Source organism: Candoia aspera, chromosome 5 (assembly GCF_035149785.1).
Source record: "Candoia aspera isolate rCanAsp1 chromosome 5, rCanAsp1.hap2, whole genome shotgun sequence".
Classification (NCBI taxonomy): domain Eukaryota; kingdom Metazoa; phylum Chordata; class Lepidosauria; order Squamata; family Boidae; genus Candoia; species Candoia aspera.
In genome coordinates this window covers 53,967,023-54,437,147 of record NC_086157.1, presented here as the reverse complement: position 1 = coordinate 54,437,147, position 470,125 = coordinate 53,967,023, and the positions used below count along the sequence as shown (strand labels likewise).

Below are 470,125 nucleotides of genomic sequence, written 5' to 3'. Positions count from 1 at the left end.
TAGATCTAGGTAATTGATGTCATCTACTTTCCTAGAATACTACAGAGTTATAATAATGCTACTATATACTCCAAGACCTTGCCAAATAATGTAATAATGAACATTGCTGAAAACTTAATAATTTACAGTACAAAATTTCACCACATTTTTATATATGAAGGAATCATTCTGTATCACAAAGACACATTCATCATTTGCCACTGAGTCAGTTCTCCCCAGCCAGCAAGAGGAAGGGTCAAGCATAATATAATACCTCTTACCTCTGAAAAGAACCTGTCCACATTCTCATGCTATACACTGAAAGTATCTAGTTTAATTGGACAAGAACAGACCATAGTTGCAGCCACTGACCCTTTATCTATAGGATGTATGAATCAGTCCGACTTAAACTTGAATTTCAAAGTTGGCATGATTTGATTTGTGATTTAAAATTCAAAGGCAATAAGACTTAAGATTTGATCTGATAGAAGATGGGAAAGCATCAAACTTCTGCAGTTTTTTGTGTTTTTGTTCATGGAAGAAACAGCCAGTACTATAAATAAGCAATTGTCTAATAACAAGCATGCTATTTCAGACCCATTTATGCAATGAAGATTGATTCTGTAGAAGACAAGACAGACAGAAAAAACCTGAATGTTTTGGTTTTTTAATGGTGGGGAACAGGGAAAATGATAGACAAGAATGAAAGAGATGAAGATTAACAGAGAGTATACTTCAGATAAAACAGAAAGATGGGGAGTTAAGGAAAGCTAAAAACTATAGAATTGGGAAAAATAATTTTTTTTCCCAATAGCTCAAAAAGAGCACTGCAGAATAACATTCTCTCTCTTCCCCCCCTCTCTCCAGTTTAACCTGCAGACACCATCTAATAGAAGAAAGAGATGAAAACAACCAGACAGCTGTCATGACCCCCGTTGCAATGCAATCACACATCACAACGGGGAACATGCCTTTCAGGAAAAGGGGAAGGAAGGAGGAAGGAATCATCCTAATCCCTTAAACACTCAAACACAAGCGCAATCACAAGGACAAAGGAGGCATACCTTTGCCCTGACCAGAGAAGCCATCAGCATATCGCCCGGACATCCACGCATTACCCCGGGGGACACACCTGCGCCGGACACAGGAAGGAGACAGAGGAGACCAGCGATAATCATCCTGATCGCCCATCAAGACTCCAGTATCGCACCCCGATCGCCCATCAAGAAACAGGATCTGGACTGTGGGACAATGGGGGGTGGAGAAGGGCCAGGTCCGCACCGGGGGTATTTACGGGGTACCCCGCACGCCATGTGCTCATTCCCGTCTTTTTGCGTGTATGCACTCTGTTCTCATTAAACTGGATATCCTTAGCCCCATCTAAGTGAGTCCGTGTCTTTCTGAGAGCAGGGCAACCATTACATAAAGACGGGAATCGAAAAAAAAAAAATTTCCGCCAGCACCAATCCAGATCTCATCTGTGAGGGACCCAAGTTGGCGATGGAAAGACTCAACCCACGAAGAGGCGGCTACCCGAGGACCGGCGTCAGGTCACCCGACTCCGCGGAACGAGCGATCGGCACAAACCACACTCCCAGATGGCACGAAGTCCGGGAGGGTTCAGGATCAAGCTCGGAGGAGGAGACCGGGAGGAGCAGGATTCTCGAAGCCACCAGGGAGTCGCAGGGCGAGTGGGTCACCCTGCACGAGACGGCGGGATCCCTGCCCGGAGCGTTCGGGGCGTCGAAAGAGCCGAGGGAACGGCTGTCCCCAACAAACGCAGGAGCTGAGGGGAAGTGCCGGAGTGGACGGACCGAGGGCGGCTTCCAAACAGATGAGCGGCTCAGCACCGTGGAGTCGAGGCTGGAGTCGATAGAACAACTGCTCCTGAGATTGGCGGTCGGGTGGGAAGCCTGATTAAGAGGTGAGCCGGAACCAGGCACCAGAAACTCATCACCCCCCCCTCCAATCTCTGAGACGAGACAACAGGGGCGAGGACGGAGATGGCAGGAAGCTGAGGCAGCACCAGGCAAAGTTCACCGTGCAGAACCAGCCAGGAGGTCATCTCCCCCCCCCCCCGGAAACGCGACAACTGGGACGAAGCTGGAGCCGGCACGAGATGGAGACAACGCCGCCTGGAGCCTGGTCGAGGGAATCCCCACACCGAGAACGGAGAACCCCAGCAGCCCGAGGTACGCCCAGATGCGAGTTGGAGCCCACCGGGAGCGGGAGTGAAAGACCTCGGGGTCAAGTTCAATGGGGACCCAGCCACACTATCGTTCTTCCTCACTAACACAAAAAGCTATATGGAAGAATATGGACGTATTTCCGTTCCGAAAAAGGCAAAATCAATGCCATAGTGAACAAACTAAAAGGAAGGGCAGCTGACTGGTATGTACAGCTATGCCAGGCAGATGCCCCAGAACTCAATTACGTCGACGAGTTCCTCTGGGCGCTGGATCTACACTTTAGAGATCCCCTAGAGAAGGAGAGGGCAAAAAGATCCCTAAGGGAAATCAGCCAAGGACAACGTTCTGTGGCAGACTATGCCATGGAATTTCAAGCCCTGGCTGGAAAAGTGGAGGACTGGTCGCAGTCTACGCTAATCGAACGCTTCAAAGAGGGTCTCAACTTGAGTGTTCTGAGGTGGGTGTTATGCAGGGACGACCCAAACACTCTCATTGAGTGGATAAGGCTGGCCGGTAAGGCGGAAAATGCCCAGGAAACCTTCCTGCAAGCCAAGAGGACGGCGCACCAAGCAACGACGGCACGGGGACCCCGAACAGCGGCCGGACCGGCGAGACCAGCACCCCAATCTTGGACGGAGGAAAGGGAGCGACAGTTCGCCAAGGGGCAGTGCCTTCGCTGCGGGAAAGAGGACCACAAAGCGGCAGCCTGCCCGAACACAAAAGCAACCGACAGACCGAGAAAACCACCGGGCAAACCATCAGCACCGCCCAAAAAGTTGCCAGCAGCCAGTGGAGAGACAGGAGTAAAAGCTTTCCCTTACTCCATTGAAGAGGAGGAGAGCGACGAAGAAGAGCCGGCGGGAAACGCCAGCCACCTGCCCTAAGAAGCACCAGAGGGCAGGTGAGGGAAGAAAACAGGCGCAGCGACATCTGGGTGAGTGACAACTGCCCCACCCTGTATGTCAAAGTTAAATTAAAGTCCCAGCTGAAGTCCATCGAAGTTTGGGCCCTAATCGACTCGGGCTGTTCCAGGTGCCTTATGCACCCGGACCTGGCGGTCGATTTAAAGCTCTGCTGCTATCCACTTCAGCACCACATAGTATTCACCCAATTGGACGGATCAGCTGCGGGAGGGGGCCCGGTCACCCAATACACCGACGAAGTGGCGCTGCAGCTTGGCAGCCACCGGGAAAGACTGCAATTCGTCGTGGCACCGGTGGGCCAACCCTTAATCATACTGGGCATTCCGTGGTTGGTACGACGGAACCCATACATAAATTGGGAAACCAGGACAATCACGTTTTCAGACGGCTTCTATCGAGCACCCACAGGGGATCGGGTTCCCCGTGCTGCGGTGGGGAGGGCAGCGTCTACATCAACACATCTGGAGGCAGCGGCCCTGGAAGGCTTGCCAAACAGGTATGCGGAATTTGCAGATGTGTTTGGGGAGAAAGAAGCAGACAAACTTCCACCCCACAGAAAGACGGACTGTGCAATAGAACTGGTCCCTAACACACCCTTACCAAAGCCCAAAATTTATGCGATGACCCAGAAGGAGCTGGCAGCATTGCGGGAGTTCGTAGACAAGAATTTAGCACAAGGCTTCATCGAGCCCGCAAACTCACCGGTTGGAGCTCCAGTCCTCTTCAGGGAAAAAAAGGATGGAACATTAAGGCTCTGTACGGACTACCGCGGTTTGAATGCCGCTTCCATATCAAACAAATACCCCTTACCCCTAATCAAGGACATACTAGCACATCTGGCAAAGGGCAAGATATTCTCCAAACTGGACTTGCGAGAAGCCTATTTCCGAATACGTATACGGGAGGGGGATGAGTGGAAGACAGCTTTCAATTGCCCTCTGGGTTCATTCCAATATAAGGTGTTACCATTTGGTTTGGCAGGGGCACCAGGGGTATTTATGCAATTGATTAACGAGGTCTTGCACGACCACTTGTTCAAGGGGGTACTACTTAGACGATGTGTTAATATACTCTGAGACTGAAGAGGAGCACGAGTGCTTGGTTAAGCAAGTGCTCAGGAAACTCCGCAAAGCAGAGCTATTTGCCAAGCTCTCTAAGTGCAAGTTTCACAAATCGCAAATAGATTACCTGGGCTACAGAATCTGCGAGGGGCATAGAAATGGACCCGGGAAAAGTCCAAGCCATCCTGGCATGGGAGCGCCCACGCGCTAGGAGGCAACTACAAAGTTTCCTCGGATTTATGAATTTTTACAGGGGATTTATCCAGGGACTAGCAGAAATTGTTTTGCCCCTAACCAATTTACTCCACACAAAGGGCTTGGGAGACACGCACAAGGCGCAAAACCGGGGAGCGCTCCTGAACTGGACTCCTGACTGTCAAAAGGCTTTTGATCACCTCAAAAGCCTATTTATAGCAGAACCAGTCCTCCAACACCCCGACCCCACCAAGCCTTTTGTGGTTCAAGTCGATGCCTCCGACTTTTTGATTGGGGCACTCCTGCTTCAGCAGGATTTAAACGATCAGCTGAAGCCCTGCGCGTACCTCTCCCGCAAGTTCTCTGAGACAGAACGGAGATGGCACGTATGGGAAAAGGAGGCTTTCGCCGTCAAAGCTGCCTTAGAGGCATGGCGACACCTCCTGGAAGGGGCCACCTGCCCCTTCGATGTCTGGACGGACCACAAAAACCTAGAAGCGCTCAGCACCCCAAAGCGCCTCAGCCCCAAGCAGGTTCGCTGGGCACAGTTTTTCAGCCGCTTTGATTTTAAGCTAAAGTTCATACCGGGAAGGAAGAACTTCTTAGCTGATGCTCTCTCTAGGCGGCCCCAGGATGCCAGTCAGGCATCCGACATTGTAGGCACTGTGTGGACCGACACACAGCTGGGTTGCCAAGCTGTCACATGCAGCCAAACCGGAACACAGCGCACCCCGGCACAACCGCCCGCAAAGGGAGGGAGGCGCATGTCAATTTCACCTAACTTGCAACAGCAGTTCGCACAAGCCCTCAAAACGGACACATGGTTGCAAGCCAATCAACACAATGTTTCTTTTGCAAACGATCTGGCTTGGAAACAAAATAGCTTATATGTGCCAGAGCAACTGCGAGCTGAGGTTCTAAGCCGTTCTCACAACAACAAAACGGCTGGGCACTTTGGGTTCGTGAAAACGCTACATCTAGTCAGGCGGCAATTCTGGTGGCCCACTCTTAGGAGGGATGTAAAGGAATATGTTGCTGCTTGCCCCACATGTGCCATGGTCAAATGAAAAGTGGGGAAGCCCCAGGGACTGTTGCAGCCGGTGGCAAGCCCCTCACGCCCTTGGGAGGAAATCTCAATGGACTTTATTGTGGATTTGCCACCCAGCCAGAGAAAAACGGTCATCTGGGTGGTAAAAGACTATTTCTCCAAACAGGCACATTTCGTCCCATGCGCCTCCATTCCGTCTGCTCAACAGCTGGCATGCCTCTTTTTAAATCACATCTATAAATTACACGGTGCCCCCTCCCGCTTGGTAACAGATATGGGTACACAATTTACTTCTAAATTCTGGAAGGCATTTCTGAAATTAATTGGAACCAAACAGGCACTGTCCACTGCTTGGCACCCCCACAGAGATGGCTCTACGGAGATTCTTAACTCCACCCTGGAGCAATTTTTACGCTCCTTTATAAATTACCAGCAGGATGACTGGGTAGACTTGCTCCCCTTTGCTGAGGTGGCATATAACAATGCAGTGCACCAGAGCACGGGTCACACCCCCTTCCGGGTGGTATATGGTAGAGACTTTGTCCCGATCCCGGAGTTGCCACAGCCAGACACCCCACCTTGTTCCCAAGATGACTGGGCGGCACAACTAGCCAATGTTTGGCCAGTCATTCAGCTGGCTCTCTCCGAAGCTCAAGCAACCTACAAGCGGTATGCGGACAACCACAGGGCTGCACAGCCAAACTTCAAAGTGGGAGATAAGGTCTACCTCTCCACTAAGTTCATTAAGTCTCCGCAGCCCTCAAAGAAATTGGCCCCCAAGTTCATTGACCCATTTCCAATCATAGAGATAATCAACCCGGTAACTTTCAAACTAGAATTACCGCACAACCTAAAACGCATACACCTGGTGTTCCATTGTGCCTTACTGAAACCGGTTACCCCTTCAAAGTGGCACAACGACCCCCCCCCTGCCTCCGCCCATCATGATAGATGGACAACAACATTTTGAAATCAAGGAAGTACTAGACTCCAGAAGGCTACGGGGCACCCTCCAGTACCTGGTCCGCTGGAGACATTTCCCCCACCCTGAGTGGGTACAGGCTCGTGATGTCTCAGTGCAGTGGCTTGTCAAACGCTTCCACAAAGCATATCCTGACAAACCGGCGCCTTGAAGTTTTCTTGGGGGGGGGGCAGTATGCCATGAACCCCGTTGCAATGCAATCACGCATCACAACGGGGAACATGCCTTTCAGGAAAAGGGGAAGGAAGGAGGAAGGAATCATCCTAATCCCTTAAACACTCAAACACAAGCGCAATCACAAGGACAAAGGAGGCTACCTTTGCCCTGACCAGAGAAGCCATCAGCATATCGCCTGGACATCCACGCATTACCCCGGGGGACACACCTGCGCCGGACACGGGAAGGAGACAGAGGAGACCAGCGATAATCATCCTGATCGCCCATCAAGACTCTGGTATCGCACCCTGATCGCCCATCAAGAATCCGGATCCGGACTGTGGGACACTGGGGGGTGGAGAAGGGCCAGGTCCGCACCGGGGGTATTTACGGGGTACCCCGCACGCCATGTGCTCATTCCCGTCTTTTTGCGTGTATGCACTCTGTTCTCATTAAACTGGATATCCTTAGTCCCATCTAAGTGAGTCCGTGTCTTTCTGAGAGCAGGGCAACCATTACACAGCACTCTTCCAGGCCCTTGTTTGCAATAAAACTCAGTGGCTAGTCCTCATGTCAGAATTCATTGACACTACTCCAACTTTTTCACAACTGTCTCCATAGGTGGGAAAAAAGCTACAATTTTTGAAACTTGCAAAGCCAGAAAGTTTACTGAATTTCTGAATCCCTTTTGAATCTCTCCCAAGCAATTTGAAGGCACTTGATTTTATTCAATATCTCAAATCAATTTGAGGATCTAATTTAAAGGTTTCATTCAAATAGGCGATTCAATTAAATTTCCTCTCAAATTGAAACCTATTTGAAGTCTCACACATCTCCATTTATCAAGCATGCTGTCTAATTTAGCAGAAATATGAATGATTTTATCTGCAAGGCCTTTGACTTCTGACTGCCCAAGAAAGCTCAGCTGAGGAAATATGCACAAATGCAAACAAATAAATAACAACAACCTTTTTGTCTTATTAGTTTTCAGCTCTTTTGCCTGTTTTGCTCAAAGTTTTCTGGCAGCATTTTTCTAGCTATCTTCCCACTGGGATTAGAACGTATGATTTTATATCCAGTGGACAAAGTGGATCAAGTCTTGACTTTCCCAAATAAAGATAATTTAATTTCAAACAGAAATATTAGATATAAACCAAATAAATTATTTAGAAAATTTACTCACATCAAGGGCTTTTCTGCACCCTTAAGTGACAGGCTCCGGTGCATAAACCAGCTGGAAAGGAAGCCAACTTAAGAATTCTCTTTGCAGATTTCAACCCCTTTCTCCACTTTGGCCAAAGCAATGACTTAATGTTTTCTCTGGATCTAATTTATCACAGTCCCTGAGTGATGGAGTCCCTTGCTTCTTTACGCTTCCTGGATCAGTTGAAGGAGGAAGAGAACAAAGAGAAGACATCACAGTTTTACCATTTGGCTGTCATTTGGGCTACAAAGGGAAAGTAGCAGAATCTGGTTAAGAATCGGAACAAATAAAGACAGGTCCATCTTTTCACTGTTCTATCAATGGACTTGTAAAGAGGAGGAGGAGGGGTGGGAAGGAGGTCAGGTCTACCTTTTCATTGTTTCATTAATGAACTTCGGTTGGTTGGTTTGAGCAAAAGCAGTGATTAGAGAACAGGGGAAATTCCTGCGCACAATAACCAACTGGAGTGGAAGTGGTGGCTTACCATAAAATGAAGACCAGCAGGAGAACCAGACTGCACCACATGGGAGTACGTATCCCAAAACACTACTTTTATTATGGAGGAGGAAAAGATTACCTTTCTCAGGAGGTAAAAGTCAATGTTATTTTTTTCCAACCCTTGAGAAAATTGTCCGAAGCCTGTACTTGGATTGGGGCAAGCTGGTCATGTGAATCAGGCCCCCAAATTCCCTCTTAATAAGCTTCTATTTCTGGTTTTCTTCAACCTATTCTTTACTTGTTTCTTAGCTGTTATTTTCTATTAATTTCAACAGAGCCAGTTTGTTCTAGTGGTTAAGGGTCCAGGCTAGAAACCAGGAGACTGTGAGTTCTAGTCCTGCCTTAGGCATGAAAGCTGGCTGGTGACCTTGGGCCAGTCACTCTCTCTCAGCTCAACAGGGTTGCTGTTGTGGGAAAAATAGGAGGAGGAAGGAGTATTAGGTATGTTCCCCGTCTTGAGTTATTTAAAAAATTAATAAAGGTGGGATAGAAAAATAAACAAACAGTTCTGGAGAAAATTATTTATTTACTTTACAGGCTGCCCAACTGATCACAGCTCTGGGTGATGTATGGTATGAAACAATTGAAACAAAGTAATACAAAACCATACAAAAACAAACATTCAGGAAATAACACTTTCAGACCATAAGGGGTCGACCACCTACTCTACTCTAAGGCCTGGGTGAAGAGCCAGGTTTAAAGGGTTCATTTGCATAGGGGCAGGGTAGGGGCCATGCAAATCTCTGGGAGGACACTGTTCTGGAGACAGGCTCTGTGACAGAGGAGGCTCACTTCCTGGATCCCAGAAGGTGATACTGTTTAATCTATGGAGCCTGAAGCATGCTGAGTCTGCCCTATTGTATAAGATGACAGTAACTATGCAAGACAACAGTCCCTCAAGCAACAAGACCCTATTGTCCTAACAGCCAGGAACCACGTTGATACCTTATAGCCCAGGAAATGTAATTCAGTTAAATCAAAGGCACACTTCTCTAGCTTGGCGAATAGCTTGTTCTCTCTCAGTCTTTGTAAGACATTACGTACATGGGTTACTGTAGCATCCTCAGAGAAAATTAATATGTCATCTAGATAAATGACCAGATACTTATCTAGTAAATCAGAGAAAATCTGATTCATAAATCGGGAAAATATGGCTCCTGCATTAGACAAGCCAAAGGGCAAAACAAGGTACTCAAATTTACCAAACCTGGTGTCGAAGGCAGTTAGATATTTGTGCCCCTCTTTCATCCGGATCAGATTGTATGCATTCCTGAGATCCAACCTGGTAAAAATGTGTGCTTTCTGTAAGCGATCCAGCAGATCAGATATTAGAGGCAGTGGGTAAGTTTCTTTTTTTGTGAGTTTATTTAAAAAACTGAAATCGTGGACCACTCTCATGGGTGTCTCCTGGTTTGCAGGTGCCAACGGGTCAGGCTTCTTTGGTACGAAGAAGGTAGGAGCAGACGCTGGGGAAGTAGATGGTCGGATGAACCCCTTTTGGAGATTAGAGTCCAAGTAATCCTTTAAGGTGGCTAGTTCCTTGGGAGACATGGGATATTGTTTCCTTGCTGGAATTCTGGCTCCTGGTATCAACTCAATGGTGCAATCACAGTCCCTATGGGGGGGTAGTGCTGTGGCCTCTTGTTCGCTGAAAACGCCTGCGAAATCTGCATACTTGGCTGGCAACAAGACCCCCCCTGCTTCCATGACTGCGTTGGTTGCTGGAGAGCGGAGAGCGGCTTGAATCTTGTGGTGCTGATATTCCTTAGCTGGGAAGCAGATTGCTCCCGTAGTCCAGTTCAGCAATGGGTTGTGGATCCTCAGCCAAGGCGTGCCTAGGATTACAGGCACATTAAGTGATGCAGTAACATAAAGCTGGATCCACTCAGTGTGGTCTCCCGTTGTCAGTTGCACCGGTTCTGTGAGTCTTCTAATTGGCCCTGCCTTGAGGGGCTGGCCGTCAATGGTCTCCACTTCTATGGGACATGGCAATTCTATGGTCGGGATGTTGAAGTCTTGTACGGTCTGCACATCAATAAAATTGTTTGAAGCTCCGGAGTCCACGATGGCCTCTAGCTTGACCTGGTGCTCTGGGCTGACGTGCATTATTACTGGTAAGTAGTAAAAGGCTTGCCTGGAATCCTCGGAATGAGCCCTCCTTAATTGATTGATGGTCTCCCTGCTGAGCTCTGTGGAGGGAGACCGACGGAGTTTCCCTGGTTGGAAGCAGAGGTGGAGATGGCTCTTGTTTCAGCTGCTTGCCCTGGGGGTCTTACTGAAGTTGCTTGGCTTCTCGCTGGGCAAGCTCTCACCATGTGCCCCTGGGCTCCGCAGTAAAAACAGAGGGCTCTCTCTCTCTCCTTCTCTGCCTCTCAGCCTCGGAAATAAGCCTTCTGCTCACCCTGATCTGCATCGGCTCCTCTGGTCCTGAGTGAGTAGATGCTACAGAGAGAGCTGGAAACCCTGGAAGTGCTCTGAGGGCCCTGTTTCTCCGTGGCTGCATCTGTCTGAGCTCTTCTAGCCTGGCATCTATGACCACAGACAGACCCTCAAATTGTGCACTAGTTCTACATGGCAGAGTGCCACCCCATTCAGGACTAAAGGTGAAACATCTCCAGACCTGGATGGGCCAAATACCCCACAGTCATTCAGTCCTGTCAGGGCTGAGTTTGAGCCTGTTCCTCCCCTGTACAGCCTCCAGACACTACAAGATCTTGACAGTGTTATTTGGTCAGCCCACAGTTGAGACGTACAATTGAGTATCATTAGCACATTAATGATACCTGATCCCAAACCAATAGATGACCTCACCTAGAGGCCTCGTGTGGACGTGAAGCAGAAGAGGCAAGAGCATCAAATCTGAAGCACTCCAAATGTCAGGGAACTCTGTCTCAATCATGATAAATGATACTAACTTGGTTTTCAAGCTATCAGTTTGCACCTTCTGAACTGCAGTGAGACATATTTCATAATGGAGCAAATGTGACATATTTTATTCCTGAATAGTCTAATAGCAGTACTTTCATCAAATAAAGCATGGATTCTTCAGAAACAGAATGGGACTGAATACCAGTCATTTCTGGTCAAATTTAAGCAATAAGGAAGGTAGCTTAACTGGCTTTGAGTAAATAATTATATTTAACAATTGACACCGAAATTTTCCTTATTTTGTTCCTAAAGATCTATCAGGAGCAGCACAGTAACTTAGCATCACAGCAGAACAGCAAACACTTCAGTTTGACCTGTTGAGATTATAAAATTATTTCAAGAACCACAGAAAGAAAAAAACAGTATTACTCAATTACAGCATCATTCTAGAATAAATCTTTGGTGTAAAATTATCTCTTACTATTCTATATTTTAAACTGAAATCACAGAAATTTATAACTTCGGAACATCCCAGTTTCATTCACTGACCAACAGGAAGTTAAACAAATAAACAGCTACCATGTTAAACGAACTGCCTAGTCAAACCTCATTTCCAGGACAGCTTGATATAGAGAAATATACAGTTACAGGAGTCTATGAATGTGTATGCTTTTAAATGAGAATAATCCTGCAAATGGCACTCCAATTAATCAAGCCTTACCATATCCAGGGTATAATAGCTGAAATGTTCCTTCTAACTAACTTTACAGGGTACTGATACTGATTCAGGTTACTCTATCCAATAACCTGAAAAACCAGCTGTTCTTCTATCAGAAAGCTGTTTGCACAAAACACACGCCCAGTGGTATGATGCAATATTTATCACCAATAGACAATTACCAAAGTACAAGGAAGTACCTGTAGCACTAACCCAATTAATTTTCAAAGAAAGAAGGAAAATCTGTCTTCCTTGGTAAAAGAACTAAAACAAGTATATGTGAAGTGCCAGCCCTTTAAGAAGAATTATTGGCTACCATTTCTAATCACTTGAGCTGATCCTATGCATATCTCTGTGTAAGGATAAATAACTAACCTTTTACACCTAGGTATAAGAAGAAACTGATTCTTCATACCAAGTTAGTCTCTTCTGGTTTAGTATTTCTTACACTGATTAGCATTCTTTTCCCATTGGCTTCTTAAATTCTGTCCAACACATCTGGAGGGCAGCAGATCAGAAAAAGCTAACTTAAATAAATTATTATTATTATTATTACTACTACTACCTACACTGAAGTTATTGACAGATTTTAGTAAAAGCCAATTACCTTTCAGAAATAGTGGTATGCATCAATGTATCCATAAAAATAAAAAACTCCCGGAGTAACTTTACTTGGATTTAGCTTTTTTTAAAAAAAAGTCAATTTTGATACTTGGGAAATTTTAAAAAATTATCTATCTTTTTTGCAATATACAGATGCACCTTATATAGGGTAAAGTATATTCACTCGCATCAGGCAACAAATCAGATTTCTAGGCTTCCTGAACACCACCTCAACATGCTTCAAGCCTTAAAATTCAACTGCAGTAACAATAAAACAATATCAACAGTATTAATAAAACACATAGCTTTTCCTGATAGGAAGAATGGAGCATTAATTTAATTATTTTACTGAATTCAACAAGATGCACATTTATGAAGCTATAGGCAGAAATCAATATTATAGAAGTTACAAAAAAAAATTTAAAAGCTTAAATAATTAAAGAAATGCAGAAAATATATTATTTCTACTTCAGAACAAACGCCTATTTGTGACACCAAGTCACCTTTTCAAAAAGGCTTAGGATATAAATCACCTCAATCTTGTCACTTGCCTTTAGTCTTTAAACTATAGCTTGTCTTGTTATAACTTCTAGTATGACTCTGGCACTGTACTTCATTTTATTATAGCCCAGTGCTATAATCATATTAATTGAAAAAACCCTACACTATATACATATTTGGCAACAAGCTTCTCTTAAATCCATTTGGCATATATTGTATTTGTCACAACAATTTATTATTAAGCTGCACATTATCATTTCAATGTATGTTATACTATAACACTAATTTTGTCAAGTTTTGATGTTTATTATCAGATAACAATTTCAGTTATCTGATAATAAACATCAATAGCAACTATTCTTCAATTATCCAGACTCCATACATATATTCAAATAGTTATCAAGGCCAATGAAAATTTCTTGACAATTTGAACAATTGCCAAATTTGTGCATAAGTATACAAAAAAGGAATCTTTGCCAACCTGGTTATCACTATGGGCACAAAAAAGGAAGTGTTTCAATAAAGCATGTGCTTTAGCTAAATCTTTGCAGCTGCAATATTTCATGTTATTCCTTTTTTCAACTATTTCCAGGGAGAAGTTTAGAAGTGATAGATCCCATCCTCACTGAGGCTTTCCTAATGGAACTTAAAACCAACAATTCAAATTAATGTTTAATTTGATTTCCAAGCAAAAATTGTCTTCACTGTCTTAAAATTTGAAACTTTAGCATCCTTTTCCTTCTGCTAACCATTTTTCCCCCTTTTATTTAATTACTACTTGGCAGCCGTGGCTCAGTTATATTATTTTGGTCACAACATTTTATCCTTTGTCCAGGCTGGTTGCCGAACAGTGTTTTGCCTGAAATCTTTTTTCTCTTCCAATCTCCAGCAACTTACAGTTCTTGCTTAAGGTGGTTTAATTTTTTTCCCCTCTGTTCACGGGAACTGTTACATGATCCTGTTTTGGTGGAGAGGGAAGGAACCACAAAGTCGTGTCTACCAGAAGTGATCCATTCTTTTTCCTTAATGTTTTTTTTCTTCTTTTTGTTAAAACTTGTATTGTCTCTTTTTATTTTTCATCTTTTTCTTCTTTTAAAGCTTTTAATTAGTATGTGCATACATTGTTTACTAATCTGTATGTAATGAGTAATGAAGAAGTTGAAAATGACTTGATGGCACATAATCAATAAAAAAAAATGTTAAAGCACCAAGACTTTATGGATTTTCTGTGGAACAGTTAATGCATTTGTTGATATACTTGTTCTTATTCTTTATCAACTACAGGTAGTCCTCAAATTATGAAGGGAATTGAGACCGGAATGTCCATCGCTAAGCAATGTGGTCATAAACTGCAACTGTATTGCCTAGCAACATCAATCTCTGCAGTCCCGGTTGCTGTCATTAACTGAACCCCACGGTTGTTTGGTGAGGCAACTCCTGCCAGCTTCCCATAACCAAGTCAGTGCGTTAGTGGGCTTGCAAGAAGTTGCAAGTCCCAGGTGGCTCACAAGCAGGCCAGCAGGCAGGTAAGTGGCTGCTGCCAGGTAAGGGAGGGTGTGTGAGGGTGCACAAGGGTGCAAGAGAGGGGTGGCGAAGCTTGGGGAGGATGCGTGGGGGTGTGCAAGGGTGTGAGGGCAGCAGGCGAGCGTGCACGGAGGTGTACGAGAGGCAGGGAGGGCACACGAGTGGTAGCATGACACAAGCGCAGAGGGCTAGGGGAGGGTGTGTGGGTAGGGGACACTTACCCCAGTGACTTGTGACCTTCCCTGCTGGCTTCCCCACTTCCCCATTTGGGGAAGCCAGCAGGGAAGGTTGCAAATGGCAATCACGTGACTGCGGGGCACCACAACAAGTTGTAAGTGCGAACTGATTGCCAAGCCGCCCAGATCATGAACATGTGACAGCAGGGGTGCTGGGACAGCTGGAACTCCAAGGACCAGTCGTAACCACCATTCGCTCAGCACTGTCATAACTCTGAATGGTCACTGACCGAATGGTCATAAGTCAAGGGCTACCTGTACACAATGAACCATATATTGTTTTAATTGTTTTGTTTTATGATTGTACACCACCCAGAGTCACTTGTTGAGATGGGCAGCTGTAGAAATCAAATAAACAAACAAACAAACAAATTACAGTTATACCTAACCCTGGTAAAGTTCATATGCTATGTGCTAATTCTTAGCCTATTTCACTTATTAATGTAGATATTATAATCTTAACTGTTATTTTGGCTGATAGACTTCAGTAAGGGATTTCTTCAGAGGTCAAGAATAATCAAATTGGATTTATCCAGACTAGACATAGATCAATATTGGCTGATAGTAGGTTTGACTGATTTGAGCAAAGATAGAAAAAGACAAAGCTGTAAGCTTGATGTGGAAAAAACTTGTGATACAATTTATAGGCAGTATATGTAAGTTAGCTAAATTTGAATTTCCCAAAATATTTCTAAAATGGGACCAGATTCTGTATCTGTCCACCAAATACAAAGTGAAAATCAATGCTCTTCCTCATCTACCTTTTGATTTTTGGCTTTTATGACATTCATTTAGAACCCTTAGCTTGTCAGACAACATAGAAATATCTGTGGGTTTTGCATAATCTATTAGTTTATTAAATTGGTATTACAAGATGATTTTTCTTTCTGAACTTCATACTTTGATGCCAGCTCTGATGCAATTAATTAATAAGTTAGAACAAAATGTAGGATATTCTGTTAATTGGTCTAAGTTGGAATTTATGCGACTAGGCAAAGGTTTGGGGTTTTTTACCACACTATGTAATTATCATTTTCATATTAGTACTAAATTTTTTATTTATTAGGTATTCTTACTCCATGTGATAGTTCTTAAATTTCAGATTCAGAAATTTACAGTTGTAGTAGACCAAGTTATTCATTTTTATAATGTGCTAAAAGAAAAGGCTAAACTTTTGCTCCAAATGTAATATATGCAACTATTCTTTTATCATTTCATATAGTTTGATAAATGTTTTCATTTATCTGAAAGGAACTGCAGGACTTACCAGATAACAAGCACACATATCCCAGGACTGGGCATTAGGACCACAGTAATTTACTGCACTCTACCCAGTGTGTTTCTGGGGTCAATTCAAAATGCTAGTATCTTCACTTCTAAAGTCTTTAATAAAAGCTAGACAAGGAAACTGTTCTTAAAGTATATGGGGAACCCACCTCCTCTTTTCCCTGCAACTGTGTGGGGTTGTGCTGAGAGAGAATGACCAGTCAATGTCACCCAGCCAGCTTTCATGCCTAAGGGAAGACTAGAACTCACAGCCTCCTGGTTTGTAGTCCAGCATCTTAGCTACTATACCAAACCAGATGTGTTTTCATGTGTGTGGAAAAAAAGCTTATTTTAAAGCCACATGTTGGCTCATGTGGATCGGGAGCACTATGCAACCTACCTGTGTATTAAGACCTATGATGACAGTATTAATGATCTAGTGTACCAAAAGAAATATCTCTATGTGTATTTGCTCTAAAATCTTCATCTCAGCCCCCTCTCAACACACACACACACACACATACCCCTGTCATCTGAAGTATGATGGGAAGCTATTGGTTAAACAACATTTTTAGCACAGTCTCTCAATTTTTAGAATGTTTTCTCCAGGAAGGTTCTATTGGGACCTGTTTTGATGTCATCTGGTAATTAGATAAATAAACAGTTACTATTTATTTTATAGCCTTTCAAACTAATCTGATGTTTTTCTCAGCAGCAATTATACATGGTAATAAATCAATAATGAATATTATTTCATTGGACTATTATCATTTCAATCCGTTTGCATATGCAGAGAGCTATAACATTTGAAAACATCTGCTTCTAATTTATATTATAGACTCCTTTGCTTCAATACACACACACACACACACAGACACATATATATACACACACACATACATATATACACACACACATACACACATATACTATATATATGGTATTTTGGTTCCTTTTTGGTTCTTTGAATTTTGGTTCTTTTACGGTTCCAGTTCATATAGCACATTTATTTCGGATCATTTGTGATTTGTTCATGCATGCAACCTTAAGGAGTTTTTTTCCCCCCTCTAGCATGTCTAGATATTGTTATATTGAATAAGTGGATGGCCCTTACATTACAACTCCTAAGATTTTAAAGATAATTGTATCGATATATTCTACTCACTATTTTTTACTTTTTTAATTTTATCTTTCCTAAGATACTTAAATAAATTAAAAAAAAACCTTTGGGGTCTTATGTCAGTTTCTAATTATTTGCACAGTGCTCTATTTTTAATTTAGTTTAATCTTTATTTATTGCAATTATTATTTATATTATATCCTAAAATTATACAGGAGAGCAAAGAGATTTTTTAACAAACTGCTTGATGGTTTATCTCTACAGTTGACTTTAACAATTCATAGGTCAAACACAGTATGAATCCAAACATTTGCAAAAAGACCTCAGGATACAGTGCTGTTTGCAGTGTAACTACAATATTAATTCTTCCTGACAGAAACACCTATTGTTCAAACTGTAAAAAATTCCATCTGAAATAGTTTGGAAATGTGCATTTCCTTTCCAAGCATGCAAGTTTCAACCATGACAGGTGTCAAACAAACATGCTAAACAGAAATTTATTTTAAACATTGGTGGTATAAATAGCCCATTATCCAAATAAACTAATCATTTTGTTAAATATTCTCATGGATTGTGATGTAGTAAAGAAGAACTGTGCCCAAAGAGGGTCTGTACTTTGCAAGCATCTTTGAGGAACAGAAGAGCTGCATCTTCTCCACAGCAAATCTTCCAGGACAGAATAAATTTGCCAGTATTACAAACAGAAGGTGTTATATGCCAATCATCCTACTTCCCACATGGAGCACTTTACCAACACCTACAGGACTGAATGTCAAGCATTTACTTGGTTGTAAGTAAAGGACTATGTAGCAATTAGAGAAAGATGGACTACTACTATTTCTTTTTCTTTACTGTATTCTTATTTTTTCATTCTTTTCTATTTTTTTCTTTTCTGTACCTTCTATTTTTTTCTTTTTAGTTTGTATTGGTTTTTATTGTTGTAATTGTAACCACCCAGAGTCCTCCATATGAGGGAGTTGGGCGGTGATAAAAATATGATAAATAAATAAATAAAATAAAATAAATAATTGTAATTTTCAATAAAATTACTATTAAAGAAAGATAAAGCCACAGAGATTTTAAATTGGATCTGCATTGGCTTCCAAGATCACCATACAAAATTCTACATGGCACAAGTTTCAGACATGAGTCCAGCGGGGCAGAAGAGAAGGACAGGATTATTACAGGAGGCCAGGGGCTGGAGCTAATTCAGCAGAAAACATAAGCTCCACTCATATGTAATCTGATTTGCACACAGTACTGTAATGTCTTATCTTTCTGTTCAATTTTAAAAGAAGGCTGGGATACATACAATGTTAACAGAAAAGTGGGCTGTAAATTGGGTAGATATAAAATAATGGATAGTTTCACATATAAATTTAGTCAAAAATCAAACAAACTACACTATGGCTTAGCATAGAAGCTAAAATGCTAATGCCTGACAACAGAAGCTATAGTCCTCACCAGACTGGTTCACACATAATGCTAAGACATAGTGTAGGTTGCTTAGCATTGTGTGTGAACCAGGCCACAGTCTAGTGGATCATCAAACAAATCAAACCAACGTTCTCACTTGAGGTACAAATGACCAGGCTCAAATTATCCTTCTTTGGACACAAGCAAAGACCTAGCTTTCTGGAGAAGGCTCTAATGCCAGGAAAGGTGGAAGGAAATAGAAGAGGAGAATGACCAGCAGCAAAGTGGATGGATTCAGTTACAGTGGTGATGTACCATTAGAAGATTTGAAAGATCAGGTTAGGGACAGATCATCACGGAGAAATCTATCTATGTGGTTGTTAAGAGCTGGCACCAACTTGATGGCACATAATCGAAGTATTATACTGTATGTCTATATATAGTTGGTGTTATGCATACCTAGGTAAAGGTAAAGGTTTCCCTTAACATTAAGTCCAGTCGTGTCCGACTCTAGGGGGCGGTGCTCATCTCTGTTTCAAAGCCGAAAAGCCGGCGTTTGTCCGTAGACACTTCCATGGTCATGTGGCCAGCATGACTAAACGGAACGCCGTTACCTGCCCGCCAAAGCGGTACCTATTAATCTACTCACATTTGCATGTTTTCGAACTGCTAGGTTGGCAGGAGCTGGGACTAGCAAAGGGAGCTCACCCCATCACGCGAATTCGAACCGACCTTCCGATCGGCAAGCTCAGCAGCTCAGCGGTTTAACCAGAAGTGCCACCGCATCCTTTTTATACCTAGGTAGGGTAAAATATTTGTGATATTTCTCTATTCTCCCTATTCCATAGCTTCAGGTGAAACATGTTTTTTAAGAATGATACATAATGTGAGAACAAATATGTGTGTATTGCAACAGAAAAATTACTCAGAGAAATATCTTCAAGGTAGGCATAGTCTGTTGTTTCTCAAAAAGGCAGTTCTGAAGGTATTAAAAAATGCTGAAGTGAAAGACAAAAAGAATGATTTACTATAAGACATTCCTCAGTGGTAAGGTCATTCTTTCTACATTGCAAGTTATAAATACTTGCTGTTCTCCCTTCATTTTCCTAATAGGACATAAAGCTGTATAAAATCTACTTCCAGTTACTGTTTGAAGCTATTTGCTATTAAATAACATTAAACCCTATATAATGAGGATAAAAACAATAAAAATAAGCAGCAAATAGAATTTTCATTTCAATTCAATTTCATAATAGACTAAGAAAAAATGTGACTTCATTGCATGCCATACAGAATACATAAAGAGCAATAAGAGTTTTAATCCTAATACAGATAGTTGTAAACATATGGAGGCATATGCAAAACAGAACCTTTCAACAAATTCACCTGTATCCAACAAGTTATACCAATACCTGAAAGTAATTGCTTCCAAAGATAGAAGCACATAGCTTCCAGATAGCTTTTCTGGACTCTATAGAATGATTACATTTCTTTTCTAGAACTCTTCAGTTCTGGTTGTGAAGCTAGAATACAGTATTGCCAAGTCTCTTCTTCATCTTTAAGAGAAGAATTTTTTTTTGAGTGCAGTATCTTTAAAGCCAGGCACAAATCATGGATGAAAACAAATGCATTTTCTGTCAGATCCAAAGTCTGCCAGATGCAAAGTCACTGATATACTGTAATGAGACAAGAAAAAAGTTACTTTGCTAAAATGCTTGACATTTAAGCATGTCAGACTAATATTAATGAAGCATGTCACTGCACAGTATTGATTAAATTTAAATTATTCAATGGCATGATTTATTGCATCCTCAACATGACCCCTTAAGTTGTTTCCATTTTGAGATTAAAAGCAAAGATTATTCTTATTACACATCATATTGCCATAGCACTTCTCAATGAAATGGTAGAGGTTGAAGGCCATACTTGGACATATGCTTTACATGTAGAAGAAGCAAGATTCATCTCCTCAAAGGAGCTGATGCCTCTCAGTAAATGGAACACTCCAACTGAGGCTAAAATTGGCACTTCTTTAGATGAGAAAACCATATAAAAAGGAAAGCCACAGGGACTATACTGTGTTTGTGTTCTTTCCTTTGTAAATCTAGTTATAATTCAACTTTCAATCCATTCATAAAATAGTTCTCAAAAATGCATACAGAGTCCCTGCAGAGAAGAAAACTGTAATGAAAGAAACACACTCAGTATTAGCGGCATTTTCCATTATAAGGTTTTGAGATCCTGGCCTGATTCTTGCCTAGTCTACAAAACACAAGCAAGGCCCTTGCAATAGTTCTCACCAAGGTGTTAGGTAAATCTTTTGTTTAGCTTACTGCCTTTCAGATGAGTACTATCACACAGAGGTAGATTCCAATGCACAGGTATGTTGTTTGCTGGATGGCAATGCAGTCAGTTGTATGGCCCTGGGCCAATGTTTCAGTGAAAGTCAGGATGCTGTTTATAAGATTTCACGTAATGAGTGAAGAGTGAAGCATTTATATGGCAAGCCTTTTCCAAGAGACCACAAAAAGCTGAGTACAATTAACACTAAATTCAAAATGTATCCTTGATTGAAATAGGATTGCAGTCTTAAACTGCAGAATTTAAGAACTGCAATCCTATGCATTACTGAAATGCCTAAGTTGGCTCAAGCTGAATGAATTCCAAATAGCGCCACAGAAAAAAAAAGGAAAGATTCGATTAAAATCTCTGAACCCTGCCCCAAAGTGGATTTTTATCATATGATAAAAAAGGGAAGGAGAGAGAGAGGGACTACCTACAGACTTCAGTATTGCTGTTAAAGAATAGCTTTATCTAAATAAATATTTGTTTACATTTGCACTGAAAAAACAGTATAATAAGATTGTGCAGGGGAATTTGTAACAAAGTTGAACAACTCTGTCCTTATAGCTATTACTATTAATAATTTCAGAAAATAATCTATAAAGTTTCTTAGATTTTAGGAAGAAGAGAGATCATTTTCCCTCCTATGTGCAATAGAAGGGAGCAACAGCAATTTTCTACTACGAAGCCATTATGAATTTTCAAAATAAACTGGATGCTTATTAGACTTTGAAAAGTCATATAGGCTCCTACCTGATGCCAGAAAGTTAAAAACCACATTATTTCCTCTTATATAACATTATATAATTATTTCCTATTAATGCATTTAGACAAAATATTACCACTGAAAGCAACTTGAATCTAATCTAAATTTCAATATGGAGAATTCAAAGAAAAAATACCTATATATTTCTTCTAAAATGGGCATCTAGGAGAGCAAACGTTTCATCATGAATTCTGTTTAAATTACAGCATGCATAAAAATTGCTCAGTAAGAATGAGATGTTTGCAAAGTAAGAAAGCCAGATTATATACGGCCCATTTAAATTTCAGATAGTGCCATTTTACATACAGGATGGCTGCAGCATGGTTAGAATAATATTGAAAAACTTCCAGTTGGGCCGGAATACCTTTTTTAAACTCAAAACAAGGTGTTTCAAGTAAGAAAAAGGATGGTTTGTGCTCAAAACATTTTAAATTGGGAACATTTTTCACACCTATGAAATTAAATTATTCTTAATCAAATTTATCTTACTAAAATTCTAGATCACCTACCTAGATTATATATTCTTTCCATTAAAAAGGGACAATGAAGTTTGGAATGTCTGTTCTTAACAGACCTGTCCGTGTTATTGAAAGTTGAATGTATATCTTTTGCAACTTCACGAGGAGCTATTTAGAACAAGTACTTTTACATTCATCTGTTTACCATTTTTCAGTGATGAAAATAATTACCATGTGTAAGTGTTGCACAGCAGCTTGTGACATGACCCCGGGCAGAAAAATGGCAACTGGAAAGACTGTTTATCCATATCTTCCTTAAACACACACATACACACATTAAACACATACCATATGAAATAAAACCTATTGTCAGAAAACAAAATTTAGAAGTATGCTTTAATTGTACCAGCTTTGAATTTGTCTAGAAACAAAATATTTTCTTAATCAAATGTTGTGACTCACACTCTCTGCTTGAATCATTCTCTAGAATGCAATTCTCCAACGTTGAGTAGAAAATAGAAAAGACCTCTTCAGTAAGGAATAATATCCCATAGGATATTAATAATGTATATGAAATCCAGTATAATTATAGAATGTAGCTGAATGAGAATGAACATACATACCACCATGTTATTCCATTCTGGGGTAAGCAGCTACAACTGTTGGGCAGTGTTGGGCTTCAGGGTTTAGTGAATGTGGTTTAGACAGCACATTTCCTTACGTTTCACCAGCAACCATGGCTAGCATCTTCAAAGGCAAGGTGATCTGCATAGCCAGCCATGGTTGCCGGCAAATCGTTAGGAAATCTGCTGTCTAGACCACAGTCACTAAACCCTGAAGTTCAACACTGCCCACCAGATACTGCCTGTGAAAGCCTACACCAGTATACAGCTACAACAACTCTCCCTGACATAGAACATATGTAATACATATCAGACATCTAACACTACATTGAATAAACATACTAGGCATCCTCTGGTACAGTACAGTTCTTTCTTGTATTTACCATTTAATTAGGAGCTCACTAATGTACTGTTACAGGACTAAATACTGATGCAAGTTTATTTGCTTGTCAATACCTTTAATTTCACCATTGTTGTTCCACACTTAACCCTTAGAGTAAAGAAGCCCTGCAGGGAGCAATTTGGAATGGAAAAATGATTACAAGCAGTACAATCACACATTATTTTCTGAAAGAATTCAAATAATATCTGAGACTCCCATTTAGCTGCATTTGCCTATTATATGCTAATTAAGCTTTAGTCTTTGTGATTCACAAAGTATTGGGTACACTTCTCTTTTGGGAGAAGTTGAGTAACGTGAATATGGACAGGTGCCTCCTGTTCCTAATTCAACTCCATTAGAATTAGATGCAACCCTCAAGGCATCATGTCTAATCCAATCTCTGTTTGAATGGGAGTCAGACAAGGCTGCATATGGATTCACAGCTTAATGTCAGCACCTGATCATTCGAGCATTCACACAATCACAGTCAGGAGGCTGGGATTCCTTTAACTGTTTTAATGAATCATAATGAATGGTACCTCCGCAAAGGATCGTTACCTTGTCGTGGTGCTGGAGCTTGAGCACCTCAATGATGCCATGAGCTAAACCGTGAAGGGCCACCCAAGACGGGAAGGTCATGACAGAGAGGTCAGACTAAATGCGATCCCTGGGGAAGGTAATGGCAACCCACCCCAGTATTCTTGCCGTGAAAACTAAATGGATCAGTACAACCAGAGATATGTCGGTATACCATCGGAAGATGAGACCCCCAGGTCGGAAGATGGTCAAAATGCTACTGGGGAGGAACAGAGGATGAGCTCAACTAGCCCCAGTCGTGATGACGCAGCTAGCTCAAAGCCGAAAGGACGGTTAGCGGCCGACGGTGCTGGTGGTGAACGGCGAATCCGATGTTCTAAGGATCAACACACCATTGGAACCTGGAATGTAAGATCTATGAGCCAGGGCAAATTGGATGTAGTTATTGGTGAGATGTCAAGATTAAAGATAGACATTCTGGGCGTCAGTGAACTGAAATGGACTGGAATGGGCCACTTCATATCAAATGACCACCAGATCTACTACTGTGGACAAGAGGACCACAGAAGAAATGGAGTAGCCTTCATAATTAATAGTAAAGTGGCTAAAGCAGTGCTTGGATACAACCCCAAAAACGACAGAATGATCTCAATTCGAATTCAGGGCAAGCCATCTAACATCACAGTGATCCAAATATACGCCCCAACCACAAATGCTGAAGAAGCTGAAGTAGAGCAGTTCTATGAGGATCTGCAGCACCTACTGGACAATACGCCTAAAAGAGATGTTATTTTCATCACAGGAGACTGGAATGCTAAGGTGGGCAGTCAAATGACACCTCGAATTACAGGTAAGTATGGCCTGGGAGAACAAAACGAAGCAGGACATAGGCTGATAGAATTTTGCCAAGACAATTCACTCTGCATAACAAACACTCTCTTCCAACAACCTAAGAGACGGCTTTACACATGGACTTCACCAGATGGACAACACCGAAATCAGATTGATTACATCCTTTGCAGCCAAAGGTGGCGGACATCTGTACAGTCGGTAAAAACTAGGCCTGAAGCTGACTGTAGTTCAGACCATGAACTTCTTCTTGCACAATTTAGGATCAGACTAAAGAGATTAGGGAAGACCCACAGATCAGCTAGATATGAGCTCACGAATATTCCTCAGGAATATGCAGTGGAGGTGAAGAATAGATTTAAGGGACTGGACTTAGTAGATAGGGTCCCGGAAGAACTATGGACAGAAGTTGGCAGCATTGTTCAGGAGGCGGCAACAAAATACATCCCAAAGAAAGAGAAAACCAAGAAGGCAAAATGGCTGTCTGCTGAGACACTAGAAGTAGCCCAAGAAAGAAGGAAAGCAAAAGGCAACAGTGATAGGGGGAGATATGCCCAATTAAATGCAAAATTCCAGAGGTTAGCCAGAAGAGATAAGGAATTATTTTTAAACAAGCAATGCGCGGAAGTGGAAGAAGACAATAGAATAGGAAGGACAAGAGACCTCTTCCAGAAAATTAGAAACATTGGAGGTAAATTCCAAGCAAAAATGGGTATGATCAAAAACAAAGATGGCAAGGACCTAACAGAAGAAGAAGAGATCAAGAAAAGGTGGCAAGAATATACAGAAGACCTGTATAGGAAGGATAACAATATCGGGGATAGCTTTGACGGTGTGGTCAGTGAGCTAGAGCCAGACATCCTGAAGAGTGAGGTTGAGTGGGCCTTAAGAAGCATTGCTAATAACAAGGCAGCAGGAGACGACGGCATCCCAGCTGAACTGTTCAAAATCTTGCAAGATGATGCTGTCAAGGTAATGCATGCTATATGCCAGCAAATTTGGAAAACACAAGAATGGCCATCAGATTGGAAAAAATCAACTTATATCCCCATACCAAAAAAGGGAAACACTAAAGAATGTTCAAACTATCGAACAGTGGCACTCATTTCACATGCCAGTAAGGTAATGCTCAAGATCCTGCAAGGTAGACTTCAGCAGTTCATGGAGCGAGAATTGCCAGATGTACAGGCTGGGTTTAGAAAAGGCAGAGGAACTAGAGACCAAATTGCCAATATCCGCTGGATAATGGAAAAAGCCAGGGAGTTTCAGAAAAACATCTATTTCTGTTTTATTGACTATTCTAAAGCCTTTGACTGTGTGGACCATAACAAATTGTGGCAAGTTCTTAGTGGTATGGGGATACCAAGTCATCTTGTATGCCTCCTGAAGAATCTGTATAACAACCAAGTAGCAACAGTAAGAACAGACCACGGAACAACGGACTGGTTTAAGATTGGGAAAGGAGTACGGCAGGGCTGTATACTCTCACCCTACCTATTCAACTTGTATGCAGAACACATCATGCGACAAGCTGGTCTTGAGGAATCCAAGGCTGGAGTTAAAATCTCTGGAAGAAACATTAACAATCTCAGATATGCAGATGATACCACTTTGATGGCTGAAAGTGAAGAGGAACTGAGGAGCCTTATGATGAAGGTGAAAGAAGAAAGTGCAAAAGCTGGCTTGCAGCTAAACCTCAAAAAAACCAAGATTATGGCAACCAGCTTGATTGATAACTGGCAAATAGAGGGAGAAAATGTAGAAGCAGTGAAAGACTTTGTATTCCTAGGTGCAAAGATTACTGCAGATGCTGACTGCAGTCAGGAAATCAGAAGACGCTTAATCCTTGGGAGAAGAGCAATGACAAATCTCGATAAAATAGTTAAGAGCAGAGACATCACACTGACAACAAAGGCCCGCATAGTTAAAGCAATGGTGTTCCCTGTAGTAACATATGGCTGCGAGAGCTGGACCATAAGGAAGGCTGAGCGAAGGAAGATCGATGCTTTTGAACTGTGGTGTTGGAGGAAAATTCTGCGAGTGCCTTGGACTGCAAGAAGATCAAACCAGTCCATCCTCCAGGAAATAAAGCCAGACTGCTCACTTGAGGGAATGATATTAAAGGCAAAACTGAAATACTTTGGCCACATCATGAGAAGACAGGACACCCTGGAGAAGATGCTGATGCTAGGGAGAGTGGAAGGCAAAAGGAAGAGGGGCCGACCAAGGGCAAGATGGATGGATGATATTCTAGAGGTGACGGACTCGTCCCTGGGGGAGCTGGGGATGTTGACGACCGACAGGAAGCTCTGGCGTGGGCTGGTCCATGAAGTCACGAAGAGTCGGAAGCGACTAAACGAATAAACAACAATGAATGGTACAGAAGGCAAGCTGCGAATAAAGATTTCCTGCTCAAACCTAACTTAAAACTACATCCCCTTAGTTAGTCCCCTTTCCCATGAAACCATGTCACTCCCCCTGGCATATCTCAACCCCGCGTCCTTGATGTGCTCCATAGCCATAATAAACTACTTTATACTCCAACTTCACATCCCCCTCCCATCTGGCAACATGGGAGAAGGAAATGATGGAAGATGCTCGGATAAGGGTTTCTGTGAAACCTTTGATCGGGGAATCTGACAGTTAGTCTTATATCATTTTGTCTAAATTTAGCATATGCAATGTGATCTTCGGGATGCCAGTGTGTCCACAAAAAATTCTTTTGTTCCTATCAGTCCCCTGCCCCCACATATATTTTGGTGCATTTTTTAAAAGATGGCATGCTGCAAAGCCAACCCCAGCTTTCAGTATTGTTATTTCCAACTATGCCTATGACCCATTTTGCAAATAGGAAAGCTCCACCGCTTTAAAATTATTTTTTCAAATGGGTCCATAACATTTTCTCAGAATTCCAACTGTGCTCACTAGGCAAAAAAGCTAGAGAAGAGAATAAAAGAATGAAACAGGAGGGAGGGAGGGGAAGGCCACTGGTACTGTGGACATTTCAACTACTGTATTAGGAACTTCACAACCTTTGGTGAGTGATGAATATGCGTTTAACATGGAACCACCATTGCCAAAGACTTGCTAATGAGGTATATGATACGAAGTACAGGTCTTTGCTGTCTTTCTTTCTTTAATATACTAATCCTTAAAACAATCTTCTGAATGTTTTAAATGCATTGTATATCCATGAACAGTCAGCTCTATCATCATTCATCTGATTTATTTATTTATACTCAACAAATTCTGAGTCTTGTTGTCAATAATGTTTCATCTTCTTTCTTCCAGACACTATAACTCAGTGTTTTTCAAACTTGGCAACTTTAAGATGTGTGGACTTCAATTCCCAAAATTCCCCAAATGGTTGGAGAATTCTGGGAGTTGAAGTCTACACATCTTAAAGTTGCCAAGTTTGAAAAACACTGCTGCAACTCATGCTTTCTGCTTACATCACTACCAGAACTGCAGTTCTTTCACTCATTTCACATTTGGTCCATTTAGTCATCAATGTTCAGAAGTCAGTCAGCAGGAAGAGATGCTGCTGCAAACTTCTTTTTACTGCCCTAACCTTTCCTCCAATTCTTCCAAGACAGAAGCCTGCTTTAACAATGGGTAAATATCAATCTGTATAGAGTCCCATCTTTATTCTGTTCTGAGAGTAAACAGTATTCAGTCACCACTATAAAATATACAGTAGCTAAGGACCTTTCCCTCTACTGAATTATAATGCTAACTACCCACCCTTGAACTGGAGAACTACTGGCATGAAATTTGCAGTTCCCATAGCCAATCACTAACCTGCCTCAAATTCCTTGGTTCCCAGTCATTATCAGTTCCCCAACATCCCTTTAAAACAGTGTTTCTTAACCTTGGCACCTTTAAGATGTGTGGACTTCAACTCCCAGAATTCCCCAGACAGCATGGGAATTAAAGTAAAGTAACATGTAACAGCCTAACAGATTTCAGTACTGGCAGTCAGGCCAGTCTAGAAGGCATTGTTTTCAGGACAAAAATACCACTTTAACACTAGTGCAGCTAAGGACAATTTAAACCTATCTCATTCAAGAGCTGGGGGTGAGATGAGACAACGTCCTAGGAACATAGAAAAGAATAAGTTATCACAGCATGTCTGTGCCCTGGTTGTATGTAGATTAGTATACACAGTTGTATATTAATTTACAATTATCCAAGTATGAAGGAATGTTCCTACTTTACCACATTCCACGTGATTTTAGTACAAATGTGCAGGTACGTAGTAGTGGAGATGTTTTTATAAAACGACTGCATGTATGCATGAGCAATATGAGCTCTAATATGAGCAAGAAACAGAACATAAGAAATAGGCAATAGATAGCAAGGCTGATTCCAAGGAACTGCATTTAGAAGCAGGGTTGAAATTTAGTAGTCAGCTACAGCAGTACAGTACTCCCTTGTCTTTTCCATATAAGCAAATGGTTCCTTATTTACTCCTTTGGGAAAAGTAAAAGTGCTACTACTTGATATTATTGTGTTGAGAGCAAATCCATCCTTCGCTCCTGATGCTGCAGAGCATAGAATTTACTAACAGAAATTCTACAGAGAAATGCAGGGTGTCAACAGTGTGCATATGAATTGGCATATGAATTCCCCACTCTGAGCAGCAGAAGATACTATAATATACTAGATGGGGAATCTACATAGCCCTCACTCCTTTACTATCATAAAACTGCGAATTTTGCAGGGGATATTTCAGATATTAAAAAAGTGACATTATTTATCTTCTTGATTATGTGCTGCTGATGTAACATACATATTCAGGCTGTGGCTTACAGATTTCGCTACAGACAAGTCTTAACATACTCTACCATGTTGTTTAATTACTCAAGTTACTATTACCTCATACTGATCATGTATTTAGACTTATAAATATGGCACCCAATATAATCTTTGTCTCTCATTTGCATAAAACAGGCTACTTGATAAGGCAGACAAAATTTAACACTGTATCTCAAGAAGACTTTGTAGAACAGACTGGATCAAAATTTAAGAATGCGCAAACACAAAGGAATGGGAATTATGGCTGAATAAAAGAATATTATCCACTATCAAAAAACTTTATGTAACTCTTGAGCCACTTTGGCATAGCGGTTAAGAAATTAAGCTAGAAACCAGGAGACAGTGAGTTCTAGTCCTGCCTTAGGCATGAAGCCAGCTGGGTGATCTTGGGTCAGTCACTTCTTCTCAGCCCTAGGAAGAAGGCAAGGGCAAACCACTTCCAAAAAACCTTGCCAAGAAAACTGCAAGGACTAGTCCAGGTAGTTGCCAGGAGTCAACACTGACCTGAAGGCACAAAAAAAAAAAAAAAAAAAGTAACTATTATATCTGGAATAAAAAATTGCTGGCCTAAGGGCTAGTTGCAGTCCACCAAAATCTCCTTTGCAGCCCTTAACACTCCATATTAGTGGAACATTAACTTTTTTTCATCCTTTGCTGCATTATCTAGAATTCTGGAGGGGGTTTTAAAGAGCAAAAAGAATACCTTAAGTCTTCTAGAAATTTAAAGCACCCACTTTACCCCTTAAAACCCTTCAAATCCTCCTTCCAAAATGAAATGTGGCTTTCCCATTTTTGGAGTCCAGCTGTTGACAGGGCATGCAAAACCTACTGTTATAAACTCCTACCTGAAAGGTAAAAAAAAAATGTGTATATATAAACTAACATTATTCCTTAGCTGCCTTCTGTACATCCTTTAGTGAAATCAGACATTACTGAAAATAGTGGGTCATTTTTCTAATAAACACCTATAAAATTGGACTGTTAATGATATTTTCCTTGCAGTTAATCACATCTGCAATTCCACAAATACATTTGAATGAGGCTAAGCAGGCTCCATTTTGAAATTTGAGGAGCTCCAAAGGCAATTTATGAAATGGGTGGTGATCCATTACTCAAACTGAAAAATTCCTTTTGGCATGTCAATTACTTCTGCCATACTAGAGTACTGTAGTTCCTTTGATCCCACTCTCCATATCAAAAAGGCACTTTGGCTTTCAGAAACAAACTGAAAATCCTTGCAAAAGTACAGCAATTTTTTTTAGTGCTTAGCAGGAGATCTTTCTTTCAATGTTGCGCTTTCAGATTTTACCACTGCAAAAGACTCATCTGCACAGTTTATTTCCCAAATTCGGTATGAGAGTAAAGATGTCAGGGAGAGACTGAGAGGGGAGAAAAAAGATAGTCTTATCAAAAGGAGTGTAATTAATCGCATATTAAAAGGCTTCCCTTTTGAAAAGTCAGCCTGCAACTCCTCCTCCATTACCTACTGAATTCAAAAGGGTCAGTTTTGGGAAAAAATGCGTATCTTTGCAAATGCATCAGACATTGATAAAATATTACCTAGCCATAGAGGCATAGTGAAGCTAGAATCCTAGCTGGACGGTGAAAATACCACGTTCCCTCCTTGTTTCCAAAGTAATCCTAATATTCACCACGGTCCATTTTTAACAGGCACCTACGAACCCCCTTTCTCTCTCAAATCAGAACTGCCCGAAGCAAACTTGGTGTTCAGAGACGGGGAGGAGGAGAAGTAAATTACTTATTTTCAGTCTTTCTCAATTAAAGGCTGACCGAGCCTGCATCTTCAACCGTCGCGCACAGAGTCCCTCCAAGTCGCCCCCTTGCAGAGCACGCGCTCCCCTTGCTTCGTGGCGGAAAAGAAAAACACAAGTATAAAACGGAAGCGGCGACACCTACCCTCCGGCGTTTCGAGAGGCCAGCTGTAACATTCCCGAAGAAAAGGGGAAGGCAGCAGCGTAAAGAATATGACAGGGGCTCACACGGGTACCTGCCTCGTTCCCAAAGCATCTGCCCTCACTGTTGCCCTGGGCTGGCGAGGCGCTCGCCAACTTGGGCTTGTGAGGGACTGCCCGGCAACATTCATAGTCCTCCAATGGCGGGAAACCGGCCCGGGGAGAGCCTGGTTAACACAACGTGAAGTCCTCGCTTACCTTTCCCACGGCGGTGGCTGCTGCTGTTGTTGCTGCTGCCGTCACGGTGCCGGTTTACCTTTCTGCACTGTTGCGTGCTCGCAAAAGAAGCCTTCCCGGCCGCCCCCCGCTGAACGTCGGGAGAGTTTTCCAGCTCTTATTCGCGGGAAAAAAAGACCGAGTTGCCACCGAAAAGGAGGGATGCCTGTAAAGCAACCTACGGAAAACCTGCCGTCCCCGTCCTGGCGCAGATCTTCGCCTTGTCCTCCCTGGAACGAGGACCCAGTAGAGCCTCCTGCTGGCCCAGCTCCGGAAGCGCAGGGGTAGGCGAATGGAGGCGACTCGCAATGAAAGCAAGCTGCGTACAATCCCCACATTCGGGGGGATGCGGGTTGGAAGTAGAAGAGACCTCAAGATAATGACGGAAAGGGGACCGGAGTCCAAACTGACATGCAGTCCCCACAAATGCGTTTGCCCCGTTTCTGCACATTCAGTGGGTTTGCGGAGCAAGGGTGCTGTGTTTGATGGTAATAGAGGAGACAATGAGGAATGAAAAAATAGAGAATACAATCCTGATATGCCGCTGTTGATACTAAATGGTCCCGAGGCTGTTATTTAATTGCACTGATAAAAATTTCTGAAATATCACTTCAGATGTCTCATATGAAGAGACAAGCAGATGCATAATACTGTATATCTGTAGAAAGAAAATGTTAGAGATCAAGGCCTGTCAGTTCCTGAATCTCTTGGAACAGGCTGCCTCTGCTTTGGGGATTCAGGTCTTTTGGTCATGTGGAGCACCAGGCAGAAAAATCCATGTGAAGTTGGGGCATTGCTGATAAACCTTGTCTGGTTTACGTTTTGTACTATACTATATTTTGCTTATGAGCCAGTTTGGCATAGTGGTTAAGGAATCAGGCTGGAAACCAGGAGACAGTGCTTTAGGCACAAAGCCAGATGGGTGATCTTCAGCCAGTCACTTTCTCTAAGCCCTAGGAAGGAGGCAATAGCAAACCATTTCTGAAAAACCTTGCCAAGAAAACTGCAGGGACTTGTCCAGGTGGTCTCTGAGAATTGGACACGATTGAATGGATTAAAAAAATATATTTTGCTTAACAAGTTTTATTGAATAAAACATAATAGGAAAGATTCACATAATTTGCTATGTCATATACCAGAGTTTACCAGCCCAGTGGCTGCATTCACAAACATGCTAAGCCCAAACTAAACAAGTCAGGGCTTAACACAGTGAAGATCTGGCCTAGTTATTTTAAGGGAGACAATTCTATGGGTCCTGTTTACTTTGCTGTAAAATCAACCCTGTTTAAAATAAACAAAATCTCACCTCTGGTGATGCTGCGTTCATCAGTTCAATTCACTGACTTCTCTACAGGTTGTGTATGTGATCACAACACATTAAGCCATAATATAGTTTGATTTTGGCCTAGGATGCTGTGTGAACTGCACTTTACAGTTTACAGTTTAGTATATTAACTCCTGTTAATCCAATAAATGTGCTTAAGCAAACTGGATTTTTACGAACAGGCCCGCAATTAGGGTCTGTGTTACCCAGGGCAAACATGGATTCCATGCCCATTTTGGTGCCACCCCAGCACACCAGGCACATGCCGTGCTTGCCCCCCCCAGTTGCAGCCCTGTTTATGAACATCATTATATATGCTAGTAAGGTTGTAACTATTCCAATAAGCATAATTGAGGATTTAAGCTTGTATACTAGAACTTTAAAATCCCAACTCTGTAACTGAAAGATTGTTCCATACTTTATGCAGGAAATGGCTGTGTACTGTGAACAAGAAGTGAACACAGAAAAGTAATAAATATATTAATGCTTTTTAACATTTGTACAGCCATGTATGTATTTGTGACTTGAGAGCCAGTTTGATGTGGTAGTTGAGGCACTGGGCTAGAAACTAGGAGTTCTAGTTCTACTTTAGGAACAGAGCTAGCTGGGTAACCTTGGGCCAGTCACTCTCTCTCAGCCCTAGGAAGATGACAATGGCAAACCACTTCTGAAATCTTGCCAAGAAAACTGCAGGGACTATTCCAGGCAGTTGCCAGGAGTCAACAATGACTCAAAGGTGCGCATGTGCACACACACACATGTATATAATCTGTAAGCTGATTCCTCAAGCAAAGAAAATATAGGAAAAGGCTAATTATATAGGTCTTTTATGTACTTGGCACCCTCTCATTTGGCACATGTATTCTAAGGATCTTTTCCAACTGCTGCCCTCCACCATCCTTAAATCAACAGAAAATTATATTACCATGAAATCTTCTGTTATTGTTGCCAATTCTTAATGCCAATATTGTATATCCATAGTCAAGCCTCAATAGCTATTTTGGGAAATCATCTAAAATACGTTGCTCACATTTCAGTTGTGCATTCCAGCCCAAAAACATCAGGACCCTTAGATGTTAGAACATCTACAGTGCCTGTAATTTATTCTTCTTAGCATTTATTAATGGGAGAATTAGTTTACCTATTTACATGAAGAAGGAAAGTCATAGCAATGTTTCAGAAAGGCTATCCATTAAAAGAAACAAACTGAATGTAATATGCTTGATACACATTTAAAATATAGGCAATAATCAAAGTTTGAAAAATATAACTGTAATGACTTCAATTATATAGGTTACCTGAACTGGCTTATTTAAATAAACTATATTTTAGCCAGGTGGGATATGCAAATCCAACCTATGTAGCATTAGGGGATTGGCCTGGGGCAAGTGACAAATGTTTGCTTGTCGCAGTATTGTGACACAAATCCCACCCTTTACATATGTGCATACAACATTGGGATGCAATTACAAAAGGTGGAGCTTGCAATGTGACATCATAGTACATTTTTCCTCATTTTGCCATCATTTTCCTTAGCAATGGACTTAGTGCTGTGTGGTTCATGTGTTACGCTAATCCCCCAAACTGGATTGAGTAAATCAAGTTTAAGAATATTGTGCAAACACAGTTGGTGAATCAGCCAGGATTTTTAAACATAGTTTTTTAAACAAGTCACTGTAGCCTGATTTGCCCATAATGTTAAAGCCAAAATGGTGTTATGCTGAAAGCAACTCAGCTGCTTCCATCTGAAGGTAATTCCTTTTATGGACTTCAGATACAACGGACGAATTTGAATCTAGACATTCCTGGAGACGGGGATTGCATTTTTTCAAAATTATTTTCTACATATGTGCAAAAAGTCCCATTCTCAATTTAAAATTGAAATCCTGTGCCCATTTATTTCACAATAAGCCACATAAAAATTATTGGACTTACAATTGAGTAAACACATAGGACTGCCTGATCTCCAAATACAGTAAGTGTTGCCTATGATTATTCAGCCAGGAATCCCGGGGCTTAGAAGTCTTTTTGTTTCTAAATATTCAAGGCCTCGTTCTTAGTACTGCAAAAATACTAAGAATTTGTTTATATTTATATTTAAGATATCTTGTTTTTATTGTATTTTAATCTCTTTTTAGCTTTACTATAAACCCCCAGAGTCCCTCTTTTGAGGGAGATGGGCGGTGACGAAATTTAATAAATAAATAAAATCATCATCATCTGGGGACGAGCCCGGCAACCCCCGAGAGAGCTTTCGAGACAAAGCTGGAGGAGTCTTTCAGCCGGCAGAGGGAGCTGCTTAAAGAGGCACCCTCGTGCTCCTGGGCTTGGGGAGGGGGGAGCAGGAGCAGGAAGAATTGCTGAGCTAATACAAGGGCGAGGCCCGCCGTCACCACTGGGAACAGGGAGGCTGTTGTGCTGCTGCTGCTGCTGCTGCTGCCATCGCTGCAGCCATGGAGGAGTTTCACCCCCGTAACGATGAGGTAGTGCAGTTCTCCTTTCCCGCGCTGGTCAGCTGGCGAGCGGCGCGAGCTGGGAACCCCCGACATCCCCGCTTCTCTCGGAGTGAATCGAGCTCATTCCGCTCCGTGGAGCCTCCGGCGCTTGGACGTTTCGAAAGGTCCTTGAGGAGCGCGGGGACGGCTCTCTGAGCCCCGCCAGGCCTGAGCAGCGCCGTCTCCGGTCGGGTGGCGAGGCAGGCTCACGTCACCTCCCCTCGGGGAAAGATCATAGATCTCCCGGCATAACAAGAGCGATTGTGTTTTTCAGACCCGTTCGTACTTCAAGCTTTGGGGCAGCCTCATTTAAAGGGGGAAAAAAAGCCGTCTCACAGATGCAATATATATATTTTTTAAATGTAGGCCAGTCACAGTCGATGCTGCCAAGTCGGAGCAGTAGGTCTTCATACTTAAGGGCAAAACAGCCCTAAAGTATCAATAAGATACACAGTGTATGCCTGTGGTGACTTTATTTTAGGACTTGGGATGCTGCAGCATTTTAATTTGCCTATGAGGGAATTCCATCTTTGAATACTCAGTTGCCTACAGATCCTTTTTTCCAGGTAGAGAGTTAAGTCAAAAGAAGTCTCATTTGCTCTGCTTATCCTTGTTTTGTGTATGTGTATATGGCATCATTCAGAGAGGTAGCCACATCTGTTTCATCCTCTGCCACACACATGCACAGATTTGGATTTAGGCATTATGCTAAGCTGTAGTTTGCCTAATCATGGTTTATTGAATAGACTACAACTGGCTGAATTCATACAAGGCACTAAGCCATAAGCCATTGTTTACAAACCAAATTGCATTATCTTTTAGCATTTCATGTGAACCAGTTCAGTGGGTAACACAGAAGCTTGATTCTGCTACATGTCAGTTTCATTTCTGTTTTAAAAGGCTGGATTTTAACATTTCTTTTAAAATAAATTTCTTAGATTTGTAACACTGCCTACAATGTCTTTCTCATCAATTCCTTGCATTCTTTTTAACATGATAACTTTTCCTGTGATTTCCTTGAACATTTGCTACAGGTGCAACATATTCGTGAATTCTTGTCTTACAAAGTTCACTAATAGGTGTTTGATGGTAAGGAGTTGTAGATGGATACTACATACTGCCTTCTGGAAAATCTTTTTGCCTCTAAATCTAAAGCACTGCACAGCCTTATTCTCTAGGATAATGTATGGGTTCTGGCTTCTGATTTTTCAAAATACCACTAGAAATAATGAATTTAAAAAAGCTAAGCGTTACATTTAAGACTTTGTGGGTTTTAGTACTGTGAATCATATTTGTTAAGATGTAACAGCTTGGTTTTTATGCAGCAGCAATATGCGTTAACTTCGTAAACTAATAATATTACCAGGATGAATGGAGATTGTGACAATGTTAACTTGGCATTTGGGAGATTTGTATGTTTTTCAAGAAAAAAAAATATTGTCTTGTATATATTTTGTGTTCTGGAAAGTTAGTATAGTTTAAATTTTTGTAAGTTACTGTGGACTGAAATTGGATGAACTATTAATAAAATAGTTTATATCTTTTAATATTATAATTACAGATGATCTTTAACACTGAAGAAGCCCACAATATTATTAAAGAAGTGAGTTACACTTATATGTTTTGGTGATAAAATACATTTTTATATGTTTTCTCTGAATCTGTATTACATATAGAAATGATGGCTATCTCTGAAAGACTTGTGCTATAATCCTACATACATTTTATTTGCTGAATTGTATCACTAAATTTTTGGAAATAAAGATGGGTAGATATGGTGATATCCAAACCTTGCATTCAATTTTAATTAACAGATGTTTAAGGTTTTTAACATTTTAGTATCAAGACAGTGGACTGAAGTTTAATTTTCTATGAGTGCAACTTGTACATCATAGGATACACCCACTAGTAGCAAGTAATTTCTGCCAATTCTCTATTTTCCTGCAGCTTGCTATACTCTCAGACTGATGTATAATCGGATGTGGGTGATACCCTACATAACAGCATAGGAGTGCTTGAGTGCAATGAGAATTGGCATTCACCCATTTCATTTGCAGAATTATCTGGTAGATTGGAGACCCTTCTTTGATTGGAAGGAAACCTCTGGGCCAGGAGAAAGCAGTTTAGGATCTGAGCCAATGATGATTAGTGTTACATAGCAACAAGTGTTCTGTTGAATTCTGTATTGGAAGTAACACACTTGTTTAGCTGTTTCATAAAGATGGTAAAATAGGTTTCTGCTACTGTGATATAGCCTTTTCTAGTGTTTAACTAAGACACTGAATCTGTATCATATGATATTTACAGTGGCACCAAAGCAGCCCAGGACTGGGAAAATAAATAAGATGCTGTGCCAGTTTGCACTGTCATCGCAAATTTTATTTGTTGCATTAATAAGTAAATCCAGCACAAAGAGATATTGTAGTCATTTTGGGATTAAACTCAGATTATTGGTTGATTGCTCTGTAATTAATTTGTTATAATTTCCAGTCTGAATGTGAGAAAAACTACCTTGGATATTTGAGTTAATTTACATTCTCTATATGAAATATCTATATTTCTATTTCTATAAAAGTCTTTTACTTGGTCTTTTAACTTTTTTTTCTTTTTCAGTGCATAGAAGGCGTTCTGGGCAAGGCAGATTATAACCATGACAGTGTCAATAAATGGACTGCAGCTATAGTGGAACAGTCTTTAACCCATCTGGTAAAACTGGGGAAAACATACAAGTATATCGGTAAGACTCATTGTGAATATACAATTCAGTTTCTTATTACCTTTGGCTAAAGATAAGTAATTTCTCTTCTCCTCCTAAAGCCGTTTTCCGCAACCTGATTCCCTTCAGATGTTTTGAGATTTCAACTCCAGAATCAAGGAGACATGCATTTAAAGTGATAGATGTGGGATTAGGATCTAATTCCCATATACCATTAGGCAGGCACAAATATAGAAGGGGCAGGAGAAGCACAAGGAGCTTTGCTTATCTTGTTTGGCTAATATGATGTTATAGAGTAGAATATTTTAAAGCCAAAGCATGCAGCAGATGTCCCCAGTGAGTATATTTAGATCAATAATAGACCTATAGAAAACCAGACCTTTGTGTACCTGTCCCAGACTTGGTATTATCTTGTATTATCCAGTTTTGTTGGAGTAAAGTATTCATAATCAACGGTCATGTAGCTTGGAATGATAGGAAGCGAAAACTGATACATCCGAAGGGACCCAGATGGTGGGAGTGAATGCAACGTTTTAGTGAATTCTACCTTTGGAAAGCCTTTTGTTCAGCTTAAGTGCGGTGAGAATCAGTGTAGTGTAGTGATTAAAATGCTGGATTCAGAATGGGGAGACCCAAGTTCTAGTCCTTTCTTAGGCACTGAAGCTAGCTGGGAGACTTTGGGCCAGTTAATCTCTCTCAGCCCTAGCCCAGGAACTTGAAAACGTCTTTCTACCAAGCCACAGTGGACCAGTGTGATAGGTTACAATCCATAACATTCAATGAAGAGGCCTTCATTCAAGCCATTAATAATAAAAATGCAGCAGTTCTCATATCTTCACTTTCAAATGCTTGGATGCTGTACCTTTTAGATGCCATAGCGATTATTTTGCAGAGACTTAAATGTACCAGGAAGAACTCTTTGCCCAAGAGACAGTTAGCCAGTTTCACTCCCAAAAGTCTGTACGTTCGGTTAGTTATGATCTCTAGAATTGGTAGTGGATTTTTTTTTAAGAAGAAAAAATGAATCTCATTAGATTAATCTTTTTGGGAAAAGAAGAACTTAAGAACATTTTGTAGCATAATTGAATATAATTAATTGTTGGAAAAAAGTGGAAGATCTTCATATATACTTTGCCACTCTGATGATAGAGGTTCTTCTCTCTCTTCATCCCCAACTTCTATAAAACCTTCATTAGGAAAGTCTGCAAGTCTGAATAATTTATCAGTTTCCTGCTTTATTAATGAATGCTGTATTTTTGCTCCATCCATTAGTGACCTGTGCTGTGATGCAGAAGTGTGGAGCTGGTCTGCATACTGCAAGCTCATGTTTTTGGGATACCACAACTGATGGTAAATATCATGTTGCAGGAAATAAAAACATCATGTAAATTATATAATGTAAAAGTTTGTTGTTGTTTATTCGTTTAGTCGCTTCCGACTCTTTGTGACTTCATGGACCAGCCCACGCCAGAGCTTCCTGTTGGTCGTCAACACCCCCAGCTCCCCCAGGGATGAGTCCGTCACCTCTAGAATATCATCCATCCATCTTGCCCTTGGTCGGCCCCTTCCTTTTGCCCTCCACTCTCCCTAGCATCAGCATCTTCTCCAGGGTGTCCTGTCTTCTCATGATGTGGCCAAAGTATTTCAGTTTTGCCTTTAATATCATTCCCTCAAGTGAGCAGTCTAGCTTTATTTCCTGGAGGATGGACTGGTTTGATCTTCTTGCAGTCCAAGGCACTCTCAGAATTTTCCTCCAACAGTCAAAAGCATCTATCTTTCTTCTCTCAGCCTTCCTTATGGTCCAGCTCTCGCAGCCATACGTTACTACGGGAAACACCGCTCCTTTAACTATGCGGGCCTTTCTTGTCAGTGTGATGTCTCTGCTCTTAACTATTTTATCAAGATTTGTCATTGCTCTTCTCTCAAGGATTAAGCGTCTTCTGATTTCCTGACTGCAGTCAGCATCTGCAGTAATCTTCGCACCTAGAAATACCAAGTCATTCACTGCTTCTACATTTTCTCCCTCTATTTGCCAGTTATCAATCAAGCTGGTTGCCATAATCTTGGTTTTTTTGAGGTTTAGCTGCAAGCCAGCTTTTGCACTTTCTTCTTTCACCTTCATCATAAGGCTCCTCAGTTCCTCTTCGCTTTCAGCCATCAAAGTGGTATCATCTGCATATCTGAGATTGTTAATGTTTCTTCCAGCAATTTTAACTCCAGCCTTGGATTCCTCAAGCCCAGCATGTCGCGTGATGTGTTCTGCGTACAAGTTGAATAGGTGGGGTGAGAGTATACAACCCTGCCATACTCCTTTCCCAATCTCTGTTGTTCTGTGGTCTGTTCTTACTGTTGCTACTTGGTTGTTATACAGATTTCTCAGGAGGCATACAAGATGACTTGGTATTCCCATACCACTAAGAACTTGCCACAATTTGTTATGGTCCACACAGTCAAAGGCTTTAGAATAGTCAATAAAACAGAAATAGATGTTTTTCTGAAACTCCCTGGCTTTTTCCATTATCCATCGGATATTGGCAATTTGGTCCCTAGTTCCTCTGCCTTTTCTAAACCCAGCTTGCACATCTGGCAATTCTTGCTCCATGAATTGCTGAAGTCTACCTTGCAGGTTCTTGAGCATTATCTTACTGGCATGTGAAATGAGTGCCACTGTTCGATAGTTTGAACATTCTTTAGTGTTTCCCTTTTTTGGTATGGGGATATAAGTTGATTTTTTCCAATCTGATGGCCATTCTTGTGTTTTCCAAATCTGCTGGCATATAGCATGCATTACCTTGACAGCATCATCTCGCAAGATTTTGAACAGTTCAGCTGGGATGCCGTCGTCTCCTGCTGCCTTGTTATTAGCAATGCTTCTTAAGGCCTATTCAACCTTACTCTTCAGGATGTCTGGCTCTAGCTCACTGACCACACCATCAAAGCTATCCCCGATATTGTTACCCTTCCTATACAGGTCTTCCGTATATTTTTGCCACCTTTTCTTGATCTCTTCTTCTTCTGTTAGGTCCTTGCCATCTTTGTGTTTGATCATACCCATTTTTGCCTGGAATTTACCTCCGATGTTTCTAATTTTCTGGAAGAGGTCTCTTGTCCTTCCTATTCTATTGTCTTCTTCCACTTCCACGCATTGCTTGTTTAAAAATAATTCCTTATCTCTTCTGGCTAACTTCTGGAATTTTGCATTTAATTGGGCATATCTCCCCCTGTCACTGTTGCCTTTTGCTTTCCTTCTTTCTTTGGCTACTTCTAGTGTCTCAGCAGACAGCCATTTTGCCTTCTTGGTTTTCTCTTTCTTTGGGATGTATTTTGTTGCCGCCTCCTGAACAATGTTGCGAACTTCTGTCCATAGTTATTCCGGGACCCTATCTACTAAGTCCAGTCCCTTAAATCGATTCTTCACCTCCACTGCATATTCCTTAGGAATATTAGTGAGCTCATATCTAGGTGATCTGTGGGTCTTCCCTAATCTCTTTAGTCTGATCCTTAATTGTGCAAGAAGAAGTTCGTGATCTGAACTACAGTCAGCTCCAGGTCTTGTTTTTACTGACTGTATAGATGTCCGCCACCTTTGGCTGCAAAGGATGTAGTCAATGTGATTTCGGTGTTGTCCATCTGGTGAAGTCCACGTATAAAGCCGTCCCTTAGGTTGTTGGAGGAGAGTGTTTGTTATGCAGAGTGAGTTGTCTTGGCAAAATTCTATCAGCCTATGTCCTGCTTCATTTTGTTCTCCCAGGCCATGCTTACGTGTAATTCCAGGTGTCATGTGTGGACCATAACAAATTGTGGCAAGTTCTTAGCGGTATGGGGATACCAAGTCATCTTCTCTGCCTCTTGAAGAATCTGTATAACGACCAAGTAGCAACAGTAAGAACAGACCATGGAACAACAGACTGGCTTAAGATTGGGAAAGGAGTACGGCAGGGCTGTATACTCTCACCCTACCTATTCAACTTGTATGCAGAATACATCATGTGACATGCTGGGCTTGAGGAATCCATGGCTGGAGTTAAAATTTCTGGAAGAAACATTAACAATCTCAGATATGCAGATGATACCACTTTGATGGCTGAAAGCGAAGAGGAACTGAGGAGCCTTATGATGAAGGTGAAAGAAGAAAGTGCAAAAGCTGGCTTGCAGCTAAACCTCAAAAAAACCAAGATTATGGCAACCAGCTTGATTGATAACTGGCAAATAGAGGGAGAAAATGTAGAAGCAGTGAAAGACTTGGTATTTCTAGGTGCGAAGATTACTGCAGATGCTGACTGCAGTCAGGAAATCAGAAGACGCTTAATCCTTGGGAGAAGAGCAATGACAAATCTTGATAAAATAGTTAAGAGCAGAGACATCACACTGACAACAAAGGTCCATATAGTTAAAGCAATGGTGTTCCCCGTAGTAACATATGGCTGCGAGAGCTGGACCATAAGGAAGGTGGAGAGAAGAAAGATAGATGCTTTTGAACTGTGGTGTTAGAGGAAAATTCTGCGAGTGCCTTGGACTGCAAGAAGATCAAACCAGTCCATCCTCCAGGAAATAAAGCCAGACTGCTCACTTGAGGGAATGATATTAAAGGCAAAACTGAAATACTTTGGCCACATAATGAGAAGACACGACACCCTGGAGAAGGTGCTGATGCTAGGGAGAGTGGGAGGCAAAAGGAAGAGGGGCCGACCAAGGGCAAGGTGGATGGATGATATTCTAGAGGTGACGGACTCGTCCCTGGGGGAGCTGGGGGTGTTGACGACTGACAGGAAGCTCTGGCGTGGGCTGGTCCATGAAGTCACAAAGAGTCGGAAGCGACTGAACGAATAAACAACAACAACAACATACAGAATGTAATTGTTACTGATTGAAATTAGCATTGTTTGGCTAAAACTTGAAACAGAAAGGTGGAAGTGATGCCTGTGGTCTGCAGTTCTGTGCAGTTTTCATTGGTACAAAGACTGGGTTCACACATTACATTAAGTCATGGTTTTTCCAGGATTTGTTGAATGAATTAGAGTTGGCTGAGTTTATACAATTTGTTGAATCAAAACTGTAGCTTGTACTGTGATTCAGTGCATGGTGTATATCTAGCAAAAGTTTTATTGACAAAATGATGTAAACCTTAGCTTCTTTTAATTTTTCTGAATCTCAGCCTTCTTTTGGTCTACCCTAAAGTTCACTGGGTGACTATAGGCAGGCATTCTTTTTCCAGCCCAACCTACCCTAACAGGGTTGTTTTGGGGCAAAATGGGAGGGGTGCTAAGTAGGCCACCTTGACCTCCTGAAAGTGAGGTGGGATGTCAGTCTATAAATAAATAAAATAAAGTGCATCATAGTGTACTCTTTATATTGGGACCAAGGTCATGATATCTTAAATGCTCAAAGTGAGACTGAAAGTTCAAAGAGAGATATTTTCTGGAAAACAGCAGCATAATCCCAATTTGATCATCAGATGGATATATGCTGCTCCCTGTCAGTGAATATAGGCTGTAGACTATGTCTGTACATGACTTTTGGTTAGAGATTGTCTTTTAAAAAAATTTTTTTTAAAAAAAAGCCTGATCACTATTTTTCCTTAAATTCATTACAGGTACTTCCACAGTCAGATGGGAAAACAGAACAATGAACTGTGTGGTCAGTGTCTTTGCTGTGGCCATAATCTTGTAGCAAACTGAGTAAAATAAGTTATCCCAAAGCCTTTAAGATCAGAAACAATCAAATACTCAGCACATTGTAAGAATTATTAAATAAGATATTATTAAGTCTGAGAAAAAGAGGTAGGAAATGTGCTTTTAAAAATATTTCTGCAAAAATGTTTATATTATAATAAAGTCTATTCTTTTAGTTCTGTCAGCTGGCAGATTGCCAAGTATATGCTTATTGAAAAAGGCAAAACTTTGTGCTATGATTGTATGTTTTATGTTTCTGCCCTACAAAAAAGAAATAATAATGCAGCTATACAAAAATACGCCAGGTTACCACCAACACTTCACATATAGGAAATTAAGAGAAATAATAGGGGAATAAATTATTTATAATATATAAGAAACTGACAAATACTTTGCATTGAGTAACAGATGTCAGTGTTTTGGAACAGGGTTTTTAAACTGCTTCAGGATTCTTTGAAACCTCTTTATTGATTTCTCAGTATAATGACAGCTAAGCTTTAGCTTGACTACTAAAATCTGTAGTTTTGTGTTTTCTGAGACAAATCTCTAACTCATTGTTTCTTAACCTTGGCAACTTTAAGATGTGTGGACTTCAACTCCCAGAATTCCCCAACCAGCATGTTTGCCAAGAGCCCGTTTGGTCTAGTGGTTAAGGCACTAGTCTAGAAACTAGGAGATGTGAGTTCTAGTCCCACCTTAGGCATGAAAGCTGCCTGGGTGATCTTGGGCCAGTCACTCTCAGCCCAACCCACCTCACAGGTTGTTGTTGCTGGGAAAATAGGAGGAGGAAGGAATATTAGGTGTGTTCCCTGCCTTGAGTTATTTATAAAAATAATAAAGGCAGGATAAAAAAAATCTAAAAAAAAATTGAAGTCCACACATCTTAAAGTTGACAAGGTTGAGAAACACTTCTCTAATTGATACTGGGAGACTACCTGGGGTGTGGAGTAAAATGAATTGGGTCTTGTGTGAACTGAATGGATGTCATAGAAGGCCCAGCACTGAAGGATTCCATAGTTGTGGTTCAAACTGATGGAAGAAAAGTTTCCGTAAAGCAGTAGGTTTCAAAACAAACTATTTAGAAAGTTACATAATCAGAAGATTATACCCGGAAAGTGAACAGAACAAAGGTGAGCAAGTTTTAAGATTTTTTTTTTAATTTGTAGAATGCAGAATATCTCAGAAACCAAAGTATGTACTCTTCTTTTACAGGGCATGAATATTTTGTAAGTGAATGTAATTTTCATGCTGGAATTCACAATGATGCAGTTGTTATAACTTATTTACAAAATTAGGAGAATCTTGTATAGTATTGGTATTGAGAAGGAATATGTACAGTATTGCTGCATCAATAAAAATCACAACCTGTGAAAAAAATTAAAATTATGATCCCTCAGGCAGATACTCAGGCACAATTATGTAGCTCTTGTGTTATCTGTTATATAATTTCAACGCTGATGTTTCTAAGTAAGGATCACCGTTGCTTCTTTATGTCCTTGAATAGCATTGTGCCTTAATCATTTAAATGTATAAAAGTAATATTTCATTTATTAGACTTGAAAGTGTACACATTAGGCAGGCTTTATATTTTAAAACGCGCTTAAATATAAGTACAAGGTTACAGAACAATGAACTGTAGTTATATTCTGTGCATATTTAATTGGGAGTTAATCCCATGAACTCAGTGGAGTTTGTTTCCAAATAACTTTGCTATTTATGCTTGGGAATTTTGACATACTATTAAAGTAAAGCTTATTTGACAGTAAATTCAATTGAATACGATGAAACTAACTTTTAAGGAAACATGCACAAGATCAGCAATATTTATCATGGTTCCCAGGTCTAATAAACAGACAAAGGTCAAAGTAGTAATTCCATGAAATTGGAAACCTTCTTAAAAAGATTTAAGAATCTGCAGATATATTTATGTTTCAGGGAACTACTATTTCAACTTTTCACACAGATACTGTGTTATTTGGAAGGAATTTGTATCTCGAAACCAAACTCATATTTTGGCCTTTTGAAAATACTGGGATTATTGACTATTGTTGTAAGATATTTAGAAATGTTTTTTGGCCAGTGTAGTGAATTTGGTTTTTTATTAATATTATTTAAAGCATCAAAATCTTAATTTTTTAAGAAATTTGTTGCACATTTCACTATATTAACAGTATAACCCAAATGATTATAATATAAACAAAGATGAATCTTATTTCTGAAATAAGTACATATATCTGCAACATGAAAGCTAAAACTATTTCATAGTATGCTTTATCACAGTACTGGATTCATACTTTCCTTTTTATTCTGGTGATAAGACATTTCCTCTTTCCTGAAGCAGTAAAAGACAATCGGGAGGGTAATACATTTTATGTATGCTGGGAACATAATAGATTCCTATTTGCATCCTGGAGCAAATAAAGGCTGATTGCTTTCTTGAGGTAATGATCAGCAAGCAAAAACGCAGCTGCTTCTGGTATGTGATGCACGCAAATGATGGACTAGAAAAAACGACTATGTTTGGCAAAGTTGAAGGGAGCAGAAGATGAAGACAGTGGATAGAATGGACAAATGGGATGAAGGTGTTTGGAAGGTTACTCTTGGAAGACTACAGCAGTACTAGAGACAGGTCGAGATGATGAGCTTCTGTCCATGTAGTTATCAGGTGCTGAACTAACTAAATCAGAGAACTGCACTTTTAGAAATACCAGTCTCTCTCTCTCTCACACACACACACCCGTACATACGTGATGATGTGATGTATAACCTCTTTTTTCCTGCATAAATGAGAATATTTTATTGATTGTATTTCAAGTATTTATAATGTATCTGAAAATCAGTTATGCTGCGAACCCACTTCTTTATAAAGAGGCTCAAAAATTAAAAACTGACAAGATTGCACTAGAATTATATTGGTATTTGTCTTAAAACAGCTACATTTTGTTTTTACTTAAATAAATTATATCTGCCTTAGCTGTCACTTTGCCTTTTTTATAAATTAAGGACATAATTGCTGGTGTTTTGGAGTGTGACTTTTTTCTTCTTTTCAGATTATTTTAGGCTTTTTTGATATTTTGGGAACCAGGCTTAATAATCATTTCACAGTATTAAGAACTATTCTTCACCTAACATGCACCCCCTATTCTAACTTTATGGGGGCTAGTTCCCCAGGAAGCTTTCCTGCAAATGGCCTTATTGAAGAGACTGGTAGTTTTACTACAATTGTATAATTGAGTCATTCCTCTCCATTCAGATAGGCTTGCGTAGGTGATATTGTGGTATATTAATTCTCTGTTCATAAACACACACTCTTGGAGGGGTAAGTTGGCAAATGGCTCAAAGGCTTATGATTGCTGGGGAAGTTGGCAAACACAGGCTCTTCCTTTCCCTAAGATAGACCTTGAGGTGATGAGTCTGGAACAGGCAGCTTGGTGTCGCCCTTAGAACTTGCATTGCCCCATGGCTCTTGAAGTGAAGAAACTTGGAAAGTGGAGAAGCACTTTTCCACTTCCTGTTCTGAAGGTGCTGGCAGTGACAGCTGTCCAACCTCCAGAACATGACCTGGGTGGAGGCATGGCTGTAGACGATAGAGTGCTGTAAGTGAACAGGATATAGCTGCTGCCACTTTCCTCCCTGCTTGTGAGGACTGTCAGGTTTAGGCTGAGTTCATTCCCACCTGGCACTGTTTTTGTTCTTAGTTTGTTCAAAGGAGTCATCAACCATGTGATTCCTGCCAGTCTTGAGACACAGAAGGAAACAGCATGAATCATTTGGTGCTTCAGCTAACCAGGAGAGCACAAAGCTTACTGAGACTGCCCCATTTTTTGAACTATAGCAGCTCTTGGAATAACAAAAATCCCCTCTGCACAACCTCGCTGCACACTTAAAGGGGGAAAGATTGCACTCTCCAAGCTGAATGTTTTCAGTACATACCATGCATTTGTTAGTGTTTTGGGGTTATGTTTGTGGTGTTTTATTTCTTTTCCTTTTGAGGCATCCTACATAATTCCTTTGAATAGTGATGATCGCAGGATCTCCCAGTTTTGCAGCCTGGTGCTTTCTGCAGTAGCTGCAGTCATCACTGATTCACAATTCTCCAGTGTGGCACAATTCCCCAATGCTGATACTGCTAGTCCTGGGAGCAAAGAAAAAAGTAATAGCTTTTGGAGGTGGGAATATGGCAGTGCATCCTGGATACATAGGCAGGTAGAATCAAGCCACACACTTGTTTCAGGGATTCTGAAATTGACCAGGAAGGTTAAGATAGTTTTCACTGCTACTGGTACCTGTAAAATACATTCCATCCAGAGGAAGCAAAGGAACGTAAACATTCCCATACAGTAATGGGAAAACAGCTTGTGCCCCAGTTCCAAAAAATTTCATTATCACAACATCCAAAATGCAAGTTTTTAAATTTCTGCTCTTCCACAGTAGAGTTAGTATAAATACTAATTCTCATCCGAAAAGTCTCTGCAGGCCCCCCCTTTTATTAGTAAATAGCCTCCTTATTACTGGAAGTCAACAGTAATTTTCTTGCCCAGCACTTGAATATATTTTATTTACAAGGTTTACAAAACTGCATAAAATTACACAGACTTTATGTTGGCATTTTTTTCTGCTTTTGGCTACCATGGTAATTAAGTACTTCCTTAAGCATCTCCCGGGTGAAGAGGTCGAATTTAATTGTCCTCAGTTTAGGTGTTAATAGTTGCATTGCCTGAGGGGAAGGCAGCTTGCAGGACTTTTGTTTTAGTTTTTAGCCTTGCAGCTGAGTAAGCAGCTTGCTCCTCTCAGCTCTGAGCGTGTGTGAATGCACAAGCCTGTAAATATGTTTTTGTGCTTTCTGTAAATAAATTTATTTTTATAGAAATGCCTGGTGTGTGATTTTTCTGATCTCTCTGGGCCAAATGCTTTCCAGCACTCTGCAAGACTTTATTCATTTATACCTAGGATCAGAGTCATAAGATCCTAATGAATATTTACATGGAATAATATCCCCAGAGAAGTAGGAGAATTAACTGGGAAAGCTAGTATCTGTATAGAATTCAAACTCTATATGTTGGAAGAATTGCCACCTTGAAGATTGTCTTAAGCTGCCTTGAAATCAAGGACGGCCTTCATATTCAAACTTGTCTACCTCCTTCCTTCAGTTCCTGAATGAGAGGCAGTTTTCTCCTTACCCAACTGCTTGATCAAATCAAAGGAAAGTCCAATCTGGCATAGAAGAGTAGGAGTTAGGGAAGATTTATGATTTACATTACATATAGAATCATGGAGAATTTCAGTTAATACCTACGGAGGATGCTTAGGACTTTGGAGGTAGGTAGCTGGAAGTGCAGTGGTTTTTAAGGAGAACAAGCTTTTCAATCTCAGCCTTTCTCCACTTACATGCTTGTAATAAGTATGTTCAAGCTGAATCAGATCAACCCATTCTAGCAGGTCAATAAGTTGAGTTATGCTGAAGATATTCTGATAGCTGAAAATGCAAATCATCTGCAGGCTCTAGTAATGAAAGGCAAGCAGCACAATGAAAAAAATTGAACCAAAATTAAATATCAGGATAACCAAACTAATGACAACATGTACAACAACCAGCCTTAGAATTGACAAGAAAGATTTTGAAGTGGTAGTTAGCTTCTGCCTTTTAGGATCATCCATCAACAGTAAAAAAGTGTTCAAGAAATATACTGCAGACTAGCACTTGGAGTAGTCATGAAGGCCTTGTAAAAAATATGTAGATGCTATGATATGTCTATACCTACAAAGATCAGAATAGTGTAGGCAATAGTATTTCCTAGAATACTTTATGGAAGAAAAAGTTGGGCTTTGAAGAAACAAGATAGAGTATTGACACATTTGAAATTTGGTGTTGGAGAAAACAGAATATGGTGGATGGCCAAGAAAGAAAGACAAATGGATCATCTAACAAATTAACCCAGACTTCTTACTGAAGGCACAAATGATCAGGCTAAATTATCATACTTCAGAAACATTATACAAAGACCTAGCTCTCTGAAGAACAGTATAATGATGGGAAAGGTGGAAGGAAAGAGAAGAGGACAACCAACAGCAAGGTGGATGGACTCAGTTTCAGTGGCAAGTTACAATCCATAGAAACAATAAAACTTAGTAATAAGTTTAACAGCACACAATTTAAAAGAATCAATAATAAATGACACTAGCAAAGAGGCATTAGAGAGAAAATGCGTGTCTATGCTATAGATGTCATGTCCTGAATGCAGGAGTCACATGTCAATACCAGTTTGGGTCCAGGGGAAGGACATCCCAAATCTACAGTGTCACAGTGAAGTCAGCCCTCTCCCACATCCTCCGAGCTGAAGAACACCCCCCACCCCCCATTAAATCCCTGAAGGCCTTAAGAATCATTACTAGAACCTTGAAATCTGATTGTTAACACATATGCCGATAGGGCACTTCTTTTGGAAATTGTGTTGTATGATCTCAGAAGGATGTTCTAGATGAAGGTCTCATTGTTGCATCGTACACTAGTTTCAATATTCTGAAGTAATCTTTAAGTTTCAGGGATATCCCCTTTAGGAGGGCGGACTCCTGTAACACCAAATACTAGGAAGAAAGGCATTTTGGACAACAAAAGTCACTTTTAAAATGCAACCTTGGGTGCATGCAAACTCTATTTGTATGTAAACTTACTATAAATTATGCATTGCTGTAAAGCTTTAAGTGAATAGCAAGGGAAACTAGGAGATAAATGCTTTTTCAGATCAGGAAGCATGAAAGGCTGCAGTGTGCTGAAGCAATGTGTAGAGAGAACAGAAAACAAAACACCAATACTGAAGTTCAAGTCTTTGTTACAACCATTAGGAAAGATTAATTATGAAGACTTCCCCTTCCCATATTCTAGCAACATCAAGCAATGAAGCTATTTATTCTTTCCCTTCAGACATTTTTTTTTTCTCTCAAGAAGTCCAGCAAGCAGGTTATTTAAAAGAAAAAAAGAAAATGAAACTTTCATGTTAGTTTTAGCCAGGGCAACTTTTAAAATAATAAAATGCAAACACCATTAAATCACCACATTTCTGCTTTTTTAGGGCAAGCAGATCTGTGCTGCAAACATTCAGACTACTACTTACGGCACAAAGAGGCTCAGGCAGATCTGGTAGACGTGGCAATTTGGTAACCATTTAAAAGCAGCCACCTCCACCTCAAAACCACCAATCATCAAGAAAACAGAATGAAAAAGGCAATCACTCAATATGAAACATTTGCTGTACCAATCTCCATTTTCTTTCTCTGGGCCTTCATAACACTTTAATAACTCTTCCTACTGACAACACTGAACATTGTTGTATCGCAACCATGACAAGCTCTCTTTTTGTGACTGTCACTGTTGGTATGTGGGGTGGGGCAGGTGAGGTAGAGATAGGGTTACTGGATCAGACAAAAGAGAATATGGACAAAGATCTCCATTAACCCTAGGTAAAGAGCAACATACTTTAAAAAGTTGGGGGAAAACCAACTTTTGGGTGTGTTTAAAATCTCTACAATTAGCATTCTAGAATGATCTTTCATTCTTGCAAAATTACCCTCATGTATACAGTTAAATGAAAATTACTTTTTATTTAACTGTAAACATAATCAGAAATCTGGAAAGCAGAAGGAAGTTAGTTGGGTGTGACTATTTTAGTAAACTGAAAATAATGAACTTTACTGAAGCAGAACTCTCAATTTAAGAATGACTAAAAAAGAAATCTTCATCTGCCATCATTACCACATTCTCAGAGAATCCAAGTTAAGTCTAGTGGTTAAGGCAATGGGCTAGAAACCAGGAGCCTGAGAGTTCTAGTCCTGCCTTAGGTGTGAAAGCCGGCTGGGTGACCCTGGGCCAGTCCCTCTCTCTCAGCCCAGCTTACCACACAGGGTTGCTGTTGTGGGGAAAATAGGAGGAGGAAGGAGTACTAGGTATGTTCCCCGCCTTGAGTTATTTATAAAAATAATAAAGGTGGGATAGAAAATAAATAAATATATATATATAATTCCCATTTTAAAATTAAGCTATTTTGAAAAAATATAGTATTTAATTTAAGAAAATACACTGAAAAGTACTAGTGGTCAAACTGTTTTAACACTTTGAAAAGAAGAGCTTTATTTGCATTATATTAATAAAAAGGATTAAGAAGAACAGAAAGGGGCAACTGCTAAATGAGTACATAAAATACAAATAAAGTTTACTGAATATGAATTCAGTCAATGGGATACTAAGGAAAATAATATTTAAGAGGTTAATGAGTACTGTATTAATAGTATTAATAATAAAATGCTGCTAAGAAATATACTTACTTAGATGCTAGAATGCTAAACTGGTGACCTATTTGCATATTAAAATATAATTCAGTAAATCAATGATATCCCAGTGGATTTTATGATAAACTACTAGGAGTTCATAAAATTAGTACAAACAGCAACAAATTTGTTTGAACAGTAATCAGGGCAAATGTACAATTAAACAATATCCAGTCAATGATAATGGTAAAAAAAAACCCCAAATCCTTCAACTTGTTTCCCCATATCCAGTCCCATTAGTTATATGTCTGCAAATCTTACTGCTGCTATGCAAAATTTGGCAACACTAGCAACATTGCACAATATCAAACAAGAAGAAGGCAGTTAAGAACATTTTCATTTTGTCCAGTTAATTGTGTCAGTAAAGGAACAATGAGCATTTGTCAACTGCCCTGGTAATCAGAGCAATATAGTAGCACATATTGGATGGTCTCAACAACACATGCTGCAGGGACAAGCTCTTTTAAACACAGGGGCTTTGGTAAATCTCCCACTAAAAAGTGTGGAAGGTGAGATATCAAACCTAGCCCTAAAATGGCTCTTTGTTGGGCAGCAGAAACCAGAACAACTAGATATCTGCTTGATTCCCATCTAGGATATGTTATGCAAGTTCTAATGTGGACTGGAATGTGGTTTGCATGGTAGAGCATAGTGAGTCAGTTTCTCTACCATTGTTTGTCACCATGAAGACTGAAATTGGTCTACTAGGACTAATAGAATCAGTCCTGGCAGGAAGAAATGGCATTTAAGCCAAAGGTATCAATAATCATGTCCTCACTCACTTTCTGTTGCCGTATTTCTATTCTAAGAGTCACATCAGATACACATAAAGGTGCCTGAAGCGGTGATTGCAAAAACTTTGTTTATGCAATCTCAAGAGATTTATAATGAGTGAAGCATTGCAGTTGAGCACCTTAGAGCATTTGGGCTACAGTTTTTCTATGGTTTTAGTGCTGTTTGTATACACTCTCTGTCCTTTGTTTGAGTAACAGTACAGTAACAACCTGTAAGGCAGGTGGAGTTGAGAGACAGTGATTGGTTCAAAATCACCCAATGGGTTCTGTGATTGAATGAGGAACTAAATCAGATTTTGGTGTGCTGGCGGACTCAAAAGGGCCCATGTTCTGCACATTGCCCAGCTTGCCATAAACCTTAGTTTGCAAACCACAATATATTTGGATTACACACTAACCTAAAACAATACAACTCTCCTTATGATTTAACACAGTATATAAACTCAGTCTGTGTTTGACAATGCTAACATATCCTAAGCCTCTTAAAAAGTCTTGCTATGGGATTAAAAAAAGGATCAGTTTAAGACCGTGTATTTTTCCTCTAATAACTTTTAGCAAAATTCCAATGAAATATAATACACCATGGCTAACTTAAGATTGGTAAGTACATCTTCAAAAATTTTCTTTGTTGAATATAAAGTGTATGCCTCTTGGGTCAGCATCTGAATTGTTAATGCACATCTTATTTAGAGTTTCAGCTAAGGCTTCAGGTCCACACAGGAAAACACCAACCCTGGAACTGAGGATAAAAAGAGAAAAACAGATTTTTAGGTCCCAAACATGCTACATAATATAAATATTGCTACTTGGAAATTGAACTGCACTGCAAGAATTACAATCTGCACTGCCTAATGTTTATCAAAATTCCCATAAGATAAGCTTACGCTTTAACATTGGTGGCAGCATTCTCAGGTTTTGCATGAGATCTGGATTTGATTTAGTGAAATCAGAAAGCTCTCATTAACACATTCATGCACATCATTCAGTATCCCATAATTACCATGGCTCACAGCTGGAAGTGTGAATGTCCTGATAAATAAGTCCATTTGAGGCAATTCTAATGATGGAAAAATATATTGCTTCAAATATGCAACTTGTCACATGGCTTGGCAATTTTCATGCAATGATTATGCATGTTTGAATAAATCCAAAGACCCCAAACTTTCAGTAATTTTCACTTCTGGATTTTAGAACCTAATAATCTAGGTTAGAATGTAAATAATCTAAAATATTACCTAGTTTAAATGTTTTTTGAAATATGTACTGTATGTGATCTATATATTTAACAAACTTTTCTGTATCCTTTAAGAAAAACAATAAAGGTATATAACATTACTTGCATATAAATGAATACATTATTATTATTATTTGAAATGAATGCAACATGTAAATATTGTCAGAATGGGGCAAATTTATAGCAAGGCAAATAACACAGTTCAGCTAATGTGGTTTTCAGAGCCCTTGAAGATATCTCTGGAACATATTCATCCAGACAAATTTCAGCATTTCAGTTTCCTGACAAAACTCCACTGATCTTATTGGGAAAATAAAATTCCATTCTTAGCTCTTTTTCAGCTAAAACAGTAGGATAAAATAATTTTTAAAATACATTCTTTATTAGATGAGTGGTTATAGCGTCCAGGACTTTCAGAATGAGGACTGTAGTCTCTCCATGAATTTTCCCAATTGGCCAGTTGCTTTTCTAATCTTAAAAATATAAATTCAGATGATAGCCTTTTACGCCTTACTGCAGGAGAATGAGCAGACACAAGGGTTCATGTCAAGTTTGTTCAACTCTATATGTACAGTGATCATATATCCTTGATTATAAAGGATGGTCCTTTATTTCAGAAAGCTTTAGATTTATTTATTTTTTAAAAAACTCACTTTTGTCCTTTATTTTGGTCATTTAACTTTTTACCATACAAATGGTACCACTTAATGCACAGTCTTTCACATTCATGTGAAAAATATGGAAATTGAATTGTCTTTTCAAAATAAATTTATATATATGGTTTCATTATAGATATTTTTATTAGAATATGCATTTTTATAAAGTTTTTCTTGGTTTTGCTCTTGAATTTTCCTTTGTAAGGCAAAGTTACAAACAATTAAACATTTTGATCCTTATGAACCACTTTCAGATTTGCCCTTTTTTCAGGTTTGTTCTTTATTTTTTCCAAGAAAATATGGTCACCATAACTATTTGTGATGTTGCAGCTGATCCCAAGTATCAAAAATTAACCAGAATCAGCATTTACTAAACCCATGAAACAAAAATAATGATACACTGACAGAATGAAATTTAGTAATTGTATAAGAAATCTACCTTGGATGTTGGCCTGCAATTGCTTTGAACTCATTTTCCCAATTTGGTCTTCCATACTGAGTTTTCTGTTTCAGGCCTGTAATCACATCTTTTTCCTCCTCATGATGCATTGTAAAATGAGTTGCCTGGAAAGATAAAAGCAAGAAATAACGTTAATAGAAGGTTGTTAGGCAAGTTTTTGTAACTAGGGTGTCCTCCAGTTGTAATACCTAGCCAGTGTGGCCCACAGAAGTTGAAGTCCACCAGATCTAGGAGGAAATAGATTGGGAAATACTAGCAGAGTTACCTGTGTTTGATATAAAAGAGAGATTGGTTTCTAATGGTAAACACCACATAACCTAATAGTAATAACTAACTAACTAACTAACACAAAACCAACAAACATGTACAGTATATGATGGAGGAAAAATGGAGGAAGAGGCCTCTCAATATCTCTTAAGACTGCTTGCCCTGGTGTGAATATAGTCTACTAACTGTTTCTTGAGAATTAGACTGCATGATGTCATTTTTGATCTACTCATTGCAAACGATCCAATGTTCCTTGCTTTGCATCCAAAACTAGTCTTACTTCTGGTGGACCAAGCAGCATTGTGTAGGCCTCTTGCAGCACTTCATTCAATTGTGGGCAAATGCCCCCTCACCACTTGGCTACTGTGCATTGTGGTAGGAATGCCCCCTCCCTTTTGGCCACTGATCACTACCCTCCATTGCCATTTTGTCCTGGGCTGCCTACACTATTCTGAAGGTACTGTCCCCTGATGAACTTTGAACTGTTTTTTTCCTTCTTTTCTTTTGTTGCATTGGTCTACTGGTGGACCAGTGAAAGTCTGTTTTTTTAAAGAAAAATAGGCTCATCAGTGACCAGTGAAACCAAGACAATTTTTGTTTCTTCTAACAGGTTCACAGGTGGATGAGTGAAATAGTGGACCTTCTTCTTTTTAACTGAGTGAAATTGACAATATTCCACTAAAGCCCAAATGACAAGAAGAATGGTAGAACTGTCCCCTCCTACCCTAATCCACCAGTGGATGTACTGGGTAGGAAAGTGTCAAATATGAGGGAGAGTCAACCAAAGGAGGCTCTTTCAAAAGATCTATCAATAGGAATTACGTGAAATAAAAGTAATTGGTGCTTATTTCCTGGAATGGACAAGAGGGGTAAAGAACCAGGGGAGTCCACTAATCAAAGACCAGCGAAACCATTGCCTAGACAGAACACCTGGCTGCCTTTGTTGCCAAAGTTGAAGAACAAAGTGACACTTGAACATCAATTTCTTAAGCTGGCTTTATTCCTACCCAGCACAGAAGACAAGCACCTTAAAACTGCTGGTGCAGAAGACCCCTTAGTATACTAAGCATCTTTACTGAACTGCAATCATTCTCATACAGATAATTTTCATTCTACTATATTCTACCCCATCAGTAATTTTAAAAATAACCTAAAAATATAATAAATCATAACCACAGCCTACAGTGATTTCGTCTAAAAAAAACAAAACTATTCCCCATTCTTTCTGAAATGACAAGTCTTTCTCCTATAATCTTGCAGCCAGTGTGCATGCTGTATGTAAAGTTTGTAGGGTTTTTTTTTAAAATCCAAGGGAGAAATAAAAACTTCACTATATGTTCAGAAAGAACTGAGTCATATTTCTTCCAAAAGACTGCTAGCCTCAGAAATGAGGAACCGAAACATAGACCTGTCATGCAGAGATAACAATAATTTCAGCTACTGTAAAATGTATCATTTTCATGGAGAAAATCTATCTGTGTGGTCGCTAAGAATCTACAAGGACTTGATGGCACATAATCAAAATATATAATTTATTGCTAATTCAGATGGTAGAAGAAGGAAAGAGTAGAATGCCTCTCTCCTTGAAAAAAAACATGTAATCTTTTTGCATCTTTCTAACACATATACCCTCACAAACAAAGCAGCTGCTTTCGCAGACACGAGAGCTATGCAAATACTTTGAAAGAAGTGCTTCAGAATGCAAAACACTTTCAAGCTGCTTTCTGTTGAATGGCTACCTTTTTTTCCAGATCTGCACAGCTCCCCCTGCCCCCCTCCCCAGAAACTGCTCCTAGTCCTTCCTGCACCAGCATGGCTCAACGGAATGGCTGTGCACATATATGCATGAAGAGACAGCCAGAGCAGCTTCTGAAGCAGTCATGCATGCCTTGAGGAAGATGCTGCTGTCTGCTGCATTAATCACTCAAAAAGAGGCTTTTCACACACTCCCATGCATTCTGAAGTACTGCTTTTGAAAGATTTGCATAGTGTTGTTGCTATGCAAATCTTTATGAATACACTTGCTTGCATCCTTTGCATTAATGTTTGTTTACACCTCTTGCCTTTTATTCTCAGCAATAACACTTTAGTCTCAGAACAGTATGATCACTGTTATCCATGAGAAAAAGCAATCTGTTGGTAATTCCTGATCTGCTGTTGGTAATTCCTAACCCTTATTTATTTTTCAAATATTTGTGGTGGTGTCTCAGTGGTGGATTCCATAATGTGACAACTAGTGAAAATGGCCATTGAGGGCCTGTTGGATTCATGGACAGGAGTAATTCTGGATCCAGTCCCCCCCTAAAAGTGGGGGATATGCAGTGATTGCCTTCTTTTCCTAAAGATCCAATTGCTTTGATCCAATAGTTACCTGAGATTCATCCCAGCCAGTAAGATGGATGTTGTAGCTGAGAAAGTCTGTTTTATTCTTTTCCTGCATCTGAGTCTCCACTGACTGCAAGAGATCAGCAAACCATTCAAAGGCATGGGTGTCTCGGCAGAGCCAATAAAAATAGATCTGGAAGGAGTGAAATTGAACATGATCACAGCATTAGATCATCTTTAGTCAGTTGATTTCACTCACCTTCTTTTCTTCAAACTCACAAAGTACTGTCAACTGTGACAATTCCTTGGCTGGAATAACAGTAGACTTCAACCTTGCTTAGAAGAGACAGGAACAGAAATCTTTGAAACATGAGTTGATTTTTTTATTCACAGTAATAGAAAAAGCAACACACAACTGGCAAAATCCAGTGGTCTTTCCCAGTTTAACTGTCCTCCTGTGCAGCATAGGATTAGCATTCTTTCAAGAGAGCACTAAACTCATGTTTAAAAAGCCAGTCTACTGCTTTTTCCAAAGAATACTAACCCTTATTTACAGTGAGCCTGAATACCTGACAAGGGTCAGACATTACCCAGGCAGATGTTCAGTCTCAGCAAGCCAAAACAGGAAGGTTCTGTCACCTGCGTTTTCCTAATTTTGTCACCTTTGGATGCACTGCTGCTTTTCTATGACTTCTACCAACAAGGGTTTTGTGTGATTGTATTTTTTTCACTGTTCTTATTATTACTATTTCTGACTCACTAGAAATGCCTGTGACTAGCCAACACCCCTGACACCAGCATCATGCACCCAGAGTTTGCAAGTTTTTGTGTGTGTAGTACCATGGTTAACTTAGATCACTTGGGAAAGCTCATTTGTGATTCACGTATGTCTATGTGCAAAACTACATACACCCTCTTTGAGTCCTATGGTTTTACATATCAGGACATAAAAAAAAATCATCTGGTCCTTAGCAGGTCTTAAAATTAGGTAAATACAACCTCAGATGAACAACAACAAATTACACCATGTCATTATTTATTTTACAAAAATAAAGCCAAAATGGACAAGCCATGTGTGAAAAAGTAACTACACCCTATGATTCAATAGCTTGTAGAACCACCTTTAGCAGCAATAACTTGAAGTAATTGTTTTCTGTATGACTTTATCAGTCTCTCACATCGTTGTGGAGGATTTTTGGCCTACTCTTCTTTACAACATTGCTTCAGTTCATCGAGGTGTGCAGGCATTTGTTTATGCACAGCTCTTAAGGTCCTGCCACAGCAGTTCAACCGGGTTGAGGTCTGGACTTTGACCTCAACAATAGCGACACCTTGATTCTTTTCTTTTTCAGCCATTCTGTTGTAGATTTGCTGGTGTGTTTGAGATCATTGTCCTGTTGCGTGACCCAATTTCGGCCAAGCTTTAGCTGGCAGACAGATGGCCCCATATTTGACTCTAGAATACTTTGGTATACAGAGGAGTTCATGGTCAACTCAATGACTGCAAGGTGCCCAGGTCCTGTGGCTGCAAAACAAACCCAAAGCATCACCCCTCCACCATCATGCTTGACAGTTGGTGTGAGAGGTTTGTGCTGATATGCTGTGATTGGTTTTTGCCAAACGTGGCGCTGTGCATTATGGCCAAACATCTCCACTTTGGTCTCATCTGTCCAAAGGACATTGTTCCAGAAGTCTTGTGTTTTGTTCAGATGCAACTTTGCAAACCTAAGCCATTGTCATGTTCATCGTTCCAATGGTTTGAATACATCGTAACGTTTCATATGTCACTCTCCTGTTCCGTGTCTGTCATTTGCGGGGAGGGGAATTTCAGCCGTGCCAGGCTGTAATCTCCTTGCTGTTCTGCAGGAATGTATGTTTGGGTTATGACATGTCTTCAAGGTTACTTTCCCAGGCCGATGTGTGATGGTTGCCAACACCTGGGAGGGGGTGGTTGCTATGGTGGGGCGAGGGGCGGGATTGGGTTTGAAGCGAGGGTATTTAGTTTGTATTTGGCGCGCTTTTGCTCATTCTCAGCTTTCTCTGTATTTGCATACTATTCCTTTAATAAATCAGTTATCTTTAAGCCCGAGCTTGTGAGACTGAGTATTTGGGTTTAGGCAATCGTTACATAAAGCTGAGAATCATAATGAAATTTTCCGCTAGCCCCCATCCAAGCCTTTGGTGAAGGGGAGAGCTAGCGATGACTTTAACAATGGATGGACGAATCGGGGCGCAACAGCGCTCCAGCGGGGACGGCGTGGCGGAAGCTCGGTCGGGGCTAGCTCATGCCACCTGGAGACCCCAATACCCCACGTTTCCGGAGGTGGAATTCGCTGATCGGCGGGTCAGGCCGCAACGGGCAGAGTCGCGGGGGAGCGACCTCAGCGCGGTGGCCGGTAGCGATGTTCCGGAGTCGGGGATGGGTTTGGAGGTGGAGAGCGGCGCCCCGGTGTGGTCCCCGGAGTGGCTGGCATCCTTGATGGCCCAGGCTGGGACGCGGCGTGGCTGCATGGTTCCGGCGAAGGAGGGCGGCACATCGGCATTTTCGTTGGAGTGGTGGGTGTTCCTGCTGACCGAAGCCGAGCTGCGGTGCGAGCGCTCGGAGGCGCAGCGGGACTGGATGAGGAACTTCCTGTGGCTGGAGATGGCGCTGCTCCACGGGATGCAAGCGCGGCAGGAGAGAGCCATCGTTCCTGCCTGTGTCAGTGCCAAGAAGGGTGCGGCCTCGAGGGGCCTGGGCTGCGTGGAGAGCGGCGGCGGTCGGGCGGGATGCAGCGGAGAGGCCGAGGTGAGACAGCCCGCCTTGGGGCCCGAGGAAGAAGGCGACGCATTCATCGCACTGAGGGCGGAGGAGGTGGACCCACCGAGCGAGGCTGGCGATCAGCGAGAAATCCTGGATTTCGGGCGAGATAGGGGTGGGTTTCAGGGCTTTGTTTGCTGGAAGCATGTCCCTCCGGACTGAGTGGAGGGGCGGGGCTCTGTGGTTTGCTTTAGCATTCTCATGCTGTTTAGCCTTTTGCATTTATATGCTGTTTAACCACTGTAACCTGTTCCTTGCGTTTTGTCATGATCGCAATGTTCAATGCTAATATCTGCATCGTGAAAATTTTCATGCCAATGCTTAGATCTTGTGTAGAGATGAATGGGAGCGTTTCACATGTGGATTCTTTGATGCGTGTCTTCCTATGTATAGGTGCTGATGCGTGTCCCACACTGTAAAATCACTTCGCCCGTCTTTATTCTGCCTAGCCGCATGAACTTGCTGCTTAGTTTAGTTTCTTTAAGGGGGGCGATATGTCATGTTCATCGTTCCAATGGTTTGAATACATCGTAACGTTTCATATGTCACTCTCCTGTTCCGTGTCTGTCATTTGCGGGGAGGGGAATTTCAGCCGTGCCAGGCTGTAATCTCCTTGCTGTTCTGCAGGAATGTATGTTTGGGTTATGACATGTCTTCAAGGTTACTTTCCCAGGCCGATGTGTGATGGTTGCCAACACCTGGGAGGGGGTGGTTGCTATGGTGGGGCGAGGGGCGGGATTGGGTTTGAAGCGAGGGTATTTAGTTTGTATTTGGCGCGCTTTTGCTCATTCTCAGCTTTCTCTGTATTTGCATACTATTCCTTTAATAAATCAGTTATCTTTAAGCCCGAGCTTGTGAGACTGAGTATTTGGGTTTAGGCAATCATTACAGCCATGCTGCCATGTTCTTTTTAGAGAGAAGAGGCTTTCTCCTGGCAACCCTTCCAAACAAACTATACTTGTACAGTCTTTTTCTAATTGTATTGTCATGAACTTTAACATTTAACATGCTAACTGAGGCCTGCAGAGTCTGAGATGTAACTCTTGAATTTTTTGCAATTTCTCTGAGCATTGCACAGTCTGACCTTGTGGTGAATTTGCTGGGACATCCACTCCTGGGAAGATGGGCAACTGTCTTGAATGTTTCCCACTTGTGAATAATCTTCTTCACTGTAGAATGATGGACTTTAAATTGTTTGGAAATGGTCTTATAACCCTTCCCAGATTGATGGGCAGCAACAATTGCTTCTCTAAGATCATTGCTGAGGTCTTTACTCTTTGGCACTGTGTTAATACACACCTGAATGCTTGAGACCAGCAAACGCCTAAAACTTTGGCTTTCATAGAGGTGGTCACACTTATTTATTTATTTATCAAATTTGTCACCACCCATCTCCTCCGACTGGAGGGACTCTGGGTGGTTTACAATATAAAACAATAAATATATAATAAAATTTCAATATAACATACACTATAAAACAATATCACAGAGCTACCAAATATAATAAAAACCAGATGGCTGTGGTCTCATTCAGTCATTGTATAGGAGGGGCACTTCAAGGCACTAGCCAGCCCCAAGTATGACTATTCTCCTCCCTGCCCCAAGCCTGGTGGCAGAGCCAGGTCTTCAAGTTCCTCCGGAAGGCTAGGAGTGATGGAGCTAATCTCACCTCCAGGGGCAAGATGTTCCAAAGGGCGGGTGCTAGTGCAGAGAAGGCCCGCCTCCTGGACCCCTCCAGATGGAATTCTCTTATTGACGGGGTCCGTAGCATACCCTGTCTGCATGATCGGGTGGGACGGGCTGATGAAGCGGGGAAGAGGTGGTCCCTCAGGTAATCCAGTCCCATGCCATGTAGGGCTTTATAGGTGATAACCAACACCTTGAACTGGACCTGGAAGCAGACTGCTATCCAATGCAGCTCGCGTAGTAAAGGTGTTATGCGCGCCCTTCTAGGGGCAGCAAAAATAGCCCGCGCGGCTGCATTCTGGATCAGCTGAAGCTTCCGGATACTATTCAAGGGTAGCCCCATGTATAGTGCATTGCAGTAGTCTATATGGGAGATAACAAGGGCATGAGTGACTGTTCGAAGGGCCTCCTGATTCAGGAAGGGGCGTAACTAGTGCACAACATGAAGCTGTGCAAAGTCCCTTCTGATCTCTTTACTCTTTGGCATTGTGTTAACACACACCTGAATGCTCAAGACCAGCAAATGCCTATAACTTTGGCTTTTATAGAGGTGGTCACACTTGCTGATGATCAATTAATCAAGGGTATTTGATTAGCGGCACCGGGCTGCTACTTTGCCTCTTAATACCTATGGAAGCAGTAAGGGTATACTTACTTTTTCACACATGGCTTCTCCATTTTGCCTTTATTTTTGTAAAATAAATAATTACGCGGTGTAATATATCATGTGTTGTTCTTCATCTGAGGTTGTATTTACCTAATTTTAAGACCTGCTAAGGACCAGATGATTTTTTTTATGTCCTGATACGTAAAACCATAGGACTCAAAGAGGGTGTATGTAGTTTTGCACATAGACACATGTGAATCACAAAGGAGCTTATATAGCTCCACATTTTTATCTATGCTGTCCAATGCAAGAAAACAAACACTGAATGCTCAGGGACAGGTTGGGGACATACCTTTTTGAGTCTTAGGTCCATGGCATTATTGCAGTACTTGTACCACACAGATTTGAGGATAGATGCAAAGGGAGTAACCCCAATGCCAGCTCCAACGAGCATCACCGTTTCATAACTGAACACATCTTCACTAGCAGTACCAAAGGGACCATCTACAGCTATCCTAGAATGAGAAGATAAATTTTCAAAAAATCATTGTTACTGAGTCTCACTGTAATGATCTACCACCAGGCTGGAGCCAAGCTTACTGTATTTGGGGACTATTCCATATTTTGAAGAATTTTATTATTAATTTTATTGTGATTAGACAGAATCCATGATACTACTACTACTACTACTACTACTACTACTACTACTTATAATAATAATAATAATAATAATAATAATTGTAATGCACTGTAGTTTGAGCTCCCAGTGCTGATAAACTCATCTCCTTGCGTCAAGGAGTGTCTGATCTTTCATAGTACAATTAAGCCATTTAAGATTGATTTTTCCATTCTGACAGGGGTGAATAGCACTGAAATAGGGTCCAAACTTAATTTTATGATTGACAACATAACATGACACTTCATAAATAATATAATTACTATTATGATGTATACATACATAGGCAGTTTCCAAGCTTCTTGGAGTTCTTGTTTGTCACAGCCACAAACTTTAAACAAGCCTTCTGTCCAGTCCCCTACAACACGTATGTGAATGCTGAAATAATCTTCTTCAGGGGCAGAAGTCAGTGTGAAAGGATGCCATTCCAGTACTGACACTGCAGGGCATTTGACAAAAATGTACTGCCCAACTTCCATCTTAAAGCCCTTCTTTTTCATCTGGAGCTCAAAGGTTTGGAAAGGATGTGTGACAACCTGACACAAGAAATAAAGTTCTCTGGTAATCAAAGTTTGTCCTGAGTTAACACAAGTTTGATGAAGGAAGTAGCAAAAGTTATTCCAATATTTATTTACAATAATGATTTGAATGAAAATGTTACCTGCATAATTATTCTATTAAATATTTTAATGCTGGAAAGAAACTTCCAAATAAATATATTAAATACTTTGATGATTTATTTGTAAGTTTCTTCCCACCATTAGGACTCATTATCTGTAGGGAACACTGACCACAAGGTGACAGCAAAATGACTAACATTTTGAGTGACTTAAAACTTGTAAGCCACCTTTATGACTCTTACCTTTGTAATAACCACCTTTTGTTGTGAGCGCCAAAACCGCACTAGTCTCTCGCAGACATACAGAATCATAGGGCCAATGACCCATTTCCAAGTCTGTCAACAGAATGAGTATAAGGAGAATGAAGAATGAAGAAAAGCCCAACTTTTCTTAAAGACACTGGCTAGGTTCACAAATCACACTATCCCTTGGATTGAATGATTGATTCATTTATTCATTCAAAACATTTATATAGCTGCCCATCTTATATCAAACTCTGGGCAGCGCCCAACCAACAGTTAAAACAACATCAATATACCATTAATTTTATATATATTTCATCTAATATGGTTCAGCTGAAGCCGGATTTTCAAACCATAGTGGTTAGGTGCATCCAACATGCTAAACTAAAACTAAATCACGTTATGATTTAGCACAATGTGTGAACCCAGTAATTCTCTTAAATAGAAAGACAGCTGCTTTGAGTACATCAGAATTTGTTTCAATCACCAAGTCAGACAGGGGTGATTATACAGCACTCTTGTTCAGACAAGAACTTCGTTGTTGCAAAAGCTTAATTGGTTAATAGGAAGCTCCATCTTTCACAAATCTCTAATTTCAAAAGTCTGTTCTTGTTAAGAGAGATGTTGTCCTTTGTCTGAAGCTACTCTTGAACGTATGAGTGAAAAGGTTTTTACACCAAATATTTACAATGGCATTCATGTAAGCCATGGTCTGACTGAACTCTCAACTGTTTTCACTAACTTTCCTTTCAGCAAACCCTTTAACATTAACATTAAGAAATTCAGCAGTCCTTACAGCTGTGTATTTTTTTTTAACTACGAAGCAATGGATCATACCATGGGAGGGTTTCCAGAAAACTGTGGTTTAGGACATGAAGGTATTTCCCCCCAGAGTGTGTAATTTTTCTCACAAACTTTTGGGATATGTTGCAAGAAGCTCACCCTTGTCTGCCCACGTACAATTTGTCTGCAAATAACAGCAAGTATTAGTAGCAATAATATTAGAGATGCGTAATAACAACATCCATACCAATTAAACAAGAAGCGTATCTTCCACTAATTCTGCAGACAGTGTATTAATGAAATATATATTTATTGACATACATTTCCCATGAGTGATCCATCATAATTTAGACATTCATACTAAGCCATGGCATAATCACGGTATGTTAAACACTGGGTTAGTTCATATATCACACTAAACCAAAATGTAACAAACCTGTTACGTCTTAGTACAATATGTGAACTAGGAACAGTATGTTTAAGTCAATGTTTTTCCATTACTTACTGAGTAATCTTGATTTTTGTACCTGCATTTTATCTACTTTCCAGTCGTTATATATGGGCTATGTAATTTAAACAGTTATATATGTAGAACAACAGCAACTGATCCAATTAAAAATATCTTCAAGTTCAGTGTTAAAAAGCAAAAAGTCATGGAAGAAACCCATTCATATCAGCTGTTTCAGAAGCTCACATTCAGATATTTTGAACTATCAGGCCCTGACCGCATGACCAGTTGATGGGAGCTATAGTCTAAAACATCTGAAGGTAATCAGGTTAAGAATGATTGTATTACAGGCTACAGTAGTTTATGTTCTGATATTCTTAGGTTTTCTTAAGAAAGCCCTTCTGATACCGTCTCTGTGTAGTTCTTGAATGTGATATCTGAATAAGTGCAGGTACTTACCCAAATCCATGGATGACAAGACCAGCAAAAAAAATAACAAAGAGATGATGAGTAAACCAGAATACTTCAAAGTACGATCTGCGAATGGTTTTGGTGGATGATGTGATAATCAGTATTAGACACAATGTAATGATGACACCACTGAGGCCAGCCAAGGTTGTAAATGCCACATAGAGGCCACCTAAAGGGTTCTGGAAAGGAAAAAGCAGGTTGATATAAACACATCCATTCCAGCAGGCTTGCATAACTTCTCTTGCTTCAAAGCCAAAGAACAATATCCCCAAAGAAAAAGCATTATGATAGGGGGCAGCAGTGATTGCAGGGTAAAATGAAACTCTTTCTGCGTGTATGTGTGAGAAACAATCATCCTCTGATTTTTCTCCCATCTCCTTACCGGAAGTTTTTTTCGGGCAAAATTCAGGTAAGATTCACCTGGATGATCACCCAGATTAGACAGTGCGGCCTTAATGGTTCCATTTTCACCAGTGCGTGCATCCACCAATCTTTCAACATTAAATAGATGTGCAATTGTATGGATTGCTGGTAAAAAAATAAAAATAAATAAAAAGCAGGATAGAAAAAAATATATTAACATATTAAAGAGACAAACCACTGTTAAAATGCTTTGTTTTTTCAAATAGAAAGTTTGATTGTTTTTTGCAAACTATTCTGAGCACTGAAACATCCTATAAAATATAAAAACAAGTCTCTTTAAGGCATCTGCTTTACAGATATATCTCAATGTTTTTTCTACTCTTAAGCTGTACACATAGTTATTTTAATTGCATTATTTTTCACCTGGTGGAATGAGATGGCTTTTTCATTAAACGTAAATAATCACCCTATAAAAGGTAAAGGTTTCCCTTGACGTAAAGTCCAGTCGTGTCCGACTCTAGGGGGCGGTGCTCATCTCCGTTTCAAAGCCTTAGAGCCGGCGTTGTCATAGACACTTCCGGGTCATGTGGCCAGCATGATGACTCGGAACGCCGTCACCTTCCCGCCGAAGCGGTACCTATTGATCTACTCACATTTGCATGTTTTCGAACTGCTAGGTGAGCAGGAGCTGGGACGAACAACGGGAGCTCACCCCGCCGCGCAGTTTTGAACCGCCGACCTTCCGATCGGCCGTTCAGCGGTTTAACCCGCAGCGCCACCGCGTCCCTGCTAATCACCCTATGGTTTAGTGCAAAATATGAAAAAAGTAGATATTGTAAGATTGAATGTTTGGAAATAAATATAAAGTAGCACAAGAGCTTTGAGAGCATGATGGAATAAATGCACCTATAAATACTGAAGGAATCTGATAGGACCAGAAAAAAAAAATTGCTTGTACATATTTAGTGAAAAACTGCCAAAGCTCCAGGGAATTTATATCAAGATTATTTATTTTTCTTTTCTTTCTGCTTTTTTTTAACCAAAAAGACTACAAGGTATTTCTTTTTAATATTTTGTATAGGACTTAATGACCTGAGGCATCTAAAATTAAATGTAATGATATAGAACAAACTTCTTTTTCATTCATCCTCTACATGTTTGGTAGTTGCTCAGCATCAGAGCCTGGATTTATATACTGTACTAAACCATGGCTTGTGTAATTGTAATTTGTTGACCATGACTGGGTTTGTACAGCAGAGAAAGGTAAAAGCCATGGTTTATAAAGCACGATGGCTAAATCCATACTGTGTCCAAGCCACAGCAATACAACCACTCTATGATCTAGCAAATGCTTTGTGTTCTTTACTTCTCATGACTTTCCAGAAACTTGTTCTCCTGATGCGAGCTTTATTCATTGAACTGAAGAGACTTTGACATAAAGCAGAACTCTGGAACACCCACCGGTATGTAGTGCAATCATCCAGGCCACCAGTTTGTGAAATGTGAGGTTCCTGTCCAACTGTCTTCTGACACGCACTGAGCAACACTACAGATGCAAAAGAAGAAGTGAAATACAGCAGTGCAATCCCTCTCTCTCTCTCCTGTTCCTCTCTACTGAGCTGAAGTGCTCTCTACCCATTCTTGGGCTGGTACTGAAAACCACTAGCATAAAATTTGTTGATCCCATTGCCAGTCCCCATCCTGCCTCCATTGAATCTGTTCGAGTCTCTGCCAAATAATGAGGCCTTGACTGTGAAAGTGCCTTTGGTTATACGCAAGGTGACTGGTTTTCTCTTCCAGTTTTGCTGCAGGTGGGGAAGGGCCCCTCTCTCTCCTTATATAATAATGGTGCAGACAGCGTAAATCTATTACAGTGTTTTTCAAACTTGTCAGCTTTAAGATATGTGGATGTCAACTCCCAGAATGCCCCAGCCAGCATGCCGGTTGGGGAATTCTGGGAGCTGAAGTCCACACAGCTTAAAGTTGACAAATTTGAAAAACACCAATCTATTACTGTCAGTTGGCTGAAATTGCTGTAAAAGATTGTAAATGTCATGCTTTTGAATGATACCCATCTAAATCTAAAAATGAATCAAATCCCATTGGGCTTTGAAATGGCTATAAGCCATTGTATAAGATAGCATATGATAAAAAAGAAAAAGTGAAGTAAAACTCCAAGAATGTTGAAAACACAAGCATTTACCCAGAGTTGCTGGTAAATAACCCTAAAAATGGAGGAAGAGAAAGTGCAAGATGGGGCAAGGTATAGGGAACACAAAATGTAAGGTTTGTTTACGCAACGCTAAATGAAAGTGTTTAGTATTTACTGGGCAGTACCAGCCCCCCTTCTCCTCACAATTCCTCATCCTGGGAATCTACAGTTTGCCTTTTCAATTGAACCAGTATATTGGAGTTTGTTGATTCTCCCCACCCCACAGCATAAAAGCAAAAGATGGTTTGCAGTTAGAGCTTGAATTGGAAAACTAGATTGGGATTTACTGCTAAAAGGGAAATGGAGACAGTGGTAGTAAAGGAACGGGTGCTGACCCTGAGGCTTGGACATCTGATGCTAGACCAGAGTGAATCAAGATCCAGGTCATCATTCTTTAGGCAACCAGCTCATTCATAGCACCCCCACCCCCACAAACTCCTTTACACAATACTTTTACATCAACTGTACACTAGGATTCTTTAGAATTCAAAATAATATTAAACATATGGAACCTTAAAAATAATAGTTGAAAAAGGTTAGGTGTAGCATTCTGAACTTTTCTTACTTAGCAAGAATGCATAATAAGATATAGAGTCCTTGCCCCAGTCCAGTAATTTCTTAACAACCAAATCTTAAACTCTATCAATGTCTTCCTCCCTAATGATGCAACCATGAAACCCACTTGGTTGTCCAGTGGAATGCTAGGACACAGTAGGAATGTAGCCCTAGTAATTTTCCTGTAACTTTACAATATTATTAACCAAGGTATTCTTCTGGAGGGGCTGCCCAAGCTGGGCATGAGTGGAACTGCAAGGCCATCTCCAGAAAGTTCTGCAAGGTTCCCTTTCATCCCCCATCCTGTTTAATATCTACTGGAAAGCATTGAGTGAGATCACTCAGAGTTTTAAATTGTCATCAACTCTGTCTCTCCTTTTTATCCATCCAGGTGAACAATGGAAGTGCTGAAACTATACATGCCACGATTATGGACTAGTTAAGGAACAATAAATTGAAGTTAAAATCTGGACAAGACTTAGGTGCTGTTAGTGGATGCTTTATATGTCTGGGTGTATGGTTTTCAATTTGTTCTGAAAGAAGTTGCATTCCCTCTAAATTCATTACTTTCATTAGAGACACAAGTGATCCCAAGGCACAAAGTGACTTCTTCCAGCTTATGCTAGTATGCCAGCTATCACCCTTACTGTAGCCCTGGTACAGCAGTTCATACCCTGGTAACTTCTTGTTTAGACTACTACAATGTGTTATATGTGAGGCTGCCTTGAAGACAGTCTAGAAATTTCAGTTAGTACAGAATACTGCATCAAGAGTTACATGCATTATAAAGATATTATACCGGTTTCATAAAATCTTCCCACTTCATTTCTAGTCCCAGTTAAGATGCTAGTAATAACCAATCAAGATTTTCATGGCTTGGGACCACAGTATCCAAAGATACCTCTTCCCATATATTCCAAGAACACCTCTTCCAAGCATACCTTTTTCAAGGATACCTCTTCCCATATATTCATACCTAAAATTACCTTGGGAAGCCCTGCTTCAGGCACCTTCCCATGTTGAACGCAGCAAGTGGTTACTCAGAGCAGGCCTTTTCATATCTGGAATGCCATCTTGAGTGAGATACACCTAGCAGGAACATTCATTGTCTTTTTGGCATCAAAGACATATTTCTTCTCTTCTTTCAGGCCTTTTAAAATATCTTTATATTAATTTAAATGTATGTGCTACAGAGAGACATATACTTTGCCTCCTCTTTTTAGTGTTCTTTAGTATGTATTATAATTAACTTTTTATTTTGTTTTAATTATTATTCAAACTGTTTATCTTGCAATTTTAAAATACTGTAAGCTGCCCTGGGGAAAGTTGGTTTTAAAGGCTGGAGATACATCTATAAAAATACATACATGCCTAAAGACATAAATACATTTATTTGGTTTTAGCTAGACATCATGCTCATGTGAATGTGTATTAGTGAACAAATATGGTTTCCATGAGGGCTTGTAAGTGCCAGTTTGAAACCATGTTTTGTTGTTGGTCTACCAATGGCAGTTTTGGTTTAGCATGATTTCTAAATAGGGATGTAGATTTTGTTTGTGCTTTCTACTTATTCCTTGTTTGTTTTCTGTGTACCACCCAAGCCTCTTTGCAGCCTTCCCTGACCTGGGCATCCTTCAGAAGTACTGACTTCAATTTCCAGAATTCACTAGACAGCATTACCATTTCTGAGAATTCTGAAAGTTGAGGTCCACATCTCTAGAGGTGCCCAGTTTGGAGAAGACTGATTTTTCCTTGCAATCAATCAGGTATGTGGAAAGAATAGCTTTAAAAATTGGAAAAACAAATCAGAAATAGCTTTTTAAGTCTGATTACTTTGCTTGTTTTTAAGACTGACTCTAGCTTGTTTCTGGATTGTTCAGAAAACCATGATTAAAACAAACAATAGCTGAACCCACTTATTATGACTTAGCCTTATGTCTAACCCAGGTCACAACAGTTGGTTTACCAACATTGATTACGAAAAGCCTGGCTTAATATGCTATGTGACTCAGTCAGTAAATGGGTGGGCAAAAGAGTCCTTTTTAGGTTTCAATCAATAAATCTACTCTGAATAGTCTCATGTTTTAGCTGTGCAAAGAAGTCAGAACAACATCTTCAGAGACGTTTCATTCACCATCATGACATTTGCATTAATAGTACGTAATTTACTAGATTAAGAGAATGGAAGGCAACCCTTATTTGTTTAGGATAAGTATTTTTTTTATTAATAATGACAGATACTTACTGCACTTGAGCCTCTGAGAAAGGAAAGCAGATTTCGACAGACTGGAAGCAGAATTAATAGGCAGTTGAAATTCAGGCATGCTGCAGGTCCCCGGGCGAATGCCAAGTAAGGCTAAACATAAGACAGTGGGACCATAATTAACCAAGCAATATTATTCAAGGATGCATTGAAACAGAACTAAAAGGCCAATGGGTTGGACTTCCTTCACAGAGAGGGGAATCAACATTAAAACTATGTAGAGACTGTGGCCCTCTAGGTGTTGCTGAGCTATTCTCTGCAGACCTGGCCAACATGGTTAATGGAGAGGGATGCTGGGAGTTGTAGTTTAGCAACATCTGAGGAGCCATGGCTTCTGGGGTGCCATTTACAGAAACCTACTGCAATATATATGAACATAAAGAAAAATAGGGATAAGTCTGAATTAACAGAACACCAACTGCAAAATAATTTACACCAAGAAACTTTGCATAGTTGGCATAACACAGACTAATTGCCCTCTCTGATACCATTTGAATGTCACAATATGGCTCTAAGTGACAGTCACATTATTTAAATACAAAACTTCCATGGAGGCAAGACTATTTCTGATAACTCAGCTAGTGGGATGAACTTATTTTAAGTGAACCTGTGGATGAAATAGTACCATCTGGTCCAGAGCATGACAATGGAGCATAGAGGGAAAGAACCCCAAAGCATTGCTTCAACACAGTTTGGGAAGGAAGGTGTTCTAAGAGGAACAACAGGAAGGGTTTCTCCTGAGAATTTAACTATTGCATATTGCCCCTGTGGCTGTTCATTTGCTTCATTGTTTTCTGTGGCACTCTCTTGACAGCTACATCTGCCTTGTGGCTTCCACCATTCTTGGCCATTGTCCAATAACTTGCTCTTCCTCCACTCTTACAATCTCAAAAATTCTTCTCAATTTAAAAATTATACTATAGGTTTGTTGTAAGTTTTGGAATAAAGTAGTTTCCCCTAAGAATTTTGAGGCCCCTTTCATTTCCTGTTAGACTGTTTGAGAAAAAGGAGAAATACCTAAATACCCTCTCTCCAGCCTACAGTGTGTCAGGCTCTGCCTGCTACCCAGTAAAAACACAGACGCTAGCATAGGCTTAGGTTCTGGATTTATTTGAGTAACAGTATGCGTGCCCTTTAAGAAAGCTGAGAGTGAGTGGAGTGCGCTGGAACGGGATTTAAATAGCCCATGCCGGTCAGCGCTCCATCCCTTCTTACTCCGGGTGCACCCCCGAGCCCCACCGGTTCCGTCGTCAGTAGGTGAGGGGTCGTGGAGCCCCTCCTGTGCTCCGGGCATTTCCTTGATTGCTTCCCTGGCCGGTGATGGTTCATTGCCAGGCGATCAGGTTCGTAATCTCTTTGACAGCTCGGGCGCGCCTCTTGATCTGGTCTTGTCAATTGCTTTCTTTGCAACATTGTATCTTTCTCTTCAGTGCCACTGGCTAGAGTTGATACTTTGTTGCCAGCACCTGTTGCTCTCTTTTGTTAGCTAGTTGCCTTTTCCCTTAATCCGCCCGGTACCCATTTCCCTGCATTGTCATGCGAACCGTTGCGATGTCACAAGCATCGCAACGATGATCATGACATATTGCCCCCCTTTGAGAAGGTTAAGCCGCGGGTTTGGAGGGATAGGCGGTATGGAAGGTGCGGATCAGGTCTGGAGCCTGGATGTCGCGGGCAGCAACCCACTCAGGGTGCGGGAAGTGTTTCCATTTGATTAAGTATTGGAGGGAGCCCCGTAGCTTGTGGGAGTCAAGTACCTCCTTTACTTCGAAGTGTTGCTGCCCGTCTATCATCACTGGTGGGGGGGGGCGTGCGTGGGTGCCACTGGGAGGGGTCACTTGCTGGCTTAAGCTGCAGTGGAACACCGGGTGCAGTCTCTTTAAATTATGGGGCAGGTCCAAGCGCAACATGACTGGGTTCACAATCTGTGTCACCTGGAATGGCCCAATAAACTTGGGGGCCAGTTTTTTTGGATGGTTGCAGTGATTTTATGAATCTCGTGGATAGGTAGACCATGTCCCCCACCTGAAACGTTGGTTGCTGGTGCCGGTGTTTGTCCGCTTGTAATTTGTAGGCGGTTTGTGCCTCTTTAAGCGCGTCTTTGATGATCGGCCAGGAATCTGCAAGTTTCGTACCCCACTCACAGGCGGCTACTGCTGGGGACGGGGGTTGGGGTAACTCAGGAATGGGGATGAACTCCCGACCTGACACCACCCCAAAGGGGGTTTGTCCCGTGCTTTGATGTATCGTGTTATTGTATGTGACCTCTGCAAACGGGAGTAAGTCCACCCAATCGTCCTGGTGGTAATTGATATAGGAGCGGAGGAATTGTTCCAGTGTGGCATTAAGGATCTCCGTAGATCCGTCCATCTGGGGATGCCAGGAGGTTGACAGGGCTTGCTGGGTACCTATCAGTTTTAAAAAAGCCCACCAGAACCTTGAGGTAAATTGTGTGCCCCTATCGGTCACCAAGCGGGAGGGGCAGCCGTGTAGGCGGTACACATGGACTAGGAACAGTTTCGCCAGCTGTTGTGCTGACGGGATTGAGGCGCAGGGGATGAAGTGGGCTTGTTTTGAGAAGTAGTCTTTTACTACCCATATGACCGTTTTCTTTTGGCTAGGCGGTAAGTCCACAATGAAATCCATTGAGATTTCATCCCACGGGTGGGAGGGTTCAGCCACGGGTTGCAGCAGCCCCTGGGGTTTGCCAGCCGGCCGCTTGGCCATTGCACACACTGGGCAGGACGCCACATACTGCTTGACGTCCTTCCTCAGCAAGGGCCACCAAAACTGCCTCCGAGTTAGATGTAGGGTTTTCAAGAACCCAAAGTGACCAGCCTGTTTGCTGTCATGCGATCTGTTGAGGATCGCCTGTCATTGAGAGTCGGGTATGTATAACCTTCCCTCCGCCCATGCGAGGTCCTGGTCCATGGTGACCTTGTTGGGGTTGGCGAGGAGCCAGGGGTCTGATTTTAACGCCGTTGCAAAATCGGACCATAACCCACCTGGCATTTGCAGTTGCCAGCATCTAGGGGCGGGTTGCGCCAGGGTTGCTCATGAGGGGGGGGCCAGGCTGTCCCCGGGCACGCCCCCGGGTGACTGCCGCCAGACCCAGCTGGGAATCAGAGAGCACCGTCCCCACGATGTCAGAGATAGGCTCCGCATCCTGTGGTAGTCGGGAGAGTGCATCTGCCAGGAAATTCTTTTTTCCTGGGATGAACTTCAGCTGGAGTTGAACCGGCTGAAGAACTGAGCCCAGCGGATTTGTTTGGGACTGAGGCGCCGGGGTGTGCGGAGCGCCTCAAGGTTGCGGTGGTCTGTCCAGACCTCAAACGGGCAAGTCGCCCCTTCCAAAAGGTGACGCCAAGCCTCCAATGCTGCCTTAACCGCAAAGGCTTCCTTTTCCCATACGTGCCAGCGCCTCTCTGTCTCTGAGAATTTCCTCGAGAGATAGGCACATGGCTTCAGGATTCCAGCAGAATCCTTTTGCAGCAGGATGGCCCCTATTGAGAAGTCAGAGGCGTCCACCTGCACCACAAAAGGCCATTCGGGGTCTGGGTGAGAGAGAATTGGCTTGCTGTGAACAGCGCTTTTAGCCTGTCAAACACGGTTTGACAGGCAGGAGTCCAATTAAGTACGGCCCCTGGGTTTTTGACCTTGCGCGTCTCCCCGACGCCTTTGGTCTTTAGCAAATCGGTTAAGGGCAGGGCAATCTCCACGAACCCCCTCGCAAAGGACCTATAGAAGTTCGCGAACCCAAGGAAGCTTTGAAGCTGGTGCCTGGTGCGTGGGCGCTCCCAGCTCAGAACAGCCTGAACCTTCGCTGGGTCCATCTCTATGCCCTTGTCAGAGATTCTATAGCCTAAGTAGTCCAAGCGCGACTTGTGGAACTCGCACTTGGACAGCCTGGCGTAAAGTTTAGCTTTCCGGAGTTTAGTGAGGACTTGCCTCACTAACCTCTCGTGTTCCCTCTGCGTCCTCATGTAGATGAGGACATCATCCAGGTATACTAGTATGCCCTTGAACAGATGTTCATGCAGTACCTCATTGATGAGTTGCATGAAGACCCCCGGAGCCCCCGCCAGACCGAAAGGCAGTACCTTGTATTGGAAGGAGCCCAAGGGGCAGTTGAACACCGTTTTCCACTCGTCCCCCTCCCTGATGCGGATTCTGTAATACACCTCGCGGAGGTCGAGTTTGGAAAACCCCCTTCTCTTTGACAAGTGTGCCAGCATGTCCTTTATGAGGGGTAGGGGGTATTTGTTGGATAGGGAAGCGGAATTTAATCCATGGTAATCGGTGCATAGTCTCAGGGTGCCGTCCTTCTTTTCCTGAAATAGGACGGGTGCTCCAACCGGCGAGTTCGCTGGTTCTATGAAGCCCCTGGAGAGATTTTTGTCCAAGAATTCCCGCAGTGCCGCTAATTCTCTCTGGGTCATGGGGTAGATCTTGGGCTTGGGTAATGGGACGTCTGGGAGCAGTTCAATTGTGCAGTCCGTCTTGTAGTGGTGGGGGTAATTGGTCCACCTCTTCCTCTCCGAAGACATCTGCAAAGTCCACGTATTGCTCCGGCAGTCCTTCCGGGGGGTGGGGGGTCATGGGTTTGGTCGACGACCTCTGCCCTCCCCACCGTCAGAGCAGATGATTTGTCCGGCGTCGGTGCCTGGTAGACCCCATCTTTGAACGTGATGGAGCGTGTTCTCCAATCTATGTGTGGGTTGTGGTGTGCTAGCCAGGGGATCCCCAGCACTACTATGGGTTTCCCTACCTGGGTTACCACAAAGTCTATGGATTCCTTGTGGGTGCCCATTGTCAGGGTGACCTTTCTGGTCCCCTGGGTGGCCGGTCCCCCCCCCCCCCCGGCTGTAGAGCCGTCGAGTTGTTGGAATGCCAGCGGTTTAGGGAGGAGGGAGCAGGGCAGTTTTAGTGTGGCGACAATGTCTGGGTGGATCAGATTTCTGGAGCACCCAGAGTCCACCAGAGCCTCGACTGCGATGGCTCTAGGGCCATATGAGAGTTCAATTGTCCCTGCCAGGATGGAGCAATCGTCACTCACCCTGCGGTTGTTGCGCCCCTTCTTTACTACCTGCCCAGCAGCGCTGCTTAGAGCAGGTGGGGGGCGTTTTCCGCTGGCTGTTCTTGGGTGTCGATCACGTCCTGTGAGGTAGGCGTCCGCTTCCTTGTCCGGGATTGCTAGCGCTCCTGTCAGACGTCTGGGGGGGTTGGATGGCTTGTGCAGTGTCTTCGGTGTTGGTCTGGGTGGGCGACCCGTTGTCCTGTCTTTGAAACAGTCCGCCGCTTGGTGGCCCATCTTCCCACACCTGGTACATTGCCCGTGGGCAAGCCTCTGTTGTTGGTCTGCGTGCCAGGTCGGGCCCGACTGTGGGACCGGTCATCTTGTGCTGGGAGGGATTTTGTCATTTGCGGTCGTGAGCAGAAACGTGCACTGAGTGTGCTCTGCTTTTCCAGCTAGGCAAATCCACCCGTGAAGGGAGGCTGGGTCGTCCCTGTAAAGTGCCCATTGTAGCACCTCCTGGTTGAGGCCACCCTTGAACATGTTGATCAAGGTAACCTCAGGCCATTCTGGGATTTTGCCTGCGAGGACCTTGAACTCAAGGGAGTAGTCAGCCACCGCTTTTCTTCCCTAGCGAAGCGCTTTAAGTGTGCTCTTGGCCCTTTCCTTTGCCAGGGGGTCCTCGAAGTAATGCTTCAGCTTGCTTAGGAAGTTGTGGAAATTGGCCAGGGCTGGGGCTCCGGACTCGGACATCTGCACGTACCAGTCCGCAGCCCTGCCTTTGAGCTTGGTGGTCACTGCTGAGATTTTGGCTGCTTCTGTGCTGAAGGAATGGCCGTATTGGGCCATGAAGTCCCTCGCATTCGTCAGAAAGAAGGACAGGTTCGTGGGGTCTCCATCAAATTTTACGGGGAAGTCTTTGGCAAACCCAATTTGCGGGACCCCTACCTGTGGGTGGTGAGGGATGGCCCCCACTGGCCTGGGCCCACGAAGCCCTGCGACAGAGTCTCGTGCTTGGCCCCTTCCACTTGGGGTTGTTGACAGGGTGGGTTGGGTGCCCTGATCCCCTCTTGCCCCCTGTGCCACCTCGGTCTTTGAGCGCTCACCTACAATCGATGCCAGGGACTGGAGCATGTGTTCCAGGTCTCGTACCTTGGCTTCCAGGGCCGTGACCTTGTCTGGCGTGCCCTGGTCTGCTGATGTCAGGGACTGGAGCATGTGTTCCAGATCTTGCACCTTGGCTTCCAGGGCCGTGACCCTGTCTGGCGTGCCCTGGTCGTCCAACGTCGGTGCTGCCAGATGCTGTCCGGTCTGAGTCTTGCGCCTTCCTGCTCGGGCGTTTGGGGGTAGTGGAGCCTCCAGGTGGAGTAGGGTGTTCCCATCCAGGGTCCTGCTCCGCCGGCCCATGTGAGGAGTTGCTGGCCCCCGACTTCGTCTTCCGTTGGGGCTCTCCCATCTGGGCTGGAGCTCCAGGTCTGGAACTGGGGTGCGGTGTGGGCAGGGAGGGTGCCCGTGTCCCATCTCGGGTGCACCGCCTCCAGCAGCTGTCGAGTCGTCTCTGCCTCCTGCGGGCTGTCCTTCACGCCTCTGGTGTGAAGTGCTGGCTCCATTGCCGTCCCTGGTTCCGTTTTCGCCAGTGGATCTCTCCCGCGGAAAATTTTCGTCCAGTGGAGCTTGGCGAATTTGGTTTGGTGACTCTCAGCTTTATGTCAGGCTCTGCCTGCTACCCAGTAAAAATACAGATGCTAGCGTAGGCTTAGGTTCTGGATTTATTTGAGTAACAGTATGCGTGCCCTTTAAGAAAGCTGAGAGTGAGTGGAGTGCGCTGGAACGGGATTTAAATAGCCCGCGCCAGTCAGCGCTCCACCCCTTCTTACTCCGGGTGCGCCCCCGAGCCCCGCTGGTTTTGTCGTCGGTAGGTGAGGGGTCGTGGAGCCCCTCCTGTGCTCCGGGTGTTTCCTTGATTGCTTCCCTGGCCAGTGATGGTTCATTGCCGGGCGATCAGGTTCATAATCTCTTTGACAGCTCGGGTGCACCTCTTGGTCTGGTCTTGTCAATTGCTTTCTTTGCAGCATTGTATCTTTCTCTTCCGTGCCGCTGGCTAGAGTTGATACTTTTGTCGCCAGCACCTGTTGCTCTCTTTTGTTACCTAGTTGTCTTTTCCCTTAATCCGCCAGGGACCCATTTTGTCCTAACTGCCAGGAAACACGCTGAGACAAGGAACTGGTCTCTAATGTTTTATTGCTTGTACATAACAGGATCCTAACAAACTGAAGAAGCGTGGGAAAAACCCAGCCATATAAACCCCAAAGGTTAAGGCGGTCCCGATCTGTGTCTCTTTGAATGGCTACCTAATTCCTCAGTGCTACGCATGCGCTTAACAGTCTGGATGGGAGCCCCCTGCTCGCCATCCTTACTCATGACACATTTTCCTGCATTGTCATGCGAGCCGTTGCGATGTCACAAGCATCGCAAGGTGATCATGACACAGTGCTTTATATCTACCCAGCTGTACTAGACCAAATGTATTTGTAACAGATTGTTACTATTTCCCTCTGGGTCTTGCTGCAACTCTGCTTCGAAGTCCTGCACAAAGCAGGAAGTATCAGGTTCTTGATGAGGTAATACTCTTAAGCCACACCTAAGAATATTTCCTGAAAAACCCCGCTCCCCTTTCTGGTAGTGACCTGCTCCAGGTTCTTCCTACCTCACCATCACAGGCATCTGCAGGAGCAACTGGGGGAGGGGGGCGTGCAAATGAGTCCTGTTGCTCCACTACGTACATTGGTTCTTCTGCTTTGTAATGGATGTAACAGAAGAATGAAGCAGAGCTTCCAGTGACTTCATTTTGGGGAGATGGATTAGGAAAAGGAGAAGTGTTATAGGTGGTTGGCTTGACAGTTGGTTTAGATACGAAGTGGAAGGACAAAAAAAGAAAAAAGGGGAAATGGGCTTAAACAGAGACTTTTAAAATTGCTTAATAGACTGTCAAGCTGAAACAAAGTTGCAATATTTCAGAGAAAAAGATACTGACTTTTTATCACAGAAGAAGACGGCTGGGTGATAGTATATAGGTATCTAGACATTTCAGCATATTATCATACTGCATCATTTCTTAACAATGTTTTTCCAGGTAAAAAAACAGACTCTTGGTCTGTTAAAATTAACAGCAGAAGAAGCAATAATCAGAATTTCTGGGAAAAGATTCAAATGTAACTTTCAGTGACTCTGATCAGGATCATTTGGGTGGGACTGGGTTTAACTTTCCTCTATCCCCAGTAGTTTCTCTCCTTCTAAAAGAAGTGGGGAAACAGTATTTTGCCTGGATCAGCATTACTGGGAAGAGAGAGAGTTTTAAGCTCAGGTCTTTCCCCAGTGGTGGCAAAAAGGAGCATGCAGGGCTTAGCTGTGCCTCTGCAAGCTGCACAGCAAATGGCTGAAAGTCACAGGTGGGTTCTCAGCCAAAGTAATTGTCATATGGACAACAGAAAGAAAGGAGATTTACAGTCAAATTAGGAAAAAAAACTGAGGCAGAGCTAGTAAACTATAGATCATGAGAGAGTAGACCAATGTTTCTCCACCTTAGCAACTTTAAGATGCGTGCACTTGAAATTCCAGAATTCCCCAGCCACATTAGCAACTTTAAGACATGTGCTTGAACCTGGCTGGGGAATTCTGAGAGTTCTAGCCGACACATCTTAAAGTTGCTAAGTTGGAGAAACACTGGAGTTGATTGACTCTTAACAAAGAGAAGGCATTGTTAGGAATGAATACAGCCAAAGGAACTTCAGATCTCAGCTATATAGAATAAACTGAGGCACCTGGTTGTCAGAGAGGAGAGAACCAGAAGACTGAGCCTGAAGCCCTATTTTATGTAGATTCAGGAAGATGGTCAGATAAACTCCCTGGAGCTATCTTTGCCTGCATCTTGGAAACAAGTGGCTATGGTCCAATTGTGGTCAACAGTTGAATTCAATAAAATCCATAGACTTTGGGGAAAATAATGCACGGCTATTTTGGTTAACTATCTTGGAGTTCCCTGAGAGGCTGCTGGCATCAATGACCTAGTACTGTATGGACTTTATGGACACACACCTCTCTTTGAGAATACAAAACAGTTGCTAAAGAAACTGAGGAGGAAGACTCCATGTTATCAAAGTGGTCACATGTCCTGCCTGCCCTTGTTGGATTTGCACAAAGAAGCTAACACTACTGCCTTTCAGAGCTGATCACCTTGAAGAGTTAGAACCAGCCATATGAGTCAGGAGAAGCACATCTGGAGCTGCAGTTAGCTTTACTGCAATATCCAGGAAACATTAGAACAGTGTTGAAATTAACTGAAACATGAGGATGAATAGCATGTGGTGTAGGACTTACCCCAAGAAGTTCTCTTGTATAGTAGAATTGTGGCCCAGTGTCATATACTACGTAGTAATACCAAAAGAGGAAAACATTTAAACCCAGCCATACCAACTGAAAGAAGAAAAATATGGCCTGAAATTATTTTCAGCCCTTTATAATAAGTTTGCAGGATCTTACTGTAATTGCAAGATCTAGTAATCAGGATGGGTTCTGGGGACAACAAAATCAAAGGTTAGGCATCCCAATTTAAACCAATTCTACCTTTTTTAGCAGTTTCATTCAACAATGAGTTCAGGTAGCTTCAGACAACCATATTGCATTAGCTCCCATGCAGTCTCGGCTTCCTTCCCCAAGTGTAAAGTGTGCCATTTTTCAACAATAACTTAGTGCTATGATGGTCTGTAGGCAGGTGATGACACCTAGGACTGCATTGCTGTTTTTGAATTTCCAATCACAGCCCCAACCTAACTTTGTGTGATCAAATGATGCTCTAAAGTACTGGCTACTGTTAGCAGCGCTGTGGCCATTTAATACCCTAGGACCTGTGGAAGAATTACACCTCCCAGAAGGAGAACCAGGCCTCTTCCTGGCCCTTTCTCCATGTCACTGGCAGAGGCAAGATCGAGACCATTCTCTGATTTTTCCCAAAGATGGATCACAGCAGCATTAAAGCTGAAAAAAGTACAGCTGAGATTTCTCAAAATTAACTTGAAAATCTTAAAATCTTATCCTCTTTGGTGGTGGTGGAGTGCTTAACAATGATTGTCAATTTCATGAGCTCAGTTTGCTTACTGATGAAGCATTTTAATTATATTTTTAGTACATTTCAGAAGTTAGTTATGTAGAAAGCTAGTCCATATTATGGGGTCTACCTGGAAATCTGAGCTTTTTCTGTTATACATAGCTACTTTAGTAACATAAATAATTACTTAGTTCTGAAGGTAACGTCTACAGTGATGCATAATTAGAAGGTCTAGGAATTTGGGTAAAAAATCAGTAAACAATGGTCTCATTGTCCACCCTACTTTTATACCAATTCCAAAGAACTTTGGTATCAAACTGGTGCCCAAAAAGGCATTCAAAGGTAGCTAATAGAAAAAAAAGACACAAATAAAAGCATAGATAAAATGATATAAAACAAAACTAAAGCAATAAGAAAACAATAATCCAGAAAAAATATATTTTAAATGGGCAGCCCATATATTCACATAATAATTTATAATAATTTAGAACAGGCAGCAATTTCTTATGCAAGCCTTTAAATTGCCACCACCTTTTAATACACCATTTTTTAAAAAATCATATTTATTTCCTATTTTCCCAGCAGGACAATTCATATTTCACTGAGAAGTCTCTATAATTGTTTTTAAAGCTATAAAATACTTCTTGCTTAAATACTGTATATATCAAAACTATAACACATTCAAAACAGCAAGGCATTTCTTGTTCAGATTTTTTTAACTTCCTGAGTTGAAGATGCTTTTATGAAACTAAATGGATTTTAGCCCAGGGAAAAATAGCCTTAAAATGCGTAATGAATGTACTTACAATGACAAATATGGAGAGTCCCTCGTTCTCTACCCAGTTGCCCATGATGACAATGAGAACTGATGTGAGGCTGAGCTGTGTTGGATCATTATGTAGTATATGCCCTTTTCCCCTTCAGAAAAGGAAGTGCAAGCTAAGGCTTGCAACAGTCTGTTTCCTTATTTCATCTTCCATGTATTAGCTAAACCTCCGTGGGTTCAGAATACTTTTAATGTCCACTCTTTTCTGCTTGAATATTTATACTTAAAAATGGAAACTCGTAGAGAATGCAACTGTTGTAGATGCTGCCTGCCCACACCTCTTTGGAGAAAAGCAAGCTTGCTCTAGCAACGTTGTAACACCCATTATGGGGTTATAACACCAGACTACCTATAGGATTGCTTTCTTTCATGTGTAGTTGCTCAAAATGAAATACTATTGAGGAGTCTGATTCTTTTTGGCTCTAGATAATAACTGTTTTGTTCACCCAGGTCTGTTAAAGAATGCAGTCCCATTGGTGATCTGGTGTTCTTGTCTGAAATCTGAGTGTTAGTCACACAGGTACTTTTGCATCAGTTTTGGCCATTTTATCTTGTCTTTTGCTTAAATGTGAATTGGTGTGATTCTGATCAGGAAACGGATCTTGGCATCGTGTTGGATAGCCTGATTACAGTGTCAGTCCAGTGAGTGGTTGCTGTAAAGAAAAGGCAAGTTCCATGTTAGAAATCACTGGAAAAGGAACTGAAAATTAAACTGTGGATAGATTAATCCCCTTTTATAAATAAAGTGTGGAACTATCACACTTGAATTCTGTCTACAGCTCTGGTTACTGTACATCAAAAATAATATAAATTAGCCAGTTTGGTCTAGTGGTTAAGGCAAAGGCAAGAAACCAGGAGACTGACAGTTCTAGTCCCTCCTTAGGCATAAAAGCCAGGTGGGTGACTTTGGGCCAATCACTCTTCCTCAGCCCAACTCACCTCATAGGGTTGTTGTTGTGGGGAAAATAGGAGGAGGAAGGAGTATTAGGTATGTTTGCCGCCTTGATTTATTTATAAAAATAATAAAGGCAGGATAGAAAATAAATAAATAAATGTAAATAAATAATAAATAAATATTATAGAATTGGGAAAAAAGTATAGAAAGGAGCAGTCAAAATCAGATTTTACTTTACAGCAGGGCTACTTTACCTTAGTAACTTTAAAATGTGTGGACTTCAATTCCCAGATTTCCCCAGCATTCTGGCTGAGGAATTCTGGGAGTTGAAGTCCACACATCTTAAAGTTGCCAAGGGTGAGAAACACTGGTTTAGAGGAAAGTAAGAGGAGATGTAAGTAAAGTAGATGAGGTCAAACATGGAGTAAAAATGTAGACAGAGGGGTTTCTTTTTCATCCTTTCACAACTAAAATTCAGGGTCAACCACTGAAACTACATGCAGAGAGATTTAGGTTTTGTATTCATGCAAATTCATTAGCATGAACTAAGAACTACTGTAATTCTCAACTGAGCCGCAAACACATTATGTTCAGTAAGCCAATGGTTCCCAACCTTTTTCCATGGACCGGAGCTGGGGGATGATTTTGGGATGATTCAAGTGCTTCCTCTTTTTCCCAACCTTTTATTCTTTTTTCTTTGCGCCGTTTGGGGATAGCAGCCAATGGGCTTGCTTTCTCTGACAGGAGGCGGAGCTCAGGCGGTAATGCGAGCGATGGGGAGCGGCTGTAAATACGCTCACTCACCCACCGCTCACCTCCTGCTGCGCAGCCCGGTTCCTAACAGGCCACGGACCAGTACTGGTCCATGGCCCTGGGGTTGGGGACCCCTGCAGTAAGCCACCATACTCAGCCTTTTGATATAAATTAAGATCACTTTTATGAGACATTTGGCAAATTTAAAGGAAAAGCATTATAAAGGCTACACGTGATCCCAAAGTCTTTTTTACAGCCCCAGAATCCACTTTGACCATTGCTGAAAAAAAGCAGCATGGGGAAATTACATAAACATGGGGATGGAGTGATATTACAAAATCCTTGCTCCCTGCCCCCCACCACCAAAATCAGAAAAGTGGACTGTTCTGCTTCTTCACTATTGCATGATATAGCCTTCCACTCTCCAACTCACCTTTAATGACTCATTAGATGTCTTACTGGTTAAACATCCTCTTTACATGGGGGTATTACTATTTAATTAATCCCATGCAGTCTATTCTGTCTTCTCCTGGTTTGTGCAGGTGGCTGGAATCAGTGTGAGTTTTGCAGGACGCTCAGCAAAGGCAGAGATTTCCCAGAATGGAAACCACCATTTTACTTTTCTTCAAATTATCTCAACATGTCAAGTTTAACAGTGTGCAGTTGAAACCCCCTCCTGTACTCACTTTGACTTGCATATCCTCAAGGGGAGCAGATGCAGCCACCAGAGAATTGGGAAATGAAACCCAAGCAGCAAAAAATAAATGGCTTTCTAAAAATACATGTTGAACTAATCAGATACCATGTAATACTACATAGATTATAAATAACTATTGTTTTTATTACACCATCAAACTTTGGTAGACCAAAATAGAAGTATCATATGCCCTGCCAAAAGATAGTTTTAAATCAGAATTGGGTGTTTCTACTGTTTCCAACTTGATTAAACTGAAGAGGTGCCACGAATGTTATCAAAATAGAAATCTGCTAATTTACATTAGATTACATCAGGGTTGTGAGCTACAACTCCAAGGTTAATTCCAGTTAAAACAAGGCATCCTATTTCAAGAATTGTGCTCAAGGTAAAAGGTCCTTTTTCTTGTTTTATGTCCACTTCACTTGTCATGGCAGCTTTGCTATTATACCCCAGCACCACCTTGGCATGTCTGATCATCATATGCCCCTCATGATCAATCAATCAATTTCACTTTCTCCATCTGGTTGAACAAATTTGTTGGGACCTATCTTTCAGGTTTTGTTTTGTGAGTCGGTATGTTAAAAGTGTTGTACAACTAAAGGAAAAAAATGTTTCATTCAGAAGCTGAACACAGTTAATGCCTTCAATGAAACCAAAAGCTTATTCAGAAATCATCTCAGTGTTTGATTCAAAGTTTGGAACATTTCTAAACAAATTATTTACATGAGCACCAAAGAGGTTTGAACCCTGGATGGAGACTCAGCTATCTTCAGTTAGGTACTTTCGAAATTTTGATGAAATTTTGTTTCTATAGGTAGAGTTTTCAACTTGTCTCAGCCAGTTGTGGGGAAGAATCTAGGAGATATGTTTGTTAGTCCTGTTAAAAAGCCTCCTTTTAAACACAGGCTTTAAACATGCTTAATGTTCATTTCTTACATTCATGTTTTAATTACATTCATGTTCCTTTTATTGAAAGTGCCATGATTGCCTGCTTCTCAATTATAACAGAAATGTTCCAACTTGTATCGTTCAAATTTACTGGTACCAACTCACCATGAAAGTATCATATCCCCAAATACTCCTTTATAGGAATTCACCCATGTCCTGAAGATCCACCATCTCTGCAGTAAGTATAATAGTTTACTCACCTGCAAATTGCACAACCTGAACAACATTCTTCCTGATTATCTGCAAGATATACATGATAGAAGGCTTGAGTCCTAATGTGAACTAATGAAAGAAAACCCACAGAAGGATGTTTTCTCATCATTTCTTCCTCATGAAGCTGCTATTACTATGTGAAATCTCAGAATAATTTTTTTCTCCTCCAGTATCCTGCCATGGTTCCCACTGATTTCCTTGAGCAAGGTGTTGGGGGATGCACAATGATTCACTGTTCATTAATTACAATAAAAAGTAGCAAACACATTTCATAAAACTATTATCTGGAGGTAATAATACATTTTCTATTAGTTTGAATTAGATATGGGCTGCAACAATCCAGATGGCTACTAAATGACAGCAAAGAAGAGTAGTGTTTCTCAAACCTGGCAACTTTAAGATGTGTTGACTTCAACTCCCAGAATTTCCCAGCCATCCATGCTGGCCGGGGAATTCTGGAAGTTGAAGTTCACACATCTTAAAGTTGCCAAGTTTGAGAAACACTGAGTTAAAGCGCCGCATCTATTTGCTGCCCACTAGTGGTTGCCTGGATATTAGCAAGCCAGATCTGGTAGCTCTAGTTGAATGACTATATGAAAAATGTTGTGATGGGAAATTCAGTTATTTTGCAAGATTCTGATCACAGGAGAAAGCTGTCAGAATAGTTATTTCCAAGTTCTTGTTTGTTCAAAATTCTCCTTCCTTTTTTTCTGTACTTATCTAAACCAGAACTTTCCTGCATTTAAGCTGGAAGTTTCAGACTTCCTACAATTCTTTTACCTCCCTTTCTATGCTTGTGTTTAGTCACTACTGGTAGATAACCCTTACACTCAATACTGAAAAACGTGTATTTCAAAAGTGAAGTGTTAAATGTTTGTTGTCACTTTAAAAAACCTTGAACAGAAACCAGATCCAATTATAATTAAGATGGGGAGAAAATGTGAAAGGGATACAAAACAATAAAATGCATTATTAGAAAGAGAAATACTTTTAATATCCAGGATAGTTTTGCCAAAAGGGTGCTAGATTTGATTTTCTGCATTGGACCTTACTGGACAACCTTAAGGAAATCCACTGCTTCTTACATTCTGTCTTTCAGCAGTGTAAGTAAACAAGAGTATGCCCTGTGTACATTTTGTTGTAAATAATAAGCAAGACTGACAACATTTAAATATATATCCATAATAACAAGTTATGTAAAACCATGAATATCAGAAGCATATAATCTGATGTTTTACCAGTTCCTTTCCTCCTATCATTTAAGCCTATCATCTATTCATTATATTATCGATTCATTCCCTTCCCATTTGCTTTTAGAACATCAAGTATATCCTGCCAGCTTGGCACATAAACTAAAGTCAAGGTGGATTCTCAGCCCTACTAGTCCTAATCTGCACCTGCCTAGGAAGAAAGGGAGATTGATAAGCAGGAAGCAAACTAGAGAAAAAAGGAACAGTTCCATTAACTTGTGACAAGCAAGTATGTTATATTTAGTTGTATTTAGTTTCAACGTTTGAAAGAAGAATGCCGTCTTGTGGACATTCTTCTTCTTATTAAAGGCACCCATATAAAGTAGGAGAAAAAAGTTTCAAATGCATCAAAATTTGGAGAAGAACGAACAAACTTAGCAATCAGCCCTTATAGATTTTGCACATCAAAATGTTGTTGAGATCCCTATTTCTGGATCTTTGCAAATATGGAGTCAACTGTATCTATCATCATAAAAGAGGCCATAAAGAAAAGGTAACAATTGGAGCATGCTTGAGAAAAGTTTGAAACAAAACAAAAGTGAATTGAATCAGGATAATCTAGAGCAGGCAGCTTCCACCCAGGTACCGCTAGAGCAGTGTTTCTCAACCTTGGCAACTTGAAGCTGTGTGGACTTCAATTCCCATGCTGGCTGGGGAATTCTGGGAGTTGAAGTCCACACAGCTTCAAGTTGCCAAGGTTGAGAAACACTGCTCTAGCGGTACCTGGGTGGAAGCTGCCTGACTAGGGAGGGAGGGTATAACATGTGGGCAAAAGCCCGTGGTGGGCTGGTTAAGTACTGTGAAGAAATACAGCATACCTTTTTCAGATTCAATCCTGCAAACATGGCTCCTTAATCTACAGCCACCTTGGGATAACAACAACTCATCTAATCTGCAAAATATAGTTGGACTTTGTTTTGTGTATTGCTTATCCCACTAAAGGTCACATTAAATGAGGATATTTAATGTAGAAACACTATTTTACCTGCTCAATCAAAAGTTATTGGCTGTAAAGAGCTATTTTTTTCTTAGACTGTACAATGACCACATTTGAATTTCTGTAAACTATAAAATTATTCTTCTTCAAATTAGTTAACCTGCATTATTATTCTCTGGGCTTTTGATTAAAGTTCTTGAGTGTTTTCCTAAATAGGCAACTATTTAGTTCAAAAGATGTGAAGTTGGGAATGGCTGACAGAGCAGAATAAAAGTCTTTTATCAAGTTTATTATGCAGCCATCAGGAATGGAAATACAAATAAAAGGTGCTTTAAAAAGAGAAAAATAGAATAATACTAAAAGAAAAAGGGAACTTAAAAGCAGCCACAATATAGATAAATTTAAAAGGTGTCCAGCAGTAGCAATAAGAAAACAAAAGCAAAAAGGTAAAACTACACTGAAGCTAAAATCACCTAAAATCAGAAGTAGGCAAAGAAACAGTTCTGAAAAAAATTAAGGAAATGAAACTATTAAGCTCACCATCCTTTCCTGAATCTGTATAGCAAATATTAGAATTGCTACATGGATTAACATAACCTATGGACATTTCTTTTTGTAAGGGTAACCTCTATAAAAGACTATACAGAGAATCATAAAAAAAATTAATATCTTTTGCACTCACCCCTGTTGTCGACATACACACTACATACAGCAACTTCTCTCCATCGTGATTTTAGTGATTTTTATTCTGGGAGCAAAACAGTCTATCAGATACAAAACCATGAAATCCTTCATTACATGTGCACAGAGGTACATTAGGTATAAAAACGATAAAATGGCAAACCTGTTCATAGTTCTATGGTGCACTGCCCTTAGCCTCTGCAAGGCTGCCTGGTTCCAGCCCCCCGACTGGCTGCTGAGAACTCTGCCCTGAGAACTGGGCTGAAGCTCAGAAAGGCATGGGTTTTAGTTGCCATAGTGGGACTCCTGTCAGACTGTGGTTGAGAAAGCAGGTTGTATTACTTTTAATTATTCTCATAGATGATAAGACGAGTCACAGCAGAAAGATTGGAGCTTGGATTCAATTCCCTGGCTGGCCATACAGCACACAGGTAGCTTTGGGTCGGTTCTGCTGAACTACTGTGTGGCATTTCAAGGAGGCATACGGTAACCTGCAGTGGAAGGCCCATTTTCTTGGAAGTAAGCCCCACTGAACTGAACTTGATTTCTTTCTGAGTAAATATGTATAGGATTGCATTATAAAACACTCTTAACAGTGAGGAGCAAGGATGACATTGAAAAGGAATTAAACAACCAAAGATCATGATTTCCTCAACACCTACCTAATAGACTTTCACTTGTAACTGCAATTTGAACCATGTTCTCCTATTTTGCTAGAACCCATCATTCAAATCTGCTTTGAAAATCCTGGCCCAGATTTTCGATCCTAAATTCACTTTAAAATATCAGTTCAAGCCAATAAACATTTTCCTGTTTTCAGTAATATAATATAAGCACCGGCATAAAGGAAGGACTTCTATAAAATAGCAGAAAATTGATTTTAAGACATGGCTACTACTTACTTTCAATGATTTAAAATTTCCTCAGCTGCTATGCATAAATGGCATTTGAATTATACTTATCTGCCAGAGTTCATAGCAATGTACAAAACAGAAACACAATTAATCAAGAATATCAATAAAGGCAAGGCTAGAAACAAAGTCTTTACACTGTCTTTTGGAATCAGTTAATAACATGTGACAGCTTTGAAAGGGAAAAAAAATAGCAAGGCAGTACCAGATTAATGAATTAAGCAGATCAGCAATTTTTCCATGTTTAGTTCTGGGTTCAGAAAAAAAATAGTTCCAGTTTTGATAGTTGGATGCAATGATACCATATGCCGCACAGAGGAACCTGATAGTGGGGAAAAAAGCCAGCCTGTCCTTGAAGTAAACCATGATGTTCTGCTCTTCCCTTTTCTATTAAACTTCTTAGTCTTAGAATGTTTCTGGGATAAGTAAGTTACTTTGTCAAGGCATTGTCATGTTCCATGACATAGGGGAAGCCCACTGGGGCAAAGTTTCCAATCCCTTGGCATCTGGTCAATGTTCAGTGAACTACATAATCCAAATAGACACAATCTAAGGGTGGTTGGCATTTCATTCTCTTCATGCTTTCTGAACAACCAAGCCAAGGTTGCCACAGCTTGCTAGGAAAACATGCTTTCTATCATAATAAGCAGAAGAGCCATGAAAGGAGATACCTTTGTGCAAAACTGCTGGATATGATAAACCTACAAACATTGGCTAAGATATAATGTTAACATATCTCAGTTATTATACCTGTTTTATGAGCAAAATAAGGTCTGAAGTGTGAATCTTTGCAGGATCTCCTGGGAATCAGACACCCACTCTAGGCATTAGAAGATACACTTTGCTGAGTACCTCCATTTTGGGATTCATTTGCCTTGTAACTAGCCTGGGCATCCTTTTCGGTATCCTCTGGGGATTTTAAGTCTGCCTTTTCCACAGAGCTGCTAGATGTCAGAGGTTTGCAGACATAACAAAAAAACTTGAAGCACATTACCAATCCTTCAGAAATATTGGAAGAAAAAAGCTTCTTGCATGGATGGCAGAACTGGTAGAACACAAGCATAAAAAGGACAGCTATGCAATAGCCAATCAGCAGTTGCAAGAACAGCATCGGAGCACATACATATGTGTAGACATCTGTCTTGTATGTGTACCACATTAGCAAGAGAAAAGCATTCTCAAAGAACCTCAGCAAGTAATACAAAGTCAGCCTACCCCAGTTTGGGGATTTGTCAATTAAATCAGAATCATTAAGCTTCAGCTGCACAGCTGACCAGCAAAACATATTGATGCCGGCATAGAGGAAAGTGAGGAGGCATAAGACAATGGTGGTGCCCACTTTGCTCAAGGCCTTCTCTATATTTTCTGGCAGAGAACACTTGCTTTGCCAGAAGAGAATCCAAGGGTGAAAGAAAAAAGCAAAGAAATTCACCAGCGCCACAGGCAGGATCCAGATCTGAAGAACTGAACTGAAGAGGACAAGGACTATCACCCTTGTTGCAATCTCAAAGCTCCTCCAGAGGAAAATGCAGAGGTAGGCAGCAGGTTTCACACTGATGTCATAATCATCATACTTGATCTTAATGGCCAGAATATTGCATCGCAGTGCTCCATACACAATTGACAGGAGGGAAAGGACCATAAAGATACCTTGGAAAAAGAAAAGACAAACAATAGTTTTTTAAAAGCAACACTGTTCAACACTGCAGGAATGGGACTATATTTGGAAGCTAAGAACCATACAAAGTGCACTAAAATATTACCTTCCTTAAGCAAAGCACTATCCCATGCCTCTTTTACTTATTCCTAGTGCTGGAAAATATTCTTCCTACAAATGCTATGAAAATAAGTGTAAGAACTTAAATGAAATAATACTAGCAACTCAACACTGTTTTTCTGAACGACTGGTTAATGCATTACACTAAACCACAATTTTCTTAATTATCATTTGTTAACTGAGCAACAAAGGGTATAGACTATCACTTATAAGCCACAACAATTGGCTGTACAGGTAGTCTTCATTTAGCGACTGTTCGCAGTTACAACAGTGATGAAAAAAGTAACTTTACAACCAATCCTCACATTTAGGACCTTTGCAGGTCTGTAAAGCAAAGGAAAGCTGAAGTAAGATCATAAAGCAACCAACTATTCTCTTGATGTCAGGTGACCCCAGAACTTAAGATCAGTCCAGCAGATAATGGTCATTTTAGGCTGAACATGGTCCCCCATGTCCAAGCCAGCCCAAAAACCTGGAGGTAGAGGCTCAGGCATATTAATCAAATGGCAGGTATGTTTTAAATTAAGATTATAAACTTTTTTTATGCCTGTATTTTTGCAGATGTATTGCCATTTATGCTCATTAACAGTTAACAGTTCCATTAACTGACTGTTCTATATTCGTACAGCAAACAACCAGACAACTTTAAAAAACAGAACTGTATTATCCTTGCTTTGCTCCCTGGCCATCATAAGCAAACAAACAAAACTCCCACCTACCTCCTTGCAACCAAAACATACAATGTATTTATTTACATAAATTATATGCTTCCTCTAGCACCTGGTTTCCTGGCTTTTTTTCTCCCCATCTGAAAAACAAAACAAATGAAGAAAAATCCCATTCACTCCCCCCTTCCCCCATCTTGGTTTATTTAAAATGGTTCCTCTGCTGCCCTGTGTCTTGGCCTCCCCCCACACCCCTGCCATCCATACTCTGGCTGCCATATCTGGGCTGCAACAATCCAAGGGCCACTTGATGGCAGCATAGAGTCAATGTTTTCTGTATCTCTTTGTGGTCATCTTGGGTTTGTTTAGACTGATACTCCCTATTTAATTGGGAATGCTGTTTCAATTCTATCTATGCAGACTGCAAATTGGACTCAGCCAATGCACTTACTTGAATGTAGGTATTTTTAAAATAATTAAATAGCATAATTCCTTACCATTATGATAATAATTTTAATTTTCATCTAATTTTTGTAAAATACGTTTGTGAAAATTTATGTAATTATGTTTAGGTTTGGAGCTGTCTATCTATTAAGAACTTACAACAAGTTGTTACATAACCACACTGCTTCATGGAATGCATATTTATGTAATCTATATTTACAATAATTATTTTACTGACTTTAATATCCTCCAGTTATGTGACCATTTTAACAATTCTCTTTGCTTATTTCCTGTCATTTTCACAGCTTGACTATCTTGGTATTAACTTGTCCAGAACTACATTCAGTCTGTTAGTTATGCTTTTGACTACTGATGAAGGCTAATAAGCCAAAATGCGTATAGTCAGCATTAGTGAGCATTCCAGCTGGAATATTTGTGTCTGTTTATTGGTTTATACATGTTGGCTGTTTTGGGCCTTTTCACTGTTTTTGGTGTATTTGTTATACATGCCTTTACAATTCCATAAAAATATTAGTAAATAGTTTTGTATACTTTAACTTGTGTCCCACCATATTCATATTTACTTGACCTTGTTATTTCACTTTGTATTTTTGGTAAAGTGGGTTCCCTTCTTTTTTGTTCTTTTGTTTAGATTTCAGCAACCCAAATATGGTCTTTATACTGTATGCCATTTGAAAAAGAAAATAAAAATAAGTCTTTCGTCCTTTACAACAAAAAACTCCACAATCGATATTTGCCTTAAATGCTTGTTCCAAAGTCTTGGTTACTGGCTTTCTTGCTGCCCATTCCCCACAGAAGTATAAATGATAGAAGAAACATTTTAATGTAAATCACTCAAAGGGAGATTTAAAAAAAACCTACATAAAGATTGGCTTTGTCCATGCTGGATGGGCTCTGTGGAAGCCACAGCTCATTTTTTTTGTATGATGTATTTTTTTTATAAAGTCATCCATGGACATTTCCAAGGCATTCAGATTTGTTCTACCTTCAGTATTCACAGTCACATAAGGATGATGCAATCTTGTTAAATGTATACATATTATATTGCCGGTAGAATTCACACTGAGCTGATTGCTTTGTATTAATATTACTTTTATTAATAAGTTTACTGTGGCACATCGTTTTAGCCAGGCCTGCAACTAGGGTCTGTGTCACCCGGGGCAAACATGGATTCCACGCCCATTTTGGTGCACCCCCAGCACTTATTTTGGCACCCCCCAGTGCGATGCCCAGGGCGCATGCCCCACTTGCCCCCCCCCCCAGTTGCTGCCCTGGTTTTAGCCATTTTTCCACTTTTGTGTCTGCATACTTTTGGTTATTGATCACAATAATAAAGAAGAAAGAAACTTGCTTTAGTGCCTTAATACTTGGTTCTCCATCATCCCTACTTCCAGTACAGTCATTGACAAAAACCCCATACTTGTTGAAAGTTCCACTCGTGGTGTGAGTTTAGCTACTCCAAAGGAGAAGAAGGGTGAAATATTTTGCAAACAAGAGGAGACGTAAACCTGGAGTGTCCATCCAGCAACCATCAATCACAGTCAAACAGAGAAGAGCAGGCTCCAGACAGGTTCTCTGTCAAGTCAGCTTGAGCTATACTGTTTGATCAGAATAATGCAGAGGATAAAAACATTTAGAAGGTGCCACTGTCTACTCTAGCAATGGCCCTGTGCCCCTCCCCTCCAGTCCCCAGGCACCATCCTCCAGCCATTCTGATCCTTTCAGACCTGGATCTGAGCAGGCAATTGGCTTGAAGACCCCGTTTTGAAAGAGGAATTAGGCCAAAATGATGACAGAGAAGTTAAGGTTGGGGGCCTGAAGTGAAGCAGCAGAGACAGAACAGCCCTCCTGCCCCGAGGCAGCTATTCTTTGGGCCCCATTTCCAAAAGAAAAAAGAAAAAAGCCTGAAGAACATCTCACCAGCACTGGGGGAAGGCTGTCATGAAGCCCACCCACCACCAATCAGCTGTTATTCCAGCTCCCCTTGAGTTTTACATGATTAACACCTCACCAGCAGTGGGGTTGTGTATGTCTGTGTGGTAAAGTGGCTACCTACTCCCACTGCCCATCAACTGTTATTCAGGCTCTTTTTGAACATGGATTTAGCACCCTTTTCCAAGAGCACTCTATCCTGTTTGAAAATAGCCCATATAACAGCTGGCTGGTGGGAGGGTTATTCAAGAGCCCTTCACTGCACAGCCTTTTTTAGGAGCTGTTATATTTATACAGATATTGTTCAAATATCACTATATCAGTGTTTCTCAAGCTTGGCAACTTTCAGCTGGGTGGACTTCAACTCCCAGAATTCCTCAGCCAACATGCTGGCAAGTTGCCAAGCTTGAAGTTGCTGAGCTTGGAAAGTTGCTGAGCTTGAGAAACAGTGCACTATATTATAATGTGGTTTACTTGGTTTCACTTTCATACCACTTGCAAAACCCTTTGCTGGAGTTGGTACAATACTCTCAGCCGGTAGCCCCAGGTTAAAAAAAAATTACTTTAAAAAGATTTTAAAATTATGTGAGATGAAAGGTGAAAGATCCCCTGTGCAAGGAGAGAGTCATGTCTGACGCTTTGGGGGGACACCACTTTCGTGACATTTTCTAGGCAGACTATAGTGGGGTGGTTTGCCATTGCCTTCCCCAGTCGTCACCTTCCCCAGCAAGCTGGGTACTCATTTTACCGACCTTGGAAGGATGGAAGGCTGAGTCGACCTGAGCCAGCTACCCGAGAATCCAGCTTCCACTGTGATCGAACTTGGGTCGTAGGGAGAGTTTTTGGTTGCAATTCTGCTGCCTACCACTCTGCACCATGAGATCTCAGCCATTTTTACTTTATTTTAATCTGTAATATTTTATTTTAAAAGCATTGGCATCCACAACATTGGTAAATAGTATGGTTGCACCAACTGCCTGAAAATGTTTCTGACGACATATACTGAGTCAGCCATAGCACAAAAACTTCTTTGTTTAACCATTTTTCCGTCTAATGGTTTATGTATATTCCTAAAAAAGAGAGGGAGGAAGGTTTAGACATTACTTACCTGGAATTCCCTCACAAAGCACTTACTGAAACAAAAGTAGAGAAAAACTCAGTTATACGTACTTCTAGCAGCTGTGATCTCCTGTTGCAGGACACAGATGTACAGCTGAAGAGTTAATTGAGGCGCAGACCCTAAGAAAGCTTGAATCACCGATGCTCGACTAAATGCAGATCTGTGTGTAAACAGCTTCCCCTCTGCCTGGCCTACTTCCTTCTCAACTTCTTCTGAATGTCCATCTTTTGGCATCTGCCTTTTCTTGGTGATACTGACATAAGGTTCTTCCACTCTACCTGCATGAAAGTAAATATAAAAAACTTCCAGGCACCTGGAAGGAATAAACAAGAGAAACCATCACAGCTGTCTATATCTCTCACATATTTCAAAAGTGTAATATACTGCATGTGCATTTATTCCCCCACTGTCACTCCCTCAGACAATCTGTATGCACACCAACCAGCTAACCCACACTTGATTATTAAAATTATGGATCACACAATAGTGCAAAGTAATAGCACTAAGTATCTTACACGAATATCCAGAATATTGTAAACATCCTTATGGAAAGAGATTACTTAAGAGAAAAGATTCTCTAGATAGAATACTATTTGATTATGTGCTAATATGATCAACATTCAGCATTATTGAATTTACGTGGCCCAACACATAAGGCACCAGGCTAGAAACTGGGAGACTGTGAGTTCTAGTCCTGCCTTAGGCAGAAAGCCAGCTAGGTGACCTTGGGCCAGTCACTCTCTCTCAGCCCTAAGAAGCAGGCAAGGGCAAACCACTTCTGAAAAATGTTGCTAGGAAAACTGTAGGGACTTGTCCAGGCAGTCATCAGGAGTCAACACTGACTCGGAGCAAAAAACAAACAAACAAACCCCAAACCCACACATATCTTACTGTTCCCTATATTTGTATACTAAATCTATGGACCATATTGGTGTCAGAGAGGCTTAGAATTAAACTTGATTTTTTTAAAAAAAATTGTAATCCCAATACTCAAATTATAATCTTGCATTTTAATATTTGCAGATTTATATGTAAAATTAAACCTTACAGGTATTTGACACATACTTTCTTCTGCACTGCACAAAAAAACTGCTTTCATTTAGAATATTTCTTGAAATCTTATGTTTTGGTATTTAGAGTTAAGACATGTAGCACAGATGCTATAATCATTTCAAGCCATGTTCCTGTGAAATTAACAGGACAGTTATTCCTGTGCATTTTTCAAATGATCTTTGAATGTCTCTTTCTTGAATTATGGTTATTTTATAAAGCTGATGGAATAGGAGACAGTGGGATTTATTTATCTTTTTCATATCAACAGGGTCTGGTTTCATCACTCTGTTCTGGGATATAGCAACAGCATTTATTGCATACAAGACACAATGATTAGCTAAAAGTTAAGTTGCTAGAAGAGAAAGTTAAATATTTTTTTATCTCTTTATGCAACTCATTTCCAGAGAGACACAGGTTTTTGGTTTCCACTAAATATGAGTTTAACAAGCTGTAGTTTAACAAGTTGTTTTTATTGCATTGTATCAGGCAAAAATACTGGGAAATAAAAGAGTATGGTTATACAGAATCTCTGACTCAAAGGGGAAAAGTAGCTTTGGAGCATGTGTGGATACACACAAAGTATGGATTGGCAACTCCTTAATTCAAGCACATTTATCAGGGCATCTGCAGGATCCCAGGAAAAAATACACCTTTTAAAAGGAATTGCTGACAAATACAAGTGTCAGGTTTTTAAAAAGTTTTACTCCAAATTATATAGGTTCATTCTCTCAGCAACATATTAGATTCTTTTTTTATGCTTATCACAAAGCCATGTTACTAATCTCACTTTATATTCATGACTTTGTGATTTACAATAAGAGCTATGAAAGTGGGGAAGACTCTTGGCCCTCTTAATTTTCCAGCTTATTGGAAAAGACCCTTGAGTTCATACCTCCTGGAGTTAGACGCTGAAACTTCTTCAGACAGATGCTACCTCTCAATTTCAGTAAAGCAAATATTAAAATCTCTATGCAAGGTAAGAATCACTCTTTATTACTTTCACAAAAATGCATGCTAGATTTTGAGAATTACCCTGGCTTTTGATTTCCAGTTTGCTCTTCCAATGAACTGCAGCTGGATTGCACTGTGCCATCAAGGTATTGTGCCCTTTCAGTTAGTCCCAATGAAGTTGCCACCCTGCTGTGGATGGTACTTTTTGGCACCCTAAATCATACAACATCACTGTTTTTATTTACAGCTCTAATTGTCATTTACAGTATTTGATAAGCCTGTATCCTATTTATATTTGACTTGTAAAAATGTATCCATATCAGAAGCAATGTACTACAAGTTCTGACTTGCTGTTTGGGGGGAAAAAGGTGAATGGGACAGGTATTATATTAACACTGGGGTGATAAAAAAAAAAACTTAAGTATTAATTCATACAAAAGTGGTTATAATATACAAATGGAACAGTGGGAGAATATGTGGTTTGAAAGATTGAAATTTACATTATGTTACAGTCTTAAAGAGAATTTTTATAAAATGATGTATCGTCGGTTCATGTCACCAGAAAAACTGTCTAGAATGTATAAAGGTAATTCAAATTTATACTGGAAATGTAACCAACAAGAAGGGACATTTTATTATGCATGGTGGATGTGTAAAAAAGCTAGAATATTTTGGACTCAATTACATGCAATAATACAGAAGATTTTAAAGATTAATATACAATTGAAACCAGAGACTTTTCATTTGGGACTGATGGATAAACAGTTGGAAAAAAACTATGGAACTTTGTTTTTATATATGACAACTGCAGCAAGATTATTATATGCACAAAGGTGGAAAGATTCGAGTTTACTCACAATGGAGGGATGGATGGTGAAGATGATGGAACTTGCTGAGATGGCTAAATTGACAGTTTTAATTAGAGGTAAGACATTGTCTAAGTTTAAAGCTGATTGGAATCCCCTTATTGAGTTTTTGCGTGAAACAGAAAAAAAATGAAATTACGATGTATGATTTTGAAGAAAAAAAATAGATTATAGAAAAATGTAAGCAATGTTGTAACCCTAGAGTAAGAGGTTAAGTTACATTTATAACTGCTATAAAAGAAAATCAGAAGAATTTCTTTATATTTCTTTTCTTTTCTCTTTTTGGCACTTTTAGCTTTGTTCTCTTATTTCCTTCATTTTTCTTCTCTCTTTATTCTAAATACTAGTTCTTGCTAGTTTTGATCTTTCTTTTTAAAATTTTAATAAAGTTACAAAAGTATTAAGTAAGCTTCCCAGTTAGGGAAACTTATGGCTGCCCAGATATTAATGAGCTACAACTTCCATCACAGCTACTATTGGTCAAACTAACTAGGGTTACTGAGCAATAGGGTCACAGTCTCCATCCCTAACATATATTTACCATTAATCTCACTGAGACAAGTTCCTTGACTGGATACATGATTTCAGACTTTACAGTTTTTTAAAAAGTCAGGTCTTTCTTACTGCTTTGGATATTTTGCGATATAATCATGTATGTACACTTATCACATTATTTTTTATGTACTCCCTATAGATATGAATGTGCCCTTTCAACAATAACAGGTATGCTGTTTTGCCACTGGAATGCAAGCTGCAGCATGCAGCATGCAGACCTACACAGAGATCAGTGTTTCTCTACCCTGGCAACTTTAAGATGTGAGGACCACCTCCCAGAATTCCCCAGCCAGCAAGCTGGGGAATTCACAGAACAGATTTACTGACACACCATATCAAGCAGTTTGTTTTTTTAAGGTCCTCAGACAGCTAAAAGGAGAATAGGCTTCATAGATGGATCAAAGGGTAAGCTATTTATTTACTGTAGGTATCCGAACGCCTCCTCTTCCCTAGAACAATGGGTTCCCTGATCGCACCTTCGCGAGTTATAGGGCCAGGGCCCACTATCCAATTGAGCCATTCCATGCAGGGTGTGACAGCTTGATGTCGTGGGCTGGTGCCATTCGGGAACAAGGGCACCGCACTCATCTTGAAGGGCCCTCCGGAGAAGAGCCCAGCCCGGCAAGCCGCCTCTTGCGGTTCTTCCTCCAAGAAGCCACCGCCCCACCCACCTGACAATGGGTCCCAGCTGCAGGATGTGGAGCAGCAGCACGAGCGGCCTGTCCCTGCTCAAGTCGCGGTGGATGAAGACGAGGCTGAACTGGACCAAGATGCACGGCAAGAGAGCGAAGAGTAGCGTCAGCGACTGCCAAATGCGGTCTCCCGCCGAGCGGTAGGTGCTGCTCAGGTACAAGGCGATCGCTGTCTCGGCCACAAAGAGCAACAGCGAGACGAGGACGGAGCCTGGGAATTTCATCGCCTCTCCTCTGCAGCCTGCCCGCCGGCAGGCCAACCGGCGGCTCAGGGGGCTGCAAGGGAGGAAGGATGCCGGGGCACAGAGACCCGCAGCGGAGGCCTCCTGACGCCCATCTCCCTCTGCCACGGCGCTTCGCTTTCTTGGGCGAAGAGGAGCGACCGGTGCTTGCGAGACGAGACCGCTAGGGGTCAGGCCCGAGAGAGCTGCGTTGCTGGCCGCAAGCGCGAGGCAGCTGGATCGGGCTTTCTGGTCTCGAGGCTCGGGGATGAAAGAAGGAGCCGCCCTGAGCGCAGCTCGACTCGTCTGCTAACTCCCGGAGCTTGGGAACTGTGGGCTCTCTATCTGGGAAACAAAGATGGAGGTGTCCGGGATTTTTCCACATGCTGGGCTTGGCCCCACCCCAAATTAAGCCCATGTTAGTTTGTACAGGCAAAGGAAGAGATGGATTGAACGCTGAGGCCTTTTGATCTTACCCTGAACGTTACTCCCTTCCCAAACACCGGTGGTTAATAAGGCCTCGTCCAACCAGATGTGCCACAGATGTCCTAGGTACTGGTTACAAATGATGAGACCAATTGTATCCCAAGACTAGGAGAGGAGAACACTTTTGGAAAGGCTGTGGAGTAGATGCTCAATGGACAGAAATTCACCCTGTGACAACTGCCTCCACTTCCATGGTGGTAAATGTCCATGACTATAGTACTGAGGTTGGGTTGGCCACTTAGCATTCATCTGAATTTTGTTAAGAAAAAGCCTACAGTTCCACTTGACATGAGAAACCAAGGAATATATACTTTTGCTTACTCTCAACAGAGCCAAGTAGCCACGTCCACATACTATCTACCAGTCCTAGATTGGGCAGAAAAGTTGCCTGCCCGTGAGAAAACAACCACTCATCCTAACATGGAGGGGAACAGGAATGGATGCTTGGCATGGTGCTCCATTCCAAGAACTTTTGTTTGGGCTACTTCTGAATGTGCGTTTAGCGATCTTTTGAAAGTGGTTGGTGAATTCTGGGAGTTGAAGTCCACAGATCTTAAAGCTGTCAAGGTTAAGAAACACTGTGCTAGATCATGCCCATGGCAAAAATTACGAAGATGGAAAACACTTAAAAATGAGTAGCTAAATAGAACTTTAGCTGCTCTGGGCTGGGGATGGGGGACAAGACATCATGAGGATGTGACATACAAAGCTGATTACTGGGCATGTTCACACCACAATTAGGGAGAGTAGAATGAGCCTCCTGTGACTAAATCATGTTGTGAGTGATTTCATATATGAAACTTCCAGTGCAAATCAATCTCCGAAGAACCTTCCCGTCATGCCATTTTCTGAGGCATGTGGCAGGAAGGCCACCAATTGATATATTGTCATACCAACAGCACTGTGGTTGGTTGGTTCTTACAAGTTTCTTTTACACCACTCTAGTAGAGCTTTTACTTAAAAGAGACTTAAAAAAAAGTGGTGATGGTGGATAAGTTATTTGGTAAGGAAAAGAAAGATATTTTACATTTTGCCAAGTACAAATTCACTCAAACCATGGAATATCCTTTCAATTGAATATAGCAAAATTACATTCAAATGTAAATCCTGTATACATGCTTGACCCATTAGCGAATATATTCTATTGCATCTTTTTGAAGTTATGCATATTAACTTTATAAACCTCTATTCCATAGTATCTGAACCTTGGGATGAAGTTATTACCGATTTTCTCGGACAGAACTTGTCCTGTTTTCCAGTTCTTGGGCTGTACTGGAATTTGCTATTGTTTAAGCGTCTTCACGTTTAACACTGTTCAGTAATTGAAAACTGGTTCAAATGTGTATATGCGTGAAAATAATGGAATAACACTTCACACAGTGGGTGAGGGTGTGAAATATTTAAATAATTGCCAGCTAATCACCAGAATGATAGAACATTTATGGCTTAGGTAGACCAAAACTAGAGAAGACATCATAGGAGTTTGGTAAAAACAGGCACACAGATGTCAAGCTGGAGCCAAGCTATGGGGCTAGAAGATGGCATTTTTCCAGCACCCTCCCCAGCTATTATTTGATCCAGAATAGGGGAGAAAAAGTCTGGGTTGGGAGTTGTTTATTAATACAGTACAAAACATGCTGGTACAAGCGCAGCCCACATCTGCAAATTTTAAGGCAGCCACATCCTTTGGAAGGATCACACGGTTGCTTTGAAGCCTGTCCCTGTAACACTTCCCCTGAGACCAACAGCAAAACAAAGCAGCGGGGTTTCCATACATAGGAAGCAGCCACAGCACATGTACCATAGTTCCATTTTATATGGATTAAGGCAAACAAGCACATAGAGTTTATATAAATAACATGGATTGGAGGAATTTTGTTACTCTAAACCACTATTTTGACCACCATTTTAAAAAGCCTAAAAAAATGGATCCTATTCCCTCATACACTGCTCTAGTTTACAATATACAACTAATACAATAAAGAATATTTTGAAATGAAAGCACTATAGTGGCAATAATTTTTTATTTAGCATTAAGGTACAATTCTACCAGAGAACATTCATCTTAATTCTAACAATGACAAGAAGTAGTTATCAAAGCTAGGAATAGAAGTTTTTTGTAATGTATATGATGTTCATAGCATGCTGGAACAAATAGGCAAAGATTAGCGATAATGGATACATAGCAGTAACATAAATTATTTCTTTTGTATGATTTTCATATATGAAATTTATTTTAAAATAACTTAGTATATACTGTCATCCAACTGGGGCTTTGCCAATGTACTCAGTTATTAATGTCACAAATAGCTCCATGATCTGCAGTGACTTCAGGCCTGTTCCAAATCCATTTCAGTCAAATGCCAAATGATAGTAGCAGTGATGCATTAACAGTGTACTATCCTAAGCTTAAAAAAGAATGGCTGAATTCATGTACTGTGCTAAGCCACAATGTGGCTTGGTCATGGCATTTTGTGTTCTGTGAACTAAGCCACTGTCAAATGTAAATTATGGTTTATGGCTCAGTGTATTAGGTGAAACAGTGGTGGTTTATTCAGAACACTAGGTTAAACAAATAATGGCTTAGCACATTTCAGGAATGTAATTGATAAATGAGAGTTTGAGACTCCACAGTGCTGAAAGAGCAAGTGGGCTCTGGCCAATCTTTTTTTTTATCATAAGTCAGTGATTAAGTACTTTTCTTGATCATGTAAATGTGATCATTAATAAATTCCACGTGTACTCTCTGTCAGTAGCAGCCCCAAATACAGAATTAAAACTGTTATTATTGCATTATTTCCTCTGTCAGTCATGGTGGTAAAGATTACACAAGGGATGTAATGCTCGAGATAGTTCTTTTTTATATGAAGCTGGTCTTAAGATCTTCTTGATTGCTATTTACTGATTGCTATTGTGTAGAAAATATTTAATCTATTGTTATATACGTATAATACTTAGGAATATTACTACATCATAAAATATTTTTGATATCAAGGAAATCTTTGAAAATAAATTTTATTTAAATGTCATATTCTGCTATATTATATTGCTGTTGTTGAATCTAACTTATTCCCAGGTTTTAACAGAGCATGTAAAAATGAACTGTGTAATTTCAGTACCAGAAGTTACCAGCTTTTTAAATAAGGGATACCTTTACCTAGGAATCTGTGTTTTTAAACTAGTGAATAGCAGCTCAGATAGCTGAAAGTGGTAATACTTCGACTATAAATGAAGTAAGATTCGTCTTTAGATATCAGCTACACTTTGTCTAGTTTGCAGCATCACTTTCATCACAAGACTATTCAGTGGTGCCATATAGACTACTCATGTCAAAGTGTTCAAATTAATAGCAGATACAACTATTGGCAATTCAATATTAACAAAAATTCTTTATCAATATACTGTAGACACGTCTGAGGAAAGTTTGCTATAATTAATGTTGATATATTCAAGGCGATCTTATGTGCATTCAAATAGACATGTGAAGCAAATATCTGTGCTACGTTTTGGGGATATGCCTTGCTACATCCCTAAAACTGTGTTGTTTCATAGCCCCTGAGTATTGCTGGCTTATGGCTTTGTACTATATATGTTTTTGTCTTTTGGTCATTTTCTAAGAAAACAATCCTAAACACACTGAATTTAGAGGATTTTTACTTTGAATAAATACATTAAGGGTTATACTGTAAGAATGTAATCTGTGAGAGAATAGTTTATTTCTGAGTACATGTGCATAGGATTGCATAGTCCATTTCTTAATTTTATCCTAACATTACAGCCTAACCATTGCCATCTTGGAAAATAGATCTGTATTGTGATTTCTGATACTGGACTGAGGCAGGAGTTGATATAAGCACTTTGTGTTTTTTTGGCTTAGTTAGCCTTAAGATCAGAATGTAGCATATTGCTACTCTAGCAACGATTTTCGGCTATAGTATTGTAGGTAAACATGAATATTCTTTTCTATGATTCTTTGCATAAATGATAACTTTTTAAGTCTAATAGAACCTGTCACTAATATTTGCCAAGCTTCCTCTGTCAAGAAACCAGGAAGTACATGCGCTGTTGTGTATTCTGGGATAAGCCAACTACTTATATTTTAAAAGTATGAAGTTTAACATGTGCATCTCTTAAGCACCATTTCTAAAAAGATAAGCATATGTGCAAAGCCTTTGTTGCAGCACAAAATATTTTAAATTCATATTCAGTTATAACTTTACATGTAGATCTTGATATCATTTACTTGGCCACTTGCGATTGTCTTATTCAATAGGAGATGCAGCTGAACTGGATGGATTCCTTGTGGATGGATCTTTCTGCTCTTTCAATAATTCTGAATATAATACAGCACAGTAATGGTTATTTGCCTTGGAAGAAATGCAAGAATGAATACACAGGTTTGAAATAATATGGTGGAAGTGGGTGGAAAATTCCCTGAAATATGTTATGTGCACAACATTAAAATGTAAAAAGAATCAAAGAGTCACCCGCTTAGCCAGCTTCCACAAAATATTTGTAGTAGTTAAAAACAGTGAGGATGCAGGGAAACAAAACTAAGATCACAGGATTCCTAAACATGGCAGTTTTATAGCAAAAGCAGTAAGAAGTATTTGCTAAAAGTACAGATCCATTACTAAAACAATAGCTTGGCTAATAATAATAATAATAATAATATGCAATTATTTTTATACTTTATTCTACAATTCTATATCCACCTCACTGACTGACTGTGTTCTGAAGATGGTAGTTCATCAGTTACTGTGCCCCCTTTGGATGAAATCTTATGTCTTACACACTAGTTTACAAGCCACATATATCACAAGTCAGTATGCAATGTACAGCAAAGATAGAAAACCCGAGTGGTTCTTCAGGTAGGTGTCAGATAAAATTTTAGGTAGGTACAGCAGTAACATGTAAGGAAATGATTAGCACAATATAATGGAAAACATTCTCAAACAATGTAATACCAAAACAATTTACAAGTAAATCTATGCAATTCAGTAAAGCTTGCCTTTGAACATATAGCATATAGCATATAGAAGTAAGCTATCAGTTTTATACAACATCCTATTCAAAGGTTTATGAGCAGAGTTTTTTCATACTTTTCTTTCTCATAGTAATCTGTACAGTAGATGATCAGTGTGATCCTAGATATCTCTAGGGAATTTATGATGATGGACTATGGTTTGCTAGAAGTCAACAAAAGAGTTTATGGATAAGATTATACTTCTGTAGGCATTATCTAATACATGATTGGCATTCTAACACCAGCATCTGCCATAGGAAATGTGAAGTTAAGCTGTGTCTTTGATAAATTAAGCTATATATTTACTTTGAAGATTGAAAATAATTTCTTTAGGTATATTCTATAACATTCATACACATCCCTGTGATGTTGGAACGCTTCACAGAGAAGGGGAACATAGCTGCCACAATTATATTCCAAGTGCTGTAGTTTAATAATCTGATACTCTGTGTATTTTAATGGGAGAACAATTTGAATCAGCATTTGCTATACAGTATGAATTTTCTTGCTTGCATTAGGATCAAGACATTTCCTAAGAGTTTTTCAGACTGATTCCTTGATATCTTCAAACAGATGTGCCCAAGACTTGCCTGAGACTCTGTGGATCTGCTGCCACTCAGAGCAGAATTCTAAGAAAAACTATCAGATACAAAGCACTGTTTCAAAGTACCTTTCCTGAATATTTCCAGCCAGAATGAACAGGTTTTTCAAACATAAGATGTTGCTACAGAAAAGAAATATTCCAACATTCAATTTGCCATTGCTGTTTAAAATTAGGAGGCAATTATATGAATATACAGAGTAGACAGATACACAAAAAGCTGGATTTTACTTTCAAATTTGCATCATAACATTTCATAATACTAAAGCACTATCCTATTATTTAGTTTAAAAAGTCACTTGTCTCTTCAGCAGTGGGATCTCTTGGCAAGCAAATTTCCAGCTTTGGGTTTCTCCTTTGCTTTATGCTTGAATATGTTTGAATCATATGTATTGACCTTCCATTGTGACATAAATCTCTCTCCCTCTCTCTCTCTTTTCGTACATTTATTTATTTATTTGTTTGTTTATTTATCCAATTTGTCCCCGCCCATCTCTTCCCTTTGGGGGACTCTGGGTGGTACATATACATATACAAATAAAATGGGTGAGAAATTGCAAAACGTCCAATCAATGTGTATTTTTTGTCCATCCTGTGGTTCATAGAAAAACTTTTTTAAAATAGTAATTGTTCCATAATAATTATTATATATCTGTAGCATACTTTATAAGGGCAGCAAGATCTCACATTTCCTTCTAGTTTTGGAAAGGCTTTTTCCCCTAAAGTTAGTATGTTGTAAGGACTGGAGATAAGTCAAGTTCAGGGCAACTGAACCATTCGCCACAGTTTGGAATTCTGCATATTCCTGTTTTCCTCTATAAAGGGAGTAATTCCAAACATGCATGAGCATATCTTATTAGTTGCTAGGAGCTTCCAGAGAATAGGTTGGCAACTTCATGCAGCAGTGATAGTTTGCATTGTAGCCATTCAAACAAGCTTTTGTAGTTCTAATATTGCTATCTAAGCTTAACTTCAGTACTGTACTGCAATATTCAGTAAAATCTTATGAAGACATAAAGTTAATACGTTATTTATGAAAATATGTTGCTTTAGGTAGCAACATTGCATTTGGCTACTGATTGCAACAGAGGCAGATCAGTTCCCATTAGGTAAGAGTCTTCCTAGTGTGGATACTGCAACTCAGTACAAAGAGATTTGTATAGAATGCAATCCAGCATCATTTCCTCACTTTTGGAGCAGAAATCTGGGTCTACCATCAGCAGAATGAATCCTTGCATGAAACTCACGAAGGTGATCTAGGAAATGCAGGCCTGCGCAATAGTCTTGCTTACTAGCTGGCTAGATTATATAAGCTCCAGAACTCAAAGATCTCTCTGTTCTCTGTCTTGACTGTCACACTCTATTTTCTAAAGACATCTAGCAAAGAGGCAGGATGAAAATTATGCTAACTTCTGTCAGGATCTGTTGATGCTTGGTGTGCAGCAGCATAGGGAAAGGTCTTAATGTTTGGCAAGCATGTGATAGTAGTTTGTTCCTATTTCACTTCATTTTCACAGTTGTTCATTGAAAGTTTTTAGCCCCTTCAGTTATCATAAATTAGAAAGTATGGTGGGGAGGCAGAAAAACTGCTATCCTTCCCCCTCTACCACAGATCCTGACTGAAAGATTTAAGTAGCTTCTTGATCTCATGAACAACTGAATACAGTGGCAGCTTTGTTCAGGCCTTTCCCCACCAATCATTTTCTCCTTCCAAGCCTTCTCTTTTGTAATGCTTTAAGAAGTGCTGTATTTAAAGGAGAGCTTAAATGAAATGTATTTCAACATGAAAGAAGAAAAGAAGATGAGGGTATGATAATAGGAGCTTAGGTCCAGTCTAATTACACTGCAGCTCAAGCCCAAATGTAAACTATAATAGTCACAGTTCTTGTCCTGTTACAAGTGTTGCTTCCAATATCTCATTCAACATGGTTGAGCTTTCATTCTACTGCTACATCACCTGCCAGCTCATTTAGTGTCTGCTTGTATTGTGATGAAACAGCAGGAAAGATAGCAATCGCTGCTCCTTCCTACCCTTCTACTCTACCAACCTGTTGCTGGCAGGGCATTGAGTTTGTGGGAACACTCCTTTGTATTCAGTTAAACTGTCTAGGAATGCATTCAGAGATAAAGGAGCATCCTTTCCGATGATCAGGTGACTTCTTTGGGCACTCCAAAGCATTTGTTCATGCATCACTTGATCTTGGGAATGCTTTTAGCATCTATCAGCCAATCATTACATGTCAGAAACTGCTTCCTGGATCTCCAAATAAAGGCAGAACATTCGGTGGGTCCAGTAAGAAGAATTTGCTTAGTATATATAGCTTGCATCTTTTCAAGAGCAACCATTTCACATCTTGAGGACCATGATGCTTAAAAAGACTTTACTGTATTTATACAAAGTAATTATATATGCATATATGACCATTAAAAATGCTGCTGTTTGGTGCATCTAATAAATAGGGTAATACATACAGAAGAACTATGTAAGATGTTTCATATTCCAATTTCTAATACCTCTTTCCCCAAAAGTAATGGGGTACCATTGTACATAACATGGTACCCTTGTACATAATTTTTACTAAAAAATGAATAATATATGTTCTCCACTTAGAGATTTCCATTATGTTTCTTCAAAAAGCTCATCATTTTGAGACAGACATTTTAAATTAACTTCAGTCAGCATTTCCATTTATTTTCAGCTCTGGAAAAACATAGTCTGCTTGGTTTAAAATGTCTATCTATTATTAGAAATCATATGCTCCCTTTCCCATATATATGTGCATGCATATATATATATATGCATATATAATATATAGTATATATTTCATATATAGCTATACATAGCTGTATATTATATATATATATATATATATATATAGAGAGAGAGAGAGAGAGAGAGAGAGAGAGATATGTAGATATATCCCTTCTTTTTCTCTCCTTACCTAAGGAAAGGCTATCTTATTACTGTATAGCAATGCTGAAATGGATGTATTAGTTAAAAAAAACAAACAAAACAAATGAAAATCTTTCCTTTGTAGTAAATTACATTTGTGCCTCCAGAATGACTGTCCTGGCACAGCACTGGAACTTGTTACACAAAGATGCTGAAGAGAGGGAACTCAGCCTGGTTAGGTTGCAGCAAATCAACCAGGAAACACACTGTGCCTGAGAAACCTTCAAACAGACTGTAAACATGTTCCAATGCCCTGGAACCAGCCTTAAATTCTTCAGTAAACAAAAACTCAGCAAACCTAAGAAATAAGTAAGATAAGAAAAGATGTATTATTGGCTGTATATCAAATAAATGAAATGGATGTCTATGTTCTATGAACAGATTCACTTCTCAGCTGTATCTTGTGGCATATTAAAATGTCTCTTCCTGATTTGGAACAGCTCCATCTTAGCCCTCTCCTGCTTGATTTCTGTATTACGTCACTGAAAGTGATCTTATCTGTGCTTGCTTTGATTAGTTCCATCTTAATGCTGCTTGGTTGTACCTTAGCATTGCACTGTAAAAGTGATTAGCTACGTAGTGCTGTGAATAAGTCGAGACAACCAACAGTCTTCTGGTGGCAAACAGTAGCATTTATCTGAACTTGACTGAAGTTGAAAACCTCAGCAGGGTTCATTTTTGGACAGGGACCTCCAGGGCGTTCTAGGGCTATAGACTCAGTGAAAAGTTGAAGAAGTAGTAATAAATTGTTTGGATATTGTTGCTGTCAATAACCCTAATTCCCAGCCAGCATAGTATAATATTATGTTATGTTATATTGTCTATTTATGTGGTCGCTAAGAGTCAACACTGACACGATGGAACGTAATCAATCAGAGTCGATTATATTTTGAGATCTGAAATCTAATACATCATTTCCAGATGATACCAGGTCAAGAGAAAACTGATCTATGGGATCACAGACAAATTTCAAAATTGTAAACAACAAGCATGTACTGTATATTTGGAAATTCAGACTATTTCTAGAACAGCCCAGAGAAGATTAGGGAAGTTTGGAGTAGGAGAGAGATATATTTTGCACATTTTTCTACCACAAACACCAAATGACTAGAGGTAGCATATTGCATTCCCTCTCTCAAATCTAAAATAATGTAAGTGATAATGTAATGGAAATTAAGAGAATAACACAAAATTATTATTGTGACATGAATGATCTTTTGTATGGTCTTCTGCAAACTTAAAGGTTCTGTTCAGTTACTAACCTTTGTGCTCTGTACATGTATTTAGAATTGCCTGTTAGCCTGTATAGGAGCAGGAACACATAAGCACTGCCAGCCACCCCATGACATATTCCGGGACCTTTTTTCAGTAGTCCTTTCTGCCAAGTTAGCTCTCCACAGCAGATACAACTGTCTAGATACTGGGGCTTTTTAGAAACCAAATACGCTTTTGCAAACATGTATGCAATGCCTGAGGAAAAAACAAAGTAATGTTCTAAGAACCACTGAAGAAAGAAACCAAGAACCAACTGCTACAGCACATATGAAAATAGAACATCTGCACTATTAGCCCAGGGATATAAAATGCAAATGAGATGCCAGATAAAATCTAAAAACAATCACTCTTTTCCCTTTTAAAAGTGCACCATTGCCCATGAAGTTGTTTCCTTCTGTGGTAAGACTGTCTGAACGTTCAAATTTCCCAGCAATACTTACTGGTTTTTCATCTATTGTCAGAAACAATGTTCTGCTCTCTTTAAAAAAATGAGATGATCGTGGATTTTAATAGCACCTAAGAATTAATTGGTAAGTAATTGAAACTGGCGTATGGAAGAACTGTGTGGAACATGGGGGTAAAAAATGTTTTGTTTGCATTACTGTAAATAATGTGTTGCTTTCAAACTGAAAGTTCAGAGTACACAATTAAACCACGTGAAAGCCATCCCAATAAAATTAATGATATTATCTTAAGCAGCTGATTTAGGGAATCATAAAAGGATAGAGAAATAGAGATACACACACAGGCATTTATTCTAATAGCCATCAATTATCATATTTTCTGCTTTCAAAGTTTGTGGAGAGGATCCATTTGCCTTTCTCCTACAAACAGCAAACATTTAGTGCTGGCCTTATCTGTTTATGCTGTGGGCCAGTTTTATATTCTGATGTTCAGGGCTTTATACAAGGACAGGAATATTGACAGAATCAAATAGATACACTCAGAAAAAGAGGGACCCTATTTTATCTTTTGCAAATAGGTTTCAGACTCACCAGCCCAACAAAACCTGCTAGGATGCTGTTATAAACTACAACACAGACAAGGCACTTTGAGGATAATTATGGAGTCCTGTAACTCTTACATTTTCAGTGAAAGCTATGGGCAACTGTGCCTGTAAGATTTTTAAGAGAGCTCTCCATTACTTAAACTTTGAGTTGTTTCAGTAATAGTAAAGCTGTTTAAGATAACAATAGTAATTCTACAAATGTAGAAACCTGACTTCAAATGAACAGATAACATTTGCCCTATTTTCTCAGCAAAATGACACTACTTTGGGGAGCTACTTTATAGTATCTGTATGAGAACCTGGAGCTCCATGACACCAGTGTACAAGTTCATTCTCTCGCTCAATCATCTCTCCCAATTCTGGAGGCCAATTGCAATTCTGTTCTTGATCCATGAGAAAATCAACACTCTGCCATACTAGTTCCTGATCAGCAGGTGGGAGATATTCATAATAGGAGAGCAGCATTTGTAGGATAGATGACAGTCCATGGGCAGCTCCTGTGAAGAGCAGAAATAAAGTAAATACAGAAGGGCAGAACCATTTTCCATGGGGTTTGATTTTTAAAAGGAATCAGAATAATGTTATACTCCAGGGCCATCCAGTGAAACTGAATGATGGCAGATTCTGAGTAACTAAAAAACAGGGTGATGCAAAGCAGCACAGCTTTTTGAGTTAGAACAAAGCAATGGTGCCATAAGGAAAAGGGGCCCCTTCCAGGCTTCACTAGCCTATGAAAAAATAAATGTATTACAAACTAAGTCATGCTGTGTAATTCATTATTGTGATATGTACTGATTGACGTCAACTTGACTTTAAGAAGAGTTATTTAAAAAGAGGATGGAATTCAAGAGGATAAATCCATCACTGGCTGCTAGGTCAGTCATAATAATTATTAGGGCTTCAAACGACATTACATTTGATTCCAAAAAGGTATGCAATCCCATTAAAATATGCAGCTACTTTAAATGCTATGCTTAAGCCCCCATGCTCCAAACCCTTTTTGGAATTGAATCCAAAGTGCTGCATAGCTTTAATGACTATGCCAGTATTGCAGGCAGAGGGCCCCTGAATACCAGCTGTTCAAGGAAATGTGTAGAAAAGCTATTATGCTCATGTTCTTTCTGCAGTCTTCCCAAGGACATATGATTGGCTAATTTGGTGCAGGGTTGGTGGTGGGCAGGATTAGATGGTCTTTGTAACTGGTCCAGCTGGATTATTTTTATGTCTTATATTACAAAATGTCTTCCTGTCAAAGATAGCACACCCTACAAAAGGGAGACTGAGCACAGCCTCAGCATGTGTTAATTCCCAGCTTGACAAGCTAAAAGAAGGAGAAGAGACATAGACCAGTTCCTTTGAAATGGCAAGTTACCAGTGGATCACTAACTTTATAATATTCCTCTTTAAAAAGATAGCTGAGACACCATCACCCATTTTGTGTAGATGAAAAGCCTTGGCTCTCTGGAATCCTTACTCTGGACCTGCCCAAATAAGATTTCTGTTTCATTTTATTTTTCAGTATGGCTGTTAAGCCAAAATCCTTCAACTGAATGTTTCTAGGTTTGAGTACCATAATGCCACATTCTCATTTATTACTTTTCACATTCCTTCCAGGTTCTCTTTAATTACTTTTTCACTACTTCAAGGACTGGAGTTTTGTTTTGGCCCTTTGCTATAGGCTTTTTTGTCTTGTGGGCTACATGTATTGGGCCATAACTCTCATACATCCTCACATCTTACCAGATTTGGTAGTGGTTACCCAACTAATGAAAGAAATAGGTTCTCATTTACCAAGGTGTCAATTTGCTCAGCAGACACCTTGCTTTGCTAGCATCTGTTCTTTGCCAGTTGCCAAGCTTTACACTAGGGCTCAGCAATAAATCCAGAAACTTAACCTTTGATTTAGCTCATGGCTAGACTTAGCAGACCCAGCTCAGCTAGTTTAGAATCTTCACTGCAGATAAGAATGATGAAGCCTGAACACAGCTGATTGAAGAACAAGAATTCAGTCCCTTTAAGTTTCTATGCATGACAGTTTAAACTCTCAGTTATTTTTCTCCTGTATTTTTGAGTTAACAGATATTTGGTGGTTGGCTTGGTGCCCTTGGGTGGCTCAGATATGGTAATCGAATGCTTTTCTCTAGCTTGGAAACCATCAGCTTCAGTCCTTGCACTAGGAGCTATTTCATCCTGGATGGGAAAGATGGGCCCTTTGGAGCCTGAGGAATATGGGTTTCTGTCTCAAGTGCAAGATTAGATGTGATATTCTTCTATAATATGATTAGGTCCACTGTCCAGTTAAATACATTTGTGCATGAAAAAAAATTAATAATTTGTATGGTTTTTGGTACTTGGTGGAAAGGATTAAGATATGCTCTGGTTAGATTTTTCTCCCAGCAATGTTCTTTTTTTTTAAGCATTTTGATTATTTTTGATCAAAAATTTGATCAAAAATTTTGATCAAATGTTTTTTAAACTGATTAAATAACCTTTAACCTTTAATATAAAATAATTTTTATGTCCTGCATCAAACCAAGATGCCTCTGAGAGTCATACATACTCACTGTCTGTACAGTATATTACTGTGATGCAGAGATTTCATACTGAACAATGCAAGCTTATTCTGTATTTAGTCTCATTAAGTTTATGGGGCCTAATTCCTAAGTGCATAAGACAACTTTCTTCAACCTGGTGCTAATCAAATGTGTTGGACTTCAACAGTCAACATATTTCTGGCCTTACTTTCTGAGGAAGTTGGGAATTATAGTCAAGTACATTTGGAGGACACTAAGTTAGAGAAGCATAGGGTATACAGTCATCTTGATCCCAAACAAGGTAACTGTATTAAAATACAACAGAAATATGGCATTAGACAGAACTTATGTTAAAATAGTAGTTTTTACTTACCAAGATATTCTGTTCCATAGTACGAATACATGAGGGGAACTGGTTTTCTTTTCCTCAGTGCATATTGTTTTCCAGATTCTAACATTGCCTGACAAATTGACTTGATTTGTGTTGGAGTCAGTATCTAAATGTGGAGGTGGGAGTGGGGATTGGAAAAGAATTAAGAAGTTATAGATGTTAATTATAATTTCTAAAAACTCCTTGTGAAGTATCTTGTTTATAATTAGTAAATTTCTAAATTTCTGTCAGCTGATCAACCTATTATTCTAGGTACATTGTTGTGACCTGCAAACTGGTCCATGAAAACAATTAGATCCACAGTTGAAGGTCTGGCAGATTCTTACTAATTAGTATATGATTCATACTTTCCTACTGGACCAAACTGTTCCATTGTTGTACAGATTTTACAATTTTTCCTTCTATCAAAAATCAATCCAGGTGGCTGCAACACGTACCCATTATTTCTGGTCCTAATTTCTGTGATAATGGAAGTTAGTTCCTGACAATCTTCCCTGGGGCACCCTTTTATGCACATGGACAATGACATCATGTCTCCCTTCAGTCTTCTTTTCTCCAGACAAAACATCCCAGGTCCCTTCAGCCTGTCCTCATAGGGCATGTCCTCAAGTCCCTGAGATGATGAGGTACATGCTGCAAGATGTAGGATTGGTAGATAAATACTAGGGGAAAGCAGTTAACACTGTGAGCAAAACAGTTTCCAAAGGAAAGCCATAGACAGGATGCCATATAGCTATGGCAAGGAAGGAAGCCCAGCTCAGGGCACATGAAAGTCTTTGGTTCTGAAGTGTATCCATATCTGCTAAAAGAAAAGAGAATTAAACTGAATTGCCGATGTGAGGAAGGAGTGATGGTTGGATACCCATAATACTGCAAGGGATAGAGGATCCAAGATCTTATGGCAGCAACCATTAAAGTACACAACGCTGGTCATTTTGATGCAAGGGAAGCAGAGAATAACCATGAGATGTCAGATTTTGTTCCTTGTGTCCAGATAAGTAGTGAGCAGAGACCATGAGCTTTAAAGGAGGTCTGTATCTGTCAGCCTTCCCCAGTAGATCAGACAGGAAACATGATCAGATGAGCTAATTCTACTTTATTGTAAGGTTACATCAACAGAATCTTGCAAGTGTGATAGTACAAATCTCCCACTGTCTCTTTTACAGTCTGAGGACTTAGGTAGGGTCTCTTCTGAGTTTCTTTCCCTGCCGTTTTGCAGCTGCGGGCTACATCCTCTCTTATCTGATCATTCCCTTGGGAGGATCTCTTCTGCCCATCTCCCAAGGTCATTCCCATGTACCATTTCAGTACTGCATGTCCCAAACTCAATTGCGTGGCAGAGCCAGAAGAGGAAAATGAAACATCCTAGCCCATATGCTCCAAGAGACCCAAGAAAGGGGTCCATCATGGAAGCTGTCCTACTTTGCCAAAATGGAGCAAGCAGAAGAACGCTGCATATGGAAGAACATTGAATGGGTGCCATCCACTGAAAGACACAATTGGAGAAAGGCTGTAGAACAGAAGATTGAAACTCTGCAAGAATGACACATGGACATTTGTCAAACTGTCTATAGGAATGCAAGTGGTTTTTAAGAGTACAGTACAGAAGAGGATGTCCAGCACCATCATCCAGACTGGTGGCCAAGAGATATGTCCAGAAGTATGATGATGACTGCAATGAAAAATTTACATCAGTAGTCAAGCTACTTTTATAAGACACTGTTAAATGCAGCAGCAGCAGCAAAACACATACAAATAGATCACCTGAATGTAAATACTGCTTTCCTGTATAGAAAAAAATCAAGGAAGACATCTCTAAACTGAAGCCATCTGGTTTTGAGGAACCAGAATGTAAAATATGTTGTGCAAGCCTCAGAAGAGCATTTATAGCATGAAGCAGGCAGCTAGAGCCTAGAATAAGAAGCTGAACCAAATGCTTGTCAAGTAAGGCTGCAAAGGATAAAGCACACCATTATTTTTATTCCAGGTTTAGAAACAATAGATAAACACATATCCCTTAATCAGATGTTACCATGATAAGAAGGATAGCTAAGAGATTGCAAAGAATTTCAACAAGGAAACAGAGGGGAAGAGCTGGGAAGTATCTCCTAATACCTTTGCATCCAGAAAGAAAAAAGAGAAGGATGGAATTTATCTATTCAAATGAAGATGGAAGATAAAAGATAGACAAACTCTCAGAAAGCTTCTAAACAACTGAAAACTGAGAACTGCTTATCGTTATGTAATGTAATTCACAAAGCATGTATGAATTACTTCAAGTGGCTAATTTGAACCACTTGACTCAACAAAAGTTGAACTGAGAAATAATTATAAGAACCCTTCTTTCTGAATGAAGACCCTGTCTGAAATAAACAGTTAAATGGTTCTGGAAGAAATGACTTGCACAAAACCCAACATCAGGACATTGTTTTCAAATGTTCAAAAAAGAACATGCTTTTCAAATTTGCACAGAAGATTGAGAACGATCGCTAATATCTTAGAAGAGAGAAATTAAATTCAAAATTCTCTTATCAAGTTAAAGAAAAATACCTAAAAGTAACAATGAAATCTTATAGAAACAAACATAAACATATTCACGTAGAAAACAAACATCAGATGTAGGTGTATATGAAGGGGGATATCTAGTTTGATAATAGAACTTGTGAAAAAGATCTAGGAATAGTAATTGATCACAAACTAATATGAGTTGTAGAAACAAATTAAAAGCAGTGCTGAGAAAATGGCATCTGGACCCTCCATGAAGTCCTTTAAACAAGGCAGCGTTTGAACAATAAAACTGTCAATGGAAGCGCCTTCAGTCAGAGGGAAGGTATGATTATAAGGAATGAAGGTGCCCCTTTCTGAATACATTTGAACTGATTGAGATGGTTTCAGTCAGGAATATTCAGTTATCATCAAGCCAGCTAGCTAGCTAACACAGCCCACAAAACTTGGTGATCCAACTTTTCAGAATGAGAGACTGGTCCACAGGGTGGTTAATGCAGGAGTTAGAATTTCTCTCAGTTTCTTTCTGATTTGAGAACAGGCTTGTGAGTCACTGATTGCTCTTCCTCTCCTCTCCACATCCCCCCCCCTTTTAATAGATGCTTTACCATCATCTGTGCAGCAACCCAAGAAACAGATTGTGCTTTGTTGCTGCCTTGCTATGATGGACTAACACTATAAAAATAGTCTCAAGACTATATAGCCAAGTTTTATAAAGCATTTTAGTATGGCAAAACAGATGGAATCTTCTTTCTTGATCAAAACAAAAGTGTCTTTCATAATTGCAATAGTTAACTGCACTGCTAAAGTCAGGGCCGCAACTGCAGGGGAGGCAACAGGGCATGTGCCCCGGGCACCGCGCTGGTGGGGCACCAAAATGAGTGCGGGGGGGTGCCAAAATGAGTGCTGGGGGGGCACCAACATGGGCGCGGAATCCATGTTTGCCCCAGGTAACACAGACCCTAGTTGCGGCCCTGGCTAAAGTAACATTCCATATCTGAGCCCTCCCCTTATCCCAGTAACTGGATTACGCTAGCAGGAAAATTGTTTATAAAGGATACTGAAAGCTAGTTAATATTTTTCTTCTCTTTATTACCAGTTTAAACACAATGTATGGCTGTGCCAGTTAGAGTGGACTTGACTCAGTGACTCACATTTTAGCTCCATGGAGCATTAAGAAAACAAAAGCTGATTCTTCTCATCTGTGAAACTGAAATCACCATATTGCAAAACTTAAAAAAACTTTGGCTTGCCCCCTGGTGAAAGACAGTCCATTATTGGATTCGATTCTTCTTTTGCTTCTGGGAAGCACTGCTTCTTGGACCGATTCAGGTCTTTGGACCTGATGTCTAGCTTTTGCATATACTCAGTGCTGAACTGAAGTGCTCTCCACTCATCCTTGAGCCACAGAAAACGACACTAGCATGAACTTTGCAGTCACCACTGGTGATCCCTATCCTGCCCCTGTTGCCTTTATTTTGGCAATCATCTGGCTTTGCTCTTAAGTTTGCCTTTAGACAGTGTAGGAATAAGAAGGAAATGCTACTAACACCAATACAGCTAAGTAATGTATGTACTTTGATGGCTGAAAGCGAAGAGGAACTGAGGAGCTTATGATGAAAGTGAAAGAAGAAAGTGCAAAAGCTGGCTTGCAGCTAAACCTGAAACAAACCAAGATTATGGCAACCAGCTTGATTGATAATTGGCAAATAGAGGGAGAAAATGTAGAGGCAGTGAAAGACTTTGTATTTCTAGGTGCGAAGATTACTGCAGATGCTGACTGCAGTCAGGAAATCAGAAGATGTTTAATCCTTGGGAGAACAGCAATGACAAATCTCAATAAAATAGTCAAGAGCAGAGGCACCACACTAACAACAAAGGTCCGCATAGTTAAAGCAATGGTATTCCCAGTAGTAACATATGGCTGTGAGAGCTGGACCATAAGGAAGGCGGAGAGAAGGAAGATCGATGCTTTTGAACTGTGGTGTTGGAGGAAAATTCTGAGAGTGCCTTGGACTGCAAGAAGATCAAACCAGTCCATACTCCAGGAAATAAAGCCAGACTGCTCACTTGAGGGAATGGTATTAAAGGCAAAACTGAAATACTTTGGCCACATAATGAGAAGACAGGACACCCTGGAGAAGATGATGATGCTAGGGAAAGTGGAAGGCAAAGGAAGAGGAGACGACCAAGGGCAAGGTGGATGGATGATATTCTAGAGGTGACAGACTCATCCCTGGGGGAGCTGGGGGTGTTGATGACCAACAGGAAGCTCTGGCATGGGCTGGTCCATGAAGTCACGAAGAGTCGGAAGTGACTGAACGAATAATCAAAAACAATGTATGTACTTACTTATTTCAGTTTTGAGGAGGCCCGATTCCTCAATGACTCTGAATGGCTTACAATTAAAAAGAAGAAACAACATATACCACAAACTACATAAATCGATGGAAAGCTAACTGAATATCACCCTCCGCCCCAACAATTGGTATTCCACAACCATCCTATCCCAAGGCCTGGTAAAATCACAATGTTCTTAACAGTTTTCAGAAAATCATTAAAGTGCAAGCAGTGAAGGTCTCTGGGGGGATGTCATTCCAGAGGGCAGGTGCCGCTGCCAAGAAGTCAAACTTCCTGGGTCCCAGAAGACCCAGGTCCATAGACCGGAATCGGTCCAAGAAGTGGTTTTTTGATTGATGAGTCCTGAAGTGTGCTCACTCTACCTGACCTCCCCAGTTGGGCAGAAGTATTTGAAGAGAAGCAGTCTCTCAGGTAGGCAGGTCCTATGCCATGAAGGACTTTATAGGTGATAACCAGCACCTTGAATTACACCCATATGCCAGCTGGTAACCAGTGCAGCTTGCAGAGCAGTGGGGTCATGTGAGCATACCATGACACACCCTTCACTGCCCATGTTGCCGCATTCTGGAGCAGCTGTAGCATCTGTGTGACCTTCAAGAATGATATAAGTCCACCATATTAATGGGCTGGGAAGGAGATAAAGGCAATGGGTGAAAAAAAGCAATTTCCAGGGCACATTTGTGCCATACAGAAGTACGAGAGGGTGAAAGGCTTTTATGCAGGAACTCTGATGTGACTCTGCTTGTGATTATGAGTGGCTGAGTACTCTGCAACTCTCTGATCTTGCTTGTCTTACTATTAGACATCTTGCTTGTCTTACTATTACAATGGGACAATGATTCTATTCTACATCACCGTCCAGTGAAGCTTAACTCTTAGTGTCTTTGAGGAGTCCGTATGGTTTTCTTGGCCTTGTTACAGAAGTGGTTTGCCACTGCCTTCTCCTGAGATGCTTTTCAATTTCCCAGTCTAGCCTACAGCCCTGGTATTCCCTGGCAGTTTCTCAGGCAAGTACTAACCAGGCTTGAATGTGCTTAGTTCCTGAGCCCAGTCCAGGTCAGCCAAATGCTGCCACCTGCTGAAGTTTTTCAGGTATGCAATGAAAAGGCACAGTTTCATTTTAAAAATTATACAACGGAATAGAGTTGCAGAGAACTGGAGTGCCTGGGTAATTTTTTTTTAAAAAGTCCTGCTGGCTCTGAAAAATAACAGAGATAGCATGAGTAAGCAAAGGTCAGATTAAACATTATTTTCAAGGTACAGCATGATTTGGGATTTTGTCTTTTCCACTTGTGATGTCCTATCTTGGAGCAGTGCCAAATTACTGTCAAATGCATAAATCACAGCTGTTTTGTTTTATTCCCTTAGCTCTAATGTTTGGGGGCAGGATGTAGGAAATGTAATATTTTGTTCCTATTGTGGTTCTGATTTGGACTGTAGTGATATGAGCCAGGTTTCTTCCTCAGTGCCTCAAATCAAAGCATTGATGTGGAGCAGATATTCTGACCCAGGGTTCTGAAAGCGAGCAACCCTTTGATTCAAAGCTTATTAAACAGAAAGCTCTGAAGCTCTGCATGGTCTTCAGTCCATATTGGGAAACACAATGGGGAACAAAGGATTAAAGCTTCCAAGATCACAATTCAAATTAGATTCCCCATGATTTCTTCAAATAAGGAAAAAAAAAAGACATAGCTACTACTTACATGTCTCAAGTCTTTGTGATTATCCCCAAAGCAAACTATTGCAATGGGAAAAATGAAGTCCTAGGACTTGTTCTGTCTTACAGAAAATAATGTAGGAATCTCTAGGAGGGTCTTAGTTAAGGATCTTAATAGCGGTATTCTGGTTCTCAGTGATTTGGAGCTTTGAAATTGAAATTCAGTTTTAAGTTGAATCTGAAAAAGGGTAATGAGTAAATAAGTAAACTCATTACTAGTTAGATATACATTAATATGACATCTAAAAGTATATCTAACTAGTGATAAGTACTCATCAAAATGAATGCTAGAAAAAACTATGATTAAATAAAAACAACCTACAAATTCTCTCAATGAACCATTTTTTTTAAAAAAGGAGAAAAAATCACATATTGTCAGCATTTTAAAGTTCCACTTTATTTTAAAATGCTAACAAAGAAACAGAACAGGAAATAGATTTAAACTGGCAGACAGCTGCTATTTTACCCTTTGATTTGCAATTTGTGCCAATGAATAGAAATACCAGCTCAGGCTACAGAAGAATGCTGATAGATTAAAGAAACAAAGTTCAAACAAACATTACAAAGTTAGATATGACATTTTAATTTTATTCTGTGTGTGCCGTCACTTCTAAAACCATTATAGTCTCCATGCAGGACCATAATAATATGTTGCATAAAATATTTATTGAGCTCTTGTAATCAAGGAGTACAGAGAATCCAGTGGCGTAGACAGGGAACTGTCTTTGCCCAGGGGTTTCAGTACAACTTAAATCACCTTAGAGCTATGTTATTCTTCCCTTCCTCATCTTCTCAGCTTTATTACTTCACTAGACATTCCCAAGGAAGAAAAATAGATGTATTTTCAGAAAATGTGATTTTCCTTAAAACAAACAAACAAATTCCGAGTATTAGGACTACAACAATCCAGAATACTAATAGCTGGAGGCAAAGAAATACACTAAAACTTTAAATATGGTTCCATCTCACCGTCTGTTGAATTTTTGGAGGCCAGATATGGTAGACCTACCGGCATGCAAAGAGAAAGAGAAAGTTGTTTTAAATAAAAAGAAACCTAGATCCTCATTAGAAACTAAAACAGGAAATTCATACTTAATACACAATATATTAGAAAAAGATAATTTATATTGATCATTGAACTATTAATTACACCATTAAAGATGACTAATCATTAAGTAAAACTGTGTCATCCCATCTACATGTGAGTGTAAAATGCTACTGTACTTACAAATATTGTTTTAGTAAAGTGCAAAAAATAGAAAGTATCCTTGTTTTCTTAAAGCCTTGCTTTGTGACAATATTTGTTTCATAACATCGAATGTCTGACAATTGGAATATCTGGAAAAGCATGATGAGCGCACACACAAATGCTGTGGCCATCACAGGGCCTCTCTTTTTGAGTCATTTGACTGAATCTAAGTTCAGCACTGGGCTGCTTGTTCTGCTGATGCTACCAAGGTGCTGCTGTTCTCCTGAAGTAGAGCTGATTAACTTCTAATCTCTGTGATGCGGAAGGAAACGCTGGGAGAACACTTCCACAGAAGTGTTAATGCAGAAGCTGTGAAGCTGGAAGTTTCCCTTTGCTTTGAATCACAGGAGACTAACAGTTCTATACATCCTATGATGAGAACAGATAGTGATGGTCAGAGCTGAAGTTCAGAATACAGGGCCAGCAGAATTAAATCTTTCATCTCTGGTTCCTATTTGAGAGAAGGAATCACAAAACAGATGTAGCCTTTGGATCAAGGCGCCAGGTGCCCTGGGAAATGCTGAGATGGCAGGGCCAGATATGTATCCTGCTTGTTTTCTCAATGTCAGTGATTCAGTATACGACAACTTCCTTGTCTCATACCGGATTAACTCATTAGCTGTGTCAGCAACCTTGTTCTGAAACTACAGTAGCTCCTTGCCTTGTTAGACAGTTTCTTCTGTCCACTATCAGTTTGAAATCCATATATTACAACTCTCATATTTGGGAAACAGGATGGCTAGATATATTACTGCAAGAGACCTTTGACCTTGCTTACTCTATTACAGTGTTCCTCAACCTTGGTGACTTTAAGGTGTGTGGACTTCAATTCCCAGAATTCCCCAGCCAGCCACTGAATATCAACTGTGTCCTTCTGTAGTTTAATAAGCCAGCAGGTCAGTCACTACAGTATGGAAAACATTAAGCTGATTTAAATTTAACTTTAGAATGGCAATACACATCACACATGAACTACAACACACAAGGCTAATACATGATTGGCTAATTTGTGGTTCAGTATATCGTGCAAATATAGCCTAGCTCTATCTTGTATTGCTTGTGTGCTCTGCCCTTATCCACTATTTTCCTAAATTTATCCAAGTTCACTCAAGTTTGTATTAAAGAGGCCTCGTTTGTGTACTGTTTAGATAGAGAATAAAACTCTAGTTGCAAACCGTGGTTTATGTTCACTGGCTAAATACATTGTTAATTTGGTGTGATGATCAGTTCAGAAGTCAGTGTTAATAGTGGTCTGGGACAATCCACTAATCCGAACAAAAGCTTCTTAGTTTATAAAGCCTTTTGTACGGTACTGACCCCTAAGCAACATTAGATAACAGCCAAGTCCATTTTCTTCCCCTCATGTCAAACACATGTTAAAAGCCAGTCTAAGCAGATTGCTTGGGCTTCAAAGTAATGATATTCCAGGAGCAGGAATTAACAAATGCTTCAATTTTGACTGGTAACCCTGTGAGAGTACTGTAGAATTCAAAATACTTCTGTTTATGGTTTCTTCATTATGAATGTAACTTATGATCCACAGTCAACCAAAATGCTTAATGTACCACTTGTGTTCTGCTTCCAACTTGTCACCTCAGTACTAGACTGGACATGTAGCTTTGAACCAGTTTATTTTTTATTTACTTATCAAATTTGTCACCGCCCATCTCCTCCGACCTGAGGGGCTCTGGGCAGTTTACAATATAAAACAATATATATATAATAAAATTCCAATATAAAATACATTATAAAACAATTTCACAAAGCTACCGAATATAATAAAATCCAGATGGCTGTGGTCTCATTCAGTCATTGCGTAGGAGGGGCACTTCAAGGCACTAGCCAACCCCAAGTATGACTATTCTCCTCCCTGCTCCAAGCCCAGTGGCAGAGCCAGGTCTTCAAATTCCTCCAGAAGGCTAGGAGTGATGGGGCTAATCTCACCTCTGGGGGCAAGTTCTCAAAAGTAATCTCAGTAATCTTGGTCTATATTACAAGAGAAATGAGTATAGATTATTAGGACTCATTTCATCAACTCTGAGAAACTACATACCTAATCATATGTTTATTTATTTACAGGACTTATATGGACACCTATCTCATATGACTCTAGGCGGCTCACAACAATGTTGATAATGCGCTTAGATGGGGAGGCATCAAAATAACAAATTATTTAGCAAGGGCCCTGGGCACTTCCTAGAACTGTGACAGCAGCTAAAACATTATTGAATTGAGACTAAAGGGGTTAATTTGTAGTTAGTATAAATCCAGGGAAGGGGGAAAAAGTAGTGAAGATCTCCTAGTAAACTTAGAGGTGTATACTGTTAAACTAATGCTCTGTCCCCATTTTTCTTCTACCATATGAAAATGTAAGTTTTCCATTTGAGCCAGTTTGGTATAGTGGTTAAGGCTCCAGGCTAGAAACCAGGAGACTGTGAGTGACTAGTCCCACCTTAGGCCTGAAAGCCGGCTGGATGACTTCAGGCCAGTCACTCTCTCTCAGCCCAGCTCACCTCACAGGGTGGTTGTTATGGGGAAAATAGGAGGAGGAAGGAGTATGAGGTGTGTTTTCCACCTTGAGTTATTTATAAAAATTATAAAAGTTGGATAAAAAAATCTAAAAAAAAAGAAAAGACTCTCTTGTGTAACTTCTGAAATGAAGCTAAACCAGATAAAAATATTTTCTTTCTAGCCCTGCAATGTCCCTGAAAGCAGCTACTTATCACTGCTGGGTGCTGCACCAAGCTCTATGAACACAGGCTTCCATACTGGTCCAGTTATGCAGATAGAGAGTGCTTTAAATCTAAGCCATATGTCTGCTCTAGAGTCATCTTTATAAATATTGCATTGTCAAGGGAGCGTTGATATAGTAGCAGTGATGTCAGGAAGTTTTCAAGAATAGAACAGAAGAGATTAATCACCAAAGCTAATAAAGTGTTGAGAGTACACAGTATTTTTAAAGGACTCTTTAAGAATGATGTACAGTTTCTACAACTCTATCACCCCTGTCCTATAGCAGCTGTTTTATCATATTTAGTACTTTTATAAGGAAGACAGCTTGGTAGTATTCATTGTAAAAAGTAGACACACTCCTTTGGATAGGCATGATAAACCTTTATTTATTTCTCAAATTTCAGCACCACCCATCTCCCACAAAACAGGGACTCTGGGCGGCTATAGTTATATTTTATATTTACATGTTATATAAACAGTAATATTAATAAATATAAATAACTTGTTAAATTTATGAGTGACCTTTTGGCTAGTGGTCCTCACCATATGTTATGATACTGAAGTAGTTCATAAATTAATGCTGATATTTCTAAACTCAACTGTTTTGTAGAACAAAACAAGTATTTCAATTCATTTCTGTTTATTTTATGGAATGATTTATTTTTGTTTTTGAACTGATTATTTGTAAGCAGTCTTACAACCATATGTGGCTCTTGGCACCCATCCTGAAATAGTGATGGAACAGAACCAGAAGCTCCTGTGGAGTGGGCCATCAGTTATTAGAACAATGATTTGTCCTGTACAGAGCAAAGCACTGTGCCACCTTATCAGCAGTGCTATGGCACCTGATGTGGTATCAGGAGTTGCAGTGCCTCCTCCTCAGAAGCTCCCTTTTCTGCCTGTTCCATAACAGATAGGTCATAGATGCTTACAGAATGTGCAAAAAATTCTATAGCATTAGATTATGCATAAGACTTTGTCAGGTACAAAAGGACATCTCCCTGCTTCAAGGAGCTGATAATCTAAAATTAAATACTGTAAAGAGAAAACAATAAAGAAAGGTGAATAAAACCAAGGAATATAAACTCAAAATGAGTATGTGTTTATTAAATTTATTTAGTTGCAGTTATTTAGATTTAGTTAAAACCTAAATTGCAGCAGGATAAGGAAACTTAGTTTTCTGTACCAAAAACTACCTTAGCAAAATGATTTGAAAGAAGAGAAACAGATCCAAATTTGGAGGATATTTCCAAATTTGAGGGGCGTCAAGGGAGAGAAATGGGATTTGTTTGAGGAAAGAGTATTGAAGTTAAGTTTTTAAGATTGTGGGCAAGAATGTAAAAGGATATGAGAGAGGATATACTGTTAGAATTAAAAATGGGATAGAAAGCAGTGCTAAGAAGTCTTTGGAAGTAAGGACCAAGGATGTTTTGTGGTAACTGAAAGCAAGCAGAGTGGGGGTTTAAAGAAAACCCTCCCATAATCAATGTGAAAGGAAACATGGATTATTTTGGTAGCAAAGGGATACACAAGCATGTCAGAGGAATAATATGAAACAAAAGAAGACCAAAAAGAAATCTGCAGTAGTTTAAATGAAGGACAACAAAATGAGCTAAGAGGACAAAAAAGAAGAGCTTTACTTTAGCAATGTAGTAAAATGAAAAATATCATGATTTGGCTATAGATTAAACATGGCAAGGCTGGTCCATAACATTTTGGCACCTGAGGTAGGGAGCTCAAATAATGGCCCCAAGCATCCCTACTTGATCCAAAACTTTGGAAGTCCTCAATTCTGCCTTCTTCCTGTTTTTTTTTTTCATGGTTCTGTTCCATTCCCCAATAAAGGAGAACTAACAATTTAAAATGTTTTGTTCAAACATTTTAAGTAACTTTTAAACATATGACCAGCAAATGTGACTTTTCTTGTCTGCATAATAAACACTGATAGGAGTTGCAAAGATTTGAACTACTTCCTGAAGATCCACACTCTATTTTCTGTTGAGATCATTGCAAGGTTGACCAGTCTCTCCTATGTCATAATGGAGTGTAGATGTGTTTTCATTATAATAAATGTTCGATGTATATGCAGAGCGATAAAAGCATTTTGAAAGATAGTGATCATCTTATTCATGCACTCAAGGTTCAGAATAGCCTTTTAGAACTGATCCTGCTAAATGTATTTTGAAAGGGCTTTTCGTTCCTCACCCAAAGATCTTGCATGTCATCATGTGTCAACACTGTAGTGCCTTGCATTGTTAGTGTACATCTTCTCCAGATGTTGTAAGAGATTTTGGAATATTATACAACATCCTAAATATACTTCTGTGTTCTCTGATCAGCATGAACTGTTCTTCAACTGACTGTTTTATACAAACCAACACTGGTTAAACAATTATTGAGTCTCTGGGTGAGCTTGGGCCAGTCCCTCTCTCTCAGCCCAATTCACCTCACAGGGCTGCTGTTGTGGGGAAAATAGGAGGAGGAAGGAGTATGAGGTATGTTCTCCACCTTGACTTATTTATAAAAATAATAAAGGCAGAATAAAAAAAAATCTAAAAGATATAAAATCTAATCTTACAGAATTATCCCATGCACTGTAATCACAATATCTTATTCTGTGACTCCTGTGTTTTTGATTACTTCAGTATGAAGCTTGTCTGCCAACCTTCCTGAGCTCTTCAGAATGTTTTCAAATTCCTCTTCTGATAAAATTATAGGTATCATTTTGCCTTGTTTACTTGTTCCATTGCTTCAGATATATCAAGATCAACATCTTGAGGCCTCTTGCTTATGACATTTATGTCAAATAATATGTCCTGCCACAATACTGAGCTACACAGAAACTGGAAATTATTTCTGGTGATTCCATTTTCCTCTGCAGTAGTTTTCCTATAAACAGCACCTGTCAAAGCATTACCTTATAAAGACAACTATGGCATCATTGGGTAGCAAACATTTTCATGATAGCACATGAGGCTTTTCAGGCCATTTTGCCAATAAAGAGATTCTGATGCAATCTTATCTTGATGTCAATAATTTATGGTGGCTTGTAACCCTGCTTTCATCTCAAGCTCTTTCCACCTATGAAATATTCCCTAGTGATTTACTGCCTTCTCATGGCATGCCTAATTCATACCCTTATTTTTTTCCAGCCCTTTGTTCCTGTAGAACCCATTGTGGCTGGAAGATTAGATTGGAAGTGTCTGTAACAAAAATAGTATGCTGTATTCTGGGGTTTTGAGTACATAAACCATAGCCTCATTTTTACAATTGGGGATTTGACCCATATAATTTTTTGGATGGAAATTTCTATTGCATTGTTTTAAGGGAACGTTACGTTTTTCACCTGTGAGGAAAAAGAAGTTCAGGAAATGATTCGGGCTGCTGCTCAAGTAGGTTCAGAGTCCTGGATCATCTAGACTTACTGTACTCAGCAGTAGCTATTTCTTGCACAACACTCTATCTACAGTTTTCTTCAGGAACATGCATGGTTTCCATTTGAGATGGAAATATGAATGCTGGTGTAGCTGCCAGATCACCTGCAGTTGACAAAATGGATGATCTGGCATCCTTCACCACTCACATCCTCATTAGAGCTGGAAGACTCACCATGAACAAACACATCTATGTCTCTCAAATGCATTATTTTTCTGAATGCTGACACAAAAGGTCATTTTTTTCTTTCATTCCTGACTGCTATTCTATGCTAGCTATAGGGGCTCCCAAAATTCAGTTTGAAAGGTAAAAATAAACAGGCTGGTAGCAGGACCTAAGCGAGGGAAGATATCAATGCCTTAAGGGTCTAACTTGCTCCTCCTATCTCTGAGCATCTGAACGCTTGTTCTCCTCAAGTGGGTTCAAGGAAGCAGCAGGAAGGTCCTTGCAAAGCTATCAATCCAAGTGCCTGGGGTGCTAGGGAGATACATCAGATGCTCCTGCTCCTCTCTCCCCCTGCAGCTTCTGCTGCTTTCCGTTATTCCCTCTCACCTCCTCTATTGTCTGCCTGTCTTTTGAGCCCTCAAATGAAAGAGAACAAGCAGAATATATGAACTCTATATTACTGCCCACATAACCATCTTCCTTGATGCGATTCTTCTATACGCTCCTTCTGGAAGCTTTCCTCTGAGGCCAAGGCATTTAAAAGTGGCTTTTGTAGGGGTGAAGCTCTTGTTTTCCTTCTAATTTGTAATGTGCCACACAAAAACTCAGTGCTGAATTACTCATTTGTCCCCCAACTACAAAAGATGTCTCCTGATCTATGTCTCTTAGGAGTGTGGGTAGCAGGCATACCTCTCTTCACATGGTGTTGGTTATGCACTCTGCCTTGTGAAAGATCAGGGCTTGATTTACGTATCTCAAGCAGTTGCCTCACCTTGAAGAAAGTACATTGGCCAAGAAGAAACATAATGGCTGCTCTGCTATGTTGAGGCAGGGGCTCCTTTGCAGTTGAGTGGGTGCCCTGCTCAAAGCCTCACCCTCCAAAGCTCTGAGCAGCCTTAATGCCCCTGAAGCTTCTTTTTAGAATGCAGAATATCTGACCATGAGGATATAAAATATAGCATTCCAAAATGTGGCATGTTTCCAGCATTGGTATGATCACTAGGACCAGCCATTTGTGCTGGAGGTAAAATATAGGATGATTCTACCATCTTCCCTATTCCACATAAAGTAGCCCCCCCCCCCCCCCGAGAGGTGAATTTTACTCAGCCCTGGCTGTGGAACACACGTGTGCATGAGTCACCTTATTAGCCAAGATACATATTACATTTCAATGTGTTTCACATGTTATTTCATTCCTCTAAGATAAGTCAGAGTAACTAATTTGGTATCAGTATAGAAGGGACAGAGTGGAGTATGAATGGCAAGAAGTGAAATTTGAGCTGTCAACTGCCTAGATCAGTTTAGCTGCTCTGAACCTTTGTGCTACACCTGTCTCTTCACCAGCTGAAGGGCAAAAAGAGTTGGTACAGGTGGCTCTGTTTTAACATAACTGAGAGCATTAAGGTGTATAATTATGGCTTGGAATTTTCAAATGGAAAATGCTGCACATACAAAGTACGTTCTGTCATTGCTCTGGTAAGCTGTATAAGATCATCAAGAAAAATATTTACATGCTCTATTAATGCAACTATAGAACTGAAGTTTTCAGCTGACTGTATAGAAACAATTATGTCGGTGTACTTCCCTAGTATGGATGCAGTTTTACCAGTAAGTCTTATTGTGAATCATGGAACATCTGAGTTAGACAGAGTCCTTCCTAATTATCTAAAAATAATGAATGAAATCCCTTGCACACTGCTGCATTAATTTTATGGCTCTGATCTTAAAAATGGCTGCCAATTGCATTAACTGAATTTAATGTAATTATATTACTTTATTAAGAGGTAAGAAAAAGAAAAATAAGCAACTGATATTTCCTCTAGCAGCAGAACAAATTTAAATGTATAACAGTGGCTTTATAAATGAGTATTATATAGATTATGTGTAATGCATATATTTTTACAAGCCATCATATTTATGTTAATACTGCTATCTTCCTCAAGACCTTTCTTTGCTTTTGATAAATATTGATATAAAGTTCCATGAATATAAATCTTCATACAGTACCATAGGTTCTATTAGAAAGCAGTGTTTAAACCCTTATCCTATTTATTTGGAATTAAATTAGGTTTATTTCCCATTATTTATCTGAGTTTCTTTCTCAACTGCATCAATTTCATTTTGAAATTCTCATTATAAAAATATAGTTCTTATAATGATTTCATCAGTTTCTTCATTACTAATATAGGTCTTAAGTGTCAAGAGAAAGGAAAGCAAACAGTCAGCATTTTTACACCTACATGGTATTATGGATGCCTAGTATATCATCAGGGATGAGATAAAAATCATAGTCTGATTGCAGATAGTCAGACATACTAGGAATCATTAGCTGAGGTGGCAGAATTCTGAAACCACTTGGTTTGAAATGCTGGCCTAAAAACCACGAGCCAATATAATTTAAGATATGGGAGCTGTTGTGCATTCTGGGGTGTACTCTCTTTGTCTCTCATTCCTTATTAGAATATGAAGTAGAATTTTAAATTACTAGTGTGAAGCAAGGCAAAAGGGCCCTAATAAACAAAATTCTTAAGGGTAGAAATAGCAATCCCATCTATGTCCAGATGCTACTGTGCTGTGGAAAATAGGCCACCAAACTGCATTCAAGACAGCAAAAGATCCACAAAATTTATAGTCATCCACTTACAGAAGCAAAATGTTTAGCTCCAAGCATACTTGACATTTTACTCAGGTGTACCTACTGCGAGTGAAAAAGCAAATTCTATCCTAGCATTTATTTAGGTAGAAATGAGTAGAACGGGCGAATGGAATTGCAATTGCTGGTCATACCACAAATTTCCATCTGTGTAACTGAATTTGGAAAGCAATGGCACTTGTTTACCTTGATCATCTACTCACAAGTCCTTAACAGGCATTCTGATGATGGGTATGAAGTGGTGATAGCAGAGCAGCATTATAGCAGCATTCAGCTTGCGCTCCATTTCTTGAACATAAGAAAATGTTTACTTCTAATCAAAGCGATGTGTGTGGAGGGGAGGGGTTGGGGAGGAAGGGGGGGGTCTGCCATTTTGAAACACACATTAAAGAAAAGAAACTAGAAAGAGTAAACTTAAGGAAAACTCTAAGCATTATTTTGCTTGCCTGCTTCTGTGTATTCGTTTCTACACAAATAAATGTACGAGAAGAGGCTAGAGCGGTTTGTGAAAAGAAATTTAAATGCCACTCGTGAATCCTCTTCTAAAGGCTTAAATAAACGGTGAAGAGATAGGCTAATATGCCTCTCCCGACATATTTCCAGTCAAGTCTTCTTAGGTTTCTCCAAACCTCAACAACGAATCTTGCGATATGGATGGAAGGGACGGACGGGGGAGGGGGGCGGTGGCAAAGGGCAGAGGAGGGCAAGAAAGGGCAGGGCAGGCGTGGCACGAGGCGGGGGTTCGAAGCGCGGCTACCTCCATCCCCAGCTTCTGCTTCAGCACCAGGGCAGCGCAGAGATAGCCGGCGCGGCCTACGAAGAGCTCGTCGGAACCGCACTCAAGGAAGGAGATGGGGACGCACAGCTCGCACAGCTCCCGAAACTTGCCCAGCGACTTGGCCCATTCGGGTAGTCCGAGCGCCTGGGAAACCAGGGCGGCCACGGCATAGATGCCAGCGCCCCCAAGCAGGAAAGCGGCGCGGGTATCGGGGTCGGCTTCGCCCCAGTCCTCCTCGTAGCGCACGCAACCGTCGATCAGCTGCTTGGCCGCCCGCAGGTAGGAATCCCGCTCCTGAGCAAAGAGGGGGCACTGAGCGACTTGGTACAACATGTAGGCCACGCCGCCGTAGAGCCCCCCCTGGCAGCAGCCCAGGCCGCCTGCCGCTTCGCTACCACCCAGCACGGGCACCTCCTTGAGGATGCGGTCGACGGTGGCCGTCACCAAGGGCACCACCGCCTCCTTGCATTGCCCGGCCAGCAGGCTCCCCTTGTAGTCATCGAAGCGGTTGGCAAAGCAGCGCTTGCTTCCCATTCCTGGCGTGGCCAGGCGGCGCTTGCCAGTCACGCGAGCCTCGCCGGGCTCCGCGCGTTCGCCTTGCTCTCGGGCGATGGTCCGAGCCGCTAGTTCTTGTGCTGGGCACCGGCGGTCTCCCTGGAAAGGCCTCGTTTGCGTTGGCCAGTTGAAGGAGAGGAATAGAACTGGCGGGCAAGCCTAGCCAAGGGATTTTTAGGTCCGCTTCTGCCCGCCGCCCAAAGCCAGTCCGCCTGCCTTCCTCCTCTCTCGCTCGCGGCGCGCTTCCTCTCCGCCGCGAGCCTTACTTGAAGCGTCTGCAAGCAGCAACCGCCCTCGCTTCGTCGCTCGGCTTCCTTTTTCTCTGGCGCGAAGAGGAGGTGGGCGCCCCACTTCAGGTCTCGAGAGCAGCTGCCCCTGGCAAGCTAGCTTGGTGCCTGCGTGGACAAGGGACCTCCCCAGCTCCACGCAAGCCTACCCCCACTCCATTTCTCCATCCAGAAACGGGTATGTCATGGAACAAAACACGCCCTTCCCCACTGGAAACGAGTCTGCAGGTTTTAGCATAGAAGCCGAAAGTCGAATTTTAAAGGTTTCCTGTAACCGACAAAAGGGGAAAATCGAATTATTAGTTGATGGTGAAGGGGCATCTTGCTATTTTAATATAGTGGGATGGGTAGAAAAGGAACACAGAGTGATACACTGATTTTAATGCATTGTTAAAATACGTGCCCACTTATATTAATACATCCAGCTTCTTAACCACACTAATTGTGCCTCCCTGAATCTCCAAAATTATTTTCCCCAACTACACATTTCTAACATAACTCCTTGTCCTGTTCATTTGAAAGATGCACTGAAAAGGAGACATTTCTCCCTCTGCTGCTGCCATCACATCTTTTTTGCCAACTTGTAGTAAGCAATTCAGTACCTTTGCTACATACAGCATCCAGCAACCCTACTGCCGTTTTTCAGATAGGAAAGCCAGAATAGGAAATGCAGTTAATAAAACAGAGTGATTTTATTAATTGTAGTCACCAGGGCTAGAGCACTTGCCTTGAGACAGTTCATAGCATGTATTACTGAAAGATCCAACCCAACAAGGCCTGGGGCAAATTCCATCATGGCGTCTCATCCAAAGTTTAGTCAGAGCAGGTGCTGTTTAACTTTCAACACTGAAGCAAGCCAGGCACTGCTACCTGTTAAGACTATAACTTAAGAAGGCATCGTATAGAGTGATGAGCTCATGAAAACTTTGACAAAAGTGGCAAAAGTGCAGGAAATCCTATGTTAAATGCTGACCTGTAAAAATAATCATCTGGCACAATGTTTCTTCTCAATCTTGGCAACGTTAAGATGTGTGGTCTAACTCCCAGAATTCCCCAGCCAGCATTCCGGGAGTTGAAGTCCACACATGTGAAAGTTGCCAACATTGAGAAACACTGATCTAGCAATGTTGGGTATAATGACCAGAACGTTTGAGCATTTGCTCAATGACAGTCCAGAGACCTTTGCTCATTTAACTGTTTAATGAAGCGAAGCGTTCAATACAAGGTAAAAGTTGTGAATGGCATTTCCCGCATGTTCTGCAGTTTAAAATCACACAAACTTCTAAATTCCCCCCTTACTACCCTCAAAGGCATGCACCTCCCTGTACCGGCAGATGGCTTGAACAGTATGTTGGCTGTTAACCTTGGGCAGAAGTATCTAACCCAAACAAAATAATTCACACTCCAGTCCACATCCCCCTCCCTGCTGGCGACTCGCAGTCTGCTGACACGGGTTTCATGGAGATGGATGCGAGTCTGATAAATATATTCTGGGAACATTTGATCGGGGAGTCTGACATTGGGAAGGATTTTTCCAGACACTCGGGAGAGCCCTTCTGAACTATGCAATAGAGCGTTACTTGGACAAATACTGTAGCCTTGCTCTGATATGAAGGGACCATTTCATATTATTAATTCCGGCACAGTTCAGTCTACCTGAGGATGTATGCTTTTAGAAGTAGCTGTATTATTATTACTATTATATTTGTAAAATGTAAGTCTCACCCTTTGCTTAAGAGCTTGAGGCGATGTACATCCAAGTATCGTATAGAAAGCGTGGGAATTAAGAATTGGCTTGCAATTCTTAAAGAATATTTAAAATTTCTGCCAAGATAATTGCATAATACTGAAAACATTAATACCTTGACATTTTTTTAAAAAAATCTTCCCAAACACATGCAAACTAATCCCTCTGTAATTTTTATATGCTCCTTTGCTACCTTTCCATTGTATAGAACAGCAGCAGCATTCTTCCAACCAACTGGCACCTATGCAGTTTTTGTACACACATTACACAAGTAACACAGCCAGTCCATTCATTTTCATTGAACTTGTTTTTCATTTTCTGTGCTTTATAAAATCTCAATTGTCCTTTGGTTGTTCGTTTTTTTTAAACTACGTATCATTTTCTCTGCGTACCCTTCGTATATCCTTTTCTTCCTCATTTTTTGTTGCACCAATCATTCTTATCTATCTCATTTGTTTCCTTGGCTCCTTGTTCCTCCAAACAAATTTTTCTCTCTTCCACTTAGCATAACTCCACACAGTTATGTAGTACTCTTTTCCACTCTATTCCAAGCCGCTTCCATGTCCTCTTTCCTTATGATCATTTCCATTTATTCCTCAGGGAGTTTATAATACTTTTTCATAGAGGCCTTAAATTTTCACTTTTTGCTTTTGTGTATTTCATATCTTCCTTTTCCTTCAATGTCCATTTTCCCCCAAGATCCATTCCTGACACTACCAGTTTGTCCCACCTGAAGAACCTTTCACCATCTAATATCCTTTACAAATTCTCAGTCTTCCATAATAAAAAAGCCAAATAAATCATTTTTTAATTTCTATTCATTTCTTTGTATATATGGTCAGACTTAGGTTTAACCCACATATTTGAAAGAAACAACCCTTTTTTTAGGTAGGGACTCATCAGTCACAATTCTTATTCTTTCTTTGCTGTCCTAATGGGCCCATCACTTTTTCTGTACTAGCTCATCTCAGTCCCAGCTCACCCAGCAGAACGTTTTGATTGCATTCATTCAGAATACCTCACAATTTTTCCCAAAATCCATTGTAGTTTTTTTTAAATTAGCACTATTCTCTGGCTTGCAACTATACCCAACCTATAGATTCCTATTTTCATGCACTCCTATAGCAATCTCCGATGGTGCCAATTCCTACTTTCTGTTGTTCTTTTTAGCTCTTTCATTTCTAATTGAGCCATACATTCGCTTCCCTGTGTGCATTCATTGACACCACAGTAATAGATCACCTTAATTCAAAACTATAGGGCCTCCCCTTTCTGTTGATTTCACAGACAGTCCACATAATTATTTTTATTTCCTACATTCATCAGTTAATTCATGCTTGTTACTAATTATTGCACTTACATTCCAAGATGCAATCCTCCATATGCCATGGGCATAACCAATATGGGGTGGGGAACGTAGGGATGCTTCCATCCATCAGAGCTTTGGTTAATAAAAGCTTTATAAAATAAAATAATAAAAGGCTAAATAAATAATAAAAGCTTTCATATATTTAATAAAATTGCAAATGTAGACTAGATTACCTGCCTCAGTCATACCCATGCCACATGGAGCATTCCTGCTAATGATAAGTACAGTATTGATAAATATTTTGGTAAGTATTCCCAGCAGCACAATGAAAGCCCAGTTTTACTCCTAGCATAATCATGCTATTCCATGGAAGCTAGGATCTCTAATCTAGCATCTACCTTGCAAGCCAACAGACTGTTGTCCATCAGCTTGGAGGCATACAGTATACTGTATATTGTAGTGATGCAAATATATATTCAGTGGTATGGAAAGCTATGTGATCTTGGGGAAGAATGGAAAACTAAGCAGGCACAGAATATTTTGAGTTAATGTGTAATACAGGTAGATTGGAACTGTGAGGTCAAATAATGCAATTATTTGACCTCACAATTCCAATCTAGTGCAAATTGTATACTGATACCAGGTCTCATTTAATGTGACCTGAAATTCAGTTAATGTGAGTCTAGTGCATGTTCAATTGGGGCTGGTGCATGCACTGTTGTGGTTGAGGTTTTAGATGCTGCTAATCTTTGTGTGTGCAAAATGGAGAAAAGGAAGATTCTGTCAGAGGAAAACAGTACAAGCTCAAAAAAGAAGAGGCTCATTATTAGAGCAAAAATTTGATGTAGCTGAACAATGCTAAAATAGGAATGCCTGAATTTACCCTAGAATTTTTTTGCTTTTATTTTACTTTCTATAACGACTGTGTCTTTGTTAGCCATAAATTTAAATTATAAGTATATTTTTATCCTTTTCTGTAATATTTCATTAATATAGATATAAAAGATTATGTTTTAAAATTTTTGTTGACTATGTCCATCAAGCTGGAACCAATTACTATATTTTCCATAGAAATATCACTTCAAATAGTGCGAATTCCAATAGTGTGGCCTTTTCGTAGTTTTCATTAACCGCACTAAGACCTACCTAACACAGCAAGAGCCCTGGAATATAGGCTGACTATGGAATCAGCAACCAAAACCCTCATGCTATTACTCAAAGTCAGGGTTAGGTTATGCAGAGTTTACGTCCAGTAGCAATCAGACAGATTTTTCCTCATTTTGAAGCAGAGTACAATATGGTGTTCTCCAATGCCAAGGGCCTTGTGTCTATCATCCATCAGTATTCAGCATCTATGACACAATTTCCCAGAATTATTGCCTGTCTCCCTGGTAGTAAGCACCCAAGGAAAATCACTGGAAAATATAGACCTATATATGCCTGCTCAGGTGTAAATTAGACACAGTTCAGTGAGACTTACTAAGTATAAAGTTTCAAGATAAATAACAAGACAGCTCTTTACAGTAATTCCGTGAATCCGTTACCTGGTTTTACTTATTTGTACAGCCAGGACTGGTCAGGATTGGCTTTTGGGCTGTCTGTATGGCATAAGGATTTGTCCAAATGAACAGGGTTGATGGGTCATGTTCTTATAGGTACCATGTAAATTTCTTTTATTAGGCCAATTAAAAATTGTGCATAGATTAGTTTGTATCTCCCTATCTCATCAGTCCCCATGTGTGAATACCCTTTCTGATGTTCTAGGCAGCAAAGCAACATCATTAGTCCACTCTGGTAGAAGAGCAACATGTTACCTTTAGCCAACTATTAGAAGATGTTGGGCAATCCCAGTATAGAAATAAGTTTTGTTGTTGTTGCCATTCACAAAACCTGCAACGGCAGACTCAGCCTAAGATTTTAGCTTTACTACTACTACTACTACTACTACCATCCTTTACTGTCCATGCCTCCTAATATACTATTGATTCCACAATGAGATGAAGAAACACTTTGATGTAAATTAATTTATGATCCTTAATATGTCTAGCTTGATCCAGAATATAAATATCTGCTATTAAACTCATTTTCTCCCACCTGGCAAAAACTGAAATGTAACAGTTCTATAAGTTAGTAGTCTTTTCACATCTCCCTGAGTTATACATGACTGAAAAACATGTATGAAGATGGCATGGCATGGATCCAGGTTACCTAAGGGGCCATCTCATCCCCGTTACATCAACCTGTCCCACCTGGTCATGCAGAGAGGGCATGCTGCGGACCCCGTCTGTAAGAGAATTCCATCTGGTGGGGTCCAGGAGGTTGGCCTTCTCTGCAGCAGCTCCCGCCCTTTGGAACATCCTTCCCCTGGAAATGCAGTTAGCCCCCTCCCTCCTGGACTTCAGAAAACAACTGAAGACCTGGTTTTGTCACCATGCTTGGGGTGGGGAGAGGATGAGCCATTCTTGGGGCTGGTTGATTCCCTAGTCCTGCCCGGGACCGGTCTTACTGCCTTATGGGCTGAATTAGATTTATTGATTACTGGTATTATTTATGATTTTATTAAATTTTAAATTGTTTTTTATTGTGAACCGCCCAGGGTCCCCTGTCTGGGGGAGATGGGCAGTGATAAAAATATGATAGATAAATTTGTGATAGATTTACTGAAATATTTATCTGAATGGATGCCAAGAACATTTCCATTCACTTTTTGTTCACATTCTTTTATCATTCTTATATTTAGCACTTTGCTGTTTGTTTTGTTGTTCAAGTCGAATATAGTACATAGAAATTATCACATGAAAAGACTAAGTTGTATTGATTATTTCTTAGGTTACTACTTTACTTGTTTAGCAAAATAAATGCAAAATTATCCTTATTTTGCAATACACTTTGTAACAGCAATGAATTCTTTTACTAGCTTGGCATGTTATTTTTGTAAAACATTCTACTTTTTTTCTTTCTTTCAATACATTGCATTTTTGCTTTCTTTACCTGTGACTCATGTTCATATTTAGAAATTAGGTCCAGCCATTGTAGCAGCAGCAAAACCTGGGCCACAGAGCTGCATGTGTGTGTGTGTGTATGTGGTATGCATGCTGCACCATTTCTTAATTCTTCCAAAGTCAGAGGATAAAATAAAAATAACCCACGAATTACATAAGGAAACATCCTGTTCTTCTTTATAGCAACATTGTGTTCACATATTGACTTGAAGTTTTGGATATGATGCTAAAAACCGTCTTTTTAGAGATAGGCTCTTGTCCAGAAATGCACTGAAGTCACTTAGTCTGATTCATGCTATTACTCAGCATTTCCCAAATTTTTCATACTTGATATTCAAAGCCAATATACAATTAGCTGGTGAGTCTCACTGAGGCCAGTGGGATTTTTTTACTTCCTGCTTTACCCTCTCAGTCCAACCAATTTATGATCTAAAGATCATAATCTAAAGACCCGTAATTATTTCATCATTGTCACTGATATACTACTATCTATTTGAACTACAGCGACATAAATTAAAGACCTTACTGGGATATTTTGGCTGTTCAACATAGAACTCATATTTCAATTGATATTCTTTGAAAACAAATCTATTACTTATGAGAGGCTTTTATTTAAAGACACATAAATTACATGTGTCAGAGAGGGGGAACGTGTTTAGGTAAATATATTGATTTAATGACTCATATTAATTTATTCCTGTGTTAATGTAAGTCTAAAGCTTTGGCAAGACATATAAGTCATGAAAAAGCTTCAGTCAAGATAGATTGTCAGGTTAAATGATCCCACATGGCCTTTTTGTTGTAAGTATCCCAACCTGAGGGACGTGGTGGCGCTGCGGGTTAAACCGCTGAGCTGCCGATCGGAAGGTCGGCGGTTCGAAACCGCGCGGCGGGGTGAGCTCCCGTTGCTCGTCCCAGCTCCTGCACACCAAGCAGTTCGAAAACATGCAAATGTGAGTAGATTAATTGGTACTGCTTCGGCGGGAAGGTAACGGCGTTCCGTGAGTCATGCTGGCCACATGACCCGGAAGTGTCCTATGGACAACCCGGCTCCAAGGCTTTGAAACGGAGATGAGCACCGCCCCCTAGAGTCGGACACGACTGGACTTTACGTCAAGGGAAACCTTTACCTTTACCTTATCCCAACCTGGCTGCCTTTCATAGGCTTTGGCTTCTGCAAGATTTAACTAGATAACTTGCTAAACCACCTAAATTTGAGACCTTTGCAAAGACTCTGTGCAACTCAAGTCCCCAAAGTTTTCTTTTTCTGTGAACTCTGCAATTTCCATTAAGACAAATTGCTTAGTAATTTGATTGTATTTAGCTACGTTTATGTATTATGTACATATGTATGCATTCATTCATTCCATTTATATGGCCGCCCATCTCAAATACATGAATCTGAGTGGCTAACAATAAACAAAATAAGATAAAAACATCATAACTAAATAACATATGGGTTCAATCCACTGCATGGATTCAAGATCTTACGTGGCTCAAAGCTTTTCCTCTTGTTTATATCACTAGGCTGCCTTGCCCTCCAAGATACAGCTTAATACTCCATGTGGCATTATGGTATGGCTTCTTAAATTGGATGCCTCATAATGGTAGCTCAGCTGCTTGTTATGTATAAGAAATATGAGAGGGAAGCTGCAACTACACATCTTCTATTGGATCTATGGAACAACATCGTTTTGGTAAAGTGACAGGTCTGATATAATTGCAGACTTTAATCACATATAAAAATAATAAAGGCAGGATAAAAATTAAATAAATAAATCAATAAATTTTAACAGGCTTTAACACCTCCTCTAATCTAGTGCCTTCAGATGAGTTGGATTTCAGTTTCCACAATTCCTAGGCAAATAATGGGTCACAATTTATAGACTAGGCTCTATAGTTTTTTTGAATAAATTGAATCATGTTTTTAGTGTCAGCAGTACACAATAAATTAGGTGAACTACTGCCTAGAAAAATATTATTTCTGTCCATCAGGTATCACGGAAACGTAGAGTGAAAAGGGTTGCTCCACTGACTTTCTAGAGTGCGGTTACTGCTATGGGCATGAGAGAGTCTGGGTAGGAGTATTACATACAGTATTTGATCGGCAAACAGTCAACGTATTTCCACCAGCAGCAATGAAGACATTTACTAAAAGCAGCGTGAGCTGTTAACTTTCTGTAATGGGAAAATATATTGCCTATTATTTTGCAGGTTATATATTTTTATTTTTTAGCATTAAAGAATCAGGCTGGAAAATGATGGTTGCTTTGTGCCAGCATTTACTGCTTAGGCACTTTTTCCATTTGTTCCTTTTCTTGTTCACCATGTTGCCATGAATAAGCAGTGCTATTTCATTTTGTCCATTAATGACAACAAAATCGAACCCCCCATTGCTTTATAATATTTGCACTCAATAAATCCAGTGCATTTTGCCCTAGTGCAAAAGGGTCTAAAGCATTTAAGTCCAGATACTGTTGGGAAGCGGCTCAGACACTTCCCAATTCAACTATAAGGAAGAAGACACAAGGTACAGCACAATCAGACTTGTAATCTCAATACTGTAAAAGTAGTTTTAGCCTTACTATGGAGTTGTTTTCCTGGTCTAATCTACCTAGTGTGACAACAGATGACCTCACCCGGAGGTTTCATGTAGGTGTTAAATAGGAGCAGGGAGACAGTTGAGCCCTGGGGCATCCCACAAGGCAGAGGCCTAGGACTACACTTCTGCTCCCCCTAACACCACCAACTGGAACCAGCCTTGGAGGAAAGAGAACCACTGAAGAACCTCCTACTCCCAACCTCCTCAGCCAGCCCAAAAAGATACCATAATCAAGTAGGGCCAGGATGGATAAACCACTCCCATCTCAGGCTCACCAGAGGTCATCCACTAGCACAATGTCATCTTGGTACTGTATCTTGGCCTGAAAGTTGACTGTAATGGGTCTAGATAATCTGCTTCCTCCAGAGCCCTTTCAAACTGTAGGCCAACCATCTTCTCAATAACTATCTCCAAAAAAGGGAAGGTTGAAAATTGGACAAAAATTGTCCAGTAGTGCCTGGTCCAATGACGACCACTTTAAGAGGGGGCGGATTCCCATCTCCTTCAGGGCATGCAGAATCACTCCTTCCTACAAAGAAGCATTTGTCACTTCCTGGATCCAGCTACATATTATCTCCCAAGAGGCCTTAACAAACCAGGAGGGGCATGGATCTAACACATAGGTGGTAGAACCAGAACTGCCGCTGACCTGTAAGGCACCTTTCTGCAAAAAGTTTTTTGCTGCCAGTGTATTGAGTCACATCATGTGGCAGCTGAGGCTTCGTGGTGCTTTGTTCTCCCTTTTCTTCTACAGCGCATGCACAGACTCACAGAATGACCGGACCAGCTGCTTCCAACCCGGCACCCTGCTGGCACTGGGCTACTACCATTCCCATTGTTTGGCATCTCGGTGTCATGGCGTTTGTGCAGTGCACAACTTACACACCCGCTTGTAGTGGCCCTAGGTAGAACTCAACAACCCAAGGACTCTGTTTAGTTCCTCAGGAGTAACTGGATCAAACTCAGCCCAAACAACCAGACAAGACCCAGCCCCAGTCAGCTCCACAGAACTAACACAGCCAAAGTCTCTTACCTTTGAGCAGATCCAAGTGACTTTATCCAACATGTGCTTCACATAACCTTCACAGCAGCCCTGCGAGGGCTCCCCCAACCCCTCTGTACCAAGAAGAGACTGAATCACCTAAAGGGGGTCATCAGGTCACTATCTGCTGGTGCAATAAGGATGGAGAAATACATACTTTTGCCACCTTTATTGACACAAGATAATCCTTAGTATGGGCTCTTACCTGTGCTCTGTCAGACTTGCTCTTCGTTTTCCTCCAGTGGTGCTATAGTTGTCTTTTGTGCTGCTTCAACTCCTGGAGCTGCTCCAAAAACCAAGGAAGTCCACATAGGCACAATCTGATTCAAGGCCATTGTCATCTGGTCATTCCAAGCAGTAACAAAGGCCTTAGCCCAACCATGCACCAGAGCTTCAGTAACAACCCCACGTTCCCTCTGGAATACTACCAGGTCCACTGGGGTGGACCAAACAGATCCTTCTTCCCTTTAGTGGAGGCAGCTCACTTTTAGCCCCAAGAGAAGTTCCTTTTCCCCTCTGATGAAGTTTGCATCTAGCCGCTGAATTGTGTCCAAGCCAATTTCCATCTCCCATCCAAAATGGGGAGAGGGGGAAAAACATTTATCCATCTTGAACACTTCAGAGGAAAAGCAGGATATAAAAGTAGTAATAGAATTATCCCTGCCCCACCATTAGAAAAAAGTTACAACCGCTTTCTCTATTCCAGTGTCATTTCAAAACATGCTTCCTCAGCTGCAGCAATACGCTCCTCATATTTTATATCGATAGTCCTCGCTTAACGACCATTCATTCAGCAACAGTTTGAAGTTAAGATGGCACTGAACGAATGGTACTTATGCCTGGTCCTTGAAGTTACCTGGCTAGGTCTGTTGTATCTTTTGCTGGCTTCTCCCCACACAGAAAGTTTACTTCAATTGTTACATGTACCAAGAATTATAATGCCAATGGGCAGAGTGCTGAGCCTCTTTAGTTTCTTTCCAACATTCCACTTGACTGAAAAGAACAAACAGGGGAACATATCTAAAGAAAGGAGAAAATGGGGAATGTTCATTCCAAGAATCCAATAAATGGGTAATTAAAATTGACTCGATGACCTTTGCCCTGCACTGTAACAGGGCTTCTATTTTTTGTCCTAGCATTTATATAGGTATGCTGCGTTTTCTATACCATATATTGAATCTATACCTCTAGCCTCAAATAATACAAATTTAGCGTGATGACATGAATTAGTGTTATTATGAAAACAAAGGTAAAATGACTGCTAAAACAAAAGGATATAATAGCTAAGCAAAATTATTAGGAAGACAGTACAACTTAACACAATCACCTCCAGCTGTTTTGACTCAAAATTACATGACATCTGGGTTAAATAAGGACTCTAGATGAGTAGCTTGCAGCATTGGTTTGCCTATTTATCAGAGCAACCTTGCTATTGGATTGACTGGAGATCTTGCTCTCATATTCATCTGAAGACCAGAGGTAAAGGACCATCAGTGTTCAACAATTATCTCTGAGGTTGGTTAAGCTGTGAATTATAGCTTTGTGAATGATGTAATTGTACTACATACTTACAGTGATTATACTGCAGGATGAAACGGAGTTGTACTGGGATTTGGGGGGGGGGTAGATTTCTGTTGCTAATTATGTGTCTTGTTAAACTTGATAATGATAGGTCTATATAATTTTCTATTGCAACCTTTCCCCAGCCTGGTGCTGCCCAAAGATATTCAGTGACAACCCCTTCATACCTGATCATGATCATGGTGATGTGTTTTGTAGTAACAGATTCCTAAAGGAATAATTTTTTTGTTATTACATTTGTACCCGACCCTTGTTTTGTATAAACGTTCAAGACAGCTGCAGCAATGTAAAAAAACCCAAAACATGTACAATACATCAATATTAATTTTATACATTTTAACTTGTATTGTTATTGTATTAATTTTATTGTAAACCACCCAGAGTCCCTCTTGGGGGAGATGGGCGGTAACAAAATTTGAATAATAAATAAATAAATATAATTAGTTCAACCCCTTCTCAGTGGAACAATCCAACTTAAACTGTTATCCAATTAATGTGTATTCAGCCACTTTTTGAATACATCAAGGGAAGGGGAGCTCACCATCTCTAGATAATCCACTTCATTGTCAAATTGTTTTTATAATGAGATTTCTCTATTGTTCAGTCCTTTCTCATATCACCAACAGTTCCAACAAAACTTATTAACTGCTACTTGTCCTGAAGGAAACCATTATACTAGTGTGTGTATCTAGAATATTTTCACCAAAAATTCGTTTTTTAACTCAGTTCAAAATTCATGCATGTCTTTTGAGCAGAAGTTCTATGTACCTGAAAATATAATTAGAATGAAGTCAAAGTTTGAAGATATTGTTTTGGTGCTAATATCCAAGAATCAAGGGAGATAGGAAAAGACCCAGCCAATTCTTATAGTGACTATATTCCAATATTTTTATTCCATCTGCAATAAAAATAAGTGTGTAGAATCATCTGAAGAACCAGTGTCACTAGTTCGATAGAGAATAAGAAAGAATGATTGAATTTAGTCTCAACTGGTAAAAAAAAAATCTAATTCAGACATATTTATTTTCGCTACAAGAAAGCAAGTCATGTTAGCCACAGGAAAAATGTCAACATTCCTTACCAGGAAAGCATCTTCATTAGCCCCAAATTTCACAACTGACATGCATGCTTTTGAGATCTGCGCTAGGCCACATGTCACCAAAAACTGATGCAGGAAGGAGAAAAAGACTGATGATAGCTTAGAGTCAGAAACTGCAGCAGGAAAAGACTGCAGATATTTCAATTAGGTTCTCGATGGTGCTGCAGTGGTTTGAAGGTGTCTTTAAGACTTCTAGAATAGATCCACAAGCTGTAATTGATCTATACCACATTTTCAACATTATAGCTGCTGTTATTCAGTTTCCATTCTTTTGGCAAAGCACCTTAACTTCTTGACTAAAGGCAGGGAGAAATTGGACAAGTATTTTCCCTAATAAAACTTGAAATCAAACTGGATAGTGTACTACAGGGTGGTGGAGAAGGATTCAAGGGAGCAGTAAAAAGACATAAATACCCAAGACAAATCCCAGCTTCGTGTAGCATTTTCTTTTCAATACAGGATCATGCTGCTAAAATTAATATTGTCCCAACAAGAAAGGGTGGGGTGGTGGTGGTAGCAAATAAGTGAAGGTGGGAATAAAAAAAAAATCTACAACCCATTTGCTAAGAAATACAAGGGAGACATCTGGTGACAAACTTAAGTAATGCTACTTGAAAACCAAAATATATTTGTACAATACAAGTTATCGTGTTTATTCAGAAGTCTGGTTGACTTCAGCAGAATATACCTTCAGGTAAGTAGGTACAATATTATCAATAGACTGAAAAGTGAGAGCAGGATTAGAATAGAGAAACTGACCATATGGTTAGACTCCAACTCCCATAAATGCCTGCAAGCATCCCATTTGTCAGGGATACGCATATGATATCCATACTGCAAAATATTTAGAAGGTGTTAATTATTAGTTAGAACCAGGAATTGTTTTAAATGTCTCATCCCCATTACATCAACCTGTCCCACCCAGGCATGCAGAGAGGGCATGCTACGGATCCCATCTGCTAGAGAGTTCCATCTGGCAGAGTTGCAGAAGCGTGCCTTCTCTGCAATAGCGTCTGCCCTTTGAAACGTTCTCCCCATGGAGTTGAGGTAGGTCCCCTCGCTCCTGGACTTCCGTAAAAAATTAAAAATCTGGCTTTGTCATCATGCCTGGGGTGGGAAAGAGAATAGTTCCTCTTGGGGATGGTTAGCTCCATAGAATTGCCCTGTTTTGCTTGCAGACAGAGAGAATACCTTAGCCATCTGTATTGCTAATACCTTAGCCATCCAGGCAAAAATGGGTATGATCAAAAACAAAGATGGCAAGGACCTAACAGAAGAAGAAGAGATCAAGAAAAGGTGGCAAGAATATACGGAAGACCTGTATAGGAAGGATAACAATATTGGGGATAGCTTTGACGGTGTGGTCAGTGAGCTAGAGCCAGACATCCTGAAGAGTGAGGTTGAATGGGCCTTAAGAAGCATTGCTAATAATAAGGCAGCAGGAGACGACGGCATCCCAGCTGAACTGTTCAAAATCTTGCAAGATGATGCTGTCAAGGTGATGCATGCTATATGCCAGCAAATTTGGAAAACACAAGAATGGCCATCAGATTGGAAAAAAATCAACTTGTATCCCCATACCAAAAAAGGGAAACACTAAAGAATGTTCAAACTATCAAACAGTGGCACTCATTTCACATGCCGGTAAGGTAATGCTCAAGATCCTGCAAGGTAGACTTCAGCAATTCATGGAGCGAGAATTGCCAGATGCACAAGCTGGGTTTAGAAAAGGCAGAGGAACTAGGGACCAAATTGCCAATATACGATGGATAATGGAAAAAGCCAGGGAGTTTCAGAAAAACATCTATTTCTGTTTTATTGACTATTCTAAAGCCTTTGACTGTGTGGACCATAACAAATTGTGGCAAGTTCTTAGTGGTATGGGGATACCAAGTCATCTTGTCTGCCTCCTGAAGAATCTGTATAACGACCAAGTAGCAACAGTAAGAACAGACCACGAAACAACGGACTGGTTTAAGATTGGGAAAGGAGTACGGCAGGGCTGTATACTCTCACCCTATCTATTCAACTTGTACGCAGAACACATCATGTGACATGCTGGGCTTGAGGAATCCAAGGCTGGAGTTAACATCGCTGGAAGAAACATTAACAATCTCAGATATGCAGATGATACCACTTTGATGGCTGAAAGCGAAGAGGAACTGAGGAGCCTTATGATGAAGGTGAAAGAAGGAAGTGCAAAAGCTGGCTTGCAGCTAAACCTCAAAAAAAACCAAGATTATGGCAACCAGCTTGATTGATAACTGGCAAATAGAGGGAGAAAACGTAGAGGCAGTGAAAGACTTTGTATTTCTAGATGCGAAGATTACTGCAGATGCTGACTGCAGTCAGGAAATCAGAAGACGCTTAATCCTTGGGAGAACAGCAATGACAAATCTCGATAAAATAGTTAAGAGCAGAGACATCACACTGACAACAAAGGTCCGCATAGTTAAAGCAATGGTGCTCCCAGTAGTAACATATGGCTGCAAGAGCTGGACCATAAGGAAGGCTGAGAGAAGGAAGATAGATGCTTTTGAACTGTGGTGTTGGAGGAAAATTCTGAGAGTGCCTTGGACTGCAAGAAGATCAAACCAGTCCATCCTCCAGGAAATAAAGCCAGACTGCTCACTTGAGGGAATGATATTAAAGGCAAAACTGAAATACTTTGGCCACATAATGAGAAGACAGGACACCCTGGAGAAGATGCTGATGCTAGGGAGAGTGGAAGGCAAAAGGAAGAGGGGCTGACCAAGGGCAAGGTGGATGGATGATATTCTAGAGGTGACGGACTCGTCCCTGGGGGAGCTGGGGGTGTTGACGACCGACAGGAAGCTCTGGCGTGGGCTGGTCCATGAAGTCACGAAGAGTCGGAAGCAACTAAATGAATAAACAACAAAATCTGGATTTTATTATATTTTAATGTATCTATACCTATATTTTATAGTTATTGTATATTATTTATATTATGATAAAGTGTTTTTATTGTGAACCGCCCAGAGTCCCTCGTTGCTGGGGAGATGGGCAGTGATAAATTAAGATAGATATAAAATGGCGAGTGGAACCTATGTCTCCCTATGTCTCATGGCCTTAGTTGGCTTGAAAGCTGTGATAGCCAGCCAGCCATGTGCACTGGTATAACTGTTTTAGTTCATGATTCAGGTCAACAGTTCACCGTAGGCTGCTAGTGATACAGGGAATAAGATATCTCAAGACCATTTAAAAGATATATAGTGTATTACATGCACTGATTTATAAAAGCAAACAAATGCTTATACTTTGGCTGTCAGAATACATTTGGAAAAAAAGTGAGCATGCTGTAAATGACAGCAGGAAAACTAAACAACTAGGAATATTAGTTTATAGGTTAAAAAGTGGAGGGTCTGTTTTTTAACAGAAGTTCTGTGTACAATTATTTTTCCAAATTGACTTGACTCTTGATTAATTATGGTATGAAAAAATCATGCTATACCATGCCATTTCTATTTACCTTCTTTTAAAAGAATAGATGGGCTGCTTACTAATTCCTCCAGTGAAACATGAATTTTTAAAATTGTTTCTACAGAAACACACTTCCTTTAGTAATTTTAATACAACTTTGGAAATTCTTCTCAATTTAGCTCCAACTTAATTGATTTCTATGCAATGTTTTAGTATACATTTATTTGATTTATATGGCTGCCCAACCAACATGCAACTCTGAGAAGCTAGCAATCAGTAAAAACCACAATAAACATTAAAAACAAATGAAAAGATCATTGTGTGCCCGAAGCAAAACCCAACAAACCGTCACCACATTAAATGGATTCACCCAACACCCAGACCCAATGCTCGGAGAAAAAACCAGGTCTTTAATGCTTTATTTAAGATTGGTGTTACACACTGGTCCCAGGTTTGGCTTGTGGCCACTTACTCACTTGTGCACACACAGCCTCTCGAGACACATGGATCTTGCAGCCCCCTTTGCTCTCTACCTGGGTTTTCCAGATAGGTGGGGCTATAGCATACAAGATGCACAGCCCTGGTGACAGCTGGGAAATAATTAGGAACACATGCAGATCCAATGAATGGGTGGAGGTTCTATGTGCTCAGCATCTGGCCTCTTTTGTCTGTCTTCTGGTGACACTTCTCCTTTGATCTATCTTGTGATCTTTTTGACAAGATTCCTGACTTTTGTCTTTTCTGTGTCTAGGTGCCTGGTCCTTGTTTAGGTTATAGTAGAGTTTCTCAACCTTGGCATCTTTGAGATGTGTGGACTTCAAATCCCTGAATTCCCCAGCCAGCATGCTCAGAGTTGCCAAGGTTGAGAAAAACCGGGTTATGGCAACTTTAGCCTATTCTCACATTTTCAAGGCATGGTCAGGACCATTCAAATCTTGGAGGTATGCTATTCTATAGGACAGGTTCTGCGACAGAAAAGCCACGCCTCCTGGGTCCAATTAGATGACATTCTTTGATGGAGGGGACCCAGAGCATGCCTATCCTGCCAAATCTTGTGGGATGAGCACACTTAATTGGATACAACAAGTTTGCATATACTGCAGAGGAAATATTAGAAACAAACATTTATAACAATGCTTGGCCCAAAAACTGATTCAACAATTCTGACACTGGTTCATAGAGCTATTTTAACATTGTTTTTCAGATGCCATTAGTAAGAAATGAGTAATCGATAGTTGATGCATTCTCATCTTTCTTTCTTTGTAATATGAAACTGAATGGCTGCACTTTTTTCCTTCCATGCTGTTTGTTTCCGTGTTATTCATATTTCTCCTTAATGACAAGTTTGTAAATACTATGATAAAGTTTGAGTAGAAGCAGCAAAGGAGAAAAATGTTACATATTGCTGTCAAGATGAAATGCATGCATGATTTCTTTATGCATTTTTTCCTTGCACATTTCGCTCTAGGAAAGCACATGAAATGTTTTGTCTGTTCCAAGACTTGATAAAAAAAACTGACTCAATGTTCCATCTATTTCTCATTAGTTTCTGAAGCGCTAAGCTTGCTATATTTACTCTTGTACCTCTTTAATAAAAAATTAGTTACCAAAAAAAAAAAGGGGAAGTATTTACGCCCTTGGATTTATCAGCCTAATTAAAGCCATTATCTTATGACAGTTGAAGTAATCTCTCTGAAGATCAAAGACATGATGGAATGAAAGTTGGGAAAGTGAAAGCTGAATGCTAAACTTCCAGAGGTCTCTTGTGAATTGTGATTCTAGTTAGAAGATCAATTCTTTAATAGCAAACACTAAATAAAGCTTATTGATTTAATGGTTTTTATCACAAGCTAGGAGGGTTTTTCACCTTAAATTGGAAAAGTTAATTGTTGTAGTATTAAAACCCAGAGCATTTCTTTGTAATCCTCTCTGCTTTAATAATCAACATAATGCACACTCAGCTCCACTGATATAGCTGGTAGACATATTTAATTTTAGCAGATAATGCTGCATCTTATCCTGAGTAATGTCTAAATTGCAAAATACTATGAAGGCTTTTAATAAAAAAAAGAGTGAGCTATTTCTTATCTGGAATATCAAGCAAAATTCTCCCAACTTAATATTATTCCCTAGAAACCCACATTATACATGCATCATGTACCTTGTTGTCATCATCTAAATAAATCCAAGTAAGAGGAAGTAGTTGCTGGAGATATTTTGTATGTGTTGACTGGTGGTGGTGGGGAGAGCTGAGAAAACTGTAACAGATGACAACAATGAAGGACACAACTCCTGTGTGTGTGCTGATGCAACAGTCCTGATGATTCATGACTCTTTATCCCAGGGACTTTTCATTTAAAGGGTTACTATTTTAGCAGTGACACACAGATCACTCATTTCCAGTTCACAACCATTCACTTTCATATCTCATGCAAACAACCAAATCAAGGCTGTTAACAGCTTAGGTACCAGGACCCTGACAAACTGAACTGCAGCATCGGTTTCTGTGCCAGAATAATGCCCCTTTACAATTCTAGTGACTGTCCCTACAATGGCATGTATTGTGCTGGCAAAGCAGATGTTTGAAACAGTCAGCACATACACAGATCTGCTAACAAAGACTTTAAAAAATCAGAACTGTTCTAAAGGGTACACTGCACAATTTTCTTGTGGCATCAATTATTTTCACATGTCTTTTCTTTTTGGAGGTATCATGTTGCAATTTTGTAAAATTATGCTACCATAGACAATGGAATTAGTTTATGGAAGATATTTATAAACCTAAATGATTAAATATTTCTCTGTTTCTATTTGCTATTCAAACCCATTAAAGGAGAAGATACTCTCAAGTTTATAAAAGCAACCATTAATATATAAAAATGAATCAAAGGTTCGACAAGATAGACCTGTAATATAAAGCATCTGGTACATGGTAGGATATCTACATGAATGTTTGAAAGAGGACAGCTAACATCCAATACATAATTAAATCCCATTTTATTTATAAATATTTCAGCATAATCCACTTGCATCTACATTTTACAGGAAGATGATAAAAGAGCCAGCACATCTATGGCTGCACTACCAGTCTCTGAAAGTACCTGGAAGATTCAGTCTGCATTTTGCAGAAATGATTCCTGTATGCTATTGTGTAAGTGTGCCTATTATTAGAACTGTGCAATACTTTGGAACTGAAGGCAGAAAGATGCTTTGGAGACATAAACTGCTGCGTGAGTCCAGCATAAGCTGCAGCTGCTTTAAAAAGTTGCAGACAGATGCTATATTCCTGCCTTGATGCATTCAGAAGCATGTTTTAGCCTTTAAACCTAAAGCACTGCACAGCCCTACTATTTATAAGCATCAAATTTATAACCATATTACAGGAGGTACGCAACCTATAGTTTTCAGATACTGTTTAATTCCTGAGAATCCCTGCTGATACAGCCAACAGTGAGGGATACTGCAGTTCACCAATACCCACAGAAACATAGGTTGCAAACTCTACCATAAATCATTATTTTTAGCAAAGAAGTCCACCAAATTCATGAGTTCACTGATGTTCACATGCTGAATTAGTACACATTACTGTAATGTAACAAAGCATGCCCCATAATATCTTATACACAGATTACTCTTTTCTTCTCCAGTTCTTTAAAAAAAATGTTTTGCATTCTCTGCTGGCTTCCAGGATGAAACTGATAAATGATTTAGAGGACCTCTAATTATCAATTCAACATCCAGAAGTAAGCTGTAATTATCACAGTAGATTTTCTCCTACTTTTGTTTCCATTAAATAAATTCCCTTGTCTGGGAAAACAGTAAAAGTAGTAGAGCTATTAGAGTTTGCTGGCCTTGCCAATGTCAGTAGATTCTGTGTCATTTGCAGCCAAAGATGAATATGAGCGTAGAGAAGAGTTTACAATATTATTTTGAAAAGCTGTTGAAATGTGACACACTGTAGTGTTTTGGAATTTTAGTTTGGTTAGTCTTAGCCTGCAGCAACTTATCACAACTTTTTGATCTCAGCAGTAGAACCAACAAGACTGCAAAAGAACCCTTTCAGCTCTGTTAGTTCCACCAAAAAAGAACCAATGGCACTATTTTTTTTTAAAATAGCTTTATTTAGCTTACCAAGTTCCCCCCAAATGTTTTAAAGTGGCATAATTTAAATGTAAACCATATATGTAAAATATTTAATACTGCAATAAAATTGATGTTATGCTTTGAAGACTGAACAAGTTCTCAGGGAGTCAGTTATGAACAAAACAAATGGCTTCTAGAGCTTTATTAGTCTTCAGAAAATTTAGAAGTATTTGGAGGTGTTCAAAATAATGCTAGTTATAGTCCACACATTGGGTATATCACCTTGCCCATTTTAATAGTCAAATGAAAGCGTAAGCTCAAACGTCTTCAAAAATTGAGGAATGAGGGTGCATATTCCACTATATGATCTATTGGAGGGCAATTATTCTATTTCAAAATAGTTTAGTGTATAATGAAGAATACAAGCTCTATATAAATCATAATACATTGGGATAACAAAAAGGCAAAGCATAAAAATAAACCTCAATAGAAGCATCATTTTCAAAATTTCATAGAAGTGGAATCAGTATAATTGAGGGAAAATATATCTAAAATGGATGAGAAAAATCTGACTTGTTCTATAAAGCCAGAGATTTGTATGGTTATTGGTGAGCAGCAAAGAAAGGTGAACAGCAGAAATTGCCTGGACACTAAAGTTGTACTTGCTCCATCCCAAGTGATGTTTGTAAACCACACATGAGGCAGCCTGGCAAAAGAATGAACTCTTGCTCTGTAGCATCATGTTGTGATGAACTAACAACATGAGTCCCTGGAGCACCAATATTAGGACCTCCCAAAAGAAAATAATGTGGCCTAAAAGATACCAACTCACTTTATGACACGCACATATACTGCATTTATCCTGGTTTGATAAGATATTAATATGGCATTTTGGGCACTAGAAAGGATTATGAGATTTTTCATTAAAATATGCTGATTTGACCTCCAATACAAGCTAGATTAACTGTTCCACTCTAAAATTCAAGTATTACTTGTTCTTTCCTAATATGAAGAAAACTATTTCTATCCAATATAAGAAACTAGCTAATCCACATTTAACTGTCTGCAATGCTTTCCACACACCAACTATTGGAGTAGGATGGGAGAAAAAAACTGATACATTGCTTTTGTAATTATATTAAATGTGCCCCTAACAGAGATACAAGTTGATTTACTAAAAGGTTGTCTTAAATATTCCAATACCTGAAGCAGAAAAATATTTTCCCTGTCTCCCTGTCACCTACTTTTGACACAAAAGCAACACCCATCTCTCTGTCTCACTCCTCCACCTAGGACTTGGACCACAGCATAAAAACATGAAGATCCTTACATGAATGCTTTTTAATCCTGTACTCACAATTACCTTATCTCAATTAATTAACTACTTGGACCAACAACTAAGAAAACAAAGATAAAAATGCAAACAGGAACCCAAAGTGTGACCAGAAAAAAAAAAGGTATAGAGGCAGAGAATGAATGAGTGTAGTGAAGAAATACATCAGATCTATATGCATTTTTGTTCTGTCCAAAATAATATCATCAATTGGTTCTGTGCTCACCATAATCAACACATTCTAGAGTTCAAGACATCTAATTCCTACCACCCCCCACCCCCCTTGACAGCTTAAAAGAAGAACACAGGGAAACAAAACATGGTACTATATTGCAACTGGTTCACTGAACACCACAAAATGATGTTCAACAAGGACACATGTTCTCAGAATCTGATTCCATTCATCAATTACTTTCAAGATACGAAGGACACACCATACATCTTCTTACAGCAGGAATGAACACATAGCCTTCAAGACATTAAAGGATTCCACCCTCCTCTATGCTAGCAAACATGGCTAATGATGCACTATGTCGGAACAACATACGGAAGGTCGTGCATTGCCCATTTGGCCTTACCACTATCACCAGCTCTCATGAAATTTTTTACTAACATAATAAAATGAAGCCTTAATATTTGAAATAGTGCTGAAAGCACTTTATATATTAATAGACCTCCAAGATTTATATCTATAACTTAATAATCCAAATTAAGAGACCTACAGTATACATCTTTTGCTCAAACAATACACTCGAGAGTCTATACCAGGGCAAACTAGTGATTTCCTCTTGTTTCATTAGCATGCTGCAGATAATTGTTTATTTTAGGATCTGGGCATCCTCCCTGCCAACCAGTACTCTCTGGGACAAACAATTCCCACAGATTTTTGGACCTGAAGTGCAACCTGGATCATTCAGACACATTTAATGCCTGTGCATTAACGTGCTTCTTTCAAGCTACTCAGGAATGAAACAAAACTATGGAATTTCAGAAAAAGGAATACACGTGAAAATACTCTTTTCTCTCATATATGTGTTTCATCATCTTTTTACAACCCTGGATAAAGGGGTGGGGAAGATTAGCAACAAGGAAGAAGCAATCCTTTTCAGAACCCTTTTTGGCTCACGTTTTACCCATAGCCAAATTCTGAAGCAAACTTCTGTTTAACTGAAGCTTCGCTGTTCTAAAACAATTTGTTCTCCAATAGCCAAAAACAATTGATTAAAAAATTATCTTAGTGTGCAAAACAAAAAACATGCATAACCATAAAAAACAGAGGATCTTAAGAAAAGTTCAGCATTGAAAAAAGTATACCCAGGCCATGCTGTAACCCAGACCAGCAGGCTACCCTAACTTTAAGGCACAAAAGTAATACCAAGTGGTACAAGTTGCTGAAATGCAACCAAATACTGATTGGGTACATTTCCATTTGCCACAGATAAGCAAAATGCTGGGATTACCAAATAAATGTGCTAATCTCAGAAAAATATGTAAAACATAAACAAAAGCAACCTACCTTCAATGAAGCCACTTATTGTATTTCCTGTAATTTAAACAATGAAAGCTCCCTAGAGGAGCTTTTCTATAGGAACTGTTCTCATTGTGTGTTAACAACATACAACTTCCTTCTTCTTCGAAGGAGAATAGTTGGGAAAACGGACAGAGAAATTTTAATATATGTTGATAGAAATGTAGTTCATAGTATTTCATCTGTTGTGGGAATGTTTGTTGAAATGAAAAGGATGTATATAAGAGCATGATTTTGCCCCTTTGTTATATGGAAGTAAGAGTTGGGTATGTGAGAAGAAACATAAATGCTGAATACACAGGAATGGGTGCTTTAGAAACATATATGGCAAAACAAGAAGAGATAAAAGTCAAGAATGTCTATGCGCTGAATAAATGTGGATTGAATATAAAGTCAATGAACAGTGCAAAAAGAGGTACATTGAAGTAGTTTGATCACACAGAGGGAGTCAATGAGGATTAAATCACAAAACGAATACATGAATGAAAAAAGAATGGTCAAGTGGAAGGGGAAGACTGAAGGCTGTGGTTAGATGGAACTGATGGGATCTCAAAAAAGACCATTGAAAAGTTTAAAGAAAAGGCATTGTATGAAGCCATGTATGGAAGTGGTAGAAGCAAAGATGGTCTGCAAAGACAGAAAGGTGTGGAAAGGTACAGTGAATAGTGATGATGGAAACACATCTAAAATTAGTGTACATTACTTTTTAAAATCTCACACCTTTTATTTCTTTGGCTTGCTATTTCTTATTCCTTTTCTGTACTCTCCAGTACATTGCTTACTGCACAAAGAAACTGATAGGTATGTTAATACTGAATACCATTCTAACTCTGTTCAGGCCTTATCTAAACCAGAGGGGTCATAGTGAAAGTTTGTTTGCTGATGTCACTCCAATGACACTGGCTACCTAAAGAATTCACTCATTTTATGTAAATGACTTTTGGAAGGAATCTTTATTGGGAAAAGTAGTAATTTTACATGAGTCATTACTGAGATGTAAACCAGCGTGACTACTCTTCTACAAACATTTATACTCAATGTACAAATGACTGAAGAGAAGCCATTGTCATTAGAGTGATGTCAGCCAAGAGAGAACATGGTGAGTGCTCCAGAATCATAAAGCCTGAAGAGGGCTTACAAATGGAAGTGTAGATTGAAGCATCACAAAATTTCTTTAGCACTCTTCTGAAGGATCAAAATATATGTGCTTGAATATAGTCAACCATCGATACATCACAGTTTTAATTACAGTAGAGTTCACTGTAACAACAAGTAGAAGCATTTTAGTGACAGCATGACTATTCCTACTAGATGATTTGCTTGTATACAAGGTTTCCAAAAATACTTATTTCAAGGGGAAAAAATGTTAGCATTTCTTGCTATAATCCATTTTGATCAAGGTAAAGATAAAGTCTTCTTCAAGCCACGCTTGACTTCTGATGATTTCATGGACACATTTATATAGTTTTCTTGGCAGCAGTACAGAAGTGGTTTGCCATTGCCTTCTAGATGTTTTCTTGACTTCCTAGTCTAGCCTACAGCCTTGGCATTCCCTTGAGGTCTCCCATCCAAATACAAATCAAGAGCAATCCTCGAGTTCTGAACCTAGATAAGGTCAGTCTTGTGTTGCCATCTGCTTAGACAATCCATTTTTACAACTGAGCCATTTATTAGCATCACTTTCAATAATAGAAAAAGTATACCACTGACAATAAAGCCATACCTAGAGTCATATATATTCATGTTGAAGACTGTTTTGTTTTCCCAAATGTGGGACCTCACAGAATAAACCAAATTTGGAGAATAAGAATTGGCATAATACAGTGAAAACCTTTGAAACCTACAAACATCAAGCTGCAATAAAGTGCTAAAAAGTCTTAGGGTTCATTTGCTTCTACAAAGGGAGCATGTAATCTTTCTCTTTCATTTGATGGTAACTGGAGGGACTGAAATACTATTCACAATGTCCTCATATTGAGGAGGGGGATCCAAATGATTTGCAAATTCATTTCTCTGTGTGCTATTTTCACCAGCAACTTCCTCATAGGATGGTGGTGGTTCACAGCTTGACAACCGGATTGATAAGGAATCCACAGGTCCCTCTGTGTAGCTCAGGTACCCTGGAGAGTATCCACTACCTTCAAACATTTCTTCTTGGGGAGAATGAAGAATGATGAATGACTGAGGGAGGGGACTTCTCCCATCAGGAATGCTTCTGTCACCTGTATCATCCCTGCTTCTGCTCTGTGTGTACATGGACCGTCCATGTGGTTTTTTTTTGAAAAGGCATCTCCATGTGACAAATATAATGAGAACCACCACCAAAAGGCCAATGATTAGAGGAAATGTTAGGTAAAATGGGTACCAGTTTTGTCCTGTGTTACTTCCTTCATGGAGTCCACTTGTGTAGTCCTTCCAAAATTCTGCCTAAAAAAATTATAATTGAGGGTTATTATAATCAATTTTTATATACTGGTGCTATAATTATGGTTGTTTGACATTTACTTTGATTTTGTATTTACATTATTGCATTCAGTTGGAGTGGCTGAAATGGCACAGAAGCATTTGAAATAAATAAAACAAGAATGAACGAAGAAAAAGCGAGCTCCCCCTTTTAATCTCTAAAAGGAGGAACTCTCAGTGTATTGACATTTGTACCAAAGACTAAGCTTGCAAGAGATGTGAACAAAGTAACCGATATGAATGTTAACAAGGACTATGTTAAACTTGCAATTATAAAAATATTAGGACCTACAATTATGACATTTAATTCTAATGAATCTTCTAATGCGTATCCAGGAATTTAAATTTGGGATCTCTAGAAGTTCAACTTCTCCATGTTAGAATAAAAAAATAGCTGTACGGTATATATTGGCCACAGAAGATAAACATGATGGGCTCTTACAAGCCTGCTGAAAGTTCATTCTGGAATGATTCAGCAGAAAGGAGCTGACTCAAAGTAAGAATCGTCTAGGTCCAAAATTTAAAATTAAATATGTTTAATGACATATTTTGTCAGTTATTTTGTAGCCTCATTCTTTAAGATAACACAATGGATGCCACAGCTCTAATGCAGTATTATATATTATATGGGAAATATCAGATGGAAAATAAAATATGTGAACAACATTTTGCATTTTTGATTAGGTAGCATACCGTCTTTTCATCATTTTCAAATGCTTCTCTTGCCTCTTCTTTATTACAGCGTTCTTCATAACATTCACGCTCAATGTTTCCTTTCTTAAGTTCTTCCAAACCTCCATTAGCTCGTGGGTATCTTTTTAAGATAGAATTGGCCTTAGCCTCTGTGAGGAACACTGCAGAAAACAAGGAATTACTAATACTTTAGAGCTGAGGAATTTATGTTCAGGATAACAAAACTGATCTTGTGGAGCATGAAGACATACTGTTTGTGTCAACTTAGCAGCACAATTAGTTCTACAACCTGTTAAGTTAATCAAGCTAAACCGCATCATAAGGATGGGAGTAAATAGCAAGATTTAAAACAGTATCATTAACATGTTTCAGATACTTCAGATAGAAACCTCATCCTACGTCTGTAAAGCTTTAATCTATTGGATTATGCACACATAATTTATGTGGATACTGTGTTCATAACGATGTGGGGTTGTTTAAGTGCTGGAACTAACTACAAAGCAATGAGAAAATGATTGTGGACACTTACAGTCAAACTCCTGTATGTTAAAATTTAACAGAACAACTAGTATACAAACATCAAATAGAGCATGCTCAACTGACATGTTGTGTATTGCTTACTTTTGGCAGGAATGAAGAAAGGCAACTTTCACAAAACAAAACAGGAAGTACTGGCACCCTAATTTGTCTTATATTCAATGCTTTTCTCCATGCTGGAGAAGAAACAGTAACATTTATAGAGAACTTGGAGCTGGGAAATAAATATAGATAACTTTGGGAAGAGAACCTACGTGCAGCTACAAATAATTTGCACTTGATAATCTGACCTGAAAATGTTTAATTAGTGCCAGGTATTGGGGGGTTGGGGGGAAGAAGAAGGGGTTATCTTGTGATCTCCCCACCATGGATACTTCACAAGCTCATTTTAATGTTAAAAATAATGATTTAATTCCTTTCAAGTAGAAGTGTTGGTATGGAGGAACTGGTATGGAGACTCTTACTGCTGAAGTAGGTATAACTAGAAAGTTGGGCATATGAAGACACAAAAAACTCTTTCACCAACAGAGATAAAAAATACTTGTACAGCATTACACTCTCTTCAAAGTAAATAGTAACTTTATTATTAGGTACAGACAGATACATGCACTTACCACCATCCATGTTTAAAACCTTTCCCTAGAAAGTGCTGCAAGGAAAAGAGAAACAACTTTTGTTAATGGGATAAAAAGTTTTAAATCAAGGAGTATTGATTAAATGGCACAAATTGTATTACAGTTTAATCTGTTCTGATAATGTAGATCTTACTGTTCTATTCTAGTATCTCATGTATTATGACTAAGTACATAACACTGTATTTTCATTTTAAAAATGCAGAAAACTATAAATGCCATCCTTTTGTCAAGTCTGTGTTTCACATCTGAAATGACTGATTAATGATTTCCATTAATATAAAACCCTTTCAGTAGTGCATGGGTAACAGAATGTGTATGACCAATTTTGAACCAGAACTATCTTGTAGAAGATTGTGCTCTTTGTTAAAAGAAAAAAAATGAATTGACTGCACTGTATTAACAACAACTAAGACAGTTGTTTTACTAAACACTCTAGAAAATGTAAATAAAGTTTAAATTAACTATTTCTCATTCTGTTTTAAATTGTGATGCAATGTTTAGCAGACCCTGGGGACACAAAGGATGCAATAGGACTGCTACAGAAAAAACATGTCAGTTCAGAAGAGAGGGGAAGCGTGAGAAAAAGACACAGAATAATTCTGCCTGAACTATGTTATTTATAAGTTGATCTGGAGAATTGCTTTGGCAGGCTTTCAAGATTCTGTTATATTACCCTACTAGCAATGAAGATCATTCCAGAAATCCAAGTGGTGCTTGTTTCCTGAGTTTGCTAGCTCTGAAGAGCTTGACAGCCCCAAAGCATGTTCACCATGGTTTAGAATAAACAAGCTCTCAAGAATACAAAAAACAAAAGTGGATATTGGAATGTACAGTACTGATGTTCACATTCTTATTCCTTGATAGAACGTAAGAATGTTCTGTTAAATTTTATTATCTTTTGCTAGGTTTTTTTTTTTTTACTTTTTAAACCCGTCCCACCTGATCATGCAGAGAGGGCATGTTACGGACCCCGTCTGTAAGAGAATTCCATCTGGTGGGGTCCAGGAAGCAGGCCTTCTCTGCAGTGGCTCCCGCCCTCTGGAACATCCTTCTCCCAGAGATAAGACAGATTCCATCTCTTGTGGCCTTCTGAAAACAACTGAAGACCTGGTTTTGCCACCTTGCTTGGGGTGGGAGGGAAAGTAATCACTCCTGGAGATGGCTAGTGCCCTAAAATGGCCCTTTAGATATATATGAGCGATACCACAGCTACCGTCATCTGGATTTTATACTGTATATGGGCTGAGTTATACATCAAACTATGCTAGGGATTGCCAGACAAGTCACACTGTATTAAGCAATAACATGCAGGTATTGATTGGGTTCATGCAATGTGTTAACACAAAAACAGCCACATTATGGCTTAGAATGATGTGTGAACTTAGATAACGTTTCACTCCCTCCTCCAAAAAGAACAAATTTGGAAGGATATTATCAGCAAATAACTGAAAGCCACTGAATGGTTTAGGAAGAATGAATAGGCTCATCCCTTCTCCCTGCCACTTTTTTGTCCAAGCATACATAATCCATTAGAGAAACTGGCATTTCTATGGCAAACTCACAATTGAATTTAGAATAAAATGGATTGGCACCTAATTTTGTTAAACAAGAACTTCAAATATTTGCAGTTTTTATTGAGACCATGCACACTGTTTAATGTCATTGTGGATCTCTCCTATAAGGCAGTGTTAAGACTTGTTAGATTTATATCCCACCTTTCCTCTAGGTATTCAAAATGGCATACGCAGCAGTCTCATTTTTCCCCCCTCCACAACAACCCTAAGAAGTAGGCTGGGGTGAGATAGTGATTGGTCTAAATTCACATGTGAGCTTCCACAGCTGGACTAGAACTTGGGTTTCCCTGTTTCTTAGTCCAATGCCTTAACCTACTATACTGTGCTGGCTTTTCAAATGCAGTTTGTTTGGGAAAGCACCAAGTATCACAATAAATATAAATTTGGAATAAGGATTCCATTTCTTTTTTAAACCCAGTAGAACGAAGTATTCATGAACAGTAAGTGCTGATCCACATAATATATGAATGGAGCACATACAAGAACAAAACCATTTTAAAGACAGTTTGTGTATGTGTGCAATATATTCATTACTTACTGTCTGTAATTTAGACAACATATAAAGTGTGCTTTGGAAAGATATTTATACTAATGATATTTTTTATTTCTTCAAAAGTCAGTAACATCTTAAATCAAATTGACCTTTTAAAACTTTAGGCCAAAAGCCCCTAAATAGTTTTCTAATTCTGATACTTTTTTCCTCTACCAACATAACAGACAGACTTTTGTGCATACATTCAAGATATACAATTGTTACACTCTAATGTGGGTGTTTATGGAATTGTTTGAAATTCTTCTGAGACAGGCAGTGTTTTGTAAAACTTTTACTGTTTTAGGCGAGATTGAGTTTTGCCTGTTGTTAAATTAATGTCCTATAAAATATATATTGCATATCTCAATACTTAAGTGTATGAAAACAGCTAACAAACATGTAAATCTAGTTAGTCTCACTAAAGTCTTATTGAAAATGCCTTGTCTTGTAGTTCTTGAGTCTTAACTTTAGATTTGGGCCAAGGATTAGAATGTTGTACACTTCTTTGTATACCATTTATTAAAAGTACTTAACCTAAAGAGTCAAATGTTAGCAAAACTGATTTATTTTCCTGTATTTAAGCCCTGTACTTTCTATGATGTGCAGGGAACATTTTATGAACAAAGATCTGATATAAGGAAGTGGCTCAAACTAGAGACTTCATATTTTATACTGTATTAGATCAAATTAGCACTGGTTTAAGCCAAGAACCTCAAGTCGCAAAGAGAAAGTACGGGGGGTTGGGAAGCACTTTACTTTGGTAAGTTATATTAAAAAGACTTAGTAATGTGAGCATTACACAGAATCCCACAGGTTTCAGCCACTTATAATAAAATCTTAAAATACACGAATCACTATTTGGTAATGCCAGTACTGTATATCTCATAAACATCTACCAAAAACTATTTGTGTGGGTTGAAATATATCAGTTTAATCAGGCAGAAAAAACTATTAGGCACTTGGGAGGACATCCTATACTTTTCAGGGTAAATTTCACTTGACCTCAGTGCAGTTTATTTCTGAATAGAAAACTTTTCTTCAGTCCAAGAAATGTATGCCCTGAACAGCATTAACATTTCTGTGTCCCTGAGGAAGAACAAATGTAACAGAAAAGAGCTCACTGATGGTGCAACAAGCTTGAAGCAAGTGACTTCTATGGACTATTGACTTATTTTTAACTCTCCTACATCCCGGTCTGCCTATCTTTGCCACCAATTCCTTTTCATTCCTTTCTATCACAATCTTCCAATTTATACCATTACAGGCCTTTTAACAGCTCTGTCTCTCAAAAATTAAGTCTCTGCCTTTTAGTTATGAACACAATGCTGAACCCTGAACTGAAAAACAAAACTCTGGATCCTAAAATGCAGTTTATTTACAAGGTGCACTGGAAAAAAGAAAACCACTTTTTTAAAAAAATGAATAACATCAACATAAAAGCAAATTCTTGTATACTCACACATGGACAAAAATAGCATTAAAACAGTATGTACATATTTTACTCAACTTTTCCTTTTTAATTCCATCAGATTTAAGAGAAGCTGCTAGGCAAAACCTAAAGCTTTGAAATAAAACAAGCTATCAACACTATTAAAAAAAGGGAAGAATGTTCTGTACTGTATTGTGGTTTTTGTAGTGTACTGAAGCAAGCAAAACCAGAACTATTAATTTAAAAAAAAGTAGAAAAAAAGTAGGCAGAGAAAGCAAGGCTTAAACACATATACTGACACATGAAACCTTGTTTCTTTTTTGGAATCTGAAGTATATGATTATCAGAAGTTAATAATAATAATATTTTATTAATTTTATATGCCACCTGACTCACAGTCTGGGTGGTTTACAATTGTTAAAAATAAAGAACAAAATACAAAAAAACAAAACAAAACGAAAACCACACACACACACAAAACCAGCGTAAGACAGAACAACGATGGAAAAGAAAACAAACCCAGAGGGGAACAAAAAAATAAAAAAGGGGCGTCAGTCATCTTCGCCAAAGACTGGGCATTTCCCGATTCTTACTTTTATCACCTTATCATTTTCATATGGAAAGTTTATCTGTCCTTAGACAAACTTTTTTACTTTTAACATGATCTTATTTTCTCACTTAATGTTCAATTATAAAGCAATTCCTATGCATTATTATAATGTACATGTTTTCAGAAAAAAGCAGAAAAGTTCTCAGGAAAAATACATGCCTTTTTCCCAATTCTTCTCCCAGAACCACATATTTAACTTAATTAACATTGCAAGTTCAGTTAACTCAGAGGGTCAGTTTTTTTTTTACTCCCCACCCCCCTCACTGGGGACAAGATTTATTCAGGTTAGAAATGCAAACAGCAGAAATAGCTAACTATGCAGAATGTTAAAGCTTTCATCAGGAAGCAGAAATTTCCTGCCCCTGAGTACCCATAGAGATTTTACCTCCAATCTACTGATAGTTAGACAAAGCAACATATTCATTGGTGGCAAAACATAATAGCAAATAATATCAGCTTATTTATATTTTATGAGATACAGCTTTTCAACAAGAAGTTTTGAAGCTAAAGCATCCTGACCCTTCTTTGTTCCTAAAGGTACCACTTCAGTTTCACTGCCATGCTTTGACCAGTCTTGCAGTCCTCACTGCACAGATGGAATCAACAACTCTGCATCTTTGTTTTGGCATTTTGAGTATCTGAATAAAAAAACAGTATAAAACCTCTTTCCAGACTTCTTGTTGCTTCACAAAGGACCCAAGTAACACAAGCTGTTAGCATCAATACAGATATCAAGGATATACACAAAAAATCTTGCATACAAAATGGTATACATGGCTTAGTTGAATTGGTTGAATTCACATAACACATTGACATTTCCTAATCTTGATGAAAGATGATGGTATAGTAGTAACGTACCGTTGCAGTCTTTTGAGAAGTATTTCAAATGCATACCAACACCTTGTTTGAATAGATGAAGGATTGCTACTTACATAAGTCACTAAGCAAGTAAGAAAACTCACTAATCTTTCTGGCAGAAGACAACCTAAGATTTCCCCTTGATATTAAAGGGGCTACTGACATTTCTCAACAATTGATAATCATAGCTAACACAGAAGGGGAGCACAAGAAAGAGGAAATAAAAACCATGTTTGCCATTTCCTAACATAAATTGGGAATTCAAAGATTCAGTGTTTTGGCAGACCAATTCAATCAGAGGGATGGTACAATGAAAATAAATGCAAAGGAACTGCCTTAATTGAAACCTTATGGGATTCATACCTGTAAGATAAAAATGAAGAAGGGGAGGGTTTCCTCCCCGCCTTTTCCTTTTTAAAAACAGTTTGGTCTCCCACTGACACCAAAAAGCAATCACAGTCATGTCTGTCTATATGGGAAAAATTCCAAATTCCATGGTTGGGTGTATCTTTATCAAGACTAAAGTAACACAAGAAAGTATACAAACTTCAGAGTCCTCCAGAACTGTTCACTGGGTAAAATGCTATAAAAAGAAATGAGAAAGTCCAAAAATTAAGCTAGATGTTTTAACCCATGAAATCTCCAATATAAGATCAGTCCCACCATGGAATTTGTGCAAACTGAATGGTTGCTGGTATTAGATTACAGGCATGCAAAGTTTTTGGATCCTGTCATTCTATGTTCTGTCATGGCACATGCTCTCTGACAGAGAGTAACTAGTCCAAAGTCATCCAGTAAGTTCGCACGACTAAGGGTGGACCTGAACCTACATCTAGTACAACCACTACACCATACCAGCTATAGTTTGAATATACATGAAGAGAACAAACTATGGATAATGCTGAAAGTACAAATTTAACTTTGATTTACAATAGCCAGTTTCTCATAATATGTAACTGATTAGATTTCCAAATTGTTTCTTGGAATTTATTATGTAAAACCACTGTTTTATTGCAACTGAAATGTAATACCTATTTTAGAAAGTGGTACATTTATAGAAACAATTATCTCTATGTATGACTGAAGCTAACAGGTTAAAAACCTCAAAATCAGAACGACAATACGCATATATATATATATTCCCTCAAATGTATATATGTTGAGTCTGATGTATATAGAGATATTGTCTCTTATGCATATTGCCCATGTATTTTAGTCCTGTTTCACACTACAAAACACAAGTCACACTTAAGTTTAATGTGTTTGTGATTTTTAAAGAGAAACAAGCAAAAGACATACATGCCCTTGGATGCAAGGTACAGATTGTACTTGAGCACTGACATAAATAAATCAAATCATAGCTTGTAGCAATTGATGCTGTCATGAAACACATCAACACATTAACAAATAAACTTGGAAATTAATGATGAGAATGGTTTTCAGCATTTGATGCAGCCAGCAGAGCTGCATTAATTATTAATGATGCAGCTTGTTGTCAACAGACACCATGAAGAACAATAACAATGCTGCCACCACCACCACCACACAGTACATGGGCTGGGGCAAAAACTACGATAAAAAACTAAAGACCAAGCAGCTTTTCCCAGCAGAACACTCTCCAGTTGGACTACAACTCCCATCATCCCTAACCAACGCGGAAGCTGCGTGAAGAAACAAGACATAATGGAGGCCAGTTTCCTGCTAAACTCGACAGGGATTGGGTTGCAACATGAGAGCGATTAACACCGTGAAAAGCAGCGAATATGAGGGAAGTTATTTCTTAACGTCACTTCATTGAGATGAAGTTCGCGGCTGCCTCAACTAGAAAACGGATAAGGTCAAGGCGTTCCCCTAAACTTCACCGCATCCGATTTAAAATTAATCTTTACATTCCTTGGATTTACAACTAGATATATTAGCACGCACTTTTTGTCCTGAACGCTTTTTCAAATTCCCAAACTCCCCGTCCTGGTTTCACGTGTCTTGGCTTCCTAACACTGAACTTACTCCGGAAAGAGGGCGGAGTGCATTTTCACAACTTAGTTATTACTACCGAAACTTAGTTATTACTACCGAAAAGGGCCACTCACAACACTACTGAGGACCAGCTTCACATAGAGTGTCAGCGCGAAGTCCCTGGACAAGCAGCGACAAGATCTTCTTTTTCACTCCCCGAGAATCCCCGGACATCGAGCTTGGCTGGGAGGGGTACGGGCTTGCGCATCGGACTATCCCATGAGGATCGCAAGCGAGTCCAATGGCCCACCAAGGATCTCCAAGCACGGGGAACCAAGTTAGCCTTCCGCCCCTTGGCTCAGCGCTGCTAATTCAAACCTCGCTAAAACTTTCCTACGGCCGCTCCAAAGCAAAGCTCTGCTTCCTGGGAAACCCTTCTTCTTCACCATATAAGAAGTTGTTTCCCGCAGACTGCAACATGCACCTTCCTTCATCCGTCCACTCACCCGCCGACTGGGCGCCCTCAACGACTCCAAACCCTCCTTTACGGATGGCTCCTGCAGACTTTAAGCCAGACTACAGCCCTTATAGCAACAACCCTTTAGAAAAGCACGCTCTGCGCAAGCGTCATTCCAAAATTCAGCTCCACCCCTGTGATTCCTAATGGTGGGGGAAGAAACCAAGCCAAACTGTAAAGGTTGGGTATGGGAGGAAAAGCTGTGGGAGAAGCGCCCGTAGCCCCGCCCTGGCTTACTCTGATCTGTTCAGTGCAGCAATCGATTCCCTGTTACTTTCTTCTCCGTTCTCCCGAAGTATGGTAGTTTGCGTTTCCAATTCACTTAAGGGCCGAAGGCAGCGGGAATAGTTTCAGAGTTTAAGGCAACGAACTGACTTACCCTCTCTTAACGATGGTTCTCCAAAAAATCAATTAAAATGCCAAGTAAATACTTCATCAGTTTTGTTTCTGGAAAGTCTGCAGGACCCATGAATTGCTGTATAAATGACTTGAGTGAAAGAAAGTTTCAAGATACTTTTTCTGGACAGTGCAGTCTGAATGATTCTTACGGCCAACGTTTTAAAACAACTTGTTCAGGGAAAATCTTTAGGACAGCTTAATTGCTGTGTAAGACTAATTTTGTGAAACCAACACCCTTTCTAAAGTTGATTACAAATACTTTAAAAACATTTGGGTATTCTAGATAAACAATTTTAGCTTACACCAGTAAAATTTGGATTATTATTATTATATTCTACAATTAAATTCAGTTTTAGACTGGTAGAAGCCTAACTAAGGACCTAAGAATGATTAACGTAACTCTGAGAATATAGGCAGTTCATAACATGGTGTTTTTTTGTATGTAAAATTAGGTGTTCGGGTGCAATAAATTCAAAATTTGCAAATATCAAGGGAGTCCTTTAGGTATTACTCCAAGGGCCCCAATCATCATTGGTATAACAGCAGATTTCTTACTCCTCCTTCAGTATTATTTTGGGTATTATAGTGAAACAATTTTTAGCCTGTTTTCCATTATAAATAACTCCAAAGGAGGGTGCAATAGATCAATGCAGTCATAGAAAATTCAAATTAAAAAGATAAAAGAAGACAACAGCAACAATTCTAAGGCTGTGTTCCCACTTTACCCTAACCACAGCAGAAACCTGTCCTGGCAACATCTTTTCTCTGCTGTGTCCCATGATATTTGACTTTATCTTGTCTCAGCCCATGAATAAGACAGTTTTAAGTCATTCTTAGCCTGTTAATCATTTCCCCCTTTTTTCTGACACCACACAAGGGCAGCCTCAGCATGTCCGAAACCTGTTAGTCTCTGTCATTCATTCCTTGGATGGAAGTCAGGTGACTGGCCATGACAGGGAATAGAGGCGGATAGGGATCAGCTGTGGGGACAGCAAATGACATGCCCCATGGTTTTCTGCACATTCAAGGATGGGTGGAGAACGCTATACCATAATTGTGGGGAAAGGCCCCAGATGACACACTATCTTAGTTCAGTCAAGACTGTGTGAACAGCTAACTAAAATCTGCGCTAATGGTAAATAGACAGGAATTCCATAACCTGGAGGCTTGCATCACAAATGAGCTTACAAGTTGCTGCATAGTCAATGTACAGCACTTTCAACAGGTTCTGTATGTTGATTTTAATTCTGGGCAGGCATATAAGGATTAAGTGACTCAGCAGTGATCCATGTCCATGCAAATGAGGCTTTATATGTTATGACAAACACTATGGGTTTTGGCTTAGTAACATTTAGGTAGCAGATGAATTTTTAAAGTGTTTGCAAATCACCCTGTTAATATTTTGGCATTTTTTGATATTAATGAGCTCCAAACTTTTCTTGACCTGATGGACAACAATTTACCAGCATGGCCCTCAGTAGCTGCTTTTTAAAGTACTTATATTGTAAGCCCATATTTGGGGTATTAGTGATTGTACCTAGGCATCCCATGCTCTGCTGCTCTTTTTTCTATTGCCTTTATTTTTTCCAAGCATCGGTCTTTCCCAAAGATTCATGCTTTTGCATGATGTATCCAAGATAGCATACAAATCTCTAAATGAATAATTTATTTTGTTCAGCGCACAGAACACCTAATAATCTTCCATACCTAAACAAATTCTGGAACAAGATTTTCTTTAACTTTTACATTAGCTAATCATTCACAGCTGGGATCATATTTGTAAAGCAGTTTTTCTCCATTTTAAGCTTCTTTGGTGCTTTAGCTTCTAGGATGATTTAGTTATTTCAAGAACCACCGTGGATTATATTCAAAAGGCTTAAAGCCTGCTGCTGATGCATACTGGTTACCTGCCTGAAGCTTCACCACAAACATGCAGTATTGCTTCATGCTCTTTCAGTCATAAATTCTGTATCTTCCACAAGATGTTTTGTTTTAAACTCCAAAATCTGCTCCTTCCTGAACTCTAGACTGTTTCCAACTAATAACCATTTTTCAGTGATCTCCTAAATTTGGTATGGCACAACAGTCCCTTAAACATCTGAAAAACTGATTCCATGCTGAGAGGCCTGAATAAATAGAACTTAGCTTTCTTTCCTCAGAAAAGCCTCTTCCATATAATCCTGTCTTTCCATATAATCCTATAACTAATGCATAATTGATGAAAAACAGACCACGCTTTTATAATTCTACCAAGGATTGTTAGGAAGGTGGGTTTAGTCCCTAGATCAGCGTTTCTCAACTTCGTAACCCTGGAGGAACCCTTGAAATATTTTTCAGGCCTCAGGGAACCCCTGCACTCTCAGGCTCAAATATAGGCCAGAAGTTACAAATTACTATATTTGTTTCATGTGTAGGCCTGTATATATGCATCAACAGTGTTCTTAACCTAAAAATAAAGAATGAAACTTACCTCTTTAAGGTGAAGTTGCCCGAATTTGAAATTTTTTAAATAAATCGTGATCTCCCAGAGAACCCCTAGTGACCATGGAACCCTGGCTGAGGAACCCTGCCCTAGATCATTTATGATTTGCAGACTCAAAGATAACTTAACTGGAAGATTGTCTTTGGGCAAAGCAGCATTCAGTCTCACTTAACACTCTGGCCTTCACTTCATGTTCTATAAAATGGAAGATAAGTGCTAAAGAACAAGAAAACAAGGAAGAGGAGGAGGAAACGAGCAGCAAGGTGGCCTGCCTAGAAACATGCAAGTAGGAGATTCAGATGGTCCCTCCCCAACCATCCTCCCTGCAGGGAAAATAGGCTGAAATAAAACACCTGAGTCAAAGAATAATAATAAATAATAAGTACTTAGTTTTGTTAGGCTAGAATGTATTTAGTATTTTGTGTGTATCAGGCTGTTGCCTTCCCTTGTTTTCACTAGAGTCCCATTTTCTCAATAAACTACTTTTTACATCTCAGGATTTGGCTTTACTGCTTTTAGAAATTAATTTCTCATTAAAATTTTCCCCAAGACTACGTCGTTAAACAGCTACTTCAAAGGCACCTTCCTTTCTAGATTTTCTAAAGCTCAGCTGAAGGGTGAAGTCATACCTGGAATGCTTAAGAACTCTTCAGCTGAATAGAAAAGGAGTATGAAGCAACCTTTTGTAATTATTTTATTGTAGGGAACTGTCATGAGTAAGGATGGCGAGCAGGGGGCTCCCATCCAGACTGTCAAGCGCATGCGTAGCACTGAGGAACTGTTCAGCCATTCAAAGAGACACAGATCGGGACCGCCTTAACCCTTGGGGGTTATATGTCTGGGTTTTTCCCACGCTTCTTCAGTTTGTTAGGATTCCTGTTAAGCACTAATAATAAATATTAGAGACCAGTTCCTTGTCTCAGTGTGTTTCCTGGTTGTTAGGACAGGAACCTTGCAAAAAGGGGTCTGCCAGGAAGGTTTTCGACTGTTAAAGTGTCAATTTAAAGCCTCTCCTGTAAGAACTGTAATTAAGACAGCCCCAGAAGATTTGACCTCAAAAGACAGCAATAAAGCTAAACTTCTGGATTAACATGGTTAACACCTCACAGATGTAACCCACAGAATAGAAATGTAATACAGTAAAGATAAACAGTATAAAATATATCTGGAAATACAAAAGGCAAGCTGCATACCAGAATGTGGTATGTTTAAAAACTGTGGAACTCATAGTTCTTATGGACAATTACTATTGTTGTGACATTGGATTGAGAATGGTTTAGTGGATTCTGAAATCGTCACATGCAGATTCTATCATTTAATTTAGATTACTTGGCTATAACTCTTTTCGCCCTCTCCAGAATTATTTCGTTACTTCAAGAACTATAGAACAGTCAAGAGAAACCTTATCGAAAAATACTTGTAGCAGTAATAAAATTTAGAAATGTCTTTGCTAGCTGGGCTTTGCTGGTTGTTTGTGGTATTTTTCTTGAAAATATACATCATCTTGGTTTTTTGAAGTACAAAGGACAGTAATATTGATCTATAAAGAATGATATTAAATACAGTTTATCAGCTTGAAGAGGACATGGGTTACAGGGCTCATGAAGTCTTTTTTATCTGCCTTGTAAGATTTTGAACTATGCATACTAACCAAAAACAATGACGGACCCCTATTAAATTCAACAGAATGGATTTTCTATATTTATAGGACTATTTTTATAGCATCAATAGTTTATCAGAAATCATCCTGATAACCTATATTACCCAAGCTCCCTCTCTTATTTTCCCTAAATAATCTCTTTAAAATAGGGTTCAAATAAATTATTTGGTACTGTATATTATTTACTCTGCTACAATTATCATTGCAGTTTCAGTATCTAGAGTGAACCTAGAAATGCTCATCAGAAAATAGCATAATTAAAGCCAAGAATTGTCTATACCCTGTGTAGAAGTTTGTTCTTGTTACCAGAAATGGCCATAGGTATTAATACTAATTTCTGTGAGAGTAATGTATTAGAGAAGTTTCTCTTTTTTCCCATGTCACAATAATTTAAGTTAACTTGCCAAGGTATAATATGAATGATCAGTTCTGTATGGATTGATGGTTCCAAGAATTTTCTTCTACCTGGAATGGTCCATCACAGATAATGAAGTCTATGAAGTGTGACAAAGTATAAATGATCATGAACTATTATATTTTAAATACAAGCTCTTTGAAACTAATTTGTTACTCCAAGCTAAGGCTTGTCAATAAATGCATCCTCATGTTTTAATGTGAATGTACTAGACCTCTCAATATAGGATCCATGGAAAATGTGAATATGACTAATGATTGTGACTTGCACATCAATAATGAGTAATTTTAAAATAGACTGATAATCAAGAAAAGTGAAAAATGGAAAGTTTGAGCTCCAGATCATTCATTTTTTCTCCCAGAATAGGCCATCAGAATGATACATTCCTGGAATAAAACAACCCTGGAACATTCAGCCTGACTCTTTATAGAGAACGATTGAACATTGTAGGAGAAAAACATTCCAAAGTTGACCTATTCCATTTTGCCTATAACCATCAAAATCTAAAGGCATATAATGTAATAATGTGGCAAGCTTTGCTAAATTAGAGAACGTGAAGTTAGTATCAGTTTTGTTATTGTATTGCTCAATATTTGTGTCATAAACAAGTTATACACTCATCCTCCATATTACGAAGTTTACCCTACCAGGTCACCTCTGCACTGACTTTCTCCCTGATACAAGACTCCAAATTATTGCAAAATCAATAAAGCAATAAAATAAATGCATTTAACAGCCAACTGTCACTGGAATTTTCTTCACTAAGAGCCAGCCCAACAGATCTAGTTGCAAGTGCTAGAGCTGCAGTCAATAGTCACTTGGCTTTTATACAAATAGAAAGATGGGACAGAAATTCTGCTAGACTCTTAATATATTATATATACAGGCAAGATGGTCATGTGATGTCTAAATAAATTAGTAAATTTGTTTTTCTGTACATTTGTTTTTCAATGCTAATTTAATTTGCACATTAAACTAAACTCTTTCTAAGTTGACACATGCTCATCAAAAAGATACGAGATCTCATTCTCAAAAAATGAGATAGAGTTATTTATTGTTTGTAGGCCTATGTTATGATCTCTGAATCCTCTGGAGACTCTGAGCTGACTCAGTGAGGGGCCTGATTCTGACAGGAAACTTAGCCCTCAAATATTTTGGCAGCTATAAAGGGCAGAGCAAAGTGACTCCTCATCAAGCTGCACCAGCACCTGGGGCTTCCTATTTCCTTCCTGTAACTGGGAACTACTCTCTGGCTCCGGACTCGTATTTTATTTTATTTTATTTATTTACGATCCCACCTTTATTATTATTTTTATAAATAACTCAAGGAGTTAACTCAAATACTCCTTCTTCCTCCTGTTTTCCCCACAACAACAACCCTGTGAAGTGGGTTGGGCTGAGAGAGAGTGACTGGCCCAAGGTCACCCAGCCAGCTTTCATGCCTAAGGCGGGACTAGAACTCTCAGTCTCCTGGCTTCTAGCCCGTTGCCTTAACCACTAGACCAAACTGGCTCTTTAATTCCTTGCCCTTTAGTCAGACCTGTGGCTTGACATTCAGACTGACCTGTGTAATTCTCTGGTGCTAAAACCCTGGACTGTTACAGACATTGCTTTTATTTCTGGTTTTCTCCTGTTAGTAAAAGTCTGGTGTCTCAAATCTGAAAGAAAATCATAGTGCTCTCTGGCTAATTGCCCTGGCTACTCTCAATAAGTTTAAGTCAAGGCAGTAGTGCTTTCCACTTGCATTTGCCTGGCCTTTGGTTTTACATCAGTTGGCCCAGGGCAGCCTCCAACAAACCATTTAGGTGGGAAATGAAAAATCTAAATGATGGTTGAGCTGTGTATTTATATGTCCCATTAGATTATTGTATCCCTCCCTTTTTAGTTAATGTGAAAATTAACCTTCAGGTAGTAAAGGTAAAGGTTTCCCTTGACATTAAGTCCAGTCGTATCCGACTCTAGGGGGCGGTGCTCATCTCCGTTTCAAAGCCGAAGAGCCAGCATTGTCCATAGACACTTCCGTGGTCATGTGGCCGGCATGACTAAACAGAACGCCGTTACCTGCCCACCGAAGTGGTACCTATTAATCTACTCACATTTGCATGTTTTCGAACTGCTAGGTTGGCAGGAGCTGGGACTAGCAACAGGAGCTCACCCCGTCATGCGGATTTGAACTGCCGACCTTCCGATTGGCCAGCTCAGCAGCTCAGCGGTTTAACCTGCAGCGCTAGGAGCTTTCTTTTCCCTCATTAGATAATCTGTCCTCATGAAAGGACTTTACCTTGAACCTGAGGGATATTTGTTTCTGGCTCCTCTGGTCTCCTGATTGGATATAGGTGGATATGAATCTAGACCCTTGAACAGAGTTGTCAGGCATTTGACTTGGTTTTAGTTCTACCAACTAATCTTATGGCTTTAATTCCCAAGACATTCAGTTCTCAAGCAAGTGTCATCTTGATGACTCTGAATAGCTCAAGCACCCCCTACTTTTATAGATAATCACTTCATTCATTCTTAAATCATACTTGAAGTACAGTAGATCATAACAAACTAAAACTTGTTATATACATGAGGTATTTACTGCCCACTCTCTGCCTTTGACATGATAGTTGTGACTAAGATGTTTTGGAATTTGATCCTGTGGTAGTTTGAAGTTTCCTTCTGTAGTGAACAAAAAATATTCAATTTTACTTTCAAAGTTGCTTTGATCACTCTTCTTAGCCCTTTTAAAAAAATGCTTACTATGTTCTCTGCTAGGCCATATGATATAGAGGAAGGTGCTGTGTGAATAAGTCTAATATTATTGTTGCTTATGAATCCTTCACATTTGTAATTCAAAATTTGCTGCTATCAGAATAGACAGTATATGTGTGGCAAATATTTGTCACAAGTTACCTCTGATATTGTAGAGTTACAAGGGTGAGTTTAAGCAGCTGAGAAATTTCAGCTTCTATATCTTCTAGAGAAGCAAAAGAAGAGGTGAAATGGCACCAAAGGGGGGCAATGTTTAATCCATTTTTAAGGTTATTATGTGAGGGGGTTAAGGAAGAGAATCAGAATATGAGAACCTGAAAGAGACTTAGCCCCATTCTTCAGTCCCAAACAATTTAAAACAAAAACAAAACAACTCTGGTACAATTCTGTGCCATCGTTTTTAGTTTATAGGGGAGTTAATAGTGGACATAAGAGCAGTTGCCTTCTAGACGATTCTTCCTCCTAGTCCTAAACTTTTTTAAAAATATGAATACAGTGATCTGGCTTGGGTTTCTTTTTCTTTTACAAGTTTTGATAAGGTTTTAAAGGTGGGATGGGAATCCCATTTTTCCACTTAATATTGTAAAAACAAAAAAGGCCCATGAAATTTGGCCTCCATTTTGTTGGCACAGCATTTCAAAAAGCTGCATATATCTTGCTCAGCCTGATTTGTGACAGTAAGAATACTTTTCCCTAAAGATAGGTCCATGCAATCTAGGCCCTCCCAGCCACTCTAATGGATACAAGGGTGTTTTGGATGGAGATTGTTGAAACATTTGATGTTGAAGACAGTGTCATAGCACTCTTAGCATGTCATCACCTAGGTTAGACTACCATTCTTGACTTCATTAAAAACTTCATTGGAAAAATTATGAGAAGTGCCTCACAATTGCTGCAAAATATTATACATCCATTCAGTGAGACCATCACTTGCTTGTCCTATAAAGTACAGGCATTGTCCATTCTTAATTCTGTATGTCTGGCCCCAAAAGGATATTCACCTCTAGAAAACTGCTCTGGGCAGCCCTCTGAAGTGTAATGTACTGGGCTTAATTTCAGAGCTTTACCCCAGGCACAGCAAAAAAAAAAAAATCAACTCTTCTTTCTAGGAATACAAACATACGCTCCTGAGGTTAACAGTAGAAGATTCAAGGATGAGGCTCAAACAAATTGCTTTGACTATAGATGTGAAAACAGCTGTTCTAATGACTGCAGAATCTATAGCCATATTTACATGTCTGCTCCAGGATTTCAAACCCTGCATCTCCTTTTTCTGCTCTTTTGTGGTAATGGACATTTCCCCCCCCCCCGCCAAGGCTATTGAAAGCATCTGCACAGTTGGTCTTATTTGATCTTGGACCCTTTATTTCTAGCTTTCTTGGCTTCAGCCTCATACCACTTCATTCTGAGAAGACCTCAGAATGGGCAAGGACCAAGAAGTATTTGGCAATGGGCACAGCTGGAAGCCATGACTAGCCTGGAATGGCAAAGTTTGATAAGGCATGAACTAAGTTATTATAAATGAACTCACCTATTAGTAAAAGTTCAGAGTAGTTGTCTTGCTGGTAGTTTGCAAAGCAATAAAGGTATTGCTCCAATATCTCTCCATTTTCTATCTGACTGTAGAGGATGGGTAAAGGAGAGCTGGTGCTTAATACTGAAGAGATGAAATAATGCCTTCCAAAGCTGTGTCATGAGCTCTGGGTCCCTGTAAGGAATGAGATGATTGGACCAGCAGTGGATACAGAAAATGTAATGAATAATCCAATGTGCTATCATAGGAGCAGAAGTGATAAGATGAAATAATCCCTTTTGGAGTAAAGATCAACTACTACAATTGGTGTCCAGACCCTTGAAATGCAGTAGGTCACTAAAAGTCCAAGCAAATTTTATCCTTGAGCACAGAAGGGATATGGGAGGGGACCACAGAGTACAAATATTCTTGCAATCAATTTGGATTTCAGCTCCTTTCAGATAATGGTGCCAATGTTGAAAGGCTTCTTTGATGGCTAAATGCTCCTTGTTAAAGATATTATAGGTCCATTCACCTGGCAAAAGTTGTCTGAAAAAGGGATCAAGTTGTATCTAAACTCTGGTGTGGATTGCAAAGGCATAGAATTGAAGGCTAAATTAGAGGTTTCATTCTAAAGAACGAAGAGGCAGGTGGGATATGGATGGCAAAGATGGACTTAGAAACAAAAGTCTGTTTGAGTAAAATAACAGTTTGCTGGACAATAGAATCACATCTAAAAAATATCCCTGCCTTCTTGATGAGATGGCCCAATGTAGTGGTTGGTGCAGTAGGCCCAATGTAGTGGTTGGTGCAGTAAAATTAGGAACAAATTTGTGATAAAAATTAGCAAAACCCAGCACATGTTGCACATTCCTGAATCTGTGAAGATGTATGGGTTCCCAAGAGAGAATTTAATTTTGGTGGGATCCATCTGGATTCTTTCCAAGGAAGCATGACAGCCCAACTAGTCCATGATAGGCAGATGACAGTCACATTTCTCCAGCTTGGCATAAAGGTTGTGTTAGTATTTCCTTGTTTTTTGCAAGGAGCAAGCCATTAAGTTACTATGGTAACAAATCACTCTGGCAGGGTGAACAGGTCATACTTAAGTATCCTCAGGTTGGGTGTGAAAAGAATGACCATATAAGGAAATTACCTGGAGGGGAGCTTGCCTGGGCTTGTTACAGTTTCAGTTTCCTTTTTGTTGCCTTCCCTTCCAGTCCAGCTCAGTATGAGCTTGTAAATATGTTTTATGCTTTCTATAAATACATTTATTTTTATAAAATGCTTGGTGTGTGTTTTTTCTGATCTCTCGGGCCAAACGCTTTACAGCAAACTCTAACAGGTTGTATTTATTAAACTTTTGAAGAACAGCCTGGACTTGTTCAGTGTGGATTGTAGGATCTTTTTCAGTAAATCAGCAAATGAGCAATTAAAAACTTGTCCACCCTGTTATGAAAAATTGATTCATAAATCTTTTGAAGTCTGAGAGAAAATTGCTCAAACCAAACAGCATCCCAATATATTCAAACTAACCATAATGACTGTTACTTATTAAATATTCATGACTTTCCATCATGCAGATCAGATTATAAGCCTCTCTGTATCCAATTTGGTAAAAGTGCCTACCTTCTGCAATTGTTGTAAGAGCTTGAAGATGAAAGGAAGAAGGAAGTGATCCCTAATGGTTACAGAATTTAGAATCCTGTAATCATGGAAAGCCATCCTTCTTTTACAACGAAAAAAGGTAGGGGAACTGGGGGGGGGGCGGTAGTGCTGTTTTGTAAATTGTTATCAGTAAACCCCTTTAGCCAGGCCAAATCTCAATCCCAGGAACAAGGTTTGTAGCAGCTGCAGAACGAGTGGGAAGAGTCAGAGCCTGTTTCCCTCCCAAAAGCATCAGCACAATCAGTATACTTAGCCAAGTATACTTGTCCACTGCCTCTTCTTCGAGTCATGAAAGTAGTGCACATATTCTTTCTTTAAAAATAGACCGAATAATAGCAATAATAAATAATAATAAATAATGAAACAGGAAAAGATGAAGTCAAGGGAAGATCAAATGATCTGAAAATAGACTAAAATGAAAGAGAGTAAAAAGACTTGTAGGAGGAGCTTGCTGTAGGAACAGTAACCACATCATCATCTTTCTTCTCCCTTACAATTATATTGAAGGGAGAAGGATCTGAAGTATAATAGGAATTATGTCAATGTCTACTATCATATGTTGGGATACAGCCTTAATATCTGGTGTTCCCCAGTTAAGTTTTGTCTTTCAGTATATTTTAAGGCTTCTGGTCTGAGCAAATTACTGCCAGTTCTGAAATGGTTGTGAAATGGTTGTGAAATTAACAAAGAATAAATTATATTGTTTTTCTAGTGCAATGCTTCTTAAACTATTTGACCCAATTAGAGCTAGTTTGGTCTAGTGGTTAAGGTGCTGGGCTAAAAACCAGGAGTCTGTGAGTTCTAGTCCTGTCTTAGGCATGAAAGCCGGCTGGGTGACCTTGGGCCAGTCACTCTCTCTCAGCCCAACTCACCTCACAGGGTTGTTGCTGTGGGGAAAATAGGAGGAGGAAGGAGTATTTGGTATGTTCGCTGCCTTGAGTTATTCATAAAAGTAATAAAGGCGGGATAGAAAATAAATAAATAAATAAATCACCCCTTTTGCTGGTGTCACATAATGTCATTACCCCCACAAAAAAACCCTCCAGACTCTGTTGTTTTACATATGCGTCTCAGCAGTGGCTGGCAGTTCCAGACTGGATCCTCAACTCACAAACAATTGCAAATTGTTCCATTACCCTCAGGATATACTGTACCCAAATTACCTCCTTAGGGCTAATTACCCCCAGTTTAAGAACCACTGTTGTCCCAATAGCGTGGTTGCTTTAACCTTTTAGTGTGAATATCTATTTGGGAAATATAGCATAATAAATATAAATGGTTGAAATTGCATTTATAATATCTATACAGCTGCCTCTGTTTATATTATATAATCATCCATCAAAACTGTCATAAAATATTAATTGCTTTGGGTTTTTTATACTTTATTGAGAAATTTTACTTGAATGAAAGAAAAATAAATATATAAGAGAAGGAAAGAAAAAAAAAGAAAAAGTGCAAGAAACAATACAGTTAAAGGAAAAGAAAGAAAAAAAAGTAATTTAAGAAGTGACTTCCGACCTTCATTATAGCAGTTACAATCAAACTTATTCTCTTTCCTCCCTCTTAAATATAACTATAATCCCTTCATCCCCTTATTCAACACTTTTCAATAGTCCAGTCTAAAAATCATCATTTTAGCTCTTTCCATTTTTTTTCCAGCAAAAAGTCTATAGAAGGTTCAGTATTCTGCAAAAATACTTGTTATTTTATTTTCTATTGTGGGTACTTCACTATATCTCTATTTTATAGACATATAATAATACTGGCCAACAAAATAGTATCTTTTTTTTAAAATAGTAGTTCTATTAAAGGTTATAATTGGAATAGTAAAAACTAATACAAACTAAAAGAAAGAAGAATAAAAAGAAAGAGTAGAAGGTGCAGAAAAGAAAAAGGGGAAAGATAGAAAGAGAAATGGACAAGAAAGAAAAGCAAGAATATAGTAAAGAAAATGAAAAGAAATATATAAAGAAGTGACTTCCAACTTTCATCACAAGTATAAACAATTTTAGTAACTTATCACCTCCTCTTAAAATATAACAGATAATCTCTTCCCATATCCCATCTCCTATCTATAAAGAAATCCATAAAGTATAAATCCAAATAGTATCCCCTTCTATGAATTTATGTCATAAATAAATATATTCTTCTGGAGTGGTCCAACAATCGTCTCCTCCCTTCTATAACTTTCATTCCCCTTAGTAATAACCATTTTTATTTATTTCACAAATTATGGATTAATTTGTAATCCATAAAAGGGCAAAAAGGGCAAAAAAACAAAAGAAAGCCTTTTTTCCCCATGTCCATGGCACTTTAGTCCCTTTCAGAACTCCACACTTTTGTAATCACCTGATCACCTCAGAACTTCATGTTTCCATTCTCTTTCTACTTACCTCTTTGTTTGACACAGTCAGCCAATCAGCTTCCTTAACAAATTTAAACATTCTTCTTTCCCACGTAGATATATATTATCTGTTTATTTAATTCAAAAAATATTTTAAATGAGGCAATATTCCAAATTTAACTATCACTTTAGTCCTTTTTTAACTTTCTCATTCCAAAATCCCAGCAAGCTTTTTGCATTGAATTCTTTTTAAATCTTTGTAACTGGTTCCTTCCTTTTTACTTTAATCTTTCCCAGATCAATGGTACACTTACCCAGATGGTTTAGGCACTTTACTGCTCTAAAGGTCTCTTTACACATTAGATTTGCTCCATTTAAACATGCTTTAGAAAGTGGATTGGGCAGACCCAGTGTCCTTTAAACAGGTTTCGTGCAAGGTTGTGAGCAAAAATCCTGTGAGGATTTCACCCCCCCCCCCGAGGCACCCCACGCTCCTTAGAGAATCCTGCTTGGATCTTGGCTCCCTCTCATCTCTGGGGGCTGATTAAAGAGCTCCCTGCTGAAGGATTCCAGCTCTGTGCAAGCAGGGATGAAGGATTTAATGAATCCTTCGGCAGGGAGCTCTTTAAACAGCCCCCAGAGATGAGAGGGGGACATCTTGGCAGGCACCAGCAACTTGCAAGCTTCCCTCCTGGCTTTCCCATTGACTTTGTGGGGAAGCCAGCAGAGAAGATTGCAAATGATGATCACATGATCATGGGGCGCTTGGCAACTGATCGTAAGTGCGAACAGGTTGCCGAGCACCCATATTGTGACCATGTGACTGTGGGGTGTGTTTGTGGTGCGATGTTTTCTTTTCTGTGGCCGTCATAACTTCAAATGGTCATTAAGTGACCAGTCATTAAGCGAGGACTACCTGTATCAGGAAGGGACACAAGAATTACGATACAATCCATTAGTCACATTTACAAAAAATAATGACCTGGATAACGGTGTACTATGCAAAAATGGCTTAATGTGTTATATGAACCAGGATTACGTTTCAATTTATTTCAAATTAGAGATTTTAGCAGGCACTATGATTCAGATATTCTATAAATGTGGTGGGAAATTAGCTTTTGGGGTTTGTAAGTCACGGTATTATGGTTTGTAAGTCAACTGATTGTCCTTTAGTGCTGTTATGCAGAAAATATTTTCCTGGAACTGATATTACTTATGTTGGACTCTGTAATTATTAAGGATGAACTTACATATATTTTGAACAACTTCCTACAGAACCATGTATGATACAACAAAACAATTTACAGCTGGAAAGCATGTTGGAAAGGTCAACATCCAAATCTTTCTTTTGACGGTTCAGGCCTTGAGCTATTCAGATGGCTGAATATTAGCTTCTTGTTTCAAAAGCAGTACTGTAAACAATTTTGAGAAACAGGAGCTGGGTTGTACTATTGTACTGTAACTCTGCCCTCTTGTGGACTTACCAGTAATTCCTGGTTGTTTCTTCTACAATGGATAATGTCCTGTTCACACTACATTTAAGCTATTGACTTAAAAAGCTATTTGAACTCAACCACTATCATTTGTAAACCATTGGTTATGGCTTAACATGTTGGGTATACCCAGCCAATTATGACTTGTTCAATAAACAATGATTAAGTAAACTGTGGCCTGGCATAGTGTGCAAATCTATCAGTGCAAAGAAGCGTAGTTTAGAAAGGAGAGAAAGCATTCAATGGAGCAAAAATATTATATCCAAGCAGCCTTCTTTTTTCTCCGTGTAGACAAGGTGTGCAGGGGCCTCTGACAAGTGCACAAATTTTGGATGGCCACTAGAGGTGTGTAAAACACTTTGAATTTAAAATATTTAAAGCTAGAAACACTCTATTTTGTGTTCAAAATTCTCTCATATTTAAATTGCTTTCCCTCAAGTTAAGAACAGGTGTTTCACCCTTGAAACTGGTTGTTCCTCCTATTCTGAAAATATTTTGAACTCAAAACACCTGCTTTAGGAAAGACTGACATAGAGCAATTTTTCTCCTTAAAAAAGACCAACGAGCTTATATTTTGCCTGCAAAGAAATATGCCTTCAATATAGCAATCACATATTGCATTCATAAAGGCATCCTGAATTTCAAAATCAACAGAGCACACAGACTGTGCCAACCCCACCCCAAGCTCAACATGCCAATCAAACCAATGCCATACTATTAAAAAAAAATTTTTTTTTGCATTTAATGCCACCTGTTTTCAGTCTGAAGGCTACAGACACAGAAGTGCATGCACATGAAGTTCAACCTCCCCATAGGACACTTTACAAAAAATAGCAGTGACTTACCTTCCAGGCCAGTGTTTGGCCTAGCTGGAAAATTCTGGGAGTTGAAGTCCACATATCTTAAAGTTGCTAACTTTGAGAAACACTGTTCTAGGCAGTCAGCCAATGACATGATTAATTGGGGAACACTCATAAAGAATTTTGTAAAAGAAAATGTCCCCTTGGGACAGAAATGTGATTTATGGAAACCAAAATCTGAAAGTACAATTTGTGAGACACAAAGAGGATAACTAATTGAATTTCAAGAAGCCATATGAAAGTCAGCAGAGCAAGAAATGACAATACAGCCCAGATGAGAAGTTATAGTCAAGTATTTATTCTGTTTCAGTATAAATTCAGTTTCATGGTTTGTATGTACAAAATAATTTATTCACACGTGCAGCAAATGCTTTCAGAATGTTTTCCTCTTAAACAAATAAATGTGAAAAAGGAACAAATCCTTCAGTTTTAGGGGATACAGTTGAGATTCCTAGATCTTTTACAACAAAATATGAATAGTGAATGCAATTAGAAAATGTCCTGTCATTCACAACTTTGGCACAGATATCTTTATTCAAAAGTAAGCCCTACATAATAGGCTGGAGTTTTTTGCATAAATAATAGAACTGTAGTTTTATTTCGCTATATCAGTGTTTCTCAAACCTGGCAACGTTAAGATGTGTGGACTTCGAGAAACACTGCCCTATATAAAAGAACAGAAACTATGTATTAATATATAAAAGAGACTGAGAAAATTGTGTATAGGTCCATGTACTAGTATTTGTTCTAGAAAGATATACAAATACCAGTATAGCTCCAAGGTATCACTCATATTTTATATTATCAAAGTCCCAGATTCAATCCATGCCATCTCCAATTAAATAGGAGTCTCATATAGAAGATAGGGAATCTCAGATATTGTTTTTAGAATTCCTCAGAAGAGCATAGTTTGAAAATAACTCATTTATATTTCTGCAATCCAAATACATGGCCATTGTATGTTAGAGAAAAGTCAGCAGGTGGCACTCTTATATGCACATTCTACATCTATTGCCTTAGTATATTCATATTTTATGTTACTTATCATACAAACCTTTTGATGTTACAGAATTATTCTATGGCTCTTCCTTTGGAGTTATAAATAATTATCAAGCTTTTAACCAATGAAACAAAGGCACTCAAACTTTGAGTCATAGTTCATACATTATTACTAAGCCATAGTTTGTTTTACTATAATTAATTGACTATACCAAAATTGGCTAGTTTTACTAAATCCTTTAGTTTAGTGTTCAAAGATGGGTTCACAGAACATCATTGCAAATCAGAATAAACCCATGATTGCTTAGTATGATGGTCAAGCTTGTTTTTATGTTAGGATTCAGAGGGTTTTCCATTGTTTCAGTGATATTCATTTTCAAGGATTATAATCTAATTATCCTTATTAAGAGAAAACGATTGAATTTAGCAAGATACTTCCAGGTCAAGATATGATATGGTGACTACTGAGGTGGGAAACAATCCATCTCAATATTCAGAAGTTGCCTCTTTTCTCTGGTATGCCTCAATCTCTTATCTGTAGGCTACTGTATATAGTAATGCATCTGAGAGATGGATAGTTAATAAAAGTTACATAAATAGTATTTTAACTCAAATCTGCCATTTATATAGATCCACCCTAGGAATACAGTAATACAGTAATATATGTGCAATAATGTACAGTATGCAGGAAGCTTATTTATAACTTTTCTGCTCTCAACTGTATCCTCCTTGAGGTTCATATGGCCCTGACCTTCTTGAGAGTCTGTAAAGCTGTGAAACCCTGGTTCTTCCAGCAAGCTTTGGGGTACCTATTCCCTGATAATTGATTCCCAATTGTTATAATTATTTTGTGTTTGTTATCCTCCCCAATCTGTGGCTGTGTATTACCACCTTTTCCCCCATTTTATTATTTTATTATTGTTTTAATACTAAGATGAAAGCCACAGAATACAAAGTAACAGATAAATTTAAAGAATGCTAGCTGCCTTGACAACACACAATTAATTGTTTAAGAAATAAAGCAAAACTGGTTAGAAATACAAACCATGCCAAGCTGTAAACCATGATTTATAAACCACAAACAATACTACATTACAGCTTAGCATATTGTGTGACACCATCTTCGAGTCTTCTAGCACAATATTTTCCATTAGACTACAGCTCTTTCCTTCAGCAAAGGATCGTTACCTTGTCGTGGGGCTGGAGCTTGAGCACCTCAATGATGCCATGAGCTAAACCGTGAAGGGCCACTCAAGACGGGAAGGTCATGACAGAGAGGTCAGACTAAATGCGATCCCTGGGGAAGGTAATGGCAACCCACCCCAGTATTCTTGCCGTGAAAACTAAATGGATCGGTACAACCAGAGATATGTCGGTATACCATCGGAAGATGAGACCCCCAGGTCGGAAGATGGTCAAAATGCTACTGGGGAGGAACAGAGGATGAGTTCAACTAGCCCCAGACGTGATGACGCAGCTAGCTCAAAGCCGAAAGGACGGCTAGTGGCCGACGGTGCTGGTGGTGAACGGCGAATCCGATGTTCTAAGGATCAACACACCATTGGAACCTGGAATGTAAGATCTATGAGCCAGGGCAAATTGGATGTGGTTATTGGTGAGATGTCAAGATGAAAGACAGACATTTTGGGCATCAGTGAACTGAAATTGACTGGAATGGGCCACTTCACATCAAATGACCACCAGATCTTCTACTGTGGACAAGAGGACCACAGAGGAAATGGAGTAACCTTCATAATTAATAGTAAAGTGGCTAAAGCAGTGCTTGGATACAATCCAAAAAACGATAGAATGATCTCAATTCGAATTCAGGGCAGGCCATCTAACATCACAGTGATCCAAATATACACCCCAACCACAGATGCTGAAGAAGCTGAAGTAGAGCAGTTCTATGAGGATCTGCAGCACCTACTGGACAACACGCCTAAAAGAGATGTTATTTTCATCACGGGAGACTGGAATGCTAAGGTGGGCAGTCAAATGACACCTGGAATTATAGGTAAGCATGGCCTGGGAGAACAAAATGAAGCAGGACACAGGCTGATAGAATTTTGCCAAGACAATTCACTCTGCATAACAAACACTCTCTTCCAACAACCTAAGAGACGGCTTTATACATGGACTTCACCAGATGGACAACACCGAAATCAGATTGACTACATCCTTTGCAGCCAAAGGTGGCGGACATCTATACAGTCAGTAAAAACAAGACCTGGAGCTGACTGTAGTTCAGATCACGAACTTCTCCTTGCACAATTTAGGATCAGACTAAAGAGATTAGGGAAGACCCACAGATCAGCTAGATATGAGCTCACTAATATTCCTAAGGAATATGCAGTGGAGGTGAAGAATAGACTTAAGGGACTGGACTTAGTAGATAGGGTCCCGGAAGAACTATGGACAGAAGTTCGCAACATTGTTCAGGAGGCGGCAACAAAATACATCCCAAAGAAAGAGAAAACCAAGAAGGCAAAATGGCTGTCTGCTGAGACACTAGAAGTAGCCCAAGAAAGAAGGAACGCAAAAGGCAACAGCGATAGGGGGAGATATGCCCAATTAAATGCAAAATTACAGAGGTTAGCCAGAAGAAATAAGGAATTATTTTTAAACAAGCAATGCACGGAAGTGGAAGAAGACAATAGAATAGGAAGGACAAGAGACCTCTTCCAGAAAATTAGAAACATTGGAGGTAAATTCCAGGCAAAAATGGGTATGATCAAAAACAAAGATGGCAAGAATCTAACAGAAGACGAAGAGATCAAGAAAAGGTGGCAAGAATATACAGAAGACCTGTATAGGAAGGATAACAATATCGGGGATAGCTTTGACGGTGTGGTCCGTGAGCTAGAGCCAGACATCCTGAAGAGTGAGGTTGAATGGGCCTTAAGAAGCATTGCTAATAACAAGGCAGCAGGAGACGACGGCATCCCAGCTGAACTGTTCAAAATCTTGCAAGATGATGCTGTCAAGGTAATGCATGCTATATGCCAGCAGATTTGGAAAACACAAGAATGGCCATCAGATTGGAAAAAATCAACTTATATCCCCATACCAAAAAAGGGAAACACTAAAGAATGTTCAAACTATCGAACAGTGGCACTCATTTCACATGCCAGTAAGGTAATGCTCAAGATCCTGCAAGGTAGACTTCAGCAATTCATGGAGCGAGAATTGCCAGATGTGCAAGCTGGGTTTAGAAAAGGCAGAGGAACTAGGGACCAAATTGCCAATATCCGCTGGATAATGGAAAAAGCCAGGGAGTTTCAGAAAAACATCTATTTCTGTTTTATTGACTATTCTAAAGCCTTTGACTGTGTGGACCATAACAAATTGTGGCAAGTTCTTAGTGGTATGGGGATACCAAGTCATCTTGTATGCCTCCTGAAGAATCTGTATAACGACCAGGTAGCAACAGTAAGAACAGACCACGGAACAACGGACTGGTTTAAGATTGGGAAAGGAGTACTGCAGGGCTGTATACTCTCACCCTACCTATTCAACTTGTATGCAGAACACATCATGCGACATGCTGGGCTTGAGGAATCTAAGGCTGGAGTTAAAATCACTGGAGGAAACATTAACAATCTCAGATATGCAGATGATACCACTTTGATGGCTGAAAGCGAAGAGGAACTGAGGAGCCTTATGATGAAGGTGAAAGAAGAAAGTGCAAAAGCTGGCTTGCAGCTAAACCTCAAAAAAACCAAGATTATGGCAACCAGCTTGGTTGATAACTGGCAAATAGAGGGAGAAAATGTAGAAGCAGTGAAAGACTTGGTATTTCTAGATGCGAAGATTACTGCAGATGCTGACTGCAGTCAGGAAATCAGAAGACGCTTAATCCTTGGGAGAAGTGCAATGACAAATCTCAATAAAATAGTTAAGAGCAGAGACATCACACTGACAACAAAGGTCCGCATAGTTAAAGCAATGGTGTTCCCAGTAGTAACATATGGCTGCAAGAGCTGGACCATAAGGAAGGCTGAGAGAAGGAAGATAGATGCTTTTGAACTGTGGTGTTGGAGGAAAATTCTGAGAGTGCCTTGGACTGCAAGAAGATCAAACCAGTCCATCCTCCAGGAAATAAAGCCAGACTGCTCACTTGAGGGAATGATATTCAAGGCCAAACTGAAATACTTTGGCCACATAATGAGAAGACAGGACACCCTGGAGAAGATGCTGATGCTAGGGAGAGTGGAGGGCAAAAGGAAGAGGGGCCGACCAAGGGCAAGGTGGATGGATGATATTCTAGAGGTGACGGACCCGTCCCTGGGGGAGCTGGGGGTGTTGACAACTGACAGGAGCTCTGGCATGGGCTGGTCCATGAAGTCACGAAGAGTCGGAAGCAACTAAACGAATAAACAACAACAGCTCTTTCAGGAGAAGTCTTTCCCAGACCTACTTCTAGATGACAGGAATGGAATTTTGAGTATATTATTTTTATTTTGAGGTGAAACATTACTGCATACATCAGTAATTATTAATTGTATTGCACGTTTATTCCATCATTTCCAACAATGCATTATCTCCTCTTGTATCATTAAAATGCATTTGATTGAAGTATTTCTGAGAGACCATTATTACTTAAGAGCACTTATCTCTGTGAAAATGTTTGAATGAGGGTTTCATAGCCTTGAGTCTAATAGTCTCCTCACATTAGATTTGTTGGGCTTGATTTGAAGTTACTTAAAAATAAATATCAATGATTTTATAATAAGAATGAATTTCCAAGTATGTGTTCATGATTACTTTTGCTTGCTTATTGTTAATAGGCATATTATTTATCAATAGTTCAAAATATATTAGTCATCCTATGCTTAACAGCTCCAGGACCATGTACAATAAACAACAAACATGTATGCTATATATCATATCAAAGCATAAATGAATTATACAAATCAAAACAATAGAAAAGCAAGCATTTCAGACAAATCTAAAGCTAAAGCAAAAACAGAACTACTTGAAAACTTAATATAGTCACATAAAAAACTGGGACACTTAAAGCCATAATATGGCTCTCATCTAGGAACACCTGGGAAAAGAATTCCTGGGTGACTGAGATACCAAATCGTTAAGAACTATAAATTAAAGAACAGTTCTTTGAACTGGGCCCAGAAACAAGTTAGAATCCAGAAAGGAGTATATATACAAATATTTCTGGATCAGAAGATCCTGTTCAGTCACCCATGCCTTGGTCACCTCTCAAGTGGACTATGGGTAGTATTAGGGTTAGTGTTAGGCCCCCATGAAATCAGTGAGAAAAACCAACATGACAGAATGGTTGTTTATGGTTAATGAGGTTATTACATTTCTGTTCTGCCTTGTATTAGTCTTTTGGCAAAATGCACAGGGAAATCCCATGAGGATGGAAATCCAACTAGGGTTAGGGTCAGGCTTTCATGAAATCACTGGGAAAAAGCAACGTGATGAACAGTTCAGTGAGGCTGTTTATGGATATTGGGATTCTTATATTTCCATTCTGCTTTATATTAGTCTTTTGGCAAAATGTATGGGGAAATCCCTTTTGGATAGAAATTCATCTATGTTTATGTTAGGCTTGCATGAAATCAGTGAGGAAAACCAACCTTACTTGTAGATTATGAGGGGTTCTCTTATATTTCTGTTGTGCTTGATTTTAATATCTTGGGTAACGATATGGGAAGATCCTATTTGGATGAAAATCTACCTAGGGTTAGGTTTAAGCTTTAGTTAATCCATGAGAGAAAGTAACATCATTGATAGATATGGAGAAGCTGTGTATATATAGCTTGTGTCTGACATTTCTATTCTGCCACTTTTAATTCCTAGGCAAAACAGTCCCTTCTGGAAGATGGGCGGTGACAAATTTGATAAATAAATAAATATAAATAAAAAAGACATTGGAAATCCTTTTTGGATGGAAATCCACCAGGCTACAAAATGAGAAGATGATGTGTTCTTATTTTGCCTTATAACAACAGAGTGAATCTGGGTGGGTCACTTTGTCTCATCCCTAGGAAAAACATAATGGCAAAGTGCTTCTAAAAATGTTACCAGGAAACCTGCATGGTCAGTAGTTAAGACTGATCTGAAATCACAATGGAAAAAAATGTACAGTATGCTGTCTGTCTGTCTGTCTATCAGTGTATTTTGTTGTAGTTATATCTCATCCATCACTGAATAATATCTTCAGTGCTTCTGTGATGAAGAGGAAGCGATCAGGATCACTGAAAGCAAACGATCTGTAGGATCATAACTGGAATTCCAGCTGGCCACAGATTCTTGTTCTTATTGTACAGTAGATGATTGAGTCTCTAGAAATGCCTTTGCCTCTAGAAAGTAAAACAGCGGGAGGAACAAATATCAAAACAAACCTTTTTCCCCCTCTACATTCACTTCTGATCAGCGTTTCTGATCAGCTTGGTATCGCTAACGAACAACCGCCATCTTTTCCTTTCTTTAGTGGGACAAGGTGTTTCTATGGGAGGCTCCGCGTTCATGTCTCTTTAGGGCGGAATTTCCGTTTGAAGTCCAGTCGGCAATCAGAGCCCGGATTCCGTTGCGAGGCAACCGCTCCCCAGCCGCTGAGTGCAAAAGAAGTTTGCGTCTCCTTGGAGACACGAACCCACGGCGCACGAAGCTGGTTTGCTCAGAGGCCGCCATGAGTTCCCGGAGAGGCGAGCAAGGGGGTGGTGGGACCATGGAGGTAACCGCAGCAGTCTGGGACGTCGCCGGTGTGCGCATTACGCCCCGCGAGCTGCGCTTTGTGGACGCGGTGCCAGGAAGTTGCTACCGAGCGCTGCTTAGCATCCAAAACCTACAGACGCACAGCTGTTCACTTCATTTACTGCCTCCAGGACGGCCTCAGGTGGGACGGGAACAAGGCGAGCCCACTAAAGAAGTGGGGCGAAGAAGTTAGAAATCCTCATCAGGACCTGAGTTAGGCTTGGGAATTCCCCTGCTTCTTGACCTTGAAATTAGCCCTTTCTCTAAGCCCCAGACAAACTGTTTTTTAGCCGGTGTGCGAGTCAGATTGGATGGGGCTAGTTTAGTTTCAGCAGCATCAAACCCAATGATTCCTAATCTGGAATCTCTTTAGCAACAGACTTTATTTTGGGTGCCCATCTTTGAGGAGGGGGGTATACTTAAAGAAAAAAAGGATCCCGAATGGTTATTGGAATTCACTAGTTCTTTCTGAAGAGCTGTGGTTATCATTTCTTTCCTATATATTGTGAAGGGTGTGTGTGTGTAGTTTTGATTCCTCCAATTATAGAAACATACTTGTCTGCAATCTGGAATAAAGATAATGCAGTAGGAAGATGAAACAGAATTCAGTGAGTAAAAAGTTAAAATTCAAAGGTAGGAAATATGTAACTTGGCGCAACATTGTCTAGTAATGCAGGTTTATTATAGCATTTCTCAGTCTGGTGCTAGATCTGTTACATTATTATGCCATCACCAGGCCATTACAGGCATAGATCACAATGGCTGGAGAAGATATGAGATACACAGAATATCTGCAGGGTGTCAGTTTGGGAAAGAATCTTACAAGATATTACAATGTTCATAGTGTAATGTGAACATGAGGCATGAATGTGATCACAGTGCCTTTAAAAAGCAGAATAAGATTATAGCAGGTAAACTTCCTAATTGGTACTTCCTCTTTCATTTTTCTATGTATGTTTCCTATATCTATGTTACAATTTCACTCTTTATTTATTTAGCTTCAGTTGTTGCCAGAACAGATCATGCAACTAAAACTAAAAATGTTGCCTTTAAAAAATGTTTATTTGCACTGGTAATTTGCTGAATAGTAGTTGTTATGGCAGTCAAGATTCTCATGTTCAGAAAACATTGTTTGTGGAATTGAATGATTTCTTAATTTTGCAGTTCAAACTAATTGTGGAAAATCCAAAGAAACCTGTTGCTTCTGGTCTTCACATAACAGCCACTGTGGAATATCATCCTAACAGTGAGGAAGACCTTCATGATAGGCTCCTCCTTCATGTAGAGAAAAAAATAATTGAGATTCCTTTGATAGGGTATGGCATTTCAACATATATTTCTACTACCTTTTGGTTAAATATTTGTTAAGTGTTTGCACAATACACTAAACCCCAACAAATGGACTAAACCAAATGGGTTTTAAATCATAATATAATCATAGCTTGTTTACAGTTTAAAACAGGGGCTCTCAAACTTTGTGGTGCTGCAAACCCCTAAAATAACGAAGTTGTGTGAATTGCCCTCCAGATAAACCTAATTATTTAATTAGGATAGGACTGGATGAAGAAAAAATGCCACTTTTAATAATTAAATTTTAATCTGTGTATTTTAGGGGGTTTCAATCCTTGCTGTACTGTTGCAGCCCACTAGTCTTGCACTAATGAGGAGCAAAGCCAGGAGGAAATTCTGCCTGCTCTTCCATTTTATCTGTGCAAGACTGATCAGGTGGAAAAAATTGTTAACCCTCACTTACAGTGCTTATGGCTGCCAACATACAGTTTGAAAAGTTCCTAATTTAGTGTGTTTTGTTAACTTTGTTAAGATTGGGTTAAGAAACTGTAGTTTAGCTCATAAGACTGTTAGGAACTAAGCAGGAATTTAAGGGCAACTCACCAATTCAAAATGTTTAAATGCCACTCCTGCATCTTAAACTTCTTATAAGGTAATTGGCCCATGGGGGGGGGACATTTGGAGAGAGAGATAAATCCTTTCCCCTCATAAAGGACCTGATGAAATCATTTCCCCAAGCAGCTGTAAGATAAAATTACTTGATGCCTATGGAAAATTCCTCTTGTGTCTAATAAACAGCTGCATGGGAGTAGGAATGGGATTTTTGAAAAAAAGAAGATTTTGTGTATGGATGTATTTGTGCATGGATGTCTTTAAAATGTCTGTATGATTAGTGTTTTGTCTGTGTATTGTGGATGTCCTTCCAGGTTTTTAAAAATGATCTATGTATTTTGTGTCTATTCTATGGGTTCTTTTTCATTTTTGTGGGAGTGTGTACTTGTGATTTTTTCTGGTGTATGTATTTTGTCTGTTTACACAGATTTTTTTGTTGTTTGTGTGCTTGTTAAGGATAAGCCAGGATTTAAAAATCAAACCATTGTTTACAATTAGGATTTACTATCTAAAATAAACCATAGTTTATTGCAGAAGGTAGATTTATACATTTGGACACCCACAATTAAAACAAATTCTAGCAAATTATGTTATGGTTGAACTAGGTCAGTACCTTTTATGCCAAGTATCATGAGTTTATGTTATATTGAATTCATCTAATAGTACCAGAACTGTGGTGATAGTTGAGGTGTTGTGTGCTAAATTGTTTTTATCTTGAATATAAATAGGCAATAACTATTAAAAATAGTTTGACACAACAAAGAATTTCAAGCTACTGTAAATAAAATATAGTTGCAAATTAATATGATTTCATTGTGTTTATAATACTTAAGAAAATATAACGACATAAGTGCTGAGTTAAGATACGTAGTTTGTGCATCGGTTGAAGAAGTCCAAAAATACTTTATTTCTGTCCAAAAGTATTTAAAAATTAAATTAATAAAATTATGACATAAAAGCAATAATAGTGTTCTTTTTTGCAGATTACACCCATGTTGTTGCTTAGAAATTGAACCTGAGATAAATTTTGGAACAATAATTGCAAACAGTAAAATAATACATGCAATAACCAAAATAACAAACTATGGATCATACCCAGGTAAATATTTTCTACGTAGTTTAGTATATGTAGCTAGGTGCACTTAGCTAAGTCATAATGTGACTTGTTTTTGGCTCAGCATGAAATATGAACCCACCCAACCAGAAACAAATCACATTATGACTTAGCTCAATGGCTGGACAAAGCTTTGGCTGCTTTCATGCAACATGGTAAACCATATTGTACTTTGATTTAGAATATTGACTAGATTTCGACCTTGGCGTACATTAGGTTAAGACTGAATATTGTGCTTCAGTCACAATATGAAACTGATTTATTTTATTGTAGTGTACCTCAACCATGGATATATTATCCAGACTTGGATCTGTTGTTTGCTTATCCCTGGCAAGTGCTTTTGGTTTTGCAAGTATAGTTGCTGAGTAGTTGCACAGTGAAACCTCTGCAGCAGCAATACTTTACTTCATGAGCTACTTTTTATACTTGAACTTCCCCCAATCACACAGTCAGTGGTAGCCACAACTGGGATTGCCGATTGAAAGAATGACAGATTAGTTACCAAACCTGGGTTAATATTGCACTATATTCAGCATATCCTATGAATGTGGTCAATAATATAAACATGGGATATGGTTAATGGTTTCAAAACAGCCTGGGATTGAAAAAGGTGAAAGGTTCCCTGTGCAAGCACCAAGTCATGTCTGACCCTTCAGGGGGAGGTTGCTTTCGTGATGTTTTCTTGGCAGACTATAATATCTATATAATATATGTAACCATTGGAAGACCTGAAAGACCATGTTAGGGACAGTTTGTCATGGAGAATGTCTGGGTGGTGTTAAGAGTTGACACTGACTTGATGGCACATAATCTATATAATTAATTTCTTTTAACTGCATGAATTGTAAGTAGCCAATTCTAGGTGACTTACATGTAAAAGTAATAAAAAAAATAAAAAACATGTTCAGATGCACCATAGAACCTGATGATTTTTGTCAAAATGACAAAACTAGGGTCGTGACAGCACAATGCTCTTTTTGTTTGTGCATGCAACTCACAATGGATGTACAAAAAGGCTTGCATTGTGATGGTGCAATACTTATTTGATATTTGTAGTTTGTCCCCCTGTGGATGAAAAATAAAGGTATGTTACATCAAGCAAATGATATAAATTAATAGACTCCAATAAGCCATAATTTCCAATTAACTAGAACCCTCTGCCTTTAAGGCTTGTTGGAAAAGCAGGCTTCACTAGTGTCTAAAGTGTAAGCAGGGAGGAGGATATTCCAGACTGAGGACAACTATCAAGAAGTCTTGTTTCTGGATTTCTTCCCCTGTAATATCTCAGGAGGGGGATTTCCAACCTGCCTTTTCAAACAGCGTGGAAGGGATAGACACGCTTAAATTTTAAATTTTCATATAAAGTGAAGGCATAATGTATAAATGTATAAATGTTCAATTTTTAATTATTTCCTTTATTTCTATGGCTGTATCTATGATGAGAGAAGTCTGAAGTTCTGCTTGAGTTGTCTGATTGTTTGCTTGGGTTGAACATTTATCTATTTATGACTTTTTAGCTTCACCTCGGAGGACCTATAAACATACATTCACTTTCTTGATTTGATAGCCCAATTCTAAATAATTATTTGTGACCCCAGCTCTCAACTGTAACAAGATTCTACTTTTTAGACTCTACTTTTTATAAATTTAGAATTACGTATTTTCTAAAAAGAATAATGGTTGTGAATAATGCATAACAGAAAACAACTCATCATTGTTCATCCCTATGATTGTACAAAGATGACTGAGGAGAGAGGGAGCTGAGGAACACAGAGAACCTTGATGAGAAGCTCTGCATCTTGTCTATCATGCTGCTAGTATGGTCCTTTTTACTGTCAGAGGCAAAAAAGATTTTGCCCCTTAGTATTTAATTTTATGCATGTTGGATAAAATGGTTTTATTTTTACATTTTAAGGTACATTTGACATAAAATATAGAGGAAGTGTTCCAATTATTATAGCACCAGTCAGTGGCGTGATAGAACCAAAAACAATAAAGTTGATTAAAGTGGAGATATGTACCGATGTACCCAAAATAATTAATCAACCAGCCATGTAAGTGCAGTACATTTAAATTGCAGTGTTGTCTCTCTTGATTTGCTTCTTGCTTCAGTTTTATGGTACATATAAATATAAGGAAGTATATGCCTTATACTGTCTTTGCCCTTTTAGTACTAGATATGTTTAACAATATGTGTTGATGAAATAAGTACAAATATTGCCAGTTCAGTGTACAGTCTATGTAATAAGAACAATTTGAGTGAAGGGTAGAAACTTTTTATTGCATACTACTCAGTTTCCTGACTAAAAATGAAAGGCTGTGCTTAAATAAATTACATGACAGAGCTGAGTGTATTGGGTATCACAGTATCAGACATCTTTAATTTTATTTAGACAGAATGTAAAGGTAAACCCAATTCTCAAGAAAATCTAATTTGAAGCATCATTTTAAAAATCCTTATACCGAAGTTTGGTGTTTTGTTTATTATTCCAAATTGGGGATAACGGAAAATTAGTACAGTCATAACTCTTCTAATATTATGCAATATTGAGAGCACTTTTTATCTGATAAGAAGCATTGAATGTTACAACTGTTATAAGTTTCAGCTATATATGTGTGTATTATTTAAATATGCTAATAAATCCAAATTCCACATTATTTACTATGGCGTTATTGATCATACCTATGATTTTCCTCAAGCCCACCATTCCTTTTTATTTGTTGTTATCCAAAGTGTGGAGTTGCAGGGACGGCCCACTGCTGAAATAAGGATCAAAGCCAATATTGTGGAACAAGTTCTTGAGGTTTTAGGTGCACCTCACTCAAATACTATCCAGTGTGTTAACTTTGGATGTGTCTACTTTGGAACTTCCAAGATGGAAGAAGTTATTCTTCACAATAAAAGTCCAGAGCCTATGGATTGGGTGGCAATCTTGCTGGACAATGCTGTTGGTGGAGAGATGGTGAGGAAACTCTCTTGATTTTAGTCCTGCTTTTTAATACCTATCTCTGTTTCAGCAGGATTCCCTTTCCTCCGTGTATCGTACTTAGAAGCTATCCCAAAGGAAAAATAAAGTTTGTTTTTGTTACTGTTTTACATTTTTTGTTACTATTTGTATATAAATGACAATTCTTACTATTCTTGCATTTGATGATGTAAACTAGGAACTATAACAACACAGCAGATTTGGGCTTGTATTTTTAAACACAGTTCATATAAGTGTTCAAAAGCCATTTCTAAAGGTAGATTTAGATTACAGTCCGGTGATATCCACAAAGGCGTGTCTGATATCTCCCACAAATAAGTGAATGATATGAGTGAACCCATGGAAAAAAGTACAGCTTGAACATGGGTATTACGTTATAGTGGAGCTAAAACTGACCAATTGCTTTGATACTAAATGACTTTATTATTTACCATTAAGATTTCATAAGAGAGTTGTAGGGATGTTACTGTACACCAGGTGCATGTCGCAACAGTTTTGGGATTTCTGAACTGTATGGACATGTATGTGCCTGTCATTACCAATGGACATTTGGTGGTGAATAATAATTACATTGTAGAAATTTTTTAAAATTGTGTTATGCTAGATAATGTCTTAAAATAATAAATCCAAGGCTAGTGGAGGTCTAGACTTAGTGACAAGTTTTGTTCATATTTTTATAACTCTTTTTCAGTAAGTTTATTGATCTTATATGTAATATAATCCTAGCTGATTTACTATATGTTTATATGTTTCATCCATGTAAATATATGAAGTAATTAACTTTTACTGTATTGTACATTCTGTATTTTCTTAAAGGGCACAGATATTCGGAAGAGCTCATATGCTGCTTTAAAAGATTACCCTGGTGGAAAACAAGGAACAGATGTTTGCAGTCTGATTACATGCATTCCTAATGAAGGAATGCTACAACCTTATCAGAAAACTGTGATTTTTCTTTCTTTTAGTCCAGAGTAAGTGGTTATGTAAACTGCAATAATCAGTGTAATGAAAATGATAAAAACTGTAGCGTGTGTGTGTATGTGTAGCATATGCACCCCCCAAGTATATATATTCATAATTCACACAGAATTCATTTTCTTCATTGTAGCTATAATCTGTATCTATTGTAATTAGCCTGTTTTGATGTCAGCCCCACAATGCAGAACAATATAGAACATACCAAAAAATAAATTCCACAGAAGTCTAAAATGACTTTTATTAAGATGGACTATAGTAATAGAATCTTGCCAATCTGATTATGCTTTACCTCCTCCCTCTCTTATACCTATGTGAATTGGGGGGGTTAGGGTGTGAGACATTTACACATACCTTCTTGTTTTGGGCTTAAGCCATATTTTCCTCCTCGTTGCTTTGGTAAGAGATCTCTCCTTTCTCTGTCAAGGTCATCTTTGTTACTCTCTATATCATGTAACTGTTCTAATAAATTCTGTTTTCAAGAGGCAAAGAGGAATACGTATGGCTCTTCTTTGTACTCTTCCAGCCATAGCAGGAGATAGGAAAACAAGGTGTCTGTCACTTCTTGCTGAGGCCAGAGTTCTTTATTACAAAACAATGCTACTAAGATGATAGTTCTTAGTGTTAAGGGATTACTGAGGCTGTGCAAGCTCAAGAATTGTATAGTAGAGGCTAGTATGAATTAGGAGACACATCATCTGAGATTATAAAAAGGGGTGAAAATGCCATATATGCAGCATGTGCTCAATCATTTGGAAGTTGGTATGTTGAAATCTTAATGTCAATGGAGTAATAAATAGGATGTCAAGAAAGTTTTGAAATATACATTATCCTGCACAGTGAATAAGGTAGTTTAACATAAATAGCCATATGTGGCCTTATGATTAACAAAATGGGAAGATTTATTGTTTATGGAAAGATTTTGTTCAAGTTATATAGAACATTATGTTAGAATTGAAATGTTCTTTGTTCTAATTTTAGATTAGTTAAATTTACAGCCTATGTTTCCTTAAAATTATGGTGTCAAATATTCTATTTTTTTCTGCTGTATGGTTAGGTATCAGCACTTACAAATCATAAATTTGCATGATAGAAATGTGAATTTAATTCTGAATTTTACAGGCTGCTGGAAATGGACAGGGACCTTGACAAAACTCCATCACGAAAAGATTATGCTATCTTTCTGAAATTTGAAGCCGTAGGAAGTAAAGATGATTTCTTACACACAATGTCTGGTGCTAATATACCCGCCCAAGGTATGATATTGGTAAAAACCTGAACTAAGTGTAAAATAACTGTATTTTCCAGGAAAAATGAGATCAATATATGTATTGTTAAAAAATATATACAGTATATATAAAAATTAATTTCTTGATGAGCATCTAATCAAAAAATGCTTACTTTTATAAATTGATTGTGTGAATGTTTTTTTTTGTAGTTTGAAATGCTCTAATATTGATCTCATAGAACTATTTATATATTTGATTAGATAAAACCATAACAATAATCATATTGATCATGATTATTGCATCCTATGGAATTTCTTGAAAGTACTTTAACCCACATTCACAAAATAACGTTTCTGATCATTTATATTAAATCAAGGAAACAAAACTTTGACTATTTTATTTTCTATCCTGCCTTTATTATTTTTATAAATAACTCAAGGCAGTGAACTTACCTAATATTCTTCCCTCCTCCTATTTTCCCCACAACAACCAACCTGTGAGGTGAGTTGGGCTGAGAGAGAGTGACTGGCCCAAGGTCACCCAGCCGGCTTTCATGCCTAAGGCGGGACTAGAACTCTCAGTCTCCTGGTTTCTAGCCCGTTGCCTTAACCACTAGAGCAAACTGGCTCTCATGCTGAACCTGCTGCTAACAAGTCCCTTTGATTCCCTTCTCTCCTCCCAATTTCTTTCAGTGTTATCTCTTAAATGATAGATACACACAGAAAGTGTTATCTCTTAGCATACACACATACGCACAAACACACACAGATGCAGATGCTCTCACACAAACTTTAGTGGTGAGATACATATTCCCCATCAAGTTTGGGGAATCCCTTTTGTTTTCATGAAAGGAACTGTTCAGTGTGAATGCGTGATAGATGCCACCGTATGTCTGGCTGGTGAAATCTAGTCCTGTAAAAAAGCCACTGTAATTTGCTAGAAGCAAGCACACAAGAGTATATGCATGGAGGAATGCCTTGATGATATTTCACCCCACACCATATTTTCTTTGTCATTCAGTTATGCAGCTTTTGGGTGGCCCCTATTTTGTTAGCCTTTCTGAAAGTATAAATTCTGGTTCTAGATGGGACTGCCAAACATCCCAGTTTGGGCTTTCAGGTAGTTTTGAATGAAATGATGACCATTTCCACTAGAATAAATTTGAAAATGCATTACAGCAATAGAGTGTACGTAGAGTTGTTTAATGTTGTTTGAAAACTATAGCTTGTACATAGGCTGTTGTGGGATTTATTTATTTATTTATATTTCAAATTTTGTAACTGCCCATCTCACTCAAAGAGAATCTGAGATACTGAGAATATTGAATATTTGAACTATATTTGGGAACTACAGTTATTTCATACTGCTTAATTCTGGAAGCACAGCTGGTGTGGTTGAGACCCTAGCATATTAGCAGCTTACGTGTTCTTCAATGCAAGGGTCAGGGATTTTGTGTTGGTCATTATTACATGTCAATTTTAATCAAGAACTCTAACTCATTAAATCACAGTGTTCATGAACTATGTATTGGTGAATGCAACCTGATTACTTGCTTTAGTGAGTAAATGTGTCTGACATAGATAATTTAATGTTACAATTGAATTAGGAATATCGATCATTTTACCCAAACAAAATAGGTTTGTTAAGCCATTTTAAACTAGAGTTTATTTAAAGATGAATCCTGGCTTATAGCAAACTGTAACCCCATCTTCAGATATAGCACTAAGCTAATCATCCTAGTTTGCTTTTTTGTTCCTATGAGCAGACAAAATGAGCATGAACAGGCTGCTTGAACTATTACACAGTTTATGCCCAAAGATTCCTGATTCAAAATGATACATGATCATGGCTATCTTTTCTGCTTTGATGAATTCTTAAAAAAATTACAGAAAGATCCCATTTCATGCTATGCAGAAGCTGCTAGACATTAATATGAACAAATGACATCATCAATTTCCCTACCATCTATGGTCAAGAATAGTGTGACAGGGTAATTTAAGGTACTGCTAGTCCCCCTTTCCCACCCCTTTCCTTCATTAAGTCTTTCTGTTAATTGGGCAGGATTAAATTGTCACCTGCATTCGATGTATCTAATAATACGTGGGCTTTCCTTCAAGAGTTTTCACTGATGGCAGCAACTCCACAGCAATGTAATCTTTTTCCTCTTTGAGTGTCATGAGGACTGATGGTGAGCAGGAGGGGGCCCCTATCCAGGGGGGAAAACGCATGCGTAGTAGTGAGGAGTTGAGCTGTCATTCAAAGAGAGACAGATCAGACCCGCCTTGACTTTTGGGGTTTATCTGCATGGGTTTTCTCATGCTTCTTCAGTTTGGTAGCATTTTCTATCTAATGTAGCAGTAATAAAACACTAGAGACTTATTCCTCATCTCAGTGTGGTTCCTGCTTGTTAGGACATTGAGCTTTACCATTTGAGTCTAAGCATCTTTTTCAAGAATGCTTTATTATTTATTTGGACTGACTTTTGGAGGGCAGTTTTTTGTTAGGTTCTATACTAATTTTTGTTGCATTAAAGAAAACTATTTGTATTTGTAATGCATTATTACTTGTTCTCTTACAGCAGTATATCCTATGAACACTTACTGGTGTATACTGTCACTCTCTTCACTACATACAATAGGTTTTTTTGTTTCAATGTCTTTTTCAGGGAATCCTCATTGTGTTGAATTGGGACTGATAGGCTCAGGGCTTCCAGTCATGTTGACATTCATCCCAGGACCAGTGGTCAATTTCAGAGAGTGTTACTTTGGTGAACATACAGATCTTGTTTGCACACTCAAAAATGAATGCGATGTTCTTCCAGTGACATTTGTTTTTCATAAGATTGCGCATTATAATATTTGCCCTGAAAAGGGAAAAATAAAAGCGAAGTCTGCGAAGGTATTAGAATATGTTCTTTCATTCTTTATACTATATGTATTTAATTTTCAAAATATTTCATGTAAGAGTGTGTTGTATAACATAATATTGCATATTTAAAGAGAGGTTTTTTTAGGGCAGAGAAGGTGGCAGAGAGCTATATATGCTAGGAGAGGGAAGAGCTGCTGCTTTTCTGTACCTGTCTTCAACCATGGCAAAGGAGAGACTGTAGCATGGTGCACCAACAATAACAGTCTGTCACAGATATCACCAGTTTCCATTCTTAGCATGAAATCCTTTTTCTGTTCTTCTTTTTCTGGCTAAACTACAATAACCATTTCCTTGCTTCCTTATGCATCTTCTCTCATTACTGTCTACAGTATTTGAATTGTAACTCATTTTATCCTAGGTAATAGTCACTATACTTTTCTTTATATTTTCTTTATATTTCCCTCTCAGGCACCTCATCAATTTCAAGTTTATACATAACTCTAAAGCTATGTGTCCTTGTCCTGCATCTTCCTTATTTCCTCTTCTCCCTCTATCCTGCCCAGCTGATATTTTGCTGGTGTTTACTCACATCCTCAAACTTTTACTTCTGCTGTTCTGTGGAATGTTCTCTTCTTTTTTGTCTCCTGGCAAGATTCAGTTTTCCAGAATATTAAATTATATAAGCAATACATACATTTCCAATTCACTTCTGCTCTCATTCATTTTATTCTATTATTCTTTCTTTGGCTCTCAGTTTCCCTCTTCCATTGTCCATTTGTATATTTAATGTAAATTTTATTATGTCTATTTTGTATGTGAAGAGGAACATGATAATGTAGAATTCAATTCTGTTGTATCATCTCAATTAGAAAATGTTTAGAGATTTTCATTTCTTAAAATATAAGAAACAAGTCATATTAAAGCTTTAAGTAAATGAGAGTAAGCATAATGTAACAAATGGAACTTGTTACAACCTGCATTAGCTTTTGGTTTTCTTTCCTAATATGATTAATATTTTTGTGTTTTTGTCTTTAGGATGTGATATTTTCATTTATTCCACGGCATATAGGAACCTTCACAGTGAGGCAGAAAGTAGATATCATAGGACCAGTAGCAAAGAAAGATGACTTTCCAGTTTTAGAAATGAAACCGTTTCATCAAATACACTTAGTTTTTTCTGGCCTCTGCAAGTCAGTATCCACAAAAGTTGTGCTGAAAAGCAACCCTGGTATGTTATTAAGAAAAAAGTGCCAAGTTTTTACTGAGTTAGAAATATTATTTTTTTCTTTCTGAGAGAGAATTTAAACATTTTCCCAAGAGGACCTGAAGTGATAGAATTAGGAAATGCTGTCCTTACGAAGAAGTAATTGGTTTAAATGCTCTACTGATTTTGGAAATTATCTGGAGGTCCATGAACTGACAGCTTAACATAAATGTTTGTTGAGAATTAGTTTCAGTTTTCAATTAAGCTTACTTGTAAGCATCAATTTCATTGTCCTGTGAGTACTATTCCTTTTAGGATAGGTAGGATACCAGATGTCTCCAGTACTCTAAGTGGATCATAGGGAGATGGGAGAGGCTTGACAAGCCGGCTGTCTGTCCTGTGCTTTTTAAAAAAAAACTAAATAGGAAGCTGTAATGTCTCAATTACATTTTAAAACAAGTATTTGATTGTGGTTTTAATTTCCTGTGTGGATGGGAGGTTCTGATTTTAGTTTGTTAGCATCTTTTCTTATTTTCTGCTTTTATAATTTAAATAATTATAATTTATAATTTATAATTATAATTTATAAAAAAGCACAGGAAAGACAGCTGGCTTGTCAAGCGTCTCCCATCTCCCTGTGATCCACTTAGAGTACTGGAGACATCTGGTATCCTACCTATGGAAAGCAAGCATTGTTGCTAGAGCATTTTGGAATTTCAGACCTCTAACAAAAGTTCAGAGGGAATCTATTCCATGTACACATTTCCCTGAAGATCTCCCCTGGATTAAAAATAGTATTTTGAATAAATTTTAGAGCTTTTTGAAGAACATTTGAAGCTCAAGGCATACATGCTGATTTTGTTTTTAAAAAGTTATTTTGCTTAAATCTCAAGCTGTTTGAACAGCTGTGGGTATTTTTATGGACTACTTCACTTCTAGTAAGCTAATAAATGAGTAATTCAGAACATTCTGGTACTTACATAGGATGCGGGCAGATGTTTTGGATTCTAATTGTTGACAAGCGGACACTACACTTGGTTTCCTGTATTTTAAAATGATATGCATTATTTCTATAGTTCCTTTTCAGTATAAAAATTCCTTTTTATGTTGTTCCTTATATTTGTTTGGAAGTGAGCTATAATTTAGTCCTGAAGCTTAATATTCTGTGTGGAAAAGTATGTTTTAAAACAGGATGTACATAAACTTTAGTATACTCAAGTAAAAAATGCTAGCCCTTTGAGATATTTTTGTCATTATGATATTTTTTTACTTTTAATTATTTATTTTAATTTATTAGTATCTGTTCTCACCTCGCTTATGAAAAGACTGAAGCCTTCTGCTTCAACATACCTTTATCATTTGATTATTATAGAAATATTATATATATATATATATATATATATATATATATATATTTACAGTGATTCAATTAAATCTCTTTTTGTGTTTATATCTGCCTCAGTTTTAGGAATAAGAAGTGGAATTAATTTATGCATAAATTCTGAAACAAATTACCGTAAAATAGAAATCACATATGTAGTACTAACTAGTATATTTTGAAATCTAAGTTCTGTGTAATATCTTTTGCTTAGCTGTTTGAATGGTGCAATTTATGTATTTGTGTTTGTGTTTTTTTAATCTCCAATCAGTTTTACTGAAACTCATTTCAGCTTTAAGCAAAGCTCAATCTGAAAATTGTTATGTTATTGCAAGTTAGGTGTGCATATGATCCTTAACTGAAAAAATGTTCCTGTGAATCAAGTATTATAGAATTTGTGGGAATAAAATACAATAATTTATATTTTGTTTTGCTTGTCTTATATAATTTGCTTTTTATTTAAATTCTGACCCAAGGTTTAACACCATTGATTTCCAATGCCACGGGGATATTTATAGCTAACAAGGGGGATCAACAGAGTGATTTTGCACCAGTTGCACTGCTTAAGTCAGAGAAGACACAATTACATGCTCACCGGATTAATAGGAACTTAAGTAATGCCCTAGTAGCTCTTCCTAACGATCGTCCAGCCAGCATAAGACCTGCTGAGTTGCATAAGGATTACAGGTAGTAATATCAATAATGATCATCTTGGGACATATGGTTATTATATTTATTTTTATATGATTGTTTTACCACAGTGAATATTACTTTTATATTGGAAATCTATTTTCTTAAGTGATTTTTATTTGTGCAGAAGTATGTGCTGTTAATACTTTCCTAAATCAAATTCCAATTATTTTGTCCTTATTATTGTGCTTGCCAGATCAAATATAGTAATGATTAGTGGAATAATGGGAATATAAAAGAAAAAAATGTACTAAAAGGAGTAATATCTTGTATCCTCAATGTATATTTAAATATTCCATGTACTGATGAGGTTGTATTTCGCTGTTCTGATTTAGGACTATTTTCACAAAAGTTCCCAGATATTGTTACATAGATCCAGAGTTTTCTTACACAGTATATGAAGAACTGGAAAAGCAAGTGAATAAAGACTATTATGCAGACTATATTCACAATTTAAGAAAGCTTCGTTTAAATAAAAAAGCTGCCCAGTAAGTTGCCTCCAGATAAAATGCCCAAATGCTATAACACTGAAACATGTATTATACTATCTTTTCTTTATTTTAATTTCTTTAAATCTTTACATATTCTAATAAGCATTTGGAAAACGGTGCTTCAGAGGATACAGAGACTGAAACATAAGTCCAGTCTGCAGCCTTTAAAAGCAGCTGTGTCTTTTCCTGAGATCATTTAGCAGCTGCAGTGGAAAAAGACAAGGCTGCTTTAAAGAGCTGCAGATGGGTGATCCCAAATACTCCAAAGCACCTTTTCAAAATTATTTTCAAAACACTGCAAAGGCCTATTTTCTAATATGACTAATTTTTGTAAAATGTGTCTTAAATGTTGAAATAATTCTGTGTATCCAAATGAATATAAGAATATGAAATCTATGTAGATTCCAGTTTTACTTTGTCCTAACTGCTTACAAAGTGATCTCACCTTTGTGGCATCACTTCCACCAAGCTGTATTAGATTTTTAAGCATCTTGTGCTGTTACTACACAGAATTGTAAAATAAGAATTGAATAAATAAGAAAGGGAAGTTCTTTTTGAATATCACCATCCACCAAGTTAATAGTTTAAAAATCTTCAGATTCCTGTTGTATCAGAACTGACTCTTGGGAACTGAAAGAACTGCCTCACTTGAAATGCTTGGTATCACATAGGCTTCGGACTTCTGGAGGATTCACATGGTTATTATCTATTATTATAAGTGAGGCAAGAAAACATATGTCCAGCAGTCTTGATAAAGATTTCAGACAGGAATACTTCGCAGTTTTGAGGCTGATGAGTAAACAGAGGAAGAAAATGCCACTGATTTGGAGCAGCCTAATTTGGAGATCTCATTGTAAGCAAATAGGGCAGTAATGATATTGTTCAGAGAATATTACTTTCATCATTACTTTGGACAAAGCTGCCCTTGGAAAATATGCAGTAATTACTTTTGAAGAGAAAGTTCTATGATAGCCTTTGTGGTTCTGGGCATCAGTTAGAGTTTTCAATAATAGTTTGGCAAGACATTTTTTGTAAAAAAATTTCTTGTCATATTATACGCATTCAGTTAATAAAACATATAGCAAAGATATTAAGTCTAAATTTGCTCAGAACTTTGCAATAAATGTGCTAGATAGTTGAATGTGATGTCTTTTTATTTACTCTGACACAATAGAATCTTCAAAATGCTTAATAATCCTGTGGACATAGGATTAAACCCAGCATCAGGGCTGAAATCTCCTAAGATCAGAATTTTAAAGCATGATAGCATGGACAAACAAGCAGCTTGTGTAAATGGAAATACCCTGTTAACTAGTAAACAGCTAGCAGAAACTGAATCTAGGTCTATACAAAAAGAGGTATGTTTAGTATTACTGAATATGGCCTACTTTATTTTTAGCGTCTCAGAATATAGTTGACTTACAATATATTGTTTTTCCCTGCTCTATTAACCACATAAATGTACTTTCATATTCTTCTGCCTATTTCCTCTGAAGTCCTACTAAAATTAATAGGATTTATCCCTAGAAAATAGATTATTTACTGTCTATTGCATCAATCTGCAGCCTTTTTCTTCACAATATCTTGTCGTAATTGTGCAGCTTGCAAGTTGCTTTTCCACATTCAGTGACAGCCAGTGGGAGTCTGAGTTTCAGGAAGGGAGAGTTTGGCATGTAGGTATATGTTCCAATGCTCCAGTCCTTCCTCTTGGATAGGTAAATGCTTTGTTATTTTAAGAACTGGAGGCAGAGACCTGAAGAATATGTATGCTAAGATGGAGAGAAGGAGAAAGCTTCTCCCCCAACGTCTGATTAAAGTGGAATTACCAGGGAAATGGTATGTCCAGGTAGTAGAGCCTATAGCAGTGGGGAAAATGTTATAGTTAGAAACTGCATTGATATTTTATGTTTACAATACTCTATTTTGCTGTAATTTACCAGAGTCTTTTGAGTTGGGCGGGCTATAAAAATGGTAAAATAAACAGGAGATAAATGCCAGCTTTTGTTTATTCATATTTGAGATTGGCAGGAAGATATTAAATCTATTTGGAATATGTTTGTAGTCTGTATTATTACATTGTAGCATCTCACCTTTCACAAAGGAGATTGTGCCATTTCTAGCGGACCAGTGCCATCTTGTGGTCTTTTAGATTTTTCCATTTAACTAATTTGCCAACTGCTGTATATTAATATATTAGGGCATCTCTATTACCAATTTTCTGCAATCTGGCATATTTAAAATTTTGATATTTAAAATTAAAGTGGTTTTTTTACATTTCCCCCCTCTTTTAAATAAACTTTGATTTTTTTTAGAAATCTCTTGTGAATTGTTTTATCTCTTAAAGGGGGGAGAAAAGGCTGAAACCTCTAGTCATATGCCTCTATTTTGTAGGGCCAGGAGATTGTAGAAATTATTTAATTTTTTCACATTTACTTTTGCCAAAAGGGCAGCACAATCTAGGAGCCGTATTTTTCTCACAGGCCAGGGATAGTGGGAGGATGCCAGGTGAGGTGCTCCTGAAAGATAGCTGGTAGCAGCAGTAGCTATCAAGTAATTAGACCAAACCATGCATTTTTATAAATATATATTTATTTCTACTAGTTGCAGACAGATTATTTCTGCATGACATTCACAACATTTATCCTGATCCAGCATTGCTTTTCTTAATTTAAATATTAGCGAAAGGAGGGATGTGTGTGAAGGAGAGAGATTTATGTAAAAAAGAGTATTAAATGGGAATGGATCACCCCCAAAATATAAATATGTGTAGGTATATCATCCAGGGTAACAATGTATGGATTGAGTTTAAGAAAAAGTTGAAAAATGTGGATTCATTGTAGGAATGCAAAAATGTGAAGAGGAAGAGATTGTTGGCACGAGAAACTAAACAGGAATGCTTACAAAACTAATATTCCCCCGAGCAAGAGCATGCTATTTGAGCAGGGCCTGCTGTTTATCTGTGAGAATGCAATGAACCTGCTCAGCTTAAGTATTGATCACTTGCTCCACAGTCTTTACCCTCAATGACCTAGTGACTTCTCAGAACTGGTAGAAAAAGTAGCTTTTTGTCTCTGTTTTTGCAAGGGAGGTAATCCATGAAGCCTTGAACAGTCGTTTTCCCCCATTGGAGAATTGGTTCTTAGGAGATGGTGGGACTCGCAGTCCTGGGTGCCTCTTTAGAGGGAAAGACATTCCTTCAGGGGAGGTGGAGTGTCTGCTACAAATCTTGGAAATGGGAAAAGAACAGAGGCAGGCACTCTGTGAACCTGCCAAATTTAGGAATCACAAAGGAACAATTTTTTTGGGTTCAGACTTCAGAATATTCATATATTAGACAAGAAAATAGGTGTGATGCTTTTGTATCTAAACAAATTAAACTCTTTTAAGTAGTGATTTTTTGGGGCTATTTTTATAGGTGAATGGTGGACTTAATCCTGAACCATTGTCTCAGCAAGAAATTGAAGACTGTAGTCTAATTTTGACACCAAAACAGCTTCACCAAATAGTCATTGGTAAGACTGATTTGCTAAAACATATTTTCCTATCTTAAATCACCAACTTTTGTATAGGCAAATGGAAAATTGGGGGGAGGTGGAATAATTCTAGAGGAGCATATGGATGGATTAATATGAAGAGTATGCATCCTTAGAGACTAAGTGCTCCAGAGGCTATTGCTTTCTTTTTCTATCAGGCCAACTTACTCTGCGGAATTGACTTAGGGAAAGTTTTCTCGATCACATGTACTATTTTAATGTGCTTGCAAAAAAAAAAGTTATTTTGCCTCTTAATTTGTACCAGCTGACTTTTATTTGAGCAAATTTATTGTCATTAATCCATTATCTGCAGAAAAGGAGAGGAAAACCACAATTGAGACTGTATTGTAATATTTTAAATTTTTTTAAAATGTAATTTTCAAAATAGTTATAATAAATACAATGAAATGTAGGAATACACACATACCCGTAAACACAACAAAATAATAGACAATCACAAACAGTAAACAGGGGATAGCTGAAAAGCTTATAAAACCGAAGAAAGGCTTTGGAAAATAAATATTTTCAGCTTCTGTAAAAAGACTTCACAATGGGGGCCTGCTTAAAATCTGTGGGAAGTTTGTATCACCAGCTGGGCATCATCACAGAGAATATCTCTCTACCACAACTGCGTGAATATAAGCAAGTGATGTTGTGGTCAGTAGGGCATCCTCTCCTGTACAAAGTCTGGATAAACCAAATAGATATAGATGATTTCAGCAATAAACTGGTTCTGAACTACTGGATCAATAACAGCTCCTTGAAAATGACTTGGTAGTTAACTGATAGGTGGTACAGAGCCTTCACTGTGTGGTTAAGGACTCCATTGAGTAACCTAAATGCATGATTCTGCCCTTGGTGTGCTCCCACATAGTGTGCAAAATGGGAGAGGAATTGTATAAAAATATTGTATATAGATAGATGTGTGCTATGATATATGACTATAATCCCTTTCTTTATAAAACTGTTATGCCTTTTCTATTCCTTCCAGGTCCCTCCACTATTGACTTTGGAGAAGTCTGTGTGCATTCTACAACTACCAGAAAAATGCATATCATAAATAACCTACCTGTGCATATATGGATAAAAGTAGAAATTAAAAGTGAAGAACTGCAACAGACTAGTCCTTTGTCGCATGTCATGACACCTTTTATGAAAACTTGTATTCCTGTGGTGTTTGAGAGGGACACATTGGGGAACTTTAAAAAGTAAAGCTCACATCTCTATCTATATGTTAATTTGGAAGCTAAAAGAAATAATTCTTCAGTAATAACACTCTGAAATGGAGGACAGGAAGGATTCTTGTTGGAAAGCAGTAGTAAAAAGAACATTGAAAATTAAGTCCACTTTTGTAAGGAGATTTCATATATGTTGTCCTAACCAAATTAAGCTGTAAGAAGTATGTTTAAAGGCAGTCTAAATGCTTAGCAAATTTGTAAGTTGATTTCAGTGTTCCTAAATTAAATATACTTAATGCCACAGTTTTACCATTGGTGCTGCTTGATGGCATGGTAATAATAATAACAACAACCTATTTATTTCAGTCATTGACCAATTCAATACATAAATGTCATACAATATTATCACCTTGATCACCTTGATTGACCAGACTGTCGCCGGACAGAGTCCTGCTGGTCGCAACTCGCTTTCCATTTATCTCGAATCCTGGCTTTTCTTCTCCAGGTTCGGCCAAAGTCCTTGACTATTGGATCTTCCCATCTCTTTGGAGGTTGGCTGATAGGTCTTTTTACTTCTCTGATATTCAACGATGACATTTATTCCACTTCGTGTTCTAATCTGGCTGCTTGGAATGTGGTCTCAGAAACTTTCAGCATGGATCTTTCCATAGCCTTTACTACTCTTGAAAGCTCTTCCTCTTCTGCCTTTGTTAGCAACCAAGTTTCACTTCCATATAGCACCGCCGATAAGACAGTCATATTAAAAAGATTAGCACGCAGTTTTCCATTGATCTTGTCATTCTGTAAGAGTTCCCTAATGGAGTTGTATCTAGCCCATCCAGCTTGCTTTCTTCTGACCAGTTCTCTTTGATCGTTGTTCATTTTGATTAGCAGTCCCAGGTAGACATAGTGGTCAACCTCTTCAATAAGTTCATTCTGAAGCCTCATTTGGAATTTTGGAAGGTTCCCTGTCTGCATATATTTTGTTTTAGCGTGATTCATCTTTAGACCCACCTTTCTGCTTTTGGCATCAAATTGTCCAAGCATTTTTTGCAGCTTTCGAGCATCCTTTGTGATCAGTACAACATTGTCCGCAAATCTGAGATGGTTTATCTTCTCTCTGTTTATATCAGTTCTGTCTTCTCATTTCATTTTGTGCATGATATTTTCCAAACAAGTGTTGAAAAGTTTAGGTGAGATCGTATCGCCTTGCTTTACACCTTTCTCCACTGGTATTCGTATTTCGGTTTCAAAGAGAGTAATATTTGTGAAGCAGTTGGTGTTTGCTTCTTTGAGCAGCGTGATGTGGTCGGAATTGATTCCTTGTTCACTGATCACTTGCATTACTGCATTGACTTTGACACGGTCAAATACTTTTTTGTAGTCTACAAATGCGATCACAAATGGAAATTTATATTCTCTTGACCGTTCGATGAACTGAGTATGATCAGTAGTACTGTGCTTGCTTCTAAAGCTGGCCTGCTCTCGTGGCTGTTGCTCGTCTGAAGTTCTAGTAAGACAGTTTGTAATCACTTTTGTGAATAGCTTATAGACAGTCAATAATAAGCAAATCGGCCCATAATTTTTGAGATCTTTGCAATCTCCCTTCTTGTACGGTAGGATTGTAGTAGTCTCCTTCCAGCAGTCAGGAATTTTTTGCATCTCTACGTACTTGGTGAAGCGCTCCGCTAGTGCTTTCCATAGTTTGTGACCTCCGGCTGTCAGTATTTCTGTTGTTCTACCATCTTTTCCTGGAGCTTTCCCCAGTGTCATCTGATGGATGGCTTGCCAAACTTCACTTTTTAGAATGGGCAGTATATGCTCAATCGTGGCAGTCAATGGAGGCATTGGAATATCCAAACGGGATGCAAACAAGTCTATGTAGAATTCTTTGCAGATTTGCTCGACATCTTGCTTTCTTGTCTTTTCTGTTTTTATTTTTTAATGCTGCTATTGTTGTTTTACACAGTGCTATTTCTCGTTTGCACTTTCTGATGCTGCTTTGCTTATTTGCTGCCTCAAGACGTTTTTGGTCTCAGAATTTCTCCAGATCTTCTTTCAGTTTCTTCCGTATTAATTGCAGAGGAGAGAGTATTCGACGTTATTCCGAGCAGTTCTAGCCATCTGTCTTCTCTTTTGAAGAAGCGTTTTGGTCTCTTCCGAAATTCTTCCTTTTGTTTCCTTTGGCTTCATCGTTCTTGCTTCTTTAGCACATTGCATCAGCTTCTCAATGAATTTGTTATAGTCTTCATTATGGTTTTCTACCATGTTCCAATTCACCTTTGAAATGCTTTCCTTCATGACACTTTGCCAAGAGATTTTGGTAACCACTTTTGATTTGCAAATCGTAGGATTTTCTTCTCGATCTTTTCGTCAAAAATTAGTCTTGCCCTTAGCATCCGGTGGTCACTGCCTGTATTAAATGAAAGCAGTAGAGAGAATCTTTCAGCAATCTTCTTTTGTCTATCAGAATGTAGTCGATTTCATTCTTCCTTGCATTCAGAGTGATCCAGGCCCATCGTCTTAATATTCTTCTTAACCCACGTGTTGCCAACATATAGTTTGCTGGTTTCAACCATTGTCACGAGCTTTTCACCTCTTTTGTTCCTTTCACCAGATCCATACTTCCCAATAAATTTTACCCCTACAGCTTGTTTTCTGATTATTGTGTTGAAGTCGCCAATCACCATTGTATATGTCATTTTCTGAGAGAGCATTTGAGAGATCTTCATAAAAGCTATCCACTTCATCGTCATCGCTCTGACTTGTTGGTGCACATACCTGAGCGACCTTGAGTGTGCTGCTGGGACTTAGTTTAATAAGAAGAGATCCGCTGATGAAATACTGCATGATATGATTTTCGAAGACCATTCCTTGCTAACAATGAAACCAGTTCCTCCAGTTGTTCGTGGGCTGTCTCCTTTACCAAGTCGTACTGTGCTTCTGTCTTTCCAGGTTGCTTCTAACTCTTTCCTCCATCGCATTTCACACAAACTGAGGATGTTGCACCTCAATTTGGCCTTTTCTTCTATGAGATGGTTTAGATGATCATCTCTTGCTAATGTTCGACAGTTGTAGGTACATAGTGAGAGGGCCATGGTCAATAGGGATGGTGGCCTGCCTCCCGAGATTCTTAGCAGCCTCTGGTCGATCGAGCTCTGCACCGCCACCTTAGCACGGTTCAAGGGACCTGTGGCGACCTGCGGCCCATTTTTGCGAGTTGTTTTAGCCACAGATTTGAGTCACCTACTGGCTAGGCTGTCAGTGACCTCTGTGCCTCCTCAACTTGGCTAGCCATGATCTAAAGGGTAAAACCCTTTGGCCAATAGCCAGACACCTTCACGGCTTGGTAGAACCTGCCAGAGAATACACTCCACCATACTTCACTGTCAGACTGCTGCACCACTATGAGGTGATGAGGTAGGACTTTGCAGCAGTACAATATTATAAAACACTAGAATCAACATAGGTAGCATGTAACATACAAACTAAATTAATCTAAAAAGAGTTAAGAGAGTTGAGATATGCCACTTAAGAATAGTAAATACATAAACATTTTAGCTAGTTTTGGATAGCTAGAAGCTATCCAAAAGCATAAGACCTTTATAGACAATAGGCAACAGTAGGTCTTTAGTCTATAAGGGTCTTAAGCTTTTGGATAGCTTCTGAGCAGAATCTTGCCACCTAAGTTGAAATATCAGTAAGTGGAGATAGGATTTTGTGGCTTTCCCTTCCAATCTCTTAAGGAGTGGAGTAATCTTCCGGTTCCTGGCTTGCTCATAAAGAGGGCAGCTTAGAAGAGTATTTGCTATAGATTCTATTGCTCCTCTACAAGATCAGACTTTTTCAGAATAAAGAGTCTTGTTGAATTTGTCCTCTGTTACTGCAAAAGGAAATGAATTGGTGTGTGCACTAGAGAAAGCCCACCTGTGTTTATAAAAGGTTAAATTATATAGGTATTTAGCAGGAGACCTAGGAGGGACTTTCTGGGGCTTTTGACAAATCGTTCTGGGATTCCATATTGGCTATCCTTGATTTGACTATATTACGACATGGAACAAGGTAGCTTAGAATAATTTTTGTTTATTTATTGAAAAAATATTATCTTATTGAGTTATCATTCAAGTAGTTTTTATTAAAAGGATCCATGTAAGAAAAAAAGTGTTTTACAAATGTCAACAATTGTCAAGATGGAGTAAGTACCATGCTTACCAAAAAGGAAGACAAACCTAAATTTAAGTCATTGCAAGGCCCCCTGCCTGACAGAGACAGAGACAGAGAAATGATTCTTTGCAATGAGCAACTTCCTCACCTTGTCAAAATAGAATTGCCAACTCCAAGTTAAACCAGTCTTGAAGTTTCTTCCCCACCCCGAAAATGTATGTGGGTGCATATGTACTGTAGGTATGCATGTATACCTGCCAAAAGCGATACTCCAACGAAATGCGAAGTCAAGACAAGAAAGAAATTTATATTAATTTAATAGAATAAATAACTACTAATTTAAATTAATTGCTTTTAAAATAAGATATCCCACTTCCAAATTAAGTGATTTCCATCTACATAAACTAAAACTAGCCATTCTTTCTCTCAGGTACAACCTATTCATATACACAGAAACGCTCACACATTCCCCTCCCTGCTTCTAGCAGAAACAACAACAAAAGAAGGCAAAAGTCAGGCAAGAGAGGGAGGTAACTGTAATGGGGAAGGGAAAGAAAGAAAATGGGAACCAAAATGGGGTCCAGACTGGCTAGAGATGCAATGAAACAAAGAGGGCGCTGAATAAAGAAAAAACTATTGCTCCTCACAGGCAATAGCTAACCTGGAGGGACTTTTTGCAGCAAGGATGTCTGCATCCATTGATGCCTAAGGCCAATTCTTTTGTTTTCAACAGTTTCTAATCGGCTGAGGTAAGACTCTCTCCCAATTCACAAGTAAAAAAATTGGGGGAAAGAAACCTCTCTTCCTAGAGATAAATACTATATCTAATGCACAATAATTCAAAGAGAATTTGAATAAAGGTAAAGACTCCTTCAAGTCAAATTCAACCCTCCGGTGACTACGTGGATCTGTCTACTGGGGTTTTTTTTGATAACAATAGGAAATTGGTTTGCCATTCAGTTTTTGTTTTTGTTTTACCTCACCGTCCAGCCTGCAGCCTTAGGATTTTCCAATGGTCTCATCCTGTTTAGCATTTTCCCCCCTGCTCAGTCAGCTTCAGCTGGGAGCTTTTATATGCTTGCATATATGATATTGAAATAAAGCATCTGTTAAAAAAAAATTGTTTTTGTATTACAGGTCTTTCATGTATTCAATAAACCAACACCATGTTGGACATATTTTAGTGATAGCAAAAATTGTCCCTGTGGCCTTGGAGCTATCTACGAGGGAATTGACTTTAAACCCTGCTTTTAGCTTCCTAGCAAAAACTGGATTTAGAACAACAGTCACTCTATATAATCGAAAAAACTACCCTGCAAAATTTACCTGGAAGTCTGTCATCACAGATAAAGGAATGGGATTTTCCATCTGCCCAGACAAAGGTGATACATAATATGATTTTTTTTAAACCAAAGAGCAAATACTTAAATATGTAATAAGAGAATATTTACTTAATATTTACTTAAAGCCAAGGGGACAAATCACATCTGTAATGGCCATTTTTTCTGCCTCATCCTGTTTAGCATTTCTTCTGTGTGCACTATGTGCACTGTGTGGTAATAATTTTGTTGTTCAAAATACTTACAGGGATCCAAGGGTGGTTATGCATGGTTCTGTCATTTTCTAAAGCAGCCTATTACAACCCTGTGTTCTAAATTAGGCCAAGATATAGTGACTTGGGGCCCAAATTCATACTAAAACCCTTTTGGTGAAGAATTGAACCCTAGTCTTCCAACACTTATATTATTGATGCTGTACTAGCTAATAGCAGTTCTATTGCACAGGAACAGTTAACCAAATAAATGCTAAGGATTAGTGAAGTTGTTCACTTACTGGAACAGTTTAGGGAAAGATTAAATTTGTATATGTGTAATATCAATATTTCTTAATATGGTTTTCTTTATTGATATACTTATTTTTAGAACTTAACTGTTATACAAATATACACAGGGCTATAGATATTCTACATTTAGAATTCTAATAAATTTCCTTAATCTATGAATCATTGCCATAAATTCTGAAGTTTTTAGTATTTCTTTGAAAAATAATCAATTAGAAAAAAATGTGATCTAGCATTAAATATGAATTCTCATCTAGTCCTCTACTCAATAATAGCTTTTAAAAGAGATTTTCATTCTATGAAAGAGTCAGGAGGAATGACTGAGTGCTTTACATAAAGAGATTTCCCCAATCTAATTCTTTTTCCATGTGTTGGACTGGCAAAAAATTAAGGGGAATTGTAGATCAAGACATTGGATGGCTTATAAAGTGATATAAGAGGACCACCTAATATGGATATATGGATTTGTGTTGTCTTGTAACCTGAGTAGTTGTCTACATTACGCTAATGATTAGCAATCATCTTTTTATAAATATATTCTCAGTGTTTGTTTATGCTGAAGTTTGAGTGGGAAAGGGAAACCTTTGTTTTCCAGTCCTCATCTCAGTAAAAATTACATCTTCCATGTGGTAATTAGTTTTAGGGATGGCATGGTAATAGGAAACAGCACACTCTGGCTGCAAACAAACCTACATTAGATAATTATTTTAAATATAGCAAATTAAGTTTGGGGTATTATCAGATTGATTAAAAATAGAGCTCTAATTAATATGGAACAACTTTATCAACTAATTCTATTAAATGATTGAATGTTGCAATGTATTAAAATTAGTTTTCAAATTACTATTCATCTTCCATAATGTTTATATTTTTAACAGCTGTAGTATTTTCTCCCTTTTTTATATTTAGGTATAGTGGAAGCAAGTAAAGATCTAGAATGTGAAGTTGTTTGGCATTCAAGTTTCTCCTCTTCAACAACTGGAGAATTTGACTTGTGTGTGCATGAAGGAGAAACACTTAGACTAAAATGTTTTACAAAGGTATTAGTATAATTTTTGCATACATAGTTAGCATTTCTTCCATTTGTGCTTATGATACTTATGTGTTTTATGTGTATAATTCTAAGGAAACAAACAATGCATTAAGAATGAATCAGTAAATGTTAAAGTAACATTCTCTCTTCACTGAATTCAAAACTAACAGGAGAAATGTTTGCAACAGTGGTACGTATAAGTATGCCAGCATAGAGGTAAGTAATATGGTTGTGCAAATCTGTGAAAGAGGTGCTTTGTAATATAGGGGAGTGCAAATGCACTACTGCTCTTTAAATAACTACAATAGCTGTATTTTTTCCTAGGCTTGCATAAATGCTTAGTAAGCTGCTACATATGTGCGCTCATGCATAGCCAGTTTATTTTTCTTCTTAGCTACAAATTGATGCAGATCCATGTATAGACTATAGAACTACAGTTCCTGCAGCCAGGAACACTTTCCAAAGCAGCTGTCTGAGGCTGGATAAAGAAATGTCGGCTCTTGTTCCTTTTTTTTGCCCACCAAAAAGTTTTTGCCTGCTAGCGAATTTCATGCAGCAATCAATTACATCCGCTTATTTCAGCTGTCTCGCACTTTTCCCCCACCAAATGAGTTAGGGTTATCAATTAAGGGTTAACAGTTACCTCTGCAAATGTACGTACCCATGCCATAATTACAAGAATATCACAACAGTCAATGATATCTGTGGCAGGATGTCCAGTGGGGACATGGTGGAATGAACAGCTGTGCTTGTGGGCTCTGTGGACAGAACTGACAACGGGGCTTTTTTTTGGGCTCAGGCAGGTTTTTCCTGAAGCCAGGAGTGTTTTCACGGACAAAGAAAACACTCAGAATCATCCCATCCATCCTCCGGAATGGCGACTTGCAGCCAGAGGATTGCAAATGGCATTTGCGCTCGTCTGGTAAGAGCTGCTGGGAGGCTGGGACATCACCATTTCCAAGTCACGCTGTAGCCTTAAAGAGACACTAAGTCCGGTCACCCCATTTCTAAATCACCCAATTTATATATTTTTAAAGTTTATGTACCCTAAGAGAGGCTTTTTACAGCAAGGAGGAGTGGGCTCTCTTGGTGCTTATCGTTATTTTTGGGGTTAATTTCTTTTTAAAATTCTTCTTAATTTTTGTACTGGATTTGAAGGAATTACTATTCTCCTAGATGTTGAATCAGCTGATTTGAACCTTCAGATTCCTGTTCAGTTTCTCTTGCGAACAGTCTGTCACTCACTCTCACTTCACGTAAACAACTTTCAAACATCCTCATATCTTCGACTTCCGCTGATTAAGCTTCTAGGGGGCGCCATAATCTACTGCGTGAGATATGGAGGAATTCAAGCAGACTTTCTCTGATTTCCATCGAGGCCTTAAGCAAACTCTTTCAGGTTCTTACCAACTTCTTATGCGAGGCATTCATGACATTGTGGAAGATATGAACTTTAAAATGCCTCATCTGTTTGGGGATGTTGTGAATGAAACGGAGGAATTTAACAGTTCAGGAATGTCTCTTTGACTTCTGCTGATGTGCTGGAGGAAGATCGGACAGTGGACTTGAAGAAATTAACGGGACAGGTGTCCTATTCAGAGTAAGCACCAGACAGGTTCTCAAATAATATTTTTTATAAATATTTACAATAAGTAAGTCCTTGATATGTGAGACTGGGTTAAGCAAGCCCAACTGGCCAACTCGGTCTGACTGGAACACGAAGGCTAGAGGCAACAATTCTCAAACTGGAACAGTACTGGAATGACACGCTGAATCTCTGACTCACTGGATCTGGGATCAGGACTACGAACAACAGGGATGAACGAAAGACTTGGAGCAGAACTTGAACTCAGAGCAAGGTTAGACTTGGCTGGGGGTTCTAGGCTAGGCTGGGTACTCTGATCTGAAGGCTGTAAGACAAGGCTTGAAACTGGAGCAAGGCTGGACTCGGCTGGAATCCTCGGACTAGGCTGGTTTCTCTGAACTGGAGACTTGGAGCATGGCTTGGGACTTGGAACTAGGCTGGACTTGGCTGGAAGCCCCTACTAAGCTGGCAACCAGATCCTGAACACTACAGGTGTGAAATTCCTGAACTCAACAGAGCATGCGAAGCATGGGTGTGTAGGACTGAAGGCAAATGGCAGCGCTGGAATGTCAAGGCTTGCCCATGTTGCTGAGGAGATCGTGGAGTTTCATGGCTGGAAGCAAGGCAAAAGCTGCTGGGCATGGCTGACACTGTTTCCTCACTGGCAGCAGATGCAGGATTCAATTAGTCTTTGGAGTGGAACTCGAACGCTGGTTCCTCCTTGGCCACAGATGCTGACTCCGATGCCAGTAGGACTCTTCTCCTGAAGCTGCAGGCTTAGAGGATAGGTTGTCTCTGGCAGCTCGTTCTCTGCGTGGCTGCCTTTTATCCTGATCTTTGGTGCGCTTGGAGTCTCCTGCAGCCAATTGGGCTGCCTTCTCCTTTGTGCACTTTTCAGTCCGTCTCTGGCGTGCGCTGATTGGCATATTCAAACCCTCCTCCGGATCTCGCCCAATCACCGTTGTAGATTCTTCCCACTCTGCTGAGTCGTGCTGGAGTTTCGTTTCTCCAATTCCAGCCTGGTAAGTTTCCAATTTCTCCTCCGACTTGGAATTAGTTTCACTTTCCAAGTCAGAGGCAAGCTTGGTTCTGACAACAGGTCGGGTTGCAAGCCATAAGTGAAATGGATTTTTTGATGGAGTGCCTTGGAAAAGAAGGGGTTAATATGTATGGGAGTTCTCTTGGAGTTTTTGAGGGGGCAGTCTGGCTGTCTGATTTCTTTAAGAAAAATGCTCTGTTTGTCACATGGAGATACGTAAATGCTTTGGTTTATTTTGAAGTGGGATAAGGGTTTAAGTATATTTATCTGGATTGCTTTAAGGGTTTGGTTGACTTCATTTACTTTTAACGATTTGAATTAAGATTATCAAGGTATAATAACAACAAAAGAATGACGGTTGGTTTTGGGTCTGACGTGATTAAGATTGTTAAAATTGCTGTATTAATAAGTATAATGGTAGACAATTTATATGTTTTTTAGTTTGATTTTTATTATGGTAGACAGGAATGTAGAGAGTAGTAGTAGGAAGGAAATAATCAAATGTTATCTTGGGGGGAAGTTGATTAGGAGTGTGTGTGTGTATGTATACTTTTTTCTTTTAATATAAGGGGAGGGAGCAACTGTATTTAGTGATTTTTATAATGTGCCAATGGTATGATTTATAGAAATAATCTGACTTTGGTTTGATATAGAGTAAGGGATTGATTATAGAAATTGTTGTATATTCTTGCTGTTAAAAGTTGGAAGTCATCTTTTTCTGTAATTTCTAAAAACATTTTCTTTTCTGTGTTTTCACATCTTTTTAGTTTTTTTTCTTTTTTGTAGTTTTTTTTCTTTTTCTGTAGCTTTTATCGTTGTTTGAAACTTAATAAAATTCTTATAAAAATGATGTAAAATGGTTAAGTATATTTTTAAGAATGCTAGTATGGATTTAATGGTTTCATGTATTCATAATGCAGCTAAGATATGCTTTTGTTTAAATTTCTCAGAAAGAAAACAGATTTTCATGTTGCCTCTGTAGTGTACTTTTGTTCCTGCTCACATTATTGCCTAGCTTCTGTGAAGCGAAAGAAAATCTGTCTGAGGAAGAATGCACATGTAATATGCTTTTATTTCTCTCACGCTATTAGCTTGGCTCTACCAGTGTTCAGTTTAAGGAGCAAAGGATCACCTTTAATCATGCTCCTCTCCATTTAGCCACCTACAGAACAGCTGTTCTTCAAAACTTGGGACATAACCATGCATATTTCCAGGTGAGGCATACTCACAGTGGATATTGGGGTGTGGACTATGCAGCTCTGCCTCAGATATTTTGGTGGAATACTCAGAATACCTCTAAGGGTGAAAAAAGGCCTTTCTAATACTTGTTTTTATTGGCAGGTCCTTGATGTCAATCCAATTCCTGGAATGATTATAACTCCTTTTCAGGGTGTAATACCTGTAGGAGGCCGCACTGACATTAAAATTTACTTCAAACCCAATGCATTAATGAAATTTGACAGCAGAGTAGAGGTATTAGTATTTGAATAGTTGACCAAAAGCTTTTATTAACTTGGATTTTATATATATATAGATATAGATATAGATATAGATATATAGATAGATAGATAGATAGATAGATAGATAGATAGATAGATAGATATAGTTTTTAAAATGTATGTATATTTTAATGTTTTATTCTGTGAAACCTGTGATTAACAATAATTAGCTGAGTTTCTGTAATGGCCTAAAATATATGTTAATGTTATATTTGCTGAAAGGATAAAGAAGCAGCAGAAATGTTGGTGGATTTTTGCTTCTATGAGATGACAGGATTCATCTGAAATTTCCCCCAATACTTTAGGAGCAAGGGTTCGGGCACAGAAAAGAAACTGAATACTACAAAGTTGACAATGAAGAATCTCAGTAGGAAAATGAAGAGAATAAGTAGATAAAGCAGGAATGAAGCTGAAAAATGGAAGATTAGGGAATCACTTTTTTTCTCTCATTATTTAGGTAGCAATACGCAATGGAAAATCTTTGGAACTTAGGATTGGTGGATCTGTAGAGGTTCCTGACATACATATAAGTGTGGTAAATATGTAACATTATGCATCCTTTAGGTTCTGAGATTTGTAGTACTGAATATTACATATTTATTCATAGGGAAGTCCCATTCATTTTAATGAAAGGTATGTTAAAGAAAATTTAAAATGCACTGTGATGTTAAAGGGTCTGTGTGTATGGGCATGCCACTCAATCTCAGATATATTTAGTCGAGATAATGTCATTACAGAAATGAATGCTTTTGGTCTTTCCAGAGGTATCAGAAAATCATATTATAAAATGTAAAGTAGTTCTAGTAAATAATAAAATATCCCTTTCATAAAAATAAGAAAGCCATGGTTGATAACTCCAAGGGCCTAACTATTCACATTCTGTTTCTAAATGGCTCATTAGGTCCTGAGCATATTTAGGATTGTTACTCCCGCTTAGCTCATGGTGAACCATTCTTTAAGGTAACGATACATCTATGATCATTAGGGTGATGCAAATTTGAAATAGTTGTTTTGTAACATACAGGAGGGTATATGAAGAACCTCTCTTCAATTTATTAAAGCAGCTTTAGCTTTTTCCAGATATATGTGGCTGTTTCATCTCCCTTTTTGGGGGAGATGGTCAGTAAATAGAAATTTGAAAAACAAATAAATAAATAAAGCTGTCCCATAATAATGCCACATATTTAGCACGGTAAGTGGCTGTATATGCACATGTATATAGAGTTAGCAGAAAGCAGCTTATGAATCAGCTGAGGCAGGCTAGAAAAATATATGGTTGCTTTAAAGATTTAAAGAAAGGTACTTGGTAAACCTCCTATATGTTTTGAAATACTTTTTTCAAAGGATTTCCACAGCCCTAATGACCATGGTAGTGATTTATTCAGTTTGTGTAAAGTTAATTTAAATCTTTTCTTTTCGAGCCTTTGAGTCAGCATTGACTCCTGGCAACTGCCTGGACTAGTCCCTGCAGTTTTCTTGGCAAGGTTTCTCAGAAGTGGTTTACCGTTGCTTCTTTCCTACAGCTGATAGAGAGTGACTGGCCGAAGATCACCCAGCTGGCTTTGTGCCTAAGGCAGGACTAGAACTCATGATCTCCTGGCTTCTAGCCTGATGCCTTAACCACTACACCAAACCACCAAATTGGCTCTCAATTTCATTCATTACTACAACCATTTCTCCTTTTTAAAGTACTTCTTTGATTTATTCTTCATCTCAAGATTTTCATGGGGGTAATAACCTTTCACCAATGCTAAATTATTCTGAGACTAGGTTATCAACAGTGACTCTTTAGAAGGAATTTCCCTTTTGAGGCTGAAAATTCTCATATTATACTCCTCCCTATCAATCCTATAGAGTTTGTATTAGAGATGGCTATATCCCATTTTTTCCCCATTCCTCCAAACCCGCTATATCTTTCTATAAATATATAGTAAATGTATCATATGTTCATGGTATATTTCTACTTTTCCCCCATCTGGGAAATCAGAAGCATTTTCATTCCAAAATGGAAAGCCCTCACCTCTTCCCCAAGGTTCTGTTTCAAATTCTGAATTGAATGGAAGTCAAATGTCTTTTATAAAGGCTTAGTTGGCCCCCAAATATCTGCTAGTTCTTGCTAAAGAAATGGACTATACCTTGCGGTGAGATCTTTAGGCACTTTAACGTATTTAATAATTGCTGGGAGGTGATATTGGTGGCAAGAAGGAGTGACTGAATGTAAGGACACTTTTTAATAACATCCCAAAGGGTTACTTTCAAAAACTGTTGGGGGAGGGACTGGCTTAGTACCTACATATACTTTGGAAAGACAGAAATTATTTAGCAAAGACCCAATAATGTTTAGCCAAAAATGTTGACTTACTGAAAATAAACCTTAAAAGAAAATGAGAGGGCAGAGAAATACCATGAGATAAAGTACAGAATTATTAATTATCTGACTTTAATTTTACAATATTTGCTTAAAATATTATTCCACATATAGATGCACTCACAAAGCCTTTTCTTCAGTTGTACATTGAAAGATTATGGCAAACTGGCTGTCCAGATCAAACCTGATTAGCTTTAACAAAATTGCTGTATCAAATTCAGAAAATGTCTTGGACTACCCTATTTTGCGGCAAGTTTACAATCCCTTGTAAATCAAATGAGGAAAGCTGATTATTAAGTTTCCCTTTTAAGGCTATTAATTCAAAGGAGTGTTTTTTGTGACGTAATTTGTTTGTTACCTCAGCTCAAAGACAATCTTAATTTTGACTATCCCACTTCATATTAAGCGGCTAGAACTGTTACAGTGAATAGAATGATGAACTGCTGTTATGTGTTCCATATTAATCATTTATTTCCACTCCACTCACATCCTACCTCTGCAGCTTCCTTAGCAGAATTGTTAGTAGTTTTGTTTCTTATTATTACCTTGGTCATTCAAATCATTATTTACTTCTTTCCTTAAAGTGCTCTTTTAACTTCCCTGGTGTTTATGTTGATTCTACTCAAAAAATTCCATTTTCTATTGAGAACAAAGGAAAGTCATATACTAAAGTGACAATAGATTTGTCTGAACATGATGGCTTTACTCTACATTTTCCACCAGGTATTTCTTAGTTTAGAATTGTAATTGTCTAGAAACATGTGTTTAGTTTTTTGTTTTAAAGAAAAGGCTGCAATATTTATTATAAAATCTAAACTTTTTAAATTAAAGAATATTTAGCTTAATATTTGAATGGATAGTTCATGAATGAACAATTGGTTTATATGTTCTACCTGAATACATATATTTGTTTATTCAGAGAGTTCCGTTTAGTATTTTTATTAAAACTTTCTTTGTTAAATGTGGTGAAGATTAGTTGTAGTTCTGCACATACTCCTTTGATGTTGTACATCCCACAAGTAATATCAGCCTGGAAGTTATACAGGGGGTTCCCATGTAAAAATGTGGCCAAAATAATACTAGCAGATTGTCTTTTGTTGAAAATGTATACAGAAGGTAGATCTAGTAAGTATGTAAAATAGATCAGTGTGCTTCCAGTTTTGGTGTTTTGAATTAGATTCGACTAGTCCTCAAATTAGCTTTTAATTGTATGCAACATACCAAAATCAGATTCTTAACAAGCTGCCTTCTAAATGTGAGATACCTTGTATTTGTTACTTAATTATTATAAATATTTTTTTTTACATTGTCCTTAAATATTTCCAAGGCAGTTTACAACTGTTTGCTTCTACAGTTAATCTGAATTAGCTAATTTATATATAATATACATGTTTTCTCCAAAATCTTAAATCTTATGTGGAAGCCTTTGCTGTAAGTCATTGTGGTAGACTAGCTTCACAGATTTTATGTGCTTCTGAAATCACTCAGATGAGCCTAGGTAGAAATACAAAGCTGGTTGTCATCTATGCACTGATGATACCTCACCCCAAACCCTCAGATGACCTCAACCAGCAGCTTCATGTAGATGTTAAACAAGAGAGGACAGAATACCAAGCCCTGTGGTACTCCACAAAGCAGAGACGGCAAGCTGGACCTCTCCCCCCATCAACACCAACTGGAACCAGCCACAGAGGAAGGAAGAGAACCAGCATTACATAGTGCCATCCACCCCTAATCCCCACAGCTAGTCCAGAAGAATACCATGATCAATGGTATTCAAAGCAGCTAAGAGGTCAAATGAGCAAGGATGGATGTACTGCCACAATCCTGCTCCTGCTAGAGGTCATCTAAGAGTGCGATCAGTGCTGTCTCATACCCAAGCCTGAATCCTGACTGAAAAATTGTCCAGAACAATCGGGTCCAATGACAGCCTGTTAAGGTGGGAGCGAACCACCAACTCTTTAAGGGGTGGTGGAAATATCTCCTCTTTCAAAGAGGGATTCACTACAACCAAGATCCAACTGCATGTCACCTCCTGGGAGGCCTTAGCCAACTGGGAGGGACATGGATCTAAAAGAGAGGTGGCTGAGCTAACAGCTGCAAGAACCCTGTCCACTTCATCAAGCCCAACAGGATCAAACTCCCCTCAGAGCCCCAGTCATCTCCACAGGACCTGCTCCAAGGCTAGAGTCCAATTTAGTGTGAATCCAATCAACTTTATCCATCAGATTTCTAGCATATTCCTCACAGTGACTTTGTAGATAAACCTCTGAACTATCCCCTCCCAGGAGGGCTTGGGTAACCCAAAACAAGGCTGCTAAACAGCTATCCACGGACACAATAAGGGCGGAGAAACATTGAAATTTTGCTGCTCTTATCACCAAGAGGTAAGCCCTAATAATGGCTCTAACTCATGTTCAGTAAGATTCGCTCCCTGTTGCCCTCCAGCAGTGCCCTAGGCATCTCTTTAACCAATTCATCTCTCTCAACTCTCTTGTAAACCAAGGGGGATTTTACGATCCCCAGGAAGGGAGAGGCTGCTTGGGCACTATCTGATCCAGAGAGGCAGCTGCCTTCTTATTCCTGATGGCCATGAGGGCTTTGGTTGGATCATGCAGCAGACCCTTGGGAGCAACCCCAAGTTCCCTCTGGAGCTCGTTTGGGTCCACCTGTTACTTGGGAAAGGTTGATCAATACTCATATATCAGGGTCTGGTCTCTATCAGTTTCAGATAATTGTTACTTAATGCATGTGTGAAATGATGGATTGGCTTTTGCTTATGCATAAGTGTGTGTGTATTTGTGTGCGCGTAGGGTTAGGTCAACTGCACAATGTACCTCTCTTGCACTTCCTTCTCCTTGTTTGGTCCTAGGGATTCTCTCTGGATCACTCTGTTACAAGTTCGTTGTGGCAGCTTGCCTTGTTCTGTCAGCTATTGATCAAGAAAGTCACCCCACTTTCACCATATGGCTTATGCTGGGAGTGAGATGCAAGTGGAGTGTGGACAATACTAGGGTCCAGCAGTGTGATTGGGAGATCACTGCCTGTTAAATCTTTGCATGCTAGTGCCATCTTCAGACTGTTTGTGGCAATCTCTTGATTGTGCTGTTGGATGTAGTTGCTGCCCGCAGATTGCTTGTAGCTCTCTCTGATCACCATGAGCAGGATTTAAATCTATAGAATAGAAATATATGACTGTAAAACTAAAGGTACAAATGATTGGTAAAATGTGCATTTTTCTATTTTTTGATAGATTTGCAAAATATGTCACAGAAATCTCGAATATATTGTGTGACTATAGAAGCCAATACTATTTTGGAATGTTCTCTGAATTTCACACCAAAAGAAGTAAGTTTATGTTTTAGTGAACGTGAATCTATTTATATTGTTTTATAATATTACAGTATGTTCCCCCCAAGTCCTGCTGTGCTGCCTGTGTGTGTATGTCTGTGTGTGTTTTCCTGGGAGGGATGGTCAAGGAACATTGGGAGGATATGCCAAGAGTATATATTCCCAGCAGGGTCACCCAAGGTATGAAGATCATCCCAGCTGCCCAGCTAAAGCAAGCAGGCACCTGTATTGGGCAGCAGTGATATAGGAAGATGCCGGAAGCAAATGATCACTTTAGTGACAGTGGCAAGGGCATCAATTCATACTGCATGGGAGAAGGCAGTGGTAAACCACTCCTATATTTTTACCAAGAAAACCACATGGATAGAAAATATAAAATGACTGTTGTTATTACAACAACATCTGTAAAGACGTTGAGGATGGAATCAAACATGGAAAAACAAGGGAAGTCTTTCAAAAGATCTCTGAACTCAAAAGGAGGTTCCACCTTCAAATTGGGCATGCTAAAGGACTCCAGTGGACAGATAGTAACCGATTCAAAGGAGATGTCATGATCGCCGTTGTGATGTTTGCGACATCGTAACGGCTCGCATGACAAAGCGCAGATGCGTGTCAATGTCTGGAGAGGTGCGAGCGATAAACCGGACAAAGAAGGTAATGGGTTTGGGAGATCTATTGAACAACAAGGTCTCACCGCCTGGTAATCGACCATTGACACCATTGTCAAAGTAATAACCAGGGCGAGGTTCGGAAGGGCGCGGCCGGCTTTCGAGGAATATCGAAGTCTAATCGCCCGGTAATGGACCATTACCTCGCAGGAAGATAAACGGAATGATGCCAGGGGCGAATGGGGCTGGACGACCTCTCACCTATCAAGTCTGGATGACCTGTCACTCCGTAGAACTCGTGGGGCACACCCGGGGAGTGTGGGGTGGAGCGCTGTTTGGCGTGAGACTATTTAATTCAACTTTTGGCGCGCTTCCCTCACTCTCAGCTTTTTACTGGTGTGCATTCTATTCTAAATAAAAGCCAGAGCTTAACCTTGATTTAGAGTCTGAGTCTTTTATTTAGGCATTCCTTACAGGAGACCAAAGACAGAAGGAGTATATTGAAATACTGTTCAGTAGAAATGTCAACATCCAAGATACCTTAGAAGGTATCCCCTACTTACAAGAGCCTCTAGTACTAGATGATGAAGTTAGATCAGCACTCTGGTCATTACCAAGTTGGAAGGCTATAGGAACTGATGGAATACCCATTGAAATATGGCAAGCAACAGAAGAAGAATCAGTAAAGATTCTAACCAAGCTATGCCAGCAAAACTGGAGAACGACAGTGGCCAGTAGATTGGAAGAGGTCAATCTACATTCCAATACCTTAAAAAGGAGACTTAACAGAGTGTACAGACTATTGTACAATATCCTTAATTTCGCATGCTAGCAAAACAATACTTAGGATCATCCAACACAGATTAGAGCCCTACATGAAAAAAGAGATGCCAAAGTTTCAAGCTGGTTTTAGAAAAGACTGAGGAACAGAACACATTATTGCTGATGCATAATTGAGAAAGCCACAGAATACCAAAAAGAAGTCACTGTGCTTCATTGATTATAAAAGGGCCTTTGATTGTGTGGATCACATAAAGCTGTGGAAAGTGCTTAAAAGAATGGGAATCCCAGAACATCTCATTGTCCTCATGAGAAACTTATATACAGGTCAGGAAGCCACAGTATGGACAGAACATGGTGAAATAGTCTGGCTCCAGATTGGCAGAAGAGTGAGACAAGGCTATATATTCTCACCTTATTTATTCAACCTATATGCTGAATATATATTAAGGGAAGCTGGATTGGAAGAAGATGAATGTGGTTTTAAAATTGTAAGAAGAAGCAATTTCTGTTAGTAAAATATATTGGAGATTTTTCTTGAAGTTATCCAGTAACTAATACACAGTGCTTCTCATACTGTTTCCTGTTGTCAGCTTTTCATAATCATGTAACCTTGACTTCCCCAACATGGCTCCCTTCAGATGTACAGTATTTTATCGGGTACCATACGCTTTGTACTGCCAATGGGAGTTAATATTCAATACTTTTAAAAAACATCAGGTTGGGAAAAATCGATCTATACAACATTTTAGATATATGTGATGAATAAGGCTGTATGAGCCTCAGGCATGTATGCTTTATTTTGCTGCCCTGCAAGCAGGAGGAAGAAAAGGGAAAGATTTTCACTTTAAAATAAATGGTACTTCTGTATTGAAGACAAATTTGGAACTCTTTGTGAGCTGATAGAACATGATAACAAATTACTATTTTAGTGAGAGTTCTATGAGTTTATGTAGTGGCTTTTTCTAAGGTTGAAAGTGGAAGGTTTCTCTTCCATCCTCTCACACAGAAGAAATATAATGAGTAGTGGCCATGAGCCTGACTTGCACTGCTGCAGTAACGATCCATAGTTTAGATTGTAGCTTTTCAGTGAAACTTGGTTATAAACTTAAGCATTCATGGTAAGGATATAATACTGTAGTTTGATAGCTGTGAGTCCGGCTGACCTGGCATATAAAATAAATACATTTTAAGAATCGAATAAGCTAGTTAGCATGGCATAACTGATAGGACATCTGACACTGCATGTGGTTCCCTCATAGGCATTTGTAAATAATGGAAACAATTCAATAATTTGTACTAACAGTATTATTTTTAATTTGTCTTCTATTAGGGAACCTGAAAATAAAGTTTCAAGGCAAGGAGTGGTCGTTGTAGCTCATTACATTTTTATATTTTTAAAATTAAGATATGTATAGTATGTATGTATACAGTATATTATTTAGGAGATATATATCTAAATATATCTCCTAAGCACTCACTATTCAGGAGTTGTCTATTGGATTCTTAACTTCTTCATACATTAGTAGCTCATCTCCTCTCTCCACAGTAAAGCTCTGTTATCAAGTCTCATCAAGCAGGATAGTCGAATTAATTATTGTTTCTTAGAAAATAAATTGAACTGTTGCCTCTTTTTTATCAGTTAGAATCAATTACAACATCACCCTTTTAGGACAATCACCCATGAACTTTCTCAGCCACTCTGTTCATTCTTAAGGAAGTATGTCTTGCTCTCTCTGCCATCTTTCTATCCCTCAGTTGTTCGATGTATATAGTCCTAAATGGGTACTGATTTTTGTTAGATGACAGACAGAGCTCTAAGTCTACCTGATTTTATTTTGCCAATAATAACAATTGTTAGAATAACAATTCTCAAGGTATCGATAAGAGCTGAAGTGGCTGGATAACTTGAGGAGTGAGGCCACTTCACCTCCCTCTCCTGCTGCCACCTTCTTTTTCGATGCCTCATTCTAACGACCGCTCAGGAAGATGCATTTAGGCTGGGGTGGTGGAGATCTGTGTCAGAGTCAAGCCTGCCTCTGATTTGGAAAGTGAATCTTTCAGAGTCAGAGGAGGAATTGGAAACTTGCCGGGCTGAAACTGGGAAAACAAAACTCCAGGATGAGTCAGCAGCGCGGGAAGAGTCCAAGGTGCTGATTGGCCAAGATTTGGGGGAGAATTTGAATCCACCAATCAGTGTGCGCCAATGACGGGCTGAAAAGTGTGCGAAGGAAAAGGCAGCCTGATTGGCTGCAGGAGGGTCCAAGCGCGCCAAGGATTGGGATAAAAGGCAGCCGTGCAAAGAGCAAGCTGCTGGAGACAACCAATCCTCCAAGCCTCCAGCATTCATGGAAGAGTCCTTACCTGCATCAGAGACAGCGTCTGTGGCTGATGAGGAATCAGTGCCTACGCTCCACTCTGAAGAGGACTTGAATCCTGCAGCTGCCATCGAGGATCCTTTGCTTGCCAAGCCCAGCGGTTTTGCTTCCAGTCTTTAACCCTGCAATCTTCCCAGTGGCTTCTTCATGCCTTGAAAGTCCAGCACTGCCACGTGCCTTCGGTTTCAGCCAGCCGTTCTTTGTGTGCTCAGTCGTGTCCAGGGGTTTCACTTCTATCTTGTTCAGGATCTGGTTTCCAGCCCAGTCTGGGGCTTCCAGCCGAGTCCAGTCTTGTTCTGAGTTCTCAGCCTTGCTCCAAATCTTCTGTCCAGAGAATCTAGCCTAGTCCAGGGCTTCCAGCCAAGTCCAGTCTTGTTCCGAGTTCCCAACCTTGCTCCAAATCTCCAGTCCAGAGAATCCAGCCTAGTCTGGGGCTTCCAGCCGAGTCCAGTCTTGTTCCAAGTTTGCAGCCTTGTTCCAAGTCTCCAGAGGATCCAGCCTAGTCCGGGGCTTCCAGCCGAATCCAATCTTGTTCCTAGCTTCCAGTTGTGTTCCAAGTCTCCAGTCCAGAGAATTCAGCCTAGTCCAGGGCTTTCAATCAAGTCTAACCTTGCTTCGAGTTCCAGTCTTACTTCATTTTCAACCCAGTTCAGAGTCTCTAGGCAAGTCCTGCCTTGTTCCCAGTTCCTAATTCTGCTTCGAAATTCCAGTTGCTGCTTCCAGTCCAGCGTAAGTGTTCAGCTACCCAGTGCTCCAGTTCTGGAGCAGCTCCAGTATGGTTCGAGAACTGTTGTCTTCAGTACTTTGCGTTCCAGTCATCCAGCTTCCCATTCCAGTCAGAAGTCTTGTCCGCTGCCTTGTTGTGTTCCACTTGGGGTTGCTGAACCCTAGTTTCGTATATCAAGGACTTTTTATTGTAAAGAGTTATTTAATAAAGAGTATTTTTGATATTACTCTGCTTGGTTGCATAGTCTGAACAGGACAATCTGAAGCACCAATATTCATCATAAATAAAATCTGAGAAGTCTGAGAATTATTTATTACATTAATCAGTTAATTTGCCAGCTAGTTAGAACAGTGCAGTCCTTCATGGACTCCTGACACAATTGCTCTCTGTAAGGATGGAGCACACAGTCTGGGAATGATGGTACTACATGCTAATCACAGCAGGAAGGTGGTTGGTGGTGGCATGGTGGTGACTCAGAACTCTCATGGTTCTTCTGCGAGGGCTAGATTGAGCAAGATCTGAAATGAAGAACCAGAGACCAGAATGTCCTGTTAACAATAATAATTCATAAGTATAAACTGCTGTTCTTGCTCAAAAAGGAAGCGCTGCTAGCCCATTACAACACATGGGCAATAGAAAGAGATCTGAGACTTGGAACTGCTCTATATGGTGTGAATCTTACTGTTTATAGTTACTGATTTTCTTCATACTAATGGCTTTTCTAGCATCTAATAAAACTGTCTGATCAAGAGCTGTACCCTTGATTCTCTCCTGCTTGGGAGTCATCTCCTTTCAGTATTGGAATGGATGAAGTCAGGTACCTATGTTCGCTCCTGAATACAAAAGTTTAACAGTTTTGCTTTAAGGAAGGATTTCTTTATAGCTGAAGTACAGTCTCTAACTTTTAACTAAAAATGCAAATATAGTAATAATATCTCATTATTTAAATTGCCTACTGAAGACAGATAATCCCATTAAAGAAAAAGAGGGTTGCATGCAGCTCTTATTTTTCTAATGGCATTATTTAATTCTATACTGATATTTAGTTCCTCACAGTTAGCAAAAACACATTTAATTTTCTCATTGACTAAAACAGCTGCATATCAGAATTACCTTCCATTTCCTGTTATTTTTTTATCTGGCTTCCTTTTTTGCTTTAGGTAAAGATTCTCCAATAGACACTTGCTTAAATTCTACCATCTCATACCATTTGATTATAGAATGACAAAGGTGAACTTGGAGGCTTCATTAGCACTTTAGTCACTCAAGAGACGATTGGATGCTCTCTCATAATTATCCCAACCAATGATTTTGATTTCCTTCCCATCTCTATTGTACATCAGACCCACTATATGCACTTTGGACATTTGCTATAATTGATGGTTGAGTTATTAATGGTGGATATAATTAATGAATTGTTTGGGAGAGTGAGTGAGGGGCTTTTTTTAAAGAAGGAGATTACATCTCTCTTACTGGGGATTCTGCAGTTATAGGGCACTGTTTAGCTTTTCTGTTTTTTCTTTTTTTCTTTTTTTGTTGACAGAATATTTTTATGGATGACACATCTACTTTTTATCCACATCTCATAAGAATGAGATGGATACTTAACCTATATTTCTTTAATTATACTGGCCCTGCTATTGCTATTCAAAACTTTTATCTGAAAGCTGGGGTTGGTGCATGACAGAACAAATTGAAATTAAATATGGATAGGTTATACTTCTCTAACATTAGAGCAGGTTTAAAGTTTCAATATACTGAATTAGTTGCTGCTGTTGGAAAAGCAGGGGCTAGGAGTATGGTGTTTCAGCTGATTTGATGCATTGTCTTCTTTCCTTTGCTAAGATTCAACCCCAAACCATTATTTCAGATTCAGAAGAATAAAACTTTACAAAATTAACTTTTAAAAAAGAATAGCAGCCCAAAGTTCTCTAAGTGGAACAACTGAAAACTGCAGCATTCTTTCTGAGGGGCTCTCCTTAAATATTGTTTGGAAGCTATACTTTGGACAGAGTATGGCAATCCCAGTGAATCTAGTTCAATTGCAATAGCTGCTGATGAGCTTCCAAGTTCCATTTAAAGTGCTGTTAACTTTAATTTCTTTCATTGCATAGAATGATAATTCATGGAGTGCATGTCTGTCTGTCTGTCTGTCTATCCAATCATGTCCAATTCTTGGAGACTGCCTGGCCAAATACTTGCAGTTTTCTTGGCAAGGCTTTTCAGAAGTGGTTTGCCATTGCCTCCTTCCTAGGGCTGAGAGAAAGTGCCTGGCCCAAGGACACCCATCTGGCTTTGTGCCTAAGGTGGGACTACAACTCGCAGTCTCCAGGTTTCCAGCCTAATGCCTTAACCACTACACCAAAGTGGCTCTTTTCTTATTATATTATCCACTTGCTTTTGAGATAATTTTCATAAATCTTCCTCTTAAAATCTTCTGTACAGAGAGTCAGGTTGCAAGGTCTTCGAATATTTGGAGAAATGAATGCCACAAATGTAGTTTTTCACTTTCCTAATAGAATTTCCTTCTAGAACTATACAGACGTTTACAATCTTTTTAATCTTGCTTTGAGGGTGGAGTGGGGAATGGCACATGTTGTATGATTCACTTCATTTCTGTATGAAGTGACTTTTCTTTCTCAGTATTTTGGGAATATGAATTAGCTACTTCCTGAATACAAGGTTTTCTGGCTTCTAGTATTCAAAGATTTGTATTCTGGTTAACACTGAGAAACTTATAACTGTATATTTATCCTTTAGGTGGCAGCATATGACTTTAATCTTCCAATAAAAATTAATGCTGATGAAACTCAATGTTCAACGAAAGCTTCAAAAAAGTTAAGTCCTGCTAGTTCAGCAAAGCATATGGTTGTTCCTCGGCCTCAGTCATTGACTATACCTATTCAAGTATGCAAAGTTCAAGCAACTGGTATGTAAGCCTCAGAGGTAAATATAGATGTGTATATATAGAATATGCTTTAATAATTTTTATGTGTTTGATAAAATGGGCAAATCAGCTCGACAAGAATAGATTTCTAAGTTAAAGTGTTTCTTCTAAGAATTTCTATATTATCTAGATACTTTCTGTCTGGGTTCAGACTTAAGGAGATGTTCTTGTTTACCAGATGGGTATGTACTGGGAGAGAGACACGATAAGCGTGACCCAGTTGATATTTATGGATCTTTCAGGTGGTCATTGACTATGTTATGCATTTAGAGCCCTTCAGAGAGCTTGGAGCAGGGGATACTACTTGTAGCAGTTCCACCCTTATTACTCTAACAGAAGTTGTACTGAGAGATCTACTCAGATCTTTTGGAACTTATTTGTTTATTTTCTATATTATATACTGCTACATTTCACAAGGACTTATGGTGGTGCACAGTAAAATAAAAAATGACAAGATAATAAATCAATAAACCAACTAACATAAACAATAGCCATGAAAATGACAGCCTCTGCAATACAATAAAACAAATAATGATATAGACGTGCAGTGACCAGTTATCAACAACCCCCAAACACCCTGTTTTCCCAGCCTTCCTAAAGTTCAGGAGTGAAGGTGTCATCCAGGTCTTCAATAGAAGAATAGTCTAGAGGGTGGGCATTGTCACCCCAAAGCAGCTCTCCCCTGAATTTCTTATGGGAGAGAAACCATCAGTATATTCATCCCGGATGAATGCATAAGATGGGTAAGATCCCTTTGAAACCAACTGTCCTGCAGGTACCAGAGTACCAAATCATGTTGAGCTTTGTAGGTCAAAACCAGCATTCTTTCTTTCTTTCTTTCTTTCTTTCTTATTTACTTTCTTATTTATTTATTTATTTATTATGCATGCTTCTATGCTTCCTCAGTCAAGAGAAACTAAGCAACTTACTGCAAAACATACAATATATACAGTAAAATGTTATCAAAATGATCAAATGTATCAATAATGGTAATAATAAATACCATTAACATAAATTCAACATAACTCTATTATTGTTCTAAAAACAATACATCTTTTAATACCCAAGCAGACAGTTTTATCCCAATGCATGTACAACTCCCATTCTCACCTCAGTTCCTCAGGGAAACAACAATTATTATTACTGTTATTATTGCTGCTGTTATTATTTGCTTATAAGACAACATGATCTTATGTGTTTTTCTGCTTCAGGTGCCAACTTAATTTGGCAGACCTACGCACTTTGATGTTTGTGTGCATATTTACTGATTTAGTTTGCTAAGTATAATATCTTGAGACCAGCTCTGATAGATCTTCAATTTTATCTCCTCATCACAATATCCTGGAGTTTTCCTTGTATAGTAAGCTTGGGGAAAGATATATCCCATTTTGTTCATATACTGTGTGCATTTCCTGTCATTCCAAATCAACCAAACCTTTGAAATATGGATTCTTCATATGAGTCTTCTTTGATCTGAAGATTTTCCACTTCTAGTCAAAATCACTGATTTTGTCCAGGTTTAATCCATGTGTAGTTTTAATAAGTCTGTCTCCTTGAAGTTAAGATAGTTATCTATGCTTGCTTCTTTCTACAGTGTTACAGCCACCACTGCACATACATCCTTCAGAGCTCATCTTTCAATATAGTGTAAAAAGTATCAACTTGGGTGTTATAAGTGACAGCAGTAATATAAAGGTTGGTATATATTATACGGAAGTGTGGATGCTTCTAATTCTGCCACGTTGTTATTCTGTAGTTCTGTTAATGTCTAGTGGTTTTCAAGCAAGAAAAAGTAACTCAAATGCTGATAATACATTTTTTGCTCACATGATTTCTGCATATCTTCCTTTAGATTCTTTATCTGCTTTTGCTTTATTGCATGATGGCAAAATAAAAACATATCATACATACAAACATACACATATCCATATACACATTAATAATAGTAATACTTTACACCTAAAATAAGTCAAATATATATGATAGAATATATAATACAGGATTAACAACCAAAAAATCCTACTTGCAGGTTTAAAATTTAAACTGAAAGACCTCACTGAAATACACGGCCAAGCTATTAATCAAATTTATAAGCCTTTAGGTCATGCACCCATGTTCCCTCCTCTGGTATGGGCAAAGGTAGAAAAACAGAAGTTTTGTTAACTTCTTTTTTTTTCCTATTAAGCACAGTTTATGGTTGTTTTGAAGTAATGCTAAATAGTGGTCATTTGTAATGGAATGAAATATTTCAATAATCCTCACAGTTGCTATAGAAGTAGGGGAGGCCCAGTGCCTTCTCTTTGGGCACGATTGCTTCAGTGGTGACCTGATCAGTGCTCCTTCAGTAAAAAGTCTGTGCAGCTGAAATCTCTTTTGTCTGGATTTCTGAAACCTTGATTCTGAGTATAGCATTTTTTTCCTATTTATTACATGAGCATCAAATGACTAATCTGTTCATATAGCTGGATTGATTGATCCAGTGTATTTAATTAGGTTCCATTCAAAATTCCTGCAGAAACGAATCTTTTGTATTGGTCACTCTTACATTTCTCATTTTAATTAGTAATCTGAATACTCCACTACAATTCTGCTCAATATTATAACTCTGGTATATTTCAATAGCACTCATAAAATTTGGAGAAAATATGCCTGAAATTTGAAAGAAACATAAACCTTTTGAAGACATGTCTTTTTGGTGTCTATTGTTAATTATTCATAGAGTAGCCCATCTTACATCATGTGGCTTGCCTCATCTTTCTCTGCAGAAACTACATTTGAAAAATATCTCAGAGAAACAGATTACCTGGCGATTTGATCTTAATACTTCAAGCAAAGCAATAGATGATGGTATCTTCAAATTTAGTTTACATACTGGGATTCTCTATCCAGGACAAAGTACAGCTGTTACTATATGCTTCTGCCCATGTAAGAATTTGTTTTCCTGTCTACTCTGTATGTTTAAATCAATTTTGTATATTAAAGATTCCACATTTGAAATGTTTTGTAGATACTTTCCTGTGAAAGGCACAACAGGTTTGCTTATTTCTTTACAGTTGACAAGGTTAGCTATGCTGTTTAAAATAAACACAAATATAAATATTCTTGAATATCTAAAATAGTATACTGTATAGAAATGCATAAAGTAATACATTCCTTGTATATTAACCCTGATACACTAGGGTTTGAGCGGTAGAAAAAAACCTTCTTCTTGAAGATATATTTCCCATGGGTCTTCTATTGTTAATATAACTATTTGAAAGAACAGAAGTTTTTGATAGGAAAGTTTTAAAGAAATTTATCAGTTTTCTTCCTCTTCGTTTAGTTTGAAATGTGACTGCAAATTACCATTGTAGGGATATTATGCCTTGTCTTAAACCATCTCAAACAACATGCAAAGCTTGCTGCACAATTACATAGTATACATTCTAGGTTAGCCTTTTAACTTTTCAATTAGTAAATAATTGTGGTTTCTTTTAAAGATGAAGACCATCAGACTTTTCCTATCAATATTTTGTCTTGCCATAGAAACATGCACTGTCTTCCTCCTGAAAAAGCTGTACAGCAGCTTTCACTTTTGAATATTTATGTGCTGCAGCAATGATTTTAAAACAGTAGAGACTATTGCATTTAATGGCTCATAACTGGAAATATTACGGACAGTGCAGTGCCCTCTGTAACTTAGTTCTCTGTTTTTTTAACTGAAAATCTTGACACTCTTCCAGAAACATTGACTGACTAAGTATCTAAGAAAATCTTAGAAATTTATAATGCATTCTACCTTCTCTGAAGGTGAATGTGTTATGAATCTTCAGTCACCAAGGCTAATTTAATGACCTATTAAAATACATATTGTATTATCTATATACTACTAAAACTCTCATGTCTCTGATACTGTAACCTTTAACTGGGTGAAACTATGCATTGTAGGGCAGAGGTTCCCAACCCCTGGGCTGTGGACCAGTACTGATCTGTGGCCTGTTAGCAACCGGGCCGCACAGCAGGAGGTGAGGGGTCATGAGGGGAGGGCATGTGGTGGAAGCTTGTATTATATGTAAGGAAGGAAGGAGGGAGGGAGGGAAGGAAGAAAGGAAGTAAGAAAAGAGGGAGGAAGGAGGAAAGGAAGGGAGAGAGGGAGCGAGGGAGGATGGAAAGAAGGAAGGGAGGGAGGGAGGGAGGGAAGGAAGAACGGAAGGAAGGAAGAAAGGAAGGAAGCAGGAAAGAAAGGAAGAAGATGAGGGAGGGAAGAAATAGAAGGAAGGAAGGGGGGAGGGTGGATTTTTGATGCTTTCTACCAGCTTCCCATAAGCAAAGTCAGTGGGGAAGCCAGCAGCAAGTCAGAGATCGCTCCCACTCCCACTGGTTTTTTGCCCATGGTCATTCTGTTTATTTGTTTAGGTAAGGAAATATCTTTGAAACGATGACCCAACAGGTCAGGGTTGTCTAGTAGTTACTTACAGAATTCTGATCTTTAGAACTGACACTGTGTGTGCACAATATAAGTACTGAAATGTAAGTATATTCAAAATACATAGAGATACTACAGCTGCAAATTCTTTTCCATACAATAATGGAACTCTTTACAAATGTCAGATGTGAATGAAGATTTTTATGCAGATTTGTATATGATTCATGGAAATATCTCAAACTAATTACCGTATATTCATATAGTGATTAATATAATTAAGCACAAGGAAGTTTTTTAGAAGCTATGTTAAAGAAGCCAGTCAGTTTGGAAAATGAACCAAGTAATGATATTCATATTGAAGCTAGAAACTGATATCTAAACATTCCACTTTTAACTGCTTGAATCATAAATTGACATATTTAATTTTCCAGTTCTAATCTCTTTGAATATTTTTGTTTCATATGTGGAAATCACTTTCTTAATCTGGGGTACATTACTGTTTTTCTACAAGACTGAAAGGCATCAGAGTTCCTGAGTTTGCCGTTAGGGTGATTCCTCTTTTTGTGAATTGTTACAGTTAGAACAAAATTCTTGCCCTTCCACTCTGCAAAGAGATTTTTCATTACCTTAAGCACTGAACAAGATAGCAGAGGATTTTGACAACTTCAGTAGGAAAATTGTGGTTTTGTTATATATTTATCTTCTTTTGAAGATTCAGCAATTTGATAATTTACTAACAAGAGAGTAACACTTTCCATTAAAAGATATAACCCAGTCAAAAGACTTCACTTTAAAAGTCAGATTTCATGTGGTGAGAGTGGTAAGCAGATGTATTTTTTTAAAAAAATGTTTTACATAGGATAGTTGAATTTGGCAGTGAGGTTCATCAAAACACAAGGTAGAGAGAATGATTTGAAAAACTGTTAAGTTTTGAGATACTGTATGCTCAGTTGCTGATTGCAAAGGGTATGTCCTAAGGATTATTGATTACCCATTGTGACTGATTGAATTATTACTTCCAAATGAGTAAAAAGAGGCAAAGACTCTGTAGAAGGGACATAAGGCTGGCTGTTTCTATGGAACGAGCTTACTAAACTAACAAACAAGGACAGCCAACAGGAATTTGGTGATGGTGTTCAAAGAGGAGATCCTCAACATTTTTTTTCCTCTAAGTGAGCAGTGTGCTTGGCTAATATGAGAGGCTGAGATGGGAACAAGAAATAAAAGCATTTCTATGGTGCTTTAAGAAACAGAGGTGAACATAAATGGACATGACAAGGCAATAATGACCTGCAATACTTGTGGTATGTTTTTGTTCTTTCTTGAAAACAATTTGGCATATATTTGCAGACTATACAAGTTTGTAATGGTGCTTGAAGAAAAAATAGGTTTGCAACAGTGAGTGGCCAGATTTCAGCTTTTCAAAAAGATTTATTACACCAAACAACAACAACAAAAAGTCATTACCAAAGGAGTTGATGGAATAAATAACTTTCTACAAGGGGAAAAAAAAACAGGAAAGAAAGCAAGCCCAGTGGATAAGAGTGACAATCAGAAAGAAGGGACATGGAACAGAGGGCTGTTCAAATATTCAGAAGAGCTGCTTAACAAAGCATTTAAAGTTGCCACATCCATGGGAAGGCTCACTTTTTTTGTGTGTGTGCGTGCATGCATGCATGGCAATTTAATTTTTCTGATAGTGGAAATGTTGGTTGTACACAGGCAAAGAGTTGTAGTACTTTGTGAATTTTTAGTGCAAGAACATATTAGCTCATGAAGTAGGCTGTTTCCCAAGGGTGTTGATGAGAATGTGATGGAACAGCTGCCAAGACTAACAGCACTTCTTTCTTATCCAATGCATAGATAAATGAAACCACTAAGAACATATCACTTTGGCCCTTTAAAGAAGCTGAAGAACTTGGGTCTATCTTTTTCCTCCCTGAAATATTAAAGCAACTGAATCCTTTTGGAAAGTTTATGTGACTACATTGAAATTCTGATCACTTAGAGGCCCAACTATCTTGAGTAGCATGGAGGCTGGTAAATTAGCTTTCCTGAATAGAAATGGCGTGGTAATAATCCGGGGTTTATTAATTATTTTGTTACTGGACCCAAGTTGCTTATGGTAAACAACAGTGATATAATGTGGAACAACAAATGATAACCACCTTGATATGTAGTACAAAATAAGATTATCATATTTTAACAAGAATAACAGTTGAGAAAATACAGTATCTTGTCAGATTTGAAAGAACTATGTTGATTGCCATTTTGTTTTTGATCCAACTGAAGATCCTTATGTTGACCTTTAATTCTAGACTGCTTGAGTCTCAAATCATTAAATGTGTGTCTTCATATCTAAAATCATCTATTAATGCTCTTCTTCAGATCCTGGAACAGGTTGTGATTTGAGAGTGGTTGTAAATCTGTCCCCTCAGCCATTAAGGTACTGCTCCTGGAGAGAACCATCCGCTACATACAGTACTCTGTTCTTTAGGCATCAGAAACCTCTTTTAATCTCCCAGGCTTCTTTCTCTTATTCTAATTCCTCCTCCTCCTCCTCCTCCTCCTGATTAAACTTGTAAAATATGAATTGCCATGGAATCTTTTGTGACAAGTTAATCTTTATAAGTGCCAGGGCTACTTTCCCCAAGTAAAGAATCCACAGTGGGTCAGCTGGTAGCCCTGGCACTTATAAAGGCTTCCAGTTGTCCCATTTTGAATTACACAGCTCTGAAAGATGTGAAGTAAAAATTCTGAGGACTACTTCACTGAAATATCTATTAGATGCTATCTGTGCTACTTGGCTACATTTAACACAGCATTTTAATACACTGAAAGTCTTCAAAATTAATTTTGTGCCATCGATAAAGTTAAATTCAACATCTTACAACTAGGGTTACCTTATTTTCTTCTCAAATTTCATCAAAGCCAGCAAATCTAAAGCTTGCTATGTAACAATAACCTGCTAGACAGAAGAGATTCTATAAAGTGATAATAAGTCTGAACACTTTCCCTGCTTACGCTTAAGACTTTCTATTACTTTATGCTGGAAAGGTCAGAATGAAAGGGCTACGGATAAAAAGGAAGATAACATCAAAAGTATAAATGGGACACATTTGCAGAGGTGCTGGCCCCAGGATCTGACTATGTATCAAGATGAATGTAAATGACATAATGATTAAATGAGGTATTCAACAACTCACAAGAAAACTACACTATTTTTTTTTCTTTTTAAATAGCCTACCTGATATTAATGTTCATAATTTGTAGCCTAAAAGTGAACAAAACATGAACTTCTATGACAATTTTCTGTCTAGAATGGAGGCGTTTTTATTTGCCATAGGTCATTATGAACAATTATGTTCAAACCTTTGTCAGTTATAAGTGATTATAAATGATATCCATTGTGCATTAATATATATAAGAAATGCGTGAACATGCATAATATTGGTGATGTTAATATATCTTATATCTTTGTATATTACTATACCTTTATCAATATCTTACAAGAAAATAAGGTATATGTTAGCATATATCACATTTTAAATTGGCCAAATTTGCTCTGGCTGCACAAAAGAATTATGTAAGAATAATGTACATAAGAATTATGTAAACTATAAAATCAATATAATAATGGCATCCTTTGGCATCTTCATAAAAATGAGTGATAATGTAATTTTTAAAAATTTATAAACAAACATTTGGGAGTGGAGTTACAAGTTCTGTTTTCTGTGTACAGTTAATCTGTTTCAGATAACAGGTTCTATACTGTCAGTGCCCTTTCTATTTAAACTGGATTATTTTTCATTCTGTTATATAGAGAGCAACACCATGGAAAGTGTTTAGGATATATTAAGGGAACATTACTGGCAAAATGTCATTGCATTATCAGATATGTACAATTTGAGCAACATTAGATGTGTTTGCATTCGAAAATTAACTATATAGATGCTTCATAGCTGGATTAATAATCTGACCTAGTTAGTGAAGAGATGAAAGGCAAAGGAATATTAAAGAACAGCAGAAATACTACTTAGGTGCTACTGACCAAATAGGATGTAGCTGCTTCTAACTTAGGTTTTCACCTGAGAATCATTGTATCTCAATCAAACCCATAAACAGAGGAACTGTTCTTTGTAATGTGCACAAAAGTGTTGTTGCTATAACGGCTACTATGTTTGTTGTGGAAGATGGGAGGTAACTTGGAAGACCAAACCCCAACTTGGTTATTGGATTTCATACGTTGCTGGATTTTATCATTAATATATTCACAGCTATTCATACATTACCTTTTAAAATATTTTTCTAGAAAAAAATGGTTAAAACTGATCAGAAATTCCAGTCCTATATTATATCCTCATGTTTTGGTTTAGTAATATGTTCCTTTTTATAAAACCAATTTGGTCTGTTCTACAAAGAAATATATACATTGTCAATTGCATTTTTTTCTTCAGATTGTCCTGGAATATACACAGCTCAGCTGCCTGTATTTTTAAATGATGAGATACCTGTTTATAGAACAATCACTTTATCTGGAACAGTGAAATCACAGAAAATCACCTTTGAACCCCGACTTTTGATACTGACTCCTGTTCCTCTCAATGTTAAAACAGGAGCAGATGTCTGTATAATTCCCCAGGATTATTTAAGGTAATTTACAATTCAAATTTTAGCTTCTTCATTAAGTGTGATTGTTTATTGTCTGTATCATTTCAGATGGTGAATCTATGCAGTTGATAATAGAAACAACAGCAATAATTGCAACAAGTAATGAATTTCAACTACTTTACACCTTTTCTCATCAACCTACAAAACATATCTATTATAAATCTTAGATTATTTATATTTATTATATATTAATCTGCAAGTGAATTATCCTTTGTATTACTATATCACACAGATTAGGTACTAGGATGCCATATAGTGTAATTTTTTAACATAATGGTTGGGTCAGGTATTCTTTGTTACTTTTAGCACTAACCATTGATAGATAATCTTTGTTACGTCAGTGTTGAGCAAATTAAACAACTGACTGCATAAAAAGAATAAAAGAACAAAGTGCAGGAAGCCATGACATAGGAAACCATATCTTGGTTGTATATATTGTTTGTGTTGTCAATCAAATTCATCTTGTTCTGTTCTTTTTTAGTTTGTTATTTATCTTACATTTTTTATTTTGTTTCTTACATTGTGAGCTGCTTGAAGTTGTTCTGGAGTTGGGTGAAACTAAATCAATCAATCAAATAAATAAATAAATGGAGAGGACAATAATAAAAATGCCTTCAAGTCTAAAACATTTCTTAGATATTAACACGAATGCATATGACCTTTAGTACAGTATAGTAGAGAGCCAGTTTGGTGTAGTGGTTAAGGGATCAGGCTAGAAACTGGGAGACTGTGAGTTCTAGTCCCACCTTAGGCACAAAGCCAGCTGGGTAACGCTGGGCCAGTCACACACTCTCAGCCCTAGGAAGCAGGCAGTGGCAAACCACTCCTGAAATCTTGCCAAGAAAACTGCAGGGACTTGTCCAGGAAGTTGGCAGCAGTCAACACTAACTTGAAGGCATGAAAAAACAAAATAAATCCAAAACAGCACAGTAAGTACAGATAACAGGATATTAAAAGTGATAAAAACAATACTGAATTAATAAAAGTAGTTTAAGAGTAAAATGCTGAAATTCTACTTTCTAAAAATTAGACTATTGAGTGAAATTGTGTGTATGTAAATGTGTATAAGTAAAATCATATATTGATCAGTGATATCTGTGACAGGAGAAAAAACTCAGACACAATGTAAGAAACTTGGAAGAACAAAATATAATTGTACATGGCTGCTGAGAGAAATTTTACAAATCTCCTGGTGGTGTTAGGGTTCTGTTATGACAGCAAGGAACAAATGAGATTGTTCTCAAGGTAAAAAGTTTTGTTTGCAAGTGAAAGTATAAGGGTAGAGTGTAAGTTACTGTAAAAGGGGCATCAAAGGAGTATGTGGGCTAAGATCTCAGGTTCCTCCAGAGTACAGGGAAAATTCTGATCTGCAAAAAAGGAATATTGTTATATCTTCCTTCCAATAATGCAAAGGGCAAGACATTAAGGTGGGCTAAAGAGAAAGTTCTGCAGTGTGATGGGCAGGTGATACTGACTAAATAGTTCAGGCCTCCTGCTTATATACTGCCAGTTATAGTGGCCACTAACTTTTGGTATAACCAAAGCTTCAGCACAGTATTGACATGCTTAATGCTTTTTTAGGGAATAGCTAGGTATAGCCAGAAGGACATTAGGTGTGTCAAAACTCCTTTTGAAGAATCCATAGGTCTGTTATTGTCTTGTATAAGTTGCATCAGGTGCACACTAGAATGAATCCTCAGCTTCTACAAATTGCCCTTCCACTCTACCACCAGCACACACAGGCAACCCCAAACCCATATAAAGCTTATTTCATAAGATATAAAGAAAGTGATTAAGTAGGCATCTTACAAATGCTATGGCATCTTCAAAACTTGTGAGTAATTGTTTGGGCTTTAGTGAATGATAGTGTCCCCAAATGACATTTTGGAAACAATAATTACCTTCTTGGGTCAATGAAGCAAAGAAACATCTGTTAGGGAATTCTAGGCTGTCCAATACAACACTTTTTGTTAAGCTTGTTCCTTTTCTGACTCCTTTGTAAGAAGTATTATTGATGTGATTGAAACACATGGTTGAGGTTTGGCTTCTCTTAATACAATTTCCATTTTTTCTTATTTTACTTCGCCACATTGTTAATTATTTTCTACTAAGCATTGTCAGTTGTCTTTATTTGAAATTTCATAATGCTTAAAGGAATGATTTAGCAGTACGTACAGTATATTATTAGTGTCTTAGTATTTTCCTTAAATACAGATAAATAACTATATTAACATCTGTGACAGACTGCTCAGTGCCATTCCTAACTTCTATTTCAATCACAGTACTGAATCTATTTGCTTTCCTTGGAAACCCAAGGAAAATGACCTGGGTTACTTATATTCACTAAATTACACTGATTTATTTATCAGATTTAGATGCCACCTGATTCCAGAACATCTCTAGGTGGCTTACCCCCCAAAATAGAAAACAATGAAAGAAGAAAATGCTATGTGTCTGGACAAACACACTCTCTATAACATAAAATGCAACCATCAGAGAGAACAGCCGAGTTTTTAAAGGCACTCAGAATATCATCACAATGGAAACCAAATGGATCCCTAGTAGTGGTGGGGATGTTCCATAGGGCAGGAACCTTGACAGAGGAGGCACACTTCCTGTGTCTCGATGGATGGCATTGTTTGATTGAGGGGAACCCAGAGTGATCCAATTCTGCCTAATTTTACTTGGAGGGGTAGAAACCATGGGAGATAGGTGATCCTTCCAATAACTGGCCCTATATATTTCATTTCTGTTTCTATATATTTAGGCCAATTACTTTATTTCTTAGATGTTGGAACAGAAGGGATTCAAAGAATGATTCGCTCATTTTGCATGTTTTTTTGGACTTTGAACCTAAGTTTCTTAAAGCATGTGGAATTGCACCATTCAATAAGGAGGAAAACAAGCCCATTGAATATAATTCAAGACCTTGACCACATCAAAAGTTGTTCTTTGGGCCAAACATTGAATAGATTTCCAAACTAATTTAAGTAATTGGCATTTGGACCCAACAAAAGAAAATTAGCTTATTTTTTTATTGCACCATGTAGGCTATTTCATTTTATATTTTACTGCTTAGGAAGTTAGAAATATGAAAGTATAATTAAAAATGCATAATGTTAAATATAACCTTCAGTAACTTTCCTTTAGATCTAGCTATTTTAACAGAGCATCCTTGGTTGATAACTTACATTTTACTGTGTGTCTTTCCTCTGAAAACTACTATTTTAAAGTCCTGTTATTTTGAAATTTCATGTCTTACTGCCTTGGTTTTAACAGGCCATCAGTTTTACAAGTTGAAATTCCAGAACTTGACTCTGGAGATTATGATGGTGGTGGTGGTACCAGTGCTGAACAGACTCATCCCTTAACTGTGGATTTTCCAGATGGCAATAAGATTGAAATAACACCAGAAGGAAACAGTATTGGGTTCAGCTGCCATGTCAATTTCATTTCTTCAAAGCCATTGTCTTTTTTGAAGAATCTATTTTTTGTTGATGAAGAAAGAAACAGGTAGCTAGAATATGGCTTTTTAGATACTGAAGTAACTTAAGACATTGACAGGCCTCAACATATTTTTACCTATTTCTATATGATATTACATGCATAATTTGAAATGTTTTATGTACCCATATATTATTGCTAAGATACTAACAATTATTGGCTAGTATAAAAGAAATAGTATAATAGTACTTTCTTTAGAAGATTGTCAGCATTTACCATCTTCCATGGATTCTGTGTTCAAAAGTTAGTGTATAGAAAGAAATATATGAGGGGAATTGTTCATTCTCTTCTGTGATATAACAGGCCTGAGTCAGAATGAACTGGCAATAGTGGCCTAGATACAAACTCCATTTGAGCTTTCAATTGAATGATTAGTGTAATAAAACTTTACCATTAGGGATATCCAGGATCAAAAAGTAAATACAAGATTGTCAAGATTTGTCACTGTTACTGGTATGCATAAATTGAACTGTAGTTGTAGTTGTTAGTGCAAGGAAATCAGTTATAGGGCAGATACACATATTTGAAAGAGATTTGATCAAAAGAGGCAGTACCATATAGTATTCCAGTTTCTTCAAAAAAATATTAAACTTAAAATACAGTGAAAAGCAGTTTTGGTCTCCCAGCTTCCAGCTATTCAATTGATTTACAATACCCTAATAACTTGACATTCCACAGTGAACAGTTTTCCTCCTTCCCAGAATGACAATCTGTTGTAAAAGTACTGGAGACAACCATTTTTATTTACTTGCAAACGTTTTGGTATGTATACAGGTAATACAGTGTATGCAGTTTTGCATGGAGGCGAGGACAGTGAAGAAACTAAGAATTTAATTGTATAATTCTGCTAATGGCTAGGAAATATTAAACTATATATTTAAAGAAAGTTACTCTATTTGTAGATTCTCACTTCAAGTGTCTGCAACAGCAGAGAATTGTCTTCTTACAGTGTATCCCTATTTGGCCTACCACCTTACTGACCAACAAATTGTCTTGGAAAGTGGTGAGCAGATTCTGATCTGTTTATACATTATTCTGATTAGTATTACTTCAAATATTTGACAGATTTAATACGTTGTATCAAGATTCTGGTTTTTTAAAATTGTAAAGTCCTTAGATTTTACACAAAGTATACCCTGATGCTTGGACAGGTGATAGAGTACTGTACACACTGACATTTGTAAAGGTACATTTGAAGAATAATAAATGATTGAGAATGCTAAAATAAAGGTTGATAGACATGAAAGAAGATGGGATGAAAGAAGGAATAAAAAGGATTGCTGTACATGAAGTTTAGAATGTATATTAAGATTATCTTTCTAGTTCCAAAAATAATTGGTTAATCTAAGTTTTCTGGAATGCTAAAATGTAATTCAGAAATATCAAATAAGGATTAAGAGTTTGTTGATTAAATTAGATGAATGTCGATGTATCTTAATAATTGTGTTTCACAGCTAGTTACAGCTTAGTGTTTTAGCATTAGTATTTAATAAATTTTCACTAATTGAAATAGTACTTTTTTCTTATTTTTTATTTGTTAAGAGCATTTATAGTCTTACATTCAAAACCTCAAAGTGGTTTACAGCAATCTCCAAATCATTTTCTTAACAATTTAAAACTCTTTCCTTCCCTAGCATGCTTAGGTGCTAAGAATTTGTCATGAATGTGATTGATTAGTATTAGCTTATGCTATAGCTTATGCTAGTTTAAATTCACGATATATTTGTACGTAATATACAGTTAAACATTTTAGAATGTAATAATTTAGGATAGTGAACCGAACCCTGCCTGATGGCTTTTGTGTGTGTTTTCATCATACTTAGATTCTAATAAGATAATTTACAGCACTGGAGATACTTTGCAGCATCCATGTTACATTCCTGGAACATGTTCACAATCTTCTTCCAGTACTTTCGATCCAGTTACCAACTCTGCTTACGAAAATTCTGTTGCAGGTATAATTTACAAATGATCTCTAAAATGAAGAGATGATTGAGAAATGTGGTTGAGCTTCTTAAGAGTTATCTGGAGATACTAAATTCTATGCTTCTTTCTGAGACTTGGCACGCTTGTTGTACAGTACAAGTGGGTTATCTATGTGGAAGCCCCATTTATACAGCAAAGAAAAATTAATTAATCAGATTTTAATTTGGTTAGGCTTGTTCCTAGAATCAGCATTCAAATACATACTTAGGCACCAATATCAAATAGTTCCATCTTTGGAACTAAAGATGCTATATCACTTTTTCATGAGTAGTTTGGCTTCTACTACACCAAACTAAAATATAATAAATATAGCATAGTATAATATAATACAATAAGTTATGTTTATATTTATAAAATCTTTTGATATAATGGAAACTTTATTTCTCATAAAGAGTGAATGAGAAACGATCATATTCCTTACTGATGTTCCATTATTGAGTTATGCTGTTGGACTTGAATCACAAATGCATAACTATTTATAATATTTTCTTATTACATACCACATATACATGGGACGCGGTGGCGCTGCGGGTTAAACCGCTGAGCTGCCGATCGGAAGGTCGGCGGTTCGAAACCGCGCGGCGGGGTGAGCTCCCGTTGCTAGTCCCAGCTCCTGCTCACCTAGCAGTTCGAAAACATGCAAATGTGAGTAGATCAATAGGTACCGCTTCGGCGGGAAGGTAACGGCGTTCCGAGTCGTCATGCTGGCCACATGACCCGGAAGTGTCTATGACAACGCCGGCTCCAAGGCTTAGAAACGGAGATGAGCACCGCCCCCTAGAGTCGGATTCGACTGGACTTTACGTCAAGGGAAACCTTTACCTTTTTACCACATATACACTGTAGCTTAAAGTAAACAAAATGTTTGATAACTAGATGATACAATTAAGGAAAATAAAGGTGAGAACAGATGAAATTCTATCGCTAATTGAAAAAAATTAACAAAGCAGCTGGTCCATGAGGCACTTATTTGAGATTCTCAAAGAACTCAAGTGTGTAATTAATGTACAGTGTAGTTATTCTAAAATATGTACTGAAAACAATAATAGAAAACAATAAGGCAAGAATTAGTTTATAAAAGAATTGGATTTGAGGAAGAATTAGCATGGCATTGGCTAAGAGAAATCCGGTGTAACCAACCTTCTGGAATTCTATAAGATTTAAATAAAGGCTATATTGAATTTATATTTCTATCTCATCTTTCAAACTGAACTTCCAAGACAGCATCCACCATAATTAAAATTAGTACAAAAAATTAGCACAAAAAATGCATAATACCAGAACATAAGCTCTCAAAGCAGCTGACAGTAAATTTATATATAAAAATCAGCATCATAAATGTAAAATCAGCAAATAAATTAAAACATTTGCAATATTTTAACACTACTTAAACTGAAATGCAAATATTGTGCACAAGTACTCATTGCTTGTTTGCTGTTACTCTGCATACACAAATTAGGAAGAAAGTGGATGCCACAGTTAACCACAGTCTGTTACTTCTGAACTGCATGATCAGGGGCTAGCATTTCAAATTATCTAAATCTATTAACCATAATGCTGACCTTAACTTTATGATTTGTTTTACTACTTGTATAAAAAAGGGAAGGACAAAAAGACAAATGGGTACATGGAGTGTGTTATATGTACCCTGACTTATTGAGCCTAAATCTGATTTAAAAAAAAAAAAGTAGTCTTAAAGGTAAGTTTTCTTAGAGACTAATAACTGAATTGAGATCCAGATATGAAAAGTAAAAAGAAAAAGAAAATTCTCACACTAGATGGAAATCAGGAATGAGCTTCCCTTCTGCTGGGAAGTTGTCTACTGAGAATGATTCTATTTACTTAATGAAGAGTAAATAATGGATTAGTAATATTTATGCGTTTGTTGCATTTATATCCCTCTATGTCTCCATGGAGCTCCAAGCACCATGCAAAATTCTTTTGTCTTCCTCAGAACAGATTTGATTAACTGATAGTTAATGAACTAAGACCAGTAAACTGCATAGCTGTGTGGAGATTTTAGAGTAGTATGACCCCCACCCCCACCCCCCACATAATACCACACTGATTCTGAATTTGTACATGATTACAAAGTATATAAATTGGTAATATTGCTTTATGCAAATAGTTTTGAAGATATCCCGAACCCGAGTGATTTGACAGCAAATTTGTTAAATAGCAACCAGTTTTAATAATATATGTACTAGTATGCTCTGCACTGCCAGTAACTACCCAAGAACAAAGATTTGGGTCATGGTGGCAGAGCAGTGAAGATGTCATTCAGTGTGAAGTGGAGGTGAGATAAAAAAAATATTAGTACCTATTTAAAGTATTTTGCTTTTGCGCTACAAACTTCACAATGTAGATTATAACAAATATCAAGCAATAAAAAAGATAAAAGCACAGTCTGAATCTCTTCTCCTTTATGATGTTTTTATACTTTTTAAAAAAAAGTTGGCCTTAATTTAGAAAGTAAAAATAAAATGATTTAATTCCGTGCTATGGATGTTAAAAATTACACTGAAAATACCAGTTGTCATGTTATGTCTTAATATCTGGAAGAACAAAGAAAATGAATTCTGTGGCAGATCTCTGCCCTTGGTCAGAATTATATGGAGGAAAGTACCCTTTAGGTGCCATCTGGTTTCTTTAATTCAAAACCAGTTCTCTGAACTGTGTTTGGGAATTATTAGTCAGCCAATGAAACTGATACCAAGAAAAAAAAATGAATCTATTAAAAAGCTTAGTTGCTTTTTGTAATATTTTTAAAGGGAGAACAATGAAGAATGAATTATAATAAGACGATTAAGAAATGGTTCATCATATATAGATCAGAAGATTTCATAAAATACCAAAGTTGGACACCAATCTTATTTTGTGCAAAAGATCTTCTGGTAACAAACAAGTTGCCAGGCCTTTCACTAGATCTAAGAATACTTCATAGTGAAGGATCAGAGGGAATGTAAACATTTCTAATACCAGATGAAGATCGAAACTGAGATCCTTCCTGCTGATCGAAATATTGCTATATTACCCAGATTTCATTTCAATAAAGTAATGTTCATCTATCCTGTTTCCATATCAAGCACTGATCTAAAAAATCCACACTTATTTTCACAAGAGAATCAAAACATTTTTTTCAGATAAGTTTATCAACAGGCCTACACTATGATAACTAATCCTATCCTCTGAAACAGCCTACTTGTGGACAGCTAGATTGCAACCCCTCCCCACCAATTAAGACGTTAAGGCTTTTGGGGATAAGATGGAAAATCATGCTATCCCACGTGGCTGGATCAGAGTGAGATATAAATGACAATACATAAATAAATGACTATATTTTCAGGTTTAGAGACACTGTGCCAACAAATACTAATTTCTGAGGGGTCACAGGAGAAAAGCCCATCATTTCCCATTTCATTTCTCTTTATGAAATTTTTCAGCATAACTACCTGGTCATTGGGAGTAGGTGCAAAGAAAAAGAAAAAAAGAAAGAAGAAAGAAAAAAGTAAGAGTATAATAAAGAAAAAAGAAATATATAAATAAGTGATTTCCAGCCTTCATCACAAGTATAAACAAATTTAGCAACTCTCTACCCCTCTAAGGTTATAAACAATTATCTCTTCATCCTATATCCCATTCCTTATCTATAGATCCATAGAATCCATAGAATAGATCCATAGAATCCATAAAGCATCATCGTTTCAGTCCTGGTGTCAGCAGAAAGTCCATCAAGGATTGCCTGAAGTAATAACATATCTTCTTTTAACCTTGATTAAATAAACCAACTTTATATTCCTTCCTTTTAATTCTAACAGTTTTCATCTTTAGTTCGTTCAAATATTGTCTTAGGATATGATTTATCTTCATTTCTTCTTTGTCCCACATGCAGAGTTCTTCAAGGCTTTAACAAACCTCTTTTGTAAATCCAATAAGAAAAAATTGTCCACGTCACTCTCTTGGTTTATCATTTGTATTTCCCTTTTGAATTTTAAAACATCAGCCAATTTGTTTTGTAGATCCAGTGAAACATCCTTTTTCAAGTCAGTTGGCCTGTCAGTTGTACATCTACTTTCAATACCATCTCTATCTTGTCAGATAAAATTTGTTCTACATCTGTCACTTCTTCAATAACATCCTTTGGACATAGTCTGTCCATAGAAGCAGACATCATTACTGACATTGTTGATATTGTGGCTACTAATTTCGGACTCCATTCTTCAAAAGTCTCCTTCAGTATTTTCATTGTTATAATGTGTTGCATTTTGTAGGCTTGTATTTTTTCCCCTCTGTCTAAAATCTTTAGTCCCCGCTAGTGTCCAGTTCTTAAACCATGAAATTACTTATCTCTGTTAAGTCTTCCAAAAACCAAAACAGATCTATTTTCCATGAGAAGCTGTTTGTTCTTTATAGTTAATTCCAAGATCTTATTGTAAAAGTCTCAGTACTCCACATTTATCTATATCCTTAGTCCATTTATAACTTTCTAAGATAAAAATCTTATTTAATTTTCTAAGATAAAAATCTTATTAGAAAGTGAGGTTTGTGAACTTAGTGTCCTTTAAAAGGCTGTGCCGTGGTTGTGAGCAACATGGCTAATCCCTTTGTCTCCCAGCAATCAAACCTGTGGAAAACCGCTCTCCTGGGTCTCCTTGTGAGGAGCAGCAATCTGGTGCACATGCAGGTGATCTCCTGTCCTCTCCTTATTGTTGGAAGTGTTAGCAAATCCAACATGCCTCATTAGCATGTGCATTAGCATGTAAATTGACTTCATCCCAAGATGCAACTCTGAGGAAGCTGTTTGTTGCCACTCCCACTTCCTCTCTCTCTCTTCCTCCTCCTTCCACTGAGGGGGAAGCAAGCATGCTGCTCTGCTTTCCATTCATCAGGGCCATGTGCTTAGGCCTTGATAAAGGATTCTGCCCCTTTCTTCCATGCAGCTCTTGGCAGCTGTAGGGCTGAGAGTTTAGGGTGTATTAAGTTTAGAAAGAACAGAAAATACAAGGAACTTCATTTTCCACCAAAGATGAATGTAACTGGACCAAAGAATAAAGTCAATAAGAATTTTTTTACTTATCTTTAAACCTACTATGTCTAAGCGCATGATTCTTTATGCTTAGGAGGGCTGAGTGTGTAAGATCAATAACCTGTGTTTCTCTGACATGCTCATTAAAGCTATTTTAAGATAATATTCTTTTTCTGTGCCATCTTCTCAGCTGTGTTAAGCTCTGCTCCATTTGGTTCTAGCAGGCCACTAAACGGCTTCACTTATCTGGAGAGGCTTCAAAGAAGTGGTCTACTCACCATTTTCTTGGTCTTTGCTGCAGTCTTCGGCTCTGCTTTTGCAGAGCCACCTTCATTTCTCCATACCTTCCTTGCAAGACTGCTTGATATAGTGGATTTATGATAATATATAAACTAATGAAAACTGTGAATAAGATTCATTCTGGATAAAAAAATAATAGCACAATACTTGTGTGAGAGTGATGTTTAGATTACTGACCAAAAATAAAGATATATTTTGAATCATTCAGGACCATTATCAGTTTTGATTCCCTTATGTTTATCTGTAAGGGAGCCAGTTTGGTGCAGTGGTTAGGCATCCAGCTAGAAACAGGGAGACTGTGAGTTCTAGTCCTACTTTGGCACAAAACCAGCTGGGTGACCTTGGGCCAGTCACTTTTTTCTGAGCCCTAGGAAGGAGGCAATGGCAAACCACTTCTGAAAAACTACCAAGAAAACTGCAAGGACTTGTTCAGGCAATCTTCAAGAATGGATGAATGGATGGAGGTATGTATGTATGTATGTATGTATGTACTGTATGTATAGTTATGTGATTTAATAGAACCTGTTTATACCAATGATTCAGTACATCATCAATTTCACGACTGTACTGAGAAATAATGACACATTCATAGTCAGTCTAACTTATCCAGTATGAAGCTATGAATTTCGTTTTATTGGATAACTAATTATATTTACATAGTAAGAATTAGATAAATTACTGATTAGTGGATCAATAATCACAAATATTTAGACATACCTGAAGTGTTTGATCTTCTTTACAGCAAATATTGAATGTTAAGTAACTAAAAATATATGTTTAATTAATTTTTTTGCTAGAAGATTGTACAGTGATAACTAAGTTACTGTATTTTTATGCAGAACTGGAAAATATTATTGAAAATGAAAAGATAAAGAAGAGGGAGCCTATCATCCAAAGTGAAGCTAGGAGGAATGCATTTGATGGACTAGTTTTTCCTGCAGAAGACAGAGCAGAATATGTCTTTTTCCAGAAAATTATAATGGCAGTTCAGAACTGGTTTACTCTTTTTGGTTGGTCTAAAGGACCAAATCCAATTTCAATTCCATATTCCCTAAGACGGTAAGAGCAGATTGTTATCATAGACAACTTTTTTCTAAAAATGAATGCTTTATTAAACTTAGGAAATAGTTTAGTATTCATGGGGGAGATGGAGGAAGCAGCAGCAATATACATTTATAGTTGTAAATAAATTTAAAACATTAAAATAGCCACCCAATTAATGTAAAAAGGGGCTTACTTTTGTGCCTGACTTGATCTGGCTATACACAGTTTTCTATTCATAAGTATCTTAAAAAAAAGAATAAAATATTGTTGTCCATCATATTTAGTTATATTAACTAAAACCTGATCAGTGAACCACATTTTTACTAATATTTTAATAAATGTTGTGCTTCTCTGGGGTAATATATTACTGAAGTAGAATATCTTCATGTCTTCATCATTTGCTAAAGTCTCTGATAAAATATTTAATCCTAACAGAGTGTTCTTTTGGTTTGAACTTTTGTAACAGCATGACGTTGATGGAATTAGGCATTTAAAATTGTCTGTTTCCCAGTAACATCTAAAATAGAACTCTGATATATGTGACAGTGACTCTAAAGAATGCAGTGGCAAATTATATTTTTTTCTGTTCACATTTATAATTAATTCTTCTAATATTAAAAATAGTAATGTCATAATGTCAAATATGTTTCATGTTATGTATATACAAGTACATAAATTATACCTACTGTCATTGTTTATAGCAGCTGTTGTGAAAAAATGGTAATTGTTGACAGATTTTATTGATATAGCAGATATGACAGAAAAGTTACTTCAAAACATCCATATAAAATTATTTATTTTATAAATCGCTATGAGTATTGTACAGTTATTAACTTCTCACTTCATCTTTTTAAAACAATTCGCTGAGTATTTCAGTTTAAGGTTAGTGGAAGAAATGGGGCCTGGCTGATGACATAAAAAATATTTATGCTTATGAACTGATTGACCATGGTACAGTACTTCACGTATGCCACCACAACTCTAGACAACATGACACTACATACTCAAGCTGTCTAATTGAATAATATGAATTTTGTTAATAAATTTGATTAAGAAATCAGTTTATCAGTTATCAGTAGGAGGCCGTAGCAAGGAATTCCTGTAAAATAGTCTGCTTTGTTGAAGGGTATTATTATTTACTTGCAAGAGGAGTCTGTGTTACCAAACAGCATGTTAACAATTATATATTTTAAAAAATCTTTTATGTGAACCCCCGTAGAGAAAAATAAACCAGAAGAGGTATGCTGTCATCAATAGCTTATTGGTTTTTGAGTCCTTCTATCACTGTTTGTATATCAGATTCTATATAGTAGAATCACCGTAAAGAAGCACGTGAATTTCATAATTGGTGTGCTCGAGGTTCTTTCACTTAAAAAATGTCATGTATCAGGACCCCAGAAGTGTGCCTTCTCTGTAGCAGCACCCACCCTCTAGAACGAGTTTCCCTCTGAGATCTGCATGCCCGTCCTGCTGTTGTTTAAAAGGGCCTTGAAGTCTTACCTCTTTGCCCAGGCCTTTGGCGAGGGAGAGTGAAGCCCCCTTGAGACCTTCTTGTTGGGATTGCTGATCCTGCCATCTTTTATTTTTCATTTGTTACTAAATGTATTTTTCTTGTTTTAGTTGTTGTGAGCTATCCGGATTTGTTGGTAGCCAGGCAGCATACACAAATAATAATAATAATAATAATAATAATAATAATAATAATAATAATAATATACAACAAAAACAATAAGTTATCCAGTAGAAGGATCTTTAATATTACCTTGCTTTTAATAATAAAACAGATTTATTTCTATTCTCCATCTAGTGATATTTGTAAAATTCAAATGACTTCATCAGATGAAAAACTTAAACTAAATCTTAGTAAAGATATCAAGACAATTTATGATATGTTGCTTCATTTAAGTGGACAATTATTGCCTGGAATCAGTTCAAGTCAAGCTTTACCTTTTGATCCCATCCAGCGAGTGGTGCAGCTTCACTGGCAACATTCTACAATGATCACTTTTCTCAAGTACGTGGTTTGAAAATACTAGTATGACCTGCATATAGTTTCAAAATTTTTCCAGATCACTATTTCTTTTCATTGAAATACTAATATCATACTGGACCATCCTGAAAGGAAGTGATGTTACTTTTAAGATTGACCTAAAAAAAAAAGAAAGAAAAAGACATATATGTATGTGTATATAGACACTGGCCAGACATGTATGTATAGACATTGGTCAAAGGCCACACTCCATAAATGTGCAAGGTAAGGACAATAATATAAAATTAATATTAATTAAATTAAAAGTTAACTTATTTCATAGGCAAATAATTTTAATTAATTTGTAAAATTAATAAAACATATGGAATTACAGTACATATATTGACATATATTGACCCCTCATTCCTATCTGTCCATCCATCTGTCCAATGCAGTAAATAGGAAGATGGTGATAAAATGAGGGGAGGGGAGACTAAACTGGGAAGAGATGAGAAAGAGGTACAATTTGGGATGGAAATGAGAAGAAAAGAAAATGAACTACCTGCAAAAAGCTTAACAAGCATTCATTCTGCATTTGGCAGTCGTAAACCTATGTATATTTATCTATAGAAAATTTTATTGAGTTTAATGGTTTTTGTTCCTAAGTATTCTTAGGACTCCTATTCTGTGGTTATGAAATCCTGCAACAGTCTGCTCATCTGTTTAAGAGGAATACATGTTCTTATGGGAAGAACTCATATGTTAAGTATCTCTTTTGGAGAATATCAGGTTTATAATATTTAATATTTATGGCTATGTGAAAAAACCTGTGAAGGTAGTGCATTCACAGGAAATTGAAGAAAGGGTAATTCTTTTCCAATATTTTACATTATTTCTAATTTTTTTCATTGTTTTGATGTTGATATTAGAAGTCAAGGAGCATCTCTTTCCCACATTATGCCTCAGTTTCTTCTTGACTTTGAAGATTATACAATATGGACCCATTTACAGCTTATGGTGAAGGTAATAATTTTATCTAGCTGAACTTTGTGTTTGTTAATCTTAATTTTAAACAATATATTAATATTATAATTAAAAAGGATCTTTTCCCTGGTAGTATGAATATAACTAATAGTATAATTTTAAAATGTGCTGTATCTACTCCTTTTTATTTTTGTTGTGAGTTATTTACAAGTGATGGCCAGAATTTAGTGCTTCACTGAAATCTACATGAGGAAGGAAATAGGGCTGGAAATACAACATGAGGTTTTCTCTTTCCTGAATGGCAGTCTATTAACAGCTTAATCTGTAGCATATTTATTTGAAAGTAGATCCAGTTAACAAATAAATATGTGTATGACTGCAATACTGTTTTTATAGTCCCATATAAAAAATTGGGCACAGTATTTTCTTCATCCACATATTTATTACTACTACTATTACTTTATTAAATTTATTAAAATCAAATTATCAAATTTATTAAATTTGAATGCCACCCGAATATGCAGAATCTATGATAATTGTATTTCAGATGGATGGTTAATGTTAAAAGCTCATTTTTGTGTAAGATAAAAGAAAATCAAAATGTAAATCAGAATTATCTCATCTTTATTTAAAGAATCAAAAATCTTGTGAAGGTGACAGTTATATTTATGTTTTGAATGACTCTGTCTTTGAGGCTGTGAGTAAGCGAGCCTGGACAGATGTACTACTTCAAATATACAAGGTGAGATGAATATGTCTTTCTTCATGTAAGCTTGATTGACATAATGTAAAACTATTGCTTGTGTTAGCTGTAATTATGGTAATGCAAAATAGATAAAGCATACTACTTTTATTTGTATGTACAAATGTAATGGATGCATTTCCATGATGCCAAAGCCTTTTCGGGAGGCACAATGTCTATGAATGTGGATGTAATGGCAAGCCACATACAGCACAAATAGTGGCTAGAAAATTAGCTTCACATTATAATATTCATCCATCCTAAATTGATTGGACAGCTTAGAAGGGATTCTGTGGTTAAAGAAAAATGGAATTCCTGCTGAAGAAAGCAGATGGAATCTGGACACTTGCAAGCCTTAGTGAATTCTCTGAAAGATTGGAAAAAGACATCCTGTCTGAAAAAAAAAATCTCTCACAAGAGGAGCTGTGTAAGAACATTATTCAAATGAGCACAAATACACAGCAGCAACCCAGAACACCAGAAAAAGGAAACCAACCGCCCATATAACATCTTCCAACAAAATGGATACCCATGCAACTTTATCAAAAAATGCCTGACCACTCAACCCACTACAGCACAACCAACACAAGCTATGAAAAAGATAAAACTGCCACACATCAAAAACATCTCAGAAACAACCAACAACCACACGGCATCACCGTAGCACACAAAACAACTAAAGCCCTCCAAAACATCTTAAGTAAACCAAAAGACCCAGTAGCCCAAGAAGGAAAAACAGGAGTCATCTACAACATACAGTGCAAAGACTGTAACAGCCACTGTGTAGGTGAGACAGGCAGAAGACGAACAGAGCGCATCCATGAACACCAACTAGAAGTCCAAAAATGCAGTGATAACTCCTTAATCTCACAACACATGGGCAGACTCAACCATACTTTCAACTGGGAAACTGAACATCCTAGACCAAGCTAAATCCAAAAATGCTAGGGAATTCCTGGAAGCTTGGCATTCAGACAACTCAGCCATCAATAGATGCATAGAGATAAACCATATTTACACACCATTCAAAAGAGACAATAAAAAAGCTAAGATGGAAACAAAAAGACCAGGACACCCTCTCCAGCAGCCAACACCCAGATAAGCAGGGATTAAACCAGACAAACAAGCAGGAAACAATGTCCTAATCAAGGAACTACCAAGGAAAAAACCACACACCCCTCCAAAAGTGGCAGGGCAAGCTGCTGTATATATACAGGGAGCAAACCCCACACTCACTTGCACTAATGATGTTACCTAGTTGGATAATAAAACATCTGCAAGCAAACAACCAAACTCAGAGAGCACCAAGGACTCCACAAAAAAATCTGTTTTGCTTTGTTTTTAAAATACAAAGAAAATGATGGAAAAAGTGGAAGCCGAGTTTAGTCCATTTGTTAGGGGCAGAAAATTACAGGGTCTACTTTCCAGAGCTGTAGTAGGCAGTTGCTTGAATATAACTGTAAAGATGAAATCTAAAAACGACTGCCTGTTTGGGAGCTAAACAAGAAAGAGTAAGAGAGATGCCAGCAAGAAAGAATGAAATGCCCTTCTTGAAGGTAATTGCTGGCTAGAATCCTGACTCAGAAGTGCTCCATTTAAGAGGGATAATGTGTTGCAATATTTTGGTGTAGATGTCACTTACCATAATATATTACTGCACATAGTAATTTCAGAAATAATTACTTAATTGCAGAAATTTCTGTACTTGATGGGTTTATTTATATGACCACTAGATGGCAGCAGAAAGATATAGAAAACATTCTTGGTTGCTATCTAGTGGTTGCCCAGATTTCTACAACTCAGATTGGGTTGCCCTAATCTTTAATCCAATGCATTTGAGGGCACTGAGCTGGGAAGACTAATTGGAGAATACTTTCAGAATCAGTAATGGCATAGTACTAGCGAAGCAGAAGCAGAAGAAGCAGAAGAATTGCTGCTGCTGCTGTTGTTGTATGTTATATGCCACCCGACTCCCAGTGAATCAACTGAAACATTTCAAATCCACACCAATTCTACAAAACCCCTGAAAATGGGAATCAACCACAAATCAGCATCAATTCTACAAAACCCTTGAAAATGAGAAAGAATCTACCACAAATAATGACAAGCCTGACAATGAAAAGTCCATAAAATGTTAGATAAGTTTGTGGGAAAACAACAGGAGTCAAAATAGAAATGCAACATGGACCAAGCAAGTTGAAAACGCAGTGAAAGTACCCAACATGGAAGACATTAGGATAACTGATGAAATGGTATGAAAACAATCAAAGAAGGTCTGCAGTGCTCTTGGATCAGATGAACTGCATGGATTCTGGCTAAAATTACTGCCTATGCTTGAGATTGGCAGACCAGATGAATAGAGTTTTGGAAGCACCAGAAAATGAAGATTGGTTAACAACTGGAAGGACATTCCTAATTCATAAGAACAGGGAGAAGGGAAATGAGCCTGGAAAGTACAGACCCATAACCTGTTTGCCAACAACATACAAGCTACTTAGAGGCATAATTGCGAATCAAATTTATACCTACCTGAAAGGGAATGATTTACTCCCTGTAGAAAAAAAAGGGTGCTGCAAAAATTTAAGGGGAATGAAGGACCAGTTATTGATTGACACGCCGGTTTTGAAGAATTTGAAAAAAAAGGACAAATTTATTTATGGCTTGGGTAGACTATAAAAAAGCATTAAATTCTGTTCCACATAGCTGGACTGAGAAATGTCTTGAAATTTTTGGAATCAGCAGAAACGTTTGGCAATTTATGAATACTTCAAAGAAGTTCTGGTGAATGAAGTTGATGGCTAATGGGGAAGAGTTAGGGGAAGTCAAAATCAAATGTGGAATTTTTCAAGATGACTCAATGTCACCTTTACTCTTTATGCTATCAGTGATCCTATTGACAGCAGTTTTGAAGAAGACAAACTATGGATATGAATTGGCTAAAAAAGGAGTAAAAATTTCACATTTATTCTATATAGATGACTTAAAACTATTTGGAAAAAAGAAGGTTGAATTGCTAAAAGGCACAAAAGAATTCAGAAAAGATATTGGGATGCAATTTGGCATCAACAACTGTGCAACTATAGCCATAAAGGCAGGCAAAATTGTTGAAGATGATGGAATACAGCTTGACAATGAAGATGCAATAAAGGCGGTAGCAGCAGAAGAATGCTACAAATATTTGGAAGTTTTGGAAGCTTCTGATTTATTACAAAGCCAAGTCAAAGAAGTATTTTACCAAATATATTAAATGAGTTTGGAAAACCTTATGACTATCTAATGGGAAATATATACCACTGAGATCACTGGGATTTTTGCCCCCAGATAAGAATGGAAAAAATTAAATTAGTTCTTACATTATATTAGACCACTGTCATAACAAAGAATTAACAAACATTCTCTTTTTAAAAACATGAGCATTCATAGTTACTTGGGTTTGTTTCTAACACTGATAGGAACCCATAAGTCCATGTGTGGCATTCAGCAAAGGTAAATACAAAACACGAATGTTCTTATAATAGCATCGCTAGTTATAAAATGTAACTGTTGCATAAGTAGAAAGACTAGAAAATAAAAGTTGATTTAGTAGAACTTTACATAAATGTACAATCGGATATTGGTAAGCAATATAGCTTGCTGTTTCAGATTCTGATTCTCCAGCGAGTCTCTGTTCCTGAGGACATTAGTCAGGCCAATGCAGAAGATGCAGAACACCTTCCAAAAATAAGCATTGATCCTTTGTCAAGTAATATATATTCTTCATCTGAAAGAATTCTTCTTATTTGGATGAACAGACATTTTGAGAAGACACGAACAATCATGTGGAAAAACTGCAAAAAAGGTGGGGAAAATCATTGAATTTGTTAACTGTGTGTGTAGATTTTTTTCCCCCTTGCTGTACTGGAAAGGATTTTATCTTATACCAATGCTATAATTTCTTATGGCAGTTTTATGGTTGGTATACATCATTTTAATTTGCTCAAATACTGCATTATAAAGTTCCATTTTCAGAAATATAATCTCTTCTCTGAACAAAATTTCCATTGGCACACTTTTTCTACAAGCTGTTGTCTGTTGACTCTCTCCCATCTTAATAATTTCCATCCATTGGTAGACTGATGGTGGGAGGGTGAGGGAAGAAAAGACCACAGTTTTATTGTTATTCTCATCACATTGGCTAGAAGGGAAACTGGCAGAACTCTTGTCAATCTTACCTGGGCTTAAGAAAAAAAAGTACACCATTTTTTTAAGGTGATAGGTCCCTTCCGAAGAGGGCAGGCAGTCCAACAACCCAGAATGAAATGACTGTGAAGGGCTGTGATCAGTGACTGGTTGGGAGGGGCAATCTCACCATAGCACACAGTAGCCAATTAATTTATTATAACATTGAAAATATGGTAACTGTAAATGATAAAACAATTTTTTTTGTATTGAGTGCAGTTGCAATGCAGAATTTCAATTAAATGAGCTTTAATATTTAAAATAAAGTGCAAAATATTCTTTTAATTGAATTATTTGAAATATATTTTTTGTGTATCTAAAGGAGATTTATTACATGGCTCATGATACAAACATATAGTATACATACATGTATAGTGTGGCTGTATGTATGCCTTGAAAAGCATTTTGGAAGAAATCCTCTCACACAAGCATAAGCACAAGACCTGCTACTCATTAAAGCACACACAGATTTTTTAAGGTTATTCTGCATCCTAAAATAGTAAGTCTTAATCAGTCCAAAAAGACTATAAATAGAATAATCTTTTGTAAAATAATAATAATAACAAATTACAAAGGAGATAGGTTTTAACAACACATTGTCTTTATGACTGACTAGTTCAAAGAGCAACGAGTTGTTTTTATTTTTTTTATTAAAGCTTTATTAAATTTTCCAACATATACATAAAAACTAAAAAGAATGAAACAAGGAATACTACAAGAAAAAAGAAAACTAAAAAGGTGCGAAAGTACAAAGAACTGCTACATAGTGACTTCTGACTTTCTACAACAAAGATATACATTGTCAATTATTTCTATAAAGCATTTCCATTCTTGATACAACATTTTCCTCTAAAACAATCTTTCCCACTTAACAAAACATAAAAAACCTTTTCCAACATAATTTTTCTCCTAATAAATAGTCAAATATTATACTTCACTAAAATTTTATTCCTCTCTGCCTGTTAAAATAACAAAAAATACAAATACACCAAAATAGAAATACCCAGGATAATGGACCTCATCAACCTCTGCCTTACAACCTACTTTCAGTTTGATGGAGAAATACACCAACAGATCAAAAGAACACCCACGGGATCACCAATCTCAGGACTTATAGCAGAGATCATAATGCAGTGTCTGGAAAGGATAGTTATCCTAACAGTGAGACACACGCTGAGACGAGGAGTAGTTCTCTAGTGTTTATTACTGCTACATAAACAGAATCCTAACAAACTGAATAAGCGTGGGAAAAACCCAGACATATAAACCCCAAAGGCTAAGGCGGGCCTGATCTGTGTCTCTTTGAATGGCTGCTTAATTCCTCAGTACTACGCATGCGTTTTCCACCCTGGATGGGAGCCCCCTGCTCGCCATCCTTACTCATGACAATAGCACTCCCACACATACAACCCAAAGTATGGATCCGGTATGTAGATGACACTTTTGTCATAATACAAAAGAAACAACTGGAAGAAACCCACAAAACTATAAATAACATCTTCAATGGAATAAAATTCAGAAGGGAGGAAGAAAACAACTCACTACCATTCTTGGACATCCTCATCAGTAGAGGAAATGATGGTAAGTTAGAAACACAAGTCTACAGGAAAGCTACCCACACCAACCAAGTGCTCCACTACCAAAGTAACAATCCAACCTCCCACAAGAGAAGCTGTGTAAGAATACTATTCAGATGAGCATTTATACACTGCAGCAGCCCAGAACACCAGAAAAAAGAAAAAGAACATCACAGCATATTCCAACAAAATGGATACCCGCTCAACTTTATCAAAAAGTGCCTCACCACCTAACCTACTACAACCCAACCAATGGAAACTATGAAAAGGATAAATCTGCCATACATCAGAAACATTTCAGAAACCACCAACAGACTATTACAACCACATGGTGTCACCATAGCACATAAACCAACGAAAACTCTTCAAAACCTATTAAGCAACCCAAAAGACCCAATAGCCCAAGAGCTAAAAACAGGAGTTATTTACAACATAACAATGCAAAGACTGTAACAGTCACTATGTAGGACAGAGAGGCAGAAGACTAGCAGAGCGCATCCACAAACACCAACTAGCAGTCGGAAGACACAATGAGAACTTAATCTCACAACACGTGGACAGACTCAACCATAGTTTCAACTGGGAAACTGTGAGCATACTGAACCAAGCCAAATCCAAAAATGCCAGAGAATTCCTGGAAGCCTGGCACTCAGACAAAGCAGCCATCAACAGACACACAGAGGTAAACAACATTTACATACCATTCAAAAGAGACAATAGAAAAGCCAAAAGACCAGTACACTCCCTTCCAGCAATCAACACCCAGATATGCAAAAATCAACACTAGGATTAACACCAGATGAACCATCAAACAGCACAATACACCCTAATCAAGGAACTATTAACTCAGGCAATCAACCAAGCAGCAAACAACAGCCCAACCAAAGAACTCCCAAGAGAGAACAACACCCCCACCAACACAAGCAGGGCAAGCCACGGTATATAAACTGAGAGCAAGGCCCACTCCCTCTTTGCACTGAAGATGTTGCCTACTCTGGCAATGAAACGTCTGCAAGAAAACAACAAGGCTCAGAGAGCACCAAGGACTCCACAGTTCAACCCTGAGCTACAAATATTTGCTTCGATTGGTAACAAAAAATAGCCTGTCTACATTTGGTTAATATTATTAAAAAAAAAATCCATCAAAACCCTTAAAAAACTATCCTAATAAACACATTTGGATAATTAACCAAAGCATTTATATATTTAAATATTACATCTTCCAAAATGAAATCATTAACCCAAGAACAAAAACCTCCATCTAAACCTTTAAGAGATGATCCTGATAAACACATTTAAACAATTATTCCACTTCAAAATAAACCAGGACAGTTACATATCTCAATATTACAACACAGAGCTTTCCCCTTACAAGTCTCAAATTTAACAGCCTGCCTTGTGAAGTCCAAATATTCTTCAAAAACCTTCCAGCCTGTGAAGCCTAATTTTTTTCTTGATCTTGATATTGCAGTTACAAAGCCTTTACCATCTCTTCTTTTGCTCCCAGAACTCTATCTTCAAATCTCCTTGTTGTTGTTTATTCGTTTAGTCGCTTCCGACTCTTCATGACTTCATGGACCAGCCCACGCCAGAGCTTCCTGTTGGTCGTCAACACCCCCAGCTCCCCCAGGGACAAGTCCGTCACCTCTAGAATATCATCCATCCACCTTGCCCTTGGTCGGCCCCTCTTCCTTTTGCCTTCCACTCTCCCTAGCATCAGCATCTTCTCCAGGGTGTCCTGTCTTCTCATTATGTGGCCAAAGTATTTCAGTTTTGCCTTTAATATCGTTCCCTCAAGTGAGCAGTCTGGCTTAATTTCCTGGAGGATGGACTGGTTTGATCTTCTTGCAGTCCAAGGCACTCTCAGAATTTTCCTCCAACACCACAGTTCCAAAGCATCAATCTTCCTTCTCTCAGCCTTCCTTATGGTTCAGCTCTCGCAGCCATACGTTACTATGGGGAACACCATTGCTTTAACTATGCAGACTTTTGTTGTCAGTGTGATGTCTCTGCTCTTAACTATTTTATCGAGATTTGTCATTGCTGTTCTCCCAAGGATTAAGCGTCTTCTGATTTCCTGACTGCAGTCAGCATCTGCAGTAATCTTCGCACCCAGAAATACAAAGTCTTTCACTGCCTCTACGTTTTCTCCCTCTATTTGCCAGTTATCAATCAAGCTGGTTGCCATAATCTTGGTTTTTTTGAGGTTTAGCTGCAAACCAGCTTTTGCACTTTCTTCTTTCACCTTGATCATAAGGCTCCTCAGTTCCTCTTCGCTTTCAGCCATCAAAGTGGTATCATCTGCGTATCTGAGATTGTTAATGTTTCTTCCAGAGATTTTAACTCCAGCCTTGGATTCCTCAAGCCCAGCATGTCGCATGATGTGTTCTGCATACAAGTTGAATAGGTAGGGTGAGAGTATACAGCCCTGCCGTACTCCTTTCCCAATCTTAAACCAGTCCGTTGTTCCGTGGTCTGTTCTTACTGTTGCTACTTGGTCGTTATACAGATTCTTCAGGAGGCAGACAAGATGACTTGGTATCCCCATACCACTAAGAACTTGCCACAATTTGTTATGGTCCACACAGTCAAAGGCTTTAGAATAGTCAATAAAACAGAAATAGATGTTTTTCTGAAACTCCCTGGCTTTTTCCATTATCCATCGTATATTGGCAATTTGGTCCCTAGTTCCTCTGCCTTTTCTAAACCCAGTGTCATGAGTAAGGATGGTGAGCAGGGGGCTCCCATCCAGGATGTAAAGCACATGCGTAGTACTGAGGAATTAGGTAGCCATTCAAAGAGACACAGATCGGGCTCGCCTTAGTCTTTGGGGTTTATATGTCTGGGTTTTTCCCACGCTTCTTCAGTTTGTTAGGATTTTCTGTTATGTAGCAGTAATAAACACTAGAGACCTATTCCTTGTCTCAGCGTGGTTCCTGGCTGTTAGGACATCCAGCTTGTACATCTGGCAATTCTCGCTCCATGAGTTGCTGAAGTCTACCTTGCAGGATCTTGAGCATTACCTTACTGGCATGTGAAATGAGTGCCACTGTTCGATAGTTTGAACAGTCTTTAGTGTTTCCCTTTTTTGGTATGGGGATATAAGTTGATTTTTTCCAATCTGATGGCCATTCTTGTGTTTTCCAAATTTGCTGGCATATAGCATGCATTACCTTGACAGCATCATCTTGCAAGATTTTGAACAGTTCAGCTGGGATGCCGTCATCTCCTGCTGCCTTGTTATTAGCAATGCTTCTTAAGGCCCATTCAACCTCATTCTTCAGGATGTCTGGATCTAGCTCACTGACCACACCATCAAAGCTATCCCCGATACTGTTATCCTTCCTATACAGGTCTTCCGTATATTCTTGCCACCTTTTCTTGATCTCTTATTCTTCTGTTAGGTCCTTGCCATCTTTGTTTTTGATCATACCCATTTTTGCCTGGAATTTACCTCCGATGTTTCTAATTTTCTGGAAGAGGTCTCTTGTCCTTCCTATTCTATTGTCTTCTTCCACTTCCATGCATTGCTTGTTTAAAAATAATTCCTTATCTCTTCTGGCTAACCTCTGGAATTTTGCATTTAATTGGGCATATCTCCCCCTATCACTGTTGCCTTTTGCTTTCCTTCTTTCTTGGGCTACTTCTAGTGTCTCAGCAGACAGCCATTTTGCCTTCTTGGTTTTCTCTTTCTTTGGGATGTATTTTGTTGCTGCCTCCTGAACAATGTTGCGGACTTCTGTCCATAGTTCTTCCGGGACCCTATCTACTAAGTCCAGTCCCTTAAATCGATTCTTCACCTCCACTGCATATTCCTTAGGAATATTAGTGGGCTCATATCTAGCTGATCTGTGGTCTTCCCTAATCTCTTTAGTCTGATCCTAAATTGTGCAAGAAGAAGTTCGTGATCTGAACTACAGTCAGCTCCAGATCTTGTTTTTACCGACTGTATAGATGTCCGCCACCATTGGCTGCAAAGGATGTAGTCAATCTGGTTTCGGTTTTGTCCATCTGGGGAAGTCCATGTATAAAGCCGTCTCTTAGGTTGCTGGAAGAGAGTGTTTGTTATGCAGAGTGAGTTGTCTTGGCAAAATTCTATCAGCCTATGTCCTGCTTCATTTTGTTCTCCCAGGCCATGCTTACCTGTAATTCCAGGTGTCATTTGACTGCCCACCTTAGCATTCCAGTCTCCTGTGATGAAAATAACATCTCTTTTAGGCGTGTTGTCCAGTAGGTGCTGCAGATCCTCATAGAAGTGCTCTACTTCAGCTTCTTCAGCATCTGTGGTTGGGGCGTATATTTGGATCACTGTGATGTTAGATGGCTTGCCCTGAATTCGAATTGAGATCATTTTATCGTTTTTTGGATTGTATCCAAGCACTGCTTTAGCCACTTTACTATTAATTATGAAAGCTACTCCATTTCTTCTGTGGTCCTCTTGTCCACAGTAGTAGATCTGGTGGTCATTTGTTGTGAAGTGGCCCATTCCAGTCCATTTCAGTTCACTGACGCCCAGAATGTTTATCTTTAATCTTGACATCTCACCAATAACCACATCCAATTTGCCCTGGCTCATAGATCTTACGTTCCAGGCTCCAATGGTGTGTTGATCCTTAGAACATCGGAGTCGCCGTTCAGCACCCGCACCGTCGGCCGCTAGCCGTACTTTCGGCTTTGAGCTAGCTGCGTCATCAGATCTGGGGGTTGGTGAAATCATCCTCTGTTCCTCCCCAGTAGCATTTTGACCATCTTCCGACCTGGGGGTATCATCTTCCGATGGTATACCGACATATCTCTGGTTGTACTGATCGATTTTGCTTTCACGGCAAGAATACTGGGGTGGGTTGCCATTACCTTCCCCAGGGATCGCATTTAGTCTGACCTCTCTGTCATGACCTTCCCGTCTTGGGTGGCCCTTCACAGTTTAGCTCATGTCATCATTGAGGTGCTCAAGCTCCAGCATCACAACAAGGTAACGATCCTTTGCTGAAGTTCAAATCTCCACAGTTCAATTTTTCTCCCTTCACTTTTTGACTCCCAAACATTAATCCTCATTTTCTTCTTTAGAGAAGAAGCATTATTCTCAGAGTAGTTTAACCCTTGTCATTTTCTTCACATTGTTGGTACACTTTGGATTCTACAAGTTCTGAGAGATGGTCCAGAACTTGAGTGACCTTAAGATAGAATTCTTTAAAGATTGCTTTAATTTCTTCCATGACTTTCCACAGCACCCTCTATGTTTATGGCACCTTCTAGTGCCTCAAGAAGGTAAAACCTTTTGGCAGCTAAATTGGGAATGTCCTTCAGGAAGTATTCAATCTACATAATAGAAAGTACAAACAGAGGCCGTTCTTGGGGGAAAGTGAAGGCAGATACTTGGAATTCAGCTCTGCAGATTCAACAAAATAGGGAAATCTTTTGTAATCCTCAAAACATTAAAAAAAAACATCAAAAGGAAAGCAAAAATCTTTAAATCCCAGCATTCTGATTTAAATATTAAAAAAAACAAATTTCCAAATTAATAAATTCCAAAAATAATGAAAATCACCAAGATTCCACATTTGTTGCAAAAAGCCTCTCTTTGGTAACAAATAAAAAAACCCCTTAGTGTTATAGAAATAGGGTGGGCAGAGTCTGTTTTGAGCTTTAGTGCTTGCTTGTGAAAAGATCTCATCTTTTCCCAACCACTGAATTGTTTTTAATAGCCATGCTATTTGATTTTTTTAGTACATAATTTTCCAGCTGTCTAAGATACTTTAATATACATAGATAAAGAATTAATAGGCCAAGTACATATAGATATAACATATAAGTACAAAACAGCAAGCAAGAAAGAAATCATGCAGCTCTTTCTTTACTTAAAGGCTTTGATTTATACTTCTAAGCAAATTCAAGTTGCCACTGACTGTCTAATGACATTAATAAAAATGAGGAAGCTCTGACTTAGATTTCATACTAAGAAATCATACTATGTCTAATATAAGATATTGAATCATCCTCATGTTCTCTTGTTAATCTTGCCTTGGCATTGCTTCAGGCTTTTAGAATTGAAGTACTTTAATTACTTTAAATATTAAAAATGTCCAAAATTATGCTTTTGAATTGGGTTACATTTTAATTCATTATAATGTTTACCCATGAGCCCATTGCTGATGCACTGTTAGTTGATAAATATTCTAAGTGATGAGCTGTATTAATGATTAAAGTACACAAATGTAATTGTCAGTCAAGACATATGGGGAATTCTGATTAATAGATTTGCTAGTTACATATTCATAAAGAAAACAAGTAATTGTCAAGATTTTAAGAAAGTACATACTGAAGCAGAGGTAAAGCTAGTTAACCTAGCTGTACATCAGTAGATGGAAAATGTTGTTTCATTTACATAATAGAATACAGTTTCATTTGTTAGAGAAATAAATCTAAGTGATTCAAATATGTTTAAAAATTGTCATGTACTATATACTAATGTTCAAATATAGAAATGTATACATAATAACATAAAATACATAATTTTAGAAGTAATGTATATTTAATGATATGAACATATGATTAATTTTCATGGTGTCCAACTATTACCTACAGTACACACAAAGAAGAGAAACAGACAGAGGTACTCTACATGCCCCCTTGTAGAGTGAAGGGAATGTTTAAGACTGCCCTATATTTGCACAGGTTTACCGTCAAGCGATGTAACAGAACTCAATAGAGCTCTTACAGCTGTATCCCTTAAACACGGGGAAAACATTTCTCACTCACAGAGACATTGGCTTGCTCTTTTAACCAGTCCCATCCTGACTCATTTTAATAGCCAGAAGGCACAGGTCAAGTAAGCAGGTAGTAGTCCTTTTTTTTTTCCAAATAGTTTTATTAAGAATAATAAATGAAAAGAATAAAAGCCAATACAGGCTACAAAAAATACAAACAGAAAACTACAAAAGGAAAAAAAGTGTGAAAAATATATAAAAAGAAAAGAAGTAACTTCCCCCTTCATCCCAGCAAGTAAAGTTAGTCTTAATAGCTTATCACCATCTCTATGTACAACATAATCTCTCTTCACTCCATAGCTCATCTATTGAGTAAAAAAACAAAATCCAAATGCTTTGTCAATCATTCTTTGTCAGCAAAAGTCCAGTAAGGGCAACCAGATATAACTTTTTTTCTCTTTTAGCCCTGATTGAATAAGCCAGCTTTGTATTCCTTCCCTGAGTTTTTAAAAATATATTTTAACCCCTCCAAAAAAAAAAAAGTCCCAGAGCTAGTTTTCTGTTAATCTGAGTTTCAAGCCAAAAAGCTTCCAGAACTTTAACAGATTTGTTTTGTATATCCAATAAGTAAAATTTGTCCTGTTGTTTGTTACTTCTGATAAAATCCTTCAAAACCTTAACTGAGCTCTTTTGTATATCCAGTAAAAAAAATTATCCAAGTCAGTTTCCTGGTTCAATATTTGTACATCTCCTTTAGGGAATAAGTCATCCATTGGTTCCATTTGTGTGCCTGTATATTTCTCCATAACTTTCTCATTGCTTGTTGCATTTAAGTCCCCCTTCAAAGTAATTTCAAAATCACCCATTGCAACTTGTTCTGTAACTTCATTTACAGCATGCTCTGTAGATCTTATCAAGAAATTTATCTATCTTGTCAAAAAGCTTGGCAGACAAATACTAAAAAGTTTGAAGTATAGATTTCTGCTCCATTTTCTTTATCCTCTAGCTCCCTCTCGTGTCCAGCCTTATTGTGGGTTGCCTTATTGTGAAAAGACTCAAAACAATTGCCATTTTATTTATTTATTTCTCAAATTTATACTACTGCTCATCTCCCCTCGAAGAGGGACTCTGAGTGGATTTTCCCATGAGAAAATTTCTTCTAGTTAATTCAAAGCTCTTTGTGAGCATTTAAAATTATAATTCCATCTGAACCTTTAATCTGTTGTTAAACTTTCGAAAGTCCATATTTAAGCACCCTTTTGCTATTTAATCCAATAAGTAATACTTTTCAAAAGCTTTTAAAACTTGCATTTAAAAGTTCTTTCTTCAAGGAGAAGGTGACTCACCTAGCAAATATAGTATAGTTTGCTGTTCCAAAGTGATTAAGAAGTGAGGCTTAATGCCCTTTGAAAAGGCTGTGTTAATGACTATGAGCAAAGATGATTCCTCCCTCAATTCTCAGCCACTTGACCCATAGGCAAACTGTGAAACGACAATTCCTGAGGTCTATTCATGAGGAGCAGCTGTGCAGAGTCACATGAACTATCTCAAAGATCTCTCCTTAATCTGGAGAGGATTTTGGCAGCCAGGATCCTGCATTCCATGCCGATCTCTGTTGTAACACTGTCCCGCTGCAAAAAGTGATGTTTAGCTCTCCATGGCTCTCAATTCCATCAAGAAGCAGGTAGTAGTCTTCATTTCTCTACAAATCTTGTCTGTATCACCAAGGTCTACTAGTAAAAAAAACAACAACAAAAAAACAATTCCAACTAACAGGACTACTAGTTGTTGAGTTTACATTTTTTTGACCTGCCTCAGTACTGGAGTTCAACCTGAGGTGAACTTGACTGACTTTATGCCCAAAGAACAATATAAATTGTTCATAGATAGTCACTGACTATTTTGGTTCCCCCTTCCAACATGTTGATGAAGGGGATGACTCATAGTATGGAGGAGCAATATTGGTCGGTTGCATAAGGATGAAATAAAGACAGAGAAGTAAGTACTGTTCCCTGATTTCATTACCACAGAGTAGGTTAATCCAACATCACCGCAAGGGCCACTAAAAGAACTGTCATCCTTTTAGGATGACAGACTGTTAGGCAGTGTGGTGGGAAATATGCTAAATGTATTCCTACATTTTCCCTGTCTTCCAGATGGAGTATTTGATCAGTTAAATAGAATTCCCATAGAACACAGACATTACACTTAATACCCTCTAATCCTAGAATACTGCACTACAAAAGTAGTCTTGCAGACAGAGTATGGAGAAATAAAACCTTCTCTATTTCAGTAAGTTCTCTGTGATACGTGCCAGGACAACATTTTCATCCAGGATTAAATTCTGGAGTCCCTGCCAGAACAGTTATGTTCGAGGGGCCACATCAGTGGTCAACCTTCCTGGGTTAAACTACAATCTGAAATGAAGGGGGCAGCCATCAGTCTTCCCTCCTTTCCCTGTAATGCCAAGTTGCAGTTTCCCACCATATATTTCCCCACTGCTTCACTATATGCTCCCAGGCCATTTTTCAATTTCTCTGTTGCTGACCTCAGTGCATCTCTTTATAGCAGTCCGTGATGCAATCAAGAATGCAGATTTGTTGCCAGTTAAAAACTCCTCCCTCACAGCATGCACATACAGGAGGTTCTTGCTTAACAACCATTCATTTAATGATGGTTTGGAGGTACGATGGGGCTAAAAAAAGTTACTTATGACCTGTCCTTGAAGTTGTGACTGCTGTACCTCCGCGTTCACGTGATCGCAATTGGCGATCTTCCCAGCCAGCTTCCGACAAGCCAAATCAATAGGGAACCATTGATTCACCTAACAACTGCAGTAAAAATGGTCATAAAATTGGGTCGGTTCATGTGATGCCTTGCTTAAGAACCGCATAGCTTAGCAACCAAAATTCCAGTCCCAATTGTGGTTGTTAAGTGAGGACTTCCTGTACTGTACTGTACTCTATATAGAAAATGAAGCTTATCCCTATAGCTCTGGGCACACTGAAACTATTCAACATGTCTCTTTCTACTGTTCATTTTATAGAAGCATTCAGAGTCTGATTTCTCCAATATTTATATGACTGCCAGGTTGTGCAGACCAATTTATGTTTTCTCACTAGTCTCAGATGGTAATTATTTTGTGACATGCTAAATTTGGGGCAGAAGCTTGTAAAATTTGCCGAGTAATGACTGTCAGTAAGAGTTAATTAGATCCAACAAAATCCTTACACATTTGCATGGTTGTGTTGTTGACTGTTATGTGCTTGGTTATTTTTAGTCACTTAGACCCGTATTTTATTGTCATAGGGTTTGGGTTTTTTTTTTTGCATAGAACAACATTTTCCCTTTTTCTTTCATATTTTAGATATAATATTCTATGCAATTTTAGTATCTTTATAACAATATACAGCTATTGTCATATATCAATATTAATACTACATATAGTTTTAGTATTAATATTAGTAATAATTCATTTTGTAATTCCTTGTAGAGTTTAGTTTTCTTTGTTTCTGTGCTATTAATTTTAATTCTTTATCTATTTCCTCACAGTCTATAGGTATGGTCTGGAGGGTTGTAAAATTTTACAGTTTTATGATACGTTATGCTGTTCAGTGGCCAGAAGAACTAACTATGAGAAAACAAAGCAGTGTGTTGCTCATGGCCCCCTATGAAGTTACTCTTTTGGAAGTGACCATATGCCCCTGGATGTTGCACCTCTTGTACTCCATTCTTAGGAGGCTAATAAAATCTCAGGCAGTTGGCTTCACTTGGGAGTTGGGGCCAATTCCTATGAAGAGAGACTGCTTCTGGGTACCAGGAGTCTCTAGGGAACTGTAATCCAAAGACAAACTAGAAAGCAGACAGCAAGCTGGAAATGGTTCCCTGTTTCTCTTAGTGTACCTGTATAGTTGGTTTTCTTTTCTGCAGTTGTAAGATGGGTCAGGTTTACCAGATGCACTGCAGATACACTTTTTTCCACAAAGAAAAAAAACAGCACTTTTATAAGTCCACAGATTTTGCACTATAGAATTCTAAAATCTCATTTCAAATAGGGGAAATACCTCCAACAAGATGGATAGTTAACTTCGATAGAGATCTCCTCGATGGCCTTGTCCTTGCTGCACAAGTAGCAAGCTATTGCCCTTATTTGGTAAGAAAGATTTTGAAAACATTTTGATAGAAATGTTATTTTTATGTTTGTTTATAATACATTTTAGTATGTTAATAGAAGAAACCAATATGGTACTTTCATGAAGTTTGAACCAAATAAAAATAATACAGTTTTATCATGTTATGACTGTATAAGCTACTTACTTCATATGGTTATCATTTTGGCTTGTACATTTTATCTCTCCTCTTTCTCTTCTCCCAAGTGTGTTACTTTTTAAACTATGCTCAAACTCATTGCTAAACCTTCTCGTTTATCTGAGTCTCCACTCTAGTGCTGAATCTTTTCAACACTAGGTTTATTTATTTATTTTATGCAGTTTGGTGCCACTTGACTCCAAAGCAAGGCTGGGCAGCAACAGTGCAATGACTAGAATAAAAAACCCAGATAAATAAGAACAAGGTAATATAGAACAAGAAGCAAACTAGAAAAGAGAAGAACAAGATGGGGATCTGGCTGACAGCACCAGAGCATATGCAACCAACATGCTGCAAGGGACTCCAGCTGCCTGACCCAAGGCCTGGGAGAACAGCCAGGTCCTTAAGGGCCTCTGGAATGCCATGGGGTTGGGAGCCACCCAGATCTCAGGGAGAACCTCATTCCAGAGGGCAGACGCCACAAGAGAGAAGACATACTTTCTGGGTTCTTATAGATGACTCTGTTTGATCAAAGGAACCTGAAGCATGCCAACACTGTTTTTTCTGTTCATCATGCTGTTCCCTGTGTTTGAATTCATCCATTTTCTTTACTGAAAAGGCTGCCTCTCTTCCTTGCTTGGGTGTCCACAGAGGGGCAAATAATTAAATGCATGTGACAGTGCAAATGCTATAACTTAGTACTTACATCAGTTGTCAAGGCACAAGTATGTAATTGGAGCATTTGTGTGATGAGATCACTGTGTGTACTGCTGTTTTGCTACCATTGCAGCTTGCTGCAGATGCTGCTGTTTCCTTGTAGCTGTTCTCAAAACTGTCTTACTTAACGTGCCTTTTCTTTCATCATCCTAGATTATATTGCTCTTCCTGATTACCATTTTGTAGTTCTGTCTCAGTGTCAGCAGCCATATTCCCAGCTGTGTCATTGCAGCAAAGGTTACATTCTCTGTATGTTGGGTTTTGAGTAGTTTAGATGTTCTGTCAACATGATGGCTAAATAATTTTACAGTGGAACCATTCTTGTTTCACTATGGTGGCTCTGAATTTAGTTCAAGTAGTTTCCAGGGAGGTATTGATTGAACCACTGAGTATACTTGAAAACACAGGAATGATTGGCGATCTGGTTAGGGAAGCAGGGGACAAAAAAGGGTAAAAGAAGGATAAGTGATATTTAATATAATTTTGTCTCGAAGAAACTAGAAAAGAAAAATTGAGAGTGGTCTTTGTGAAGCATATGTTTTTTGTACAGTTGCTGAATAAATCTGCCAGGGAACAATGCTTGGAATGACCTTTATTCTGAAATATTGGAGAGCTGCTCCTTGTCAAGAGTAAATATACTACTGGCTGGACTTGCTATAAGGAGGATTTAAGTATTTGTAATGGTAGAAAAGAGAAGTATCTTGAAGGGCTAAGAGGTGAAGAAATGGGGATTATTACTGCAGAGATATAGAAGTGCCCCATTCAGATAAGATGTCATCAAAATGAGCTGCAGTGTTCAAAAGGAAAAAAAGAGATTTAGCTGTTTTGGGGTTACATCTCAAAACTCCTGGAAAATGGATAGCAGAGGAGCAGATATATTAAAATATTCAGGATTGGTCAAATAGGGTTGCTAATAAAGCACCTGTAACTATTCAATAAGATCACCCAGAAAAACTTTCATTTTCGTTTTGGTTGCAGATTTCAACTCACTTTGTGAATATGTACACTCATCCAGCATGTTCTGAACAATTATTTCACAATGCCTTGATACTTGTAAATGCTTTTCATGCAATAAATCTTGACATAGATATAGTGGTAAGTGGTCCTATGTTACGTATGTTCTATGAATAATTGTATTTTTTCAGTTATACTATTTTATGTCCCTATTTTTAAAGTACAATATTGTAACTAGGTAGTTATATCAATTAACTATCATAATGCCATGTAAACCAGTTAGCATAAAAATATCCAGTTAACTTATTTTAACTTTTTGTAAGAATAAAAAAAAGTGAATAAGAATTTTAATTTTATGGAGGTTTGTAATGTTCAAAATGTGGAGGCTTTGCATTAATTATGCACTTTATTTATTTGATTTATATCTTGCCTTTATTTGTCATATCAAGTCAGTGTACATAGTGCTTCCTCATATTTTCACCACAACAACAGCCCTGTGAGGTTGATTGGACTGAGAGAAAGTAACTGGCCCAAGGTTCCCAGCCAGCTTCCATGACTAAGGAAGAACTAGAATTTACAATCTTCTGATTTCTAGTCCAGCATCTTAACAACTACACCAGTTTTTAATATCTGTGGATAGGAAATTTACTTTTCAGAAAAGTAACCACCAATGCCATCCAGGGCATAAATCCAATTAAAAGATGCATTTGTTAGAGGAAGTTAGGATGAATCACAATTTCACTCTGCTATCCAAAGAATTCAATTTATCATATTTTGGACACATTAAACAAAGAGCTCTCTGGAGAAGTTTATAATGCTGGGAAAGGTGCAAGAAAAGAGAAAACGAAAATGGCAGCAGCAAGATGGATGGTCTCAGTTACAGTAGCAATAGGTGTACCATGAAAAGATCTGAAGAACCAGGTTGGGAGCAGGTTGTCCTGGAGAAAATCTATCTTGTAGTCACTTGGAGTCAATGCTAATTGGATGTTAGATAATCAAAATGCAAACCTGTTTTTTTTAAAAAAAATGGAGATGGGGAACAATAGGGAAGAGCCATGTGCATCATATGCAAACTGAAGCCTAATGTAGTCAGTGCTGATAGTATTGGCACACATCCAAGTTATTGCCTAAACAGTGAACCAGGGTAGCTCCTACCCTTTGGAGTTGGGAGAGATTTAAATTCAGCACATATCCTGTTCTCCTAACTGTCAGCTTAGCTTGGTCTTGGCTTTTGATTTACCAAGATTTGGATTGTGGGAACCTGCCTTTTAAAGAGTTTTGCTCTTGCTAATTGTGTTGTACAAAGGTGTTGACATGCTGCTGCAAAAGGATATTCTTTTAAAAAAAATGAAAAATGACATAAAAGTGATGGTTTTGAATGAATTATTTAATTTATTTATTTATCATATGGCAGCACATCATACATATTACAAATATATTAAAAATATTGGGAATATAAAAAGGTATATAGGAAATATACATTGGTCATAGGGCAATTATAACTAAAAACAAACATTAAGATTACAAATACAGTCTTTTGCAGCATCAGTTGCCATCAGGAAATCAGCAAAGTTCCTGTTGTAAGCTCTAGTCTTACATTCTTGTATTATGTGTTTAACAGTTTGCCTGTCAGCCCCACAGTCACACCTTGGAGATGGTATCTTATCTCCATTGTTTTATTTATTTAGTACATACTATATTGTTCTACCACATTTCAGTTTTTTGTTACTTTAACAAAAAAATAATATTTTTGAGGTAAGTATTTTTAAGTGGCGTGTTTTTGTGTGTTTTGATTTCCTAGTCCAGCTTCATTTCCTATACTCCCATCCCATTACTAATTAGATCCTATCATGCATAGCTTTTTGAGCTGTAGTAATACGATAAACAAATGATTAAATGAATTAGTAAGTAAAGAGGTAATAAAATATTACTTTAAGTTTCATTTTTGGCTTTAGAATTGTGTTTTTCATTAATCTGTTTACATTTAATAACTTTACAGTTTCCTTGAATGATATTTCCTTTACAGGAAATATGTGATAATCTAATACATAGACATTTTGCACTTCACATGTGTAAAGATAAAGTGTCATTGTTCTCTGTATGTTTATTGTAGTAATTATGGTTTAACCAATTGCTCATTAATTTTAAATTTACAGTGCCAATTCTGGTATTTACCTAATTTATCTTTTAGTTCTTACATTTCTAATCAAAAGCTCTCTAGTCTTTTGTAACACTATAAAGGTAGAGAATATTGACTATAACATCTGTACTTTTCCAGCATACAGTCATATTGGAACAGATCATCTAATAGGATCGTGAAAGTTTAGAGGAGGGAAAAAAAACATGATTATGGGAGGCTAAAAATAAAGCACTTAAATTGAATTACCAGTTTAAGAAGGGGGTATATATTTGGTCATATTTTGTTATCAGCATGTGGTTTTTCTAGCTCTTTCAAATTATTTCTTTTATAGTTTGAGAATTCATTACTACATATTCTTGGATAAGAATTATTATTTTTATGGTCCGTATTCTTTCTATTTCTTTTTAAGACATAGAAAGAAATAGGAAGCCATAAGAATGTCTGGCTAGGAATAGGCTCAGTGGGAATATTGTGTTTTAACAGATTTTAGTCTTTCACTAAGCATTGCTAAACTGAACTCCAGGGTAATGCAGTTTAATGGCTTGATTTATCAGCTACTGCAGATTCTTCAGAAAAGATGCCTGTAAAAGTCCAGATGTTTACAGTATCTGTGTGTAGGCAGTCATAGTGTTATTGACAAGAAGCAAGAGCTGGACTGGGAGCCTGCTGTTCAAGTCACAATGCTATAAACAAGCTTTTATCCCCTACTTAATTTCAAACCTTTCAGTGTAATAACAATTCTCACCTACTTTACTGTTTCATGGGTTATGCAGTATCTTAGGTTACTGGCTGAGAGGTCATGGTGTGTACATACCATAACTGTTCTAAGAGAATTTCAATAACTCTCAGTCTGCTACAGAGCCAGATTCAGAATTTTGGTATAGTATACCAAGTTCTAAAAATTCAAGGTCAGGTTAGCTTAAAGAAGGCCTTTGTTTACCTCATTCTCTTAGGCATTTATGAGCTTCATGGAAAATTCTGCTCTTTGTATATCATTTGTTTTGGTTATGATGTATGTTTGTTTCCCATTATGTTTATTCTCTTTTGCTTGGTTTTAGATATTGTGCTTAAAAAATTGTTCATCTTCCAGAGTCAGTGTTGAGTTAGGCAGCCTCATATAATCTAAATAACAAACATTTAAATTATCCCTTTCCCTTTGCACAGATTTTTCATTCTGCATATTTTTTTCCTCTTTATTTTTCTCAACACTGGGAACATCTAGGTGAACCCCTATTTCTGGATGTTTTGGTGCCCTTTTTTACCTATGTTGCATGGCTGATGCACTTAAAAAAGAGGCAGGGCTTCCAGCAATGGTGACTACTTTGACTTTTTAAAACTGTACCCCCCTCCCCACTCCCTGCCAAAGATTCCCCTGGATATAAGTTATTTTCCCTTGGAATTCACTAAAGAGTGGGAATTCACTAAAGAGTGGGTTTGTCCTTGGTATTCATGAAAACTCTTGAGAGATCCCTTGCAACCAGGATCAGGAGGGCCATTTTGGCAGATTCTTGATTCTTGTCTCCAATGGGAGTGAGCTACATATGTTCTGCTAAATCTTTTCCAAATAGCATAACCTAAAGACAATCTTCCATTACTGCATAATTCAAATTACCAGCCTGCTGACAAGATAACTAGGACACTTTCTTCCTTGTCTTTGGCATTTATAGTGCCTTGTCCAGGTGTTGGTTGTTAATGAGCATGGCATGCATGGTGAAGATAGATTACTATTGGGTGTCCATTCACTTCTCATGGATGGAATAGCATCCATACTGCATTTAGGGAAATCTTTATAGACAGGTTTCTCAGTAGATGAAATGACCTCAGAAGTCTGTTCTAATTGTAGAGGACTTCTAAGGTTCTATCTGGTGGTATGATTCTATGACTTCTGTATGTTGTTTGCTAATGGAAGTGGAAACCACATGTCCTCAAAGACTCACCCATGGAATGGAAAGCAACTGTTGCTTGCCCAGTGTGAGTGGCCCCCCAATCCATAACAGATAAACCAGAATCTGGTATAAATTGAGATAGGCCCATGATTAGTGTGAAAATCATGAATGTCTGGTACAATCTTGCATCCACAAACCATGCCACAGACAATCTTGGCCAGCATTTGTAATAGACAATTTGTAAGACACTATCAGGTTCCCTATCCTGTTTATGTTCCAAAGATAGATCAGAGGGATTAATATAGACCAAGGCTATCCCACTTCCTTCCAGCAGTGCTTGGTACTGCACTGATAATCTGGTGGAAAGTTTATCAGAAATAGGAAGATCATACTTCATCTTTCATCCCCCCAAAACATAATGATCTTTTTTCTTTAACATACTGATTTCAAAAAGCTGCATAATATTTTTACTACTGTTAAGTAATATGGTAATTGATGCTGTTATTACTACCAAGAAACATAAAAACATGTTATCATGAAATAAATTTTCACTGACTGTTGTTCATTTCATCAAATAAATGATATATCGAGGTAGTAGTAAATACAAACCTGTGGAATTATAAAACTATAAACAATGAATTTTGCAGAAAATAAAATTCAGAAAGTACAGAAAGTAATACTCCAGAGTATTAAATATTATTTTTGAATACTACATATTTATGTTAATTAACCAGTTATTTAAAACATTCAATCCTGTTGCTTTATAAAAAAACTCTGAAATAAAACCACAGTAATAAAGGAGTGGGTATATCGTATCTCTCATTGATCTGATTATGTGCCATCAAGTCATTGTTGACTCTTAGCGACCACATAGATAGATTTTCTCCATGACGATCTGTCTATACCCTGGTCTTTCAGGTCTTCCAATGGTGCACTCATCGCCACTGTAACTGAGTCCATCCAACTTGCTGCTGATCATCATCTTCTTCTCTTTCCTTCTACCTTTCCCAGCATTAGAGCCTGCATCAGAGAGCTAGGTCTTCATGTAACGTGTCCGAAGTAGGATAATTTGAGCCTGATCATTTGTGCCTCAAGTGAGAACTCTGGGTTGATTTGTTCAATAATCCATTGATTTGTTTTCTTGAATGGTATTCTTAGGAGTCTTCTTTAACACCAGAGTTCAAAAGCATCAGTACTCTTTCTATCCTAGAGAAGCACATAACTAAATGTCAGTAAACTTTTTTTTTTACTGAATTTTAAGGTTTTATTGGTATGCTTTAATGTAAGCAACCAGTCACTAGAAATATATTTGTATGAAAAGAATTGTGAAAATTTAGACACTACTTAAATATTTCTATAAATTTCCTCTTGTTTCATATGTCAGTCCAGTACAAGAGATTCAGGCATCTGTTTTTCAAATATCTTCTTTTTTGTACTTCTGTATGTTGATGTTTGAAAAAAATCAGTTCTAGTTTCTAGGTTTTATTTTCTGTTTTGTAGTGGTTTTATAGATGGAAGATCAGTGGTTAAGATGATAAATTACAATCCCTTAACATCATTTTTTCAAAGTTTTTGTTTACAGCAGCAATTTACACTGCCTTATTTTTAATGTTAAATTAGGCTGAAGACATTTGTGATCCAAATCCAGTCATGATGCTTATGCTTTGTGTCTATTTATATGAGCGGCTTCCTCAGTATTTACCCAAGAAAACACTTGAGTTTGCTGGCCAACTTCATGCTACTATTCTTAGAAAGGTATTTCTACATTAAGATTTTAAATAGTTTTTGATAGAACTGAAAGTATAATATGGGCCTGGAGATTTCTGTTACTGATATTGGAAGAAATGAGTCTCAATATTTAAGCCTTATTTAGTAGATACTGGAAGATAAGATACAACATAAAGAAAAAAAGAACCTGTACTTACTGATTCATAGGTAGAGGGCTGGTTTCTGAATTTTAACCTGAATAGGGAGTCATAGCATATCAAATATTAGGTTATTATCTGCAGATCTGAAAAATGCATTCACAACGTTGTTATCCAGATGTTTTGTGCTTCAGTTTGCATAATGCCTATGATGACTGGTAGTTAAATTCTTCCAACATTTACAGTAAAAGTTTTGTCATCTTTTTACTATACTATACCACTTTTACTATTTAAAATGTTTTAGATAATGGGGCAATTTATTTTTAGTTTTCAGTTCTTTTAGGAATTAATCAGTTTTTATTTAGCATAATTATTGTAATAATCTATGATTTTGGAAGTCCCTGCTTTGCTACTAGAGCTATCATCCAGTAAAAGATGTAATTTAAAGCCTCATGCAACTCACTATCTCTTAGCTTCCCCTTCATCTGTAATAGGGGAATAATAATGCTGGTTTTTTTAGTGATGTTTTAAGGTTCCTTAGGAAATTTATTGGGGCATTCTCTATAAAAAAAAAGTATAATATGTAGCTCTTCATGAATTTTGCCTGTCTTCATGCCTTGCAGCTGCTGCATTTACTGAAATGGAAAAAATACATAGTATTGTTTGTCAAACTTCTTAGGAGGACTTTTTATGTAAGCCTTTTTGGGGTTGCTCTGAAAAGGGGAGTAAAGAGATTCAATAAATGAAAATATTGTATTTTTGCAACAGATACAGTTGAAAAACCCCAGCACAAAACCCTTGGTATACAATGCTACAATTTTAGGAAGAGAATCTGCTGCTTTTTCATTACCTAAAGGAAATACTGTCACAATTTCTCCAAAGTAAGTAAACTTCCATTTGGTTAATGACTGTCTCCCCACATCTTCCTCTAGACATTGTTATCTTCCAGATACTTGCTTTATTGCATCTTCAGAATTCTGTGCTTACACAGAATTTGCTGCTCATCCTGAATACTTTTTTATTGTTTTACTTTTTATTTTTTTCAAAAATACACCACTTAAAAAGCAGCAGTTAGTGAGCAGTCTAGCGCTACAGCAAAGAAGTACATGAGCTCTATATTGCTCAATACATATTGTAACCTTCAGGTCTTTCCAGAGTTTAAGAAAAGTCCTTATCGTGATTTGTTCCCTGTTGGGTGATCTTTTTGTAACATTCTCCTTGGGTGATTCTCCCCTTCCAAATTCGTCACGTCTCCATAAGTCCTTGCCTTAATATATCTTAGCCCAATAAAAAATACATTCACACAGGCACTCAACAATATTAATCTCTCTCCCACACTCTGTGTCTGTTTGGTGGTCTACTGAAAATAATCTATAGGTATTCTAACCTCATGATTGCACTCCTACCCATTTGTGCTTCCTTTTTCTTCTTGACCCAGACATGCTTAAAAAAACTTATATTTACAATCTATCCACATATGTTATGTTGTAAAACCAACCTATCTTCCCAGGACTCCAGAGTGTCACTTGCAATTCCAGAAGTATCTAGTATACAACTTTGTCTCAAGCAGGAATCTTTCTGAGGGAAGATGCTTTCCTGAGCATGACTGGGGATACATACTTGGGAAGATTACCAAACTCCCTCCACTTATGGAAAGGGAAAGTTTTTAACATCCAAAATAGAAATCTAGACATGGGGGAGGGAAAGGAGCTAAAGTACTGTTTTCCTATGTTCCTGATTTAAGGTTATAATTGATAAGAATCTGGAAAACTCCAAGAAGAGCAAGTAGGAATCTTTTGCTGGAGTGATCCTTTGGGCAATTTTGCATGGCAGCCTAAGCTGCTTGTCTCCTGTGTTGTTCCCAGATGTTCCTGAAGCTAACTTAAGAAATTCTAGTCCAGGTTCCAATGGTTTGGCAACTTTATTAATTAATTAATTAAATTTATCACTGCCCATCTCCCCCACAAGGAGGGACTCTGGGTGGTTCACAATAAAAATTGGTGCTTGGTGCTGACTGTGGCCACCACAGGGCCTGTTTGGTTATTCTCCTGGATTTTGCTCTTTCCATCTGTGCAGAGAAGGCAAGCCTCACTTGCTGGCCAGTGTGTGGGCACATTACCAATGCCTGCCTTTTTCTTTTAGGGATTGTTCCCTCCTTATTGACCCCATTTTTTCTTTTACTTTCCCAGAGATTTGTGCAGATGTTTCCCATGGTGTCTCTGGCATAAACATAGCCCCTTTCTCCTCTCTCTCCCTGTTCTTTATTTTACTGTTGAGAAGTAGCATTCATTAAAACTTTGTAGTTTTGTTTCAATTGCCTGCGTTGTAACTTAAAAGTTTTTTTTAGAGGGATCCAGTAAAATATAGTGGGCACAGGGTGAGAAAGAAAGGAGACCTTGGCAGAAACCAAAAGTGTGCCTGCTAGGAGATGTAAAAATGGAATGATGTTGTGCTGGCAGAAAAGTGGGGGAAAGATGGTGTCTAGGAGACTTCATTGGACTCCATTATCTTGATGGGGCAGTGTTGGCGCAACAAAAAAAAAGAAAAAAAAGAAAGCTGCTTGCCACCTAAGAACATAGCCCAACATGAAATGGCTGTTCAGGGCAATGACAAGCTGCTGTAGTGGGGAAGTGTGCCAGCCTCTGTAGCAATGGAACTGGGGATGATGCTAAATTGGAAGGAAGCACAGTAGACCAACTTCTCAGAAGGGATTAAGACAGCTCAAGATAGAAAACACTGCTTTTGAATTAGAGACTCAAAATGGTGGTGGTGGTGGTGGACTGCATTTGCAATGGGCTAAAAATAGGTGGAAGACAGCAACATACATTCCTGCGCTCAAGAAATGGTGGGTGGCCTGGACTAGTGATGTGGTAAACGGTGTGGATCTGACCTTTGTGTCTAAGGTACAGATAAATATTTAGCCAGGAATTAGCAATTAAGCTTTTGAATTACCTTGATGTGTGTATGTTAGTTGAAAACTTTATTGTTTCAAATATTTACGTTCCTTGTACATGTTCAGTAAATTGTGTGGTTTTATATAACCTGGAATTGCTTTGCAGCAGAATTGTTGTAAATTAGGGATAGATCAATACCATCTTGTTATCTTCCCTGAACCTTACATTTTCCTTGCTTTTTTTCTTTTTGGAGCCTCCTTTCAAACTGTTTTCCTTGTTTTAAGCAGCTGCATATTTTTATCTCCTTTGCCGTTGTAAAGTAGCCTGACTACTTAAAGCAAGAAAAGAAGGGTTTCTTTTTTTTAAGAAAATAAGTAATTTTATGCATCATTTGTGAGATTGATCTATCTGCCAGAGCAGGAATGAGGGTGCTAACTTCCTTAGTCACATGCCTTACACTATAGGACTTGGAGGTGGTGCTATGGAGGTGGTGCTATGGAACTGCATTTTTGTCATCCTTTTCTTTCTGTTTGACAGTAAAGTAAAGTTGTCGTGGAATTCTAGGGTTAGTGGGGCCTGGAGGATATCTGTAAGATACATGGTGGCTATCTTGCCAAGTACCTATGCCAAGGAAAGATGGTGGGCCCATATTATGAAAAACCCAGAGGACCTCTAGAAGAGGTGCTTTGAGAGCTCACTCCAACCTTTCACTATATGGGCTCAGCTCTGATGTGAAAGGTGAAAGGTCCCCTGTGCAAGCGCCGACTCAGGTCTGACCCTTTGAGGGGACGCCGCTTGAGGGGACGCCGCTTTCGTGATGTTTTCTTGGCAGACTATACTACACACTTATTGAATCAAATTTTTTTTTTCAAAAACAACATTCTATAATGTTTGTAATTACTGTACAGTTAATTTTCATTTGAAACAATGACTAAACATTTAGATAATATTATAAATCACTGGTTGGAAAAAGAAATGCATAATTTCCTCAAATTCTTTATGTAGATCCTATCCAAAGGTTTAGGCTGAAATATACATAAAAATAGAATAAAGATCTCAGTTTAAGTATAATTGGATATATATCTGACTACAACATCCAACGAAGCAGGTACAATATTTAAATGACAATAGCGATGGCTATTGAGCAAAACTGGCTGCTCTTCTGGAGATTAGAGAAATTCTGTGAGCTAAAAGAAGGAGAATATTCCTTCTGAATTATCAAATTAGGCCAAATAAAAAGAGCATTATAGGAAAACATGTGAAATGGTCGGTACCTCCTCTGCTGGTCAAGGGAATAGGCCCTTGTGCCCAGAAGTGTTACTCAATATTCCGCCCAGTAACATGGAGGGCAAAGCATTATGCCTGGTAAATGTGAAAGCTCTTCTATGGACATAAAATAATGGCTAAATAATGGCTAAATAATTATAACTGCAGAACAGTCTTCCAATCAAGCTCATTCCTTGCAAAAAGGGATATGTGCTCAGGTTTCTTTGAATATCATTCCTGAGGACTCATTGCTTCAGATCCAGTGAGGTCTGAGCATGCTTAAATAGACCACAACAGTACAGATAAATAATTATTTTGTAAGATCAGTGAAGATAAGGAACTATCAGTAAATATTAGTCTATGCCAGAATTTGAGGCATCAGAGTTCTTAAGTCATACAATTCTCAATAAAGACTTTTCCAGAAATAAAAAAAAGAGATGGAAGTGCACTTAGAGACTCACAACAAGGCTTTTAAAAATTTAGACTGAACTATAACTAGAAAGCTTGAAGTATGGTGATTATATATGTGTGTGTCATGTAACAGATGGCTAATTAACTTTGCTCTTTGACAGGTGCATAATTGTTGTCATTACAGCTGGCATAACATAAAATGGCATTTGCAAGTCTGTGGGTCTGCACAGAAGTAGTGCTTGGTAGTTCTTTTCAGAGTGCTTGGTATTGAAGGAAATGTACAAGAGTTTAAAAATATTAATTTATTCAATAGAGAATCATTAATTTTCTGGGAGTGATGGCTGATGACCAATCTTTTTGAGAAAACTATTTTTGTTTTAATGTAGTTGATTATAAGTGTTTCTTCTCTACAATAAGAGGTCCAGGCTTAGAAACTCCATCTCAAGCCCACCTTAGTTGTAGAGAGGATAGCTGGATTATCAGTGTAAAGGAGAACTAACTTGGATCTCTAACTTGGATGGTGAAACTCAGATTTTGTCAGGGCTAAAACTAAAGAATATAGAAATTAAAATGGAAAGGGGCCAAAATGCATCCTTGTTTCACCCCTTTTTCTATGGGAATTGGAAATAGATATGGGAATTGGAGATAGATAACCAGCAGTACTACAATGAACCTGCATGAAAATCTCATCATGATATATCAATTTTCAAATGTTCATTGCTTTTTTACCACTCTGTAGACTTGATAGACGGCAAGACCTGACTAACGCAGTCAGAGCTGAGAAATTAAGTCCATTTGGGCCTTGTTCTTAGGTGGTAGACCTCCAGGGAATATCAGAGCTGTAGGTTAAATTGGGAAGTAGAAAAACATTCTGAAAGGCAGCCGTGGAAAACCCCTTCCATACCATTGCTTAAAAAACTTAATGGACATGTCTATAAATGCACAAGGAGTCAAGACTTTAACTTTCAGCTTTTGGCAAAAGAAGCTCAGTATCAGATATATAAAACTATTGTCACTTTCTCTGCCATAATTGTATTAAAAGATACCTTATTATTCCCCAATTCAGGAGCCAAGTAAAAGTAAATGTGGAATTTACTAGCCGTTTCCTGTATCCTGCTGAAGCTGTGCTTTTGCTTGTTTCAAAAGCTTTAACTGGAGTAGGAGGCGTTACAATGGCATTTTCTTTGAAGACAAAGATTAGCTATGTCAAACCTACTGTAAGTATCATATATTTTATGAGGAAATTCCAGAAATATGTAGTTCATTATAATTAGTCCTTCATGTTTAACACTCAGTAATAAGATTAAGAGCAGTTACAGTTCAAACATGGAAGAAACTCACTCATGCATGTAAAAAGATAACATGCCATTTATAGATGGGAGCAGGATACTGGGCAAAGAAGGCTATTTGATCAGTAAGATATTTTTACAAATGATTAACTCCCTCATCCTCCTCCCTTCTTGCTAATTAATATGGTTCATTACTGTACCCAGCAAAGAAGATCCAGTAGTCTTGACCTATTTTCCTGCTTCTCTGATTTCTTCATAGGCCTCCTCCTTTCCTTCAGTTTATGTTTGGACACATTTAAGAGTATGCTATTGGGAATGTATTTCAAATGATCATTACACAGTAAAATTTAAAAATTAGGAAAAGAAATTTAGGGACTTTGTAAATCTATATAGGATTGTTAGACAACTTGATATTGTCTGGACGTTTTGGAGTTCTGTGCTTTTTTAACAGATCAACCTAGCAATGAGGGAACTCTATACAATACCTGGAAGGCACTTGGTTGCCTGCTCCAGCTGTAAAGTAAGTTAATACCCATATGCTGAAATTTCATAGACATTTATGTCCCCATCTAAAGCAGCAGAGCCTTTCCTACACTTTTCATTGGGAAGATTTTCTGAAAACTTGGCAAACAGCATATTGGCCCATTTGTACTGGTCATACATAAAAGTTGAAAGAGTTTTTTGTTTAAAAAATAGCAATTTATCATCTATGTTTTTATTTAGTTAATTATTGGTGTGAACTTCCAAGCTAATATCTGTTTCTATTTATCTACAGGGCATATTAAAATGCAAATCTTCATGTTATGAGTTGAAAAAATATAGTCTACAAGTTACTAGTCCTTTCAAAACTGATGGGCCATTCAGGTATGCATTTAGACTTGAAAAAAATGTAATTCATTCTGAAAGTAAAATTACTTAATCGTGTGTGTGTGTGTGCGCGTGCACACACACACACATATCTATGGCCTGCCAGAGATTCTGTCAGATTTTCCTCTTCAGTTTTGAGAGAGGACATCTATCTTAGATGGGAAATATCAAATATTGGAAGCTTTTTTTCAAGCTTCTGAGGCCAGCTCTTCCTGAAATGGGAAATTCTGGTGTTAGAAAACCTGACAAGAGGTATGGCAGGGTGTCATTGGTGGGAGAGCTGTTGATCTTTTGGATTGTAAGCCCTTCCACATTTTCATCTGTGCTCCAAAGATTGGGGAAAAAAGACTTTGCACAGATCTAAATAATTTAGCTCCTCTTACTTGCAAGGAAAGGAAATTTACTTTTGAAAAAATCAGAAAACAGTAGGTGCAAGTATCTCTGCCCATATTTCCATCTTATTAGTATTAGGCTGCCAACACATTCAGGTTGCTTGATCAATGTTGCCTTAAAATTCAAGACAGGGAAGAAAATCCCTGAATTGTTAATAAATTATTTTTCAAGTGTATATTAGTACATATAGCATTTTATATTGTAAACATTTCATTTGGCTTTTCTCCCCCAAACAAATTCCTTTGGTCTTAGGGATTTAACATTTTCGCCTGTGATGTTATATTCTTTCATTTATTTATACTCAAAAAGGAATTCTCAGATTAAGGATCATAGATTGATAAATGATGGTTCCCCCACACATAGATAAATATATTGCATACATATTTGTGTTCTCCAGATGGCTTTTTGAACCATAAATACAAATTAAGGGTAAAATAGAACGTTTGGTGCAGTTTTTAAAAATACTGTTACCCTCCAGAAGCTTTGAGGTACATAGGCCTAAATTCTAAGTATGACATCAAATGTTATGGGTGTTACCAGGACCTTAGCCAAACTGCTACATTGGGATTTGGGAAATCTATATGAAAGAAATGGATTATGATGGTATTGAAGGAGTGTTGGAGAAAACATAAAGGTGGGACAAAAATTAAATAAGTAAAATAGAAAGGAGAAAGAAGGAATTGAAGAAGACGACGACTTGAGAAAGATAGTGTTCTTATCTTCATCTGATTTTTGGCAAGTCTCATTAACCCCAGCCCTCATGTCACAACATTGGCCACTGGGGAGGATCAGCCAACTATTCATGCAGTATTTTTGCAAAATTTGAGTGGGAGAGTGGGGGGCTGCTGAGACAAAAAGATTGCTGTTAAGTTGTTTTCACAACTTTCCTTCTGTCAGTGCAAAATTAGATATCATCCTAGAAATCCAAATAAGCATTGTTGTGTTCTGGTTTTCTAAAATATTTTCATTTTATAATTTGTGAAAACTATAGGCTTTCTGATAACTTGGAATTTTTTGCAGTGTCATTTTAATTGAATCAGTAAGTTGCATCATGGATCCTGAGACACTTGATCACATCAGCAAAATAAAGCAAGGAAAAATTAAAAGGTAAGTCTTTACTAGGGCTGTGCTCCTTTTAGGCAGAAACCCAAAACCTGACATAGGATGGGTCAATTTGGATGATTTTTAATTCACTTCAAGCAGGACAAAGATGCTTAATTTATCTAGTCTCAGATAAAACATTCTGTGGAATTCCACCCTGATGTGAGGTCTTGGAACTCACTGCACTGAGGAGGGCATTGTGCTATGTATCCAAAGGGGGATTACTTCTTCATGTAATGCTTTGTTGAGAAGGGAAAATTCGGGATTCAAGGATAGACAGTGACTTTTGCAATTTGTTGCTCAGTCACAGACTTTTGGATGGGTGGAGAGAGAATGGTAAATGGAATGGAGTAAATATTTAATCAATCATGCTTCAGTCATGCTTCAATGTTGCCAGGGATTTTTGGGGGCTTTTTTTTGGGGGGGGGGCAGTACTTTTGCTTGCCAAGAACTGATTTCTTCCCCCGCCCCCATAATCCTCATTTACATTTTTCCTTAATCTGTATTCATTTGTTTGTCCTTCTTTCCTTTATTCTCCTTTCTCATCTTTTCATTTCCTCCCTTTCTCAAATAAAATATTCAATCTCTTATTCTGTTTAAAAACAATATTTTCTCAATTTTCATTGTAGTACCCCACTGTATTTGGTTCTCCTCCATTCATTTATTCTTCCCACATATGAACACTATTATTAGTCATTATTATTTTTAACTATGTAAATGATTTAAAATATATGTTTTTGTGTGCCTTTCTATTGTATTTTGCCTTGTAAGTAATATTACATCCCACCATACCATTTAGATCCCAATTAACAGGTATATTACATTAGGCACCAGAAAGAGTGGAGATGGGTGGGGTGCAGTGACGTAGTCATATTGTGCTGGTGGATTATTGGGGATACTGCAAATGTCACCTTTTTGCAAAAGTATTGATGCTATGATCAAAAGACCAAATCACTTGAAATCCACTGCATTAATTTCTATAACATTTGGTTGGCTATATCTCTTCATTAAGGTCTAACTTCCTTGCAAAAGTTAGACCTTAATGAAGAGAAAAAGAAGTGTCATTCCAGTGGTGTATTTTTTTTTTTAGGATAGAAGTAAATTTTACTAATTATTTTATCTATCTATTTATTTACCTATTTATTTATTTATTTATTTATTACTCATATTTAGCCACCGCCCATCTCCCCCAGAAGAGGGACTCTGGGTGTTTTACAATAAAAGTCCCCATATAACATAAACACTAAAATCACATAAAACAATTATAATAAAACCCAATAAATAAATAAAATCCAAGAGAAATGTAAAATCCAAGCTGGTGGGAGGGACTCTAGGGTGCAAGCCATCCCCAAGAATGGTTATTCCCTTTCCCAGGCGAGGTGGCAAAACCAGGTCTTCAGGGTCTTCCGGAAGGTCAGGAGAGAAGGGGCCTGCCTCACCTCCGGAGGCAAGATATTCCAGAGAGCGGGGGTCACCACAGAGAAGGCCCGCTTCCTGGACCCCACCAGATGAAATTCTCTTATGGACGGGGTCCGTAACATGCCCTCTCTGGATGATCGGGTGGGGCGGGCCGATGTAATGGGGATGAGACGGTCCCTCAGGTTTATGTTTGTAAATTATAATTTACAAATTATAAATTGTAAACCCTATAAATTATGTTCTGTAACATTTGTTTATGGATTATGGATTTCTATAAATGGTAGGGCTCCTGAAAATATTTGAAAGGAGTTGTTTACACAGTGTGTTGGCATGAGTGCAGTACCCTGCCTCAACTTTTAAAGCAGTTGTGTCCTCTGGAAGACATAGCTACTTCAAAGGGTTTCCCTGTTTTCTCTGGGTGTACATGCACAGATAAGACTTTCACTGGGATTACTGGTAAAGTGAAGCTGTCTATACAGGTGCAGGCAAACGGAATAGGAGAAGATTTCCAAAATAGCTATATTGAGTTTTTTGGAGGATGCAACTGCATTAATTCTTCAAGGAACAGTGCTTTACTTGTGCCAATTTGAACTCCCCTTTCAAATGCTTTTGACAAGTCTAATAAGTGGCACTTTTATTCCACAACAATTATTTTCTCATATATCTTTCCCTTTTACCATGAATTATGTGATTCAGAATAAATTTTATATGGAAAAGCATGAGGCTTTCTGAGAGGAATTTGCTCTCCTAACTGTACTGCAGATAAATATCAAAGCTGCTGGCAAGTTAAGTAGCATGTTTGAGTTACTGTACCAGGTAGAGGGAGGCAGTCTTTGGTAAGATAGGCTGATATATGTGGAGATTTCAGAGTCATTTCAGAGATGAGTGACTCTTTCACCAGCAACAAGTGAATGTAGCCATGATGTGGTGGACCCTAAGCTGCAGGCAGTTGGTAGAAACAGCCATAACTGTGTTGCTGCAGAAGGGACTGCACCAGGTACAGGCAGGCAAGCAGGTAAGTGGGCTGGTAAAGTATCATTTAGAGTTAAGTGACTGTGCTGGATAGAGAAAAGTGTTGGCAGGCAGGCTGGTAGGTGGACAAGCTTTGGAGGGGCAATCTGTGAAAAAGTCCTTAACAGTCCAGAAACTATGCCAGCTGGAGGCAGCTAGATGGGCTCTGGAGCAAGCATGTTGACAAAATAGCTGGCACAATGAGTTGAGTGAGCGCACTACGCAGAGACAAGTGTTGGCAGGAAGTCCTTGAAAGCTGTAGTGGAAGCAGCAGCAAGAAGTGACATATACACCATTCATTAGACCATCATTATCAGCCACACTGCTGAGTTGTCAAGGAATGGCTGGCATGGAGAAAGGCGGGTGGGCAGGCAAATATGCTGGTGGAGACCTCCCTGTTTGGAAAAGTGGTAAGCTTGTGGAGTCAAGCCCATAATCAGTATTGTCCTCCTTGGGATCATTCTGGACAACCTTTGGTATGGTGGAACATTTGTTTTCTTTTTTTAGTGTTCAACCCCTCATTCTGGAAAGAGGTCTCTTCTCATGACTATCCTTGTTTGTTGAAAAGCTTCTTGCAATTATTTTATAGCCAGCTTTAGACCATAAAATAGGTCAGTTTGTCTGCAGCCTAAATATACCCCCACCAATTACAGCAGGCTTAGTTTTTACAAGCTTAGCTGGAATTTAGCTAAGGAATCATCATGATTCGTGGAGCACGATCACTCTGTCCATACCTAAACTCTTAGATAGCAACTCTCTGCTATTCATTAAAGTAACCTGACTTCATTCAGGTTTCCATGTGAATCTGAAAAAAATAGTACCACTTATTTAGGAATCACATTAACTTTAATGACTGGCTTCCTTAAAACAGTGGCATGTTTTTCAGTTTGGTGCAGAAACTTAAAACAAGTTGACTACTTGAATGTGTAACTGAAAGGTGCTGTGTTCATGGTCATGCCCAAAGCACTTCTGCTCAATAATTTCTATTTACTAATGTTTTATTTATTTATTAATTCTTCTGCTTCCTCAGTCCAGACTCTTTTGGCAATGTATAGATACTAATTTTTAAAGCATGCACAGCCCTGATATTTAATTTTATACTATATTTTACATATTTCTGATGTTATGTAATTTAGTATTACATCAAATCTGCTATGTCAAGAAAACCTAAACTGATATTCTGAATACAGCCATGTCAAAATAAAATTGCCTTTTACAACTGAAATTTTAGGTTATTTCATTGTATCACTTCTTTTTATTTTTGCTTAGTTCTGAAGCAGATATCCCAAAGTGTTCACATGATGTGATAGGTGTATGTGGATTTTATAATCAGGAGGAAAACTCCAGTGCTGGTAAATGTTCTCTTTTTGGTTTCTTAGTAGCTTTCCAGAATATGCATGAATTTTTTGCAAATTGTTCTTTTTAACAGGCAAGACACTGTAACTTCCAATCCAATTAATTAGTTTTGATTTGCACTGTACATTTCAGTACTTAAAAAAATTAATATTGCAATGTTTCAGATATCTGACAATCATTTCTTAACTTTCATATTGTATATAAACTTGTCAATTACGTTCTGACAGCTAATGAGTCCAACTGCTTGCAAGAGTTTTTTAGTCCATTGGATACAATATTTCTGGACCAAGAGAATTCTACCACCCTTGATCTCCACTATCTTCCTTTTAAGATGGGAAAACGTTACTGTGTGATAATTTTGGTCAATGAACAGGTAAATTTCATTGTATGCTGAAATGGATTAATGGATTCATGGTGGCAACTAGAATGAAAAAATAATGTGCAGCTTAAACTTAATTTCAGTGAAGTGGAATGGTAATGTCAAGACTAATAGCATAGAACAATATTTATTCATTTTCTATCCTGCCTTTATTATTTTTATAATGCTGTATATATAATGATAACACAGAATATAACGTTTGACTATAATTCTCTTACTGTTTATTTTGGGATTTTGATAAAATTATGTTTTTCCATCAAAGAAAGTATTGCTATATTTTTACTACTAGAATTTTTTCCCCAGAAAGCATGTTTCCATAATAAGTGTGTTTAAGCATATTTAACTAAAACTTTCATAAGGAGCTAGTGGAGGAAATCAAGCTTTTTCAAATTTTGTAATGACACTACTAATTTGATCTTATTTCTGGATGTGAAGATTCCCTGTAGTTGGACCATAAGTTCTCAGGCTCTTTTAAACAGTACCTTTCAAACTAATTGGTGCCTTAGGCTGTGTGTAAGTATGTAAATAAATATTTTGATACAAATTAGCCTGCCCTTGAAATACATTTTTTTCAAGAACTGATATACACATTGGCAAATAAAATAGAGACAAACCAAAAAATGTACAAATCCTGCTACTTAAATAAATTCTGTAACTCAGCAAATGGAGCCATGCTGACAGATGAATAATACAAACTCACTTTGTCATTTGTTCATTCTCGTACTCTGGTGTAGCATTTTAAAAAATAGCTCATGTGAGAATGACATCATGCAGTTATTCAAAATATTAAATAGCATACAAGTGTCTAGTTATTTTTTTCCCTAAACTTGAATTTAGTAAAGGTAATTCTATCACCCCTTATAATCATTATGAACTATGTAATCCATGAAATGTCTAATTTATTTTGATGAATTGTTTCCCAGAACTGACTTGCATACATTCTTGTGTTTCAGATTGGGGAATTTCTGTATTTGGTGGAGGGAATATGTGGCTTGCCATTGCCTTCAAGCCTAATTCCAATGGACAGCCCAAATGTTTTGTGCATTAATAGCATATGTGAAGGTAAGAGGCTGCAGATATTACCAGCCCCAGAGCATCACCGAGCCACCACCATGCTTAACTGTAGGCAGAGTGTTCTTTTCAGCATATGCTTCATTCTTCTTCCTCCAGACATACCGCTGATCCATTGGGCAAAAAGTTCCAGTTTTGTTTCATCGCTCCATAGAACAGAATCCCAAACCTTCTGTGGCTGATTTATATGATTTTGAGCATATTTCTTGTGCTTTTGAGTCAATAGTGGTGTATGTCTTGTAGTTCTGGCATGGGAACCTTCTGTGTTTAGTACACGCCTTACTGTGTTCACTGAATCCTCAGTGCCCGTGGCCACCAAGTCTTGCTGCAGGTCTTTTGCAGTCACTCAAAGGTTTCTCTCCACCTGCCTTCTCAGAAATATGGTTGCAGCCATTGACAGCTTCCTTTTTCTGCCTCATCGAGGTAGTGTAACCACTGTTCCTTTAACTCTGAACTTGCGAACTCTGCTTCCAACGGTGTCTCTAGGAACATTCAGTACCTTCGCTATCTTTTTGTATCCTGTTCCTTGTTTGTGAAGGGCAATGATCTCTTCTCTTACCTTTTTGGACTATTCTTTTGACTTAGCATCTGTATTTCTAACATGCAGTCAAACATGACACTCAAGAAACCCCTAGCCAGTTCAGGTATTTCATGAGTTCCAGCTCAAGCACACCTGCTGCAACTAATGAAACCCTTGATTAGTTGCCTCAGGTGTGCTTGAGACAACACCTGTTTTGCATACTGTATGTGTGCTGTTGTGACAGATTCTATTCAGGGGTTGAATAATTTTGAGACTGGAGAAGTCATGATAAATTGCATTTTCAGTTGAATTTGGGGACACCACTTGAAGCATTTGTTGTGTTGAGCTATTTCAATTGCTTTTGTTTGAATTGTTCATTGCAAACAGCTGAAAGTCTGTACATTTTGACAATCAACCTGATTTGCAATGGGGATTGAATAATTTCAGTTACAACTGTATGTGTGTATGTGTTCTTCAAATAGTCCTTTTTAATTAAAAGTACTTACTGCCACATGCCAACTTTGTGCTTGTCCAGTTAACCAGAGATTAGTCTTAATATTTTTCATGCATTATTTTTATTATTAGTTCAAGCCTCTTTTACAGTTGTCTTAGCATAGGTGCCATATATAGTCATGAATGCTAGTGCAAGTAGTAAAAGCTATTTGTGACTATTACTTACATAAGCACTGTTTCAAATGAATTATCCTAAACATGAAATCATTTGGGAATTGTGTCTTGCTCAAGCCACTTGAAATAATTTTGAAGATAATAGAAAAAGCTTAAAAATATTATTCTTGGAAAATAAAAAGGAAACCTAAATACTTCTAAAGAATATTAGACTGAAGTTTAATTTGGTTTACCAAGATTAAATTGGCTTTATTCAGTTAATCTTTTCCAGGAATGCTGCCATCAGAATTTACTGGTCGTTGATAACAACCACAAACTGGTATCCATAGAAGCAATAGGCAGAGAGAAAGAAAGGTTACTAATCAGTAATTGTAATTCACAAACATTATGACTTGTATAGCCTTTATTCCTTTTGCATGGAATCATACAACAAATGGTCTTGAAAGAGCTGCAGTTACTGCACAGGTGACCTTTCTGTCATGAATTGTGATTCAAACATATTCTGCATGGCCAATTAATGAAGACCAAACAGTCCTGTTGGTAAGGGATAGATGCTCATGGAGTCATTGTGCTCTAGGTTTCTCCAAAACAGGGCTTACATTGGCATAATTGTATCAAAGAGAAATTTATCTACAGTTCTGAGTACTATTGGTTTAAAGACATATAGCACTGTCAGTAGGACATACAGTGCCTCTTAACGGTTTAATTGACCTGTCTCTCTTTAACTGCATCCAGTTTTTTCACAGTCAGAATTTATTTTGGTTCTTATGCTTCTGAACAGCTGCCTCAGTTGTAATCCGTGAAATGACTTTTCAACTGCATATTTACATAAACATTGGTTTGTGTATGCCATGCACCAATCACTACACACATTTTTTTCCTCTCATATTTATGTTTTGAAATGGTTGCATCAAGTTACTCATGGCTTCATTTTAGCACATTTTAAAGTATATTTATTTACCATGGTGGAAAGTGTATTTTATTCTGTTTTTTATTTTGCATTTAAAAGCATACCCATCTTTGAAATCCTTACTCAGTTTTAAAAACACGCAAGTTTTTGTTTAAACTGTTTTAAATGATAGTTTTCTCAACTTGATGTTCAACTGTATAGTGACAGTGTGTAATATAAGTGAAAAATTGCCAGCATTTTTTTCAGCAGCTTTCATTAAAAAAAACCCAGTTAATTAAAATTATCCTTTCATTTATTTTCACTATTATGGAAAACTTCACATTGGTCTTTAATGAAACAGAAGCTCTGCTGACAGATAAGTCTGCAACACTGGTTGTTGGCTATGCTGAACTTCTCCATTATTTCCAACTTTGATATCGTCTTTCTATGTTAGAGAAGCAAAAAAAATCCAGTGCTGTTGTTCCAGATTTTAATACCTGCATATTGTAATTAACATGCAGAAGCAGAATTTTATTGGGAAGCTTATGATGTTGCTACCCTTTCCTACCCAGCATTAGAGCAACAGAGAGGAGGCACAACATCACTTTGCAGTGATGGATCTTTCTCTCGCGCTCACTCTCTTTTCTGTATTGTGAGCAAAGGGCGGATGACAAATGATTTTGTTTATTACAGGTCAGAGAGAAACACCGCCAGTTCTTTATCTGAAGTGTCACCTTACTGATATACTTCAAGAAAAGCTGAAGGTCCCTTTGATCAATGAAGCTAGAGAGAAAGCTCTGGCTATCGCAGCACAGCAACATATGTCTGCTCTGGAATATGAGCGCAGAAGGGCTACAGGAACCCTTGAGAGCTGTAGCGTTCGAGTTGCAGTTGCAGCTTTAGGACTGTCAAGAGTTGAGGTGAAAATACAATTGATTTAAAATATGAGTACAATTTTGCTACATTCATTACCTTTAAAGCTGATAGCTAGGCAGATTTTTATTGCACATAAAACAGTTTGAAAAGGCACTTTTTGTCCTCTTATCTATCAACTTTTGGAGTCTAATTTTCTCCCTTCTGTTATAAAATCACCAAAGCTTAAAAAAAGTTGATTCCTTTTTACCCAGAATGCTGCAAAATGGGACATTTATGACTTTTTCCTGTGCTGCTATTTAAGAAAGGATTAAGCAGAAAAAAGAATTAAGGAACATGTTGCTGTCAGAAATGCAGTTTTACAACATATGTATCTTAGCCAAAGCAAGTCAGATTGAATTGGATTTACTAATGAACTCTAATGGACAATAATGTTCTGGCTCCCTTTGAAATATTTTTTTATTTAAATAGCAAAATTAATAGTCTTGTCTCCTGAGCACTTTATATTTCTCTGCTCTTTCATGCTGTTAGTTTTAAGGGGGTATGGTTTTGATAATTTTCTAAGTTTGTAAGAAACTCTGTATTCATTTATTCGAACATCCCTTTGATATGTCATGTACTAGGGTATGTTAAAAAAAAAGATATCCAAGAAATACTTTTCAGCCATTAATTTCAGCTGTTCAGAGGTGAACTCTAAATATAATCCCATATTTTTGCTATGAATCTTGTTTCTAAAAACAAGGATCCTTGCATTGGTTATTAAATCTATATCTATCCTATTTTTTACAGGAAAATGTTCTGCACAACTATCCTTTATTTTCTGAAAAATGTATTGAATATAGTGTTGAAGTGAGCATGCCTGAATGTTTTGAAATTCCTTCAAAAATATACATACCAGTGTCAGCATCAAGCAGAGTTAATTCCTCAAAGGCTAGAAAAGAAGACCATTGGCTTGACAAAGAAGCAGGTAAGAAGCATCAGATTAGTGTAACTAAAACAAAATTAAACATTAAATGCCATCTGATCCCAGAACTCAATTTATCTGAGTTTGCTCTTTTTATCCTAAGCTTTTGTGTAATGAAGAGATACCCAGTGAGTAGTACATGTTCAGTACTGGGCAGAAAGAAATTAGTTTGGAGTTGTTTATGAGTCATCATGACTACTGTAGGCTACAAGATGGCTATCTTATTTTGCACAGTAATCTTCCCAGTTCTGAGATAATCCATACTGGCGGTTGGTTAATTTATTTCAGACTAGACAACTAGGGATGTCTTGATCATGATGTAATCATAATCTTTTCATAAGTATCAGCAAGGTAACATCACAAGCAGAAAAAAACTAAATTGTTTTAATTTTTAATACTTCCATTTAGTCATGTAACTTTACTAGAGGACTGCCCATGTTTTGTAAATTATTATTATTGTACTTGGTCTTAAAAAAAGAATTTGATGTTTACATTCAGTAGAAGAGATAGGCAACTACTAGCCTGGAATTATATGCACATAGAAGACCATCCACTATAAAGTCCTGTTTATTTTGTTTTTTTGTTATTAGCTTTATATCAACACTATTAAAGTACTATTAAGGTCCCCCTACCCAGTGGTTTTGGAGAGCCTATGAGCTAAGACTGTGCACCTGCAGACAAGGGGATGTCAAAACTACAGCTCATGTCCTGATACTGTACCCTCTATAAGGATCCTAGGACCTGCCTTATAACTCCTTATTTGGTAAAACACCCAGGAAATTCAGAACTTTTAATGTACAGTTGGTTGTTATCAAATCAGTACAATTCAGTCTCCTTGAAGGTAGCCAAATTTTGTTATACTGCTTATAAAATTAGACAGACTTTGTTTGCCCATTGATGAAACCACCAACTGTAATATTTTTTATCCTGTTTTCTTTTTACGTTATTTTTATTTGTTAAAGTGCTTCTGTCTAAACCTCTGGTCTGTGAACATATTAAAAGTTTTATTCTATTCTATATGTGACCAGCCAAATTATCTAGAATATTTTTTTTCTTTCAGTATTTATCCATGTATGATTAATATTGGATTTACCATATAAAAGATTTGGAAGAATAATTCTAATGTGTAGATAGATAATATAGCAGAATTTTCTGCACATGAGCAGAAGCCAATAGAGACAAATGTCCTGCATTTCTCTGAAACAGTCAGGAACTTTGTGTCCCCTGCACATTTATGATACAGGCCCAAAAATGGGCTCACAATAAGTCATGAATTTACTAGATTTTCAGCTACAAGGCCTAATATTTTCAGTGCCTGAATGCTCTGTCGCCTGGCTTCCTGTGAGACCTGGAGGTGAAACCCTTTTACCTCTGGTGACTGAAAAAATGGTAAAACAGTACAACCCCAGATGTGTTTTTTTTTAAGTTCAGAGGAAGACTAGATACTTAGGATTTTTTTTTAAATGTAATTTTTTGGTTTAATGTTTCTGTCTAGTCTCAAAGCAGCAACTTTCCCTCTGTTAAGCAAAGAGAATATCCACTGTGCTATTTCAGCTTTGGTAAGATAATGAGGTATACAATCTTTTAGAGTGGAATAAGGAGAAAAGAAAGGAATTTTACTTTAAAGCTGCTTGTTGTACCTGCATATATGTGCATTTTGATGCTTTAACCATGCATATGTGTGTGTGTGTGTTTACACATACACATACACATAAACATATAAAAGTATGTATGAGCAGGAAGACTTTCCCACAGGAAGAAAAGCGATTAGCAATTGCTTTCCTGGAATAGAAAGGTGGGAGGGCACAGCCACATAGGAATTGTCCAGTGAGAGAACATGGTACCCTTTACTCTAGGGTTAATGTTTTGCATACTATTGCCAAAATGCCTCAGTCTGGTCAGGATTTTCTTAAGACAGCTCATTGTCAAGCTGGCGGGAACATAGGGCGGGAACAGCTTAAATGGTAAGTGCAGATGTGCCTAAACCAACCAACCTACCTACCTACCTACCTACTACCTACCATATTTCTTCACCGCCCATCTCGTATAGTGTATATAACACAGAACAAGTTAAAACGGGATGGCTGCTAAGTGAGCCACCTCGAGCTCCTTAAAGAAATGAATACAAATATTATTCCTACTACCATTAACCTAAATGGTAAAAGCTAAACCTCAAAAAAACCAAGATTATGGCAACCAGCTTGATTGATAACTGGCAAATAGAGGGAGAAAATGTAGAAGCAGTGAAAAACTTCGTATTTCTAGGTGCGAAGATTACTGCAGATGCTGACTGCAGTCAGGAAATCAGAAGACGCTTAATCCTTGGGAGAAGAGCAATGACAAATCTCGATAAAATAGTTAAGAGCAGAGACATCACACTGACAACAAAGGTCTGCATAGTTAAAGCAATGGTGTTCCCCGTAGTAACGTATGGCTGCGAGAGCTGGACCATAAGGAAGGCTGAGAGAAGGAAGATCGATGCTTTTGAACTGTGGTGTTGGAGGAAAATTCTGCGAGTGCCTTGGACTGCAAGAAGATCAAACCAGTCCATCCTCCAGGAAATAAAGCCAGACTGCTCACTTGAGGGAATGGTAAAACTGAAATACTTTGGCCACATAATGAGAAGACAGGACACCCTGGAGAAGATGCTGATGCTAGGGAGAGTGGAGGGCAAAAGGAAGAGGGGCCGACCAAGGGCAAGGTGGATGGATGATATTCTAGAGGTGACGGACTCATCCCTGGGGGAGCTGGGGGTGTTGACGACCGACAGGAAGCTCTGGCATGGGCTGGTCCATGAAGTCACGAAGAGTCGGAAGCAACTAAACGAATAAACAACAAACCATTAACCTAATGGCATACAGTTTTTCATTGGATGATTTGTGGCATGTGTTAAAGTCTGTCATTCTCTGTTCAGAGAATGAATTGCTCTGTGAGTTTTTAGCAGCATGAATGAATATCTGGATGAACGAAATCTAGGTTTAAAATATCAAGATCATAAAAAAAATTTCTGTGAACAATAGGGGGTTAAGCATTATTTATAAATTGGGTCTTTAAGTTAGTATTATCTAAAGCAGATAAACTGGGCAGTCAATTATCTTCCACTGTTGCAGCCATTCTAAACATACATGTGGGAAGAAGCTCTACATGTAGCCAAAAGCATTAAGCCCTATAAAATAAAATGAATACTTAATTTCTTTGTAAACTTTGGGAGAAAAATAAGATAAGATATAAAATAAAATAAAATATGGGGGCTAGAGAAATTAAACTTACACTGATGATGATAAAGACACATCCTCTATAAATTATTACTGAGGTTTGATTTAATATATTGAAGTTGCTCATATTTTTATATAAATTGAGTCAGCATTGTGTTAAAATAGTAAAAGTTCTTACATTGGAAAATTAGCCTTTTTTAATTTGGATATTTTCTGTGCTCCTGTGTAATGAAAAGAGACAGTTGTAATCTCATTCAAAGAAAATATAGTTATGAGCCAGGAATATGGAAATGAGTTGGTTGTATTGCTTCTCTAATTGACAAATATGAGTGTTTTTGTGAAAGATAGCCAGTGAGGATAATAACTAGGTGACAAAATAGAAAAGAGGCAATTCATAAATTAGCAGGTCATTAATCTGACCTTTCTGAGAGAACAAGCTAATTTATTTCAGATAAAATTGAAGCTAAGGTACAGTCTATAATCTGTTTGATAGCTTAGTAATATTGGAGACACATAATACAATGGTGTGTTATTCTCCTTAAATAAGAGTTCAATGAAGGAAACTATTAACTCTAAAAATTATGATATCCACTTAACTTGCAAATGTCAGTTAAAAAAGACTTAACTTGCTAGTGAATTTTAATTTTAAAAAGTCCAATGACTAATGAAGGCATTATAAGAAATTATTCTAATCAGGGATTAGCAATGAAATTTGTCCAACATAGTAGTAAACCAACAAGAAGGAGCAATTTATAAAGCTGTTCAAACTCTTGAGCAAAGTACAAGTGATTAAAAAAAGATCTCAGACCTAGCAATGGTAATCCACATCTACTGTATATTGTTTTCAAGAAAACTACATGGGTATGCCCTTCAGTCACCAAGCTGCACTCTCAGAAACAGAAGGCTTGGCTTAAGAAGGGCAGTGGGACACAGAGAACCCTACAAGATGGCTCCAGCTAGAACACAGGGATCAGCCCCTGACATCTGCTGAACTTCATTGTTAAACTGGACACAAGCTCCAGTTTCAAGCTCATCCAGCTGGTGCTTCTGTTTGGCTCATAACAGATGGGCACAACCAGAGCCCTCTATGGAGCATTTGCTCAACTCAAGGCAGTCTTTACTTTTTACCTATGTATATCTGTTCAGTGAGGCTTGGTCTTGGTAAGTAGATGTAGGATTGCAGCTTTAATCATATCTTACAACCCAGTGGTATTCTTTCTAGTTCTAGTTTTCTTCTATAATTCCAGTTATGGAATACCAATCAGATTAACTGATGTCAGCCTGGCAAGGTAGTCCAGACAAGAAGCACACCCAGATGAACTAATCCTACTTTATTTTAAGGTTACATTAATAGAATCTTGCAAGACTGGAAGTACATTTCTTCCCCTTTGCCTTTACAGCCAAAGAAACTAGAGAGGGTCCCTTCTGAAATGCTTCTCATGCTTTCCCCCCATCTGTGGACTGAGCTGCCTCTTATCAGTCCATTGCCTAGGCTGTGGGTCTTCCTCCTGTGGGTCATCCTCCTGTCCAAGACCATTCCCACATATCATTACAACTGGGGAGATTCATGATGAGGATCTCCCAGTTAAATATGTTTATGTATTTTTCCAAAGTACAGTATAAGTTGCCTCAGTTGTCCAAATGGCTCTAGGTGATGTATAACAAGGAATAAAATCCCAGTAATAGTGTAGAGGCATAAACGCTCCTACCCCAGGGTCTGTTAAAAATCTGCACTTTTAGGGCTTTCCTAAATTACAACAGACTCAAGGCCGTGTGGACTTCTGGCTATTGGACAAGCACAGTCACAAACAAGGCATATCTCTGAGGCCCCAAAAGATGACATAACTTTAATGATGGGACATGGAGCATGCTCTAAGTTAAGAGCAATGGTGCAGGAACCCAAACTTGGTTTTTTCCCAATAGATTGTGATGCTGAGGCAGAAAATGCTAATTTTTCCTGTTGGTGACTTATGCAGTATAATAATTCTGTATCTGATTCATATAATAAATATAAAAATGGCTCTTATAGTATCTTTATATTTGTCTTCTGGGGGGAAAGGATGGAAATACATAGTTGTTTTAAGGAGATGCATCTTTTCCCCCAGTGAACAAATTTAATATTATTTGCTTACACCACCATCAACAGGTTTTTTCCAACACAGATTTTCCATAGCACATTAATTTGACTGAATTGTTAAAAATTTTCCTATAATGTAATTCTGCTATCTTCATGTTATATTACATCATTTAAAGTGGAGTTCACAAGTTATTAGATTTTTATGATATGTGAGGCCACTTTCACAAAAGGTTTTTTAAGTCACTGTTTATATTTTTGTAACTGCACAATTGTACATTGACCTACACCATGCTGAGATCTTAAATTTTTCATGATCTTAATTATGATTAGCAATCCCATTAATGTATACCCCTGTTAAGCAAACTTTTCAGTCCCAAAGCCATATAAATTGCTTGCTGCATCTTGGCAGCTTCATATATACATTCTACCTCTACTGTAGCACTCTTATAAACTCCAGAACTTAATTACTGCAACCATATCATTCATGATTCGCTCTTCTTCCCAGCTATTGTGGTTCCTATCAATGGATCACCACTGTCATTTTTGAAGCAGGAATCCAGTGATATATTTCCCACTGATCAGGTCATTGTGCTGATCATCGATTGGTATAATTGAATGCAGGGAAATTGGTAAACTGTGCTTTGTGCAAGCCAGCTCTTTTTGTGGTCAAATGTTGATTAAGGCTGCAGCTTGCTAATTCATGCCGTAAACAATATTATTGTACTAGCCTCAGGCTACAACAAATAGCTTTATAGCTATAAACATAAATGATGATTGGAAGAGAGCAGCAAAATCTATTAAGACTGACTCCTATTGCTAATTTCAGTTGTCTTCTGCATATTTGAATTGTGAAATTGACTAAATTAATTTCCAGTCAAATTCTGGTCCTATTTTCATATAGTTGCAATATTCTAGCGAGATGCATAAAGTGCACTTTTCCAATTAGCTTCTGAAAAGTTTCATGTATCCCAGCAATGTTGTTTAAGTATGGAATTTAAAAGCACTTTTTTGCTTCCACAGAAGATGCAGTTGAACTTCCTCTAAAGTTTACGCCCCTGTATGCTGGTCGATATCCTTGCCATATCCTTCTGGAATCTAAGTATGACATCCGCCTCTTTAAGATAGAATGCGTGGTGAACACTGATACTGCTGAGGCTGAACTAGAGTTTTTAACTCCAGCACATCAAGCAGTGACGCAAGACATCCCAATAGTATGTCTTTTTTACTTTATGAAAGTTAAATAAGGCTAATGTTAAATAAATTAAAATGTTGTTGTTTATTCATTCAGTCCCTTCCAACTCTTCGTGACTTCATGGATCAGTCCACGCCAGAGCTTCCTGTCGGTTGTCGCCACCCCCAGCTCCCCCCAGGGTTGAAACCGTCACCTCTAGAATATCATCCATCCACCTTGCCCTTGGTCGGCCCCTCTTCCTTTTGCCTTCCACTCTCCCTAGCATCAGCTTCTTCTCCCGGGTATCCTGTCTTCTCATTATGTGGCCAAAGTATTTCAGTTTTGCCTTTAATATCATTCCCTCAAGTGAGCAGTCTGGCTTTATTTCCTGGAGGATGGACTGGTTTGATCTTCTTGCAGTCCAAGGCACTCTCAGAATTTTCCTCCAACACCACAGTTCAAAAGCATCGATCTTCCTTCTCTCAGCCTTCCTTATGGTCCATCTCTTGCAGCCATATGTTACTACTGGGAATATCATTGCTTTAACTATGCAGACCTTTGTTGTCAGTGTGATGTCTCTGCTCTTAACTATTTTATCAAGATTTCTCATTGCTCTCCTCCCAAGAATTAAACATCTTTAGTGTTTTCCTTCTTTGGTATGGGGATATAAGTTGATTTTTTCCAATCTGATGGCCATTCTTGTGTTTTCCAAATTTGCTGGCATATGGCATGCATCACCTTGACAGCATCATCTTGCAAGATTTTAAACAGTTCAGCTGAGATACCATCGTCTCCTGCTGCCTTGCTTTTTGCAATGCTTCTTAAGACCCATTCAACCTCACTCTTCAGGATGTCTGGCTCTAGCTCACTGACCACACTGTGTTATCCTTCCTATACAGGTCTTCCGTATATTCGTGCCACCTTTTCTTGATCTCTTCTTCTTCTGTTAGGTCCTTGCCATCTTTGTTTTTGATCATACCCATTTTGGCCTGGAATTTACCTCCGATGTTTCTAATTTTCTGGAAGAGGTCTCTTGTCCTTCCTATTCTATTGTCTTCTTCCACTTCCGCGCATTGCTTGTTTAAAAATAATTCCTTATCTCTTCTGGCTAACCTCTGGAATTTTGCATTTAATTGGGCATATCTCCCCCTATCACTGTTGCCTTTTGCTTTCCTTCTTTCTTGGGCTACTTCTAGTGTCTCAGCAGACAGCCATTTTGCCTTCTTGGTTTTCTCTTTCTTTGGGATGTATTTTGTTGCCGCCTCCTGAACAATGTTGCGAACTTCTGTCCATAGTTCTTCCGGGGCCCTATCTACTAAGTCCAGTCCCTTAAATCGATTCTTCACCTCCACTGCATATTCCTTAGGAATATTAGTGAGCTCATATCTAGCTGATCTGTGGGTCTTCCCTAATCTCTTTAGTCTGATCCTAAATTGTGCGAGAAGAAGTTCGTGATCTGAACTACAGTCAGCTCCAGATCTTGTTTTTACCGACTGTACAGATGTCCACCACCTTTGGCTACAAAGGATGTAGTCAATCTGGTTTCGGTTTTGTCCATCTGGTGAAGTCCATGTCTAAAGCCATCTCTTAGGTTGCTGGAATAGTTTGTTATGCAGAGTGAGTTGTCTTGGAAAAATTCTATCAGCCTATGTCCCACTTCATTTTGTTCTCAGAGGCCATGCTTACCTGTAATTCCAGGTGTCATTTGACTGCCCACCTTAGCATTCCAGCCTCCTGTAATGAAAACAACATCTATTTTTGGCGTATTGTCCAATAGGTGCTGCAGATCCTCATAGAACTGCTGTACTTCAGCTTCTTCAGCATCTGTGGTTGGGGCATATATTTCGATCACTGTGATGTTAGATGGCTTGCCCTGAATTTGAATTGAGATCATTCTATCATTTTTTTGATTGTATCTGAGCACCGCTTTAGCCACTTTACTATTAATTAGGACGGCTACTCCATTTCTTCTGTCATCTTCTTGTCCACAGTAGTAGATCTGGTGGTCATCTGATGTGAAGTGGCCCATTCCCATCCATTTCAGTTCACTGATGCCCAAAATGCCTATCTTTAATCTTGACATCTCACCGATAACCACATCCAATTTGCCCTGGCTCGTAGATCTTAATTCCAGGTTTCAGTGGTGTGTTGATCCTTAGAATGGTGATTCGCCATTCACTGCCAGCACCATCAGCCACTAGCCTTCCTTTTGGCTTTGAGCTAGCTGCATCATCACATCTGGGGCTAGTTGAACGTATCCTCTGTTCCTCCCCAGTATCATTCTGACCATCTTCCAACCTGGGAGTCTCATCTTCCGATGGTATACCGACATATCTCTGGTTGTACTGACCCATTTAGTTTTCACGGCAAGAATATTGGGGTGGGTTGCCATTACCTTCCCCAGGGATTGCATTTAGTCTGACCTCTCTGTCATGACCTTCCCGTCTTGGGTGGCCCTTCACTGTTTAGATCATGGCATCATTGAGGTGCTCAAGCTCCAGCACCACGACAAGGTAACGATCCTTTGCTGGAGAAATTAAAATATTACTAGGGTCAGAATGCTATCTTGGAAAAAAAACCAAGCAAACTAAAATACAATTATGTATAAAATTTGAATGCTTTTTCCTATGATTAGTTAATATTTATTTAAGAAAATAGGTTCATGTTTATTGTAGCAGAAGGAGAAAACAAAAGACTTCTATCCATTAACTTTCTGTTATTGCATTCAAGACATAGTCTGTATGATTTGAACTAAATTATGAAATCATTGTAGCAATATAATTACAGTATAGCTCACTCTAGTATAGGTTTATTCAAACTATATGTTTTCTATGAGACTTCCAGTTTAAAACTTTAATTCTCATTCATGTTGTTTCTAACCACATTTAAACACATCTAACTACATTATTTTACAGTATATCAACTCCTCTCCCTTCCCTCCCTTCTGTCAATATAATATTGTAACATTTTTCAGAGTTTCTTTTGTTACTGATACTGTACCAATTAAAACAATAACTTAGCAGTTTATGTAAAAATAAAAATATCCCAAATCATACTATCTTGTTACTGCATATTGAATTGAGATCCTTCCTCCCATTCTGTGCTGCCTTTTAGCAGTTCTTATATTTCTTGTGCCAATATAAAATAATGACTGCTTTCCTGTTTCAGACTAATAAGAGTCAACAAGATTGGAAGCTTAAAGCAGATTTAAACGGATATAATTTTTATGGTCCTCCTCTTATGTATGTAGCCCCAGGTGAAACAACTCTGTATACCCTCATGTTCAAGCCTACTGCTGAATGTGTAACTGTGGTAAGAAATTAACTATCACTTGTGTGTGTGTGTTTTTTTCTGAATGGTCCTCTGTCATGATACTCATTTGCACTTACAACAAGGGTGTTTTAATCATATGTGTATCACATGGAAATAGTGACTGTAAAACAGACTAAAGTAGTGTGCAATTTGTAAATACATATAAGCATGCATAAAATAATACTTAAACTCAGAGCTTATAAAATGTTTTCTGTAGCCATATCTATTTTAGTTTTATCTTTTAATCATTCACTAAATTATTAAAACTTTGATCACATTAACACAGAGAGATAATCCAGAAATTCAGGAATCAACGTTAGCAATGACAGCTATGTGCTGATATTAGCACATATATTCATACACATTGAGCCTCCTATGCACAGGCGCAGCTAAAATAACCAGAAATTCAGAGCTTACTGTATTATCTGAGCTGTGGCTCTTGCATCTGTTGTGTCCCTTATGCTACAATTCAGTTTTGGCTCTTGTGAGCTGTGGAACAGCAGTATATATGTAGTTTATGCTTTCTCTGTGCTATACTGTAGTAGCATTGATCAAATAATGTTATAGGCCATGCTTATATAATATTATTATTTATTTGTTTTATGCTTAATTATATGTTTAAGTTAAGGCGCTCAGAATATGAGATATGTTGTATATAAAGGATTCAATTAGATGACACCTAAGTTCACAGAATTCTTTGATTCTGTGATTGTAGTAGTTGTCAGAGCTCAGCTAGATCAGAATTGCAGGAAGTTGTTTTGCCTTTTTCCAGTGTTTGCTGCCATAATATTTAGACAGCTTCTTATAAGAATATAAGAATGATACTTATGCCCGGTCCCTGAAGTTATGGCTGTTGCAGTGCCCCTGTGGTCATGTGATCAAAATTTGGGTGCTTGGCAGCCTGCCCACACTTATGACTGCAGAGGCACTTCAACTCCCCCCACCTGCCTATCTCCCCACGTCTGTACCCTTTTGGCCCCCTGCACTCCATGGCCCCTGCTGCCCTGTGCTCTGCTGCCCCCAGTTGACCTTCGCTGTCTTTTTGCTCCCACTGCTGACCAAGTATGCCCAGCCTGGCCCTTTGCAAGGCAGCTGCTGGCTGCTTGAGACTTTCTTCCCAAGATCATGTGCAGCAGTTTCCTCATAAGACCTGGGGAAGATGGCCTCATGTGGCCAGCAGCTGACTTGCAAAGGGCCAGGCCAAGCATGCTTGGTCAACAGCAGGAGCAAGAAGATGGTGAAGTAGCTGGAGCAGTGGAGTGCAGGGTGGCTGGGCTGGAGCAGCTGAGTCTTCTCAGGGCGGCTGCAGCTTCATGCTGTGCTACTGTACCAGGCTGGAGTGACTGTGGCTACATGTCACACTGCTGGGCCTGGCTGGGGCAGCTGCAGCTTCCTGGGGCAGCTGCAGCCTTGCACTGCGCCACACCATGCTGCTGGGCTAGGCTGTGGCTTTGTGGGGTGGCTGTGGCTTTGTACTGTGCTGAGTCAGCAGCTTCTTGCAGCCCAGAGCCATGGTGCACCAAGAAGCCCCTGAGCTGCAGTGTGGCAAACAGCCCCAAAGCCACACAATTCTGGGGCTGCTTGCCACCCCACAAGGCAGGGTGCAAGGCAGCCAGAGGGACAGAGATGGGGGAAAATAGGCAGTTGAGGGGAGTTGAAGGGGAGGCAGTCCCTTACCTTGGAAGAAATGAGGCTAGGGCTGGGAGGGACCAAGCGAGGAATGGCTTGGATTGGGGTGGGTCCTCGGCTAATGACCAGTGGAATTTCATTTACGATGGCAACAGGAAGTTCTGGGATTGCCGTCACTAAATGATGTGGTCACGTGATGTTGATCTTTATGATTTCATTGCTTAGCGACTGACACGCTGGTCCAAATTGCTGTTGTAATTTGAGGACTACATGTAGTGCACCAGTTGCACCCATTTCTGGACCGTGAGGCTCTGCTCACAGTCACTCATTCCTTGGTCACCTCCCAAATGGACTACTGCAATGCACTTTATTTGGGGATGCCCTTGAAGAGCATCTGGAAGCTACAGCTAGTGCAGAATGCAGTGGGTTCAGGCAGTTAAGTGTATTCCTCAATCAACTCATGTTACACCTCTGCTCCACAAATTGCATTGGTTATCAGTATGCCAGGTTCAATTCAGGATGCTGGTAATGACCTGTAAAGCCCTTCATGGCATGGGGCCAGGTTATTTGAGGGACCACCTCTCCTCAGTTATGTCCCAACAAGTCATCAGGAGAGCATGCTTGGGGTCCCATCCATGGAATGACATCTGGCGGGACCCAGGAAGTGAGACTTTCCTTTCATCATGCCTGGCCTTTGGAGCATCATCCCCCAGAGATTAGATTGGCCCCAACCCTATTGACTTTTTGCAAGGGCTTAAATATGTGGTTTTGTCATCAGGCTTGGGGATCCAGATGCATGGTAGAGCCCATGCAGTGGCTGTGCTAATTGCTGTTGGTTGTTTTTGTACCTCAGCTGCTGATTTTACTTGTATGGTTTTTATATAGTTTTTAATTCTTGTTATTTGCTTAGAGCCATGAATTTGAGATGGGCAGACATATACATTGAAATAAATAAATAAAAATAAGGCTTGGCTGCTCTTGAAAATACTAAGCGAGGTCACTCTTGGGTGAAGGACTACTGGGAAATTCTAGGTCTGTAGGCTAGATTGTATAGAATGTTTTAAAAAACATTCTGGGAAGAAGACAGTGGTAAGCCACTTCCACAAGTTGTAAGAAAAGTATGGATGTGTCTGTAATAATAAGAATGTTGGTGGGTATATGCGTAATGTAAGGGGAAAAGATCGGAATGCATCAGTGAGAATATAGTTTCCTCTCTCACTTTCAAATAACTCTCCTTTCTGAATTTAGGTCCCCCTAAATCCAAATGGCTCCTCCCCTGATGGCCTTCTGAAAGGCCTTGAAAGCCTGATTATTCTCCTGGGTAGGGTAGATGGACTCCTGTTTTAGATTTGTGTGTTGTTTAGATTGCCATCTTGTAACTTTCTTGTAATTTGTTCTGGATTAATTTTTATTGTATTCTTATTTACTTGTTTTGTTTTTGCAAAAAATGTTTTTGCCCTGATAATAAATGTTCATTTCTTTCATTATCATAGGGGAAGCTTACTTTACAAAATGAAGCGGATGGTACAGATCATGTCTTTGTCTTGAAAGGGATTGCAACAAAACCATTGGCTCTGGATCATATTAAGATAGATTGTCAAGTTAGACAAATTACACGGAAGGTCATAATGGTGCCAAATTTTACCAAGAATGAATTGATATATAAGGTAAGTATGTCAGCTTGAATGAGATTGTATAATTGTTTTACAGAATTATCACTCTAATAAATATACAGTGAAACCTCAGTGATAAAAGTCTCTTTTATCAGACTTTGGATGCAGTGGACCAAATTGCTCTACAGGCATTCCCCTGAAATAATAGACAAGTCTATTGCTTGTGATATAGTCTAGATGAAGCAGGTAAATTTACACTGACTTTACATCATTCAAGATGATTTATATCATGATGTCATTTTACAAATGATGCAAATCACATCATTTGTGGTGACCTGTGCAATGATGTCATTACACAAATGATATAAAGCACCATCAATGATGTAATATGTGATGTAATGAGCTGTCAAAATTAAGAGGTATTCCCCTTACCCAACTGGTTTGAAGTTCCTTGTATCTTTCTTATTAGTTAGACCATTTCCCATCTTGTCATCCTGAATATTCTTAGTGCAGTAAAGTAACAGAAACAAAATTTAACATTTCCCCCTCTTTTCATAACATTTTCTCAAAATCAAAAGATCTGCCTTCAAAACCTAAAATGAGAGATGCTTAAATTGTGTGTTTTTGTGTTTATTTTTAATACTTTTACTATTTAATGCTAGAGTCAGTTTGGTGTAGTGGTTTAAGCAGGCTAGAAACCAGGAGACTGTGAGTTCCAATCCCAACCTAGACACAAAACTAGCTGGGCGACCTCGGGCTGGTCACTCTCTGTAAGCCCTAGGAAGCAGGCAAAGGTAAACCACTTCAGGAATCTTGCCAAGAAAACTGCAGGGACTTGTCCGGGCAGTTGGCAGGAGTCAACACTTACTTGAAGGTATGTGTGTGCGCACACATGCACCAAAAACAACAAATTTAAAAATCTCTATTCAATGCATCTTTAATAAAATATGCTTATATTCTTCCAACCTCCCAACTAGTGAGCAGTTTCAATATACCTACCCTCTATGAACCCACAGAATTCTCAGTGAGATATAATTTCATGTATTTTGAAGGGGCTAGTATGTTGCAAAGATTAAATAATTGCAGGGCATAGCAACCAGTTTTAGAATGGTTGGTACATGAGCATATTTGTCCTTTTCATCTGCTGTTGATAGCATCTACCTACGTTTATCAATCTGGTATGTGACACGGAGTTCAGTCCTTGGAATCAGATGCCCCAGAACCTTAAATTCAGTTGCCTTCAGGTTGTCTTCTTACCAGTTCTAGTCTATATTTATATTTTTGCCTGCAGTTCTACTCAAATAGCTGACCTTAAGGATTTTGTTAGCTCTGAAGAAAAGTATCAAGCCAAGACTTATTTCCTGCACAATGATTTAAGCAGTGGGGGAAAAAAAAACTGTCAGATCTCAGCACAATAGTACTTTAAGTGCATCAGAAGTGGTTTGTCTGAATTTGCCATGCTGCTGGATTAATAAGAGCATTTTATACATTATGTTGATGATTTGTGGGATAACTTGTTTTGTTAGTACAAGGTATGCTTATTGCAGTAACAAAGGCAAGCATCAGTGGCAACTTCTTTTTTTAGTTTAATTTCCTTTCGTTTTTAACCAGAAGGGGTAGGAAAATAATCCTGCTCTTACCTGTTTTGGTAGTAATCCGTATAGTAAAGGACATAATTTGGGTGGCCACCAGCTAACTGTTGCTCAGTCATCTTCCCTGCCCCCCCAGGGCCTCTGGAATGATTTTATGATGCTTTACCACATCATTCTGTGGAAATTTGTTCAAAGGATACATGCTGTTTCTTGCATTTCTCTCTTCCACTCATACTATGTATTTATCTTTCCAAATTATTTCAGTCTCCCTCCCCGCTATTCATAATTTTATTTTACTAATGTAGAGGAATGGTCACTTCATGGCATCTTATCCATGTTGCTGTCATAGCAGCTATGCTACAGCAGGGCTCCTCAGCCTTTATGGCCAGCAAGCATATTATGAATTTTGAAGCATGGTGTAGAAAGGAGGCAGTGCAAGCCAATTCTGAAAAACCTGTCAAGAAAACTGCAGGGACTTGTCTAGGCAGTCTCTGAGAATCGGACACAATTGCACCCCGGTGTGTGTGTGTGTAGTTTACAACATGCACATTTGTAAGTCTACTCAACAAGTATGAGTATGTTGAGTATTTCTTGCTTTTTAAACTTACTGTATGATTTTAAACTTTAGAAAAAGGTCTTGATCTTGCAACTCTCACTCTGTCAGAAGTTTTTCAAGTTATTATACATGAACCTGTTACATTTGAAATAGCACCCCAGAAATCATTTCCTTCATACAAGTCAATTAAACCTGACCGGGCTGCAAAATCCAGATGACCACTAGATGGGAGCAAAGTGATCAAAGTGATAGCAGCAACAAACTAACTTTGCAATGCGGATATATGCAGTTTTGTAGTGAAGACCTGGTAGTGCTAATTAAGCATGGTAGAAAAATACTGGCATTTGAACTCATTTTAAGAGCTAGATTTTCTACATTATTTGCAGTGAAGTTGTGATTTTTTTTCTCTTGTCATATTAGGTATCTTCAGATCTTCCGATAGTGAGTGGTGAAATGACTTTGAAGGTAGAACCTGGTGATACAGCTGCCTATATTCTGAATATATCTCCATGGAAACGTGGGAAATTTAATGGTATGTTTTAATTTTAACATTACAACTATAGGATAATAGCAGATGATTAACAAGGAATGCTAACCACTTATGAAATTACCTGATCTCTAACCTGTTTTATTTTTCAGAGAACCAATCAGAAAAGCTTTTCTCTCTTCCTCTTGTAAAGCCCATAAAATATACTTTAACCGTAGGGTAATTCTAATCTAGAACATATGTTTCCCAGAGTTTAGGAAAACTATTTCTCATTTCTTTTATCCAGCTCATTATCTATTCTGGCCTGTTGCTTTCATCATATTGAACTTGGTTTGTGTCACTTATGTCTATTGTGATTCGATTACTGCCCAAGGGAATCGCTCATTTTCATGAGAGGACTGCATTCATAGTCAGAATGTTCTCTGCCACATTTGTCACAGCAGTTCTCAGTGCTAAAGAGAGTAATCATTTTTTGAATAAAGTAGCAACCTTCTTGACGGGTAGCAATGTCTGTAGAAAAAGCCATTACTTGTCTCCTGGGGTTCTCATGATTTTCTTACCATTAATGTCAGTTATTTTGAACAAAACTGACTATCCTTATCAAAATATATCTACCCTTTTAAAGTTATTTCCCAATGCTTCATCATACTTAAAATGTTGACTGACTTTCTCAAAAGAAGGAAATCCTTAGTTTACTGTTCATGTATTTACCCAATTCTGCAAATGGGAAATAAAATTTTTCAAAAATGTTGTAATTGGGCTTATAGTCTCAGTCATATGCTTGAACATTTTTGAAATACGATTTTTTTCCATGTGAAAATAAAAATATTTTTTGTTTATTTGGGCTTGGGGTGGGAGGGGCACCAGTTCATCTTGGGGGTGGCTAGTATTATAGATCTCTCCCCAACAAACAAGATCTGTGCTGCTTGGATTTTATATTTTATATTTATTTATTTTTTACTGATTTATTTATATTGTAATTTATATGTTTTAATTGTGATTTTATTGTAAACCGCCCAGAGTCCCCTTTTCAGAAGAGATGGGCAGTGATAGAAATTTGAAAAATAAATAAACAAATAAATAAAATAACTGGGTATACCAGTTGCCTTGGATATGTACTCATTTTACTTTCCAAATTTCATTTTCCCTGTTTTTCTCTCCTGGTCTAATATGCTTTACATCCACCACACATGTTTGCTACATATGTTTCTCCACCTTATGTATACTAGTTTCCTCACTCTTCTACCCTTCTCTTTGCCTTCCTCACTAATATAATATATGGCATATTATTCTACTAATAGATTGTTTCTAGTCTTTAGTATATTCTCTGAAGGACTCTCATAAGGTGCTGCCTAGTTTTCCATCCTCTCTCCATTGCAGCCATCATGTTCTTCCTCTCCTCTCCTTTTTAATGGAAGGTGCAGAATGAGAAACTGGACTGATTATTTGTCATTGCCCCCTTCATGCTTCTGCAACCCCATGCTTCATTTTCTTTTCACATTTGTACTTGACATCTTTTTAACTGAAAGTGCAAAATGTAAAATTGGATTGATCAAATAAAAGCATGTTGTCCTAATCAACGTGATCAAATAAAAGCATGTTGTCCTATCTGCAGGATGTGAGAAATCTGACTCCAGACCACATATATACGTACCCATTGTAGGATAATTTTTAGCTTATTTAAGCTTAAATTGGTTAATTGATCATGCTGGAAGCACAGACAAGAGTGAAGAGGGGAAGAATTATGGTCTCTCTTAATTGACATATGCAAATTATAATATACATTTAATTTGACTCTAATTCATGGACTGGGTTACAGCATGTGCAGGTTAATATGCATAGTAAAAGGTGAGATAGGTGAGGTAATGGGTTCAAATACAGTGGTACCCTAGAGTTGAAACAAAGGGTCAAAGAAACCCTTCCTTTAGCCACCATCTAAAAACCTGGAGTTCCCAGTGCTGTGTGTTAATCCCTTATTGTCCTAGTTAGCGTTCTTGTTAACACTTTCACTGTCTCATTTCACTTGCAGCATTCTTTCTGTCTGAGTATTCCTAGCACCTTATTGATTACAGATGAGCTAGTACTTTATTTTTTCCCTGAGAAGATGTGTTTGGTAAGGGCTTTTTACCTTAACTCCCAGAATTCTACTTCAGAATCACTCTAATCTCTTTAAGGGGAAAAAAAAAATCCTAGATGGTGGCTCAGTAGGGACACCAAAGTTTTTTATAGCAGAGAAGCTATTCTATTCCCCTCCTTCCTAACTGCAGAAGAGAATATGTTTATTTGTAATTGCCAAGTATCTGACAGGACAGAATTCGCATCTGGGAGCTGTTCCTGAGGGCCAGACCCCTAGGATTATACATCTCACAGGAAATTTACATAAATCTCTGAATAGCCATCTGCAGTTTACAGCAGCATGTATGAGAGCCATTGGAAGATACTGTCAGGATTTAGTATCCTTCCAGTATATATGATGGGGTTGTAGTAATAGTTTTAGCATGCTTGTAGTGGCAATTAGGTATGTTAATTAGAATTGTTGAGCCGGCCTGAATAGCTCCAAGGTCAGCTTGGCTGGTGCTATCAGCTCTTGTTAGCAAAAGTATTTGCAGCTGGGAGTAGAAGAGTTGTTAGAGGGAAATCACCATTTAGGGAGGGGCTGGTGCAGAGGGGGCTGGTACTGGGATTTTTGTAGCAGCAATTGCACTTAGTCTGATCTTTGCCTTGGGCTGATGTCCTGTATTAATAAAGAACTCTTCCACATCTTTTGATGGCTTGTGAGGGAGAGACTCTGAATTAATAACTGAGGACCAGGACCACCACAGATACCTAGGCTGAACTTTCAGGATTTAGTTTCAGTCTCTTCTTATATTTATTCATCTCATCTAAATTTTTGAACTGTTTCTTTCTGAACCTCTGTTTAACGTTTTCTAATGGGGTTTACAATTCTTTTTCCTTTGTTTAGGAGGACAGCCTAATTAACTTTCTACACTGACAGATTTGTCTTTATGGATTGTTCAGTGGCTCATTGTTTTCATTTTAACAAAATTTTGAACTGCTAATTCTATTTAAAAGGAGAGCTATTTGAAAGAATAGTTAATTTGATCAACACAGTAAAGAGTCTATTTCCATTTCTATTTTCTTCCACTTTCCGAGAAACCCAAAGGGAAATTCGCTCTGACATAAAACTCCAGTGCAACTATACAGCTAAAAATGTTAGTAATTTGGAGATATTTGAAGAAGTTTATTTCAACCAAATACATGCCACTTAATTTGTTTGAACTAGTTCAAATCAGCTCCGTTTTTCGTTTTTCTAATTTTTCTTAAATACAGAGGGAAGCTCCAACATAAAGTACAGTATGTCTATTTGAAAGGACATGCCCATTTGAAATGATATGAAATGTAGTGAAATTCAGTTCTTAATATCTGAACTGATTGCTTAATACTTATAGCAGAATATGCTTTCTTTATTTTATTTCCTCTCATACTGTATTAATTGGCTATGCTATATTAAGTATTACTGAACTTTCTTTTATTTGATCTTCTACTCTCAATGTTATAATTGGCTTTGGTTCAATTTGATGAATAGAAATTCTGGGTGTAAGATCACTTTTTATTTCTCCAAAATGAGTTGGGGGAAGATAATAGAGAAGAATCTAAATTGGAAGAAACCCAGCCTGATTCTTCTGCTTCCTTTCCCCAATTTAAAGAATTTGTTACAGGTGAGCTGCATACAGTACAAGATAGTCTTTCTAAATTAATTTGGCAAACAGAACATTTGGAAACAAAACTGGACTCTCTCAAGACTGATATTAATGACAGATGTAACAAGTTAACAACTCAAGTAGAATGTCAGAATAAAGAGATTTAAAAAATTGTTTACAGGACATTTGGAATTGTCTTCAGTTCAGAAGTTGCAGCAGACAGAACTGAACAAGAGGAAAGCTGAATTAGAACTAGCAGAAACATTAAATTAAAGAATTAAAAATTCATATTAAAATATTAAAAATGACAGGGTGAATTGGCTGGAATGTAAATATCTCTTTCTCAAATCTGTGGCCTTGGACAGATGGAAAAAAAATGGAATAGCTATACATGTGAAAAATTTACCAAGGATTCTAGAAAAGCAAATCCAAAATGAGGAAGGAAGATCCTTCATAATATGTTTCTAGACTGAATCGAGAAGAAATATCTCTTATCACAATTTATATCCTAAATAAAATAAAGTTCTATTAAAAGCCTTTTCAATTTCTTGAAATTGTAGATGTATTACTCCTTGGAGATATGGATGGTTTTTTTCCCCCCATATGTGGATAAAACTACATATGTTTTTGTCAGACTTGATGTAGGTTTTTGCAAAATGTAGCCAGGCTTGGATGTTTCTTTGAACTTTTTGGCCATAATTCCAAAAAGTAGGTTTGGTGCAAAAACAACACTGCACATCACCAAAAGTACACCAGGATGTGACCTGCTAACAGTATAGATAGTCCCTGTCACTTTTGGCACATTCTGAACAATACACCACAAGTGTCGCCAAGGTCCAGTTTTACCTCATGTACGCTCACACTATTGAAGCTAGGGTCTGTAATCTAGAGACTATCTTACAAGCAAATTTATTTATTTATCTAATTTATCCTTGCCCATCTCCTCCCGTCGGGGGACTCTGGGCGGTTTACAACAATCGATTAAAATCATAACCATAAATACACAGAATAAAATACAGTAATAAATAATATAAATAGAGGTAAAAATAAAGAATCCAAGTGGTGAAGAATCTAATACAGTCCAAGTGTGGGAGGAGTGGTCTGTAGCAACCAACCCCATGTAGATCTATTCCCCTCTCCACCCCAAGCGAGGCAGCAGAACCAGGTCTTCAGACTCCACCGAAAGGCCAGGAACAATGGGGCCAATCTCACCTCCGGGGGCAGCAAGTTTCACAGGGTGGGAGCTACTGCAGAGAAGGCCCGCTTCCTGGAACCCCCAGATGAAATTCTCTTACAGACGGGGTCCGCAGCATGCCCTCTCTGCATGATCGGGTGGGACGGGTTGATGTAATGGGAAGAGGCGGTCCATCAGGTAACCTGGCCCCATGCCATGTAGGGCTTTAAAGGTAATAACCAACACCTTGAATTGGACCTGGAAGCAGACTGGTACCCAATGCAGCTTGCGCAGCAGTGGTGTTACATGTGCCCTTCTGGGGGCACCAAAAACAGCTCACACAGCTGCATTCTGGACCAGCTGGAGCTTCCGGATACTTTTCTAGGGTAGCCCCATGTAGAACGCATTGCAATAGTCTATATGAGAGATAACAAGGGAATGAGTGACTGTTTGAAGGGCCTCCTGGTCCAGGAAGGGGCGTAACTGGTGCAAATATATATGCAAATATACTATGTCCATGAAAATCCAGTACAATTGTAATCTGTATTGTTTTCTTTGTATTAACTGTGGGAAAGAGTTATGAATGGAAGACAAAGGAAGATCATCATAGAACCTTACTTCAGCTAGCCTCCTCTTCCTTATTACCCCGCTACCTCACAACCACAAAGTGCTTTGATGAAAAGTTCCCCAAGGGAGAGGAAAGGAGGCGGAGGAAATAATTTCTGAAGCTGTTCCAGCTGGACTCTTGCTTATTCCCACCACAAATAAGGATATTACCACAAACCTTTTTGGGAAGGATCTCAGAATTTTTAACTTTTGCTGCATTGTTGAAATAATATTTTCATTTTTTTTCCAAATGAAAAAAAATTCCATTTTTAAAATTTCAATTAAAAATTTGGATTTTTTTTCTATAATTAAGCACAATATCAACATTGGGCTGAAGATAACAATTGGTCTTATGAAACTGATGCTTTGGTTAATAGAACATCTGGTATCTATTTACTTAGGTATAATTGTATTTGTTGCTGAAGATAGAGAACAGCAGCAGTATCAACAAAACTATTTACTGGAGGAGCCAGATGGTGTTCAGTACTCTTGGAAATCATCAACAGAGAAGCTGGAAACAGGCAACAGAGAAAATACTGGTAGGTTTTTCATTACAGGTAGGTTTATTATTAGTCTGCTTAAATGTTCTATCACTCATTTTGCACTGAAATACTTATTTTATATGTAAAGCCAGATTCTCCTTAAATAATGCATTCTGCCTGATTCTAAGATAGGTATTGCTTTGTTGTTTAGAGAACATGTTTTTTCTATTTATAATCAGACTGTGGTTTTTCCCAGTGTTACAATACTGTAGCATAAATATGTTTCCATTGAGAATATATTTAATTCCAGGAAAAGTTTAAAAGTTTGTTCAGATATTAACTAAAAGGTTTATGTGATCAATGTATGCAAGTATAAATTGGCATTATGGTACAAGTGAAAATCTGGTAATGGTTCTTTGTCAGTAGATATGGTAAGAACATTAACCATTTCATTCTTTTGCAATTTTAATATTGGTTATCAGTTTTTATTGTTTGAGTTTAACATTTATGCTAAGAATATAAGGTTCTGGCTAATATTGGCTAATAACCAATATACTTTACAAAAATGTGTATACTTCTGTCAATATATTCTATCTCAGAAGTATAAATAATATAAATAGTGGCCCTCCAGCACCCCTTCTGTAGCCTCCAGAGGTCCACTGTTTTTCACATTAGTTTTTTGTTGGTGTGCTTAGAGTTGGGATGCTTTTCAAAGATGCTGAAGTTAAACTAAAAATGTCTAAGATTGAGGCAATAGCCTTGACTACAAGGCAATCAGCTGTTGGGCATGGCTTAAGTCAATAAAAATTCATTACTTGCTGTGTCATGTCAAGTTTCTGTGAAGCTTCAGTTGAAGAGAGCCTGACAGTATATAAATCAGCTATATTAATCAAATCAAATCAATCAGTGTGTGTGTATGTGTGTGTGTGTTAAAAGGTGTTTCATTGTCTAAGGCATCCAGTATGCATCACTAAGATGGCATATTGACTGTGTACCTCAGCGCATTTCACTTAGTGGCACAGTGGCTGAGGTCTCCAGCCTATATTTCAGTGTGTATCATTTAGTTAATATAGTTACTGGTTCCAAGTCTAAGCCAGGTGAGCTGGTGACTGAGGGATAGCACCATGTTGGTAATAGTCTGGAAGGTGTGGTATAAGTCTAGTCCTCAATCACTCTCTAGTGAGAGGTCAAGATAATTCAGCAGGGAATCTTGAAGAAGATGAGTTGTTTCCACCAAGTCATCATCCAAGCATGAATAATGTGTGTCACTACATCACCTCTCCTAGAGAACAACCTCTCATTTAGAATATTGGTTAGTGGGCAAAAGACATGGGCAACTGTTGAACTGTCTGGACCAGTCTGGCTATCCAAAAGAGGAAGATCTGTCTACTTGCCTTCCTTTGGCTCAGTAGCACAAAATGTCCAGTGAAATACGCATCTCAAATTTGTCATGTAAGGAAATATTTGAAAAATTCATTTATCAAACTGTTTTGGTTCAAACTTTTAAAACATCAATCAGGATTTTTTGAAATAGGTTAATTGGCATTTAAATAATAACAACTTTTACTCCAATAAGCCTAAGACAATAAATCTCTCAACTCATTCTGCTCCTTGGCAGTATATTTGAAATAGTCAGGATATTCCAAAAGCAGCTATCTAATTTAAATATTGTGAGAGTCAGTTTGGTGTAGTGGTTAAGGCATCAGACTAGAAACTGGGAGACCATGAATTCTAGTCCCCACTGTAGGCACAAAGCCAGCTGGGTGACCCTGGGCCAGTCACTTTCTCTCAGCCCTAGGAAGGAGGTAATGGCAAACCACTTCTGAAAAACCTTACCAAGAAAACTGCAGGGACTTGTCCAGGCAGTCTCCGAGAATCGGACATGATTGAATGGATTAAAAAAAAATACTAAAGTTTGTAAAGGTTTTCTATACATGAAGTGCTTGAATAAGCCTTCAGCTGAGACTCAGTTCTCGTTCTCTCTCTCTCTCTCTCTTTCATGTACTCAGAATACAAGTCATCATGCTGCAAAGTGTGGTTCTCCTTGGACATACATAGTATGCCATCACAACCAGAAAAAATTCTGGATGTGGAATGTGCAGTTCTGGTAAGTCAGCTTTCATTAATAATGGCAGAAAGCATATCTTAGTTGTCTATTTCATATGGTGAATTGTGATTTTACTGATGAGGCAGGATGCATACTGTATTTTCTGACTTACAGGTATCTCCTTAATTCAGAGAGACGTCTAATTGCAGCTCTGTTTTATGGTGTGAAAAGAAAAAGAAAGAAAAATTGCTTAGACAAGTGTTCTGGTATCTTTTTATTATACAGTTTAGGCCTTGTATAATATCTTTTTTGGAGATGGCCTTTTCATAAACCCTATCACCTACGACTGTAGATTATTGTAGTCCAAAGCTGCTTTATGCTTATCCTCAGATAATTCTGTAAAATTTTATATTTTCTAATCCAGCATGCACTATTCTAAGATAGGAGTACAGTGAATGTTATTTTTTAAAAAATCATAGAAGTGTGTGCACTGTCTGTCCATTCATCCATCTTTCAATCTGTTGCTCTTCTTTAATCCTCAACCATCATAGCTACTGGCTGTTCTGTTTGGCAAATTATTGGGGCAGAAGTCCAAAAGATCCAGAGGACATTGGATTTGAGATGGCTGCTCTACATTTGTTGTGTATAATGTTACTGTTTCTGGTTATGTTGGGCTTACTTTTTAAATGTTGTATTATATAGGTTATGATTCACTGCTGTTACCCAATAGATTTTTTTTCTGAAATAAATTTCAGAAAAGAGGTATGAAATTTTGTGCCATGATTATAAAATAGAGGGATTAGCATAGAAGTTTCACATATAAGAAATGTCTTCTCATCATAAAAAATGTCAGGCTCGGGAAAACTCAGAAATCTTGCTGCTATTTTATGAAAAGTATAGAAACAGTGATAAGAAAATATTAATGAGAATAATATCAAATGAGAACTGATGGTTATTGTCAGAGGGCAGGAAAAGGGACAGGAACTCCCTAGTCATGGGCATGCAGTTCTCCTCTACTTACAGTGATCATTAATACATACATTGTAGGAAGAGAGCTACTGTATGTTACTCTACAGCAGGAAAAAATCAGAAGGAATAAGGTTTTGTGAGCTGCAGCTCGGGTAAGATGCCTTTCAATAAAATGTTTCCGTTGGAAAAGGTGCTACCAGACTCCTCCTGATCATTAGTATATACAGTGGCCTTAGCTTAATAAACCGTGCATATGCAGTTCAATTTCAAAAAGGACTTTTTACAGTGTCTTAGCTGTTCCACTTCCTCCCTCCCTCACACAGCTTCTTTCTGAGCTTTCACATTTGGGCTTGCTTCTGTCCTAGAGAGGAGAACAGGAAGGGGAAAAAACAACTCTTTTCTGAGCTTCTTGGATCCTAGCACCTATGTTAACCTGGTTGTTTTACAAAAATGGGAGTCCTTTCCACCAGTCAGTTTGCTCAGCGGATCTCTCGCTTCATCTGCAGATTACTCTTCCGTGATACACACAGTATTGCCAGTCCACACTCACAGAACAACTCCTGGAATAACTAACAACCTCCTCTTCCATTTCTCAATACTTTTAGATGTCTACGGCTGTAAGGCAGATGTGCCTGCGTCCAGATGTTTTAATTTTGCAAAGAACATCTTGATATCTTTGTTACAGTGAGCCTAACTACCATTGCATCATCACAGGTCTATCAGGGAAACTCACCCTATTAACCCCCCTCTCCCCTACCTCCCTTAAGACAGAGCTTGAAGGATGAATTTGAGCACTGAAGGTAAGTATTATTAAACTGTTCCTGAGTGGAAGGGGCTAATTACTCCTGTTGAGCGCTGGGTCAAGGGACAGGTATTCCGGGATAAGTTTCAAAGCAGCACTACCCTTACAACTGTTGAGGCTATGGCAGTCTTCTGTTATGACTGGGTGGTGGAACAATCACTCAAAGCATGGTAATGGATGGTACTTCCTCCCATTTTATATTCCAGAAGGAACTGAGGAGAGAACAGTTTGGGATGAATAGGTTGAACCACAAGTCTGAGGGAATCTCACAGTTCTGGGAAAGTTGACATATGTCAGAGCATTGAGCTTATGAATATGTGTCTGTGTGTGTGTGTGTGTGTGCGCGCGCGTGTGTGTGTGTGTATATATATATAGTGCCAGGGAAGGCAAGGATTAACAGATTATAGATACATTGTAAAATATGAATGACTAAGAGTCATTTTGTGATATAAACTAGGACACTTCACAAAGTTAAACTGAATTCTGATATTAAGGGAATCCGTTTGCAATCCACTTTAAGTGATTTAAGTTTAGTTTGATTCTAAAATTTTTAAAAAGTCGGTGTTCTGTATCTTTGCATCATTCCTCTAAATCGTATTACGTCTGTCTGTGAATAGGGGAAAAAAAAAGAAAGAAATTTCCAAATCTGGAAAGAGATTGGTGATGATAGAAGACCAATAACTCCTTTAGAGATATCCCAGGATTATTGGGATTATGCTTTAATTTTGAAGGGAAAAAAATGGACAGCCATGATAGTATATAATACTTTCTGAATTTTAACTTTTTTGTCCTGGGCTTATTTTTGTTCCTGTATAACCAGCTTGGTCTTCTATCCAGGATTCCTCAGAAATCTTTGAGAAAATCCTTCCCAAGCAATAATAAGTGTTTTAAAAGCTTCAACACTCTAATGGTTCTTTACTCTCTTACATGCCAAATAATTGTCAGGCTCCCTGAACTGAACTCAGCAGATGCTTAACATGTCATGGCTAGATAAAAATCTTAACTGAATATTAGACTGAAATCATTTTAAACAATTGATTACTGTCTAATAACATGAGAGTGCAATCCTTACATCTGCCATAATTTAAATCTGGTGCTTCTTTCTCCTGTCTTTCATATGATTTAACTTTTTTTTTCTTTGCTTTGCAATTTTCAGCTGTGACGTTAGGCAAATGATGACTGTTGACATAGCTGCCATGTCTGCCATGAGAAATTCTGGCTCAATGTGGCTTCTAAGCCACCATTTGGATACTCCTGGTTCAAAATATAATTGATCCTGGGAAATATATATTATATATTTAAAATATATAATCCTATACTATTATACTTTAAATAAAACACACACATAGAGATACACACATTAGGGATGTATGAATATTGATATTTCTTACTGTCAGTTTATATATTCTCAAAATTTATGAAGTGATTGCTTTTTCTCATAATTTTTAAATCTTCAGAGGGTTTTTGTTGTTGTTTAGCTGATATAAGAATCTTAATGCTATAAATGTTGTTTATTGTTATTACAATAAAATCTGTACAGAATCAACTGGATTAATTTATCTTGCCAGCTCATAAGAAGCAACTATCAAAAAAGAGAAATACACTATCTCTAGAGAGAAAAGCTTTGATTAATACAGAATAAGTGCAAAATAGTACAATAATCAGTTCTCTGATGTATCAGTTTAGGCCTAGCATAAATCAGAGCACAACTATCTTCAAATGCAAGCAGGAAAGACCAAAAATATAGTAACCAGAACATACTCTTCATTGTATAGTTCAATGTATGGATATTTATGAAAAGGAATTGCTCAATGGGCCTTATGTATGTACACAAACATTCAGATTTTTAATTTGATATATGCTTCCTCTATTCTTTAAATATAAAATGGGCTATTGATTTCCCACTCTGAATATTATAAACCTAATCCCAGTTTATAAATTCATACAGAAGAAGCTTGCTTTAAACACTAGCAGAAACAAGTCCATAAAGCTTGTTTTTTTCTGTATTATATTGCTCTGAAATTCCACAACTAATTTACTGAATGAGATGTTGAAATAGCTACAAGTCTTTTTCCTCACTAGTATCAATATGCAGTAATTCTTAGTAACTGAAACGATATTAAATTTATTTGGCTTTGGGACACTTACATTAAACGCATCATAAGATTATTAATAAATTATCATGATGATAAGGATTTGTTTTTTTTAAAAAATACAAAAAACAATTGCATCTGCTGAGTAAAAGTTCTTAAAATGAGGTAAATATTATATAACAAACCCTCCGTCTTAAGCAGATTTTGACATACAATACTATTTTTTGAAAAGTCACGAGTTTCAACACATTTCTATCTATTAATACAAAATTAATTAGTGTAGTAGTATTAAATAACCATTGCAGCATAATGTAGGTGCTCTTGAATAACTTTCACTGAAATTTCTGATTATAGAATTTGTAGAGAAGGACAGAGCATCCTGACATCCTGAGTAGTTATTTAGATTATGATGATGCCCTTTCAGCCATGTTTTTTTTAACTTTGACCTCTTTCTCTAATTGAAAGGGGCCTAATCTAAATAAATTCTAGATCAAGATAAGTGCTTTGCAACTTGGATAAAAGACTCTGAGATGTCTGATAAGTACTTATATGGAAATAACTAAACCATGCAAGCCCAGTTGTATGTTTTATTTACTTCTCAGTATGCTTCTGTAGTTTGCTACCACTATTTCATCCTAAAATGTTAATGAAGGGCCACAAAATTTAAAAGCACAGAATAAAAAAAAACTTAGGTAGTTAAAGGAAACAAAAGCTAAGTGTTTGTGAATATTTATATAAAGCAGAGTAATGGTGAGCAGGATTCTATGGAAGCTCATTGTAAAATGGAGATCAAGATGGGTGGGAGTTCCTAAAAAAATGAGATGTTAGAAGAACAATTTCAGACAATTCCAATGAAGAGAAAAAAAATCAATAAAATTCTGCAAACAGTAAAGAGGAAAAAGAGAAAGAAAGAGAACTCACAATTCTGGAAATGGTGTCAGAAAAACATGCTTAGAAAGTGGAATTTTACGGTATATTCCTGCTAGCAAACCTGAAAGATGTTAAATCATACCAACATCCAAGCTCTTTGTCTGCTCACATTGATGGGTTCATAAGGATAGCCTGGAGGACAAGGCTTATTCTCATGTCCTCCATCCTAAGATAACCAGATGTCAAATTTAAATCTCTTTGGAGTTCAATATATCATATACATTGTTTTAAGAGGTTGTTTAACCAATCACAGAACAGGAATGTGGAATCAGACCCATTAGCCTGAAGATTTTCAGCCAAAGATCTCTTCTTGTCAAATAAAATACTATCCTGTAGGATTAGAGGAAGCAAATCTCTTCGAGAAAAAAAGCTATTTTTTTTTTAAGTAAATGGATTATACTCTTATCTTGCTTGTACCTGCCTCCAAATGTAATAATGCATTTGATATTTATTGGGCTGGAGACAGTCCTGAATGATAGCTCTTAGGAATTTTGACCCCCCCCCCCCCCACACTTACTTTTCTCTACAGCCACTGCTGTGGATCTCCAGCTTCAAATCTATTTTGGCCTAGTACTACCTGGCTGGCCGGTAGTACTTCCCTTTCCAATCTCTCTCATGCTATGCTTTCATTCACTTATACCAACCTTATTGTTGGAACCTGATAGTATCTTATTTATTACTTTATCAGTGTCTCCTATCAGGGTTGCAGCATCCCACTTCTCCCACCAACTGTTTCCAGTTCTGATAGAGATGGTACAGACTTGACAGAACACATTTAGCTACCTTTGGAAAAAAGAGTATTTTATTATGGAAAGGTATACAGATTAAACTAGCTTCTTTACACAAATAACGGCATGAATTCTTATTTGTTAAAGTTCTAACTTGCATCTCTCTATATTTCTAGAGGTTTGCTCTTTTTCATATTATAACTTAGCTTATATTTTACCATAACTTACCTTGGCTTTCTATTGTTCTGTGCTTTATTCTTTATTCATACCGATGCATAAAAACTTAGAAACGTAATTGTTTCTTGTATTTGCATTATTTCCTTATAATTCTGATTTCTACTCTGTTCTGATTTTTATCTTAGATTACAATGTTAAACACTGTTCTTTTCTTCTATACCTTCAGGTAGAAAATCATCTTCCTGGAATTTTCTCCATTATTATAATTTTATTTTTATTATTAGGCTTTAGCTTCTTTTAATCATTATTTTCTATTGTTGTTTATTCGTTTAGTCGCTTCCAACTCTTCGTGACTTCATGGACCAGACCACGCCAGAGCTTCCTGTCGGTCGTCAACACCCCCAGCTCCCCCAGGGACGAGTCCATCACCTCTAGAATATCATCCATCCACCTTGCCCTTGGTCGGCCCCTCTTCCTTTTGCCTTCCACTCTCCCTAGCATCAGCATCTTCTCCAGGGTGTCCTGTCTTCTCATTATGTGGCCAAAGTATTTCGGTTTTGCCTTTAATATCGTTCCCTCAAGTGAGCAGTCTGGCTTTATTTCCTGGAGTATGGACTGCTTTGATCTTCTTGCAGTCCAAGGCACTCTCAGAATTTTCCTCCAACACCACAGTCCAGAAGCATCTATCTTCCTTCTCTCAGCCTTCCTTCTTGAGTGTTTTCCTTCTTTGGTATGGGGATATAAGTTGATTTTTTCCAATCTGATGGCCATTCTTGTGTTTTCCAAATTTGCTGGCATATAGCATGCGTTACCTTGACAGCATCATCTTGCAAGATTTTGAACAGTTCAGCTGGGATGCCGTCATCTCCTGCTGCCTTGTTATTAGCAATGCTTCTTAAGGCCCATTCAACCTCACTCTTCAGGATATCTGGCTCTAGCTCACTGACCACACCATCAAAGCTATCCCCGATATTGTTATCCTTCCTATACAGGTCTTCTGTATACTCTTGCCACCTTTTCTTGATCTCTTCTTCTTCTGTTAGGTCCTTGCCATCTTTGTTTTTGATCATACCCATTTTTGCCTGGAATTTACCTCCGATGTTTCTAATTTTCTGGAAGAGGTCTCTTGTCCTTCCTATTCTATTGTCTTCTTCCACTTCCGCGCATTGCTTGTTTAAAAATAATTCCTTATCTCTTCTGGCTAACCTCTGGAATTTTGCATTTAATTGGGCATATCTCCCCCTATCACTGTTGCCTTTTGCTTTCCTTCTTTCTTGGGCTACTTCTAGTGTCTCAGCAGACAGCCATTTTGCCTTCTTGGTTTTCTCTTTCTTTGGGATGTATTTTGTTGCCCCCTCCTGAACAATGTTGCGAACTTCTGTCCATAGTTCTTCTGGTACCCTATCTACTAAGTCCAGTCCCTTAAATTGATTCTTCACCTCCACTGCATATTCCTTAGGAATATTAGTGAGCTCATATCTAGCTGATCTGTGGGTCTTCCTTAATCTCTTTAGTCTGATCCTAAATTGTGCAAGAAGAAGTTCGTGATCTGAACTACAGTCAGCTCCAGATCTTGTTTTTACTGACTGTATAGATGTCCACCACCTTTGGCTGCAAAGGATGTAGTCAATCTGATTTTGGTGTTGTCCATCTGGTGAAGTCCATGTATAAAGCCGTCTCTTAGGTTGTTGGAAGAGTTGTTTGTTATGCAGAGTGAATTGTCTTGGCAAAATTCTATCAGCCTATGTCCTGCTTCGTTTTGTTCTCCCAGGCCATGCTTACCTGTAATTCCAGGTGTCATTTGACTGCCCACCGTAGCATTCCAGTCTCCCGTGATGAAAATAACATCTCTTTTAGGTGTGTTGTCCAGTAGGTGCTGCAGATCCTCATAGAACTGCTCTACTTCAGCTTCTCCAGCATCTGTGGTTGGGGCATATATTTGGATCACTGTGATGTTAGATGGCTTGCCCTGAATTCGAATTGAGATCATTTTATCGTTTTTTGGATTGTATCCAAGCACTGCTTTAGCCACTTTACTATTAATTATGAAGGCTACTCCATTTCTTCTGTGGTCCTCTTGTCCACACTAGTAGATCTGGTGGTCATTTGATGTGAAGTGGCCCATTCCAGTCCATTTCAGTTCACTGACGCCCAAAATGTCTATCTTTAATCTTGACATCTCACCAATAACCACATCCAATTTGCCCTGGCTCATAGATCTTACATTCCAGGTTCCAATGGTGTGTTGATCCTTAGAACATTGGATTCGCTGTTCACCACCAGCACCGTTAGCCGCTAGCTGTCCTTTCGGCTTTGAGCTAGCTGCGTCATCACGTCTGGGGCTAGTTGAACTCATCCTCTGTTCCTCCCCAGTAGCATTTTGACCATCTTCCGACCTGAGGGTCTCATCTTCCGATGGTATACCGACATATCTCTGGTTGTACTGATCCATTTAGTTTTCACGGCAAGAATACTGGGGTGGGTTGCCATTACCTTCCCCAGGGATCGCATTTAGTCTGACCTCTCTGTCATGACCTTCCCGTCTTGAGTGGCCCTTCATGGTTTAGCTCATGGCATCATTGAGGTGCTCAAGCTCCAGCACCACAACAAGGTAACGATCCTTTGCTGAAGATTATTTTCTATACTTACTGATTTATCTTCTGCCTCCCCCCCCCACACCTTGTGTCACTTCCTGTTCCCAGTTGAACCTATTTCCAAGTGTTTGGTTATCTGGGGCAGTCCTACTGTTTCCATTAGCTCCTCCAAACTTTTCCTTTTAAGTTTATCATTTCACTGGAACAACTGTCACCCATCTTCCCCCACTGATGTGGTGCCATATTTCCCATTTGCCTTCATACTTCACCTAGTGCCCTTTAGGAAGTGTTTCTCTTATGGCAAATGCTTGGCTGTCTGCTAGCACTGTAGCTTCTTCTCAGCTTGTTTACACCCAGTCACTGGATGAGTGTCCTTGTTGGCTTTCTTGTATCCTCCTCAGCTGCTCCTCAGCTGCTTCTTGAGACATTTCAGGATCTGGGCTCCTCGAAGCTATCATCACCCTTCTCTAGTTCTACATGAGGCGAGGGAGGGAGGGAAGAAAAAGAGAAGACTGCCTTCTTTTTCTCCAACCCTTCTCTTCTCCAAGTTCATCCTGTCTTCTAGGACTTTTAGGACTGTAGTTTACCATATTGCGTATTACTGCTGCTCAATTCCCATCATGCTCCCACATGCATACCTCTCTGTCATCCTGAGGTTGCCGTTTGCACCCTTTGGTGCTCTCTGCAATTCTTCTGGACTGTGTCCATGCATGCACACTTGATGCTTTTCCTCTGTTATATAAAAATAGTTCCTGCTTTTGGTCTTGAAGTCCACCTGGATGATGTTACTGGGCTACATCATGGGAAGGATGCTATTGTTGCTGGTGGATACTGTTATGCTTGTGATACTTTTGTTCCTTCTGAGTTCTTCTTTGCCCTGGAGCTCTTTATATCAGTAGGATCACTTTTGCACTCATACACATTTTTTTACTCTTCAACAAGAGTTCAAAAAGGGTTCTCTCAGTGTTCTTTCTGATGTAAACACCTCTTCATTCCACACTTTTCTTGATACTTTTAGAGTCTAAAGGTGCTTAATGTCTTTGGGTTTTTAACTTTTTTTCTTCTTGTTTCTTCTCTTGTTTCTTTCTCTTCTTAGCTTACTTTCTCTACCTTCCCTTCTTCTATTCTTTTTTCTTCTTCTACAGCAGCCATTGCCACCAAACCATTCTGTGAGCCTTTGTTGCCAAGATATTCCCCACCCCACCACTCAGATGTATTTGGCCACTCTCTCAAAATCGTTCAATTTTAGTTCCATTTATGTATTGGAGTGGCCTTTTGGCAAATACTATTACTTTTGTCTTTTAACAATTAATATTCAAATATAAGTGTTTAACTTGAAGTTTTGTAGAAAAACAAACTAGTAATTTTAAGTTTCTAAAATGTATTTTAGCAGTAGAGTTATTAATCTAGGCTTTGAAGCATTTTAGATGAAAAATGTGTCTTGATGTAAGGTACAGTGTATTGATGTAGACTGGCTTAACTCCACCATATGTAAAACAATAATATATTTTTATGAATATTTAAACTGTTTTATATAAATGTAACAGATGTGCCATTCTCTTTGTGAATAATCTCCTGATAAATAGTATTATATTTCACATTTATTTCTAACATGCACCTTTTTCATTATGCTTTAGGTAAGTAAACTCGCCCATGTTTGCTATTTGTTCTGTTATTATTTGTTTGTGGCAGGTTGCGCTGAACCTTCACATTAAAGCTTACATTTTAAAAGGTGATATAAAGGAATATGGGGAAGTATACAAACCACATATGTAGTTAATGCAAACTTACAAGAAAACTGAGAGAAAAAACTGAAGAGTTTTTTATTCCATAAAAGATAAATATTGAATCTGTTTCCTGGGAAATATACTATATTAATCAGATTAATATTAATTTTAGATCTCCAGAAGAATCTCTTTAAATTGGGTGAATGGTAAACCAAATAGTATAGGTAGTTCATTTTAAGTAAAAATTTAAGTGATGCATTGGAACAATCCCCCTACCTTCACATTCTTAAGGATAGTGTCTGAACTGTCTGAAACTAATGAAGAGGAAAATATTGGAACCATAGTGTAGCTCAAAGAAGATGTAAATTCAGTGTGCAGCACCTGTGAAAAAGGCAACTTCCATGCCAATACTATAATGCCCTTATATAATTCTAGTGGATGTCTATACCTGGAATATAGTGTACAGTTCTGGTCACCATATCTGAATACACATACACACACATACATAATAGATCTGGAAAAAGTTTGATAGAGGACAACCACAATGATCAGGGATCTGCCCTTGAAGAGCATCTAGAAGCTGCAACTGATGCAAAATGCAGTTGTGTGGGCAGTTATGGGTGCTCTCTGATCAGTACATGTGTCACCTCTGCTCCACGAGCTGCACTGGTTGCCAGTATGCTTCCAGGTTCAACTTAGGTGCTGGTAATGACCTATAAAGCCCTACATGGCATGGGACTTGGTTATTTGAGGGACCCTCTCTCCCCAGTTACGTCTACCTGTCCCATCAGATCCAGCAGAAAAGGCATGCTGTGGGTCCCATCCATTAAGGAGTATCATCTGATGGGACCCAGGAAGAGCCCTTTTCTGTTTTGGTGCTTGTCCTTTGGAACATCATCTCCCCTGGAGATCATTGGCCCTGACCCTAATGTCCTTTCAGAAAGCTCTGAAGGTATAACTTTGCCATCAGCTTGGGGATCTGGTTGTGATGTGAAGTGCATTCAGTGGTTTATGTTGAAGGCTTTGAACACTTTTGGTAACTAGGTTGTTGAATATCTTACGTTTTTTAAGATGGTTTTGTTTTTCTTTATTTGTATTTTATTATTTTCATTGATGTTCATGTTGTGAGCCACCCATGTGAGACAGGCAGCTATACTAACTAACTAACTAACTAACTAACTAACTAACTAACTAACGAACACTAGATATATGGGATCCTTTAGCTTAGAAAAAAAGATGGCTGACCGAAGATATGATTAAAGTGAATACGATTATGTATGACACGTAGAGAAAGTGAGCAGGGATAAGTTTTATTCTTTCAAAATATTAAGACCAGGTCATAGAATGAAGCTAACTAAAAGGAAATTTAGAACAGGAGCTGTAAGCACTTTTTTGCCCAGTGATGCATGTAAAAAAGGGGTGGGGCTTTGATCATGCTGCCACCTTGACTTTTCTTTATATTGCCTGTGGATGCCCTGGGCAGATTTGTACACAAAGATTTCGATCCTATCCCAAAACCAGCACTTTGCATTGACCTGGAAACAAATGAAGGACCGTCTTTTCCCAATTCCATCTACCTGACCCACCAGATCAGGGAGGCAGGGTATGTTATGGGTCCCCCCCCAATTGAGGAGGTCCATCTAGTGGGACCGAGAAGAAGAGCCTTCTCCATGGTGTCTCCCTCCCTGTGGAACATCCTTCCCACAGAGAGAAGATTGGCCACCACCTTAATACTCTTCCAAAAGGCCCTGAAGTCATAGTTTTGCCAGCGGGCCTGGGAATCCCAGGTTGATGTAGAGCCCATCAAGTGGTTTGAATGTATTGTTGCCAGGGGGATGGGGATGTAGTGGGTTTTGTATTTGGGGTTTTATTTTTGTAAGCTGCCCGGAGTCACCATGACTGAGTTGGGTGGCCATATAAATCTCTTAAATAAATGAATGAAGGAATGAAGGAATAAAAATATTTTTTAAAAAAAACAGTATTTTATAATATATAAAACTAGAAAGCAATATGACGTCTGCATTTTGCACTAAAGTACCTTCTAAACATTCTTCAATCAGAAGAAAAATAATTTAAAAGCTGAGTAATTAAGAGATCAGTTACAGTAGGCAGGTCTGTCTACTCCAGGAAGAACTGTGTCTTGAAGCTGTGTAAGACACCCTTGGCTGCAGATATACTGTACAACTTGAAGCAGTCAAGCTCAAAAACATTCTGTTTTTCATATGAATTTTCTCTTGAATTGGCCAATTGGAGCATTCTGGGAATAGTTTGTACATTTCTTCAGGTTTATCATGCACAACAGGAGGCTGCCCCTCTTAACTGAAACATTTTGTTTTCAAACTTACAGAGACATTGTCTAAGCTTTACCATCTTTTGCTTGCATCATTATGTGGAGTTTTCCTTCTTTGTCTTTTGGATTTTATGGACGCACTTTCATCACTAATGAGATACAGTCAGTAACATGCCTGGAAGATGCATACTGTATATAGAATTTCAGTACTCTTTCAAATAAACATTATTTTCCTGTCATCTCACTAAGGTTTGAAGACTTCTCTCCTTCTCTGTCTCTCTCTTAGGATACTACTGTCATTGAAATTCCAATAACTAATCCCACAGTTGATGTTCTGCCATTAGATGTAGAATTAATAGATTCTACTATACTTAGTGGTGAAAACAAGCTTGTTCTTAAACCAAATGAAACATTACGTTATGAAGTAAAGTATTCTCCAGCTACCACTGGCGATATGGATGGAAGGTATATTCTATTATAGTTGGTATATCTTATACATTTCTTGTCATTAAATGTTTTCAATTTACCTTTATTCTCCTCTTTACTGTGAACATATTAAGAAAACTGGCTTGTTGCTGACTGCAACTGTTTTATGAATGAATGGCTTTTAGATTGCTTCAATACTTGGATGTTCGTCCTTATAATGTCGTCTGTTCTATTATGAATATTACTGTTTGAGGCACAACATTCAGACTGATGGCTTTTTTCATTGACATACACTCCTGGTGATGAAAGACTTTTGCTTCATGCTTTCTGTGAACTTAAAAATATTTCATTCAACTAAAAATAAGATACGATTTTTGTTTTAAATGGAAAGATTATGTTGATTACAGTTACATCTGATCACAATAGAAGGCTGAGCCTCAGCCCTCTCAGTCAGAAAATATATTTTGTTCCAAATGCTACTTACTTTCCCTGGTAACCTATCTTGTGCTACTGAGAGGCTGCACCATCTGGCCTCCAGAGGAACCAGCCTCAACAAAGCCAATTGAAGGAGCACAGTGGAAAAGGCAGTGATTGCTTTCTTCTACCTTCACGGCTGATCTTTCCTTTAGTTTCTTTTCTGTTACACTGATGTCTGTGATGTGACTTTTCGTGTCTGATGTAGGCTTATTAAAAAAAAAAAGATGCTTTGAATATGTTAATAATCTATTTCAGATTGTCTCCATGTAATAAACTGCTGTTTAGTGACAGCTCACCTAAAAATCAGCCTATTTTTTTTTCTTGGTGAAATTACCAAGAACATTTATTTATGGAGATATTGTCCAAATTACTTGCATTCTTTTTACCACTAAATATCATTACATGTTATAGATTCTGGGATTGTAGTATTAGTTAAATAATGGGAAAGAATAAAAGGAGCAGAATCTGTAGAATTCTCCTTAAAAAGCCATGAACTTATTTGCAATCTCAGTGTAGCTTTTAAAAAAATAAAAATAGTTTTAGAATGCAAAGATAGGATATACACATTGATTTTGGCACATCTGTGCATTTAATTCTACAATATTTTAAGAAGGAATGTACCATGCACTGAAATGTTATATACTTCTCTGTGTTCTTTGTGGATTAGATTCTTTTCTGTAATCTGGCCTTATTAGTTTTATTTATGATAGTCTTAATGTTTTTTTATTCCTAATATTCATTTTAGCTAAAATTCCTTGTATGTACTTTTTATTTATTTTAATCCTACCAGTATAGATACATTGTGTGGGTATATATGCCTCATGATTTGCTCATGATTTGATTTGCTTTGTGCTGGTTAATGATGGGGGAGGTGGAGGAGGAGGAGGAGGGGAGATGATAATGATAATGGTATTGTTGATGATGGTCTGAGCACCCTCTAAATAGGAAGTTTTTGATTCCCAGCATAGTCAATGTGTAGTAACCATTGATGCTGCGGCAAGATTATTTTAATATAAATATTTTCAAGGCAATCTAATCTGTGATTAGATGTAAGGAAATTAATTGAGGTGTAACAGAAAAATCCATTTTGCTGGCCCCCTTTATCATCTTCCTTTCTTTTCCACTTTGTTGCTGTCTTATATATAACAAAATAAACTTACCCACAGATTTATAACTCTCATTTTAGTGTTATATTTACATCAGAGAAGTTAGGAGAGTTTTGGTATGCATTGAAACTGAAGGGACAGAAACCTTGTCCAACAAGATTGCCTGAAGTAGAGTGTGAACTTGGAAAGTAAGTAATCTTACATTTAACTTGATTCATGGGTTCAGTTATATAATAGTAGAACAAAATATTATCATTTTCTTTTGACTTAATTATTAAGCCTCACCACCCTTACAGTTTTTAAGGCTTTGATATCCAGACAATTAATCATTAGTCTAGTTCTTGGTAGACTTGACAGAAGACTAGAGACAATACTCTGCTAGATTAGAATTTTTACTTCAAACAAAAATGAAGCTTTAGCACAACAGTTCATTGCCTACTGTGAAGGCATCCCTGAGACCTATATATTTGTTCTCCAGAAGTTAAAAGTCTAGGCTTCTTCTGCCCTTCCTTCCAAGTTAATATCTATTCAGTGGATAACTTTGTGGCATTGGGTATTTGAGATGTGTTTAAATAATAGTCTTCTTTAGCCTTTGTATTACTGATTCCTGCCTCACCACCCTTACAGTTTAACTCATTAGTCTAGCCTGGTTCAAAGTCTCAGGAAGAGAATGGCCTTGCCACCTAGCAATGAATAAAAGGTTACTTAGTTATTCATTCCTACAGTTTAGGTTATTTGAGTTTATTCAGGAGGGAGAAAAACAAATTCTCAAGCAGGATTCCATATTAGTGGTGACAGTAGCACCACTACTGGGAGGGGGGAGAGGGGAGACAAAGCAATTGGTGGAATTCCCCTATGTAATCCACGTGTGACAACCAAAGAGACTATTGACTGCTTGAGAAATTATTACATAATATAAGATGTGATATTCAGACAGCACTCCTTAGCCAGCTGTAACCAAATCAGTGCAAGAATACCATATTCCACCCATGAGAATTTCTTCAAATTGGTTAAAGCAGTTTTTCTAAAGTAGCCTGTCCCTATGTAGTGCCCTCTTGCTTTGTTGGGACTGCTTGGCTTTGCTGGCTGGGAATTTTGGAATTTGCACTCTATGCTTCTAGAGAGATTCTAGCTGGGAAAGGCTGTTCTAAAGACTACGTCTGTTATAGACACACTTTTCAGAGTTGCAATATCATGAAGAACTAAGTAGAGATTATTAAGCAGTGTACTGAGCAATAAAAAAACACCCCTATATCTTCCATTTCAAAACTCACTGAGGACTTTTAATTTTTTTTCTCCTTTAAAAACCAATAGTTTGAACCAGTATACCTAATTTATATTTGGCCTAAAGATTAATCTTTTTTTTCATCAAAAATGCAAAGGCTGTCCAAAATGGAATTGGTAGTTAACATACCTGAGAAAAACCTAGCATGCATTTGACTGGAAAGCATAAGCACATTTTTTGTGCTCAGAGTTACAAGATGATCAAGACATACTACAATTCTGCTTTAATAAATCAAATGCTATTTGGAGGAGTTAATGAATTACAGGTTGCTCTTGGCAATTACTTGTATTGAAAGCAAATGTAGTTATTATCATTTATGATTTGATTACTATTAATTTTGGTCTGTTTTTTCTGAAGGCAGACTTTTATGGAGCGCTGGTGTCCATATAAACTTTTTGTGGCTGTAAAATATTTCTTTTAAAAGTTCTGTAATTGATGCGTAGCTAGCATGAAAAGACAACTAAATTAATCCTAAAGCTGTTAAGTTTCGTTTCTGAAAGCACTGTTATTGCAGTGCTTTAGATGTTTTAATATATTATAATTGTTGTGTTGATTCTATTAGTGTTTATTACTGGTTTTTAAATTTTGTCATAACTCTACCTTAAAGAGAGCCAATTGACAGAATGCATGTTTTTCTTTGATTGGAGTTTCTGTCAATTCATGATGACAAAATATGTGAAATGTTTGCCAAAGAAGTAGGAGAATCAGTATTAGCATTGGTAAAAACCTAATGAACAGTGTGAAGATATTTCCTTGAATAACTTTTCAAAGAAGCGTAAGTGCTGTTTAAATAAAATACCCAGCAGCAACATTAGAATTACTCAAGTATTTTACAATGATTAAGTACCTGGATTTTTTGTGGTGCTTTGTTACAGATGGGTCCATCAGTATATTCCTCTGGTTAACCCTACATATGAAATTCTGGAACTGAAATGCGTGAACAGCAATCCAGGCCATTTTTCAGTGGAAATTGATCGCAAAGCCCAGGTAAGTTTTACAGATATGAAGGTGTCTATAAAATCACCAGGATTTAAACTCAATTCAAATATACTTTATGGCATTTTGTATTTATGAAAATGTTTCATATGAGACACTTTTCTTTAAGAATGTAGATATTGCTGACATTTCTTGTTTTATTGCTTAGGGGGAAAAACCTCTGTATAATTCAGTTGAATAGAAAACAAAATGGGATTTCTGGAACTTTTACAGTAATAAATATTAGTCTGGCCAAAATTTTGATGAAATATATAGTTTACAGTGAACGGTTAAGACAGAAGCCCGAGAATGATATAGGAGTTAAAGGTAAACCAAAGTATCTTAGTGGAGTAAATAATGTAATATAATGTAAAAGCCAGCACAACTATTTTGAAAAAAAAATACTAGAGTAGATAATTGATGTTGATTATGGATATTTTAATGTATAGGACTTCTTTATGCCATAAAGTATATTTGAATTGAGTTTAAATCCTGGTGACTTTATAGACACATTCATACTGTCGTCTTGGCAACAGTATGGAATGGTTCACTGTTGTCTTCTTTGAGGATGTTCTTTCAACCTTGCAGTCTAGGTAGCAGCCTGGGATTTCCTAGCAGTCTCCCATCCTTGCTTAGTTGTTTGCGATCAACTGAAGTTAGCAAGATACAGAGTGGTGTAGCACTCTGTTTCACTGCAGTAAATTGGGGATAGCAGGTTCTGGAATTGAGAAGCAAGGAACTCACATACAAGGTAAAAGCAAAGTATGATATATTGAAGAAACCTAAGGAAATGACAGAAATATTTTAAAAGAATATGTTAAAGTGTCTTGCAGAGTTGATAAAACTCCTCAACCAGCTACAGATGCCAGTATAAGAGAACTGCATGTTTCTTGCCCATTTTTGCAACAATGAGTCTTTGCAAAGCCAGAAAGTCTGAATTTTTCCAAAGCAGTTGAAGTCACCTAATTAGATTTAGTGCTTCAAAACAGTTAGTCTGAATCTACTTTGAATCAAATCATTCCTTTGAATCTTTTCATAACTTTCATAAACAGCTCCAGTAAGTCAGTATAACATATACGTAGCTCATTCATTCTGTACTGGTTTCTGGAGCTTGTTTCCCTGAGATGAATAGGCTGATCTAAGAAATATAACTTCCCTTCCAGTGGGATTTTTTAGACAGTGGTGAAATATATGTTTTGTACTAGGAAGATACTAGTTTGAATCCTTAGCATTTCCAGTTTTACATATATCTCAAGGAGAAAAGCTGCATTGTATGTTGTTGCCTGTTAGTAACTTAGTGTTCTTGATGAATCTGTAGTCTGATTCAGCATAAATTAGTTCTGAAACTATTGATTAGGTTATGACAAATTGTATATGTTTATTCCAGCTTCAGGAAAAGAAATCTTGAATGAGAGGCCTAAGAGGCTTAATTATTAATTGTCAGACAGTTTGGGAGCTTTGTGGGATATATTCATTGCCAAACTAGATAAAGTCTATTGCCAAAAACATTACCATCTACAACAATGGAAACTAAATTTTCTGTTAAATGTTGTTGCCTATCTATAAATGTTTCTCGAATCTCTTAAAGTTCATGCTATGTTTTGCATATCTGAAGCAAAATAACCTTATTTTTTCATAATTTTATTAAACGTTTTAAAAAAGAAGATAAAAACTAATAAACTAATAAAAACTAAGAAAGAAAAAAGAAAAAGAAAGAAATCAAAGAGAAAGCTAAGAGTGCAAGAAAGGGAAAAAAGTAAAAGAAAAATAGAAAAGAAAGAAAAAAGATACAAAAAACTAGCTTCCAATCTTCTTTACAGCAGTTATAAGTACAATTATAAATTTACCTCAATCTCTAAAGTTACAACATATCTCTCTTCTTTCTATATTCTATCCTGTGAAATCATCAAAAACATAAATCATAAATTTATTTTTTTCTGTTTTACGCAAAAAGTCAATGAGGGGTTTCCAGCCGGCAATAAATGTAGATATTTTTCTTTTCCCTAATCAAAGAAGTCAATTTGGTCATCTCAGCGAGTTCCATCATCTTCACCAACCATTCCTGCATTGTAGGGATTGCCGAACCTTTCCATCTTTGTGCATACAATAATCTTGCTGCAGTTATCACATACAAAAACGAAGTTCTGTGACTTTTTTCCAACTGTTTGTCCATCACTCCCAAAAGAAACATCTCCAGTCTCAGTAGTATATTGATAGTATATTAGAAAGCTGAGTAACTTTCTTAGTTGATCTTGGTCATTCTCAGCTATGATTAAGAAATAAAGTTTAGGCTACAAACTTCTCAGAACATTATAAATTGAGCCCATAGAAAGAGCCTAAAATATCAGAATCTATTCTGTCTTACCTTAGAAAGCAGTTAAAAATAATTAAAAGAACAATTTCAATTATCATGGTTTGGATTTTTCTTGGTTTTTTCCCTTCTCTTAAGACTTTTGTCTTTGGTTTGTAAACCTAACGTTTAGGCTCTGTTTCTGCATTTTATTTTAGGTGAGCCACTTTCAGGGATTATTATCTGAAAAATGAGTTTAAAATAATGCAAAAGACTTAAGAATGAAAATCAGCAAATGTGCCCTTTGACAATGCAGCAAAAGTAGTTCATGCGATAGGACTTGAGCCCTATAAAAATGTTGAATTTGGCTTGAACGTGATCTTGCTGGATCCAAAGGAAGATTTTATGAGTTCATTCCTTCTTCTTACATAGATGTGTTACCTTTTCTAAGTCCACCCCTCCAAATGTTAATAGTTCTACTGCTCTCTGATTCTTTCCATGCTTCATTGATTTACTGATGATAAACATTACTTGATCAAAATTCCCAAAATAAAGTATGTTTCACAGCAGAGAAACATCTCTAGAATTCTGTGTTTCTGAAATAGCTCTGATTTTGAAAGAAACATATCAAATAAGATCTGAATATCAGTTTTACTTTTCAGTTTTGTGGGAAAGATTCTTAAAGTGAGTATACAGTTGAAACCAGAACTTTTTCTTTTGGGTTTAATGGACCAACAACTTGAAAGAAAATTTGGGACTTTTGTTTCTGTATATGACAACAGCAGTAAGACTTCTTTATGTGTAAAGATGGAAAGATACACAAATTCCCACAATGGAAGAATGGGTGGTGAAATTATTGGAATTGGCAGAGATGGCAAAATTGACAGCATTGATAAGAGAAAAATGTGACTGGATTTGTTTCTACGTGGAAACTGCTTCTGGATTATTTGTTTGTAACTGAAAAAAATGAAGTGTTGATTTTGGGTTTTGATGATTAAATTGTTATTTTTGATAGAAATAATGTTTATTAAGGTTTAGTTAAGAGTAAGAGATTAAGGTGTTATATATTTGTATGTATATCTGTGTTGAAGAAGGTCGGAAGTCACTTTCTTTGTATTTCTGTACTTTTTTAGTTTGTTCTTTTTCTTTCAGTTCTTTCCTCAAGCTTTCCTATTTTTTGTATTTTATTTGTATTTTAAAACTTTAATAAAGTCTTTAAAAAAATGAAGTAAAATAATAAAACAATGTTTCCATGATCATTATCATACGCTTCAGTCTTACACTTAGTTTCTTGGAAGTTAATCGCACTGAAATGATTCAGCTTCCTTTTGAATAGATGTATACAGAATTGTACATTATATAGACAATTGTAACTCAAGTATTTTATCACAAAATTATTTGTCCAGCTAATTTATTAATAGAAATAATGAAACTTTCATATGAACAAATATTTGTATTCTATTTCCTTTTCAGTTCAATCATTTTACAATGTTTAGTCATATTACTTTAGGAAATAGCTTTATAAAAATACTGAGCATGAGATCCTAAGCATATTGTAAGTGGGTGGAATTCAATAATATTCCATGCATAATCAAGATGTTAACAGTGCCAGTTTCTTTAACTGCTGAAAAAAGATGGATAGTAAGATATAATTGGCCATAAACCAATTTTATTTCATTCATTTCCAAGTAGTACTATTTTATACCATGCTTCCTTATTTTGAAACTAAACAACTGGACCTCAATAGGGAAAAGCATTCTAAAATGTGTGTGTGTGTGTCACCTTCTGTTCAATAGGGATTATAATTGAAACATGCAATTTGACTAGGGTGCCTAACCTTTAAATGCTACTGTATATGTTTGGGGAACGTATTTTAAATTGAGACCTGCCACAGCACCAGTTCTATCAGAACCTTAATACTATAATTTGTATGTTCAGTTGTCAAAAAATGAACCATAACCAATAACCAAACTATGCAATGTATTAAATAATATGTGAGACTGAAGGCATACAAGGCAAATTATAAGCAGTTGACAATTTATGAGGAATGTAGTACAAAAATATTTTGAGGCTAGAATTCAAAGCAATCAAATGAGCAGCAAATACTCTGTGCAGGATTTAACACATTAAGTTCAGTGAGAGAAAGGCAAGAAGTTCAGACAATAACACATTCAGTTCAGCAAGAGAAAGATGAAGTAAGAATTCAGAGAGTGTCATAGGAAATAGGAAATTTCCAAGAAGTGATTCAGTATTCAGCTATAAAAGGAGGAATAAAACATATGGAATTTAACCGTAACAAAGCAAGCAAGAATTCTGGAAGATTCCTGCCACAGTAGAGAAGGAGATAAATTTATAAAATAGGTATTCTGTTTCTCCCTCCTTCCCTCCCTCCCTCCCTCTCTCACAAACACACATGCTAAAAGAGAACACTTTTTGCACTAGGACAACTTCACTTGAGAATGGAGAATAAAATAGAAATAATCCTACTGAAGAGGAAGTGGAGCCAGCAAAGAGAGGGGAAAGGAATAATTTTTTCTTTGGAAAGATCATACTTGTACTAGAATTGCAGTATCCAGCGAATGAACAAGAACAGTTGAAGGCACCCCACTTTTAATCAAACTAAGACCCTTTTCCCAAGTGGACCTACCTCTCAGATTCCTTCTAGCACACGCAATTATCAGTTTCCTGTGGAAGAGAACTGTTGCTGCAGTGTTTTTTATGTTAGCTTGACTGTAATATGAATGATGTGCAAACATTTAGCCAAATAGGGAATGCAAGTCAGAGGGAATGGATCAAATTGGGCAGCAATAAATTAAAGTCAAGTTTGAAACTGGGTTGCAAATTATTTTATTTCTGGATTTGCATGTGGTCCTTTCTTAAACGCTTTGAGCTTTATCACAATGGTTACTTGGCCATTGCATGTAGCTATGGATCAATCCCTTTTAATTTAGAGTAAGTAAGTCACAGCAGGATAGCGTCTTTGAGTCATATGAATGTGTACAACTATTGAAAGGGCATAGAGACACTCCAGTTAAAAAAAATCTGGATAATGCCCTTTAAAAATTGCATTTTGACTTTTGAAATTGTGTCACATGTAAGACTTTAAAGTATCTCTGTGATGGGTAAAAAAAAGGAAAAGGATTCAGTAGCAGTATATGACTTGAAAACCTGAAGTTCTCTGTTTCCCCATATTTTAAAAGCAGCCCTACTTCTATTTTTGTAGTTAGCAACATACTCGTTCTAGTTTCTAGGGAATAAGTGTGCTGTGACTTCACTAAGCACTGTTTACTGCAGTGTATTTTATCAGTCTTAGCAGATCCTGCATGCTGAGAGTAGGGAAGGCATACAGTGGAACACATTAATCATATAAACATCAACAGTGTTGATACAAGGAACAAGAAAAGAACGGGCTTTAAAAGAAAAGAAAAAAAATGAAAGAACACTGGGCTTTTTTGTTTGTTTGCTTGCTTGCTTTTCACCTATCTCTTCTCCACTCCATGTTTTTGCAGCTGACTGTTGCTCCTCATTCCACTACTGAAGTATCAGTTTTGTTTTCTCCATCAGCACTAGGACGAACAAATCACACTGCAAGCATAATTTTCAAATGCCCACAGGTATGAATGCTTAGTTACATCTAATTAATGAAAGATTATCTAATGTGAATACAAACAATTGTTTAGGCTGACAATAAAAAGTTAGTATTATATCGTCTGGTTCAACTATAATTCTTGTCTGTCCGTCCCTCTGTCCGTCCGTCCGTCTGTCCATCCATCCATCCTTTTCAGCTAAAAAATGTTGGGACAACTCACTCACTCCTCTTATATAACTAGGAGGGTACTGTATATATTTGCAGATAAGCTGAGAATTTAGGTGCCAAAATGTACCCAAAAAATTGAGTTTGGCTTATCCATGGATGGGCTTATCCACGAGTATATACAGTATATAAAGATAAATATTTTTCTTTATCGTACTTCCTTTTTCTTTTTTTCTTTTTCTTTCTTTTCATTTTTATTCGTTCTATTCTTTTTCTGAGTTTAGTTTGTATTTGCTTTTACTATTGTAATTATAATCTTTAATAAAAATTATGGGAAAAAGAAGTGTAGGTAGTCCTTGCTGAATGATGGTAATTGGGACAGGAATTTCCATCACTAAGCAATGCAGTCATAAAGTGAGACATCACATGACCACATTACTTAGTGATGGCAATCCCGGCAATCCCTGTTGCCATTGTTAAACAAGGATTGTGGGTAATCAAGCGAGGACCTCCTCACAACTTCCTGCCAGCTTCCAACAAGCAAAGTCAATGGGGAAGCCGGCAGGAAGTCGCACCTCTTGGGCGGCCCAGAAGAAGGCCGGTGGGTGGGTAAGTGGCTGCTGCAGTGCAGCACGAGAGCGGTGGGGTAGGGGGTGGGTGCTCTGGAGGGCAGGAGGGTGTGCAAGTGGCTGCTGCAGCCCAGCTCAAGTGTGGCTGGGTGAGTGGTGGGTGCTGTGGCATGAGGGGGTGTGTGCAGGAAATTGGCAGGAGCAGGAGCAACTTACAGGAGTGACTTGCAACCTTCCCTGCCAGCTTCTCCATTGATTTGCTTGCTGGAAGCTGACAGGGAAGGTTGCAGATGGCGATCACATGACCACAGGTTGCTGCAACAGTCATAAGTGCAAGCTGGCTGCCAAGTACCCAGATCCCAATCACATGACTGCAGGGATGCTGGGACAGCTGGAACTTTGAGGACTGGTTGGAAATACCACTCATTCAGTGCAATCATAACTTTGAATGGTTGCTGAACAAGTGGTTGTTAACCAACGACTATCTGTAATATTTTTTAAAGTACCCATATATCCTGTATATACTCATGTATAAGCCCATCCTCATTGTTAAATTCTATACTTACTAAAGAAATACCTGAGGAACCGCCTCATCCTCGCTACATCTACATCTATCCATCCCACCCGGTCAGGCAGAGAGGGCATGTTACAGACCCTGTTCATGAGGGATTGCCGATTGGCAGGGTCCAGGAGGAGGGCCTTCTCTGCCGTGGCACCCACCCTCTGGAACAAGCTACCCCCAGGGGTAAGACAGGCCCCTACTCTCCTGGCCTTTTGAAAGGGGGTAAAAACTTGGCTATGCCACCTGGCCTGGGATGGGAGGGGCAACAGCTCTTCATGGGGGTGGTTGGCCTCATGAGGGTGCCAGGATAAGATCTCATTGCCATTTTGAATTTTATATTTTATATGTGATATTTATGTTGTATTTATATGTATTTATATTTTTATTCTTTGTAAGCCACCCAGAGTTGTTGTATACGAGATGGGCGGCAGAGAAATTTAATAATAAATAAATAAATAAATAAATAAATAAATAAATAAAATGTGTGACTCTTGAAAGTACTTCATAGTTCAGTGTGTAATTTGGACAACATCAGATTGCTAGATCTCATATATTTTAATTGGATTTTATCCCAGTACACTAGTGGCACTGCTGTGGACTTCAAGAGCTGTCTGAGATACTTACAGGCTTTTGTTTTGTTTTTACAAACCAATACTTTATATTCTATGAACTTCTCAACTACTATACGCTGGCTGTCTTTAAAAATTTATTTACTTACGATGTGATCCTGTGATCTTTAGAGGGTGTAGGTTGATTTGTATTTCCCCTTTCAAAAATGAGAGTTTTGAATTTGCAGTCTGAATTACAAACCTGCTCTCCAGTCCCTTTGAATCAGGTTCTAAAACATTTCTTTCTGATACCAAAATGCCAGTATCCATTTCTAGAAATAGTACTGCCATGTGTCCATCCATTTCTAAGTCCTCCTGGCTCTTCTCTGTGCCTCCATAGTGATATTTTCTATCTGGTTTTAATGCAAGAGAATATATAAAGACAAAAAGGATGGGAAGGATGGGAAAAACTCCCCCCAAAACACTTTTTTCTTAACTTATTACCCTACCAATAGGTTGATAGGAGTCTTTGATCTTGAAGCTCTTTGCACCTGCCAATTTCAACCTCTTAGCAGAATTCAGTTTACAGGTAGTCCTCACTTACTGACCATTCATTCAGTGACCGTTCAAAGTTACAATGATGCTGAAAAAATAATTTTATGGACTATTTACGACCATTAATGACCTTCACAGCATCCCTCAGTCACGTGATCACCATTATAGTCAGTACATCTTTTCCTGTGCCTGACCTGTTTCCCCCCCACCCTCTAGTTGTAGAGCACAGAGATTGGAGAGGAAGAGATTGTAAGAGAGTAAACTCTTACACTCTTTGCTCTTCTACACATTGAAAGCAATGCGATTGTGCCAGCAGCCCGGGGCTGGGAGCCACAGGCATGCTATGCAAACAGCTTACAGTACTCTCTGATTGTGCCAGCAGTGGATCAAGCAAAGGAGAGATTGCTTACAGATGTTGCTTGCTTTTTTTCTCCCCATCCTCCTTGCAGAGCAGAGAGATTGGAGAAAAAGAGATTTCAAGGGAGTACTATAAGCTGTTTGCATAGCATGTCTGTGGCTCCCAGCCCCAGTCTGCCAGCACGATCGCATTGGTTTTGATGCATAGAAAAGCAAACAGCTTACTCCCTTGAAATCTCTTTCTCTGCAATCTCTCTGCTCTGGGGGGTGGAGAAAAAAAGCAAGCGATTTCTATAGGCAATCTTTCCTTTGCCTATGGGGGAATGGTAGGAGGCAAACAAAAGCTGTAGATGTGAAACTGAGTAGTATTGTCTCCAGCCAGAATACTCAGTCATGGTCATGTGATTTTCCACTTAGTGACCGCTTCACTTAGTGATGGAGTTAGGGTTGTTAAGCGAGGACTACCTCTACTATTTTTAAAATAAGATGGAAAGTGCCTTTTGGGGCTCTGCAAATATTTCTGAGGAGGTTTATTGCAATTCCTTCTCTTTGGTGGGAAAAAATGGGAAGTAAAGTCGCTGGGTGTGCACATGGATATGAGGCAGTTGAGAGTACTGTAATTTACAAATCAGCTGTGCAAAATCTGGCAAAGGAAGAGGTGGCTTTAATGATTCCAAGAGAGGTGCTTTGATCCCCTGTATTGAAGGATATGCACAACCATAGGATTTGGATCCTGACGTCTTTTCCTTTTAATGTGTTTTGCTTTACTTTATAATTTCAACACAGAAAGTTAATTTCACAAATAATGTGGATTATTTCTCTTTTTAATTTTATTTGGAGGAAGTTTTTTTAAAAAGCAAGTGCTTGTATTTCTGGAATATATGGTTGAATAAGTTCAAAGCAATAAAGTGCTACTTTGTCTGAAACCATGAGAACTTACTGATAAATTAAAAGGTTAATTCTTTATCAAAAGCTAAAGAAATAATGCAGTAATTTACTGAAAACTTTCTAGTTCAAACTGAAACTTGACAATTTTGTCACCTTCTGCTTCTCCTATCAAACAGTGACAAATCTCCAAGTTTTTATTTCAGCTAAACCTTTAATCAATACAGTATCTCATTCTTACATTTGCCATATCCTGCTACCTCAACCTTTTCCGTGTTTTTTTCCTCTAACCTGTATGACTTTTCTTTGCTCTTTTAAGCTCAAAATCATTTAAAACTTTTGACTTCTCAACTGCATCGCTTAAGACAAAGGTGTATTTTCAGATTATTGTACTGAAAATACATTAGTATTTTGGTTGCACTGATTCAGTGCCAGATTTTGTTGCAAAGTCCTTCAGAAGTAATTTTGATAATGTATGTAGAAAAGATGGTAAACCTTTAATTTTAAAAAAGCATTGATTCTCTTCTCCTGATTTTATGATTAAATGCTTCTGAATTGACATTTTAAACTATCTAAAAGATGAGTAGCTGACCAATCTAAGATCAACCAATGACAGCACTTACAGGACAAGCAGTAACCATTTATGATTGTATCTCATAGCTGAACTGAGAGAAGCTGCTATGGTTATTATCTGCTTCTTTTATTTCTGGTCTGAATTTTTGGAAAAAAACTTGCTGCAATAAGAATTTGAACTCAGACTGTAATCATTTTGCTCTTGTTTTTTTAATCATTAAATTTAATTGAGTTAAATTAAATTGCCAGCCTGAAATGCCAGCCTGACTGTAATGGTTACTTAAGATGTTAACATACTTGTATTACTAGCCCCCTTGACAAACCAGCATATAATGGAATGAGACTAAGTGCTATTAGAGGTGAGGAGGTTCTGTTATCAGGTCCTGTAAAGTATTCTTTGCTTACATTTTTTCCCCTTGTTCTCCTATTTAATATGCTACTGTGACTAATACAGCTTGTCTAAATAAGCAGAACTCCTCAGAGATAACAGGTATAGCAACACAAAGCTTAAAAAAAAAATCAAAATTATTTTAGGATTGGGTTTACCATTTTTCTTGTTCTGATTGAACACAACTTCCATTTAAGTAAAAAGAAAGGGTTTATTACAGTGGACTTCATTGCTTTAATATGGTGACCTCAACTTTTTAAAAATTACCTTTCTGGGATACTTTTAGAATTGTTATTTGTGTAGTTGTGCTGTCATTGATCCAACTGCCAAATATCATGTTCGTTGTAAAAATTTATTCGTGTTTACTATTCATATTTGCTCAGAAGTAAGGATGAATTCTAATATTCCATGAGCTCCCCAATCCTCTAGAACAAATTTTGAAGGCCTAATGAGGTGGGGGGGCTCTCATTATGGGAAGTACAACTGTTAGAAACAAGGTTGTCAGTGGAAAAGTGGCACTGGATCCCATTCATTGTCTCACTGTGTTAATGGGATTTAACTTCTGGAATTGTGTTTGGGATTGTAGCCTTTGCTGCTTCGCTGTTACATAAATATCCCTAAAATAGTGTCTTCCACTGTCATCTAAATAGTGTAATAGTTATTCAGTGCAGAAGTCTGATTCATAAAACATTTCTCAGCTTTTTGTTGTTGTATCAAAATGCACAAATTAGGTCTCCATGTTGAGCAAGTGTGCCATGCACTGTACTGTTTATGTCAACGGTGATGAAGAATCTAGTCTGCTATCACAATGACAGGAATAACCAGCTTGTTAAGTATGGAAACTGTCTTATAATATTTTCCCAAATCATAATGAATTATAGTAATCATAACAACAGTGACTTCAGTGGGACTCTGACAGCAGAGCATTATTCTGTGGTAGAGTATATTCCTTGCATTCAAGCTCTGAGTCTGCATTGTAATAAGCATCTGCGTACCAAAGCTACTTGACTGGTGTGGTGTCAAATTAATTTATATATTTTTATTTTATATAAGCTTTATATATTTTTATTTTAGAATAAGCTAAAAGCCTTATTCTGGTTAAAATATGAGTATTTCTATTCCATTTACAGCTTGAAGAATGGGTATTTTACTTGTCTGGTATTGGTCGGATACCTCAACCAATGGAACCAGCTAGTGTCAGTTCTTGCCTTGGTCACCATTCTTCTATCATCATAAACTTCAAGAATCCTACATTTGAAGAAGTAGTAGTAGATGTCCTTTTAACAGGTATGGCAGTTTCCTTTTATCACTGGGAAATTGTATATTTAATCCGTCTAAATAAAGCTTAATAATTCACTTTTCTACTATACTCCCTGAAAAGGTAATTAGTTTCTTTTTAAAACTATAATTATATTACATAAGACTAAATTCTCCCAGCAGTGAAGACTGGAATTCACAGTAAGCCTTCTACCAGGATGTCATAGAGGGCTTTATTCTGCCAACCACTACTCAACTCTAGAGAAGGTAGGCATGATGTTGATAGATGAGAGCAAATTGGACTGTACCCTTCTGAATCAGTTTGTTTTCTTGTGTAACAAGAACCTTATAACTCTCCAATAATGCATGCTGCATGATAATTGAAGTTGACACTTCTGTGTCCTGCTTCAGGCTTCAGTGACACATGCACACAATTTCTTGGATGATTATCAGTTTACTAGGCTGAAGGATTTACAGTGAAACAAAGGAATGTAAATGAAGCATGGGGATGTAAATGAAGCCGAGGCTTACCTGCAAGGTTTGCATTAAGAACAGGAGCACGCTAAAGAATCGTCCAGAGTCAGTCCAAGGTTTCAGAGCCAGGTCAAGGTTGTCAGCCAGTCCAAAGGTCAGAGATCCAAGAAACAGAATCCACACATGAATGTCATGCACAAACCGGATGTCAGACATTGTTTCCACCAAGAAGCTTGTCTCCAAGCTGCTTCTTAAATAAGGCTGCAGCCAGCTGTCAGTAATCAGACCACTTGTTCCTTTGCTTGGCGAGTAGCCTAATAGACCGTCGCTGTTCTGTTCTCCTTTCTACTTGTCTGGTGTGGGGACTGGGAGGCCTTACGTCATCTTCACCTGATTGGTCCAGCTGCTCAGGTGGTACCTGTGATTGATCAGTCTCATGTGATATCTGGCTTTGTCCTTCCTGAGGCTGATATTCCACAGGTTCAGCTGGAGCAGCTTCTTCATCCTCAGCCTCAGAATCTGAGTCCAGAGCCTGGGCCATGATATTCTGTCTGTCATTTCCATCTTTAGGAATCTCTACTTAGAAGGCACATAGAATGCTAGATAGCTTTATTGTCTCTTTCCAACAAGAACCAATACAAGGAATTTCTGAATCCATCCATGTACAGCTGTATAATTATGCAATGCTCATAAAATAGCAATAGAACATTACTTAATACACCCTATATTTATCTGTAGAAATCTTGATTTACATATTAGCAGGTCCTCACTGGGGAAAATCTTTAAAAAGTGGAGCTAACATTTATGAAAATCAAGACAGAACTTTCCTGAACTAAAAAAATTAATGCCTCTGTGCAATTACTAATAAGTTGTAGGTGGTAATTATTTCATCTTTCAGATCAGGCTGTTTGCTAGGTCTGCTTTTTAAAATTTAAATCAAACTCTATAGAAATATTTGATATTGCATTTAACTTGTGTACTTTATTGTCACAGTACAATAGTTGCTTCATTTTTTTGGATTACTACTGCTAAGAGCATTTACATGACAAAATTGTAGACAGCATACCTCAGTCACTTCATTTCCATTGTGAAATTGCTATTTTTCTACTCATTTGCTTCTCAGGAATCCTATTATTTAGATAAAATATTCAGCAGAACTATTTGCTGGATACAAGCTAATTCAAATTCATATTTTAGTGTATGTTAACTGGTATTTTAAACTATGAAGACTATTCAATACCTTTATTAAGAGCAAATTATTTTCACATTTATTTACATGCAATAAACATTGATTTTGAGAACAGCTATAATTCTAACTATATTATAGGTTTGACTTAGGATGGTAACAGGCACAGGTAGATGTTCTGACAAATCCCATCAATTAGGCAGTTTATTGGCTGTTTGGTAACACAATAGTAGCATAATTCCCTCTCCCAGATGCTCCTAAGGGATTTGGTTATGCTACCTTCACCTCCTGCACTGAGTAAGTATGGTGATCCCTGAAGTTAATGTGAGCTGTATCCTGAGACAGATCACTCTGTGATTGCCTTCTGGTTCAATTGGCCCATCCCGGTGACTGATAGACCCAGTGGGGGACCAACTAGCAGTGGAATCTCTGGTTTATCTCTGGTCTATCGTTAGAGCAGTAAGATGTGGTCTCTAACTTTGTCTTTTGTAAAATAGCAGGAGTTTCTATTAACTGGTCCAAATCGGAATTGATGCCAGTAAGTGAAAATTTGATTATCCATCCATTTAAGGAATATCAATTCTGTATTTGTACCGAATCCATTAAATATTTAGGTATGCGTATACCAAAAGATAAAACTCAGTAATACGTAATATAAACAAAATATATAAAGAGGTTTCTTCAGATATGGATAGATGGGAATCATTAAACCTCACCCTTTGGGGAAAGAAGAATGCTTTCAAAATGAATATTATTCCCAGATTAATTTATATTCAGAGAAAAATTCCTGTTCAAATATCTGGAAAATATTTTCAGAAAATAAATTCTTTGTTTAGAAAAAATGTATGGGGTTCTTCAGTTCTGAGAATATCTGTACAGAAAATGCAATTACCAATTAATGAGGGAGGATTCGGGTTTCCGAATCTGGAGCTATATCATCAAGCTTACCTACTGTCAAGTATTAAATACTAGAATCCAACTATTGGTGTTAATTTTCCAATTTGAGCAACATTGGAATATGCATATATAAAGCACCTTTGGTTGGATGGACATTTTTGTTGTTTATTCATTTAGTCGCTTCTGACTCTTTGTGACTTCATGGACCAGCCCATGCCAGAGCTCCTGTCGGTCGTCAACACCCCCAGCTCCCCCAGGGACGAGTCCATCACCTCTAGAATATCATCCATCCACCTTGCCCTTGGTCGGCCCCTCTTCCTTTTGCCTTCCACTCTCCCTAGCATCAGCATCTTCTCCAGGGTGTCCTGTCTTCTCATTATGTGGCCAAAGTATTTCATTTTTGCCTTTAATACCATTCCCTCAAGTGAGCAGTCTGGCTTTATTTCCTGGAGGATGGACATTATTAGGATCTAAATACAATAGAACTGTAGTATCTCTGGAAACAATTATCTCAGAAAGCTATGGAATGCAATGTCTAATTAAAAAAGATTTGATCCTTTTTCCCATGCTAAATTGATTTATGGGGAAACCCAACATTAAAAATTGGGAAAAAGATGGTAATATGGAAAAATTGGATGGAAGTGGGGATATTTACTTTGGACCAATTGATAGATGATGATGAATTTTCAACTTATGTTGTGTTAAGAGATAAATATCATCTACCAGTTGTAATCCAGTGGCAATATTTACAGCTACAACATTTGTTAACAGCACTGTTCGGACCAGCAGCATTTTCAGCTTCTGAGACATCTGAGATACTAGAACAACTTATTAAATCTTTTAAAACTAAAAAACCTACTATTAGCTTTTACGGATATTTGTTATCAATAAAGCAATTTGACATGCAGATGTTAAGAGATGAGTGGAATAAGGAATTAGAGGTTTCTATATTGCCTAGAGAAGGAGAGTGTCTTAACTTCTATAGCAAGAGTGTCAGTGGAACTTAAACTATGACTTACACAACAAAAAATAATATTTAGAATTTTTTGGACTCCATTATATTTGTACAGAAACAGACTGTCCAAGGCTACATTTTGTTGGAGATGTAACAAGGACAATGCTTCTTTAAAACATGTTTTTACAATATCCCACACTTACTAAATTTTGGGAGAAAGTATAAATGTGCAACAAAAGCTAAAATTTTCAGAGGATAATATTCTCTTGAGTTACATATATATATATATAATTGTATTAGAAATATATATATATATACACACACACACACACACACACATACACACTTGCATAATATTTGCATTAGATAATTATATATAGAATTGTCACTGTTTACTGTTATAACGCCATACTTTTTTTATTTTTTATTATTTTTTCTGTTTTATTTTTTCAAGCACTTCTTATTGTTTTTTTGTGTTATAATGTATGTATCTTTGTGTTTTGTTCCTCTGTTTTTTTCTTTTTTCTTTGTTACTATTATAAAAGAAAATAATTTTTTTTTTTAAAAAAAAGATGTGGCCTCTAACTATGTTGCTAGGCTCAATCATGATATCAGTCAGTTGTTTAAGGAATGCTTCTATTATCATATTCATCAATTTATTTACAGCTTTGCTGTGTTGATTATGTAACTTTGGTTGCAGACTATAACAATAAAGTTATTATCATTCAAATCATGCTATTCTTTTAAGATTGTGTTTTAGAATCTTCTAATTTTTTGTAATTTAACAGTAACATAGAAGGGAGCAATTAAGCAAGCTAGCTTCATAACCTTTGCACACTGCCAGCCAGGTGCATATGGAGTATATTGTGACATGAGTTAAGTCTGTACCACAACAGTTGGAAAAAAATAACTCATAGCAGTTGGACTTTGTACAGTAATCTGCTAGATGGTTTGATAGCACAGATGTAACGTTGTTTTATTCTTGACAGCTTATTTTTCCACTGATGGTAATATTTTTTCTGCATGTGTCATTTACCATAGCCAGTGCAAAGCTTTTGAAATTGGTTTTCCATTATATTTTTTCTGCGTTCTCCGTAAATGTCATCTTTACTAATTAGGTACCTATATTTTGACGTGCATTGACTATCTCAACATAAATTTTTAAAAACAGGTGAGATGAATTAACAGAAACAATTATGTGAACAATTTGTAACTGTTAAATCATGAAAAGCAAATCTGTATCAGTTATCATAAATCTTTCTAATCGTGGAAAAAAGATAGAAAATGTGATTGGTTTGCTTCATAATAGCTTAAGTTCATTATAGCGGGCTTCCTGCTATCCATTTACTCCTCTTATTGCAACTTGTATAGCTTTAGTAAAGAAATACATATCTCTTCTTCATTCCCTAGTGCTGGAGTGGACAATCTATGGACCAGAAAGCTTAGTCTGCTTGTTTAATATTAATTCACCTGGTGCAGGATATTCATTTGACACTGATTAATATAATAATATGTCAATAATTTGCATGTGGTAACAGCAATTTTACATAATAGTGATATTGCTGAAAACTGCAGTTACTTAATTCAGAATAGACATAACTAGTTCACAGTGCAAGGGCTGAGGCTGATACGATGGGAACCAGTTATTCCCAAGCTAGAGAGAACCATTATCTAAACATGTCTTAGCAACCTTCCAAGGCTATCAAAAGACTGCCCAAGTATCTGTTAATTGAAGGGTGAAAGGAAGAATCAGAGAGTTTAACCTCTAAACAATTACACCCAGTCAGCCATGCCTCTGACTTCTTTGTTTGGGAGTGGGAAAGACATGGTTGTATGTATGGCTTCATTCTTGTCTGCAGTAAAATTTGAATTCTAGCAGAGCTGAGTTTACGAACTCAAAGAGTTTGATATAAACAGCAAAAAGCTAAATATGATTTTGAACTAAGGAAGTTATAAACAAATTAAGGGTCCACACAAATTTGGAACACTGAAGTTTTTACTATAAGGTTTTAGAAGTAATTATATAAAATAAACAGCTTTTCATGGGAACCAAAATTATTTTGTCTATTGTAAGTCATAACAGAGATTAGAGACTCTATGATTTAAATTGGACATTAGAGGGGCCTAAAGATTCCAGACAAAAAGAAAAAAAAACTTGTAAATCTGCTTTTGGATTTGATCAGTATTGGGATTTGCAAAAATACACAAACAGTATAACATTTGAAATATTAAAGGAGATTTTCAAAGAATGGGGCCAGAAATTAGTAGCCACAATATCAACAATATGAGTAACAGTGTTTGCTTTCTATGGATAGACTATGTTCAGAAGATGTTAATGAAGTAATGACAGATGTGAAACAAATCTTGCTTGATGCAGAAATAATAAGATCAAAAATATTGGATAAAAAAAAGTGTGGATTACAAGACAGAGAAGGCATTTCAAGTGGAAATACAAGTGACAGGCCAAAAGCATGACCTGGATAAGAACTCTTTACTTGGTATACAAAAGAAGCTGGATGAAGTTTTAAAAATTAAAGGGGAATACAAATGATAAACCAAGAGAATGGCTTGGATAATGACTTTTTACTGGATTTACAAAAGAGGTTTGCTAAAGCTTCGAAGAAGCCTTTGGGATAGGAAAAATAAAAATGGAAGAGAGATCAAATCTAATGACAACATCTGAATGAATTAAAGATCAAGATTGTCACAAGTAAAAGGAAGGAATATAAAATTGGTTTATTTGATCAAAGTTAAAATAAGACATGTTTTTATAAAGGTCTGGCAACCCTTTATGGACTTTTTGCTGACACCAACATTGAAAAGTTGATGTCTTACGGATTTGCTTAGAGATAAGGGATGGGTTATGGGAAGAAGAGATCTCTGTAACCTTATAGGGGGTGAAGAGCTACCAAACCTGTTTAGATTTGTTGTGATGAAGATTGGAAGTCGCTTCTTTATATATTTCTTTTTTTTCTTTATCTCTTTCTCTTTTTTCTTTTTCCTTCTTCACACTTTTTACTCTCTCTTTTTTACTTTCTTTCTCTGAGTTTAGTTTGTATTGGTTTTTATTATTGTAATTAAAATCTTAAATAAACTTTATTTATATAAAAATATGGGAGCTGACAAAATATGTCATAGAAATCTTTATTTTAAGAAAACATTTTATCGCAAGGCGTGGGTGGTGTTTAAAAGTTCTTTTAAACATAGTGTTTTCTAGTAGTGAATTCTGTTTGTATGATGGTTGCAGGTTCACAGAATGTTTTTAAATACAACAGTTACAATTCTTTGATTGTTGAGACTTTCTGAATAAAGAATCTAGTCCCGGTTTCATGAAGTGCTTACTGGCCTCCACCCAGAAGTGCAGAATGTGTCCAGTTGAGTGGTGCTGATATAGCCAGCACACTGGGACTTTTGCCTGGGAGTGGGAGGAGCATCACCAGGAAAAGCTCACAAACAGCTTCTTCTGCTTTCTTTGGCACCATGAGGCTTCCCATCCTCCCTTAATGCAGTAATGTGCCGGCATGTATTGTTTGTGTTCCTGATGGGGATTTCTTTTCTTTAGCTAAACCCTGTTTTCTTCACCCATTTTCCAGTCAGACTTAGAGGGTTCACGCTATATGTTTTGTTTTATTCTTAAATCTGTTTGTTGTATTGGATTGTGTAAGAGTCAGTTGATTGAAACAGCATGTATATCTTATAAATAAATAAATGATAAGATTCAAATATGTAGGAATTTGCAATACCTAATATGAATATCTTTATTTTCCTTTTTTATTTTAATCAGTCTTATTTTCTCTTTAAAGCAGCAGTGTTTATTACTTTCTACTACTGCAGCAGTAGCATCTATCCCTTTCCGTTTTTGTATTTTTCTATTATCTGATATTTAAAAATCATTTTAGCATCAAACTATATTCAGAGACACGTTGAATCAGGAGAACATCACTAATCTTCAGAAAATTTATTACAAATAGATATTATAAAATGAAGGATCACTAAAAGTAAATCTTAGTCTGATTATGTTTTCATTGGAGATCATAATTCTTTTAAATTATAAGCATTGTTTTAAATAGCAAAACTTCTAACTCAGCCCTCTTCCAAAATAGATCTTTTTGTGGGGTAGTAAACAGAAAAAATCATTTATATATTATTTCAAAGAATCTTAATATGACTCTATGAATATTTATAGCTGTTTTGGCATGTAAAGTATAAATTAAAATGCAGAAAGACCTTTTAACAAACTGTCCATGCCTGTTTCAAAGAATACTTTGAACAGCATTCATAGTTCCTACATTAGAATAGTCTTTGATCGTTTCAATCTTTAGTGAATTCACTTCCTTGAATGTGACATTGAAATGTAAGAGATTTTTTTTTCTTTTTCATTAGATCAAGATCATATCATAGATCATCCTCATGCATCTACATGCCACCATTCCAGTAAAGACAGTATTTTCTGGCTTCCACTCAAGGAAAAAGAAGGTAGCACTTTTATGGCTTGTTTAAATTCCTGTAAGATACTGTATGTAACTGTGAAACTATATGATTATGTAGCTCACTTAAATTCTAGCTTCTATTTTCATTAGAGCTATCTGTTGTCATACAAAAGCATTATAAACACAGTGGAAAAAGGACCCAGATGTATTCATACAGGAACTGTGCTATTGATTTAGTGTTAAATAATTTGACAGCTGACTCATAATCACCCCTGTTGATCTCTTTGCATACATCATAGTCTTACTTTTGCTATAATGCTGTCCTGCAGCACGTGAGACTCTTCTAAGAGTCGGTGCATCATCTGCATAGAGGCAGATAGAGATGTGCTTGTATGCTGCCTTAGGAGGATGAAAATTCAGGCTACTTAAATGACACACCAGGACATGAACCAAAATGGAGAAAGCATGCAACCTTGTTTGACTCCCAATGTGTTGAAACAGCATTTGATAAATCTCCTTGTGGACTATAACTCACCTTCAGAGAGATGCTGCTACAAAGCATCCGATTAAAGAACAATAAGCAGGGACCAACTGAGGCAGCCAATTTTGACTGGAGTATAACAGTAGATGGAATCAAATGTTGCTTTCAGATCAATAGAAACTGCATATAAAGAGATAATAGCATCAGAAGAGTAATTTTCAACAGGATGCTGGAGCAGCAGATTTTCTTGCTCAAGCCATTCCCTTAATTTCCTTGGAGATGTCTGGCATATAACTTGCTAATGGTGAAAGGTCCTGTCATGAGTACTGATGGCGAGCAGGAGGGGGCCTCTATCCAGGGGGGAAAATGCATGCGTAGTACTGAGGAGTTAAGCAGCCATTCAAAGAGACACAGATCAGACCCGCCTTAACTTTTGGGGTTTATCTGTCTGGGTTTTCCCACACTTCTTCAGTTTGTTAGGATTCTGTCTTATGTAGCAGTAATAAACACTAGAGACCTACTCCTCATCTCAGCGTGATTCCTGACTGTTAGGACAGGTCCCCTGTGCAAGCACTGAGTCATGTCTGACCCTTTGGAGGGATGCCGCTTTTGCAACGTTCGCTTGGCAGACTGTAGCGGGGTGGTTTGCCATTGCCTTCCCCAGTTGTCACCTTCCCCAACAAGCTGGGTACTCATTTTACCGACCTTGGAAGGTTGGAAGGCTGAGTTGACCTGAGCCAACTACCTGAGAATCCAGCTTCCACTGGGATCGAACTCGGGTTGTGGGGAGAGTTTCGGTTGCAATACTGCCACCTACCGTTCTGTGCCACACAAGGCTTGCTAATAGTATTAAACACATGACAGTCCTATACATGGCAGGATCAGCCCTGCTTATTTTTGGAAAATAAGGACTACGATTGCCATACTTAAAAACATGGCCACATTATCAGTATGTAGCAGTTTTATTAATACAGCATGGCTGGAATAGTATCCACCATTGATGGTAATTTTTAATTAGGTCAGGAGGTATTAAATCAGCAGCAGGAGTCTTTCTTGCTGTCAGATGAGAGACCAAATTCAAAATTTCAGAGACTTCCACTGGCAGCTGTTTGATATGGGCCTTCATATCATGGTAGCCTAGTAGATTGGACATTTCATTCCTGCTATACAAATGCCTGAAATGTCCTTTCCAGACCTTGAAGGGATGACACTATCCTTCTGAGATGGTCTATTACCTCAAAAGAGGGCCAAGTCTATTATTCAAGGGTTTATTTGAATCTATTTGAATCTAGTCTTTTTTCCTGGAAGCCCTATAACTTAGCAGTTCTTTGTGCATACTTCTTTCCCCAAGTTAATGCCAAAAGTCTGCATGATCCTTGTAACTCCCTTCTCTCTGGAGAAACAAAATCGATGGAAAAATGCTGAAGGGGCAAGAATTGATGGCAGAAGCAGCAAAGACTCATTATCTTTTCTGATGCCATATTCCTCAGTTGTAGCTTGTAGAAAACCCTGAGAAAGTCAGATGTCTTATAATGATGCTTCATAGGTCTTATTACTTTAATTATATTGTTTATCTTTTCCAAAACTCTGAGAAATCTAGTAATATCAGAACTCCTGTTCTAGACAAATTGAGTCATTTTAATTGTTCTCTGTAGCAAAACATTAATTCAATTAAAATGAATATATCTGCCTTGTTTCACCACTGTAATGCTCTTCCTTCTGATAGTCAATCAAATATTTTTTAGGATGTTCTAAATCTTACTAAAGTAGAGATGGTAAATAATTCATTTCACATATACAAACCCATCCTCTGCCATTTAGATTTCCTCATTTTCTATTCTGAACAGTGGTATTTGGATTAGATAAAACTCATGCTGTTGAACCTGTCTGAGTTAATTTAGAAGGAATATTCTTTCTCCTCTTCAATTTACATTTAATTATCAATTCATTTTAAAGTATTATTTCTATTTCTCATGACTGAGATAAATGGAGCATAGGATTCAATGCTCAAAAGATATTAAAATATGGTATGTGTTTAATATTCATTATTTATTTTACATATTAGATTTATATCCTACCTTTACTTTAGGTGGTCAAGGCCATACTCATAGCATTTCCTCGTTCAATTTTTCCTTATTACATCAAATGTGCGGTAGGTTGAGCTTGAGAATGATGGACTAGCCTGTATCAAGAGATCATCCATCTGCAGTAGCTATTATGATCTCCTATATAAGCTTATATAAGAGAGCCTTTACCTAACTTGGCACTCCCTACCTCTACTACCACTTCAGATTTGTTGGAGTATAAATTCTGTCATCTGCAGCCAGTTCACACAGCCAGGCCTAATATATTAAGAGTTGCAGTCCAACATACTTGAGGTTGGTAGGTTGGGAAAGGCTGGCATAGTGAATTATATAGCGGTATATGCAACTTAATAACATCTTTTATTGATTAAAAGAAGGAAGCAAATCTAATGTTTTTTTTTTCATTTAAAATTCATTTATTTGCAAAACTGATGACCTTTGGAACAAGAATACACTGAAAAGGTCAGGACTGTGGGATATAATCAGTTTGAAACTGTAGGAAATAGTCTTGCAATCATGAGAAATGTAGGGGATAAATAAGGACATCCTATTGAGTGTAAAATGCTAAAAATCTTTGGAACCTGAGTATATCAGTATTCTGCATAAACCTAATGGATACTGGGATGCTGACAACAGTATATTAGCTTGGAAGATAGTCCCTAGAGACGCTTGATCCTAGCTTGCATGTAATAGCATAAGCATGCTTGGGGGAAAAAGGTGGCTTAGGTTACACTTGTGACATACCGGCAAAATGTGCCAAAATTGACTGATACTGTTCTTACTGTTAACAGGGAATGAGGGATATAGCATGGGTGTATACCTAAGGCTGATAACCTAGTACGTATGTTCTCTAGCATTAGGTGAAAATATTGATCAAATCTATGATAGTGCAGAGTAAGGGACATAATCTTGAGAGAAAAATGCAAGAAATGTTATCTAGGCAGAGGGGGCTGAAATGTTCTTTAAATCCTGGGAAACATGTTAAAATTTGGAAATGGTTCAGGCAAAGGTTTTGCTGATTCACTAGAATATAAGAAAGAGGGGAGGTACAACATAATCAAACTTGCAAGATTCTTCTATTATAACCAATCTTGATAAAGTGTATCTAGTTTTCCTGATTTTCTGATCTGGTCTACCTAGTGGGGCTGACAGGCAGCTGAGATCAATATCTGTGGGTTGATCTAGTGACAACCATGGCAAGTACAGGTAGTCCTTGTTTAGTGACTACCTCATTTAGCAACCATTCACAATTACAGTGGTGTTGAAAAAGTAACTTTATGACCAATCCTTGCATTTATGACCTTTGCAGGTCTCTAAAGCAAAGGAAAGCTGAAATAAGATCATAAGCACAGTTGTGGTTTCACTTAGCAACTGCTTTGCTTAATGACCAAGTTGCCAGTCCCAATTGTGGTTGCTAAATGAGGACTACCTATAGAAGATTGTGACTTAGAATGTAAGGAGAATAAATGATAAACAGCATGAAGCAACAAATGAAATGAATGAGTGAATGAAACAAAGAAAAAGAAAACTAGATAATATACTATATGTCTGTGAAGCTAAGAGAAAGTGGGGGAGGATATAACAGATCTGAATGGAGGTGGTCTGTTCTTGTGGAGTGGACTAAATGAGTACAGAGAAGTGAAGGTGAACATTTCCATGTGAATGAACGGCTAAAATGTATGTCAGAAAATATATAGAATTGGTAATATCCAGCTTGTGGGTGAACATGAGAGTAAGAATAGTCAGTGAGAGTTGCATGTTATATTCCAGTGAAGGATGATAATAGAAGAACAAGAATTTAGAAGATTCTGATCAAATGCAGGTGCAGAAGAAAAAAAAATTATGTTTCTGGTGATATGAATGGAAAGGTGTGAAATAAACTGAGAGAATACAAAAGAAGTAATTGGGCCACCTGGAGTCCCAGAAATGAATTAGAATGTGGCAGGTATCTAATCCAAATGCATGAATAAAGCAAAAATGCTCAGACACATGATGAAGGAAAGAATATAAGTGTAAATGAATTATTATTTTGATTATATTTAATGATGAATAGCATTAATGGAGGGCTCAAGATGAAGATTGCTTCTGAACAAGGCACTGACTGACTTTTATTTATAGTCAGGAGTGGATCCTGAGAAAAAGTAGATAATGGAAGAAAAGGAAGGAAGTGAATGAGAGTAAAAGTAAAATAACTGTAGGAAGAGACATTATGTATCCTAGGTGAAAAGAGAATTAGAGATAGATTAATTTCCTAACAAAAGATAAATATATTGATACATCTGTGATAAAAATATATTCATATCACACTATCATCAGTTCTGAATTTATGTATTATCAACTGTTTTGACTAAAGTGTAACAGGGAGTATCAGTGACACCCTCTTAGTTCATTATTTTCATCAGAAAAATATAACTGGTGCCTAATTTTCAGTGAATTCAACATTAAAGACCTTTTTACTAGGTAAAGACTTTCAAAATTATGGTATAGCTCTAATCTCCATTTTAGCTTTACTCGTGTGTGGGAGGGAGGAATTGATGTCTAATCAAATTTGCTGCTTTTATTTTTGCATATTATTTCCTATTTGCATATTTGCATAACTTTCCAATTTATATTCATATTTTATGTCTTTTACTATGATCCAGTGAATATTGTAAAAATACTGATGAACTATTGTCTAGGAAAATTCTTTTTCTGACTGAATTGTGTAGCAAAATGTTTGGCACGTATAATTAGTAAGAGTTTTCTAGAAGTTCTGTTTAGGTTAATCTGTTTTTGTCATTCCAAAAGCCCATAATATATTTGCTTATGTGAACTGTTCCGTATATCATAGGTTGTCCCTGAGCTTTATGGATTGACTTCTAAAACCTCTGATCCTGGCTACAAACTAGCATCCTCCTTTTTGTAACTGGAGAACAGCTAAGCTAAAAGCAGATCCTCCCACTCCCCACCATACCACCTTTATTTACTCATTCTGTCATTTGAATAAACGAACCAACATCTGATTTAGAAGAGGAGCTAAATGGTCCAAGGGAAATGTTGCAAGAGTGACATGATCAAAAGATGAACTGTGAACAACGAAAAATGCTCTCTATAGCAATACAATTAGCTTTGTCATTTATTGTGGCAGAAATTATCATACTGTTCTACGGCACAACAAAAATTGGTACAGTAGAACTATGGAAGATATGTTTATTTTATAATGAGGCCTGTCTAGTTTTGCAAAATTGTAAGGCAATCATTCTTTACAAGAAATTCCTGATTTGCTAAAACATAGTTATAAATGAAGCCAGCAATAAAAGAATTATTGTCACTAATAAACTTTTGTCCTAAGAATGATGTTTATTAAAAAACCAGGTGAGCAATCATACCATGATTTATTATTGGCATGATTCATCCTATTTGTTTCATTTCAATGATCAATTTTCATCAAAGAGAATTATGTAGATTTTTTATTTAAATATATGGAAAGCGTGTAAATTCTTTAATAAGCAATTTGGGTTTCAAGAAAAACAGAAGTACATAAGCAGTTTTCTAAACTTAAATTAGTACAAAAAATTACAATGCCGATTATTAAAGCTATTGTTTTCCCAAAAAAGAGATTTATCAATATTAGCTACTTCAATCTCTGCTCTTTTCTGGTATAATAACAATTCCTAAGTAAAGGACAGATACTGAATTAGGGTTAAACAGCATTTTAATCCTATTGCTTATACTGTAATTACACACAGAAAGAGTAGATCCATTTTCCTTTTATAATTTCACTCTCCTTTGATTAGTTGCCTAAACACATTTAAGCAGGATATCTTCCTTGTAGATGTTTATGTAAATACCTGCCCCTTAGATACAGTGTGGCTAATTGTTGACAATGGTATCACAGTGTGACTGTGCTGAAACTATTCTCATGAGCAGTAGAGGACTCCTGGCAAAATAGGAACCATGCTGTTATGGAAGACTTACTTTGATGTCATAGAATTTATGGTCAGAGGCTATGATACTTCTTGAAGATACAAGGTGCGCTCAACGCATAACATTTCTATTGCCCATACATCAGTTTAATAGAAAATTAACAACAACAAAAAGTCTCTGAGCCTCATTCACTGATTTGCTGTTTTATTTCTCATGTCTCATGTTTCTCATGCATTATTTGCTAAGGATAAAACACTGAAAGGCAGAGAGTTCTAGATAAATTGCTGAACCAACTGAAAATACAAATACCAGCAAAATTTGTATGGATTCTGACAATTGCTGTTTGTCACCGATACAAAAAATTATTCTGCAAAGCTTTTATTGGTCAAGCCAGCTTCTTCTTGTGGCTTCCCTTGAGGAAGTCGCGCACTGCCTCTCTTTGCTTCAAGGCTACGATAACGATAACAAGCTTGTGGCTTTCCCTTTCAGCTCTCTAACAGTATTGCCACTTCTGCTCTAATAAGGTAATTGCCATGACCTCTTTCACATTAACAGTATACTTGACCTCTTTGCCTTAGATATCAAAATAATTAACCTTTTGCTGCATAACTCCCATTCCCATCGCTTGGCTTCTCACACACAGCTAGAGGAGCAGAAAATATCCCTTGTTCCCACATCCATGCTTTTGCCAATATAAATACACAAAAATTAATTTCTTGGTCAATCATTCTGGCACTGTTTCCCAGTGCCACATGGGAGTGGGGAGCCTGGGGTTATAAAAGTGTACCAAAAGACCTCTTCCACCACTGTCTGTCATGGCTAAATGGAACAAGAACTCTCCTATATAAGTACATGCTCTAAGTAATAATACCACTCTGCTTAATAAAACTTTGCATTTTACTGTAATTCTGGCATCCATTCATAATTTTGGGGGAATCTCACCTGCAATGGCCACCACCTGCAACAGTCACAATGAGAGATACAATAAGAGATCAAAGTGGCTCTCACCCAGTAGCATTTCAGAGGGCCTTAAAGACCTGGCTCTTTACCCATGCCTTTGCTAAGATGGGTGTGGCCCCTTCTAAGAAGTAGGTGTGTGTTTTCTTGCTGCCCAATTTTGCAGTCTTTCCTTTCTGGGTTACCTTAATTTACTGTCACATTGTTTTATAGTTTTATAGTTCTGTTTTCTTGTGAATCACCCAGAGTTGTTTGGAGTCAGGCAATGCAAACATTAAATTATAAATATAAATATTTTCTGTATGGAAATCAGACCTATTAAAACCAAATGGAGTGAGTCTCCAGCATTTCCTGTGGTGGTGGTCTTGCATGCTGCTTAAGCACCTTGTTGCTGTTAGAATGTCCCCTATGTCAGCCTTAGTATCTAAAGCATCATGATGAAACATTATGAAGCATTATGATAAGTTTCTTTCCTGGTTACTGCTTGGACTAATGCTCCCATCTTGATCTGTCTCCAGTAACAATTTTTAGTTCTTCCAGGTACATTCCAGTAATAATTTTGATCCCATCCATCCACCTTATATACAGTATTTCTTTTCCTTCTTCTACTTCCTTCACCTTTGCCAAGCATATAGTCCATCATCTACTCAGATCACATACCCACAGTATTTGAGTTTTTCCTTGCTGACCATTGTCTCAAAAGATTGCTAGGATTGATTGATCAATTCTTACCATCCACAGTAGTCTTGATTGATTCTTCTTACAATCCGCAGTAATAACCATGTTCAAACCTATTATTTGAAGGTGTGTATCTGCTTTAACTATTTGCTATAACTATTCTATATTCCACTATAGTCTGCCAAGAAAATGTTGTGAAAGTAGCATCCCCCCAAAGGGTCAGACATGCACAGGGGACCTTTCACCTTTTTTTTTCATTCTTACCTTTTTTGTCATAGAAATAGCTTTATTTTTCATCAGAATAAACCTCTTTACCCCTTTACTTCTTCACTGTCAGCTGTAGAGTTACTAAGAATGCTGGTTGACTTTACCTTTGTCTTCTTAATAGATCACAGTAGACCAGATTTTACTTTCTGTTTTTACTTTCATAATGAGCTCTTCTCTACAAAATGCTGTTATCTTCATATCTCAGGTTAGAGTTTTAATCTCCCATTCTGATTCCAGTTATCTCTTCCAAGCCTGCCATTCGTATCATATATTTGCTGTGTAAATTAAACAGCTGTGGGGACAATATGCATTCTTGTCTTACTCTCTTTCTTATTTTGAACCATTCTATTTCTCCAGACTCAATTCTTACAACAGCTTCTGGTTCATTGTAAAGGTTCCTTAGAAGAATGAGGTGCTTTGGCATACCCATAGATTGACTGATTGATTTTGTACCATCAAGTCAGTGTCAACTGTTAGCAACCATCTTGGCAGAGCATCTCCAGAATGACTGTCTCTAACCTGTCCCTTCAGGTTTTCCAGTGGTGCACCCATTGCACAACATGTTCATATTTAATATATTCCACATTCTAGCATGATCTTCACAACTGACGGCCCTGCGATAGTCAATGAAGCATAGGAAAAATTTCTTACATTCTCTTGGAACTTTATATTATCCATCTTATGTATCCTATTTGAAACTATTGCCTGTCACTTTTTGGTTTCTAGTAGAATTGGGTGTGGACATATTTTCTCTCTGCAAATGTTTTTGTCGTTCTATAATCCTGTTTGTAAAGGATTTCATTATAGTTTTTCTACCTTACTGTTTTGCCTCCACTAGTTTTCTTCCATGATTACTCTAGCTTACCTCTAAATTTTCTTGTGGTTGCTTTATCTTTATAAAAACGTTTTCATTTTCTTGTTCTTGTCATTTTCCACTACATGTTGATATTCTCAGTTAAGATATCTTTCTTGATTGACACTGGACGTCTGTGTTCTGTAGTCTCACATCCTTCTTGTTGACCAAAGCTTTCATTTTTTCTTACTTTGTCATGATAGCCTGCTCTGAAAGTTACTTGGATCTTTTATTCTTTGGATTTTTTTTTGGTTTAGTTTTCAGGATGTCTCTTATCTCTTTCCATCGCTCATCAAGTTCTCTTTCACATAAATGAAGCATAGTGAACTATTATTTACTGTTTACTGTTTATTTATTTGCTGTTATATTCTGACTCTATCTTCTCCATGTCAAATCAGATATTGGCAATAAAGGAAGAATTCTCTTCAGAAAACTCTGAAGAGTTATATATATCTATATTATATATCTCCTGTATGATTGTGCTTATCCAGTCCAAATCACCCTGCAATTCCAGATTCCTCCATTTCTTCTATTTTTGCATTCCAATCATCCATTAGTAGTTCTACATCCTTTCTTGATGTTGCATTTCGCATCTCTTGTAATTTGTTGTGGAAGCAATCTCTTCCATTGCTGCACCTTGTATGCTACCTACTAGATATTGATTAATTCTAAAATATATGACCTTTTCATTTACTGAGTTAAAGTCAAACATATATTTAGCGTTTTTTTAAAAATGGATCATTGTCACTCAGGTCCTTTCTTTGCTCCCCTGCCCTGAATAATGTGTCATGTGATTTGAACCTGCCTGTTCTGGTCCACCTAAATTTACTTATTCCTAAAATACCCAATGTAATATTTATTTATTTAATTTTTGTCCTGCCTTTATTTTTATAAATAACTCAAGGTGGCAAACATACCTAATACTTCTTCCTCTTCCTATTTGCCCCACAGCAGCAACCCTGTGAGGTGAGTTGGGCTGAGAGAGAGTGACTGGCCCAAGGTCACCCAGCTGGCTTTCATGCCTAAGACAGGACTAGAACTCACAGACTCCTGGTTTTTAGCCCAGCACCTTAACCACTAGACCAAACTCAAACCACTAGACCAGGCTCTAATATGCTTTTTCCCTCTGTTTCAAGCCACATTTTCCTATGTTTCCTTTTAAAACCAGTACTGACCAAATCAAGGACCAGAGTTCTTGTGCTTTTGGTCTAGCAAACTCATCCCTTCTAGATTGATTCATGAGAATTCAACATTCATGACCACATAATTAGAGATGTGTTTTCTGATATGTAGGTCTCATCATCTAGCACTCAAAGTTATCTAAATGTTTTAGCCTTGTCCATACAATTCTTTTGGCAACAATATCCAAATTATTTACCAATGCCTTTTAATGGGTTTGATTCTGCAGTTACTTCTAGGGTCAGTTGGCTTTCTTCACACTTATAAAAGTTCTTGCTTCCCTCATCCTCACTGTGGATTACTCTTAGCTTCCCTGTCCCCATTCAACTTTAAGAGTGACCCTTGTGATAGCTTATGTTCCTGTCTGCATTGGTCTCAGGGTCCTGGAGCTATGGATCACTTCATTATGTCAAGGTGGTAAAAGTTGACCATTAGAAATAGAGACAGAAATATATTTTGACTAAATGAACCTGAGAGAGAGATATATAATCTTAGGGTGGCATTAAAGAAAGCAATTGTATAGATTAGGCAGTCACAAATCTCATAGTGCCACTATTTAGACATCAACACTTGTGGGAAACTGGTTACCTGTTTCTGAGAAATAATGGCTTTAATGCTGTTTATATATGGCAATGGACTTTTTTAAGGAAAAGGGGTTATTTATAAACAATTTAAATGGGTTTCCTTTTATGCTGAAGGGTTTTTAAAAAATGTATAATTAAGAGTAAATTTCTTGCAGAGTAAAAATTAGTAGACAAATCAGTTATTCATACTGTTTAACTTTCTGCTTCTTAGGAATAATTTTACCTCCAAAAAGCAAGCTGGATATTCCGGTATTATTTGCCCCTCTTTCCATGAAACTCTATGAAACTGTTCTTGTTGTTGAGGTTAAGAAGATAAATGAAGAAAACTGGACTTACGATGACACATTTGAATCAAGTGAAGGGCTAAACAGGTAAATATTTTAATCACTAGACATCTAGAACTGATAGTGACTGAAATTGGAAATTATTATGTGGATTTAGTTCATAATTTTATTTAACAATTGATATAGAATATTTCACATTGCTATATATTTGCTATTATTAGATTCTAATGAGCATAGGATATCTTAAGAGTTTCATACTTAAAAAACTTTAGAGATTCTGTACTGCCTGAAATTATTAAACTGTAAAAGTATGATGGAGCCATATTTAGTTGTATTATCACACAACTTTTTCGTAACATTTGTCAGCTAGCCAAGAGGTATGGATACTTTTCAGCCACTAAACTCAATGGAATGCTGGTTATATAAGATGAGCCAAGTTGCCATCTTTACTGATTAAAGCTGCTATAGCATGCCTGATCTAATGGTTAATTGAGGTAGTAAGTATCTCTGTTACAAATAATGTGATATTTGTAGCTATAAAAGAGGCCATAATGAGGTATGTCATCAACACATGTGTTGTTATTTCCTTTCCATTTGACATTACATCAAGTGTTTGTACCAAAACCACTTTAACTGCTTTGGTGGATGGTATACGCTATGAAATGGAATCAGCCTAGTACATGACATAATTTTCTAAGAAGTAGATTTTTAAATTAGATTTTGTATGAGATATATTATTTGTACCAGGAATTTCAAACAAGTTTTAAATCGATAGACATGGCCAAGTAATGTTTGTACTAGTTTTTCAAAGCAATAATATTTATATTGCTTATATTTCTCAGGCAAACTGTAATAATAAAGGATGAAGAACTTCAGGGACTCCGCTGGATCTACCCAATTTATGGAATTCCTGAAGCCCCCCCCTATGAATCAGCTCCAGGTACCTATGAGCAATGAAATACAAATTGGATAGAGTAAAATGAAAAGTACATTCTCCAGCTATGATTCAAGCTAAAAGTAAATGGAATAGTAGATTTAGTGAATTTAGCATAAACATTCAAATAACCAAGTAAATTACTACTGGTATTACAATCAATCAGTTCTTTCTTCTTGTGTATTAAAAGAAATGTGTATTAGTGTCAGACATGCATGCCCCATTAGATATGTAATAGGGCTTCACAAATTGCTATTGTCCTGGAAAACTGGAAGAAAGCTCAGCATTTCCAAACCAATTCCATACAGATTGAATGCCATTGGACGTTTTGCCTCCAACTATCATCCCTTTCTACTACTTTTTCAGCAGTTTATTTTACAGTAGTTTCTGAAGAAAGAAGGAGGACAGGAGAGCACTTTTCCCCTCTGTTTTGCATTTACTGCTTCAAAAACACAGAAAAATTAGGAGGTCAGAGAAGAGAAAGTTCCTATCCTCCCATTTATGATAGGTGGAATAACAACTGTAAGCAAGCATAGAGGCTGGCGGAAGCCAACAAGTAGATTGAAAGGACGTTATTTATTCTCTATCTTGAACTTAGATCCCAAAGAATAACGTGGGCATAATATGAGAATTTGAGAATTTATAATTTGCCAAGTTAACTTGCCAAACCAAGATGTTTTTGAAAATTCTTTATCATATAATGGATTGATTTAAGTGGGTAAGAGTGAGACATTAAAACTTAATGGTCTTGAAATTGTTTACTATTCTAATTTGTTGGTGATAGACTAACACAGCTAAATATCGTTAAACTATTAAGTATTGTTTTCCAAATATTATTACATGAAATGATCTCTGCGTATATTTAAGAGCAGAGTAATTCAAAGTGTAATAAGGAAGGAGCAGCAATATGGACATGCTGCCACTTGTTACTTGGGCTGACCAGTGAAGATTGATTATGTATTTATGTATTCATTCATTTCATATGGTTGCCCATATTAAACAAGTGACTCTAAATGGATAACAGCAATTAAAAAAACAGCAAAAAACCTAACAAAAATACAAAATAGACAGTCAACAATAGGGAATAATTGGGGAGGGGAAGCAATTTTAACAGGGCTTTTTAATCCAGTAGATCCATATATTTATAATTCATCAACCATTGACAACATGAAGGAAGTTAGCTGGCCAGCTTCAGTCTGGATTGGATCTTTTTTCAGGAATGGAACTCTAGATCACCCTTCCTCAGAAAGCCTATTTCAGTTCATTCTATCTCTTACCATCAACAAGATGATTTATGTAGTTATTCCTTAAACCAGATTATTGTATTTACATGGATTGGGAGGAGGATGAAGTAATTTATATATTCATGTGTTTTTTCATGTAATTTCTATTGCTGCAATTTATAGTAAGAACTGGATGTCAAATAGTGAACTTGTGAGTTACATAATTATAACATTTTATTAAGGAGAGTGAAAGGAATTATTCTAATGAATAGAAATAAAAACTTTTTCAATCAATTTTTTATTTGAACCACAAATAGCAGTACTGGTCTTTGCGTCACAGGATTTCCTATTCACAAGGAGAGAATAAAGCATCATAATATGATGGTGGCAAGAAACATTAGTGATCAGTGACTCTCCCTTATGTTGATTTTTACCAGTAGTCCCTGTACACTAGCATTGTCTATCACTTAGGTGGCTTTCCCAGTATAAAACCTTCTTCACATATATAATCTATTGTGTTACTGAAATATGTAAGAGGTTGTTGATCAGGCATTACTGTTTAGTACCTTGTAGTCTCAAAGCAATTTTTATAACAATATAGGAAATTGAGTGTAAACGAACTCATTAACTGGTATCAGCTTGTTTTAAATAGGGAACATGATTCCACAATATTTCTGTTTCAGGTATACACATTATTCCTTAGCAGAAACATAATTATGCAATTAATTTATTCTTACTTTCTTTAATATTTTAGGTGGTGGGTGTGTGTGGTAACTATTAAGAACACTTGGAAACAGTCTATAAGCTAATTGCATTTATAAAAACATACCATGTAGGTTGATAACTACAGTTCAAAATATGTGTGTCAATTATATACCATTCATTTTGTCAAAGAATAAAAATGATTGTTTTGGTGATCTTGGCTTGAAAAAAGAATTGAGGGACTGATTGTGAAATGAAATTAATGGAAAAAGATATTATTTGTACTGTCATAGTTTTATGTTTAACTTGAGGAAAAAATGCCAATGTGATCTTAATTACGGATTTCAACCCATTAATTTGCCCTTTAATTCATTTAGGGTGGAACATAGAACATTATCCAGATCATTTTCTTTCTCTCTACTTTTACACAGCATGACACTCTCATTAAGTACTATATCACCAAATATGTATAATGAATAGTTACACAATTTACATAAATTGTGTGATGTATGGAAGCAAGCTAATGCAAAATGTGATAACCGCTGTTTCCTGGGCTGCATTCAGCTGAGTGTTTAAAAAATATGGGTAGTGAATATGCATGTTACCATACAAGATATTTGCATTTTTGTTCTGGTACATCACTTGCCCTTTCACATTATTTTAAGCAGCAGCAGCTTCGTCAGGCCTCAACAAACGGAGATGTGATGCAGGTTCATTCCATCTGCCCAGCTTGATCACTATGTAAACTATGTAAACTTAAACTATTTAAGTTTTGTTCATGAACTTTCTGCTCCCTACCAATTCCTTTCTGCTTTTCTGTCATTTTTTTAGCTTTTAAATCTATAAGCAGAAACTGTCTTACCCTTGTTCCCCCCAGTTGTGTGTGTCTGTGTGTCTGTGTGTGTAACATTTTTTAAAAAATCCCTTCTCACCCCTATGGGTGGTATGTGTCTTCCTCAACCTCGGGTCCTCTACCAGAGGCCTGGGAGTTTGAGGGTTCTGCGCAGGATCTTAGCTGTTCCTAGCACTGCACTATTCTGGACAGAGAGCTCTGTTTTTGTTCCTGGGATCTGTTGGAGCCACTGTCCCAGCTTTGGGGTCACAGCCCCGAGTGTTCCTACCACCACTGGAACCACTTTGGCCTTCACTTTCCATATCCTCTCTAGTTCCTCCTTCAGCCCCTGGTACACAGCCTCTCTAGTTCTTCCTTCAGCCCCTGGTACACAGCCCTTCATACTCCTTCCTGATGTTGCTGTCCCTTGGCACCGCTACATCTATCACCATCACTGTCTTCTGGTCCTTGTCTGTTACTACGATGTCTGGTTGATTGGCCAGTACCTGCCTGTCTGTCTAGATCTGGAAGTTCCACAGGGTCTTAGCCCTGTCATTCTCCACAACCTTCTGTGGAATCTCCCTTCTGGACTTGGGAGGGTCTAGCCCGTATACTGTGCAGATGTTCCTGTACACAATGCCAGCCAATTGGTTGTGTCGTCCAGTGTATGCTGTTCCTGCCTGCATCTTACATGCTGCTACTATGTGTTGGACTGTCTCTGAGGCCTCTCTGCACCGTCTGCATCTTGGGTCCTGTCTAGTGTGGTAGACCCCTGCTTCCATGGATCTGGTGCTTAGTGCCTGTTCTTGTGCTGTCTTTTAGTCCAGCCCTTTCCAGTCACTGGTAGGATTTCCTAGTGTCAGCCACCTCAGCTATCTGTTGATGGTATATCCCATGTAGGGTCTTGCCTTGCCATGGCACTTCCTCTGCTTGATCTTCCTTCCATGTCTGCTGCTGCCTCAGGCATTCTCTCAACAGCTCATCATTAGGTGCCATCTTATTGATGTACTCCTGGATGCTCTGGGTCTCATCCAGGACAGTGGCTTGGACACTCACCAGACCCCGTCCTCCCTCTTTCCTCCTGGTATACAGTCTCTGGGTGTTGGACTTGGGGTGGAAGCCTCTGTACATTGTGGGGAGCTTCTGGGGCTTCACACTGGCAGCCTCCATGTCCTCCTTTGGCCAGTTCACTATACTGGCAGGGTATCTGATGACTGGCAGGGCATACATGTTGGTGGCATGGATCTTGTTCTTCCCACTGTTCAGCACCTGTCTTATCCTTTGATGGTACTTGGATGTTGCTGTCTTCCTTATTTCCTCATCATGGTTCCCATGTGTCTGTGGGATACCAAGGTACTTGTAGCTGGTCTGTATGTCTGCTATGTGGCCTGCTAGTAGTTCCACCCCATCAGTTTTAACTACCTTCCCTCTCTTTACTACCATCCGGCCACACGTCTCCAGTCCAAATGACATCCCAATGACCCCACTGTAGATTGATGTCAGGTGGATCAGTGACTTGATGTTTCGTTCACTCTTAGCATACAGCTTGATGTCATCCATGTAGAGGAGGTGGCTGATGGTAGTTCCACTCTTGAACTTGTATCCATAGCCACTCCTTGTGATAATCTGGCTGAGGGGGTCGAAGCCCATGTAGAACAGCAGTGGGGACAGTGCATTGCCTTGGTATATGCCACACTTGATGGCCACTTATGCAAGCTGCCTTGAGTTGACTTCTAGTGTTGTCTTCCACAGTCCCACTGAGTTCTTGATGAAAATCCTGAGTGTCCTGTTGACTTTGTATAGTGCCAGGCATTCACAGATCCATGTATGTGGCATTGAGTCATAGGCTTTCCTATTGTCAATCCAGGCTGTGCTCAGATTGGTCTGTCTACACCTTGAGTCTCGGGCAACTGCTCTGTCTATGAGTAACTGGTGTTTGGAGCCTCTAGTGTTGTTCCCAATGCTCTTCTGAGCTGTGCTGGCCTGTATGGTCCTGCAGGTTGGTGGCTATGATGCCTGATAGGACTTTGCATGTTGTGGGGAGGCAGGTTATTGGCCAGTAGTTGGATGGCGTTGTTCCTTTGTTGGGGTCTTTCATGATCAGCACTGTCCTACCTTGTGTTAGCCAGTCTGGGTGGGAGCCTGCTGCTAACAGCTGGGTCATCTGTGCTGCTAGGCGTTCATGCACTGCTGTTAGTTTCTTTAGCCAGTAGGTGTGGATCATGCCCGGGCCAGGTACTGTCCAGCTCTTCATGTTCTTGAGCTGCTGTTGGATGTCTGCTAAAGAAAAGCAGCATTAACCAAACTTCATCCTTATCTTTAATATGGAGTATCTGGCCATTTTGTACAAGAATGCCCTAATAAGCATGTACACAACACCCCATCAGAGGTGGTGGCTAGGTGTGGTACAAAAGAGGGACATATTGCAAACAGATGTCCAAAATGCTGTAGAACTGGCTCTTCAGGAAATGAGTCCCAATCTCAGAGGGCTCAGAAGTAGGGCCACCCCAAAATTAGTAGGAACTAACAAGAAGAATATGGAAATGAATAGGCTGATGTTCTACCATGCAGACCTGAACTCTTTGTTCCCTATGGCCCACTCCCACCTCTATGTGGTGACCTAAACATTTCACTGTCCCAGGTTCAACTTGTGAAACCATGGGAGGCAGAAGGGAAACTCCTCCTTTGACTAAGCAAATTTGCACATAGCAGGAGCTGAGCTGATGTGTTAAATAGAAAACATTTGACATATCAGGAGGTTAATGCTTTTGGCCTTTCCTCCACTTCTGAGATAGTTCATCTGCTTATCCACTGTTTTTTTTTTTTTTTTTGATACCAAGGTATCCCCAGTCATCTGAACTCTGAGCTTGTCAATTAATGGCCCATTTCTAGAGGATTTTTTTTAAAAAAATTATTTATTTATTTATAAACAAACAAACAAACAAATTTATATGGCCGCCAACTCACACGTAGTGACTCTGGGTGGCTTACAAGATTAAAGAAATAAATGTTAAATTTCATTTTTCCTCTCACCGTCAATCACAATCTGATAGTAAAACTGAGAAGATGAATGCCACATTGGAACAATGCTCTCATTGCTATGTTAACTACTCTATCAGCATGACAACCAGCCTAATCATTTGCTTATAGCTGATTTGCCTATAATAATGATTTTCATTCTTCTACCTGACTGTCACTATTTCACGCCTAATTGAGCTATCACTGTCTGTTTTCTAACACTTCCACATCCTCCCCCATTCTGGAGGTGCCTGAGAACAAGGTCCCAGGGAACAACTGGATCTTGCCAAGTCTTCCACAAACTTATTCCTGGCTGACATTGCCAGGAAGGTCCCCTCCCCATTGCTCTTGAAGACTGTGTCTGGCATTCTACTGTATTTCTTCCACCCTATAACATTGTCTAGAAAGCTGGACGTCAAGTTTATTGAACAATTCCATGACAAGTTTATTGAACCATTCCTTACAAGGAAGAAACTGGGGATAGAGGGGAGGTGTGAGTGCTAGACTTATTTGTTTGCTTATTTATTTACAGTATTTGATCAGTCAATCAATTTATGTGACTGCCCATCTCAAATACATGAGTCTGGCAGCATAAATGAATAAGAACAAGATGCAAGCATCATAACAAAATAATAAATAACATATACAAGACAAAAGTCAAAAGCCAAGACAAAAGTCAACCAACACAACTGACATAACCATGATACAGGCTCAACCACATACCCAGGACCTCAGGCTTGGTAACAAAACCAGGTCTTCAAGGCTTTAGGGAAAGCCAGCAGGGTCAGGGCAAGTCTGATTTCCAGGGGAACAATGTTCGAGAGGGGAAGATCAGAAGCCAAGGGCCTGAGACCAGACTAGTCTATTGTAGTAACAATACAGAGTTGGAGTAGTAGTTAACTACTACTCCTAGTCAGAAACAGATGGCTCTCAGTCAGCTATGACATTGTTGGGGTGGGAAAGGAACAGGAGCTTTCTACACACATACACACACACAGTGTAATTCTAAAAACTAAAGTATTGCTTATTTTTATGTTGCTACCCAAGAAAATAATTTGGGCTTATTTCTACTGTACAGTGGCTTTATCTTCACAAACTACTATATATTTATATGCATACATTTATATACTGTATAAAGCTTACTACAGTGTATTAACTGTCTCATTCCATTTCTGAAACAAGTGTTAATTTAATTATTGCTGTGTTAATATTTCACTTTGAGCTTACTCTTAGCCTTATCTAAATTAGAGGGGAGGAGGGAAATAAGAATAACTCATTTGTGAGCCTCTTGTCACATCTTTCCTCACTGAATTTTAGTCTGTGTTTTCTAAATGCAACTTTTCTAAATGCAATTTTGAAACTTATTTTGGTATATATTTCAGAGGTGCATCAATGTCATTGTAAAGGTCCTATATTGTGATAGTATTGTGATGTTCACTTAACTAAGTATGAGAAACACAGCCTTCAAATTAAGACTCTGACTCCTTTTGTAACTGGTGTCTTCTACATATTGCAGTGGCTCTTCATGTAAAATATGCTCTCAGTTGGAGTTACGGAAACCGAAAAATAATGTTACACATTTTTTCCCAGCTGTTGTATGCTGCCATGCCCGCAGTAGACTGGAGGAGAAGGTAGAAGTGCTGTTAACTGGTGTGGTTCCTGGGACAACTGGTTCACAAATACTCCAAGATACTGCAATGTTAACTCTTTCTAAGAGCAAGTCATATCCAATTCATAATGAAGTTCAAGTCACTGATGGTAAGGAAAGGGAAAAAAAATACTGGGTAAGGAAATAAGTAATCCTGTAGCTGTCTTAAAATTATATACTGTATATTTAAGAACATGTTTTGAATTTTGATAGGGTTGCAACAGCATCATCCAAAGATTCTACATTAAAGGTGATTCATTCCATATATCAAGTTCAGAACAGATTAATACTCATCATTCCAATTATAGTTATAAGGATAGATAGGATATTCTTTGCTGGAATACATTGATAAAACATAATGTGCCTCATGGGATCTGAATGAATCAGTCAGAATAGTCATGAGGAAATGGAATGAATACATAAATCCCTGGTTGCTAGCTATTCTGATTGAGGATTTAATCACCATTTAGGCTTTAAATTTCAAGCAAAAGCTTTCTGCCTAATAGACTGTCCACCCAATAGTCTGTTCTGCTCATTGACCTATCCTGATGTATCCCATCTGTTAGTTCGGAGGGAAGGAGACAAACTCCATTATTGTAAGAGTGGTCCTTAAGACCTCAGAATATACTTGGTAAAACGTCTTTTAAACAGTAAAGATTAAACTTGTTCTCATTTTGAATTGTGTGATTGTTTTGTCTTTTGAGCTGTAAATATTGTCATGTGAGTTTATATGCTACTCAAAGGTTTTAATCACTGTATTTTCTATATTTTATAACAGAACTATTCAGTGTTTCAGATTTCATTCTAGAAAGATGCTTTGAATGCAAGCGTGGCACTTGTCTGCATCTTTATTTATTTGATTTATTTAGCTGCCCATCTGACATACATGAGAGGTTATATAAAGACAGCCATGTTATATAAAGACACAGATGCTTTAAAGAGTTGCAGATAGGTGCTACATTTGTGCCTATATACTTCGTGAAACACTTTTTGGGACTGAATCCAAAGTATTACACAGCCCTGTTATATAATAGCAGAATAAAACTGGCTTTGGATTTAGAAATATATCATGAAAGAAAATGTAAATAAAATTCCATTTAATTTCTTACTAGCAATATTTATCAAATAACAGTCACAGTATAACTGTTGTAATAGCCTGACTGTAGGTATGCATGTCTTATTCTGTTTTGATTGCAAGATACTGATTTGGAATAATACAGTTTTACAGGCAAATAATGTGATGAGAAAGTGTGACACATTTCTGACTTCTGTCAATGCCTGTAATGTGATTATTTCTATTTAATGTAGTAGAATATAGACTATAGTAGTAAATCAGGTTTACTGATATTTTTAATAGGGAGGATTGGATTGTCAGCTTTGAAAGGGCCATTTTCAAGGCTGGTACTTTTCAATCACTTTTAAAAGAATAGAAACATTCTCAAAAATGTGGCGGAACATACATTTTAGGCAACATTTTTACCAAGGTGAATGACATTTGATTTCACGCCTTGGAATTTCTACAAGTTTCTTTTTATTTAGATACGGATAGAGGAAACTAGTGCTAAGTAAGAACATATATTGTAATTGCAAGAGGAAACAAAGGACTTGTAGATCCAGATATGTGCGTTCCACAATAATAAAAGCGGTTTTGGCCTTTTGCTTAGAATTTTGACAGATTATGAAGTACCTAAGCCAATGATCTTTGTCTTTTTGAAACTCTAGTAAGTATGTTGTTTTTTTTAATTTTCTGCATTTATAAAATAATCACCAAAATCCCTGTTTCATGAGATCACATGAGAAGAAGCACTAAAATTTACGAACAGTGCTGGATGCTTTCTTTTTGAGTCCCCGATCAGTTTCCAAAGGTAACATAGCATTCCTTAGTATTTCTTTTAGTTTTAGGGAAATATTATAGGCACTGGAAGAAGTCGCTGAAGTACAGTACATTCATGGATAAGTGGTTTTTGAGAAGCAAATAATGGAATATCAATTTAGCAAAACATTTGTTCCAATAACTTTACTTAAAGGAAGTAACAATAAGCACATATTATTTCTGTTGCTCTTGGCAGCATAGCACTTACTACCTAACAATAACAATAATAACAATAATAATTTTAAAAAATTGAAATAAGACTTTTTCACTCTTTTTGTCTGCTCCACTTTTGGACCCTAGTTATCACATGTGCTTGTGAAATTATCATCCAGTATACAGGTAGTCCTCATTTAGCAACTGCCTCATTAAGTGACCATTTGCAAATACGATGGTAATAAATGGTAGTAAACGGTAGTAAAAAAAATCATTTTCCGATTAATGCATGCACTTACGCCCAACTTTCTGCACCTAACAACAACAAACCCTGGAGTGAGAGTAATGCTGGCATTGCTGCACAAGAGAATGTATCTAAATGAGACGGCAGCAACCAACAATCTTTGTAGCTTCTCTCTCTCATTGGTGTGGTTCACTTAGTGACCATTTTGCCAGAACCAGTTGCAGTTGCTAAACAAGGACTACATGTACTGACAAGGTATGAGTCAAAGCATTCAGAGAAAGAGCTGGCACAATATACTAGATGTACAATTTGGGATATAATTTTATTTTTGTTTAGCTTTTGAAATATCTCTGTTCATTTTTTTTAGTATAAAGCATACACTTTATCTTTTGTGAGAAAATACTATTTAAATATATTGTTTGGTCTTCTCTAATGCTCTGAACCTTTAGCAAAATTTGTTCTACATGGAAGAAAAAGGAAAAAAACCCAAAAAACTCCTGAAAGATAGCTCCACCAAAATTCTGATCTAGTACTTAAAGCATTATTTGGTGGGCAAATAATTTGTGTACTTGTATTTGCGGAGCTCCAGAGATAGAAGACATAACACACATATTATTTGAATGTTAATTGTATAAAAGAGAGAAAGATCAGTATCTAGGACTGCACATTAGACGAACGACCTATTGGGATCCTTATATTAAAACAACATATTTTATGTGTGGACAGAATCCAAAAATTACATATAATACGGCCCTTTATTTGAATAAAACAGTTCAGCTGAGATCAGCATATCTGAGCCGGATTGGGGTAAACTGTAGGGGTGATTCGGAAATATGATTTGTATTTTTATTCTTTTTCTCATCTGTTTCTTTTATTCTATTTTTACATACGATCTTATTGATGTTTTATGTTGTATATCCTGTACTTTGATAATGGCCTAATGGCTAATCAATAATAAACTATACAAATATGGCCTGCTGGAAAAAAAATGTGCTTATTGAATGTGAGCTTACCTGAATATAAGTGCAGTAAAACTGGATGAGGTACTAGAATTTAATGCAAATTTTAAACACTGACATTTTAAATTCAGTATGTAAGAAAATATTTTAAAAGATTATATATTATTTCATTAGGAATTTCAGAGCTGGAGTTATGGAACTTTTTATACAGCTGACAAATGTCAGAACAATTTAGAATCAATTTGAAAAAGGTAGCATCTTGTCAGCAGTTTAAGTAACCTTTAAAATACTAATCTAGATATTCTTGTTGAAGGTTATATTCTTTCACTTTCCTCCTTCACCAGTTACATAAATGAAGACTAAGTATTACATTTTAAGGCAATTTTAAACTTTATAAAACAAATTGTGATGAAAAAAGTAAAACAGCCCCTTTGTTTGAATGTATTCAAAGTTCAAACTTTGAAAGTTCAGGGAAAAAATATCTAAATGGTTGCATTTTAAATTTTAGAGTTATTTATCACACTGATAAAAAGACTCACTCTTGCCAAAACAATGGACAGGTACAGACTGACCCACCTTCACAAAACCAGGAGAAAAACAGACAAGGGTTTTGCTGCCATAAATTGCTTATATTAAGATGAGATGTCCCATTTGAAACTGAGGTATTTGTGAGAATTGTTAGGTTGTGACCTTCTTTCTAATAAATATTATTAATCAGAGCTCCTTGATTCTTGTTACTTGGATCAATTCCAGTCTTGATTGCAAGGAGGGAGATCTAACATTAATTCCATCAAGTCTTTATTCCCTCTACAGGGAGGCAACCTGGCTTTGAGAGCTTAGGCTTATATTGTGGCCATTGATTCTCTTGCTTTGCTGTTGACTGTTGAGCAGGTCCCCAGTACCTTACTCAAAGCTAAATGTCTAGTTGCCACGGACCAGATGTTGAAATACCACTGGCTACTTACTGGCTGTTGTACCACTTTCTGTAGCTATATGTCTCTGATCTCCTGGTTCCTTACCTGATAAATGTGGTAGAAATTGAAAGTTTTTATTACTCAGTGTGAATCACAAATATCCTTGAGATATACTATATCCTATACTTTTTTGTACAATTCTTCAATTTTTTCACAGAACCACTTATTTATATTCCCTCTGTTTCTTTAATTTTCTTAAAAAAATTTTTTCCATATCATTCAATTCTTATCCTTGGTTTCTTTGCATTGCTTATTTAGGTCTTGTCTCTTTTTGTTCTTCTCCAGAACTGTGTTTAATCTCTGTTGTTTCTGTCTCTGTTGCCTTTTGCTTTCTGCCTTTCTTCTGGTGTTTTCTACATACGATCTACAGGCAGCCAATTTGTTTCTTTTGCTTTATTGTGTTTCAGGATATTTTGGTTTGCTTTTCTTAAATGTCACAAATTTCATTTCAGGGCTCTACAGGTACTCTATTTAGCAAACCAAATCAATTAAACCCATTCTTTACCATAACTAGATAATCATCAGAGAAGTATTTTTGTTGGACAGATTATTTTTGTTTTCTTTAACTAGTAATTTTGCAGGAGTGATCTGAACCTCACTCAGCACCAGCATGTGTTTTTGCTGGTAGAACTATTCCTTTTTGCTTGCAAAGTATGTCGTCATATTGATTTTAGTGTTGTCATCTGGTGATGTCTGTATGTAGAGTCATCTTTTAGGTTGTTGAAAGAAGGAACATTTACTATAAATATGTAATTATTTTTGGCACAATCCTATTAGTCAATCTACTGCCATATTTCCTTCAGCAAAGGATCGTTACCTTGTCGTGGTGCTGGAGCTTGAGCACCTCAATGATGCCATGAGCTAAACCGTGAAGGGCCACCCAAGACGGGAAGGTCATGACAGAGAGGTCAGACTAAATGCGATCCCTGGGGAAGGTAATGGCAACCCACCTCAGTATTCTTGCCGTGAAAACTAAATGGATCAGTACAACCAGAGATATGTCGGTATACCATCGGAAGATGAGACCCCCAGGTCGGAAGATGGTCAAAATGCTACTGGGGAGGAACAGAGGATGAGCTCAACTAGCCCCAGACGTGATGACGCAGCTAGCTCAAAGCCGAAAGGACGGCTAGCGGCCGACGGTGCTGGTGGTGAACGGCGAATCCGATGTTCTAAAGATCAACAGACCATTGGAACCTGGAATGTAAGATCTATGAGCCAGGGCAAATTGGATGTGGTTATTGGTGAGATGTCAAGATTAAAGATAGACATTTCGGGCATCAGTGAACTGAAATGGACTGGAATGGGCCACTTCACATCAAATGACCACCAGATCTACTACTGTGGACAAGAGGACCACAGAAGAAATGGAGTAGCCTTCATAATTAATAGTAAAGTGGCTAAAGCAGTGCTTGGATACAACCCAAAAAATGATAGAATGATCTCAATTCGAATTCAGGGCAAGCCATCTAACATCACAGTGATCCAAATATACGCCCCAACCACAAATGCTGAAGAAGCTGAAGTAGAGCAGTTCTATGAGGATCTGCAGCACCTACTGGACAACACGCCTAAAAGAGATGTTATTTTCATCACAGGAGACTGGAATGCTAAGGTGGGCAGTCAAATGACACCTCGAATTACAGGTAAGTATGGCCTGGGAGAACAAAACGAAGCAGGACATAGGCTGATAGAATTTTGCCAAGACAATTCACTCTGCATAACAAACACTCTCTTCCAACAACCTAAGAGACGGCTTTACACATGGACTTCACCAGATGGACAACACCGAAATCAGATTGATTACATCCTTTGCAGCCAAAGGTGGCGGACATCTGTACAGTCGGTAAAAACAAGGCCTGGAGCTGACTGTAGTTCAGATCACGAACTTCTTCTTGCACAATTTAGGATCAGACTAAAGAGATTAGGGAAGACCCACAGATCAGCTAGATATGAGCTCACTAATATTCCTAAGGAATATGCAGTGGAGGTGAAGAATAGATTTAAGGGACTGGACTTAGTAGATAGGGTCCCGGAAGAACTCTGGACAGAAGTTGGCAGCATTGTTCAGGAGGCGGCAACAAAATACATCCCAAAGAAAGAGAAAACCAAGAAGGCAAAATGGCTGTCTGCTGAGACACTAGAAGTAGCCCAAGAAAGAAGGAAAGCAAAAGGCAACAGTGATAAGGGGAGATATGCCCAATTAAATGCAAAATTCCAGAGGTTAGCCAGAAGAGATAAGGAATTATTTTTAAACAAGCAATGCGCGGAAGTGGAAGAAGACAATAGAATAGGAAGGACAAGAGACCTCTTCCAGAAAATTAGAAACATTGGAGGTAAATTCCAGGCAAAAATGGGTATGATCAAAAACAAAGATGGCAAGGACCTAACAGAAGAAGAAGAGATCAAGAAAAGGTGGCAAGAATATACAGAAAACCTGTATAGGAAGGATAACAATATCGGGGATAGCTTTGACAGTGTGGTCGGTGAGCTAGAGCCAGACATCCTGAAGAGTGAGGTTGAGTGGGCCTTAAGAAGCATTGCTAATAACAAGGCAACAGGAGATGACGGCATCCCAGCTGAACTGTTCAAAATCTTGCAAGATGATGCTGTCAAGGTAATGCATGCTATATGCCAGCAAATTTGGAAAACACAAGAATGGCCATCAGACTGGAAAAAATCAACTTATATCCCCATACCAAAAAAGGGAAACACTAAAGAATGTTCAAACTATCGAACAGTGGCACTCATTTCACATGCCAGTAAGGTAATGCTCAAGATCCTGCAAGGTAGACTTCAGCAGTTCATGGAGCGAGAATTGCCAGACGTACAAGCTGGGTTTAGAAAAGGCAGAGGAACTAGAGACCAAATTGCCAATATCCGCTGGATAATGGAAAAAGCCAGGGAGTTTCAGAAAAACATCTATTTCTGTTTTATTGACTATTCTAAAGCCTTTGACTGTGTGGACCATAACAAATTGTGGCAAGTTCTTAGTGGTATGGGGATACCAAGTCATCTTGTATGCCTCCTGAAGAATCTGTATAACGACCAAGTAGCAACAGTAAGAACAGACCACGGAACAACAGACTGGTTTAAGATTGGGAAAGGAGTACGGCAGGGCTGTATACTCTCACCCTACCTATTCAACTTGTATGCAGAACACATCATGCGACAAGCTGGCCTTGAGGAATCCAAGGCTGGAGTTAAAATCTCTGGAAGAAACATTAACAATCTCAGATATGCAGATGATACCACTTTGATGGCTGAAAGTGAAGAGGAACTGAGGAGCCTTATGATGAAGGTGAAAGAAGAAAGTGCAAAAGCTGGTTTGCAGCTAAACCTCAAAAAAACCAAGATTATGGCAACCAGCTTGATTGATAACTGGCAAATAGAGGGAGAAATTGTAGAAGCAGTGAAAGACTTTGTATTCCTAGGTGCAAAGATTACTGCAGATGCTGACTGCAGTCAGGAAATCAGAAGACGCTTAATCCTTGGAAGAAGAGCAATGACAAATCTCAATAAAATAGTTAAGAGCAGAGACATCACACTGACAACAAAGGCCCGCATAGTTAAAGCAATGGTGTTCCCTGTAGTAACATATGGCTGCGAGAGCTGGACCATAAGGAAGGCTGAGCGAAGGAAGATCGATGCTTTTGAACTGTGGTGTTGGAGGAAAATTCTGAGAGTGCCTTGGACTGCAAGAAGATCCAACCAGTCCATCCTCCAGGAAATAAAGCCAGACTGCTCACTTGAGGGAATGATATTAAAGGCCAAACTGAAATACTTTGGCCACATAATGAGAAGACAGGACACCCTGGAGAAGATGCTGATGCTAGGGAGAGTGGAAGGCAAAAGGAAGAGGGGCCGACCAAGGGCAAGATGGATGGATGATATTCTAGAGGTGACGGACTCGTCCCTGGGGGAGCTGGGGGTGTTGACGACCGACAGGAAGCTCTGGCGTGGGCTGGTCCATGAAGTCACGAAGAGTCGGAAGCGACTAAACGAATAAACAACAAACTGCCATATTTCATATACTGAAGCAATTTTTCCTATTTTCCCAACTGTTATTTATTTGCAATTTTAGTACTCCAACATCCTATAATCAGTATGACATATTTTTATGGTGCTGTATCTCTGTCAAATTGTTGCAAGTCACCATAGAGCTACTCAATTTTGCTTTTTCTGCATCTGTGGTTGGAGCATAGACTTAGGTCACTGTAATATTGATAGACTTGCCTTGGACTTGAATTTAAGTCTATCATTTTTGGTATTGTATCTAAGTACTGACTTTGACACTGGTTTATTTACAATGATGTTAACTCTATTTCTGCTGCTATTTTTGTCTGGAATTGAAGCTCTGATGTAAAGTGACCCATTCTAGTCCATTTCAGTTCAGTGGTTCCTAGAATGTCAACATTCAGTTTTGAAATTTGTGTTCTGACATCATCCGGTTTGCCTTGCTTCACTGTTCTCACATATTAATGATATACCTAATTTTGCAGTACTGAACTTTCCTTTAACCTATGGCCACATCAGCAGCTGGATGCCCTTTTTGTTTTAACCAGCCATATCATCAATATCAGTACTACTTGTACTTGCCCTTCATTCTTCCCCACTAGTTCATTAGATATCTTCCAACCTGGGAAGGTCATCTTCCAGCATCATGTTGATATTGTCTAGTTGTGCATATCCATTTGATTTTTTTGGCAGAATACTGGAGTGGACTGCCATTTTCCTATCCAGAGGATCATGTTTAGTCTGATGCCTTAGCATAAGTTACATGCTAGCAACCCCACAACTGGATCATACTCAGCATTTATAGTAGCATAGATTAAATAGGGAAATTTACATTTCAAACAATTTGAGTACAGATCACTACTTTCAGATTGAATCTAGAGGATTCTTGAAGAATGTACATTTTCTGGTTTTGTAAAAAGAAAAATGCAACTTCTACCTATTATTGGCATAATGGAAAACTGTCCATATTACAGTTTTAAAAAGAAATCTAGGACAAATACAAAAAATTATATGGTTATTTTAACATCGATTCTGGGTAATTTGGTGGAAAAAAAGAGAACATCTAAAAGCAATGGGGTTACTTACTAACCTCCTAGGTTTTCTTCAGAATATCAGCAACTCTTTAGATAGAGCAATCCTATAGTAAAATATATATGCTGATTTTCAGAAAAGCCTTTTAAAAACTTTCTCACAAAAGTATCCTGAAAATATTAGTAATCTTGGGTAAGGGCAGGCATGATAAAGGTATATAATCATGGATAATGTTGAAAACGTGTCTGGAGAAAAAAATATATTGTTCTTTCAGAATATTAAAATCTGGAATCATTCATTGAAGAAGGAAGTATTTATACTGAAGAATTTAGTACCGCCAAATGTCTTGGTGGCCATCAATTTATATAGTTATAAAGGAGAAGTAGAGAAGTTCTGTTGGATAGGACAGTATAAGTATAGTAATAATTTCTGTCATTTCTGCCATAGAGAAGCTTTGGACATGAAATTCTTGATTAATAACTAGCTCATTATTTAGAAAAATAACCTCTACAAGTCCATTACTCAGTTATGTGCACTGATGGACACTAGCCTGTCATTTTGTATTTCATTCAGTGTTTTCAAAAATTATCATATTTCACAGTTGCAAACATTCTATTTTTGAGCAAAATTACAGACTTTAAAATGTCCTGTAGCATCAGCGTCATACTAGCCCTCGGACAAATAATTAAATATTTTTGAGTAGTTAATAGTTAAAATAATTGTAACTTCTTTAATAACAATTATAGAATGAACAAATGCAGTTATAGTTTCACAACAGCAGCCAGCTAGCTGTGATATCTTCTTGCAAACAGTATATGGAAGTAGTAAACCTGTCTCTGAACTATAGTATAAAATATGTAAGTCACATATCCTGCTGCTCCTCATCTAGCTCTGACCCACCGTACATTTATCCTGCACCATGCTTTCATAGCAGTACAGAGCAAATTTAGGGTAGAACAGCAGAATTCACTATTTGTCTAGTTGAGCTTCAGGGATTGCACATTAAGACTTGCATGATGAAAAAACATGCTACACGCACTCACTTTGACATGTCTACAAAAAAAGTTAGTTGGAATAAACATCTTGTTTTCTATTTGCTGGGTTTTTTAAAAAAAAAATGGAACTTTACTTCATGGGGATCCTCAATTGCATTCTTAAGTGGTACAGTCTATAAATATTTTTACCATTCCATCTGTGAATGTCTATATAACAGATGATGTATTTAAAAATATATCAATATTTTGATACAATATATTTTCTCATGCATCAGCCCTAATGGAGGAGATTTAACTGCATGTCTCAGATTATCCAGAATCTTCTACCAGTCTTGTAGATCTGAGATGTATAGTACTTTGAGTGTATCTGTGAGCTAGAGGTGAGAGAGATAGACTCCTTTTCACCTCAGATTAGTGCAGTTCTATCCTTGACTAGGGGAGGAAAAAAGATGACCCTAGGGCCATAGAAGAGTGTCAGGTAAAACCACCAGACTGCTTCAAGCTCATTGCTAAGGGTGAGTAGTAAGCGTGCCTGCATGCTAGTTTATATTACTGCAATTTTTCTAAGTGGTTTTTATCCAACATGGTATCAGGAGCCCACACTGTTTGATTTTCAGATAATTTTTGTGGTGATAAAACATGGCTTTTGGATTGTTTTTGTTTCTAGTAACTGGTAATACATTTAGGCGGCTTACAGAATACTGGGTCTTAAGGTGCTATAACTCATGCTTCTGTATCTTTGACTGAAAAACCCCTTTCCTAGGGGAATGCTACATATCCTGTGTGGTTATTTTTTGCTTGTTCTATAACAGTTTTCCCATCAGTAAAATAAACCCCTTTTTTTGTACTACATTATTTCTCTATTCCCTTATGCTTCCCTATATTATCTCTATTCACAATTATGAGTAGTACCTGTTCTGTGAGAGCTATATTTAACAAATCTGCGGCACTGGGCCAATTTTACGTTGTATATAATGGGCATTTTTGCTCCTGATAAGATAGATTTAAAAGGAAAGAATGTTTCTAGAACCCTTATTGCATCTTGCCGCTTTTTCTTCCATAATCAGTGCACCCTTTTTCAGGTTGTACCATTTCCTATTTATTAATTTGTTCATTTCATACGCAGAAGAAGTCTGTGAGTGCATGCTGGACTTTCAAGCCCTCTGCCTTTTCTCATTTTGCTCTATGCAAAGCATACATTTCCTCTTTTGGCACTCCTGCCCCAAACACCTGCCCCAAACACCTTTCTCCAGCAGTTTTCTACTTCCCCGCAGTGTCATTTTGCCTGCTCAGAGGGAAGGGAAAGAGAAGGAAAAATACTGGCTGTGCAGATCACATGTGGTGGTTCTCACTTTGCTTATATCCCGATTGTTCCAGCGACAAAGCTGTGTCTCCCAGCAGATTCTCCTGAGCATCAGATACACTGTGTGCAAGGCTCAGCAGGGCTTCCCTCAACAAATGAATCTGCATGCCAGCTGTAACCTGTTCCAAACTATTCTGCATCTGACCCAGGAATCCTTGGGTTTTAATTCCTCCTCTTCTTTCTAGCCTTTGGGTGCAGGATAGCACTGGCCTCACAGCTGCAACTGCACGAGTAAACACTGTTTCATTTACCCCTGTTGTTGATCCATGACAAAGTCACTTGTTAGTGCCCCCAACTGGTTCAAGAGCTCCACATTACTATTTCATTTATGTGAAATCATGCAGGGTTACTCACAATAGCCTACTCACAGGCAAGAGTCACCAGTCGCCTTTTAATTTTGATCTTTTTTTCTGTTTCATTTTCAACAGCCACACTACAGAAGACAGCATCATTTCTTTCTCTGATCACCATAATGCTAGGCAGCAATCAGGACTTCTTGCAGCAAACTGGTCTGCTGTCAGGGTGTAATTAACTCATCTCACAAAACTTTCACCTTCTGCAATGCTGTCTCAAACAGCTTATACACATTCCCAAGTAGTTTGGGAATTATCCACCAAATGCCCATGCTAGCTTCTTGGCCCACAGAAAGCTTCCAGCCATCCTGAGCAGCTTGCAAACTGGTTCCTCCTTCAGAGCAAATTCATATTTGTAATATTGTCTATCTACTGTTCTACTTCTTTTGCACTGGCAGTGCCATCTATTGTAATGTCATTATTTTCCCAGTTAGAGAGTGGCAATGCTTGTACCACCTTTTCCCATCATAAGGTACCCTAGTAGTCCCCTTTATTGATAAAGTATTTATTTGCTTTATCCCAGAGTCTTGTGCTGGGGTTTGCTTAGCCCCTGCTACCTTGCTTAGTCTTCCACTACTTTGAACATTCTGATTTCTTAATTATTCTTAATTTTTATTTTTTTCTGAATTTTCTGATTTTTTTCTTTTTTAGTAATTCATCCTCTATTCTGCCAACTATGCCTCTGAAGGCTGCAAATCTCCTTTGGTGCTGCTTGTTCTTTGTTTTACCCTGAGATCTGGCTATGTAAAAACAAATGCAGGCTTAAAAGTTTCACTCAGTCATTCCCACCCATGCATACTTATCCAACTTAAAATCTGGCTGGGTTTTACATGTGTAGAATTCAGACAAAACACCCACATAGGAGGGTTGGCTCCCAAGAACAATGATTCCCATACATTTTATACCTTCCAACAAGGTTTGACAAGTCCACGAAAGCTTGTCCTGGCCCACCTTGGCATTTCTTGCACCCCTCCTGATACTTTTTACTAGAATGTATTGCCTCATTCATTTCATGTAGGAAATACTTGTTTTATGAACCATTTTTTGTTGTGTTATCTTCATACTCTCCATTCTGGTACTTTTCTACATGCTGCAGAAGCTGAAATCTTCCTCAGAGAATCTCACGTACATGTCCATTCACACTAATATATTGCATAAGGCTCTATTATTGCTTTATCATGGCATTATATAATAATTGGTTTGATATGGTAGTGCTAATATACTGACATTAAAATACTGATAGGTGGTTCATTATTTAAGATGGGTTTTTCATGGTTAACATATTCAATAAAGTACTTGGTAAAGGCATAGTACAGTGGATAAAACAGAAAGATTTCAACAAAAATAAACATAGTGAATGACAGGAGGTGGTGAATACATGTGGAAGAAACAAAGCTAACCAAGTTCTTTTAGAAATGCATGGAGACAGAATATACAACACAATTATAAGTCACAGTTCAGACCTTCATATCTGAACAACATGAACTACAATAACCATTGTCTTTGCACAATACAATGATTTGATTGCTGAAGGAAACATCTGCTTGGCAATAGCAATTTTGTCTGTGTTGTAGGTTTCAAATGATGTCATTTTTCCTCTCCCCTGCTAAGTTCATTTTTATGTTAGAATCTCTGCATGATGACATTTTCTGCTGTGGAATAATTATGAGCCTTCAGTGGTATCCTACTGTGAATGTACTACATTAGTACACAATTAGTAACCAATCAATTTGACAAAGGCTGGAAATGGTATTCATACCTTAATGATATAGTATGTATATCAGCTGGAGGATATCATGATTTTGAATATGACAAAAATGAATAAGTAAGTCCTAATATTTTAACCCAAGAGCTGTCATAAAGATTTAAACTTTGTTCATGAACTTCCATTTTTGGCATTATTCCTTACTGCAGCGCTGATCCAACTTTCAGTTACTGAAAGAACTGTTGTAAATAATATATTGAGTGAACAGTGAGCAATCTCTGGTCCATGGGCCAGATTAAGCCTGGGTGGTATCCATTTCTGGTCGGTGCCCAGTGGAAGTCCATTCAGGAGGTGGAAAGAAATTGTTTCCTGCCTCATCTTGCCCTGATTTCCTTATTCCATAAGGGAGAAGACAGGGAATGATCTGTACCTCAATCTATATAGAGTGCCCTTTCCCACATAGGAGAAGATGGGAGACAATTGCTTATTGCTTTGTCCTGTGCTGAGAAAGGTAAAACCTACTTCATAAACAAGGAAAGGGATACCATTTGCTCTTTCCTTCTGCAAGGAGAAAACACTCCAGGTAGACATGGCTTTCAGGTGAAGAAATCAAATCCCTATACTATATTCCTATACTGTAGCATCAGCCAGTCTTCAGAGAGTGAGATTGTTCTTCAGCTTAATTTAGCAATTTTAGAGAGGACCACATAGACAGTCACTTGTAGTGGACAACTGCAAGTAATCAATGATAGCCTGCAAGAGACATATTTCTAAAATTCATTGACCCCCATCTGTGGATATGCATACAAACTGTTATCTCAAAGTCTCTGACTGCAAATATGAGATTATTTTTCCCACTTCAGGAATAATTACTTTGGAAAAAAAACCTTTCCCTTCCTTTTTTTTTTTTTTTTGGATAAATACAGTACTTTTATAGGTGAGGATTTGGGGAACTTCAGCAATTTAATAATGTTTTTTTCAGTTTTGATGTTTTTGTACAAAAGAATTATATCAAGAAACCCATAAGTGATTGGAACTGACTACTCTGGAAACATACATTAGTCTGCACTGCAAGATTTATTTGTGCTTAGCTATTCTTTGGGTTGACTCCTGTTTCTTGTTTACTTATTTCAGTCATTAAAATCTCTTTAAAATTTCAAGCTCTTTAAAAAGCCAAATGCATTTATATTACATGGATAATCATCTTGATTTTACAGGATTCTCTACAACAGATGAATTTATGTATGAAATTGAGTTTGAATCTGAAAGAGTGACATCTCAGCTAAAATCTACAGTAGCTATAAACTTGGTAAAGAAAGAGCGAGATCTGAAAACTGGAATTGTGACCTTGATCTTCAATATAGTATTTGCGCCCTTCAAACCAACAAGGTATATTCATATTTATGGTAGTGTCCACAGCTTACTTACTGGAACTGGTAATGTAACATAAGCTTTCCTTTATTTCCCATAATTGTTTGTCTATCTTGACCAAAACTAAAGGGTTGATTGTTTTCCATTAATTCCATAATTTGGAGCCTGACTCATGCATAATACTGCTGTCTTATAAATTCTGATTTAATAAGCTCTGGAAAATCTCATATAATTCCCATATTCATGTTAAAAAAACAAAACCAAACACACTCTTGTTCATGTATGGAACTATCCCTTGTTTTGGTAGATCTAGGCATCCTCAGGCAGGGCAATTGACAAAACATGTGTTGCAATGTTATGAGACAAACTCTTCTCCTTAAACAATGACAGGATCCAAGCACAGAAGGACAGAGCATGTATGATGAGATCAGAACACACTGTCATTTTGGCGTTGTCATGTTTAGGAATAGGCTCCTTTGTAGTTATGGAAACTACTTGAATAAGAGCTCTGTATGCTCTAAACTCATATAGGACTCTGAGGAATTTATTTAAATTTGTCTGCTTTTTAAAATGGCAGATTCTAGCCATTTTGAGTCTAGTCATTTGGAATTTTCACTGGCTAACACAGGTTTTGCTATGAACATTTTGCTATGAACACAACAATCTCAAAAGTTTGTAAGCTGCCCAGAGTCCCCCCGTAGGGGTGAGATGGGCGGTGAATAAATTCGTAAAATAAATAAATAAAATAAACGAACAATCTCAAAAGAGTCTAAATATCCTGGAAATATACTGATCAATTATTGGAGGGATGGAATTACTGTTTATATTTCAGGTTGGACTTGAATAGGTGAATTCAAACCTTGCTTCAGCCAAGACTTGAGAAAACTGACCTCAGAAAGCTAATTGTCACTCATTCCACTGTATCTCCAATTGTTGTCAAGCTAAACTGTATCTGAAAAACACTTTCAGCAGTTCAGTCCCTAGTTGTGGGGAAGGGAAGTAGGAGGGAAGTGTTATCTTTTCTAACTTTAGCTTCCTTAAAAATGAAATCTCACATCTGATGAAGTTTGGAACATGGACCTTAATGATAGAATGTTGTATTTCTCTGAAACTAGAACTTAAAGTACATCTCAGTTATTGGATGTCATACTGTTGTCATATTGTAAATAGTTCTCTCTTGACCAGACTACTATCTAAATGTAGCTTAAGGTGACTTAGATTGCACCAATTAGTTTTGATTTTTCATTTCATAAAGAAGCACATAGAAAATAATAATGCAATATTTTGCTGTCAGCTCCTTCCAAAGTAAGAAAAAATATACTATTCTGCCTAAACATAATATCTACAGTCCAATTTAGAAAGAGCTGTGTAATGCATTACAGGAATATAAGCTTCCATTGCACCTTTATCACTTATTTGACTTACGTTTCATTAAACTTTCAATGATAATTAATATTGTCTGCTTAATTTTTCAGAAATCCAGCAACTTTGGTGGTACAGCATTGCACAGGAGGCATTTGGAAATTTCCAATATTGTTCATTGCCACAGATCCAGAAGTAGATGATGTTATTAATATTGAAGCAATTGGTTTAAACAAGGAGTCTGTTGTCAGCTTTAAGCTTACAAGTCAGACAAGGTATGAATATTCAAGAGAAAAATGTCTCATTTATTTATTTGGGTGATATGTAGACTCTAGTGAGCATTTCATCATGGTAAGAATAGGAGAGGCTACAGAATTAGTCAGTAAGATGGTTCACTGAGCATTTTCTTCAGTTCTCCATATACAAGTAAGTTAGCATATAGGTGAAAAGAATGTGGTATGAGAATAAAATTCTAAAACAGATTAACATTTGCTGAAGCTGTGAAGTTATAGAATCTTCCCAGAATCCAGTACACAAGGAAAGTTCTTAATTTTTAACGTACCATTAGATTTATTTCTTGCTTTCCTCAGGGAGGTCAAGCCAGTGCACAGAGTTCTTCCTCATGTTATCTTCAAAACAACCACCTTGTAAAACCTGGTGATTGTGCAAGGACAGCAACCCTCTTCCCCAATTATTACAAAAGAATAGGAGGGGGATTGGGAAAGTGCTATAGTTCCTTCACTTCAGAGGGTGAGGGAAATGCCAAGAGCCAGGAGGTGGGTCAACAGAGAATGCTTGCCCTACAGCTCTAGATAAAACATGACAGAATTGTATTTGCATTATTTACTTTGGAGCAGTAATATTCAAAAGTAAATCAGCACAACGGGCAAGGTCCTCCAAACACGGGCTACAGGAGTCCAGTATCAGTTAGAGCAGTGTTTCTCAAACTTAGCAAATTTAAGATGTGTGGACTTCAACTCCCAGAATTCCCCAGCCAGCCATACTAGCTGGGGAATTCTGGGAGTTGGTCCACACATCTTAAAGTTGCCAAGTTTGAGAAACACTACTTTAAAGGCAGCTTTGGCCTTTCAGAAAGCAGCGAGGACTTCAGTATAATAAATAAGTACAGTAAAGAGAAAGTCATGATGTTGGTAATTTAATCCATTTATGATAGGGAACTGATATTTTCCTAAGCCAGTTTCTGGGGAAAAAAAATGAAGGCCAAAAAGACTGCCTCAGAGGATAGGCAAGGTTTTAAAGCTCCCTTATTCTTCTGTAACTTGAAATCAAATCTGGGCTCAAGAATTGCCAGTGTGGCTTTAGTGGCCAGTGCAGTCACATGTCCCTTAAAATTCAGCTGATGGAATATCATGGTGCCCCAGCTAGTACAGAGCTGATTTCAAAGAGGCTGGGAGCAAAGTTGCAAAATGAGGGGAGAGAGTCGTTTCCAGGGATTACTACTGGAATGATGGCTTTGGGATTTTCTGATTTTGTTTCACAAAACTGATTTGCAATCCTCTTAGCAACTAATGAAGTTAAAAGGCCATCTGCCTCTCCTGGAGCCTTTTCCCACCTTCACAAGCATTGCTAAAGATACTTTCTCACCATCATATGAACTGGAGGATATATTAGTGTATGTAGAAATGAGGGGCAAAATTAGGAGAAGGAACATAACCCCATCAAAGATTGATAAGCCAAACATGTGGCCGCCAGCAAAACTCTACCTCTGCAGTACCTTTTTTTCTATCCCTTGTTATTTCCTATGAATGTGCGCAAAAGGCTGGGAGAGTTGGGAAATATTGTCAAGATTTTAAATGGGCTGAAAAAGAACATGTGTATTTCTCATTTTATTACTTTTTTTCCCCTGGGGTGGAGTTCATATATGACTAATTTGTGGGAATTGGAAAATTTTAAAAAATTGAAATTGAATTTTTATGACCTATTCAGTGAAGTTCTTGGAAAAGAGAGGAGAGAGATGAAATGTTACTATCATCACTTTCAAAATATGTCCTTGGCCATAACTGATTTTTTGTAAAGAGCTCATTTCTTGCATCTGTGTATCTGAGAGGGATGGTTGTCCTAGCTGTCTCTCTTGACTCATTGGAGAGGATTCTTCAAAACCTGGCAAAGCTGTCTATCACAATGCTAAAGATAGCCACATCAATGGAAAAGTCTATTTTAAAGCACAAAAGTGAAGCAATTGCCCTGTGAATGCTATAATCTACTGGTAGGGAGTTGGTGTGGATCAGAGATTTAATGTTCTCAGAAAAGGTATAATAAAGTATTTACAAAAAGGGCTATGATGCAACCTTGATTCTGCCATTTTACATTAAATGAAATTAGAGAATAATCTTATTTCATTTGGAAAGTGTTTCCCCATCCCCCCTCCTTTTAATTAGCCAATTAACATTTGTAATTTGTTACACTACTAGTTATTTTGAAAGTCATCACAGATACAGTACATATACCAATATTTTTTTCTTCATCTTGGAATAAAATTATGAATCTTGCTTTTTCAGCAGGTATAGAAAATAATTTTAGTTTCATTGATGTCTAAAGGGCAGAAGTTCAGATAAATTTATTTAATTGCTAGTGCTGTACATGCTTTGAAAATGATTTGGAAGAAATGTTTCACATCTCCCTGCTAGGAATCAATAGAACTCTTAAAACAGCAGCACCTTATTTTCATGTTTCCATGAAAGTCTGAAAAAAGTTGGGCCATACTAATGAAGAACAGAGAGCTATTGTGCTTGAGAGCTCTGTTGTCAGGGCAGCCTTGTTCCAAATAAAACGCGGACTCACTTAAAGGGTTTATGGATTTCCGGGTTTATTGAAACAGAATGCATGCAGAGAAAAAGACGGGAATGCGGGTGTGGTATCGGGGTCCCCCGTTTATACCCCGGTGGCGGACCTTGTCCTCCTCCACCCCCTATTGTCCCCCAAGCCAGGTCTGGATGGGTGATTAGCGTTGGTATGGGTCTGGCAATGGGTGATTCGGGCAATCTCCGACATTCCCCTTTGTCTCTTTGCCTTCGTCCGGTGCAGGTGCGTCCCCCGGGGTAATGGGTGGGAGTTTCCCCAATCTGTTGATGGTTTCCAGATCCTGTTCAAGGTGCGTTTCTGTTGTCCTGTTGATTTATGTATGGGTCTGGGTGCTTAAGGGATGATGTGTGTGTTTAAAGGATAATGGTTATCCCTTCCTCTTTCCTGATGTGCATGTTCCCCGTTGTGATGCACTTATGCCTTGCAATGGGGAACATGACATGCTGCCCCCCTAAGAGGACTCTAAGGTGCCGGTTTGTCCGGGTATGCTTCGTGGAAGCTTTTGACCTGCCGTTTTGCTGAAACATTTTGTGCTTGGACCCACTCTGGGTGTGGAAAATGTCGCCATTTGACGAGGTACTGTAGGGTGCCCCTTAGTTTCCTGGAGTCTAGTACCTCCTTAATTTCAAAATGTTGTTGCCCATCTATCATGATGGGTGGAGGCGGGGGGGGGGGGGGGTTCCTTGTGCCATTTTGAAGGGGTGGCCGGTTTCAGTAGGGCACAGTGGAATACTGGGTGTATGTGCCGCAAATTGTGGGGTAGGTCCAGCTTGAAGGTCACTGGATTGATAATGTCTATGATTTGGAACGGTCCAATGAATTTGGGTGCCAATTTCTTTGAGGGTTGTGGGGACTTGATGAACTTAGTGGAGAGGTAGACCCTATCTCCCACTTTGTAGTTTGGTTGTGCCGCCCTGTGATTGTCTGCAAACTTTTTGTATGTAGCTTGCGCGTCTGTGAGAGCCAGCTGGATGACGGGCCAAACCATGGCCAGTTGTGCCGCCCAGTCATCTGGGGAACAGGGCGGGGTGTCTGGTTGGGGCAGTTCCGGGGTTGGCACGAAGTCTCTGCCTAAACCACTTTGAATGGGGTGTGACCTGTGCTCTGGTGCACTGCGTTGTTGTAGGCTACCTCTGCAAAAGGTAGCAGGTCCACCCAATTGTCCTGTTGATAGTTAATGAAGGATCGTAGGAATTGCTCCAGGGTGGAGTTGAGAATCTCCATAGAGCCATCAGTGTGGGGGTGCCAGGCTGTGGACAGTGCCTGTTTGATCCCAATAAGTTTTAAAAATTCTTTCCAGAACCTAGATGTAAATTGTGTGCCCCTATCAGTCACCAAATGGGAGGGGGGGCTGTGGAGTTTATAGATGTGGGTAAGGAATAGGAGTGACAGCTGTTGCGCGGAGGGGATGGACGCGCAGGGTATGAAGTGTGCCTGCTTGGAAAAATAGTCTTTACCACCCAGATGACCGTTTTTCTTTGGCTGGGTGGTAGGTCTACAATGAAGTCCATGGAAATTTCCTCCCAGGGATGGGAGGGGCTTGCTACTTGCTGCAGCAGTCCCTGGGGCTTCCCCACCTTTCGTTTTGACATGGCACATGTGGGGCAAGCAGCGACATATTCTTTAACGTCCTTTCTGAGAGTAGGCCACCAGAATTGTCGCCTGATTAAATGTAATGTTTTGACGAACCCAAAGTGCCTGGCCATCTTGTCATCATGGGAGCGGTTTAAAACTTCCGCTCACAATGTCTCTGGCACGTACAGGTTCTTCTGTCTCCAGGCTAGACCGTTCGTAACAGATACATGGTGTTTGTTGGTTTGCAACCATGTATCTGTCTCGAGGGCTTGAACGAATCGTTGTTGCCAGTTTGGTGAAATTGACCTGCGGCTCCCTCTGTTCGTGGGTGTTCGTGCTGGGGTGCATTGGGTTCTTGTTTGGCTGTGCGTGACCGCACGGCAGCCCAGCTGTGTGTCGGTCCACACAGTGCCCACAATGTCCGATGCCTGGCTGGCATCCTGAGGCCGTCGGGAAAGAGCATCTGCTAGGAAGTTCTTCCTCCCCGGTATGAACTTTAATTTAAAGTTAAACTGGCTGAAGAATTGTGCCCAGCGTACTTGCTTTGGGCTGAGGCGTTTTGGAGTGCTGAGAGCCTCTAGGTTTTTGTGGTCTGTCCAGACCTTGAAGGGGCAGGAGGCCCCTTCCAGGAGGTGCCTCCATGTCTCTAGGGCTGCCTTGACTGCGAACGCCTCCTTTTCCCACACGTGCCATCTCCGTTCCGTTTCAGAGAACTTGCGGGAAAGGTACGTGCAGGACTTCAGCTGATTGTCAAAATCCCGCTGAAGCAGGAGTGCTCCGATGGAGAAGTCGGATATGTTGACTTGCACGACGAAGGGTCTGGTGGGGTCGGGGTGTTGCAGTACTGGCTCTGCTGTAAAGAGGCTTTTGAGGTGTTTGAAAGCCCTTTGACAGTCAGCTGTCCAGTTCAGGAGTGCCCCCGGGTTCCTTGATTTACGTGTGTCTCCCAGGTCCTTTGTCCGGAGTAGGTCAGTTAGAGGCAGCACAATTTCTGCCAGCCCCTGGATAAAACCCCTATAGAAATTTGTGAAACCGAGGAAACTTTGGAGTTGCCTCCTCGTTCGTGGGCGCTCCCACACCAGTATGGCTTGGACCTTGCTTGGGTCCATCTCGATCCCCCTTGCCAAGATTCTATAGCCCAGGTAGTCAATTTGGTCCTTGTGAAACTCACCCTTGGAGAGCTTGGCGTATAGCTCTGCCTTGCGGAGTTTCCTGAGCACTTGCTTTACTAAGCGTTCGTGCTCTTTTTCGGTCTCTGAATATATTAAAACATCATCGAGATAGACAAGCACCCCTTAAATAAGTGGTCGTGCAGGACCTCATTAATTAACTGCATAAACACTCCTGGTGCCCCCGCCAACCCAAATGGTAAAACTTTATATTGAAAAGACCCCAGCGGACAGTTGAAAGCCATCTTCCATTCGTCCCCCTCCTGTATTCGTATTCGGAAGTAGGCTTCCCTCAGGTCCAGTTTTGAGAATATCTTGCCCTTTGCCAGGTGGGCAAGAATGTCCTTTATTATGGGCAGGGGGTATTTATTTGATATTGGCGCGGCGTTCAACCCGCGGTAGTCGGTACAGAGCCTCAGTGACCCATCCTTCTTTTCCCGAAAGAGGACGGGGGCTCTGACTGGTGAGTTTGCGGGCTCAATAAAACCCCGCGCTAAATTTTTATCGACGAACTCCCTTAATGCTGCCAGCTCCTTCTGGGTCATCGCATATATTTTGGGCTTTGGTAGGGGTACGCCAGGCACCAGCTCTATGGTGCAGTCTGTTTTTCTATGGGGTGGGAGTTTGTCAGCCTCCTTTTCGCCAAACACATCAGCAAACTCTGCATATCTGGCTGGCAGACCCTCCAGGTTTGCTGCCTCCAGATGCATCGAGGTAATCGCTGCCCTCCCCATTGCAGCACGGGGAACCCGATCCCCTGTGGGTGCTTGATAGCGCCCATCCGAAAACTTGATTTCCCTGGTTGACCAGTTTATTTGTGGGTTGTGTTGCACTAGCCACGGAATCCCTAGGATGATTAGGGGTTGGCCCACTGGTGCCACGATGAAGGGCAGCTTTTCCTTGTGGCTGCCGAGCTGCAGCGCGACTTTGTCCGTGTATTGGGTGACCGGGCCCCTCCCCTCGCTGCTGAATCATCTAACTGTGTGAAAACAATATGGTTCTGAAGTGGATAGCAGCGGAGGTTTAGCGCGGCCGCCAGGTCCGGGTGCATAAGGCACTTTGAGCAGCCAGAGTCAATTAGTGCCCAAACTTTTTCCGTCTTTCCACTGTGGGTCAGGGTGACTTTCACATATAGGGTGGGACAATTATCACTCACCCCGAAGTCGTTGCGCCTCTTGTTTTCTTCCACCTGTCCTCTGGCGCTCCTTAGGGCAGGTGGCTGGCGTTTTCCGCCGGCTCGTTGTTGTCGCTTTCCTCGTCTTTGGTGCAGTAGGGGAAGTCCTTTGCCGCGGTTTCACCCATCGCGGCTGGCATTTTCCTGGGTGCTGGGGTTGGCTTGGTTGGTGCCCTCCCCGAGCTGTCCCTCGCCTTCGCTTTCAGGCAAGCCGCCACCTTGTGATCCTCCTTCCCGCACCTGAGGCACTGACCCTTTGCGAACCGTCGGTCTCTTTCCTCTTTCCAAGGTTGGGGTCTCGGCTTCGCCGATCCTGCAGCTGTGCAGGGTCCTCTCGCCGCCTCTGCCTGCTGCGCTTCCCTTTTTGCTTGAAGGAAAGTGTCCTGGGTGTCCTCTGCCTCTCCTGCCAGCCGGATCCACTCCACCAGGGTGTCGGGGTTATTTCTGCACAGTGCCCACCTGAGCACGTTCAGGTTGAGACCCTCCTTGAACCGCTCAATGAGGGTGGGCTGGGACCATACTTCGACCTTACCGGCCAGGGCTTGGAACTCCATGGCATAATCTGCCACAGAGCGCTGTCCTTGTTTGAGGGTTTTCAGGGCTCTTTTTGCCCTCTCCCTTTCCAGGGGGTCCCTGAAGTGCAGTTCCACTGCCCAGAGGAATTCATTGCAGTCCTCTAGTTCCGGGGCACCTGCCTGGCATAACTGGACATACCAGTTGGCGGCCCGACCTTTTAATTTAATTGCTAAGGCATTTACCTTGCCTTTCTCTGTTCGGAAGTAGGGACCCCATTCCTCCATATAGTTTCTCACGTTGGTGAGGAAAAAGAGTTTTGTGGGGTCCCCATCGAACTTAACGCCGAAGTCCTTGATCGCTGCTCTCGGTGGGCTCCAAGCCGCATCTGGGCGTCGAGGTGTGCTTCGGGCAGTCGGGGCTCCGTGGTCTTGCTGTGGGGATTCCCTCCATCGGGCATCGGGTGGTGTTGGTGCCATCTCTTGCTGGCTCCCGCTTTGTTCTGGTCGTCTCGCCATCGGGGTGGGAGGGTGGGGTGCAGCCCATCTGGCGGGTTCCTGGAAACGGACTCTGCCTGGCGCTGCGTCGTCCTCTGGACCTCTCCTCCATCTCTCCAGCTGGTGCGTCTCCGAGGGGGGGATAAGGGGTGTCGGGCATTTGGTGCCTGGTCCTTCTGCGCCCCGGCTGTGGGATTCGTATGCTTCTGCTAACTTCTGGAGCAGCTGCTGCATCGCCTCCAGATTTTCCTCGACCGCGCTCAGCCTTGCCGCTGTTCGTGAGCCCTTCTTGGTGCGGTCGCCCCTCCGCTCTCCTGCAGTTCCTGACGCCGTGGATGATGGGACGTCCCGCGGTTCCTCCGGGGTTCTGGGCGATCTGGGTGAGGATCCCCCCGTCTCGTCGATGGTGGCCCACGTGCCACGGGACTCACGGGTGGTGTTCGTCATTGCTTCCCCCTCCGAACTCGATCTCGAGCTCACCTGGTCCTCGCGCCATCGGGGCCTCGGGCACCTTCCGTTCGTGGGGATGGGCATTCCGTTGCCGGTCACCGGGTAGCCACCTCGCCGTGAGATGCAATCTTCCATCACTAGCTTGGTTCCCTCACAGATTGGCTCTGGACTGGTGCTAGTGGAAAATTTTTTTTCCGATTCCCGTCTTTATGTCAGGGCAGCCTTGTTCCAAATAAAACGCAGACTCACTTAAAGGGTTTAAGGATTTCCAGGTTTATTGAAACAGAATGCATGCGGAGAAAAAGACGGGAATGCGGGTGTGGTATCGGGGTCCCCCGTTTATACCCCGGTGGTGGACCTTGTCCTCCTCCACCCCCTATTGTCCCCCAAGCCAGGTCCGGATGGGTGATTAGCGTTGGTATGGGTCCGGCGATGGGTGATTCGGGCAATCTCCAACGTTCCCCTTTGTCTCTTTGCCTTTGTCCAGTGCAGGTGCGTCCCCCAGGGTAATGGGTGGGAGTTCCCCTGATCTGTTGATGGTTTCCAGATCCTGTTCGAGGTGCGTTTCTATTGTCCTGTTGATTTATGTATGGGTCTGGGTGCTTAAGGGATGATGTGTGTGTTTAAAGGATAATTGTTATCCCTTCCTCTTTCCTGATGTGCATGTTCCCTGTTGTGATGCAACGGGGAACATGACATCTGTCCTACAAATTAATAGAGGGTTGAAGGGAGTATCTGCCTTTGTAAGTCAAACATGGAACAAAACTGCTGTCATATTTTCTTTGAACATAGTATTTTATTGCGGTAGCAAGACAGTTTCTAGTTCAGATGTTCTTGAAATAAATAATTAGAATATAAATGACTTCTAGTTTTCACTGTTACTTTGTAGGGTGAAAAAAGGATTTTGGATATTACACATGCTATTACTACTTTTTACTGTCTTTGTATTATATAGTGCATTATGTGCTGTCTCAGGATAGAAGAATTCTAAGAATCTACCAGGATGATAAATGTCATATTTCATGCTCTCTGGAAAACATGTTAGATTATGGTTATTTTCTATGAGGACTCAAACCGAGTACCAGCAGAGAAGCTCTATAAAAACCAAGATATTTTCATACCCAAAGCAGGGGTATGCAAAATACTTCAAGTTTGAAGCTCAAAATGGATGCTTCTAGCATGCTGTTCTCAGCTCAAAGCACCTGTGTTTTGAGTTTGTTTCAAAAATAGTTGGACCAAAAAAGCAGCCATTTCCTGCTTTTCTGAGTGATTAGAATGTTGTCTTGAGTCTTGCTATTTCTTTAAAATATTCCATCTTGGCTGGTGCAGCAGCAGTTCTTGGCATGGCATGTGGGACTGGGGAATGGTGGGTTGGGGAAAAGGAGCCGAGTTGGCATATACTGTAAACAGATTAGATCATTGTATGAGGAGCCATTCTGGATCTTACTGCTGTTGGTGAAGACTGAGAGAGGAAGATCAGAAATTCTGCAACGAACTTGTGACTGCATTGGTCTCCCTACGCCTATTGATGCTGCTGTTGGAACTGGTGAGCAACTTTGAGGCAATCCTCTTATTTTAGTTTAAGTGTGCTGCTTGGATTTAGACTTTTAGGTTGAAAGCAGCATAGTAAGTTGGATGGCTAAAGTGGATGAGTAAAAAGCAAAAGAGAAATTCCCCTTATTTTCCTTGCTTTTCGGTTCAGCCACTTTAAAACTTTAAATTTTGCCTCCCGAAATCAGTGCCCCCAAATAAGGCTAGCTTATTTATTTGGGGAAATTAATGGTCTTCACAAGGTGTTGGTATTGGTAGTAGAAATAAAGTTTTCCTGTTTACTAGATACATATACAATATATTAAGTTGAGCCCTCCCCACTGTTTCCTCTCTTTAATCAGAAGTTTGCATTTAAGATTTCTCCACCACTCGCCCAGTTTGGGCTACTGAATGAAATAATTCGTTATGTTTAGGTCCCTGATTACAAGACATTCTTATTGTTCCTTAGTTGCTGTCTCTTTACTTGTGTTGAACAAACATTTTATGATGGTGTTGCCAAAAGGTATCACACTAAAAATACTCAGATGCCATAATCAGTTTGCAAACTAGTATAGGAGAAAATGAATTATTAAATCCTGAAACTCCAGGAGAATAATTTAGCTTCTTCCTTTCACAAGATGACTGGAATTTTTATTTCTTCGTTACTGTACGTATTATTTTCTATATGCCAACTGTCCCTAGGCCCATTCAACCAGTAAGTAAAAGATGAAGCACCTTGAACTGTGCAGTCAGCACAATACAATTGAGCAATAAAATATGTCAATTTCAATTTAAACAACTGCACACATTTTCCATTTCAACTATATTCAGCATTCTCATGCTAGTTAGTGGAACATTTATTTCTGTTGTAATAAAATCAGCCCAGAATTTCTGGTATGTGCTAATTCTGTTTTTTCTATGATATTTCAAAGCATATGAAAGCAGTTTACTGAAACGAACTCTTTGTCTTGATAAGAATATTGCTATCTCAGATCTCTACAATAAATGGAGAGGAGGGATGTGATGAGAAAAGTTCCACATAAAGAGTATGGAGGAATCTATATCAGTACTAAAGAAAACCTACCACTGGGTGTAATAGAGTGATGGGTGTAGGTTTTGTAATCCCCAAGTTCAAGTCTTCCTTCAGCCTCACTAAACTACCACATTTACCAGTTGACATTGCCCAGTCGCTTTCCTGATTTCCACACTGCTAAGCCATAATAAGGGGATGGCAGAGGATGAAATGGTTAGATAGCATCACCAATGCAATGAACATGAATTTGAGTAAACTCCGGGAGACAGTGGAGGACAGGAAGGCCTGGCGTGCTGTGGTCCATGCAGTCACGAAGAGTCAGACACGACTTAATGATTGAACAACAACAACAACAACAAAAGCCATAATAATGGTCAGTTTCTTTTTATATAATTTGGTGTCCAAACATATCTGTTATTTCTCAGGCTTATGTGTTGATGCAGGTCACTTTAGGTTGTTTAACAGGTGATGGTTAAAAGCCTGGCTTCAGTCCAGTTAGGGTCTTTCAGTTTTACCAACCATACAAGAATATTACAGGGAACAAAATGGGAGGAGGAGTAATATCAGTAGATATGATATAAATAAATATTAGAAGTGTATTCAAGTTGCTTCTCATCTTGTTGTTGTTTATTCGTTCAGTCACTTCCGACTCTTCGTGACTTCATGGACCAGCCCATGCCAGAGCTTCCTGTCGGTCGTCAACACCCCCAGCTCCCCCAGGGATGAGTCCGTCACCTCTAGAATATCACCCATCCACCTTGCCCTTGGTCGGCCCCTCTTCCTTTTGCCCCCCACTCTCCCTAGCATCAGTATCTTCTCCAGGGTGTCCTGTCTTCTCATTATGTGGCCAAAGTATTTCAGTTTTGCCTTTAATACCATTCCCTCAAGTGAGCAGTCTGGCTTAATTTCCTGGAGGATGGATTGGTTTGATCTTCTTGCAGTCCAAGGCACTCTCAGAATTTTCCTCCAACACCACAGTTCAAAAACATCGATCTTCCTTCTCTCAGCCTTCCTTATGGTCGAGCTCTCGCAGCCATATGTTACTACGGGGAACACCATTGCTTTAATTATGCGGACCTTTGTTGTCAGTGTGATGTCTCTGCTCTTAACTATTTTATCGAGATTTGTCATTGCTCTTCTCCCAAGGATTAAGCGTCTTCTGATTTCCTGACTGCAGTCAGCATCTGCAGTAATCTTCGCACCTAGAAATACAAAGTCTTTCACTGCTTCTACATTTTCTCCCTTGGCCCTTTTAATCTGTGTAAAACTTAAATGCAACTTTGAGACTGTTGAGGAGTTTTCTCTAATCATTGCTTTGAGTTGTGCAGTTATTATGCTGAAATATTTTGCAGCTAATTATGTTTGCCTTTGTTCCTGACTCTCATGTGGTTGAAAATAGTTATTACTCTTTATATTAATGTTTTATAGTGATTTGTGGCTTGAAAGGTGATGTACATATGTTTAAGCAGGGCATTTTCTTCCTTTTGTATTTAGTTCTGTGGAAAGCAAATGTCATCTATATATGTGACTTTGGGGCATGACACCTGTCACTTATAGCATACACTTTGGGACCTTGCTAGTTTGCTTACCAATTAAATAACAGTAAATTAAGTAGTGACTCACTGATGTTTGTCCTACATTTGGCAAATTATCTTAGCTCCTGTTTTAACTCATGAATCAACATTGTTTACCATTTCTTTTCATGAAAATTAAAAATAAGCAAAACTATTTACATGTTTGTTCTTAATTTGCTTTGGCAATTTAAAAGATAATTGCTTCTATATTTAAAGTACCAGTGTACCATACCATTCCGTATGTATGAGAAAGACCGTTTATTAAGCTGGCTTTTTTTGCATGTTTACATTTATTTTCTGTTTCCTGATATAATTCATTTGGCTCTGGATGAATTTCATGCGAATGCTAATCAGCAAGCAACTGTGTTTTACCTATTAGCCTTTACATAGAAGAAATTAGAAAAGATCTTTGGTTTGTTCAGAGGTTTCAACTAAAATATTGAAATATATTTTAATAATGTATTCTTGAGTGTGTTAGTACCATGTATCTCCTGGGTGGTGGAATGTGGGATACAGTGGAACCTCAATTTACTAGGCACCCATTTAGCAGATTTCAGATGTAACTAACCAGATTTCAAAAAGATACCCTTCCAAAATAACAGAAAAGTCTTTGGTTGTCTGAATGGACCAGACAGCTTGGACATTGATTTTACCTTAATTTTATGACATCGACAATTTACATCATTTGCATCATGACATCATAACACAAGTGATGCAAATATGGTCACTTCGTTTATATCTTTTACATAATGATTTCATCATGCAAATGACATACTGCCATGATGATGTACTTCCTTTTCCAAAACATTAGTCATTTCTCTTACAGTCCTGCTAATATTTCAGGAAATACAGACATCAGGTTGGCAAACGAAACTGAACTGAATAATAGGATGCAAGCTGTGTGGTAATATTAATGTTTAATTGCTGACCTTCTATAGCACAACACCAATTACTTGGGATTATTCTTCCGTTATGATAAAAGTTGTATGATTTATTTTTCTTTGCTGTACACTAGGTACCCGGAGCCTTACACAGCATACTTTCTACCAGGCAGTGATCCTGAATTTGCTGTATTGCCTCAAGCCGGAGAACTTCTTCCACGTGACACAGCAGGAACCTGCATTACTGTTGGATTCAAGCCTAGTATGTACAGCAAAAAACACCAAGCAACTCTAGTAATACAGGTGAGCCCTAAAAATGAGATTCTTGATACTAATCAAAGCGAATATTCGTAGCTCAGGGTTGAACTGTGGAGTCCTTGGTGCTCTCTGAGCCTTGTTGTTTTCTTGCAGATGTTTCATTGCCAGACTAGGCAATGTCTTCAGTGCAAAGAAGGAGTGGGCCTGGAGAGCAACGCCCACTCCCTCTTTGCACTGAAGATGTTGCCTAGTCTGGCAAATGAAACGTCTGCAAGAAAACAACAAGGCTCAGAGAGCACCAAGGACTCCACATTCTTGATACCACACTTGTAGATTTGATCCCCCCCCTCCCCATGATGACTACAAAGAACAAAATTCCCATGGCTAAATTTCCCTGCTTTGCTGTACAAAAGCAATTGAGAAAAGGTTTATTTTGTTGTTCTTAATCATATTCATTTTTCATGATGTATTGGCAGAATTCTTTGTAAATTGTTCATAAGAAAATAAATCAGTTGAAATCAGTTCATGAAATATAAACACAAAATATGTTTTTGTTTATTCATTGCATTACAAGAAAACCTTGATTTAATGAGCCACTGTGACTCCTACATTTTTGTTAAATCTGAAAGCATGTCATTCTTGGTGAATTATGTAATTTGCGTGAAGGTGTAGTTACACAAATGCAAATAACATTTGGGTCAGTTTATATAATTATATAATTTATGTAATGATGTTGTGAAAAGGTGAAAGGTCCCCTGTACAAGCACCAAGTCATGTCTGACCCTTTGCGGGGATGCCGCTTTCGCAACGTTTTCTTGGCAGACTATAGAGCGGGGTGGTTTGCCATTGCCTTCCCCAGTCATCACCTTCCCCAGCAACCTGGGTACTCATTTTACCAACCTCAGAAGGATGGAAGGCTGAGTCGACCTGAGCCGGCTACCTGAGAATCCGGTTTCCGCAGGGATCAAACTTGGGTCGTGGGGAGAGTTTCGGTTGCAATACTGCTGCCTACCACTCTGAGCCACACGAGGTTTCCTGTAATGATGTTACATATTGTAAATGCCATTGCAAATTGGTGGAAATAGCATAATTTTAATAATGTAATGTAAGAGCCTTGTCCAGACAATTTCAGATGCAATGGACTTGTCTGTTATTTTAAAGAGATGTCAATATTGAAATTTGCCCATTGCATTCAAATGGATATATTAAACTGAACTTTTACTTTATTTGAACAGTTGGGTGTATTGATAAGGGAATATCTGAAATCAAAGCTTCCATGCATGGCTGCTTTTTTATTTTTAAAAAATCTGATGGGGTTTTGTTCCATATGACTTAAATATGGGGAAGTAGCTCAGGCTTTTTTAAAATAAAGGTGAATCCTTTCCTTTCACTAGCTGTGAGATCATATTCTCTCAAGATTAGTTGTAGAACTCAGTTCTGCCCTTGCCCGGAGAAGAAACCAATGTCATAAACTGCCTGGGAGTTATTACATATATATACAATCAGAAGAGAAACCAGAGTTAGTACATAAACAAATCTTCTTAGAATTAGGAGAACAGAATGGCAATTCAAGTTATTTCCTAATGAGGTTGATAAAGAGCTGCTGGTAAAAGGAAACCAATGCTACCTATAATTAAAGTGGCATTTTAAAACTGCATAAATTTCTCTGGGAAGAAGAGAATCCTAAAACCAGAAGTTGTTATAGTAAATATATTTTTTTCTAAACTCTGAAATTCGATTAGAATTGGGTATGTCTCATTTTAAAGATGCTTATTCATGCTGCTCCCTTTACTCCAATACAACATAGCTGTTTTTCAAATATGACTGTGTTTGTAAAATTTTGGTAATGTTGATCATAGAATAAAATTCAACTTACTGATATTTCCTCCTACAGTCTTCTATTGGCTTTTAGAAAACAAGCTATAGTTGAGAATGATCCAATTTCTCTTTACACTATGTAGATATGTCATAAAATTCAAAATTCAGTAATAGTTAATATAGAGTATGATCTGACTCCTTTTTTCTGAGTAGTACTATTGATGACACTGCAAGGAGGCCATCCATTTGTTCTAAACTCTTTGCATAAACTATGTTCCTGGTGATTAACTGAAGATGAATCATATATGCATTTCCAGAATGGAGAATTAAGTTTGATAAGAAATGAAATATTTGATACTGGGCACTTGAAAAATGACTTTATATTACATATATCTAGAAGTGTGTGAGGATCAAGAACATGGATCACTACCTTTATGAATCATGGGAGGCATACTTGACTGAGCATAAGATTTTCTGCTCTGTGCGTCCTTTAGAGCATCTGCTCTTCCTAAGCTTGGTTAGATCGGCTTGCAGTCTTTTTTTTACCCACCCACCTTTACTTCCCACCTTCCTTCCCACATAGCCACACACATCCCACTTTTTTTTTTTTTTTGAAGGAACCTAGTGCTCTGGCTATAAATGCCTGCAGAAAGACAGAGGCCAGTGCCAAAGATGAAAAAATGCAGTTTTTCATATGTGGACATATTCCCAAACAGTAATTGCTAGCAAATAGATAATCAGAAATTCAGACTCCTACATTTCAGAGTGATTTCAGAATGATTTCAAATGCCTGATTTGTATCTTGTCATTTGATAATATATGTATTGATTTGTTTATTCTGATTGTATCTGGCTGCAATTCAAAGTGACTCTTGGCAGCTATCCGAAAAGAGACTTAGAACCATAGTATCATTATATAATAGCTTGTGTTAACTATCAGTAAAATTATATTTTATTTCGGAAGTAGCTTTTGCCTAAAATAGTTTTAAAATTTAGCCATTTCAAATAATGTTTTAGGTAAACTTCCTAAATTACTACCCCATTATCTTTACAGATTTCTAATTGAAAGACAACTCTTACAACTTCGTTTGTTGTTTATTCGTTTAGTCGCTTCCGACTCTTCGTGACTTCATGGACCAGCCCACGCCAGAGCTTCCTGTCAGTCGTCAACACCCCCAGCTCCCCCAGGGACGAGTCCGTCACCTCTAGAATATCATACATCCACCTTGCCCTTGGTCGGCCCCTCTTCCTTTTGCCTTCCACTCTCCCTAGCATCATCATCTTCTCCAGGGTGTCCTGTCTTCTCATTATGTGGCCAAAGTATTTCAGTTTTGCCTTTAATACCATTCCCTCAAGTGAGCAGTCTGGCTTTATTTCCTGGAGGATGGACTGGTTTGATCTTCTTGCAGTCCAAGGCACTCTCAGAATTTTCCTCCAACACCACAGTTCAAAAGCATCAATCTTCCTTCTCTCAGCCTTCCTTATGGTCCAGCTCTTGCAGCCATATGTTACTACGGGGAACACCATTGCTTTAACTATGCGGACCTTTGTTGTCAGTGTGATGTCTCTGCTCTTAACTATTTTATCGAGATTTGTCATTGCTCTTCTCCCAAGGATTAAGCGTCTTCTGATTTCCTGACTGCAGTCAGCATCTGCAGTAATCTTCGCACCTAGAAATACAAAGTCTTTCACTGCTTCTACATTTTCTCCTTCTATTTGCCAGTTATCAATCAAGCTGGTTGCCATGATCTTGGTTTTTTTGAGGTTTAGCTGCAAGCCAGCTTTTGCACTTTCTTCCTTCACCTTCATCATAAGGCTCCTCAGTTCCTCTTCGCTTTCAGCCATCAAAGTGGTATCATCTGCATATCTGAGATTGTTAATGTTTCTTCCAGCGATTTTAATTCCAGCCTTGGATTCCTCAAGCCCAGCATGTCGCATGATGTGTTCTGCGTTGAATAGGTAGGGTGAGAGTATACAGCCCTGCCGTACTCCTTTCCCAATCTTAAACCAGTCCGTTGTTCTGTGGTCTGTTCTTACTGTTGCTACTTGGTCGTTTTACAGATTCTTCAGGAGGCAGACAAGATGACTTGGTATCCCCATACCACTAAGAACTTGCCACAATTTGTTATGGTCCACACAGTCAAAGGCTTTAGAATAGTCAATAAAACAGAAATAGATGTTTTTCTGAAACTCCCTGGCTTTTTCCATTATCCAGCGGATATTGGCAATTTGGTCTCTAGTTCCTCTGCCTTTTCTAAACCCAGCTTGTACATCTGGCAATTCTCGCTCCATGAACTGCTGAAGTCTACCTTGCAGGATCTTGAGCATTACCTTACTGGCATGTGAAATGAGTGCCACTGTTCGATAGTTTGAACATTCTTTAGTGTTTCCCTTTTTTGGTATGGGGATATAAGTTGATTTTTTCCAGTCTGATGGCCATTCTTGTGTTTTCCAAATTTGTTGGCATATAGCATGCATTACCTTGACAGCATCATCTTGCAAGATTTTGAACAGTTCAGCTGGGATGCCGTCATCTCCTACTGCCTTGTTATTAGCAATGCTTCTTAAGGCCCATTCAACCTCACTCTTCAGGATGTCTGGCTCTAGCTCACTGACCACACCGTCAAAGCTATCCCCGATATTGTTATCCTTCCTATACAGGTCTTCCCTATATTCTTGCCACCTTTTCTTGATCTCTTCTTCTTCTGTTAGGTCCTTGCCATCTTTGTTTTTGATCATACCCATTTTTGCCTGGAATTTACCTCCGATGTTTCTAATTTTCTGGAAGAGGTCTCTTGTCCTTCCTATTCTATTGTCTTCTTCCACTTCCATGCATTGCTTGTTTAAAAATAATTCCTTATCTCTTCTGGCTAACCTCTGGAATTTTGCATTTAATTGGGCATATCTCCCCCTATCACTGTTGCCTTTTGCTTTCCTTCTTTCTTGGGCTACTTCCAGTGTCTCAGCAGACAGCCATTTTGCCTTCTTGGTTTTCTCTTTCTTTGGGATGTATTTTGTTGCCGCCTCTTGAACAATGTTGCGGACTTCTGTCCATACTTCTTCTGGGACCCTATCTACTAAGTCCAGTCCCTTAAATCGATTCTTCACCTCCACTGCATATTCCTTAGGAATATTAGTGAGCTCATATCTAGCTGATCTGTGGGTCTTCCCTAATCTCTTTAGTCTGATCCTAAATTGTGCAAGGAGAAGTTCGTGATCTGAACTACAGTCAGCTCCAGGTCTTGTTTTTACTGACTGTATAGATGTCCGCCACCTTTGGCTGCAAAGGATGTAGTCAATCTGATTTCGGTGTTGTCCATCTGGGGAAGTCCACGTATAAAGCTGTCTCTTAGGTTGCTGGAAGAGAGTGTTTGTTATGCACATTGAGTTGTCTTCGCAAAATTCTATCAGCCTATGTCCTGCTTCGTTTTGTTCACCCAGGCCATGCTTACCTGTAATTCCATGTGTCATTTGACTGCCCACCTTAGCATTCCAGTCTCCCATGATGAAAATAACATCTCTTTTAGGCGTGTTGTCCAGTAGGTGCTGCAGATCCTCATAGAACTGCTCTACTTCAGCTTCTTCAGCATCTGTGGTTGGGGTGTATATTTGGATCACTGTGATGTTAGATGGCTTGCCCTGAATTCGAATTGAGATCATTCTATCATTTTTTGGATTGTATCCGAGCACTGCTTTAGTCACTTTACTATTAATTATGAAGGCTACTCCATTTCTTCTTTGGTCCTCTTGTCCACAGTAGTAGATTTGGTGGTCATTTGATGTGAAGTGGCCCATTCCAGTCCATTTCAGTTCACTGATGCCCAGAATGTCTATCTTTAATCTTGACATCTCACCAATAACCACATCCAATTTGCCCTGGCTCATAGATCTTACATTCCAGGTTCCAATGGTGTGTTGATCCTTAGAACATCGGATTCACCGTTCACCACCAGCACCGTCGGCTGCTAGCCGTCCTTTCGGCTTTGAGCTAGCTGCGTCATCACGTCTGGGGCTAGTTGAATTCATCCTCTGTTCCTCCCCAGTAGCATTTTGACCAACTTCCGACCTGGGGGTCTCATCTTCCGATGGTATACTGACATATCTCTGGTTGTACTGATCCATTTAGTTTTCACGGCAAGAATACTGGGGTGGTTGCCATTACCTTCCCCAGGGATCGCATTTAGTCTGACCTCTCTGTCATGACCTTCCCGTCTTGGGTGGCCCTTCATGGTTTAGCTCATGGCATCATTGAGGTGCTCAAGCTCCAGCACCACGACAAGGTATACACAAATGTGTATTTCCATGATCAAAAAGAAATATTGAACCTGGTAAATCATTGAAGTTTAGATGGCATCAACAGTGGTTGATTGCCAGCTGTTGCTTAAAGCTAAGCCCAATAGGTTAGAATAGCAACACTGACCAAAAAAAAGGGGTGTGTGTGCAAAATTTATTTATTTATTTATTCAAATTATATGGTTGCCCACCTCAAACATATGACTCTGGGTGAGTAACAGAGAATAAAAAACAGACGAAACATAATAAATAACAATAAAAAATATAGGAGATGAGATAAAAACCAACCATCATCATCAACATAACCAAGATATGGTCTTAACCACACAACCTGAGCCCCAGGTTCAGGAACAAAGCCAGGTTTTGAAGACCTTATGAAAAGCCAGTAGAGTTGGGGCAGCTCTGATCTCCAGGGGAATGATGTTTCAGAGGGCAGGTGACACAACAGAAAAGGGTCAGAAACAGGACCTGGAGCATGCCTTTCTTGCTGGTTCTTACAGGATGGGTAGGTACAACTGGGGATGACTTCTTACTAGCTTCATATATATACTTGATTGTAAATTGTTGCAGCTGATCAGCTCTTTTTTTCTGACCTTGATACCTCACTCACTGATTACTGTAACCCAAGTGTTAAATGTATTTTAAACTTAATATATGAAATATAACCGTTTAACCTTCTGCAGGAGTTAATAAGGCAATTAGCTCACTGAGGACTTTTTTCTTCCTTACTAAGGCTGGTTCTCACAAATATTTTGCATTATATTTTCATTCACATAAAATGAAGTTAGATTATCAGTGTATAATTAAATTTTTAGCAGAAATTTACTACATTTATTTATTTAAATTTTGAATTTTGTCACCACCCATCTCACTCAAAGAGCGACTCTGGGCAGTTTACAATAAAACTAAAATAAATACAGGTTAAAATACAATAAAAACAATATTCTTAAATAACAATATAAATATAAAATCCAAGATGGGAATGTTAAAAAGTTCTTAAGTAAATTCATGTAATTCGTGGGGGCCTCTTCAAGGTGCTAACCAGCCCCAGGATTGCTTACCCCTCCTCCCATCCCAAGCGAGATGGCAGAGCCAGGTCTTCACCCTTGTCTGGAAGGCTGAGAGAGTGGGGGCCTGCCTCACCTCTGGGGAAGAGTGTTCTACAGGGCAGGGTATGGCAGAGAAGGCTCTCTTCTTGGGCCCTGCCAATCGACAGACTCTTATGGACAGGGTCCATAACATGCCCTCTCTGCCTGACCGGGTGGGATATGTCGATGTAATGAGGATGAAACGGTCCCTCAGGTAACCTGGACCCATGCCATGTAGGGCTTTAAAGGGGATAACCAACACCTTGAATTGGACCCAGAAGCAAACTGGCACCCAATGCAGCTCCTGCAGCAAAGGTGTTACATGTGCCATCCTTATCATGTGCAATCATAGATATTTACTCCAAAGGAGTATCATTGGACTCCATTTAAGGATGTATGTATGTATGTATGTATGTATGTATCAATATATATATATATATATATTGATTTGTATAAATCATGATGAATATTTCTTCAGACCTCAGATAACTTCCTTCCATATGATGCCCACACATCATTCAGTGAAAAATCATAGGAATTTTTCTACAGTTGCTGAAAGCTCACTTTGCAGCAATTAGAGAGGGAAATTTCTCCATCTGGAGAAGCACTTCCTCCTAGAGAGGTGGACCATTTTGTTGGCTTTTGAAAAAGTCTGAAAAATTCATCTTCTTGAACAGTCCCTTAATTGTTGAATATTTTAATTTATGTTTTTTATGGTTTTAACTTGGTTTCATGAATTTCTGCTTTTATTGTAAACTGCCAACAAACTTCTGTATAAAATCTGATAAATAAAATTGGTAGGAGAAGACAGATTTTTAAAAATTGTCTGCTTCTAAAGGTGCACTATAGAATGTAGATAATTATGAATTAAGGCTGTGCATATTATTCAAATGAAGGTCTGTGCAGTGCACATGAAGACAGCCAGAGACAGCTTTTGAAACAACTGGAGAAAAATGCATTTGCTTTAACAATTCTACTATTGGCTCATTAATTTTTTGTAAATATCAGAATATTTGGAGGGTTTGCCCAGCTAGGGATATGATCGGGGATCCTTGTTTTAAAGGCATGGCATCACAAGCTTGGCTAAATTAAGATGCTCGTAGTTAGGATCCTTGGTTAACATGAAGCACTTTTATTCATTCAAAGGACTGTGAACAGTCAGCATTATTTCTGACTGAATTGATAATTTTCATTCATCTAGTAGGTCCTAGCAGCAGCATCCATGAGGAAGATCGAAAAAGTCAAGGTAGCAGTAATGGCAATGTGATCAAAACCCCATCCCTTTATACGTATGGTGAAATCAAGACATGTGCAAAAGGTCTGGGTTTTGTTGGCACTGCTGCAGCTGCTTTTGATTTTTTTGATTCCCTACCACCACTATGGAGGCCACTGGATCCTACATAGGTACCAGAGATAATTCTTCCAAATCTCTTGAGTTATTGTGCCTAATAATATGGATTGCTTTCTTAGTGTCTTCACACAAATGCTAAACAGTAGATGAAATAGGATGAACTCCATGGTATCTCACATCTCTTAGACATTGAATTAAACCCAGTGTCTAAGAAATAATCAACAACATGAGCCTCTGTGACTACCATTGGGAAGGAATGAAAGCAATATAAATCTGAGCTGCTTACATTGTCTCAATTGGATATAATGGTAAATTACAATATAACGTTGTAAGACACAACAAGTATTATGAAAATGAAACTTGGAATCAGGCTGCTCTTCTCTTTGTGGCACAACCACAGTGTTTTGCTTCTCTTTAATAACAGCTGGTCACAAATGGTGGCTCAACTTCCTGATGATGTTTAAATACAACAACATTAAAAGTTTATTTATTAAATTGTCTTGTTTCTACTAACTCTAATTAGTAATTTTCAGATCTAGACAACATTCTAAACTTGATGTGGTCTTGCACCTTGTTTTAATTTTAAATCTTGATTTAATGTTACATCATAACAACTCCACATATTAATTATTGTGGTAACAATCTTGTGCAATGTACACAAACACAGTTCAATGCTAATGTGAAAAATAATGTTCGCTCTTTGCCAGCAGTAGATTCTATATCGGTAGAATATATCCATATGTCACAGTGACTTCAAGTATGGAAATTAGGTTCTGCCAAGTGTACAGGCAGTGATTGGGTACTCAGACAATTGGTTCTTTTAGATCCAGAGACAACGAGCACACCAGTGAGTAAAAGATTTTAAGCTTTGTTATTAATTTAAGCAAACAGATTTAAACAGAAACACAGTTTAGGCAGATTAAACAGAAGCATAAAAAGCATAACATAAAGAAAAATCATAACATACCAATCAATATGATTTACAGTCTCCCATAGGCTGTCAAGAGCCCTTTAATAACGACAGTGGAGATACCCCAGGGCAGCTCAATGTCCACAGGACCCAGCACTCAGGTCTGTGCAGAAGCTTCCAACTCAAGAGGCAATCCTAAGGTTTTTATCAAAGTCTGGCCCTAAAATCTCATGACGCTGTTTCTATGGTCCTGAGGATCTGACCTTGACTGGAGTTCCCAGGGTCTGAGGCACCTGTTTTTGACATGATCCGAAAGCTATACAGATAAACTTGTGCTACCATAAACAATCTTGGGGCTTTCTCTTTGTCCCCCTTTTCAAACAAGAGTGAAAAGCAAGCAGGTTAAACATTGCTCAGAATGAACTCTAAACTTCTATAGTTTTCTTAATATGAAGGAGAAATCAAAATATGTCACTTAAACTCCTCGAAATACAATGGTCTTCCACATTGCCACTGCAAGTTTCCAGTATAAACTACTTGCAGTTTGCTTTTTCTATGCCATATTATGAGATAACTTATTAACCCAAACTAAGACATTAAAAGTTTATGCTATTTCTTGTCCTTACCCCCAACAGTCACTGGGATACAAGTAAAATTAGCACCTTATTTGTTTTTTTTTGTTTACTTTCTACTGTGAAATAATCTCCTTGAAACAGAATTCGAAACTGTTGCCCATTAACAAGTGCATAGATTACCTAGGGTGCTAGACAGTATGCATATTTGAACATGCTGCTCTTAGTACATAAAACGAAATGTTCTTCCTTACTTATTATGCGTGGTAATGCTTTCTTTCCACTGTGGTGCAGTTTCGACAGTGCAGCTGTTTGAAGCACCCCCACATGGAAAACAATGAAAGACGTAATTACAGGCATCGTGGCAGATAGCTGTTATATGCTTCAGAGTAACAAATGATAAACTTCTCCTGAAACTTTTCTTTTGTGTTTCAGACAGCAGCAATGCAATGGATGTATGAAATTAATGGCCTACTCCCAAAGACTATCCCACCCACTTCTTCAGCAAAGGTAATTTGCAGGAATGCATACGTGAGATCAGCAACAGTGCAACAGCGCAACTTTGTACGGGAAAATATGAAGCTCTTATCCACCAGTGTGTCCTCCCCAGTTAAAGGAGCACCTCTCATTTTAAGAACAAAATAAATTTTTTACAAAATAAATATTTTATGCAAAAAAAATGTAGACAGATGTACAATTATGTTAATCAACAATTAATGGAGAGTTTTGTTTCATTTACTTGGAAAAATGTGTAAATCGGTTGGGTTTTCTATGTCCTTGGGATCTGGTGGCAGTGGTGAAGAAGAAAGAGAGTCTTGCAACTTTCACAGTGCCTAGCCTTGGAGTTATACAGTACTTCATCTGTTTTTAGGGTAGAAACAAAAATTCAGTAAGTTGGCTAAGTGTAAGATGTTATTACAAAGCACTGTTGGGGCTGCTCAGGATAAACCAGGCACACAGACAGGAGCATCAAAGTTATTGTGGTGTCCTTTATTAAGAAGTACTATAATTATGTTCTAATACCAGTGCAATACTGTTGATTGCTAAACTACTGTTTTGTGCTGATTTCTGTTTGATATCCTTTGATTTTTTTCCCATATCCATAAGAATTACAAATTATAAAAAGTTGCAAGTACCTAGAATGCTTAGCAGTGCGTTTCAGAAGAAGTATTTATAATATTGATGATATGGAACTGGCAGAATCTCTGATTTACTGTAGCTGCTGCATCAGCTTCATTGGCAGGAGCAGAATGAAATGTTATCACTAGCCCAAAAACTGGGATTCTGGCTGAGTTCTGCTTGGCAGAGCAAAGGAGAAAGATGCTCTAAGACACATTTAAACTTATTCAGTCATGAAGGTAGTTAGGATCTTAGTCACTTGCTAACATATATTGGAACACTGAATAAATGGCATGTATAATAAGATGTGCAAGCACTATTGGAATGAATATAGACTTCACTGTGCAGAGCTGCATGGATTATGCCCCAGTGTTGCAATTACCAAGGCTGTGAGTGATTGGATAGCTTATATAGTGGTCATGAGCATTAAAATATCCATAGACAGTCCTTTGGCACCGGGATTTCTGTCCCACCTAATTTTATTTTGCTGTATTTTGGTAGATGCTAATAACAACAACAATGGAAAACTGACATACTACAAAACAAAGGACCAAACCACAGAATTATATTCATTTTTTAAAAAATGCTTCTAAGATACATAGTCTTTCTTAGAAAATCCAAATGAAACTGTAACAGTTTGTCTAGGGGTGGTAAAAAAAAAAATAAAGTAAGGGAGTGTAGGGAATATTCTGGAATGCTAGAGGAGATGTGGGGAATAATCTAATCAGTTTACCTTCTGATAAATGATTTATGACTGGCAGTGCCTATTGTGGGGGCCAGTTTGTGGCTAGCCCAGTCCCCTCTGGCAGCCACTTTGTGAGAGCATCCTCAGTTCATATATTTGACGTACTCTCACTGGTGTAGTAAGATTGTATACTCCTGAATTAGGATTTACTGACACTGATATTTGGCCTTAAGCAAAGATGGGCAGACCACGTGTTTTAGGTGGAGAGAGAGATGTACATACTGTACACAGCCACACAAACATATTGCTGGTCCCTGACACCACCGCTTTCTCCTCCATTCATCCCTCTTCCTTGCAGTTGCACTAGAGAATGCATTGGTATTTCAGTCTTGAATCTCAGTCTGCATCCTGCCATAGTTAATAATGGGCAATGCACATTATCGGACATTTGCCTGCCCCTCAGGTGTTACTTTAAGAGAAGGAATATTCAGTTTAGCTAGAGAGGAAAGTGCTGTGCTAGAATAAAACTGAAAATAAATCTACCTTAATTCTGCAGTTTAAATAGAAAATTGTTGCAAATTAAGAAATGATTAAAATGATTAAAATACTTTCTTGTTGGAAGTGAGAATAAATAAATAACCAAATATTTCAAAAGAAGTGTAAGTCTAAATAAATCTAATACTGGGAGTGAAAAAAACACCTTGGCTGTTCCTTGATATTTATCCATCCATTGGATATTTAATAATTGCATTTATTCCTGTGGTGATTTCTTGTTCCAAAATAAATTACTGAACAGTGTCTTACTGCTGACACAGATCACAGTTTATTGCTGATGGAATGTTAACTGCCTTTTAAATAACTCTGAATAAGTCTGCTGATCCATAAAAAGATTCATCTGAAAGGAACTTCATCCCGTGGCTTGGTTGTTTTGCCCAACATAGTTTACTTCATTCCAGTCATCTTAATGCAAATGGCATCCAGCTTGTAATGGCAACCTAAATGGTGGGAGGGGAGAGAGAACGGGAATGTAGGACATGAACAGCATTATGCAAAGGGTAGATGATGCCTTCAAGAAAGTGAAAAAAATTTCCCACACACTATCTTGTCTGCAAAATGGGCAGATTTGCACAATCTTTTCTAAGCATGAAAGGGATCTAAAAAGAAATAACTCTCTGCAGGAAACATAGTCCCATCAAAGATTTTCATTTTGAAAAATGAAATTAAGGATGAATCACTGTAAGTCCTGCTGGCTGTATTTTGTCATAAATGACGTCACAAATTGTCACACATTAATGGCTTGAGTGCTGTTGGACCCAGATTTCCCTACAATGACTGGAAGAATGGCAGATGTCAGTAGGACTTGCAACCAGGATTTGCAGAATGTGAAGTTACGTCCTCATAAGTATGATTATTCTGAGGAGCAGAGAAACATGGCAGCAATATTTTGAAAACTCCTTGGAACGTTGGGACCTAAAATTACACCTTTTCATATGAAGACAACAGTAATAGTGTAACGTTTATCCAGAATCCATGGAGGGAATCGCATTCTAGCCTGCTGGTCATTCCTCCATTATCGGTTAAGAGAACAGCCTCTTTGCTAGTTCACAGAGAAGTGAGAAAGCCTCTTACGAACCAAGGAAATGAATTCTAAAGGGGTGGGGAGCCAATCCAGAGGCCTAGTTTTTTGTAGCCTATCTTTAAATCTCTACAAACTCTAGAATCTTGCTTTTTGTGGAGGTAGAGTGGCCAAGAATTTAAGATTAAATCTCAGCAATTGGTTCATGTTTGTTACAAATGAACAACTTAGTAACATCAATAGTATTCCAGATTCAGATTCTGCCTTTTCCCCTCTTTCTTTAGATCAGTTTTAACTATTTTAAAGATTTACAGACAATCAGTGGAGGAAAAGTGGCTTGTCCTTGCTGCTTTTCATTAGACATTGTGAAAAACTCTCAAAGATATTCACAAGGCATGGGAGAGAAACACTTTTTTCCTATCCAAATAGCCTTTGATCTCTCTACAATGTCTCAAACAATGTCAGATTTTTTAAAAAAAAATACATGCCTTGTACTCAGAGAAAGATCATGTCTACATGGTGCAAAAATTGGCTTAAATAATTATCAAGGTTTTGAAAAATTAATCAAATGCTGGCAGATACTGAGAACTCTAAGGGCAGACAAACAGCTGCTGGGAGGTCAGATTATGTCTGATAGAAACGGGTAAGGCAGAAATTAGAAATGAAAAGGAAAGGTAGAAATAATTTCCCCTCTATTGATGATCTTATTAAATAGAAAACAATAAAAAACAGATGTTGATGCTGATCTCTAGATGGTAATGCTTACAGAGTAATACTAAGGGATTAACAACAAAAGAAGCTGAACTATAATCCTAAAGAGTGAAATATGCATTGAAGAAACAGAATAAAGTGTAGAAGTACCCTAGTGGAATACTGTAGCTGGAATTAGAATAAGGTCCCTGAAAAAATAAAACGGCGTTAGCTGTAGTCTGCATATGTGCAATGCTTCAAAGTCAATTTCAGAAAAGTTTCAGGGTATCTGGGTTAGTCACACAAACCCAGGTAAAGACACAACCACTTTGAAGAGTTGTAGGCAGATGTGACATTTGTATCCCCATGCATTGCATTCTACAGTTACTTTTCTGAATTATTTCTGAAGCCCTGCACAGGTCTCACTTCAGCTACCAAGGAAAAGAAGAGTTTTTTTTTTAACAAGATGGGACACACACACACACACACACAAAGTTGATGCAAAGGTTAACAATGCTGCAATCCTGGATTTTTCTTTCTTTTAATATTTATACAATGCCCTGTCTGTGGAACATAGGAACCAGACATGCTCTTACTCTATTTTATTTTTATCCCATTCATCTCCAAGGGAATTCAAAGTCAGATACTTCTGTTCCATATTTTACATATTTTTACAAGTAGATTAAGTTACAAAACGGACTGGCTGGGTTTACAAACTGCATTCCACCATAAACTGAACTGTTTTGACAGAGTATGCATGGGTGCCTACTGGGAAGGGTGGTTAGGAGCAAAGGACAACAAGTGTGCCCTGAAGTCACCGTACAAATTATGTGACTTACATACTAGTGTCAGACATGATACATCTATAAGTGTTATTTGTGAGATGACATCATAATGTGAATGTTGTAATTCTGATGTTGTGGCTTATTATGGATGCCTATGTTAGTGTCTTGTGTGAACACAGTTGGCTTGTTCAACAGCTATTACTTAGTAGGATGCCAAATCATTACCTTTCTGATCAGCAATTGAGAGGTTTGGTTATCAAATTTGAATCAAGATGCTTCTAGATGAGGCTGTTATTAAGCAAACACTCTACTTCATGGCTTTGCCTTTCATTTTTCATTTATTTATTTACTATCCCGCTTTTATTATTTTTATAAATAACTCAAGGCGGCAAACATACCTAATACCCCTTCCTCCTCCTATTTTCCCCACAACAGCAACCCTGTGAGGTGAATTGGGCTGAGAGAGAGAGAGAATTGAGCCCAAAGTCACCCAGCTGGCTTTCATGCCTAAGGTGGGACTAGAACTCACAGTCTCCTGGTTTCTACCCTGGAGCCTTAACCACTAGCCTAAACTGGCTCTCATTCATTTGAAGCCCCTTCTCTTCTCTTACCAACATAACTTCAGTCTGTCATCTTATCAGAAAAGATATGAATCAAAGACAGAATAACAGACCAACACCTTTGAACTGATGGTGTTAGGAGCCACACATCTGAAAGCAATACACTTGCCACCATGCCATGATGTCACTTGGCTGAGTGCAATTCAAAACCATTCAGTACTGGACTGGTGATATCACTTCCTATTTTCTAAATTTACCAAAATGCTAGAACCAGCCATTCTTTACATTGTAAAATCTATTTTGCTTTTCAATATATTTTCCAGGCAATATTTGAAGCTAGCAAATAGTATGAACAACAGTATGTTTTTTTTCTGTAGGCTTCTAAAATATTTTAGTACAGCCTGTGAAGGAAAACAAGGAAAACAAATCAAGATCAGGCTGTGTAAGAGAAAATCCCCTTTCCTTTTAAGATATAAAAGAACATGGCAATTTGATAGCTGCAAGCCATAAAAATTCAAAATTACCAATGGAACAAAGCAATATTAATTTGTTCTGTTTTAAAAGGTGGCAGTACATAGACCTGAAGATATGAGCAGGATGTAAATAAGTTTTAATGTGTTTTATTTATTTGGCACATTTGTAATGCTGTCTGACTCCACAGAGATGGCTTGAGTCCAGTCTTCTTATTTCATTTTAAGCTGAGGTTATGACAATGCAGGAACACTGAAAAAGGGTCTTTTTATTTCATAGCAGTATGTTTTTAATATTAGCAAGTCTAAAAGACTATTTTTTAAGGATATCATTTAAAACACTAAGACATTTTAAAAAAAATCTGTAGTTAGAATCTGTACAGTATATATAGTTATATACATGCCAAAAAAAAATCAGAGAAGAAACAATATACAAGTTATATTTGGTGCCCTCTCTGCATTTCAGGAATGTATTTTACATTCAGTGATGCATTTTACTGTCAGTAATGTCAGTAATATATTTTACATTCTTCTATAAAAGGCCCTATATTTTTAAGAACATTTATTGCAGCAACTCTTCAGCTGCATAATAATAATAGCAAAGTTAGCAAGTCAGGTCAAATAGATTGCCCTTTTCTTAAACAAAGAGTTGTGTGTTGAAAGAGTATTAAAACTGCTTTATTTGACCTGGTAGCTTCCAGATGTGCTGAATTAAACTTCTGAGGGTTAAAATACAACTTATCTGGAAAATACAACATTGGAAAGTGGATTCGTAATAGTCATTAGGAATTCATTGGCTGTAATTCACACATTATGCAAAGAGATAGCTTGCTTTAATAATGGGTTTGTGAATTGAATACGATTGAATTGATTAAAAAAAAAGCCAGATCAGTCTGCTTCACACACCACCATGATGGCATTTGTATGACTTTTTGACCTGCCAAAGGTGTCGGCCCTGCCCTCAACTCTCTGGAGTAAAATAGCACAACCAAAATGCTCTGCTTGAAAACACCAGGGAGTAGGCTGACTTTAGAAGCAGCCAAGGGGGAAAAAATTCTTGTTGGGCTTTTTAAAATGGGAATAAGCATCTTTTGTTGTTCTTGTTTATAGTTTGAGTACCTTTTTTGATAACCAAAGCTGGAGTAAGCCCATTATCTCCTTGTTCTTTCCTCCAACTGGGATAAATATATATTTGAAGGGAACAGGGCCTCCCTTGGTTCCTAATTTGCAGGGAAGAGGAAACCAAACTAAGGAATGGATATAAGGCTGCTGAGGGTAAGGATGCCAGGCTTCTGGGTAAAAAGGTACTAGAAACTGCAAGTTCTTTCTTTTCAATCTTCATTAAACAGCAGTTAAGAGCCAAGTAAGTGGAAATGCTGCTGCTGCTCAGCATCCTTGCCATTTTTACAATGACTTGGCGAAAATACCACTGTCAGTATGACTTGGCAATGAGGCGCTTCGCTTTAGCTCCTTAGAGCCATTTATTGTTTGCTTCTTTAGAAATGCACAGGGTCCAGAAAAGAAACATTCTTTTTTTTCTTTTTAACCCACAGCAGTAGATTGACAGTGATGAGCAGAAATTAGGCCCCAGAGGAGTCAATAAGTTGCAGTTATTGGTCATGATGGTTTCCATACTCCTTGAAAAAGAATTAACTTCCTTATGGGCCAAGAAAATGGTCTTTCACTGGAAAGTCAGATCTTAGTTTCATGCAGTGCACTTCCTAAAACTCATTGCTAGATGTCACTGGCTTAAAGACAATCTCCTGCCAGGCTTAAGTGATGAAAATGTGATTGCCTAAATGACCAAATTATGGTAGCTCTAGAGCTGTGAAGCAGCTTACCTTTCACACAATTGTTTTTTAGCCCTTGTTTACCAAGAGTTTCTCAAGCATTCAAGAGGTCTGTGAATAAGTAATTGTGCACACTATTGTGTTGCATACAAACAGCATAACCTGATGCATGTTTAATCAGAAGTTCCACCATAGGGACTGGCAATAGTTTTCTGGTGAGGGCTCACTTCCTTTATGCTGGACCGTGTGCCAGTCATGGGAAACAAAGACAAAAGGTAGGGAGAGCCAGCTGACCACTGTTGGAAGAAATTAAGATTTCTCCCTGCCCTCCATGTTGTCTCCCCCCAGAACACTGTCTCCCTGCAATATTGCCTTTCCCCTGAGCAAGGTAAGGTAAAAGCTTAAAAGTTACAAAATAGAATGGGTTCGATGCAAAAGGGGATGCCAGAGATTAAAATGTAAAAGGAAGCCCAACTGTTCAGACAAGGATTCCCTTTTGATTTAATCGGAACCTTGGAAAATAAAAGGTTGCTCATTCACAGAATTTAGCAGAGCCCATTCAGGTGAACAGCCAAACAGATCTCTATAATCATAACAAAAGATTCCTTCCAAGGTGGACAGTCCAGGCTAGTAGACAAAGCCACAGCCCTGCAGGGAACCCAGACCATCAGAACAGGAAACCCAAACAGCAGGGGGCCTGACCACAGAGCGCCTCCTCTCTGAAATCCGGTAAAGTGCACTTTTCTCCAGTTCCTAGAGGGCGGGCACCTTTGCATAACAACAGCCAAGCTCTCCTATATAAAGAGCTTGTGGGGGAAATACAAGTGTGGCCACCTTCCAACCAGCATACTCTGTACATGCTCTTGGACAATAAAACAATTACCTCTGCTCAAGCGATTGCCTGCATTTCTTCATTCCCGGCTTGGGACGAACCCTTTGTAAGTTTTCCTTACACCACCACCTTTTGTATTATTTTGTATTCTATTTTAAAAGAAAACACACACACACAGTTTTAATGTGCTATATTTCTGACATCCTCTTCTCTCTCTCTCTTTTCCCCCCTGACCTACACAAGTAGGTTTACCAGGACTTTTTGAAATTAGGCCAAGGGCCCACATACTGTACACCTGTTTTGATGGCTGTAAGTGGCTTATCCTTGTATTTTTACATTCCATGCTGTTTAATTCTGGGCAACTTTGTTGAAAGTCTGTCAGTTTAGCTAGTATGATGTCAGCCCTTCAATGTAGTCCAGACAAGAAGCACAAAACATGAGTACTAACACTATGTTTAAGGTAAGGTTATGGTAACAGAATCTTGCAAGTCTGAAAGCCCTTCTCCCCTCCTTTACTTTTACTTTCCGGAAAACTAGGGAGGGTCCCTTCTGAGATGCTTCCCACATCCCCTCTGCTTCTGTGGGCTGAGATACCTTTTACATGACAGCTGTCTAGGCTGTGGCTCTTCCTCCTGTCTCCCAAGGTCATTCCCACATACCATCATGGTACAAGTTCATGCCTGATACTTCTGATTTCTATTTTGGCCTGACTTTGGGATATTTTTAGAATGTTTCCACAATGCAGTTAGTAACTAGTGATTTCTTCATCCCACCAGAAGGCAAATAGATATGAACCCTCTGATTCCTAAGTCATAGTTCTGCATTAGCCAGAAGAAACATTGTGCCAGAATAACCTAAGACAGTTGTACATACCTCTTTCAAAGGTTCAGTAGACAGTATACAATTAAATGGTCTTACAACCCAACCAGTCACTCAATTAACCAACCAACCAACCATCAATCAGTCAGTCAATAAGGACCAACCTCAAACCTAACCTTTATTTCCAAGGATATCTCTGGGCTCCATATAGATCCCAAAGCATTTCAGAAATAAAATGGTTGCTATAGCTCAGTGTTTTGCTTGGAAGTATACTCTCTAGCCAAGAAAGAAAAACAAAAATGAAATAGAACCCACAAAGCTAAACTGAAGTTGTAGAGAATATTGTGGGAGGTCAGAGAAGGATAAACAGCGACCAGACAATTTTGCTTTCTGAGAAATCAGTGTTTTGTGATTAGCCACACAATTGTGAGAGTATCAATAATATGGTCTCAAAATTCTGAGTGTGCCCACTAGCCCCAAAAGTTGAACATTCCAAGCTTTCTATATATAGCATTGTGTCATATATGTGTGGGTGCATATGTGCATCTGAGAATCTAAGCAACCACACAGTATCTTGTTACATGTCATTTCTAAATTAATGTGCTTAAATGCACTGGGCACTTTCATTTGAGCTATGGATTTTGTTCATTTAGAATATTTTTCTATTGTCTTTTGAAAAAAGTTGTAATCAGAAATCAGTCTTCTGTTTCTGAAAATCACGCACTAGTAGCTACTTCAACCAATTGGTATGTTTAAAAATAAAAATAGTAAGAATGCTATACTCAATAAATATCAATAAATGTTATAATTGTAACTACTACCTGTGGGTGGCAACTGTCAAATTGTATTTTAACACAGAAAATCATAAAAACTCATTGCTAGCATCCCCAAGTTGATCTAGGTAGCTTTACTTTTTATGTAAAGTCAATTTTTTAATCCATTTTTAAATCTGGATTACCTCATAGTGACAATTTAGCACAAGAAAAGGAATCGAAGTACATTTTCCCAGAAATAATAGACCTCAGTTTTCAAATTAATATGATAATTATAGGAGGTAAAACAAAAATACTTTTTAAAATATATATTTTAATACTATAATTAAATAGCCTAATTAGCTAAATGTATTGTATACAAGAGAGCCAGTTTGGTGCAGTGGTTAAGGCATCAGGCTAGAAACCAGAGACTGAGAGTTCTAATGTCACCTTAGGCATGAAGACAGCTGGATGACCTTGGGCCAATCACTCTCTCTCAGCCCTAGGAAGGAGGCAGTGGCAAACCACTTCTGAAAAGCCTGCCAAGAAAACTGCAAGGACTTGTCCAGGCAGTTTCTGAGAATTGGACATGATTGAATGGATAAAAAAACATGCCCAAAAGTCCCAGAATAAAAATCTGCACTAGGTGAACAGGTAAACATATCCAACATTTGGTACTAACCAAAAAGTATGCATAGTGTATAATTCAAGGTTCAGAGACCAAAATCCCATTGTCTGACAATAACAGCTTTCTCAAAGATATCTTTGGAACTCAGTAGAAATTTACAAAACTGTTTATTGAGCTTTTGAAAATATTTTCTAGAAATTCCAAGCAAAATATAAAGTATCCTGGAAATTACATTTACTTTAAGAGTGTTAAACTGCAGACTAAGGCTTAATGATCCCCATCTACCAATGTCCAGAAAACTCTTTATATACCTTATTCATATTCAATGTAACTTTGGAGAAATATTGCTTGTAATAAGAATGCCTAAATAACTGACCAATTCTGTCCATATATGAAAATGGCAGTCAATTAAAGCTTGACTAAACAAGCCTTCATGTCTAGGCATCAATTCTAACTTAGACCACTTATCAGACGGTCCCTCAGTTTGAACAAAGGCATTAACCAGATACATCAAAGCAGGAATGGAAATATGAGATTCGAAGATAAACAATGAAATATCATCAGCATCTAATACAAATTTGCATTCTTATAAGTTATGCAAAAATCCATGGATATTATAATCTTGTCTAATAGTACAACCTAAAGATGTATCTAGTCTATTTGTTTGTTTGTTTGTTTATCCAGTTTATAGGTCATCCAACTACAAAAATGACCCTGAGTGACTGCACAAAGTTAAAAAGTACAATCTCGCACATTATCCCCAAACTAAAAGAGTCTACCAAACACCCCAACCCAAAGCCTGAGGAAAGACCCACATTTTTAGAGCTCATTTGAAGGCAAGTAGAATGGGGATGAACAAATCTTAGAGGGGATGCTCTTCCAGAGGACAGGTGCTGCAACAGAGAATGCCAGTTTCCTGGGTCCTGAATTGACAAGCCCTGAAGCAAGCCAAATCTGACTATACAAGGTACATAGATACTGCAGGAGACAGATGGCCCATCAGATAGCTAGGCACTTCGTCATGTAGGGCTTTACAGGAATAAACAGCAGCTTGAATTGCGTCCAGCAAATTATTCATGACTGGTGCAGCTCATGCAGCAGTGGACATAGTGAGGCCGGTCCATCACTACTCATGCTGTTGCATTCTGAACCAACTGTAGCTTCTTAATGATCCTCAAGGGCAGCCCCATGCAGATTGCGTTGCAATAGTGAGGTAACCAAGGCATGAGTGATTGTAATGAGGGCCTCTCAGTCCAGGAATAGGCACAACTGGTGTACAAGTTGGCTTTGTGCAAAGGCCTTCCTGCTGAAACCTGCTTCCTGCTGAAGTCTGCTTAGGCCACTTAACAGAAAGTCCCTCAGTTTGAACAAAGGCATTAATCAGATACATCAAAGCAGGAACTGAAGTATGAGGTTCAGAGATAAACAATAAAATATCACCAGCATCTAATACAAATTTGCATTCTAATAAGTTAGTGGGGGTTGCTTTTTAATAGACTTGAGTTCCTAATTTGCCATCATTTCCTCTGCTGATGAGGATGTCCAGGAAGGGTAGTGTGTTGTTGTTTTCCTCTTCCCTTGTGAATTTTATTTTTTAAAAGATGTTGTTGATTGTTTCAGGTGTCTTCTCTAGTTGTTCCTTTTTTATTATGAAGAAGGTGTCATCTACATACCGGATCCACACTTTGGGTTGTATACGTGGGAGCGCTATCCTTTCTAGGCTCTGCATTGCAATCTCTTCTATGAGTCCTGAGAATGGTGATCCCATGGGTGTTCCTCTGATTTGTTGGTATATTTGTCCATCAAACTGAAAGTAGGTGGTGAGGCAGAGGCTGATGAGGTCCATGATTCTGGGTATTTCAATCTTAGTGTATTTGGCTGGGTCGGGTGTGTTGCGTAGTACTGCTTCCGTGGGTTCTTTCGCTAGTTCTGGATCTGTGGACGGAAAGAGTGCTGTGACACTGAATGAAACTGTAATTTCAACTTCCTCCAATTTTAGGTCTTTGATTTACTAAATTGTTGTAGATGTAAATTTAAGCCAATTGGGCTATGATCTTATATAAGAGATATCAATGTACTCATTTGAATTTGTTGAAATGATGTTGAAGAAACTAAAAAATAATAAAGTTTAAAAAACATTTTGATGTACCTCTAAATAAAAAGTATATTTCTGTTGTTTGGGTTGTAACAAATGCCAGGGATGAATCAGATTTCATTCACCCATGTGTGATATAGCTGTAATACTTACTGATGATGGTCTTTTATGATTGGATGTATTCTTATCTAATTCAGGATTTGATAACTTGTTAAAATCTCCCACTACAATAATATGGAGATAACACACATCATTTAAATGATGAAAGCACCATAGAAGATTCTGGGAGTTGAAGTCCACACGTCTTAAAGTTGCCAAGGTTGAAAAACACTGCATTAGTCAAATATACTTGTCCAACCCAGTCTCTAAACAAAGAATTTTTACTTTCTTCTATTAGATATGTCTTCTCTTAAACCAAAAACACCTCCCCAAAATCAGCATTTGAAGATCTGAAACTAAACTTTGAAGATCTTGAAACTATACATTTCTTAGGTTCTCTCAACCCCTTTCATGCTAAGGTTAATTACATTCAGTTAAATGTATTTTACTGGTCCAGAAATATTTATCACTCAAGTACCACTCTTTTACAAGACCTAGAATGTATCTTTGTATGTATATAGCATAAAACATTCTTGTAATAAAAGGTTAATCTTGCCTCCAGAGCTGCATATTTATGGCTGATAACTGTATATTGAATACAGATTAGATGGAGAATCTAAGCCCATAATAGATTAGGAAAGAAAAACAGTACAAGAGAAAATAAAAATTATACATGATGAAACAGAAAATAGAAAAACAAAAAGAGAAGCCATAAGAGAGAGGAAAAAAGGACCATTTGGCTTACAGTTGACATGGCTGTGTGCCTTCTTCCTCTTGGCTAAAACAGGTTCATATCATCCTTAAACAAGAGGAAATAAAAAATAAACACAACAAAACAAGCTGTAAGGTAGGAGAAAAGAGTAGGATGGAGAAAAAAAAGACAAGAAGAAAAAAAATCAGACAAAACATAACTTGGCAATATGCCCAGACACCAGTTAAAGTAAGGGAATAAACCAAAAGTTACTACATAGTGACCTCAGGAGTCGGGGAGGGGGGTGGGATCTGAAAGTATCAGCTTTAAATCCCATTAGAAAGTCCTCTATTGAAGAAGCAACTCATGAAGGGGATTTTAGGTTGATAGTGATACTGATAACAGTAAAGGCAGTATTGATCTTCATTGCTTCAATAGCTGAGGATAGAATTAAGTAACTGAAAGAGCAGTGTTAGCTTTAACTTTCATTAAAAAAAGTTTCAGCCACTGCTGGTATTTGAAATGTTTTTATTTCTCCCTGATAATTGGCCCAAAATATAACCTAAGATACCACAGCTGCAGAGATTTAGCAAGATTCCTTGCCTTGTAAACATTTCTTCTCTTGTTTGCAACTTCCTAGTAAAATTTGGATATATATATTATTCTTTTTAGGCCCCAACTCCAAGTGATATTCACTACCCAAAACCTCATCTCTTGTGGTACCACTCATAAATGGAATAATAATAATAATAACTGAGCTAGTCCCAGCCCCCAATCTTCACATAATGGGTTTTTTGTTCACATGTTCAATTTCAATTAAGAAATCAGCAGGCAGATAAAGAAGATAGATAGAAAAAGAATTCCCCATAAATTTTGTCAAGTAAATTTGATTGGGAATACTCTCCATGCCAATCACAGGCAAGTTTTTTTTTCCTGGGTAACTGAGATTCCAGGAAACTAAAGTGATTATTCAAAACACTGTAACTAGCTTGCAACATTGTCTCCTGGATTTTCCTTTGATCCTCTAGGTTACCGACTCTCTCTTGGATCTGTTTAAGAGTGTTAGTCTCTGTAGTTACTGTGTGAAGAAAAGAGATGCAATCTTGGATTGGCTTCAGAACCTTTCATTGACAAAGCTCTGCTTTTAATAAAGCGGCCAGATAGTCTTCTCCCATTTTTGAAAGCACAGATGGATCCAACTGGAGCTGCAATAGTTTCTTGGCACTAGTTCACATATTTAGAGAAAAATAATCAGATATTACAATGCAAATATCCTTAATGTACTGGTTTGATGAAATATTGTCCACACAATGCAGGATTTCATGGGGTTTAAGGAGAAAAGAATCAGGACAGAAGAGAGAGACCTCAGATCACATTGCCATCTCCAATCAGAATTACTTGATTTCATAAGTAATCCTGTAGTGGTAGCTGCCAAGTTGACTTTTTTTGACCCTGACTCCCATGGATGCCCCTGCATGAGCTGTTCCACAATTGCTCACATACCATTAGGCTAGGTACTACTGCACTGGTAATGCAGCTTGCTCCACTAAGAATGAAGCTGCCTGCTGGTGTGTGTGTGTGTGTGTGTGTTTTGTTTTTACTGGGCACAAGATTTCCCAGGTCAAAACAGCTTTTTTTTTTTTGCTTTTTTTGAATATTTCCTCACTCCTTGGTAATGCATAAAGCCTTCCCAACTCACCTTTCAAATTTCAGCAGCAAGACACTTCCCACCTTTTGATGCACAATCTAAAAGTGATTGGGTGAAAAAGAGAGAAAGACATGGGAGGAGGACAATGCAACTGGGGTGAAAACAGCTTTTGGACAATGTCATTAGGTGGCTACTGAAGAAGAATCAGCAGCAGCCAGTGACTCAGCAGAGGTGATACAATAGCTCTGTGTGTGTGTGTCTCTCTCCCTTTCCATTCCCTTCCCTCTGCAAGCCACTAACTGATCTAGACAAGGAGGGACACTTAAAAGAGACACAAAGGCGAAATTGAAGATAGAATCACTATTGATTTTCAACTCTTCAATAATTTTTGTCAATTTTTGTCCTTGGAGGAGGAGATCTTATACATACATACCCATCTCCATTTTTTAAAAAAATCATGCAGCAGTTTGAGAAAACAAATTCCTTTTTTAAATCTTGGAAGTTCTAGATTTAAGTAGCTGTCATTTCAAAAATCAATTTTAGATACAAATAATTTAAATTAGCCCCCTCCCACATGATAACATGAAAAGCTATTAGATTACTATCACGTAGACTACATAGCCACTCATCAGAATTTGCAGGCTAAACCATGAGAAGACCACCAATTTGAGGACACTGTGTTGAATCCATCCATACCTTGTTTTCATGAAAACCAGAACAAGTGTGAGCTGGTATTTTGTCTCTCAAATACATGCATTTTAATTCTAAGATAGGAAGTAGCTGGCAACATAATGAGAAAAGAAGGTCTGTAATCACATATTTCCCCAAAGATCAAGCTTCTCCCATCATATATTTGTGCTATTTGTATTATCTCTCAAGAGATTTTTTATGGGCTTCCTTTCAGAGGAGTCTGCAGAATCTATTTCAAAATGAACATCATAACATTGCAATTTGAGCTCCACATACGTGCAATGCCACCAACCGTGTACAAAACAGGCAATGCTTACATGATGTTCCTTTTGTCATCTGCCTCCTCCTGGTTCCCCTTTCAGATGCCCATGCCTACTTTGCTATTTTGCACAATAATTCCTACGCTCACTATCATATTCAGTTTTATTCAGGTAATATGCTTTTTATTTCTTTTGTTGTTGTTTATTTGTTTAGTCGCTTCTGGTCATGGACCAGCCCACGCCAGAGCTTCCTGTCGGTCATCAACACCCCCAGCTCCCCCAGGGACGAGTCCGTCACCTCTAGAATATCATCCATCCATCTTGCCCTTGGTCGGCCCCTCTTCCTTTTGCCTTCCACTCTCCCTAGCATCAGCACCTTCTCCAGGGTGTCCTGTCTTCTCATTATGTGGCCAAAGTATTTCAGTTTTGCCTTTAATATAGTTCCCTCAAGTGAGCAGTCTGGCTTTATTACCTGGAGGATGGACTGGTTTGATCTTCTTGCAGTCCAAGGCACTCTCAGAATTTTCCTCCAACACCACAGTTCAAAAGCATTGATCTTCCTTCTCTCAGCCTTCCTTATGGTCCAGCTCTCGTAGCCATATGTTACTACAGGGAACACCATTGCTTTAACTATGAGGACCATTGTTGTCAGTGTGATGTCTCTGCTCTTAACTATTTTATTGAGATTTGTCATTGCTCTTCTCCCAAGGATTAAGCGTCTTCTGATTTCCTGACTGCAGTCAGCATCTGCAGTAATCTTCGCACCTAGAAATATGAAGTCTTTCACTGCTTCTACATTTTCTCCCTCTATTTGCCAGTTATCAGTCAAGCTGGTTGCCATAATCTTGGTTTTTTTGAGGTTTAGCTGCAAGCCAGCTTTTGCACTTTCTTCTTTCACCTTCATCATAAGGCTCCTCAGTTCCTCTTCGCTTTCAGCCATCAAAGGGTATCATCTGCATATCTGAGATTGTTAATGTTTCTTCCAGCGATTTTAACCCCAGCCTTGGATTCTTCAAGCCCAGCTTGTCGCATGATGTGTTCTGCGTACAAGTTGAATAGGTAGGGTGAGAGTATACAGCCCTGCTGTACTCCTTTCCCAATCTTAAACCAGTCCGTTGTTCCGTGGTAGGTTCTTACTGTTGCTACTTGGTCGTTATACAGATTCTTCAAGAGGCAGACAAGATGACTTGGTATCCCCATACCACAAAGAACTTGCCACAATTTATTATGGTCCACACAGGTAATATGTTGTTTTATTTCTTTTACTGCCTCTTAATGCAGGTTGCGCCCTGCCTTCAATATACTCCTTCTTTTGTAACCTAGGCCTTCTATGACTTTTCTCTCCTCCCCACCTGACTTTACACATTACAGTAAATATGCCCCTTAGAGCAAAGATAGAAAAGGCAAAAAGAGTTTTCTGGAATGCTAACTAAGGAACTCAAACAGGTTGAAGAGGTTAAAAAAATGTCACTCATGAGTGGCAGGAGATGGGAGAGAAGACAGCTTCAAATAATAAGGGCTTTATGTGATCATCTTCAAGGGAATTTATTTCACATATGTAGTAATTTTCCTGTGTGGTAGTTGAGTGCAAATGACAGAGCAGTCCTTTGTGCACAGCAATTCTCAAGGAGCCCCATCACTCTTCTCAAAGCTTTAACTCTGGTTGCATGCTCGTTTCTTCCACCTAAGCCTGTTGCTGAAGTCCTCTTGGGCCAAGAAAAATCAGTGGTGCTTGTTTTCCCCAGATGTCCTCTGTGGGATCTGGTTCCTGAAATATTGTTTCCAAGAGCTTGTGAAAAAGAGATATGAGTTTTCTCTCAAAGCACAATGTTTCTATGCAGATATGAAGCTAATATTTGCACTCTGTCAAGCAAGTTTTCATAATAGGATTTAAAGCCTCTAGCTGGGAGCAAAACTTCCATTATTACAAATAATTTACACATACCACTGGCAAATGTTAATGTTGAAACAATAAAAAAGAACATAACTTCTATTGTCTAAAAGACAGAATGCAGAATTACAGTAATCGTATTTCTAGTTCTCCTTACCATCCCTTCTTAACACTATATAATCTGGGTTCAGAATCAGTCAGACATGAATTTAGGTGCTCCATGGCACATTTAATATCTGCTAACCCATTTATCTGAAGGCTATTTTTGTTGGTAAAGTTCTCACAACATGGTTTCATCTGCTTATTTTCACACAGGAAACCTTTTTATGAAATAGCTTATCTGTTTTTTTGGAGGAGTATCCTGCCAGAGAGATTGCTAGTCATGCACCATGTGAATTCAGCCAGCTCAGAACTCAGTGGGGAAAGAACCTTCACCATTTGACTTTCAACATGTAGAGGTAACATGGTGCACTTTGGAGGACACCACAGAACCGGCTGAAAACGCATGTATGCAATCATATCAGTTTACATGATCTTTAATTATATTTACTCAAATTTACTTGGGGGCTATTTTTACAAGGCAACTAGGAACTTTGGAAATATTTTTTTTTGTGCTATATACCCATACTATAAACTATCTTTGTATGTATCCAGAGACTATGTTTATTGTGCAATTTCTCTGCTTGTCACTGGAATCTTCTGTTATCTAGACATTATTATTTTTATTTGTAAGTTCCCATGATTTCCCACTCCCCTCCACCCCTGAAAATCTATTAAAGAGGGAAATACCTATTAGTTGTATAATATTTTAGTGGCCAGGGCTATGAAGGACTCTGTAAATAAGACTTAGTAACCTGTGGTCCATGCACTGTAGGAGCTCCAAATTCCTTTGAGGAAGGCAATGGCAAACCACCCCACTATAGTCTGCCAAGAAAATGTCACGAAATTGGCATTCCCCCAAAGGGTCAGATATGACTCGGTGCTTGCACAGGGACCTTTCACCTCACCCCCCCCCCCAGTATACTGAAGTTCAATTGCACAATTGTTCTTTTTTGCTAAAATAAGTAGCAAAATGCATGCATTGTCACTGCCCCCCAAACTCAATCTGTGGGCCAAAAACTTGGGCCTCATCTATGATGATGCCACCAGACATCTTCCAGCAGTGACTGTTGGAAGCTTAACATAAAACAACAACAACAACAGTAACAAAGTACCTCCCCCATTGAAGAAAAGCTTCTATCCATGGACTATTGCTAGCAATATTTATTTTTGGGAGCACGTTATTGCCTATCTTCACAAGTTTATGAGTAACAATAAGAGAGTGGGTGCAATATATCTTAAAGGATAACGTATTATATAACATAGGCAATGAAAAGAAAATCTACTCCTTTTCCCAGATGATTGTGGCTCTGTCATTAATGGGTAGAGATGATGATTTTTGGAGAAAATTGTCATGAATAATAATCCCTACTAGATTTAGTGCATTTCCTCTCAGGCATCTTTAAGAATTTGTGTTCCTATAAATGCTGAGTTTAATTTCTTTCTCTATGTGGCTTTTGCCATTGCATTTGGATCTTTCATTGGAATACTTAAACCTGCAACTTTAAGATGGAGTTAATATAAACAATGAGAAACATACTTAATATTCAAACTCTTAACAATTGATTTGTTAATATGGAATATATGTTTTGTTTTGTATCCTTTTCCCCATTCCATGAAAATACGGTAGGGAGCCTAATCTTTAAAACCAAGCCTTGTATACATTGGTCTCTGCAGGGAGTGATAAAAAAAGTCAAGATGGTGGCTGCGGTTGGTGCAATTGAAGCTCCACCTGCTTTTTATGTGTGTCACATAAAACATGGCAGAGCTTCAATCACATCATCAGAGTTTCCATCTTAACTTTTTTGATGATATCCTGTGGACATCTTATTTTATAGAAATCTGTTTATAAATGTGGGAAATGTGTGTGCAGTAGAAGCTTTTCTCCAGATTTTGAAGAAATAAAAAAATAGTAACAGAGCTGGTCTTACCACAGTTTTGCAATTATGGTGATGAAAACATGAGAGTGAAGTATGGTCCTGGCTCCCATTTGGGGGTAGTGGCTTGGTACCTCTCATTGCCATCGCCTAACAAAGGATGCCTCACTTGGCATATATTATAGCTCCCCAAAATATTCTAGAGAAGGAAACAATACATTCTTGGACATGTCTTCAATGCTGGAGTTACACAGTGTTCCTTGTATAGAAAGAAATGAAGAATATTTATACTTCTGCACAACACAGAAATAGAAATCAAGAACCTAGCATAAATTCATGGCTAAAAACCTGTTATGAATTTCTACCAAAATATAATCCTTCTGTCTTTCCTTTTACCTGAACTTCCCTTTTTCCAAACTTAATTGAGAAACTGTGGGGAGATAGTAAATCCCACCTTTCCCCAGCCTCACTCCATAGCTTCTCTATCTTCTATCATGAGTGGAAGGAGAAGTTTGGGTATCTGACTCTGTGTAGATGACAAAGAGCATCCTTCCCTCATGTGGATTGAACTGTAGGTTTAAGCTTGCATGCTGCTACCTGGCCTAGAGCAGCCACAACCACAAAGGATAAAAATGACTTAGGTCCATGTATGAAATAGTGATTTTAATATAACGTCTTAAATCTTGCTTGATACATTGCAATTGGTCTAAGATACGATAAGATTGAGCACCCTTTGTTTAGTGTTACATGGCTCGCTCACAGCCAAAAGTCAATTTCTTCAAATATTTTCATCATACCTAATGCTAAACACTACAAAACTATTAGCCTTGGAGTTTTTTAAAATACAATGGATGTCTGCCATTTATGATGTTCCGTGAAGCATTTCATGCAAGAAGTTTTACTTGGAATATATCCTGCATTGGGAATTAGTTAGCTTTTCATATTACCAATGGCACTAGCTGTCACTGTCAATTTGAACTGTAATGGTTCCTGTCTTGACAGAGTAAATTGGAAGTGGATCATATGCAAATGCCTTGTTGAAGGTAACTTTAGAAAAATTCTCTGACTCCTCCTGCAACATCCAGAATACCTGAGGATGAGTTGCTGCATTGGATTTGATGTAGCATAAACTAGCTTGACCAGGTAGCTTCAGGTGAGTTAGCATTCTCACTCTCCAGAATTGGACTATATTGGCTGGTAATTCTAGGATTTATAGTTCCAAAGCATCTGGGCACCATCAGGGCAGGGAAGACTGATAAATCACAAGAGAATAAAGAATAACCACAAAAATCCAAGTTCATAAATATATTACTTTATCATCACTTTTTAAAAAAGAACATCCCCCCCCTTCTGAATATAACAATAATGTTTTCACCCTCAAATCTGTTTGATTTAGGCAAAGTACTAAATGTATAAATTATATAGATGTTCTTGACTCAGCTATTATTTATACTCTTTGGTTTACTGGGATTGAGGTCAATAAGATTATACTGGGATAATCTCTACTATTCAGCTTCACAGTGTAAAAATCTCTTTCTCCCCCCTTCCCCTCAGCTCTTCACACTTTACACATAGATTTATGTATAATATTGTCATGACCACTGATGGTGAGCAGGAGGGGGCCCCTATCCAGGGGGGGAAAACGCATGCGTAGTAGAGAGAATTTGTCATTCAAAGAGACACAGAACAGACCCGCCTTGACTTTTGGGGTTTATCTGTCTGGGTTTTCCCATGCTTCTTCAGTTTGTTAGGATTTTCTGTCTAATGTAGCAGTAATAAAACACTAGAGACCTATTCATCTCGGCGTGGTTCCTGCTTGTTAGGACAAATATTCTGCACTTCCCTAACTTTCATGTAGTTATGTACAGCTGATAAAACTGTATCCACAGAAAGTCCATGCCTCAATAATAATTAAGTCACTGTTTAGCTAGCATAGGACATTACCATTTTTGTGTTATAAATTTAGGTTAACCTACATGGGATGTCCTGTTGAGAAAAGGTTACAGTAGGGATATTTTAATTGGGTTGCAAAGTCTGACCATCACTAGTTAGCAGCAAAGCATTAGAGTTATGTTACCTCTTCGTTGACATCCAGTGATCATTCAGATTTTTGCATATGACTGTTAACAGGTGATACAATCCACTCTAATAAACCTTTTATCAAGATTGTAAAAACTGCATGAGGTGCTCTCCTTTGAGGTTTATGAAACTCCTTCAAGCCTTGATTCTTCCTTTGTTTTGTATTCCGTACACATTTGCCAGTAGCAGTAGGAGCACCACCAAACATTGCATAAAAATGCTGCATGAGACCATAGGAAGATGCAGGAAGAACACTGATAATTCTGTTTGCTAGCTCTGACATGAATGCATTATTATCCCTAAACAAGTCAAAATAAGTTCTCTGGTTTTTTAGTTCTTTTTTTCTTTATTTTATCTGTTGAGACTACAGAACAAGAGTATTTTCTTCTGTAAAACAAATGTTCTATTTTTTTAAAAAAAACACTGGTTAAATATTATCCTTTTCTTTCTTTTGCTTGATACAGATCTGCTGTAATTTGTCAAACGCTGCTAGGAACCTGTTCCCTGCTCTTCCAGTGGTGTCAGAGCTTGGGAAACTGGATAGTGTTTTAATTATCTGCTGTGGTTTCATAAAACTGCATACATCCTTATTTGCTATTCATGGCAACTACCTTGATTCTTCCTGTATTTTTCATTCTTTCTGTTCAGGTGCCTCTTCTCTTGATGACTTCTGAATATAACTTGTGCTGTGAAATCTTTCTGGTTGAAGATTGCCTGCAAATGTTTTCTGTGAGGGCAATATTGTAAAATACCATCTACGAGGCTCAGGAATGAATAGCTCAGACACATTGAACTGCTGTCATAGCTACTGTCTGTAGCTGAAGGCCCTCATAAATTCACTGCTACAGCAGAAATACTAGTCTGTCTTTTCAGCTGAAGATTCATTGCCAGAAGGGGGGAAAATCATAGCTATATGAAGTGTTCCATGTGACAACCAATTGTGATGCACAAAAGACTTGGATGTATGGAGGGGTGATATATCATGGCTAATGTGGCAATAATAATCTATTGGACTGCTTTCTGTAAAAAAACCTTTTCAGGTATTGCTAAGCCAGAAATCATATAAGAATACTATGGCCCCAGCCATATATGAAAATGTCATTGTTATTAAAGGCGTAGCTCTGATAGTCATTTATTTCTCTTTTCCAAGTATAATTTCCAAAAGAGGAAATAACAGGAGGAAACTCAGCCTAATGGCAGTAACAAAGACAGAGACTAGTACGTGTTTTTTGTATGGTTGGATGCAAGTATTCATAAAAGAAATGACATCTTATTACATGAGCTGTCAGCCATTGATCTGTTCAAGTTTTTCATTTGAAAATTCGTACAAATTTCACAGCACTTGGCCTTGTTCGATATTTTATGTCCTTGTCTTCCTGCATTCCCTTTTGTTGCCACCCTTGCAAAATGTCTTTCCTTTCTTTGACTTAATATGATGATTGTACCATCACACTGATCAATCATAGATCCCTCCCCCCTCCCCCTCTTCCTCCCCTTCTCCTCCTTCTCCTTCTCCTTCTCCTTCTCCTTCTCCTTCTCCTTCTCCTTCTCCTTCTCCTTCTCCTTCTCCTTCTCCTTCTCCTTCTCCTTCTCCTTCTCCTTCTCCTCTTGAAGTCCCTTCAATTCTGGCAGACATGTCAGTGGTTCAGCCTCTAGAAATCTACCTCAGGCTATGCTTGTTGTAACAGTGCCTTTCTCAGCATGCTTATTCAAGTTAAGTCTCCAAGTGTATTACATTTCCACTTTTTGCTTCTCTTTCCTTTTCATGTGTTGCTGTAAGCAAGTCATGCACATTCAGTTATTCAAACACATAAGGGAAAATTTGCTCTAACTACTTTCCCAGTATTGTTAAACTATCAAAGAACTGTACACAAAGAACACCATTGACGTTGTCTGTTCAACAGCCATTACAATGGATACAGGCTTATGCTGTATGAACATTGTGAAGAAATGGACAAAATGCAAGAGAACAGGAAAGAGAGATTCTTAAGCTGCCACAAAGGGGGTGTTAGTGGGAACAGACTAAGTTCTGAAATTATTTGATTCAAGGTTCAATAGCATGTATCTTTTGGGCTTGATTTCAGTACCACAGCTTAATGCTAGGTCATGTGAATAATAATAGTAAACATAGTATTTGAGCAGAGTACCATCAACAGCAGTATATAATTGAAATAAAACATGTGTGAGAATAAACTGCATGCTTAGCAAATGGTTCAACATTGATCATGGAGGAAGAGAAGCATGTGTGATATCTCCCTGGTTGCTTAATGTGTTTATGGATTAATGCTGGTGTGGTGAGCTGACTGAGATGTATAAGGAATGGAGGTGAGGTGACTGAGATGGTGAATGTGTGCACTTTTGTATGCTGAAGATGCTGGGTAGTTGGCTGAGAAACTGAATGATTTTTGTGAGTGTTACATAAATTATATGGTTAACAAGGAGCATGGATCTGAAAAGGTTTCAGAAACCAAGGCAATAGTATTTGACAGAGAAAATGAAGTGAACAATTTTAAGTTAAACAAATGGTCAAGAAAATGAGAGCAAATAGATGACATTGTATACCTTGGTAGAAAGCTTACTAAATATTGGAAATTGTATGGAGAAATTATAAGATTTGCAAAGCTGATAGAGAAATTGTATGTAGAATGTGGTCTGTTGCAAGGTGTGAATGTTTGTCAAAAGAAGTGAAAGTCGTTCTGTGTAAGAGGGCATTTCTGTACACAACTCTGACATATTTGGAACTCAGAGTTAGGTATGTCAGGAAAAACCAAACTATGTTGAATTCAGTGGGTTATTAAGATGTGTATGAATAGTTAAAAAAATAATTGGTTTAAGAGTGAAAGGGTGCTACGTGAATTTGGACTGAATGCAGAACCAAGTGTCCAGTAGGAAAAAAGTACATTGAAATGGTCAGAAAGAGAGAGATAGAGAATAAATCAGTCTCCAATTTCAAAGCAAATAGATAAATAAAGAGAAACTGGGTTATGAGGAAGGGGAAGGCCAAGAAAGTCACAGTTGTTTGAAGACATCCTTAAGAGAAAGTTGTATAATTTGAAGAACAAGTCCAGTGTAAGAAGAGTGGTATAGTAAACGGTGTTGATGTAACGGTGTTAGATTTAGCTATATTTCTTTTTCTTTTTTTCTTATTTATACTCATCATTTGCTATTCCTAATTATTTTTCTGTGCTTTGCATATTGGTGTGTGTGTGTGTGTTCGTGTTTGTCTTGGCTCCTGGTGACTGCCAGGGCAAGTCCATGCAATCTCCCAATTTCTCACCTGGTGCCTTAAACCACTACATCAAACTGGCTGTCTTGTATAGTATTACTTATCCTGACAAGAAATAGGACGATGGCTCTGTCTGTATACACTTAAGGGTTTCAAGAAATATTTGAGTTCTAAATTTTTCTTTTTACAGATGTAACTTTTCCCAGATCAGTCTAAGTCATGCTTGCTGGGGAATTCTGGAGTTGAAGTCCACACATCTTAAAACAGCTAGGGTTGAGAAGCACTGGTCTAAGCTGATAAAGTACCACAACAGTATGCTAACCCAGTGATTCAGCATGTCTCCTACTGTTTGTTTTGGCCAAGTGCTAAAATTTAATGACTGCAGGTCAAGTATTATAATACTTCCTATTGATAAATTAACTTAGCTTCTTAAGCTGAAAAATCCTGATGAACTCAGTCTTTTAACACTAACATACTATGTAACACTAACATACCAAACAGAATTCCTTTGTGAAATAACCCATCATGCAAGCTCTAAAATCTCCAGGCACAAATGCTCAAAGCATGCCACTTCACTTCACATTGGGGTACAGATTTGCAGAGGACTGTGCCCTCCTGCATTGACAAGGCTCTAACTGGAACAACACGCTCCACATTTTCGAGCACCTTGACTTCAAAATATTTTCTGTTAATATTTATGAGAGTCATGTGTGATTTTAATTACTCATTTCTGAAGATGATATAGATACATTGTACTCAAGGTTTCAGGATTTTAGGAGTAAGGAATTACTATAAAAATCTGATACTCTTCCATATGGCTTTGGAGTTAGAGGGCAGCAACCTAGGAACATATAACTCTTTAAAGGAGTCTGTAAAGTCTTCTTCAAGCCTTCACTGATGATCTAACTTGAAATGTTCATGAATAAACAATACTGTGAAAACCAAAGATTGTCACAGGCTTGTTTGTTCTGGCCTATGGACCTCATCTAAGAAGATAAAAGAGTTTTGTCAAGAGCTGACAGGCAAGCTGCTTGTTCAGTGACAAAGGCCAAATGAATTTTTCAAAATATACAAAGAAAATTTATTTAAAATGCTTTAAAATAAAGCCTAAAGTTGGCTATGTATTATGCATGTTCTTGTGGATATATTACTTATTATTTGCATCCATGTTTGTTTATTTGGGAAGCCTGCTAGAGTGACTTTTAGATCAATAAAAACAAGAAAGTCTGCCTTCAGGCTTAAAATGACATGATACAAAAAAAGAACTATGGGCTGAAACCAGGGAAAGAACAAAAATCAGGCTCCAGTTCTTAATATTATGCAGGTGATTAAATGACCCAGCTGCAGTACTGAAGTACTGCTATAATGCCTTAATGCCTTAATTCACAGAGATCTTTTCTGTAGGTAAAAGTGGCTTGGCCACTTAACACCCAATGGGATATATTAATTATTCCAACTAACAAAATCCATTGTCTTTCAATGAGGTTATCCACTACTAACTTTCAGTGGACTGTAAACAGTTTAGAACAACTGTATACATCTTCTACATCATTCATTCAGTTGAGTGCTCAGTATTGCCGAACACTTGTTTCATGCGGTAGACATCCTCTTGAGGATTTCTGTTTTAGCAACAGCAGCTGAATATTGTCAAGCAATCGAATATGTACAGTAGGAGTGTATGAATTTTACAGATATAAAAATAATGGTCACTTTGCAGCTGCTATATGCCTTACTATGATGTTATGGGCCTTTTCCAAGACTCACCAGCTGCCTTTTCAGTATTGGATTCTTTTACAAGTATGTATGTATGTATGTATGTATGTATGTATGTATGTATGTATGTATGTATCTATCTATCTATCTATCTATCTATCTATCTATCTATCTATCTATCTATCTATCTATCTATCTGTCAGAGGTAAGCAGTGCTTTGCAGGGGCTCTTTACCTTTCCAAAGCTTTGAACAAATCACGCACAGTTCAGTTCAGTTCAGTTCAATTTTATTACGGTCACTGACCAGTACACGTTACAATTACACATTATACACATTAGCCTTAAAAAATGAACCATCTGATTTGAAATAATTTTAAATTTGAATTTACAAGTTCCAATTAAATATTAAAATACGTTTAGATCACAATGTAAATGAGCCCCATAATCAAATTTAAAAACAATCTTATTAATTTATGTTATCATGACTAATATTCTATCAAATATAAGTATCTATAAAAATATGATATGTAAAATATTAAAAAGAGTAAAATCACTCACGGTGTTTTGATGATGCAAAATGGAATCCCCACCTATCAAGGGGACTAGCTCTAACAATCCTCTGCTTGATCAATCAGGCTTCTGTGCATGTGCAGAAGATCTGAGATAAAGCAGCAAGCTGAGCTGGATTTCAGCAAAGTGCATCATCTGTCTTGCCGTGTTAAGGTGGGGCACCTCATTGAAGCGGAGTGTCTTGTTGCTGAGAGGTGAAGTAACTCCCAAAAGTGAAGTGCTGGTGCTTCACACATCTCTAAAATATAAAGTCTGTATTGGCCTCTGTTGAGATGCATGTTTATGTATTTGTCTCTGTTCTTACCATCTTCTTACCCATCTATCTCTCTGTATGAATGAGGCCAAGAGTCAGCACATTTATTATTAATTAGAGTGTTTAAAGTCATGAGGGTAATAATTTATACTTAATCTGGGCAAGCAGCCGAAGGGAAAATAGACACTGCAATACTGCTTTGACAAGATTTGATTGATATGACAACCACATGCATCATCTCCAATACTCTTTGTCCCCCCAGGGGGAAGCTTTTGGAACAAATACAGAATTGATTCGCCCTTTTCTTGAAGGACTACAGAAGCTGAAGGCTTTGTATACATTATGAGAACATATGCCTAGATAACATAGTGCCATCTACATTTCTTCTTTCTGTAACAGAAGAGCTATCATATATGCAGATGAATGCACATTTATTGATCATGTGGCATTTTCCATAGATTTTCACTCTTTCATGAGTGAAAAGCATCTTTAGTCACCTAAATGGGATTAAAGAAAAGATGAGTGAAAGCAGTGTATTTGGAACATCACAAAAAATTAAAACATAGTTAATATAAGAATTTCAGCGAAAAAGGAAGAAAGCCACCTGCTGCATTAAGTCAGTATAGTATTAAGTGTTTCATTACTTGCCCCCCTGTGAATGGCTATGGGGCATCTATGGGGGCTGAGGGGGGAGGAAGAATAAAGAAAGGTACTTCATAACACCTTGAGGTAAATGGTGTCTCTTTTGTACTTGTGTTGCAATGGGGCACACAGGCATTTAAGGGATGAAGCTTGTGTTGACAAAATCTCAGGTTGCTCCATGTACAGACTCAGATACCTACACATCAACTCAGAAGTGAATCTCACTATGTCCCATGGAGCTTACTCCCTGATAAATTGGTATAGGTTTCAGATTTAATGATTAATCTTATGTAGCTTAGGAACCTCGTTTCATTTCATTTCATTTCATTTCATTTCATTTCAATTCCATTTCACCTTCTTCTCTAGTGTAGGATTGGTTCACCTTATATCCTATATAGATGTATTAATTTGATGTAGATAAGATGTTACCCTCACAAAATTTTCATTTGTTAGAAGAAATATTGCTTCCAGGGCAACATAAAAATGATTTGTATTGCGCAGTTTAATGATGCCTTCTGGGAATACTTCATAGTGGAACATAGGTTTTCCCTGAGGGATTTTATCAGTGTTTAGTCTCCCTCCCCCATATTTCATCACATACAGTATGTCAGTTCAACCTTCTGCAGAGTAAGGATTAGCAGTCCTTTGACAAGAAGCAAAAACTTGGAAGATAGGGAGGACAATAATGAGGCTAGAAGGGGATGTGAAATTCCACAAGTGCTAAAAATAATTTCTGTCCTAATGCTGATACAAAGCACTCAGGGAGTCATTTAGACAGTCTCTGGCATGCTTGTATAGATATCCGGCAGACTGCCTCTACATTCCAGAAATGCACTTGTTTGTCCTCAGATATCATAGAAGGGAATTCCGGCAGTCACGACGGGGAGTGCTAAACACCTGCAGACCAATAGAAACAGACGTCTACTGTCTCCTTTCTGAAATTCAAGTTCACTAAATCAGATTTAGTTAAACCCCAAGGCTCAAATTAGAGCAGCAGAGACACAACAGACATCTGACATCTGTAGATAACCTCAGTACAGTAATAAGTACTGGGTAAGTAATTCTGCAAAATGCTTTCTATTATTATGTGGGTATAGATAGAATTTCTTTTTTTTTTCTCTTGATGTAGACTTATTAGCAGACTGACAATGATCTCATTGTTTAGAAATGTGGGTGCAGTCCATTAAGGCTCTGAGGTAACATACACTCAGTGTTCCACTGCTTTATTGGCCATCTCTAAAGATAAAGGATAAACTGTACGATAGTCCAAGAAGTTTATAAAAGTGATCTACGTCACAACTGTGCTAAATAATCTATCAGAGATCATGGGAATGTGTGAAAGGAATACTGAGTCAGAAGTTTAATTCCTGTGCCATACTAGGTGCTGAAATGCCACTGGACCCAGAGGACCAATGTGTAGACTAAGGACAAAGCCTCATGGTATTAGTATGTGTCAGGGAAACCTTTTCCTGTGTTTATAGTAGGAAACTAACCATTATTATGGCTTTGTCTGTCTCAGACTCTTTTGAGTGAAGATTCGTATGCACTGTAAAGCTCAGATATTCTGCTGGAGGAAATCATGTTCTTTCTAATACTACCTTTGTGTGAACTTGGCTTGCAGCCTACAAAGCCTTGTTTACAACTTAGTTTGTTCTGTGAATCCAACCATTTATTGTTGAATTTACAAACCTTTGTTATAATTTAGCACAATGTGTAAATTTTGGTCAGTTCAGTCTAATGGTTAAGGCACCAGAGCCAGTTTGGTACCAGGCTAGAAACCAGGAGACTGTGAGTTCTAGTTTTGCCTAGGCATGAAAGCCAGCTGGGTGACTTTGGGCCAGTTACTCTCTCTCAGCCCAACATACCTCACAGGGTTGTTGTTGTGGGGGAAATAGCAGGAGGAAGGAGTATTTTATTTATTTATTTATTTATTTATTTGTCATTCGAATTTCTATCACCACCCATTCCCCCCCCAAAAGGGGGGCTCTTATTATATTAGCTATGTTCCCTGCCTTGAGTTATTTATAAAAATAATAAAGGCAGGATAAAAGATCTAAAACAAAATTCACTATATAAGAGACCAAGTTTGTGCAACACACTGAGCAAGAATCTTTAGGCAGCAAGAACACGTGTCACCATTTTTATACCCATGCACTGTGTTTTACCATTATTTGTCTTACACTGTTTGTACATCATCACGCCAAAGACTCTGAGCAGCTCACAATAATAAAAATGTCATAAAAACATCAACAAGTCTAAAATCATAAAATAATGCTTTAAATATCCAGAAAGCACACTACTGTTATAAAACATAGCTGTCAGGGACAGCTACCATACACACTACTATAACATACTACACTACTCATAGTAAAACAAAGCAAAACACCTGTAATATACACTACTATATGCATTACTATAAAGACATACTATTATAAACCATGACCGTTAGAAGCTGTAAATAACAGCCATCACCATTGTTCCTTATTCCCTAAAAGCATAAAGGGAAAGAATTTCCGAACCACTATCCTAAATGACAGCAAGAAGAGGCTGTCGTAGCCTCCAGGGATAAAAAAACATCCCATAAGGATCAGGGCACCCACAGAGAAGGCTCATTTTTATGTGCCTGTCTATGAAACCACTCAGACAAATGGAAACAGAAGCATTTCCTTCCAGTGCAAGATGGGAAGATCTACTTGGAACGGATGGTTTTGGAGAATCTAAAGAACTGATCCATACAGGGCTTTTTTCAATAATGCCCAATATTTTGAATTATATTTTGAATAAACAATGCAGCTACCTTAAAATATTGTAGGTATCATTCTGCTAAGCCAGAACACCTTGGTCCAGAGATGGATGCATCTGTCATGCTGAACTCATATTCTTTGAACTGAAAATGGAATCATCTTGGAATTATTTAATCTGACTGTTGTTCCTTAGGCTTGTGGCTAGTTACAGTTGATTATACAACATGCTACAAACAAGGAAGACAAATTTTGGTTGTATCTTGCCTGAATCCAGCCATTGTATGGAATGCAGTGATTGAAAGAGTAACCTAAGAAGTCATCAGGCCAACTTCCTTCTTACCCATGAACTTAATCAGCCTCCTGTCTCTCAGCTTTCCTGTTCTTAGGATATTAAGGGAATATCATGGTGCATCCTAGAATAGTTGTTCAAAGGATTATCAAGACATTGTGTGTGAAATACTTTGAGCAATCAGGAAAATGGTTATTATGGAAAACAAATCAAGGTAACACCAGCAGAATAAGTCAAAACAGGCAGAATGCTGGAGTCATCAAAATATAAATATAAAATATTTCTGGTTCTCTCTAAATGTTTTAGATTATAGCTCTCACAATTGTTTGAAATCCCCAAACTGGAATTTTGAAAACATGTTCAAAGTTTTCTGAAAAATGGCTGCCACAATGGACATAGGTAAAGGTAAAGGTTTCCCTTGACGTAAAGTCCAGTCGTGTCCGACTCTAGAGGGTGGTGCTCATCTCCGTTTCTAAGCCTTAGAGCCGGCGTTGTCCGTAGACATTTTCCGGGTCATATGGCCAGCATGACGACACGGAACGCCGTTACCTTCCCGCCGAAGCGGTACCTATTGATCTACTCACATTTGCATGTTTTCGAACTGCTAGGTGAGCAGGAGCTGGGACTAGCAACGGGAGCTCACCCCGCCGCACGGTTTCGAACCGCCGACCTTCCGATCGGCAGCTCAGCGGTTTAACCCACAGCGCCACCGCGTCCAAAATACCCATTTGCTAAACAAGCACTGGGCTGGAGCAGACCTCTATCATTTAATTTTTTTTAAAATAATTCAGGTGTACAGTATATATAGTACTCGGAAAAATTCTTGGAATTAAAACTCATATTTGAGAACGGCACTTTCCTTTGCAGCATCCTAATTATTTTAAATTAATCTATAAAATAAGACATAATCAAATCAAATTGTACAAGGAGGCTTTAGGGCCCCAAGTGAAGTAATAACAGGCACATTTGAACTCATAGGTACCATGTTGGGGCTTAAGTCAAACATAGACCTAACTACCTGTGGGGGACCATGTTGCTTACATTTGTAGCAAAATGCTGCATACTATGAATCACCCCATAGTAAAACAAAGCAAAACACCTGTAATTTTCACAAACCCAAAATGACCAGCCACTTTATCATCATGAGACCTAATCAAAATCTCCCTTTGCAAACTGTCAGGGACATAAAGGCAGTTTTGCTTCCAAGCGAAGCCTCTGCCAAATGTAACATTGTCTCTATCCGCTTGCAACCAAGTGTCAGATTTCAGCTCTAGCAGAAACTGTTGTTGCAATTGCGAGGGAATTGGCGTTCTTCCCCCAGCTGGTGAAACTGAAGCTGGGGCCAGCTGTGCACGAGTCTGACTGCGTGTGACAGCTTGCAACCCCAATTGGGGTGCTGTCCATACGGTACCCACAACGTCAGGTGCCTGGACTGAATCCTGGGGCAGGCGGGAAAGCGCATCAACCAGGAAGTTTTTCTTGCCTGGAATGAACTTCAACTTAAAGTCAAAGCGACTGAAAAATTGAGCCCAGTGGACCTGCTTAGGACTGAGCTTACGGGGCATGCTGAGCGCTTCCAAATTTTTATGGTCAGTCCAAACTTCAAAAGGACATTTAGCCCCTTCTAAGAGGTGGTGCCATGCCTCCAAAGCAGACTTGACTGCAAAAGCTTCTTTTTCCCAAACATGCCATCGCCTTTCCGTCTCGGAAAATTTCCGGGACAGATACGCACAGGGCTTCAGGCGGCCACCAGCATCCGCTTGCAGCAAGAGAGCTCCAATGGAGAAATCAGAAGCATCCACTTGAACCACAAAGGGTTTAGTGGGATCAGGGTGTTGCAGAATGGGTTCAGCAGTGAACAGGCTTTTGAGTTTGTCGAAAGCCAACTGGCATTCAGGTGTCCAATTGAGCAATGCCCCCGGGTTCTTCACCTTGCGCAGGTAATACCTATTACTGGACTCCTCTCTCCTCCTCTCCTGGGGACCCCAGTCCATGGACATTTTCCGGAACCTAAATTCTAGTGACTCCAATTTGGCCTCCGCCAGTTTTATATGATCTGGGGTTTGGGAATCCTCCTTTCTCTCCTGCCTCACCACGGTTGGGGACATCGGGTATCGCTGCTTCCAAGACGTTTTGGATGTCCCTGGTAGGGATCCCTGTGTTTCATCCCAGGTGATCAGCTCGCCTGGTGACTCACCGGTTGGTTCAGGGGCTCTTTTACCTCCAACCTCCTCTTCTCCTAGGCTGGAGCTCGACCCCTCTCAAACATCTGAGGACTCTCAAGGAGGGACTCTCTCCATTCTTATCACTGTGGAGTCTGGTTCCCCTTCGCTCGATTCCTCGCTTTCCGTGGTTTGGGGATTTGGTTTGCTCATCGCTAGCACTTCTCCCTCACAAAATAAATCTGGACAGGGGCTAACGGAAAAATTTTTTGGATTCTCAGCTTTATGTAATGATTGCCTACTCTAATAGACTCAGACTCACAAGCAGGAACTTAATGATATCTGATTTATTAAAGAATAGTATGCAAATACAGAGAAAGCTGAGAATGAGCAAAAGCGCGCCAAATACAAACTAAAAACCCTCGGCTCAAATGTAATCCCTCCCCTCGCCCTGCCGTAGCAAACTCCCCCCCTCCCCAGGTGCTGGTAACCGTTTCTGCTGATGTCCTGGGAAAGGAACCTTGAACACACGAGATAACCCAAACACATTCCAATCCAGCTGCTAACATATAACAATCCCACGAGATGGAATCCTCCTCCCCTCCCAGACGAAACACGCATCAGCCAAATGACATGCGAAACGTTACGATGTAAGAGTAACATTGGAACGGTGAACATGACAACACCTTGGTTATTATTCAAGTACTTCAGTGCATTTCACATTTATTATCCATCTTCCTGTTTCAATTAATACAGCACAAGATGATGAAGTACAGGGATAAACTTTAGGTCAGCATTACTACTCTTTTGATTTCTGCCTGACATCAATATTTAACTTTTGTCTACACATTATCTAATATTAAACTTGTCCCTTTTGACTGATATTTATAGACCACTGCTGGTAAATGAATTTTAAAGTAACTGTTTCTGTTCTTAAACTCTGGCTATGATAGTGACAGATTATATATCCTGAAATTCAAACTATCTGATTGCTAGACTTAAGCTCCTGGGCAAAATATATCAGAAAACATTTTACAATACAGTTATAAAATAATTTTCATATTCAAAAATAGCCAACACATCTAAAATTCATGTAATTTATGAGAGACAATGGTAAAGTATAATTAAAACCCTTAATTAAGTACGGTCACACTTTGTCATTTATTCTCAAAAAATCATTTCACATTTTCTCAGCACTATTTTACATATTTTTAATTTTTAAAAGTCTTTTCAGTTCCTAACCTTATCAACATCTAGTCCTAACCTGAAGGATTCTTTTATAGAAAAAACAGAAGTAAATCTTATTGATCAAACGGTCTTATTCCACGCATGAGAATGAAGAAAATTAAATTTCACAGAGCAATTCTATACAAGTCTATTCAGAAGTAAGCCCAGGAAGCACAAAGGGACTTAAGTGCAGATAAATGAGAATGCAATTTCCTCTCCCCCCACCCTTTTCTAGAAATGTATATAATAACTGTGATTCTGCAATTTAAGAGTTGGTTTCAGTTGAGAGAGACTGATTTTTTTAAAAGATGGTCCTATTTACTGTATTACCAAGATCTTTAATTTGGACCAAATACAAGATTGGAGAAGGGACTTAGGAGCATTGTGTCTGAGGGGTGGAAAGCTATTTAACCACTCCGCTATAATGCACTGGCTCTCTAACCGCATTATCCAATTTCAGTGATATGATCTGGAAGGGCTTGGGGTGGGGGGTGGGGGTTGATGACTACTTTTGCAATTTAAGGGTTTCTTCCATCTCCCCCACCCCTTTTTTGGCAAAGAAATATATATTTTAACATTCCATATGAATGTACGTGAATTCTCTCATTCTATCCTATATTACAACAGAAAACAAGAAACAACATATGATTAAAAATAAGAATATTGTTGAAATGTATCAGTCTACTGCCTTTCTTTTGGCCTTGTAAAAGGAGTGGGAAATTGTATTTAAAAGCATTTCTGTGATAGTCATCAGTTCCAAGATTCTTCTAGCACTGCATGCATTCTGTGTTGATCATTACCCTCTGAGGATGTCTCCTGATGGAAGCCTACTGACTGCTTTTTTTTTCCTATTTGCACTGAATCAGAAGAGGGCATGGAGGTATGGTCTATGGTAAAATGGAGCTCAAGGGGGACACTGTTAATTCAGCTATCTCCATGAAGTTGCTAAACTGCTACAAATAAGGCTGATGAGAAATAGGGCCAGTTCCACCAACCAGGATTTGTAAGAAGATTTGGAACATTTTTGTAGATGTTCTCCACTTGATAACTTTATATATCATAAGCCCTACACAAGCAGACTGACTTGAAAACTGTCATAACACTTTAAGCATATAACACACATTTACTTTATCTGTTTTCTCAGAAGTCACTGTGGGTAATCAGACTATCAGCCCAGCATGTATATCTGGCTCCACAGTGATAACCCATATCTCAGTCTTCAATAATGCATGTTTAATGTCTGCCATAACCTCTTCAGTTGAAGAGCCTACAAGAACATGACATGAAACATTAGGGTGTAGCTTCTGAATAACGTGATTGTACCATGTTTCTGTTGGTGGGGTTGAAATTATTTACCCATCCAAAATGTCAGTGTTGCCCACATTTTAATGCCTTTCATCCCGTTCAACCCACACCCTGACAGCTAAACTATTTTCATGCATTACAGAGGGCCTGGTACATTATTCTTTTTTCATTCTCTCCTGCCTTCCTTTGAATATTTGAATTTTGATTGATTGTTACCCTGAGAAAGTATGAGAGACCTCACGTATGCAATCTTTTCTATAATTTGCAAATAATGTATTTTAAAAAATAAAATGCAAGTTCAAATTCTAAGGTGAATCGATTCACTGTAGATTAACTGTAACTTCAAATGTGGCTTACATTTATGAAAATATTGCTTAAATATAACACAGAAAGAAATGTCTACAATTAGAAGAAACTTTCTAATATATATGAAGTATGTACTATCTATTTGAGAGAAGCCCTTTAAAACAATGTACCCAATGCTGAAGAATAATTTTAAATACACTTTTTATCCTAAGATATTTGCAATACTTATTATGTAGCCCTTTTTCAAGCAGAATTCTTCCACATGTTTTTGACTACAATGTCTATTAACTCCAAGAAAAGATGGGAAATATAGCCCAGTGCCCAGACTAGGGAATATTCTTCCTAAATTTGTTAAAAAATACAGTTTGTTTGATTGGCTGTTACAACTGTTACTAATTATAAATGTTGTGCTAGTAAGTCATCTGAGATGTAGCTATCACACAGATCATCCCAAATAGTCGTCGTAAACAGAATTCCAGATGTAATTCAGGGGCTCTGCCTTTTTTTCCAGAAGAAAAAGAAAACCATGCATTTTGCCCCATTCCAACCCTTTTCTCTCTTGGGAAGTCTTTTGGCATCTGATGTGATTTTGGTACATATAAACAGGTGCCTTTTATGAATTTATAGCTGGCTAAATCACAGCCTGTTTATGCAGACAATTCAGTCCATATAAAGAACACAACACAGTGGTGCATAAAATAGTTCCATGGTATTATGCATCAGCCAGACCTGTTTATATCACAACGTATCTGAGAGATGGGCTTTGCAAAGGATTGATGTGAGATTGCAGTACCAATGGAATTTATATAAGTGTGAGTTTCTGCATTCATATTTGTACAGATAGTCTTCGGTTAACAATGGAAAGTGGGATGGAATTTCCATTGCTAAGTGTTGTAGTCATAAAGCACAACATTATGTGACTGCATTGCTCAGCAACGGCAATTCTGTTGTTAAGAAATGTTTGCTGGTCATTAAGCAAGGACCTCCTTGCAACTTCCTGCTGGCTTCCAACAACCAAAGTCAGTGGGGAAGCTGGCAGGAAGTTGCAAGTCCCAGAAGGTTTGTAAGCAGTCTGACAGGCAGGTAAGTAGCTGCTGTGGGGCAGGGGAGAGCGCGTGAGGATGTGTGAGGGGCTGGTGTGGCACAGTGTAAGCACCATGAGGCTTACCTTAGTGACTTGCGACCCTCCCTGCCAGCTTCCCCATTGACTTTGCTTGTGGGAAGCTGGCAGGAAAGGTTGCGAATGGTGATCACATGACTGTGGGAAGCTGCAACCGGCATAAGTGCGAGCTGGTTGTCAAGCGCCAGATCGCAATCATATGACTATGGGGGTGCTGGGATGGCTGGAACTTTGAGGACTGGTTGTAAGTACCACTTGTTCAGCACCATTGTAACTTTGAATGGTCACTGAATGAGTGGTTGCTAACTGAGGACTACCTATATGCAGTATATAACTATGGATGCAGTTTTCAGATCATGTATCTAAACAGATTTATACAGAAAAATGTCTAATTTAGTTAAAACAGCATCTAAACCAGCATAATGACAGCAATGGATGCACGCCAAAACACCACTTGCAAGTCTATTTTTAATATATAGGATCCTAAAAAAAATAGATTCTCAAACACATTTCCTAATTAATCCAATAATAATTATGATTTCCTTATTAATCCAACAATAGTTATAATATAACAACCAAGTACTGATTATGTTGATTTTAAGGAATCAGTATTCCTACCTCCCTTTTTTGAGGCAGCAGCAAGTATTTGCGGAACAGTTATAAAGCTTAACAGCAGCGACTGAATGCATTAGTTGAAAAATTGCATATATGTATTACAGTGACAAAATGGAGCAGGCAAATTACTGTCTGCCATCGTAATCTCTCAGACAGACAAGTTGTACCTGAAGGTGATAATCCAAGTCTGGGAAAACAGCTTGCAATGAGTCAGGTAAGATTTTCACATATAGGCACAAAGTGTCTCATACTGGGGCTGTGGCAGGGGGGACTGGAATTTGAACTGGAGTAGGGAGTTGGCAAGGAAGGGACTATGGTTGGAACTGGAGAGACAGAGAAGAAGAAGAGGGAGGAGGAGGAAGAGGAGGAGGAGGAAGAGGAGGCTGGCAAACCGAGTTGGATTTAGGCAGTTTTGGCTGCTGAAGAAACACTGGTTCCAGGGTGCACCAAAGACCAATGAATAAAGTTTCTAGATGAATAAAAGTCCACCAGAGGTGGAGGAGAACCACACTTTGTGAGTTCATGTCTACCCTGTGCAAAGAGAGAGGAAAAAAGGATCCAAAGATAAAATTTTATCAGAAGTTCTTGATTTACTCTAAGAAACTTATACACGTAACAATCACTTTAGTACACTGACTTCAGAAGAAGCATTACTTTGCAGGAAAATAATTAAAGTGCTGAACGGCAGAACAATTAGAGTCATGAAGTGATTTACTGCTCTTATTTTTTTTAAATAATTTAATAAAATTTAAAAAACGTTTATAAGGCAGTTCACTAGAAAAAAAAAATGGGTGGGACAGATCTGAAGATCTCTTTGCTTAATTTTGCTCCAACCAGAATCAGCCTGGCCTATCAGGTCATCTTGAAAGAAACTACTCCTGCTTTCTCACATTCAGGAAATTAAAGAAGCTGATGGTGGGAAGCACAGCTTTTTGAAAATTGTCTAGAACAATGTCCCAGTGGAGATCAGACTGCTCTCTTCCCTAGTAGTATTCAGGAAGATGCTGAAACCATGTTTTTCTGGAGTGCATTCTACTTAAGATTGGGCCATTTTAAAATTTATTATTTATTTTTATTGTTGGTCTGGATTCATGAGGTTCAATAGTATTTTAATTGCCTTTACTTTTATTTTATGCTTAACGTGGATGCTTTAAATTCTTACATTTCAGGTAAACCACCAAGATTTGATCTGGATTGCAGTGGGATACAAATACAATGAACAAACAAAGGAACTACTTTAGCTGCACTCTGTCTTGCTTTTAAAATCAAGCTCTTCCAGAAACCGATATTTTTTTCTATCTTGCAATGTTATAAATAAATAAAAAAATTGAACTGGCTGACAAGATGGCTCTTTTGTGCTGTGTTTTTGTGTGTCCGGTCCCATGGACATAATATTTCAGTAACATTTCTTTCATGACAGAAAGAAAGTAGGCAATGTGCATAAGTACAAACTTTACCAAGGTGAAAATACAAGTCCTTTATTGTGAAGGACTTTTCTCAAAATCAGCAATTAAACTGACAACAGGAAATAGTGATTTATGACAGAACATGTTTATCTCTGAAACTGACTTCTTAAAAACAGCATTGTAGACATTCTAAGTTCCAGTCAGTAAGATTTGAAGGAGGAAAAAAAAGATTTTTTTTCATGCAAAAATAATTACAGTGTAAGTTATGAAGGAAGAATTTACAGTGACATTCTGATCAGCTGAATTCTGTCTCCCTCAGCTAAGGTTCAGATCAGTGGCAGTTGAAGCCTAAAATCCAGGCAAAGAAGTTGTACCCTGGGGACCTGTCCCTTGTCTATTTCTGACATGGGAGAAGAACAGAAGCCAACTCTCCAAAGTTTCTCACTTCTGTTTAATTTTTGTCTGGCAGACCTTTTATGAACACCTTGCTTTCCAAAGTTACTGTTTAAAGATGGGTGATGGAGGCTTCATGCCTCCCAAAGAGGAGAATAATGAAATGATTTAACCCACATTAGCAATCTGTAGGAAATGTAAGGACCCTATTCATTCTCTACCTCCTTTCCTCACAAGCATTCAGTTCTTCCTAGAGCCCAGAACATTTTCAGAGAGGGACTTACAAGATCTTGAATTCAATTAGATCTCTTCCTTGAGAATGAAAAGGCCCAGTGCAGACTCTAGCCTTCCCAATGTCGGAGAAGTGTAGAGCTCTCTGTGATGTGCAGAATCTCTTCCAGTTCCACTTGGTATTCTTTAGATACGTTGTGTGGTTCACCAAATTTATTTTACAGTTTGCTTTCAGTCTCTGAAATACTTCCTGGACAGCTCAGGAGAATCCTGTTCCTGTTCAATAGTTTTGAAGCTGACATTAATCAGGAGGGACAGCGAAGTTAGCTAACCTTTATCTTATAACTGTAATTTTTCTTCATCCACAAACCTAATATCAGCAGGGAACCATTCATGTACTTAAAATATCGAGTGTGAATAATCTCATTTTTTAATAAAATATCATCATTCCTCCCTTCCAGCAAAGAAGAAATACTTTTTCTTTCACTTGCTGCTTCTTTGTATATTATTATATTATATTATATTATATTATAATTACACAGCTTAGATCCTAAGTTTCTTTTTGTGAAGAAATTTCATGGAATAGGGCTTTTCCTTCTGCTGCTCTCAAAATTTCCTCATATTTAGTCTTGTATTCTGGAAAACAAAGTTAGTGTAATGGGAGACAGGGAAATGTCCTTCCATCTCCTCAATTGCAATGCTTTAAAAATCACCAGTAATAATATATTAATCTATGACAATAATTCACATATACTTCTGTTAAAGAATTGGTCAAGATCCACAAACATTGTAAACATGTTCTTCTGAGCATGTCCCAGACTTTTTCTCTTGTAACCTTCAAACTCCTTCTCCTCATCAGAAGTTGATTCTACTGAATTTTGGAGAATTTCAAGGGTCTCTTGGAGAAATTTCTCCACCAGGTGAAGTTAGGTACTAGAAAGCAGAAAGCCGTTCAGTTGCAGGGACTCGACTTGTAGAAAATCCTTTGAAGGGAAACGCAGCTGGCAAACATGCCTGTCTTTTCAGAAACAGGCTAATATGCCCTTTTCCTCACTAGGCTTTTAAGTAGTTTTTATAGTTATTTTATATTCATACTGTGCACTATGTTGGAATATTGACTTATATATGATTTTGCGGCTATGTGTACATATTTTGGGAGTACCTTAAGAACATAGATATGGCCTGTCTTAAAGCATCCAAGTATCATAAAGCAAACTGATGAAACCATTTATCCCAGTGTCCCAAGTCCCCTTATCTCAAAATATTTTCTCAATAGATGATTTCACTTTCAGACAAAAGACTGGATGACAATCACCATTTTAGTTTTGAAGAATGCCTTTTAGGAATGTATGGGGTCCAGTTGCATAGAAGATACATATTATACTTGAAGTAGTATCAGAATTTATTTTATTGTTGTCATTCTTTAAAAATAAAATCTCATAGGGGAGTCTAGGAGGCAATAAGGTGAATTATTTTTAAAAAATAACTGTTCTACTTGTTTTGTTTTAAAAAAACTTTACGGTCCACCTAGAGAACTTTGATTATTGAATACAGTAAATATAAGATGATTGATAGATGATAGGTAGGTACTTAGGTAGGTAGGTAGATAGGTATAGGTGATAGGTAATTTTGTTAAGGTTCCATTATAGCTTGCTAGATCCTGTTCATTGAATATGAGTTTCAAGTCTAAACATTTTTACATCTTTAAGCATAAATGTCCAGCACAACTATACAATATACAGACAACAAAGAAAGTTGCTGTTTCAACTTCAAGATGAAATTATTTATTGGAAAAGCTTTATGTTCTTCAGAACAAATGAAATAAAAGAACAGGATGTTGTTATTAGTATGCTGCCAGACCCAGTACGGAGACCTTCAGCTAACTGATCTTTCCAAGCTGAAATTGAAGGAATATGTTCGGCAAAGAAAAAAATATTACATATACTATATCTGTACATCCCTGTGGCTTTCTGGAACTCTCGTACAGTGAAGATTCAGCAAAAATTAAATGATCATTATGTCAGCATGATTTATTTAGGATAGCTCACCAAGTGCTTTCAAGTAAGTCTGATGGTTTTTGCCTAGTATAGAAAGGACTGGTCTCTTGAGTCCCATGACAATTCTTAAAATACAAACTGGACAAACTGAAAAAAAATAATTATTCTTTTTTTTTATTTTTTAAATAAAAATTTATTAAAAATTACAATTACAAAGATAAAACTAACACAAACTAAAAGAAAAAAGAAAAAAATAGAAAGTGCAGAAAAGAAAAAAAAAATAGAAAGATCCTTCCTTCCTTCCTTCCTTCCTTCCTTCCTTCCTTCCTTCCTTCCTTCCTTCCTTCCCTCCTTCCACAGGTTTCTGTGTGGACAGAATAGTAATCTCGTTCATTTGCTCTACATAGAATTTTTTTTAAAGGATTGTTGGTCTAATTCGACAAAGTATTCATGATGTTAGACTCTTTCTTTAAGCATAACTTGGAAAGTGTGGTTGTGGAGAAATAGCTGGAAAGAGATAAGAAATTTATTTTAAAGATAATGTAAGAATCTTCAGCTAACAAGATAGAGCAGTGCTGAGGAATATTTTGGAATGTCTGTTCTTGTTATAGTGTGAAATGACTGATCTTCTGTTTGACAGCTTGTAAAATGGCATATCACAGAAACAAACCTTGTGGCTTGAGAGTAGGGCTCCATTTATGCCAACAGCTGATGTCTGACCTTTGCTCACTAGAACTTGAATCTAATTGCTCTCTCTCAGATATGTTATGGTCGGTATTCCAGTCATTTGTAATTACTGTTTAGGAAGTCAGCAGTAAAGTGAGAACAAATTGCTAGATGATGTGATTTTTTTTTTTGGCTAGAAGCTAGAATTTAGTTAAGGACATTTTGAAGAGAGAGAATTTTCATCTTTTACATTATAAGTAGGCAAGGTTTGTTGGAACAGTTTTAAGAACCTCCTTATGCACCTTAGCTTCTTGAAGGCCTCTTTAGATTCACAGATGAGCTTGTTATTTCACTTGTTATTCAAGTTTTGGTGTTTCCACAAAAAAGACAATACATACCATTAGTGTAGCATTTACCCAGCCCAGTGCTCTCCAGATGCATCAGCCTAAAATTCTCATAATGCTCTTTTTAAAGACTTTCACAAACAGAGAAGTAGAATATACAGTTAGTTGTTCCCTATTTTATCCTCACTGTCTTTTATGTCAATGTAATTTTTTACCCATGTTTTTTGTCAACTGAAGTCTATGGTCTAGTAAACAAGAGTATTTAAAGGAAACCCTGAATAATGAAATGATACTTGGGATTATAATTTAATTGACTAGTTTTATTGGCTTGAGTGAAAAGTACCAATCCATTTAATTATTTCAAATACTGGTGCCCACAATTACTCCCATTTCCACATGTCCACCTCAACCAAGATGGTTGTGCAGCACAGAGATGGAAAAGATTGAAACATCAGTGACAACAGAATACATGTCACAAATGTCAGGGCTTATCCTTCAGACTACAAAAGATATTCTGCCTAATTGAACACTACTACTGAGGCCTGACAGAGCACTTTTTATTTTATTTATTTAATTTTATTTTAAAGACTTATGTAGCTGCTGATCTTATGCAATGTAACCCTGGGTAGCTCACAAACAACAGTTAAAATAATAAAAAAACTTTAAAAAGAAAATAAAAACCAATGCAGAATCTCTGGGCAACCCCAATCGCAACACATCCTCACACATCCACAAGTAATTTTTCTGGGTTCCAGCCTTACATTACTCCAATGCTTGTGCAAAAATCCAGGACTTGAAGGCTTTTTGGAAGGCTAGGAGGGTAGGGGCCTGCTGGATCTCAAGGGAAAACTTTAGGCACTCTATTCCCAAGACAGAGGGCACTTGAAAGGAAGCACTTATGTAGAGTGGTTTGAGTTCTGTGTGATCATGGATTGTCAGCTGCAATAGGCCTGTGCACTGCAAAACTGATCCTGCTCTCAGTGGCTGCCCATCTATTGCCTCTACCATCATTGGTCTTTCAAGAGTCTGGGTTGGCAACCTTAATCTTTGTACTGTAACTGCATCTATGAAATTAGTGGTCACACCTGAATCCACAAGGGCAGAGAGTTCTACACTCTGGCCTGAATCTAAACAAAGACTAAGAGGAACAATAAAGTCTGCCTACTGTTGACCTCACAGTCCAGGAATGGGTGCAATTGGCGCACAAGGTGAATCTGTGCAAAGCTCTCCCCACCAGCCATGACTACCACCTGGTCCTAGAGCAGGAAGGAGTCCAGGAGGACCCCCAAATTGCCCTTCTGGACTTGTTGTCTGTTGATGATGATATTGATGATGATGATGATGAGGAGGAGGAGGAGGAGGAAGAGGAGGAGGAAGAGGAGGAGGAGGAGGAGGAGGAGGAGGAGGAACTAGAGCCAGGGGCATCTAGAAATAATAGTCCTGGAGAAATGTTGAAGTCAATGATTCCCCTCTGGCTGAAGCAGATTCAGGAAGCCGCCAGGACTCCCTACCTGCACCCACTGACAGTCTCTCAGATTCTGAAGTTTACCCACCCAGTCCAATCAGAGGCATGTCTAAAGCTACAAAAGCAGGAGAGTAGGCTGTAATGAGTAAGGTGCTTCAGCTGTTCATGGGTGGTGGCTCAGCTTGGCTTATTTATTGGCCTGCCTCCCTGAGAGAAAACAATGACAACTCTGTATGCCACCTCACTGTGTCTTGTGTCAATTCCCTTGGATCTGTTACTTATTTACTGGATTCCTGGTCTTGAACCTGTGCCAAGTCTTGACTATATTGTGTTTGCTGCCTTTAGTTACAGGTAAAAAGGGTTCTTTTATTCTAAAAGTTTTGCTTGAGCTTGTGTGTCACTGTCCTGTGGCAGTCATCCAGCTTGCTATCTTGTTGTCTGGCAGCCAGCAGTGCCAGCACAGAAGAAGTTTCTTTTTTGCCCTCATGAGCATCGGCCTAGCTCCCAAAGTTGTCATCAATGCATTCAAGCCATCTCAACGTCTTTTTTAGTGAGTTTTCTCCTGAGGGTTGATGATTGCCCCATGTCCAGTCTTCTGAGTCATACTTCTTGAGCTGCCAACCACAACTGCTAATACAGTGATAACATAAGCCAGGAGAAGACAGCTCTAAATCAGTTGCTAACCATCTCTTGGGCATTTGGGAAGCAGTACTTAGCCGCACTGTTAAGACCTTAGTCACTTTGGAGCATTTGGTGTTGGAATTCAACTTTCTGAACACTGGCTTTCTGCACATACAAACTTACTGACCACTAGGCCTGTAGAGGTGGTTGGCAGAGGGGTTTTGCACATCCATCTTTTCTTCTGTAAAGAACTTACTTTGCATGTCTCAGTGTAACACACCTCTTATTAACTGGACTGCGATTCTCTGGCCTTTCATCATTTTCTTCCCCTCCCAGTTCAGCTCCTTTTCTCATCTGACTTGTGCAGTTCAAGTACTTACCTTCTCCCCATAATGGAGGAGAACACAACCATAGCTGCACATTTAATAGCTTAGGCTTTCTTATCACCACATGATTTTCTAAACAAAGTTGATATTTATTTTCTTCCATACAAGCACCAGCCTGAAGTGTCCTTTCTCAGAAAAAATATATTAACTTGTTGTGTTTCTCTGTCCACGTTTTATTTGTGTTGCATCAAGCTATCTGTTGTCCAACATTTCAAACCCTTATTCTGTCTTAACAGGTTTAATTCCTTGCCTATTAAATTGATCAGGTGGGAAGGACACCAGGAAGATTATTCTGTTTTTAGGAAACTCTCAGAAATGTTTCTCTTATTGGACCTGCATCTCCATACTCTTCACTTCCATCCATTATTTAAAGCTACACTGATGTCATCATTAGCATTTCGTTCTTCCATTCTTCATTCTTCTTTGGATAGTTCTCATGGGGAATTTGCATCTGCAGTTTTGAGTCTGAAATGAAATAACGGGAACAGCCTGAACTGTGGTGGTTCAATAAGGAAGTGCCTGGAATGGCAATGTTTGCTAGAAGTAGAGTCTTGGCCACAAATAGCTTCCTACAAGTGAAAAATGTAAGGCCTTTGGCACCTTTTTGTAAAATAGCATGAAAAGAAATGAAAGGACAGAATATGGGTAACTAAGTTGGAACACTGCTGAGAAACTTGTTTTAAATGACTCTGAATTCGCTTTTCTTAATAACAAGCACAACAGCAATGGTTGCTAAGTTCTATCTTGACAACTTTCACAGTGTTTTTCTCTAACATCTTTCTTCTGGGGCACTTCAATTTTAAATTCCAAACATTGTCATTCTGGGAATATTTGTTTTGAGGCTTTTTGTTGACAAGGATAAATTACTCTGATTAATGGTATGTTCATGGATTTATGGTTATATTGTGCTGTTGTACCATCTGGTTAATTAGAAGAGAATTCTTGCAATATAATTCAGAGATTTTTAGAATAGATTTATATTAAGTAAACTTAAATACATTGGCATGAATTCAGGTTTTGTGTGGTACCTTTTAAAGGATAGCTCACATATACAAGCTGATTACTTTCTTTGAAACAACTCATAGCTTGGTATTTATAAGATTTGCTTGTGATGGATTAAAGAAGAATAATCTGTTTTCTTTAAGCATTCTTTCCTGGTTAGTGAAGTTAATGTATGTATGTTGATGCACTGTCTCCTGAGAATTATCACCTCTAGCTTCAAGCACAGCAGCTTTTGAACTGTTCTTTCCTGTTGTAATTATGAATGCTGAAGATTAGAAAACACTAGACACAGTTGCTTATTGGCCAACAAATCCAATCACATAGCTCACAGTGATCAGCAAAAGATTGTAAGGGTCAACCAATACTAGTCGTGGTTATAATTTGACTATTTATTAATTTTTAAAAAAAGTTTACCTGATGTATTTTAATTAAAATGGCTTTTCAGTTTTGAGGATCCTGTGGCTGTTACACATATGCTAACTCTGCTTTGTTTCATTTTTTCCACTCCATGTCTCTTTCCCAAATTAACATTAGATGACATTCCTAGTTGTCCAATTTTTCCTTGGACAGTTCAGATATATAAAATATTCTCCATTCCATCAGCTGTATGCTGTGGTGTTCCCTTTGTTTGGAACATTCTCTCTGCTGTTCCCAACCTTCATAAAATTCCAGAGTTACTAGCTGTTATTCCTTGTTGTGTGGTGGCTCTTCTCCATTGCTGATTCTGTCCATTTGTGGATTGTCCTATGCCTCCTATCCAAAAGTGACCATTGATAGACATCTAGTAGCCTACTCATTCATCCCTGAATAGCTCAGCATCCTTAACAGACACTAGCAAAGATACTGTCGTCCCAAAGCAGTTTAGCAATTGTTCTATAGATCATGTGCATACTGTACATGCTGTGTATACTCTAAAATATTCTACATTTACTATCAACAAATTCTATATCATTTTTCTGTTTTATTCAATGGGTTTTACAGTAATGGAAAATGAACAGAAAGTACATTTTGATGATTAGAAAAAAGACATTGACTAATTTTATGGCAAATTGGAAGCCCCTTTTGGATTTTTTGCATGAAACAGGAAAGAATTAAATTATGATATACAGATCTCATGATTAATATTATTAGTTGACAATAGAAAAATGTTGTAGCCTTAGAGTAGGAGCTTAATGTAAGTTTTACTTATATCTGTTGTAAAAGGAATCGGGAGTTATCCTTTTTTCTATTTCTATTTCTGTTTTCTTTTCTTCTTTTTCTTCTTTTTCTGCATTTCTCTTCTCTTTTTCTTTATTAGTTTCTGTTAGATTTTATCTCTTTGTTTTAAAATTTAATAAAGTTATTATTAAAAAAAGAAAGTACATTTTGAGTAAGTGTATATGTTAGGAATATAAATTCTAACAAAGAAAATTATGTTAAATGTTAAAACCTGGCAGTTTTCATCATTTAGTGACATTTAACATCTCACTAAATAAATAAAATCATATACACTGATACATTAAACAAGTAAAAAGGACACCGTTTTGAAATACCATCCATAAATATTTTCCAGTAAAGGTTTAAGCATTTCATTCTTATCTCTTGTTGCATATATAGGTGAACAAGTCCAGACACAGCTGTAGAAAAAAATATGTTGACAAGAAATCAATTTCATCACCAATCATTGCTCTGATTCTGCATGCTGCTGTACATGGGCTTTTGAGATGATCAATAGTTAGACAATTCTGATAGGTTGAGTTTTTATCTCCTTTTCTAATGAAAGGAAAGGAAATATTTTTATTTTTCTTCTTTTTTCTCTTTTTGCCAATAACTAGGATAAATCAAGGGTTAGGATAATATAAAAATGTAATATATTAATAAATAGTAATAATTAATAATACTTAATATATAATATTAAAATAATATTAAATAATATTAAAATAATATATAATATATTATTTTGACAAATCATGTTATTGGAAAGGTGAAACTGGGGACTTTCATGAGCTAATATCTGTTCAACTCTTGAGCTGCATTTCATAAAATATTAATGGTGTGTGCATATGAGTTTAGATTAATGATGGGCAGTGTTTAATAACAAGTTCCTTTGGAATCAGGACTTTGGGTTGAATTATTTGTCACTTCACAAAATACTGGGAATAGATTTCATATTATTGTTATGGCTTAGTCATTTTACAAAAAAAATATAAGCTAGGCTTGAAATGATGGATTTATCTGAGAAGCAAAACCAAGCATATGAATTATCCTGAGATGGTATACTTCCACAGGTAAGTAGTGGGGAAATATTAAAAAAGAGGGTAGAGGGAAATGAATCAGGAAAAAAAAAGAAAAAAAAAGCCGAGCAGGGATGCCTTGCTTGTCACTATTTATGTGACATAAATATATAATCACAAATGGTAACATTCAAAATTATCTGTCTCCTGGAAATCTTCTCTCCTCGTATTTATTTTTTTTATTTAATTCAGTTTTGAGGCCAACTGAGTCCTTGACTACTCTGGGTGGCTTAGAGATAAAATAAGAAACAATACAGATAAAAAGAGAATGTGGCTGGAAGACAAACACTCAGCATTAAGTCACACCAAACTAAACTACAGAGGGCTTCACCAGCACCCTATTGCAGGGCCCTATCCTAAGATCAATTAAAGGAGAAAATAAAGCTAGCTTCTAGGTGGAAACCACCCCAGGTATTATTCCTAATGTGGGGTAATTATAGAAATAAAACAAATAAGTCAAGACGAGCAATTGAAAGAAGAGTACATCTTGTTGACACTTACAATAGCCCTGTTTCTACTGATGAGGTAGGATTTGGAAACATCAGTAAGCCTCCAGAATCATCCCCAGTGTCCAACAGATTTCTTGACCTATTTGTTTTAAAAAGATGTTTTTAATAAAACAAATTAAATTGTAAAGTGATATGCTGCAAACTTTCAGCTTCTAGGATCACATTTATTTGTAGCAATGCCTTTGGTCCCCATAAAGGCCTCACTGGGATGATAAAGAGCATCCTGGAGTGGGAGTAAATTCACCTTTTCATAAGTGTATGTTTTGTGATTAGCCATGCTCGTCATGGTAATCATTTTGGG

The 470,125-nt window shown here is 38.3% G+C and overlaps 6 protein-coding genes across 6 annotated transcripts; 2 read left to right on the top strand and 4 right to left on the bottom strand.

The window, feature by feature from the left end:
• The first annotated feature begins 35,076 nt into the window (after window positions 1–35,076).
• Window positions 35,077–46,639, top strand: DYNLT3 (dynein light chain Tctex-type 3). Its single transcript, XM_063305220.1, has 5 exons — window positions 35,077–35,259; window positions 36,833–36,874; window positions 37,885–38,008; window positions 39,260–39,337; window positions 43,581–46,639. Exons 1-5 carry the CDS (start codon window positions 35,230–35,232, stop codon window positions 43,655–43,657), a joined length of 351 nt encoding a protein of 116 aa, XP_063161290.1. The 5' UTR covers window positions 35,077–35,229; the 3' UTR covers window positions 43,658–46,639.
• Window positions 46,640–52,056: 5,417 nt separating this feature from the next.
• LOC134498869 (cytochrome b-245 heavy chain) lies at window positions 52,057–83,018 on the bottom strand. Its single transcript, XM_063305219.1, has 13 exons — window positions 82,368–83,018; window positions 80,835–80,930; window positions 71,426–71,536; window positions 67,875–67,959; window positions 66,433–66,578; window positions 66,039–66,229; window positions 65,186–65,315; window positions 64,349–64,441; window positions 63,769–64,022; window positions 63,163–63,325; window positions 57,764–57,910; window positions 55,105–55,229; window positions 52,057–53,514 (listed from the first exon to the last, which is right to left on the bottom strand). The coding sequence occupies exons 1-13, from the start codon at window positions 82,410–82,412 to the stop codon at window positions 53,388–53,390; spliced, it is 1,713 nt and encodes a 570-aa protein (XP_063161289.1). The 5' UTR covers window positions 82,413–83,018; the 3' UTR covers window positions 52,057–53,387.
• A 7,005-nt stretch (window positions 83,019–90,023) lies between these two features.
• XK (X-linked Kx blood group antigen, Kell and VPS13A binding protein) lies at window positions 90,024–100,104 on the bottom strand. The gene is made up of 3 exons (XM_063305218.1): window positions 99,728–100,104; window positions 95,682–95,944; window positions 90,024–91,322 (listed from the first exon to the last, which is right to left on the bottom strand). Exons 1-3 carry the CDS (start codon window positions 99,970–99,972, stop codon window positions 90,493–90,495), a joined length of 1,338 nt encoding a protein of 445 aa, XP_063161288.1. The 5' UTR covers window positions 99,973–100,104; the 3' UTR covers window positions 90,024–90,492.
• Window positions 100,105–109,086: 8,982 nt separating this feature from the next.
• LANCL3 (LanC like family member 3) lies at window positions 109,087–132,779 on the bottom strand. Its single transcript, XM_063304395.1, has 5 exons — window positions 131,820–132,779; window positions 114,227–114,350; window positions 111,619–111,816; window positions 110,298–110,505; window positions 109,087–109,333 (listed from the first exon to the last, which is right to left on the bottom strand). The coding sequence occupies exons 1-5, from the start codon at window positions 132,372–132,374 to the stop codon at window positions 109,174–109,176; spliced, it is 1,245 nt and encodes a 414-aa protein (XP_063160465.1). The 5' UTR covers window positions 132,375–132,779; the 3' UTR covers window positions 109,087–109,173.
• A 23,646-nt stretch (window positions 132,780–156,425) lies between these two features.
• Window positions 156,426–159,795, bottom strand: PRRG1 (proline rich and Gla domain 1). Its single transcript, XM_063305230.1, has 3 exons — window positions 159,757–159,795; window positions 158,606–158,766; window positions 156,426–157,876 (listed from the first exon to the last, which is right to left on the bottom strand). The coding sequence occupies exons 1-3, from the start codon at window positions 159,764–159,766 to the stop codon at window positions 157,373–157,375; spliced, it is 675 nt and encodes a 224-aa protein (XP_063161300.1). The 5' UTR covers window positions 159,767–159,795; the 3' UTR covers window positions 156,426–157,372.
• Window positions 159,796–190,498: 30,703 nt separating this feature from the next.
• Window positions 190,499–420,869, top strand: CFAP47 (cilia and flagella associated protein 47). Its single transcript, XM_063304691.1, has 65 exons — window positions 190,499–190,705; window positions 191,728–191,879; window positions 193,449–193,564; window positions 195,495–195,633; window positions 196,314–196,542; window positions 197,383–197,537; window positions 198,664–198,797; window positions 199,367–199,369; window positions 201,436–201,668; window positions 202,674–202,866; window positions 204,697–204,907; window positions 205,246–205,398; window positions 206,576–206,759; window positions 208,817–208,913; window positions 209,926–210,142; window positions 215,414–215,658; window positions 217,026–217,156; window positions 220,865–220,987; window positions 221,115–221,246; window positions 221,730–221,807; window positions 224,225–224,363; window positions 226,894–226,988; window positions 234,245–234,413; window positions 236,026–236,126; window positions 237,197–237,356; window positions 243,294–243,489; window positions 246,787–247,020; window positions 247,914–248,014; window positions 248,835–248,966; window positions 255,163–255,382; window positions 257,175–257,381; window positions 258,266–258,359; window positions 258,955–259,062; window positions 262,705–262,900; window positions 275,620–275,717; window positions 277,568–277,684; window positions 283,190–283,324; window positions 284,203–284,315; window positions 289,072–289,222; window positions 290,070–290,158; window positions 291,575–291,661; window positions 295,355–295,437; window positions 295,669–295,814; window positions 296,774–296,882; window positions 299,621–299,847; window positions 300,590–300,767; window positions 307,077–307,267; window positions 310,396–310,539; window positions 313,662–313,835; window positions 316,350–316,461; window positions 322,299–322,436; window positions 324,389–324,486; window positions 337,023–337,201; window positions 338,826–338,933; window positions 340,906–341,017; window positions 346,805–346,909; window positions 352,617–352,773; window positions 360,639–360,731; window positions 371,886–372,045; window positions 372,801–372,898; window positions 380,258–380,425; window positions 395,201–395,372; window positions 396,830–396,991; window positions 410,070–410,238; window positions 420,660–420,869. The coding sequence occupies exons 1-65, from the start codon at window positions 190,499–190,501 to the stop codon at window positions 420,867–420,869; spliced, it is 9,567 nt and encodes a 3,188-aa protein (XP_063160761.1).
• The last annotated feature ends 49,256 nt before the right edge of the window (window positions 420,870–470,125 follow it).

Excerpts from the sequence above, each read along its gene's own strand:
- DYNLT3 (XM_063305220.1), top strand. The coding sequence starts at position 35,230 with ATGGAGGAGTTTCACCCCCGTAACGATGAG. Across the intron at positions 35,260-36,832 it reads TTCACCCCCGTAACGATGAG|ATGATCTTTAACACTGAAGA; the intron begins GTAGTGCAGTTC and ends TTATAATTACAG. Across the intron at positions 38,009-39,259 it reads GAAAACATACAAGTATATCG|TGACCTGTGCTGTGATGCAG; the intron begins GTAAGACTCATT and ends TCCATCCATTAG.
- LOC134498869 (XM_063305219.1), bottom strand. The coding sequence starts at position 82,412 with ATGGGCAACTGGGTAGAGAACGAGGGACTCTCCATATTTGTCATT. Across the intron at positions 64,023-64,348 it reads AAAAGGTGGTTATTACAAAG|GTTGTCACACATCCTTTCCA; the intron begins GTAAGAGTCATA and ends TTCTTGTGTCAG. Across the intron at positions 63,326-63,768 it reads GAAGCTTGGAAACTGCCTAT|GATAGCTGTAGATGGTCCCT; the intron begins GTATGTATACAT and ends TTCTCATTCTAG.
- XK (XM_063305218.1), bottom strand. The coding sequence starts at position 99,972 with ATGAAATTCCCAGGCTCCGTCCTCGTCTCGCTGTTGCTCTTTGTGGCC. Across the intron at positions 95,945-99,727 it reads CAGCTGGGACCCATTGTCAG|GTGCCTGGAAGTTTTTTATA; the intron begins GTGGGTGGGGCG and ends TATTCCTTCCAG. Across the intron at positions 91,323-95,681 it reads GGAGATCACAGCTGCTAGAA|GTATCTTTATGGTCCTTTCC; the intron begins GTACGTATAACT and ends TCTTTTTCCAAG.
- LANCL3 (XM_063304395.1), bottom strand. The coding sequence starts at position 132,374 with ATGGGAAGCAAGCGCTGCTTTGCCAACCGCTTCGATGACTACAAGGGG. Across the intron at positions 111,817-114,226 it reads CTATGGAACAGAATATCTTG|GAGCTGCCCATGGACTGTCA; the intron begins GTAAGTAAAAAC and ends TGCTCTTCACAG. Across the intron at positions 109,334-110,297 it reads TACATGTACAGAGCACAAAG|GTTTGCTGAGTTTTTGTTTA; the intron begins GTTAGTAACTGA and ends CTTATTTCTTAG.
- PRRG1 (XM_063305230.1), bottom strand. Across the intron at positions 157,877-158,605 it reads TTGAAAATGATGAAAAGACG|GCAGAATTTTGGAAGGACTA; the intron begins GTATGCTACCTA and ends TAATTTTTTTAG.
- CFAP47 (XM_063304691.1), top strand. The coding sequence starts at position 190,499 with ATGAGTTCCCGGAGAGGCGAGCAAGGGGGTGGTGGGACCATGGAGGTA. Across the intron at positions 236,127-237,196 it reads GTGACAGCAGTAATATAAAG|AAACTACATTTGAAAAATAT; the intron begins GTTGGTATATAT and ends CTTTCTCTGCAG. Across the intron at positions 352,774-360,638 it reads AGTAGATGTCCTTTTAACAG|ATCAAGATCATATCATAGAT; the intron begins GTATGGCAGTTT and ends CTTTTTCATTAG.